The 576,716-nt window shown below is 38.1% G+C and overlaps 3 protein-coding genes, 1 long non-coding RNA gene, 2 other non-coding genes and 1 pseudogene across 17 annotated transcripts; 3 read left to right on the forward strand and 4 right to left on the reverse strand.

The window, feature by feature from the left end:
• Positions 1-14,919: 14,919 nt before the first annotated feature.
• On the forward strand, positions 14,920-16,442 carry LOC122467078 (annotated as a pseudogene).
• A 2,847-nt stretch (positions 16,443-19,289) lies between these two features.
• On the forward strand, positions 19,290-19,392 carry LOC122467354. Its single transcript, XR_006292899.1, has one exon. It is a non-coding gene; the product is annotated as a U6 spliceosomal RNA (small nuclear RNA).
• Positions 19,393-41,818: 22,426 nt separating this feature from the next.
• On the reverse strand, positions 41,819-55,937 carry LOC122466983. Its single transcript, XR_006292805.1, has 3 exons — positions 55,494-55,937; positions 46,372-46,493; positions 41,819-42,023 (listed from the first exon to the last, which is right to left on the reverse strand). It is a non-coding gene; the product is annotated as an uncharacterized LOC122466983 (long non-coding RNA).
• A 66-nt stretch (positions 55,938-56,003) lies between these two features.
• CA3H2orf74 (chromosome A3 C2orf74 homolog) lies at positions 56,004-58,557 on the forward strand. Its single transcript, XM_043553284.1, has 5 exons — positions 56,004-56,157; positions 56,251-56,443; positions 56,675-56,788; positions 56,890-57,070; positions 58,082-58,557. Exons 2-5 carry the CDS (start codon positions 56,328-56,330, stop codon positions 58,277-58,279), a joined length of 609 nt encoding a protein of 202 aa, XP_043409219.1. The 5' UTR covers positions 56,004-56,157; positions 56,251-56,327; the 3' UTR covers positions 58,280-58,557.
• A 33,634-nt stretch (positions 58,558-92,191) lies between these two features.
• USP34 (ubiquitin specific peptidase 34) lies at positions 92,192-343,345 on the reverse strand. Of its 9 annotated transcripts, none has more exons than XM_043603458.1 (80): positions 342,734-343,345; positions 301,366-301,453; positions 287,041-287,461; positions 279,883-279,933; positions 279,572-279,721; positions 263,613-263,680; positions 260,117-260,309; positions 259,073-259,134; positions 249,495-249,576; positions 249,315-249,407; positions 233,226-233,351; positions 232,933-233,062; positions 232,244-232,279; positions 231,779-231,909; positions 230,566-231,179; positions 227,933-228,147; positions 223,397-223,512; positions 223,180-223,307; positions 214,310-214,399; positions 211,929-212,024; positions 206,821-206,903; positions 204,224-204,378; positions 203,135-203,248; positions 201,245-201,344; positions 200,980-201,139; positions 198,132-198,258; positions 197,888-198,035; positions 192,395-192,495; positions 191,773-191,982; positions 187,975-188,100; positions 186,813-186,935; positions 185,932-186,015; positions 185,358-185,444; positions 175,237-175,437; positions 172,308-172,390; positions 169,023-169,063; positions 168,768-168,892; positions 167,617-167,769; positions 166,350-166,454; positions 165,045-165,100; positions 164,823-164,943; positions 154,416-154,599; positions 153,770-153,933; positions 149,827-149,892; positions 148,868-149,014; positions 148,728-148,784; positions 148,559-148,636; positions 148,072-148,166; positions 145,029-145,201; positions 141,357-141,510; positions 140,183-140,261; positions 136,509-136,562; positions 136,271-136,366; positions 132,394-132,458; positions 132,221-132,296; positions 132,091-132,138; positions 131,915-131,980; positions 129,294-129,374; positions 127,241-127,326; positions 126,717-126,885; positions 126,538-126,612; positions 125,273-125,424; positions 121,731-121,779; positions 121,546-121,650; positions 121,422-121,466; positions 120,397-120,501; positions 119,219-119,366; positions 113,228-113,862; positions 112,099-112,256; positions 110,336-110,414; positions 108,668-108,794; positions 107,755-107,862; positions 106,679-106,783; positions 106,438-106,562; positions 105,324-105,447; positions 96,978-97,057; positions 94,732-94,872; positions 94,482-94,625; positions 93,653-93,812; positions 92,192-93,449 (listed from the first exon to the last, which is right to left on the reverse strand). In XM_043603458.1, the coding sequence occupies exons 1-80, from the start codon at positions 342,774-342,776 to the stop codon at positions 92,842-92,844; spliced, it is 10,647 nt and encodes a 3,548-aa protein (XP_043459393.1). In that variant the 5' UTR covers positions 342,777-343,345; the 3' UTR covers positions 92,192-92,841. The 9 variants fall into 9 exon arrangements, with proteins under 9 accessions (XP_043459393.1, XP_043459398.1, XP_043459397.1 ...); XM_043603463.1 differs by having other exon boundaries at positions 153,770-153,930; positions 197,888-197,957; positions 342,734-343,290; XM_043603462.1 differs by having other exon boundaries at positions 197,888-197,957; positions 342,734-343,290.
• Positions 300,386-300,529, reverse strand: LOC122467465. Its single transcript, XR_006292975.1, has one exon. It is a non-coding gene; the product is annotated as a U4 spliceosomal RNA (small nuclear RNA).
• A 34,692-nt stretch (positions 343,346-378,037) lies between the features above and the next one.
• XPO1 (exportin 1) lies at positions 378,038-423,797 on the reverse strand. Of its 4 annotated transcripts, none has more exons than XM_043603467.1 (25): positions 422,990-423,797; positions 419,070-419,201; positions 413,296-413,397; positions 409,789-409,861; positions 395,045-395,106; positions 394,785-394,829; positions 393,376-393,557; positions 392,109-392,157; positions 391,908-392,027; positions 390,639-390,767; positions 389,819-389,977; positions 388,291-388,488; positions 387,380-387,518; positions 387,006-387,187; positions 386,771-386,927; positions 386,507-386,670; positions 385,801-385,935; positions 385,272-385,455; positions 384,871-384,977; positions 383,025-383,219; positions 382,173-382,341; positions 381,357-381,491; positions 381,115-381,274; positions 380,254-380,350; positions 378,038-379,151 (listed from the first exon to the last, which is right to left on the reverse strand). In XM_043603467.1, exons 2-25 carry the CDS (start codon positions 419,193-419,195, stop codon positions 379,005-379,007), a joined length of 3,216 nt encoding a protein of 1,071 aa, XP_043459402.1. In that variant the 5' UTR covers positions 419,196-419,201; positions 422,990-423,797; the 3' UTR covers positions 378,038-379,004. The 4 variants fall into 4 exon arrangements, with proteins under 4 accessions (XP_043459402.1, XP_043459403.1, XP_043459404.1 ...); XM_043603468.1 differs by lacking the exon at positions 422,990-423,797 and adding an exon at positions 422,156-422,596; XM_043603469.1 differs by lacking the exons at positions 419,070-419,201; positions 422,990-423,797 and adding an exon at positions 412,138-412,201 and having other exon boundaries at positions 413,296-413,399.
• Between the last annotated feature and the right edge of the window lie 152,919 nt (positions 423,798-576,716).

Below are 576,716 nucleotides of genomic sequence, written 5' to 3' on the forward strand. Positions count from 1 at the left end.
TGAGTTCCTTGACTGATTTTTTATAGATATTTTTACTGCTTCTGTGCTTCCTACTTTTCTTACTCTTACTTATGGTCTTATCTTTCCAGTCCGAGAATTCCCTTTAATGTTTCTTGCAGTGCTTGTTTAGTGGTCATGAACTCCTTTAGCTTTTGTCTGTCTGGGAAACTCTATCTCTCCTTCTATACTGAAAGATAATCTTGCTAATTGAATATTCATAGCTGCAGATTTTTTGTCCTTTCAGCTCTTGGAACACATGATGGTACTTCCTGGCCTGCAAAGTTTCTGTTGAAAAATCCACTGATAGTCTTATGGGTTTCTCTTGTATGTAACTATCTTATTTTCTCTTGTTGCTTTAAAAATTCTCTTTCGGGCTCTGGGCTGATGGCTCAGAGCCTGGAGCCTGTTTCCAATTCTGTGTCTCCCTCTCTCTCTGCCCCTCCCCCGTTCATGCTCTGTCTCTCTCTGTCCCAAAAATAAATAAACGTTGAAAAAAAAATTTTTTCAAAAAAAAAAAAAAAAGAAAAAGGGGCGCCTGGGTGGCGCAGTCGGTTAAGCGTCCAACTTCAGCCAGGTCACGATCTTGCGGTCCGTGAGTTCGAGCCCCGCGTCGGGCTCTGGGCTGATGGCTCAGAGCCTGGAGCCTGTTTCCAATTCTGTGTCTCCCTCTCTCTCTGCCCCTCCCCCGTTCATGCTCTGTCTCGCTCTGTCCCAAAAATAAATAAACGTTGAAAAAAAAATTTTTTTTTAATTCTCTTTACTCTCTGGCCCTCTCTCTCTGCCCCTTCTCCTGCTTGGTCTCTCTCTCTCTCAAAAAAAAGGTGGGGTGCCTGGGTGGCTCAGTCAGTTAAGCGTCTTACTCTTGGTTTTGGCCCAGGTCATGATCTCACAATTCGTGAGTTCAAGCCCTGTATCAGGCTCTGTAGGACAGTGAGGAGCCTGCTTGGGATTCTCTCTCTCCCTGTCTCTCTGTCCCTTTTCCTGCTGGCTCTCTCTCTTGCTATCTCTCTCTCTCTCTCTCTCTCTCTCTCTCTCTCTCAAATAAACACTTTAAAAAAGTTTAAAAAATCTCTCTTGATCACTACTTTTGCCATTTTAATTACTATTTGTCTAGGTGTGGACCTCCTTGGGTTGATTTTGCCTTTTGTGCCTTGTGGATCTAGATATGTTTCCTTCCCCAGATTAGGGAAGTTTTCAGCTATTATTTTTTCAAATAAATTTTGTGCCCCCCTTTCTCTTTCTTCCTTAGAATGTGAATGTTATAATGCTTGATGGAGTCACTAAGTTCCTTAAGTCTATTATCATTTTGCATATTTTTTTTCTTTCTGTTCAGCTTGATTACCTTCCATTATTCCGTCCTCCAAGTCACTAATTTGTTCTTCTGCTTCCTCTAGCATGCTATTTATTCCATCTAGTATATTTTTTATTTCCTTTATTGTGTTCTTCATCTCTGGTTGGTCCTTTTTTATTTCTCTGTTAAGGGTCTCACTCCACTCTTTGCTCAAGTCCAGTGAGTATCTTTATGATCATTATTTTAAATTCTCTAGCAAGCATATTACTTAGATCTGTTTCCTTTAGGTCTCTAAAGGAAGATGAAATTTCTGCCCCTAGCCCACTGTTGGGGCCACCGTATAACTTGTCTGTGTGGTTTTCTTCCCCTCATCCCAGGGCAGGAGAAACTTTGGGATGGTACTGGCCCCTGTCAGAGCTATTTGCACACTGCCAGGCTTATGGCCCTGGTTTGAATGGGCTTGACAAAGAGCATATTAGAGGGGAGTGGGCCAGCTGGGGTGGAACATGCAGTTTTAACAAGGTATGCACTGATCCACATGTGAAATGAGACCTGTTGCCTTGCAGGGACCAGCCTGGGTGGACACACAAAGCATGCATGGGCATGCATGGTATGCAGTTTTAACAAGGTGTGTGGGGGGCTTCCATGGGATCTGTAAAGTGCAAAGTGCTCAGGTCAGGAAACATGGTTTACACCAGTCTTCTGGGGGGAGGGACCCACACCATAGGGATTGAGGGGTGACTGAAAAGGGTAGATCTGCTGAAGCCAGAGAGGGGGTGTACCAAGCAGTTCAGTACTACTACATCTCTGGCAAATGCCTGGTCTGACTAAACTCAAGTAAAGGTGACCACCCACTGCCCTGGAGGGCACTACAGGACCTCTTCCTCATAAGGCCATTACTTTCAAGAGCAAAAGATGTAGCTGACTTTCCTAACACAGAGAAACAGACACAGAGAGTTAGACAAAATGAGGGGGTATAGGAATATGTCCTAAATGAAACAAGACAAAACCATAGCAAGAGACCTAAGCAAAATGAATGTAAATAATATGCCTGATAGAGGAGCTAAAGTAAGATCACCAGGGCACCTGACTGGCTCAGTCAATACAGTATGCAACTCTTGATCTCAGAGTCATGAGTTTGAGCCCCACATTGTGTGTAGAGATTACTTCAGTAAATAAAATTTTTTAAAAAATAAATGAAGTAATGATCATAAAGATATTCATTGGACTTGAGAAATGAGTGAGAGGGCGAGGCTTTGTGTAAGCAAGTTAGTTAGTGAATGTCAGTGGGCTGGTTCCTATAGGTAACTGTGTGTTTATGCTGGGGGACAGGGGAGGGAAATGGTACCTGTGAGCTCCTTTGTTTCTGTAGAAGTCCTTCAGTGAACCCATCCTTCTGGGACACACTCTGATATTAGTAAATAACTCCCATATGCACCATGTGTTTTTCAAAGTGCTGCTTCTATGCTGTATCTCTATGAGCTGTTTGTTGTGCTGTGTCTTTAAGCAAGGGGACTCAGCTTCCTCTGGGCTCTTTCAGAGCCAAGCCTGCTGACTTAAAATTCCAGACTTATGTCCCACTCACTTATTGTAAGAACTCAAGAAATTCATTCCCTCTAGTTTTAAAAGCCAAATGTTTTGGGGGCACCTGAGCGGCTCAGTTGGTTAAGCGTCTGACTTGGCCTCAGGTCATGATCTCACGGTTCATGAGTTTGAGCCCTGCATCGGGCTCAGACAGCTCAGAGCCTGAAGCCTGTTTCGAATTCTGTGTCCTTCTCTCACTCTGCCCTTCCCTTCCTCATGATCTGTCTCTCTCAATCTCTCCCCCACCCTCTCTCTCAAGAAAAAACATTAAAAAAAAAATTGGGGCACCTGGGTGGCTCAATCAGTTAAGCAGCTGACTTCAGCCCAGGTCATGATCTCATGGTTCATGAGTTCGAGACCCACACTGGGCTCTGTGCTGACAGCTCAGAGCCTGAAGCCTGACTCAGATTCTGTGTCTCCCTCTCTCTCTCCCCCTCCCCTGCTTGTACTCTGTGTGTGTGTCTCTCAAAAATAAGTAAACATTAAAAAAAAAGTTAAAAAAAGAACAGCCAAATGTTTTGGGGATTTTTCTTCCCTGTGCAGGCTCCCCAGAGTGAGGGTCTGTTTCTCCCCCTTCTTCATGCCTGTAGCTCCCTCCTGTGGTTCATTTGGATCCCCACCGCATCTCCTCCCTTCCTACCCTCTTGATGTGGCCTCTTCTCTGACTTTAGTTGTGAAATCTGTTCTGCCAGTCTTTTGATTGTTTTCTGGGTTATTTACACTGATATAAGTACTCTCTACTTGTATCCAAGGGATGAGTTGAGTTCAGGGTCCTCCTATCTGCCATCTTCCCAGCCTCTCCACATTTGTTAAGTTTGAATGGGGGGTACAGCTGTTGGTTATTTTAGACTCTATGCTTATCTATGGGTAATACATTTTCCCAAATTAAAAAAAAAATAAGCCAACCAGAAGCTATTGGTCATTAAAATTATGAGAATTTTAAAATTAAGAGAAAGCTTGAACCATAAATGTAGGCAACTATCAATTATTTTACATCAGGAACAAATACTTGAGGGGATCTCTGAAGTGTATTCATTTCTAACCATAAGTAGTCATATATTCAGAGAAGAAAGCAGACTTCTTTCCCAGTAAGTAGTAAGTGGTGGAAGTATTTGTTAAATGACATCTAGCTTTGGCTGATGACTTTTGGACAGTGGTTCTAGAGTGGGCCTAGAGTCACCACGTGACTCTCTTATGCAGATGGACTGAGAACCACACTGCTTTGTGACATGATATCTTTAAATGACTAACACTGTAAACCTCAGATGGAAATGTGTTCAGGAGCATTAAAAAAAAAAAAAAAAAAAAATCAGGAAAGTATAGATTCTGACACCAGAGCACTGCCACAAGGTGGCACTAAAAGTGCAAGGAAACCATAGCTTAAATTAAATCACACGTGAAACTTAGCCTCCTTACCAAGTGTGCATGTGCATCTTGTTTGGAGACGAAAACAGAATATTGAAAAAATAACTAACAAGGGAAATTATAGCTAAAATACCTAAGGAATCCTAGAATGCAAATGAGAAAAAAACAAAACAGAAAAAGAACAAGGAATACCACTTTTCAGATAAAGTTTAAAGTCGATGCCCTTCTTCAATGCCAGAATTGTCAATTCTCAAAGGAATGTTCTAGCATAAGAAGTATACTTCTAGGTATTTAGATGTCTATAATGGTTCTGAAAAATTAAGAGGGAAAAATGTTTAAATAGCCTGAGTGGCTTAGTCGGTTGAGCGTCTGACTTTAACTCAGGTCATGATCTCACAGTTTGTAAATTTGAGCCCCGCACCAGGCTCTCTGCTGTCAGCATAGATCCCATTGTGGGGCTTGATCTCACAAACCCTGAGATCATGACCTGAGCCAAAATCAAGGGTTGGACACTTAACTGACTGAGTCACCCAGGTGCCCCACAAACAACATCCTTTAAATGAGTAAGTTAAGGTCCAGATTACCTAGCCAGCTGAACTCTGTGCTCTGTCCTCACTGTAGTTGTCTGAAGACCTGCCACCCTGTTCCTCCTCTCCAGCTGGACAGAGACAACCAGACAGATTTACACCAATACGTTACTAGAGTTTATTTCAGGGATAGGTCAGAGGAGGTAGAATTATAGATGCTCTTTCTTTTTCATTTTTGCCTGCCTTTATTCTCTTTTTAATTATTATTAAATATTTCAAGTAGACAGAAAAGCATAGAGGGTAATACAACAAACATCTAGGTACCCTCAGTTCAGCATTTTTACATAATAACATGATATATATTTTTATAAGAAATGAAATATTCCAAATACCTTCACCCTTTTATAGATGATCCTTCTAACTTTTACTTACCTCAAAGTAAACACTTCCCTGAATTTAATGTTTATTATGCCCATGCATATTGTTGTACTTTTACTACATATATTATGCATCCACAGCATAATATACTATGTAACCTTTATACATGATGAAATCATACTGTGCATCTCTTTACATCATTTTTTAGAATCTAAATTATGTTTTTGAGACTCATACATTTTGAGAGAGATAGGTTAAGTGTATTTATTTTAGCTATTCTATAGTAATCTATTCTATGAATCTACCAAAGTGTACTTACCCATTTCCTGTCAATGGACATTGAGGTAATTTTCAGGTTTTGTCTCAAAATAATGCTGCAGTTAAAACTTTTGATCATTATCCATGTGTACACATGAGTTGAAGATATTGTCAGCTTGATCAAACATTTCTAAACTTTTCTCCACAGTTGTTGTGCCTGCTTAGACTCCTACCAGCAGGGTATCAGAGTCCTTGTTGTTCAGTTTCCTCACCAAGAATTAAGATTATATCAGTCAGGATAACTAAATCATGCCACAATAACCAACAACCACAAAATCTCAATGGCTTCATTCAGTCTTATTTCTTGCGCATGCTGCAAGTACAGTGCGGGTCAGCATTGAAGTTCTGTTCATCAGAGTCACTCAGGGCTGACAGGGGCTCCAACCTGACACAAGCTTCTGTGAGGCAGGGAAAAACTAAAAAAGGGTTGCACTCTGGTTTTTAAAGTTTCTGCCCTTGGGGCGCCTGGGTGGCTCAGTTGAGCGAAGACTTTGATCTCAGTTCGTGTGTTCAAGCCCCACATCGGGTTCTCTGCTGTCAGCACAGAGCCTGCTTCCAATCCTCTGTCCCTTTCTCTCTTTCTGCCCTCCCCTGTTCTATCCTTCTCTCTCTCTCTCTCAAAAATAAGCACAAAAAAAAAAAAAAAGTGTCTGACCAGAAGTGACACACATCACTTCTGCTCATATTTAATTGGCCAAAACAAGTCATGTGACAACATCTAACTTTCAAGAGCTCCCATTTCTCCTTCAGGGTCTGAATGTTTGTGAATGGTTACCACAGTACTGATCGACTAATATTTACTAGTCCAGTGAGACTGAAATATTGTCTTGCTGGTTTAAAAAAAAATTTTTTTTTTTACGTTTATTTATCTTTGAGACAGAGTCAGAGCATGAACAGGGGAGGGTCAGAGAGAGAGGGAGACACAGAATCCGAAACAGGCTCCAGGCTCTGAGCCGTCAGCACAGAGCCCAACGCGGGGCTCAAACTCATGGACCGTGAGATCATGACCTGAGCTGAAGTCGCACGCTTAACCGACTGAGCCACCCAAGCGCCCTTGTCTTGTTATTTTTATTTATATGCCTCTAATTATTACTGAGGTTAAGCATATATTCACATTTTTATTGGCCATTTGTGTTTCCTGTTCTGAAAATTGCCTATTTATATCCTTTGCCCATTTTTCTATTGAGTTTTTTAAAATTGATTTTGTAAGATTTCTTTATATTCTGAAGGATACAATCCTTTATGGATTGATACATTATGAGTATTTTCTTTCAGAATGTGGCATTCCACTTTGCTTAAGGTGCCTTTGTTCATGGAAGTTAATTTTGATGTAGTCATATATGCCAGTTTTTTCCTTAATGGTTGGTAGTTTCTGTGTCTTATTTAAAAAATCTTTTCATATCCTGATATTTATACCAATATTTTCTTTCAGAACTTTTAAAGTTTGTTTTTTCACATTAATTCACCTGTTATTGACTTTGTGTATGAGATAAAGTGGGGATCTGATTCTTTTTTTTTCCCACTTAAATGTAAAATGATTCCAGCCCCATTTATCCTTTTTCCACTGATTTATAATGCTACCTGACATAAATCATGTTTCTATGTATATATGTTTTTCTGGGATTCTTATTTTGTTCCATTGGTCTTTGTCTAGTCCTGTGCTAAAAGTACACTATCTTATTACTGTGCTTTATAAAGATCTTTATATCTGGTTGAGTAAGTCCAACCACTTTGCTCTATTTTTTTCTTTTTTTCTTTTTTATAGTTTATGTGTTTTTAAAATTAGCGACTATAAAAAGATTGTATGTCAGAGAAACAGAAACCACACTAGGTATTTCAAAAGAGGGATGTTAATATGAGGAAAGAATTTAACAGGCATTGGAGAATTGAGTGGCATTTTATTTTTTTTATTTTTTATTTTTTATTTTTTTAATTTTTTTTCAATGTTTATTTATTTTTTGGGACAGAGAGAGAGCATGAACAGGGGAGGGGCAGAGAGAGAGGGAGACACAGAATCGGAAACAGGCTCCAGGCTCTGAGCCATCAGCCCAGAGCCCGACGCGGGGCTCGAACTCACGGACCGCGAGATCATGACCTGGCTGAAGTCGGCGGCTTAACCGACTGCGCCACCCAGGCGCCCCTTGAGTGGCATTTTATAATGAACATGACAATATAAAAATGTGATTTGGTTCATGAGCTATTTTTGTACTTTGCTCTCAAATGATTGAAAAAAAATTGACTAAAAAAAGAACTAGAAAACTCTCTACTATCTTAACTAGAAATGGGGTACAAGTTTTTCTCAAGATATTGTGCACAATTGTTCAGAATAAAGCACAGAAAGCCCTTAACAGAAACTGACTTTAATACATTTTGTTCATATCTTTAATATTCCTTAAAATATATATATATCAATTATAAGAATATTACAAAAAAATCATATGCCAATAAATTGGGCAATCTGGAAAAAATGGATAAATTCCTGGAAACATATAAACTACTAAAACTGAAACAGGAGGAACTAGAAAACTTGAACAGACCAATAACCAACAAAGAAATTGAATCAGTAACCAAAAATCTCCCAACAAACAAAAGTCCAGGGCCATATGGTTTCCCAGGGGAATTCTACCATTTGAAGAAGAGTTAATACCTATTCTTCTCAAACCATTCCAAAAACAGAAATAGAAGTAAAACTTCCAAACTAATTCTATGAGGCCAGCATTATCCTGATTCCAAAACCAAACAAAGTCTCCACTAAAAAAGAGAACTACAGGCCAGTATCCCTGATGAACATGGCTACAAAACTTCTCAACAAAATACTAGCAAATCAAAGCCAAAAGTACCTTGAAAGAATCATTCACCATGATCAAGTGGAATTTATTCCTTGGTTGCAAGGATGGTTCAATATTGGCAAATCAATCAATGCGATGCACCAAAATAATAAAAGAAAGGATAAGAACCCATTTGATCCTCTCAATAGATGCAGAAAAAGCATTTGACAAAGTACAGCATTCATTCTTGATAAAAGCCCTCAACAAAGTAGGGATAGAAGGAACATACCTCAACATCATAAAGGCCCACATATGAAAAACCCACAGCTAATACCATCCTCAATGGGGAAAAACAGAGTTTTTTCTCCACAGTCAGGAACAAGGAAGGGATGTCCACTGTCCCACTGTTATTTAACATAGTACTGGAAGTCCTAGCCTCAGCAACCAGACAACAAAAAGAAATAAAAGACATCTAAATCGACAAGGAAGAAGTCAAGTTTTCACTATTTGCAGATGACATGATACTCTATATAGAAAACCCAAAAGCCTCCCCCCAAAAATTGCTAGGACTGATACACAAATTCAGTAAAGTTGATGCAAAATCAATGTACAGAAATCTGTTGCATTTCTTAGCACTAATAAGGAAGCAGTAGAAAGAGAAATCAAGGAATTGATCACATTTACAATTGCACCAAAAACCATAAGGTATCTAGGAATAAATCTAACCAAAGAGATGAAAGATCTCTATTCTGAAAACTGTAAATAACTGATGAAAGAAATTGAAGATGACACAAAGAAATGGAAAAACATTCAATGCTCATGAATTGGAGGAACAAATGTTGTTAAAATGTCTAAGCAATCTACACATTTAATGCAATCCCGATCAAAATACCACCAGCATTTTTCACAGAGCTAAAACAAAAAATCCTAAAATTTGTATGGAACCAGAAAAGACCCTGAATAGCCAAAGCAATCTTAAAAAAGAAAACCAAAGCTGGAGGCATCACAATTCCGGATTTCAAGCTAAAATACAAAGCTGTAGTCATCAAGACAGTATGGTAGTGACACAAAAACAGACTATTTTTGTTCCATAGATCAATGGAACAGAATATAAAGTCCAGAATTAGACTCACAACTATATGGTCAACTAATTTTCAATAAAGTGGAAAAGAATATACGATGGGAAAAATACAGTCTCTTCAACAAATGGTGTTGGAAAAACCGGACAGCAACATGCAAAAGAATGAAACCGGGTCACTTTCTTACACAATACACAAAAATAAATTCAAAATGGATGAAAGACCTAAATGTGAGACAGGAAACCATCAAAATCCTAGAGGAGAACACAGGCAGTAACCTCTGACATCCGCCATAACAACTTCTTACTAGATATGTCTCCTGAAGCAAAGGGAAGCAAAAGCAGAAATAAACTATTCAGATTTCATCAAGATAAAAAGCTCCTGCACAGTGAAGGAAATAATCAATGAAACTAAAAGGCAACCTTCAGAATGGGAGAAGATATTTGCAAATGACATATCTTGATAAAGGGTTAGTATCCAAAATATAGAAAGAACTTATCAAACTCAACACCTCCCCCTAAAAAATAACCCAGTTAAAAAATGGGCACAAGACATGAATAGACATGTTTCCAAAGAAGACATACAGATAGCTAACAGACACATGAAAAGATGCTCAACATCACTCATTATCAGAGAAATACAAATCAAAACTACAATAAGATATCACCTCACACCTGTCAGAATGGCTAAAATTAACCACAAAGGAAACAACAAATGTTGGTGAGGATGTAGAGAAAGGGGAACCCTCTTGCACTGTTGGTGGGCATGCAAACCGGTGCTGCCACTCTGGAAAACAGTATGGAGATTCCTCAAAAAGTTAAAAATAGAACTACCAGCAATTGCACTACTAGGTATTTACCCAAAGGATACAAAAATACTGATTCAAAGGGATACATGCACCCAAAAGTTTATAGCAGCATTATCAACAATAACCAAATTATGGAAAGACCTGAAATGTCCATCCACTGATGAATGGATAAAGAAGATGTGGTGTATGTATATATACATACACACATACATACACATAGTGGAATATTGAATACTATTCAATATTCAATATTCATTAAAAAGAATGAAATCTTGTCATTTGTAATGACACAGATGGAGGGTATTATGCTAAGCCAAATAGTCAAAGAAAGACAAATACCATATGATTTTACTCATATGTGGAATTTAAGACACAAAACAAATGAACATGGGGGAAAAAAGAGAGAGACAAACCTGGAAACAGACTCAATGATAGAAAACAAACTAAGGGTTACTGGAGGGGAAGTAGATGGGGGGTGGCGATTGGTTAAATGGACAATGGGTATTAAGGAGGGCACTTGTTGTGTTGAGCACTGGGTGTTGTATATAAGTGATGAATCACTAGATTCTGTGCCTGAAACTAAAATTACATTGTAGGTTAACTAACTGGAATTCAGATGAAAACTTGAAACTATATATATATATATATATATAAAGACAACTGAAGTGTAGAAGTTTAATTGCAGGTTTTTTGCATCAATGATATGAACATGAAAAATTCAGAGATGACTGCAGGCAGATTTCTGCCTGTGCTATGTATATATGGACAGTCCTACCATGTGTTTCACATTTAATGATATTCTGCTTTTGGAATTTTAGTTGTATGTATATAGAAAATGAGTTTAAACTTTTTTAAAGTTTATTTATTTATTTTGAAAGAAAGTGTGTGCACATGCAGGAAAGGGGCAGAGAGAGAGAGAGAGAATCCCAAGCAGGCTCCACACGGTCAGCGCAGAGCCTGATGCAGGGTTCAATCCCACCAAGAGATCGTGAGCTGTGCCAAGATCAAGAGTCAGATACTTAACCAATTGAGCCACCCAGGTGCCCCTAGAAAATGAGTTTAATAACTCACATTGGTTCTGAATTGTCTTATATTAATCATTTCTTAAAACTTTTGTGCGCGTGTGTTTTAATTTATTTTTTAATGTTTCATTAGTTTTGAGTGAGAGAGCTCAAGAGTGAGCAGGGGCGGGGCAGAAAGAGGGAGACAGAGAATCCGAAGCAGGCTCCACGTTGAAAGCAGAGAGCCCGATGTGGGGCTCAAACCCATGAACCATGACATCATGACCTGAGGTGAAGTCAGACACTTAACCGATTGAGCTACCCAGGTGCCCCTCTTGTGTTTTTTATAATAAAAAATAAAAGTGATGCCAAAGAAACAAAAACAAGATATATCATTTTAAAATTCACATTGCCAGAGATAAAGAAAAAATTCTAAATACTTTTACAAAAGAAAAAAAATCAGGGCATATTCAAAGTATAGGGAATTGAAATGACATTGTAGAGCAACAGTGGAAGGTTGTGGACAATGGAACCATGCAAAGAAGACAATAGAAAATGCTTTGAATGTGGCATTCTCTAACTAGTGAAATTTCAAGTGTGGCAGCAGAGTGGTCAGTTTGAGTCAGTCAGTGACTCAGTTTACCTCCCACACATACTTTCTCCAGAAGTTGTTTGTGAATGTAATATAAAGGAAAAGGAAGATGTGGTTCCTCAAACACAAGGGACCCAACAGAGGAGAGACACGAAGCGGATCTTCTTTCAGTTATGCACTAAATCCAGAGATAAAAAAGTACAATCACAGTAAAGTATTTGGCTCTTCAGTGAACAACACTTATGCAATCTAATAATGTCTACATTGGGTTTTTGAGTTTCTGATGTTATATGTATATGGGAGTCAGTATATATGGGAAGAGGGCAGGGGTTGTCCCTATAATCCCTTTGTTCATCTTAACACTCTTCTTTCCCATTCCCTTCATACTAGACTCTGGTCTCTATTGGACTACATAGTTGGTGATCGGATGGAGGTGTGAATACATACATCTCAGTGAATGGTGAGGTTGGGGAGGTCAATGACCAGACAAATGGATTATGTGTCAGGGGCACCAGCACTGGGATTTATGTGAATCAGTGGGGTGAGGGGACTGAGTGGAGGTTTGAGTTTGTAATTGGGCCTAGAAAAATCAAATACCTCAATGTTATGAAATAAATTCATAAACCCACTATATATAATATATACTCTTTAAACTTTCCTGTACACTTGAAAATGGAGATATTTAAAGAAATCTTTAAATATTATTCAATTGAATTAACGAGCATTATGGCAGATGATTTTGGTTGCTTACCCAGCAACGATTCCCTAATGTCTTTGCTAATTTTGTTCAGATATTAAGTAGTCAAATGTTTTTAAGGGAAGCTGGCCTTTCACTAGCCCTATAAGATGAATTTTGAATAGTCCAAACTACTAATGGTGATTTAGCTCCTTTAGCAGTGGTTTAAAAATGCACATGTGATTATGGATAATGAGAGGTGACAGAAAGTCTGTTGTAAGGCTTCTGGGAAATCTTCCCTGATGTTTAAAAATAGGCATGGGGGGGGGGGGGGCGGCGCCTGGGTGGCGCAGTCGGCTAAGCATCCGACTTCAGCCAGGTCACGATCTCGCGGTCCGGGAGTTCGAGCCCCGCGTCAGGCTCTGGGCTGATGGCTCAGAGCCTGGAGCTTGTTTCCGATTCTGTGTCTCCCTCTCTCTCTGCCCCTCCCCCGTTCATGCTCTGTCTCTCTCTGTCCCAAAAATAAATAAATGTTGAAAAAAAAAAATGCACATGTGATTATGGATAATGAGAGGTGACAGAAAGTCTGTTGTAAGGCTTCTGGGAAATCTTCCCTGATGTTTAAAAATAGGCATGGGAGGGGGGGCGCCTGGGTGGCGCAGTCGGTTAAGCGTCCGACTTCAGCCAGGTCACGGTCTCGCGGTCCGTGAGTTTGAGCCCCGTGTCAGGCTCTGGGCTGATGGCTCGGAGCCTGGAGCCTGTTTCCGATTCTGTATCTCCCTCTCTCTCTGCCCCTCCCCCGTTCATGCTCTGTCTCGCTCTGTCCCAAAAATAAATAAAAAACATTGAAAAAAAATTTTTTTTAAATAGGCATGGGGGTATCTGGCTGGTTCAGTCAGTACAGCATGGGATTTTTTATTTTTTTTAATTTTGCTTTTTTTTTTTTTAATTTTTTTTTTTTCCAACGTTTTTCTTTATTTTTGGGACAGAGAGAGACAGAGCATGAATGGGGGAGGGGCAGAGAGAGAGGGAGACACAGAATCGGAAACAGGCTCCAGGCTCCGAGCCATCAGCCCAGAGCCTGACGCGGGGCTCAAACTCATGGACCGCGAGATCGTGACCTGGCTGAAGTCCGACGCTTAACCGACTGCGCCACCCAGGCGCCCCTAATTTTGCTTTTACATTTATTTATTTTTGAGAGACAGAGCACAAGCAGGGGAGGGGCAGAGAGAGAATGAGACACAGAATCCCAAGCAGGCTCCAGGCTCTGAGCTGTCAGCACAGAGCCTGATGTGGAGCTTGAACCCACAAACTGTGAGATCATGACCTGAGCCGAAGTCACATGCTTAACCAACTGAGCCACTCAGGTGCCCCAGGCATGGAATTCTTGATCTCAGGGTTGTGAGTTCAAGCCCTGCATAGAGCTTACTTTAAAAATAACAAATAAATATAAAAAATAAAAATAGGCCGAATAAGAGATACACTCTTCTTTCCCTTGAAGCCACTGGATATTTTAATGTCAGAACATTTTGTTTGGAGCTGCCGAAACCATACTGCAATTGTGAAGAGAGCCAAGGAGGAGGACAAAGTTGCTGCACTGGTAAATGGAAGTAGGAAAGAACCTAATGAAAGCCTGGGGCTAGTGAATTAACCCTTTGGCTAAACTATCTGGACATTTGTGAGAAAATGCATTTTATTGTTTCAGACAGTTGAGTTGATTTTCTTTTACTTGCAAGCAAATTCATCTTAACATATCCAAGGATTCTGGCCAAGCTAGTAAATACCTTAAAAAAAAAAGATTTCTAAAACCCATTGATTTTATCTTTTTATTTATTTTTTATTTTTTTATTTTTTTTAATGTTTATTTATTTTGGGGACAGAGAGAGACAGAGCATGAATGGGGGAGGGGCAGAGAGAGAGGGAGACACAGAATCGGAAGCAGGCTCCAGGCTCTGAGCCATCAGCCCAGAGCCTGACGCGGGGCTCGAACTCACGGACCGCGAGATCGTGACCTGAGCTGAAGTCGGACGCTCAACCGACTGAGCCACCCAGGCGCCCCTGATTTTATCTTTTTTAAAAAAACATTTTATTTTGAAACAATTGCCAACTTGCAGAAAAGTTTCAAGAAGAGTACAGAGAATTCCTCTATACACACACACATACACACACACACACACACACATACACACACACAGATCGCATTCAAGTTTTGTGAACTGTCCCAATTATGTCCTTTATATTACCTGTAAAGGATCTGGGATCATGCCTTGCACCTAGTTGTCATGTCTCTCCAGTTTTTTGCAATCTGGGACGGTTTCTGAGTCTTTGGGTTTAATGATCTTGACATTAAAAAAAAATGCTTTTTTGATTTTCCTGTCTTTCCGCAGTTTTCCCCAGCTTTGGGTGGGGAGCTGCTGGGCTCCGGCTTCCGGTTGGCGGAGAGCCAGGTGGTGTGGACAGCAGCACTCCTCCCACCCCCCAGCACCCGGCTCCCTGGCTGCCCGCAGCCGTGCCTGCCCACCTTCTGCGGCCCAGCGAGCGGCCCAGATGCAGGCCATTAAGTGTGTGCTGGTGGGAGACGGCGCTGTAGGTAAAACGTGCTTACCCTCAGTTACACAACCAATGCATTTCCTGGAGAATATATCCATCCCCACCGTCTTTGACAACTACTCTGCCAATGTTATGGTGGATGGAAAACCGGTGAATCTGGGCTTATGGGATACAGCTGGACAAGAAGATTATGCCAGATGACGTCCCTTATCCTATCCGCAAACAGATGTATTCTTAATTTGGTATTCTCTCGTGAATCCTGCATCATTTGAAAATGTTTGAGCAAAGTGGTACCCTGAACTGTGAAACCACTGTCCCAACGCCGCCATCATCTTGGTGGGAACTAAACTTGACCTCAGGGACAACAAGGACACAACTGAGAAACTGAAGAAGTTGATTCTCATCACCTACCCGCAGGGTGTGGCCATGGCTAAGGAGATTGATGCTGTAAAATATCTGGAGTGCTAGGTTCTCATGCAACTAGGCTTCAAGACAAGGTTTGATTGGGGCGCCTGGGTGGCTCAGTCGGTTGAGCGTCTGACTTTGGCTCAGGTCATGATCTCGCGGTCCGTGAGTTTGAGCCCCGCATCGGGCTCTGTGCTGATGGCACAGAGCCTGCTTCAGATTCTGTGTCTCCCTCTCTCTGACCCTCCCCCACTCTCACTTTGTCTCACTCTGTCTCTCAAAATGTAAAAAAACAAAAAAAAAAGACAGTGTTTGATGAAGCTTTTCCAGCTGTTCTCTGCCCCACCTCCTGTCAAGAAGAGGAAGAGATAAATGCCTGCTCTTATGGATAGATGTCGGAGCCCCTCTCCTGTCCTGTCTCCCTCAGAATCTTTGTAGGCTTTGCTCAAAGATGGTGGAGAATTCCCAGTCAATGCCAAACTTTTGTTACAGGTTAGTTTTTCCATAAAACCATTTTGAACCAATCAGTAATTTTTAGGTTTTGTTTAAAGTTTAAAACTTTAAACTTCAACATTATATTAAAATTTAGCCCTAAAATGGCAAGTTTTCTTAAAGCCTCATTTGTCAAAAGCCCCTATTCTTGCTCAGAGTAAGAGTTGCCAAAATCTTGTGAACTAAGTTGCATTGTTGTGTTGAGAACACCCAGCACGAAACCGTTTAAGACCTTTGTCTTTAAGAAGAGACTGCAGTGCCTCAAGTTCGGAAATGCAGATACCTGCTAGTCTCTGACAGGAGAGCCACACAGCCTCCTTCACGAAATTTGCCACCTAACACAGCCCATGTCGGCCCCTTAACACTGTACTGTGTGTCCTAATGGAATGAGAATAATGACTCAGCTCTCTGGATCAATCTTATATTGTAGTGAAAAAAATTTTTTTTAAGTTAGTATATTTGCTTTTGCTGAGATTTGGAACCCCCTCAGACTCCCGTGTCCCTTCAATGAAGGGTCTGCTGTGGCCGTGGGCACACCGGGGTGGGCGTATATGGCACGGGACATGATTAGAGGACGGAGCAGTATTCTTACAAAATATGGAGGTTAATTTACACTGCACTGTGCACGTCATAATTAAACTGAGTAAAAGTGTCACAGGTAAAATCTTAAAGGTTAATTTCTGTCAGATGCAGTAAATGATGGAAGGTCAGTATCATCACTAAGTGTTTTAAACTTTTTTTCTTAGATGTGCTATCCCTCCTGAAACCGGGTATTTAACTCATCTTTGAACTGGTTGTTCCCATAGTTGCTAACTTAGTGCTTTCTTATAGAACCCCTTCTTAATGAACGATATGCCTCCTTGTATTATAAAATCTTTCTGTTAATGCATTAGACTTTTTTTTTGTAGAGTAGTAAAAGTGCATTTCTGTTTCCTTGTTACATTATTCAAAGCTAATAAACACTTTCCTTAGTTTTCTAGTAACTAGGTGCAAAAATCATATGTTGCAGCTTTACAGTTTTTGAAATATTTTAGATATTCCTAAACTATGAACTTTCTTAACACCACTGTCTTGCCAGATCACCAGTACTGTACCTTGACTAATGCTAACCCTCCTCCTTGCCTCACCACCTGCCTCCCCCATACACACACACAGGCTTCCTGTTGCTCTGCCTAATTAGCCATGTTCCTTTGGGTCTGTGAGGTTCTGTAAGCCCCCGCTCCTGCCAACCAAGTTCCATACAACTTACCCACAGGCAAGAACACAAGGGCGGGCCTTTCAACCACTAGAATAAAATTTTTTAAATTGACAGTTGCAGAATTGTGGAGTGTTTTTTACATTGATCTTTGCTAATGCAATTAGCGGTATGTTTTGCATGTATGGCTTAACAAATCCTTGAATCATAAATATATACATACATACATACATACATACATAAATACATAAATTTTATTTTCATGAGAAGGTGGGTGCGATTCTCAGTGGGCAACCAGAGCCCAATGCCCCACCAACCCTATGTCCTTACCTGAAGCTGGCACGGAAACTGACCCTGCCACTCCTCCTCAACACTCCCTCTGGTCCACCTCAACTTCCTGCAAGGAGAGTGTCTGTCCTCTGCAGAGAAGGAATCCCTTTGACATTTTTGAAGATTATAAGACATAGTCATTTTGTAGAATGCCCTTCATATTTGGATTCATTCATTCAGTGAATCCTCATATCCCATTGAGGGGCACACAGTGTCAGTTTGTACATTGTTGATGGTATTAAATTTGATCACTTAAGATAATGTCTTCTAATTTTCTCTGTTGTGAAGTTACATTGCATCTTTATAAGTTAATAGATATTTCACGTGGAGATACCTTGAAACTATACCAATATCTAATTCCTCATCTCATTTTTATCTACTGGTATTAGAATCCATTGATGATTCTCTCTTGAATTAATTATTACCATGATAATTGTCAAACGGGTTTTTTTCTAATTCTGTTCTACTATAAAAAAAAAGCTCTCTCTTCTCTCCATACTTTATTCATTTGCTTATATCATGAATTCTATTTAATTCAGTAAGTTACAATGTGTAAGTATTATTATAATGTTATAATTATCTCAGATTTGGCCAGTAAGAACCCCTGCAAGCCATATCGTATATCTTCTTGACATGTTCCCATCATGTTTTGGATTTGTTTTTTTTGTTTTGTTTGTTTGTTTGTTTGTTTTTGAGGACTTCCATATTTCCTAGCATAAGATGTTCTAAGCTCAACTTCTATTTTCCTTATTCCCCTCTGGAATCAGCTATTTATTCAAGGAACACTGGTTCCTTTTGATAGTAGTATTTAGACACCAACATCAGGTTCTAGATGTGCTCATTTCTATTAGGATGTTTCTGCTTCTGGGCTCACTCTGTGGACAGAGCTAGGAAGTATAAGTATATACCTTTACTTCTATATTTATCTGTATCACTATCCACCTGTATTGTAAACTATTAATTCATATTGATAATTCCAAATCCAGTTCAATACTACTGGATTCATTCTAACTTTCTCTTTTTTTGTTTTTGTATCTTCCTTCTCAGTCAGTGAGAAATCTGGCCGCTGTTATCTGAAATATATTTACTTACTTGTTCAATTCCCTGTATGAGCCTGTCTCCTGACCCCAACAGGTTGTCCCTGCCACCCTTACCAATGCTGTCCTGGGCTGCCATTACTTGCTGCCCTGCTCCAATACCATCTTTATATGGATCACCATTACATTCTTATGAAATCAATTGATTCTGAAAGTAATAACACAGAAATTTTTTTTTTAACCAACAGACACCAAGAAATTACTCAAGTTTATTTAACTTTTTAAAAAATGTCTATTTCTTTTTGAAAGTGAGAAAGTAGGCACATGCATGCGGGGGAGTGGGCTCTGAGCTGACAGCAGAGAGTCTGATGGGGGGGCTCAAATTCACAAACCATTAGACAATGACCTGGGCCAAAGCTGGACGCTTACCTGACTGAGCCATCCAGGTGCCCCTATTTAACTTTCTAATGTATGAATGGAGATATTTTTTAAAAATGTATCCAGTCTAGAAACATAATTTGCTTTAAAAATCAATTTAAAATATCTCAAATATGCAATAATAGATGTAAATAATAAAAACATGTCATGCAAAAAAAAAAAAAAAAACCAAAAGCCTCAGATACACAAGAGGTCTTTGCATATTGTGCTTGCTTTGGCAGTGCCTATATTAAAATTGGAACTATACAGGGGCGCCTGGGTGGCACAGTCGGTTAAGCGTCTGACTTCAGCCAGGTCACGATCTCGCGGTCTGTGAGTTCGAGCCCCGCGTCAGGCTCTGGGCTGATGGCTCCGAGCCTGGAGCCTGTTTCCGATGCTGTGTCTCCCTCTCTTTCTCTGCCCCTCCCCCGTTCATGCTCTGTCTCTCTCTGTCCCAAAAAAATAAATAAACGTTGAAAAAAAAATTTTTTTTTAAATAAAATTGGAACTATACAGAGAAGATTGGCATGACCCCTGTGCAAGGATGACACACTTTATGATGCAGTCCCTATTTTTTTTTTTGTTCTGTATATTTTACCACAATTTTATTTTATTTTATTTATTTTTTAAAAACACTTATTTGTTTTTGGGGCACCTGGGTGGCTCATTCGGTTGGGCATCTGACTTCGGCTCAGGCCATGATCTCACAGTTTGTGGGTTTGAGCCCCGCGTTTAATTAATAAACATTTAATGTTTAATTATTTAATAAACATTTAATGTTTAATTAATAAACATTAATTTATTTCTGAGAGAGAGAGAGAGAGTGCAGGGGAGGGGCAGGAAGAGAGGGGGACAGAGGATCCGAAGCAGGCTCTGTGCCGACAGCAGACAGCTCAATATGGAGCTTGAACTCATGACGCATGAGATCACGACCCAAGCCGAAGTCAGATGCTTAACCGACTGAGCCACCGGGTGCCCCATTTTATTTTTTTAAGATTTCATTTTTAAGTAATCTCTACACTCAACATGGGGCTTGATCCTACAACCCCAAGATCAAGAGTCACATGCTTCACCAACTGAGCCAGCCACTTGGCTAGGGTTGTAAGTTTGAGTCCCACATTGAGTGTAGAGATTACTTAAAAAGAAATTTTAAAAAAATAGTAAAATAGAGCATTTACCGTATCATTTCATTTACATGAAATTCTAGAATAGGCAAGACCATAATGACAACAGATCAATGGTTGCCTGGGGCTAAGGATAGGGGAAGGGAGATTAACTACAAAAGGGCATGAAGGAACTATGATAGAAATGTTTTGTTTATTTATTTATTTATTTATTTATTTTATTTAAATGTTTATTTATTTATATTGAGAGAGATAGAGAGCACAAGCAGGGGAGGGGCAGAGAGAGGGGGAGAGAGAGAGAGAATCCCAAGCAGGCTCCTCGCTGTCTGCACAGAGCCCAATGCGGGGCTCGAACTCAGGAACCATGAAATCTTGACCTGAGCCAAAATCTGGAGTTGGATGCTCAACAGACTGAGCCACCCAGATGCCCTGATAGAAATGTTTTATAACTTGATTGTAGTATAAAATTATCAAAACATATATAACCATATACTTAAAATGGGTGCATTTTATTATATATAAATTATATCTCAACAAAATAGATTTTAAAAAATACTGAAATTATAGAATTCTAAAGAGCTAGAAAGGGTCTTGAAGATTCTCTTGTTTTTTCAGATGGTAAAACTGAGGCCTAGAGAGGCTAAAGTCATCATACCAATTAGTTGGTTGCAGAGTTAGGATATACTCAGATTTCCAAACTTCCAACCAGGTCTGTGTCCTTCTATTCCAGTCTCTTCCTTCTTGACATACCAGGGTGTCCCACCAGAAAAGTACTCTGCTAAAGATCAAATTTGTATTTTTCCTTTCTTTCACAGCACAGGCTAGGATAGAGATTGGCAGAAAGAAGCCTTACTTGGAAGGGTAAGGATTCTGCATGTCCTGGGAGAAAGACATAGCAAGACTTTCTGTGTCTTGATATAAACAAAACAAAACAAAATGAAACAAAACAGTGCCTCTTTTGGGGGGAATTGAAGAAATGAAGAAATGGGGTTCTGGAACCTTGATACGGTGTTATTATCCTGACCCAATACCTCCCCAACCCCCCCACTGCCAGGGCTGTGTGTGATCTGCTGTAGCTGATTGCTACAAGTGGGTCCTTGGGGGTCAAATATGGAACATCCTTGGCAAGCTTAGCTTGTCATCCCTGGAAGAGCTTTACCTCCCAGCAGGATATAAGCAAGCAAGAGCATCATCCACAAGCAGTGGGCAAGCATTGTCTTTTGGATTGAGTGGGACCAGTCTCCAAAATTTATGATATGAGTTAATGAGAAACTATGGCATTAGCCAATAATCAGACTCCAAATAAGAAGAGAACAGAGCCCACTATTGACTGAATAAGTTATCCCTTGGGGTATCTGGACAATGTTTGGGGGATTTTTCCACAGTGAGACATAATGGGCTTTCTGCTAAAAGCACTTATGAGTAATTAACCAATTGTTTGCAAAAAATAAAAGCATTATGAATATATTTGTATTTGAGTTTATGGACTAGGTGATACTAATTTTATTGAAAATGTTTATTCATTTATTCAGTAACATTTATTAAGCATATCCTCCATGCCGGACACTGTGCTAAGAGCTGGTGATAGTAACCATGCTCCTACTGAGTTTAGGGGGTATAAATAAGGTGCATCACAGAATAAATTGCAATCCGAGGGTGAGCATGGGGTCCAATAGGAATTCAGAGAAGAAAATTCTTATGTATACTTTGGATAGTGGAAAGAGAGGTCAGGAAAAGACTCTCCAAAGAAGGTAACATTTTAGGCTGAGAGCTGAAGTAGGAGCTCTTCACACAGCTGGGGTGTGACAATGTTCCAGGAAGGAGGGACAGCATAAACAAAGCCCTGGAGATAAGAGGAGGGCGGCTCTTTCTGGAAAAGACGAGTGCAATAGTTTAATGTGCTTGGAATAGAGTGGGAGTAGCAGGAAAAGACATGGGTTGAAGCTCTGGAGACAGAGCCATGATCCTAAGGGCAATGATGAGCCACTGAAGGATGATAAATGGGGCAGAGCCATGATGAGAATTTCGAGAATATTTTGTCTGGTTACAGTGTAAAGAATGGACTGAAGAGTAACATGATTTGCAGGGAGACCATTAAGACACTGAGAATGATGGAGAAAAATAGATTTGAGTTAGGAGATACAACCTTGCAGGAGCTTATTGACTGGATTTAGAGGATAAGGGAGAAGAGAGAAAAGTAGAGCATGATGCATATTATTTCTGATAGATATGAGTGATTCTAACATCATTGTGTATATGTGTGGAGAAAAATATGCAAGGCAAGCCTATCCAAACTCAGGAACAAGGAACTCAAGTAAATTTTTTTTTATCATTTCTTTGCTATCCAAATTCCTGGTTTGGCTAGTTGAAACTCAGGAACAAAAAGATTTAGATAAGTTTGTTTTGTTTTGTTTTGTTTTTAATTTCCTACCTAAATCTAGGATCTGAAACTCAGGATTCAGATAGTAGGAATATTTGTAGTGTATTTGTTTTTCATTTTTTATTTTATTATTAAATTTTTTTTTAATGTTTATTTTTGAGAATGAGAGGGAGACAGAGTAGTAGCAGGGGAGGGCAGAGAGAGAGAGGGAGACACAGAATGTGAAGCAGCCTCCAGGCTCTGAGCTGTCAGCACAGAGCCTGACACAGGGTTCAAACTCATGGGCCATGAGATCATGATCTGAGCCGAAGTTGGATGCTTAACTGACTGAGCCACCCAGGCGCCCTGTTTCATTTCTGTTTGTATTTTTTAATTCCTTCTTTTAAATTTTATTTTATATGTTTTTTATTTTAGAGAGGGGGAGACGAGCAGAGGGAGAGAATCGTTTTTTTAATTTAATTTTTAATTTTTAAATTTTATCTAAATCCAAGTTGGTTAACATATAGTGTAATAATGATTTCAGGAGTAGAATTTACTGATTCCTCACTTACATATAACACCCAGTGCTCATCCCAACAAGTGCCCTCCTTAATGCCCATCACCCACTTAGCCCATTCGCCCACTCACCTCCCCTCCAGCAACCCTCAGTTTGTTCTCTGTATTTAAGAGTCTCTGATAATTTGCCTCTCTCTCTTTTATTTTTCCTTCCCTTCCCCTGTGTTCATCTGTTTTGTTTCTTAAATTCTACATATGAGTGAAATCATATCATATTTATCTTTCTCTGACTTATTTTACTCTAGTTCCATCCACGTTGTTGCAAATGGCAAGATTTCATTCTTTTTGATTACCAAGTAATATTCCATTGTGTGTGTGTGTGTGTGTGTGTGTGTGTGTGTGTGTGTGTATACACACCACCACATCTTCTTTATCCATTCTTCAGTCAATGGACATTTGGGCTCTTTTCATAATTTGGCTATTGTCTATAGTGCTGCTATAAACACTGGGATGCATGTTCCCCTTCGAATCAGTATTTTTGTACCCTTTGGATAAATACCTAGTAGTGCAATTGCTGGGTCGTAGGATAGTTCTATTTTTCATTTTTTGAGGAACCTCTATACTATTTTCCAGAGTGGCTGCACCAGTTTGCATTCCCAGGGAGAGAGTGAATCTTTTTTTTTTTAAATCTTTTTTTGCACATTGATTCTTTTTTTTTTTAAATATTAAATTTATTGTCAAATTGGTTTCCATACAACACCCAGTGATCATCCCAACAGGTGCCCTCCTCAATGCCAATCACCCACTTTCCCCTCCCTCCCACTCCCCATCAACACTCAGTTTATTCTCAGTTTTTTAAGAGTCTCTTATGGTTTGGCTCTGCACATTTATTCTTGAGAGAGAATGAGACAGAGTGCAAGTGGGGGGAGGGGCAGGGAGAGAGGAGGGACACAGAATCTGAAGCAGGCTTCAGGCTCCGAGCTGTCAGCACAGAGCCAACCACGGGGCTCGAACTCACGGACAGTGCGAGCATGACCTGAGCCAAAGTCGGACACTTACCCAACTGAGCCACCCAGGTGCCTTGAGAGAGTGAATCTTAAGCAGGCTTCCTGCTCTGCACGGAGCCTGATGAGGGACTCGATCCCACAACCCTGGGATCATGACCTGAGGCGAAATCAAGAGTGGGTCACTCAATCAACTGAGCCACCCACGTGCCCCAAACATTAATGACTTTTTGAGATTTGTGAGGGGATTTCAAAATATTGAAGACAAATGAAAACTATGATAATATTTATACAGGGTTGGTTAATAGGGAAAAAATTCATTTTAATGTTTTCTCTCTAGGTAAGAACACCTTGAATCACTGAAGTTCCCTTCTGTAAAGCAAAAACAAAAATTTTTTCCACAGACCACCAAATACATTTGGTTGTCTCTCTAGTTTATAAATGTGGATTTCAGATAAGCTTATGCTTACATATGTTTGTCTTCTGCTTCTTAACATTTCCTAAACACTCACTTCCCACAACCCATCCCCCTCTCAGCTGATTCCCCATCTCATTCCTTTTTTTATTGAAAAAAAGAGAGACTATTTCATCTCCTTCCACCCTATCTATAATTTACCTACACCCACAGCTACCTTCTCCTTTTCTCTTATACCTAAGTTGACCCTTCGCTCTGCTTCTGCCCTGGATGGCTTTGTCTCTCACCTTCCTAAGAACTTCACTCCCCTCTCCTACATCAGCTCTATCTACCAGATCATTCCTGAAGGAATTCAGAATAACCATCCTAAACTATGCTGCTGTGGCATATTGCTTTGAGCTGAAGGCACTTGAGAAACAGCAGTTGCAGGAAGGGCTCTCTGACCTACCTTTATCTACTTAAAAACAGGCCATAGAATTTCCATGAGAAAGGTGCCCTCCCTTTCTGGGAGGGAAGAAAACAACCTTATCACCAAAGACTGGGGATCAACGTTGACACGAATCTGTACAAATTTACTAAAGTGACTCTTATCTTCCACTAGTTTTGCCGGCCCTCTGCCCACACATCTCCTAGTCACTTTGCTACAGTTTAATGCCCCTAGCCCAAACGCTTTTGTCATTTGTATTCTTTGTCTAAAAGATATAAGAGCTTTCTGATCCTGTCACTTCTTCCAGTCTTCATTCTCTTGTGAAGGTCCTCATGATCATGTAAGAATAAAACCTGTATGCCTCTTCCTCCTACTAATCTGTTTATGTCAGTTTAATTCTTAGACCTAGCTGGAGATGCTAATGGAGTAGAGGAGAATTTTTTTCTCCCTTACACTCCCATCAGCATATAAACATGCTTAATCTCATACTTTAAAACATCTCTCTCGACCCTGTGTTTGCCTTTCAGATACTATCCTATTTCTGTGTTCTCCCTCACAGCAAAACTTGAGAGAATAGTTCCCTTAGCACTGGTCTTCCAAGTTTTTCTGCTTCCTCCAGCAAGAAACTCCTAGAAGAATTTTATAAAGTTATGTACTTTCTTTGCACATTTTTTTTTTTTTGAGAGAGAGAGAGAGAGAGACAGCACAAGCAAGGAAGGGGCAGAGAGAGAGGGAGACAGAATCCCAAGCAGACTCTGCACTATCAGCACAGAGCCCGATGTGGGGCTCGAACTTATCAACTGTGAGATCATGATCTGAACCAAGGTCAAGAGTTAGATGCTTAACCCACTGAGCCACCCCGGTGCCCCTCTTTGCACATTTTTAAGTTAACATCTAAATATTTTATACTGTGTTAAATAGTCGCTAACGCTGTAATTTCCAGAATATTTTAAATAGTTGTGTTTTAACGGTCACATCAATCTTTAAAATGTATCCAATAAATCTAAATACAATTTGATACTCATCATCCACTAAAAAAGTCTTCTTTTACAAGTTTTACATTATTCTTTTTTCTACTTTAAGCCCTAATTCTAATTCACTTCTCTCACAAAAATTTAATCCTAATGTAATATACTTTATGCTTGAAAGTCTTTTATTCATCACCCTATCATGCTTCTCTGAAAAAAAAGTATTTGAAATTAAATTTTTTCCTATGACCAGAAGTTTCTAAAAGTTAATGTCTTGTGGATTTATTATGATACTAATATACAACTGATCAAAATCACATTGAAGTAAAATCTCATTGGAAATACTATCTTTTTTTTTTTTTCAACGTTTATTTATTTTTGGGACAGAGAGAGACAGAGCATGAACGGGGGAGGGGCAGAGAGAGAGGGAGACACAGAATTGGAAACAGGCTCCAGGCTCTGAGCCATCAGCCCAGAGCCCGACGCGGGGCTCGAACTCACGGACCGCAAGATCATGACCTGGCTGAAGTCGGATGCTCAACCGACTGCGCCACCCAGGCGCCCCTGGAAATACTATCTTAATGAGTGAGTGGATTTTTTTTTTCAATTGGCTTTAATTTTTGAGGATAACTTACTGCTCAGAGTGATGGGGCTCTGCATGAATAAAATCCCAGTTTTTCATTTTTATGTGATAAGAAACTTCTTCATATAACTAAATAGATGTAGAAGAGATTTTGTTATAACCGTTATCAGTCAGTCATGTCTTTGGACTCTTAATGCCAAAAATGACATTGTGTGAACTATCACCACATTATCATCTATGACCAGACCGCTAGGTTCTCCTTCAATTTGGTTGAAAGCAAAGAATAAGAAAACACCAAAACTTCATGGGGTGCCTGGGTGGCTCAGCCAGTTGAGCGGCTGACTTTGGCTCAGGTCATGATCTCGCGGTTTGTGAGTTCAAGCGCGGAGTCGGGCTCTGTGCTGACAGCTCAGAGCCTGGAGCCTGCTTCAGATTCTGTGTCTCCCTCTCTCTCTGCTCCTCCCCCGCTCGTGCTCTGTGTCTGCCTCTCTCTCAAAAATGAATATTTAAAAAAATTAAAAAAAAAACACCAAAATTTCAAAATAATTTATTGGGGTTACTGCTTTCTCAATTCAATAGCAACGTTTTGAGTTGTCCCGTTGCTTGTCATCCCTGGACATTTTCACACCCTGGGGCAATGTGCCATTGTCAGATGAGGAAGAAGAGATGCACGCCTTTCTTTTGTAAAAAGGGAAAAGGCGACATGAAAGCTGAGGTGGGAAAGGAGAAGCTGTGCCCACAGCACATTCATGCCCTCAGGAAGGGCATTTTTAGGAAAATCATTGTGTAACCTAGTTTGGAGGCCCCTGGGATGTGCCTGCTTCTACTCTCTGACTCTTAGGCATTTTTAATCTTTTTTTTTTTTTTTATGTTTATTTATTTTTTAGAGAGAGAGAGAGACTACAAGCAGGGGAGGGGCAGAAAGGGAGACACAGAATCCGAAACATGCTCCAGGCTCTGAGCGGTCAGTACGAACTGGACGTGGGGCTCGAACGCACAAACCGTGAGATCATGACCTGAGCCACAGACGCGGAACCGACTGAGCCACCCAGGTGCCCCTCTTATGCACTCTTAAAATCCACCCTAATTGCACCGCAACTCCATTGAAAATACTTTTACAAAAGCCATCATTAGCAAACTCCATCAGGTCTTTGTGGAAAGTCTCCAGGAGCGCAGGTTTATTTATCAGCATGCACGACAGATTTTCCGTTAGAAATCAGGTGAGGCTCTGGCTGTTTGGAGCATGCGCACACAATATTTCCCTTGCGCACGCAAGTGTTCGGGTTCAGGTGAGACTCTTCGGAGTATGCGCTATGGGATCTCAGCTTCTGTTTAAGTGGTCGCAGGATGTTTGTGGGTCCTTCCTTGGCCGGATTCTAGACTCGTGGACCAAAGGTCGGTATGTTTGTTTTCGACAAGAGTTTTAACATTTTTTTTTAACATCTTTCATTTTTTACGAATATAAATGTATTAAATATTCGTTGTAAAATATCTAACAATCAGCAATCCAATAGAAAAACAGGCTTCGGGGCACCTGGGTGGCTCAGTCGGTGGAACCTCCGACTTCAGCTCAGGTCATGATCTCTCGGTTCGTGAGTTCGAGCCCCGCGTCCGGCTCTGTGCTGACGGCTCAAAGCCTGGAGCCTGCTTTGGATTCTGTGTCTCCCTCTCTCTCTGCCTCTCCCCTGCTTATGCTCGGTCTCTGTATGTCTCAAAAATAAATAAAACATTTAAAAAAATTTAAACAAAGAAAAATAGGCTCTCAACCTAAAATTGTCAGGAGGCAATAATTACACAAAAATGTTTATTTGGGATCAAAAAATTGCAAATTCAGGGTACATAGATTTCAGCAGCGACCCAAATAATGTCCCACTAGGGGGCAACATTAAGGAGTTTTAGATTTTTTTAATGTTTTATTGATGTGTAGTTGACATACAATGTTACATTAGTTTTCAGGTGTGCAGCTAGTGATCCGACAAGTCTACAGTTATACTATGCTCACCACAAGTGAGCTGTCACCAAAAGTCAGCAGTTTTTAAAGACACAAAGGGAATGCTTGTATAGATTGTTGACAAAGAATTTTGATTGGTGTTGGTGGCAGAAAACTAATCTTGGCTAAACATAATTGGTTGCTAAGGCTATCACTAAGCAAAAGTCTGGTGTTGGTGCAGAGTCCTTGAAGCCTATGCGATTTGGCCAAGTTAAAAAATTCTTGGTTCCATCCCATGGTGCATGTGAACATGTGCATAAGGTCCACTCTTTAATGGCCGCCTGGCTCCATTTAAAAACTCCTTGATATGAGTGAGTGTGTTTTATTTCATCTTTCACAAGGCAAAGGACTGGGGAACAAAGAGTTCATAGAAAAATAATTACCAATATATACAAAAAGGTGCCTTAGGGTCAGTTGTAATAAGAACTACACTGAGTTAGTATTTTTTACTACAAATTAGAACTACACTGAGATAGTATTTTTTACTCATCAGATTGGCAAACAATGAAACATTTGGCAATATGCTCAGTATAGGAAGATGGGGGGGAAACAGTTGTTTTATAGTGCTGATGAGAGCACAATGTCACAACCCTCTTGTGTTATCAAAACTATAGCTGCATTTTACACTTTGATCCAACAATCCCACTTTGGGGAATTATTCCTACAGATACACTTATGTATGAAATAATGTATGAAGTTGTTGATTGCAGTAGCAAAAAATTGGGAACTACCCAAGTGTCCATCAGAGGAGTGATTTTAAAAAATGATAGTACTATTGACCAGGGAAGAATTCACTGAAAATTAAAGCAAACAGACTTTTATTTGGGCAGTTGGACTTGCAATTCAGGAGGCACAGATTGGTTGAGTTAATATGCAAATGAGAGATTGAAACTTATTAAACTGGCTTGTTTCCTTTTTTTTTGTTTAATATTTTATTTATTTTGAGAAAGAAAGCATGAGTGAAGGGGGGGGGGGCAGAGAGAGAGGGAGAGAGAAAGAATCCCAAGCAGGCTCTGCACCATTACCACAGAGCTCAATGCTAGGCCCAAACTCATAAACCATAAGATCATGACCTGAGCGAAATCAAGAGTCTGATGCTTAACTGACTGAGCCACCCAGGCACCCCATAAACTGGCTTGTTTCCTTTCTAAGTGAAGAATTTGGAAAAGCTAGTTGCCATGGTGAGGAAGGGGTTAAGTTCAGGCTGCAGATCACAGCTGATGGCTTGAAAAGTGCATAAAGTTTATAGTTTCCTTCAGTGAGTGCATAAATTCCTCCTCCTTTATAGCCCCCTAACCATATTTTGAAAGAGACTCTTGGGGCATCTGGGTGGCTCAGTTGGTTAAGCATCCGATCTCGCAGTTTGTGAATTTGAGCCCCACATTGGGCTCTGTGCTGACAGCTCAGAGCCTGGAGCCTGTTTTGGATTCTGTGTCTCCCTCTCTCTCTGCCCCTCCCCTGGTCTCTCTCTCTGTGTCTCTCTCTCAAAAAATAAACATAAAAAAATTTTTTTTTTGATTAAAAAAGAGACTCAGCTAGGCTTGCTTGGTCTGTTTTGAAGTCTCCTTTTATAGTATGTAGGCACACTGGAGCATTGTGCAGCAATGAGAAAGAATGAAGCAGTCCCCTATGTACTGCCAAGGAAAGATCTCCAGGATTTCTTGCTAAGTGAAAGAAGCCCAGATGCAGAATAGTGCAGGTGTGCTTTCTGTGTAGGATGGGGAATAAGACTGTATGAGCACTTCCTGTTTCCCCAGGGATTCTGTAAAGATACAAAAGAAACTAATAATCATGATGTCCTGTGCTTGGAAGGGTAGGGTGAGGGACTTCTCAATGTATGTATTATATAATATATTACTTTAAACCATGTGAATGTTATCCATTAAAAACAAAAATAAAGCCACAGTAACTTTAATTCCAGAAATATGCAATATAAAAAAATCGCCCATAAATTCACCTTCTAAAGGTAACTACTATTAACAGATGTATGTTCTTTTTTTTTTTTTAATGTTTTGTATTTATTTTTGAGAGAGAGACAGAGACAGAGAATGAGTGGGGGAGGGGCAGAGAGAGACACACACACACACAGAATGCAAAGCAGTCTCCAGGCTCTGAGCTGTCAGCACTGAGCCCAATTTGGGGCTGGAACCCACGAGCCATGTGATCATGACCTGAGCTGAAGTCAGAGCTTAACCACACAGGTGAGCCACACAGGTGCCCAACCGATGCATGTTCTTTGGGCATCTTATTTGCTTCAGTCTCAAAAAGTATTTTTTTTAATTTATGTTATTCACATGCTTCAGAAGCTTTAAATCAAAAGCTCTTGGTCTGTTATAATTATATTTTTAAATTTATTCACTTTTTATATGTAGTAGCATTTGGATACCCTCATGTGTGAAGTGTCCATTCAGGTCTTTTGCCCGTTTTATATTGGATTTTCTTCTTCTTACTGATTTACGGGAGTCTTTTATAAATTTTGAATGTATCTTTTGTGTATGAACACTTTTTGGCTTGCCTTTTTACTTTCATGATATGTTTTGAACAATATAAAGTCTTAATTTTTTTTAAGTTTCTATTTAAGTAACCCCTACATCTAATGTGGGGCTGGAACTCATGACCCTGAAATCAAGCTCTTCCAACTGAGCCAGCCAGGCACCCCCATAGGTCTTAATTTTAATGTGGTTCAATTATCAATTTTTTTAATGGATGGTACTTTTCTTCTCTCATCCTGTTTAACCAATGTGCTGTTAAACCTATGTATTGAGTTCTTAATTTCTTATATTGTATTTTTCAGTTCTAGAATTTCCATTTATTTCTTTATTATAGTTTTCAGTGCTTTGCCAAAGCTGTCTTTTACTCTTAAACATATTAAGAATTGTATGGGTGGCCACCTGGGTGGCTCAGTCAGTTAAGCCTTTGATTCTTGATTTTGGCTCACGTGATGATCTTCTGGTCGTGGGAGAGAGCCTGCCATGGGGCTCTGCTCTGGGCATGGAACCTGCTTAGGATTTTCTCTCTCCCTCTCTCTCTGCCCCTCCCCCATGCGTGCACATGCGCCCCCACGTGTGCTGTCTTTCTCTCTCAAAAACAAAAAGCATTGTTATTTTAAAACCTGTTTCTTGGGGCGCCTGGGTGGCTCAGTCGGTTAAGCATCTGACTTCAGCTCAGGTTGTGATCTCGTGGTCCGTGAGTTCGAGCCCCGCATCGGGCTCTGGGCTGACAGCTCAGAGCCTGGAGCCTGCTTCAGATTCTGTGTCTCCCTCTCTCTCTGCCCCTTCCCCTGTTCGCTCTCTGTCTCTCTCTGCCTTTCAAAAATGAATAAATGTTAAAAAAAAAAAAAACTGTTCTGTTAATTCCATTAGCTGATTCTTTTTTGAGTCCGGTGTTTTCCTTCTCAATTTTTGAATTTATCAACTTGTTTCCCTGTATGCCCAGATTTTTTTAATGTGGTCATCATGAAAAATTATAGAGATAATTTGAACCCTAAAATAATGATATTTTTCCTCCAGAGAGAATGCATGTTTGCTTCTGACAGATGGCTAGCAACACCATCAATCTCAGAGCATCTTAATCCATTCAGAAACTGAGATAATTCAGAATTGGACTTTAGCGCCTATTTGACCCTATTCCTAGAGTATGACCTTTCAAGTCCCAATGCAAAGGCTGGGGATTTGCCCTGAATTCATATTCCCCTGGCCTCTTGAGTCGGTTCAAAGTTCTGTTCTTCGACCCAGCGAAACATCTGATACTAGAAGATTGGCAGGCCCCAAATACTGGGCTCAGCTACCTGGGTTTCCACTTTGTTTGCTCCTGGATCTTGGCGTGTAATTCTTCATGGCTTTATTTACTCTCCTATGCTTTCAAACGCTATTTTTAAAATATTTTATCTAGCTTTTCCAGTTGTCCTCTAGAAAAATCAGTCCAAATTGCCTATTATGCAGAACTTTATTTTAGAACTTAAAAAAAAGCCATAAGAGGGGCACCTGGGTGGCTCAGTTGCCCAGGTCATGATCTCATGGTTCATGAGTTCGAGCCCATCGGGCTCTGTGCTGACAGCTCAGAGCCTGGAGTTTGCTTTGGATTCTGTGTCTCCCTCTCGCTCTGCCCCTCCCCGGCTCACGCTCTATCTCTCTTTCTCAAAATAAATAAATGAACATTAAAAAAAATTTTTTTTTAAAGCCATAAGAATGTTTTGAAACTTCTTTAAAGAAAGAAAGATATTTAGTTTTATGTTCTTTTTTTTTTTAATTTTATTTATTTATTTTTGAGAGAGAGTGCATGAGCAGAGGAGGGGCAGAGAAAGAAAGGAAGAGAGAGAAAAATCCCAAGCAGGCTCTGTGCTGTCAGCATAGAGCCTGACATAGGGCTCAAACTCACAACCATGAGATCATGACCTGAGCCTATGTCAGACACATAAACAACTGAGCCACCCAGGGGCTCCCTGACCCTTCCATTCTTAAGGCATTTTCTCTGAGACCTTATTCTTCTGCTCTTCCTCTTCTCCCATTCTTGACCTCAGTCTATTCTGCTGACCTGTTTTCTTTCCCAACCTCTGGTTTCCTAGAGCTTAATCCTGGGGTCTCTCCTCTATCTAAATTCTCTTCCTAATTGATTTCATGCAGACCCCTGGCATTAAAATATTTCCTGTCCAGAAAAATCTCAAATTTATATCTCCAGCTCTTCCCAGTAATCCTAATTCATTTCTTCTATTATCTCCTTTTTTATTTAATTTAAAAATTTTAGGTAAACTAAAGCACACAAATCTTAAGCATACAACTCAATGAATTTTACATTTGTATACATCCATCCAGAGAGATCTAGATATAAAGCATTTCTGTCACCCTAGAAAGTTTCATGTGACCTTTTCATTCAATACCCTTCTTCTTAGAGGTCTTTACTATTCTCACTGCTATGTTACCTGTTCTTGAACTTCATATGAATGGAATCATATAGTATATCTTTTTGTCTGGCTCCTTTCATTCAACAAAATTTTTAAAAATTTGTGTTGCTCTGTATATTGTAATGCATCCTTTTTTATTACTGCATAGTATTCCACTGTGTAAATATTTCACTTTATTTATTTTTCAGTTGTTAGATGTGTTCCCCCTTCCCCAGTTTTTGACTATCATGGATAGAGTTGCAATGCTATGAACAATTTTGTACATTTTTTATGTACATATACACTTATTTTTCTTTATCCTGCCACGTGCTTGGAAGATCTGATTGGCTGGCTTATATAATACAGCATTCTAAGGGGAGAAACAGTGACTCTGACTCTGTTTTCTTCCAAGTTCTTAAATTCAGTAACGGTATTTAAAAACAGATACCTAAGATGAAGGAATGCAAATTTGTGGTGATAACTGAAATCATCAGTAATAAAGAACTTTATTTTTTATTTATTTATCTGTCTATTTATTTATTTATTTAGAGAGAGAGAGAGAGCATGCATGTGTATGCATGTGTGTATGAGCAGGGGAGTGGCAGAGAGAATACCACACAGGCTCGTAGCTGTCAGCGCAGAGCCCGACACAGGGCTTGATCCCACGAACTGTGAGATCATGACTTGAGCCAAAAACCGAGAGTTGGATGCTTAACCAACTGAGCCACCCAGGCACCCCAGTAAAAAGAACTTTATAGAAAATTTAAATTTTCCAACCCTAAGTAAATTTTTAAGAGAATATGCCCAATTTTATTGACTTCCTATCCCAATGATCTTCTTTATCAGGATACTTACAAATCATTAGCAACTTCTGGAACAGACAAAGAAACGTGTACACAAACATTTGTTTTATTTATTCTGATTGTGATTGCACCAGGAAGATGAACAGCAGCATGTGCAGTGGCTGAAATGCTCTTAAACCACAGACGCGGTGCACTTTTTTTTTTCTTTTACTATTTCAGCCCTTCCTCAGATGATCTCGCTCTTCTCGACTTCCTTCTTCCTTGTCAGAGTGTGGTCCTCAGGCCAAGAGCATCAGTATCAGCTGGGAGCTGGATTCTGGGCCCAGCTTAACTGGGTCCTCTGCTAAATAGTCTCTCACAAGGCTGTAGTCAAGGCATCAGCCTAAGGTCTGTGATGTTGTCTGAAGGCTTGACTGATGTCAACTGTGAGAACAGCCAGGTCTGGATGAAGGACTGTTATACTCTTTCCCTGAGTGATCACCACAGGGACTGCCAACTGAGTCCAGGTCATTATCTCTCAGTAGCTTCCAGTCTCCTTTTGCTTTTTCTCTTTCCTGATTACAATCTGCTTCCCATGCAAGCAGAATGATCTTTTAAAAAAACCCTAAAACTCTGAGCACATCACAATCCCTATAAAACTGCCTGATGAGTTCCCATTACTTAGAATAAAATAAACCGCTGTGGACTTATTAAGTCCTGTAGGATCTAGCTTCTACCAGACTTTTACTCCAGCTCAGACTACTTATCCTCTTGATTATTACAGTCTAGATGTGCTTCTCTGGGGCCCTGTAATATGCCCAGCTCAGCTTCTGCTCAGGGGCTGTGCGCTTGCTCATTTCTCTGTTTCCATATCTTCTGGTAGGGATCCTCCTCATTTAGACCCTGGGAGAAAAAGCAGGCTCCATCCTTAATCTCTATCATTTTGTTTTCTTTACAGTATTACCCAAGATTTGAAATTCGTGTTTATTGGCTTACTTACAGTATACGATGTTAGAAAAGGGTTCTGACTTGGAGTTTCAGCAGAGACTCCAAAGGCCAAGCATGCTATAAGAGGTGACAGTACTCCTAGGACCCCCCACACAAGGAAGGTATGGAGAAGCTGGCTCTTCCTGCATCAGCAATCGGCTGCCTGTAACCTATAGAAGAGTTTGGTGTGGTGGTTCTCGAGGGAGGATTTCCAAGGAGACAGTTACCAGTAAGCACTGCCTCTCTTATGGGGGTGGGGAAGGAAGTGCTAACCTCTCTTTGAAGAAGACTTCTTAGAGAGCTTTTGATTACATATCCTGCACAGGGGTGGATTTAGGTTGTGTGGGACCTAAAACTATACTACATTTGGGACTTGTTTAAAAAGAATATTTGGGACGCCTAGGTGGTTTAGTCGGTTAAATGTCCGACTTCAGCTCTGGTCATGATCTCACTGTTCACGGGTTCAAGCCCTGAATAGGGCTCTGTGCTGACAGCTCAGAGCCTGGTGCCTGTTTCCGATTCTTTGTCTCCCTCTCACTCTGCCCCTCTCCCACTCATGCTCTGTCTCTGTCTCTCTCTCTCTAAAATAAATAAACATTAAAAAAAATTTTTTTAAGAATATTTCAATTATGAATAAAATGAAATATGAAAGTAAATATTTACTTAAGATGAGAAAATAAACAATTTATATAATTTAAGAAGCTGACAGATACCACAAACATCACAAATCCAGGAAAAAAAAGAATTTTTTTTCTTTTAAACTTTTTAAATATTTTTTTATTTTTGAGAAAGCACAAGTTGGGGAGGGGGCAGAGAGAGAGAGACACGGATCATATTTTCTCAAAATGAACTGCCTGACACATCTCTGTAATACTTTTTACTATGTGTTTTGGCTGCATACTCTTCAATCTCCATGTCATATGACATTGACTCTATACATTCCTGACCAAGAGAGAACTTCTATCTGACCAATGAGTACTGAGTACTCTGCTTACAGTGTTAAGTGTCAAATATTAGACAGCTTTCCCATAGACTAGCATCTAGCCCAGTACATTTCAAGCCTGTTTCTGTTCCATTGTTAAAAATTTTCCAGCACCAGCTACTCTAGGACACTTTCATATTGTTATCTGCCTCTGGCCTTGCACCTTTGTTTCATGATACCAGACGAGTCAGCCCTGTGAGTAGCAGGGAGGAATATTCTGGAAGCCATTCCTATATCAGGACAGCTAGCAATAATTTCACCATACATGAAAGTAACTGGAAGCTATACAAATGTATCCTTTTGAATTTACCTGAATATATCCCCAGTTCAGCTTCCTGAGATTTAAAAATTGCTGCAGCCATTCTAAAGGCACCCAATGTGAAGTGCAGAGTGATCGAGGGGTTTGGAATGGAAAAAGTGATTCACTAGTCAAGCATGTGGCAGACCCCAGCTTCAGAAAGGGAGAGGTCTTAAATCAAAAGAAGTTTGGAGATCTCATCAGTTCATTGGGCTAGGATTAAAGTCAAAACAGAGAAAGATCCATTTACTTATCCACTTATTACTCAAGAGGCATGGGCAGAGTTTATTTGGGATTGATAGGAAAGAAGAAAGCCACTTTCTCTTTGCACCTATAGAATCCAGCTCATTCCACGGAATGTGCCTCCTGTGTTTCTCTCAGAAATAGATGGTCAGTGGCATGAAATGCAGGTGTCTTATCTGCCTTGTTCACCACTGTATCCCAGCCCATGGAGCAGTGCCTGCCACATAGTAGGTCCTCAGTAAATATTTTTCAAAAGGATGCCAGACTTGGACTATATATACAAAAGTAGATAAGCTTCAACCCCTTCAATGGACTCAGAGAACTCAGTGTAGTGGGTACTGCAGACAGGAAAAGAAATGATTTTAGTACAAGGTGATAAGCAGTGCAGAGCACTGGGGGCGTTGAGGGGAGGTGGCAGAGAAGGCTTCTTGGGGAATATGAGATGAACAATGAGGTATGACTGGGAGTTCAGGCTGGAGCGACCAGAGCCCAGAAAGACATGCAGTAAGAGGGCAGTGCAACAGTGTAGGGAATGCTAAGCGGTGCGATGGGAAACGATGGGAAACAGAGCCAGAGAAAGGATACTCGAACGCAGAGACTAGAACTGGAAGGCTTACTTAGTAGGTGACGGGGAGCCACTGAATTTAGGCCAAGAATGGCATTACCAGAATTGTATTTGACCAAGATAACTTCGATGGGTTGGTAAGTGGTGAGTTGAAGAGGAACAAATTCAGAAGCAAGGCCAGTCAGTCAGCTCCTGCAATGGCTTAGGCAGGGTGATGGCATCCTGGCTGCCCTGAGTGGTAGAGATAGAAAGGAAGAATAGTTTGGAAAAAGATTAAGATGTCAAGCAGCTGGGTTGATCACTGATTAGATGAGGAGAGAGAAAGGAGTCTGTGCTGACTTCCAGATTTCTGTCTTGGGGACTGAGTGGATCATGAAGGTCTGAGCTCAGGGGCAAGACATGCTTTTAAGTAAGACAAGAGTTCAGTTTTGGAGTAGTTGGGTACGTTTTAGCATTCGTTGTCCTTTTTCTTCCGTTCTCACCATTGCATCCACTCCCTTTTAGAGCAGTGGTAGTCTTTTCCTAACCACAAGGAGGCTTGCTGATGCACAGAGCTGGCAGAGTGGAAAGATAGAAAGAACCTTGACCCTTGATGATGTCACCAGACTCTGGAATTAAGCAACCTAGGAGCCATGTTGTCATGTGAGGTGAGAAATCTCTTGGTTTTTTTTAAGCTATTTTTAATTCCCATTTTATATTGCATTTGAAAGCATCCTATACATGCAAAACATATGTCTCATTCTACTTAGTAACTTTTTATGGGTTTATTATTTGTATTTTTAAAATTTTTTATTATTTTCTAAATGTTTATTTTTGAGAGAGAGAGGCAGAGAGAGACAGAACGTGAATAGGGGAAGGGCAGAGAGAGAAGGAGACACAATCTGAAGCAGGCTCCAGGCTCTGAGATGTCAGCACAGAGCGCAACTCGGGGCTCGAACTCCTGAACCACAAGGTCATGACCTGAGCGAAGTCGGACGCTTAACAGACTAAGCCACCCAAGCACCCTGTATTATTTGTACTTTTAAATGATTAGTCACATGTTGGGGTGCCTGGATGGCTCAGTTGGTTAAGTGTTTGACTTTTAGTTTAGGCTTAGGTCATGATCTCATGGTTTGTGAGTTCGAGCACCACATCGGGCTCTGTGCTGACAGTGCAGAGCCTGCTTGGGATTCTCTCTCTCTCTCTCTCTCTCTCTCTGTCCCTCCTCTGCTCCCTCCCTCCCTCCCTCTCTCTCTCAAAACAAACAAACAAACAAACAAACAAACAAACAAACAAACATAAAAAAAATAAATGATTAGTACACATTTAAAAATTTGTCAGCTTTGGGGCACCTGGGTGGCTCAGTGTGTTGAGCGTCCAACTTCAGCTCAGGTCGTGATCTTGTGGTCCATGGGTTCAAGCCCCACATCAGGCTCTGTGCTGACGGCTCAGAGCCTGGAGACTGCTTTGGATTCTGTGTCTCCCTCTCTCTCTGCCACTCCCCTGTTCACTCTCTGTCTCTCTCTCTCTCTCAAAAATAAATAAACATTAATTTTTTTAAATTTGTCAGCTTTAGTATACAATACAGCAAATATTAATAACTACAACCAACATAAAGCTGTTGGGGTCTTCAATAACTTTTAATAGTGTAGTTCCTAAGATCAAAAATTTGAGAACTACACTCTGTATTATTTCACAATACCCCACTATATTATTTCAATATACCCTGTTTATTTTGGCTGTTCTCATATTGTGGACATTTAGTTTGTTTCCAAATATTTGCTATTGCAGAGAATACTGTAAGGACAATTTTTTAGGTATTTTAAAAGCTTTATTATGTACAATTTCAAATATACACAAAAGCAGAGAGAAAAAAAAATGATACTAATGTCTGAATCACCCAGATTCAACAATGTCAGCATATGGATAATCATATTTCATCCAAACCTTCCATTTCCTCCACTCAGATTATTTTTAAAACCATCCCAGGTTTTGGCGCCTGGGAGGCTCAGTTGATTAAACATCTCTGACTTTGGCTCTGGTCATGATCTCACAGTTTGTGGGTTTCAGCCCCACATCAGGCTTTGCGCTGACAGCCCAGAACCTGGAGCCTGCTTCAGATTCTGTGCCTCGTTCTCTTTCTGCTCCTCCCTTGTTCACTTGCTCTCTCTCACAAAAATAAATGTTAAAAAATTTTTTTTAACCAGCCCAGTTTTAACTTAATCTGTAAATATTCCTGTGTATTTCTCTAAAATATAAGAATTGTTTTCAAACATAACTACAATACTTTATCACACTTAACAAACGTTTTAACAACATTTCCTTGATATTAAATAAATGTCTAATTAGTGTTCACACTTGTCTGAATACCTTACAATTTCTTTTTTTTTTTAGTTTGAATCATGACGTAAATGAAGTTCACGTGTTGTACTTGTTTGATAATTATCTTAAATCTCTTTTGATCCATGGTCTCCCTTTACATCATTTAAAATTTTCCTTTATTGGGGAGCCTGGGTGGCTCAGTCGGTTGAGCATCCAACTTTGGCTCAGGTTATAATCTCACAGTTCATGAGTTTGAGCCCTGCATCAGGCTCTTTGCTGTCAGCATGGAGCCCTCTTCAGATCCTCTGTCCCCCTCTCTCTGCCCCTCCCTTGCTCACGTACTCTCTCTTTCTCTCTCAAAAATAAATAAACATTAAAAAATTTGTCCTTTATTTCTAGGGGCACCTGGATGACTCAGTTGGTTGAGCACCTGACTCTTGATTTTGGCTCAGGTAGTGATCAAGGTTTGTGGGGTTGAGCCCCGTGTTGAGCCCTTGCTTGGTGTGGAGTCTACTTGAGATTCTCTCTCTCCCTCTGCCTCTCTCTCTCTCTCTCTCTCTCTCAAAAAATGTTTTTCCTTTAGTTCTTCCTGTTGATAAAACCAGGTTATTTTCCTACACTTTCTCCATAGCCTGCATTTAGATGATTGCCTCTACCATGTAGTTTCACATGTTTCTCTGACCCTTGTGTTTCCTGTAACTGGTGGTTAGATCTAGAGACTTGTTCAATTGAGATTTTTCAAGGGGCTGGACTAAGACTGCTTTCTAAGTGTTGATGTGTAATTCCATCATGAGACATTTGGTGTCTGGCTCTTTTTTGTGGGATGTTAACAGCAATATCCGTTGATGCATCAGAACCTGAAAAATGATATTAGTCAAATTCTCTATTTCTTATAGGAAACTCCTTTGTAAGAAGAAATCTCTCAGTTCCGTTATCCTGAGGTAGCGATTATAAGAGAAAAAAAGAAAAGTGTCTGATTCTTCCCCTTTATTTATTAGTTTTTGCTGTTTATTTTCGAGAGAGAGAAAGCAGAGGGGCAGAAAGAGAGAGGGAGACAGAGGATCTGAAGCAGTTCTGCAGACTCTGCACTGTGCAGAGCCCAGTGTAGGGCTTGAACTCACGAACCATGAGATCATAACCTGAGCCAAAATCAGATACTTCACCCACTGAGCCACCCAGGTGCCCCACCTTTATTTACTAGTTTTAAAGATAATGAGTTGGCTCCCTAGCACCCTCCCAAGATGAATAAGGAAGTTTTGTTTCACGTTGTTTAAAAGGGTGGACCTTTTAAGGGTTGCTGTAGGTAGGGAGCAAGAGGGATTCATACATTGCTTGTGGGAGTATAAACTGATACAACCACTTTGGAGATCTACCTGTGACTTGTCTGAACCATTCTGTATAGCCGATGTAAGTGAGTGCTATATCCATCAACAGATACGTATAAAAATGTTCATAGCAGCACTATTTATAATAGCCACAAACTGGAAACAACTCAAATGATTATCAGTAGAATGGATAAATAAATTGAGGTATAATCATATAATGGAATAAACGTATCAAAGAAAAAAAGAACAAGATATTGCCATATACAACAACATGGATGAACTTCAGATGTAACACTGAGCAAAAGAAGCCATCCACAAAAAAAGTACATACTGTATTATTCCATTTATATGGGATTGATAGGCAAAGCTAATTCATAGTGATAGAGGTCAGAATAATGTCATCTTTGACAGATACTAATTAGGAGGGAGTAGGAGGGCTTAAGGGAGTATTGCTAATATTCCAGTAGCCAGAACTTACTATATATAAGTTATGCTTCAACAAAAAGGTTTTAATGTTTAATTGGGGGGGGGGCGGAGAGGAAGAGAGAGGGAGACAGAGAATCTGAAGCAGGCCCTTTGCTGTCAGCACAAAGCCTGATGTGGGGCTCAAACCCATAAACTGTGAAATCATGACTTGAGCCAAAGTTGGATGCCCAACCAAAGTTGGTGCCCAGACCACCCAGGCACCCCAATAAAAAGTTTTTTAAAAAGGAATACCAAAGTAAGGATATATATCTGTGTTGCTTATATGAATAAAGACTTTCTGTAAGAAAACACAAAAAAACTAATATCAGTGGTCTGGGGAGAGGTAGGGCAGGGCAGGTCGGGAGACGTTTTTGCCATAAAACCTTTTCATATTTAAAAATTTTTGAGCTGTGTGAATATATTATTTTTTTAATTGTTTACCTAGTAGAATCCTATCTCCAAACTGATCTAGCCTGCTTTTTGTCACACAGGTGTCTAGTGTTTGTTTCCCAACCTTTTTCCTCTTTTTTCTGACAATCCTGAAATATGACATATGGAACAATTATTGAAAAACTGACATCATTACTTTAAATAATGTTTACTAAAAGTCCTAAACATTGAAAGCTCAAATATTCTACAAAAGACAGTGTATTCAAATGTCAAACTATTATGCATATGTTAATTATAGGAAATATTCTGTGTCTTACCTGGTCTGACTATGGATACCCTGCAAGTTGTGACTGAATTTGCCCCATTTGTTCATAATAAACAGAATCAGCTGGAATAGAGCAATGTTACTTACAACATCTTTTTATTCTCTGTGAGAAATTATTCCTTCTCAGATAGGACTTGTCTTGGTCAAAATGCCAATATTTAGTTGTAGACATCTTTGGAGGATGCATGCCCAAAAGCAAATCGGTGTCAGTCTTCTAAAGAGTCCTCTCCCTCTTACTGACAATGATCCAGTGAACTTGAAGGGCCCATAGCAAAAGGGGTACTGAGGAAGAAGTCAGAGTGAAAAGAATAAGTATAGCAGAATTTCTAGTGGGTGGGTTAGTCCCACCCACTAGAAACAGCCACTGTGAACGTGATAAATTATAAAGATAAAGAAATCAGCCCATCTGTAAGCCAAAACAAAAATCAAAACAAAACAAAATCTCTTCTCACATATTTGGTTAAAAATTTAAAAATTATTCTTAGTGTATTACCCTCGTGAACAAACATGATCCATTTACAAATCTTCAATGTCATACTTTCCTTTGTTTATCTGAACAAATACCATGAGTTCCCTTCTTTCCTTTTCTTTTTTTTTTTTTTTAATTTATTTTGAGAGAGAGAGAGCATGAGCAGGGGAGGGGCAGAGAGAAAGGGAGAGAGAAAGAATCCCAGGCAGGTTTCACACTCAGTGAGGAGCCTGACGAGGGACTAGATTTGAGGTTATGACCTGAGCCAAAATCAAGAGTCACTTAACCAGCTGAGCCACCCAGGTGCCCCTCCAAAGGCAAATCTTAAAGGGGATTTGCATATATTCAGATATAGAAGAAAGCCTGTAATTCTGATATGTTAAGAAGCTGGGTTTGGTAATTACCTTTTATGACCCTATGGGTTGTCTTAAATCAGGTAAGTGGTTGTTTTGTCCCACTTGGCATAGGCTGGTACTGTAGTCTGTTTGTGGCCATCCAAAATTCATGTTGAAATACTAACACCTGTGGTATGCTATTAGGAGGTGGGACCTGTGGGTGATTAGATGAGAAGGTCAGAGCCCTCATGAATAGGATTAGTGTCCTTATAAAAGAAGCCCAGGAGGGCTCTCTCTCCCTGCTTCTATCATATGAGGACATAGCAAAAAGATAGCTGTCTCTAAACCAGGAAGAGGGCCTTCACCAGCCATTAAATCTGCCAGCACCATGATCTTGGACTTCCAGAACTATGAGAAATAAGTGTTTGTTGTTTATAAGCTACGATATTTCTGTTAAAGCATCCCAAACAGACTAAGACAACTAGGATCACTTACTTGGGCTGGAATTTCCAAGATGGCCTTATTCACATGTTCAGTGCCTCGTGGGAGCTGGGCCTCTCTAGCTGCAAGGTAAGGCTTCTTCCCTGGTGCTTCAGGGTTCCAAGAGAGAGGACGAAGAGGCTGACAGGCCTCTAAAGGGCCAGGCCAGAATTGACACAGCATTTCTTCTGTTATATTCTATTGGCCAAAGCAAGTCACTTGTTGACTCAGATTCAAGGGCAAGAGAAATGACTTCCCCTCTTGGTGGGAGGAGTGGCGTGCATATACATAATCTACCACAGTAAGAAAAGTGGGGGATGCAAATCTTTGCTTTCAAAATTCAGCTGAGGTTATTTGCATTTTAAGACAAACAAAATGCCATTTAAGAAACAACTAACCTTGGAAATAATAAGGGTAAAGAGATTAGAAATCATTATCATTATCAGGGGTAGAGGTGGTGCCTGGGTGGCTTGGTTGAGTGTTCAACTTTTTTTTTTTTTTAATGTTTATTTCTTTTTGAGAGAAAGAAAGAGCACAAGTGGGAGAGGGACAGAGAGAGAGAGAGAAAGAGAGAGAGAGACAGAGGACCCTAAGGGGGCTCTACGCTGTCAGCACAGAGCCCGATGCAGGGCTCAAACTCAGAACCATGAGATCATGACCTGAACTGAAGTCCCACACTTAACTGACTGAGCCACCCAGGCGCCCCAAGTGTCTGACTCTTGATTTCAGCTCAAGTCATGATCCCAGGATCATAGGATCAAGCCCCAGTCGGGCTCCGTGCTGAGTTTGGAGTCTGCTTAAGATTCCCTCTCTCTCTACCTCTGCCCCTCTCCCCAACTCGCACCCTCTCTCTAAAAAATAATAAATAAAAATAAAAAAATTTTTCTAAAGAAATCATTTTTGGGGAATTTTATACTTGAGAGGATGAGAGTTGCTGACTGGCCACGTTAAAGTGGAGGAGAGAAAAGAGAGGGAGGGATATAATTTCTGAAAGAAGCGTTTAGCAATGTATTTCTCTTGAAATACACAGAGAAGGGAGAGAGTATTTATCATCTGAATACTTACTAAAGGAATAGAATTCAAACGCTGGCAAATGTTATTCTTGGTGTATTGGCTTCCCTGCCTCTCCCTCCAGCACGACAGAAGCAACAGGGAACGGAGGGAGGATAGGAACCCAAACCCTTTCCTGTCCAGACCAAGTCCCCTACCAGCTCTGTGTAAAGGGTTTACTGAAGGCTTGGGGTAACTAGAGGGAATTACAATATGGTGGAGGATCCTCAAATTGGATACTAAATATGATGGTTCCCAAAGGCCAAGGAAAAGGAAAAAAAAGAACCCTTCTACAGGGATGCTAGGCTTGCTTTCTTGTCTTAAAATGTACCTTTTACTTCCTCCTTTCAAAGAAAGCACTCCATCTTTGATCCTTCCCAGTGCACATCTTCACACACACACACACACACACACACACACACACACACACACTCACACACGCCAAGATGCCCATGTGTGGGTAAGAAATAAAGCCTTCACAGACAATGAGCCTGTCACTCTCAGCTGCTCAGAGAACCAGCAGGTGTTGTGAAATTACCATCTTCTTTTACCCTATTAAACTAGGTTAAATTCTTAATAGCAATAGCAATAACAAAATTGTCGACCACTTTCCGTGTACCAGATGCCTTTCCAACCACATCTATATTAGTGCATTTAAATCTCACAACAATCCTTTGGGTACAGATATTATCTCCATCCTTGATGTGAGGACAGTGAAACACAGAGAGGTTAAGTAACTTCTCCAAGGTCACACAGGTAATCAGTAGAAAAGCAGGGATTCACAGCCAGATAATTCCCAGAACCACACTCGTGAGCCTGAACCATGCAGCCTCTCTTTTGCAGGGGTTCCTCTCCTACCAACTTCTCTGTAAGAAAGTCAGTAGTTGACAAACTCACCCTCTGGTGAGGGTGAGCCTCTGGGCAGGTAAGCACTGTTGTCTTCTGGTTGCATATGTGTAAGAAAGTAGGAAGGATACTTTTGTTAGCAGTGGCTATTTCTGGATGCTGGAATAAAGGGCAACTTATTTACCTTTTTAAAATATGTATTTTCGGGGCGCCTGGGTGGCTCAGTCGGTTAAGCGTCCGACTTCAGCTCAGGTCACAATCTCACGGTCCGTGAGTTCGAGCCCCACGTCAGGCTCTGGGCTGATGGCTCAGAGCCTGGAGCCTGCTTCCGATTCTGTGTCTCCTTCTCTCTCTGACCCTCCCAGGTATAACTTGAAAGCATTGCTTCAGATACAAAGTGTATCCACAACACCCTGATTTATTGGACACCACTGTGTAGAACAAACATGTCTCTTCTCCAACTCTCAATATGGCACCTGGGTCTGTATTAATGAAGAACAAGGTTCTTTGTGGGAGGGAGTGCGGTTTTCTCTGGGGTAGCAAGTAATTTAACCAACAGGTAGGAGGGTGGATGTCTCAGGTCCATAATGCATGCCTCATGTCATGGTTTCCACAGTCCTGGGTACTATAGTAATGCTTCCCACAGACCACTGTGTGTGCCAAAGCCCAAGTCCACAGCTGCTTGAGTTGCCTATGAAAGTATCTATGAAAGATGTCTCCAGAACTAAAAAACAAAAAAGAAAAAAAATACAAATGAAAGCTTTAGTCCTTCCATCTATCTTAGCCCGTGTGAGGCTGCACTGGTCCAAAGTAGAGCATGTGCAACTGATTCCTGGAAATAGGGGCCTGTGGACTTTGTGGGCCAAGTGGTTGGGCTTTCCAATGGGGCAGCCAGATAATTTTCAAGGGTAATTTTCATGAAGGCAGATTTAAGTCACTGGGTGAGTGGCTTAGAGTCCAGCCCCTCTTGGGCCAGAGTTGGAGGTGATGTGCTTTCCTGACACTAAGTAGGAGATAGGGTCAGGTTGCACAGTACTGGGTCCTGCTAGGGATCCCAGGAAGAATGCTATAGCAAGGCATGGGCATTCCTTAGGGGCAGGTGTTAAGGGTAGATTAGGTTGTCCTTAGCTCTTAGTTCTGCCAAGAGTGAAAAAACTAAAACTTAGCCACATTCCTTTGACCTAAGTTCTGGGCCTCAGGAGATGTAAGACTCTTGGGATGGAGGTACATCAGGCATCTTTTTTCTTTTAGGTTCTAGAGAGGTCTTGGTTTTCTGAACATATTAAGAGCACCTCCAAGAAAAGCATAGCCAACTTTAATACATAAACCCCCATTCATAAGAACCCTAATTCTTAAAGGTACCTTAGTGATCTTTACAATAAATGAAAGCCATGGTGAGTCACATATTGAAAGGATCATCTTGTGATGTTGAGAGAGAAAATGGACCCACCTGGACAGATCCACTTGGAGACAGATCACTACTCGCTACAGAGTCTTGTTGGTCCTCCTTCCACATATTCCATCACCAAAGCTATGTTCTGGGTTCTATTAAGTGAAGTCAGTCAGGTGTGGCTACAGAAGAAAAGACAGGAAAGGCTCAGGAAAACAATGTTTATTATACTCACAAGTCCTGGAGACTCAGGAGACAGAGCACACCATGCAGGGTCACACGGGAAAGCGCCAGTGTCCCTTAAGAGGCAAAAGGGACAAGAGTGAGGGGAGAGCTGAGGCCATAGACTTTACCAAAGTTTCTGTAGGAAAAACAAGGCAGGGCAGAGTAAACAGCTTAGCATTGGCTAATCTGAACAATTTCTTATATATATATATATATATATATATATATATATATATATGTAGTTATTTATTTTTAGAGAGAGCACAGGCAGGGAAGGGGGGCAGAGAGAGAGAGAGACTGAGAATCCTAAGCAGACTCCTCGCATGGTCAGCACAGAACCTGATGCAGGGCTCCAACCCATGAAACCATGAGATCATCACCTAAGCTGAAATCAAGAGTCAGACACTTAACCAACTGAGCCACTCAGGCGCCCATAATCTGAACAGTTTCTATGGGCTCTAAGCTATAGGGATGGTTTCTTGTTGCTTAGTGCCCGGCCCTGGGATGATCAAGGCGAGGTATGGCTCTGGATTGGTTAGCTTGCAAATGAAAGACATGCTCCCAGCTGAGTCCTTTGCTGTCTCTAAGAATTGGCTAGCCTCAGGATAGGTAGTCTCCCCAGCCAGGAAGGTTTTCAAGGTATCAAAACATCATACAGGAAATAAAAAATATAAACAACACAGGCTATTGCTGCATAACAAATGATCCCAAATGTAGCAGCTTAATAGAAACATTATCTCATAGTTTCTGTGAGTCAGGATTTCAGGAATGGTTTAACTTGGTGATTCTGTCTCTCTGGAGGTTGCAGTCAAGATGTTGGTCTACAGTAATCTGAAGGCTCAGTTGAAGGAAGATCAGTTTCTAAGGCTACTCATAGGAATATTGGCAAGAAGCTTTTTCCCTTGCTAATGATTGGAAGGAAGATTCAGTTCCTCATTACATGGCCCCATCCATAGGCTGCTTCACTGTTCCCACAACATGGCAGCTGGCTTTCCCCAAAGCAGGCAATCCAAGAGAAGAGGCAAAGAGGAAGTCATAATGCATTTTATCACCTACTCTCAGAGCTCACAGGTCCTCGCTTCTGCTACACTTCATTTGCTAGAAGTGATTCACTAGGTCTCGTTCACACTCAAGGAGATAGAAGGGGTATCAAAAAAGTAAAACCATCACAAAGTCCAACACCAACTTGATCTCCACAAAATAAGCCTAAGGGCATTTTAGCAAAGGTCATACTGTCCTAGTTTGCCCCAGATCCAATGATTCAGTCTTTCGAAGACCATGAATTTTAAACCATGAAACTTCTCCCATTTTTAGATTAGAGATCTAGGATTTGAGGGTGAATCTGTTTTGGGGTCTGTACAAAGTGGAGGCTTCCCATTCCCCCAGAGTGAGGTTTCAGAAAGCTGTGCTTTAAAGACTAGGGGTAGAATGACAGGGTATAGAGATGGGTTGGAATGTATAAGATAGGGATGCTATTAACCCCTTGTTTGTAGGGTGGGCTTTCTTCTTATAGCTACCACTGTAGACTGACTGTGCTGTTTATCAAACATTACCAAACATCACTATAAATAAAGGAAAAACATAGGTGAAGAAAAAGAGGAGGAAGATGGTTTAAAACGTTTGAGTAAATCAATAGTGGAAAGGTAGAAGATATGGAATTAAAAATTTTAAATATGTGTGTTCCTTTACTTTAAAGAAAATGTGGAATAAAAAAAAATGTGTCTCTCAAATTCCAGTAGTGGGTCATCCTACAGGATATACAGCATACCTGATTAGTGCTCCTAAAAACTGTTTAGGTCATCAAAAGTCTGAGAAACTCATAGCCAAGAAGAATCAAAGGAAACAAGACAACTGATTGTAATGAAATATCCTGCATAGAATCTTGGACTAGAAAAAGACATTAGATAAAAAGTATGAAAAACTAAGGAAATCTGAATTAACTATGGACTTTAGTTCATAATAATGTATTGATACTGCTTCATTAATAATAACCAATGTACCATACTAAGGTAATGTGTTAATTATCAACTGGGTGTGAGGTATATGAGAACTCTCTGTACTATCTTCTCAAATTTTCTGCAAATCTAAAAATATTCTTTATTTTTAAAAATGTTTTATTTATTTTTGAGAGAGAGAGAAAGAGAGCGCAAGTGGGAGAGGGGCAGACAGAGAGAGGGAGACACAGAATCTGAAGCAGGCTCCAGGCTCTGAGCTGTCAGCACAGAGCCCGACACAGGGCTCAAACTCATGGACCATGAGATCATGACCTGAGCTGAAGTTGGACACTTAAGCAACTGAGCCACCCAGGTGCCCCTCTAAAAATGTTCTTTAAGAAGGCTACTGAAACTAGTATGTGTTTTTGCCCAATACCGACCAGAATTTTATACAGAGAGGAGAACATCTCTCTGAGCATTGGCTTATCGATGATGTGCTGTGAACATTTGTGCTTTGAGGTTGAAAAGGTAACAGAAAAATTAAAAGTTATTAATCAAATTTAAGTAAGTTCCTACTAAAATTAAATTGCTCAAATGACAGAGTTGTGATTCTGGGGTTTCTTTTCATTCAAACAGAGTAGTAAAGGCTCTTGTGATCAGAATGACTTGACATCTGCAAGAGAAACTTTAACTTCTAGGCCTAAGACAATTGCTTAAAATCAGGGGAAAAATGCTTTTATAAGAAATAGTTCTTTTTTTCTGAAAGATGTTTCTTTCTTTTTTTCTTTTCAGAAAGAGAGCCCACATGAGTGAGGGAAAGGGACAGAGGAAGAGAGAGATTTTCAAGCAGGCTCCACGCTCAACAGGGCTCCATCTCATGACCAAGAGGTCATGACCTGAGCCAAAATCAAGAGTCTGACACTTAACTGACTGCACCACCCAGGCGCCCCAAAACATGTTTCTTAAAATTTAAGTCACATCACCAAGGTATGTTTTGTTCTGACATTTTCGCCTCCCCAAAGGAAACAAACAAAGAAACAAGACTGTTGGGCTCTTCAGATGATTATGATTCCCCTTTTACAAGTTAATAAGACAAATTGTTTTAAAAAATCAAAGCTTTTTTTTTTTTTAATGTTCATCCATTTATTTTGAGAAAGAGTGCAAGCAAGGGGAGGAGCAGAGAGAGAGGAAGAGGGAGAATCCCAAGCAGGCTCTGTGCTGTCTCTGTGCTGACAGCACAGAGCCCAGTGTGGGGTTCACTGTGAGATCGTGACCTGAGCCAAAATCAAGAGCTGGGCGCTTAACTGGCTGAGCACACCCACCCCCCAAAATCAAAGTGGTTTTTTAACAGTTTTATAAACCTAAAGCAGAAATTGCTTTTGCCTCAACTAAGATTAATAGAAGAGTAAAGCCAAGAAATTAGAAATAAGGTATAAAAAAAAAAGGGAATAAATAGAAGTTAAAAGTAATAAATCAAAACAAAAGATATTTGGAGCCCAAAAACAGTGAAACAAATGGATGAGATATAAAGAGCCAGAAGCCAATAAACTTTTGCAAATAAAAAATTAGTATTTTAATATCAGAGTTTAATCTACATATTTATGTATAAATATGACCATCGATGCTATTTATAAAGGCAGTAAGATGTCCAGTAATACGAAAATAATTGTAACGCTTTTATAAATTGGGGAAATGTGTATGTATTTAAAAAAATCATCTTTTAAAAAAATTTTGTTAGTTTATTTATTTATTTTGAGAGAGAGGGAGCGAGTGCAAGTGGGGGAGGAGCAGAGAGAGAAGGAGAGAGAGAGAATCTCAAGCAGGCTGTGCACTGTTAGCGCAGAGCCCTTTGCAGGGCTGGAACTCATGAACCTGTGAGATTCTGACCTGAGCAGAAATCAGAAGTCAGACACTAACCGACTGAGCCACCCGGGTGCCCCTAAGAAAAAAATCATCTTTTTGAAGATTATCAGAAGACATTGGGGAAATGTTTATAATAAAAATGGTAAGTTTAACAAAGTACATATATAGTGATTCTAATTTTTTTAAGTTATAAAAATACACATGTGTTTCCTCAAAATGTTAAACATAGACTTAACCATATGACTCAGTAATCCTGAGTCGTACATATATACTTTCATATATATCCAAAAGAAATGAAAACTTATGTCTCTGTAAAAACATACACATGAATGTTCAGAGCAGCATTATTCACAATAGCTACAGTAGAAACAATCCAAATGTTTATCAACTGATAATGGATAAAACAAAATTTGATATATTCATAAAATACATTATTTGGCAATGAAAAGGAATGGTGTACTGTTAATGCTACAACATGGATGAATCTTGAAAACATTATGCTAAGCTGAAAGAGGCCAGACATAAAAGGCCACATATTGTATGATTCCATTTATTTTGAATATTGAGAATAGGCAAATCAATAGAAACAAAATAGATCAGGGGGCCATGTGCTGGCTCAGTCGGTGGAGCATGAGAGTCTTGATCTCGGGGTTGTGAATTTGAGCCCCATGTTGGGTGTAGAGATTACTTAAAAATAAAATCTTAGGGGCGCCTGGGTGGCTCAGTCGGTTAAGCGTCCGACTTCAGCCCAGGTCACGATCTCGCGGTCCGTGAGTTTGAGCCCCGCGTCGGGCTCTGGGCTGATGGCTCAGAGCCTGGAGCCTGCTTCCGATTCTGTGACTCCCTCTCTCTCTGCCCCTCCCCCGTTCATACTGTGTCTCTCTCTGTCTCAAAAATAAATAAATGTTAAAAAAAATTTTTTTTTAAATAAAATCTTAAAAAGAAAAAAAAAGGCAATAGTTAGTGGTTGCCAGAGACTGGGGTCTGACTGTTAATGGGTAAGGGACTTCGTTTGGGGATGATAAAAATATTCTAAAATTATACTGAAGGGGGCTGTACAACTGTCAGTATATGTCATACAAAATGCCAGTATATTTCAATAGTTTTTACTTCTAGATGTTGGAATTACATCAGATTTTATTTTCCTTTTTTTTTTTTTTTTTGGCATTTTCCAAATTTTCTGCAAAAAACACAAATTTATTTATTTATTTATTTATTTATTTATTTATTTATTAATGTTTATTTATTTTTGAGAGACAGAGACAGCATGAGCAGGCAAGAAGCAGAGGGAGAGGGAGACACAGAATATGAAGCAGGCTCCAGGCTCTGAGCTGTCAGCACAGAGCCTGACGTAGGGCTCAAACTCATGAACTACAAGATCATGACCTGAGCTGAAGCTGGCCTCTTCACTGACTGAACCACCCAGGTGCCCCAACACAAATGTTATTTAAAACAGTTACTGGGATGCCTGGGTCGCTCACTCAGTTAAGTGTCTGATTTTGGCTCAGGTCATGAGCTCGCTCTCCGTGAGTTCGAGCCCCGCGTTGGGCTCTGTGCTGACAGCTCAGAGCCTGGAGCCTGCCTCGGACTCTGTGTCTCCGTCTCTCTCTACACCTTCCCTGCCGCACTCTGTCTTTGTCTGTCAAAAATAAATAAACACTGAAAAAAAAATTTTTAAACAAATGGTTGTTCAATCAGTGTTAATCCAGGTGTAATCTCTGGGTAGGTATTTGTCATTAAATTGCCACTGGTCTGCAACACAATACAGAAATTGAAAGTAAATACCTAGAAACTTTTAATAACTATTTTACATTGCTGTAACATCCAAACATATGATCACTCTAATAATTCTGTTTTGCGCAAGTATTGGTCCTCAGTGGATTGGAAGAAAAAAAATTGAAACCTGCTTCTTTGCTACAGATAGAGAAGCTCTGCCCTAGAAAATTTCTAATGTTTTATCAGAAAATGTTTAGATCAAAGGCTATGAGTACAGAGGTTGAGGAAAGCAAGTAAAAACTAAAACAGATTAAAATAAAATATGTAAATAACAATAACCGTACAAATGATTAGAGCAAATTATGTCTTTTAAAAGAGATAAAAGCAAAAAGCTTACTGGCTGAACAAAATCAATTGAAAAACCACTCATGTTCCAGTTAGACAGACAGCAGAGGTGGGCTTGGCTTCACCTCCCACAGCAGCATCCCCAGAAAGAGATAGTGCTCTCATCCTTTCAAGCTCAAGCTTCCAAAATAAAACACCAAAGGAAGTTCCCTATTTGCCTCTTGATAATGGTTCCCACTTCTTGTTAAGGGTGCTGGGTTGTCACAGGGGTGGGACCAATGTAATGTGCAAAAGGCTTGGTCTGTACACACCCTGGGGGAAACTTGCTCTTCTGAGGTGAGATGGAATGTCCTCTTACTTCTTCCCTGGGTTGGAATCACAAGGTCAAAAAGTCTCCCGGGGTGGGGGGCACCTGGGAGGCTCAATGGGTTTTGGCTCAAGTCATGATTTCATGGTTTGTGAGTTCAAGCCCCAAGTTGGGCTCTGTGCCGATGATGTGGAGCCTGCTTGGGATTCTTTTTCTCTCTCTCTCTCTCTCTCTCTCTCTGCCCGCCCCCCCCCCCCCCCCCGCTGCCCTTGCTTGGCTATTATGAATAATGGTGCTGTGAACATGGGTGTACAAATATATCTGTTCCAGTCCCTGCTTTCCTTCTCTCGTGAATATACCCAGAAGTGAAGTTGCTGGATCATATGGAACTCTATATTTAATTTTCTGAGGAAGTGCCATATTTTTCCCATGGTGACTGTACCTTTCACATTCCCACCAACAATTCACAAGGGTTCCAACTTCACATTCTTACTAACACTTGTTATTTTTTTTCTTTTCTTTTTTTTAAGTAATAGCTTTACTAATCGGTGTAGTGGTTATTTCATTGCAATTTTGATTTGTTCCTTAATGATTAGTGATGTTGAGCATCTTTTCATGTGCTTATTGTCCATTTGCATATCTTCTTTGGAGAAATGTCTATTCAAGTCCTTTACCCATTTTTGAATTGGGTTTTTTTGTTATTGTTGAGTTGTAGGAGTTCTTTATTTATTGTGGATATTAATCCATTATCAGATATGTGATTTGCAAATACTTTCTCACCACTGAGTATGATGTTAGCTGTTCCTATATATGGGTTCCTATATATAGGGGTTCCTATATATGGGCTCTATTATGTTGCAGTAGGCTCTATTCCTAATTTTTTTAGTGTTTTTCATCATGAAAAGGATGTTAAATTATATCAGATGCCTTTCCTGAATCAATTGAGATGATCATGTATTTTTCTCCCCTTCATTCTGTTAATGTGGTATATTACGTTGATTTTTCTGTTAAGCCATCCTTGCATTCCAGGAATAAATTCCACTATGTTGTGGCATAATCCTTTCAATATGCTGCTAAATTCAGTTTGCTAGTACTTTATTGAGGATTTCTGCTTCAGTGTTCATAAGGGAGATCAGTCTTTATGTTTCTTTTCTTGTATTGTCTTTGGCTTTGGTATCAGGATAATGCTGGCCTCATGCAATGAGTTAGGTAGTATTCCCTTTTCTTCAATTGTTTGGAAGAGTTTGAAAGAGATTGGTTAGTTCATCTTTAAATGTTTAATAGAATTCTCCAGTGAAGCCATCTGGTTCAGGGCTTTTCTTTGTTCAAAGGTTTTGATTATTGATTCAGTCTCATTATTATATTTCTATTCAGATTTTCTATATCTTCACAATTCTGTCTGATTGTTTTTCTAGGAATTTTTCCATTTCATCTGGATTATTCAATTTGTCAGCATACAATTTTCATAATACTCTCTTAGAATATTTTTAAATTTCTGTAGAATTGGTAGTAATTTCCCACCATGTGTAATTTTTTTTTAAATTTTTTTTTCAACGTTTATTTATTTTTGGGACAGAGAGAGACAGAGCATGAACGGGGGAGGGGCAGAGAGAGAGGGAGACACAGAATCGGAAACAGGCTCCAGGCTCTGAGCCATCAGCCCAGAGCCCGATGCGGGGCTCGAACTCACGGGACCGCGAGATCGTGACCTGAGCTGAAGTCGGACACTTAACCGACTGCGCCACCCAGGCGCCCCCCACCATGTGTAATTTTTGAGCACACACCCATGTGCAAGGTGCCCTGGGTTAGGTTCTGGAATCCATCTTCGAGTATCATGACATCAGAAACTTCTAGTCCAGTGTACTTAAAAATGTGATTTATGGACAAAGTTGGATAACCTTACACTTTTCAGAATTATGTTAACTATATATATAAATTTAACATCGATTTCCAAGTTACATTCAATGAAGGAAAATGTTTATGATAGTCTTACTAGCCCTAACTTGTTGCTAAAGGTCTCTGGTCTCAGACTATATCTGGTACAAAGTCTTGGAGGCAGGACCAACTAGCATCAGTGCCCTCTGGTCCAGCACTGCTCATGGCACCACATACATTCAAGCCCAGTGTAGGAATGGGGCCCCTTTTTACTTTCTATTCCATGTGGTATCCACACAGTAGATGACACAAGGCACACTAGTCTTAAGGATACAGTTTGATGGGTTTTTACATAAGTCTAAATGTGTGTAACTAACAGTAGATCAAAAATAGTCCCATCTCCCAGGAAAATCCTTTATGTGTACATGAGACATGGGAAGATTTGGGCTCTTAAAGTTTCAGTCTGGCAGCAGTGTAGAGGAAGGAGAGTGATATGGGCTCTGAGTCTTTATCTGGGAGCCTTGCTGCAGGAAGCATCTGTGAATTCTGACTCTGCCAGGAGTGGCCTAGATGTCCCCATGTTCTAGAAATCAGGGTTGGCCTGAACCCTCCAACAAGCTCTACTTGTACTTACACACACACCACATACATACATACCACACCTGCCGCACAGACCCATCCATTCAACATTTGTAGGCTTTGCAGATTCTGATTTGGTGCAGTATCCAGTGATTAAAAAAAACCGTAGTCCTCGCCCTTCTGAAGGAGAGCCAGTGTTACTACAGCCCAGAGACCCCCAAGGGCTCATTTTCTGACTCTTTTAGATGTGGTTGGCAGTACCTGCCATATTCCTTTGTACCTTCCTTTGCTTCTCAGAAAACCCTAGCTCTGCTCCGTTGTGGGCATCACTCACTCACCTGAAGTGAGGTTGGGGGCAGGATCATCATGACTCTGATCATCTTGCTCTGCTCCTGCTTCCTCAGCCATAGCTACTAGAGGTGCCAGTTTGCTTATTTGTCCAGAAAGTAGGTCCAGGGATGTGAGATTAGAAAGATATAGGCTATTTAGCCTGGAAAGCACCCATTAGGAGGTAAGTAGATTACTCTACAGAGGGATTTTATAAGAAGGAAGTGGACTGATTATTCATTGTCTCTGAAAGAAGCATAAGAGAAACAGGCTCGGGTTAAGAAAGGAAAGCTGGTGTTCAGAGAGCAGAAAGAAAATCCTTATGCAAAGAGTAGTCATGGTGGTGCCACATGGCCTCCACCTCAGCCCTCTGAGAGGAGAGGACAGATAGCAGCCCAGAGGAGAGTTTCGTAGTTCTCCTGACTCTGGTGATGGGCAGGGTTGGGCTGGCACTCTGGTCCTGCTAACTGAACGGTTCCATGATTCTATGATGTCACTGAAGAGAAAAGAATGGGGAGCTGGGCTTGGCTCCAGCTGCTCCAATTCCTCTCCTCTGGATTCTTGATAGTTTTTGGGGTGAGGGGAGGTGAGCTGAGCCGATCCCACGTGTCCCAGCTCAGTCTCCCCTCCAACCACCTGAGCCCCCACCATATTTATGGAGAGAAATTAGCCAGTGTGAGTCAACTTCATTGAAACAAGCAGAGCATCTTTTATGAAGTGGATCAAAAGGACAACAATGAAAATAGCCTTGTGTTCTTCTGTTTCTAGAAAACGTAAAGAACAAGAGAACTACATTCAAACTAAGCTGGAAAAGAATATTGCATGATCTGTGACTGTGGGAGTAGATGAGTCTTCTGGCTAATCCTCTGGCCTTTGAAATCACCGCAATCACTTTCTTCATCCTCCTTCTAATTTGCTTCATTTGCATCCTCCTTTTATTGGTGGTTTTTTTATATAAATGGTATAAATCCATGCTGATAAATTGGGATCAGATTTCAAGTCATGCTAGCAAATGTATCTAGAAATTATCTAAGTCAATTTATGATAGAGCCAGTAACGCCATAGCTACCTACTTTGTCCATTTAGGAATTTTAGGAAATCTAATTTCCTGTTTAAAAGTGATGTTCTATGCCAAGCATTCAATTCGAGGCCATTCTCCTTTTTCTGAATTTTTTTGCTTATTCATTTTCAGTTTCCAAAGCAAGAAAGATGTACAGACAGAAAAACGCCCTTGTGCAGATGGTAATGGAGGTGAAGGTTGTTTAGCTGCTAATGTGGAGGCGAACATTTCAAGAGACCAAGAAAAGTAAGTCTGTATTGTAGAATGTTGTAGAAAGTCATTTTGGGGTATAGCAATGGTGGCTAACACGCCTGAATTTCTAAAAATCCTGCTGATTGATTATCTAGGACTCTCCTGACACAAATCATAGACTTGGACGCACCCGTGAGGCCTGGCATTCTTGTCCAGAGACGGAGTAAAGAAGCATTGATCACACCCTTAGAAGAGAAAGAAAACATGGAAGAAGAGGGGGAGGACATAGTAAGAGAGAAGCAAGAACCTAAGAATGCTGAAGGAAATGGTCAAGAGGTGACGGACTTTTCTACTCTCAAGGGGCCGTTTAGAATTTGTTTAATTGAAAAGGTGGTAAATGACTTGGCTGGGTCCAATGATATGGCTTTGCCTGCAACTTAAGTTTTTACCTGAAAGGAGCATCGTGTCTGCAGTCATCCAAACCATCTTCTTAGCTCATCAGTCTGTGTTATTAAACCAGTCATACGTGCCAAATCTAGACACTTTCCCATTCTTTACTCTTACATTTGTGTTGTTCCTAATAGTTCCCCTTCATTGTGCTTTCCCCAGAATCCTAAGATCTCAGAGCTGGAGGAGTCCTTGGAGATCATCTAGGGATCCAGCCCTTGAGAAAATGAGATGAATTGCTCAAGGTCATTCTTCCCCCATAGCCAAGCTCAGGACCAGGCCCCATGCCCCCGTTTTGGTTCCAGGCTCCTTATACAACAGCATACAATCACCCCTGCACCTTCTCGAGCTCCCTGTTGGGGCTCCCTGATAGGGACAGTTCACATCTTCCCTTACACAAGGCCTAAGCCCAGAGGCAGAATGACAGTGCAGGGGGCTCCTTTGTAACCATAGAAATACGAAAATGAGATCATGATGGATTACCGCTGCTTTCCTGTATCACTTAGAAACACTTCTTCTGTTTCTCACGAACAATGCTTCTATATTTAATTTAAAATATAAATTAAATTAAAAATATAAACTTAGGTGTTTTTTTTTTTTAATTTTTTTTTCAACGTTTTTTATTTTATTTTTATTTTTGGGACAGAGAGAGACAGATCATGAACAGGGGAGGGGCAGAGAGAGAGGGAGACACAGAATCGGAAACAGGCTCCAGACTCTGAGCCATCAGCCCAGAGCCCGATGCGGGGCTCAAACTCACGAACCACGAGATCGTGACCTGGCTGAAGTCGGACACTTAACCGACTGCGCCACCCAGGCGCCCCTAAACTTAGGTGTTTTAAAGAAGGGCTTGTTGCTTTCGTAAATTAAGCATTTGACTGTTGCCCCATTCTCTTGCAGGATGATGATTTGCAAAAACCACCCATACCTGTCACCAGAAGTCAATCAGCTGTTGAAAACCACAGAAGACCTTTAAAAGGAGTGACATTTTCTAGGGAGGTAATTGTTGTGGACCTTGGGAAGGAATACCCGAAACCTCAAAGCTACCCTTTAGAACATAAAGAGAGAAAATTAGCTCAGAAAAGTGTGGGTAAATGAAATGTAAACTTAGATGAACAATGAAATGACTGGGGGTACAAGATCATGATGAAATGGCAAAGTATGGGGAATTAAGCAAATACAGATAGTATTTTACCTTTGTGCAGAAACAAGTGGGCTACATGCAAAATTTTTAAGTAAAATACCCAGAGCTTGAATATAGTTTTTTTTTAACTCGAATCTGAGTTCAAGAAATGTATTGTATTAAGTGTCCTTAAAACACTATCTACTCAAACACTGTTCTAACATGTGAATAAAGTTATTTGTGTTTGTGCAGATGTCTGTTAGGCAAGTCATATTTAAGGGGAACTTTGGGGATAGCATGTTTTTGATGCTGTCATCACAGGCATTCATGACCAAATGACATTACTGTTATCATCATGGAAACTTCCAATAACAAGGACTAGAATCTCCTACTACATAATCCCTGTTGAACTCAGTCCTCAAACCTTTATTGTACTGACAGCTGCTTTGGGTTTTTTTTTTTTTTTTAACATTTATTTATTTTTAAGAGAGAGTTAGAGCATGAGTGGGGAGGAATAGAGAGAGAGGGAGACATGGGATCTGAGGCAGGCTCCAGGCTCTGAGCTGTCAGCACAGAGCCTGACACGGGGCTTGAACTCATGGACCGTGAGATCATGACCTGAGCTGAAGTTGGACAGTTAACCCACTGAACCACCCAGGCTCCCGAACTGACAGCTGCTTTGTAAGATTGCTAGAAAAAAACCCTACCGTCACCAACAAAACATCCTGTTGCTTCAGGCGAGTCCTGAGTTTACACTATTCTTGATTCCAGTAGTTTAAAATCTGCTGTCCATATGTGGAATAAGATAGTATAGGCCATTAAATCATCCAAACTGCTGCAGTAAACATTGTTAAATGTGTAAGAGGCCATGAGAGAGAGAAAAAGCAGAAGGGGTGCCTGGGTGGCCTAGTTAGTTAAGCTTCTGACTCTTAATTTCGGCTCAGGTCATGATTTCGAGGTTTGTGGGTTCAAGCACCGCATCGGGCTCAGCACTGACAGTATGGAGCCTGCTTGGGATTCTCCTTTTCTCTGTCTCTCTCTCTGCCCCTCCCCAATCACTGCTCCTGTGCGCTGTCTCTCTCAAACTTAAAAAAAAAAAGCAGAAGGGGAGCCTGGGGCGGGGTGGGGGGGTGGGGGTGGGGCTCAGTCAGTTAAGCAGCTGACTTCAATTCAAGTCATGATCTCACAGTTCCTGAGTTAGAGCCCTGCCTTGGGCTCTGAGCTTACAGCTCAGAGCCTGGAGGCTGCTTCAGATTCTGTCTCTGTCTCTGTCTCTGTCTCTGTCTCTCTCTCTCTCTCTCTCTCTGCCCCCCTCTCTCTCTCTCTCTCTCTCTGCCCCTCCCCTACTTGCTCTCTCTCTCTCTCAAAAATAAACATTTTTTTTAAAAAGCAGAAGACAGAAGACCTAGCATTTGATTCAGGGTCTAGCACATTGTCATGTGTATGACACATGCTCAATGTTGAGTGATTGAAAGAGTAAGTGATACATTTAGAATGTGACTAATTCTAAATGAAGAGTACTGACACCCTTTGATATTGAGAGAAGTCCTTGTAGTCTGGGGTTGTTCCACTGTGAGAAGGAACTTAATGAATGGAAGGATTGGATAATACAAGCAGAAGGAAGAGTGTTTTTCAGCTGGGGAAAGGCATAAGCCAAAACAAAGTGAGAATGTGGGTCAAGTTTGGTGGACCCCAGTTACCTGGGGCTGTAGGTTGTCATTGAGAGTTGAGAGAGAACAGTGAAGTGTAGTGAGGAGTCAGAGTAAGGTCACTCTTGGGATTCTAGGCTGGAGGTATAGGGTGGAGAAGGGATAAAAGCAGTATGGACTTCAGGGAAGAGGGGAGGGATGGTCTACAAAAATATTCAGAGCCCGTGAGCTCTCTACCAGCACTTAAAAATCTGGGTCTTTCACCTGATGATAATATTAAACATTTTTTAAATTGTGGCAAAGTACACATAACATAAAATTTACCATCTTAACTATTTTTAAGTGCGTAGTTTAATAGTGTAAGGTACAGGAGCACCTAGGTGGTTCAGTGGGTTAAGTGTCCAACTTCGGTTCAGGTCATGAACTCATGGTTCGCGAGTTCAAGCCCCGAGTTGGACTCTCTGCTGTCAGCACAGAGCCCGGAGCCTGCTTCAGATCCTCTGCTTCCCCCTGTCTCTCCCCCTGCCCTGCTCATGTGCTCTTTCTCTCTCTCAAAAGCAAATATTTAAAAATAGTAATAGTAACAATAAAAATAAAAGTAAATGGTGTAAAGTACATTTACCTTGGACAACCACCACCACAGAGTTCTTTGCATCTTGCAAAACTTGTAACTCTGTGCCTAGTAAGCCTAATCCTTCTTTCAGCCTGCCCCAACCCCTGGTAAGCACCATTCTACTTTTTGTTTCTATGAATTTGATTACTCTAAGTACCTCATATAAGTGGAATCACAGTATATGTGATTATTTCACCTAGCATGATATTCTCAAGATTCATCCATGGGTCAAGAACTTCCCTCCTTTTTAAGAAAAATTAAAGTATAGTTAATACAATGTCACATTAGTTTCAGGTGTACATCATAGTGATTCAACAAGTCAACACATTATGCGGTGCTCACCACAGGTGTCGCTACCGTCTGTCATCACACAACACTATCACAATACCCTATATTGTACCTTTTATCTCTGTGACTTATTCATTCTGTAACTAGAAGCCTGGACCTGCCCCTCTCCTTCACCCATTTACCCATCCCCCCTCTCTCCCCTCTGACAACCATTAGTTAGTTCTCTGTGTTCCTGGGTCTGTTTCTGGTTTTCATTTATTCATTTTGTTTTTTAGATTCCACATAGAAGTGAAATCATGTGGAATTTGCCTTTCTCTGACTGACTTATTTCACTTAGCATCATACCCTCTAGGTCCATCCGTGTTGTCACAAATGGCCAGATCTCATCCTTTTGATGGGTGAGTAATATTCCACTGTGTATATGAGTATGTGTTTGTGTGTAATATATACATACACATCTCACATCTTTATCCATTCATCTATATCTGTGCACACTTGGGTTGTTTCCATATCTTGGCTATTATAAATGATGCTGCAATGAACATAGGCATGCAGATATCTTCTCAAATTAGTGTTTTCACTTTCCCTGGGTAAATACCAAGGGAATTACTGGATCATATAGTATTTCTATTTTTAATTTTTTGAGGAACCTCCATACTCTATTCCACAATGACTGTACCAATTTACATCCTCACCAGCAGGAACAAGGATTCCTTTTTCTCTACATCCTCACCAACTTGTTATTTCTTATCTTTGGGATTCTAACCATTCTGATAGATATAAATGTATCTCTCATTTTGGTTTTGGTTTTCAGTTCCCTAATGATTATTGATATTGAGCATCTTTTCACGTGTCTATTCACCATCTGTTTGTTATCTTTGGAAAAATGTCTAGGTCCTCTGCCCATTTTTTAAAAGGATTATTTATTTTTTTGATGTTGAGTTATATAAGTTCTTTATATGTTTAGGTATTAGGCCCTTATCGAATATATCATTTGCAAATATCTTCTGTCATTCTGTATTCTTTCATTTGTTTTGTTGATGGTTTCCTTCAGCTGTGCAAAAGCTTTTTTTCTGGTGTAGTCCCAATAGTTAATTTTTGCTTTTGCTTCCTTTACCCAAGGAGAAATATCTAGAATAATGTTTCTATGGATGATGTCAGAGAAATTATTGCCTATGTTTTCTTCTATGAGTTTTATGGTTTCAAGTCTCACATTTAGGTCTTTAATTCATTTTGAGTTTATTTTTTGTGTCTGGTGTAAGAAAGTGGCCCAGTTTCATTCTTTTTCATGTAGCTGTCAGTTTCCCAGCACCATTTATTGAAGAGACTGTCCTTTCCCTATAATATAAAGAATTCCCTTACTTTGTAAGCCTGAATAATATTCCATTTGTATGTACATACCACATTTTGTTTATCCATTCCACTTGTGTTGCTTCTTTTTTCTTGTGAATAATGTTGCTATGAATATTTACATCTTTATTTATTTATAAATTTATTTATTTTGAGAGACAGCACATGTGCATGAGCATGACTGAGGGAGGGGCAGAGAGAGGAGTGGGGAGAGAGAATCCCAACCAGACTCTGTGCTGTCAGCGCAGAGTCCAATACAGGGCTCAATCCCACAAACCATGAGATCATGACCTGACCTGAAACCAAGACTTGGATACTTAACCAATTCAGCCACCCAGACACCCCTATCTAAAATTTTAATATAAGACAATTCAGAGTTATGTGGATGATGATTTATTCGTGTGTATTCCTATATGATGTCATGGTTTCGTTGACCATATCTGCATCTGTATTTAGGGTACCAAATTACTTTGTCACAAGCTGAAGAGAAAAGATTAGAGGAGGAATTAATATGTAAATCATGCATCTATGTCAAATGAAGACCAATTTCCTGGTGATTGACTATACTAATTATGGTTTTGTAAATGTTCCAGTAGAAGAAAATGGTGGGATCATTGGCCATCAGTGCCCATGGTAGTACAGGCACACAGAATTTCCAGTAGGTCATTGGTGCCACAACTATGGGGTGAACAGTAGAACAGTCAAAGAACAAATGTTAATTTGTATTTTATTGGTTTTATGCTTTTGTTTGTATTTGATTTGTAAATTTGTTTTGTCTTCTGGTTGCATGAGAGCTCTAAGGATTAGAAGTTGATACCTGGTTTCATGTTTCTACATAGTAATGGGAGGGGGCAGAGGCATGAGATTTTTCCTCCAGGATTAGGTTATCAAGAGTAGCAACCAGAAGATAAATGGAGATGGCTCTAGGGACAATTCAGGTTTGAAGGATGAGGATCCAGGATAGGGAAGTGGCAGCACACAAGGAGATTATGAAGAGAGTAACGAATGTCAGTTTCTGGTGAGATGTGGGAGGAAAATGAGGAGGGCACCAAGATGACTTCTGAGTTGGGATACTTAGGGACTGTCAGAAATAGGAAAGTCCAAAGAGGGGACTAATTGGAGAAAAGAGATTAGCTGGTTTTTAGATCTGTTGAATTTGAGGTATTTGCCAGAAATTCAACTGAAGATGCTCAGTGATCAGTAAAGCTTTCAGAGTCTGTTTCCATCTCCTAAGCCATGGATTCAGTGAAAAGTTGAGCAAGTCTTTCTAATGCCTACTGGTGCTTCTCTTGCAAACTTGCTACCTTTCCTCTTTAATTAGCTGTTGACCCAGGGACTGTCTTCAAATGACTACTCCAAGCAGGACACATCATCCAAAAGCCAAAAGGGAAATGTTTGATATTGGACTATTAAAAAAAAAAAAACAAAAGCCTTCTGTTCAGCAAAAAATAACATCAAAACACTGACAGCAAACTGGGACGATTTTTAGAAAAAAAAATTTATACTGAAGTAATTTCAAATTTACAGAAAAGTCGCAAGAGTAGTACAAAATCGTGTGCCTTAACTCAGATTCCCAGGTTAGCAGTGTACACATTTGTTTCATTATTCACAGTCTCCATGTATACGTATTTGTGTCTTGTGAGCATTTGAGAGTAAGATGCAAACATGCTGTATCATTTACCCTTAGTACTTTGGCCCATACTTCCTAAAAATTGGGACATTCTTCCATATAACCACAGGTCGACCATCAGTTAACATTGAAACACTATTGCCATTTAACCTACATTTGAGATTTGCCAGTTGTCCCATTACATTTTTCTAAAGTCCAGGATCCAATTCAGAAAACGTTTTTCATTTTGTTGTGACATCTCTTTGATCTCCTTCAATGTGGACCAGTTCCTCAGCCTTTCCTTGACTTTTCTGACCTTGACCTTTTGAATATTGCAGGCCAGTTACTTTATAGAACGTCCCTCACTGTTTGGGTCTGCCTGATGTTTCTTTCTTTTGTTTTAAGTTTATTTATTTATTTATTTTGAGAGAGAGGACGCAAGTGGAGGAGGGACACAGAAGGAGGAAGAGAGAGAGAATTCCAAGCAGATTCTACAAGGTCAGTGTGGAGCACCACTCAGAGCTCAAACTCACAAACTGTGAGATCATGGCCTGAGCCACGACCAAGAGTCAGAGGCCTGCCTGATGTTCCTTTATGATTAGGTTCAGGTCATGGATCTTTGGCAGAAATATTCTAGAAGTGATTCTGTGATCTCAGTGCATCATATCAGGAGGCATGTGCTCCCAATTTGTCCCATAGATATAATGTAATTTAATTTTTATCACTTGGTTAAGATGGCATCTGTTGTTTAAAAATATATATATATATGGTGTCTGTTGGATTTCTCCACTGTAAAAATAATAAGTAGTTTTTACTTATTGAGAAACAATTTTAGTTGGCATTCTACTAAAAGGTAGGCTTTCCCTTTTCTCCTATTCATTCATTCATTCACTCACTATATTACAACTCAGTGTGAAGTATAGATTGGCACATGGATGGTGCTTGAGCTGTGCAGTGTGATGCTCTGGAGACAAGGCCGGGGCAGAGTCACAGCTGAGTGGCACATCCAGCCCTTGAATTACTACAGATGGCGATGCCCACGGCCTACAGAGAGAAACCAGGAGGGAAATAGGAGGAGGAGCAGGTTCAGGGAAGTGGCGGTGAGCCAGGGCTTATAGGTTATTCTCTAAATATCCATTCTACCTGTCTTTTTTATAGTAACAACACCCTCCTCCATATTTTCTCTAGTGGCATGTAAGTTCTGGCCATTGAGGTAGGGGTAGAAGTGATGTCTGCCACTTCTGAGTCATGCCCTTAAAAGAAGAGAGGCACACCCCCCTTTTATCTCTCCTTATTCCTGCAGGTAAGGATATGGGAGTGGTTGTAAAGCCGTCTTTGACAAAGCAGATCATTGGCTACAGGAGTCGCCTTTGGCTTGGCTGGGAAACCTAGGCTAGAATGTCAACTTAGGAGATTTGGAGTTTGGTGGTAGCGCTGTATAGGAGTAGAGAAAATCACAGGGAGGCTGAGGAGAAAACAATGGAAACATTTATCAAGTGCGTCCTACATGCCTGGAACTGTTCTAATAGCTTTAGTTGTATTAGCTTCTTTAACTTCACACTGCCTATGAGGTTGGGTGGCAGACACTGCTAGTTGTCCCCCAGTATCTATTTTTTCCTTCTTTTTTGGTAACAGAATTCCCAAATGTGGTCTGGGCTTGTGGCAGACTAGAATAAGGACTGTATTTCCCAGTTTTCCTCCCTAGGAATTACCATGTGACATGTTATAGCCAATAGGGTCTAAGCAGAAGTGCCCAGCTGTGTCTTAAAGGTTGAGGGTAGGGCGCCTGGGTGGCTCAGTTGGTTGAGTGTCTGAGTTCAGCTCAGGTCATGATCTCACCGTTCATGGGTTCAAGCCCCATATCAGGCTTTCTGTCAATGCAGAGCTTGCTTCAGATCCTCTGTCTCCCTCACTCTATGCCTCCTCCAGCCTCTCTCTCTGTCTCTCAAAAATAAACAAACATAAAATTTTTTTTAAAAGGTTGAGGATGTATTTTGGCTCTCTCTTCTTCGTGCTGGTTGGAATATGGATGTGTTGGGGGGCCATCTTGAATCCTGATGTGGAAGCCCCATGTGGAGGATCGTTGATGTAAGCTCAGGGCTCCAGTGATTGCATAGCTTCCATATTTGCCATGGACTGCCTGTTTTTACATGAGAGGAAAATAGCTTGTTCGGTATTATTTTGTTACTGCTATTTTGTTACTAGTAGTCGTATCTAATTATTTAAATAAGGGGTAACACCATCCCCATTTTACAATGGTAAAGTACAGAGAGGTTAGGAATTTAAGTGTTGGATCCAAGACCTGGGTCCAGACATCGGGCTTCCAGCCTGCCAGCATGGTCTCACACTGCTGCAGGAGAAGAACCCAGCACACATTTACTTAACTCTTGGTGTAAAAAGACTTAAAAAATTTTTTTTTAATATTTATTCATTTTTTTGAGAGAGAGAGGGAGACAAAGAGACAGACAGAGAGCAAGTGGGAGCAGGGCTGAGGCGGAGAGAGACAGACACAGAATCCGAAGGAGGCTCCAGGCTCTGAGCTATCAGCACAGAGCCGGATATGGGGCGTGAACCCACGGACGTGAGATCACGACCTGAGCCGAAGGTAGACACTTAACTGACTGAGCCACCCAGGCGCCCCTAAAAAGCCTTTTGCACATTGGCTTTCACACTGTCTTCAAATTGTCCTCCTTATAGCCTTTTTTTTTTTCCCCCAGTTGCGTTTTACTGACGACGATGCTCAGGCCGAGGCCTCATGCGGTGGGTACCGCCTCCTCCCGCTGCCGGGCTGCTTGGCCTTGTTGGGTTCTCTGGGGCGGGAGGCTCATGGCGCGTATATTCCTGGGCCGCAGGTGCAGGGGCTCATACTTCTCACCCTCGTAGAATTGGCTGAACTTCTTTTGCTGAGCCTGTTTAATGACGGTGGGAACACAGGCCATGGATTTGCAAACAATCGAATCGAATCTTGGAGCGCTTGGAAGCCACATTGCCTGTCACTTAAGCGACGCGCAGCTGGGACAGTGCCTCCTTCAGCTCTTTTAGTTGTTTAAGCGGCAATTCCTTGTCACCAGGGTCTTGGCCTTGGCTGCGCACCCCACCGCTGCCGCCCCTGCTCCACGTACTCCGAGGGAAAGAAGCGGGGGTGGGGGGGCGGCTCATTATAGCCTGATTGCCCACCATGTTCTCCTTCCCCTAATTACTTCCCCATCTTTGTTAAAGCTTTTTTTCTTTGGTTTGAACCTACCTCTCCCATCTTCTAGCTGTCAAAATTCCATCCATCCTTCAAAGGCCCAGTTCCCTCCTTTCGTAATCCCTTCAATGTCTTCCTTTACTCTTATGAATTTATTCATTCACCCAATAGTTACGAGAACTGTTGTGTGCTAGGCACTGGGGATTCTCCAATGAGCAAAGCAAATCAACAGGTAGTTGTAAGCTGTTGTATTTGTCTTTGTGTTTGCTACAGCTGTGGCTTTCCAATTAGAAAAAAAAGCAACACCTTAGTGTAGCCACACACACACACACACACACACACACACACACAGAGAGAGAGAGAGAGAGAGAATGATTTAAGGAATAACATTTGCCTTTATCATACGGAATAACTCCAATAATTTAAACTCTATTCTATTTCATTAGGATAAAAATGATGGCAGATGCCTACTGAATTGATTTTATAGCCTAGGTAAATAGGCTGGAACATTCAGGTTTGAGAAGTATTTTTCCCTTTCTTCATTCAGTCATCAGATGTTTTCCCACATTGCAGTGTGTGCTGGCATAGCTCTGGCCTTGGGGTGAAGAGGAGGAAGGGCTCCTTCCTCATGGCTAGCTGGTGGGTGAAGGGAGCATGGCTTGACAGCCAATGCCATACAAAGTGCCCTACGGGCTATCGTGTGCTTAGGGCAGATGTGTACATTGGTAACTCAATAACTGTTAGTGTAATGAAGCCATACTGCAGCAGAGGCATTAGGATTATAAAAATAGAATAGTGACTTTCTCAACAGCAGAATCTTAGCAGCTCATAGATCTACTGTGATGTGAAACTTGAATCAAAGTTCTGATTCTCTAATGCATTGTAAGAGTCAATCCTGGACATAGACTTTTCAACTCCTTTCTGTAGACATAGAGAAAATGTGGTGGAGTTAGTTATGTGTAGAAAAGGTGACTATGATTTGGGCTTACCCCAGGGCAGATGGGAAGAAACACATACTTAGAACATTCTGCATTTCTTCCCCCAAAGTCTGTCAGGACATCATGTTCACTTTAGGCAAGATGCCTAAACCTAAAGTTGTTCTCTCCCCATCCCCAAATCAAACTGAGAAAAACCAAGCTTGGTATAGAAACATCCATCCAGGGCGATCTGGGTGGCTCAGTTGGTTAAGCTTCTGACTCTTGATTTCCACTCAGGTCGTGATCTTACAGTTGTGAGACTGAGCCCCGAGTAGGGCTCTGCACTGGGCATGGAGCCTGCTTAAGATTCTCTCTCTGTCTCTACCCCCTTTACTGCCCCGCATTCCCACAGTTCACATGTGTGTGAGCTCTGTCTCCCTCTCAAAACAAACCCAAGAACATCAATTCTTTTTTTTTTTTTTTTTTTTGAGAGAGAGAGGGCTGAAGTGAGCAAGGGGAAGAGAGAGAGAGAGGGAGAGAGAGAGAATCCCATGAGGGGCAGAGACGGGGTGGGGGGAGAGAGGAGGAGAGGAGAGGAGAGAGGGGGAGAGAGAGAGAGAGAGAAGTGGGGCTCACCCAGGGCTTGTGCTCACCCAAAGCAGGACTCGAGCTCACCTGAAGTGGGTCTTGAGTTCACCCAATGTGGGACTCGAACTCACAAACTATAAGATCATGACCTGAGCTGAAGTCAGATGCTTAACCAACTGAGCAATCCAAGTGCCCCCAAAACATCCATTCTTATCCTTTCTCTGGGTCTTCCTATCTCATGTTGACCTCACCTGCCTTTGGACTCCACTCCTCCCCTTGCTTCTGGGGCTTTGCCCCACCATCTGGACAGGGATCCCTTTTTCTCACCAGCTAGTCCACATCAGCATATGAAAACTTGTAAAGGGAAAAGGCAAAACCTCCCTCCATCCCATATGCCCACCTAGCTACTGTCCATTTCTCTTGTCCTTGTCAGACATTTTGAAAGCACGCCCTCCACCTACTCACCTCCCATAACTCCTCTGTATACTGTGACCTAGCTTCTGCTCCCATCATTCACTGACACTGCTCTCTGCAAAGGGCCCATCAACACTCTTGTTAAATCCAGAGAACAATTTCTTATCCTACCTGCACTTTCCGATATCTAACACTGCTGACCACTCCCTCTGTTATGGGCCTTGGCTTCATGATGAAATGCCTTCTTTGTTTTCTTCCTCTTTCAGTTGCTCCTTTTCAGACTCCACCTTCTCTGCTCATCCCTTGAATGTTGCTCTCTGGAGTTCTAACCTAAGCCCTCTCCCAGCCTCTTTTCATTCCTGTCTCTCAGGGTGATATTGACTAACCAAGTACAAAGTCTCAGCCACTGAAAAACACTTCCTCTGCTACACTCCAATATCTGACTGGCTCACAGACTCAACTTTCAAATCTCTCCCTAATCTGTGGCCTCATCTCCACCTTAAGAAATCTCCTTCCTCCCAGTTTTTGGCCCATGCCTGTCCATTGTGCAAAGTTTATTAAGAATGATTTTTCTTTTTTAAAAATTTTTTTGAAGTTTATTTTGAGAGAGGTTGCATGTGTGAGCAAGGATGGGGGAGGAGGAGAGAGGGAGAGAGAATCCCAAGCAGGTTCCACATGTCAGCGCAGAGCCCGACATGGGGCTCAATCCCACAAGCCATGAGATCATGACTTCAGCCAAAATTGAGTTGGACACTTAACCGACTGAGCCACCAAGACTCCCCAAGAATGATTTTTCTAAAACACAAGTCCGATTGTGACATTTCTCCATTTAGATCACCTGAACAGTTTTCCGTCCATGTAGTTGTCTATCCTACAAAATCCAAGCTCCTGAGCCAGGCAAACGAGGTTTTTCATGTTGGACATTTTGGCCCCTTGCACGCTTATCTCCTGTTACCCCCTTATATCACTCCCATTCATCACCACCTTGGCACTGTGTGCTTCTTGAGGCTTCTGTGCCTGGGCGCTTCTGGGAACAGCTGATCCCTCTGTTGTTCCTTCTCTTACTCACTCTTCAAACCTCCTCTGAGAAAAGACCTACCCAAGCACCACACTCCCTGCAGTCAAATTAGGCACTTTCTCCTCCGTGCTCCCAGGGTGCTCTGTATTTGCCATGAAGATGAAGTCACACTGGTCTCCTCTACCAGAGCCGGAGCCCCATGTCTTCACTTTTGCAGTCACTACATCATTGAGCAGATTTGGACACACAGTAGCGGTTCAGTAAATGTTGTGGTGTGATATTAACCCATCTTAGGAACAGATGGTTACAAAGGGTGGAGCCCACTGCTTTGAGCCTGAAGATGTTTTGACTGAACTTCTTCCCTCAATTTTTATTCTGAAAAAAAATTTCAAGCTTACAGAGGAGTTGCAAGAATAGTACAAGGAACCCTCAGATATTCTTCACCTAGAGTCACAAATTGTCAACATTTTGCCACACCTGCTTTATCTGTTTCTTTTCTCCGAATCAGCTCATTGCAGACCTCATGACACTTTACCCCCTAAATAATCTGCCCTTCTCTCCAAAGAACAAGAATGTTCTCCTTTCTAACCAAAATTCAATGCTCAGAAAATTTAACATTGACCCAATGTTATTCAATAAGCAGTCTGAAATGCAATTTAAATGCAAATTAAATTTCCCCAATTTTGTCATTTTAAACTGTTTTGGATTCAGGAGCTCTAGGATTGTGCATTGCACTTAGTTGTCACATTTCTTCGGTCATCGTCTTCTTTTTTTTAATGTTTATTTTTGAGAAAGAGAGACCGAGCGCAAGTGGGGGGAGAGGCAGAGAGAGAGGCATACACTGAATCCAAATCAGGCTCCAGGCTCTGAGCTGTCAGCACAGAGCCTGATGCGGGGCTTGAATCCACGAGCCATGAGGTCATGACCTGAGCCAAAGCCAGACACTTAACTGACTGAGCCACAGAGGTGCCACCCTTTTTAAAAAATAGTCTCCACACCCAAGGTGGGGCTCAGACTCACCACCCCAAGATCAAGAGTCGGATGCTCTGACTGAGCCACAGCCTGGCACCCCTCTCTAGTCTTCCTTTGACATTCACGAAATGTTTATTTGCAAAGAGTCCAAGCCAGCCCCATCGTGCAGCATTTCCCTCAATTTGGGCTTTTCTGGTTGTTTCTGCATGCTTTGATTCAGATTAAGCACTTTGCACAGGAATACTGCATGGGTGACGGTATATCCATGTCCATTTGCTCCACTGTTGGTGATGCTGAGTTTGATCATTTGGTTAAGGTGGTCAGTCTCGTTTTCTCTCCCTCTTTTTTTTTCCGTGCTGTAAGAAGTAGGATGTAGAGCAGTGACTGTTTTTTGTTTTTTTTTTAGAAATGGAAAAAAACTTCCTTTATTTTTTATATATAATTTATTGTCAAGTTAGCTAACATACAGAGTATACAGTGTGCTCTTGGTTTTGGGGGTAGATTCCTCTGATTCATCTCTTGCATCCAGATTTCTCCTTTGTAAAGATCACTTCTCCCTTTTGTAATTAAGCGGCAAACTGTATGAGTTTGTGTGCGTGTGTGTGTGTGAGGCACCTTCATACTGTGTGAATATGCTCTTCTCCAACTGTCTTTTACTCATCAATTCATTGATTTGTGTGTGTGGCAAAACACACATAACAAAATTTACCATCCTAACCATTCAGTGTACAGGTCAGTGGTATCGAATACGTTCAAAATGTGGTGCAACCATCATCACTGTCCATCTCCAGGACTCTTTTCATCTTGTAAAACTGAAACTCTACACCCATTAAACAATAACTCCCATGCTGCCCTCCCCCCAGCCCCTTGCCACCACTATTCTTTCTGTCTTTGTGAATCTGACTACTCTAAACACTTTAGATAAGTGGAATCATGCAATATTTGTCTTTTTGTGACTGACTTATTTCACTTAACATAATGTTAATATGCTAAGTTCACATTCATAGCATAAAGTGAACCTCAAGATTGATCCATGTTGTAGCATATGTCAGAATTTCCTTCCTTTGTAAGGATAATAGTCTACTGTATGTATATACCAGTTTGTTTATCCATTCATCTGTGAATGTACACTGGGTTACTTCCACATTTTAGCTGTTGTGAATAATGCTGCTGTGATCATGGGTGTACAGATATCTCTTTGAGACCCTTCACTGGTTTTTAAAGACAAATATTTTATTTTAATTTTTATTTATTTTGAGAGAGAGAGAGATAGAGAGAGAGGACACACACACGCGAGAGCAGGGGAGGGGCAGAGAGGGAGGGAGAAAGAGAATCTCAAGCAGGCTCTGAGCTATCAGCTCAGAGCTGGATGCTGGGCTCAGTCTCATGAACCGTGAAGTCATGACCTAAACAGAGAGATCAAGTGTTGGACACTTAACCAACGTACCCACCCAGGTGCCCCAAAGACAAATATTTTAATAATAATTACATTAATTCTGAAGATTTTCTTTGTGAAAATTATTTTTTGGAGCAATTTCTTTTAGGCCAATTTAAAATTTTATTTTTATTTACTTATTTATATTTTTTGAGAGAGAGCACAAGCTGTGGGGAGAGGGGCAGAGGGAGAGAGAGAGAATCCCAAGCAGGCTCCATGCTTAGTGCAGAGCCAGATGCGGGGGCTCAATACCATGACCTGAGCCAAACCCGAGAGTCAGGTGCTCAACTGACTGAGCCACCCAGGTGCCCCAGGTCAATTTAATTCTTGATCAATTACCTACAAAGAATAATACCTTTTCCACTTCCATTTTAATAAAGTCACTTCTTTATTTCTTTTTGTATAATTTCTTTTTGTATAAAAGTTAGAAAATATTTTTGTTCACATAAAATTTTAGTAATTATAGCTTCTGCCTTTGTATGTTTTCTGGTAAGTCTTGTTTTCCCCCAGGTTACTTATATATATATAAATCTTACCATGTAATGTTCTATTAGTAATATTCTTTGTGTAATCTCTACCCACAATGTGGGGAACAAACTCAGGACCCCGAGACCAAGAGAGGCATGCTCTATGGACTGAGGCAGCCAGGTGCCCGTCTTTATGAATTAGATAAAAGATGAAACAGCGAATCCACAAGAAAACGATGCCCACTTACTATTGCCACTGCAATTCTTCCTTATTTGACACCTCGTGTCAGTGTTCATGCCTTTGGTGAAGTAAAGCTATGAAAGGTGAAATTACAATGTTATTTTGTTTGGGGATCAATGTTATTTTGTTTGTTTACTCAACTGGGAAAGCTTTTCTGAAGATGATGTTGGAATGTAGCAGCTCCAGTAAGCAAATGGAGAAAATGTTCTCCCCCAGTAAATTTGATGAGCACAGAACACAGGCAAAGGAAGAAAACAGTCAGGTACTTCCACCCTTTCATTGTCATTATTCGTTTTCCCTGCTAAGTAAATATCCATTGACATCTTAGTAACAGTGTCCATATAGTTGGTGCAAAGTTTTTGTAGGACGGTGAAAATTTGTGAAAGAAGTCATCAACATCCACTTAATTATTGAAAAATTGCTGTAAGCTCCAATAATAGGCGCTTGCTATCACTTTTTTTTTTTTTTTTTTGCTTGCAATCACATTCTTTGGTCATCTATGAAGGATTATTACGTGCATAGAATGTAAACATTTCTGAAGTAACAGAACTTGGCAGTTCGTGCTGCTTGCACAGGTGTTGGAAAGGCGTGAGAACCAGGGTGAACCAACTCTGCAGGAACAGAATATGATTGCGGCGTGAAGCGCGTGCGCACAGCACAGACCACAGCGCACCGTGCGCGCGCTCCGAACTGGAGTCTGTCTCACCGCGAACAGGGTGATCAAGTGCTCGGGGCGCATCCTCCAGGACCAGGTTCACCGAATACCGTTAGCGGGGCCGCTGACAGCCTGCCAGCTGCATCCCCAATACCTCCCTCAGGCGTCTCTTACCCACCACTTGCTTGCACTGAAAATAATCACTGCGATAGTAATAAAGAATCCTTAAACGGCGTCTCGGTTTTTTGCAGGCGGCCGAAGGTCCCCTTCCTGGGCTCTGCACCTGCGAGTCCCCTGGCGGGCCCGGGGCTCCTGGATCGCGCCCCTCTCCAGCCGTACTTCTCGGACGCCTTGCCCCCATCAGCCCTGCCTCCCAGACCGTGCGACCCCGTTTGGCCTTCGCGGCCTCCCGGCCCCAACTCTGCACTGCTCCGCGCGACCCCGCCTCCGGATCCCCGGCAGGGCTCCTGCTCTCTCCGCGCCCCGCAGCGGGGCGGGGCGGTGCAGGGGGCGGGATTTTCTGGCACCTTCTGGGCGCCGCGAACGCTCGGATCTCGGGCTCGGAGGCCGGAAACGTCGCTACGAAGCCGCAGGGCATCCCGCACGGAGGCCTTTTCTTGTTCTCCGCGGAGGCCGCTCCGTCAGCGTAGACATGGCCAAATGGGGCCAGGGGGACCCGCGCTGGATCGTGGAGGAGCGGGAGGACGGGACCAATGTGAACAACTGGCACTGGTGCGGCCGGGCGGGGGCCGCGGCTTTCGGGCCTCCTCCTCCGCAGCGGCGGGCGGGATGGTGGGGCCCCTCTGCGAGCACCGGGCTCCCCGTGCCCTGCGGGGTGGGGTGGCCAGGCCTCTCGGGCCGCGGCGCTCCCTCCGTAGGGCGGGGCCTGCACAGGTGCAGAGGATTCTCCCCGCCCCCGCAGCCGCTCAGCGCGCTGCTGTAAATAAGCCTCAGGTGAGTCCGGAGACCTGGGGGCTTATCTGCACTTGGCTGTGGAACTGCAGTTTCCTTCTTGTGAAACTTGGTTTGGGCCCCACGAATGGTATCTGACTTACCTCTTCAACTTTGACAGTCTGTGACCTTAAGACTCCCCCACCCCCCACCCCTCTTGATGTTTCTAGAAGTTAAAAGGAGCTAGAGTGTGCGCGTGTGTGCGCGCTTGTCCGTTGGTCTGCGTGTAGTGGAAAGAGCAGGAAATTGGATCTCAGCTGTAGATCTAACTCGATTGGCTTTTAGTGAGCCCCGCCTTCTAGGAGTTTGAGCGGTTGCACATCCTTTTTGGATGTCATCTGGAACATGGGCTTGATACTTGCCTCCCTCTCTGCCCCAGAGTTTCAGGAGGTGATGCAGCATCACTGAGGGCTGTGTTACCTCAAGGCCATTAAGCTGATGTTGAGGCAGGTCAGGGCAGAGTAAAGCCGTCAGCTTGTGAGCGGCTTATTGAGGGAGCCCTGGCCTCTCCTTTCCCAGCACTGTCTCCATGACACACCAGGGACTTCTCTCACCTCGTTTCCACTCCCTAAAATGGAAGCATTTATTTGGGAAGATTGCATGAGATAATATATGTGTGAAAACACTTGATCATTTGTCTTGTGATTAAAATTAATTCGGTTATTACTGCCTTTTTGTATGGCCGCTTTGCCCATCCATTTCCAATGGGTGAGATTGCTAGACCCCTTGCCCCCAAATAAGCTAGTGTTTTGAAGACAAAATACTACTTTACATAGTGGATAATAGTATCCTAAGGAACTGAGCGGGAATATGAAAAGATATTTGGTGGAAATCTGATTTAAGAAGCACATTTGGAACTTTGAGATTGGTAGGTCTGTCAAGGCTGCCTGAGAGGAGATGAGCGGATCTCACTGTCCTGATGCCCCAGCCTGGGCATGTGGATACCAGCTGGGGCTTCCATTCATGGCTCTTCCTTTCTGGTCCCTGGCAGGACAGAGCGGGATGCTACCAGCTTGTCCAAGGGGAAGCTCCGCGACCTCCTGGTGGGCATCGTCGTGGAGAATGAGACTGGACACCGTGTGATCAGTGAGCTGAAGCAGGTAGAAGGTGAGGTTTCTTGCAGCAGCCGCAAGGGATTTCTTCTATGAGTGGAACATCAGACTGAGCTGGAAAGGTAACGGGGCTCAGGGGACAGCTAGGGCTGGAGGCAGCCTTGGGGCAGAGTTGGTTCATTTATCATTCATTTGTTCAGCAGATATTTTTAGAACTCCTGATATGAGCCTAGCACTTACTGGCCCCTGAATTGGTCTTCATAGTTACAGATACCCTTCTGTCATGTCCGACAAGCTGGGGGCTTCCCTTTCTCCCATCACACAGCTGCTTAGAGCTCTTTTTTTTTAAATTTTTTAAAAAATGTTTATTGATTTCTGAGACAGGGATTGACAGAGTATGAACGGGGGAGGGTCAGAGAGAGAGGGAGACACAGAATCTGAAACAGGCTCCAGGCTCTGAGCTGTCAGCACAGAGCCCGACGCGGGGCTCAAACTCACAGACTGCGAGATCATGACCTGAGCCAAAGTCGGACGCTTAACCGACTGAGCCACCCAGGCATCCCTGCTTAGAGCTCTTTGATTGCAGCTGGACTCTTGTCTGCCAGGCACTTGTGAGCCCTAGAGTTTTCTGGAGCTGCTGGAACACTCTTCTCTGCATGCGGACTCTTTTGGGTCCTTCAGGTCCTTGTCCTGAGTGAAGCCACCTATCTCTGTTATACAAAGATCGCAGGTCCCTTCCTTGTACTGTCTCCCTTCCCACTTTATTTTCCCCCACAGCACTGTTACTAGGTATCTTTATATGGTTACTTAAATATTTTATTTATCTGGTTGCCCTCCAGCCCCCATTCATCAGGGCAGGGATTTTTAAAAATACCAGCTTTATTGAGATCTGATTCACATACCATATAGTTCATCCATGTAAAGTATGCAGTTCAGTGGTTTCCAGCACACTCACAGAGTTGTGCAGCCGTCACTACAGTTGATTTTAGAACATTTTCATCACTCACAAAAACCCCTGAACTCGTTAGCAGTCATTTCCCAGTCTTTGGCAACCACTGATCTGTTTTCTGTCTCAGTGGATTTGCCTCTTCTGGACACTTCTATGAATGGAATCCTAGAGTATGTGGTCTTTTGTGAATGACCCCCTTTTTTAAAAATTTTAACACCAGTATAGTTAACATAAGTGTTAAATTAGTTTCAGATGTACAATATAGGGATTGAACAATTGTATATATTACTCGGTCTCATCTTAAATTCCACATATGAGTGAAATCATATGGTATCTGTCGTTCTCTAACTTATTAATGTTGGATGGATCTCGAGATCCATCTATGTTGTTGCATATGGCAAGATTTCATTTTTTTTTTTGTGGCTGAATAATACTTCATTATGTGTGTGTCTGTGTGTGTATATACACATATATATATATACACATATATATATTTTGGAATAAAATATTCCATAATTTGGCTATTGTAAATAATGCTGAAATAGATATAGGGGTGCATATCTTTTTGAATTAGTGTTTTCATTTCCTTTGGGTAAATACCCAGTAGTGTGATTTCTGGATCATAGGGTAGTTCTATTTTTAATTTGTTGAGAAAACTTCACAATGTTTTCCACAGTAGCTGCAGCAGTGTGCATTCCCACCAACAGTGCAGGAAGGTTCCCGTTTCTCCACATCCTTACCAACACTTGTTATTTCTCCTGTTGTTATTGTTTTTTAAAATATGTATTTATTTAAGTAATCTCTACACCCAATGTGGGTCTCAAACTCATGACACCAAGATCAAGCCTGCCCTTCTGACTGAGGCAGCCCAGTGCCCTGTTTCTTGTATTTTTGATTTTAGTCATTTTGATAGATGTGAGGTGATCTCTCATTGTGGTTTTGATTCACATTTCTCTTATGATTAGTGATGTTGAACATCTTTTCATGTGTCTGTTGGCCATCTGTATGTCTTCTTTGGAGAAATGTCTGTTCATGTCTTTTGCCCATTTTTAGATTGGATTATTTATTTTTTTGGTGTTGAGTTATAGAAGTTTTTTATTTTCAAAAAAATATTTTTATTTTTTAAAGTAAGCTCTGCATCCATTGTGGGGCTCAAACTCACAACCCCAAGATCAAAAGTCACAGGCTGTACTGACTGAGTCAGCCAGGCACCCCTGTAGAATTTCTTTGTACCTTTTGGATACTAATCCTTTATTGGATATATCTTTTGCAAATATATTCTTCCATTCAGTAGGTTTTTAGTTTTGTTGATCATTTCCTTTGCTGTGCAGAAGCTTTTTATTTTGATGTAATCGCAATAGTTTATTTTTGCTTTTATTTTCCTTACCTCAGGAGACATATCTAGAAAAGAGTTGCTGTGGTTAGTGTCAGAGAAATTACTGCCTGTGCTCTTCTAGGACTTTTATAGTTTTGGGTCACACATGGAGGTGATTGGCTCCTTTCACTTAGCATAATGTTTTCAAGACTCATCCATGTTGTAGCATGTTTCATTCCTTTTTATGGTTGAATGATATTCTGTTGTACAGATATAGCATGTTTTGTTTATCTGTTCATCAGCTGATGAATATTTGTGTTGTTTTCATTCTTTAAGTCATTTGGTTAGGGATGGATTGGTTTTGTTTCCAGGCCCAGATCACTGTCTGGAACGTTGTGTGTTTGTTAAAAGAGTAAGTTTCTGCCGTGGTGCCTAGTTCCTGGCTGACAGACAGTCTGGGCTCAATGAATACTTGTTGAAATAATCATGGATATGAAGACAAAGGGGAAAAGGAAGAGGAGGGGAGAGGGAGAGATCTAGTTGTAGAAGATTGTACTGAGTTAAAGTTTGGGCCTTTGCCCAGGAGTCGGCTCCTTTCTTGAGAGTTGAGTTAGAGAGTTCCACAGCAAGCTGGCCTTGGGCTTTTGCCCTACTGGCCGCTTTGCTAGAGCTGGGCTTGAGCCCAGGAAGGTGCTCCACAAGTGTCAAAAGTCCACTCCTGCCTGGGACCTTCTGGCTAGAGGTTTTCTCTCTGTTGCTCCTTCATTGTCTGCTGTTGGCTGGACATGGCAGGGTCTGGCACCTTACACCCTCACCCTACCCCACCCCCAGCACAGGGCTCCGAGTGTCCCAGGGAATCTCGTGGCCTTGTGTCTCTTCTGTCTCCCTCACCTCAAAGTGGCAACCACCTCCTTTGTGAGATAAGACTCAGCTACTCCAAGACAGCAGCTAGAGGGCAGGCTGAGGATGCCCTACCCTCACCCCTTGTGCTTTTCTCCTCTAGCAGTGAGCCCCAGAGGTGGCAAGTGGGACCCTCTGGGGAAGAGTCAACACTAGTCATTTTTTTTTCTTTTTTAAATTAAACTTTAATTTTTTCCCACCTTTATTGAGACACAGTTGATTTATAACACTGTATAAGGTTAAGGTATATGGCTTGATGGGGTGTGTGTGTGTGTGTGTGTGTGTGTATGTATATATTAGAAATGATGATCACAATAAGGTTAGTTAACACATCTCTCATCCCACGTAGTTACCATTTTTGTGTGTGTATGTTGAGAACTTTTCAGATTTACTTTCTTACTAACTTTCAAATATATAATATAATAATGTTAACTGTAGTCATCAGGCTGTATATTACATCCTCAGAACTTACTCTTCCTGTAACTGGAAGTTTGGACCCTTTGTTTCCTTTGACCACCTTCAACACCACTGGCTCCCTGCAACCACCAATCTACTCTCTGTTTCTAGGAGTTTGATTTTTTAGATTTCACATGTAAATGAGATATCATTTTTGTTGTTGTCTGACTTTTTTTCACTTAGCATAATGCCCGCAGGGTCCATCCATGTTGTTCCAAATAGCAGGATTTCCTTTTTTTTTTTATGACTGAATAATAGTGTATGTGTGTGTGTGTGTGTGTGTGTGTACACACCACATTTTCTTTATCCATTTATCCATCAGTGGATACTTCAGTTGTTTCCATGTGTTAGCAACTGTAAATAATGCTGTAGTCAACATGGAGGTGCAGATGTCTCTTAGATAGTGATGTTATTTCCTTTGGATATAAGTAAATCCTTGGATTGTGAGTAACTTGTTCTGTGAGCGTTCTGCAAGACAAGCAAACATTTCCAGTAAATTTTAACTCAGTAAATGAGCAGTATCTTGCAATGCGAGTAGTAGGTGACGCCAAATGGCACATGATCACAACCGATCACAACTGAGCCCACAACAAGCACAGCTTGAAAACACTTTGGTAGACAAGTGCTTTGGATTACAAGCATGTTTCTGGAACAATTCTGGTTACAAACCAAGGTTTTACTGGTATACCCAGAAGTGGGATTGCTGGATCATATGGTACTTCTGTTTCAATTTTCTTGAGGAACCTCCATCCAGTTTTCCGCAGTGGCTGCATCAATTTGCATTCCCACCAACAGCACACAAGGGTTCCCTGTTGTCCACATCCTCACCAACACTTGTTATCTCTTTCTGATCCTGGCCATTCCAGCACATGTAGGGTGATCCCTCATTGTGATTTGGTTTTTTGTTTTTTCAACTTAAAATTTTTTTTGTTTTATTTTTGAGAGAGAGAGCAGGAGAGAGGGGCAGCGGGAGAGGAAGAGAGAGAGAGAGAGAGGGAATATGAGAATGAATTCCAAGCAGTCTCCACACCCAGCTTGGAGCTCGAATGGGGGCTTGATCCCATGACCCTGAGATCATGAGCCAAAAATCAAGAGTCAGACTTTCAACCAACTGAGCCACCTAGGTGCCCCTGTTCCCATAGATCTTTTTGTTTTGTTTTGTTTTTTTAATTTTTGAGAGAGCGTGCATGTGCAAGTGGGGAAGAGGGAGAGGAGGGGGAGAGAGAAAGAGAAAGAGAGAAAGAGAATGAATCCTAAGCAGGCTCCACGCTGAGACTCCCAAGCTCCCACTCTCGGCTTGATCTTACCACCATGAGATCATGACCTAAGCCAAAATCAAGAGTCAGCTGCTTTACCCACATGCCCCCTCATTGTGATTTTGATCTGCATTTCCCTGATGATTAGTATGTTGAGTACCTTTTCATGTACCTGTCATCCATTTAAACATCTCCTTTGCATAAGTGTCTATTTATGTACTTTGCCCATTTTTACTGGGATTATTATTTCTTTTTTTTTTTTTTTGGGTGGTTGTCAGGTTTTAGGAGTTCCTTATGTATTTTGGATATTAACTTCTTATCACATAAGGTTTACAAATATTTTCTCCCATTCTGCATGTTGCCCTTTCATTTTGTTGACTGATTTTTTTCTTTGCGGAAGCTTTTTAGTTTGAGATGGACCTACTTGTTTCGCTTTTGTTGCTTGTGGTTTTGGTGTTACATCCAAAAATCATTGCCAACACTGCTGTCAGGGAGCTTTTATCCTCCTTCTAGGAGTTTAATGGTTTCAAATCTTAACATTTCAGTCTTTAGTTCATTTTGAATTAGTTTTTTTGAGTGGTATAAGATAGGGGTCCAGTGTGTCAGTCTTTTGCATGTGAATATTAAGTTTTCCCAATAGCATTTATTTATTAAAACAAATTTTTAATGTTTATTTAGTTTTGAGAGAGCATGAGCAGGGGAGGGGCAGAGAGAGAGGAAGACACAGAATCCGAAGCAGGCTCCAGGCTCCGAGCTGTCAGCACAGAGCCCGACATGGGGCTCAAACCCATGAGCCATGAGATCGTGACTTGAGCTGAAGTTGGACACTTAACCGACTGAGCCATGCAGGTACACCTTCCCAGTACCATTTAATGAAGAGACTGTCTTTTACCCATTGAGTATTCTTGCTTAAGTTGTCAAATACAAGTTGACCATATATGTATGGATTTATTTCTGGGCTCTTGATTCTGTTCCATTGGTCTTTGTCTGTTTTCATGTCACTACTATTTTGTTTTGATCTCTGTAGTTTTGTAGTAAAGTTTGAAATCAGGAATTATGATGCCTCCAGCTTTGTTTTTCCTTCTCAGGATTGCTTTGCCTGTTCAGGGTCTTTTGTGGTTTCATGCAAATTTTAGAATTCCATTGGCATTTTGATAGGGATTGCATTGAATCTATAGATGCTTCTTATTTGCTTTCTTCTGACAACTTAGGGCTTTGTTTTTTCTGGCTCGTTGAGGTATAAGGTTAGGTTCTTTATTTGAAATCTTCTTTTTCATGATTTATGTGCTCATCACTACAAACTTCCTGCTTAGAACTGTTTTTTCTACATCCCATAGGTCTTGGTGTGTGTGTTTCTATTATTTGTCGCAAGTTATTTTTTTTTTTAATTTTTTTAAAGTTTTTATTTTTTAATGTTTATTTATTTTTGAGAGAGACAGTGTGTGGCAGGGGCGTGGGGTGGGGTGGCAGAGAGAGAGGGAGACACCGAATCTGAAGCAGGCTCCAGGCTCCGAGCTGTCAGTGCAGAGCCTGACGTGGGGCTCGAACTCATGAACCAGTGAGATCATGACCTGAGCCGAAGTTGGCCTCTTAACCGACTGAGCCACCCAGGCACTCCTGTCTCAAGTTATTTTTAAAATTTTCCTTTTGATTTCTTGGAGCCATTGGTTCAGAAATGTTTTAATTTCCACGTATCTGTGAATTTTCCAGCTTTCCTCCTGTTACTACTTTCTAGCCTTATACCATTGTGGTTTGAAAAGATACTTATTATAATTTTTATATTTTTTAATTTGTTGAGACTTGTTTAGTGTCCAGTGTGATTTATCCCAGAAGATGTTGTGTGGATCCTTGAGAAGAATGTATATTCTGTTGATATTTAAAGGATTGTTCTGTATATGTCTGTTAGTTCCATTTGGTCTATAATGTTCAAATCTGCTGTTTCCTTATTGATTTTTTTGTCTGGGTGATCTCTCCACTGTTGAGTATGGGGTATTAAAGTCTCCAATTATTATTATATTGCCAATTATTTCTCCTTTTAGTTAATCTATCAGTATTTGCTTTATATATTTAGGTGCTTCAATGTTAGGTACATAAATATTTACAGTTGTTATATCTTCTAGATGAATTGATCCCTTTACCATGAGATAACAACCTTACTTAGGTTTTTTTTTTACCATCTTTTTTTCTTAATATTTTGTTTAACACAAGTATAGCTACTCCTGCTTTTTTTTTTTTTTTTTTTTGGTTGCCATTTGCTTGAAATATCTTTTTCACCCGCTCACTCTATCATGCTAAAGTGAGCCTCTGTGTTACAGGCAGCAGATTATTGGATGTTGTCTCTATTATTTCTTTTTAATCCACTCAGCCATTCTGTGTCTTTTGATTGGAGAATTTAATGGTTTATGTTTAAAGTAATTCTTGATAGGTAACAACTTACACTTGCCATTTTGTTGCCTGTTTTGTAGATCCAATGTTCGTGCTTCTTCTCTTGCTGTCTTCCTTGGTGATCTCATGCCTTTTTGTGGTGGTGTGCTTTAACTTCTTTATCATAATCTTTTGTGTACCTACTACAGGTTTTCCTCAGGTCGTTACCCTGAGACATACATGAAATGTCTTATATTTATAACATGCTATTTAAACTACTAAGACCTTTGATAGCATACAGAAATTTATACTTCTGCCTTCCTCATATTTTAGGTTCTTGATGTTATAATTTGCATATTTTTATATTCTGTATCTAGTAATAAATTATTGTAGTTAGGATCATTTTTAGTATGTTTAGCTTTTAAATTAGAGTTGTAATTGAATTATGCAACACCATTACAATATTAGATCTAACTTTGACTATATATTTACTCTTAATATATATATACTATGTATATTACTGTTATTGGTGGATTTTACACATTCTTATGTTTAAAAAATTTTTTTTAAATATTTATTTACTTTTGAGAGAGACCGAGCATGAGTGGGGGAAGGGCAGAGAGAGAGGGAGACACAGAATCTGAAGCAGGTTCCAGGCTCTGAGCTGTCAGCACAGAGCCTGATGTGGGGCTCAAACTCATGAACTTTGAGATCATCACCTGAGCCGAAGGCCAGTGCTTAGCCAACTGAGCCACCCAGGAGCCCGTCACATTCTTATGTTTTTATGATGCCAGTTTCAAATAACCTATCTTCTCATTCACTAGTTCTTACATCTGCTTGTCAATTTAGCTGTTCAAGCTTTCTGTGCAGTTCTTCAGTCATTGTATTCTTTAGCTCTGGGATTTCTGCTTTGTTTCCTTGTGGTACTTCTCATTTTGCTCATGTATTCTCTTAATTTTATTTAGTTGTCTGTCCTTCTAGTTAAAACGTAACTTTTTTTTTTAATTAAAAAAAATTTTAAATTTATTTTAGAGAAGAGTGCAAGTGGGGGAGAGGGGCAGAGGGAGAGAATCCCAAGCAGGCTTCAGTGTGGAGTCTGATGCGGGGCTCAATCTCCTGACCCTGGGACGATGACCTGAGCCAAAATGAAGAGTTGGATGCTCAACCAACTTAGCCACCCAGGCTCCCCAAGAAATTGATTCTTTTTTTAAAAAAAAGTTTGTTTATTTTTGAGAGAGAAAGAAAGCGTTGGGGAGGGGCAGAGGGAGACAGAAACACAGAATTTGAAGGAGGCTCCGGGCTCTGAGCTGTCAGCACAGAGCCTGACTTGGGGCTCGAACCCACAAGTGGTAAGATCATGACCTGAGCTGAAGTTGGATGCTCAACTGACTGAGCCACCCAGGTGCCCCAGAGGTTTATTCTTAATTACTGATTATATAGTTCATGGATCTCCATTTCTTTAGGATCTGTTATTGGAGCTTTGTTAGTTTCCTTTGGTGGGGTCATGTTTACCTGATTCTTCATGAGCCTTAATTCCTTGCATTGGTATCTGCACATATAAGTGGTTTCCTTTTCCAGACTTAACCAGTTTGCTTCAGTAGGAAAAATGTTCACCATTCAGCTTAGCTTGAATGGGTTACTGGGTGGGTCAGCTAGTAGCATTCATGGTAGGCAGGGCATGCTGTCAGGGTCTCTAGTTGGGTGAGACCACTGCTCATGCTCTGAGGTTGGGGGTCAGGGCTCTACTAGCTGGGCTCCTTGGTAGGGTGGATCTGCTTGTTGGGCTCTGTGTTCAAGTAGGGCTGCTGGGCAGGCTTTCAGACTGGGTGTGGCTGTTGGCTGTGTTACATGGTCACTTGGGGTCACTAGCTGGGCTCTGTAGTTACCTCTGATCCGGTGGGGTTACTGGATGTGTCCTCTGGAAAGGCAGTGCCACTGGTTGGGCTCTGATTGGGCAGGACTATGGGTGGGTCTCCACCATTGCTCCTGGTTGGGTGGGGTCTTAGACCATCCTGACCAGATGGTTCTGCTGGCTAGACTCTGTTGAGGTCAGGCCACAGGCAGAGTTTCATGATTGGACCTGATCTCAGGCTGTGCTCTGTGATCAGACTGTGCCCCAGAAGTCTGCAGGCTTGGTTTCGAGAACAGGTAGCCTCTGGTTGTGCTCTGCCGTTGAGCAACATTGCTGGCTGGGTTCTCTGGTGGGGATGGACCTCCAGCTGTATCCTGTAGTTGGTTGGGGCTAGGGACTATGCTCTGTGGCTGGGTAGGGTCACTGCCTGGGCTCCCTATCTGGACAAGGCCACAAGATGTGTCCAGCATTTGGGCAGAATTGTAGGCTGGGCTTCAAGGCTGCTTAGGGACACTCTTCAGGCTCCCTGCTTATAGGACCAGAAGCTGTGCTGAACAGTTGGGCAGGGTTGCTGGTTTGGCTTCCTGCCCAAGTGGGGCTAGAGGATGGGCTCTGTGGCTGCCCAGATTCTGTGGTCGGGCTTCCGTCAGCAGTTGAGTGGGTCTGCAAATTTGCTTCTTTGCCTGGGTGGGGCAGTAGAATGGGCTCTACAGCTGGTTTCAGCCAGTTGACTAGGAGTCCAAATCAGGCATAATCGCCAACCAAGCGCCCTGGTCACATAGGGTACCAGCTGAGCTCTGCAGATGGGCAGAGTCACTGGCTGGGATCTTTGCTCATGCACTGCTGCAAGCAAGAACACCGTCCAACAAGATCTGCGCTCTGGTTATTGAAAGCCCTGCCCCCGCTTCTGATTCCCAGTGGTCCCTGTTAGCTGAGACCCAGATGGGCTTCCTAGGAAGCATCCCACAATGCTCGGGGATCTGGATGTCCACTTTTTTCCCATTGAAGAAACCATAGCTCTGTGCTGGCCTCGGGAGGGGCAGTTTGGTCAGTGTTACCACTTCTCTTACCCTTCTCTTTGGTCCTTCTTTGTCTTTGGTCCACCAAGGGTGCATCTGCCTTGCCTCTGCATTCTGGGATTCTCAGTGGTGTCTTGCCTGTGGATAGCTGCTAGTTGGTCTTTTGAGGGGGACTGAAGTTGGGAATAACTACATTGCCATCTTGATGTTGTCACTGAAATCAGCACTTTGGTATTGAAAGAAATCTAGCTGCGTGGGGCCCAAGCACAACTTCCCTAAGTCACAGCCTGTCTCCCTTCACGCTTTCCATGATCGCAACTCTGTGCCCCTTTCTGGCCTCCCATCCCTTATGTGACTGCTCTTCAAGACAGCCCTTTATCCTGCTTTGATCCTGGTAAAGATTATTGGGGGAGGAAAACAGAAACATGGGTTAAAGGCCCACTTACTCGTCTCATGCCTCCACCTGGCCCCTAATTTTGTGTGCACTTTCATTGGCTGGGTTTTACCTCCACATTTGCTGTTTGCCTATCTCTGTTGTGGGCCAGGAGAACACCTGTGTGCTGGGAAAGCCTTGAACTTGCGTGGTCACCATCTGTGGTGCACCCTGTGGGGAGGGTGGGCTGTTTAGTTAAGGCAGTTTGGCATAAACCAGTTGTTACTTTACAATTGAAGAATGTATTTTGTTCATTTTAAGTGTAATTAAAGAATCTGGTGCAAAGCACAAGGGATTGATTGAAATACTCAGCCTTTCTGAAGAAAATGAAGTAGATGACACCGAGGTGAGGTATCTGTTTTTTTGTTTTGTTTTTTAAGTCCAAGCTTCTGCTGTATACGTTGGGCATTTGAAAAACTATTGAATACACTTTGTGATTCCTGTGTGGTGGTTGTGGTGTATTGTAAAGGGTTTGTTTGCCAAGAAGGTTTACTATGCTGGGTGGGTGGGGGGCAGTGTGGGGTGTGGAGTGGAGCCGTGTAGGAAAGAAGAGGAAGCCCCAGACTGCCCCATGCACCAGGTGTAGTCCTTGGGCAGGTGACCACGCCCTCCACAGCCTTTTCATCTGTGAAGTGGGACTAATTCGTCTTTCAGGGGTGGCATCAGATAAATGTGACCGTGTATGTATGTCCTGTTAAGTGCTTAGGCGGATGCAGCTTGGTGAACGGGGTTTTGTTTCTGCATCTCTGCTGTTTCCTTTGTGAAAATATTCAGCTTTTAGCTGTGATTGTATCACATGGTTTTTCATAAACTAGTTAGTCCATGTTGCTTTTGATTAGCTCTCCTACTTCTCCTGGGAGCTAGAGCCTTGTGGAACACCCAGGCTTGATTCTCAGTGATTGCCCTCTTGAGCCAAAAGCTTGGTTCTGGGGAGGGACCATTTGTACAGCAGCCGTATTTTCCAAACCAAGATAATTTGACAAAGGGGTTTTGATTTGTGAATGTATTTAAATATGAAGGCTTACAAAGACATAAAAATTAAATCATACTGAGAAACATACAACCTCCCTTTATTAAAGGTTATAAAATGCTATACAGGTGGGGCTGTCTCGGGCACCTGGGTGGCTCAGTTGGTTAAGCATCTGACTTCAGCTCAGGTCATGATCTCACAGTTCATGAGTTCGAGCCCTGCGTTGGGCTCTGTGTTGACAGCTCAGAGCCTGGAGCCTGCTTTAGATTCTGTGTCTCCCTTTCTCTCTCTGCCCCTCTCCTGCTCGCTCTCAAAAAAAAAAAAAAAAAAAGAGGGGGGGCGCTGTCTCATACACATCTTCAGACATGTGGTTGATGCCTTTAAGGACTGTGATTTCACGTCGCTATATTCAGCATGATGAAAAGTTTTTCATCAGCATATTAAACTGGTCTTTTCGGTTCAACCCTTGGTGGCATTACAGAATAAAGTGGGACCCAGGATCTGGGACCATACCCATCTCAAGTGAATCATAGGGATGCGAAATATTTTAAACCAACATCTCTTTTTATTCTGGGAATACCACAGAGGCATTGCCAGAGCCAGAATGGCCTTCTGATGCTTCCCTCTGTCTGCCTCCTCCCCACTCTTACTGTCCCTTTTTCTCCCTCCCTCTTCCTTTCTTCCTCCCTATCAAAAAAGTGTAGCCCAAGGCCGTGTTACATGGGAACTCGATTTTCCTAATTACACTGGCTTTGGGGTACTAGACCAGCGCTGTTCAATAGAAATACAATGCAAGCCACATATGGAATTTAAAATTTTCGAGTAGCCATATTAAAAAAGTTAAAGGAAACAAATGAAATTAATTTTAATATTTATATTTTTATTTAACCGAATGTATAAAAATACCATTTAAACATGTAATTAGTATCAAAATTATTGGGATTATTTTACAGTCTTTTTTTGTACTAAATCTTCAAAGTCTGTTGTGTGTATTATTTCACACTCGTAGCACATCTCAAATCAGACCAGCCACATTTCAAGTGCTCAATAGCCAAATGTGGCTAGTGGCTACCATACTGGACAGCGCATTTCTAGACCCTGATAAAAGCCATGGGGTGTGACTACATCGTCAATAGAATACATACACATATACACACAACATTTTGTATGCAAATTAAGGAGTTCACATTTCTAAGAAGTCCCCTCAAGATCTGGCCATCAACCAAGTCAGTGGACCTTGGATTAAAAAATCCTTACAGCTTTTCAGTCTGTGAAGAAACCTGGCACATCTCTCTCGCATCCACTTCTTCCCCTTCCCTCACCGTCATAGTGCTTCTCCCAGCCATGTGTCCTGATGTTGTAAGAGTACATCAAACCAGATTTTTATATTTGTATGTTTCTGATTTGTAGATGAACGTGAGTAAAAAAAAAGGAGATGGGGATATATGGAAGGATCTTATGAAAACTGCAGGCACCGCCAAGGTCAGAGAGGCCCTTGGAGATTACATGAAGGCACTTAAGACGGGTAGAAGGCCACCCTTGTGAACCAGTGTGTCCCTTTTCTAGTTACCCAAGTTCTGCTCTGTACTTGGATTTCCAGGTTAGGGTTATGTCTGAGGCTTCCGAAACAACTCTTTATGCTGCAGGATAAAAATTGTAGTCTGGAGGTTGAGAGCTAGTTAACAAGTAAGCGCATGATTAGTGACTATTGGCATTGTATACATTGTGAACTGTTTTGCCTACAGAATTGCTAAGATTTTTCTGGAATAATTTATTCAGTTTGTATAATTACTTATCTTTCCTGCTACACTGTAAGCTCTAAGGTGGCATGGAAGGTGTCTTATTGACTGCTGTATCTCCAGCTTCTAGCACAATGCCTGACACATAGTAGGTGCTTATTAATAAATCTTTGTTGAATATCGAATGAATGAAAGGTATTACAGGTATAGTTGAGATAATTCCTGAGGAACTCCTAGGTAATTCCTGCACTGCGTGGAAGTGAGGTTATTGTCTTCTTCCCTAAAATTGACATTTAAAAGGAAATGGAGAATACCTTGCAGGTATGAGCTGTAGTGGCCAATACGTAGGGAGGGAAGAGGAAGTGCTTAATGAGAATATTTAAAGTTCTAAATGATGGAGAGCTGCAAAGGCTAGTGAGGAAGGCCAGTTCATCCATCTTTGTATCCCGTGCCATTGTTTTGGGAAATGATGAAATGAAATGACACTTTCATCCTTGAGGGAAGGGAATGTATAAATAGGCTTTCTTGTGGGATAAATACTGAATTTAGTTCAAGACAATGCTCCAAAGGCAGGGTTTTTTGGTAGGCAGATTACAAAACCTGGTGATGTTGTGGTTCACCTACCACAGTGGAAAACACTGCTTCAGACTTTTGGTTTAGGAAGTTTGGGATCCCATTCTTGGAATCTGGTGGTGGGAATTGACAGCCTTTGGCCTTAAATGCTGTTGTCCCTCATCCGCTTATCTTTGTGCCCTCTGGGCCATATGTACTTGTCAAAGTAGGATTTGGGGTGTTAAGCCATGGCCTGGGAGTAGAACAGAGCCGAGGAGCTAGCTCATAGCCACAATGAGCTGTTTCACAGTAACTGGGATTGGTGGTGCTAAAAAGGCTTTTCATGCTCTTTCCATGCGTCTGGAAGGTATAGTGTGGAATATGAGGACATTTTGGTAAGACTGAAAGATTGAATTTTTAAATCTAAGTAGCTTTATCTCCTGGCATGCTATGTAGTTATCCTTTGGAACATCTACTCTTCTTGAGATTCAGGCTTCATCTCCAACGGGTTGGGGTGTGAGGATCCCCACGGTGACACTGCACATGACCGAACTGTTTGACCCAACTGTAGAGCAGCTGTACAGCATCTTCACTGTGAAAGATGTAAGTAACTTCCCAAGCTAGGGCCCCCAGTGCTGATGTGGGGAGAAAATGTGCCACTAAGAACTGGAGCTGGTTTTTGGTTTCCCAGATAGCCATGTTTTTATGATTGAAGAGACCTAGCATGGTGGTGATAGAGGTCTTTAGGATAACTTCTAAAAAAATTTAAGGGCTAAAAGATGGGCATTTTTAGGGAAATATGTCTGCACTTAGGGGATACAATACTGGGTTTTCTCCTTCAGAAAGGGAGAGAAAGCTGTAAGTAAACACTATTCAGGATTAGGAAAAAACCAAAAAAAACAAAAACCCCAAACCACAGTGATGATTTTGTTAATACTTTGCCTTTGAACCTTTAGGTTCAAAAGGTGATAGGGCATGATGGGATGACATGTCTCTTGTATGTTTTACTTGGTTAGCTGGTGCATAAATTTTCTAAATCTCTTGCTATATTAGAAGCTGAAAAAGGAGGGACATTCCAAATGTTTGATGGGAAAATCACTGGCGAATATGTAGAATTGGTAAGTAATCTTTAGGGTTAAAGAAAAGTAAGCTGGGACTGACCCTTCTGTTACATTGCTTTTTAAAAATCTGTGTTTTTAATTTACTTTTTTATCTGAGTTCACAGAAACTTGAGAAATTTATAAAATTGGTTATGGTAAATAGTTACGTATACTTGGTGTAGAACAAGTAAATGTTACAAATACTAAGTAGTGATAAAGATGAAGCCTTAGTTGCATAGTAATTGTACTGGTTTTAGAAGAAAGAAGTATAGTTAATTCCCCTCAACTCTTGGTCTAGAAGTTTCACATTTCTGCCACCTAAATCACTAGGGTCTGTGTTGCCCAGTGTCACCCTTGACATCAGCCCAGTTTTGGTTACCACTGTCACTATACTTCTGTCCTTGATGTTACTGCTGTTAAGGACATTGTGGCACCTAGAACAATGGATTCTCAGTGATGCTGGCATATAACCTGGAAGATGGGACTGTATGTTGTTTGTTGATTACCTTTAGTACCTCAGGAGTTTTAATGAAAGGATTTTCTGTGTTGCACTGGAAGTTTTAAAAGATGTCTTAAGGGAATTTCCCCTGTGTTTTTAGTTGACAAAAAGATCGTCATGAAATGGAGACATAGGAACTGGCCAGAAGGTATGTTAGTAGTATCCTTTGTTATAAGAATTGCGAAACACTCAAGATTTCTCCCCCCACCTCGACTGTAATAAGCCAGTTGTAGTACTGTATGGATAGTTTTCATAATGCAGTAATAAGCTCCTTCTTTTTCTTCTAGAACACCATGCGACAGTTGCACTGAATTTTGTGCCTACTCCAGGGCAAAACGGAATTGCAGTTGGACTGTAAAGGAGTTCCTGTTTGTAAAGAAGAGGGCATGAAATCCTGTTGGCAGAAGCAGCATTTTGAAGAAATAAAATGTTTACTGAAGCTGACTACCCTAAATGGTTGAATTAGAAGATTTTGTAAGTCTACCTCTTCTCAATCCTTTTAAAAAAGAAAACACCCTTAATTTATATTGGATGAAATCCATGACCTCTTACAGAATTCAAAACATTGTTTGAATCTTTACTACGATTGGACTCTCATTGGGTTAAAAGTAGCAAGCAATGTGGAAATTAGGTATTAACCTTACCTCCCATAGATGCTCCTCTGGGAACAGATTGAGCCTCTGAGTACAGATAGTTGAAGTTTCCCACTAAAGCTTGTCCTGGCAAGCCACTCTGAGCTGTAGTTTTAGTTCAGGAAGACAAAAAAATAAATGGCATGTCGATACTTTTCCTTTATTTCACTTCAGGGTTTTAAGGTCTGTAGCTCTTTAGGTAGCATAGCAGCCATGTGTTCAGAAGCATGTTGGAGTGAGGTGCTTTGGGCCTTGTCATCAGGCTACTCCCTGCAGTGGTTATGCACTCCGGGCGGAGGACCGACAGGCTGCGGGGCAGCTTACGTTCTGGATCGCCGCCAGCACTAAGGAACTAGAGTATAATGGAGAAATGCTTCCCTCCCGCTCAGTGTCCTCATTACTTTCATCTGAGAAGACTAAAGCAATGTTAAATGTAAACAAATGAAAAGTCATCACAATCAGTTTAATTAAGTGCACAGAATAGCAATCAATCAGTCATGTCAATAAAAATAAAACAATTATTTTTACATCAAGTGTGCTTTATTTCCTCCACAGGTATTCTGTTAAATAAAGCACCATTTATATACTGCCAGGCCACAGCTAAAGAGGATTCTTTACAGAATCAAATTTCTTGTGGTTGTTCCGTATACAAGTAAACTTAATTTTGATAATAAGAACCACAGCGATCGGAGGCGACCTGCCTCTATTATAAGGTACAAAACTGGCACAGAGGACACCATATTATACACAGTAAAAATGCTGTAAGTTTAAATTACATTGTACAGGGCCAGGGAACCCTGTTCCTCCCAGACAGCCATATTAAATGAAAGCCACTACAGTGAACTCTTAATTACATAAAACATATCCGTTATCTGATTGCCCTTTAGAAAGTATACTGAAGATGCAAATTTTTTCATCTGGAGTTCTGCCTGACCAAGAATTAAGCCTATAAATCTATCTTGCCATTCAAGCAGAGAGCACTGGACAAACTGAAGCACAAAAACAGAAATAAGCAAAACTTATACAAACAGCTTTGGGGGTGGGGGATGGAGAGAAGGGACCTTAAAAGTAGTAGACATGCTACATCTAATGTCAAGAAGCAGCTTGGTTTCCTTTGCCAGATATCCTTGTGATCACATGGATTGTAGATTCAATGGTCCTACACAGAGTATCTAAAATGTCGTGTTGCTGCATGTGACTAAAGAGTCCTCTGGAATGGCCACAACTGAGTGATAGAGCAGCCTCAGGGTCCTGGGAGGGCAAAGCTTGACCATCACAGCTTCTCAAGTCAGCTAAGTCAGAGAGAACTGCAGAGATAGAAGTAGAAGGGAACTCAGACTCTTCCTCAGCTAGGTTAGAATCCTTGGAACAGTGGAGGTCCTTGAACTCTTTACAGTCTTCAAATCTACCTTCGTTGGACTGTTCTTCTGCATGCTGTGACCTGATACTTGACATGTCTTCTGAAAACGAAGATGGAACTTCCATTCGATATTCTTTAACAGAACTATTTTCAGGGGAAGGAAGATCTTGCTCGGTTCCTGGATCAATAATTGAAGAGTCTCTTGTCTCATTGTCTGAAGTGCTAGTTGGGGTTAGGACCTCCCTAGTTTCTGTTTTCATGTCGCTGATACAGCTGTCTACAGTGTGCTCCTCATCACTGCTAACACGCCTTCTTTTAACAGGAGTTGCCCCTTCATCATCTGTAAAAATGAACATCATTCTCTGAAAGGAGTCATTGAGATCACACCGGGGCGGGGGGGTGTTTGCGGGAAATTTTGTTCTTAGCATTTATACCTAGGAGACCCAACTGAACAGACAGCTCTTACAAAGTCAATTACACTGAGTGTATTCTTCCCCCTCTCCCACCCTGAAGGTATAATTAATATTAGTCCACAAAGCTAACCTTTAGTTTTTCTTTCTTTGGCTTCTTGCTCTTGGAGTGAGTTTCTCTGCTGCAGACAAGTCCTGCATTTGCTTAAAAGCTCTTGCAGAGTTGGAATTAGAGCTGGGTTTAATTGCTTGGGAGTGTGGACTGACAGGAGCAAAGCAAGTGCACGCAGATCCTGTAAACCCAGAAAGGAACATGTCAAATTCTAAAGCTAACATTTTGACACAGCTGTTTATAGTTTAACACACATTTACTTTTCCAGGAATCCATTCTGGTTTCTTTTGCATTTTTAGAGAATGCTAAAACTAGAAAGCCAGCATTAGGATATTATCCGTGAGAAATTAAGGCCTCAATCTAGAAATCAGTTTCTCAAATAGGCTGATTTCTGGTGAATGTCACAAATAGTAAGGTCTTAACTCACCTAGCTCTGCAACCTGTTCTGGCATCTAAGCAACATTTTGTTACTTGGAAAACTGCTGCTGGACATGTGCTAGCATTCCATTATTGTATGACCTCTGGGTATCATGGAAATCTATATAAGGCACCTAATTCCCTAGGTTTAATTGCCTTTATAATCAATGGATCATTAATCTGATTGTTTCAGTTATTTATGAGCCACAGGCAATAACAGAAACATCACAAGTAATGTTTTCAAAAAATGTAAACAAGTAGAGATAAAAGGAATGTCTCCTCTTAATGGTTTCACTGCCCATAGTGAACACATGTTTTTAGAAATTTGGTAGTTTTTCCAGAGTTTGAAGAAGTTATGATAGTAAAATAGTACTAAAGCCAAAGGTGATTTAAGGAAAGTTCTTAAGTACAACATCCCTCCCCCAGTTCTTACCCCATTTAAAGAAGCACTTGCTTTGGAAATTTCAACACGGTTGGTGAAATCAGACTGCATATTCTGATACTGATTTATCAAGTTTGTAATTAGGGTGCTGATCAGATTGGCACAGTTTGCTTCAGAAAACACTTGACCTTGAACCTGAGAAAAAGAGATTAAAAACAAATCTCCAAAAGACCAACACCATGAAAACACAACCACTAACTAGGTAGAAGTAACACAATGAGTTTTCAAAGGTAGGACATACCTTTAGAAGAAAATGTGTCATGAATGTGTACACAATGTTGTTGTTTAGAAAAGTTCTTTCATCCATCAGGATACACTTTATATATTCTGCAAAAACGGGATCTTCACACAAAAGCTTGATGCAATTTTTTGACATAGCAGACTACAGTAGGGGAGAAGAAGTACTGATGGTTGAGCACTGAAATAACTGCAAGGCTTACACACTGCTTATGATGAACATCCAAAGTCATTTAAGTCCTTTCAGAGACCACTTCTAACTCCAGTTATAGTAACTGTACTCCCGATAAAACAAGTCTTAGTCACTTGGACTCTACATGTAAGTATAAGAGGAAGAGAGACTTGTAACAAGTCTGAAGGGCAAAAGGAACAAATAGGTTTCCAAAGAAATGCAACTTTATTATCTAGCATTAAATGAGGGAATAAGGACTGGACAAATTAAGACCAGCAAATAGGATGAGAATGTTTGCAGAGGACCAATTAATGGATAATAGGTAACCAAACTATATACAGAAAAAAGACAAATTTTAAGAATTAAACTTATTCCATAAAAGGAATTAAAATGTTAAGCAATAGTAATTTGTTTGGAAATATCCTCCCCACCCCCCATGAATACTGCAAAGTAAACAGCAAACCTCCTTTACCTCCCAAGAATTAGTGGTTCCCAAAATACAGAAGAAATTTTACTAAAATTGCATTCCCCTGTTTTTAAATGGTCATGACTCTTCAACACAAGTAGTAAATATCTTTAAGTAAATCTATTCTCTAGATTATAGGTATTTTAATAAAAGATCATTTATATGGGAGATAAAATGGAGGATTTAATAAAACAGGACAAAGTTTAGATAATATGTACAGGTATATGCTTATTTTATTCGAGTAAGCAACTTGGTAAGTCACTCAAGTTCCTCCAAAAAATCAGAAGTCGAATAGGACCAGGACCCAGCTCTTCAGATGCTTGGTGTCAGGAAAATCTGCCTAATTCTACCAGCCAGAGCCTCTGCCTGCTGCCTGTGTTTCTTGACGGCTGCTTCTATCACGCTGGCAGACTGGAAGCCTTGGACAGTTTGGCTTTGTTTTAAAGGAAGTTTTTGGAGATGGTGGATTCTTTGGAAAACAAGCCAATTAAGGGAGCAGTAAAGTGCTGCAGTAGATAAAACAATAGGGAAGCAATAGCCAGTGGCAGAGTACAGAAACCAAAAAAAGTGACTACCCAAATCAAGAATGAAAAGAATAGCAGCAGTGGCAGAGGGAAAAAGCAGAGATCTCCCATTTACTGAATTAACCACTCAGCTAAAAACAAAAACAAAAAAACAAAACAAAGAAAAAACCCCAGGAAGTCATTTTCTCAAAGTCTCCTATGTACTACGCCATGTGATCAATGTAAATTAGCCTTTTAAAGATTCCTACTACAGAGAATAAAATGACATTTCTTGAAGGGATAGAGAGGATTCCATTTCTACACTTGAGGAGCTCAGTTTGTGAGGAGATAAACAACTATTACAGCACCGTGTGACACACATCCACCGGGAGAATAAACAGAGCATTACAGCCCAGGCAGGAGGCTGTACCAGAGGCATAAAGTGTTTCAGATACTGTAATGTGGGTAAAGTTTAGGCTAAAGTAAACAAACTCATCTCTTCCTCTGAGGATGGGCAGCTGCAACCAGTCAGGAAACCAAGTTTTCTCAGGATCTAAATCCGCCTGGTCCAAGGAATGAATCAAATCTTAGGACCAATCTGGTTTCTCCCCACCTCTCTGCCATTCTCCCCCAGAATGAAACAAGCATTATTTAGGTGCCCGCTTTAAAGAGTTGGCTCTTAAGATACTTAAAGTAGGTAGGATATAGTGTTTCCTGTTCTCAATGACCATGCTGGTAAAAAAAAGTACATCAGACGCTTGAAAACCTACTCCAAGGTAACAGGTAAGAGGTAAAGGTAAAGGACAGGTAAAGGACTTCCCCCAAAATACCTCCCTGTTTTGGACTTTTACCACAACTATTTATATTGACCTATAAATTACAAATTCAAATATATTAGCTTATCTGAAAATCCTGTGATACAAATCTACTGAAGTAAAAACCCTCAAAGGGCAACTTGATGTCCAATACTTAATAGCTATTATTTCCACTAATCATATTTTACCTAAGATTCTAAAACCTCCCCAATTTTTCCACCTAGTGTTCCTAAAATTACTGACCAAATGGTGAGCAGATGAAAGACCAAATCATCTAAAACTCATTTTCTTTACCTGAGTCTGGCATAGCTCAGTCCAAAGTTTGGGGAACAGTGCAAGATGAAGTGGCAAACCTTCATAGGCAACTAGGACACCTAATATTTGAAAAGAAATCAGAATAGGTTATAATTATAAATTATACTACTGAGGTATTCAACTTTGTAGGTACAATTCTACAGGTATTTCTAGTCACAACTATGAGTATTTTCTACATGTTTTAGAAATCTATAGAATACCTAAAGGGGAAGAATTCATTCCAATGCTTTAACCAGTGAAATAATTTAGAATGCAGTATACTTTGAATTTAGTCATATTCCACACCTCATTCCCAAAAGGATCTGAGGTAACTTAAACCAACTTGCTTTGTAAGTGTTAGAACCTTATCTGGGACAATTTAATAAAGATTATTGCAAGTGGTTCCAAAGCTTTCTTGGATTAAGGTACCACCCTGCATATTAGATAATTTTCATGGACTAGCTAAGCTGGAAGGGAGAGGTGCAAGGTCAAAGAGAGGATGAGGAGAATTAGAAAATATACTGGTCCTTCCTCTTTTACCTTGTTTCCCCGAAAACACGGAGAATTATGTGGATTTACATAGACACTGCTCTTGAGTCTAACAGCTTCTAGTCTTGTCCCCAAGCTCTTCTGGGTGGACCATACTTAGCTGTATGTCAGTGTTCTATTTGGAACCTCTATTGAATAGTTTTAACCTTTCCTCTTTCGGACTATTCCAAATGTCAAGTATTATCTTTAAGAAATGTGTTCCCCTGCCCTATGCCCTACTTCTCAAAGCACAACTGTAAGTAAATTTCCCATCTTCCACACTCCCACTTCCAGCGAAAATATGATCATGGAGAAGGAGAAATAATAAAAGTAATAAAAGTTATCCCCCTCAAGTTAAGAAAAAATTGAGTTAGACCTGAAGTCAACAAACTTCTAAAGTAAAGGGCCAAATAGTAAATATTTCAGTCTTTGCAGCCAAATGATCCCCATTGCAAATACTCAACTCCGCAGTAGTAGTGTGAAAGCAGCCAAAGACAACACTAGACGAATGGGTGTGGCTGTCTTGCAATAAAATTTTACCTAAGAACTTTGAAATTTGACTCTCATGTAATTTTCATGTCACAAAAATATTTAGAATAACAGTATTTATTAGAAAATGTAAAAACTCTCAGCGTGCAGGTATGCTCACTGGTTATACAAAAACGTGAGAATGCAGGCTATTATTATTTGCCAACCTCTGGGATGAGCCAAGGATTAAGAGAAAATCTTAAGACAGACAAGAAAGTCAGATCAGTCATCCAATTTAGTCATCCAAGGATGCCAAGATTCCCTTTTGTGGGTTAAGTTTATTTTCCTGTCAAGATTAACCCTTTGTAGAGAGATCCCCAAGCAAACTATCATCTTTCTCTTTTATCCTAACTTAATCTGGTTGGGGCTGGAGGCATTTACCCACTATAAGATCACAATATATATAAGCAAACAAGGGTATGTCATCAAAACTGTCAGGTACAGGTAAGACTTTCTATGCTCCCATGTCCGTGCATCATAATCACCCATAAAAATACAGCAAAGGGTGGCAAATTTTGGCCTACAGGCCAATTCTGGTCCACAACTTATCTTTGTATGGCCATGTGAGCTAAGGAGGGCTTTTGTATTTTTAAAGGATTGCAAAAGGAATAGTGAAACAAAGAAGAGTATGTGATGCAGATCATACATATGGCCAGCAAGGTACACTCTTTGCAGGAAGTCTGCCAACCCCTAAATCCTGCCCTGACCTAAACCCTCCCAGGTGAAAGTAGACTGCACATTACAATGTAAGTTTCTCTAGTCTTTGTCTTTATTCTTTTTTCTTAATTATTCCTCAAAACAAAACAATCTTTATTCCTATTTTCCACAACTACCAAAAAAGCCAGCACTACCACAACAAACAAAAAACTGTGGAGGTCATCCCTAATCTAACATCACTTCCAATGTTTCAAAAGCATTGTTTTATCCTCATTTCCCTTTTTTTTTTCAATGAAGAAATCAGGCTTAGAGAGACTATGTAATCTGCTCAGGTTCATCCCAAAAGCCAGGGAGCAAAACATCTACCCCAGGTAGATCTGATTGTGAAGCCTGTAATCTTTTCAATAACCAGTGTTTCCCCAAACTTCAATCATTCATGCCATTTTCCTAAGTGTTTTCATATGTGCCTATCACGTACACTGTTTACTTAACACTATTCTTTAGATTCACTTAGGGAGGCTAATACTACATCAGCCTTAGGCAACAGAACTAAGAAGTCATAAATTTAGTATACTAGTTTTGTATTTTTGTGACACTGTAAGATCCATACCTATTTATGAATATACAATTATTTTCCCTGGACCATCTTATTATATACACTACACTCTGGAAAACACTGCGCCACCATGGTGAGCTAATGAAACCTCTTTCGCAGCCCTATTTCCTCTCTGAGGTGCACCTCCTTTGGAAGGAGGGCCATCCCTTCAGAGCAACAAAGTATCACTTTCTTTCTAGTCTAGCATTTTCACAAAGCACTGAGGGATCAGGGGTATCTTGGCTCTGTAACTCAAGGTAGAGGCCAATGCCATCCTACTCTACACATTCCTCCAATACGTTCTGGGGTGCTTTACTGGTTACAAAGCACAGGCATCCCGACGCAATCAAGGCACACGTCCAAGCCTTGTTTCAAGAATCAGGATGAGTAGGCCTAAGACATATTGGGTTCGTCCACTTATCTTTCTTTATCCTGTGACTTCAGGCATCCTCAACGGGTCCTTACCCCACCCCATCTATGAAGTACTATACAATAATCCAAAACTATTCCAAATAACTTTTCCTCATTAATAACACTTTATACTGTAGAAGCTACTAGATGAGTTATTAAAAATCTTTTAAAAACTGCTTTTGTAGGTAGAATGGTAATTCAGATGATTGCTTTGAGGATGAAGTATTGTATATGTATATTTACTGCTTAGGGTCTCTCCTATCTGAATTGGGTTAAGATTATTTGTCTAGTTTTCTGTAGCAGTGTTTAGCCCATCCAAGCATTATCCATGGGAAGTGGGAGTCAATGGATGAAAGCCCACAACTAATGGTTCACTACAGGAATGAATCATCAAGACATCTTAGCCACAGAATATCACACATCTGATTCTTCTGATTCCTCCTGTTCTCACTCATACCCATTAAGCAACCTATTGCTATTTATTTGGCTTCCCATGTTGGTTACTGGAAAAAAATCTGCTTGCCCTACCACAGAGTATTCAGATCACTGTGCCAGTTCTTCCTCTTTGTGAATTAACTTGTAATGAACTGCTAATTATAAATATGTCTATTAAATGCAATTACTAAGTATTAGCCTGGGATAGATGGATTTGCCCTTGGTAGACACTGCCTTCTGATCTGTACTGAATAACTGGTATATTCATTAACCCTAAGACGTCTTTTGGGAACAGCTAACTGGCTGTCAGTAGCATCAGGACATCAAAAAAGGTAAAGCATGAACCACAGATGTGTTTTTGATAAGATGAATTTCTAATTTGTTTACTTTTACCAACTATACTAATTTTTTAATTCCAGAGATTTTGAAGATTTTAGATTTTTAGGTATATACAATGTTACTTGCAAAAATTTCCTTTTAGTATTTTTTACTTTCATTTACTAAGGCATTAACAAAATTGTCAAAAGCAATGTTAAATAATAAAAGTGACAGATTCTTGTTTTATCTCTGAAAATGAAAATTGTTTATAAATCTAGGAATTTGTCATTTAATTTTACTTGAGCATCTCACTGTTAATTTTGCACGTCAACCCTGGTAACTTAAAAAAATATATTGGGAGTCTGCAATAGCAGTTTCCTATACTTTTTTTTTTTTTCCTATACTACTCCCCCCCCCCCCCCCCCCCCCCCCCCCCCCCCCCCCCACTTTTCTTAAGTAGGCTTCATGCCCAGTGTGGAGCCATGCAGGGCTTGAACTCATGACCCTGAGATCAAGACCTGAGCGGAGATCAAGAATCAAATGCTTGGGGCACCTGGGTGGCTCAGTCAGTTGAGCATCTGACTTCAGCTCAGGTCATGTTATCTCAAGGTTCGTGAGTTCAAGCCCCACACTGGGCTCTGTGCTGACAGCTCAGAGCCTGGAGCCTGCCTCAGATTGTGTCGCCTTCTCCCTTTGTCCCTCCTCTTCTTGCACTCTGTGTCTTGTCTCTCAAAAATAAAATAAACGTTAAGAAAAAAAAATTACAAAAAAAAAAAAAAAAAAAAAAGCGGATGCTTAACTGACTAATAAGCCAGCCAGGCGATCTTCCTATACTACTACTTTTAAAAATTTTGTTCCCCCGCCACCCCCAAGACAAATGATCATTGCAAATGATTTCAAACTTATAGACATTTAACCCAGACAATGAAAGCAACCCATAATTTTATCCTTATACCACCGGAGTATAAGCCTCTAGGTTTGGTTTTTTTTTAAACATGTACTAAGTGATTTTTCCTATTGTTCTAAGTCTGTGGTCACATTCTGCATACTGTTTTCCAATTTGCTTTTTTTCATGTAATCTAAGGTCCTATCTTTTTAAAGACCATAAAATACACATGAATTATTTAAAGACTATACAATAAATTACAGGTTTACTCAGCTCAACTCTTATTGTTGAACATCTGGGTTTCCAGTTTTTATCCAATACAAACTGAGTGAAAATAAACACCCTATGCATGTTGTTGGACACTTTTATGAGTAGAGTAGGGTAGATTCTTAGATCTGGTATTGCGGGATCAAGGGTCATGAACAATATAAAGTGATAATGTTAATAATATGCCTCCTCAAATTGACTCCATTAAAACATCTCTTCTTTCCCAAAACTGTTTATGCATACCATCTAAACTTTATCTCATAGTTGGGGGGAAAAAAAAGAGAGAAAAGAGAAATCATGATTAGTAAGGCAGGGAAAATCCTCATATGGTTACAACACATTTACTTGTTTTGTATGTGAAGAAGTTGCCTGTTGATGGCCTTTTACTTATTTTACTTAATGTCCTTTCCCATCTCACTGAATCCTAAAAATTCTTTATATATTGCCAATACTAACCACTTATCTGTTAAGAATGCAAATATTTTCCCCACTAGCTATATTTTCATCGATGGCATTTTTCAACATGTAGTAATTTCAATTTTTACACTGCCAAAGATTTTATTTTATTGTTTATGGGTTTTGTGTCCTGCTTAATGGTCTTTCAAATCTCAAGGTGCTAACTATGTGATTCTGTGTTTTTCTTTATTGTTATGACTTTATTTTTCACAGCTAAATCTTTAATCCTCCTGTAATCTATTTAAGTATAAGATATTAAAGTCCTGCCCCTTCTCTCCCTGAGTAGCTGACTGATTCTCTCAATACCATACAATGTCCACAAATCTGACAGGTCATCTTAATTGACTCCAAACCCCCATGTATCCTTATGTTTATTTGGGGCTGTTTTCCATTGCTTGTGTATGTTTTTCTGCCCATGTATTTTCATATCTGCTTCACACAGTTTTAAACACTGTAATTCACTTTTATGTAAGAAAGAAGAGAAAATAAACCTATATTTGCTGCTTTTATGCAAAAAAAGATAAAAAAATTTAATAAAAGTGGGGGATAGGTCTGTGATATTGTGATGTGTACTTCTTGCTATTTTGAATATGTGTATGTATTAAATCTTAAAAATAAAATAAAAAATTACTGATCTTTGGTAAGTTTTTTTTTTTTTAAATCAATAGTGCCAGTCCCTCTTATTCTTTTCTAGAATTTTTTTGGCTAAATTCCACTATTTTTAAATATCAAAATACTGTAATTTCAGACACAATTATTTCACATGGAAGTCAGTAGCTTTGTTCACTCTCCCCAAATTCTCCCCCACTTCTGTGTCTCCGTAGCCCCATGCCTACCTCCACTTCAAAAGCACTCCAACCCACACTTTACTGTTTTGCACCTGTAACTCTAATATACAATTATTACACAATTCCTTTTTGTCTCCCAACAAATCTTAAAATCTGTTTAGTTATCCATAAGAATTACCAGAGACTTTTCGTCAACACTGGAAGTGACCTACAATCATATAGGTCTTGAGACAACCCCACCTGTGGTCACAATATTCTGGCCCTTGGACCATCTAACCTCAAGGCTCAAATGATTAAGGACACAACCAGTTTAAATTTGATCTTTCCTTGTTGCCAAATATAAGTTTTTGAAGAAATTATACAAGTTGAAACTCCTTATCAATTTGCCTGCTCCCTATTACAGTCAATGTGGGCTGGCTTTGCTTTCTCAAGCTCTCTCCTAGGTGCCTCTCCCTGGAAATAATCATTGCAACTGAAAGCAGGAGTTAACCTGAAACACTGGGATGTACTCTCGCTATTCAGATGACACATAAGGAAAGCACTGCTTTTAGGTCTTTGTTTTATTTCATATTCAAAATAATGTCTAATTTTCTGCATTAAGAGATAACCATGACTTCTAGGGAAGATGGCAGAGTAGGAGGATCCTAATAAAAATACATAAATGAATTAACTAATTAAAAAAAAAAGGTACAACCTGCTCAACTTGTGAAGGCTTTGTTTTGTATCAATACAGCCACCAGCCACATCTGGCTAAGTTTGGTTAAAATGAAATGAAATGAAAATTCCATTTCTTAAATCACATTTCAAGTTCTCAACACTCACATATGGCTTGTGGCTATCATAATGTGGACGATGATGCAGTTGGGAGAGTATTTCCATCCTCATACACTAACCACTAGGAGGCAGCATCAACAGTGCTTCATGGTTATTAAAGGGATGGGAATATAAAATATGAAAGTTGATTTAGCTAATGCTGATGGCTAAGTGTATGTCCTCTTTCCCTTCCTCCTCGCCTCCATGTTTATTTTCCCTGAAACATGTATTTGTATTGATGAGGAAAGACAGTCCCAAAGAGGGTACAACATTCACTATTTGATCACAGCTGTTCAAGCAGCCAAAATAGTTCCTCACATAACTTTTGGTATAAATCACGTGAACACAATTACCAAGAACTTTTCTTAAGGTCAGCATTTTAAGAAGTCCCCCTTCTTATCTGGGAACAAGGCTGTGTTACCAGAATTCCTGGACATTTTCTCACACTCGATCACTGCCACTGCTAGGTTTTAGTTTTTTACCAAGTGCCATGAATGAACTGTGTAATCATGAAATGGCCAATCTCATCATGTGCTTCCCCACCCACAGCCCCCACTTGGCACTTCAGCCACATATGTATAAAACCAGCTAATGATAACAGGTGGAAGGAACAATCTTCCAAATCTGAAGACACTCTAATCACTTACCAATAAGATGGTTTTTCTGAAGAGGAATTATCCCTGACAGCTGTTACCACTTCCTTCTTCTTGGATAATGGAACCTAAGGTATGTTCACATCTTTTGCCCTACTTATAGTGGATCAAAACCTCTTCCATAGAAGGAAGGGGTTGTGATTAAAGAGGAGCACGATGGGGAGTTCTAGAGTGTGACAATATTCTGTTTCTTGACCTGGGTGGTGGTTCCATGAGCATTTCACTTCCTATGCTCTGAAACAAAACTACAGAACACTGGGAGAGGATCCTGGGCCATCCGTAAGAAGTAAGACTCACAGGCCACACAGACCCTGGTAACTCTGGAGGTCCTAAGAGAGGGGACATATCTTCTAAAGACTTTTCAGCTAGAAAAAGTCACCCAAAGGGAGCAATTCTCTTATAGGTCTCAGGCACATTCTTGAATAATTTGAGTTTTTTGCCCTTTTATAACTCACTGATGGTTTTGTTTACTATTTCTCATATCTTATCAAATTTCCTTTCTTCTCACTCATCTCTCTATGTCATGAGACTTACCTCCTAATTTACTCATATATGCACCTCTGCTTCATCCTGGCAAGCCCACTCAGTTTGCTCTTGGCATTGCCAGCTCCAAAGCACAGCTGGCACTATAGATCTCATCTTATCCTCAAGATCAGGGCTGGGAAAGTCCACCTCTCTAAGCCTGCCTCCCTAAAGCAGAGTAGTTTTTGGTATTTGTTTTTAAATTCTGCTGGGCAGATGGAGGAGGACTTGGGCTTCTATGTACAAAGTGATCAGCCCTACTCCACACTCCTTTATAGGCCAGCTGAAACTCTGGGCAGAACTATTCAATGGAAACCAGTAAGTTGGTGTTTTCTTAATAAAAATAAAAATGTTCCCAAGAATAATTAATATTTTTAAACAGTCACTTTAAAAAAGAAAAAAAGGATGGTCTCATTTTGGTCTCCCTTCCTGAGTGGCTAGGGGCTTAAAATAATTCAGTGGAATTTACTGCTCATCTTTTATACTTACTCAGCTTAACTAATGTTTCAGTAAATTTTTCACAGTTGATTGCAACTCGGCATAATAGATGGATGAATTGATGATAAGAAAAGAAGTAGTCTAGCAGCATACGATCATAAACGTCATCTTTGCCCTGAAGGTTAAAGATGATAAAATGGTTGCACTTAAATTGTATAATAAATTAAAGAGCATATTTTGTGCAAATGTAATAAGTTTAAACTCAAAAGCTGATTAAATATTTAAATTCTATAAGAACCTAGTTTTAAATTCCAAGTTTCTAGTAATGTTAAGATCTTAATTGTCACAAATTTATTTTCAGTGTGCAAATGCTATCAATTAAATTACCCATTATTTCTATATACTTTAATAAAGTAAAATTACTGTAGGATTTTAAAATGTGACACTTTAGTTCTACAGACATCATCAAGAAGAGTTGAATTAAATTTGATTTTTGAAATAGATTTCAAATGATTTCTGTAATGGTTACTACAGTGTTAATTATTTTTAATATTTTATAAGAACTTAAGTATATTTAAGATCCAAAGATGGTGGGCCAGGGGGAGTGTGAATGAAGTCGGGTGAAGATAGATAAAGGGAAAAATTGTTAAAAAAATGTTGAAACTAAGATAAATTATCCTCTGTTCAATGTTCTCTATAATTTAGAATTAGCATTATTTTAGAATATGAATTAGAAGAGAAGAATCAGACTACAAATGATGATAAATCTATCAGTGATATTAGGCTTAGGTCAAGGGATTATAAGGAAAGGGCAGTAAATGAAGTCATTGATTATATGGTCAAATTTAAACAATAATAAATACCTAACTTGACTCTTCAGGTTTAGAAATATGACCCAGTTATAATTTAGCCTAGTGACAAATACTACTAAGACTTTCTATTAGGGTATTTTTTTGAGGGAGGGAAAAAACTTATTACTTGTGCTTGTTGTTGATTTTGCAAATACTCAACCAACATTTCAGAGCACTAAAAGGAAAAAGTCCAAATGAGTCTAATCTTCTTAGGATCCACAAAATGGTCATTTAAATCTAATATAACTGCTAGAGGGGAAATTTCAAATTACTGTGTACTACAGAAACATGGTTTTCCTGGCATCCCAACATACCTTACTGGTTTCCACCATTGTGGGCAAGAGGCACATATTGAGTTCAGGGCGCGGAGGCCGAATATTGCTTTTCCCTCCTATTAGCTTGATATTTTCTCGACAAGGGAAATAAGGTCCAAGAGACACTAAGACATTAAAAGTGTACAATAAGAATAAATGGAAAAAATAAATCTCCATGTTTCAGTGTGCAGAAAGATTAAATGCCAACCACATTCAAGTACTGTGCTTGAGGAATACGTACTTGGTATATTACTATGATGATAAGTACAATGGTTGTGTTGTAGAAATGGAACCAGAGTATGAAGAAAGTCATGGGGACTCAAAAGCACAAGTTCCTTGAGGACATCTGAAAATAAAAACACAGTGTGAGTTTAAAGTAAAACTGGAGTATATATCTAACCTGCTACTTTGAAACTCACAAATCCTGTTAGTGCGATTGGTTGCAGTATGGCAGGTGGAAAGTTTTCATGAGTCTAAAATGGTTTTAGCTCCAGACATTGGGAGAAATTCTGTCTGATGCTCAATCAAATCTGAATCAGCAGAGTTACTAACCACAATATCATTTAGAAACCAAAGTTTAAAACTATTTACGTGTATTTTATTTATCCAAGAGAAGCACCATGGATAAGTACACTAAAGGAAATATTTCATGCACACTGATGTCGTGTCTTCATAAAATCAACATCACACAGACGTAAACCTTGTGATGATGACAGGCTACTGGCAGCCAGAGGTTACTGAAGTTACAGGCCAGTAATTCCACAGAACATCAGACCAAAACCGATTACTTATACATGACAGCCAGTTACTCACATCATTTTGTAAATGGAAAAACAAACAAACAAACAAACAAACCATAAATAGTTACAGTCTCTAAAGAGGACTTTAAAAAGGTAAAATACTCATGAGTCTGAGAACAGCTACTAAAGTATTTTTAGGCAAAAGAACGGACAGTGAAATAATTACTCCAACTCTTCATAATATCAGCTCTCTTTTGTAAACATTTGTGTGATTCTACCTTGTTTATATAGGACTAGATTTCAGAGCTGAAAAAGATCTAGAAATAACCTAAGCTCAAAGAGCCTTGATCACATAATTACTGGCATGTTGAAAAATATAACTAGATTTTCTAGGATTTGCTGGCCAGCATGAGTTACACATAAAAAGTAAAAATGTTTTCTGAAGCTAATACCACATCTATGGTATTAGCTTATTTCTGAAGCTAATACCACAGAACTAATACCACATCTTGCAAAAAATATTCCGTAAGAATCTTCCGCTAGGTTTTCACACAGGTATATTTTCCAAGTAACTTACCTATACAGGCATTTCTAAGTTCTGGAGGACTATAGGAATTAAGAAGAGTTAACAGTTTATGGGCAAATTCAATTCGCTCCTGCCACTGGATTAATGCTTGTTTCACATCTGCAAATACAAAAGCATACATAAATATGCCACTTGAGTTCAAACTTCCTCACAATTATTTTCTATTATTACCTACAGAATGCTAACACTAAGAAAATCAAGTTAATGACATAAACATCTTTGGTGAAAGCTAAGTGATTATTTTCATGAGATAGCTACTAACTGTTAAACCTACTAGATTGCTTTGAGAGACACAGAGCACGAGTAGGGTAGGGGCAGAGAGAGGGAGACAGAATCCCAAGCAGGCTCTGCACAGAGCCTGATGCAGGGCTCAATCTCACGAGACCAAGACATGAACTGAAACCAAGAGTCAGATGCTTAACCCACTGAGCCACCCAGGCGCCCCAAACCTGTTCGGTTTCTTAAAACATGTTATTTTAGTCATGAATATGTCCGTTTTCTAGAAATTTATATGAAGTTCAGAGTTCACACTGTGGGGGAGAGATATATTTTATAGTTATTTCTCTTGAAACTAAAAATAATCTAACCTAAGCCATGGAGGTTTCCAGCTGGAGAACCTTCACAAAATACCCATGTTGTTACTCTGCTTGGAAGCATTTTCTAGTCTCCTAAATCTGAACACTTATAAGACGCTGCCTATTCTCCAGGAAGGCATTAGAGAATAAACAAGAGCATTCCAGCTTTATATCGGGAGGTCATGATGAATATTTGATGACAGGGAGCATTCTCACCTTCTGTACCATCAACTAGAGATAAAGACAAAAATCTCTGAAACATGTGGTTTGAAACCCTTATTTTGTTCTGTAATAGTTAAAGGTAACAAAAATAAGAAGAATGACCAAACCTTTTCTCTGAAGATACGGGCGTGTAGACTTCAAAACTGAAAGGAATATTGACAGAAGTTCTACTAAATCTCCAGTCACATGGCAAGCTGTGGCTTCATGATACATCATGTGCAGAGTGTTGAATGACTACAAGTGATTTAAAAAGATGGAAATTTTCATTTCATTTTTACTTTACTGAGCCACAAAATGGTAGTGCTCACCCTTTATGACAGATATTTCCAGACTTTGTGTGTGCACATGTGCCCAAAGCCAATGTATTTGCTTTCTACCTAAAAGTCAAATTCTCCCAATTCAGCTCTTCCTTAAAATACAAAAACAGTGCTCACCTGCAGAGCTGATATTTTATGCATACATTTTGATCTGAAGGAATAATTCGTTTAATCATTTTGTTTGTTTTTGGTTACTGTTTGCTCTAAGGCCACAAGCCTTAGAGATTGCAAAACAGCAGGCAACAAGATTATGAAGAATGGGTAACTGCTGTCTCTAACATTCTAGGGCTTCGGAAGGAAGACAATAGTGAAATGGTTGTCAGCTATAGCCAAAACAGTACACCTGAATGAAGAAAAAGGGCTCCAAAAGGTAGAATTCCTTTAATCATATTAGCTTATTAAGTCTTTTCATTCCAAATCCTTAGCTTTTTTTTCCTATTTCATTTTACACAAAGCTTTTTTTTTTTTCTAATCCTCTCAAATCAGTTCCCTATAACCTATATACTATCCATAATTCAAAGTTCAAAATCCATCGTCTAGAATCTGTAGTGGTCCCTTAACTAAACAATGTACTTGTATGGCACTTAACCTATAAGCCATGAGGACAGGAACCATGTCTGTCTTGTTCACTGCTGTATACCCAGTGCCTAGCACAATGCGTGGCACAGAGTAGACATTCAAACATCTGTTGAATGAAAGAATGAAATTCTCACTACTCTTCACATACCTTTTGTTCTAGCCAAACAAAAATATGTGGCATTTTTTCAAATATGACAATACTTTGTTGCCCTTGTGGTGACCACATCATTTATCTAAATACTCTCCCACTTATCTTTACAAGTTCAAATTCTTCATAAGTGCAGTTTCAAAAATGTGGTTTTCCTATTCTGTAACACCATTAACTGAAAAAGCTATCCTAACTCTTATTTCTCATGGTGTTCTTGGCATATATTCTTTTGTCTTCTCTCCATTATTAGACTAAGGGGTAAAATGTACCTCTATGGCTTTAAAATCATCTCATAGTTGTGGATGTTCAAGAATTGTGGGAAGAATGAACAGGTGATTTTAACCACCTATAACAGTCTCAATGGCTTCCTCTGATGATGGTAATCTCAGTTTCTTAACTGTCAAATAGGTGAGATCTTGAAAAATTGTGCTAGTGATTAAATCACATGAATTTCATCTGTTTCTACCCTTACAAATGGAATCAATAAAAACAGTCGTTGTTCTAAATACAAACTAAGAAGTATGGAATTACAATGCACAAAGAAAACAACAACCTAAAAACTGTGACCTTATTATTCTTGGAATATACATTGCATTTATTGATCTGTATAACCAAAATCTAAAGACCTGTAAAACAGTCTAGCATGAATACTAAATATCCATAAAAAAAGAAGTCTTGGTGAAAACATTAAAATGAGATACGTCTACTGTAAAATGGAATAAAATATTTACCTCAGTCATCAGGATCAACCCTCGATTAAATACAACAAGTAGTCTGTCTTCATCAGATTCCAATAGTATTCTGAAGGCACTAGAAGAATACATAAAGTCCAGGTTGAGAACTCTGCATCAGAATGGAAAACTCAGGTGACAAAAAAATAGAACTAAATGGTCATTTAGACTCTCTACTTTTCTACCTACAGGAGAGACTGCTTATATCTGTTTTTTAGTAATGTAATAAAAGGAGATAATATTAAGAAACGCTCTAAATAACATGGAGAAAAGATGCATATGCTAGTATCTAGTCAACAATTGCTCGAAACAGTGCAAGAGAGGTATCATGTGAATCTTCTTAAAGTTTCAGTATAAATAATGTTTATTTTTTATGATGGGTTTATCTTCTGGATAATAACAAAATACACTTATACTATCCAAGCACTCATCAACTGGTTCTTGGGAAGAAAGAGAAACACGAAGGGGAAACATTAAACACACCATGGCCTTGAAAATAATTTATGTGATAATCCTCAAAAGTAGTTGTATTGCTCCTGTTAACAGACCTAATTTCATTATTACGTACTGGAAACTGCTGCTATATAGAAGTACAACCAGAATTCCTTCTACTTTAGTTAGATGTTTACTTTTTCAAAAAAGAATTAAGAAAGCTCAATCTTTTTTTTTTTTTTTTTTAAGAAAAAGATAAATAGTAAGCCTTGGGAAAACAATGTATTTAAAATTAATGCCAACATTTTAAAAGAATTCCTTTAGAGCAAAAGCATGAGTTAACTCATTTTGTGTACTAATAAAGATTCAAATTTGGGGCGCCTGGGTGGCGCAGTCGGCTAAGCGTCCGACTTCAGCCAGGTCACGATCTCGCGGTCCATGAGTTCGAGCCCCGCGTCAGGCTCTGGGCTGATGGCTCAGAGCCTGGAGCCTGTTTCCGATTCTGTGTCTCCCTCTCTCTCTGCCCCTCCCCTGTTCATGCTCTGTCTCTCTCTGTCCCAAAAAATAAATAAACGTTGAAAAAAAAAAAAAATTAAAAAAAAAAAAAAAAGATTCAAATTTGAAAATTTTCTCAAGAAAACCTGAAATAACTTTATCTTGGTTGATCAAGCTTAAAATATTATAGTGTTCAAAGAAATACTGCCAAAATGTGCCCCATAAAGGACATTACCTCCAAGTCTTAAATGTAATACACAGAAGTGTTTTAAGAAATTAACTTGGACTTTCTACAGTTAAGGGAATTATGTGTCATTTGTTGCAGAGTTCCTTTACAACCATTCAATAACTTCTGTAGCTCTGAACAATTATAATGATGTTTTGTTATTTGGCTAATTCTTATAGTTAAAAAAAACAGGTAGATATGGGCTAAACAATTTAAAACATTAACAGTAAGACTCATCCAAAGATGGAGAAAGCTGTTTTTGGAGGCCTCTAGAACTGAACTGTCTAAGCATAAGTCAGGATGAATAGCAACACAGAGGAGGATTCAAGCTTCAGATTTAAGATTATACATTAAGATTCTGATAAAACACATACAAACAATCCAAAACCAAAACAAAATAAAAGCTGTTCAAAAGCAGTGTTAATTTTTAAGAGCTAAATCCTTCCAAGGTAACTACATGGAAAATGCTTCCCTAATAACTTTCAAGAATTGGCAAACTCTCAGTTATAGTTTAATTATAACTCTTCAAAAGGTCCAAAAGGATAGTGCCCATTTCCTCACTTGGAAAAACAAAATATATTAAAAAAATTAACAGAAAACATCTTTTTACCTTATTAAAGTAGTCCAGCAGGAGCGGCCATCTAAGCAACGTAAGTAACAACTTATGGTTGTTTTCTTAAACTGTTTAATATCTTCTAATTCTTCTTCTCTCATATCTGGCCTCTGAGCTATAAACAGCTGCATCAGGTTAAACAGTTCTTCTACTGCCTAAAAAGGGCAAAGAAGCATTTTGGTGACCTTTTAACCCTACATTTTAGAACATTTCCTCTATTGTAGGCATTCTAAATTTCTTGGCTGGAAATTAGGTTATTCTTTCTTGGCAGGGGGGTGGGGGGGGCGTGTGGAACAATTTACTACATCATGTCTAAAGGATCTTAATTAAGGTGCTTTTTTTCAACAAGAAAAAGTAGTATATAATTCAAGGATACCAGTAATTAAAATACTCTTCATTGCATTCATTTGACTGAACTCTTAAGTAAATGTTGAATGTATTGAAAACGCCACTACTCTCCACTCCCACCATCTCCCATTTAGCAAAAAACTTCTCATATTAGCAGTTTGTGGCCTCTAGGTTGAAAAAAGGGTTCTTCACTCTTCTTCCAACCCCTTTCCTAGACTTAAACCCTCTTGATGTCACCTTGAGTTTACAACAGTGTTAAGAAGCAATACTATAATGGAATATCCAGGAATGACAGCTATACATGAAGGGGGGAGTTTTTAATATGAAACTTATAAACAGTCTGCAGAAATAAAGGTACCAGATTTAGACCGCATATATTTGTATTCTGATGGACTCCTTAAACATTTCATTCCCCTGAATGTAGTTAAGAAAAAAACACTAGGGAATACTACAGCTAAGATAAAAATATTGCATAGTTCACAGCTTAGCACAGCATGTAGATCTTGATAATAAATATCTAAATAAAATAGCGAAGTTCAATTAGAGATAAAATTTCAACATCAACCTAAGAATTATCCGTATTACTTACCAATGTTATAGTACTACAGCATTTTATACATATATTCAAGAAAACAAATACACAGTAAGTTCTTAAGAAAGAACAGTTAAAGTTAGACTATACATATTTCCATATTTAGTCACCACTTCCCACCAGGGGGACAAACTGGTTATTTCCAATCAATTTGAAGATACAGAAATAATTATCAATTTTACTCACTCCAGGGTATTGGCTGGCATGTGGTGTAAGATTCTTAAAGGCCCATTGGATGTTCTGGTGAGAAGCCAGTTGTCGTGTGAATGCAGGAGACTGTTCACAGCAGAGCCTCAGAATGCCGTAGTAGGCTGGCAGCATCCCACGGTTAAAAAGCACCACATCCTGATCATCATGGTCAGCAAGGATGTAATTGAAGGCAATGTTCTTGGTTACCACTGGGTTCTGAACAATAAGGCGGATATTCTCTGGACAGTCAGCACACACATTGTACCAAAATGAAAGCAAAGCCTGTTTATTGTGATTTGTAGCTATTGCTGGCTCAGAAAGTTTAGGCTGGAAAAGGTTCCACAAATCCATGAAATATGTGGAAAACATCAGCTTCTCAGTTTTGGAAATTAAACAGTAAGTCATAAAGCTAAAATAGGGCACTAGCTTTGTAGTGCCATGAACAGCAGCATCAACATAAAGTTTGGCTCTTGAGAGCAAACCAAGGAGCACGTTGTAGACCTGATGTAGGACTACTGTTGTGTCTGGACTGAGTGGAAGGTCACGGGTTGGGATGTGCAAAGACCTTGTTGACCGGAACATCTGGCGGAATGAATTGCTTGGTATAAGGGACACCAGAAGATAAGCTGCAGCTATAAAATGTAAAACAAAACTGTCAGATCCTTATAAGATATAAAACAGACTGAAGAGCAGTCATTAAACACAAAGCCACTCTTCTCTTTAAAAATCAAAATGATTAAAAATTAAGGGACATGAACATTTCTTAATATCGTTCTGCTCTACCACTGGCCCCAAAGAAAGATCCCAAGGAATGATGAAAACAGACGCCTTCCATTCTGTCATTGTTAACTTTTAAAGTAGTGACAATAACTGCATTAATAGAAACAGTTTTTAACCTTCTTGGTTAGCTTTCCCAAGATACAGAATTTCCCACTTATTTTATCGTTTCATTTCTTCTTAAGAAATAATATGGTTTACCAGGAATAATATAGCATTTGGAGCCAGAAGACCTAGCTAAGGCTGTCTGACATGGTCAGATCATTCGATGTTTTAGCGTCTTACTTTTCTTCTTCTTTACAAAATGATGATAAATTATTTTGTAATGATTTACAGTTAACAGTAGAATGTAAAGTTACAAAAATAGAATGAGACCTTCTATTTTAAAGTTCATTATAATGTAGAAGATTATATATATGCCAACTATAGATCATTAACTTTGGAAAATGTTTAAAAGTCTTCTGGGCTAAATTTGTATTAAATTTTTTTTAATTTGTGTATAGTTGTCATACAATGTTATATTAGTCTCAGGTGTACAACATAGTCATTCAACTTCTCTTTATGTTAGGCTATGCTACCCACAAGTGTAGCTACCATCTGTCACCACACAACACTATTACAGTATCACTGACTATGTTCCCTATGCTGTCTCTTTCATCCCCATGACTTATTCATTCCCTAACTGGACGCTTCTAGGCTGACTCTGAATGCAAAGAAAGCATCCCTCCTTCAACATACCTGAAAAAGGTTATTAAGCATATAATTCTGAGAGGTAAATAACTCATTAGTTGAGTCCCTCTGTAAAAAGTTACTATGTGCAAAGCACTGAGCAAGGTACTTAAAAATATTTTATTTAATCCTTACAATCATCCTGGAGGTAGGTGATGTTACATTGGAAAATCTGAATCTTGGAGAAGCAAAGACCAAGGTCACACAGATAAAGAGGTAGAGCTCAGATTTAGCCTTGGGAAATGATAAGGATGACAATGACAGTAATGATAATGGTCAAACAACAATAATCACAACAACAAGAACTGCTAACATTTCTTGAACATTTATACTATTTAACACCGTTATTTTATGTAGCAAGCACTACTTTTATTATCCTCACTTTCATTCGGACTTAAAACAGTAAGACTATACCCATATTACACATCTAGTGGCAGAGCTGGAATTCAAACCCAAATATACCCGATTCACGAGCTAATGCTCCTAAAAAGTCATCATAGAACCTCCTCACCTCAAGGACTAATGCCTTAGTTTAACTCTTTTCACTATGCCTACTAATTGTTTCCTACTATTCTACCTATAATTTGATAATTTCCAATGTTCTGTCAAAGCAAATAAAGTTAGTTTCTAAGATTAACTGTAACCTGTTTTAAAGATTTATTTCAAATTAAACTTTATGCACAACTTTGTGCACAATATTCCATTTCTACATATTTTTCCCTCTATACGTTGCTCTGGTTAGTCTGTTTTCAGTTAGGCTCAATTTGGTATGTGTTTCAAAAGTTAAAACTTGGCATTTAAGGGTCATTCTGTTCAATTTTTGTTTAAGCTGCTACTGAGACAATTTGTGATTAGCAAAAACTTAGATTAAGTTATATATTTTTATCCCAATATTTTATTATGCAAAATTTTCAAACACAATGAAAGGTTTAAAAAACTTTACTGAAGACCCACTTAAGGGGCGCCTGGGTGGCTCGGTCGGTTAAGCGTCCGACTTCGGCTCAGGTCATGATCTCACGGTCTGTGAGTTCGAGCCCCGCATCAGGGTCTGTGCTGACAGCTCAGAGCCTGGAGCCTATTTCAGATTCTGTGTCTCCCTCTCTCTCTGCCCCTCCCCTGTTCATGCTCTCTCTCTGTCTCAAAAATAAATAAACGTTAAAAAAAAAAAAATTAAAAAAAAGTAAAATAAAATAAAGACCCACTTAAATGCCACAATTAACATTTAGCTTTGCTTTATCATATACCAAACCATCTATTTATTTCTTGAAGAGCTATCTGCTTTTAAATAAAAAGTTCTCCTTGGGAGAAATACACAGCTTTTAAATTATGTTTATCACTGAGAACAGTTAAGAAGGTCAATATGAAAGAACAGACCATTTTGTTAAAAACTGCCTTGCTATGACTGAAGAGTTCCTTTATTTAAGTTCTATGCTAGAGAGAACTTAGGACAAATCTACTTCCATTTCTATATGGCAACTCTTCAACTATTTTAAGACACTTATCATGCCTCCATTTTTCTTCTTTTCTCTAAACATTCTAAAGCATTCCTTAAAATTATTTTGTAAGATTTAACAGTATTTCTCCATAGTTTTTTTTTTTTTTTTTTTTTTTAATTTATTTTTGGGACAGAGAGAGACAGAGCATGAACGGGGGAGGGGCAGAGAGAGGGAGACACAGAATCGGAAACAGGCTCCAGGCTCCGAGCCATCAGCCCAGAGCCTGACGCGGGGCTCAAACTCACGGACCGCGAGATCGTGACGTGGCTGAAGTCGGACGCTCAACCGACTGCGCCACCCAGGCGCCCCCATAGTTTTTCTTCTATACATGTTACTCTAATTCTTATTCCAAGGTTTATTGTTCTATGAAAATATTTTGGCTGTTTTTTCAAGTTACATTATCAAAAGCACTTTTTCATATTACTATAGTCTAAAACTATTACAATTTTTATTTTTTTTAAGTTTATTTATTTTGAGAGAGACAGAGACCGAGTGAGAGAGAGAGAGAGAGAGAGAAAATCCTAGCCCAAGTGGGGCTCAAACTCAACTGTGAGATCATGACCTGTGCCAAAGTTGGACACTTAACAGACTCAGCCACCCAGGCACCCCTAAAACTACTATAATTTTTCAATGATTCATTATAACAATTTATTTCCCAGCTGAACATCCAGTTTTTAATTTTTCACAATTATAACTAATGCTATTTAGGCATCCATACATTAGATGACTTACTTCTATTGGAATCCTTCAAATGATACTACTGAATATAAAAAGGGCAAAGCATTTTGAAGTGTCTTGATACATATTGCTAAATGGCCTTTCATACCGTAATGTTAACTTACTTCACTGCCGTGTATGAGAATACCATATCCTCAGTACTGTCATGAATATTAGGAGTAACCATTTGTTTAAAAAAAAATTTTTTTTTGGTTTAGTGTAAGTTTTTTTTATTGCTTTATGATGAGAAGTCAGGACATGAATGCCACCAACATATATGTCAGCATTTACAAATAACCCATTACTACTGAGTTACATAAGTGGCAGGAAAAATGAGCCTATGAGTACCAATGCCAATCCACGTGTACCCACAAGTTTAAGATGTTTTCCCCAAGTAATCTTTTAATTTTACAATAAGTAGAACAGGAGTGCCAGGGTGGCTCAGTCGGGTAAGCTTCCAACTTTGGCTCAGGTCATGATCTCATGGTTCATGACTTTGGGCCCCACGTCGGGCTCTTTGCCAACAGGTTGGAACCTGGATCCAGCCTGCTTTGGATTCTGTGTCTCCTCTCTCTCTGCTCCTCCCCTGCTCATGCTTTCTCAAAAATAAACATTAAACAAAATTTTAGAGTAGGCAGAAAACACAGTTCCCATATACTCTTTTCCCCCTTTCTCCTATTATTAACATCTATTATTACTATGGTACATTTGTTGTAACTAAGGAACCACTACTTTTAACTAACCTCCATACTTTAGATTTTATTAGTTTTGCCTTAATGTTCTTTTATTTTGGATCTAGGATACATTACATTTAGTTATCATGAATCCTTAAGCTCCTCTTAACTGTGACAGTTTCTCAGGCTCTCCTCGCTTTTCGAAAACCTTGACAGTTTTGAGGATTACTGGGGTCAGGTATTTTTGAATAATGTCCCTCAAATGGAGTCTGTCTCTTGTTTATCACTATTAGACTCAACTTATGGGTTTTTGTAGGGAAGAACACACAGGTAAGGTGCCCTTTACACATCGTATTACATCAAGGATATGAAGGGTACATGCTATCAACACATATCATTGATGTTAACCTTAATCACCTGGCTGAGTTTATGTTTGTCAAATTTCTTCACTTAAAGTTAAACTAACAACCCACCCCCCCACCATCTACTCTTTGAAAGCAAGTCACCAAACTCATACTCAAGGGGTTGGGAGATTAAGCTCCACCTTCTTGAAGGATGTACATAAATTATTTAGGATTCTTCTGTATGGGAGATTTGTCTCCATTTATTTACTTAACTATTTATCAGTACGGATTCAGGGCTATTTATTTTACACTGCTGGTACAATCCAGTGATTTGTTATTTATTTTTTTACCCAAATTGTTCCAGCTTTAGCCACTGGGAATTCTTTCAGGTTGGTCTCGTGTCCCTTTGATATATCCCCATTATTTTGTTTTTTGAATACTTCTTTACTTTCTGGTCTTACAAGATGCTCCAGGCTCATCTTGCAGATTACCTGCCCCAGTCCTAGAATCAGCCATTTCTTCAAAAGGCTATTATTTGTTTTATCAGAGAACAGTGTTTAGAAACAGAGATCTGGGTATTTGATGTGCTTGTTGCTACTGCAATGTCACTGATTCTAGGCCTTTTCAGCAGACAGCTAGGAAATACGATTTTAAATTTAGTGATTAAAGAAATTTAAAAATACTATTCTGGTTTTTGTTTCTTTGAATATTATCAAAAGAGGAAATATTCTATTTAGTTACAAGCAATTTTCTAATCTGTGAAATATCTATTCTTCGTATTTGTCCACCTGTCTTCCAAGATCTTTGTTTGTTCCCTTCCAGGCTGTGTAAAGGATTTATCATTTAACTCCCATAACTTCAGTGAATATTTTCTCTCAGCTTGCTCTATGTTTTTATTATTACTTTACTCTTAGCCTTGAGGTCATAAAATAGGATTTTATGATCCTTTATTCTGTTCACTTAATGCTGATCATCTTTTGTTGTCTATTAAGCAAGGAAACAAAAATGGTAGCAGTGGTTAGGTCACCCAAAACAGGACAGTTTCTTATCCTTAAGACACCAAAAACATTGCAGATATTTGCAAAACATGGTCATAGGTTTCCAAATACTAATGTAACTTTGGCCTTTAAGAACAGTATCTCCAAGAGCCTTTGCTCCATACAACAATGGGCATACTATAGTCACCTTAAAAAACAAACAAAAGCAAAACTTGGAACAAATGGTTCGATAAGTTCTGAATATGTGACTTACAAGTCCTGACTCTAGGATAATTGTGAGCCAAAAGAAACCGCTCGACCCAGTTTTCCATATTCTGCAGGACCCAGCTGTGTGCCAGTTTATTTCGGGGTGTCTGTACTGCCAACCAATCCAGACACTGAGAAGGATTGTATTCAATTACCTACAAATAAAATGACAAGAACGGAATATAAAACCAACTGATTGAACAGTTACTGTTTTACTTACTTTTGGTATATACCATTAAACACTTACAGCCAAGACAGACTTTTGAAAACTAGAGCCTAAAAGAAGTTTCACCCATGTTTTCCTCCACTTTTAAAGCTATGTCTATCATTCAGAAAAATCTGACATTAGTTTACAAAATAAAATTAAAATAACCAAGGGCTCTAACACAGAACCAGGAAAAGAATTCAATGATTTTTAGGTCTTGTTAAATTTATAAACTTAATAATGCTTTTAATTCTATAAAGTTTCTCATCTTTATTTTTCTTATTGCTTGCCTAATCTATTACTGCTCATGAGAATGAAAAATAGTAACTGCTCTGCTAGAGAGATTTTTTTCATGGGAAAAGGAAACCTAGGAATCTAGAGTTGGAAAACTATGGCTTTTGGGCCTTACCCGCTCATTATGTACTGTCTAGATGGTTTTATGCTAAAGTAGCAGTGGAGTGGTTGCAAGCGAGATCACAGGGCCCACAAAGCCTAAAATGTTTACTAACTGACCAGTTAGAGAAAAAGTTTGCTGACCCCTGGTCTAGAGAGTAGGTTTCTTCACGCTCACTAAAAAGAAATTCGGTGACCACAACAGCAACTCTGAAAGAGAGGAAGCTGTTGGTACTTCCTCTACCATTTCTGTCAACTGCTAAAAACACTTGGCTTGTATTTCTAAGATCCTATCACTTCACAGAATCCTTTTTGAGGAGAGGGGAATGAGCACCCTAGATTGGCTAAAGGCTTTTTTCTATGACTCTACAAGAAAGTCTTTAAAGACTTTCTTTAAAGTGAGTGGGAGACTAGACAAGAACTCTTTTTAACCCCAAACCTCCTGACTAAAGCCTTCTTCCCTGGCTTGTGACTTACTTAAACCATTTTGGATTACCTAAGAAGAAACTGGCACTTAATGACCTCATTAGGAAAATAAAATGCTCAGAAAAAGAAATACTAAAATATCTACTGCAAGACTTACTTACCTCCCATATCCTCTGCAGAATGTAAGATGCAAAGGGAGGCATTCCTGGAGGTCCACCAGCAAACTCCATTAGCATAGTCAACAATTTGAAGAAAGGATTGGCTGCCTGTAAGACACATATATACCTGTGCATTTAAATGTATTTGAACCCCTCTGTTTCTGCAGAAAAGAAACACGTAAAACTCTTCTACACATCACATTTAAATCTGTGTTACAAGACCTCAGAACTCCTGCATATAAACTGAACTATCATAAAGCAGCAGGGTCAAACTGGGATACAAAGTCAATTGCAAGGGTACCACATGTAACAGAAAACACATATTCTTCTGGATGTCAATTTGGAAAAAAAGCAAATCAAAACTCATTATTGAGACAAGCTTGGTACTTAGGTTAAAAGTTTCATGTAGCATCCCCTTCATCACTAAGGTGTAATTTACATTAATATTTGACAAGTATGTATCACTAAAGTGGCTGTAACATTGCCATTTTACAAAAATACTTTTATATAATACTATATTACTATATTTTCCACATCTTTTTCATCTATGCCGAGTCCTGGTTGGTCTATTTTTTCCTTAAACACAATTATGATATATGCTTCAAATCAAACTTCAAAGGTTACTATCTAGGTGGCATTCTAGAATGTTAAACTTATATGTAAATTTATATTTAATTGGGAAAATTACATTTATGATAACAAAATACAAAGGGGTAATTCAGTGTATTCAGTTACACACTTAAAACTAAGTTGTGGTGGGGCACGTGGGTGGCTCAGTCATTTAAGTGTCTCTTGATTTTGGCTTAGGTCATGATCTCATGGTTTGTGAGTTTCAGCCCCGCAAAATCTCTCTCTCTCCCCCCAGTCCCCTGCTCGTGCTCTATTAAAATAAATAAACATTTAGAACAAATAAATAAAACTAAGTTATGTTATGGGAGAAACCTTGATATTTTTTCAAGAACAATTAGAAAGGTTTATTTGAAAGCACTAGTAGTCTTAAAAACATGAATTAGCTAATGTGTACATACCTCAGGAGTCAACTTTGCTATTGATGTGAAAAGCATAGACACAATCTAAAACAGAAAAAGAAGGATTTCAGAACATTCTTTTAAAAATTACCAAAAAACTTTAAGACTGTATCTCAGCACTTACATGTTCTGCAAGTCGATTATTGTATCGACAGAGGCTGAAAATCAGATTACAAGTTTGTCTTATATTGATGCCATCACGAATATGTTGAAACAAGAAGGGGAATCCCTGTTAAAAGTAAAAGTTGTTCATTTAAGAACCATTATTATTTGTGCGATTATCAAATCCTCTAATATAGAAAGTATTACCTTTCCTCCTGTTAATGCTGCCATGTCAGTCTGTGATAATGTCAAATGCCTGAAAGGAAACATTAGTGGAAATAAGTTTTTCTTCCCTCTGTGCTACGTTACAGCTGTTTGCATCATGACATGCATCAAAACTGCCAATTCAATTACAACTGTACCAAACCACTAACACAAAATGACTTTTGAACCTTCTGCTAGCTAAACTTACTTGCTTGACATCTCTTAGACAATTTTTCAAGATACCAGAATTGTGGAAGCCCAAATCTACTTTATTTCACATTTAATTAACGCTATATTTTTGTGTATTATAAACACTAGAATGGGTCTTAGTTTTTTTTTTTACATGAGATCCTTTAAAACAAAATGAACTTATAAGAAATACTAAAGAGTTTTCAGTTACCAGTTTATAATTTCTGTAATAACTTATAGAACATTTCAGACACATAGGAAAACAGTAAGATAGTGGAAGTATCCCGTTACTCAGCTTCAAATTACTAATTCATGACCAGGCTTGTTTCATTTGTACCTCTCACTCACTCAATACGGACTATTCTAAAGCAATTCCAGGTATTTTACCATTTAATCCAAAAACTTCAGTATATATTTCTAACAGAAAAATTTAAAACATCCATACTACCATTACTCACACTTAAAATAAATCCACAATTCTTTACTATCATACAATATCCAGTGTATGATTACCTCAAGTTTCTAAAAAAATTTTTAATATTTAATCTGTTTGAATCAAGATCCACATAAAGTCCTCTGTTCCAAGTGGTTCAAATGTCTTTTAAGTATCTTAGAGACTACTGGTTTCCCCTCCAATTTTATTTTTATCTTGCAATTTATGAACTGAAGAAAGTAGGTGGTTCGTCTTGAAGAATATCCCACATTTCCATTTTGTTCACTGTATCCTTGGGGTGTTGCTTTAACATGTTCCTCTGACGCCGTATTTCCTGTAAACTGGTAGTTTAGATCTAGAGACTTGATCATATCTAGGTTTGATCTTTTTAATCAAGCATGCTTTATAGGAGATGGTATTGACTTTCATCAGGAGGCACACAATGAAAGGCTGTCTTTTTGTAGCATTTTCAGTCAATGATGATCATTTCCTAGATCCATTACTTCATTCAGGTTGCAAAATACAGACATACTAATTCCAGCATTACTTGCTCATTTATTAGCTCAAATACCTCCAAGACAGCAAACTTCCTCTCATTTACCCACTGGTTGCCATGAGGGATAATTCTTGCTGATAAGATAAATGCTTGATATCATTCCTTTATTAATAAGTTTCCAAAATTATGATTTGGTTTCCTACTATACTCCAAAGGTTACAAGTATTTTGTTTGTTAATTTTTAGGCACCATTACAAACTCATGGATTTAAACATCTGTGATGCATTTTACATTTTTGTCCACTTGTAATTATTCTTATATTACTGATACTTGGGTTATCCAATCTATAACCAGTAGAAATATCCTTAAATTGGTTGAGTCCTTTTAACATAAATAATCTCAGTAGTCTCTGATGGTCTCTGCTTTGCAAAACGACCCATTTCTTTCTTGCCCAAGACCTGGAATTGGCCTTTTTTTTTTTTTCAAGGAATCCTGATTTTTTTACCACAGGAAATGATATCTGGAGACTATAATCCAGATGCCAGTGGCACACATGGATTCTGGGTTGGGCAAGATTTCTAAGCCCTTTCAGAAAATCGGAGTATATAAAACATTTTTTGTTTGCTTAAGACAAAATACACCATAAACTCTACTGATCTTCCCAAATTCAAATTTAGTTTTAAAGAACTTACATAAAAAACCTAAAATATTCTATCTCTATTTCTTCCTTCTTTTGCTGAAAATCTTCGTTTCGAATGACATTGACAATTACTATTTGCTTTATTCTATAATATACGTTTGTTTCAGAATAATAATCACAATTACATTATTAACAATATACTTAGTAAAACAGTTTAGGATAATTTTACAATTCTTTTTGTCTTTCATGTACAACTAGGAATTTACAGTTAATGTGCTCTAAAGTCATTTTAATGAATTCCTCTCCAATGACTATGCCACCAGGTCAATATATAGTTCATTTATTTCAGTCTGCTTTTGGTTTTTAGGGATTGCATTTTATTAATTCACTTATATAAAACATTTACATGATTACAAGTTAAATCTAAAAAAAAAACAACAACATATATTCATAGAAGTCAAGCTTTCATTTCTGTCCTTTCTAGTCTGTTTTCCCCTCCCCCAACCACAGGAACCTACTTTTTTTTTCTTAATTTAGACTTCGATTTTAAAAAATACAGTAAATTCTTGTTATTGTAGTACTTATGTTCTATAAAGTGCTGCAAACATTGAATTAGTGATTATTTAATCATTGCTCATAAGGGAAATACAAGGCTGGCTCTTGTGAGCCTCTGGTCACAACATTTTCTTCAACCAATCAATACGTTACCTTGTTTTATGTGTGTTTCTATTTAAAGATACTTTAATATATGTTGTTCATTAGCAGTGAAGTCACAGCAAATAATACTATAACTGATACCTGAATGAAGCTTGTCTAATGTGCATTTTCTCTTTAAGGCACATTACGGACTTAATGGGCTTAGAAACACTAGATAGCACTTAGCACTATATATGGGGGCAATTTTAAATACCAAGCCACTAAAAAAGCACAAATGTGACGAACATGGCATAAACCATGAAAAAGATATTTGTTTACAACATGAGAAGTGAAACAGGAAGGCACAGTGTCATCATGTTTGACCTTGGCTACAAAAATATGTGTCAGGTAACTAATTTTTTGCCACTCTGCACATGTACATCTGCAGCCCACAAAAAATGACTGTAAAAGCGCCATGAGTACTTATTTTGGGATTGCAATAAATCCTAGCAAGTAGGCAGATTTGGAAACAGGAGCTCCACAATGAGGAATAATGGAAATTGGGTGTACATGCTCTCAATCTCTCTCCCCCCACTCTCCCCTTATAGCCTCCCCTTTCTTAAAAAGTACCATACTATACACAGTTTTCTCCACCGTGCTTTTTTCACTTAGTAATATTTATCCTAAACACCTCTCCATGGTAGTACAGATAATTTCCCATGCTTTTTTTTCTTCAGCAATAGAGTATTCTACTGAGTGGATGCCGGCTTTTGTCAACTAATCCCCTTTTGGTGGATATTTCCAGTCTTCTGCTGTTATAAACTAACTACTTCAATAAATATCACTGTACATACATCTTTCTGTATTTGGGGCACACATTTCTGGAAGTAGCATTGCTAGGTCAAAGGATGAACGCACATGTAATTTTGCTAAATATTTTACTGTATATTTCTTCAACGTATATTTCTAACATGACTCAGTGAAAGTAAGAGTTTGATACAAAAGATTGAAATACTTATGCCACAAGAGTTGATAAATAGTGGTGTTATTTAAAAGGAATTATGTAACAAAAGCTAGTAGTGGTAAAACAAGTATGTAGAAGGAATAAAATCAAACATGCTTTAAGCATTTTGAATGTTGAAACATTTCACCTTTCTGAGCGAGATTGTTCAACCAACAGAGCAACTAAAGCTATCATTTTTTCCAGGGCAGCCGGCCTGTACTTTTCTTCCGCCAGAGAGAGAATATCTTCTTCCTCCTCCTCTTCTTCCCCTTCTTCCTCTGATAATACTTCAACTTGAGGCTAGAACAGAACAAAATGTTAGAACTAATATGTTAATACTGAATTATCCAGAGAGAAAATAACTTGAATCTTTTACAAAACTACCCTATGTAAATGGTGGCAGGAGCATGTATTAAAGAACAACCACACAAAGGCCTAACCTTAACTTTTAAGAGTCTAAACAACATTCAGGACAACTTTAGACACAGCAGGCAGAACTGTAAAGAACAATGATTCTCAACACCGTGACTATTTACACCTCACCTACGGGGATAAATCTTTTAACAATTTCTTTTTTCTTACAGGCAAGTCCCTTGGAAGATAAATCAAGATCAACTTTTATATGAGTATGATAAAACAGCATTTCCTATTTAATAAAAATGCCAGTTACACAAATTAATAGTGTTCAGATAATCCAAATAGTAAGTCTTCCAAAGAGATATGCACTTGGGCTTTGAAATGCAAGAGGCTGAAGACATTTTATGATTTAAAAAGCAAAAGAAAAGCAGTCTGAACAGGTCACAATATAGGCAGGAATTAGGTAGTAAAAGCCCATATTCTGAGAAGCATTACTGTATAATGGTTTAACAGTTTAGCTCAGGAGTCTGACCAAAGATCAAAGCCCAATTCACTGTGGTCTAAAACAAGTTAACTTCTTTAAGCCTCAAGTTCCTGATCTGTAAAACGGAGGTAACAACAGTAAAAATAGGGCACAAGCCAATGTGGTGGTCACAGACAAGACAAAGTTCATATAATATTTTCATAATTATGAATAGACCAGCTACTTAAATTTTTGGAAGATTTTACAAACTCAATAGCAAAGGGCTTAAAAATACAGCCAGCAAAAATGTTCACTGAGATGACACACGTTTGATAGGACTCCAAAACAGGTGGTGGCCACTTTGCCTAAATATATTTGCTTTGTTCCAGGGCCTTGCCAATGAAATCATTATTTGATTATTTCTTCTCTTGCTACATTCATTAAAAATATCAACCAAACTCAGACCCTTAACATTATCTAATATCAGGGCCAGAAGAGACTTTAAAGGGTTCTAATGTCTAAGGACTTTCCATGATACAAACTTGAAAACATGGACCCTTAAATCCCCCAATATGAGAGAGAACTGCACTTACATTTTCAGGCCCTTTGGTTCCCATGTAAAAATGTACCATTGTAGATATGGCTTGCAGTGAAAGCAAAAACTGGCTCTAAAAATAAAAACATTGATTTAAAAATATAACATAAAAACAATGAAGTTTTAAATACTGAAAACAGGTACATAATCCCAGAAATAAATAAGATATAGCTTTACCTCTTCTTCACCCATTTTGGCAAATTCATAAAGGAAGGCAAAGTATTCTGTAAGATGTTTACTGTGAGGTTTTACACCATGTTCCATAATTAATAACAGAGTTCTCACAAATCTAGTGACACACGAACGACCACCAATATCTTCCACTGAGGCATCCATATCATCTGACCTGAAAATATAATTTAATATCTCAGAGACAGTATGAAGTCTGGGGATAGATATTCTGGAAGGAGAGATGTTTTTAAAAACCCAAATTTATCTTTCATCTTTGCAATAGACTGCAATACGAATTATAATAATTTAAGTAGGTGGATTCTAATTATTGTGTCTGGCTAACTCAATCATGAAGTTACTTGTAGACAATTTTGAAGATCAAAAATAAAAGTTTTCTCTCCTTGATCGGTATCATTACAGATTGTTTTTAAATAGAAGAATCCAAATGTTTCACTGTGGATATTTAAAAATACTCTGTAGGTGGATAATTAAAAAGCTTAAAAATAAAATGTTCAAAAGGCACTTCTTACCCATCTTCCATTCCTGGTTGTAGATAAAGATGAGCATGCACAGGCCTAAGTCTCTGAATCACATGGATACACAAACGCTGAAACATCTATAAACGAAAAGTTATAACAATCTAAGAGCCAACTTTATCAGGTAATAGAGATACTAAAAAATTAACATGATTCAAAACTCTCTGCCAACCATTTCTTTTCCCCACAGATTATCTTTTGACATTCTAAAGCTCTTCTGACATCTCACCTGGACTAAAAATATAAGGTAAAGGTAGATTAAAAATAATCACTTTTGTAATAAATGAAAAAACAACAATAAACTATACATTTCAGTAATAGAAAACACACACAAAAAACCCACAAAGCTTCATAAAAACCTCTTGATTAATGGAGATATACAGAACAGAAAACTTAGCATCCATCTCTTTAAAAGAGTGGAATAGGGAAGGATAGCTGCTTATCAGAGGTCAATGACTAGGGGAAGGAAATGTGATTTAAGTTTATCTAAAAGAAACATGGATTGGGGCGCCTGGGTGGCGCAGTCGGTTAAGCGTCCGACTTCAGCCAGGTCACGATCTCGCAGTCCGGGAGTTCGAGCCCCGCGTCAGGCTCTGGGCTGATGGCTCAGAGCCTGGAGCCAGTTTCCGATTCTGTGTCTCCCTCTCTCTCTGCCCCTCCCCTGTTCATGCTCTGTCTCTCTCTGTCCCAAAAATAAATAAACGTTGAAAAAAAAAAAATTTAAAAGAAACATGGATTAAAAAGGGTTGGGATTCTCTAAATAAAATATACAAATAGCCACTAAGCACATGAAAAGATGTTCATTATCATTAAGTATTAGGGAAATGCAAACCAAAACCACAATGACATACTAACTACTTCACACACATTAGGAGAGCTAAAATCAAAAAGACAGTAACAAATGCTGAAGAAGATAGTGAAAAAAAGAAATCTCATAGATTGCTGGTGGGAACATAAACTGGTGCAGACACCATGGAAATTTTTGGTCGTTCCTAAAATATTAAACCTAGAGTGACCATATGACCCAGGAATTCCACTCCTAGGTAGATACCCAAAATAACTGAAAACATATGTCCACACAAATATTTGTACACAAATGTGCAGAGCAGCATTATTCAAAATAGCCAAGTGAAAACATCCCAAATGTTCATCAACTGCTGAATGGATAAACAATATTTAGTATATCCATTCAATGGAATACAATTTGGCAAAAAAGTACAGATACATGCTACAACATGGATAAACCTTGAAAACACTGCTAAATCAGTGACAATCATAAAAGACCACAAAATGTGTGACTCCAATTATCATTAAATAAGCAAATCCATATCATTAAGTAGGCAAATTCATAGATAAGGGGCTGTCATTAGTGGCTGAAAAGAAGCAACAGGATAAAATGGGGAGTGACTTAATAGGTATGGAGTTTCTCTTAGCAGGATTATAAAAATTAGACGATGGGTGCATAAGTCTGGGGATAGAACTACTGTATTTTACACTTTGAAAGGTTTTGATTAATTTTATGGTGTAAAAATTGTTTGTTAGTAATAAGGGAAAAGTGGCATTTTCAGATTAAATTTTCGGTTCTGTGTCATAAGTGAATATAAAATATTTACTTTTTTTTTGTCTAATTTTCCCAAAGATTTAAGGAGACACAAATTGTTTCATGTGACAGTTCAAAATCTTTCACAGAAATGTAATATACTATTCATTTAATTTTTAAGGCCATTACAACACTCTACCATGGTTAGAATATCTAAGGTTCTGAAAAAGAATCAGTACAACTCAGAAAGCAGCCACAGTAGGATCTGAGAGAACAGGGAGTTAAAGCTATCTTCCTACAACCAGGAAATGTGAATGATTTTAATCACTTGGTTGGAAAGATAGTTGATTTGCTAAAAGAAGCTGATGAAACAACAGCAAAATTATTTTTTTGATAAGAGGTCAATCTTTTCAAACTACTTTTCAATGCTGGGTTAAAATACATTCACAGGCAAATTAGAATTATTAGTTTGAAGGCTACCTCTTTTTCAAACACTCTTTTTCTTACCTGTCTCACAATTTGATTAGGGCACTTAATTAGTATCTGCATTGGCCACCAGTCATCATCAGCCATACGGTCCAAAAACCACTGTAGAAAAATAGTGTGATATAAACATTCAACCAATACTTGTTAAATATAGGATTTAAAAAAAAAAAAAAATCACATAAGGATTTTACTTCTAGTCAATGTTTTGATTAGTTTAAGTTCTTACCAAAACAGATTCTTTAACTGTTACAAAGTCCAAAACTCTAAAATGCCAAACGTCACAATCAGGGTCCTCTAACTACAGAATTTCATGAATGCCATCTACATCACAGTGTACAACCTGCATCATGGCAACCTACAGCCCTTAACATAATACAATGGAATACTATTTTCCTCTTATTTCTCACAGATGTCAGACTGCAGTTATCTTTTGTTCCTATTAATAACATGATATATTGATTCATTTTTTTCTGTTTAAAAAGAAATTATGTTCCCTTGATAACAAAAAACACTTCTTTATGCTAAGACAATTCTCAATGATTTCCAGATATCTCTTAATCACTTAACTCCTGTAATACTGAATTTTACTGTGTGCATATACACAATTACTGACAAGTGTAGAGAATTTTAACTACACACACACACACACACACACACACGTACGTGTGTGTGTGTGTGTGTGTGTGTAGTGGCAACACTATATATGAAAACATGAAAGGGGTGGAGAATAGAGGAACTTGTTAACTAACACCAGGAGGATACAATCAGTCAAAACAAGCAGTAGAGAATTCTGCAGATCAAATGACAAAGTAGCAAAGAGGAAAAAAAAGTTATTAACTGCTACAGATGAAAGTTGATTTATGAGACAAAAGCAAAATGTAGCCTTTGTTTAAATACTACTTCAAACAAGCAAACTGAGAGAAGAAAAACATTAAAAAAATTTTTTTAATGTTTGTTTATTTGGGGGTGGGGGTAGACAGGGAGACAGAGGATCTGAAGCAGGCTCTGCACTGACAGCAGACAGCCAGATATGGGCCTCGAACTCATGAACTGAGATCATGACCTGAACCAAAGTTGGATGCTTAGACCACTGGGCCGAGCCAGTTGGCCCCAAAAAATGTTAAAAAAAATTTTTTTTAATGTTTATTTTTGACAGGGAGAGGGAGGGAGGGAGGGAGGGAGGGAGGGAGAGGGAGAGAGAGACCGAGCACAAGTGGGGGAGGGGCAGAGAAAGAGGGAGACAGGATCCAAAGCAGGCTCCAGGCTCTAAACCATTAGCAAAAGAGTCCGATGTGGGGCTCAAATTCACAGACAGCGAGATCATGACCTGAGCCTAAGTCCACACTCAACCAACTGAGCCACCCAGGCACTGCGAAATCAGGTTTTAGACAACTAGAGAAAAGTGAACACAAAGTGAGTATTGGATGATGTTGAGGAACCACTTCTAATTTTACTAGGAGTATGGAATCATGGTTATATATATTTTTTAAAGTTCTCATCAGAGATACATACTCAGTACTCATGGATGTGTATGATATGCTATCTGGGTTTGCTTTAAGATACCTCAAAACAGACACGAGGAAGAGATGAAAACAAAATAATGTTACTATTTGTTGAAACTGGGTGATAGGTACCCAAGAGTTCATTATCTTTCTACTTTTGTGCTCATTTTGAAATGCTCATTACAAAGTTTTAAAAAATCATGGCTTTGTATTTGTATTCTACAACAATCAGATTCTCTAATTCCACTGCTTCAAGGCATAATCAGATGAACTTATACATAAGAAAAATATCTTCAGGGCACCTGGGTGGCTAGTTGGTTGTCTGACTTCAGTTCAGGTCATGATCTTGCAGTCTGTGGGTTTGAGCCCCGCATTGGGCTCTGTGCTGACAGCTCAGAGCCTGGAGCCTTCTTCCGATCCTGTGTCTCCCTCTCTCTCTGACCCTCTCCTGCTAATGCTGTCCCTCCCTCTCTCTCTTTCTCAAAAATAAACAATTAAAAAAAGAAAAGAAAAAAAGAAAAAAAGTCTTCAACTAATTTCATCTATTGTACACTATGCTGCTATCTCCCACCTCAGGAAAATTTTAAGACTTGCATTCCTAGAAAGGCTTATATCACTTTGGGAACTAATCAAGAAATGATAAAATAACAGTAAGATGCCAATATGGTTAAGTGATCATTACTTGTGAGCAGATTATCCTTAAGGATATATTGTTACAGGGATATATTAGACCACAATATAGAAGATAAAATTGGACATAAACTGATATACTAGGATATATGCATTTTTATCTTGGAGGGGGAAGGAAGATTTTGTTGTCAACTATTGTTTTATAATATTCAAAATTAGTTAAGAAATATCTGTTATCAGTCTTCTGAATTTTCTGTATTTTTAATTCTAATACATGGGGGGAGAGGCACCCAAGGATTTTTAAATACCTTAACAATCAATTATTTAATCAGTGTAATGGATAGGACACATAAATGACAACTTCCTCAGTTGTTGAGTAATTTTAGGAACAATTTACATTGGGATCCCTATTATAAAATACAATAATTTTGCTGTAGCATCTAAGAAGAAAAGTAAGTAAAACAAAAAAGTGCACATTAAATTATGCATTGTTCATTGAATTATTCTCACCTCACAAGCTGCTTGACTATTATTAAATTGTTTGGTCAGGAGTTCAATCCACTGAAGCATTGTGGGCTAAAAAAGAAAAAGAAGTCACTTAAGGCATCTACTTCTGAGCTAAAGATCATGAAAACCAGAAGTTATCTGATAAATGACACAAAAATCTACGAAAACACAACACATACCTTTTCTTTTGAATGTATAAACGTCTCTAGGACAAAGGAAGTACTTAACTGTAAGAAAAGATTAAGCAAAAAATATTTAATTATCTTAAAGTAGTCAATTTTGAAAAACTATCTAAGGCTTATAGATTACCTTTGCTGTCATTAGGGAAACAGCTTTAGGATCTGGTAATGTACTGGGAATACAACTACATAACTGCCACATAAACCTAGAATTAAAAAAAAAAAGTTAAGTTACATTTCTTACAGAAGAAGATTTGTTTTAAATGTGTAACAAAAATCTATTACTAAATTTACAAAACTTACCCAAAATATGTATGTTCGAAAATGTTTTTGTCTTGAAGAAACTGCATGTTATCATGCCAAATCCACTGAAGTAAAAGAAAATGTTAACATTACATATCGGAAAGCATTTGCTTCATTACATTTTACTAGTATTTTTATTAGACAAAAAAAGATTTGCTCTAAAAGAAACAAAAAAAGCAAAAAATGCAGGCACTTAAAATTCATGTTGATTTTTTTCTGAGTATACAAGAATATGAAAATGGCTACTAAGCCTGCTCCAATGTTATCATTCTGTATCTGGCTACCTCAAGCAATTAGTTTTTTAAAAATGCAATTATACAGGGCGTGAAAGGAAGAACTCTGAAATATCATTTGTCTCAAGAGCGAATATATAAATGAATAAAATTATGTCATGTTTTGATAAAAACAGGTTATGAGAAAGGTTTATGATCGAAAACTGGCAAAATAAAAAAAATTCAGGTTGGCTGACTTAGGTGATTTCCTGGCTTATTCTGTAACAATTATGAAAAATAATTATTTCTGACATGACGCTTTAGAGTAACTTCTCTGCTCACTTTAGTTTTTGTGTTCCTTTAACTCTGTGAATACCCTAAACATGCTCTGAGTTGTTGTTAGTTCCATAAAGTTATTTTTATCTGGAACATATTTATGTTGATTACTGACATTACTGCCTGTGTTGATCCTTCCTAAAGATTTTCAACTACCTCTACTTGCTTCCCAGCCCACTACTCTAGTCTAGAACCAGCTCTTAGAATTATGTATTAGGGCTCCTGCTCCACATTGATGCAGACCTAGTCACTGAATGGTTTGCTTCAGAGTTCTTGGTACTCTAGCATTTCCATGCACACAGCTTTCTAGAAAGCTGTAGCTTCAAGAAAACTTTGGCAGCATTCAACCATCAATGCTTTTTCACAGCAATGGAGCTCCATTCCCAGCTTTCAACTTCTAGCCATGAGCTCGGCTCTAGATCCTCTGTTATAATTTTTGTCACCTTTACCCCAAAAGAGCTAAAGGGGACCCTAGAGCCTGGTAGTCCTGTTTTTCCACCAGACTCAGTGCTTTTATATCTGTTCCATTTCTGTCCTACAGAAATATTCACCCTATTTTTTGACAATCCTTTTTATGTTTTAACAATACAACATATGTGGAGCAATCTGGGTGTGTCTAAGTGTGAAATTACTTCACTACAATGATCAGATTTTTCCCAGGTATTTTCTATATCCCATTCAATTTCATCTTGGCTCACATTTCCTTGAACTTACTAATCATCACAGTCTCAGAGATCATCTTTCAGCTCCTAAAACATGCCAATAAACTCTTTCTTTCCTAAGGGAATTTGTACATAATCTACTCTTTGCTTGGAGTAATCTTCACATGATTAACTCTTTGCTACCTTTCAAGTCTCAGCTTAAGGTTAATCTGAAGCATTTCCTAATCACTTCCCCCAGCAATTCAAATCAACTACTCTTTCTGGGCATTTTGTTTTATCCATAATAGTCATTATATAATGTTTGTTTACTTAATAAATTTTATAGCTCTAAATTTTCAATTTACTCTTTGGGAAAGTCTGCTACTAGCTATATTTTAACTGTACAAATTTAAAAGACCAGATTCTAGTTTTTACCTAAAATCTATGTTAATATTAAGTAACAGTATTATCATATTTTAATATTTTCAGTAAAATGTATATGCAAGCAAACTATTTTAAATTAATAAGCTAAAGCAATGCCAGGAAAAAAGGGTTGGCTTAGATGTGCAATCAAGAATATTTTGATGTAGTTTATTTTTCTTGTCTTGGTAGAGCAAAAGGATGGATTTCCTTTTGTCACCACATAAATCAGTGGTTCTCAAAGAATGGTTGAGAGAGCTGTGGAGTACCTGTGACCATTTTAGGGTATATGTAAGATCTACACCATTTTTTTAGTAATATGATGATGCTATCTGCCTTTTTTAAGCTCTCATTCTTTTTTGAGCATAGAATGAAGTTTCCCAGAGGCTAAATGATGAATGAGATCACAACAGAGCAAATGCAAAAAGCTATTATGAGACTCTAGCTGTCAACTATTAAATCAGATATTAAAAAGATTTGCCAACATGTAAAACAGGGTTTTGTTCTGAAAAATATTTTTTAATAAAATGTTATTTATATTAGGATGTCACAAGTTTATTTTTGATATTTTTAAATAAATTAATGTAAATTTTAAAATTGTTTTAATTTCTAATATAGTAAGTATTGACAGATATAAGCACCACATTAAAACTAATATTTTAAAAAACTTTAAGGTTCTCAATATTTAAAAGAAAAAATTTTTTTAATTAGTTTTATTACTGAGAGGCAGAGAGAGACCGAGCATGTGGGGGGGAGGGGCAGAGAGAGAGGGAGACACAGAATTGACGCAGGCTCCAGGCTCTGAGCTGTCAGCACAGAGCCCGAAGCGGGGCCGCACTCTGGAACCGTGAGATCATGATCTGAGATGAAGTCGGACCCAACTGAACCACCTAGGTGTCCCAGGTTCTCAATATTTTTTAAGAATATAAAAGTTCTGAGAATAGGAAGTTTCAGAACCGTTGATGTAAACAAAATACATCTTTTTTAAAAAATGTTTCATTTTCAGGCTCAGGTCATGATCTCACAGTTTGTGGAGCTTGAACCCTGCGTCAGGTTCTGCACTGAAAGCTCAGAGCCTGGAGTCCGTTTTGAATTCGGTGTCTCCCTCTCTCCTTGCCCCTGCCCCGCTCATGCTCTCTCTTTCCTTCAAAAACAAACAAATGTTAAAAACAAATGTTAAATGTTTCATTTTTATTTTTGAGAGACAGAAAGAGAGAGAGAAGCAAGTGAGGGAGGAACAGAGAGAGGGAGACACAGAATCCAAAGCAAGCTCCAGGCTCTGAGCTGTCAGCACAGAGCCTGATGTGGGGCTCAAACTCATGAACTGTGAAATCATGACCTGAGACGAAGTTGGATGCTTAACTGACTGAGCCACCCAGATGCCCCAACAAAATACATCTTTAAGGTTTCAGTTAAAATTTCATTTTACTTCACAAGTGGGCTGGGTTGTCATTAAATACTGTTGGGTCCTTATCTAGAATAAGAAATCTAATGAAGCACCTAATTTTGCTGGTAAATCCAATTCAAAGGTTTAAAAGATGTGGATGTTCTTGTGTTTTTATCAGTAATATTATGGGTAGGCAAGACACCTGTTAAGATTATTTGTTTGGGGGAAAAAATTCCACTTGGTTTTAAGACATGACCGCAACAGCGCAAATATTAACCAATAAATAGTAAAAGCTGAACTGTTTAGATGGAAGATTACATTTTTACCAGGTATACCTTTAAGATTTATATTTTGTACTTTCAGCTGAGTTTATTACATTGACACAACACACACAGAGGTGTGAATGTATTTTATAACTCTTAAGACGTTAAAGTAACACTACCACTTATTACATTATAAAACAAAGAAAACCTCAATACTACAATCAAGACACATTTTAAAGCATTTGATAGTATTTTAAGTGCATTTCAAATATATGGTACATTTATATGTAACATGAAGCAAAGAAGGAACGAACACCAATCACCCAATCCATTACCACACATACAAGTTACTTATGAGCTTGCCCCAATTCCATCAACTATTTTACCTGTCTTATTCTTATTTTTCTTTAATATTACTAATTATTTCCACTCACTTTAATCTCATTCACTTCACATGCATCTGTCATATATCAGTATTACCAAGACTATCTATAAACACTGTTAAATCCATCCCAGATTACAAATCCTAACATTGCTATAGCCTGCTCTTGGAGTTCTATTACTTGCATAAATTCTTGATATGCTTGTAAACTGCTGTTTAAGTTAAATTAACTATACCTCTAGTAACTCTGACGAAACATCAAATTTGAATTCTTTGCCATTTTCTTCCTCTGGGTCCATGCGTTTGTAAAACAGCATATAAGCACTATGTGTCTTTAAGGGGCCAAAAAAAAAAAAAAAAAAAAAAAGGATGAAAAAATAAGTATATTTTAAATTTGACCAAGTTTAACTATAAAATTAGATAACATGGAAGAAAGAAAACTATGTAAAATGATATATGCAAAGAAATGATTACCTTTTCAAAGGAGAAATCCATAAATTTATCTGTAACAGAATCATAGGTCTTGGTCTGTTTAAAAAAATAAAAGTTTTGCTACTTTAAAAGACAATATTTCAGCTTATATTTATCTCAGTTGTATTTATATATAAAATATTTCATAAATACCTATTTTATTCTTTATAGTAACTTTGTAAATAGTGTTCAAATAGTACTACATCATAAAAATCCTTGACAAAAGTTTTTGGCTAAAAGTATAGTCGACCTTTGAATAACACAGGCTTGAACTGCACAGGTCCACTTAAAGGCAGATTTTTTTTTCCCCCAATAAATACAGTACAGTACTGTAAATTTATTTTTGTTATGATTTTCTTCATATCATTTTCTTTTCTCTAGCTTTATTGTAAGAATACAGTATTCCTATCAAAATAACACCAGCATTCTTCAAAGCTAGAACAAATAATCCTAAAATCTGTATGGAACCAGAAAGATACCAAATAGCCAAAGCAACCTTGGAAAAGAAAACCAAAGCAGGAGGCATCACAATCCCGGACTTCAAGCTGTATTACAAAGCTGTAATAATGGGGGCCCTGGGTGGCTCAGTCGGTTGAGTGTCTGACTTCAGCTCAGGTCATGATCTCACAGTTCGTGGGTTCGAGCCCTGTGTCGGGCTCTGTGCTAACGGATCAGAGCCTGGAGCCTGCTTCGATTCTATGTCTCCCTCTCTCTCTGCCCCTCCTCTGCTCACACTCTCTCTCTCTCAAAAATAAGTAAACATAAGAAATAAAAATAAAACATAAAAAACAAAGCTGTAATCATCAAGACAGTATGGTACTGGCATAAGAACAGACACTCAGATCAGTGGAACAGAATAGAGAACCCAGAAATGGACCCACAAACATATGGCCAACTAATCTTTGACAAACCAGGAAAGAATATCCAATGGAATAAAGACAGTAAAGACAGTCTCTTCAGCAAGTGGTGCTGGGAAAACTGGACAGCGACATGCAGAAAAATGAACCTGGACCACTTTCTTACACCATACACAAAAATAAACTCACAGTGGATGAAAGACCTAAATGTAAGACAGGAAGCCATCAAAATCCTCGAGGAGAAAGCAGGCAAAAACCTCTTTGATCTTGGCTGCAGCAACTTCCTACTCAATACCTCTCCAGAGGCAAGGGAAACAAAAGCATAAAAAACTATCGGGACCTCATTAAATAAAAAGCTTCCCCACAGTGAAGGAAACAATGAGCAAAAGAAAAAGGCAACTGACAGAATGGGAGAAGATATTTGCAAACGATGTATCAAATAAAGGGTTGGTTAGTATCCAAAATCTATAAAGAATTTACCAAACTCAACACCCAAAAAACAAATAATCCAGTGAAGAAATGGGCAAAAGACATGAAGACATTTCTCCAAAGAAGACATCCACATGGCCAACTGACACATGAAAAAATGCTCAACATCACTCATCATCAGAGAAATACAAATCAAAACCACAATGAGATACCACCTCCCACCTGTCAGAAAGGCTAACATTAACAACTCAGGCAACAACAGATGTTGGTGAGGATGCTGAGAGAGAGGATCTCTTCTGCACTGCTGATGGGAATGCAAACTGGTGCAGCCACTCTGGAAAACAGCATGGAGGTCCCTCAAAAAATTAAAAATAGAATTACCCTACATCCTAGCAATTGTACTACTAGGTATTTATCCAAGGGATACAGGTACGCTGTTTCAAAGAGGCACATGCACCCCAATATTTATAGCAGTACTATCAATAGCCAAAGTATGAAAGAGTCCAAATGTCCATCAATAGATGAATGGATAAAGAAGAGGTGGTGTGTATGCATATATGTATAATGGAGTATTACTCGGCAATCAAAAAGAATGAAATCTTGCCATTTGCAACTACGTGGATGGAAATGGAGGGTATTATGCTAAGAGAAATCAGTCAGTCAGAAAGACAAACATCATATGACTTCATTCATATGAGGACTTTAAGACACAGAACAGATGAACACAAGGGAAGGGAAGCAAAAATAAGATAAGAACAGGGAAGGGGACAAAACATAAGAGACTCTTAAATATGGAGAACAAAAAGGGTTACTGGAGAGGCTGTGGGAGGGGGGATGGGCTAAATTGGTAAGGGGCATTAACGAATCTACCCCTGAAATCATTGTTGCACTATATGCTAAGTAACTTGGATATAAATTTTAAAATTAATTAATTAAGTAAAAAAAGAATATAGTACATAATGTGTAACATACAAACTATGTATTAACTGAGTATTTATGTTATCAGTAAGGCCTTTTTTTTCTAATTTTTTAAAATGTTTGTTCTAGAGAAGAGAGAGAGAGAGAGCGAGAGAGAGCGAGTGCGAGTGCACGTGCGCATAGCAGAGAGAGAGAGGGAGTCACAGAATCCGAAGCAGGCTCCAGGCTCCAAGCTGTCAGCACAGAGCCCAACACAGGGCTTGAACTCATGAACCGTGAGAACATGACCTGAGTTGAAGTTGGATGTTTAACCGAATGAGCCACCCAGGCGTGCCCAATAAGGCTTCTGAGCAACAGACAAGTTATACTTGGATTTTTGACTGTGTGGGGGGCTGGCACCTTTAACCCCCACATTATTCAAGGGTCAACTACACCTGAAAATATTCAAACCATTTTTAAAGATACTTTACCATAATGTATATAAAGTTAAGAAAATGTACTTGCAATTTAAAAACTACATTTTAAGAGAACTTTGCTAAGTGTATTTGTTTTTCTTTTTCTTCTTTTTTTTTTTTAAGGAAATATTTTACAAATAACATTTAGAAATGCAGTCAGTTTAATGATGGCATCAGGAACTCTTTACGTCCTCCTTCTATCCATTTCTGAAGTGTTAGCAATTTGCCTACTTCCTCTTTTCTATTAATAGTAGTATGTAAGTGCAACAAAGAGCATTAAAATCCAGAATGTGAACAGTGATTTCACAATACACATGGCTATTAAAGTGAAAAATAACTTTACGTGGGCTTATCTGTGAAATGGGAATGACTAACGCTGGTCTTTTGAGAATCAAAACAGTGTTTTAACAGTTTTCAGAAAATTGATACTTGGATAAAATGCCTATTTTATTGTAATTGTTATATTATAATTAAACACTAGTATTCCAACCTAATTGTCTTTTCTCATGTCTTAGAGATAATAACATAACAGGTAAGATATTTTTTGTGTATCCTGTCAATAGTAATAATCAGGTTGCTGCTGCCATTACAAAAAAGTACTGAAAGAATACTTCTTCGAAGCTCAGCTCAAGCCAATGTCCTTGACAAAGATTTTTCATATTATGTTCATAAAGAGTAATTTCTTTTTGCTTGAATCCCAAAGCATTCAAGTGAACAACTTCTTCCATCATAATGTTTCACAGCAATGTAATTCAATTCCTATACTACTATTTAAATTTTCAATTTTAAGTCTTAACCTTCTTAATTAGTTGAAGGCAGAAATAGTCTTTTAAAAGGTATTTCCCAGTGCCTGGTATCTATTCCAAACAGTCTCGACTTCAATAAGCAACAACAGAATAAATTTTAGTTTTAATCATAGCAATTAAAAGAAAGTTTAGTGATTCTACTACTGGATTTTATAATACTGCGTAACACATGAAAAGTCACAAAACATTTATAATTTCTGAATAAAACTCACTGTCATCTCCCCGCCAAAACATTCAGAGGCCAGTTGAGCAGAATCAAAAGGTTTTACCTCAGCATCATTAAAAAGATACCTAAAACAGAGCATATAGTGTTGACCAAGTATATATGTACTGAGTATCTCTGTATTATACCTATTTAAAAAATATTTACATTACATAGTGACAAATTACAAGAAGTAATCAAACTTTTTTTTGTGATCCAACTATTTTTCACATGAAGTAAATAAATTCTATGTTCTTGTTTTGACAACGCTAATCTACTAAAAACTAGAATATAATTGTACAAATCTTAACTGTCCTAAAATCCAATAAATGCATTTATAAAAAACTAGGGGTAACAAAAGAGTTCATAAAAACAAATAACAAATTTGCATTAATAGAATATGTAAAGCTACCAGACAGAAAAGATTAAGAGATGGGAGAGCTTCCAAAAATAAAGACGCCATTTTAAAATTTATTATCAAAATGGATCCCAAATATGGAATTATATTCAAATGGGCAAACAAGGTAAGATAGCATGGACATGACAGCTTAAAGAGTTGAACCAAACTATTCTGCTAACTGCAGATCAATTTACCAATGTACATTTTGTTCAAAGCAATATTCCCAACAGTAGAACAGTGCCTACTATTGATATAGCCACTATACTTGAGACTCTACCTAACAATATCTAAATAGCAAAAAACAGCTATTAAGCACTGATTTAATGACTTCCAACCATTACCTTGATAAAAGTTGCTAAAAAAAAATGTACAGGTTGGAAGGGGAAAAGTAAGGTGGACAGAGTGGAGCATTCAGGCAACTTCGAATTGGCATATACAAGGACTCTGAAGCCACCTTATAGAAGACATTCAGCAAACAAATCTTGAATGAGTGAATAAAGAGAAGATTCGGAAGGTGCAATATTGTCTATGAATCTAAAGCTGTATATAAAACCTTGGATATTCATTTGTCTCAGGACACCATCATCAAGTTCTCAAAAGAAGTTTAAGAACAATTGATTTTTATCATCTTATGAAAGTTACTTTCACTTAACATTTCCTAATTTTATAGAAAGTTTTTAGAAAAATAAAATCAGGAAATATACGAAGCAAAACCAATCACAAGTTTAAACTTTAAAAACAGGAAAAAGAATTTAATCCCAAGAATAAAATATTTAAAACTCACCATTTATTGTTTTTATAAGCATGTGGATTGACTATATCTCTGATGAAGCTATAATAGTGCCCACCATCTGCTGTTCCTGTATGAACAGTTACTCCTATTAAGTCATACTCATAGCTCTCTGTATCTTTTGAATGATCACTGACTTCCTTAAAACCTGAAATGATTTACATAAGATAATGGTAATAATTCTGAACACTGCACAGTGACACCTTAGAATCACTTTACGTAATATATACAGAAAAAGGCACAGATACATTATGTATTATAACAGGTACAAATATTTGCTAATCATTCTCCATTCATAGTCTACAATTTCAAGGAACATTTACACAAATCGCTTGGAAAAACAACCATGTGTTACTGCATGACTATGGCCAACCTCAACATAATGTAGAAATGTAAAATATGCTTTTTGTCTAATCTTGTTCCTTTTGAAACAGCAGAATACAAAATTTTTCATTCATCTTATTAGGAGCAAGCAAATACAAGATCTGAAAAGGCATTAAGATACTTATGTCTCTTAATGTCAAGTTACAGTTTATCATTTTGTATTAGGAGACAGAAAATAAACAAAAGACATGCTTTCTGTCGCTAAAGATTTAAATCTGAAAGGGATAAAAGATACTACGGAAAAATTACAGAATAATCTAGTAAATTCAAAGATTTATGATCTGTATTCTCAGCATCCTTTAGAAAGGGAAAAGTATCATCAGAAATAAGTGAGTGAAAGCAGATTAAGTTAACTTGAGCACATAGTCTAAACTGGAAAGAGAGTAGTAACTGTGGAGGGAAGGAAATAGCTAAGAGTGTCAAAGTAGCAGCTGAGAAGTTTGGATGTGCTAGGTAGGATCCCACTCTGAACCCATCACTTGTGGCCTAAAAAAATCCTTCATCTTGGCATAAATTTCTGCTACTTCTACACATGGAAGCATCATGAAAAATACTAGTAAGTATAATAACTTGGCAGTCTCACTATAATTTTTGAAATGGTTTGAAAAGAGTTCTAAACAGTAGGATGTATATATACAACACCTACTTCTTAACTTCGTCTGTAAAGTATTTTCAAAGTTAATCATCTTCTTCTGGCTCATTTTCTGCAACTTCTAAACATATTCAAATTCTTTTTTAATTTTTAAAATGTTTACTCATTTTTTGAGAGAAAGAGAGAGAAAGAAAGAGCACAAGTGGGGGGACGGGTAGAGAGAGACATACACACACACAGAAACCAAAGCAGGCTCTAGGCTCTGAGCTTGTTAGCGCAGAGTCCAATGTGGAGCTAGAACCCACAAACTGCGAGATCTCAACCTGAGCTGAAGTTGGAAGCTTAACTGATTGAGCCACCCAAGCACCCCTAAACATATTCAAATTCTGAACTCCATACTCCTCTACAGCTACAGTCACCAATCTCTCTTCTCTCTTCAAAGAAAGAGCACATTCTTCTCTTAAAGAACAGCCTACCCTCATTGCCTATGCTTCTCATATACCATTTGGTAAAACATTTACTGAATGTTCAAGTGCCAGGCAACGGAGTATAAAGATTAAAAACACAGTTCTCTTTCTCAAATCGTAAAATACAGTGGCTTCTTCACACCTTAAAATTTTTAATTGGTAGAACTTTTTATACAAAGAAAACACTGCCAGATCGCTATTATGTAAAACAGAACTTCTCCATCTAAAGAATGCAAAGACAAAGAGTTCTCTGCTTTTTTCTCTCACCTGTTTGTGCTCCTTGAGGCACATAAACCTAAGTTTGAAAATCACTGGTCTTATAAAAGCAGTAATAATTTGGAGGTAACTAGATATGAACCAAGTGTCATCTTTAACTCATTGCAATCTGCCTCTCTATTGTAATTCCCAAATGAAAATGCTATGATAAAGATAACCAATGACTTTACATGTTTTCAGTTATGTTCTTACTGAACCATTCCTTTTCTTTAGCATTCAATACTTCTGACCACATTCCCTTTTTCTTGAGATCTTGAAATACTGACCCCACTATTCACCTAGCTGATCAAGCCACAAACCTGAGTCATTCTTGACTTTTCTCCCTCCCTCTAGTAGCAGACTAAAATGTAAGCTTCAAAGGGACAAAAAACTTATTTATTTATTTATTTATTTACTTACTTACTTACTTACATGTTTATTTTTTGAGAGAGACAAAGTGTGAGTGGTGGAGATGGAGACAGAGACAGAGACAGAGAGGGAGAGAGAATCTTAACCTAGCTCCACGCTCAGTGTAGAACCCGACACAGGGCTCAATCCCACCACCCTGGGATCATAACCTGAGCCAAGATCAAAATCAAGAGCTGGACACTGAACCAGGTATCTCAACCTTGCTCTTTATTGTCATTCTACTGCCATCACTATGAGAATAAGTTACACAGTAGATAGATATTCAGTAACTTTGTTAGATTCATTTATTCATTCAATCATCAAATTCTATTAACTCTCCATGTACACTTGCTCATCAAGCTACCACCTTCCTTATGGTTTATCAGAATGGCCTCCCTACATCCCTTTCATCATCCTCTAATTCATTTATTTCTATTGCTGTAGTCAGAATAACCTTTTCCAGACCCACCTGGTCATCTCAGTTCCCTACTTAAAATGTTCCAAAGGTTTCACATTAAAAGAGAGAGAGAGAGAGAGAGAGAGAGAGAGAGAGAGAGAGAGAGAGAGAAGGGGAGAGGGAGAGAAATAGAGAGAGAGATTAAAATTATTAGGGTGTCTAGTGGCTCAGCCAGTTGAACATCTGACTCTTGATTTCAGCTGAGGTAGTAATCCCAGGGTTGTGGGATATTGCCCCACATCAGGGTCTATGCTGAGCGTGGAGCCTGCTGAAGATTCTCTCGCTCTCCCTCTGCCCCTCTCCCCAGCTTGCCTCTGCTTTTTCTACTTAAAAAAAAAAAAAAAAAAAAAAAAAAAAAAAAAAGACCTGGCCTACAAACAAAATGATCTGGTCACGGCCTTTTGTCCATCTTATCAACTCCACCCCCACCTCCTACCCACCTAAAGAGATTAGCCATTCCTCTCAATCTAGTCCTTACTCAGTCTCTACTTCAACGTTACCTTGGTGAAAGCCATCTCTGATTCCGCTAGATATGAGATACATTCACCATCCTATCTGATGACACATTCTGTTTGTAATTTCTTTTAACTTTATTTTTTGAGAGAGAACAAACACACACATGCAAGCAGGGGAGGGGCAGCGAGAGAGGGGTGAGGAGACAGAGAATCCCAAGCAGGCTCCACAATGGCAGCATAGAGCCCAATAAGGGGCTTGAACCCATGAACCGGGAGATCATGAGCCACCCGGTTCTGAGCCAAAACCAAGAGTCAGATGCTTAACCAACTAAGCCACCCAGGCATCCCAGTAATTTCTTTTTCAGTAAGACGTGCCTACTAGACTTAAGTTCTATGAGGTAAGAAACCATGTTTACTTGTTCACTGCCATGTCCCTAACACCCAGAGGAGTGCCTAGAACGCAATCCTAGTAAATACTAAATATTTACTGGCTAATGACTGATGTGCCACACTGTACTTCAATACATTCCCCTTTCTAAAATTTAATTTCATTTTGTTAAATGTGCAGTTGGTTACAACTTTGTAATGACGACTGTCTTGTTATGGAGACTTACGATAAATATAGGCAAGAAAAAGATAAAAAATTACCTTCTTTCCTATCACTCTTCCCCATTAGAAAATCTTCTGTATAGGGTGTCATATCCAAACGTAATGGGAAGGAAAAGTGTGTGTTCACTTTCTCTTTCATCATTGTTACCATATTAAATGTATATCTCATAGTATTAAAACTCAGAATGCGAGGCAATTTCTTAAAACATGCCCTGAAAGACATGAAAAAAACAACTGTTAAAAATCTCAAAAGGTACTTCAACTGGTATCATTTACTGTACATTTCAACATTCAACTCAGAGTAAATAATAAAAAGTATTCTAAATCATGTTCTTATTAAATGTATCTGTAACCATATATCCCCCTCTTACATGACTTCTTCCATTTTGAAAGGGTTTCCCTGTGTTTAGGTAAGAAAAATTAAAAATTACAGTACACTGCGGTAAATTCCATGAAATTAAAGGTGCTACTGAAGCATAAAAAGGCATCACACTATACATACTCCAAAGATATGGGGGGAGGGTCTCTGGTTCAGAGTTTTCTCTTCCATCTTAAGTAACAGGAAGTGACCTATTTATTTTTATAAATTAGAACTGCAAAGTCTGGCTGTTTTATTTACCAGACATATGACCCTGAACAAGTTATTTAAACTCTCTGAGCTTAATTCCTAATTTGGAAATTCCTCAAATGGAGATTAAACTGCCTATTTCCTACTACTTTTAGAATGCTGCCTAACAGCATTCAATAAACACGGCTGGATGTTACAACAATGCAGCAGCACCAAGTTAATTGGTTACCTAAATCTTATAATAAATATTGCCAGTTCAAATTTTAAAAAAAGTAATAAAACACCAATATTTCAGTTTAAACAACAACAACAACAACAACAAAATATATATATATAAAAGCTTGGATTCATGAAAAATAATGAATTTTGGAGAATAATTCTTCATCATACTTAGGATTCTAAGATTCTGAATCAAAAGAGTTTCTGTTTGAATCAGAAACTTAGTTAAGGAAAAAAAGGAATTTAGGGAGACCAGGTAACTGAAGGATTTCATAAGCAGAGGAAGTAAGAACTCTAAAAATCATCATTATGGATTTTTTGAACTGGCAAAAGATAATGTTACAGAAGTATAAAGGAGTCAAATGATGAAGGCCCTTGTGTGCCTTGTCAGACTATGAACTTTAGCCTGAGAGCTAAGAGTCACTAAAGGACTTGTGGTTGACCGTGGAACCATGCACGATTCAGAGGATACAAGACATAAATGGAACTAAAAAGAGAGGAGAATTATGTTGTAGACCTACTAAATCTATGAGACACACAAGTCACAGCTGGGAGGACACACCACAGCATTCTGAATTAGGTAAGATGATTTAAGAATCATAAGCATATCAGTAGAGACTAAAGTTATGGTGGTAAAATTATTCAGGAAAGAATGAATAAACTGAGAGAAACAAAGGTTTAAATATAGAGCAAAAGATGATCCTTAGCCCATTTCTGGTGAACACTTACTAGGTTATTATAGACATTCAAAAGTATGGTAATAATATAAAGGACTGAGTAAAACTTTGCCTGAGAGACAAGACACTATTTTAGAAAAACAGGCAAATATTAGTCAAAAGTAGGGAATGTTTCACGAAATAAGTTATTGAGAATGACATATATTTTCAGTAAGTTTATTTATAAAATTCCAACTAAAATGACATTCTCCAAAGAAAATGCCTCTCAATTATCTTTTATTTATTCCTCATATCCCTCCATAGTAACAAATTTTTAATGGACCCCATTCTAAGTCTTATAACTCATATCCTAACCCAATTCTCATCATATGAGCTTGGCTTCTCCCTGTGGTTTCATTTAAGTATGTCTACCTTTACAATCTTTCTCTGCCTTCCAACATGCTCAGATTTATGTCATCCAGAAAACTGTTGTTTGATCTCAAAGCCCTTTCTAGATTCCATTTTCCTTGTTTTTTATTGCCAAACTTCTAAAATGAATGATCTGTACTTGATAGATACCATGTAACTTGACAACCCTGCTTCTAATTGCTACAACCTGAAAAAAACATACCACTAAACTGTCTTTTGTAAAACCCAATGCTTTTACTCAGCTGTCATTTTTCCTTTTTTGTGGACTATGTCAATTGAATACCTTCCTCATGAGATTCTCTGCCCCAATTTCTAGGTTACCGTCCTATCGCGATTTTCTTTCTTTCCTGGCTTCAATTCCGTCACTTCTTCCTCTGCACTTTTAGGTTGGCTTAGATCTCACAGTCAGTCCTTTGCAGAAGTTACGGTCTTTCTCAGGCACATGTTCAAATGGCATCAACCAATTATGCAAACAATCCCCAAATCTAGATGTTAACGATTTTATGTCATTGTATGTTTCTAATCATATTTTCTATTACTGGTCAATGCAAGTCCTCCACTTCAAGGCAGGCTGGACTAATCCTGGACTTCTTGTACGTACAAGGTCATTTCTATTTCTCTGCCCTTGTTCCTAATAACTAACTGTATATGATGCTCTCTCAATCCAATTTCTATTTGCCATTCAAAGTTCACCTGTAGAATCAAAACATCTTTAGCCAACAAGTCTGTCCTAAACTGGCCATCTTATGGCTAGCTCTTAAGAAAAAAGTCTCTCACTTCAGAGATTCAGCGGAAGACATCTTCAGTTCATGAGGAGACTCACTATCATGATTTAGTGACTGCACAGCAAAGGGTTAAAGGAATCAGACCTTGGTAAATATTTATAGGTTTCATGCCCAATGTGGGGCTCAAACTTACGATCTGGAGATGAAGAGTCACGTCCTCTACTGACTGAGCCAGCCAGGGGCCTGGACCTTGGTAAATATTTGATTAATTAAAAGGACAAAAATAATTTGGAAAAATTTAAGGATGCTTGAAAGTATACTTGAATAACTGAATGAAAAGCTGGTAAGAATGAGCACCAAGCAGCTAACCTTAACCTTAACCACATAATTTTCATAAAAGTTAACATGAATTTACTCTAAGTCTGTGTTTTACTACCATTTGATGATGTATCAAAATGATAAATGTTACATTTCAAAAATCATACCTTTTTTCAGCTCGTACTTTCTTCCCACAATGAGAACAAGTATACATGTTGTCACCTTCTAAAGTGTCTTTAATAGTAACTTCATCAAGAGATTCCTGTGTATTAAAGCAGATTTTAAAGTTTCATTTTACTGTTCACAGTATGTAAAATTACAAAAAGCAATAATTATAATTTGGGCAGAATGCACACAGAAAAACAAACTTTTCTATTTTAAAAAACACTAAATTTCAGTAAAAAATGTCTTCCCTCAAAATGACAAGATGCTCCATGAATCTTACTAAATTTTTCAAAAGTGCAAGTATTTTGGTTTTGAATGGGGAAAAAATATCAGCTTTTTGGCCTATCTCTAATTCTTATTTGATTTGCATAATGAGAAGAAAATAGATGAAACATGAAAGTTAATCTTCTATCAAGATAACAAAAATAAACTTGCTGTATATAAGAAATTAAAAGCAGAAAAAGTCTAAACAATATATACATTACTCACATAAATGTTCTTCATATCAGCCACTTGGCACCTCACAGTATAAAATTCTTCAGCAGTCTGACTAACGTGTTCACAATCCTGGTCAACCAACAAATATTAGTAATTTATTACAATAAGCTAAAATATACAATAAGATTTCCAAAAAGTGAAGAACAGGTACACTACTTACCAAGGACACAACATTGTTTGTAATTACACCTCCAAACAAACTTTTGACGGTATTTTTCTTTAAAAACAAACAAAGGTGAGTAATTAAAATTGGGCAAATCTGTACAAATTTCAAAGAAACTTCAGTATCCTGGTACTAACCAGTTCTGGAGACATTTCCTCAATTTTAGTAATCAGATCAGTAAAAAATTCTGTCATATCCTTCTGCTCCCCAGTATTCAGAGGCTGCTTGTCCATGGTGTATGTTTTACAAAAGGGTCTAGGATTATATGCTTTGCATTCACTCTCCTGCAAAGGAGAAGGGGGAGGGGTAGATCATGAAACAAACAAATCTGTGTCTCAAATAAAAAGAACATTATCACAAGGTTCTTGCATAAATAACGAAACAACAACAAAACGGAGTAAATCTACAAGGAATTGCTCTTCTATTTCACTGTTGTTTGATTTTCGTGGCATTTTCAGTTTAATAGTTGTAGGGGCACCTGGCTGGCTCAGTTGGAAGAGCACGTGACTCTCGATCTTAGGGCTTGGGTTCAAGCCCCACACTGGGTGTACAGCATACTTAAAAAATAAAACTAAAATCTAAAAAACAAAACAGAACAAAAATTTTAAAAAAGAAAGAAAGAAAGAAAGGAGAGAGGAAGTTAAAAGGAAGGGGCAAAATCAGAAGACATGTGCCACTGCTGATGAATCTGAATACGATTCTGCTTATAATAAAAAAAAAAATCACTGAAAACTTTTAAGCAGGAGAATAAACACTGTAAGATTTGCTAATTTTTAAAGATCGATTCGTTTTATACTTTTGAGAGTGGGAATTAAGAGGAACAAAGAGAAATCAATCAGAAAACTATGGGGGTGAATGTGACACTGTGATGGGAAAGGGACCGGACACAAAGAATTTTTCAAAGGACAAATTAACAGAATGCAGATAATGAAGATGTAACTGTTAAAAGTTACTTTTAACAAATTACTGACAAATTCAACTCGAAAAATAAGAGTATATATTCGGGGCAAATCTAATACAAATGAACTTCATTTAATGTTTTCAACTTACACAGGTTATATCTAATTAGTTTTCCATACATAGTTCTCAAACATACCATTAAATATGTAAACATTTTTTGAAGCTCCAGAAGAGTGGTCTTATGCTTCATATCTTCTGAATACTGGAAATCAAGAGAAAATTCTCTATTAAAACATACTGATAGCAAATTAGACATTCTAGTAAATAAAGTATTACAATGTGTTTAATACCATATCTGTTTTCATTATTTTAGATTTGTGTAGGAAAAAATACAGTCTATTCTTTACTTAGCAAGTTAGCATTTTAAAAATTGGAAGATTTTGCTCACTATATAAATATAGCCATCACTATTCTGTAAGAAAATGGAATAAAGAGATCTTAAAAAATAATTGCTTTCTAGATGAACACTCATTTGGTGCAATGCTGATTTCACAAGTTGGTGACTGTGCAAAAACAGAAAAATTCTTAGGTGTGCAACAAACCTGTTTTCTACAAATAAATCCATACATTTAAAAAATTCATTATAATACATGACATCTCACCATCATCTAGTTGTATCTTTCTTTTTTTCTAGAAGAGTGTATCTTTAATACTGTAGAAAAATTACTGGTCAAGATGCTTGAAAATCTTCTATATATTCAAGTATCATTAACTGCGATTCAGGTATCTTGACTAGACTCATTCACTAGAGACTTAGTCTTCAACACCAGTCTTACAGCCACTTATTAGATATACTCTATCTCATCCAAATATTAAAATAAACCTAAACCTATATATTTCATCCAAATGTTAAAAATCAACCTAAACCTATGAAGTACTATCCTCACTACAAACTGCCTGTCATAATTTTGAAGAAGCTCTGATAGTCTCATGGAATAATAAGCCTCCCACATGCCAGAAGTATACACTAGTTATTTGCGTCAATTTTGTGGGGAGTGTTAAGTAATGTGGTTCTGCTATTTTGGAACTTATAATCAAACTGAGGACATAAGGATACTGAAATAGGAGTCTATTCAACATATAGTTACCACAAAATTATATGATATGAAGTACAATGGGAACTGAATAAAAGGAACCAACATTATTGGCAAAACAACAATAGTAATATTCCCGGCATATGGGAGGCTTAATACTCCATGAGATTAGAGTAGCAGTCACACAAAACAACATCTTCCAATATGGAACAGAACTGACACATGCAAATTATTCAAAATTCAGAATACAAAAATGGCCAGGATTTATATTTCTAAAGACCTGGATTTATATTTTCATTGCTGGAGGTGAAGTATTAGTTGGCTGAAGAACAGAAGTGACAGAATTCTTCTAACTAAGAAAAACCAAGAATATTTTACTATGTGTAAGTTCTAAATATATACCCTACGTATGTATTACTACTTAAGGGAATACACGTTTGTACCCATTAGGATGGCTGTCAAAAAAAACAGAAAACACGTTTCAGCAAGGCGTGTGAAGAAACTGGCACCTTTGTGCATTGCTGGTAGGAATATAAAATGGCATGGCGACTATGGGAAAGCGGCAGGGTGATTCCTCAAAGAATTAAACACAGAATTCCCATATGATCCAGCAATTCCACTTCTGGTTATGTATAAAAAGAAGTGAAAGCAGCAACTCAAAAGGTATCTGGATACTCATGTTCATGGAAGTATTATAAAAGCCAAAAGATATAAGCAACCCAAAAGCATCTGACAGATGAATGGAAAAACAAAATGTGGCGTTTACACACTATGGAATATTGTTCAGACTTAAAAAATCAGGAAATTCTGATACATGCTACCACATGAAAACCTGAAGACACTATGCTAATAAGATTATATGATTCTACCTAAATGAGGTACCTAGGACAGTCAAATACATAGAGACAAGTAGTACAATAGAAGTTGCAAGGGGTTTGGGAGAAGGGAGAATGGGAAACAGTTTTAGTTGGGGGAAGTGAAAAAATAGCTGAAACTGATGGTGGTGAATACAAAGTGAATGTACTAACTATCACAGAACTGCATACTTATATATGGTCAACATGGTAAATTTTAGTGATGTATATTTTACCACAATTAAAATACATGTAAAGCTTTCTTTAATCTTTCTGTGAACATCAGATAAGGAAATGAAAACAATGTTTTCATGTAAACAATCAAGTGAACATTTGACTAGAGTAGTTTCCAAAGTCATGTCAAATTCTATTAAGAATTTTTCATATAGAGGGTGCTTGGGTGGCTCAGTCAGTTTAAGTGTCCAACTCCTGATTTCAGCTCAGGTCATGATCTCACAGTCTGAGACTGAGACCCACATCCACGGAGTCTGCCTAAGATTCTCTCTTCCTTTGCCCCTCCCCTGCGTGTGTGTGCATTTTCTTGCCCCTCCCCCCACCAAATTGTTTATGTAGAGAGAAGCCTAAGTTTATTTATTTTATTTAAAAAAATTTGTTTAACGTTTATTTATTTTTGAGAGAGAGAGAGACAGACACAGCATGAGCGGGGGAGGGGCAGAGGAAGAGAGGGAGACAGAGAATCTGAAACAGGCTCTACGCTCTGAGTTGTCATCACAGAGCCCAAAGCAGAGCTTGAACTGTGAATGGCGAAATCATGACCTGAGCTGAATGAAGTCAGACACCGAACTGACTGAGCCACGCAGGCGCCCCTAAGTTTAGTTTTTAACCAAAAACACCATTTACGAGACCTACTCCCAATTAGCACATCTGAACTTCCGAGTGTTATCTGGCGCTACGTATTAATTCCTGAAACTGCTAACAGCTAAACGGTGATCATTAATATGAAGAAGAGAAATCGCAAAGTATGGTCATGTTAACAGCTAGAAAAAAAAAAAAAAACAAAACACTGAAACTATGGGACCATGAAACTCTTTGATCATAGCTAGCTCTATAAAATTAAGCAGATGGGGCCACAAATTTTGTGACAAAAATTTCCATATGCTAAATGAGTCAGTTATTCAACTACTTCTAAGCATGATCAGTCTCAGATGATAATCTTAATAGCATTAATATAACTAAAGCTCCCCATCCCCTGCAAAAAAAAACCCACCTGACTATACTGTAACTTGGAGACTTTGAAGCTGAACTTAAACATATTAAGGATTTGGGGTGCCTGAGTGGATCAGTGGGTTGGGCTTCTGACTTCAGCTCAGGTCATGATCTCACGGTTTGTGGGTTCGAGCCCTGCATCAGTCTCTGTGCTGACAGCTCCCAGTCTGGAGCCTGCTTCAGATTTTGTGTCTCCCTCTCCTTGCCCTTCCCCCATTCAGACTCTTTCTCTCTCAAAAATAAAGATTAAAAAAAAATTAAAAAAAAAAAAAGTCCTTCCCATCAAAACACTACATAAATATTTTTAAAAAAAACATATTAAGGATTCAATGAAGGTACATAAAGAATTCCAATACTTTTTTAGGGAGGATAAATCAGGACATCAAGATGACATGATGAAGGAAAACAAAAAAGCAAGGACAGGCATAAAGTAAATTTGCCAAGAAATTATGTAAGTAATGCAGAAGGCAAACTAAAAAACAGTCCATGAAAAAGAATAAAAAGAATGAAAACCAGAAATAACAAGTTAAGAAAAATAACACGAAGCAGCGCTTACCCAAATAAACTAGGCCCACTGGCAAATTTACTTTGGAATAAAAATAAAAGAAATAAGTGATTCTGGTATATTCCCCTACTTTGTTTTAGGCTTTGCTTATTTTGTATGTGACGAAAATTTGTATTTATTTTTACTGAAAATATGTTCATTGTCTACATGGAGTATATATATTCTACAACTATGTTTCCCCTTGAGAAATAAAGAAATTATACTACTATGTTAGGAGTACTCTATTAAACTGTAAAAATAATTAAATACACAAGCTACCTAGCTATATAATCAAATATTGTCATTTAATTCATAAATTATTTTCTCAATGTTTTATTAAACTGAAATAATCAAGATTTCTTAACAAAATTTAAAACTTTTCTTTAATACTTTTAATTCTGAAAGTGAGGAAAAATGTACCTTTGCAGTGAAGACAGCCTGTCTGGCCTCAGGTATCATATAAAGTTGCTGAATAGTAGAAGCCAAGTAACAAGTAGCTCCGAGGTTAGTCAGGCCAACAAATCTACACTCAGCACGAACATCTTCATGAGGCCAGTAGTCCCATTTATAAGGTGCATGGGCTGCTGAACAAAAAGGGAGGAAAGGATCCCCCCGCCCCCCACCGAAACAAACTATTAAACATAATGTATTTTGCTTTTAATGATGGCCACTACTCTCTATCACTTTAGTTAATATACATAAAACATTATATATAACCTGAAACTAATGTAACACTGGGTTTCAACTATACTCAAATAAAAGAATAAGATACAAAATTAGTAAAAACAATTATAAAAACATTCATTCCCTAAAAATCCAAAAGAATGTTAAAATCTGATTTTACTTGGCACTATATTATTTAACCAAGAAATCCCTACGTATTTCAGATACCTACAAAAAGTCCTTTACACCTGTTTTTTAAAAATCAATGTTATTTTTTTAACATCTTAGAAACAACAGTTTATAAAGTTAAAGTGTGTTAACAGTGGATTCTTTAAGACATGCCCTTCAAAATCTCTTTTCCGCGTCCAAACGTTAGAAAGATTAAAAGGAAAAGAATGCTTACACTGCATGTGTTGTGCCATAACCCAGTTGTGTATTAGCCTGTAGTTTTCAACAGATCCCTTCACCATCTCTACTAACAAATCATAAGCAGCAGCTCTGGAAGAATGTGATTTGCACTTTGGCTGTTGTCTGTCTTTTAGACTAGGCAACAAGAACAGGAGATTGAAGATATCTCTTAAAAATTCCTGGAAAAAAGAGAAAGACCAAGTATATTATCTAAAATTACATTTCAATTATATTCCAAATATAATGAATAACTTACACACAGTGAACTAGACTACATGACAATCTACAATTTTCTAAAAGGCTGTTTAAAAACTTAGAGCAGCATCATATAAAAAGTTTCCCCAATGTTCATTTCTCTTAAAGAAAACAGAATGAGTAAGGATCACCTTTACTTTTCCTTCCTCTCAATACCTAATAGGCTCTTTCTTAGATTCCCATCTATAATGCTATTATTTTCCACTCCATTAAGTGACCAAAAGTTTTTGTTGAGGACTCATTATGTCCTATCTTGACTGCCTTTGCATTTCCTTCAGTTTCTCTGTATTTCACTCTAATAACAGTAACAGCACCAAAAGTAGCAACTTCTCCTAATGAGCAGTTATTGTGCCAGATACTACTCAAAGGCCCCCATACCAAAAACAGAGAAGACCAAAAACCTTGCTTGGAGTCACAGAGTTTAAAGACGCCAGAGTCAGGATTTCAGACACCAAGCTCTCACTTTCTATCCTAGTGAACTGAAGTGCAAGGTTTTATCATCCTAGACGTATTTTTCTCTAAATCTGATCTGCTTAAGAAAGGGTCAGGTCACCTTTCCAACCTGTTTTCCTAATTGGTTCTTTGCTACTTTACCAAAAAAGTTATTTCTCACACACCTCAAATACTACTATGGTACACTGTTCTGGGCTATAAAATGTCCTGGTGTACTGCGTAGAAAAGAGGTACTGTAGTTAACACTGACATTCTCCTAGTGTTAGAAAGGCTGGATTGTAAGGTGGCCCCTGGCTGTAATGTGAAAATTTGAATGGTGAATAGTTCCCTCCTCTGATATACAACTTTTCCTAAGTGATAAAAGTGGCTCACTGTGCCTTTTGTATTTGGTTTATACTGAATACCTGCTTTTCACCTGGGAGTCTAGAATTTCAGATACTGTGGTCGGTTACACAGGTACTATAAATGACAATCCCCACCACTTCACCCCACCTAAAACCCTGACTTGTAGGTTCAAGACAGCTTCCCCGGTAGACAAAACCTCTCACATGTTGTCACACTCATCGCTGGGGAAATTAAGCACATCCTGTGCAACTCCAAGAAGACAGGACTCTTGGAAATATGTAGCTGTTTTCCACCAGAGTTGCCCAATCCTGTCTTTTTCTGTCACTGATTTCATTTTGTATTATTTTGCTGTAATAAATATTAGCCATGAGTACAACCACATGCTGATTCCTTGGAGTGATTCCCTCAGCAAATCACTAAATCTGGTGGTGTCCTGGGAGCCTCTGAGACAGGCACCAAATAAAGGACAATCTGAAATATCTTCCCATTAATGATCTCACCTCTTCCATCTCACTATTGTCAAAGAAAGTACAAAGTCCTGTCTTTGCAAGGAAAAGTATGTCTGGCTAAGAAATATGGAATGTGGGGGCACCTGGGTGGCTCAGTTGGTTAATAATCCACCTTCAGCTCAAGTAATGATCTCACAGTTTGTGACTTGAGCCCCGCATCAGGCTTCACGCTGTCAGCATGGGATTCTCTCTCTCTCTCTCCCTCTTTCTGCCCCTCATTCACTCATGTCCTCTCAAAGAAAGAAAGAAAGAAAGAAAGAAAGAAAGAAAGAAAGAAAGAAAGAAAGAAAGAAAGAAATAAGAAATATGGAAAGTGACTAGGGTCTACTTCATACAGCTGACAGACTGATAAGACTGTATCTTGCCTATATTAGAATTCAGAGGTTAGAGGACTGTCTTTGAAACACAAGCTAACACAACTTCAACTGGAAAAACAGGCAAATTCACTCAAAAAGAAATGGAATTGGCTAATAACTAGTTTAAAATGAACTATCTTTGCTAATCAGTTTAAAGCCAGAAACTGAACGAGTATTAAATACCTACAGCTCCAAAGCTTTAATAAAATATATTTAAATCTTTTGATAAGATAAAAAATATTTTATCAGAAATATTAGGCTGGTAAAAGCATAATGAAATGAACACTATTTTTATTTTCCTTACTCTGAGTTTACTGGAAAAGCAGGTGTCTCTATGTGAAAAAGTAACCTATATATATGCCCATTTGATAAATAATGGTAAGACCATTTTGATATATTTCACAGAAAGAAGAACCTCAAATTGCTGAGAGAATACTAAAAATAGTTTCTGATAATAGATCACAGTGTGATTTTTAACATGTACTTCAGAAGAAATTCAAAGATTAAATAACATTGTTAAAATAAAATTTCCGGGGCGCCTAGGCGTCTTAGTTGGTAAAGCATACAACTCTTAATTCAGCTCAGGTAATGATCTTATGGTTTGTGAAATCAAGCTCCACATGGGTCTCTGTGCTGAGAGCATGGAGCATGCTTGGGATTCTCTCCCTGTCCCTCCCCCACTCAATCTATCAAAATAAAAAGTTAACATTTAAAAAAAAATGAATAAAAACCAAAACTTCCATTCTCACTGTAAACATATAAACAAGGCTTAAATTTCCATATGTAAATAAAGTTTCCCAGAATTTATGTTTATAAAAATATAAAGTAGGAGAATTAATGAATACACATTCTCCCTTATCAAATGATATCCACCTATAACTATATAAATTAATTTTAAAAGGCTCATTCTTGTTAACACAGTCATTTTCAATCAAATTTCATTAAAAAATTTTTTTAATGTTTATTGAATTTTGAGAGAGAGAGATAGAGCATGAGCAGGACAGGGGTAGAGACAGAGAGGGAGACACAGAATCTGAAAAAGGCTCCAAGTTCTGAGCTGTCAGCACAGAGCCCAACACAGGGCTCGAACTTGGGAAGAGGGAGATCATGACTTGAGCCTAAGTCAGATGCTCAACTGACTGAGCCACCCAGGTGCCCCTCAAATTTCATTTTAGTGTTTCATACTTCTTGGCAAAATCTGAGGTATATTTGGACTTGCCTATGGTTCTGCAGAAGAGTGCATGCCTCAGGTTGCGATTCTCGGCTACTCCCAAATAAACCCATTTTTGCTGATTTTAAAATAACTGGCAGGTTTAAAAAAAAATTTTTTTAACCTTTATTTATTTTTTGAGAGACAGACAGACAGACACACAGAAAGAGTGTGAGTGGGGGGGAGCAGAAAGAGAGGTAGACACAGAATCCAAAGCAGGCTCCAGGCTCTGAGCTGTTAGCAGAGCCTGACATGGGGCTGGAACCCATGAGCCATGAGATCATGACCTGAGCCAAAGCTGGATGGACACTTAACCGACAAGCACCCCTGGCAATTTTGTTTTTTAAGGCTAATATTATGTGGTGATCAGAAGTGGAATGCAAAGACCCCCGAACAACTCCGAGGCCAGTGAACAAAACATGCCAGTACCAACAGAGCCAAATGGGCTCACTGCTCCCCTTTGAAAATTCTACATATCCTGCTAGGATGACTTACACAGAGAGAACATCAGCTTTGCCACCCCACAAGTTCATGAGAAGGAAATCTCTAAAATCATGTAAAAGAACAACTATCCTAAAACAGCTTTAACCCAGATATAACAAAGAATACACTACGAATAAAAAGAGAAAGTTTCGGAGAAAAAATGAGATATCCTAAACCCATTCTGTTGTTACTAATCAAATTACAAAAGAGCCTTTATAAAAATATTTCAAGATAAAGTTGCTTCTATTTTTGAGACTGAAAAAAATTTTAAAAGAAAGTATGACAAAATTATTGCTATAGACCACCAACTATTTTTAATGTAGAAGATGAAGAACTTTTGACAGTTGATCAAGATACAAATTGCCTTCTATAAAATGTTACTAAAAACAATTTTTTACAAATAAAGTCTTATGTGCATATGAAAAAAAAAATATTTATGTTGCTCTGATTGCCCATGTCCAAATTAATGTAATGTTAATAATAATTAAACACAGAAAAAATTTAAGACAACACCATGAGGTCATAAGAAATAAATATTTTTTTCTATTTCAACAAAACCGCTGGAAATTAGAGTTGATGGGGATTAAGGTGTGCACTTGTGATGAGCACCGGCTAAAATAAGGAATTGTTGAATCACTGTATTGTACACCTGAAACTAATATAACATTGCATATTAACTGGAATTAAAATAAAAAACTAAGTAAAACAAACAAAAAAACATGAGTTGAAAAATCTATAAATTTTTTTTAAATTTAAAAATATGCACGGAAACACCTATGGTTTCTCAAAATTCTTCAAAGCTATGTGAGCAATACAAGTTTGAAGACCAATATTATAAAAAATGATCTCCTGTAGGGGCACCTTGGTGGCTCAGTCGGTTAAGCATCCAACTTCAATTCAGGTCATGATCTCACAATTTGTGAGTTCGAATCCCATGTCGGGCTCTGTGCTGACAGACTATCTGTGTCTCATTCTCTCTCTGCCCCTACCCCACTTGTGTTCTCTCTCTCTCTCAAAAATAAATAAATGTAAAGTAACAGTAATAATAATAATAAATAAATAATCTCCTGTGAACACAAAAGATGGACCATCTAGTTTTCCAAATTTACCTCTTATACTTCTTCAAACTCAAGCCAAACTGAACTTATAAATTTCCTGCACATATCTAGTGGTTTCCTATGACTTAGTTTTACTCATAGTCTTTTCTGGGACTTAAATGTTTCCTGCACTTTTCTACTTAAAAAATACTTTATCCTGTATTACAAAAGGTGTACCTTCTTCAATTTTCCTAATCATGTAAGTGCTATGTGATCTTTCATAACCCTGATGGTCTCTTTAATATTAAGCTCTTATTTTTTACCTGAGCAATTGCAAATATCCTGAGCAACCATTATTTGAGAAGGTACATACAAATTTTGAATTAGGCAGGTTTCTCAATAATTATCTCCTGAAAAAATGAACCACTGTCAGTTCTTAACAATCGGGACTCAGTCTTTTTTTTTTTTTTTCAATGTTTTTATATTTTATTTTTGAGAGAGACAGAGTATGAGCAGGGGAGTGGCAGACAGAGAGGGAGACACATAATCCGAAGCAGGCCCCAGGCTCTGAGCTGTCAGCAGAGAACCCAATGCGGGGCTCGAACTCATGAGCTATAATATATGACCTGAGCCGAAGTCAGATGCTCACCTGACTGAGCCACCCAGGCACCACCACAAGGACTGAGTCTTAACCATCAATCTATTCAATATATATATTTGTTGCTAGATACTATGCAATGTAGTAGAGATAAGAATAGGGTTTATATTTTTAAAGGGGAATTAGAAAAATTGAGGAAGAGGGCATAAAGACTAAGGAAAAGAAGTAGCAGTAGTGGTGATAGTGGTGACCAAGACCGTATTTAGCCTGCATAGCCTAAAATACTTACTAAAAGGCTCTTTACACAAAATGTTAACTGATTCCTGAACAAAAGTAAATTGTCAATGAAATTTTTAAAGAATTCTTAATCAATAAAGCAAAATTGTTAAAGTAGAAAAGGTATTTTAAATATCTAGGAGAAAATGAAAACTTTTCTTAATATTACACCAAACCATGGGAATGCAAGCTGGTGCAGCCACTCTGGGAACAGTATGCAGGTTCCTCAAAAAACTAAAAATAGAACTACCCTACGACCCAGCAATTGCACTACTAGGCATTTATCCAAGGGATACAGGTGTGCTGTTTCGAAGGGACACACGCACCCCAATGTTTATAGCAGCACTAGCAACAATAGCCAAAGTTCGGAAAGAGCCCAAATGTCCATCAATGGATGAATGGATAAAGAAGAGGTGGTATATACACGTATATATATACGTGTATATACTATATATATACACGTATATATACACAGTATATATACGTGTATATACTATATATATGCGTGTATACATGTACATACGTATACGTGTATACACGTATATATACATACATATACATACGTGTATACACGTATACGTGTATATACGTACATACACGTGTATATATGTACATACGTGTATATACGTATATACACGTATATATATATACATACGTGTGTGTGTGTGTGTGTGTGTGTATATAAAATGGAGCATTACTCGGCAATCAAAAAGAATGAAATCTTGCCATTTTCAACTACGTGGACGGAACTGGAGAATATTATGCTAAGTGAAATTAGAGAAAGACAAAAACCATATGCTTCACTCATGTGAGGACTTTAAGAGACAAAACAGAAGAACATAAGGAGGGAAACAAAAATAATATAAAAACAGGGAGGGGGACAAAACAGAAGAGACTCATAAATATGGAGAACAAACTGAGGGTTACTGGAGGGATTGTGGGAGGGGGGATGGGCTAAATGGGTAAGGGGCACTAAGGAATCTACTCCTGAAATCATTGTTGCACTATATGCTAACTAACTTGGATGTAAATTTAAAAAAATAAAAAATAAAATTAAAAAAAATATATTATACCAAACCAACCACCTTAAACACCTCTCCACTTCCATATCTGACATCTCAAATTTAACATGTCCAAAATGGACCTCCTGATTTTGAACCCACACTTCTCCCCTAAAACCATCTATCCTGAGATTTCCCTTTCTTATTAAATGGAATTACCATTCACTTAGTTTCTGAGGCTTAAAATTGTAAAGTCATTCTTAATTTCTCTCTCTCCCACCTCACAATCCTATCCAAATTTAAGTCTGTGAGCTCTACCTTCAATAAACATCCCAAATCCAACCACTTTTCACCATCAACCCTCTTCAGAACCACTCCAAACTTTCTAACTAGATCCCCAACATATTTGCCGCACTCCTAGTTTTCTACATGGAGTCTAGATCCCAGAAAAGATAATACAAAATAATGGCTTTCAAAACATGCATAGAAGCTCAACCTTACTCATAATCACAACTAAAAAACCCAAGAGAATATTTTTCACCTATCAGTCTGGCAGAAGTGAAATATTTGATATTATAGTGGGTTGGCAGGAATGTGAGGAAATGGGCATTCATCCACAAACAGTGTAGGTGGGACCATAAATTGGCTCAGCATCCACTGAAAGCAACATGGTTATATTGACCAAAATCATAAAGGGACATACCCTATGAACCAGCAATTCTACTTCCAAATTTTTTTCTTAAAGATTTCCTAAGTGGAAGATGTTTATACACCTTCACTGCAATATCACTTATAAGAGCATAAGACCATTTTCATCACTAGGAAGATACTGTGTGGGTGTACACACACACACACACACACACACACACACACACACACAAGAATATTATGCAGTTGTTAAAAAGAATGAATTAACTGTATACAGTATATACTGATACAGAGAATCTCTAAGGTAGGTGAAAAAAGCAAACTATAGAGCCACGTGTTTAGGATTTTAAAATCTACAGACAGTAGTGCATAATGGTCAGAAGCTCGGCCAAGTGAAGAGTATGAGTGGCCTCAGTGAGACAAGTTGCTTAAACTGGCTATGCCTTAATTTCGTAATTTGTCCACATGGGGTCTACTAACAAAGGGCTCAAAACTTTGCCTAAGATTATTATTTAAATCAACAAAAGAAAGAAAGAAAAAATAAGCAGTCTTTTAAAAATATGGGTAAGAAAAACAAGAATTCTGGAAAAGACAGAAAAAGAATTTTTAATTCTTTTTAATATTTGCAAAGTACAAAGTTTTACAAATGAGAAGAAAAATGACAAAGGATACACAATGATTATGAACAGAAAAATTCACAAGTTAACACAAATACACAATACATAGCATACATGCAAAGACACTCATCTTCAATAGTAATCAAAAACATAAAACTAAAGCAACGAGACTGCCACATGTAAGGAATGTGGGGATATCTGAGAAACAGAGATATTAGGAACATTCTAATACAGTGCAGCTGGAAGAATATACGGAAGGAACCTGTTGTAAACTAAGGTATTACAATTAAAATGAATCAAATTTACTTTTAAGAATATGAGTATAGAGGTGCCTGGGTGGCTCAGTCGGTTAACTGTCCAACTTTGGCTCAGGTCATGATCTTGCAGTTTGTGAGTTTGAGCCCAGCGTCAGTTCAGAGCCTGGAGACTGCTTCACCTTCTGTATCCCCCTCCCTCACCTATTCATGTTCAAGGAAGGAAGGAAGGAAGGAAAGAAGGAAGGAAGGAAGGAAGGAAGGAAGGAAGGAAGGAAGGAAGGAAGGAAGGAAGAATGAAAGAGAACCTAAGTATAGGAGGGGTACCTGGGTGGCTCAGTTAAGCATCCAACTCTTGATTTTGGCTCAGGTCATGATCTCACGGTTCATGAGTTTGAGCCCCTTATTAGGCTCTGCACTGACAGCATGGAGTCTGCTTGGGATTCTCTGTCCCTCTCTTTCTGCCCCCCCCCCCCCCCAACTCATGCGGTCTCTCGCTCTCTCAAAAATAAACATTAGGGGCGCCTGGGTGGCGCAGTCGGTTAAGCGTCCGACTTCAGCCAGGTCACGATCTCGCACTCCGTGAGTTCGAGCCCCGCGTCAGGCTCTGGGCTGATGGCTCAGAGCCTGGAGCCTGTTTCCGATTCTGTGTCTGCCTCTCTCTCTGCCCCTCCCCCGTTCATGCTCTGTCTCTCTCTATCCCAAAAATAAATAAATGTTCAAAAAAAAATTTTTTTTTAAATAAACATTAAAAAAAGTGAGTATAGGGGTGCCTGGGTGGTTTAGTCAGTTGAACGGCCAACTTTGGCTCAGGTCACGATCTCACAGTTCATGAGTTCGAGCCCCGCACTGGGTTCTGTGCTGACAGCTCAGAGCCTGGAGTTTCCTTCAAATTCTGTGTCTCTCGCTCTCTGCCCCTCCCCTGCTTGTTGTCTCTCTCTCTCTCAAACATAAATAAACATTTAAAAAAATTTTCTTAAATGAGTATATAATGGGACAGGTATGCAAAGATGTTGTTCCCTGCAGTTGCAGTTTATTTTTTACAACCAGTAACATAAATGTCAGTAATATATTATTTTCTTCTTTATGTATTCAATCTTTTAAATGTATTTTTTAACACATTCACTTTTTTAAGTGAAGAAAGAAGATCACAGAATGGTATTTTTGTAATATAAATTATTTGAGTATTTAATATATCCATGGAAACTCCTAGAAGCCATCCATCAGCTGAGCATCATGGCAAATCAAACTACATGGGGATCTTCTTTTGAACTATCTAAACATGTTTTCTTTCTTTACAATGATTTTCATGTTATAATATGTTATCAGAAAAATCAATATATTTACACTTTGGAATAAAAATGACATACTGGTTTATGTAACAGAATACTTCAATCAGAAAAACTAAATCAAATTATTCCCAGTGAGTTTTAAGGCAAAATTTAAAAATTAGGACCTAAAAGAAAGAGTACAAGAAGGGGCTTTGCTGAATAGGGGAAGTACCACAGATTTATCACCAGAATCCCTTACACCATCCCCATGAGGACTATCTTCCATCGTGGTTATTCCTATGTTTCTTACCACAGTTAGTAACCTCAAGAAAACAACCATCCAAACCAAAACTAACTCCCTTAATGCAGACAATGACAAACGTGCTAATGGCAAAGTAAATAACTTAATCTGAAGAGTAATTAGACATTTATAGACATAGAATCATTATGCATGATCTAGTATTCAATAGATTTTATGTCAAATGCACTTTTAAAACACGAAACTAATAAAACAGATACTCTATAATGACCACTTATTAATTCCACTGTGCAAATTATTAATTCAAAATATTCAATCCTACAGAAACTGTACCACTGAAGTAGGGGTTGCCTTTCTTTCTTTAAATTTTTTTTTTTAACGTTTATTTATTTTTGAGACAGAGAGAGACAGAGCATGAACGGGGGAGGGGCAGAGAGAGAGAGAGAGAGAGAGACACAGAATCGGAAGCAGGCTCCAGGCTCTGAGCTATCAGCCCAGAGCCCGACGTGGGGCTCAAACTCACGGACTGTGAGATCGTGACCTGAGCCGAGGTCGGACGCTCAACCAACTGAGCCACCCAGGCGCCAGGGGTTGCCTTTCTATGTACAAGTCACAGGAATTAAAATTTGTTTCTGCATTCTAAATTTAAGCCTAAGATTTATATTTCTAGGGTTCATTTTATTCAATGTTCACTTTTCCTACCAGCAATAAAGTTCTAGCAACATTTATGTTTGCATGTTTAAGATAATTTTAACATATCCACATACAACCCAACAACAAAAAAGGTTTCAATCATATTTCATATAGACATTTGATGTCTTAATACGTACCTGTCCTTCTCTTGAAAATTTAAAGGGTGGTTTGTGTTTAATAACACTTGTTGCAAGCCTTAAGAGTCCTGTAAGCCCATCATCTTCTATATTACCATCTTGATGATCAAGGATTTCCCTGCTACACAAAAAAGAACACACGCAAAGCAAGATAGTTCACATAATTATGTCCTTTGTATCTTTTTTCAACAATATAACTGTCAATTTCACATTTAAATTTACCTTCGGATACAGTCAGCCAAATGTCGTGCCAAAGCATCTAAGTCGAGGAGTGTGGTCTTAATACAAAGAGAAAATACAAAATTCAAATACATATATATTTTTTCTGTTTAGTAGCCAGAGATTACTAAAACAAAACACATCCTTTCCTTGTAAGAAGAATTTAGTCTCCCAAATTCACGAATATACCATTTAAATTATAAATAATACAGTTATTCTTTACCTGTACATGATGTCAATTAATAAAATTAAAGTTGTAGGGGTGCCTGGGTGGCTCAGTCAGTTAAGTGTCCGACTCTTGGTTTTGGCTCAGGTCATATCTCACAGTTTAAGCCCACAACGAGCTCCACACTGACACTATGGAGCCTGCTTAGGTTTCTTTCTCTCCCCCTCTGTTCCTGCCCCTCCTCCGCTGTTTATCTTACATCAATATTTTATGAATACTCAAGTAAATTAAAACACATTCAATTTTTAAAAATTATTTCTCAAATAAAAAGTAGAATACTTTAAGAATTCAACGTACACTGCTCCTTAAAAGAAGTGCAAACACTACGGGATTTTTTAAAATGTAAAGTATATGAAAGGCACTGGGATTAAAACACATTTTTAAAAATTTTTTAATTTTTAAGTAATCTTTACACCCAAGGTGGGGCTCAAATCTAACAGCCCCAAGATAAAGAGTTGAATGCTCTGCTAACTGAGCCAGCCAGGTGCGCAAATTAAAACACATTTTTTAAAAAGAGGGAAAATGTTTCCTAAATACCTAAATGTATCTTCTCATTTTGTTAGATGCATTTTTGCTTACTAAATTTATGAAGGAGAAAAAACAAAAGTCTTAGGCGGCAAGTTTGTCTTTGAAGTTAATTTGTTTTAACCATCTCAAAATATTTTAGTCTAAGAAAATTAGATGAGTAAACTGATAGTTTACCTTAAATTCTATCTGAATTGCAATTTTATTTTACATATTCAAAACTCCAAATCCACATGCTATTACAGAAACCTGTATATTTACATTTAAAGTCTGAACTTCACATTCCAAGTAAGATTTTACATCTACAAATCCTACTCAGAAGAAAGGAAATTACTTCTAGGTACCAGATGAAGACACTTCAACAAAGGTCAAAGTAAAAAGAACAAAGGAATTACAGCAGAACAAAACAGTACAACTACAGTAAAATAATTACGGCATTTTCAACTCTTATAAAATGATAAAAATGCCCTTAAAAAAAGGACCTATATAAAGTCATATGCATACATGTGTATAATCCATCTCTATTAGCAAGTTAATGCATAATTTTCTGAACATACCTGACTAGCATCCTTTATATGTATATTGTCAACTAATTTGCACAACAACCAAAAATACTCTTTACATCCAGGTTTTAACATTGGTTCTTCTTCATAATCATCTATCTGTTAAAAAAAATTAAAACTCTGTGAAAACACTTTAAAAGGGGGAATAATTTAAAATTACAATACATCTAAGAAACTACAGACCTTACAAAAAAAATTAAATCCCTGTAAAAGCAGTATTCAAAATTTAATAAAGTATGGAGAGAACACTTCTAGTTCCTGTAAAATTAGAATAACTATGTCCATAAATAAACGAGAACTTTCAGAAAAATATTACCCTCAAATTTCTTATAACCTGTGATGAATTAAGAATTCAATGAAAATGTATCAACAAAAGAAACCTACAGAATATGAGTATATATAAACCTACGCAAATGCAGTGGTCTTTTACAGTTTTGAAACCTAAAACATAAAAAACATTTTACATATCTCACATACTTAATGACAAGTAAATATGGAGGGGAAAAATGTAAATCCTACAATGAATCATACTTCTGAAATTAGTAAAATTTACTTAATGAGCTCTGAATTTATTACGTGGTAGAAGAATTTTTTACGAAGCTAGGATATATACTGGAACAATAAAGAAAACTGAAAATTTAGAATATCATAATGATAGAATACTGCAAAAATCTGTGTTAGTAAATAAGAAAGTTTCATTTATCATGTTTTTATCATTTTATTTATTTATTTATTTATTTATTTATTTATTTATTTATGTTTATTATTTGAGAAAGAGACAGAGAGTAAGCAGGGGAGGGGCAGAGAGAGAGGGAAACAAAGAATCAGAAGGAGGCTCCAGGCTCTGAGCTGCCAGCACAGAGCCCAATGCAGGGCTCAAACCCACAAACCGCGAGATCATGACCTGAGCCAAAGTCAGCCGCCCAACCGACTGAGCCACCCAGGCGCCCCTTTATCATTCAATTTATTAACACAAGGTCCAAAACACAGTAAGAACAAATGCTATTTCCAAAACAGAATACCCATGAGAGATTCCACAGAGCTGAAATTAAAGCATACAAATTCCATTCCTAGGTGTAATGTGTCACTCAATATGTCCACAATGCTGCCACTTTAAGAACTTTATGACTATCCTCTTGGTAAAAACTACATACAGTGAACAAGTACTCAAAATTACTCCAAGTATATAATACAGTGATTAAAAGTTGACACAAAGAAAACTGCAGAAATGGAAACAGCTACTAAACACAGTAAAACTTACCCTGATAGGTTTGAGCGCTTGAGCATCAGGAAGAAATTTCAACAATGTTGAAGCAGCCAATAGCAGAAAGGACCGATTGATTGAGTCTCCTCCATCCAGCCCTGACAGAGATAACTTATAAAGACCATTGCAAGACTCATGACGGACAGCAGTCTAAATGAAAAAGAAAGTTCCAAAGACAGTATGAATTAAGTATTTAAAAGTTAATCTTTAAATATGTCAGCAGAAATAACATGTTAGATGGCTTCTTTAGTAATATATTTTTAAATGCAATATTCTGATGACATACTCACACACATAAATACCAAATAAAGTACCCCAAAGTATACAGTAATATGTAGAAACATGTTAGAAATTCCCAAATATGGTCATGATAAAAACAAACAAACATAATAACAACAAATACAAAAGGGACTAAGGAAAGGATATTCATAATAATTTATTTACAAAACTAAATAAAAAGAGAAAATATTTCAGAACAAGAAGCAATTTAGAAAGTACTTAACCAGAACATTTTACAGTTTCTAAGGGACTTGCCCAAATGTCACAATCATTACCTGGGACACAGCCAGAACAAGAATATGCATTTAACTCAGAGCTAAAGGTATTAAGACGAAGTGACCTAAAATAATATGACTACTGTGGTTAAGTGTTTTATCAAGAATATGTTTCTACCATTTCACTTAGGAATATGGTATAAGCAACATCGAGATATGGTTAGTGAAAATTATACTGACCCGAGTGTTGACATCAAAATCAAAATATATTTGAGTAATTTTTATTATCTCTTGTATCTAAGGATACACTCTAATTAAACAGAAAAGGAAAAAAAACTTCTCTAAAATATAAATTACCAAAATAAACACTCGAGTCCTTCCCAGAAAAAGATTTTCAAAATTCTAAAGCAAAATAATGTTTTATTTCAGAAAAAAGACAAATATGAATGTTACAGACTATCTAACATTCACATTTACGTGTATATAGTTAAAACATAATGAATCTCAAAGTATTTAATAAGTATATTCCAGTTAATGGAACATATTTACGAAATCAAGTCCATTTGTTTCCATTAGCTCTTTTTTTTATTATTAATGCTAATAATATCAAATAATATGAAGAGTAATAGTTCTAATCTTCAATCCTTATCTTACCTCAGGAATAAGGAGAGTCAATTTCTTTAACCAATCTTGTAAATGGTCACTATCAGCAAGGCTAGATTTCACTAATGAACAGCAATGTGCCCAACTCACCAAGAGCCACATTGAATAATGTGAAACTAAAGAGAAATTAGAAAAAAATATGATGATAAGGATTTGCACTGTAAAGAAAACACAATGTTCATTATTAAACATTATCTAGTTATGCAAATCTTTATCTATTAAAAACTACTTTTGTAGAATCCTTACCTTCATGCCTAGACCTGTGATCAGACTGAGCTTTCAAAACTCTGTAAAGTAAAAAAAAAAATCCACCACCACCAATTAAATTCAGCAATAAAATAAAAATGACTCACTTTATTACCACATATCCTTTCAAGTTATACAATGTACTCCCCCAAAAGAATAAATTTTAAGAAAAATATCTATTTTTCCTATAGTCTTTATCTTTTAAAGAAACACTGGTAAAAAATTATTACAGACCACTCCATATGATTGTTCAGATTTAATGAACAATATCTGAGTGAATACAGTATTGATTGAAATAAGTGAACCCTCAGGAAATACTCAGGATTTAGTTACTAAAAAAACGTATATTACAAAGAGAAAAGTTATAATGGTTTCGATTGCAAACTTCAGACTTCCAATTTTAAAAATAAAATCATACACTGACATATAATGCCCTTCCTTTAGTACTGTTAATGCCAATTTCTATCAGAAATGGTGAAAAGCAAATTATTAAAAAGTAGAGAAAACTAACTTAATTCTGTATTATTTTAGAACCATTTTTCTCCATACATTTAGTTACTTCAGTAGAAATGTGTTACTACAATTTAAAGTATTAAAAACTTTCATTGTAACAAAACCAATAAATGGGGATTATTTGTCTTATAAATAAATAGTTTAGAAAAGAAAAAGCACTGATCTCTAGCATCCTCACTTTGTTATAATTAACAAAGTACCTTTCAAACTCTCAAAAAGAAAGTAGAAAGTACTAAGATACAACTTATATATCATATATTTGTCTGTATTTCATGTTTAGTTATTATCATATTGGCATAATCAACTTTACCAAAAGCAACCTACCCATCTTTTAAATATATAGCATAAGAAGATTTTTGATAACACAGGCAAAATATTTGCTCTAACTGCCTTAATTAATACAAACCTACCACCATATGAACTCAAAACGGGGGGCCTATGAAAAGATAACGGTGCATGAACAGGCACTGAGAAAAAACAAGGATGAGGAGCGGGGTTCACATTACAAAGACTGTAGTAAGTTAAGAATGGAACTGGTAGAATGAAAACAAGAATTGCCACAGAGAGAACCAGCTTGAATAGCAGCAGGTGGTAGCAAACCTGCATGTTTATTTTTTCTCATGTGAGGCTAACAAAGTCATGTGAACATTTCTTAATTCTCAAGAAATAAAACCAAATTAAAGCAGTTACTGAATTGCCTTGTTACCTCAATGTATTGTGGTATGTTGGAAGAGTGAGGTAGAGTGTGGGTTAGTGAGGACACAGAGGAAGAGTTAAGAATTATTTAAGTGAAGAGTATTGGTGGTTAGGGTATAAAATTTATCTGATCATACAATCAAAGGTATGTTATAGTAATCTCTTCATTTCTACACGTTGTCCATTCCTAAGTTTTATAAACAATGAGACAAGGTATCTGGTACTAAAAATACATTCTTGAGCAAGATCAGATATAGTTCATATAGAACTCGGTGTCTAGTGGAGGTAGATATTGATTAAGTAATGAATGTGAATTCAACTGAGACAGAGACCCAAAAAACAGGGTAAATTATAAAAGAAATATTCATGCTATTTATATGCAACCACTGCCTATGAAGGTGACTTTTAAAAGCATCTAAAAACAGCTATCAGCTATTAGCCATGAATAAGGTCAAGCAATTTCAAACGTGTTTACATTAGCTTTATAAATCATTTGAGTATGATGGCAAACTTCAGCCCAACATAAATACCTACACAATATTTAGAAATTAATTTCACAACTTTAACTTATGTGATTATTAAAGGCATACAGTCAGGTACCCATGTATCAGTCAGCAATTACCACAGTTGAATTTCTGCATTAAAATTTTGTACATTATTTTCAAAAAAAGAAATCTCCACTGTAGCCCAAATTAAATGGGATATCACCTGGCTAAACTATATTCATATACACGTATTTCCAGCTCTGTCCACCAAGGCCTAGAAACAAGGAGTCCTCAGTAGCAATGAGTATACCAAGAACCCATATTTTGTTCCTCCCCAACAGGAACTACAGCTTCTTAAAGAAATGGCTGATTCCAGGACTAAGGTAGAGAAATTACATGCCTTGAGGATCTTACAGTGACAGGAAAAATAAAAAAGGACTCCTTCCTTCCACCCCAAATAATAGGGATATGTCAAAATGACCCATGAACAAGCTTGAGGCGGCCAACTCAGGCATAATTTGAGTAAAGTGAATAGTAATAGTAATGAACTGTAACAAATCGAATGAAAAATAATCCATTAATTCAAACTGATATGAAGTAAAAGGAAGAAGAGAAAACTCTTCTTCAAAACAGAATGTCAATGAATAAGCATAAAAGGAATGGTTGTAAGGCAGAAAATCACTAGTTTACAAACATTTACTAATAACTGAATTAGGCAAAAATCATCTCTGCTGAAAATGAATGAAAGTTTTATGAGGAGCAGTTTCCCACGGTTATTTTTCATTAGAAAAAATCAGAAACCTTACTGTAAAGAAACCTGCAGGAAACAAAATAAACTAGTAAAAATTAATATCATTAATAATGGGACAAACTGACATCACCAGTTATGTATTGAGAAAGACACTTTACTTACAGAGTACTCCTGCTAAAAATGTATATACTCCTGCTAAAAATGTATATAATCTGAATTTAATCATGAAGAACAATCAGGAAAACCTAAATTGAAAGATGCTTTATAAAGCAACTGGCCTGCACTACTCAGAAATGTCAGTATCATGAGAGGCTAACGAAGTATCCCTGGGTAAAAGGAAATGGAAGAAATACAACCAAATGCAGTACATGATTCTAGACCAGGGGGGGAAAAAACACTATAAAGAATATTAATGGGACAATTTGAGTGTGAACTATATATTAAATAACACTATCATAACCATGTTAAACTTGCTATATTTGAGTGTTTACTCAATGTCCTGGTATCAAAGGATTATGGGTAAAGGTAAATGGTCATGATATCTGAACCTTACTCTCACAAAATTCAGGACAATATATAAATAAATATGTGCACAAAGACACACACAAACACACACAAACACACACAAACACACACACACACACACACACAGAAAATGAACGTTTGTGATTATGCAATAAAAACTGACAAAATGTTGACAATACACAAATGAAGATGAACAGTAGAAAAGTTAGGATGCCCTAACAGTTTTTCTGCTCACTTAAATGTTTTCAACATGAAATTTTAAAGCACTCCATTCTTACCACAAATACATACATAAATTATGTAAAAACTTCATACCTAGGAGCCAGATTATCATATGTATAAGTAACAGACATAAGTCGCTGAATCAAACTGGTTCCTTGGACAAGAACAAGAAATACCTTCAAAACAAAAACATTACAAAAAAATCTTTAAATATGCTAAAACACAAAAATGCATTTTTAACCCAAAACTCCAAATTTGATTTTTATCTATGACAAAGAAAATCATACAGTAAAAATATCAATATTAGAAAATCAGAATTTTGCGACCAAACTTAAGAACAGCAACTTAAAAAAAATGAAAATTTAGAAATACAGAGGCCAAACTATTTTAGTATTATTATTATTATTATTATTATTATTTTACAAAACTATTCTTTGTATTTGACCCACAAATTCTTTACATGTCACCCACATGGGTGAAAAAAATATATTACACATGTCGGTGGTTTATTGGGGTGGTGAAGGAGAATTATACATTTTTTAATTTTGAAATAAGCAAGTAAGGCCAAGCAGCAACAGAGATCTCAACCATCCTGAAACAGAGAAAAAGATGAATACAGGGCATAGATTCTAGATTAAAAATCCTGAGGATCAATATTCAGTTTGCAAACTTTCAAGCTGCATGATTCTAATAAACTACTTAATTTTTAGGTATTAGTTCTTCTATATAATGGGAATTCTATATAACGTTCTATAGAGTTCTATATAATGGTAGAAAATAATTTGCTAATTTATATAAATAAAGAATTACTGACTCCCTTCTGCAGATCGAAACCCTTCTGGGCACTTATGTTATAAGCATTGTTCCCATCCTGGAGGTTTGAATCCACTGCAGCAGATAACATAGAAAGCACTGTAACACAAGGAATACAATGTGCCACATGAGCAAAAAAAGAGAGCAGCAACTAAACCTGTCCCTGGTGAAATCAGAACAGCTTTAAGGAAAGCGGTCTAGGCTGGAATTTGAAAGTTCAACTTGAAATCTGAACGTTCTGAAAAGCTTTTTAAGGATAACAAATGAAATAATGCATGACAGTAAATTATGAAAAAATTAGTGTTCTTCCTCACTATCTATAGAATATCAAAACTGGCTAACTTTGTCTCTAGAATTAATATAACAGATTTCTGTTCCCAAATAGCTTAATACACTAAGTTCTGATTATGATAAACCAATGGAAAAAAATATTTAGTAAGCACCTTTTCTAAACTATAGAAGTATGTACACAGAAAAAAATCATTACTATTAATGGTAGTCACCTACGACTAGGAGGATAGGTTCACCTATATATTCCGAATTATTGTCATTAAGCATGTACTTGCATACACTTTTTAAAAAACAATATTTTTAAATTCCTTATGTATGTAGTTTATATCTATACTATTTATATTTATTATTAAAATCTCAAGAGGATGGGGCGCCTGGGTGGCTCAGTCGTTTAAGTGTCTGACTTCGGCTCAGGTCATTATCTCGTGGTTCACGAGTTCGAGCCCTGCGTCGGGCTCTGTGCTGACAGCTCGGAGCCTGGAGCCTGCTTCCGATTCTGTGTCTCCCTCTCTCCCTGACCCTCCCCCCATTCATGCTCTGTCTCTGTCTCAAAAGTAAATAAACATTAAAAAAAAAAAAACACATTAAAAAAAAATCTCAAGAGGAAACCACTAATCAAGGTCAAAGCTGTGAAGTTATTTAATGAGTTAATGGAAAAGGGAGCTTTCAAATTATAACTTGGAAAGATTATTCTGGAAAAAAAATTAACTGAAACATTATAGCAATGCAAGGTTAAAGTAAGTAATTGGCAATAAGCAACACTGGAAAACACATTCAGATTACACTGTAGTCTCCATAGTCTATTTTAATTGTATTAGCTGTAAATGATTTGGAATACTAACAAAATCATCTGGCCCCTTTAATCTCCAAAATCCCAAAAGGGAAATATGCTTCAGGTTTCAATTTTCACCAGTAGTTTCCAACCTATGTTCACTACAGAACCTATTTCTCTAATCAGAAACAACTCACAATTCTAGAGTTTTTAGGGGCAGCTATGAGGTAAGATGCTGTTCTCAAAAGGTTACAAATGAGGAAGAGAGCTCACTAAAAACCTGTCTTCATCTGTCCCCATTTCCTAATTCAGGGATGGAACAATTCGAACGGCAAATATTTGATCACATGAACAAAAGAATCCACAGCCAGAAAGAATTCTAATTATACTTGTGGATGTCATCCTGGTTATGGTGCCATTTTCATTCAGCTCTAAATATACCATTCTATCAACTTGCTTTGTGATGTCAGGGCTGGTACATCATAAACTAAATTCCTCTTTTGCCAGCTGGTTTCTATGAGGTTCCATTAACCTGGGACACTAGAGAGATTACTTCCTTGCTTGTTCTGTCAGCACTGAAACATAAGTATTTAACCCATTTGATTTCAGAAGCAGTAGCAGAACCCCTTCCTCAGAGGCCTAAACTGCAGGCCAACAAGATCCTTATAACCTCCTCATTTCTGATAACCCCAAACCTTTTCCATATGCTTCTCAAACCCTAGAGGTGGTGAATGGTTACTCCTTTGAGTTACCTCAACATTTTCCTTTTATATATTTAGTCCTCCAATACATACACGTAAAAACAATTATTTACTTTAAATCACCTCTGTTCAAACACCTATTGGGGCTTATTTCCCTAAATGGACCCTGACAAATTTAGTATATAAATTACTGTGTAAATGACTAACTAACTAACTACAGTTGGAGTACAGCAGAATGACATTCATTCCTGAAATTTGGATAATAAACTGAAAAACATTACTATTTCATAATTACTACTAAATTTAAAATGAAGGTATCACTTCAGCAGTTACATCATATTGTAGTAGTCTGGGATCATATTCCTTATGCATTACCATATTCTTAACTTTATAAAACACAAATAGAATTCATTACTATAATCTAATGGGAACTTCTGTACTTTACCTCTGTTAATCTTGGTATATGAAGACCCTTGGCATGATCACCAGCAGCCTTTCTTGATTTACCAGGCCAAGTTCTTTTCCTATGGCTTTCTGCTATACCAGACCAGGCAAAGACATCGTGATAAGCTAAATCCAAATCAGATGGATCTATTGCAAACTGGCATATTAACTTCAGCAAGCAAGCAAGACAGTCTAGCTGCCACTGTGGAAAAGAAGAAAATGTCATTTCCCTATTTTGGTTAATTTAATATGGCCACTATATAACCTGAAATTGAAAGCTAGAAAATAAAATTAAGAGATGAAGTACTGTTGTTTTTCCATGCAAATGACATATACTCCAATATTCTGGAGCCAAAGCAATTCCCCAAAATTGTAAAAAACAACAGAAGATTTTGCACTTTACATAAGGAGATTTAAAATAAAAATATTTTTGGTAAAATATTTCATATGAAAATTAATTTCTGATTTAAAGTTCTACTTTAGAATTTTAAAAACACCTCCTGTGAGTAAATTAGTATCATTTATGTGCAAGATGAAAGTTTCAGAGTGCTCACATCAACAGTTATTTTCCATTCTTCCTAATCCAACTTCCAAATTGTATAGCTATACCAATATTCCAGGTAATGCAGCAATACTACATTAGATTTTCAAGAAAGTTATCAAGAAATTTCAGTAAGAATAGTCTTTTTAACAAATGATCCTAGAAAACTGAATAGTCATACTGAAAAAAGTAAATGAAACAAACCCTCAACTTCACTCTACATATAAAAAAATTAACTCAGGGGCGCCTGGGTGGCGCAGTCGGTTAAGCGTCCGACTTCAGCCAGGTCATGATCTCGCGGTCCGGGAGTTCGAGCCCCGCGTCAGGCTCTGGGCTGATGGCTCAGAGCCTGGAGCCTGTTTCTGATTCTGTGTCTCCCTCTCTCTCTGCCCCTCCCCCGTTCATGCTCTGTCTCTCTCTGTCCCAAAAATAAATAAACGTTGAAAAAAAAATTAAAAAAAAAATTAACTCAAAATGCATCACAGAAATAAATGCAAATAGTACTTATAGTAGAAAAAAAAAGGGGAACATACTTGCGGTCTTGGAGCAGAGATTTCTAAATAAGATATCAATTTTGTTAAAATTAAAAACCTCTCTGCTTAAAAGACACTGTCAAAATAAAGAAAAAAGCAAGCCACAGATTGAATACAAATATTCCCATACATACATGTAGTGGAAAAACTTGTCCAAATTAATTAAGGAAAAAAAAAAAAAGTCTTACAACTCTTTGCTAAGGTGGAAAGGAAAAGGAAAAGGAAAGGAAGAACAACAACAAAAAAGTCCACGATATGAACAGACACTTCATGAAAGGAAAAAAAAAAAATCATGGTCTTAAAAAGTATGAAAGTTAAGAGATTCAGTGAAAGAAGTACTAATGAAGGAAATTTATAAACACTTACATTAAAAGAAAAAGATCTCAAATCAAGAATCTAACTTTCCAACTTAAGAACTAGAAAAACTAAACGCAAAGCTAGAATAAGGAAATAATACACAGCAGAGGTAAATAAAACAATAGAAAGACGATAACAAAAAAAATCAATGTAAATAAAAGTTTATTCTTTGAAAAAAGGAAAACCTTTAGCCAGAACTAAAAAAAGAGTGAAATTTGTAAAATCAGACATAAAAGTGGGAATTTTTCTACCAATTCTACAGAAAGAAAGGATTGTAAGAGTATTATAGATAATTGTAAGCCAAAAAGCCACATAACCTACATGAAATGGACAAATTCCTAGAAACGCAAAACCTGCCAAGACTCAATCTTGAAGAAAGAGAAAATCTGAATAGATATATAACTAGTAATGAGATTGAATCAGTATATAAAAATCTCCCAATAAAGAAAGCCTTAGACCTGATAACTTCATTAGTAAATTCTACTAAACATTTAAAGATGAATACCAATCCTTCTCAAATTCTCTAAGAACAGAGCATTCCCAACCCACTCTATGAAGCCAGCACAAGCCTGGTATCAATGAAAGAAAAAGTCACTACAAAAAAAATTACAGACCAAGATCCCTGAGGATTAATGATGCAAAAATTCTTGAAAAAACGTTAGCAAACAGAATTTAGCAACACAATAAAAGGATTGTACATGACCAAGTAGGATCTGTTCTTGGAATGCAAGGATGGCTCAACATACAAGAATCAATCAATACTCCACAACAAAATGAAGAAAAAAGACCACCTGATCATTTCAATTGATTACATGCAGAAAAAGCACATGAAGTAATTCAACACTCTTTCATGATAAAAACACTCAACAAAATAGAAAGAGGGTAAGCACTGGACTCCTGAACTCAGCTCAGGTCATGATTCCAGGGCCATGGGACTGATGGCTATCTCGGGCTCCAAGCTGAGAATGGAGTCTGCTTAAGACTCTCTCTTTCTCAGCCCCACCCTCCACCACTGCTCACGCAGTGAGCAGGCAAAAACTCTAAAATTGAAAAGAGAAAGAAAGAAAGAAAGAAAGAAAGAAAGAAAGAAAGAAAGAAAGAAAGAAAGAAAGAAAAGAGAGGAAGGAAGGAAGGAAGGAAGGAAGGAAGGAAGGAAGGAAGGAAGGAAGGAAAACAAACTACCTGAGCATAAATAAAAGCCACATATGAAAAACCCACAGTGAAAATCATATTAAATTGTGAAAGACTAAAAGCTTCTCCACTAAGATGAGGAATACCGGCTTTTCTCACTTCTATTCAGCATAGTAGGGGAAGTTTTGGCCTGAACACTCAGGCAAGAAAAGAAACAAAAGGCATCTAAGTTAGAAAGGAAAATTATCCATTTGTAGAGGATATATAGAAAACCTTAAAGATGCCAAAGAATAGCTCTTAAGATAAATGAATTCAGCAAAGTACAGGATACAAAGCCAACACACAAAATTCACTTCCATAGGTGAACAATGAGCAATATGAAAAGGAAATTACAAAAATAATTCAATTCACAATAGCATCAAAAGAATAAAATACTTAGGAATTAACCAAGAATATGAAAGTCTTCTACAATGAAAATTATAAAACAATGCTGAAAAAAATTAAAAACAATACATGAAAACACATCACATGTCCATGGATTGGAAGACTTATTATTACTCAAAACAATTTGTAACAAAATATGACATTTTTTGCAGAGGAAAAAAAAAAAAAAACAACCCACGCTAAAATTCAAAGGGAATCTCACGGGACTCCAATGCCAATACAATCTTAAAAGAAAAGAACAAAACTAGAGGACTGACACTTCCTGATTTCAAAACTTACTACAGACCTACCGTAATCAACATGATGCGGTATTGGCATCAGACACATATGCAAATTAATGGAAAAGGGGCACCTGGGTGGCTCAGTTGGTTAAGTGCCCAACTCTTGATTACAGCTCAGGTCATGATCTCCCAGTTCCGGAGTTCAAGCCCCACTTGGGATTCTGTCTCCTCTTTCTGCACCTCCCCCTCTTGTTCTCTATCTCTCTCTCAAAAGAAATAAAAATAAACTTGAAAAAAAAGATTAATGGAAAGGAATAAAGCACCCAGAAATAAACCTTCACATTTATGGTCAAATGATTTTTAACAAGGGTGCCAAGACGATCCAATGGGAGAAATGACAGTATTTTCAAAAAACAGTGCTGAGAAACCTTGGATATCCACATGCAAAAGAATAAAGTTGGACCCTTACACACTAAAACACCATATACAAAAATTAACTCAAAATAAATCAAGGCCCTATGAACTTCAAGCTGTATTACAAAGCTTGAATCATCAAGACAGTATGGTACTGGCACAAACACAGACACTCAGATCAATGGAACAGAATAGAGAACCCAGAAATGGACCCACAAACATATGGCCAACTGATCTTTGACAAAGCAGGAAAGAATATCCAGTGGAATAAACACAGTCTCTTCAGCAAGTGGTGTTGGGAAAACTGGACAGCGACACGCAGAAGAATGAGCCTGGACCACTTTCTTACACCATACACAAAAATAAACTCACAGTGGATGAAAGACCTAAATGTAAGACAGGAAGCCATCAAAATCCTCGAGGAGAAAGCAGGCAAAAACCTCTTTGATCTTGGCTGCAGCAACTTCCTACTCAATACCTCTCCAGAGGCAAGGGAAACAAAAGCATAAATGAACTATCGGGACCTCATTAAATAAAAAGCTTCCCCACAGTGAAGGAAACAATCAGCAAAAGAAAAAGGCAACTGACAGAATGGGAAAAGATACTTGCAAACGACATATCAGATAAAGGGTTGGTATCCAAAATCTATAAAGAACTTACCAAATTCAACACCAAAAACATAAATAATCCAGTGAAGAAATGGGCAAAAGACATGAATAGACACTTCTCCAAAGAAGACATCCACATGGCCAACTGACACATGAAAAAATGCTCAACATCACTCATCATCAGAGAAATACAAATCAAAACCACAATGAGATACCACCTCCCACCTGTCAGAAAGGCTAACATTAACAACTCAGGCAACAATAGATGTTGGTGAAGATGCGGAGAAAGAGGATCTTTTTTGCACTGCTGGTGGGAATGCAAACTGGTGCAGCCACTCTGGAAAACAGTATGGAGGTTCCTCAAAAAATTAAAAATAGAATTACCCTATGACCTAGCAATTGCACTACTAGGCATTTATCCAAGGGATACAGGGATGCTGTTTCGAAGGGACACATGCACCCCAATGTTTATAGCAGCACTAGCAACAATAGCCAAAGTATGGAAAGAAATGTCCATCAATGGATGAATGGATAAAGAAGAGGTGGTGTGTGTGTGTGTGTGTGTGTGTGTGTGTGTGTGTGTGTGTGTATATATATATATATATATATATACACACATATATATCATAAAGATATGAAATCTTAAAGAATGCAATCATAAAGAATGAAATCTTGCCATTTGCAACTACGTGGATGGAACTGGAGGGTATTATGCTAAGCGAAATCAGTCAGAGAAAGACAAGTATCATATGACTTCACTCATATGAGGACTTTAAGACACAGAACAGATGAACACAAGGGAAGGTAAACAGAAATAATATAAAAACAGGGAGGGGGACAAAATACAAGAGACTCTTAAATATGGAGAACAGAGGGTTACTGGAGGGGTTGTGGGAGGGAGGATGGGCTAAATGGGTAAAGGGCATTAAGGAATCTACTCCTGAAATTACTGTTGCACTATATGCTAACTTGGATGTAAATTAAAAAAATAAAATTAAAATAAACAAATTAGTTAAAAATAAATAAATAAATAAATAAATAAATAAATAAATAAAGGCCCTAAATATAAAAACTAAAACAGTAAAACTCTTACAAGAAAAAGTAGGATAGAAGCTTGATGACAAAGGATTTGGACACATGATTTCTTGGATAGGACAGGTAACAAAAGAAAAAACAGACACACTAGACTTCATTAAAATTAAAAGATTTCATGTACAAGGCTATCCACAGAGTAAAATGGTAACCCACAAATGGGAGAAAACATCTGCAAACTATATAAAGGTTTAATATTCACAATATATAAAAAACTTCTAAAACTCAACAAAAACCCAACAACCTGATTCAAAAACGAGCACAAGAGTTGAAAAGACAGTTCTCTCAATGGCCAAAGAACATAAGAAAAGATGCTCAACTTCACTGTTTATTAAGAAATGCAAATTAAAATGAGATAGCACTCAACACCCATTAGGATGGTTGATATCAAAAAACCAGGAAATAAAAGTGTTGGCAAATATGTACAGAAACTTGTGCACTACTGGCAGAGATGTAAAATGGTTTAACTGCTGTGGGAAACGACATGGTGGTTCCTCAAAAAATCTAAAAACATAATTACCATATGACCCAGCAATTCTACTCTTGAAGAAATGAAAGCAGGGTCTCAAAGATATTTATACACCTATATTCATAGCAGCATTATTCACAATAGGTAAAATATGGAAGCAACCCATGAATGCATGGATATACAAAATGTAGCATATGCATACGATGGAATATTATGTATGAAGCCTTAAAAAGGAAGGAAATTCTCCAATAGACTACAACAAGGATGATGCTGGAGGACATTTTGCTAAATGAAATAAGCTAGTCACAGAAAGACAAATACCACATGATTCCACTTACAGGAGGTACTCAAAGTCAAAGTACAATGGTGGTTTGTCATGGGTTGGGGAGAGGGGACAATGGGGAGTCACTGTTTAATAGGTATAGTTTTAATTTTACAAGATGAAAATAGTAATGGGGTTAGATGATGGTGATGATTCCACAACAAGGTGAAGGTATGTAACACCAGTGAACTACACACTTAAAAATGGTTAATTAAGATAGTAAACCTTAAGTGTATTTTACCAAAATTAAAAAGGGCAAAGCACCATGAGGTAACACTACATCCCCAGTAGAATAGCTCAAATTAAAAAGACTGACCACACCAACTGTTGAAGATATGAAGCAACTGGAACTCCCATAAGTCGCATGGTACAACTGCTTTGGAAAACACCTTGGCAGTTTCTTACAAAGTTAATCTTACATTTACCATATTATTCAGCAATTTCTTTTCTTGGTATTTACCCACAAGAAACAAAAACATATGTACACAAAAAGATTTGTATATGAACATCTGTCAACTTTATTCATAATAGCCCCAAACCAGAAACTCAAATGTCCATCAAGAGGTGAATGGATAAGGAATAGTATACCTATAAAAGGATATACTACTCATCAATAAAAACTAACAACCAACCAATACATGCAACATTTATCAGGCTCAAAATACATGTTGACTGAAAGACACCAGTTACAAAGAATACATATTGGTGTTCCATTTACATGGAATTCTATTAAATGCAAATGTAATCTTTTAACAACAAAAAGCAGATCAGTAGTTGCTTAGGGCTGGATGGTTGGAAGAAGGGAGGAACTGATGGTAAAAAAGCAGGACGGACTTCTCGTGTAATAGAAATATTCTATATTTTGTTTGTGTTGGTGGATTACACAATTATATACATTTTCCAAAACTTAAAGTTTTTTTTTTTGTTTTTGTTTTTTTTTTTAAAGTAAATTCATTACCAGAGCACCTGGATGGCTCAGTCGGTTAAAGCGTCCATCTTCGGCTCAGGTCGTGATCTCATGGTTCGTGGGTTCTAGCCCCGCATCAGGCTCTGTGCTGACAGCTCAGAGCCTGGAGCCTGCTTTCAATTCTGTGTCGCCCTTTCTCTCTGCCCCTCCCCCACTCATGCTGTCTGTCTCTCTCTCTCTCTAAAATAAACATTTAAAAAATAAGTTCATTATGTACTGAGTATACCTCAACTCCATATCACCTACAAAAATTAACTTAAAATTGATCAAAGACCTAAATGTTTAAAAACTAAAACTATAAAATTCTTTATCTTGACAGAGAAAAAGAAAGAGAGCATGCACAAGCGTGTGAGAGGAGAAAGAGAATCCCAGGCAGGCTCCCACCTAACACAGGGCTCCATCTCACAAACCCTGAGATCACAAACCCTAAACACAGGGCTCCATCTCACAAACCCTGATCCAAAACCAAGAGTTGGACGCTTAGTGGACTGAGCCACCCATGCACCCCCAAAACTGTAATTCTTTTTTTTAATGTATTTTTTTAAATGTTTGTTTATTTTTGAGAGCTATTGAGTGGGGGAGGAGCAGAGAGGAGGGAGACAGAAGATCCAAAGCAGGCTCTGCAGTGACAGCACATAGCCCAATGTGGGGCAGGAATTCACAAACCATGAAATCATGACCTAAAGTCAGACAATTGACTGAGCCACCCAGGCACCCCAAAACTATGAAATTCTTAAAAGAAAACAGAGTCATCAATATCTGTGACTTTGGATAATATACTACTTCCAAGAATGAACCTTGGGGGTGCCTGGGTGGCTCAGTCGTTTAAGTGTCTAACTCTTGACTCTGGCTCAGGTCATGAACTCTTGGGGTGAGTTCCAGCCCTGTGTGAGGCTCTGGACTAAGTGCAGAGCCTGCTTGGGATTGTTTCTCTCTCAGCCCCTGCCTCCACTGGTGCTTTCTCTCCCTCTCAAAATAAATAAACTTAAAAAAAAAAAAATGAATGAACCTTAAAACATTATGCTTAAGTGAAAAAAGCCAGTCACAAAGGACCATGTACATATTGTATGGCTCCATTTATATGAAATGTCCATAATAGGCAAATCCATAGAAAGTAGAATTAGATTAGTGTTTTCCCAGGGCTGAAATGTTTGGGGGGAAAATGAGGAATGATTGCTAATGAATATGGCATAGGGTGTTTCCTTCTGAGGGGATCAAACTGTTCTGGCATTAGTGGTAATGTCTGCACAAGTCTGTAAATATACTAAAATATCACTGCTTTTTAAAAGGCTGAATTTCATTATATGTGAATTCTATCTCAAAAATTTTTAATTTAAAAGTATACCTCAACTATACCTCAATTAAAAGGAAAAAAAACTAAGAAACAAGAATGACTGAATTTGTAAGTATTCTATAATATGTGAAGAGAGATGCATTATAAATAGGGGTGTAAACTGGCTTGCAAACTGTGTCTCAGGCATGCTTAGTAGCATCTCGGGCATTGCCAGGCTACAATGTGTCATATTTGGTAGTTAACTAATGATTATCTTGTTAGTAATACTTCATAAAAATATCTACAATTTCAAAAGAAACAGAGAAAAAACCTTTAGCTTATGACTGATTTCCTGTAAGCCTTATTCCAAACTAAACTTAGAGCAAGTCTGCAAACAAAATTCCTATATATGACACATAACTACTGTTAACACATTTAAAATCTCCCACTTTGCCAAAGAACTAAAAAGCACATTAGAATTCTAAGAGAATTAATGGGGTAGTAGACATGACTAATAAAACGCAAGAGATGTTATAAGTCACAGAACTATAATAATTAATAACGAATAGAGGTATCTATTCTAAAAGGAAAATATCATGGTAAAATATATTTAAAAATAGAAAAATAAGTACTGAAACCAGTGGTAAGAATAACAACTTGGTACATAATGATAGGTTTTCTAAATCTATTTTCTTTTACTAACTTGGCATTAAATTAAGAACACTTGACTCCTAGGTTCTAAGGTAATTCTAAACCACAGTACTAAAAAGTTAGTATTTGAATGGAATGTTTGATAATGCTACTCTTTGTTGGAAGTCAGGAAAGGGAGCATCCTTTCCATTTAGTTCAAAGCCAGATTCTGCAGTTTGGTATAGCAGTATCAATTTTTTAATATTCCACAATTTTATTTTCTTAATACTATATAGAATAGTGCTTCTTCACGTTAATAGTTTATTTAAAAAAAAGACAAACTTCCTTTTTGTTAAGTGCAAATGATTTTGTGAAATACTTTTTAAAAAATCTGTAGGGGCACCTGGGTGGCTCAGTCGGTTGAGCATCCGACTTCAGCTCACGCCATGACCTCGCAGTTTCTGAGTTCGGGCCCCGCATCAGGCTCTGTGCTGACAAGTGCAGAGCCTGGAGCCTGCTTCAGATTCTGTGTCTCCCCCTCTCTCTGCCCCTCCCATGCTCACACTCTGTGTCTCTCTGTCTCTTGATAATAAATAAATATTAAAAAAAAAAATCTGTAGCCATATTCAATATCTGTAAAATCTTCTCAGGGCTTACTCTCAATTCCTGCACCTAATTCATTTCAGGCCAGTCACAAATGGTCTAAAGACACTTATTTGAGTAGCACTACTATAAAGGAAGAAATACTCAAAACAAAATGAAACACTGAAAAAGGATGTTTTCCAAAATTTGAAGACATATAAACCAATTCTTTTAAAAGCATCCAAACATTAAGACTGTATAAATACTAATATGTAATTTATTTACCTAAAGGAAAAAGAATTAAAAATTACCCATAATGCAGAGTCATGAATTTTGGCACTTAAATTTTAACAGGTGTCATGGAGAATTCTTACGAATAATTTTTATCAGATACCGTATTTTTCAAAACTTAGTTTTACCACACTCTATAATCTTCCTTACTACAACAAAGCATGCGGCAAAAGATATACTTGCTAACAAAAAATGGAAGTGCTTAAAATAGGACACTATTAACTGGTTAAAAACTGGTTTCACTTACCACAGTCCAGGATTCCTGCTCTTTAGGCTCCAGAATTCCAGAATTAAAAATTTCCAATAACTGTTGAAGCCCTCCAGCAGCAACAAACTGTAAGCAATTGTGAGAGTACCGGTAAGAGAGATGCACATACAAAATGTCTTTAAGACCTGCTTTTGATTCAGTAACTGGATGTGTGTGTATTTATGTATACGTGTGTGTAAAATATGCATCTTTAATCTAGGAAATTACTCTGATTTAAATAACCAAAATAACTTCTATGTAAAGTGATAACAAACCTTATTTTCAAGAAATTTTTAAAACAAGATTCTTGCAAAAATCCATAAACGTATCTTTAAATTCCATTGACAATTTAACTATAGACACTGAAGTGTCCTAACAAAGTATTCCAATAAAGGAAGAAAATAAGTGTACCAAGGCATTAAATAATCTCACCTTATTACTGTGATTTACAGTAATACATGATTTTTAAACCATCCTTTATTTTACTAAATTTAAAAGTATTAATTATGATAACTACTTTTGGAAAATTAGGGATAATTTTTATCAATACACTATTTAACACATATGATCAAACCTTGCAACTCCAGGAATTTTTACTATTTTCCACTTGATCCTCACTTGAATCATCTGAATCTGGATAAAGATCACTGTAACTTCCCTGTGGGAACAGCAAAAAATAAAAATAAAAAAATAAAATAAAATAATGGTAAGAGGGGTGCCTGGGTGGCTCAGTCAGTAAATCATCTGGCTCTTGATTTCAACTCAGGTCATGATCTCACGGTTCGCAAGTCTGAGCCTCGCATCAGGCTCTGCACTGACAGTGCGGAGGCTGCTTGGGATTCTGTCTCTCTCCTTCTCTCTCTCTGACCCTCCCACACTGTAAGTAAATAAATAAACTTCAAAAAAAAATGTTTAAAAAAAAATGAGAGAAGGTGGCAGGAGAAAAAAATTATTCCAGAATTAAAAGATAATAGGGGCGTCTGGGCAGCTCAGTTAAGCTACTGACTCTTCATTTCGGCTTAGGTCATGATCACATGGCCGTGAGATCAAGCCCTGCTTCAGGCTCCATGCTGAAGATGGAGGCTGCTTAGAATTCTCTCTCTCCCCTCCCTCCCTCTCTCTCAAAAAAATAAAAACAGAAACAAAAAACCCACCACATTCTTGGAACACCATGGTGGCTCAGTCAGTTGAGCATCTGACTTGATTATCACTCAGGTCATGATCCCAGGGTTGTGGGATAGAGCCAACTATCAGGCTCGGCACTGAGCCTGAAGCTTGCTTAAGATTCTTTCTCTCTTGCTCTCTCGCTCTCCCTCTCCCCCACTCACATGATCGCTTGCTCTCAAATAAACAAACAAAAATAAATAAATAAAAAATAAAAGAATATAACACATTCTGGAATTTGGCTCCAGAGAAAATACAAGTATTTGACCGTAAGAATGGAAATGCAATTACCGTTGACTCTCTCCTTATCCTCCTGTTAGGTTTTCCCAGTGCTTCAATAATTTCCAGGGCATATAATAGCTTGTGAGCACTCTTAATTTTGAGAAGTTCTTTCCAATTAAGTCCATCATTACTCTTAAATTAAGAAAGGAAAAACATAGGTTTTCTCAAGCCAACTTACTAAGGGATCTCTCCCCATTAAAAAAAATTTAAAGAAATGAACACTATATAAGAACTCAAATATTACGTATACCTTGAAATATGTTCAAACCTATGAAGACCAGCTGTATTAACTAGTATTCATGGTATGCTTAAAACACCAATTTTTCATTAAATTTTATTAAAATTAATATGCAAACAGCAGCACAGGAAAAAAACAACTCTATCTTATTAACTTTTAAAACAGATGAGGCAATGCAACATCTTCCCAATGAAAAAACCTATGCAGCCTGGCTGAATGCAACAACTTTTAAAGATACAGAAGCAGTAAAGTCTATTATTTAATACTTATAAAAAGTTACACCTGCACATTTAGAAGTCATATGCAAATACATAAACCTTAAAATACTGTTATTTTCTACTCACAATTTATGAAATGATATTCACACAATGTGCATCTCTGACAATATTATTAGACCTACTCTGAGTCATCAACTAACATTTCTCAGGCTTACCTTGTTCACATCTAAATCATTTGAGATACATGACCTTCTGAAATCACATGGCCAAGTCCCAAGTCATGGAAAACCATTAGCGAACAACATTAGGACACTGTTTTTTCATTCATCGTGTACATGTTCTATTGCTATCTCCACCTAACCCTTTATTATATAGCTTTGAAAGAATAATCTAATTCTTTACAAAGATATCTAACACTTACACTTGTGAGGTCATGCCCCAATAGGAATATTTAAAACATATAGCAGTATGAAACACTAATAAAAGGCAAATTATGTTTTTTAAATATAATTTCAGAAAACATCCTTGCCTTGCATTAGGCCCACATTATTAAGTCTAACAAGTAAATGAACATTAAAATGAACTGTCACTTTTTATCCATTAAATGGGCAAAATTTTACTAAGGATACAGGTCAACAAGCAATCTTACACACTGCCAGGAGGAATATAAAATGGTACCATCCTCTAGGAGAGCAAAAAGATGTTATGGGTTTACCTGTTCGTCTGAGATATTCTGGAATGCCATCAACATATTAGGACATGTAGGAAGAAGCATCAGTAGCTCCCATACACGCCTAGAGAGATTTTCTGCATGAAGATGAAGTTCTTCACATCTTAAGCTCTACACAAATAAGAATAACTGCTTATCAAGACAGATCACTAAAAAAATAAACCTAAATTTAAGTTTAACTTTTTTGCATAAAATCCTTGATTATCAAATTTGGTAACATTTTTTAGTCTTCCTTTACTTTTTAATTTTTTGAATGTTTATTTTTAAGACAGACAGAGAGAGAGAGACAAGAGTGTGAGCAGTGGATGGGCAGAGGGAAGGAGACACAGAATTAGAAGCAGGCTCCAGGCTGTCAGCACAGAGTCTGACACGGGGCTTGAACTCACATACTGTGAGATCATGACCTGAGCCAAAGTTGGACACTTTAACCTACTGAGCCACCCAGGCGACCCTAGTCTTACTCTAAAAGTAAGAAATAAGCCATTTGTTCCATAGTAAACAATTTTAATTTTTTAAATGTTCATTTTTGAGATGAAGGGAGAAAGAGGGTGAGTGGGGGAAAGGCAGAGAGAGGAGGAGACACAGAATGCGAGGTAGGCTCTAGGCTCCGAGCTGTCAGCACAGAGTCCCACGCAGGGCTTGAACCCACGAACTGTAAGATCATGACCTGAGCTGGAGTTGCACACTTTAACTGACTGAGCCACCCAGGCATCCCAACAATTTGTTTTTTAATTATTACTTATAAACAATAAATATATTTATTCAATAAATTGATTATGTCAAAGTAGTAGTTTTTAAACTTGTTATTGGATGCTTTTTGGAAAAAAAAAAGTGACCTGTAAATCTTGATACTTTAATTCAGGAAACTTTTCAAATAGAAGTGAAAACATCTGTCTTACAAAGCCATTCAAGTAAATTTCAAGAACATTATCAGGTCACTATTCTAACTACGACAAAGTCTTGGTGAATTAAATCCTTGACCTTACACATTTGTTAAAAGAGTACATCTTTTTTATTTTGCTAATCCATATCTTATTTTCCAGTCTCACATAAGCAGAGATTAAGAGGAAAGCAAACAATTTTTTAAAAGCTACTTTTTTCCATTATCATTTGTTAAATTTGAACTCTGTAAGATGCTGAGATAATAGTAACCTGAAAAAGGTTTCAGAAAATATATAAGAAATAGGCAAGTTTCCTTTTTTAAAAAAATTACAGCACAACCCCAAGAAGTAAATAAACAGCTAAAGCTAAAATTTACAATTTTGGAATTTTCCAGGGTATGAATTTGTGTATTATTCTATTACTACTGCTGTCATAATGACTTTTTGCTAGGATACAATGGATGCCAAAGGAATCTTCTGTATATCTATAAAAAGTTTAGTTCTTTCTGTATAATGATATAAAGCTAGCATATCTGAAAACAAGGAAATCTTAAGAGTCTCAAAGTATTCTTTGCTTTTCACAACCATAATGAAGAGAAGCAACCCAAAGTAACATTTTTAGTTCAGCTGGAGAATGGCACTGAAAATTCTTCAGTAACATAAATTCATTCCTTTGTAAACACCAAGTTTAAAAGACAGAAAAGTAAGGCTGTACTCTGTGCAAAGAAACAATTTGAAGGAAAAAAAAATCCCAGGTGCAAATGTATGTGCTACGTTATGATTAAAAAGCCCCACAACATGGGTCATTCACAGCAAAGATCCTCTGTTTTTATTTTTGTAACCTTCCACAAGACCAAACCAGTTTTGGGAAAACAAAGGAACCCCACATCAACAATGGTATACTTGCCACAAAGTTCAAAAAAAGACCTGCTCAAAACTGAATTCTTCCTCTCCAGTTCAGGCCTCATCAGGACTATTACAATGGCCTATTCACTGGGCCTCCTACCTCCAAGTCTTTGTTTTCTCTAATACATCCATCACACTAACACCTACACTTTGTTTCTAATACCCCATAAAAGATTTCATTTTGTTGCTTTAAAATGTTCCACGATAATGGCAAAGCATTTTACACAGAAGAAAAATCTCATATGGCCCTTTGTGGTACAGGTTCCAATCTCCTTTTCATTTTTTTAATTACACTATATTCACACTCCCAGTATTTCAAACATGCCATTCACTTTTTCTCTGAATCTATAATGCTTCTCTTTGCTTTTAGCAGCAGGACCCAATTTGAAAGACTCTCCTTTTGCAAAATCTTCCCCAAATTTTTGTTCCCTATGTTCCCACATCTGTATAGCAACCCCCAAGAAAACGGAATTCTTCTAATTATCCTTCTCTCTTTTAAACTGCCCATACAGTGCTGACATGAAGTAAAAGGTCATTAAGTATTTGTGGTATAAAATACAAAAGGTAAAAAAAAAAAAAAAAATGGAGGCTCATAGGGATCTGTTACTAATTATTCTGCTTGAACAAAAGAATTTCTTAGGAATTTAAAAACTTGCCACCACAAGAAACCCCAAGCTATAAGGAACATAGGGCTCCACAGCAGTTACCAATGCATCCACAATCAAATATATTTTGGAAACAGGGAAAAAAGTCACTTAACATTCTTGGGAAAGAAACAATAAGCACTATTTTATATGGCACTCAATCTCAAAATAATAATTCACTGCATGAGACACATGAATGAATATCATCTTAGGATAAGTCCATTTAAAGGCATTAAAATATACATATATATCAGCAGACTAATACTGAATCCTTTAGGTGATCTCACTCTTTTTACATACCATCTTCATAGTGATCACCCACACCTTACTTCTTCAGACCAAACCCCTTCTCTGAGCTCCAAACACAATTATATATGATTCCTTGACATTACCACTTAATGTCCCAGGAGCATCCATTCTTCATCTCAAATGGAATCTATCCAGTTGCTCAAGACAGAAACCTGGATGCCATGTCCTGTTTTCCTTCTTCCTGAACATGAGCCTATCTCCACTCCTAATCCAATCCACAACCAAATTATGTTGTTCTGACCTGCAGTCCACTTAATTTGTCCACTCCCTTCATTCTATTCCAGGGCACCGTCAGGGCTTTCTTGAACTAATGCATTAGGTTCCTTATTACTTTTTCTACTTTTACCAAACAAACCTATTACCTTAAAAACCAAAATCAGAATGTGTGCTCCTTCCCTCTGCTTAAAACGTCTTACTGCTGATCACCTTACAAAGTGAAAAGGAGTAAAATAAAAACACGTTGCATGGCCAGACTGGTTCTATTCACCTTTTGTATCTTATTCCTCTCATTCCTCTCTCCCACTAGCCTCCACATTCTACTCATTATTAGCACTCCAACAATTCCTATACCTGCCTGATTCCTTATATGAAGGGCTTCAGGAATCAGATTACTGTATGCAGGCGATCCCTCAATTGTCTTCATTTAGGTGGCTCCTTTTCATCCTTCTAGCTCAGGTTACATATGGTTTCCTTCAGAGAAACCTTCCCTGACCAAATAATATATATGAGTTTCTGCCTATCCCTACTCCCTAATAACGTTAGTTTTAGTAGCCATCTGTGTCTAAATTTTAGCTGTTTACCTAAAACTATCTGCTAGGCATATCAATTATTTATCTTCCCCACTAGACCGAATGAAGGCTGAAACTGCCTATTTTGATCCTTGTAAAACAATACTTAAAACACACTAGTTTTGGATATTAGGCTGTTAAATACCTAATGAATAAATAAATGGACTCATAGGTTTTATTGCACTTACAAGTACAATATTTTCCACTCAACAGAAAGACAAACAATATACTGTAAAAATAAAATGATATAGTCACCTCAGTATCTTCCACTGCCACTTTTCCTGAGGGTGGTTTAAATGATGCAAGCATCTCTAATAAATCAAAAAGAGTAGTTAAATGAGGTTCTTGTAAAAGCAAAAGCATAGGAATGTTGTCCTTCTGAGGGGGTGGTAGGCAAGATGCAGGCAGCTGAACACCTTCCCCTTTCCGTTCTCTTCTTGGTGCACCCAAAGATACAAATACCATCTATAAAAATAAGAGCAAAAGGGAAAAGTATAATATTAAGTATAAAATTAAAGTATTATGTATAAAATAACTTCACAAAACCCCCCACAAAACTTCACACACAATTAAAACAAAAGCAATAATTGTTTTTGAAGGATACCTTCAACTATTCAACTGTTGACTTTAATAGTCAATACACATCATTAAAACTTGGGCACCTGGGTGGTTTAGTCAGTTAAGAGTCTGACTTTGGCTCAGCTCATGATCTCACACTTTGTGAGTTTGAGCCCCACATCAGACTCTCTGCTGTCAGTGCAGAGCCTGCCTCAGATCCTCTGCCCCCTTACTCTCTGCCTCTCCCCTGCTCACACATGCACACCGCCCCCCCTCCCAAATAAATAAACATTAAAAGTCAAACCACATTTGTGTGTACCTGCATATCCTTAAAACCAAGCTCATGAAGTGCTTTTTCATCATAATCTGTTGTTAACTCATGTCCAGATGAAATCATCCTGACAGGTCCCATAAGGCCTCCTTCAAAACAGCAGAAAACATTAAATGAACATTTTTATAAAAACTTATTTGCTGACATGAATACATGGTTACAGTATGTGAGCCTCGGTCCTAAAGAGCCTCATTTCACTAAATTAATCCCTTACTCTGCTTTATCTTTCTTTAAATACTTAACGAGCATCTGACATTATGTATCTTTCTCTCCTCCAAAAAAAAAATCCCAGTTCCATAAAGGCAGACATTTTATTACATTCAGAGATGTATTCCCAGTACTAGAACATAACAGGCATTCAAATTTTATTGTTTAATCCATGAACTTTTTTTAAAAAAGGAAATGCTTGACAGAGTAGGAAATTAAGCAAAATGATGAAATATCAGAGGAATGATTTAAACTTAAGTATTGTTCAATTTTATAAACTTCATGTAGAAAAATTCCATTGGATGGACACTACACAGCTCAAGAATGAGTGAGGTAGGCCTACTGCTTTCCATAATGATGCAATTCTTCACCAAAACTGTGTTACTATAATTCCTTAAATGTTTAAAGGCTAGTACCAAAACTCATCTATTACCCTTTCTGGTTTTCCTCTCAGAACTTCTGATATTGCTGAGTGTATTCACAGTTTATTATTCAGAATAATTTCATCAAATTTAAAATAAAAATTCCATTAAGATTTCAGATAGAATACATTAAGACATAAATTAACTTGGTATCTCTATTATGTGTACAGAAACATGCTAGGCATACCCACTTAGTCAAGTGTTCATTTATATATCTCAATAAAAACTCTACATTCAACTTCTGATACTTTGGCAGGTTTTTATTAAATGTCTTTTCTACCTTACTGAGATAATACAATCTATGATTATTTATATTTTTTACAATATTGAGATAAAAAAATCCTTAGTTGTGATGGAATGCTAAGATAATATATAGCTGGTTTGGTTCCCAGTGTGTCAGATACTCTAAGCGCACATAACTTTGTTCCAAAAAGAATTAAGATGGCTAGTACTTGATTTAGGCTCTTGAATTCTATTTGGTATGAGACAGGCCTACACTTACTATACGTTAACTTTTGATTATAATGGTTTGAATTGGCTTTTATAATTAACGGAGGTTTCCATCTTTTACCAGTTTCTTAAAAAAATATTTATTTTTTTACATTTATTTTTGAGGGGGATGCAGGAGGGGCGGGGGGGGGGGACAGAGACTCAGCAGCAGGCTCCATACTGTCAGTGCAGACCCCGATGTGGGACTCGAACTCACAAACCATGAGATCATAACCTGAACCAAAAGGAAAAGTGGGATGCTTAACTGACTGAGCCATCAGGTGCTCCTCTTTTACCACTTTTGAAAGCGTCTTTTTTAACTTAAGAACTGCTTAGTCCTTAAGAGTTCTGGAAAGAGTTACCAACTTTTAAAAATTTTAAGTCTTAATTCAAAAAATGTTTCTAACCAATAAAAAGCAACAAAAAATCTGAAAAAACCCTCTTATGATGGTATATTAAAGATATATACTTTTTATCCTTTGAACCTCCAATAAATTGAATTTTAAAATTTTTACTAATTATTGGACAGGGGGGAAAAAGGGAAGAGATAATATCAACCAAGTTTGCAAGTTGAAAAACAAATGAAGTGGTAACTAGCAAGACCCCAAAAAGATAAATGTCAAACCAGAGATAGGCTTATAACCTGTCATTTGATTTATACTGGTTTAACACAGAAATAAGATCAACACCTGACAAAGACTAGGAAAGCGGGGAGGGGAAAACAGAGAGGGAGAAGGAGGGAGAGAAAGAGAAAAAGAAAAAGAGAGGGGAAGAAGAAAAGGAAAAGAAAATCAAGTCTGTGATCTATGAGACATTAATAGTCTAGGATATATTTAATTAGAGGCCCAGAAGTTAGGCTGAGGGCAAAGGAAAAAGAAAAAAAATATTTGAAAAATACATATAATTGCTAACCTTTTTCAAATTCGGTAAATATTATAGACCCAAAGACCTAAGAAGTTAAACTTACCCAAACTACATAAACACAAAGAAACAAGAAGGCACGTTAAAATCAATCCCCTGAAAACCAATGTCAAAAAAAATTCTTAGGCTGTCTGACTGGCTCAGTCAGGAGATCAAGCAACTCTTGATCTTAGGGTCTTGAGTTCAAGTTTCACCTTGGGAGTACAGCTTACTTTAAAAAAAAATTTTTAAACCAAAACAACAGCAAAAATATTCTTTAAAATCAACCACAGTTACAAAGACATACCATACACAAAGGATGACAGGGAAAAAAAGACTTTCAATCAGAAACTCTGCAAGCCAAATGACACTGGGTAGCCCCTTAAGAAGTCCTGGAAAGAAAACACTTCCTGACCTAAAATTCTATGTCCAGTGAAAATATCCTTCAAAAGAGAAGGCAAAATGAACTTAACAAAAGCTTGAGAAAATATACCACCAAAAGACTTGGAAGTACAAACATTTTTAAAGGAAGTTTATTAGAAGAAAGAAAATAAAGAGAAAGAAATCAAATGGAAATTTTGATCTATATATGGGAATGAGGAGTGCCAAAATGGTAAATATATGATAAAAAAGAGAAAAGATGACATGAAACTAATAAAAAATAACCAGATAATTTGCTAAACATTCTATTTAAAATGCAGAAACAGGAGTCTGGATTTTTAAAGATTCAATGATTAAAAACAAATAGCCTCAAAAAGATATGTTAACCATGAAAATGGGAGTACTCAAGGAACAAAAACGAGATGTTAGATACTAAAAACATGACAGCAAAAAATGAAAAACTCAAAAGAAGGTTGAGCAAAATAAAGCTGAAACATCTCACCGGAAGTTCAGTTAAAGTCAAAGAAATGAAACATGAAAAAAGTAAATTTGGAATAGTCCAAGAGATGCAACATGTAGATAATAAAGAATTCCTAGAAAGAGAAATTATTAAATAGTGGACAGGAAAACAATAAACTAATTCAAGAAAATTTCCCCAAATTAAAAGATACAAGTTGCCAAACTAAAAACTAAAGTACCCATCACATTAGTTGAAAACAGAACAAATACTCAGACCGGGTATTACAAAATTTGAGAACAAGGAGAAGACTAATTAAACCCTACAAAGGAAGAAAACAGAATATATTAAAAATGTTGGAAAGCAAATGGCTTCTGGAACAGCAGCAACAGAAGAAATGCAATGCAGCAATACCTCTAAAATTCTGAAACAAAACTATTTCCAATCTAGACTTGTGTACCCAGCCAAATTACCATTTAAGTATAAAAACATGAAAATTTTTGATTATTCAAAGAATCAAAACTTTACACCATCCAATCTCTCGAAAAGCTACTGAACAATTGCATTGTATTCCAGAAAGAAAAAAAAAAAGTGAACCAATAAAAAAGGTATAGGATATCAAAAAAAGGATATCCAACATAAGACAGAGGCAAAGAGAAAAACCAAGAGGATGACAAAATGTATCATACTGCTATGTATCAGATTTGGAGAATAAAAGTAGGATCAGTGATAATACAGAAATGCATTACTGAGGGGCCATCATGACCAAAATTCCTGTTACCTGCATGATATCTTCCCTGTGGAAGGAATGGCAAGTGGACTTGACCTGGATTCTTATCTGTACCTGAACTACCTTCACCATATGGTGGTGAGGTGTCTACTCTCATCTCCATGTCCTTTTATCTGAATCAGGAGAAAACATTCATATCTCATGGAAGAAATTCTTAGTCTATTCCTGAGAGCTGTAGTAGGTCATGAAGAGATTAGAAAAAGTAATAAATACCCAATATATTTCTGTTATGTATTCCACTGTCTTGCCAACATTATACAGCACAATGGTGTATACAGCACAAGACCTATACTTGAGAACTTTCCCACTGACATCCTCAGATGAAGCTTTATAAATCCTTAAGTTAAAATAAACACTCTCTTTAGCTTGTTTCCTTCTGTGATCCTCTAATAACAACTGTATTCCCCTTTTCCTTTATCAAATTTGTGCTTATAATTTTCACAAAACTAAACACATTTTTTAGGAATATATACATTAGAGGTAAAACTACAAAGAACACACAAAAAAACAATAAACTAAAAAGTCAAGACATCATTAAAGAGAAGTAGAAAAGAGGATATTAAAGAGAGATACACAAGTAGCTTCTAATAATGTTCCAGGTCTTAATCTGGATGGTATGTACATGGACACATTTCATTTTATTATTACTAATTTCATATTCTCTTTATGTAACATATATTTCAACATAACTAAAGAAAATACCCTTGACCAGAAAATCCCATAACTAGGTATTTACCCCAATGTACATTAGATAAGATAGGTGTGGGGATATTCTCTGTGGCCATGCTTGTAAATGGCAAAAAAAAAAAAAAAAAAAAAAAATGCAAACAACCTAAATGTCTATTAACAGAGGATTAGTAAAACATATCACGGCACCACCATATAATAGGATATGTAGATTTAATGAGGTGACTTTCCACATGCAGTATAAATAGAATGCTACCATTTGTGTTTTAAGTACATGAATATTCTTACATTAAATCTTGGTATATCTTAAAGGGTATGTAAGAAAACAACAACAGAATTTGCCTCAGAAGCAGGGAAATGGATGGTTTAGAGATAGGGGTAGGAGGGACACTTTTCAACAACTCTTCTATGGTACCAAGAATATTTATTAATTAATCAAGAACAAAATTAAAGATCTGATACTTGAGAAGACACTTGTGGTTCCATCTTAAGCATGATCCACCTTACTAAAAGATGCCAAAGAATTACTGCACATAGGCAGGTTGAAAATCCTTAAGCTTTTAAACTTTAAGATTTTTTTTTCTAAATATATACTTAGCCTATTACATTTTACTTAAAATTTAAAGATCTGATATTATAACAGCTTCCTTTCATGGTTGTTCCTCTGATTAACTCATATTTTATGTACTATGGAAAAACACTAAAAATGCACTAGTGGTAACAATAAAGGAGGAATGGAATATACCTTTCAGGCCTATATGAAAAATTTAATATGATACTCTTTTGGAGGGAAGGGGAGATGTACAAGTGGGATTTAAGGGTGTATTATTTTCATATGCTCTGGGGAAAAAAGGGAAACAAAATATATCAAAATAGCAAAGAAAATTTATTGGGTACAACTGGGTACTTAAGTAGTGCAGGGAAACCTAAACTTCTAACTCTCTTATTGTTTATCAAACAACTTCAAAAATAAAATTTTAAGAAAAATGAGGAAAAATGTTTGCAAAAAACATCTGAAGCAACCCTTAATACTTCCCTATGAATCAATGGCATGATACCAAAAGGTATCTAGAACCTTAGATACCAAAGGTTCTAAGTTCATATATAACAGAACCTAGAAAATATGAAAATTTAAACATTGGACTTACCAGGAAACTCTCCCTTTCGACTGCTTTGACCAAACTCCTGAAGCTGAGCTTGTTGATTTATTTGTTCTTTCTGTAAATTTTCATACCAATGAGTTACTTCAGCCCTAAGATCTGCTACCTGGTCACTAGGATACATTTCAATAGTCATCTGAAATATGAGATGCAACCAATTTAAAAATACAACAAAAACAGTTACTTGAGCTGGGAAATGTTATCAATTTTGAAACTAAAATTGTGTAACTACCTTGTCAGGAAGTCCGGCTGGCTGGCATACGACCCTTAGCGGCAGGGACTGTTTGTCACTCAGTGCTTTCAAATGACTACTAATACCAGTGCCTTCAATTTGCCACTGTCTGAGATGATAGGCAAACCTAAAACACACAAAAACCACACATAGGAAGAATATCATTTTAACCCATATTAAATGTTACAGAAGTTGTTAATATTTCACAAAATGAAAAAGCCCACAAAAGGTTGTAGCATATTCCAATGTACTCTACAGCACTAAGTTTAGATTCATCACACTGAATTAAACTTTAATGCATAAATACAGCTAAGAGTTCCTTTAAAAAATAGTTTCCAAGAAAAATTACTGAGGGGGGAAAAAAAAAAACCCATTGAGAAGATTACTTATTTTTTTTAAAGGGGGCAGTGGAGGGAAGTAGTAGAGGCAGGAGGAATTTAAAGCAACAAACTAATCCAGAAAGTGAAATGGCAAGTTTTCATTCCTACATTCAGAAGAGGAAAAAAAAGGATTAGGAAACATTTTTCAGAGACAGAAATGTATTCTAGTAAATGTATGTTAACCAGCCTAACAGAATTTGAGTACTGATTCCATGACGGCTAAAATTATAAAATAAAATCACAAAGACTAATCTTTAGGAAGAAAGGCATCTAGCAGGTGACTCACTAAATACTGTCAGTTTTCTAACTGATTTTCAGTCGTTGAAGACAGGATCCAAGATACCTGAATTTAGTTAAGAAAAGAATTACCAATGTCAAAAACTACCCAGCAATTCTAGAATAGGACATAAAGTAAAGGAATAAATGGACTTGATTTCCTAGAAGGTATTCAATGTCCAGCTTTTATGGCTGAGCAAAAGAGTGATCTTAATTTTTTGAGGCCAGATAATTATTTGTTGTGGGCAGGGGGACGTAGGGGAAACAGCTTTCTGCACTATATGATGTTTAGCAGCATCCTTGGTCTCTATCCACTCACTATAATGCCAACAGTAGTCCCTTCTCCCTTCAGCTGTGGTAATCAAAAATGTCTCCAGACATTATCTAACGTACCCTGGGAAACAAAATCACTATGGCCGAGAACCACGGTTTAAATTATAACCTTTTTTCTTTTTAAAGAAAATCTTTTTTAAAAGACAGTTTTATATACTCTCTTAATATAAGGAACACACAAACACAATCATTACTTTATACTGTAGTTCTATAAATGTTAGGCAATTTTAAATCAGAACTAAGCACATTAAGCACTTGAAATTGTACAGTGATACTACACAAAGATGTGCATAAAAATACCTGACATTTTTACACTAGATCTTAGTTTTTTGAATATTCGTTTCCTAGTTTCTCTACTTGGCACCCAAAAAATAAGTATTTATGTAAGTTATTTAATACCAACATTAACTTCTAGAGTGAAACATGAACAAATATAAAGATTTCTATCGAAGGATACTACAATCATTTTTCATGAGTTAGAAAAAAATTGTATATCTGAGAAGGGATTTTTGAACTGAAATTCATTCAACTTATAAAAAGCACCATTGAAATTTAATTTACTTTGAAAGACTTTTAAAATAAATACTTATTCGAAAAACACAGGTAACACTGTGTGAAGACTAAGGGTTTGAACCAATAGGCCCTTTTTGGTTTGTGGTTTGTAGACTCTGCAGCAAAAAAGGATATTTGGAAGAATATATATCATCTCATTAACAGTAACTATCTCCAATAGGAAGAGATAGATTACAATGACTTTAATTTTCTGTAGTATTCCCTTAGTAAAATATCTGAATTTATTATAAATAGTATGTATTAATTTTTTAATGAATTTGAATAAGACACATCACCACATTTGCTTATTTATTTTTATTTTTACGGTGGTAAAAGTTACAAGGCACTGTGATGTTTCTGTTCAAAAAAACTCTAGAGTTCCCTTACACATTCTTTAAAAACACAAGGAATTACTTAAGTATAATTCCCACAAATTGCAATCATAATCAAAATAAAGAATTTTGCAATGCCCAAATATACGAAATCATGAAGCCATGTTATTTATAAGGAATGTGTAGAATATCTTTTATTCAATATTTCCTGATATTTTAAGTAGAATCTCAATAAATATCAATTGTAAAATTCATTATCAAACTAACCTCTGAAGTTGAGAGATTAATTTTAACAATTTTTTCCAACACAGTTCTTTGTATTTTTACATTTACTCATGATTTTTAACAAACAGAATTTCTTAATTAAAACTATCTACTCACCTTTCATTTCAGTCGATATATTCATAAATGTTAATTTGCTTTATTTCTGTATTACACAGGGTATGTCTAAATTAATTATACAGATATTCATTAACACAGAATTTTTTGATCATGTTTCCATGGTAAATGGAAATTCAAAATTAAAATACTGTCTCCTAGTCCAGGAAGAAAAAAAAACAGCAAATGAAACAAATGACTCAACTTGATTCAACTATGAGAGATTATTTGATGTTCTTGGTGAGGGTTTTAGAAACGTTTTTTGGTGGTGGTGTTCTGCCTTTCAATCATAGTAATACTTTCTTAGAGGTGGAATTCTTTCTAGAGATTCTTATTCATGCATATCTTCTCAGTGTTTAAGAATTTTTAAAGCTCCACAATATTTACTGGGAACCTATATTGCCTATTTCATGGCAAAGTGGTACATATCATGAATAAAAATACCTCTATTACTAACCCTTCACCTGTGGTAAGTTAAGCTTTCTACCTGCCCCAACAAAACCTTTAATTTAATTTTAAGAATACTTTTGTACATGTCAGCAATAAAAAAAAAAAGCCTGAAATTCACTGTTAATAATGTGGTATAAAAAAAATTACCTTCTTCTAAATGCTTCCAGATGTGTCTTCAGCATAAGGAGTCCTCTTTCTATAACAGTGAGACTTGAGTGTGATTCCTGTTCAAGACTGCTAGAAGCTATCATAAGACTCTCCATACACTTACTAATAAATTCTTGCTCCTTCTCCAAACCCGTTTTACCTGAAAATCAAATGTTTAGCTATGTTAAAAAAAACTAAACAAAAAATAGCCAAACGAAAGATTCTCACATAAAAATCCTCACAGACAGTATTTCAAATCACTCACCATTAATATAATAGGAGTTAATATACTGGATAGCTGCTCGACTGACATCACCAGACTGTGCTCTTAGAGCAATGCCCCAAAATTGGTCCATACCACAAAGCTAAGAAAGAAAATATAATGACATTTATAAATTTTATCACTTGCCAAACAATGTAAATGATTAGAAGACTGAAATAACAAGTCTTAAAGTCACACATTATCAAAGACCTTTAATAACCTATACAGTACTCAGAGGCAATTCCTATTACAGAGTTACTAAATAATAAAAATTATGATAAGAGCCTTGGAAGTTTCCTCAACTACTGAAATATATCTTTATTGGTTCTAAAACTACTTATTTATAAAGCAGTTAACTCTGTGTGTGTGGAGGGGGCATAATGTTTCACTCAAAAGTTGTGACTATGTAGAGGGAAAAACTCAAATCCCCACAACATGCTATAGGTGAATAAAAACAAAACACACATAATTAGCAGAAAAAAGTTTCAATGCTTTCATCCAACTTACTGTGACAAAGCCACTGCTTGAAGATATTCACAGAAAAATTTTAAAAATATGCTAACCCCAAATGTCACTTAAATTTATGATGTTAAGTATGAGATGACAAAGAGAGTGTTTTCACTGAAAACAGAAAAGGTGGAATCAAAATTCTCAAAAGTTGGGCAGGCTGAAGCAAGGTACCCTTCTGATAGGTAACTGAACAGCCTCAGCATTCATATCATCACTTAAAAAGCAGTATTACCTCAAAATTAGAATATGAATACTTAGGTAAAACAGATTTGTCTGGTTGCCTGAAATTACCAAGTTAAAATGTATAAAAGTAAGAATTAAGACCAAAATATTAAAAAAAAAAAAATACAATTCAAACAAAGAAAAAAGGTAAGAAGATCCTATGAAAGCATTGCAGATCCAATTAAAATTATTCTTTACCACACAGGTTAACATCAGTTTTCCCTGTCTTTATAAACACAGCCTCAATTTCTAATGAAAATACATGAAAAATGAGAGTAGATACTCTCAATCAAAGCTAGCATTAATAAACTGGAACGTCCAATGAAGACTTCAAATAATTAGTCTGTATTAGAAGAATCTAAGAATTAATGCATTCAAGAAAACCCAGAAGCCACCCAATGAGGCAAACAGAACAGTAAGCCAGAAGTCAGTCTAGCAATTCATTAGCATTCATGAAAGGATGGTCATGCCTCATGGTCAGAGATGATTTAAGGTAGATTCTATTCCATAGTGCTGTCCAAGAGCAAGTAAAAGCCTGGCAACAACAAATGGCATAAAAATCAGATTTCAGACAAATCAACCGTCAAACTGACAAAACTACTTGATTATGTTATCTAGGAGCTTTTAGGGGACTAAAAGAACACTCAGATTGCCTCTTCTGCTCTAAGGAATGTGTAATAAATTATCATTAAGCACAACCAGGGTTACCTTTGATAACAAAAAAGTCACCAAATCTGGGGCACCTGGGTGGCTCAGTCAGTCAGTTAAGCGTCCGACTCTTGGGTTTTGGCTCCGGTCATGATCTCATGGTTGGTGACTTGGAGCCCCACATCAGGCTCTGCGCTGACAGCTAGAGCCTGCTTGGGTTCTCTCTCTCCCTCACTCTCTGCCCCTCCCCTGCTTGTGCTCTGTTCACTCTCACTCTCTCAAAATAAATAAACATGAAAAGAAATTGTTAAAAAAAAAAAAATCACCATATCTGCTTTATAAAGCTTTTTAAAACCAAAAGAGAAAGCTTTTTAAAACCTAAGAATAACAGTCTTCACAGTTAGCAAATTCTCTGCTTGGTAGACTACGTAAGATAATTCAGTAATCTACTTTGAGAAATAAAAGAAAAATTCCTTAAGCTGACCTAATAAAATAACAGGTCTAAATCCATACCTCAGAGTTTGAACCACCATCATAGGCACTGGTCGCCAGTCGAGCCAAGTTACAGAGATGCTGAAACAGGTTTAACCCAGTCATGCTAATTGTTTCAGGTTTTAGCTGGGGCATCTAAAAAAAAAAATTTAAGCTAGTTTAGTGTGATGATTAATGCATTTTATTGAATTTAGATTAACAAATTTAACAAAGTTAATTTTATTGAAACCACTGAAGAAGAAAATGTATCCGCTCAAATTTTTAGTGCTGATTTAAAAAATTAAAATAGATACTAATTTAATGAAAATTTTATTCAGGTCATAATTGAAACCTAATATCTGTTTCAATTTTTAAGATATACCTATAACTAGCTCCAAATCAGAGGGCATGAATAAAACATTTTATCACTTATTGTATACCTATCCTATATACATTCATTAGATGTGTAGCTACATGTACAGTTTGTGTATACGTCAGGGATTGAAATGAAGATACCCAAAGGTCATGTGTAGCTTTGTAGTAGATCTATTAAGTGATTTAGTTTATACGTACCAAAACTCATTCATATATATTCAATTCTACCACAGAAGTAATGTGAGATTCTGCAGTCTATGTAATCTCAAAAATAAATATAAAATAAAGTCTAGTGCTTTATTATCATCAATGTTTCAAAATTAAAATGGAAATTTATTACCTGAAACAACTGTGGCATCTGATAAAAAAGAACAAAAACTGGATAGAAAAATATCTTTAATAACGTGACATGACAGTGCTTCCTAAAAATGACTTTCTAGGAATCTACAAAAAATCTGGAGATTGGCTTGTATCTCCCATAGGATTGGCTAAAACCACAGCCATTTAACTAAGGAAGATTCAGAGAATACAGCTCTTACTCATATTCATATCAATATAAAGACTATAGAGGATAAAATTAAAGTAAAACCTAAGTGGCAAAATTATGTAAGGACTGCTGAAAAACAGTACATGTTTATTTTAAAAATTTGTGTCACAAGAGGAAAAAATGAACATTACAGAATTTGTATTTCAAGAGATAAAAAGGAAATGTGGAAAAAGAACATAAACAATAAAACTGTCAAGAAATAAAATTACCTTCTCCAGGAAAAGATGTTTGTAGGTTTCCATTCCCATGGCATGTTGATCTTTACTTCGAACTTGATTTAAAAACCAATGAAGTGCATCATCATAACACTCAGAATCTTCTACTAAACAATGCCATAAAATGTCGACTTGCTCTAAACTTAACCCTAGATAAAAATTACAAATTTTGAATCATGGTACATACAATGTTTTTGTCCTAATTCAATGTACTAGAAGCACCACTATATGCAAAAATATCAAGGAGATATTTTATAGCATTTTATAAAAATTATCTTACAAGAGATTTCACACAATTTATGCTTTCAAAAGGCAAAATATAAGTAATACGGACATACCACTGTATTACAATAAACATGATTAAGGTGAGGTAATCCTCAAAGTTGAGGAGTCAGTTGTAAGGTTTAAGGGTTAACAGTGCACACACATCACGTTTAAAGATCATTCTGTGCACATAGAAGAGAAACAATAAATATCAATGAGCATTATTTTTGGAAACGATGGGGGAAAAAAGGATCTGTATAATGAATAAAGCAAAATGTAATTGACTGCTTAAAAAAGAAAACAGCAACATGTCAGGGCATTCAATTAGCTGGGAAGCCAATGTAATAAAATGAAATCTGTGTGGTACTTTGACCCAAGTATTAAATGATTCCAAAGTCTGGCAGGAAGAAGGCAAAAGAAAGGCTCAGAACCAAAAAGAAGGTATTATAAGCAATCACAAATATGAATGTGGATAAAGGAGAAAATCTGAAAGGGTAGAATAAAAGCATCACAGGGATTTTTAAAGTATATCATAAAGGGTCCAAAGCCTGGGTTGCTCCCGAATCAGAAAGGATGGGAAAATACGGTACAATCATAAGAAACCTCTTTCTTGGGAAAAGTAGATGAGATCCAGAATAGAAAAAAGGCTTCAGAAAATATTTACCTAGTAGCAGTATCAGTCTACAGAATCTGATCAGAAAATAGGTATCTATCAGTTTCTCACATAACCATACAGGTTGAAGAATTTATACCCCTGGGAGACAATATTAAAAAATAACAACAAAAAATCCAGAACCAACTTTAGTATCTAATTTAAAATACATTCAATAATTAAGAAGAAAAGAGTTGTAAAAAAAAAAAAAACCAAAAAAACAGTATCCAGGTTAATTATAGTAAACTATATGATAAAACAGAAGTGTATTCATAAATGATTGAAATCACCAATTCACATTCAATAGGCAATGCATAAGATTTTACTAAATTTTTTTAAGAAAGTAGATATTGGTATATTAAATCAGTATTCACTCACTGAATATAACTTTGGAATAACTATATCATCTCTGAAAGGAACTGTGCCAATAAGAGAAGAACAATTAATCATATGGGAGAACTGAAGTCTTCGCTTTGATTCTACCTCAACAGTAACTGTTTTAAGACTATACACAAAGAATCTACACCATGCTCCCTGAGATGGGAACAGCAAAATAAATAATTCATTATTCAAATACTGATAAGAGTAGTGAATGACTTCCAGTGAGAATCTATACTAAATAAACATGAAACTTAAAGGTCATATGAAATTATTTTTGCGGACAGTATCTGTCTTGGTCTGACTTATCCATGTATAAGATTGGTTTTTTATATTTTACATTATTTCTTGTATATCGTCAGTCATAATGGGTATGATAAAAAACCTAACAATATGAAACAAAAGCTTCCTATCAAAAACAGGTGTCTTCATTTTATAATCTTGTGGTATCATTTTAGTGGCATTTGTTACAAAAAGCTTAACTTGAAGAAATTAAACAGTAAAATAAGCAGTGTATCTCAAGCATAGATGTGGACATTAAGAGAGCCATAATGACACCTCTCAGCTAGCAAAACACTTTGTAACAGTTTGACTATATTAACCATAGCTAAAGAAAGGGAATGTCCTAACCCAAGTTTGGGTTGGTTTGGGTTGACATGGACACACAGAAAGAGTGTGGACGGTGAAAAATAACACAATCTGTCTAGCAAGAGAAAATGAGCTCTGGCCAAAATAAATCAAGCTTCCTCTTCTCTTCTGAGAACATTTAGCATGTGGATTTAGATATGATCCACACCCTGAATTTACCAGGCTAATTTTTAAGATTAATTTTTAATGAAATTGAATTTGAGATTAATCTAAGTAAAAGGAAGGTCTTCTAAATGTCTCTATCACCCATGAAGCCAAGCAAATTTGGGTAACATTACCTCTAATAATAATACATAGACAGTGGCTGTTTCTAACGAGAGTGAAAGAAGGATTCTACAATTAAAAGAAATAAAAATACAGGTACTCCTAAACACAGTATCTTCTCCTACCCTAAATATCTTGTTCTTGAGATGAGTTGTTTATCCACCGAGAAACTGGCATTTTCAGAGACTGAAGCAAAAATGTGTCAGGGTCACGCTCATATTGCCATACATACTGAGGACATTTGGTATTAAGAATATGAATTAATATTAATTAATCACTACAGAAATCTAAAGGCATGAGCACATTTAACTCGACTCTTCCAAGAGTCAATACAGACCTAAAAACTGATTAAAAGACTGATTAAAAGACTGATTAAAAAGCTTACTGAAATGATCAGGTGATCCCAGAGTTGAAAACACACAAGTCAAGAACTGAAGTCGAACTTGAACTTCGGCACTATGGCTGTACCTATATTTAAAAAGTCATTAAAATAATTAACTGAAAGATCCTACTTCTTAATTATTTTTAAAGATTTAATGGCCCTAATCTTAAATTATACTGAAGAAGTAAAATTCCACTTTTGTATCATAATTATTAAATATTTTAGTTACACTTGACCCTTGAACAACATGGGGTTTCGGGGTGTCAAACCCCATGCAGGTAAAAATCTGTATGTAACTTTTGACTTCCCAAAAACTTAAATGCTAATACCTTACTGGTAATCAGAAGCCTTGCTGGTAACATACACAGTTGATCAACACATAGTTTGTATGTTATATATGTATTATTATATACTATATTCTTACAATAAAATTAGCTAGAAAAAAATGTTACTATGAAAACTGTAAGAGAAAATACACATACAGTACTATATTCATCAAAAAAAAATCTGCATGTAAGTGGACACATGCAGTTAAAACCCGTGTTGTTCAAAGGTCAACTGTATATAACTTTGGTTATACAAGAAAAAGCCATAAAGCTAAATGGTATGTTTGAGATTTATGTTATTTAATAAATTATAAAAATCTGCAAACATTAGAAAACATACTTTTAAATTAGATGAGAAAGTTTATAAGAATGTAACAGTGGAACAAAAGAAATACGCCATTTTGAAATTATGCAATATGCACATAGATTAGAATATTTAAATAAAAAACTGCATCTCCATCTAAAAATTGCATGTTTCATTATCACTGTCCCGCCAGTGATAACACTATATTCCTTAAACAAGAAATGCTTAACGAATATCAGTTCCATAAATCCAGTTCATAAAGAATGCAGCTAATACAAAATTGGCATTTTTGAATGTTACCTCAAATCTAAATGATTATAATTCATGTCCACAAAATCAATGGTTAATGTAAGAATTGGAGGCTTGTTAAGTTGGTGATTTCACATGGTTCTCTGGGAATTCAGTTTGTAAGCATACGCAAAGAAACAGTATTTTAAGAAGCAAATGTTGGTCTGTGAGGGAGGAAGGGTGGGTAGAAGATGCTTCTGAAGCAGTAGTCAGGGGCCAGACTGTGGCCAGCCTGAAATATCAAACAGAAGAATGTGGTATTATTCTGGATGGAAAAGGAGGTCGCAGAAGGGTGTTGGAGGGGAGAGAGGACTGACATCAGGTTTGCATTTTAGGATTCCTTTACCAACCCTGAGAACTGTGGTAATACAATGCTCTAATTCCCACAGGCATCTGAACACCCAATCAATGAAACTAAATCAATCATGAGGGGATTTATTTACTTATTTATAAATAAATTTATTTATAAATTTATATCCAAGTTAGCATATAGTATAGTAATGATTTCGGGAGTAGATTCCGATGATTCATCCCCTATACATAATACCCAGTGCTCATCCCAACAACTGTCTTCCTTAATGTGCCTTACCCATTTAGCCCATCCCCCCAAATCAATCATGAGTTCTCTCTCTGTTACAAATCAAAGGCTGGTTGTGGATGAACTGTCCAAACTGCTTTGCCAACAAACAGCAGCAACCAGTCTGAGCCCTGATCTATATCCCAGGTTACAGAGAGTCAAAGAGCTTAAATCAATTTCCTATCACCTTCAATCAAGTGCAAAATTTTAAAAGCTTCCCAAATTAGCTGGTTTCAAAATATCCTACATTCACTGTTCAAGTTTAAAGTTAAGGTTTTCTAAGGTTTAAAGATTAAGTTTGGTGGATATACCTTTGCTGTTCCTTACTGTCCCATGTTAATGTTGGCAAAGAAAAGATCAACTTTTGTGTCATTAATGTCGCAGTGCCCTTTGTGAAGATGAAAGTACATGTGGCAAGATGGCTGGGTGGGGAGGAGGGAATACAATAAGCAACTCACAGACCAGAATGCCATCCAGATAAAATTCAAGAACAGCTCATAACAGCTCTCAACCTTCTACTAAAAAGGACAGATTTGATAGCAGAAGGCTTGGAGTACAGGTTCAAATTCGAGTTGTATCATCCATCAGTTCTGTGATTTTAAGTAAGTTACCATACTTCTCTGAGCCTGAGTCTGGGGGGGCACTGGTCACAGACATAAAGGGGAAATGAAGTCTTGTCCTGTACAAAGTGCTTTCATTTCCTGAATACTTCCTTCTTCTATACATACAACTCAGAGTAACGGACCCAGAACCCTAGAAGGCATGGACCCAGTCCCTTTGTCCTCTCTTCTTCAGGTTCCATAGTAGAGCCACTGGCTCCACACTTCAAAGGACTCTGTCTGCTCTGTCAGGGTCTCACTGGCTACTGATATCGACAGCAGGAAATTTCTTGAGATGCAAAACAAAGATAGTATTAATACAGAAATCTTCTTATGGGCATGTCCATGGCTTCTGACATTACAGGAAATATAGGACAAAAATAATCTCCCTAACAGCATGAAACTTTAGCAGCAAACTAATACCTTAAAAAAAAAATTGTAGCCTCAATATTGGTGCAGATGGATTTTCTCAAGAGGCCACTGGGTTTGAGAAATATGTAACATGTCTATTTGGGAAAGCTTTCATACCACAAGAATCTTTTCATCCTAGGTGACCATCTTAGAACTTGCCTACTAAAATTCCTACTGAACAATTAGAAAATAATGGGCCACAAACTCAAGAGGTCAGTATGCTTTAACAAAGGGTAGCAAATGTACAACTCTGTTCTACAGCCTGATGGAACCAGGGAGTTCTATCAAAACAGGCCAGACAACATCTCTCTATGGTTTTATTCTCCTTAAGATGTCAGGCAACAAGGCAGACTGGAGGATTGGAAGGATACTGTGTACCCTAAGTATAAAAACTCATCTCCAGAGAGCACCACTCCACTATTTACCTTTTTCACCACAAAAGCAATGCTTATATGATGATCTACCTATCATTCCACTAACAAAGTGAGCAACTTCCCTGTACACAATGCTATGAACTATCAAGACTTAGACCTGTGTTTATTTTTTGGCACTTAATGTTGGACCTTCTCTTTGTGAGGATGATTCACCTATGTCTTGTCTTCCACACGCCTTTCTTAAGCCTCCCATCCCTACTCTTCAAGCCCACAGGCTTATAGCTGTGGTGAAAGTTCTTTTGTAACTTAGCATTTTTCTACTGACAAGTAACTTGAATTCTGTCTCCTAAAGATGCTCAAGATGTGTGTCATGTGTGGTTTTATTTCTGCTTCTTGTTGTTGTTGTGGTTTTTACAGATCTATGGAGATGCTCAGATTCAGGAAACCATGATTATCTTCAACCTCTGCTTCAAGAAGAATTAAAAGGAAGATACAGACTATGAAGAACACTTAGAATTTTAATAGCACTTAAAGACATGCATCTTGTGTAGAGATAACTTTGTAAACAAAGCTATAGAATAAATTCAAGGAGGTATTTCAGAAATAATGACAGGCTTATAGAATAGGATGTCTAAAAAAAAAAAATCACTGAGTAATAAAACAGGAAACATTGGCTGAGTTTAGATTTTAGAGTGCCAAAAATACTAGGCTGAAGAAACTGGAAATTTATTTTTTATACGGTGAAGAATCTAGATGAGGGTAAAGGGCAAGTTTGTTGTCTGTTTTATACCATAGTTTGTTTTAGTCAGGTAACTATACTTTATAGATAACCTATGTGCCAGGTGCAACTTACTAAATTATTTCATTTAATTCTTAAAAAAAACTCATGAGGTAAATAATCAGAGTCTATTAGGGAGGGAACTAATCAAAATAATGTCAAGCCCAGGTACTTTCTTCCAGTACTGTATTACATTCCTAATAAAAAAAGGATAAGGAATTAATGAGCATAGGGGAGAATGAGGCAAGAAGCCTGATCCAGAGGTTGGAAAATAGGCCTGGAACAGTGTCTGTGGGAATGTCAACTTGTGAAAAGACATGGGATATATTTTAGCACTAAGATAACTAGACAATGACGACAGTTATAATGCAGAACTCAAGAATATTAGAGAAAGCAGACTATTCCAGTATTTATAAAATGTATTTATAAAATGAATTATAACCTTGGTGCCACTATTTATAAAATGTGTGACCTTGGGCAAGTTACTTATCATCTCATAGCTTAAATGTTCTCATTTTTAAAATGAGTCTGCCTACCTCAAATGAGCTGTTGCATATCGTGAAGTTAATACTTAAATGGTATCTGGTACATAGTAAACATCAACGAACACTGCTATTTTTATCATCATCATCTCTCATGTTTGGAAATGACAGAGCAACACGAACAACAACAAAAAAGGCCCCAAAGTCTCCAAGTGTCAGGTGACTGAGAGGATGGTGGGACTCTGAAGGACATAGTAAAATCTGGAGACAGAATGGATTTATGGGGAAAAATAATTCAATTTTGGAGGTCAGTAAGTATGCCTTACAGGTGAATGACTTTGCTGAACAGTCTGCTCAGTTTTCATCTATGTGGAAGTCTTCTACATCAATATTTTCTCAATAAATACTAAGGCTAGCTGATATTGACATTAAACTGGTTTTCTCAACTTAGCCATCAATCTCCACCAATTGACTAATAAGCAGAAACCTTCTGAATTTTACATTTCCTTCTCGGCAGACATGTCCCTGTAAGAAGCTTTAAATACCATTATACCACTGAACCATTTCTAACAATTCTTATCCAAAGTCACATAATGATGAAATATTTTAAAATTTCAGCATCAATGCCCTAATATAGTAACACAAGGATATTGCTGATGGCGGGGGAGGGGGGCAGGGAGTTAATTTTTAATTCCTGAAAACAATGACTTTGAACAGAACTAAACAGTGAAGGTTAACCCCCAAAAGTTATACAACCTACATGTCCCTAAGGGTAAAAATTATAAAAATAACGTTATAAAATTCTCCAACTAAAACAAAAAAGAGCCTTTCTTTCTCTTAAAATTTTTACAACTAAAATTTTCATCACATTTATTTACTATATGAAAGAAAAGGAATAAAAGTACTGGGACATTATCTTTCAGAGAAAAGACAATCAGTATTTAAACATAACTAACCTAGTTAAATACTTACAGTGCATGTTTTTGTCTTCCTTCTCTTACAGCTTGAATATAGTATACCAAATTATCAAAGAAAAGCTTCATCATGTTCAGTTCTTTTTCTGCCCACCTGTCCCAAATGAAAGCAAAAGTAATTTTAAAGGCATAGGGGAAGAGAATAAATCTATTCTAGGAAAAGAAAAAAATACAGATCTAAAAATTCTTCTAATTACCAAAAATTTACAGGTTCTATTTATATTTAAACTGTGAAAGATACAAAGCAATAGGTCTTAATTTTTATGAATTTAAAATGTCATTATTGTTTGTTAATCTCAAAATATTCAATCTCTATGAAGAGGATAAAATGTCTGACAAGTGTTAATTATAAATGACTAATGTGAGTTAATATTAAAAAATAGTAGGATTCAGTCCATACAAGAATGGACTATGTGCCTTGGTCATTATTTAGAATTTAGCAGAATGCCTGGCACAGAGTACACATACAACATAACCTTACTAAGTCACTTGATTTTTCTTTTTGTTATTGTGGAGTATTTGTTAAAAAAAAAAAAATCAGGTATTAAACTCCAAAATAACCTACAAACACTAGAATAAAAAAAGAAAAGTGATAAATACAATCACAGATCCCAGGGTCCACAGCATCCGTAACTAACAGAATGTATTTCACATAATACTACCAATGTATCTGCTAAAATGTACGGAAGTATTAAAATTCCAAAACTTCTGATAAAATTTACATATTTTTGCCATAGCCCTCTTTTCAAAATAAGTTACTCTCGCCTTTACAATCCCTTGATGAAGGTGAAGTTAACACAGAAAACATCCAGTAAGCCTCAGGTTTGAAACCAGTTCCAATACACTTGAGCATGGCTTTGGGCAAGTAACCTAAGCTTTTGAAGTCTGTTTGCTGGTTACCCGAAGATTTACTAAGTGGATAAGGAATAACAATTTCCAATTGTAAAATATGGGCCATAAGAATTTAAGAGATAATATATACAAATGTTGAGTGCTGCTGCACATAAATTCACAGGATTTTTTTTGTTATTATTGCTGCCAACTAACCCCAGGAGCTCAGAGTTCTTTTAAGTGACCCACTGAAGATGTAGGATCCAGTCTTCAGGAGGGAAACCCTGTGAAATGCCATCAACTGAGCTTATTTACATTTAATTTAAGGACTAAGCTAAAAGGTTAACTCTATACACTTAGGTTCAGGTACCTGTTAAGTAACTGACCATACAAAGTTTCCCACTTCTATAAGATGTAATTCTTTGTTATTCCTTAATATAAATCTCCTCAAATGACATCTCAAATATGTCACCAACTTACCCAGGTTAGCTACAAGTAAAATCCCTTTTAATACATCAGAATTCTATCATTCAACCATTTAAAAACTATTTGAAGAGTCAATGAAACTAGATTCACATTCTTCTTATACTTAAAGTATGCTAAATGCTTTTCCCTATGCCTCTGTTAAGTATTTGAAAGACCTTCCATACACTTACAAATTACATTGTCACTAGTCATACTATAATTGTCACTAGAGTCATATAATATTTGAAAGACCTTCCCTACACTTACAAATTAAATTGTCACTAGAGTCATACTATAATATTAACTAAAAGCAGAGGATTTTTTTTTTTTTTAATAGAGGTTCAGGTTAAATAGATCTCATTTAAAAGAGCAAAAAACAGCAAGGGCTTTGAGGGCTTCATCCTATTTAGAACTACCGTGAAGTCTTAAAGAATTTTTCTAAATGATATTCACTTTGAAAGCAAACAAGTGCTGTTAACAGCTAATCTTAGATGTGAGAAGGAATTAGGTAAAAAGTTATCTTATTTGACCTCAAAAATGAATCCCTCAATAGATTTTTCCTAAAATCTAAATGTCCCTGAAATCTCTCCTAAAGTCTATTTTGAATAAAGCAAATAAACACATTCTTACAGATTAATGAAATTCCTGTTAGCCAACTTTCTCAAGAATATTACCAAAGCTTGGATTAATTTCACATCAAACTACTTACCCTTGAAAACATTCTTTAACATTCATTAATCCTAAATTCTCTGGAAATGTGAAAGAGTAACAGGGTGGTGTCGAAATTATCCCTAACATGATGTAATGTCTATAATCAATTCCTAGTAATGAGAAAAATAAAAGGCACCCTATGTTGTTTATTTTAGTGTGTCTCTTGTTTCAGGAGTCCTTTACTTTGGCAGATATACTACAAAACTTCACCCTAAAATTAGAGCATTACTTGCTACATGATTTTTCTTAAACTACAAAGAAAACAAAAGTCAGATTTTCTTCCTGATAGTAATAAAATATCCATGGGACTTTGATGACTATGATAATCAAACAAATTTTAAATGAATACTTTTGTTTCTTTTATTTACTTACATTGTAATCCAATGTGTATCATAACTGCTTCCAAACTGCTGAAAAGTACCAAACAACTTTGGAAGAAGACGAAGTGAAATTACTACTGATCTGAAACAGCAAAAACAGGTATTTATAGAATAAAACAATTTTAGATACTATTGCTAATTCTAGCTTTTTACAGAAATTCAGCTATTAAAAATCTTAAATACAAAAGGACTTTAACGAACTTTACATTATAACTATATTTCTTATATAACATTGAAAATTGTTTCCTTAAAGTTTAAATTTATTTTATACAGTAGGGCAAGAAACCCATTTTAAAATCCCAATCTAAAATAAAGTAAAATACACTATAAATACCTGAGCAGAAAAACAAATGAAGAGCATTTAAAAATAAAGAATACTTTCATGAACAAAAAAAAAAAAAAAATTAAGAAGTCATGGGTACTTCTGAGAACTTAAGGAAAATAGGGACAAGAAGCGTAAGCAAGTTACCTAGAACAGGGCTTCTCAAAATTTAATGTGCGCTGATTCACCTGGAATTTTGTTAAAATGCTAATTCTGATTGGCAAGTCTGAGGTAAGAAATTCTGCATTTCCTTTTTTTAAAATTTATTTTTACTTTTTTGTTACATTTATTTATTTTTGAGAGACAGAGCACAAGTCAGGGAGGGGCAGAGAAAGAAGGAGACAGATAATCCAAAGCAGGCTCCAGGCTTGAGCTGTCAGCACAGCCTGATGTGGGGATCGAACCCAATAACCGTGAGATCATGACCTGAGCCAAAGTCGGACGCTCAGCTTACTGAGTCACCTAGGCACCCCGGAAATTCTGCATTTCTAACCTCCCAAGTGATACTCAAACTGGTTTGTGAACCACATTCTGAGCAGCAATAATATAGAGAACATTTTTTAAACTATGCAAATTATCCTTTTCTCCTTAATTCTCACTTAGTATGATCTGCACCCAAGTTGAAAATCACTGCATTATGAGCCATGTTAACAATGGAAACAAACCATATACCTCAAGTATGAAGGAGCAAAAAACGGATTATGAAATCGCTCTACAACTTTAAGTAGATCTGAGAGTGTTTATCTTCTGAAAGAAAGGGGTACAGGGAAGATAGAGATGCACACATCCCAGAAGTCTCAATAGGCAAGGAGGTCGGCTGCATGAGCCTTAAAAGAAGCAGGACAAACTCCAATGATATAGTGAATTTTTTTTAAGGCTTATCTTACTTCATGAAAAAAATTTTAAAAAGAGCAAAGTATGCCATATAAGTTAAGTTACCCAAAATGCCTACTCTTTTTGAGAAGAGTACCAAGAAAATCAGAGTGTAGGGCTGCACTTCAGAATGGAAGAGAAACATGGTAAATACCAAGTAGGAGAAATTAGAAAAGAAAACTTCCTGTTTCTTTTTTTTTTTTTTTTAAATTAGTTTTTGTTTTAAGTAGGCTCCATGAACCAACATGGGGCTTGAACTCACAACCTGGCTCTACGACTCACAACCTGGATCACGACTCTGGCTCTACCAACAGAGCCAGCCAGATACCCCAAACACTTCTTGTTTCTGAATAAAACCCAAAATTGGAGAAATGCATTATCTTTTTGCATTACACTGGGAGTACAAAGCCATGTGTGATCTGACCCATTTCTCTTATCAGTCTAACAGAATTTCCTTCCAATTTTCCTCTTTATTATCCCTAGTGCAGAACTCCTTCCCTGGCTTTATTCAAGTTTCCTCAACTGTCAACAGAGAATGAACCCTGAACACTCTTCCACTGCCCAAGGAAACCTCTTTATTCCTTCCCAATTTTCTTTCATTCATCATCACCTAATGAATAATCCCTTATTTAATGTGTCTACCACTACTATGTGCTTGATGAGAGCAATGACTGTCTTATTCATTTAAAAACCCTGCGTATGGTGCACAATGAATATAGATTATCTAAAATAATGATCTAGCAAAGAACTTAAAGGCAAGATTTTCAAGGAAGGAGGAAGAGCAAGTGTAAAATACTAATACAGTCATGAAGGATGAGGACAGAAAAAAAATACCAACAGATGACGAAAGAAACAGCATATTAATAGAATGTTAAAGGATCAAAACCACACTGGTACAGATTAAGGAGTACATAATTGAGTCATGGAGACAGTAAGTGACTAATATCCACTAAGTGTCAAGTAAATATTCTTTAAATATTTACAAACGTTTAAATATTTAAGTGTGTTTTTTAACATTAAACTTTTTAATATTTTTCAACAAGTTGCACAATAATGATAATTGGAAAAATGGACCATGGAGAATCAGGAGCAATCAATTTTAGATTTTTTATCTAAAAGCTCTTGACAAAATTTTAGAAACATTAAGATATAAAAAAATAGAATGAGGGGGCGCCTGGGTGGCGCAGTCGGTTAAGCGTCCGACTTCAACCAGGTCACGATCTCGCGGTCCGTGAGTTCGAGCCCCGCGTCAGGCTCTGGGCTGATGGCTCAGAGCCTGGAGCCTGTTTCCGATTCTGTGTCTGCCTCTCTCTCTGCCCCTCCCCCGTTCATGCTCTGTCTCTCTCTGTCCCAAAAATAAATAAACGTTGAAAAAAAAAATTAAAAAAAAAAAATAGAATGAAAAGATACATATTAACTTGACCTGAGGTTTTATAAGCATAAAATCAGTAAGAGATATCACAAAGAAAAAAAAATTTCAGTCTGATTACAGACTGAAAATTATTAACATAGCTACAAAATTTTCATCTAAAATCACAAAAGCAAATTTCAAAATTGTTTGCCCAGTGATTTTAACAATGGTTTTAAAATACAAAGAAACAAAATCTAGAAAGAGATATATCTTACTTTAAGAAGACATTGACAAGTCTTATAGTGTGCAATAGGTATATATTTTCTGAAAATCTTATTTCTTGCAGTCAATGGTGTTAAAGGTTTAGACTGTTTAAATTTACTTTCCAAATTTTCTACAATAAACATGTTTTCATTTCATGAAATGTAATGTTGCTTGACAATAATGCATAGGGAGCCAGGGGCTGAGTGGATACTGGTTTAGATGAGTGGATAATGGTATGGTTCATATAACTGAATAACCAAAAATAGGAATGCAGAAAAATAGGACAATTTACAAACTGTGAGTTATCAGGGAGAGATTACATTTTATAGGACTAAAACATTTCTTTAAAAGTTGATCAGGGTGCCTGGGTGACTCTGTCAGCGGAGTATGTGACTTTCACTCAGGTCATGATCTTGTGGCTTGCACTGGGCTCTGTGCTGACAGTTCGGAGGCTGGAGCCTGCTGTGAATTCTTAGTCTCCCTCTTTCTCTACCCCTCCCTCACTCACGCTGTCTCTCTCAAAGATAAACATTAAAACATTTTTTTTTTAATTTCCTAAGAACATAAAATACACACATTTAAAGCACTATTAATAGTTTCTAAGAAATGACCGAATCTGGATCAAATGATCTAAATGATCCCAAAATAATACTTTTTATTTAAACTGCTAAATTTAAAAGGAAAAAATGATATAAAGTGATTACAGACTGAAAATTATTAACATAGCTACAAAATCAGGGAAGATAATTTGGTGATAATAATAATTTATATTTCAATGTTAAAAGTCACAAGATATGCAGCAACCTGTTCCAATTAAAATTATACTGTAGATTTTTTCCTGTAACAACTACATGTTAAACTGATTTATCAACTTTTTTGCCCAGTTTTGATTGGTGATATGCTTACAAAACTCAACATAAAAAAAAGGACTGTTATATTTAAACCTACATTTCACAATTTCTTCTAAGGGTGAAAATTTCAAATACCAAAACACAATCATAAGCAACAATGTGTTTAAGGATAAAATGGTTCAACGATCCAGAGTGACAAGATACTAATTTTAGACCTAATAAAAGATGTTTTACCCTAAAATGCCCTAGCTCTTTGCTTCAATCCAAGAGTTACTGCTGTTACCAGAAGCTTATTACTAGGTAACAGTATGATATTCCTGTAATTACCACCAATAAAATATTATGTTGCCTTAGCAGAATGAACACGTTTGCTGGTGTTATTCACAAAGTTATGTTTGAATGATTTTTTCCTAATCCTGGACTACATGTTTTAAGACTGATGCATTCTAGAGGCGCCCAGGTGCCCCCGACTGGCTCAGTCGGTTGGGCGGCCGACTTCGGCTCAGGTCACGATCTCGCGGTCCGTGAGTTCGAGCCCCGCATCGGGCTCTGGGCTCACGGCTCAGAGCCTGGAGCCTGTTTCAGATTCTGTGTCTCCCTCTCTCTCTGCCCCTCCCCCGTTCATGCTCTGTCTCTCTCTGTCTCAAAAATAAATAAAACGTTAAAAAAAAAAAAAAGACTGATGCATTCTACAAAGTTCTTTTTCAGTCATTATAAATTATAGTATATACCAAAAGTTGACATGAAATGCTATATGGAATATAGTCTTTATAGAGAAGAAAACAAAAGTAGTATATAGTACCATCCATTTGTTAATTATACAAACCTCTATTTATTTATTTATAAATGTTTTTATTTATTTTTGAGACAGAGAGAGACAGAGCATGAGCGGGGAAGGAGCAGAGAGGGAGGGAGACACAGAATCCGAAGCAGGCTCCAGGCTCTGAGCTGTCAGCACAGAGCCTGACGTGGGGCTCGAACTCACAGACTGTGAAATCGTGACCTGAGCTGAAGTCGGACGCTTAACCGACTGAGCCACCCAGGCGCCCCTACAAACCTTTATTTATATAAACAGGGCCCCTGACACATGATCACTTTACTAAAGACATCTTTTGTACACAAAGGCAAAAGTTTTGAGCATATGTGGTAAAGTACATACACAGGATCAAGAATAGCATAGGAGACAGAATTCCAGTCTCAATTCAATTCTTGGGAGGACACAAATCTTCAGGGGGTGCCTAGGTACAGGAAATGCCTTCTAATAAACATAAAAAACCAAAGGGGCTGATTACAACCCAACCCCTAAATCCATCCTACTCAATGGACAGCAGTCTTATCTCACCCAGCCTTGGAGACAAGCCTGAAAAGAAATGGACTTTTCATTGTGGGAGCTACCATCTGCCTCACGCTCTCACTTTATGAAAACATTCTGCAAAGCAGTCTACTGTGTGTTTCTGTAACTTTTAACTTCCTGTACTCTTGAAATGTTCTTCTGTGTCTTATAAAACAATCTGCCTGAGGCTAAATGTGCACAAAGCACACACATGCTGCATATCAGAGACGAGGCAAGGCATTTAAAAAAAGTGTTTACAACGGTTCCATATAAATGGTAGAATTATGGACGATTTATAGAAGGCTTTAATTTTCTTTTTCAGATCTCTATGCTTCCTGAGAACAGGCCCATATTACTGTTAAAAAAAAAAGCTAAGTTTATTTTCTTAATGTTTATTTAATGTTTTATAGTTGAGAGAGCGAGCAAGTGCACACATGCGGACAAGCAAGAATCCCAAGTAGGCTCCATGATGTCAGCACAGAGCCCAATGCAAGACTCAATCCCACAAACGACAAGATCACGACCTGAGCCAAAATCAAGAGTCAGACATTGAACCAACAAAGCCACCCAGGTGCCCCCAAAACTAGATTCATTTTATCAAATAAATTGGAATATGACCACAGAAAAGGAAAAACAAACAATGCTGATAGATCTATAAACCATGTAAGGAACTGCAAAGAAAATATAAAAGTTAGTACAGAGAAAATAAAAAGATAAAGCTTCCTTAAGTACATAAAAAACTGACATCACCAAGAAGTAGACTTCTGTGTTCTTTTGTCAAATGTCAGGAAAATGATAAATAAGGTTGCAGTGGCCCATTTGTTTCAACATAAGGAAGAGCTTTACCATTAATATTAGCATCCTTATGCAACACTCCTTTCTGATGGTAAACCCAGGGGCTAGATTTGAAAAAGAATTCTTGTATTCTTTAGGGTTTCTATAATTCAGATGCCACTACTGACTATTTTGGACCAGGTAATCCTTTTGTTGTGGAGAGGCTGTTCTCTGCATTGATGGATATTTAGCAGCATCCCTGGCCTGTAGTAATACATCCAATACCATTCATTAGTGTTAACGACCAAAAAATATCTTGGTTGATATTGCCAGGGGGTGGGGGGGGAATCACTCCCACTGAAAACCACTGGTTTATCAAGAAACCCAGACCAATGATGTACAAAAATTTTTCAACTTACATGATAATGTTGGTAAGTTTAACTGGTATACACTGGATGTGGTGTGTATTTCCTATGCTAAAAAAATGCCATTATGCTCTAAATATTATCACATATGACTGTCGTTCACTACAAAACTAGCATGATACAGCAACCATCTGAAGAGTCAAGTTTGAGGGCAAAATTAAATGCAACACAGTAATCATGTTTACAACATACTCAATAAAGCATTAATTAAGTAACTGTATCAGGATACAGGAAGTGAACAAAGGAAAAATGCTTTAATTTCAACTAATCTGGGTGTGGACAAATTAAAGCTTAATAAAAAATCCAGATTGACTATTTTCCGTTTTACACACTTATTTTTCCTTCTGTCCCTTTTAAGTTTTCCTACTTTTAAAGGTGTGATGACTGTGGAAAAATAAGAAATCAAGAAGCATAAGGAAGAAAAAAAGTACTCAATTCTCTCAAAATTAACCATTTTATAGTCTCACATATTGCTTGCAATCTTTTTTAACAGACAAGCCTGTAATTATATGCCTCTATATTGATATAATCTTTAAAAAAAAATCTTTAAAGGCTGCATGATGTTTCATATTTCACACAGTCTTACTGAAGTATACATGGAAAAAGTGTATACCTAATAACTCAGAATAGGAGGTGAACATATCTGTATGATGAGCACCCCCATCAAGAAATAAATCATTACCAACATACATCTGGCTTTCATTGTGCCTCTGTTCTAGTCACTACATAACCCAATAGTAACCATTATCCTGACTACTAAATACAATCATTTTCCTGTTTTTAAACTTTACATAAATAGAGTAACAGTGATACACTCTCTTATATCTGGCTTATTACACTCAACATTGTATCTGTGAAGTTCATCCATACTATTCCATGCAGCTGTAGTTCATTCAATGTTACTGCTATAATGTCATTCAACAAAGAGTCCACCATTTAGTTTTCCTTTCTATTCTTTTTTGACACTTGGATAGCTATATAAAGACTATTCAGTTATTTTGAATAATGCTACTATGAACCTTCTTTTTAAGTTTGTTTGTTTATTTATTTATTTTTGGGGTGGGGTGGGGGGGTGAGAGAGGCAGAGAGACAGAGGGATACAGAGGATCAGAAGTGGTCTCTGCACTGACAGCAAAGAGCCCGATGTGGGGCTTGAACTCACATACTGTGAGATCACGAACTGAGCCAAAGTTGGACACTTAACAGACTGAGCCACTCCAAGCACCCCAGCTATGAACATTCTTTTCTTTTTACTTTACTTTTTAAATCTTTATTTATTTTTGAGAGACAGAGTGTGAGCAGGGGAGGAGCAGAGAGAGAGACACACACAGAATCCGAAGCAGGCTCCAGACTCTGAGCTGTCAGCACAGAGCCCGACGCGGGGCTCAAACTCACAAACCGTGAGATTATGACCTGATCTGAAATCGGACGTTCAACCAACTGAGCCACCCAGGTGCCCCCGGACATTCTTGAATGTGCATTTTGGCAATCATCTGGATGTCTTTCTGTAAGGCACATACTTAGCAGTGGAACTGCTGGAATTAGCAGTGGAACTGCTGGGTCTTAGGGTATGCAGATGCACATATGGGAAATATAAACTGTCACAACCACTTAAAAAAACTGTTTACTGGTTTCACAAAGACGTCTAAAAGACAATTTACATTTTAAAATTAACTGCTATACTACCTACATAAATTTTAAAAAATTAATCTAGCCATTAAAAGCATTCCTTTTAAAGAATTCATGTCAAGTGATGTAACTGATGTGCTAACAGAGGTCTATTTATTAAGTGGTTTCTTATACCTGCATGAAGAAACTGTGCAAACTATATAACCGTTTAAAATAAAAAGCAGAAACTGTCACACATACTTTTTCTAATTCAACTGAGTTTTAAAAAAAAGTTTATAGCATTTAAACTTTAAAGCTTATTAAAGCATTCAGTAAAATTAAATATTTGTATCAGGCTTAGGCAGAGTGTGCTGAAAACACTGTATGAATACAACAGAATACAATACATTCAATTAGTAAGTGAATGCCCTGTAATAGAGATGGCATTACCAAAGCAGTGTAAGACAAAGGAAACCTGAAACTATACCAATGAAAAAGAACTGAAAATCAAAAGTTGCGGTAATCATCTTAGCCCAAGTAAGAAGTACATGGCAGAATTCAAACTAGAAAAAACCACCAGCCTAATTCTTTATGCATGACACAAGTCAAGACATAAAAGATCGACCCAGATGGAAGAACAATGCCATTATCAAAATGTTTGCATTTCACTTAAGTTTAACTTCATTTATCTTATTTAGGTTGTTTTATATATGAAACAGTTCAAGAATGTTTAACTGAAATTTGAAAACACAGCAGTCACCACTATGTTTCCAGAATCAAGAAGAAAGTATTGTTATTATTACTTTGTTTCTGTTGCAGGATATCTAATCAAGGGTGTCACAAGTGCCGAAAAAGAAGGTCTAATTAAAAAAAAAAAAAAGAACCCTATGAGGTAAAAAATCGAACCTAATAAGAAAACCACAATTACTTAAAAAAAAAAAAAAAAATTTTGGTTGGTAATGTTTCATTAAATGCTATGAATCCAATATAACCATAGTCAGTAAAGAATACACAAAAGGAACTTTGACTACTATATAAAATTTTTTTAAATTCCCATTTACCTGTTGTTTCCTAAATTTTCAAGGCAACCTTCAATGAATCTCATTCGAATCTGTCTATCCGTAAACCAACATACTAAGGAACAGAGAAGCTTCTCTGCTTCATTTATTAATCCTTCAGAAAGATTAACCTGCAAAAAATGTATACACATAAAGTTAGTTTATCCTGTTTGCATTTTGGTGTAATTTTGTAGTCTTTTCATTCTATCAAGTAACTTACCGCATCATCATCTTGAACTATATCCCACAACAAAGTGTTTCCTTTCTTGCAAACGTTATCCAAATTAATGTCTGTCACAGCATTACTGTTGAATTGATGTTTATGAACTGCAGGTCCTGAAGGGATGAAATATAACACACTATAGAGGAATGCAACTGACTGAAATTGTGAATTATAGCATTCGTAGTGTTAACAAATCCAAAGTAAAGTGTAACAATTTATTTTTACACCACAAAATAAAAACAATACAAGATTAACAAAACAGTTGCTTTGTGAGCTGCAGTGTTGCTTAGAGATTGATAAGACTAAGTTTAAGAAGAGTTTTCTTCTCATAGTCTCTTCATTATTTCTAGTAACTATGATTGTTTTTCACATGTCAAGTGAACTATATATAAATGCTTGAAACTCAAATTAAGCATAAAGATAATTTTCTTGAAATAATTTTATACCTAAGAAACATTCTTCTAAATTACCTTCTGTATAATGTTTTATATCCCTACATTTAAAAAGTTGTACCAAAGATGATTTACCTACAACATTCAACTAAATGCAAAGATTCTAGTATAATAATTTAGGCTTTGTGTGCCAAGCTAAATAAATTTTCACTAGTTCTAATAAGTAAAAATGCTTGTTTTTTTTGAACAGCTTTACCATGAAATTTCCCTATTTAATTGTACATATACATTGATTTCATTGAAACAAGAATTGTACAACCATCAACATTAATGTTTAAAGCACTTCCACCACCTTAAAACATTCCTTCATACCTAATTACAATTCCTATCACATTCCTCAGCTCTAATCCATTTTTGCATCCACATAAATTAGCCTTTTCTAGAAATTTTTGTAAATGGAATCATACAATTTGTGTAGCCTTACATCTGAATTTGTTCACTTACCAAAATATGTTTTGAGGTTCATCAATATCAAAGCACATATAGTATTCATTTTAATTACAGTATAATATTCTATTACATGGAAATACTTCATTTTGGTTATATTCAACAGTTAATAGACATTTCAGAGATTCCAGGCTCTGGCTAATATGAATGATGCTGCCATAAACATCTGTGTAACAAGTCTATATGGACACATGCTTTCCTTTCTCTTCGGTAAACTGGAATTGGTGAGTCACAAGATAAATGTGTATTTAACATCTGAAGAATTGCCAAACTGTTTTCCAAAATGTTTGTGCCATTTTACATTCCCAACAATAGTTTATTAGAGTACCAGTTCCTGTTCCTCTACATCCCCACAATACATCAGCAGGGTCACTCTTTCTAATTTCAGCCATTCTAATAGGTGTCCAGTAGAATCTCATTGTGATTTAAAAATTTTCATTTGGTGAGATGCCTAAGTGGTTCAGTCAGTTAAGTGTCCCTCTTGATTCTGGCTCTGATCATGATCTCCCATTTGGGGGATCTGGTCACACAAGGGGCTCTACTCTGTGCTCAAACTCACTTGTGCTCTGTGTAAGCTGAAACTCACAAACTGTGAGACAATGACTTGAGCTGACATCAGGAGTTGGATGCTTAACCAACTGAGCCACCCAGGAGTCCCTCAAATAAACAAGTATTTTTTAAAATTTGCATTTCCCTAATGACTAATGATGTTTTAGCATCTTTTCATGTGCTATCATTCATTTGTGTATCTTCTCTCTTTGCTAAATTACTACTGAGTTGTAAAAGTTCCTGCATATTCTGGATATAAGCCCTTTATGAGATACATAATTTGCAAATATTTCTCCCAGTCCTTGGCCTGCCTTTTGGTGGTTTTGTTTTAATATTTCTTTTTTAGCTTAATTTTATTAAAGTATAATGTAAGCACATAATCAAGATATAGAACATTTCTATCACCCCAAAATGTTCCCTTGTGACCTCTTACAATCATTCTCTACCACCAAACCTTAGGTAATCATTAAGAAGATTTCAATCATTATAAACTAATTTATAAAACCTTGGATTGTGAGTAATTTGTTCTGCATGTGTTCCACAAGATAAGCAAACATTTCTAATAAATTTTAACTTGCAACACAAATAGTATGCGGCACCAAATGTCACATGATCACAACTGAGCCAATGGTTCCTGAAATCTGCTTTGATATACGTGTTGGATTACAAGCATGTTCCTGGAATGAATTATGCTTGCAAACCAAGGTTTTACTGTACTTTTGAATATTCCAGAATTGCTTTTAGTGATACTCAGTATGTAGTACACCCTTTTAATTTCATTTGCTTAGAATGTTGATATTTACCCATTATGTTGCATGTATTAGTTCTTTCCTTCTTATTAATGAGTAGTATTACTTTGTGTAAATATACCATATTTCGTTAATATACCAGTTAATTCCAGTTGAAATTATTCTGGAACAGGTATGAACATTCAATGTACAATCTTTTTGTGTACATATGTTTTCATTTCTCGGGTAAATAAACCAGAATAGGAATTGCTGGGTCATATGGAGAGATACATGTTCAACTTTATAAGAAACTGGTGTAACAGGTCCCAAATCAGCTGAATTAATTCATACTCCTCAACAGCAATGGAGAGTTCTAGTTGCTCTAGAAGTTAGTGTCATTTAATATCGTTAGTCTTTAATTTTACCCATTACAGTAGGTATATAGTAGTACTGCATTGTGGTAGTAATTTTTTGCATTTCCCAGGTAACTGGAGATACTAAGCATCAGTTTCATGTATTTATTGACCACATTTCTGTATCTTCTTTTAACTATTCAAATCTTTTGCCCATTTTTTTTTTTTTAGGTAGGCTTCACACCTAGTACAGAGCCCAACATGGGGCTTGAATTCATGACTGTGAGAGCAAGACTGAGCTGAGATCATGAATCAGATACTTAACTGACTGAGCCATCCAGGGACCCCCCCCCACCTTTTTTTTTTTTTTTTTTTTGCCTATTTTTATTTTTTGTAAATTTTTTTTTTTCAACGTTTATTTATTTTTGGGACAGAGAGAGACAGAGCATGAACGGGGGAGGGGCAGAGAGAGGGAGACACAGAATCGGAAACAGGCTCCAGGCTCTGAGCCATCAGCCCAGAGCCTGACGCGGGGCTCGAACTCACGGACCACGAGATCGTGACCTGGCTGAAGTCGGACGCTTAACCGACTGCGCCACCCAGGCGCCCCTTTTTGCCTATTTTTAAACTGAATTGTGTTACTGTGTTGAAAAGTTCTTCATAGTACTAAATAGTTATACAAGGTAGATTCAGAAAGCATTAATATACATAATAATTCTGCTCAATTTCTAACTTCATATAGTAAAAAATAGGTACAATACTGAGTAAAAGGAAAACAGAATAAAAATAATGGTGAAAATTTAGTAAATATGGTATCAAATTCAACTGACCTCAATCTTACTTAATCTATTCATTTCTCAAAAAACCACAATAACACAACAATAAAAAAAAGTCAAGATACCCTTATCTACATCATGCACACGTAATTTGAAATCAATTAAACTGTTGCCAAAGTCCATAAGTTATATCTCTAAATTTGATTATGGCTTTTTAACATAAACCTATCTATCAGGTTTACTCAGTCTGTACTGGTACACCAAAATCCATTTCCTAGGCTAGCAGGGGCTGATAGTACCTTAAAAAGCATGAGGTTGGACCTTTATTTTAACTTTAAAAAATTTTTTTCATGTTTATTTTTTTTGAGAGAGAGAGAAAGAGACAAAGCAGGCTCCAGGCTCTGAGTTGTCAACGCAGAACCCGATGTGGGGTTCAAACTCACAAACCACAAGATCAGGACCTCAGCCAAAGTTAGATACTTAACTGACTGATCAGGTGCCCCTATTTTAATTTTTTAAGTGTATACAGCACTTTATTTTTTTTTGAAGTGTACTTGACAATGTTCCATTAGTTTCAGGAAGTTGAACCTTTAAACTGCTAATTCTAATACTATTTTTCCCTCTTAATTTGTCTCCCTTTCCTCCTTTTTCTTCTATTATTCTTCAACCTCCTCTAACCTCCATTCTTCCAAGTATGGTCATTTCCTATTACTTTTTAAAGAATGATTTGAAATGATTAGAACCATCATTTTGTGAACATTTCCATCACTCCGGATGGAACACCTTGCCCTGTAGCAGTTACCTCTACTCTTATATCCTCCCAACCCTCCCTAGCCCAAGGCAACCATTAATCTACTTTCTACTCACTAAAGACTATGCTAGACATTTTACATAAATGGACTCATACAACATATGACCCTGTGTAATTTCCTTTTAGCTCCTTAGATTTCTAAATATAAAATTTAATATAGCCATTTATTTTCTAACATACAAGACTATAATTTTATATATTATGTATTTCCTTTCCTAGCTAAATATCTCTTGATAGAAATGTAGCCTTTATATTCATGATGGAGTATTCATAATAATTTCATTCCCTAGGAAAGAAAACAAACCACACACGTATGATTTGGCAAAAATATTCAAGTATAACATTAAATATTGAATCCTTTTATCAATATAAATTGTTTTAAAGAAAGTAAATATTTTACTTACTACAAAACCTTACCTTGACTAAGATGTTCATGGTAAATAGATGCTAAATTGGGAAGATGTTGTTGGAGATGAGATGTTAGCTCTGCATGTGAATTAATCTGAACTAGTTCCTCTTCACACCCAGATTCTTCACCATCAAAATCAGCCATATTTTTTTCTGATTTTGCACTGACCTGGGAGCTACTGCAACTGACATCATCTGCACTTAGCATATCATCAACCATATGCCTATTAACACAGAGAAAAGCACAAAGTTAAAACACATGTTGTGAAACACACAAAAATTGTCTCAAAAACTGAAAACCCCACTATGTCAGAATTATAAATTAATTACACAATATACCCACATATTGTCTGACCCATCAACACACTTCACTAAAACCAACTCAAAGATAATTTTAGGGAAAATCTGTAAACTCACTGTTACATATTTTCTGAGCTCAAACCACAATGTGAAACCCTGTACAACTCCAAAATCGAATGAGATTACAACCAGGAAAATACTTCATTTTAAGGCTGCAATCTAGATGTGGTTATTAACCAGGAGACTTTTATTCAATGTAAACTCCTATTAAAACAATACCTAGTAAGCAATTTACTTCTGAAACATACCATACTGGGTACTTTAAGGATGGAAAACAAAAAAGATAAAAAATAACACAAAGGAAAAATGGTCAGGATTAATTTAGAGATTCACAAGAGGTACCCTGCACAGAGAACATGGGAAGTGCTAATATGAAAATTGTAGGTCTTGTGAAGTAGGGAATTGTTGTGGGTATGAAAACTAAAAGATATGCAATGTGCCAAAATGAATATATTTCACCTCAGTTTTACAAAACTAATTGCTTTGTCTTCCTTATAAGCTATCCTGGGAAGAACTTTGAATGTGTATATGTAAAACGTCAGACTATAAACCACTGGTTCTCAATCACAGGGGGACACTGGGCAATGTTTAGAGATATTTTTGGTTATCACAAGGTGGGAGATGCTGCTGGCATCTAGAGATAGAAGATTAAGGATGATGCTAAACATCCTATAATACATTCACATTGCTGCAAATTCAAAACACAGAATTATTTGATCCAAAATGTCAATACTGCCAAGATTGAGAGACATCACCTTAAATTCATATGGGTCAGTAATAAGAAATAAAGGCAAAGAAAATAAAGTAGTAAATATATGGATATATAGTTCTCCCAAACAACCACACTGAATTCTGAAAGTCCTGACACACTGCCAAGTGTTAAGAAAACTAATACTGATAAACCACATATTTGTATTTTATTGTCAATTAAAATTTACTACTTATATGACAGTAATAAACAGGAGCTAACACATATTGAGTTCTATTATGTACCAAGTACATCGGCCCATAAAATGTTCACATTAAAACCCAAGAGGTAAGTACTAATGTTCCTATTTTATAGATGAGAAAATGACTGACACAAAAATTAAGTACTTTCCCCAATAACACCTAATGACAGAATCACTTACTTTTAATTACCACAAATATATTTCACAAATACTCAAAAAGCTTTATCCTTATTCATACCCTAAAATTAAGATGCATGTAAAATTTCCTTTTAATGATCACAATTTAATGGAGTTTCCACAAGCAATCTTATAACTGCTTTAAGGTAATTATTACAAGGAGATAAAGATCTAGATCTGTGTTGTCCAATATGATAGCAACTAGCCACTACGGTGATTGCACACATTGAAAAGTTGCTGATCTAAACAGAAATGCGCTGTAAATATAAAACATACACAGAATATTGAAGCCTTATTACAAAAGAAAGAAAAATATCTTTGTTTTTTTACTGATTACATATGGACATTTTAGATATTACTGCTTTAAATAAAACTTACAAAGTTAATGTCACCTATTCCATTTTGCTTTTTTTTTTTTAAATTTTTTTTTCAACGTTTATTTATTTTTTGGGGGACAGAGAGAGACGGAGCATGAACGGGGGAGGGGGAGAGAGAGAGGGAGACACAGAATCGGAAACAGGCTCCAGGCTCTGAGCCATCAGCCCAGAGCCTGATGCGGGGCTCGAACTCACGGACCGCGAGATCGTGACCTGGCTGAAGTCGGACACTTAACCGACTGCGCCACCCAGGCGCCCCTCCATTTTGCTTTTTAAAATGTGCCCAGAAGCAAATTAACAATTATATACCTGCAGCATGCTTTTGAATTTACATTATATTCTTATTTGCACTAATCTAGAATATACTGCAATTCAATAAACACAAACTGTAATTGGTTCCCTAAAGGAAATAGACTTTTTTTGGTAAACATTTATTTTTTTAACATTTATTTATTTTTGAGACAGAGAGAGACAGAGCATGAACGGGGGAGGGGCAGAGAGAGAGGGAGACACAGAATCGGAAGCAGGCTCCAGGCTCTGAGCCATCAGCCCAGAGCCCGATGCGGGGCTCGAACTCACGGACCGCGAGATCGAGACCTGAGCCGAAGTCGGACGCTCAACCGACTGAGCCACCCAGGCGCCCCAAAACATTTATTTTTTAAGTAATCTCTATGCCCAATATGGGGCTCAAATTCACAACCCCAAGATCAAGAGGCGCATGCTCTATGGACTGAGCCAGCCAAGCACCACAATACAATCTATTTTTAAGGAGACTTACCCATCATGGTGGTGATGATGATGGTGGTGGTGGTGGTGGTGATGCTGTGGACCAATAAACTGCCGACAATTAAATAATTCATTCCCAATAGTCTCCCCAAGAAAGTCCCCAGTGCGTGTAATACAAGATTCCTGAGATGCTTGTGCTATATGAGCAGCATTCATTTCCCCTGAAATATCATGTTCTCGATCTTCAGAGTGTGAACAGGCATCTAGCATTCGTATTCGATTATCTACTGAAGGCATTGAATCAGTGTTAAAAACCAGGTCCTTTCCTGTTCCATTGCTTGTCCCACTTCTTTCTGATGGGCCTTGGGAATCCCCTAAGCAAATGCCTGCTTGGCTTTCTAACTTTCTGTTCCGAAGATCTGTACCACAACTGCTTTTAGGAGGATTATGACCATGATCATCATCTTCATCTTCTTCTTTAAGGGCTTCAATATCTGCAATGTCTTCTGACTGTACCTCACTGCCAGGGCTCCCAGCGGACTGGCTGGCATGGCTAGAATTCACCTCATTGCTAGATCCATCGCTATGCCCACTACTGCTACCAGGACCACTGCTTCCATCTTCACCACTGTTGGCAGTTTCATCAGAACTTCCCTGCATAGATTCCTAGATTTAGAAAGAAACAGACTTAAATAAATATTTAAACTAGTAAGAAAAAAGTAACTGACATGAACACCCTGACTTTTTAAAAGGTTGACGCAAGGGGCACCTGGGTGTCTCAGTCAGTTGAGCATCTAACTCTTGATTTCAGCTCAGATAATGATCCCAGGGTTGTGGGATCAAACCAGGTGTCGGGCTCCAGGCTCACTATGGACTCTCTCTGTCCTTCCCCCAATCACTTGCACAAGTGCACATGTTCTCTAAAATAAAAAAATAAAGTGCAAACCCATCACCGCAGAAACATTAGCCCTGTCTGCAAAGTGACACTTTAACTTTCCTCCCACACCCATCTCTGTTAATGTAAAACAAATTTTCCTTTAAAAAAAAAAAAAAAAAAAAAAGAGTCTGCTGTAATCATGACAGACTCCTCTAAAAAATATACAATAGAATTAAAACACACAAAATTTAAAGAACTTTAACAATAACTAGTTACAGAAGAGGCCTGAACATGGACTATGTTTATATTTCCAGTTCAAAGGATAAACATGATAAAATCCCCAAAATCCAAAAATCTTGTTAAACTGGGGGGAAAACTGTTTTCATACCTCTGTGTCAGAAAGTCGTTGTTGGACATGTTTCGTTCTATTAATAAGTTGCTCATCCATTTCAATGTCACTGCCTCCACTTTGATGTGTATCACTGTTATCACTGCTTTGAGGACTAGCAGCAGGTGACCCTATATTAAACAGATTTTACATTGTTACTCTTAATTTGTATTAACATGGGAATTTATGAGAATGACATAATCCTTTGATTCTTTCATTTATAAAACCTTTATGCTAAATAGCCAAAAAATATAATCTGGAAATATGTTAACATTCATTAATTATCTCTCAAGAGGACATAGATGATTTCAATTGAAAATAAGATGGTTAGCCAGTTAAGTGTTCATATCTACTCAAAAAAACTTTATAGCCCTGATACAAATATATTATATAAAATGAATTCTATGTGATCATGGAAACAACACTACAAGTCATCTTGCCATGCATTTCTAAGACTCAACTTACAAGGTGATGGGGCTGCTCTTCTGAGCTCTTCTTCCTCTGAAGGAAAAGGAAAAAACAGGAGGGAAATATTCTAAGTGACTGATCTTCTCTGGAAGATTATCAACTGCTCTGATTATTATTACAAAATCAACAAAATACAGGCAGAGAAACCTGAAATAATGAAGTCCCTAACACCTACAATAGTAGTTGTGTGTGCCTGAATGGAAAATCCTAAATAAAAACATAGTTATATGATGTCAGGAGACCAAAAAATGGGGTAAAGTTGATAATGTTTTAGAAAGCTCTGGAAAGCTTTCCATAAAACCCATAAAATGCCTGAAGTGAGACAACTTTTGAATTAGAAAACACAGAGAATTGTACCACTATGATCTGCTATAAAAATTGTTTCTAAAACAAAGTATGTTTGTTTTCTAACCAAAAGCTCCAAAGCTATTAGGAAATGGTTTCCCCCCAACCCCATGGGAAGAACTAATGAGAGAATATCCAATAACTACTACAACTTCATTACTGTTCTTTACTTGAAGAGTAAACCAAACGTATTAGCTAACCACTATTTATTAACCCTTTAACAAATACCCTACCTCCCATCTCAAACTTATTTTGAAGTTAATACTGAGAAGAAACTACTTCAAGTTTGAATTATTAAATGGAGAAATATTACTTTAAAAAATACATCACACTTTACTAACCTTTCTTATTTCCAATGGGAAGATTAGTATTTAATAATGATGCAAAAGAACTCTGTTTAGACAGCTGAGCCTTAGCTGCTAGTGCATTGTTCCATAATGCTTTAATTAACATCGATGCCAAGTATAGGGTCTTTCAAAAAAAAGAGAGAGGTTGAAATTAGCGATTCGTAACAAATTTAATATTCTTTTGCCTAAATGAAATGTGAACGTTAAAAACCTACCAATTATCTGCATCACAAATTTTATATTAAAAAAAAAACACCCACCATTATTTAATGCTTTAAATATATTACCTGTTCAGTATGAACACTTGGCTCAAGAGCTGAGACCAGATTAAGGAGATGTCTAAGTGGCACTGGATCCAAATTCTTGATGAGTGAAGGAAATAAGTCGTGTATATACCGACTACAATGTTTCAACTATAAAATAAAGGTAGAGACAATAATCAAAAATAATTATACTACATTAATAAACAACGTGATACCAAAAAGTTCTACAGAAAACTTCTACAGTTTAAAAGTCAAGAAAGCAGTTGGAACAATATTTTCTAATATGTTGGGAAAATATTCATTACCATATATCATAAATGGCAGTACATAACATTGTGAAAATAAAATTCCACTGAAGCAGAGCTTTATCTTATCTAAAAAAACCAAAGTTTAATTTTCCAGCCACAAGAGGGAAGCACACAATAAAAAAATTTCTGGAATCCAAGTATAAAGAGGATTCCAATTAAATTTATAATGTAGATCATTAAAATATAAACAAATTAGTGTTTTAAAATGTAAGTAGTTGCAAATAAAATAAATTGCAATTAGAAGAGAAATCCAAATTAACTATTCTAAGTGTAACACATTTTTCATATTAAATGGTTATAAAGTATTCATACAGGTGCGCCTGGGTGGTTCAGTTGATTAAGCGTCTGACTTTGGCTCAGGTCATGATCTCATGGTTCATGGGTTCGAGCCCAAGTCAGGGTCTGTGCTTACAGCTCAGAGCCTGGAGCCTACTTTGGATCCTGCATCTCCTCCACCCTCTGCCCCTCCTCCACTCACACAATGTCCCTCTCTCTCAAACATAAACAAACATTAAAAAAAAAAGTATTCAGGGCGCCTGGGTGGCTCAGTCAGTTAAACGTCCAACTTCGGCTCAGTCAGTTAAACGTTCGACTTCGGCTCAGGTCATGACCTCACAGCTCCTGAGTTCAAGCCCCGCATCAGGCACTGTGCTGACAGCTCAGAGCCTGGAGCCTGCTTTGGATTCTGTGTCACCCTCTCTCTGCCCCTCCCCCGCTCACAATATGTCTCTCTCTCTCTCTTAAAAAAAAAAAAAGTATGCAATGTTCATTTTACTGGAGTACATAATAGAAACTCACTTAAACGTCTACAGAGCAATAAACCAAGAAACACAAAATCTCCTTATACTAAACAGATTAATAAGTGAAAGTGTAACATTAAATACTACAATATCATGTAAAATAAGTATCTTCACCTTAAAATAAGCCATCAAGCTGCAAACTGCAAATTCAAGATATGCAACAAATAAGAGCAAGCCAGTAATTCCCAATTTGAAGGTTCCAAAAGTAAAAATCTCAGGGATCCAACTTACTTTCTATACATAAAAATTCCATCAGAAAATATATGTTTTTCTATTCTAAAATACCGACTTTTATATTGTTCAGGCATAAAACATATGAACTTTTTTATGCTATCTCCCCTATCAGGATATATATGCACAACAGAATTCTGAACCAGAAGACAAAATAAAAGCAGGAAAATAACTTTGGAGTAATTCCTCCACATTGGGGTGACTTTCTATAAGCTACACTATTTATATCATTTGATATGAAGGATAAGTAAATAATCAATTAAAAGTTTACTGCTTTTAGGGGTGCCTGGGTGGCTCAGTCGGTTGAATGTCCGACTTCAGCTCAGGTCATGATCTTGGGTTCAGGGGTTTGAGTCCTGGATGTGCTCTGGGCTGACAGCTTGGAGCCTGGAGCCTGCTTTGGATTCTGTGTCTCCCTCTCTCTCTGCCTTTCCCCCACTCATCCTCTCTCTCTCTCTCTCTCTCTCTCTCTCTCGAATAAATGTAAACAGTAAAAAAAAAAAAATTAAGTTTATTGCTTTTATAGGTCTTATATAAGTATAATTATACTTTTCCTAATTAAAATGTAATGAATCATAGTAAAAAGTAACTTTCTGACTTGCTGCCACTTTGATCGTTCAGAAAATGTTACTTCCATAATAGACTCAAATTTCATAATCAAATACCTTACTGGTTATCTTTAAGTGACAAAACCCTTGAAAGATAATTATGTAATCCTGTAATCCTATGAATATATAAGGCCCTTTGAGGGGTGGCACTGTACTGACAGTGTGGAGCCTGCTAAGGATTCTGTAGCCTTCTCTCTTTGCCCCTCCCCTGCTTATGCTTGGTCTCTCTCTCAAAAATAAACATTAAAAAAAAATTTTTTTTAAATAGAAGGCTCTTTTAGAGGTGTACATCATGAAAACAAATTCAGAAAGTAAAGACAAAAAAATATTAAAATTACACAGCTTAAAAAGATTGCGGTGTGAAGTCAGTTCATACTCTTCTTCATTAGTTATCACAAAGTAAAAAGAGGAAAAGGAGTCAGGAAAGATGGTAAAGCAGAGAGTGCCAGGGATCCCTGTCTGCATCTTGACAGCAGTTATATAGACAGAACTGTCTGATGCAACCACTCTGAAACTCTGGAGTCAGTCTGAACCTTCACACTGACACACTTCCAAGGGGAAAGGCTAGCCAGTAAATTGTGGTTAATAATGGCATATTTCAACCTGCAGTGTGATAGCAGCTACCCATTCCCCACTCGATGCCCCTATGTCAAATAGCTGTGGGGACAGTAATATGTAATTCTTCTTTAGCTTGCTAGTTTTTGTCCATGACTTTATTATGCCTTACACAAAAATAAATTCAAAATGGATGAAAGACCTAAATGTGAGACATGAAATCATTAAAATCCTAGAGAACACAGGCAGTAATCTCATCTGCCGTCAGCCATAGCAACTTCTTTCTAAATTATGTCTCCTGAAGCAAGGGAAACAAAAGCAAAAACAAACTATTGGGACTTCATCAAAATAAAAAGCTTCTGCTTAGTCAAGGAAACAATTAGCAAAACTAAAAGCCAACCTTCAGAAGGGAGAAGATATTGGCAAATGACCTATCTCATAAAAGTTAGTATCCATAATATACAAAGAACTAGGGACACTTGGGTGGCTCAGTCAGTTAAGCATCCCACTCTTGATTTCTGCTCAGGTCATGAAACTGAAATTGCTGAGTTTAAGGAATAAAATAAAGGAAATAAGGAAAAAAAAATAAAGAAATGTAAATAGATTCTAAGGGACCTGTGAGAACCACAACCTACCAACATAGTCATTATGGGAATCCCAGAAGAGAAAGGATTAAAGTATATTTGAAGAAACAATGGATGAAAACTTCCAAATTTAATAGAAAAACATGAATCTACAAATGGAAGGAGTTCAACACATCCAAGTAGGGTAAACTCAAAGAAACCTAGAGCAAGACTTAACATAACCAAACTGTCAACAGTCAAAGACAGTAAAATAATCCTGAAAACAGAGATAAACAATGTACCACATATAAGGGACAGTCAATAAGAGTATCAGCAAGTACCTAATCTTCTGATTAGAAGATTGGAAATGAGAGAAAGTGGGATGATATACTCAAAATCTAAAAGAAAAAACTTCCAATGGAGAATTCTATAACTGGCAAAACTATCCTTATGAGAAAGAAATTAATACATTCCCGGATAAACAAAAATAAAGGAGTTCACTACAACGAGACCTGCCTTGCCAGAAAACCTAAAGGAAGCCCTTTACAATGAAATGAAAACAAGCTAAACAGTGAAGAAATTAAGACCTCTGAAAAATACACAGGAAAATTAAAAGGTACTATTGTTTTCATTTCTAACTCCACCTTTTATTTGCTATATGATTTAAAAAAGAAATGCAAAAACAATTATTGCTAATGTAAATAACTGTACACACAATGTATTAAGTTGAAAGTTGTCATATCAATAATAAAAATGAGGGAAAAGGAGCTATATACAAGCAAAATTTTGTGTAATATTTGACAAATTCAAATTAGATTATAAGAATCTCAAGATGTTAATTGTAATTTCCACACTAAACACAGTATCTACAGAATATTTTTAAAGAAAAAGGAAATGAGAAGAGAATCAAACACTACAAAAAATCAACTAGGAACAACACCAACATAAGGGTGTAACAGAAATGATAGACAAAAACACTGTTAAGACATATAGACAAAAACAGAAAAAAGGCATAAGTATATTCACTCTTTGAATAACTACTTTAAATGTAAATGGTATAAACTCTGCAATCAAAGACAGAGAGTGCTAGAATGGATTTTAAAAACATGGCACAACTGTATGTGGTCTACGAGGACACACTTTATATCCAAAGACACAAACAGAACAAAAGATAAAGGATGTAAAAAGATATTCTGTGCAAATATTAAGCAAAAGAGAACTGGGCTGACTATGCTGAAATCAAATAAGATAGCCTCTAAATTTTTTAAAGGTTACTAGAAAAAATGGAATTACCATATGACCCAACAATCTCACTTCTGGGTATACATCCAAAATAATTAAAAGCAGGATTTTGAAGGGATTTGTACACCTATATTAATTGTACACTGTACATTCATTCACAACAGTCAAAAGATAAAAGCAAAGTAAATGTCTAACAATAAACAATTGTGGCATATACATAAAATGGAATATAATTCAAACTTACAAGAAAGGAAATCCTGTCACATGCTATGATATGGGTCACCATGAGAACATTATGCTGAGTGAAGTAAGCCAGTCACAAAAGGACAAATACTATTAGATTCCACTAATGTGAAATATACAGAGTAGTCAAAACGATAGAAACAGTAGAATGGTGGCTACCAGGAGCTGTAAGGAGAATAAAGGATTTGTTGCTCAATGATTTAATGTTTTGTTTTGTTTTTAAATAAACTGTATGCCCAACAAGGGTCTCAAACTCAAGACCCCAAGATCAAGAGTCACATAATCTGCCAGCATGACACCCTTATGTTGTTCAATGAAATCAGACTTTCAGTTTCGAAAGATGAAAACGTTTTAGAGATCTGTTATATAACAATATGAATGTATCCACTATTAGAACTTAAAAATGGTGCAGAGGATAAATTTATGAAGTTTTCTTTTTCCTACAATTAGGTCTTTTTTAAAAAAGATTAATAAAGAGTGATGTAATTTATTAATAAAAGGTCCAGGTTACAGCAATATAGTATAAACATTATATTTTTATAATAACATTACCTTATAACCGTACCTTACAACCCAAAGCTAAAAGCACAGAAATAAAATAGACATACTAAATACAGATTAGAAAAACAACAGAAAATTAACAAAACCAATAGTTGGTTCTTCTAAAAGATTCTCAAATGTTTAGCTAGACTGAAAAAAAAAGATATAAATAGCTAAATCGACAAATTCAAATGGGATATTACTATCAAACTTAATACTATGAACAACAGTACACTAAAAAATTAGATAACCTAGAAGATAGGGAGGAATTCCTTGCAAACTACCTATATTAACTCAAGAAGAAATAAAAAGAAATTGAATAAAAAAAAAAAAAGACACTGAATCAGTAATCAAAAACCTCCCAATGAAAAAAAGTACTAAAATGCATGGCTTAAACAGAGAATTCTAACAAACATTTCATAAAAAATTAACATCAATATTTCTCAAACGCTCCCAATAAAATTGGAGAAGAAAATACTTATTTTTTTAATGTTTATTTACTTTTGAGAGAGAGAGAGAAAGAGAGAGAGAGCACGCGCACAAGTGGGGGAGAGACAGAGAGAGAGGGAGACAAAGAATCCCAAGAAGGCTCCAGGCTCTGAGCTGTCAACACAGAGCACAACGTGGGGCTCCAACTCACGGACCTGAAGACTGTGACCTGAGCCGAAGTTGAACGCTTAACTGACTGAGTCAACCAGGTGGCTCTGAGAAGGAAACACTTCTTATATCATTCTATGAAGCTTTATAGGTCTTCAGAAGAACAAAAAATTACTAAGCAGTACCTCATAAATGACAGAAAGTCCTCCAGAAACTATTAGGAAATCAAATCAAAGAGCATACCAAAAGGATTATTCACTATGCCCAAGTGAGATTTATCTCAGGAATTCAAGTGTGGTTCAAAAAGAGTATCGATTACTGTACATATCATGTTAGCCAACGGAAAAAAAGCAACATAGTCATCTTAACTGACAAAGAAAGAATGACAAAATCCAACATCCTTAAATGATAAAAACTCTCAGAACACTCAGAGGATAAACTCAACATGATAAAGGATATTTATGAAAACCCCACAGCTAACTGCATACTCAGTGATAAATGACTCGTTTTCGCATAGGATCAGGAAGAAGATAAGGATGCATGTTATTTACCGCTGTGTTTGAACACTATACCAAACTTCTAGCCAGCTACTGGACTCCACCCCATAAAAATGAATACATCCAAATTGGAAAGGAAGATGTAAAACTATTCAAAAATGACACAATCCTATATGCAAAAAAACCCCTACATATAATAAGGTAGTAGAGCTAAAAATCAAATAGACAAAGTAACGGAGTACAGATCAACAAGCAAAATTAAGCTGTTTCCATATACTAGCAATGAATTATCTAACAAAGAATTTAATCTAGCAATTCCATTTACAATAGCATACAAAGAATAAAATACAATTGATCCTTGAACAACAAAGAAGATAGGGGGGTGCTGATCCCCTGTGTCGTCAGAAAGCTGAGTGTAACCCTGACTCCCAGAAACATAACTATCAATAGCCTACTGCTGACCATAAGCCTAACCAACAACATAAACCAGAATATCAATAACATAAAGTCAATTAACACATATTTGGTATGCTATATATAATATATACCACATTCTTAAAATAAATGTTAAGAAAATCATAAGAGAAAATACATTCACCATACTGTACTGATCAAAACAACCTATGTGGGGGCGCCTGGGTAGCTCAGTCAGTTTAAGAGTCCGACTTCAGCTCAGGTCATGATCTCCCAATTCATGGGTTCAAGCCCCACATCAGGCTCTGTGTTGACAGCTCAGAGCCTGAAGCCTGCTTCAGATTCTGTGTCTCCCTCTCTCTGCACACTCTGTCTCTCAAAAATAAATAAATGTTAAAAAAAATTTTTTTTAAATAAAATACCTATGTGTATGTGGACATAGGGAGTTCAAACCTATGTTGCTCAAGGATCAACTGTACTTAAGAATGAATCTAATAAAAGAGGAAAAAGACTTGTATACTGAAAACTACAAAACGCTGTTTAAATAAATGGACAGACATCCCATGTTCATGGATAATAAGACTTAACATGTTAAGATGTTAAATACTACCCAAAGTGATATACAGATTCAATACAATCCCTTCAAAATTCCAAGAGCCTTTTTGGTCAGAAATGGAAAAGTCAATCCTCAAATTCATAGGGAATTGCAAGGAGTTGTGAAAAGCCAAAACAATTTTCAAAAAGAAAACTGTGAAACCTACAAGAAAATAAAAGTAATTAGAACAGTATGGTATTAGCATATAGACCAATGAAATAGAACAGAAGAACACCTAGATATAAACTTTCACATAAATCATCAACTAATTTTCAAGACTCACAAGACAATTCAATGTAGAAAGGATAGTCTTTTCAACAAAAGGTGCTGGGAAAACTGGATATTCACAAATTGAAAAATGAAGATATATATTTACCTTACACCATACACAAAAATCAACCCAAAATTGATCAAAGACCTAAACTCAGGAGATAAATACACAAAACTACACTAAGAAAACACTGGGGAGAATCTTCACAACACTAGATTCGCCAATGGTTTCATCACTAGGACACCAAAAAAACAGATAACAACCAAAAAAGTAGATAAACTGAAATCCATCAAAATTAACAGTTTTCGTGCATCTAAGGATACTTTATTTTTTTTTAATTTTTTAGTGTTTTTATTATTTATTTTTGAGAAAGCGCGCACACGCGCAGGGGAAGGTCAGAGAAAGAAGAAGACACATAATCCAAAGCAGGCTCCAGGCTCCAAGCTGTCAGCACAGAGCCCAATGTGGGGCTCAAACTCATGAACCTGATCATGACCTGAGCCAAAGTCAGATGCTTAACCAACCAAATCACACAGGTACCCTTATTTATTTTTTTAAAGTAAGCTCTACGCCCAACATAGGGCCTGATCTCATGACTCCTGAGATTATGCTCTATTGATTGAGTGCGCAGGTGCCCCTGAATCTAAGGATACTTTAAAGAAAGCAAAAGAAAACTCGTAGAGTTGGAGACAATATATGTAAATTATATATCTGATAAGGGATTAATATCCAGAATGTAAAAAGTACTGCTGTTATTATTTTTTTTTTAATGGGGCAGACAGAGAGGGGAAGAGAGGATCTAAAGTAGGCTCTGTGCTGACAGAGGAGAACCCAATGCAAGGCCTGAACTCACAAACTATCAAGTCAGATCATGACCTGAGCTGAAATCAGATGCTTAACCAACTGAGCCACCAGATGCCCCATAAGTACTACTAAACTTTAAAATCTCCCAAGCAACCCAATTCAAAATGGGCAAAGGTCTTGAATAGACATTTTTTCAAAAAGATATACAAAAGGTCAATAAGCATACAAAATGATGCTCAAAGTCATTAGTCATTAGGAAATGCAAAAAAGTACAAATTAAAACCACAGTGAGATATTACTTCACATCTCCTAGGAGGACTAAAAAAATTTTTAGGACAAATAACAAGTGTTGGCAAAGATAGGGAGAAATGGGACTCTCCCTGTACTATGGGTTGAATGTAAAACACTGCAGTTGCTGTAGTAAAGTTTGGCAATAACTCAAAAAATTAGAGAATTACCGTATGACCTAGTAGATCTGCCCCTATGTATATATACAGAAAAACTGAATGCAGGGACTCAAACATATGCTTGCTTGTACACCCATGTTCATGGAAACATGATTCACAATATATAGCAAAAAAGTAGAAGCAACTCCAATGTTTATGAATGTAGAAATGAAAACATTAAATGTGGTATACACAAACAATGGGATATTATTTAGTTGTAAAAAGACAACTTTTTACATATGCTATACCATGGATAACCCTCAAAAACACTGTGTTCAGTAATATAAGCCAGACATAGACAAATACTGTCATTCTACTTAAATGAGGTACCTAAAATAGACATATATAGACAAAATGTAGAATACCAAGGGCTTGGGGGAGGGACAGTTATTGTTTAATGGGTACAGTGTTTTCGTTGGGGATAGTGACAAAGTTTTGAATACAGACAGTGGTGATGGTTACACAATATTAAATATTTAATGCCATTGAACTGTACAGTTACAAATGGTTAAGTTTTATGTTTATATATATTTGTGCCACAATAAAGAAGTTAATTTAAAAAAGAGAAAAAATAAATATATGTGTTAACAGGCATCATATCAAAACTCAAATCAAGTTTAAAAAAAAAAAACAAAAACCCGGAGCACTTGGGTGGCTCAGGCAGTTAAGCAGCAGACTCCTCATGATCTCACGGTTGTGAGATGGAGCCTGAGTTGGGCTCTGCACAGACAGTGTGGAGCCTGCTTGGGATTCTCTTTCTCCCTCTCTTTCTGCCCCTTCCCTGCTCAGGCACACTCTTGCTATCAAAATAAACAAACGAACCAGCATGGATTACTTAACACCTGAAAACCTACATAAGAGAAAAATTCTGCCAACAAGAAATGGTGGGATAGAGGCGCCTTGTTGGCTCAGTTGGACATTGGTGTGTAGAAATTAGGAAGGAAGGAAGGAAGGAAGGAAGGAAGGAAGGAAGGAAGGAAGGAAGGAAAAATGATGGGATATACCTACCTATCTTCATAAAATATTACCAAAAAAAGCAAAAAATAAAACAAAATAAAATAAAACATAAAAGCTGTTCATTGAGGAAACAATGAACTACTATTCACCTCTATTACAAAGTTCTGAGGGAAATCTTAGTATCTTACATTCAAACATGAGTACAAAGAAAACAGACATCTCAAGCGTGTAGTAACCCAGAACAGAACATCAGGATTCCTCTTTAGGGAAAACAAAAAGCTACTCTGTGAAGACTGTAAGAATAAATACTCATTAATTTTGGAATGAGAAAAAGAGAAATGAGGGGAAAAATTTTTTTGAGTTATAACCTAAATACAAACTTAGCAATAAACAACTGTACAAATTATGGTTATAAAATTTAAGGGGCGCCTGGGTGGCGCAGTCGGTTAAGCATCCGACTTCAGCCAGGTCACGATCTCGCGGTCCGTGAGTTCGAGCCCCGCGTCAGGCTCTGGGCTGATGGCTCAGAGCCTGGAGCCTGTTTCCGATTCTGTGTCTCCCTCTCTCTCTGCCCCTCTACCGTTCATGCTCTGTCTCTCTCTGTCCCAAAAATAAATAAACGTTGAAAAAAAAAAACTTTTAAAAAAAATTTAAAACAAATAATTTGATAAACTATACATAACACATAGCAAAAACTGGAAAGCAGAAAATGAGAAAAGAAAAATGATGAGATTCCCTCATCTTCTACAGAAGAGAATCTATCATCACTGTATTTTAGAATGAAAAGAAACACACCCACAAAGAAAATGAGAGCTAATAACAGATACTAAATTTCAACAAACTTCTGAATAAAATGAAGGAAATACATTTTAAAATGTACAGATGAGAAAGGTGTAGCTCAGAGTAATTTGTGAGTGAGCTGTAAAGGAGCTAAGTTAACCTTCCCAATGTAAATGGGAAAGATACTGGACTCAGATGGACACCAAGAGGTATGAAGATAAAAACACAGGATTTCAATCAATATTCCTGAAGAATAATTTTATTTGTCAGCCATCAATGGGTCAGAAAAATACAAACAGCCATCCACCAAGGCTCTTCCCTGAGTAAAAATTATATAAAGCCATAGCTTTTAAGCAGATACCGGTATCCCCTTTCACTCTCTCTTACAAATTCCACAAGCAGAGGAGTGCCAGGGTGGTTCAGTTGGTTAAACATCCAACTTCAGCTCAGGATCTCATGGTTCGTGGGTTTGAGTCCCACATCAGACTTTGTGCTGACAGCTCAGAGCCTGGAGCCTGCTTCAGATTCAGTGTCTCCCTCTCTCTCTCTGCTCCTCCCCCACTCACTCCCTGTTTCTGTCTCTCAAAAATGAATAATCGTTGAAAAAAAAATTTTTTTTAGAAATCCCACAAGCAGAAAAACTAGTGACTCAAATGAGGAAAGTTCAAGTTGTTTTACCACTGCCACCCTAAAAAATGTCACAAAGCAGGAGACCCATTTGAGACAGCTCTAATGAAAAAATATTTCACAACATCCAAGACTATCTAGACCATTTACCTAGACAACTTTCTTAAATATGAATGGATAACAAAGTCATATGGGAAGACATCCAACAACATAAAAAAAGAACAGAGCTCATGTTAAGAGTTTCTAAAAAGGCAGGAAGGAACAGAATTCAAATTATAATATGTAACACAGAAGGAAATTTCAGTGCCCACATTACTCAAGTATAGTCATAACCTCACATGCTAGTAGTTGCATGCAATGTCTCATAAAGCAGTAATCCAAATGTGCATACAAGTACACATGCAGAAACTAATAACCATTCGAATAAAGATCAGCATTTCTAAAATTAGTCATCACAACAGGGTTCCTGGGTGGCTCGGTCGATTAAGTAACCAACTCTTGATCTCAGGTCAGGATCTCGGAGTTCATGAGTTTGAGCCCTGCATCAAGTTCCATGTTGACAGTGCAGAGCCTGCTTGGAATCCTCTCTCCCCCTCTCTTTCTGCCCCTCCCCTATTCACGTGTGTGTGCGCGCGCACTCTCTCTCAAAATAAACTTAAAAAAAAATTAAAATAAAAAAATAAAATTGGTCATCACTAATCCTTTTGAAAATCTAATGACAATTATGTGCATAATGCATATCTCAATCAGATGATATTTAAGTCCTAAATCATAGAGAATCTGACTTTTGTCATTGACATGAAAATCTATTCACAAAAATCAGCTCCATTTTAAGACAAAATTATTGTATCAATAAGTTGCATACATGTATGCAAACATTCTTCAAATATGGAAAGCATTTAACAATAAACTCCAATGGAGTGCTAAGATTCTCAAGGGTTTTTTTGATGTCCCTTGACTAAAACATTTCATAGTGGAAGGGTGTGTAGAGGGAAATATAGAGAGGTTAACTAAGCCAAATCAGAATAGTAACTTTAAATGGTAGAGAGTGATTTAAATGCCAAAATATTTGCTTTAACTTTATATACTAGTCTTTGTATTTACTGAAAACCTGATATACACATGGAAAAGTTTCAAAGTTTACATAAGCATAGACAGTAAGAAGGAAGTTTCCCATCTATCCCAGGCAACTTCCCTAAAAGCAAACCTATTAAAATTTCTTGTGTATTTTTTACAAAAAGTTCCAGGCATTTACAAGAAGTATATGTACATATATGTATATATGGATCCTCTTTTTATAATTGTTTAAATACACACTGGGAGAATACAAGGTGTACTTGAAATCTTCTCTCAATAAAAGATCGATTACCTACACAGTATTTAGTAAAACTATTTCTTACATACTATTCCACTTGAGCAAAACTCAACTATTTCAGTCCTTCTCACAGCTACAGAGCATTCTATTATATGAATTTCCCACAACTTATCTAAGTAGTCCTACAGTGACAGACATTCCTCATGTGCTGGCACAGTCAATGCTGCAACAAACACCTTAATGTACTTGTATTTACAAAATAAATTACCAGAAATAGAACTCTGTATTGCTTGCCATAAGTTATACCATACTCTGGTCAATACAGTGCATTATTAAACATAATGGGAATTACCCAACACATGAAAATTCTATTACATTATTTGAACTTGTATTTAATTACAAAGATAAGCATTTTTCAAATATTTGCAAATACTTTTCTACCTATTTCAATCCATTTATCACCTGTGTCTATTTTCTTCTTGGATTCCGGTACAAGAGTTATAATACAAACAATGAAAAGAGCAGCAGCCAATCCAATTAGTATGGGTGAAGTGTGTGTGTGTGTGTGTGTGTGTGTGTGTGTGTGTGTGTGTGTGTGTGTGTGTGTGTGTTTGTGTGCCTGTCTGTCTCTGAGGTGGACAAAGTAACGTCAAAAACTTACTCTGGATGGAATGAAAAAAACTCAGGTAAGACTGTATGAAACTAACCAACCCTAGACACTTTAAAATTCATTATATTTAGTGCTCAAATGTTAAAATCTCAAAACGTAAAAATTTCTGATCATTCTAAATTTGTGGTAGATTCAAAAATAAAGCAGTAACAAACACAGAAACACCCAATTAAAATAACCCTTAGGAGACACTTATTTTATGTTAATCTTTTATAAATATCTTAAGTTTTCAAACTGTATCACAAATTATGCCACAATTTTTAATTATTCCCTTCCCAGGTTACTTCAAATTCTTGCTAGGGAAGAATGCTAAAACATGAACAGATGACATTTTCAATTATCAATTTGATAAGTTTCAGTTTCAATAAAGAATAATACTCCACTATTCCTAGCTACTTAATCTGTATTACTTAATATATCATTGTTCTCATATTTTCCTACTCGATGTGAACAAAATAAAAATTTTATGTCTATTAAAATGAATAACATTTTCAGAAAATTATGAAAGAAAAGTTCCCTTTATTCTGAAATGGAAAGTGCTTCATTAATTTACTAAAATGACAGTAATATATAAATATACATTATTTTTTTTTCCAATGTTTATTTATTTTTGGGACAGAGAGAGACAGAGCATGAACGGGGGAGGGGCAGAGAGAGAGGGAGACACAGAATCGGAAACAGGCTCCAGGCTCTGAGCCATCAGCCCAGAGCCCGACGCGGGGCTCGAACTCACGGACCACAAGATCGTGACCTGGCTGAAGTCGGACGCTTAACCGACTGCGCCACCCAGGCGCCCCTAAATATACATTATTAAATATGGGAAGTAAAAAAAAAAGTATTAAAAAATTACCACAACCAATCTAAGAATTAAGGTCTCAAGGCACACAATTATCAAAAATTTGAAAATCTTTATACAAAAAGTTTATTAATATGTGCAGTAATCATCAAATCTAATAGAAGGAAGAGAAATATAATGAACAAAAGTAAGTATAATGGGAGAAATGGCTATTATAATAGCAATAACAAATACAACTTAAATTCCTAAAAATAAGCTTAACACAAAATAAAATTTATATACAAATAACTTTAAATTTTTGAATGATACAAAAGAGAATGAACAGTGCAAGCTCTGAGTAGGAAGACCATTTCGATTCTTTTCAAATTAATCATTATTACAATTAATATGCCAATATTTTTAAATAAGAATGCTAAAATTTACATGAAAAAATATATAAAAAGAACCAGCCCTGCCAGGCATGAATATTACCAGGAGAAAAAAAAGGGTAAGACATTAGTATAAACCCAGGATCAGCAAATGTTTTCTTGAAGGACCAGAGAGTCAACAGTTCAAGATTGCAAGTGATAAGGTCTCTGCTACAAGTACTGTACTCTACCACTACAATATGGAAGTAGCAACAGGCAATATGCACAAGAATCAACAAGCTTATGGTGCAAAAAAACTTTATTTACAAAATGAAGTGGCTGGCCTGAAAGCCTTCAATTTACTAATCCATGGTATACTGATCATGACTACATATACTACTGGTCAGTCTACAGACTCCAGAAATAAAAACAGTCAAAATAAAAGTGGTATCTCAGTTCAGTAAGGAATAAAAGAATTGCTGAACAAGTGGAAAGGAGACAACTACGTAACAAAAAAATGGGGTAATAAGTTAAGATGCAGGACACCTTGAACCAAGAAAAATTCCAACTCAAAGACTAAAATATAAAATTGAAATAGAAAATGTACAGAAAGGAACTAAAGGAGAATTTTCTTATAACCTCGGAGTGGAAAAGGCATTTCAAACCATAAGGAAAAAAATCCACAAGCAATAAAAAAATTAAACCACAAGTTTGAAAACCACAAATGTGAATCTGAACAGCAAAAACCACCTTAACCAAAGAAAAAATATCAAAGTAGAATACAGTTATAACTCTTAACATAGACACAAGTCCAATGTCACTAATATATAAAAGTCTCCTACAAAAAAGAACAAGAAAACCACTACTATATGGCAAAGAATATCAACGGACATTCCCAGTAAAGGAAACAAAAGTGGCTCTTAAACACAAGACTTGAAATGTGCTTCATATAAACTAAATGCAAATTTAAAATAGCAATGATACCACTTTTCACCCATCTGTTTAGCAAACATCAAGTGTAAGGACACAACGTATTGAGGAAGATGAGGGAAAAGAGGCTTTATCACACCATTATATACCACAAGTAAACCACAGAGATGCTTTAACCTAAAAATTCTACTTAAAAGATTTATCCTACAAAATAATTTTACACATGAATGAAATGAGTATGTTAGAACTTACTGATTTTAGCATTGTTTATAATAGAAAAGAATAGGAAAAAATAATGCCTATGAACAGGAACTAGTTAAATAAATTACCATACATGCATATATTTAAATACTATGCCCTCTTTTAAAAATGGTTTTATATATTGATATGCAATAATCTTCAGGATAAATTAAATGAAAAAAGCCAAGTCCATTTAGTATGCAACATGTGTAATAAAGGGGGCAAAAAAAAAAAAAAAAGCTTACAATTAGCTATTTACACAGAAAATCTCTGATGCACCTGAGAAGATAAGAACTGCATGCCTAGAATGTAGGGACAGGAGTGGGGGGAAGGGTTGAGATATAACATACACTCTACTATTTATTTTTTGGATTTTGAACCATGCTGATATATGCCTATTCAAATAACTGAATTAAAAAAGAAAACAGTATAATAGAAAACTATGAATACAACATACAGAAGGGTTTACTGTATCAACAAATAGGCAAATATCTCTTAATAAACCAAGATGGTTTCATGAAGACCCTCCAAATGACTCTCATTTCCTTCAATTCTCCCTATAATATAGTCAGACATAGATTCTGAAGCCAGACTCCATAGATTCCATGACCAACTTTCACTATGTCTCTGTTTCTTTAGCTATAAAATGGGGATAACAGAACTTACCTCTTAGGGGAATAAAACACTTAGAACAAATAATTAAGAAGCACTTAATGAATAGGAGTTGTTAATATTACCTGTGCTGCAGCCCATATGCAATCAATATGCTGAGTACTCAGTCTCCCTTCTGCTGCCAAGAAGTTCAAAATCACTTGGCACTGTTTGATAATCTGGGGGGGAAAAAAACTTATTATAGTCAATTTTCTAAAGTATTCTTCTTTTACTAGAGCAGAGAAGTCATGTAATTGTCCACAAACCTCAATATGTAAATTTGGTCCAAATATATGCTCTACCACATTGTTGCTTATTAGCCAGTCTGCAAGTTCTTTTGCAATGGACCTAAAGTCAAATAATCAAAATAGTTAGTGCATTAAAAAATTATTAATATCATTCTTTCCCAAGTCTAAAATGCAGATTCAGTTGAACACCTAATTTTTTTTTAAAGTGAGTTTTATTGTTGTTGTTGTTGTTGTTGTTGTTGTTTTTGGCTCCATGCCAGTGTGGGGCTTGAACTCATGACCCTGAGATCAAGAGTCACATGCTCCACTGTCTGAGCCAGCAAGGCACCCACAAACCTAACTTTGTGCACATACAAATTATAAAGAAATGATTATATACAATTAACTGGTTAGAGTACCACAAAGAATAACTAAAAGAAATGGTAATACTGCCTGAATTTATAAACAAGCAAAACAAACCTGAAAAGGTAACAGCTCACACCAGTTATACAAGTGGAAATACCAAGCATAACAATAAGCAATTTATTTTCCTACTCAAAGACTTGACTTCTACTTTTTAATTTCCATAGTAGGCACCTAAGCATTCAGAGAAGGTTTCCCAATATGCCCCCTACAGTAAGGTAACATCAGGAAAACAGGTTACCAAAAGGGTAAAAGGAAAAAAAAAAATTATCTAAAAGCCAAACTAAAAGTCTCCTGCCTGATATTAATAAAGATTATTGTTCCTTAAATATATCAATTGATCATTCAGAATAAACTATATTTACCAAAATCTCATTGCAAACCATGAACATTTTATAACAGTTCCAGATTACTCTTGATTTTTTTTAACATTTGTTTGCTTATTTAGAGAGAGAGAGAGCACGTGTGCACGTATATGAGCAGGGGAGAGGGGGAGAGGGGGAGTAGAGAGAGAGAGAAACAGGGAGAGAGAATCCCAAGCAGGCTCAATGCTCAGCACAGAGCCCCAACATGGGGCTCAATCTCAGAACTGGGAGATCACGACTGGAGCTGAAATCAACAGTCAGAGGCTTAACTGACTGAGCCACCCAGGCACCCCTCATTTTTTAAGAAGAGCCATCAAGTCTCCTTTAGAATAGAAGTTAACCTATTATATTAGTTCTACCAATAAGGTAGTATGAGAGTTTATCAGTTAATTGTCTTTTACACCTTTGAGATATACATGACATATAATACACTGAAGACATTCACTTTTTTTTTTTTAACATTTATTTATTTTTGAGAGAGAGAGAGACAGAGCATGAACGGGGGAGGGTCAGAGAGAGAGGGAGACACAGAATCCGAAACAGGCTCCAGGCTCTGAGCTGTCAGCACAGAGCACGACGCGGGGCTCGAACTCATGGACCACGAGATCATGACCTGAGCTGAAGTCGGCCGCCTAACCGACTGAGCCACCCAGGTGCCTCTGAAGACATTTAAAGTATACAGTTTCACGAATTTAAGCTTAAGTATATTCTATGAATTCATCACCACCATCAAGATGATAAACACATACACTAACCCAAAAACATTCTTTATTCCCCTCTGTCATCTGCCCCTTCTCCAGCCCCCACAACCACACTCCCCATACTCTGCTTTATTATACTTTTCATTTCTGGAATTTTATGTGTAAAAAAAGATACATTAAGTAATTTTTTTTTAATCTGGCCTCTTTCACTCACCATTTTTTTCATTTAGCAATATCCCATTGGTTTATTCTAGTTCAACAATTATGAATAAAGCTAATATAAACACCTATGCGGTGTTTTCAACTCCTAAGTTGACCTAAGTTTTCAACTCCTCTGGGTCAATATCAGAAAACACAACTGTTAGATAAATGGTTAAGAGTATGTTGAATTTTGTAAGAAACTACCAAACTGCCTGCCAAAGTGGAGTGTACTCCTACCAGCAACAGATGAGAGTTCTTGTTGCTCCAAAACCTTGTCAGCATTTGGTGTTATCAGGATTCTAAATTTTGACTGTTCTAAGAGATGTGCAGTAGAATCTCACTGATAGTTTAATTTGCATTTCCCTCATGAAAGAGGATATAGGGCATCTTTTCGTGTGCATATTTGTCATTTCTGTATCTTCTGATTTAGGCTTGAAGGGCGATAAAATCTTTGGTATATTTTTTAGTCAGAGTGCCCAAGGTACTTACTGTTAAATTTCAAGATTCTCTGAATATTTTGGATAGCAGTCCTTTATCAGGCATGTCTTTTGAAAATTTTTTTTCCAGCTTGTGGCTGTCTTCTTAATCTCTTTACATTACCTTCCACAGAGCACAAGTTTTTAATTTTAATAAACTCCACCTTGCCAATTCTTTCTTTGGTGGATCACGGTGTTATATCCAAAAGGTCACTGCCATACTCAAAGTCATCTAGGTTTTCTCCTATATTCTAGAAGATTTTATAAAATACAAAATTTTATAATTTTGCATTTTATGTTTATGTGTGTGACACATTTTAAGTTAATTTTTGAGTAGTGTATGTGGTCTGTGTCTGGATTCTTTCTTTTGTACATAGTTGTCCAATTGTTTCAGTGCCATTTGTTGGAAAGACTATTTTTGCTCCATGGTACTGCCTTTGCTCCTCTGTCAATGGACTATATTTATATGGTCTATTTCTGAGCTCTCTATTCTGTTCCATTCATCTATTTGTCACCAGTACCACACTGTCGTGACTGCAATTTTAAAGTCTTGAGGGTGGGTATCATCAGTCTGCCAACTTTGTTCTTTTCAATATTGTCTTAGCAATTATGGGTATTTTGTCTCTCTATATAAACTTTAGAGTCATTTTGTTGATATCCACAATAACCTGCTCGGATTTGACTGGGGTTATACTGAATCTATAGATCAAGTTGGGAAGAACTGTTATCTTTACAATTTTACATGTTCTATTCATAAACATGGAGTATCTCTCCATTTATTTAGTTCTTTGGTATCTTTTGTCGGAGTTTTGTAATTTTCCTCACATAAATCTAATAAAATATGAACAGGATCTATATCTAAGTATTTCATATGTTGTGCTAATGTAAATGAAATTATATTTTAAATTTCAAATTTCATGTGTTCAGTACTGATATACAGAAAAGCAACTGAGTTTTCTTTATTAACTTTGTATCCTGCAACCTTGCTGTACCTTTGCTCACTCACTAGGTTCCACAAGTGTCAATTCTTCCAGATTTTCTATATAGAAGATCATGTCATCACCAATCAAAGACTGATTTCTTCCTTCCCAATCTATATACATTTTATTCTCTTTCCTTGCCTTACTACACTAGGTAGGCCTTTTGAGTAGAGTGTTGAAAGACAGTGGTAAGAGAACAGACTTTCCTTTTTCCTGATTTCAGTGGAAAGCTTTGTGTTTCTCACTATTAATACAAAGTTACCTGTAGCTTTTTTGTAAATGTTCTTTACCAAGCTGAGGAAGTTCTCTACTCCTAGTTTACTGAGAGTTTTATCTTAAGTATTCAATTTTGTCAAATACTTTTTCTTTATATATACATATGATCATGTGATTTTTCTTTTAGCCTGTTGATGTGACAGATTACATGAAATGAACCAGATTTGCATACCTGGGGTATAACTCACTTGGTTGCAGCATGTAATTCTTTTTGTACATTGATGGACTTGATTTGCTAATATTTTATGAAGATTTCTACATTTATGTTCATGAGAAATACTGGTCTGTAGTTTTTACATGTCTTTGGTTTTGGTATTGGGGGAGGGTGTTGTGTGTGGTTTGTGTTTTTTTTTTTTTGAGAGTGCATGCACACAGGCATATAAACTGAGGAGGGGCAAAAGGAGAGGGAGAGAGACAATCTCAAGCAGGCTCCACACCTAGCACAGAGCCCAGTGAGGAGCTCAAACTCACAACCATGAGATCATGACCTGAGCGGAAAACAAGATTCAGATGCTTAACCAACTGAGCTACCAAGTTGCCCCTAGGGTAATTTCTTCCTTAAATTTCTTATTTTTTTTTAATTTTTTTAATGTTTATTTTTGAGAGAAAGACAGACAGAACATGAGTGGGGTAGAGGCTGAAGGAGAGGGAGACACAGAACCCGAAGCAGGCTCTAGGCTCTGAACTGTTAGCACAGAGCCCAACATGGGGCTTGAACTCACAGACCACAAAATCATGACCTGAGCTGAAGTCTGACACTTAACGAACTGAGCAACCCAGGCACCCCTTAAATTTCTTCTTTTAATATTTGGAAGAATTCACCAGTGACGACATCTGGGCCTGGTGCTTTGTTTTGGAAAGTCAGTAATTTTTCATTCAATTTCTTTGATACAGGCTTCTTCAGATTGCCTATTTCTTCAAAAACCTTTTTAAATGGCTATTACAGAACATTTAATGAAAAAAGTAGTGGGGTGCCTGGGTGGTTCAGTTGGTTGAGTGTCTGACTTTGGCTCAGGTCATGGTTTCGCAATTGATGAGTTCAAGACACACATCAGGCTTGCTGTTGTCAGTGTAGAGCCCACTTCAGATCTTCTGTCTCCCTCTCTCTCTCTGCCTCTCCCACACTCACATTCTCTCAAAATAAAATTTAAAACAACATTTAAAAAGAAAAAGAAAGGGCGCCTGGGTGGCTCAGCTGATTAAGCATCCAACTTTGGCTCATGTCATGATCTCACGGTTCGTGAGTTCGTGCCCCACATCAGGCTCTGTGCTGACAGCTCGGAGCCTGGAGCCTGCTTCAGATTCTGTGTCTCCCTCTCTCTCTGCTCCTCCTCTAGTCACGCTATGTCTGTGTCTCTCAAAAATAAATATGTTAAAAAAATAATCAAAAAAGAAAAAGAAAAGAGGCGCCTTGGCTTAGTTGGTTAAGCATCCGACTTTGGCTCAGGTCATGATCTTGTGGTCCATGAGTTTGAGCCCCGTGTTGGGCTCTGTGCTGACAGCTCAGAGCCTGGAGCCTGCTTCAGATTCTGTGACTCCTTCTCTCTCTGCTTCTCCCCTGGCTCATGCTCTATCTATGTCTCTCAAAAAATAAATAAACATTTTAAAAAAATTTTTAAATAAAAAATAGAAAGAAAGAAGAAAAAAGTAGGTGTACCTGGGTGACTCAGTCAGTTAAGTGTCTGACTCTTAGTTTTGGTTCAGGTCACCATCTCACAGTTTGTGAGATCGAGCCCCACGTTGGGCTCTGCGCTGTCAGCACAGAATCTTGGGATTTTCTCTCTCTCTCTCTCTCTCTGCCCGTTCCCTGATCGTGCTCTCTCAAATAAATAAACATTTAAAAATTATATAAAAGAATAAAAAAGTAGTTACAGATATATTCTGAGTAGAAGAAAATAGGTTTCAAAATAGGACTTGCCATATGAGCTCCCAACATGTTCCATCCACATGAATTATAGATAGAAAAACTGAAAAGGTGAAATAATTTTTTCTTGTTTATCCACAGAATTAAATTTAAAAAGCCATTTAAGTCTAAGGATACCCAGGGACTTTTCTAATTATTCAGAATTGTAGCTATAACTGAGCCAAGTATGAAACTGAACAACATTATCAGTAACAACTTTTCAGGGCTCTGGAAACCTACATATAACCAGACTCACAGAAGGAGGAGGAGGAAAAAAAAAAAAAAAAAAGCTGAAGAAATAATGGCCAAAATATCCTACTTTAATGAAAAATGTTTATCTACACATCCAGGAATCACAACAAACTCCAACTAAGATACACACAAGGAGATCCACAGCTAGACTCATCATAATCAAATTGTTAAAAGCCAAAGATAAAGAGCAAAATCTTGAAATCAGCAAAAGAAAATGAAACATATGTGTACAAAGGAACCACAGTAAGATTAACAGCTAACTTACCAGAAACAAAGGAACAGACCTATACTGGAACAATGTTTCCATATTTTACTAAAATTCCATTATTACTAATTGGAAGGAGACAGTAACTAATATGCATACTATAACCCATAATGCAGCCACTAAAAAAGTAATTTTTGAAGTATTAAAAAAAAAATCAATGGATTAAAATGGTATACAAGAATAAAGGCAATAAAGGAGAAACAAAATCAAAACAGAAGGCATACATAAAACCAACAGCAAAATAGGAGTAAATCCAACTACACAATGATATTAAGAGTAAATGGATTAAATACTACAATCAAAAGGCAGAGATTAGAGCACCTGGCTGGCTCAGTGGGTAGAACATGCAACTGATCATAAAACATGATCTCAGGGTCGAGAGTTCAAGCCCCACAATGGGCACAGAGACTACTTTAAGGGGGCGGGGAACAGGGATTATGGGATTATATTTGGGGAGGGGAGAGTTAAATCCAACTATATGCTGAGATAAATACTTTAGATCCAAAAACACAAACAGGAGCACCTGGGTGGCTCATCAGTTGAGAGTCCAACTCCAGATTTTGGCCCCAGTCATGATCCCAGGGTCATGTGATGGAGGCCCATGTTGAGCTCTGTGCTAAGCATGGAGCTGACTTAAGATTCTCTTTCTCTCCCTCTGCCCCTCTCCCTCACTTGTGCTCTCGCTCCCTCTCGCTCTTAAAAAAAACAAACAAAAAAAAAAACAAATTGAAAGTTAAAAGCATGGAAAAAGATATACCATGAAAACAAAGTTGCAGTGGTTGTAGTAACTCAGACAAAATAAACATTAAGCCAAAAAATGTGGGGATTGCTTTTTAATGTTTATTTATTTTTGAGAGAGTAAGCGAGAAGGGGCAGAGGGAGACAGACAGAGGCTCTGAAGTAGGGCTTGAACCCATGAATCATGACACCATGACCTGAGACAAAGTTGGACACTTAACCAACTAAGCCACCCAGGACCTCTAAGCCAAAAATAGCTTTATATATGGGTCTTTTTATAATGATAAAAGAATGAAATTATCAGGAACATAACAATTATAAACATATATGGGACTAAAAACAAACACACAAAAAAAACCACAACTCCCCAAAATACATGAAATAAAAAGCAACAGAAATAAAGGGAGAAGAAAACAAACAATACAGCCAATTCTTGTTACTCTCTATGGCAGTTACAATCTATAAAGCCAGACTAAACTAGCTAAGACTGAACCCTTGAATCCTTTTTTAAATTACTGTCACCCACCACTTTAATTGGTAAGAATGTATCATTAGTATCAAGTATATCCTAAAGTGGATTCTCTTTAGAAGCATGACTCAGTACAATAATGTGACTTGCCATCTGACTTTGATGGAAGACAGTAGGCTTGATTAAACACAAATCTTATATGATCTAGGTATACAAGATGTTCTACAATCCATATGAAGAACTCAGATACTTCACAGAACTAAAATTTGTTTGGAAGCTCCCACTTCAATATGGGCCACGCAAGGGAGATTTTTTTCCCTCATGTAAAAATGCCACCATAGACCAGTAGTATCCTTTCCTCAACCCTACTCCCTATGGAAAAACAGACATGGATCTCATTTGGTACTACAATGATCTCTTGGTGTTGCTTTTTTTTTTAATTTGGTCCTCTTGATTTACACTCAGATCATGTTCTCACAGTTCATGAGTTCGAGCCCGCATCTGGCTTGGCACTGACAGTGCAGAGTATGCTTGGAATTCTCTCTCTCCCTTTAACCCATCGTGCTTTCTGAGTATCTCTCTCAAAATAAATAAATAAACTTAAAAAAAATTTTAAATTAAAAAAAGACAAAAGTATATTAGTGAGGCTAAGAATAAGACTAGGAATTGATTACAAATTGGTAAAAGGGGTTTTTCTAAAGTGATAGAAATGTTCTAAAATTGGACTGTGATGATTTTCACACAGCCCTGCCAATCTCCTAAAATTCAGTGTAAATACAGGTGAATTTTATGATAGGTACAGTATCTATACCTTAATAAATCTGCTAAAAAAGAGAGACACAATTCATAGGCTGCAACAGTATTTATCACCTTTTCTCTATTTGTTCCAATTTTCCCACATTGCAAGAACCTTTCTCTTCCCAATTTTAACTATTTCTACCTACTATTACTCAAAATTTTGACTCTCCTCCCTCTTTTCTTAATCATGCCATTAGGACACATATTCCTTATACCTTTTTTAATGGAACTCCTTATTCTCTATGCACTGTTTTAGCAACATAAGGATCTAGCTTGTATGGACATGTGAAATTACTGCACTGATGATTTTAGGATTTTTTTTTTTTTTTTTTGCAGAGTGGGGGTGATTACTGCCTTGGCAAATTTAACATTCTCCTAGTCTGTCTTATGGAGTAGAGAGGTGGGAGAAGGGCAAACTAAGGGGTTAAAATCCAAAGGTGTAGTTTTACTACTGGATATAATCTATGTAATATCCTGACAGTGGGAAATAGTACTCCTAGTATGACCCAGAATTTATACAGCTATGACCTATTCTGGGCAACATTATTTTAAGGAAATCACTGACAAAGAATGTTGCCAGAGATGGGAGAGTGGTCTGATAATAAATCTAAACACCCTATCATGTTGGAAGAATAAGAACTCTAGCCTGCAGAAGAAAAAGAGTCAACAGACATCATCTCTGGTTTTCAAATTCACGAAGGGTTCGGTTCAGCTGAGGTTAATTCCATAGGGCAGAACTAAAATCAATGCATAAAAGTTACTTACTTAGTAAAGCAAAAATATAAGTCATTCATATAATTATGACTTTTCTAACACCTTAAAACTATACAGGTCGGGATACCTGGCAGGCTCAGTTGGTCCGACTTCAGCTCAGGTCACGATCTCATAGTTCCTAAGTTCAAGCCCTGCACTGGACTCTGTGTTGGCAGCTCAGAGCCTGAAGCCTGCTTCAGATTCTGTGTTTCCCTCTCTGCCCTTCTCTCTCTCTCTCTCTCTCTCTCAAAAATAAACACTAAAAAAACAAAAACAAACAAAAAACTATACAGGTATTTTCAAGCAAAAGATATTACCACTCAATTGAGATTTTAAAATGGATTTGTATACTGGACAAACACCTAAATGGGATATTGGAATAAATAAATATTTCTAAGATACTGAAAAGCACTAAGCTATAACAACTACTTCTTTTCACACATGAGCATCATTAACTTGGTTTTTCCTCATAAAATGCGTTGAATGAGGTCTTTTCTTTATCTGCATCAAGTGTGCTTTCTGAAAACTATCAGTACCATATTCTATTTTTTTAATGTTTATTTATTTATTTTGAGAGAGAGACCAACCATGAGCAGGGGAGAGGGAGAGGGAGAGACAGAAGGAGAGAAAGAATCCCAAGCAGGGTCCACACTGTCAGCACAGAGCCCAATGTGGGGCTCAATGTCACAACTGTAAGAACATGACCTGAGCCAAAATCAAGAGTCAGATGCTTAACCGACTGAGCCACCCAGGTGCCCCCCCATATTCTTTATTACTGAATTTTCCTTTATAAATAGTACACCTTTGCATTTTGTGCCACTAAAACTATGTGTTGGTATATCCTTTTAAAAAAGAGAATTGTTTCAATATATTGTTCCGAAAACTTATTCATCAAGTCACAAGGCAAAGAATTCCTACCAAACACTTCCAAACTAATAAAGTCACAATTATATATACCATATAAGCAGCTGCACAATAAGTTAATATACTTATATATAAACTGACGTTCCTACTTACGTTTCTGTGTCTGATACCAAGGATTCATTATTGCATACATCATTGAAGGTATGAAGTTGATTCTATAATTAAAGAAAAGAAATTTAAAGTTTTTTTTACAAAATTTTTCTAGTATGTTACCAACTGCCAAGAAACATGGTTATATATAAATCAGTCAATAACCAAATCAAAATTATAAAACATAAGATTCTCACACACACTAATTAATCTGGTTATTTCCTTTATCATATTAAAATAGTAAAAAATTTCATTCTACAAGTAATACTCGTGCTTCATTCCACTAAGTACATGAGAGAAAATGAGAGAACAAAACTAAATAGGGGAAAAATTTAAAAAATCTAATGCTAGGCAGCAAGTAATATGTCACTACAGACATAAAATGTCAGGAAGGCTCCCTCAATAAATACATTTAAGATTTAATTTAGAAAAAATGTCAATAAGTATTTTCTACATTTACAAAGCCTAATACATGGGTAAATGTGGTTACTTCAGAATAAAACAGGCAGGAAATACAAAGGAGTAAAGCTCATGGAAACCTTGGTAAATCTGAAAAAGCATAGTCACTCTAAAGGATTCAGCTAACTACTGAGCTCTAGCAAATTGTTATTATGCAAGAATACAGACTCATGGTATCAGGTCTTCCTCCCCATCTCATCCCCAAGACAATAATATATATTTCTCTCTATTTACAACATTATTTGCTACCGTCCAATTCAAACAAAATCTCTGTTAATCAAATATGATCTATGGCCTAATTATCTCTGGCTTTTGCGTGGAAAATGAAAGAAAAAAAAGAAAGGAAAGAAAGAAAGAAAAGAAAGATGACCTAAAGTATAAATCCTTGTAATTCTAAGCTTCAGTTTCATCATATTTAAAATAGGGAAAATACTAAAATTATTTATATAGACCATACAAAGTAATCTATGTAAAATAACAAGCACAACGCCTTATATAAGTGCTCCACAAATAGTAGGGATAATGATGATGATGGTGAAGTGCAGAAGGCAAATAAAAAATGACCCAAAATGAACAAATATAGCTTACCGTTATCTGACTTAGTCCAGCCAACCTCATAGTCAGAGTTGGTGACATAAAGTACTTAAATGCAAGATCTAAACTTTCTTTATCAAAGCATAATGTTGTATCCAATGGTTCTTTCACTGTGCTCCACATTAAGTCAGCCATGTTGCGAGCCGCACTCTGTCTTAACTCCTGATCAGAGAGCTTGCATAAATACCTTAAGTGATTCAAAATAAAACATACATAAAAATCTGTAAAATATTCCTAAAGACCCTTCAAAAATTCAGTAATATTCCTTTGTTCCATACCTCTAAAATGTTTAATAAAGTAGAACCTGGCATCCTGAGATTAACATTCCCAATTTAAATTATTTCTAAGTATTGCTTCAAAGACTGTGACCTGAAGTAGCATGTTCTTTGCAGAGTCCAACTTGAATCAGAAACTGCCAAGAGCCAAGATATTTAACATCGGATTCTGCACCTCTGATAAAGCTTTATTAATCTCTCATATCTATCATGTATACAGGTCCTATTTTAGTAAATTTCACCTACTTTCATATAAAATCGTATATTTACTCCCCACACAGCCAAAATTCTTCAAAGTAAGTACATTTTAAACATTATTCTTATTTGGCTTCCAGATATCACAAACCACTGGTTTTCCTCAGGTCCTACCTATTCTATTTGCTGGTTCTTCCTTCCCTATCCAACCTTCAACATTAGTGCTCCTCGGGGTTTGTAATGGATTGCAAAATGGCCCCAACTATTCCCATCACTTTACACAGAGGCCTTTGCAATGCAATGTTGCCACCCTTCCTATCAAGAGGTATCATCTATTTGGGGGGACCTGGGGGGCTCAGTCAGTTAAGCGTCCAACTCTTGGTTTCAGCTCAGGTCATGATCTGTTTGTGGAATCGAGCCCCATGTCAGGCTCTGTGCTGACAACACAGAGTCTCCTTGGGATTCTCCCTTTCTCTCCCTCTCTCTGCTACTCCCTCCCTCACACTCTCTCTAAATAAACATTAAAAAAATAAAAGAGGTATCACCTTCTTTCTCTAGATTCTCCCTATTTCATCTACATTCTCTCTTGAATCCGAGCTTTGCAATGCAAGTTGCTTTGATAAATGGAACATTAAGAGATGTGGCATAAAAGAAGCTTGGAAAGTCTGTACTTGACCTCTAACTTTTCCATCACCAAAAAAACGGAACCCAGGTTAGCCTGCTGGATGAAAGACACACAGCCGATGCCCCAACTGCAAGATGAATATGAACTCCCCTCCACTTCCAGCAACAATCAGCGGGCAACCAGAGAATACATAAGTGAGGTGATATTCTTAAAGCATGCAGTTCCAGCCAAGTCAACCCCGATCAAAAGAACTACTCAGCCTGAGAACTGTGAGAAATAATAAATGGTTGTTATTTTAAGCCATTAAGATTTGGGTGTTGTTTTCTTACACAGCAAAAGCAAACTGATACAAAAGCCCCATCCTCACACACTTTTTTTAAAGTTTGTTTGTTTATTTTGAGAAGGAGGGAGAGGGAGAGAGAGAATGGGGAGGGGGGGGAACAGGTAGAGAGACAGAGAGAGAGAGAATCCCAAGCAGGCTCTGCACTGTCAGCAAGGAGCCCAACTTGGGGTTTGATCCCACAAATTGAGAGATCATGACCTGAGCTGAAACCAAGACTTAGATGCTTAACCGAATGGAACAACCAGGTACCTCAACACACTTCTATTCTTTTCTAGATTCTCTCCCCCAGATGACCTCATTCACTCCCAGGAGGTATTGAATAACTGAGGTCTTTATGCTGATAACTCAATTAACAATACTATTGTTGTTGTGTTTAATTTATATCCAAGTTAGTTAGCATATAGTGTAACAATGATTTCAGGAGTAGATTCCTTAATGCCCCTTACCCATTTAGCCCATCCCTCCTCCCACAACCCCTCCTGTAACCCTCTGTTTGTTCTCCAACAATACTGTTCTTAATTATACATGTATGCTCTCAGTTCACCAGTGCCACTTAAATGTCCCACAGGCATCTCGAAATTAAGTCTTGAAGTTCTCTCAGTTCTTCACATCTCAGTGAATGATGCCCAGCACAAAAGAGAAATTGAGGGAGGGAGGTTTATGTGTCATCCAGGATGCTTACCCCTTTAAATTCCAGAATCACCAATCCTGTCCATTTTATTTTCACTTACATCCATTCAATTTTCAAAATCACCATAAACAATCCTTATAAACATCATTTATTTCCAAGACTACTGCATTAACCTTTCAATTGGTCTCCTAGCTTCTACCCCAACAACTTACAATTTATGATCCACTTAAAAGCCAAAGTGATCTTCTAAAAATAATCACGACTCACCTGCTTAAAACCCTAGATTTAGCAATAGATTCCCATTGCTAAAATTAAATCCAAACTCTTAATAGCTTTAAGGTCCTGTACAATCCACCCTTGCTTATCCAACCTCTTATCATAACTACTCCTCCCTTACACACTATGTTCCACACCAGTCTGCTTCTACTTTCTTGAATGTCATATTCTTTCCAACTTCAAAGCTAACTTCCCTATGTTCCTTCTACCGGGAATACGTTCTTCCAAATATCACCTGATTAGCGGATTCATGATCTTCAAGTGCCATCTTTCAGAAAGACCTCACATTTCCTCTCTATCACATTACCTGACAAAGGATTCATCACTATCAGATTCTTTTTTTGATACTTTCTCCAAAAACTCAAATGTAAGGAAAATAGGTACTCAAATTTTTGCAAATAAAATGAGAAAAAGTAGAAAGAAGTAATAAATATTACCAAGAAGTACAATCTTAGAACTCCCAAAAGTTCACACTCCAACTCTAATCAATACATTTTGTTCTCCATCCTCTTAGGGTTCCTTCTGAGGCTGGGACTTAAACTCAAATGTCATCTCTTCTCAAAGAGACCTTCTTTAAACCCCTGTTTAAAATTGTGACCCACCCTCTAGAACTCTCAATCCACCTTTGCTCCTCCTTTACTCTGTAATTATCATGACTTTCTGATGAACTATTACCATCTACTTATTTACTTGGTACAGACACTGCAAAAAGAGAAGTCCTTTCTTCTCTGCTATATTCCCAAAGCCTAGAACATAATACTTCGTGTATCTTTGTTGACTGCATACTGTGGAATACCATGTAACCATTGTTAAACTCCTTATATATTCATGTATAAGAAAATAAAAGGTCCAGGGGAGCCTGGTTCGCTCAGGGTTTTGAGTTCAAGTCCCATGCTGAGTGTAGATAATACTGAAAATTTTTTAAATCTTTGAAAAAAGAAAAAAAAAGTCCAACATAAACTGTTTAAGTGTAAACATTAAATATAAGCCTACATGAGCATTAAAAATATTATACACTAAACTGTCAATTTTCTCTAAAGGATGTGAATACAAGGGACTTTAAAACAATATAAATCTACACTATGTTATAAACTATTTAAACATATCACATTGGTAATGAAGGGAAAAAGATTTTATAAACTTACCTAATAACATAGGTCCTAAAAGGGATAATGTGCTGCATGACAGCAGGGATATGTAGCCATATTCTAATCTATAAAGAAACATAAATATGACATTAATCTATAAAGAATATGTGAAATACATGTCACTGTAATTAATTACAAACAAGAGCATTTAGTATTTTGCTGATGCTAAAACTACATACATTTTATATATTTTGAAAACAATAAACTAAGAAACAGGATTACACACATATCAGGTAAGTAACCTATATATATTTGTAACAGATATACATAAAATCATCCTAAAGACCATAACCTTTTTCTAGGGAGAATCACCTACCTACCCAAGTAATTTCATCTTACTACATGGTACTATATGCCTCTTTGTATGACAGCAACCTAAATACAATAGCACGAAGTTAGCTTTCTAGGGGTGCCTGGGTGGCTCAGGTCATGATGTCACAGTTTTTTAGTTTGAGCCCTGCGTCGGGCCCTGTGCTAACAGCTCAGAGCCTGAAGCCTGCTTCAGATTCTGTGTCTCCCTCTTCCTCTGTCCATCCCCTGCTTGCACTCTGTCCCTCTCTGTCTCTCAAAAATAAATAAACGTTAAAAAATTATTTTAATAAATAAATTAGCTTTCTAATAAACTATCTTAGCTTTTAACAGAAAATCCATCCTTCCTTCTTGTCAATATCCATCTATGGGAAATACATTTTATAGTCACACATAATGATTATAACATTTAAGCTATTACTGTAGATACCCCAATCTAAGATATAATAAATTATAATTTATTTTCTTTTGTCTCCATGATATTCCAAACCATTTCTAAATATGCTTACCTTAGAACTTTATTCTAATAATGGTTCAAGTAGCATAAAAACAAAAATCCTAAGCAAATTATCTAACAACAAGCTATAATACTAAGCCTTAGCAAAGGCAAGGGACACAAATTAAAAACAAATTTGAAAATACAGAATATATGACTCCACTCTAATCAAAGACCATTATGTTAGTTCCATACTAAATGCTATACTGATGGTAAAAGGTTAAAATTTTTCCATCTCGGGGCACCTGGGGGGCTCAGTCAGTTAAGCGTCTGACTCTTGATTTCAGCTCAGGTCATGAACTCATAGTTGTGAGATCAAGCCTGTATCAGTCTCCAAGTTCAGCACGGAGCCTGCTTAAGATTCTCTCTCTCCCGAAGAGAAATAAAAGCAAAAATGAACTACTGGGACCTCATCAAGATAAAAAGCTTCTGCACAGCAAAAGAACCAATCAACACAACTAAAAGGCAACTGATGGAATGGGAGAAGATGTTTACAAATAACATATCGGATAAAGGGTCAGTATCCAAAATTTATAAAGAACTAACCAAACTCAACACCCAAAAAACAAATAATCCAGTGAAGAAATGGGCAGAAGACATGAATAGACAATTTTCCAAAGAAGACATCAAGATGGCAAACAGATACATGAAAAGATGCTCAACATCGCTCATCACCATCGAAATACAAATCAAAACCAGAAATGAGTTGCCACCTTACACAGGTCAGAATGGCTATAATTAATAACTCAGGACACAACAGATGTTGGCGAGGAAGTGGAGAAGGGGTAACCTTACTGCACTGTTGGTGGGAATGCAAACTGGTACAATCACTCTGGAAAACAGTGTGAAGGTTCCTCAAAAAATTAATGATAGAACTACCCTACAACCCAGCAACTGCACTACTAGGAATTTAACCAAAGGATACAAAAATGCTGATTCAAAGGGGCATATGCACCTCAATGTTTACACTAGTGCTATCAACAATAGGCAATTATGGAAAGAGCACAAATGCCCAATTAAGAAGATGTGGTATATATACAATGGAATACTACTCAGCAATGCAAAAAGAATGAAATCTTGCCATTTGCAACAATGTGGATGGAACTGGAGGGTATTATGCTAAGCAAAATAAGTCAACGAAAGACAGATATCATGATCTCACCCATGTGGAATTTGAGGAACCTAACAGATGAACACAGGGGAAAGATGAAGCACTGAGTGTCAGATATAAGAGATGAATCACTGGGTTCTACTCCTGAAGCCAAGACTACACTGTATGTTAACTAACTTGAGAATTAAAATTTAAAAAAAAAAAAGATTCTCTCTCTCTCTCCCTCTTCCTCTGCCTGTCCCCTGCTTGTGCTCTCGTTCTCAAAAAAAATAATAATAAATAAATAAAAATAAAAATTCCTTCTAAAACTAGGAGCAATCATGAATGTCTTTAATTCAAATTGACCTGAAGGTCCTGGATAGTACAAAAGTTAAGAAAGTAAATAAAAGTCCTAAGACTAAAACGGAAGAATTAAAACTAAGACTAACTTAACAAAATAGAAGAAAAACAAACAAAAAATTTGATTTACAATTGCACCAAAAACAATAAAATACCTAGGAATAAACTTAACCAAGGAGCTAAAAGACCTTTACTCTGAAAACTACAAAACACTGATGACGGGGCATCTGAGTGGCTCAGTCAGTTTAGCATCTGACTTTGCTCAGGTCACGATCTCACAGTTCATGGGTTCAAGCCCCACAGTGGGCTCTGTGCTGACAGCTCAGAGCCTGGAGACTGCTTCAGATTCAGCGTCTCCTTCTCTCTCTCTGCATGCTGTTCACGCTCTCTCTCTCTCTCACGAAACATTTTTTAGAAATTAAAAACAAAAAAACCCAATGACAAAAAAATTGAAATGACACAAATAAAAAGATATTCCATGCTCACGGGTAGGAAGAATGAATATTGTTGAAATGTTCATAGGCAATCCACAGATGCTGTTATACTAAAATAACAGCTACATTTTTCACAGAACAATAATAAATATTTCCAAAATTTGTATAGAACCACAAAAGACCCCAAATAGGCAAAGAAACCTTAAAAAATAACAAAGCTAGAGGTGTCACAATCCCAGATATTAAAATACATTACAAAGTGTAGCAATCAAAACAGTATGACACTGGAACAAAAATACACACATAAATCAATGGAACAGAATTGAGAACCCAGAAAAATACCCACACTTATATGGTCAATTAATCCACAGCAAAAGAAGCAAAAACATACAATGAGGAAAAGTCCCTTCAATAAAGGGTAATGGGGAAACTGACAGCTACATGCAAAAGAATGAAATTGGGCCACTTTCTTACACCATACACAAAAATAAATTCAAAATAGGTTAAAGACCTAAATGTGAGACCTGAAACCATAAAGCTCCGAAAAAGAAAACATAGGCAGTAATCTCCTGAACATTGTTCTCAGCAACATTTTTCTGGATATGTTTCCTCAGGCAAAAAAAAAAAAAAACAAAAACAAAAAAAAACAACAAAAAAAAAACCACGATAGGAAAAATAAACTGCTGTCATTATACAAAAATAAGAAGCTTCTACAAAGTGAAGGAAACAATTCACAAAACTAAAGGGCAACCTACTGAATGGAAGAAGACATTTGTATATGATATACCTGATAAAGAGTTAAAGTCCAAAATATCTAAATAGCTCATATAACACAAAAAATAATCTGATTAAAAATGGGCAAAGGGGGCACCTGGGTGGCTCAGTTAGTTGAGTGTCCAACTTTGGCTCAGGTCATGATCTCATGGTTCATGAGTTCGAGCCCCATGTCGGACTCTATGCTGACAATTCAGAGCCTGGAGCCTGCTTTGGATTCTGTGACTCCTTCTCTCTCTGCCCCTACCCCACTCACTCTTTCGCTCTCAAAAATAAAATTTAAATTAAAAAAAAAAATTTTTTTTTAAATGGGCAAAGGATCTGAACAGGCATTTCTCCAAAGAAGACCTACAGATGGCCAATAGCCACACGAAAAGATGCTCAACATCACTACTCGTCAGGGAAATGCAAATCAAAACCACGATGAGTTATCACCTTATACTTGTCAGAACAGCTACAATCAAAAAGATAAGAAATCCACATTTGTGACAATGTGGAAAAAGATGAAACGTCATGCATTGTTGGTGGGAATGTAAATTGGTGCAGCCACCATGGAAAACAGTATAGGGGTTCCTCAAAGAATTAATTATACACACATATACATGTACATACCATGAAATATTACACAGCAACAAAAAATAATGAGATCTTCCCATAAATAACATGAATGGACCTAGAACATTTTATGCTAAATGATAGAAGACAGAAAAACAAAAATATCTTATGATTTCACTTACATGTGAAATCTAAATATCAAAGTAAACCAACTAACAAAAACCAGGAACAGACCCATAAATACAGAGAAATGATGGTTACCAGAGGGGAGAGTGTGGGAGGGTGGGCAAAATGGGGTAAGAGGAGTGGTATATACAGGCTTCCACTTACAGAATGAGTAAGTCACAAGGATAAAAGGAACAGCATAGGGAATATAGTCAATGATATTATATGGCATTGTACGGCGACAGATGGTAGCTATACTTGTGGTGAGCATAGCGTAATATATGGACTTGTCAAATCACTATACTGTATACCTAAAAACTAATGTTACATTGTACGTCAATTATAGTTCAATTAAAAATAATATTATTACTCTGAGATAATATGATTATGTGAACAGAACAATCCAAAACAACTTTCAGTAAGTGTTTTTAGAATTAAATGGTTTGTCAAGAATGCTGCACAGAAAGTTAATACAAGTAATTAATATACATACATATATACATGTACACACACAACCCATATTATATATAAGCATATGTTTTCTGAATTACCAGGAACAAATACTAAATAAAGTTTTCAAAAATATTCTCCTTAAACAAGTATCAAAAAAATTTATGTCTACAAAAAAATCTAATAAAGACATGTAACACCTTGGAGAAGTCTGGGAAGATGATGGAGTAGGAGGACTCTAAGATCATACAGCCTCACAGATACAACTAGATAACACAGCATATATAACCCAGAAAATAACCAAACACTGGGAGAACAAACTCCACAACTCAAGGTAGGGAAGAGACCAGGAAGGGCAAAGACATGGTCTTCGAGCTAACCATACTGGGGAAGGAGTCAGCACAGAGAAGGACAAAAAACTTTCACACATTTGCCTCTGAAAGGAAGAGAGGCTGAATTTTGGGGGTTCTTAAAACCAGGGTAACTTAATGCCTGGAATTTTAAAACTCAATGGGCTCAGCTAAAGGAGAGCCCAAATGGCATTAGGAAGTAAAGTCCCCACCCTTAAAGAGACAGCATAACAAATAGCCCTGCAGATACAGCACAAAACTAGAAATTTGAAAGACACTGGAAACAGACAGGAGTGGGAGTGATTTGCTCATCTTGGAGCATGGCCAGAGAGACAGTCACCACAAGGAGACCCCTCCAGGAACAGAGGAGCTGGCAAGCACCATTTCCCTCCCCCCATCACCCAGCATACAGGCAGCTGCAGAAACCTGAAATGGGGCCAACAATCATTACCTAACTTACTTGCACCAAGCTGCCTACCACCACCCCACACCCCACATGTTGCTAGACCCACCCTTCCCCATCACATTCCCTTAGTCCCAGTGCTGTAGGCCTCTACCCCAACATACCAGTGCATGTATCTGGCCAACACATCTCCCAATCAGCTGCCCGTTTTGCAGAACCTCAGTTCAAGAGGTGGCTGCAGGGGCAAATGTCATTTCCCACACTTTATTAAAATGTGCCCAGCCCCTATTGAGGACCAAACATCACCACAATACACAAAGACAGCATCTGCAGATAACTGTACTGAAGGAAAAAGAGACCAAGACACAATAGGAGAGCACATGCAACACATATAGGACACACACCTAAAAGGACCAGGCCCTGGAGAATAGGGGACTCTGAACTGCACAGCACGGCAAAGCACTACAAGACCTCTTCTTCATAAGGCTGTTATGAAGAGCAAGATAAAGAACTGACATTGATAACACAGAAAAACAGATACAAGAGATGAGACAAAATGAAGAGACAGAAATATCTCCCAAATGTAATAACAGGACCAAACCACAGAAAGACCAAAGTGAAACAGACTTAAGAAATATGCCTGATACAGAATTTAAAGTAATGATCATAAAGATACTCACTGGACTTGAGAAAAGAGTGGGGGATATCAGTGAGATCCTTAACACAGAGATAAAAAAGAACCAATCAAGAGATCAAGATTAAATTACATTAAATTAAAAATACATTTGATGGAATAAACAGCAGGCTAGAGGAAGCAGAGGAATGAATTAATGACCTGGAAGACAGTAATGGGAAGTAACTAAGCTGAGCAAAAAAGAGGAAAGAAAATTATGAAAACTAAATAGACTTAGGGAACGCAGTGACTCCATTAAGTGTTACTAGCATTTGAATAATAGGGATCTCAGAAGAATAAAGAGCAATGGGAGAGGCAGAAAACTCATTTAAAAAATAATAACTGCAAAATTCCCTAATCTGGGGAAGGAAACAGATATCCAAATCCAAGAGGCACAAATTCCCCCTAAAATTCAACCTAAAGATGTCCACACCAAGACACGTATTAATTAAAATGGCGAAAAGTAGCAATAAAGAAAAAATGTTTAAACCAGCAAAAGACAGTTACATACAAGGGAAACCCATAAGGTTATCACCAGATTTTTCAGCAGAAACTTTGTAGACAGGAAAGGAGTGACATGATATATTCAAAGTGCTCTGCTATTCAGAACAGGAGAGATAGTTTCTCTAAGAAAAAGTAAAGGGTTTTATGACCATTAAACCAGATCTACAAGAAAGGGGGCTCTTGGAGTAACAAGGAAAGACTGTGAGAGGATGAAAAGTAAAAACAAAAACAAACAAACACAAAAGCAATAAAAATAAGTATTTCCATAAAAACTGGTCAAGGGATTCATAAAATAAAAGGATGGAATATTTACATCATACACCTAAAACGTCAAGAGAAGAAGAGTAAAAACGGATTTAAACTTAAGCAGAAACTAACAGAATAACGTATGTTAACTAGACTGGGAACCTAAAATTTAAAAAAGTAATAATAATAAAACCATTAAAAAAATAAACTTGGGGCACCTGGTGGCTCAGTTAAGTGTCTGACTCTTGATTTCAGCTCAGGTCATGATCTCACAGTTGTGAGATCAAGCCCTGTGTCAGGCTCCACACTGGGTGTGGAGCTTGCTTAAGATTCTCTCTCTCCCTCTCCCTCTGCCCCACCCCTGCTTGCACATGTGCACACTCTCTCTCTAAAAAAATAAATTTAGGGGCGCCTGGGTGGCGCAGTCGGTTAAGCGTCCGACTTCAGCCAGGTCACGATCTCACGGTCCGTGAGTTCGAGCCCCACGTCAGGCTCTGGGCTGATGGCTCAGAGCCTGGAGCCTGTTTCCGATTCTGTGTCTCCCTCTCTCTCTGCCCCTCCCCCGTTCATGCTCTGTCTCTCTCTGTCCCAAAAATAAATAAACGATGAAATACAAAAATAAATTTAAGTGACCATTAACTTATAGATTGCTATACACAGATGTTATATACAAACTTAATGGGAACCACAAATCAAAAACCAGTAGTAAATATGTAAACAATAAAGTAAAAGGAATCCAGGTATATCACTAAAGCCAACAAACCAGAAAAGAGCACAAGGGAAGAAAGGATCAGAAAAAATCTAGAGAGGGGTGTCTGGGTGGCTCAGATGGTTAAGTGTCCAACTTCAGCTTGGGTCATAATTTCATTGTTCGCAGGTTCAAGCCCTGCGTCAGGCTCTGTGCTGACAGCTCAGAGCCTGGAGCCTGTTTCAGATTCTGTCTCCTTCTCCTCTGCACCTCCCCACTGCCATGTACTCTGTCTCTCTCTCAAAAGTAAAGAAAAAAATTTTAGAAAGAAATAATCTACAGAAACCACAAAACAAGTAACAAAATGGCAATAAATACATACCTATCAATAATTACTTTGGTTTTTTTTGTTTTTTGTTTTTTGTTTTTAGCAGGGAAACCAAGTTTTATTCCTCACACCTGGACTGTCATTAGTGAACCCCTATGGAGAGTCTCAAGAGTATGAAGAATGTCATAAATTAGTGCAGGTGACCTGTATGCAAAATGGACAGAGGTGTGGAATTACTATAAAAAGAATATTTATCTAATAATTTAGATGTCTTGTTTGAGAATATGTTGGTACATATATACAGATAAATTGGCCAAACCTGAAAGCTTCAGTTCAGCTAATCATTAATTACTTTGAATGTAAATGGATTAAACACTCCAATCAAAAGACCAAACTGATGAAATAGACCAAAAAAAAAAAAAAAAAAAAAAAAGACCCATCTATATACAGACTATAAGAGATTCACTTCACACTGAAAGACACCTGGAGATTAAAAGTGAGAGGATGGAGAAACATTTATCATGCAAATGGATGTCAAAAGAAAGCTGAGGTAGAATACTCAGCAAAATAAGACTTTAAAACAAAGACTATAATGAGAGACCAAGACACTATATAATAAAAAGGGGGACAATTCAACAAGAGGATATAACAATTGTAAATATTTATGCACCCAACCTGAAAGCACCCAAATACATAAAACAGTTAATAACAAAGGAAACAAATGACAGTAATAGTAGTAGGGGACTTTAACAACCCCTTACTTACATCAATAAATAGATCATCCAAAATAAACAAGCAAACAGTGGCAATGAATGACAAACTGGACATGGACTTCATAGACAAATTCAGAACATTCCACCCTAATACAGAATGAACACTATTTATAAGGGCACATGGAACATTCTCCAAAACAGATCACACATTAGGCCAAAAAAAATCTCAACAAATTCAAAACAATCAAAGTCATACCACGCATCTTTTCTAACAACAATGCTATGAAAACAGAAATCAACCACAAGAAAAAATCTGCAAAGATCACAAATAGAAGGAGTTTAAATAACACGCTACTAAATAACAGGTAAACCAAAAAATAACAAAAGAGATCATAAATTACACAGAAACAAATGAAAATGAAAACACAACAAAATCTTGAAGATGCAGCAAAAGTGGTTCTATGAGGGAAGTATAGAAGGGCAGCCGACTGGCTCAGTTGGTGGAGCATGCGACTGCTGAGTTCTGGGTTGTGCATTCAAACCCCACGTTGGGTATAGAGATTACTTAAAAACAAAATATTTTAAAATAAAATAAAGTAAGAGGAAAGTATATAACAATACAGGCCTACCTCAAGAAGAAAGACTAATCTCAAACAACCTAACTTTACACCTAAAGAAACTAGAAAAACAGACAAAACTTAAACCCAGCCAAAAAAAAAAGGAAATAATAAAGATCAGAGCAGAAATAAAGGATACACAAATTTAAAAAAGCAATAGAACAGATCAATGAAATGAAACCAGGAGCTGGTTCCTAGAGAAGATCAACAAAATTAATAAACCCCTAGGGAGACTCCTAAAAAAAAGAGAGAGAAAACTCAAAGAAAAAAAATCACTAATAAAAGAAGAGAAATAACAATGTTACAGAAATACAAACAACTGTATTTGTACAGTTTGTATAAAACTAAAGAAGGAATAAATAGAAAATTTTAAAAGACCATATACCAACAATGAAGTGAATCAGTAATCAAAAAACTCCCCAAAATCAAAAGTCCATGACCAGATGGCTTCACAAATGAATTCTATGAAACATTTAAATAAGAGTTAATACCTATTCTTCTGGAACTATTCCAAAAAATACAAGCGGGAGGAAAATCTCCAAACACATTCTATGACGCCAATATCACCCTGATACCAAAACCAAACAAAGACACCACCAAAAAAAAGAGAATTATAGGCCAATCTCCCTCATGAATATAGATGCAAAAGTCCTCAAAATTATTGTCAAACCAAATAAATAATACAATAAAAAAATCATACACTGCAATCAAGTGTGATTTATTTCCAGGATGCAAGATGGTTCAATACTCATAAATCAATCAATCTGACACATGAAATCAATCAATGAGAAAGGATAAAAAACATATCATTGTTAAATGGTTTCTCTGCTTCTATTGAAAATTACAACATTCATTCACAATAAAAAACTACAACAAAGCAGGTCTAGAGGGAATATATTATCAACATAATAAAGGTCTTATATGAAAAACTCAGAGCCAGGCCACCTGGGTGGCTCAGTTGGCTGAGCATCCGACATCAGCCCAGGTCATGATCTCACAGTTTGTGAGCTGGAGCCCCGCATCGGGCTTGCTGCTGTTAGTGCAGAGCCCACTTCAGATCTTCTGTTCCCCCCTCTCTCCTTCTCTGTCCTTTCCCTGTTCCTGCTTGTGCTCTTACTCTCAAAAATAAATAAAACATTTAAAAGAAATTAAACAAACAAGCCCAGAGCCAGCATCAGACTCAGTGGTGAAAAACTGAGAATTTTTCCCCTAAGGTCAGAAACAAGACAGGATGTCCATTATCACTACGTTCATTCAACATAGTAGTAGAAATCCTAGCAACCAAGAGTGCTTGAGTGGCTCAGTCGGTTAAGCGTCCAACTCTTGATTTCGACTCAGGTCACGATTTCAAGGTTCTTGAGTTCAGCACCAGGCTCTGTGCTAACAGCACGGAGCTGGCCTGAGAGTCTCTCTCCCCTCTCTCTCCCCCTCTTCCCTGCTCACACACACACACTCTCTCTCTCTCAAACTAAACAAACATTAAAAAAGGAAGGGAGGGAGGAAGAGGAAAGAAGAAAGAAAGAAAGAAAGAAAGAAAGAAAGAAAGAAAGAAAGAAAGAAGAAAGAAAGAAAGAAAGAAAGAGCAAGGCAGAAAGAAAAAGAAAGAAATCCTAGTAATCAGAGAAGAAAAAGAAAGGTACCCAAATTGGTTAAGGAAGAAGTAAAATTCTATTTGCAGATGACATGATACTACATATACAGAACCCTAAAGGCTCCACAAAAAAGTAACAGAACTGAACAAGAGTTCAATAAAATTGCAAGATACAAAATCAATGTACAGAAACTGACTACATTTATGTACACTAATAATGAAGCAGCAGAAAGAAAAATTAAGAGAAACAATCCCATCTACAGCTGCACCAAAATTAATAAAATATACATAGGAATAAACTTAACCTGAAGTGAAAGACCTATACTCCAAAAACTATAAAGCACTGATAAATTCAAGTTAACACAAAATAATGGAAAGACATTCCATGCTCATGGATTCATACTGCCCAAAGAAATCTACACATTTAATACAATTACTATCAAAACACCAATGGCATTTTTCACAGAACTAGAACATTCCAAAATTTGTATGCACCCACAAAACACCTCAAATAGCCAAAGCAATCTTGAAAAAGAAAGACAAATCTGGAGTTATCACAATTCCAAACTTCAAGTTGTATTACAAAGCAGTAGTAATCAAAACAATACAGTACTGGCACAAAAAGAAACCCACAAATCAATGGAATTGGATAGAAAGCCTAGAAATGAACCCACGATTATAGGGTCAATTAATCTTTGACAAACGAGGAATGAAGATACATTGGGGAAAAACAGCTCTTCAACAAATGGTGTTGCAAAAACTGGGTAGCTACATGCAAAGGAATGAAACTGGACCACTTTCTTACATCATAAACAAAAATAAACCCGAAAAGGATTAAGGACCTAAATGTGATATCTGAAACCATAAAAATCCTATAAAAGACCACAGGCAGTAATTTCTCAGACATCGGCCATAGCAAAATTTTCCTAGATATGTCTCCTGAGTCAAAGGAAACCAAAGCAAAAATAAACTATTACAACTTCATCAAACTTCTTTGCTGTACAGCAAAGAAACAACCAACAAAACTAAAAAAGGCAAACTTACTGAATGGGAAAAGATATCTGCAAATGACATATCTGATAAAGAGTTAATATCCAGGGGCATCTGGGTGACTCAGTGGGTTAAGCATTTCAACTCAGGTCATGATCTCAAGGTTCGTGGGTTCGAGCCCCACATCAGGCTCTGTGCTGACAGGTCAGAGCCTGAAGCCTGCTTTAGATTCTGTGTCTCCCTCTCTCTCTGCCCCTCCTCTGGTCTGTCTCTGTCTCTCTCAAAAATAAACATTAAAAAAAATTAAATTAAAAAGAGTTAATATCCAAAATATGTAAAGAACTTATGGGGCGCCTGGGTGGCTTAGTCAGTTAAGTATCCATCTTTGGCTCAGGTCATGATCTTTCAGTTCCCAAGTTCAAGCTCTGCATTGGGCTCTATGCTGACAGCTCAGAGCTGCAGCCTGCTTCGTGTTCTGTGTCTCCCTCTCTCTCTCTGCTCCTCCCCCACTTGCGCTCTGTCTCTCTCAAAAATAAAAAAAACTTGGGGCGCCTGGGTGGCGCAGTCGGTTAAGCGTCCGACTTCAGCCAGGTCACGATCTCGCGGTCCGTGAGTTCGAGCCCCGCGTCGGGCTCTGGGCTGATGGCTCAGAGCCTGGAGCCTGTTTCCGATTCTGTGTCTCCCTCTCTCTCTGCCCCTCCCCTGTTCATGCTCTGTCTCTCTCTGTCCCAAAAATAAATAAACGTTGAAAAAAAAAATTAAAAAAAAAAATAAATAAAAAAAACTTAAAGAAAAAAGAACTTATACAACTCAACACATACACACTACTGGGACCTCATGAAGATAAAAAGCTCCTGCACTGCAAAGGAAACAATCAACAAAACTAAAAGGCAACCAACGGAATGGGAAAAGATATTTGCAAATGACATATCAGACAAAGGGCTAGTATCCAAAATCTATAAAGAACTCACCAAACTCCACACCCAAAAAACAATCCAGTGAAAAAATAGGCAGAAAACATGAATAGACACTTCTCTAAAGAAGACATCCAGATGGCCAACAGGCACATGAAAAGATGCTCAACATCACTCATCAGGGAGATTCAAATCAAAACCACAGAGATACCACCTCATGCCAGTCAGAGTGGCTAAAATGAACAAATCAGTAGACTACAGATGCTGGCCAAGATGTGGAGAAACGGGAACCCTCTTGCACTGTTGGTGGGAATGCAAATTGGTGCAGCCGCTCTGGAAAACAGTGTGGAGGTTCCTCAAAAAATTAAAAACAGATCTACCCTAGGACCCAGCAATAGCACTGCTAGGAGTTTACCCAAGGGATACAGAAGTGCTGATGCGTAGGGGCACTTGTACCCTGATGTTTACAGCAGCACTTTCAACAACAGCCAAATTATGGAAAGAGCCTAAATGTCCATCAACTGATGTATGGATAAAGAAATTGTGGTTTTTATACACAATGGAATATTACTTGGCAATGAGAAAGAATGAAATATGGCCTTTTGTAGCAACGTGGATGGAAATGGAACGTGTTACACTAAGTGAAATAAGTCATACAGAGAAAGACAGATACCATATGTTTTCACTCTTATGTGGATCCTGAGAAACTAAATAGAAGACCACAGGGGAGGGGAAATAAAAAAAAAAAAAAGTTAGAGAGGGAGAGAGCCAAAGCATAAGAGACTCTTAAAACCTGAGAATAAACTGAGGGTTGATGGGGGGTGGGAGGGAGGGGAGTGTGGTGCTGGGAATTGAGGAGGGCACCTATTGGGATGAGCACTGGGTGTTGTATGGAAACCACTTTGACAATAAATTTCATATTAAAAAAAAAAAAGTTACACAACTCAACACACACACACACACACAATTAAAAATGGGCAGAAGAGGGACGCCTGGGTGGTTTAGTTGGTTAAGCGTCTGATTCTGGGTTTCAGCTCAGGTCATCATCTCCTGGTTTGTGAGTTCAAGCCCCAGTTCATGAGTTCGAGCCCACATTGGGCTCAGTGCTAACAGCATGGAGCATGCTTGGGATTCTCTGTCTCCCTCTCTCTCTGTCCCTCCCCCCACCACACACGTGCATGTTTTCTCTCAAAATAAACTTAAAAAATAATTAAAAAAAAAAAATTGTTTAAAAAAGGCACATTAATTCCTCCACACATAAATACAAAAAATTATAATGAGAGAAATTTAAAACATGCAAATAAAAACACATTTACCATATTTACAGATAAGGAGACTCAATACGGAAGAGATGACAGTTCTCTCCAAATGATGTATAGATTCATGGCAACCCAAAATGTTTATGTGCAGAGCTTAGGTGTTGATTCCAAATGGAAAGGTCCATGAGGAGACAAAACACTCTTTAAGAATGACGGGGTATGGTAATGTAATGTACAGCATGGTGACTGTACTTAACAATACTGTATTGCATACTTGAAAGTAAGAATAGTTCTTAAAAGTTCTCAGGACAAGAAAAAAAAATTTGTTAACCATGAATGGTGTTGGATGTTAACTACTTATTGTAGCAAACATTTTGCAATATATACAAATTAATTATTACATTCTACACCTCAAACTAATATAATGCTATATGTCAATTACACCTAAAAAAAAACAGAAACAAAAACAAAAACGTAAAAGAATGACAGGAAAGTAGAATTTGCTTTACTAGATAGCAAGACTTATTATAAAGCTCCAGAAATTAAGGTGATGTGATTAAGCAAAGAGAATAATGTAATATGCTAGAGATCCCAGACCCATAACACACCTAATTTATAACAAAAATTATACTGGGAAACAAAGAATAAAGGACGGTCTTTGTTGAACTGCTAGAACCAGTGTTTGTCTATAAGAAAATTAATCTTGACCACCCACACCATACACAAAAATCAACTCCAATCGAGCTGTAATCAAAATGTGAAAGAAAAACAATACAACTTCCAGAATATCAGAAAATAACTTCATGACCTTAGGGTGAGAAGACTTTTTCATCCACAAATGAAAACACAACCCTAACAAAAAAGCTTTGATAAATTACAAACCATTAAGATTGAGGAATAATAGCTCTTAACAGACACAGGGGAATGAAAAGCAAACCATAGACTGGAAGAAGATACTAGCAATATATGTATGTCAGACAAAGGATTTGCATATGAAACATAAGGAATCTTCACACATCTGTAAGGAAAAGCAGACAATGTGATTTTTTAAAACAAGTAAACGACGTGAAAAAGTACTTCTCATAAAATAACCAAACGGTGAATATGCCTATGAAACAGTATTGAATTTCATTATAGGCACACATTGGAGATACTGCAGGTTCAGTTCTAGACCACCACAATAAAGCTAATGTCACAATAAAGCAAGTCAAACTAATTTTTTAGTTTTCCAGTACATATAAAACTTGTGTATATACTATATTGTAGTCTAGTAAATGTGAAAAAATATACCTAAAAAAAGTGTATAAACCTTAGTTAAAATTCTTTGTTGTTAAAAAACACTAACCATCCTATGATGGTTAGTGATTTGTAATCGTTGATCACCATTACAAATATAAAAATAATGAAAAAGTTTAAAATGTTGTAAGAATTACAAGAATGACATAAAGTGAACCACTTATTGGAAAAAAGGCATCAATAGATTTGCTCAACACAGGTTGCCACAAACCATCCCTTTGTAAAACTCTCAGTATCTGGGAAGCTCAAAAAAAAGAAAGTTCAATAAAACAAAGTATCTCTGCTTCCACACTTACTGTGCTTCACAATAACTGACATTTACAACACAGAATAATTATCTTCTTTACAAATGTAGAAAAATGTTATTAAGTCTTCTAATACAGAAGAAAGTCAGGCACACTGTAGTAGCACCCTAAGCAAACAATCTTGTAACTAAAAGTCTAAAATGCCAAAAATTTCCCAGTACAAAATCACAGGCAAGGAAAGTAAAATTAACATAAGACTTCTGTTCACAGAAGTAGCAAAGGTCTAAATTTACTTATTTAACTTAAATTAGTTACTTTATACAAATTCCATTTTTATTATAAGACCTTTTATAAAGGCTTCTGTACCCAATTTTTTTCAAAATATAACCCAAGGAAAAAAATTCTTGTACATGCAAGCCACTCAAAACCTGTTTTTCTGGACATAAAACTCATGTTATTAAAGCCATTAATTCCCAAGATTAAAACCAATTCCAAACAATACTTACATTAGATACAACTGTAATAAATGCATGTGCTATAAGAAATGGCAAAGTTTCAGGAGTTCCATATTCAAAGCAATCCTTCATGAGAGAAAGGCCATTTTTCCCACAAAACAAACATACATAACGAAGCAAATGCAATGGTACTTCTACATCCTGAGGGGGAAAAAAAAATTTTAACTCATCAGGAATAATTTTCATTTTATTACCAAAATGGAAAAGATACTGACCAAATATAAAAATAAACTCAAAGACCTATATGAATAAAAAACTGAATTTTCCATAAACCTGAGAATAAGAAAAACATAAACACTTACATTCATATCACAGAATGCCCCTAATATGTTGCTTTCTTGGGTTGATATATCCTGATTTAAAAAAACAAAGTAAACACAATTAGGTCACCCTACAAGATAATAATCTCTGAAGAAAAAAATACAATTTCTGCATCAAATATACTCAAAAAAAGACAATATTCTATAGATTGAGTTTACACAACATGAAACAGGTTTTTGCAATTGTTTCTCATCATGAATAATGATATTCCTAACTGAAGCTTATACGGTTCAGTTCTAATATGTATTTTAAGTCTTCTGCAAAGAAATCTCTCTACACTATATACTATATACTGCCTTTTCAATAAAAAATGTCTCCATAAAGAATTGGGATAATTGTCACAAAAATAGATTATAACATTTTAAAACCACTTAATTTTTACCTAAAAATTCCACAAAGTGCTTTGTATACATATGATTTAAACTACCTGATAGCATATTCATTCACTGTTGGCGAGAATATGAACAGGTATGACCTTGTTGGAGGGCAATTTGGCCATATCTACCAACATTTAAAATGCACATTCTCTTTGACCCAGCAATTCATCTTCTGGTTATTTATCCTAACAACTAATAAAAGCAGTGCTAGAAAAGTTTAATGATGCTTACCTGAAATTATTTATAATATCTCAAACTTAGAAACAACTTAAATATCCATCAACTGGATGGCTAAAATGTGATATAACCATCTAGGGTCTTATACAGCTTTCAAAAATAAGGTGAAATGCCACAAGGCATCTTTTTGGGACAATGAAACTGTTGTAAAAATGCAATGAGGTAATGGTAACACAATTCTGTAAACTTACTAAAACATATTTAAATTATATATTTTAAGCAATTGATTTTTATGCTAAGTTATTCCTTTAAAAAGCTAAGGTGGGGGGCGCCTGGGTGGCTCAGTCGGTTGGGCTTCCAACTTCAGCTCAGGTCATGATCTCACGGTCTGTGAGTTCGAGCCCCGCGTAAGGCTCTGTGCTGACAGCTCAGAACCTGGAGCCTGCTTCGGATTCTGTGTCTCCCTCTCTGACCCTCCACCATTCATACTCTGTCTCTGTCTCAAAAATAAATAAACATTTAAAAAGTTTAAAAAAAAAAAAAGCTAAGGTGGGTCCACATGTACAGGCATCGAAAGATACTGCCTTGTATTACATTTTTAAAACTTAGGATTTACGAACTTGATCTGATTTTCTTTACTTTTTATATGTCTGGAAATAATCTGAATTAATTTCCTAACAATGGTTTTTTCTGAGATGATAGAGAAAGGAGAGGTTCAAGGCTCTTTTAAGTCTATATTTTGTATATTCTGTATTTTTTAGTCACAATGAAAATCTTTCTATCAGAAAGTTTAATACTTTCATCTGAAAAACACTACCAAAGAAACCTGTCATTCATTGCTGTTACCTGCTTGCTTTATGTAAATTCCATTGCTGAAATGAAGTTCGAAAACAACTGATTGAGAGCATCACATAAAACTCTCAGAACATTTCCAACTAATCAAAAACTGTCCTAAGACAGGTCAAAACACCTGTCAAAGCGAGTATACTAAACTTAAATTTATTCCTGAGCTTCTACTAGCAGGGCCACAGGTAAAGCTTTAAATTATTCTCAACAAACCTTCTGTCTTCAACAAGTCCAGAATGTAAGAACACCTGTGGTATTAAAGATTCATGGGCCAGATCAACCATGCTGGAATATTAGACTGGAGTCAAGATTTCTAGTGCCTAACATGAACACAGCTAGAAAATGTCTTAACAGAATTCTATTCTGATGTGCAAAATGTCACCTCTTGGACTTGGTTACTTCTATTTTCACTCCTCAAAAGAACTATTTTATCCTTTCTTGTTTCTACTCTTAATACATGAAGACATTATTCTAAGGTGTCTTTAAAATCTCATCTTTAGTAGTATATAAAGAGTTAACATAGACCTATAGGTAACAACATTATGAACAATACTAAGAAGCCTCCCTAAAATCCAAATCAACATCAATTTTGTTTCAAAGTTCTAATTTTAGGAGCCCCTGGGTGGCTTAGTCGGTTAAGTGTCCGACTTCAGCTGAGGTCACGATCTCATGGTCCATGGGTTCAAGCCCTGCATTGAGATCTGCAATGACAGTGCACAGCCTGCTTGGTATTCCTCTCTCTACCTCTCTCTCTGCCCCTCCCCAACTCACACTTTCTCTCTCAAAATAAATAAACTTAAAAAAAAAAAGTTCCAATTTTAAATTGATCCCTAAAAAGGCCTTAAGAAACCTATTAGTTTTTGTCTTTTTAGAAAATCTCTCATTTATTACATAAGATAAAGGCACTCTATTTCTAGTACTACAGAGAGGGACCTATTACTTTAAAAGAGAAAATAAAGAGAAATAAATGAGTAATCAGAAAGTAATTCCTTGGGGCACTTGGGTGGCTCAGTCGGTTGAGCGGCCGACTTCGGCTCAGGTCATATCTCGCGGTCCGTGAGTTCGAGCCCCGTGTAAGGCTCTGTGCTGACAGCTCAGAGCCTGGAGCCTGTTTCAGATTCTGTGTCTCCCTCTCTCTGACCCTCCTCCGTTCATGCTCTGTCTCTCTCTGTCTCAAAAATAAATAAACGTTAAAAAAAATTTTTTAAAAAGAAAGTAATTCCACATCTAATTAAACAAGGGGGGGAGCCTAGGTGGCTCGGTCAGGTAACCATCTGACACTGACTTCGGCTTAGATCATGATCTCACAGTTCATGGGACTGAGCCACAGGTCAGGCTCTGAGCCAACAGTGGGAAGCCTGCTTGGAAGTCTCTCTCACTCTATCCCTCCCTACCACAAATGCACTCTCTCAAAATAAACATTAAGAAAAATAAAAATTAAATTAAAAACAAACAAACAAATGCTGCTCCATGACCAAACCACGAAAAACTGAAGGCCAGTGAATTAGGAATAGAATTTTGCTTAAAAAGAAGTCATCAGCATATCAAATAATCTGCTGTTATGGAAAATTAAGACTACCAATTCTGGAGAGCATACAGTTTACCACCAATGACTAGACCTAATCAAACAAAGCCATACTCTCAAACAGTTCTGCAAAACAGAACACTCTGCTATGATGGAAATACTGTCTACACTGTCCAATACACTAGCCATGAGCCCCATGTGACTACTGAGCTTTTAAAATATGTGAAGGAAGGAAGGAAGGAAGGAAGGAAGGAAGAAGGAAGGAAGGAAGGAAGGAAAGAAAGGGTAAAAAGAAATATGGTTAGTGTGACTGAAGAACAAATTCAATTTATTTTAATTTTAGTTAACTTAAATAGCCAGATTTGTCTGTTCACTACCATATTGGGCAGTAGAGCTTTAAAGTAAAGAAGCTCAGGAGAGGATAGTGATAAAATGCAATCCAAGAAAGTCTCCATTGGCTTATAATTGCTTGCAAATGAACAAGCAGAGCTTCTATTCGCTTCTACAGAAGTAAGCCATCCACACAGATTGGTGACAAGGAAGATAATGAGTAGAAGACAAACAAGCTATTTGAGTTGTTTAGGATTGTTCCTTGAATGTGAGTACTGTAGATTATTCATCTTTGTATACACAATAAATAGTGCAGTTCCTAGAATAGATGGTCAATGTTTATTTTTTTAATAGTTTGAATAAGGTACATCTGTTTATCAAAATTAGAGACAAATCCAAGCGTCTGAATTCTATAAATATAAAACAAAAAAAGTCATAAATCAGTATGGGATTTAGTTAGTGATGGTTGCACAACTGTAGGAATACACTACAACTTATTAAATTGTATACATTAAAAGGGTGAATTTAAAATACTTAATTTAGGGGCGCCTGGGTGGCGCAGTCGGTTAAGTCCGACTTCAGCCAGGTCACGATCTCGCGGTCCCTGAGTTCGAGCCCTGTGTCAGGCTCTGGGCTGATGGCTCGGAGCCTGGAGCCTGTTTCAGATTCTGTGTCTCCCTCTCTCTCTGCCCCTCCCCCGTTCATGCTCTGTCTCTCTCTGTCCCAAAAATAAATAAACGTTGAAGAAAAAAAAAATACTTAATTTAATTTAATAAAGCATAAATTAAAAAGTCAGTGGAAAGTGGCAAGAGAAAACCCAACCAGAATCAGAAATCTGGAACATAGTGTATATATTTAAGTCTATCTAATCATATCTCACATATTTAACAAGGGCAGTGTTTCTCTTCTTTTCTCTAATTTTTATACTCATTTCACTTTACTTAGGAAAAAAACTTAGAACACTAGGGCAACACCTCACAGAATTACACATAATGATTCAGAATTAAGAAAAGAATGCAACAGCTCCTTGTCCCCATCCCCAAAAAGTTTAACCTCAATTAAATATACCTATTTATAATTACTACATCTTTTAAAATATTATTGACTTTGATAGGAAGAAAAGCAGGATATAGACAGGAAGGGACGGGGAGAAGGAGGGGCTCCAAGTTCCTACTTTATTCACTACTGGCAAGATAGCAATAGCTGCAGAGATTAGTCTGAAGTGATGTGAGAAGCAGTGTAGCAGGGTAAGACCTGAATTCTTTGTTTTTTGTTTTTTTAATTTTATTTTAGAGAGAGACAGCATGAGTGGATGAGAAGAACAAAGAGAGAGAATTTTAAGTAGTCTCCATGCTCAACACACAGCCGAACACAAGGCTCAATCTCACAACCGTGTGATGATGACGACCTTAGCCGAAATCAAGACTCGGATGCTTAACTTGACTGAGCCACCCAGGCACCCCAGAATAAGACCTGAATTCTACAATTCTCAGCAATATACGTTGCAAACCTGACCAAAACTTTTAACCCGTGTAAGCCAATTCCCTTTATATAAAATCAGGTTGTTGACAGTTTTCTAAAGTCATAGCTATCTAAATATTAACACATGAGTACTGAATCATCTTCTGAAAAGTCCTGGCCAATTTGTGCTTCTTTAGAAAAGTCAAAATCAAGATCAAATTAAAATCAAAGTTAAATATGACTGCTACCACATACAACCACATGGCCACTAGGACAGAAACCATACGTTTTTCAAGAATTTGTAATAAAACATTACTAACATATCAGAAACCTGGGAAACAGCTATATTATGAACAGAATATTACAGAAGCACACAAATTCTGTATAAGGAGAGGACAATTCTGTGTAGCACTGTATTACATTGTATTATATCTAAGGTGGTTTTTTTTTTTTTAATTAGAATTTTACCTCAAAGACCTCATGAAATTATTGCTTTCAACCAAAGAGTCACATGGAATGACTGATCCTCAATAACAGTAATAATGAGGCACTTTATTTCAAACGGGAAAGTAAAGGAGTGGGACTATGCTTATATTTGGAGATTTTTTTTTCCAATAACACTAAAAAATGATAAACTGGTGAGCAAACTGATTTGAGGAAGAAAATAGCAGATTTAGTATTACCTGAGTTCTGTTAAAAATTTTTAACTGGAGAAATTTATTAAATTATTTAATCAAAAATTAAATTTAACTACTAAGTTAAATTAAAATTTATTTAATTTAAAGATTAAATTTAAATTAATTATATTGTAATAAGCATAATTAAATTAATTTAAAATAAAAATTTATTAAATTTTTTTAAATAAAAAGGATGCTGAGCTGACATTTTTTTAGGATGTTTACTAAATGATTCATTAACAGGTTTCTATATGGAAAGATAACAAAGAATTCTAGAAAGTAGAGCACAATGTTTTAAAATATTTTTATGGAAAATTCCAATAGGGGAAATACGCACCTCCTAGGCTGTTTTTAAATAGTTTCAATTCAATGTGAAAACATTTTCAGTAAGGAACTACTTTTTTCCAGATGAAGAAAGAAGTTTAGAGAAGTCAATATGAAGATTACAGAATAAGCCAGAGAAAATAGGCAGACTTTTTTAAAAAGCATGTGGTAGATCTGTTAAAGTTTAAAATGAGGTATTTTATCCAGAGATGGAGTCTACTTCATACCCCCCTGAATCTGAACTGCCCTCATTAAGTGCTTCAACAGAATGTGGTAGAATTTATACTGTTTCAGAGGCTGGACCTTAAGAGGCCTTATATACAAGCTTACACATTTGTCTTCCTGGAGAAATTCTAAGATCACCACGTAAAGAAGCCAATCAACTCTAGTGGAGAATGAGAGGCCATGTGGAGAAAACCCAAGGAGCCCTAGACAACATCCAGCACCAACTGTCAGACATGTGAGTGAAACCATGTTGGACCTTTAAACTCTTCCATCTCTCAAAGTAAATATACAACTGCCTAAGTGAGGCCACATAAAACCAATAGAATTGCCCAACCAACTCAGACAAGCATGAGAAAATAACAGATCTGTTTTTTTATGCCACTTACATAACACATTATCATATTAACTGTCTCAATTCCCACCATGTGTATAAAGTAATGCTATCATCTAAATAAACCTAAGGTGGGTTTCTAAACTCTTTGAAAGGCTTATAAAAGTATCACTAATGCAGTATGTCAAGCATCTTGACTTACTATAAAAGAAAGTACTATCATTTAGAACAGGTAGTTAAAGGGGCACCTCAGCGACTCAGTCAGTTAAGTGTCCAACTTCAGCTCAGGTCATGATCTCAAAGTTCGTGGGTTCGAGCCCCGCGTCGGGCTCTGTGCTGACAGCTCACAGCCTGGAGCCTGCTTCAGATTCTCTCCCTCTCTCTGACCCTCCCCCACTCACTCTTGTCTCCCTCTCTCTCTCTCTCTCTCTCAAAAATAAATAAACATTAAAAAAAAAAACTTTGTAGTTAAGGATACTTTGTTTTCTTAATGTGAGAAATTCCAAATACTGTTACCAATGTTTCTAAGAATAAAATTCAGAATTCCACCTGCTTCTTTTTCCTCAATTATTACTTTCTGAAAGTATCACACTACAGCATAAGTGTACATCAGCAAAATGTTTTATATCACTGACAGTTTAATTCTTATGAGTTCAATCTGTGAATCTTTCCTTAATAGGACTATGTTGAGCAAATGTTCAACCCAAGTTGCTACTAAAATGGTTTAGAGAAAACTGGAATACTTTTTCCTAACAGTAGTTATTTTTATAAATTTTTCCATCAATAATAACTCTGTCTTTATTCAGGAAAAATTGACAACTATAACTTAGTATTACTTAAAATTCACAATACCTATTTTCACATACCTCTATAGTAGGATGAGTATTATGCTTGTACGCAGTATATAAAGGAAACTGAATTTGAAAAATTTTTGCCACACATAGTAAGAGTTTTTCCTTCTCATCTGTACTCCATAAACTAAAAGGATCACAACTCTTTGAAGATTCCTCCTCAGTCAGATTACAAATTCTTGTAGAGTTTGATTTTTTTTCTATTGATTTTTGTCTTTCTGTACTTCCTTCATTACACTCTCTTTCTATACTCAGTGGTTCTTCCACTTGATTACTCTCATCTTGCCACGTGGAATCTATGTTAATAGTAGTACAATGTTTACAAAGCTGGTCCCGGAGTACTTGAACTTGGGCAATCACTAAGTTAATAAGTGCACACACTACTTGGTTAAAAATCTCCAAATGCTTATATTCCTTGAAGCAGCATAGACATTGCCTATAAGAGAAAGAAAATTTTTCAATAAATTAATGCTTTCTAGAGAGACAATTGTATATTTCAAGTAATATAAAAATTACAAATCGGCAAATCCTAAAGTACCTCTTTTTTTTTTTTTTTTTTTTAAGTTTTGGTCTCCTTTTTCCTGACAGGGTAGCACTACAGTCATTTATAAAGATAGCATCACACCAAAAACTAGTACTTCGGTTAGTAAAAAGTCACCAAATTAGGTTGACGGCTATAGTCTTCAGTATTATCTAGATATTTACCTGCTTTTCCATATAAAGAACCATTTAAAAACAAGAATTGTGGCATCTATCTTTGCTTCTCTAAGCACTGAGTACTTCATATATGTTTAGTAAATATTAGGAAACTGGCTAAAATAAAAACCTTATTAGTAAAGCTATTTTATTTTACATAAAGGGATTTGCAGCCAAGTAGTAAAAAAAAATGTATTTTAACATTACTAATTTGCTTGAAGGCTAACTTGGGAAGGGCATTCCTACCCTCTTTGGCTAATGAAAAGCATTTAGGAATATACACTCACACTCTTCAGCGTGTGTGAGAGTGTGTGTGTGTGTGTGTGTGTGTGTGTGTGTGTGTGTATACATAAATAAATACAGTAAGAGTAACTTATTACACACAAATCTAGTTAAAACATGTTCAGTTAGCATTAATGCCTGGCACACTGTGGATAATCAAAGAGTCTGGTAAATCAATAAATAAATGATCATCAAGTACCAGATTATAAGAATAATTCTTTCCAATGATGGATGACAACTGAAAAACCATTACTTACCTAGTTATATTATCAATTTAAATCATCTATACTGTAGTCCAAATAGAGCACCAACTCCCTTTATGACCATGTAGACATCATCTCATTTCTCCAAGTGTGGCAAATTTGAAGTATAGCCATAAACTCTTTAATATTCTTCCCTTTAAACAGTGAAGCCCACTTTTCCTCCCCTTGAATGTGGAACATACTTAATAACTAAAATCTATGTGGAATGTGGCAAAAATGACTGTGTGACATCTGAAACTAGGTCATAAGTGACAGTGTCACTCAGCCTTGCTCTCTTTTGAATCACTTGCTCTGAGAGAAGCCAATTCACTGGGTGACTCAGTCGGTTAAGCCATCGACTTCGGCTCAGGTCATGATCTCATGGTTCATGAGTTCATGCCCCACATCGGGCTCTGTGCTGATGGCTCAGAGTCTAGAGCCTACTTCGGATTCTGTATCTCCCTCTCTTTCTGCCCCTCCCCTGCTCCTGCTCTCTGCCTCTCAAAAAATAAATAAATGTTAAAAAAAATTTTTTTAAATAGTCCAGGAGCCCTTGGAGTGGTCCAGATGAGAAAAAAAAAAGAAAAAAAAAAAAAGAGCTCATACTACTAATAAGCACCAGCTTGCCAACCAAGTAAGTGAGCCAACTTGGAAGCAGACCCTCCAGCCCCACATGAGGCCTGAGATGACCATAACCTGGCCAAAACCTCAACAGTACCTCATAAGAAATCCAAGCCACAAAGAACCAGCAAAACCACTCCCAAATTCCACTCCCATAAAAACTCTAAAGATAATAAATGTTTATTGTTTTAAGATACTACTTTTTGAGTAATTTGTTACACAGAAATAGATAAATAATACATCAGGCCTGTCTTCTCAGTTAGCAAAATGAAAGAGATTTTATCTCTAAGAACTCCTCCACCTTTAAAATTCTATATTATTACAATTTCCTCCGGAAAAAAAATCAACATATTACTGTTGGTATTTTTCTGACAAATAGCTTTTTTTTTAGGTTCAGGAAAAATCAAGTTCAAAGTGAAGGATTATACACTGGAATAGCTTTCTTTAGCAAGAAAAGAATCTTAGTTCCTTCCCAAAAAAGACCTTGAGGTCAGATTTAGATTAGGAAAGCCAAAGAAACAGTCAAATTTACTTTAAAAATTCAATGCCAAGGGGGTGCCTGTTTGGCTCAGTTGAAAGAGCGTGCAACTCTTGTTCTCAGTGTCGTGAGTTCAAGCCTCATGTTGGGTGTAGAAATTAATTAAATAAAAACTTTAAAAAAGTAAATTCATAAACATCTGGGTAGCTCAGTCAGTTGAGCGTCCAACTCTTAATTTCGGCTCAGTTCTTGATTCCAGGGTCGGGGGATCAAGCCCCACGTCAGGCTCCCCCCTGAGCCTGTTTAAGATTCTTTCTCCCTTTCTCCCCTCCACCTCTCTCCCCTGCTCATACACGTGCATATGCTCACTCACTCTCTCTCTCAAATAAACACAATTAAAAAAATAAAAAATAAAATTCATTGGCAGGAAATGGGCATCTGACCAGGAAAATAATCTTAAAAAGACAAAACTTATGTATGAACAAAGAGCAAAGTGCATCTAGGTTCTTACAGACCCAAAATATACAAATTCAAGAACTAAGAATCGAAGTGACAATAAACACATACACACATTTATCTTTAATTATTACATAACTTACACATTTTATTGTATGACACTCAATTCTGAAAAGTCTAGGCATTTTAATTCTCAACAGAGCATTTCTCTATATTTCCCTACCCACAATGCGGGGGACAGGGGGAAGAGAATGTGTGTTTTTTAAATAAAACATCACTTTCAGTTAAGCCCAGCTTGATTTTACACTTAAGTTTATTTCTTCTCTGTTCTAAACCTCACTACAAATATACTGAAAGAAAAAAGACTTAACTCCATACGGTAAGAGATAATGGAAGAACAGTTAACAAATGGCAACAAATTTTGGATGACAGCAAAGGGAGTAATAGTAACTGAGAGCAGGAGAAATAAACTTGGAAGAGGCTATAGAAGGATTTATCAACAAAAATATCCACACCACAGAACACTGAAAAGGCTCAAGAACAAAGACCATCAGATACCTCTAAAGACAGAGATGAAGCACTGGGCAGAAAATAGGACTAAATGAAAGGTACGGTTAAAACCTGCAGATTCCTAGGTAGCCAGGATACTATTCCTACTTGATCCAGGGAAACAAGAAGTTTCCTCCTGTACATAAAACAAACAAGATTAAGTTCAGGAAAAACTGATGCTGAAGACAGGGATGATAAAAGACACTGAAAGGAAGAGAACTATGTGATACTACGACTGGGAAATCTCTCCAACTAACATGCCCCACCCAACAACCAGACTAAAATATCTCAAGGCCAAAGACTTGAAGACATTTCTCTTAGAGAATATGAATGACCTAAGAGAAAAGCCTACTTATCCCTGGTAATGAAGCTTGCTCACCATTTTCCAATCTACAGCGTGGGCCAACATCTGAGATGGCCCCAACAAAGAACTTCTAATCCATCTTTGAATGCTCATCTCTTAACCATGTAAAGATAACCAATCAGACAAGCAAGGAAAGCTGCATCACTAAAGGTAGGTCAAAACAAATGGTAAAAAGAAATTCAAAGAATGTAGATAAAATGCAGAAAGAAAAAAGGTTTTAATAATGTATGTCCTCAGAAACAAAGAGTGGATTACTGAAACAAGAACAGAATACTATTAAAAAATGCATTCAAACTACAAAAGAGACCTTCAATGTGTACAAATATACATTATATAGCTTTTGCATACACATCAATCACACTTTAAAACCCCATTAGAATTATAGCAAGTTGACAGAAGAGCATGCAACTCTTGATCTTGGGGTCGTGAATTGGAGTCCCACATGTAATGCACAGATTACTTAAATAAATAAATAAATAAATAAAACTTTAAAAATAAATAAGATGGGGTGCCTGAGTGGCTCAGTAACTTGGGCATTCGACTTCAGCTCAGGTCATGATCTCACGGCTTGTGAGTTCGAGCCCCACATCAGGCTCTGCATTGACAGCTCAGAACCTGGAGCCTGCTTCAGATTCTATGTCTCCCTCTCTCTCTGTCCCTCTCCCACTCATGCTCGCTTTCTCTCTCTCTCTCTCTCTCTCAAAAATAAACATTAAAAATAAATAAGAAATAAAATTAAAATTTGCCAATTTGTAAAATTCAACAAAAGTTCCACAAGGTAAAAGTAAAAAAATCTCCAAAAAGTGGTAGAGACAAAGAAAAATAATGGGGAGAAAAAGGAAAGTATACCATCAACCAAGAAGACATAATATCTGACTAATAATACTTCCAAGAAGACATAATACAAAATCTGAAGGTTTGGAAATGATGAAATTACAAAATATTTCAGAACCGAAAAACCCACCAAAACACCTACCATCATGAATCTTTTTTTCAGTTTATTTTGAGAGGGAGGGAGGTACACATACACACACACACACACACACAGAGAGAGAGAGAGAGAGAGAGAGAGAATATCCCAATGCAGGGCTTGATTCCACGAACTTGAGACTGTAACCTGGGCAGAAACCCAGAGTTGGATGCTTAACCAACTGAGCCACCCAGGTGCCCCTCATCATGAAATTTCTAAAACTGAGCAGGGATAAAGATCCTAAAAGCTTTCAGGGAGAGTGGAAAGAGTGACAAGAAGGAGCTCAGGAATAAAAATAGCTAATACTTCTCCAAAGCTATATGGGGGTGGAGGAGGTCTGGCTGACTCAATCTGCAGAGGATGTGACTCCTGATCTCAGAGTCAGGAGTTCAAGCCCCATGATGGAAGTAGAGCTTACTTTAAAAAAAAAAAAAAATCCAAAGAAGGGGCACCTGGGTGGTTCAGTAGTAGGCTGTGCATCTGACTCTTGATTTCAGCTCAGGTCAGAATCCCAGGGTCGTGGGATGGAGCCCCACACTGGGCTCCCCACTAAGCATGGAACCTGCTTGAGATTCTCTCTCCCCCTCCCCATCCCCTCTCCTCCTGTTCGCACTTGCTCTCTCAAAAAACATAAAAATAAAAAAATAAAAAACCTCACAGCAATATCAGAAGCTAGAATACAATGGAGCAATACTATTAAATTTTTTTTTTCAACGTTTTTTTATTTATTTTTGGGACAGAGAGAGACAGAGCATGAACGGGGGAGGGGCAGAGAGAGAGGGACACACAGAATCGGAAACAGGCTCCAGGCTCCGAGCCATCAGCCCAGAGCCTGACACGGGGCTCAAACTCACGGACCGCGAGATCGTGACCTGGCTGAAGTCGGAGGCTTAACCGACTGCGCCACCCAGGCGCCCCTAAATTTTTTAAAGAATATAATTTTCTACCCAGAATTCTGTATTGAAGTCTTCAAGATTAAGGGTAGAACAAAAACTTTTAGGTCTGAAGGGTATAAAAAACACCTGTCTCCCATGCACCCTTTCTCAGAAAAGATGTCATCTTAACAAAACAAAGAAGTAAACCAATAACAATGTCCACGTAGAATCCTGGAAACTGGAGATCCAAAACAACATAAAAGCAAAAGGAATTTCAAGGATGATCTGAAGAGAAGATAGCTATTTAGTATCCCTAATGAAAAATCAATAATTGGAGTAGGAAGATAAAGGACAAAGGAGATTTGGGAGAGGGGAAAGGGAGGGAAAAAACTAATCATATAATGATATATAAAATATAAAACTTAGTATTAAGAAAAGTTGAAGAATTTGGAATGAATCAGTGACTCACACCTGGAAAATTTTAAAACACGCCAGGAAACTCTTGGGAACAAAAGATAAACAAGAACTTATTTCTTGTAAAATATAAAATAAGCCACAGAACTTTTTTGGGCTCATCAATTACCCTGAGAGAAAGGGAAAGGGTAAAAGAATGTAATCTTTATGTATCCGAAAAGGAAGTTCACAGGGTGGACTTAAAATTGAGGAGTGTCTGGGTGGCTCACACGGTTGAGTGTCTGACTTCGGCTCAGGTCATGATCTCACAGCTCATGACTTTCAGCCCTGCGTTGGGCTCTGTGCTGACAGCTCAGAGCCTGGAGCCTGTTTCAGATTCTGTGTCTCCCTCTCTCTCTGCCACTCCCTTGCTTGTGCTCTCTCTCTCTCAAAATAAATAAACATTAAAAAAAATCTTTTTAATTGATACATGAAGCAACAGCAATATAATAAAACTATTTCAGAATATAGAAGTTAATATCAAAACCAACATCTGGGGGCGCCTGGGTGGCTAGGTCGGTTGAGCGTCCGACTTCGGCTCAGGTCATGATCTCATGGTCTGGGAGTTCGAGCCCCGCGTTGGACTCTGTGCTAACAGCTCAGAGCCTGGAGCCTGCTTCAGATTCTGTGTCTCCCTCTCTCTCTTCCCCTCCCCTGCTCATGCTCTGTCTCTCTCTGTCTCAAAAATAAATAAAAACATTAAAAAAATTTTTTTTAATATAAAAAAAAAAACCCAACATCTGAAAGAGTTGAAAGCAGAAGGGGAACTGAAGAGATAGGGGACAATGAACTTTATTACAGGCCTTTTTGCATTTACTTTTTAAACTCTGTACATACTACTTCTATTTATATACCAATCTCTTACATACCCTTCCCCTATCTAAGCTTATCCTATGTTTTTCCTAGTCCTACTCCTATTATTACCACCCTGATAAGACTTTCTTATCCAAGTAGAGTTACATGCTGCCTGAGTAGAATATGGTTACATTTAAGAACAAGCTAGTAGGTTTAGAAAAACATACATAATAAAGGCCATATATGAAAAACTACCAGCTAACAACATACTCAATGGTGAAAAACTTAGAGTTTTCCGCCTAAGATGAGCATGTCCACTCTTACTTTTATTCAACATAGTAGTAAAAGGTCCTAGCCATAGCAATCAGAAGAGAAAAAGCAATAAAAGGTATCCAAAATGTTAAGGACGAAGTAAAATTCTCACTATTTGCAGATGACATGATACTACACATACAGAACCCTAAAGACTCCACCAAAAACTAGAACTGAAAAATGAATTCAGTAAATTGCAAGACTGCTGCTCTGACAGTGCAGACCCTGCTTGGGATTCACTGTCTCCCTCTCTACCTGTGCTCTTCCCCCACTTGCATTTTCTCTCTCTCACTCTCTCAAAAATGAATAAACATTAAAAAAGAAAAGAAATTCAAGACAACACAAAGAAATGGAAAGACATTCCATGCTCATGGGTTCAAAGAACAAATATTGTTAAAATATTCATACTACCCAAAGCAATCTACACATTTAATGCAATCCCTATCAAAATACCAATGGCATTTTTCACAGAACTAGGACAATCCCCAAATTTGAATGGAACCACAAAGACCTCAAAAAGCCAAAGCAATCTTGAAAAAGAATAACAAATCTGGACGTATCACAATTCTAGACTTCAAGTTATATTATAAAGCTGTACTAATCTAAACAGTATGGTACTGGCACAAAAACAGACAAATAGATCAGTGGAATAGAATAGAAAGCCCAGAAATGAACCCATGATTTGAGGGTCAATCAATCTTCGACAAAGGAGGAGTGGGATAAAAATAATGGGAAAAAGACAGTCTCTTCCAACAAATGGTGTTGGGAAAACTGGACAGCTATGTGCAAAAGAATGAAGCTAGACCATTTTCTTACACTATACACACAAATAAACTCTAAATGGAGCAAGCACTTAAATGTGAGACTTGAAACCATAAATATCCCAGAAAGGGGCACCTGGGTGGCTCAGTCGATTGAGCATCTGACTCTTCATTTTGGCTAAGGGCATGGCCTCACACTTCGTGGGATCAAGCCCCTTGTCAGGATCTGAGCTGACAGCCCAGAGCCTGCTTGGGATTCTCTCTCTTCCTCTTCCCCTCCCCAACGTGTAAACACATGCACCACCACCCCCCCCCCCGCCTCAAAATAAACATTTAAAAACAAAATTCCTAAGAGACCACAAGCAGTAATTTCTCTGACATCAGGCATAGCAACATTTTTCTACGTATGTCTCCTGAGTCGAAGGAAACCAAAGCAAAAACAAGCTATTAGGACTTCATCAAAATAAAAAGTCCCTGCAGAGATAATAAAACAATCAACAAAACTAAAAAAGGCAACCTGCTGAATGGGAAAAGATATTTGCAAATGATGTATCTGATAAAGGGTTAATATCCAAAATATATAAAGGTCTTACACAACTCAACACATACACACAATAACACAATTAAAAATGGGCAGAAGACATACAGATGACCAACAGACACACAAAAAGACATGTCATTACTTATCATCAGGGAAATGCAAATCAATACCACCATGAGCTATCACCTCAAATCTGTCAGAATGGCCAAAATCAAAACCATAAGAAAAAATTGCTGGCAAAGATGTGGAGAAAAAGGAACCCTCGTGCACTACAGGTGGGAATGCAAACTGGTAGAGCGACTGTGGAAAATAGTACGTGGGCACCAGTTAAGTGTCCGACTCTTGGTTTCAGATCAGGTCATGATTTCATGGTTAGTAAGTTCAAGCCCCACATCAGGCTCCATGCTGACAGTGCAGAACCTGCCTGGAATTGTCTCTCTCCCTCTCTCTCTCTCTCAAAACAAATAAACTAAAAAAATTAAAAATTAAAAAAATAACAGTATGGAGATTCCTTAAAATATTAAAAATAGAACTACCCCACAATTCAGTAGTTGCACTACTGGGTATTTACCCTAAGAATATGAAAACACTAATTCAAAAGGATATATGCATCTGTGTAGCATTATTTACAACAGCCAAATTAGGGAAGCAGCACAAGTGTCCAAATAGGTAAACAGATAAAAGGGTGGCACATACATACACATGGATTATTACTCAGCCATAAGAAAGAATGAAAACTTGCCATTTGCAAGGACATGGATGGATCCAGAGAGTGTAATGCTAAGCGAAATTAAGTCAGTAAGAGAAAGACAAATACCATAGGATTTCACTCATAAATGTAATTTAAGAAACAAAACAAACGAACAAAGGGGGGGGGGATGACAAACCAAAAAACAGATTCTTAACTAGAGAACCAATTGATGACTTTCATAGGGGAGGTGGGTAGAGGGATGGATGAAATAGGTGTAGGGAATTAAAAAAGAGTACACTTATCTTGATGAGCACTGAGTAATATGTAGAATTGTTGAGTAATATACAGAATTGTTGGATCACTATACTGTATACCTGAAACAAATTTGACACTGTATATTAACCATACCAGAATTAAATTTTTTAAAAAAATGAAAAGAATTTTTAAAAAAGAACTTAACATGATAAAATCTATAAATGTCTAGCATAAAATACATAGCTCCAATTAAGAAAAAAATTTTAACTCAACATTCATGAGGAATCTACATGTCAAAACTAAATTAGTTTTTAACTTGCATTCTATAATTCCATCTAACAACATATATTCCAATGGATCTAATGTTTTTCCTGGCCTGGTGCTATGGAACACACGAAAACACCATTAATCCATGGTATCCAACCTCAGCAAAAGGTTTTTTTTTATTTATGAACTAATTTATGAAAAGCACTACTTTATAAGTAACGGTCAATATCCATATCCCACTCAATTTATCAATATCGCCAAATTTCTTAATGCCAAAAGAAAACATAGAGCCTTAAAGAGTGAAGAACATACACTCATCTATTCAAAAGCAACAGCTTCTAAAACTGTTCTTAAAGTGTACTGAGGCAGTTGGCTGGCTTAGTCAAAAGAGTATGCGACTCCTGATCTCGTGATCATAAGTTGAAGCCCCATGCTGGGTGCAGAATTTACTTAAAAACATAAAAGTTTACTAAAACAATGAAAAAATAAAAGCAACATCCTCAAACATTTATCAACCACAAATGGCAGGTATGAAAGACACAATTTTTAGCCTGAAAATAAAAAAACCGATAGAACCTCACCCTTGCTGGTACCCAGAATTCTTTCAGGAGAGAAAACATGAAATAAAATTTAAAAGTAGACTTTGTAGGAAACAGTAAGAGCCTTGAATGTCTGGTAAGGAATGTGGAATTTACAAGACAGAAACCTAAGCCTGTTTTGTGGTAAGTTCTAAACAAGTCCAAAAAAAAAAAAAAAGGGCACCGTTGTTATCAGCCAACGCTTTTATCATCCATGGTATTACTTTCAGACCTTTATATGCTCTTTTCTTAACTTGTATTCTTCAATTTATTGTCTTAATCTTCTCTGCCTACTTTGAATTAGTCTTCCTCCCATTCCATTCCCAGTTGCAATAATAAAATAAATAATAACTTTTTAAACTAACATATACAATTTCCCTGACTACGGCTCAGATCATGATCTCATGGTTCGTGGGTTTGAGCCCCATATCAGACTCTGTGCGGACAGCTTGGAGCCTGGAGCCTGTTTCAGATTCTATGTCTTCCTTTCTCTCTGCCCCTCCCCTGCTCATGCTCTCTCTCTTCTCAAAAATAAACATTTTTTTAAATATATTAAAACAATTTTTTAAAAATGATGACAGATAATACCTGAGGACATGGAGAGACTGATTTTTCATATACAGTCAACTATAATCAGACTCTAAAACATAAATGTAATAAAATCATATTTTGTAAAATTTTAAACTGTATAGTTCACAAGTTCATGCCAGGGCTATACCAAAAAATTACCAGTTGTTACTCTGGGTGGTAGCATGCCTTTTTGTTTTACACGTTGATTCTCTATTTTCTCAAAGTTTACAATGTTTATTTAAATAGGAAGATAGGAAGAAAAATACAAAATATTAATACAGCTGTAATTCTCATAAATATTAAATTCTTATCAATACACTATTTTTAATGTGAACATACTCCTTTACCTATATTCTAGTCAATATATTAAAATAGTGATTCTTGGTCACTGATAATCTTATGAAGGCTATTAATAGTACTTTTCTCCCAGAAAACCTATTAGGAACATTTTGTATGAAATGTCATGGGTTCAATAGTGTGCTAAGGTACATTTATGGACTACCATAATCATGGGTCTCCAAGTTAACAATCTCTTTTGAAGATTAACTGTGCCTTATTAATTGCTGTTTATCACCCACAAGAACCATCATCTTAATCTAGGCAACAATATTTTCTCATGCCTAAGAAAAAGACTGTGGTGAGGCGCCTGGGTAGCTCAGTCGGTTAAGTGTCTGACTTCCATTCAGGTCATGATCTCGCAGGTCATGAGTTAGACCCCCACGTCAGGCTTTGTGCTGACAGCTCGGAGCCTGGAGCCTGCTTAGGATTCTGTGTCACCCTCTCTCCCTGTCCCTCCCCCGCTCGTGCGCGCGCGCGCTCTCTCTCTCTCTCAAAAATAAATAAACATTAAAAAAAAGAAAAAAATGAGAAAGAAAAGAAAAAGACTGCGGTGGGTGGGAGGGACAAGAAGAGAATAGGCAAAACTTTTTATCACAAAATACTGTGATCCACCTGGGTATTTTATTATCAATCCTCTCTTCCTTAGCATGAACAATGAAGACTTTAACATTCTACTTTTGGGTATTTTTTACTACCAGTTAAAAACTGTTCATACTTGGGGCGCCTGGGTGGCTCAGTCGGTCTTAATAAGTGTCCGACTTCAGCTCAGGTCACGATCTCGCGGTCCATGAGTTTGAGCCCCGCGTCAGGCTCTGGGCTGATGGCTCACAGCCTGGAGCCTGCTTCCGATTCTGTGTCTCCCTCTCTCTCTGCCCCTCCCCCGTTCATGCTCTGTCTCTCTCTGTCTCAAAAATAAATAAAACGTTAAAAAAAAAGTTAAAAAAAAACTTAAAAAAAAAACCTGTTCATACTTACCAATATGTGAATAGAATTTTAGATGTTAGAAATTATTTTCTAGTTCAGCTTTTCAAACTTTAGCTTATATAACATTCAATGTATATCATTTGCTAAACTAAATTTTAACAATTTTAATTAAAATAGGTGTTTATTAAGATCTTATATCAGAGGGGCACCTGGGTAGCTTAGTTGGTTAAGCAACCAGCTCTTAATTTTGACTCAGGTCATGATCTCAAAGTTCATGAGTTCAAGCCCCGCAACCAGCTCTGTGCTGACAGTGCAGGGCCTGCTTGGGATTCTTACACTCTCCCTCTCTCTCTGCCCCCTCCACACCTCCCCCACTTGCACTCTCTCAAAATAAATAAAACAAAACAAAAAAGATCTTTTGTCAGATACTAGGCTTAGCACTCTCTTTACAACCTAAGATAGTAGTACCTTTATTATTATTATTATTCTCATTCCACAGTAAGGAATTAAGAACTTACTTACAAGCTACCTAATCTGTCATAATTATCTAGTAAACAGGTGATAAAAAAAGACTCAAGGGGCACCTGAGTGGCTCAGTAGGTTGAGCATCCAACTTCGGCTTAGGTCATGATCTCACGGTTCCTGAGTTCAAGCCCTGCGTCAGGCTCTGTGCTGACAGCTTGGGGCCTGGAGCCTGCTTCGGGTTCTGTGTCTCCCTCTCTGCTCTTCCCCTGCACACACACACACACACACACACTCTCTCTCTCTCTCTCAAAAATAAAGATTAAAAAAAAATTTTTTTATAAAAAAAAAAAAAAGACTCAAAGCCACATAACCTGGTTCCACAGCCACACTCTTAACCACTATAGTCTAGAAGAAGAAGAGATAAAAGTTAAGAGGATCTCTGTAGTTTGGGGACAAACATCCTTTGATATTATGATAAAACCTACAAATTATGCCTAAAATTATATACATCAATACTTCCTTTGTAATTTCATTCCCATCCACATACTCTAGGTTAAAAATTCCTGATCTAAGGATTAAGAGTATACATCAATGATAAAAGTGGACTAAGAATGGAAAATGTAACTTCCACCCAGCACCACCAATAGCTAGAGGTGAAACATGAAAATCATTTCTCTGAATTTCACTTTACTTAGTGGCATAGCACATTGCCACCTCGCTGTAGTTACAGCAAATACATCCAAAATTATAACTCAAATGCAACATTACTCAGCAAATCCTTTGGACTACTAACGTTAATTTTAAATCATTATTATTATTAGGAAATATCCAATCATTTACTCTACCCATAAGGAAAGGAACAGAGGTGTTGGCAACCATTCCTAAACTTAGCCAAAAGTAAATCAGCTGGCTGAGACTCAGAAAAGAGACACCAATAATGATGGCATGTACGTTTTCAATCAGCCATAATCACGCCTCAGATAAACCTCACTGGCTACAATACTGCCACTGTGCAAAGCTTGGCATTTAAGTTTTAAATAACTACAATCTCAATCTTTTGTAGAACAAATATGTGTACCAATTTTACTGACAAAGAAGGAAAAAACATAAGAAAAACGGATTATTACCTAGAGCAAATGCTATTTGAAGATAAACTCTATGATCAGCTCGACTGTGAACCTCAAAACATTTATTTACGTTAAATGCATTTAAAATGTTCACTAATCATTGCACACAAAGCTTCAAACATTCTCTACCCGTAAGAAAAAAATTTTTTTCTACCCATAAAAATTTTAGGACTAATGGGACAGGCAAACAAGTAAAAAAGAATCTTTAGCCATGACAGACTAACATCATGTTGAGAGAACAGGAATTTACAAATTCCTGTTACAAATTTTGATTCTATATATATTCTCAATATATGTATTTCTTAAAAATTGGACTAATACACCTATTTATTATGCAAATGGAACAAATAAGAAGTGGCCTCCACAAGGGTCAAAGTGTCCACTACCACTTTGATTTTTGTAACAGATTAATTTTGTTATAGGTCTCAATCTATGCCATAAAAATTCTTTTATCTCTCAAAATAATTATTGTTAGAATTTCATTCACTCTATTTCTAAATAATGAAAGAGGAGTTAAAGAACCTGATTTTTATTCTCATGTTTTAAAAATAAAACCATCAGTGGCCTCATGTTTAAGAAGGGAAGAAGATTTAATAAATATCGATCAACTGTCACTTAATGACCAAAGGTATACAACCGAACATCCTAAAAAGTAAATTTCATGACAACCAATGCCAATTTAAAGTACAACTCACAAAGTTAGTCTTTAAAGTACTTAAAGATGCATACCTCTGTGTCCAGGAATTGATATAAGCAAATATTTTGAGAGTATGTTCCTTTCTGAGCTGCAGTCCATCACCACCTTCTATATCTGATACTGAAATAAAGTAGAAAAAATACTTTTTAAAATTAGGAATAAATAATGTTAAACCAGTATTAAAGACAATACTTACAAAAAAAAAAAAAAACCTAGATTTACAAGTGCAAATATTTCAGATATTTTTAACAGATGTATTGAAGGAGTGAGGGAGAAGACACTTTGCCAGTTATTCTAATGTTGTCTCTCTACTTCAAATCCACCTTCTGTTCTATGCTTTGTGATGATGCAAACTATATTTTTCATCTCCAGCTGGCTTCCTGTTAAGATCTTCCTCCACTGCCTGCATGGCACTAAAAGACTAGAAGGCAGGAGGAGACCACGAAATGTTAGTCACTCAGAAGCAGCACTGATTCCAAAGGGCAGCTTCCAAGAACCAATCTCATGGTACTCCTCTCAGAGGTACAAGAAATAGCCAAGTAGCATCTCTTAACTTTAAATCTGAGCTTCCTTCACAGGGCCCACTTCTAAGTGACTCTGAGTGACTCTTAGATTCTGACAACCCTCCTCCTTTGTTTCCCCAGGCTTCAGGGAAGAGCTGCTTCCTCAGTTATCGTAGTTGTTGTCATTCATCTTCATCGTCTTCTTCCTCATCATCTCTGGTTGTCTTCCTGGTCCCATTCATTCTTTAAACCTCTAACATTTGTATAAGTACTTCTCTTTAATAAATTGCTTCTTCAAGCCCCTGACTGGACCTTGACTAACATACTGGCATTTCATATACAGTATATACAACTATAAAAGGAATCCAAAGTTAAATCCAGAAGGGAAAAGTGTTTTCAAAAACTACAGTTTGCCTAATGGTCCAAATCAGTGTTCTAATGTAAAATGTTTAACTGTGTAAGACTGAAGTCAGCAAACTTTTCTTTAATGGGTGAGAAAGCAAATATTTTAGACTTTGCAGGCCATACAGTCTCTTTCACAACTAAGCAGCTCAGCCATAGTATTTTGAAAGGAGCCACAGACCATGTGTAAACAAACGAGCATCAGCCATGTTACAAAAACAAGCAGCTGACAAGATGTGGTACACTGGGCCATGGTGTGCCAACTCCATTCTAGACAAAGTCCAACAAGATAATATCACCCTCAGCATTTAAGTCTTCACTGTATCTAAAAGTCATACATTCATATATTTTTTGAGTACTGTATACCCTCAGTAGTAAATATCCGACGGTAAATGAAATGGTAACAGTCCCCACTTTATGGAACTTAGTCAAGTGATGAAGAGTAAGGACAAAAAGAGGTGAATGAGTAAGTAAAACTACTCACATATATTGTGATAAATGCCAAGAAGAAACCAAGTAGAGTACTGTGTATCAAATATAAGCATAACCCACCGCAGAATGAAGAAGTCAGGAAGAGAGTCTAAGTAAGTGATTTGTAAGCAAAAACCTGATGTTAAGAGTTCAGAAATTAAAAAGAGAAAGAAAAAGAAACGAAAGCACTATGTGTAAAGAAGCTCATGTTTGTTTATTTTGAGAGAGTATCTGTGCACAGGAGGGACAGAGAAAGGGGGAGCAGGGGAGACAGTGAGAGAGAATCCCAAGCAGACTCCACTATACTCGCGTCTTGCCCTGTCATGGAGGAGGAGGAGCCCAACACGAGGCTCAAACTCAAGAACCTTGAGATTGTGACCTAAGCTGAAATCAAGAGTCAATAGCTCAAATGACAGAGCCTTCCAGCCACTCCAAGTTCATGTTCAAAGAGAATCCCCAGGATGATGTGAAGGGAGATCCAAGACAGACTACTGTGCACACATCCCAAGGATACTAGTTCAAATAGGATCAAGAGAATAAAAGGACCGGGATGCCTGGGTGGCTTAGTCGGATAAGCATATGACTCGATTCATGGTTCCTGGGTTCAAGCCTCGCACTGGGCTCTGCACTGGCAGCACAAAGCCTGCTTGGGATTCTTTCTCTCCCTTTCTCTGTCCCTCTCCTGCTCATGCTCACGCGCTCTCTCTCTAAATAAAACATTAAAAAATTTTTTAAAAGAGATAATAAAAGGACTTTAGGTAAGACGGTTCAGAGGGGAGGGGATTAAACATATACTTTACATGTAATTTAGTCTCTTAAAGATTTTTAAAACATCTCAAGCTTGCAGGGGCAGACAAACTCATGCATACAAATTGGCAACTACTAATTACAGGAATGAAAGACACTGTACAAGAAATGTAACTACAGTATAATACTCTGCTCAAGAGTGAGTATTTACATGATCCTAATAATATAAATACACAATACTAATTCTAAAACAATTGGAAAGAGGTGGCAAGGGTAAAAAGGCTAATTCTTTGGGGTGTCAGGGTGGCTCAGTTGGTTAAGCATGTGACTTCAGCTCAGGTCATGATCTCACCATTCATGAGTCCAAGCCTCGCATCAGGCTCTCTGCTGTCAGCACAGAGCCTACTTTGGATCCTCTATCACGCTCTCTCTGCTCTCCCCGACTTGCACTCTCTCAAAAATAAACAAAAAAAATATTTTTAAAAAATGCTAATTCTTCCATAAATGGACATAAACAGACCAACAAATCTCTCATAGGAGCAGGTCAACAGTTGAAAATACCTATTAACATGTAACAATATAATATTACACAGGAAGGTAAAATCTAGGGGAGAAAATCAGATAAAACAGAAAGTAATTACCTCTAGGAGAGAAAAAGTAGGACTGCTGGTGGAGACTGCTGAGTTTTGTTACAAGCCTGGCAAAACTATATGACATTTCAAATAAGGCACATATTATTTAATTAAAATTAAAACAGGGGTGCCTGGCTGGCTCACTCAGTGGACCACATGACTCTTGATCTTGGGGTGATGAGTGTGAGTACCACTCACAGAGTGGTTGGATACCAAGATTTCCTAACAATAAAAAAATCATGGGGCACCTGGGTGGCTCAGTGGTTAAGCGTCTAACTTAGGCTCAGGTCATGACCTCACATAACCTTGTGGGTTCAAGCCCCGCATCAGGCTATGCTGACAGCTCAGAGTCTGGAGTCTGCTTCAGATTCTTTGTCTCCCTCTCTCTCTCTCTCTCTCTCTCTCTCTGCTCCTCCCCCATTTGTTCTCTCTCTCTCTCAATCAAAAATAAACAAACATAAAAATAAAAAAATAAAAATAAATAAAAAAATTTAAAAACTTCAGGGCGATTGGGTGGCTCAGTTGGTCGGGTGTCCAACTCTTCATTTCAGCTCAGGTCATGATCTTTCTGTTGGTGGGATCAAGCCCCACAGCAGGCTCTGTGCTGACAGCGAGGAGCCTGCTTGGGATTCTCTCTCTCCCTCTCTCTCTCTCTGCCTTTCCCCCATATAAATAAACTTTAAAAAATAAAATAAAAATCTTTTAAAAAATAAAAACAAAAAAGGAACAAGGGCCCATTATCCAGAACTTAATTTTTTTCTTAAAATTCTATTATTAAGGTTTTTAAAATTTATTTATTTTGTGAAAGAGAAAGAGAACAAACAAGTGGCGGAGGGGCAGAGAGAGGGGAAGAAAGGGTGATAGAGGAGCCCAAGCAGGCTTCACATCTTCAGTGCAGAGCTCAACCCAGGGCTCGAACACACAAACCGTGAGATCATGACCTGAGCCAAAACCAAAGGACATTAAACCAACCGACTGAGCCACCCAGGCACCCCTGTATTTTTATTTTATTTTTTAAGTAATCTCTATGCCTCATGTGGTGCTCAAGCTCACAACACCAAGATCAAGAGTTGCATACTCTACCAACTGCGCCAGTCAAGCGCCCCAGAAGATATTTCTTATAAACAGCATTCATACTATACCTATTTCAGGACTGACATTAAAGTTTAAATATCAACCATATGTATTCCTTATTCTTGGGCAGTTTGCAAAAATATACTGTAAGGCAAAACTTTAACTGGAGGAAGGGAGTCTTTTTAAAAAAAATAAGTCATGCCTGGGTGGCTGGCTTTGGCTCAGGTCATACTCTCACAGTCTGTGGGTCTGAGCCCCACGTCGGACTCTCTGCTGACAGCTCAGAGCCTGGAGACTGCTTCAGATTCTGTGTTTCCCTCTCTCTCTCTGCCGTTCCCCCACTCACGCTCTGTCTCTCTCTCTCTCTCTCTCTCTCAAAAACAATAAATAAATACATAAATTAATTATGTATAATTATGTATAATATGTATAATAATAAATAAATACATAAATTAAGACTAGTTTTAGTTGAGTAATAGAAGAACCCAAACAAATGAGTAAAATGAAAAGTACTATCTATTAGAAAGTAAAGGGGTATGGTCGCCTGGGCAGCTCAGTCAGCTGGGCATCCAACTTCAGCTCGGGCCATGATCACATGGCTCGTGGGTTCGATCCCTGCATGGGGCTCTGTGCTGACAACTCAGAGCCTGGAGCCTGCTTCAGGTTCAGTGTCTCCCTCTTTCATCTGCCCCTCTCCCACTCATACCCTGTCTGTCTGTCTGTCTGTCTGTCTCTCTCTCTCTCTCTCTCTCTATCTCTCTCAAAATCAAACATTAAAAATTTTTTTAAGTAAAGGGGTATTTAGGTTAATAAACCAAATCTCTATGCATCAAAATGTCTAGCATACAAATTCAAAATGATTAATGATAAACTTGTAAAAGGATACAGTATAATACCATTTGTTAACTTTTAACCAACTGTCTTGTATGGACTCATGTACAATTACAGAATAATTACATACACTGTAATGATACACATCCTCATCAAGAGAAAGGTCCCATCTGGGTAAAAAGATACAAGGATAGGCAAGAAGTACTTCTAGCTGTATCAATTTTTATTTTTTTTACGAAAGCCAATATAAAATATTAACAGACATTAAATTTGGCAAGCACATGTATATCTAACTATTAGGGTTTTTTTTTAATGGGTCTAACCTATTTTCATAATTAATTTTTTCCAGTTAAATATGCCAGATTCAACATACCCTTTTCCTTCCACTTCCTCCCCAAAACTCTACTAAAACAACAAAAGAAAACTAACATGCAAGGGCAAAAACAACTAAACGTGTAATAAGAGGACACCTGACTTATTAGTAAAACCACCCTTATTAGTAAAACCAACCAGAGACTGAGGAATAGAAATAGGCTAATTTTTTTCCCGTGAAACCTCAGAAAAGCTCAGGAATTGGAAACATGGAATACCTCTGATAGCAGGAATACAGGTTGAGCTAAAAGATATTAAAATCTTATTAAGAAGGGGCGCCCGGGTGGCTCAGTAGGTTAAGCGTCTGACTTCAGCTCAGGTCATGATCTCACAGTCCGTGAGTTCGAGCCCCACGTCGGGCTCTGTGCTGACAGCTCAGAACCTGGAGCATGCTTCGGATTCTGTATCTCCCTCTCTCTCTCTGCCCTTCCCCTGCTCATGCTCTGTCTCTTTCTTTGTCTCAAAAAAAAAAAAAATTTTTTAAATTAAAATAAATAAATAAAATCTTATTAAGAAGCAGTTAAGACATCCCCTCAATTCCCCCTTCATACACACACACACAGACATACACACACACCACACACTCTCCAAACAATTATGTTTTCTCTCTGGAGATGCTGAACCAGAAAGATCTGGTTCGGGAAACCATGCAGCTGAAAGCCATGAGTGTCATATTGAAAACATGTATATGTCTCTGTACAAGCATTTCCTAGTATGTCACATAAGCATTCCTGAGAAGACTCATGTGATACAAAATCTTGCCCTAAGGAATAATAAGGCTGGGGCGCCTGGCTGGGTCAGTTTGTGGAACATGTGACTCTTGATCTTGGGAGTCATGAATTCGAACCCCACATTGGGTGCTGAGATTAGTTAAAAATAAAATCTTAAAAAAGAAGAAGAAGGCTAACAACAATAAAACAAGGTTAAGAGCAAACTATTCAAAACCTATGAAACTTTATGGCCAGACCACTGATAAAAAAAAGTTAACTGTCTGATTTAAAATTTAAAAAATACTAGCACAGTTAAATCCCCATTGGCATTTGCATCAAACCAGTGTCAGTCAATATTCTGCAGATATAATGCCTCATCTTTTGATATAAAGAGGCCTGAGGGCATTCAATTCTAATAATGATTTCCCCCCAAAATTAAAAACTGAACATAACCATTCTCGTGAATCCATCACCTTAATGACTTCACACCTACTTCACCTTGTCCACAGCTTTACAAACTAGAAAACAGAGGGGTCCATGAAGGCAACAAACCAATCACTATATGCACAAGAAGGCATTTCTTTTTTTTTTTTTTTAATGTTTGTTTATTTTTGAGAGAGCAAGCGAGCACGAGCAGGGGAGGGACAGAGAAAGAGAGAGAGAGAGACAGAGACAGAGACAGAGACAGAGGAGACAGAGAATCTGAAGCAGGCTCCAAGCTGTCAGCTCAGAGACCAATGTGGAGCTTGAACACCACGAACAGTGAGATCATGACCTGAGCTAAAGTCAGATGCTCAACCAAGTCACACAGGAGCCCCTAAGGCATTTCTTAAGACTGTCAGCTTTATTATAGTTTCTTCATGTACTGATAGGATCTTCTATTTATTTCCCCCACACAACCAACACCCCAGGGTCTTCTCTTTAATCATACGAGAGCTTGCATCAATCACTGTAAAACATTAATACGAAGGGGGGAAATCCCCTAAAAACCAGTAAGAATGTTACATTTTTATTAATATTATTCCTCTAATTGTGTATGAGCTTAATTTTTGTCTAAAAAGAGAATACCTTGTTCTAGATCAAACTATATACTCAATGTTGAGGCTTATGGCACTTTTCCCCTACTCAGCTCCAGAAATTCTGGTAGTCCAAGCAGGAGGTTGAAATATTCTTCTCCAGTAATACTAGCTGGACCAAGACAAGTAAAAACAATCCTTTTGACCAGGAAGATAAGGAAAAGGCATAAGGCAGAAGTATATGCCAAACAAAAGCCTAACAAGGTAACAACACTTGATATCCTGCAAGCCAAACATACACCATCCATCAGGAGAAGTTTCTGACAACAAATCCGTTACAGAATAAAATATATTGGGGAAAGAGATAAGGCAACTATTAAAAACAAACTCTTGGTTTGTAGATTTCAATAGCAAGCCCTCCAACCCCATGAACTGAAGCAATGATAGAGACGGAGAAGAGGAGAAGGGGTGGAGGGCTCTCAGGAAGTAGGATTCTCGGGAGCCTGGGTGGCTCAGTCAGTTAAGTATCCAACTCTTGATTTAGGCTCAGGTCATGATCTCATGGTCTTGGGATCGAGACCTGAATCAGGCTCTGTGCTCAGCATGGAGTCTGCTTAAGATTCACTCTCTCACCCTCTGCTCCTCCCCCACTTGTATGCATTCTAAAATTTAAAAAAAAAATTTTTTTAATTTTTTTAAAAGAAAGAAGGATTCTAATCCTCTTGCCAGAAACTTAGTGTTTAACTTTGCTCTTCTGTAGAAAGATTCTGAGAACAAAAAAAAAAAAACAAAAACAAAAACAAAACCAAGAAAATGTACCTAAGCCATTAAAAAATAAAAGAAGAAACCTGTAAGGAACTATATTACAACACTAAAGGGTCAACCACCTGACCGGGTAAAAAGAAACCATAGTACACAATGCCAGTTTTCCTTCCGCAGCCTACAAAAACAGGGATCAGAATGGCTGCAACAATCCTATCTCTCCATAACACAAAACACAGATGACATACCTTGTGGAAAAAGCCTATGTGTAGTCAGACACCTGTCCTCCCCGCTAAGGCCCACCTAGCAGCCTAACAGTTCACCAACACAAGCTTTCCAATTCATTCCATTATATCTACCCCAGAACCAGTAAGGGAAGGGAAGGACATGGTATTAGGGCCAGACAAACTAGAGCTCTCCAGCCAGAGAGCTAACATCATACCCAATGGTCAAAGACTGAAACCTCCTCTAAGATGGGGAGCAAGACAAAGTAGCCAAACTTCAACAAATTCCTTTCAACACAGTACTGAAAGTTTTAGCCAAAGCAATTAGGCAAGAAGAAACTGGAAAGAAAGAAGTAAAATTAACACTTGTTCACAGATTACATAATCTTATATGGAGAAAACTTTGAAAAGTCCACCAAAAAAAACTGTTAGAATAAATGAATTCAATAAAGTAACAAGACACAAAGTCAACATACAAAAATCTGCTGCATTGCTATACAGCAAAAATGAACAATCAGAAGAGAAAATTAAGAACACAATTGCATTTATAATAGTATCAAAAGAATAAAAGACTTATGGGGCACCTGGGTGGCTCAGTCAGTTAAGCATCTGACTTGATTTCAGCTCAGGTCATGATCTCATGGTTCCTGGAATCAAGCCCATGTTGGGCTCTATGCTGGTAACACCAAGCCTGCTTGGCATTCTCTCTCTCCCCCTCTCTCTGTCCTTCCCCCGCTCACGTGCTCTCTCTCAAAATAAATAAACTTCAAAAAATAAAATAAAATAAAATAAAGGTCTTAGGAATAAACTTAACCAAAGAGCTACAAGACTTGTAAATTGAAAATCACATCACTGAAAGAAATCAGTGGCAAATAAATAGAAATCTCACATTCATGAATTGGAAGATTTAACATTGTTAAATGTCAACATTGCCCAAAGTCAATACAATACAATCCCTATCACAGTCCCAATAATGGGGTGAGGAACACAGTTTTCTTGCAAAAATAAAAAGTTCCACCCTAAAGTTCATATGGAATTTCAAAGGACCCCAAACAACCAAAACAATCTTGAAAAAGAAAAAAGTTTGAAGAATCAACACTCTGATCTCAAACCTAAGTACACAAATCAAAACCACAATGAGATATCACTTCATACCAATTAGGTTGGCTACTATTTAGAAAAAATAATAACAAGTATGGGCAAGGATGTACCGAAACCACTGTGCAGTTACCAGGAATGTAAAATGGTATAACTGCTATGAAAAATAGTAGTTACTCAAAAAACAAAAAGAAAACAAAACAAAAAACATAGGGGGTGCCTGGCTACCTCCATTGGTGGGTGAGGCATACAACTCTTTGCTTCACCATACAACTTTTTGCTTTTCCACAACTCTTTGTGGGGCCGAGTTTGAGCCCCACATTGGGTGTAGAGATTACTCAAACAAACAAAAAAAAAATTAAACACACAATTACTTATGATCCAGAAATCCCATTTCTAAGTGTATATATTTTTAAAAATTGAGGGGCACCTGGGTGGCTCAGTTAAACATCCTTATCTTGGTTTCAGCTCAGTTCAGGACCTCATACTTCATGACATTAAGCCCCACATCCGACTCTGTGCTGACAGTGCAGGGAGTGCTTAGGATTCTTTCTCTTCCTCTCTCTCTGATCCTCCCCTGTTCATGGTCAAGCATGCACTAAAATCTCTCACGCTCTCTCAAAATAAATATTTTTAAAAAAGAATTGAAAACTGAATCTCAAAGAGATACTTGTATACCTATCTTCATAGCAATTCACAACAGGCAAAAGGTAGAAGCAACCCAAATGTCCAACAGATGAATAAACAAAATAAGTGTATATATACACAGGAATATTACTCAGCCTTAAAAAGGAAGGAAATCACACACTACGACATGAATGAACTTTGAGGATATTATGCTAAGTGAGGCAGTTGCAAGAAGACAAATACTTTATGATTATTATTCTGCTTAAATGAGATATCTTGTGTAGGCAAATTCATAGAAACAAAGTAGAATGGTGGCTGTCAGGGAAATGAGTCAGCTTTCAACATGAAAAAGTTCTAGAGATCTGTTGCACAACAATGACAATATTCTTAACACTACCGAACTATACACTTAAAAATGGTTGTAATAGGGGAGGAGAAGGGGGGACCTAGGTGCCTCAGTGGGTTAAGCATCAGACTTCAGCTCAGATCATGATCTCATGAGTTCAAGTCCCACATCAAGCTCTCTGCTGTCAGCATGGAGCCTACTTTGGATCCTCTGTCTCCCTCTCTATCTGCCTATCCCCTGCTCATGCTCTCTCTCTCAAAAATAACATTTAAAATAAAATTTAATTTAAAAAATGGTTGTGATAGTAACTTTTGTTTTTTTACAATTAAAAACATTAATTAAAAAAAAGATAGGGAAACTCAGACTGCAGTTTAAAAGAAGCCACTGATTGGGGTGCCTGGCTGGCTTACTCAGGCATCTGACTCTAGATTTCAACTCTGGTCATGATTTCACAGTTCTTGAGATCAAGCCCTGCATCAGTCTCTGCACCGATAATGCATAGCCTACTTGGGATTCTCTCTCTGCCCCTCTCCCTCTCTCCCTGCCTCCCTCCCTCCCTCTCTCTCTCTCTCTCTCTCTCTCTCAGCCCCTCCTGTGCTCTCTCTCCCACAAAATAAGTAATTTTTTTTTAAATGGAAACAGGAATGAAAGAATTACATACTTTAAAAAAGAGAGCGAGACATCAGTGCCTGCAAACTGCAGAGTAGCTAGAATCTATAGAATTAGAACAGGTAGGTCACCCAACAAAACACAAAAAGTAAAATGAACAAAAACAAATTATTCAGAGAGCCTCAAACTAGAAATGAACTGAGTGTTCAAAGAGTTGATCAATTTATATACGTAGAGAGAAATCTCCATAAGGAATTCTATTCAGCAATAAAAGTCAAAAGACTACCAGTACACTAAAAAACAATAGTTTATAACCATACGCTAAATGAAAAAAATGCCAAATACAAACAGTACATGAAATTTATTTCCACTTTAATGTAACTATACAAAAGACAAACCTAAGTATGGTTGGCATAAAGCATGTCAGTGAAGAGTGATGGCATCAAAACAGCAAAACAGGAGTTTTCTACCATCTTCCTCAAAGAACACTGATTTTGACTATCACCTATGAACAACAGTGGCTTTGTGTAAGTCTGGGAGTCCAGGGAAGTTCCAGCACAGCACTGGAACAAAAATAAATCCAAAACTGAACATATTGAAAAGGGTAAAAGAAACAGTTTCACTGTACCTGGAACATTCTTTCCCTCTAGTCTCCACAGTATAGTGCCAAGAGAGATGTTCTTAATCTGTGATTTCTCCCGTGGGGGAAAATGAGAGCATGTAAGTGAGCACCCAGCTTCCCCGGTTGTGCACTTTCATTCTTACCCCACCCAGAATATTGACATTCACAACGTAACTAGGGAGGAGGGGAGTGGCTGGAAGAACAGCAGGACTCTCAAAGAACATAAAATGAGATATGGATCCTACTAACTGCAATGCAGTCTTCATCAGGAAGCCCACTCACAAATTGCCTTGTCTGAAGATGCCGCCACCTGGTAAATGGGCAGCCCCAACTCTCCACACACCTCACCCACAAACATACACTCTCACCCTGTGGCTGGCTCCCTGTGTTCACCCCTAAGGACATATTCCAAGCATCTATAGATGGCTAGTAAGAAAGTGCAAAAAGCTATCCCGTCTCTTCTGAACTATGAGAAAGCATACAAACCTGAGAATTCAGCACTGCCCTACAGAAAGCAAGTAAGAGGCAGTCACACTTGATTCAGCTTTGCATGATCAAGAGAAGGCATACAAACTTAAAAATAACCTCCAAGAGAAAATAAGAAATGAGGAACAGGCATATCCACAGCAAAGGTCTGAAAAAACTTCAGAATTCCTAACAAGGCTAACAGAAGGTATGTCTCTCCTGAAGCTAGTCATTAAAAACCCGAGGTGATGTCTTGTCAAATGCAAAAGGGGCAACTCAAAACTTCAAGGAACATGAAACAAGGAAACATTAAACCACCAAATAAACAATTAATTTTCCAGTAACCAATCCCAAAGAAATAGAGATCTCCAATCTATCTGATAAAGAATTCAAAAGTTGTTTTAAGGAAACACAGAAAGAGGCACTGTCAGCACAGAGCCCAACATGGGGCTCAATCACATGAACCATGAAATCATGACCTGAGCTGAAATCAAGAGCCAGATGCTTAACCAACAGAACCACCCACCCAGGTGCCCCCAAAAGTGAGATGTCTTAAAAAAGACACAGAAATTATAAAAAAAGAAACAAATTGTGGAACTGAATACAACGAATGAAACAAAAATGCAATAAAAGCAACAGTAGACTTGATCAAGTAGAAGAAAGAATCTGTGAAGAATAGGGGCAGGTCATTTTGAAATGATACATTCAGAAGAAATGAAAAAAGCCTATGGGAAGTATACATTAAAAGAAACAATCTATGCATTTTTGGCAAAGTCCCAGAAGGAGAAGAGAGGGAAAATGGGGCAGTACTTTATTTAAAGAAAACAGCAGTGAAGGAATACGTGGGTAGCTCAGTTGGTTAAGCATCTGATTTCGGTTCAGGTCATGATCTCACAGTTCGTGGGTTCAAGCCCTACATTAGGTTCAGTGCTGTCAGTGCAGAGCCTGCTTCAGATCCTCTGTCTCCCTATCTGCTCTTCCCCCAATGTGTGCTCTCTCTCTCTCAAAAAAAAAAAAAATAAATATTTTTTAAAAGTATCTTCAAACAAAAATGGAAATACAACATACCGAAACTTACATGCAGCAGAACAAGTCCTAAGAGGAAAACTTACAGTGAGAAATGCTACATTAAGAAAAAGAAGGCAAACCATAAGAGACTCTTGGATACTGAGAACTGAGGGTTGATAAGGAGTGGGGGAGAGGGGAAAGTGGGTGATGGGCATTGAGGAGGGCACTTATTGGGATGAGCACTGGGTGCTGTATGGAAACCAATTTGTCAACAAATCATACTAAAAATAAATGCCTACATACATACATACAAAAGAAAGAAAGACAGAAAGAAAGAAAGAAAGAAAGACAGAAAGAAAAACAGAAAGACAGAAAGAAAAACAGAAAGACAAAGAAAGAAAGAAAGAAAGAAAGAAAGAGAAAGAAAGAAAAGAAAAAAGAAAAGAAAAGAAAAGAAAAGAAAAAAGAAAAGAAAGAAAGAAAGAAAGAGAGAGAAAGAAAAGGGTGCCAAGTGGATGAGTCAGTTAAGCAACTGATTCTCAGTTTCAGCTCAGGTCATGATCTCATGGTTCGTGGGATTGAGCCCTGCACCAGGCTCCACGCTGACAGCATGGAGCCTGCTTGGGATTCTCTGTCACTGCCCCTCCCCCACTCTTGGGTGTGCTCTCAAAATAAACATAAAAAAATTTTTTTCAAACAACCTAACTGTACACCTAAAGAAACTAAAAAAGGAACAAACTAAGCCCAAAGGTAGAAGGAAGGTAATAACAAAGGTGAGATCGGAAATAAATGAAATAAAGACTAGAAAAATAACAGGAACAATAAATGACACTAACAACTGTTTTTTTAGTTTTAAAAAATAGACCTTAGACTAAAAAAAATAAAAATAAAAAAAAATGGAAGAGGCAGGGGCACCTGGGTGGCGCAGTCGGTTAAGCGTCCGACTTCAACCAGGTCACGATCTCGCGGTCCATGAGTTCGAGCCCCGCGTCGGGCTCTGGGCTGATGGCTCAGAGCCTGGAGCCTGTTTCCCATTCTGTGTCTCCCTCTCTCTCTGCTCCTCCCCCATTCATGCTCTGTCTCTCTCTGTCCCAAAAATAAATAAATGTTGAAAAAAAAAAATTTTTTTTTAAAAAATGGAAGAGGCAGACAACTAAGATACTGTAACTGATATCAAACACAAAGAATAAAAGACTACTATGAACAATTATAAATCAACAAATTGTTCAATCTAGAAAAATGGATAAATTCTAGGAACATACAACCAACCAAGAATGAATCATGAAGAAATAACAAAAAAATCTGAAAAGATTAATAATGAGCAAGCAGGGGTGCCTGGGTGGCTCAGTCAGTTGAATGTCTGACTTAGGCTCAGGTGATGATCTCATAGTTCTGAGTTTGAGCCCCGCGTTGGGCTGACAGCTGAGAGCCTGGAGCCTGCTTTTTGTTTCTGTGTCTCCCTCTCCTCTCTGCCCCTTCCCCGCTCACTCTCTCTTCTCCCAAAAATAAACATTAAAAAATTTTTGTTTTTTTTTAAATAATGAGTAAATGGATTGAATCAGTGATCCAAAAACTTCCCTACAAAGTAAAGTCCAGCACCAGATGCTTTCACTGGTCAATTCTACCAAACATTTAAAGAATTAACACCAAACCTTTTCAAACTCTTAAATTTCAAGAATTTAAGAGAAAACACTCCCAAATTTACCATTATACCAAAGCCAGACAAAGGTACTACAAGAGGGGGGCATCTGGATGGCTCAACCAGTTAAGCATCTGACTCGTTTTCAGCTCAGGTCATGATCTCACGGTTCGTAGGTTCGAGCCCTGCACTAAGCTCCACGCTGACAGCACGGAGCTTGCCTGGGATCCTGCTTCTCCCACTCCTCTGCCCCTCCCCCCAACTCCCACTCACGCTCTCTCTCAAAAGAAATAAACTTAAAAACTATATATACAAGAGAAGGAAAATACAGTCCAATAACCTAATGAACACAGATGCAAAATTTTTCAACAAAATACTAGCAAACCAAGTTCAATATCACATTAAAAGGATCATACACCATGATTAAGTAGGATTCATCCCTGGGATGCTAACATGGCTCAACATATACACAAACCAATAAATACAATACATGATATAGACAGAACAAAAGATATAAACCTTAGGATCTCAATAGATGCAAAAAAAAAAATTTGACAAAAATTCAACATCATGACAGAAACTCAACAGATTAGGGACAGAAGAAATGTACAACATAAGAAAGGTCACTGCAATACTGTAATTTATAAGAAATATGTATGTATTTTGGCCACTCAGATGACCAAAATGTATTTCCCAAATATATTTAGTCTTCATCCACAGTTCCTGGCTCACAGCTGCCAAAACCCTTGAAATTTCCTGAGATTTTTCCAAAGTAATGGGAGCATCTTTTATTATAGTATCTGGGGTTTTTTTTTTTTCTCTTTTGAGAGCACGCATGCACGCGCACAGATGAGGGGCAGAGAAGAGTGGACAGAGAATCCCAAGCAGAGTGCAGAGCAGGATGTGGGGTTTGATCTCAAGAACCATGAGACCATGGCCTTAGCCAAGATCAAGAGTCAGATGCTTAACTGACTGAGTCACCCAGGCGCCCCTGTAGTTTTTGGTCTCTTGTCCTCAGTTTCTGAAAATACTTCGAAGCCATACCGATGAAATGGGTGTCTTTTTTTCATAACAAATCCTTTTCCATCACAACTGGGTTTATAATAATGAAGGTGACTTTTGGGGGTTATTTTCCAGGGGAAGGAACCATGAAAAAATTATTGGAACTTTCAGTCCCACCCTCCTGATTTCCAGGGAAGGGAAAGAGGCTAGAGATGGAATTAATCACTAATGGCCAGTGGTGAATGAATCGTGCCCATGCAACGAAGTCTGCATAAAAACCCAAGAGAGAGCATGGTTCAGAGAGCTTCCTCACTGGGGAACCAGAACGCTCATACATTCCACCATGCTGTGGCCCAAGCTCCACAAGTGCAGAAAATCCTTTGTTTAAGACCTCACCCTATGTCTCTCTTCATCTGACTGTTGATTCATATCCTTTAATATCGGTAATCTGGTGAGTTAATAGGTTTTCTGAGTTCTGTGAGCTGTTCTAGCTAATTAATCGAAACCAAGGAGGGGGTCATGGGAGCTTTGGGATTACAACCAACAGGTAAGAAGATAACAACCTGGGCTGCAAGTGGCATCTGAAGTGGAGGGCAGTCTTGTGGGACTGAGCCCTTTACCTATAGAATCTGAGACTATCTCATGATATAGTGTCAGAATTGAGGCGAATTCTTGGACACCCTACTGGTATCTGAGAATTGCCTGTTAGTGTTTTAAAGCCTTCACACAAACACACAGTGGAGTTGGATCCATAAACCCCAAACAGCCATAGATGACAAGGCTACACTTAACATCACACTCAGTGTTGAAGAGTTAAAAGCCTTCCCTCTAAGATAAGGAACAAAACAAGGGAGCCGACTCTTACCAGTCTTGTTCAATATTGTACTGGAAGTCCTACCCAGAGCAATCAGATATGAAAAATAAATGAAAAGCACCCAGATTGGAAAGGAAGAAATAAAACTGACTCTGTTTGCAAATGATATGATCTTTTATACAGAAATATTAAACATTTGACCAAAAAAACTCAATACATTCAGTAAAGTTTCAGGATACAATATCAACATACAGAAATCAATTATATTTCTACAGACTAACAACAAACTGAGAAAGAAAACAATCCCATTTACAATAGCATCAAAAACATTAAAATTCTTAGGAATAAATTTAACCAAGAAAGTGCAAGATTTGTACACTGGAAACTGTAAGACAGTGATAAAGGAAACTGAAAATATCCTGTATTCATGGATCAGAAGAAAACTGTAAAAATGTTCATACTACCCAAAGCTATCTATAGATTTAATGCAATCCCTCAAATCTCCATGGATTTTGTTTAAAGAAAGAGAAAACTGTAAAGTCCAAGTAAAACCACAACAGATCCCTAACAGCCTAAGCCATTCTCAAAACAAAGGTAGTGGCATCACACTTCCAGATTCCAAACTATACTATAAAGTTCCAATATCAAAACAGTATGATGCTAGCATCAAAAGAGACACAAACTGTAGAGGCCACTTTCAGGCAAACAGGGTTGAGCTATGGAATATAAAAAGGGCCCACAACCACCACGTAACAGAATACAGACATGCACATCAAGTGATCCACTTTAATCCATAGGCACGGGGTGCCTGGGTGGCTCGGTTGGTTAAGCGTCCGACTTCGGCTCAGGTCATGATCTCACAGTCCGTTGAGTTCGAGCCCCACGTCGGGCTCTGTGCTAACAGCTTGGAGCCTGGAGCCTGTTTCAGATTCTGTGTCTCCCTCTCTCTCCGCCCCTCCCCTGTTCATGCTCTGTCTGTGTCTCAAAAATAAATAAATGTTAAAAAAAAAAAAATTTTTTTTTAATAATCCATAGGCCCTAACTGACCAATGGCCTACTTACAACTAGGCACAGTTACCAAAAAGGGACAATTCCATATGTCCTTGCCATACCTCCTCATCTTCCCCCTTTAAAAACAGCTCCCACCCACTGTGTCCTGGCATCTCTCCTCTGCTATCTTGCCCTCCAATCCCGTGTGGTGTAGTCAATAAACTATATCCTTTGTTCTTCCTCAGGTGAATTCTTGTCACCGCCTACATCACCAGCTTTCACCTGATAAGTTGCCCCACGTTTGTGGGCCCTCAACTGATCTGAAGAGACACCTCATTTAGGCACCACACAGATCAAAGGAACAAAACAGAAAGGCCAGAAGTAAACCCATGCATATATAGTCAACTAATATTTGACAAGGGAGCCAAGGATACTCAATACATGATGCTGGGAAAACTGGATATCCACAGGCAAAAGAACACAACAGGACCTTTATCTTACACCACACACAAAAATTAACTCCAAATGGATTAAAGTCTTCAATGTAAGACCTGAAACCAAGAACATAGAAAAAAGCTCCCTGACATGGGTCTTGGCAATGATTTTTTGGATAGGACACCAACAAAAGCACAAGCAACAGAAGTAAAAACAAACAGGTAGAATTACATCAAACTAAGCACATCTGCACAGCCACAATAACTTCTAGAATGGAAGAAAACATTTGCAAACCATTTATCTTTAATAAGGATTAATATCCAAATTATGTAAAGAACTCATACAACTCAACAGCATAATATCAAATAACCTGCTTTTAAAAATGGGGGCGCCAGGGTGGCTCAGTCAGTTAAGTGTCCGACTTTGGCTCAGGTCATGATTTCACAGTTTGTGGGCTCAAGCCCTGCGTCAGGCTCTGTGCTGACAGCTCATAGCCTGGAGCCTACTTTCAGATTCTGTGTCTCCCTCTCTCTCGGCCCTTCTCACGCTCATGCTCTCCCTCTCTAAAAAAAAAAAATAGTAAGAATTTAAAAACGTGCAAAGGACCTACAGAGATATTCTTCCAAAGACCTACAAATCACCAACATGTAAGTGAAAGATGTTCAGCATCACTAATAAGAGAAATGCAAATCAAAACTAAAACAAACAGGGTGCCTGAGTGGTTCAGTCGGTTAAGCGTCTAACCCTTGGTTTCAGCTCATGTCACAATCTCATGGTTCATGAGATCAAGCCCCATATCAGGCTCCACTTTGACAATGTGGAGGCTGCTTGGGACTGTCTCTCTCCTGCTCTCTCTGCTCCTCCCTGCATGCATTCTCTCTCTCTCTCTCTCTCTCTCAAAATAAACATTAAAAAACAAACAACTATGGGGTGCCTGGGTAACTCCGTCAGTTGAGCGCCTGACTCTGGCTCAAGTCACAATCTTGTAGTTCGTGGGTCCAAACCCCACATCAGGCTCTGTGCTGACAGCTCAGAGCTTGGAGCCTGCTACAGATTCTGTGTCTCCCTCTCTCTCTGCCCCTCCCCTGCTCACACAATGTCTCTCTCTCATAGATAAAATAAACATTAAAAACAATTTTTTAATAATAAATAAAAAAAACCTGAAATGAGCTATCACCTCACATCTGTTAGAATGGCCATAATCAAAAGAAGTGATAACAAGTGTTGGTGAGGATGTGGAAAAGGGGAATCCTTATTCTGTAGGTGGAAATGTAAACTGGTACGGCCAAAGTGTAAAACAGTATGAAAACAGTATGCAAAAATAGATCTACCACATATGATCCAGCAATCTCACTTCTGGGTATATATCTGAAGGAAATTTAATCACTTTCTTAAAGAGATATCTGCACCCCTATGTTCAATGCAGCATTATTCACAATAGACAAGAAATGGAAGCAATCTAAGCATCCACTGGTGGATGGACAAGGAAAATGTGGTACACATATAATTGAATGTTATTTAGTAACACAACAGAAGAAAAATCCTGTCACTTGGAACACCATGGATGGAACCTGAGGGCATTATGTTAAGTGAAATAAGTCAGAGACAGAAAGACAAATACTGGATTATCTCACTATGTGCAATCTAAACAAACTGAACTCCTAGAAAAAGAGAGTAGACTGGTGGTTGCCAAGGGCTGGAGAGCAGGAGAAATGGCAAGATGTTGATCAAAGGGTACAAACTTCTAATTATAAATGCATAAGTTCTTGGAATCTAATGTACACCACGGTGGCAGCAGGAGGACCATGATTAACAATGCTGTATTACACAAGGAGCCAGTCGGGCTCAGTGGGAAGAGCATGCTACTCTTGACCTCGGAGTCAGGAGTTTTAGTCCCATGTTGGGTGCAGAAAGTCCAAAAAAAATAAATAAACAAACAATACTGTATTATATACTTTATGTGTACATATGTAAGTTGCTAAGAGTAAATCTTAAATGTTCTCACAGCCAAAGGAAGAAAAAAAGATAATTATGTGAGGTGATGGATGTTTTAACTAACCTTACTGCAGTAATCATTTTGCAATACATGCATATCATCAAATCATCACGTCATACTTTAAACTCATGTTAATATTGTATGTCAACTATATCTCAATAAAGCCGAGGGGAGAAGCACATCAATAGTCACAAGGATGGTGGGTTGGTAGAAATAGCCAATTGTGGTGCTGCTGACACGGATATACACATTTACCGAAATGAATGAAACCATACATTTAAATAGTTTGGGAGCACCTGGCTGGCTCAGTAAGTTAAGTGTCCAACTTCAGCTCAGGTCATGATCTCATGGTCTGTGAGTTCAAGCTCCACATCAGGCCCTATGCTGACAGCTCAGAGCCTAGAGCCTGCTTCAGATTCTGTGTCTCCCTCTCTCTGCCCCTCCCCCACTCACGCTGTCTCTCTTTCAAAAATAAACATCAAAAAAAATTTTTAATAAAAATAAAATAATTTGCTGTATGTAAATTATGTATCCATAAAATGTATTTATTTTTAAAATAACATCAGCAACTACATCATCTGAATCCTAATTCAAATTTTAAAGGAAACATTCAATAAAAATTTTTAAACTTTACACTATGAGGAAAATTTGACTACTAAATGTATTCTTGGGAAGTCTGGCTAGCTCAGTTGGTGGAGCATGCAACTTGTGATCTCAGAGTTGGGAGTTTGAGCCCCATGCTAATGACAGAGTTTACTTTAAAAATAAATAATAAAGAAAAAAAGTACTCTTTTTTTTTAAATTGTTTTTTAATGTTTATTTTTGAGAGAGACAGACAGAATGCAAGTGGGTTAGGGGCAGAGAGAGAGGGAGACACAGAAACGGAAGCAGGCTCCAGGCTCTGGGCCATCAGCACAGAGCCCGACGCAGGGCTCCAATTCACGAGCTGTGAGACCATGACCTGAGCCGAAGTCGGACACTCAACCAACTGAGTCACCCAGGCACCCCTGAAAAAAAGTACTCTTAATTTTTTAACTGTCATGATATTGCGGTATTTTTCAAATATTTGTCTTTTAGAGAATTATACTGAAATACATACAAGGAACATGTAATACCTGGATGTGCTTCAAAATCATCCAATGGGTGGGGAAAAGGAATGGGTAGCATACAAATGAAATAAAATTGTCCATGAGTTGCTAAGTGTTGACTGGGTTAAGGGTACATAAAAATCACTGTCACCCTTTTTCTCCTGCACGTGACTCTATAGGTTTCTATAGTGAAGTAAAAAAAAAAATTGCCAAGCATACCAAAAAAACAAGACCAAAACCACATAGTCAAACAGAAAGAATTAGAAAATCAGATATTAGACTCATGAGACCTGAACTTTATAATAGAAATATATTCAAGGTATCAGGTGATACAGAATTTCAGCAAGGTTCTGAAAACTATTAAAAAGGAAATCAAGGGGCACCTGGGTGGCTCAGTCAGTTAAGCAACTAACTCTTAGTTTCCACTCAAGTCATGATGTCATGGTTCATTGGATCGAGCCCCAAGTCAAGCCCCACATCAGGCTCCACAGCTGGCAGCACAGAGCCTGCTTGGGATTCTCTCTCTCTCCCTATCTACCCCAGGCAGTCTCAGTCTCCATCAAAATAAATAAAAATAAACAAACAAAAAAAAAGGAAATCACAAACTTTAGAATTAAAATATATAGTAATTCAGGCCACCTGGGGGGTGGTTCAATTGGTTAAGCATCCAACTCTTGGTTTCAGCTAGGGTCATGATCTCATGATTCATGGGTTGGAACCCTGCCTCAGGCTCTGCACTGACAGTGCAGAACCTGCTTGAGATTCTCTCTCCCCCTCCTTTCCTGCCCCTCCCCAACTCAAGTGTGTGTCCTCTCTCAAATAGCTTAAAAGAGTATCAGGGAGGGGGGTGCCCAACTGGCTCAGTCAGTAGAACATATGACTCTTGATCTCAGGGTTACCTTGCATATAGAGATTATTTAAAAATAAAATCTCTAAGAAAAAAAAAAAAAAGGAGGGGTGCCTCAGTCTGTTGAGTGTCAAACAGCATCCAACTCACGATTTCAGCTCAGGTCATGGGGATTGAGCCCCACGACAGGCTCTGGACTAAGCATGGAGCCTGCTTAAGATTCTCTCGCTCTCTCCCCCACTTGTATTCTGTCTCTAAAATAAAAAATTAAATTAAAAAAAAAAAGAGGATTCAGTCAAAAATACAGTACAGAAACACAAATGACAAAAGGATAGAAAATAAAGAGACCAAGATGACAAGATGATGAAAGAGCATAGCATTTATGTAAATAGAGTCCCAAAAGGTGATGAAAGCATGAGGCAGGAGCTATATATGAAGAAATAATGGCTACATACTTATTTTTAAAAACTCAAACCATGGGGCGCCTGGGTGGCTCAGTCGGTTGAGCGTCCAACTTCGGCTCAGGTCATGATCTCAGGATCTGTGAGTTCAAGCCCTGCGTCGGGCTCTGTGCTGACAGCTCAGAGCCTGGAGCCTGTTTCAGATTCTGTGTCTCCCTCTCTCTCTGACCCTCCCCCATTCATGCTCTGTCTCTCTCTATCTCAAAAAAAATAAATAAAGGTTAAAAAAATTTAAAAAAAAAAACAAAACTCAAACCAGAATCAAGAATGAATCCCAAGCAAATACAAAAACTGATACAGAAACATCAGAGCAAAATTGCTAAAGTCCTAAGACAAAAAGAAAAATCTTAAAATCAGCAAATGAAAAAAAAAATTTACCTTTAAAGAAGCAAAACTGGGGATGCCTGGGTGTCTCACTTGGTTAAGCATCCAACTTTGGGCTCAGGTCAATGATCTCACAGTTTGTGAGTTATAGCCCTACATCAGGCTCAGCACTCTCAGCAAAGAGCCTGCTTCTGATCCTCTGTCTCCTTCTCTCTCTGCCCCTCGCACGCTCCCTCTTTCTCAAAAATAAACAAACATTAAAAAAAGAAAGATGGGGCACCTGGGTGGCTCAGTCAGTTAAGCATCCGACTTCGGCTCAGGTCATGATCTCACGGTTCGTGAGTTCGAGCCCCGCGTTGGGCTCTGTGCTGACAGCTCAGGGCCTAGAGCCTGCTTCTGAGTCTGTTGTCTCCCTCCCCTCAGCTCCTCCTCTGCTCACAGTCTGTCTCTCTCTCAAAATAAATAAAGATTAAAAAAAAAAAGAAAACCAATTAAAAATAAATAAAAAAGCAAAACTGAAGGCTGACTTCGTAGTAGAAACAATTTAAAAGAGGAAAAAAAAAATGACTTCATGAAGGAAGCAATAGAAACTACCAATCTGTAATTCAATACACCATGTGAGTGTGCATATGTATGAAAATGCAAGCATTTATCTTCATTTTAGAAGACAAGCAAATACTGGCAAAAATTATCAACAGCAAAACCACACCAAAAGAAATGCTCAAAGAAAAATGATCCCAGATAAAAACCCAAAGATGAAATAAAGAAGAGCAATCGAAAGAGTAAATCTAAATAAATATTAACTTTAATAAGGTCTTAATTTTAAAAATCTAAGTAATTAAAACACACCTGGGCACATGGGTGGCTCAGTCGGTTAAGCATCTGACTCCTGGTTTCGCTCAGGTCATGATCTCATGGTCTGTGAGATGGAGCCCTGAGTTGGGCTCTGTGAAGACAGCACAGAACCTGCTTGGGATTCCCTCTCTCCCTTCCCCTCCACGTGCACGCTCTCTCTCAAAATAAGTAAACTTAAAAAACAGAACAGACACTGTAACAGCAGTATGGAAGACTGAAATGGAATAAATGGAATTAAAGTATTCTATGGCCTTGCTACTCAAAGTGTGTTCCAAGGACCAACAGCATCAGCATCATCTGGAAGCCAATTAGAATAAAGAATTTCAGGCAAAATCCCAGACCGCTTGAGTTCGAATCTGCATTTTAAAGAAAATCTCCAGGTGATTCATATGTACATTAAATTTCCAGAGGCACTATTCTAAAGTCTGGAAAGTAGTAAAATAAATTGCAAATAAAATGGATTGCAGTGGGAGAAATTCACGTAACTTAGATGCAGGTACAAAAGCAAACAAGATCTATATGAGTACAAGATGAAGGACTCAGTTTCACTTTTGTTGAAATTTGAGAACAAAAGCAGATACTTAAATAGAATTGTCTAGCACTAAACTATGGATATTGGACTGATGCTTGGAAAATTGGCCAGGGTTAGATATATATTTAAAGTTGTCTAATAGATGATAACGTTATGGTAGTGACTGAATCCTTCCTTCAACTTCTTCATAAAATACATTGCAAAAGACTAAACCTTGGATAATCTCCACACTTAAAGGATTAGAATAACACAACCCAAAGTAAGGAAAAATAAAATTTTAAGACTATGAAGGCCAGTAGTTCTCAAACTTCTGGTCTTTATGGCTCCTTTACAACATACTTAGAAGAAGACTTCAAAGGGCTTATGTTTACATGGTTTATAGCAATATTTATTGTTATAAATTAAAACTTAGAAATATTTACTTATTCATTAGTTTATAAACAATAAATTCATTGCCTATTTTCCATTATTAAAATCAGTGACTTCAGTGACAAGTTTTTAAATTTTTAAAAATCTCTTAATGGTTGGGCTTAATAGAAAACAGGTGGATTCTCATTAAGTGCTTCTGCCTTCTCTGTTGCTATATATGGTTTTAGTAAAGTATATAAAGAAAGTCCAGCAGTGCCTGGGGAGCTTAGTCAGCTAAGCATGCGACTTCATCTCAGGTCATGATCTAATGGTTCACGGGTTTGAGCCCTGCATCAGGCTCTGTGCTGACAGCACACAGCGTGGAGCCTGCTTCAGATTCTGTGTCTCCCTCTCTATCTGCCCCTCCCCCTCTCACAAATGTGTGCTATCTCTCTCTTGCTCTCTCTCAAAAATAAACATTAAAAAAAACATTTTTTAAGAAAATATTTCCTCTCATATTGTGAGTTATTTTTTCAGTTTCTCAATCGTGTTTTTTGAATGACTTATGTCTTGAACATATAAAGAACTCATACAAGTAATAAAAAGACAAGTAACAATTAAAAAGTGAGCAAAAAATCTGAATGGACATTTCTCCAAAAATACACAAAACCACAATGAGATATCACTTTATAGCCACTGGGATGGCTAGAATACTCAAAATAGCAAGTGTCTGCCTCAGTATACTCACCCACAAAAAAACCCCACCAAATAAACAAATATTGATTTGAAAAAAAAAAATGCTGGTGAGGATGTGGAGAAACTAGAACCCTTACGCACTCATGAGGGAAATATAAAATGGTGTAGCACTTTGGAAAACAATCTTGCAGTTTCTGAAAAAGTTAAATTCAATTACTAGTTGACCTAGTGATTCCACTCCTAGATACAGATAGGAAAGAAATGAAAACACAGGTTCACAGAAAAACTTTTTACATAAATGTTCATAGAAGCATTATTTATGATATCAAAAAGAACCCAAATGTCTATCAACTGATGAATAAACAAAATGTGTCAACTCCACAGAGTGGAATATTATTCAGTCATAAAAAGGAATGAAATACTGGTATGTGTTCCCGCACAGATAAATCCTGAAAATGTGCTAAGAGAAAGCAGTCACAAAAGACAATATATTATGATTCCATTTATATGAAACTATATAGAGAAAATAGATTGTTGCTTAACGGTGGAAGGATGGAGGATTGAGGGTGACAGTTAAAGGGTATGGAGTTTCTTTCTGAGGTGATGAAAGTATTCTAAAATTGATTATGATGATGGTTGCAGAATTCTGTGACTATAGTAAACACCAGTCAGTTGTAGAGTTTTAATAGGTGAACCTAAAGTGTATTTATCAATAAAGTTGTTACTAAAAATAAAGTAAAATAAGAATAAAAATATATGAATTATAATAAAAGCAAGAAACAAAAATACCTAGGAATAAATGTAAAGGAAATGTGCAGAACCTACGTAAAGGAAAAAACCCACAGAATTTCACAAATATAAAAAATTATATAAATCGGAAAATACATCATGCATCCTGAAGGGGCAGGATTATTTCTGTAAGATATCAACTCATGTCCCTCTTTATAAACATGCATTTCAGTAAAAATTCCAAGAGAATGTTGTACAACCCCTGCGCCCCCTCCCCCCCACACTGCTCCAAACAAAAGGATTTTAAAGTTTTATCTCAAAAAATACACAACTCCTAGGGCACCTGGGTGGCTCAGCTGGTTGAGAGTCCCGCTTCTGCTCAGATCATGGTATCATGGTTCCTGAGTTCAGGCCCCCCATCAGGCTTGCTGCTGTCAGCCTGTCAGCACAGAGCCCACTTTGGATCCTCTGTCCCCCTCTCTCTACCCCTCTCCCGCGTGCACTCTCAAAAATAATTATTTTTTTAAAACTTTATAAAAAAGTACATAACTCCTTACCAGGTACTAAAATATATACACAGCGATTAAATTAAAACCACATGATAGGACGCCTGGGTGGCTCAGTCAGTTAAGTGTTCTACTCTTGATTTCAGCTCAGGTCATGATCTCACAGTTTGAGAACGAGCCCCACAACCAGCTCTGCGCCAACAGCACAAAGCTTGCCTGGGATTCCCTCTCCCTCTCTCTCTGGTCCCCTCCTTGAGTGCGGACTCTCTCAAAATAAATAAACAAAAAAATAATCAAACAAAAAGTTTTAAAAAGAGACCCAGAATGCACTCAAGAATTCTGTGTAAAACAAAGATGGCATTTCAAATTGCTGGGAAAGAGACAGATGCTAAGACCACTGAGTAATATTCTGGAAAAGCAAATGCTAGATCCCACTTCATAACTTAGAACAAAATAAATTCCAGAGCAAGCCAGGAAGGGCAGACAGACAGGGAGACAGAGAATCCCAAGCGGACTCCACACTATTAGCACAAAGCCTCACTCAGGGCTCGAACTCACAAACTGTGAGATCATCATGACTTGAGCCATAATCAAGAGTCTAGATGCTTAACCACCCAGATGCCCCAAGAAAAGCCTTTCTAAATAACAGACAACTCAATACTGTAACTCAGGAACCAAATATGTCAATATAAGTAATGCAATAATCCTCAATATCCAAACTCTTGCAGCAACCAAATAATTTAAGATAGTAACTGTATCCATTTTTCCCCTACTATATGGATTTTTTCAAATAGAATATCTAACAAATAAAAAAGCACCCTCAAATACTACTGATGGGGTATAAGTTAGTATAATATTTCTAGGTTTTTAGCAATCAGAAGCCTTAAAATTTTTTTACCCTTTGACCCAGAATATAATCCGGATTTCTATGCTTAAGAACATTTTTGTTATTTCTTGGTTTAGAGTTTTTTTTTTTAATAGGAAAACACTAGTGAAATACGTGTTACATTCAAAGACTAGAATTAGGCTGCCATTAAATTCTGTTCTTAGACATAAGGATATGAGAAAATGCCCGTTAAAAAAAAAGCAAACAGTACACATGAACTCAATTTTATATATTCATAGAAAAATAGAATGATAAACATATACCAAAAAAAAATCTTAACATTTATTTATTTTTGAGAGAGAGAGCACAAGTGGGGAGGGGTAAAGAGAGAGGGAGACACAGAAGCCAAAGTAGGCTCCAGGCTCTGAGCTGCCAGCACAGAGCCCGACATGGAACTTAAACTCACGAGCCATGAAATCATGACCCGAGCCAAAATAAAATGCTTAGAGGACAGAGCCACCCAGGCACCCTCATATACTACAATTTTAACAGAGTAATTACAAATGTTTTCTTGATGTATGTCAGTATTTTTCAAACTTCCCACATATATATGGGGAAACTTCCCATATATATATGATGTATATAATTATCATATATACAATCATAAACACCAAAAAAATTAAGTGAGGGGTGCCTGGGTGGTTCAGTTGGCTAAACATTTCCACCCAGGTCATTATCTCACGGTTCGTAGGTTTGAGCCCCACTTCTGGCTCTGTACTGGTAATGTGGAGCCTGCTTGGGATGTTGTCTCCCTCTCTGCCTCTCCCTTGCTTACTCACTCTCTGTCAAAAATAAACATTTTTTTTTAATTAAGTGAAACAGAAAGGAAAAGCATTCGTTATGTGAAAAATTATATGAAAAACTTCCCCATGGGGCACCTGGGTGGCTCACTCAATTGAGCATACAACTCTTGGTTTTCACTCAGGTCATGATCTTGTGGTTCATGAGTTCAAGCTCCGCATCAGGATCTGGACTATCAGTGCTTGGGATTCTCTCTTGCTCTTTCTCTGCCCCTACCCTTCTCATTCTCTCCCTCTCTCTCGCTCTCTCAAAATAAATAAACTGGAAAAAAAAAAAAAAAAAAAAAAAAAAACCTCCCCATTTGCTTTGGTCAACTGGAGGCCCCTGGTGACCCGTGACAAAAAAGTTTTTAGGCAAAAGCAGAAGCAAGGTTGCAGAAGCTTCAAGAGAATTTAAGGCACTGGAGGAAAAAAAGAGACAGCTTAAGTGCACGATCTTATAGGAATGATAGAAAACAAACCAGAAACAGTTAAGTTTCACAGAAGTCATAGTATGTTTATTATTCCTTCAAAACTTGACTAACCATTTCTCCAATTCTAATCATTAAAAAAAAGTTGCTCAAAGATCAACTAAAATTCTAACAATTCCATGCAGCCTTCTCCAATCTTACCAAAAACTAAACTCCTCCCACTGCACTTCAGCTATACATGTCTTTATGGAATTTGCCTTTTTCCTTCCCTCTCTCCCTCCCTCCCTCCCTCCCTCTCTCTCTCTCTCTCTCTCACTCACACACACACACACACACACACACACACACACACACACACACGGTTTATCCCAGTATATCTCACTGTGTTAATTGTTTATATGCATTATCTAACTTAATCCTCACAAAATCCCTATCAAATGTAATTAAGGTATTATCATCCTCATTTCCAAGTAAGGAAGAAGGCACAAAAAGGTTAACTTAACCAAAGCCAGAGATGCCATAAATGACATGAATAGCATTTGAATTCAAGTCTATCAGATTCCAGACATCAATCTCTCAATTACCATCCTGTTGCCTCATCTGTATTGGACTCCAACCCTCCTCAAGATAAGAGATCCATCTAAATGTATTTCTATATCTACCACAGTGTCCAGCACAATGCTTTACGTATGGTAAACATTCAATATATTTTTTATATATTGAATAAAACATTTTAACATAAAGAGTGAAGGTAAAGTGAAAGTAAGACACACAAAATAATGTACTCAGTAAATCAAACATTAAGAAATAGTTTTCAAAAAAGCAAAAAAAGAAATGGTTTTCAACTTTTCAACTTGGGCCCAGCAGAAAGGCTCCCACAAAGAAGGATGGGGAGAAGGTGGGCTGTTTTGCCATCAACAAGATAGTGACTACACAACACACCATCACCAAGTGCATCTATGGTGCGGACTTCAACACGTATGATCCTTGGGCACTCAAAGAGATCCACAAGTTTCCCAGAGATTAGAACTCCAGACATGCACATTGACACCTGGCTCAACAAAGCTTTCTGGGCCAAAGTAACAATGAATGTCCCATACTGTTTCTGTGTGCAGATGTCCAGAAATCATGGAAGATGAAGATTCACCAAACTCTATACACAGGTTACCTATGTGCCTGTCACCACTTTACACCCAATCTTACAACCCCGAGATCAAGAGTCGTATGCTCTACTAAGCCAGCCAGCACCAGCCCTCCAAGGAACAGTTCCTAAACCAAGGATCATTACTGAAAATCCTAAAGAGAAGATCCTGTGGCCTGCCATCAGTCAAGTCCCTCTACGGATGACAAAATACATCTAGGATGTACAAAATACATCTCATCTCTTCCACCAGGATGGCAGCAGATTTCCATCAATCACACTGATGTAATCAAATTAACTATACTAGCATTTCCATGTTTTATCATATTGGTTTCTTAAGCAAAGAAAAAAAAATGACACTGGTTTAGGTTATGGCCATGCCAATTTTTTATTATCATTTCACTCTCTACTAAGTGATTATTCAGTACTGGGAAGTACTCTTGTTAAGTCCCAAGTTTCTCTTGTAAGTCCCAAAATAAGGGGGAAAAAATAACCTCACAATATTTGCCAATTTCTGCTCTCCAGGAAACTTAGCTACAGCTTCACACTCACACATAACCAAAGCTCTATCATCTTCACTGGATGGAATCTGCCCAGACCTGGAGATTTTTTAACTCAGCACCACTAACAAAGCTCTCACCATTCCTTACCAATCTAGAGGTTAAATTCCCTCTTAACATATGATTTATCCTATAGGTCTGGGGACTCCTCTTAGAAGGGAAAATGGAAACAAAATAAGATTAGAATAAAAAAACATTCTACTGACCACCATTGCTGTTTTTATACCACTCTACCAAGCAGTGGGCCCACTGTCCCCTTATTTATACTCTTACTTCGAACACAACTTCAAACTCCCTATTATCTTAGCATTTTCTTAAGTCTAAATTTATTGAGCTTGTGCTCATATATTTCCACATTCATGATTGGTTACTGAGCCTGTCTCGGTAATCAGAATGAGTACGTTCCTATTTTGTGTTATGGTGGCCTAAAACCAGCACATTAATGAATTGCTAATGTTCATTGCTAAAAGAGCCCCACAGACCTTGGAATCAAACACTTGAAGACTATAAAGTATATATACTGATGCCCTACTGTTAAGTTTTAGCATATTATCAGATTTCCTTCCAGATATGCTATATGAGCAACTCAGCAATCTGACTTCACACACTATATTCAAGGTAATATTCAGACAATTATACAAAGACCTACAAAAACCCAAATGCCCATCAACAGAGGACTGGTTAGGTTACAGTTGGACCAAATAACGGAGTATTACAGTGAAGCCATTAAAAATTATAAGTGCATACTAACATAAAAAGATGCTTACATCTTAATAAAATGATACAGAAATAAATAATAACATGTAATTAGCTTATTTACATAAAATATGTAAGAAAAGCTATGTATAAGGAAAGCAAGAATGACTTAAGAGATGTTTACTAGGGACGTCTGGGTGACTCAGTCAGTTAAGCAGCTGACTCTTAGTAAGTCGGCTTAGGTCATGATTTCACGGTTCGTATGAGTTCAAGCCCTGTATTGGGCTCTGCACTCACAGCACGGGGCCTACTTCAGATTCTCTGTCTCCCTTTCTTGCCTCTCCTCCACTTACAGGCATGCTCTCTCCCTCTCTCTCTCTCTCTCCAAAATAAATAAACGTTAAAAAAAATTTTTTTAATTAAAAAAAGAGATGCTTACTAAAACATGAACAATTTCTTTGGTATGCAGAGCTTCAGATTCTCCAAATTTTCTTACTAAATTTTTTTTCCTGAAAAAAGCAGTTATCTTTTTTAGAAAAAACAAAGCTACTTGCATTATTTTTAAAAAGACTAAACAGGGGCGCCTGGGTGGCTCAGTCACTTAAGCGTCCGACTTCAGCTCAGGTCATGATCTCACGGCCCGTGAGTTCGAGCCCCGCATTAGCTCAGAGCCTGGAGCCTGATCCGGATTCTGTGTCTCCCTCTCTCTCTGACCCTCCCCCGTTCATGCTCTGTCTCAAAAATAAATAAACGTTAAAAAAAAAAAAAAAAGACTAAATATCCTGGTAGAGAGGTAAGTAATTAACAAAAGGAGTTAAGTTTTCTCCTGCCACCAAATATTACTGATGACACTTGCCCAACACATTCCAAGAACTTACACCAGATTATAATGAAACACTCAGTTTCTGGCTGAAGTATGCTGTACCTGAGGATTATATCATATATACTGCTTTTTTTACCTTATTCATGAATCACTAGGTATATGCTCCAATAAGGAGAGGTCATCAAGGTACAATACTAGAATCAAAACTCTTTTGCTTGAACATTAACTCAAATGATATGTATAAGGGAGACAGTTCAAAAGGAGCTCTAGCCTCGGAATTATTTTCCATCTCTTTATGGAGCTTCGGTGTCAACAATTTCCACAGATTGCCCCAATTCTCTTCTGCAAACAGCAGTCTCTACTTCAACTTTTCTGCTCCTACCCATCAGCTTGCAAAAGCACCCACTCTGGTTCAGCTGCTCACAGCTACCTCACTCTTTAGTTCAAACATTCTGACAAGAAAAATCTGATTGATCAACATCAGGTCAGGAGTCTATCTGGAATCCAATCAGCAATAGCTAGCAACGGGGGGAGGGGGGGACTGGCTTAAGTTCTTCCAGAGAATATAAGCAACCTAACTTTTCTGGAAGAGGTTATAGCCAGGATAGGAAGAATACCCAGTCTTCAACCACAGTAAGGGAAGTGCAAGAAGATGCCCGGTTTATACTACATTAATTCTCAACTAACACCTTTGGAGATAGTTTTTAATTTCTATGGAATTTGAGAGGAAAATATCATTAACAGGTGTTAATCACATGAAAGATAAAAAGCCCAATGTTTTCCTCATATATAAACTCCTAAATAAAAGTAATTTAAATTTCATGCCACAGTCACAAATCTCACCACCTACATAAAAACAACTAATTTCTGCCTTTCTGCAATGCATATTAATTTAGAAAACAGTTGCTTAGGGTAGATATTTTTTATAAGCATATACCTAGTAATTCACAAAAAAGATAATTTAAAGCAGTATATATGATAATAATCCTCACCTACAGCATACTTCAGCCAGAAACTCTCATATCTAAATCACTACTGACTAGGGACACCTGGCTGGCTCAAGTCAGTGAAGCATGCAACTCTTGATCTTGGGGCTGTAATTTCAAGCCCCATGAAAAGTGTAGAGCTTAGTTTAAAAAATAAATAAATCACTACTGACTATAGGCCTAAGAATACTGATTTAACTAGGCAATCACATTCTTCTTCTACAAAAACCCTGCATGAACTGAAATGTTTACTAAGCACCTAGTCTGTACAAGGCACTATAGGAGGGACTCGGAAAAGAAGAAAACATGGGCCCTGACTATAAGGAGTTCATCATTCAGGAAGGAAAGCTGTTGTTAATTTTAAAAAAAAGGGGGGCTGGAAATGCAAGCTGGTGCAGCCACTCTGGAAAACAGTATGGAGGTTCCTCAAAAAACTAAAAAGAGAACTACCCTACGACCCAGCAATTGCACTACTAGGCATTTATCCAAGGGATACAGGTGTGCTGTTTTGAAGGGACACATGCACCCCCATGTTTATAGTAGCACTATCAACAATAGCCAAAGTATGTAAAGAGCCCAAATGTCCATCGATGGATGAATGGATAAAGAAGATGTGGTATATATATATATATACACACACACACACACACACACACACACAATGAAGTATTACTTGGCAATCAAAAAGAATGAAATCTTGCCATTTGCAACTACGTGGATGGAACTGGAGGGGATTATGCTAAGTGAAATTAGAAAAAGACAAAAATCATATGACTTCACTCATATGAGGACTTTAAGAGACAAAACAGATGAACATAAGGGAAGGGAAACAAAAATACAAAAACAGGAGGGGGACAAAACAGAAGAGACTCATAAATATGGAGAACAAACTGAGGGTTACTAGAGAGGTTGTGGGAGGGGGGACTGGCTAAATGGGTAAGGGGCACTAAGGAATCTATTCCTGAAATCATTGTTGCACTATACGCTAATTTGGATGTAAATTAAAAAAAAAATTAAAATGAAATTCTCATTTAAAAAAAAAAGAAAGAAAGAAAAAGGGGTGCCTGGGTAGCTTAGTCAGTGAAGCATCCCACTCTTGATTTCCGCTCAGGTCATGATCTCAGAATTCATTTCATGAGTTCGAACCCTGTCTTGGGCTCTGTGCTGACCGTACGGAGGCTGCTTGGGGCTTTCTCTCTCTACCCCCTTCTCTCTCTGTTCCTTCCCTACTTGTGCACATGCGCACGCGTGCTCTCTCTCAAGATAAGTAAACTTAATAAAAAAAGAAAAAAAAAAGGAAGAGGGACTATTACCTAAGTTCTTAATCTAAACTAAAGGATATAAGTCATTTTAAGAGAGGCTGGGAAAGGTTCAATGCCTCACCAAGTGGCACCTGGGTGGCTCAGTCAGGTAAGTGTCCAACTCTTGATCTCAGGTCATGATCTCACCACTTCTAGGATCGAGCCCTGCAATGAACTCTGCACTGACAGTCAGAGCCTGCTTGGGATTCTGTCTCTCCCTCTCTCTCAAAATAAATATACATTTAAAAAAAAAAAAAAAAAAGTAGGCCTCACCAAAAAAGTGAGAAGTGAAGCTAGGAAGAGGAGTTTCGGCCAAATTGTGCCATGCATGATATATGTCACGCTAAGAAGTTAGTTTCTTCAAGCAATGAAGATCTAGAACAGTTTAAGCAGGTAATGTGATAATCATATATTATTTTAGGCAACTCTGCAGAAGAAGCTGTAACATAAAACATTTTTTAAAGATCTGTAATTAAAAACACAAAAATGAAAAAGCACACAAAAAAGCAGCAAAGGAGTACCTGGCTGGCTCAGTCAGTAGAGCATCCAACTCTTGATCTCAGGGTCATGAGTTCAAGCCCCACACTGGGTGTAGAGATTACTTTTAAAAAGGGCGGGGGGGTGCCTAGGTGGTTCAGTCAGTTAAGCATCTGACTCTTGTATTCTGGCTCAAGTCATGATGTCATGGTTTGTGAGATCAAGCCCCACGTTGGGCTCTGCAATGACAACACAGAGCCTGCCTGGGATTCTCTCTCCTTGCCCCACCCCCACTCTCACTATATCAAAAATAAGTTAAGTGAATAAATAAATAAAGGGGGGGGGCTGGAAAAAAATATATGTGGTGAACATGACCAAGGGTTGCTATTGTTAATAAGTGACCAAACTCGTTATCAGGTAATAACACAAAATATTAAAACCTGAAAAATGAGAAAACACAGGCAATGTATTAAAAAATGCAAATAGCCAATAAAAATGTTTTTCTATAATTTTATTTTTGAAAAAAAAATTTTTTTAATGTTCATTTGTGTGTGTGAGACAGAGGGAGACAGAGGGAGGGAGAGGGAGGGAGGCGGGGGGGGGGAGAGCGGGGGAAGAGGGAGAGAGAATGAGAGGGAGAGGGGCAGAGAGAGAGAGAGAGGGAGACACAGAATCTGAAGCAGGCTCCAGGCTCTGAGTTGTCAGCACGGAGCCCCACGCCCACGCAGGGCTCGAACCCACGAGGTCATGACCTGAGCTAAAGTCAGACGCTCAACTGACTAAGCCACCCAGGCATCCATTAGTGTTTAAACTTACTAGTATTTGGCTATTACAATTTTTGCCAAAAATAACAATTTTTCAAGGATAATATTCAGTACAAGTGCCCATACTGAAGAGTGGCAATCAATACATCCTTTCTGAAAAGGCAAATAGACAATATAAACAAAAGTATGCTTATATTTTTGACAGTGATCACTTCTGCAATCTATCTAAAAAAATGTTATTAAAAATTTATGTACAGGATGTTCATTTGCAGCTTTATAATATAAAAGAACTGAAAACATATAAGAATGAGAAGTTAAATCTAATACAAAATGAAATACCATACAGACAAAAAATGTATTTTCAAAAGAGTTAATAAAGGAAACAATCAAATAAAACATTAGGTGAAACAAGCTACATATTGAACTACATTTATCTCATTCTTAAAAATGTAAATGCGGGGGCGCCTGGGTGGCTCAGTCGGCTAAGCGTCGGACTTTGTCTCAGGTCATGATCTCCCAGTTCAGGAGTTCGAGCCCCGCGTCGGGCTCTGGGCCGATGGCTCAAAGCCTGGAGCCTGCTTCAAATTCTATGTCTCCCTCTCTCTCTGCTCCTCCCCTGCTCACGCTCAGTCTCTCTCTCCTTCAAAAATAAATAAAAACATTTTAAAAAAGATTTTGAAAAAAAAAAAATGTAAATGCGTAGGGGCACCTGAGTGGCTCAGTTGGTTAAGCATCCGACTTCGGATCAGGTCATGATCTCACAGTTTGTGAGTTCGAGCCCCGCGTCAGGCTCTGGGTTGACAGCTCGGAGCCTGGAGCCCACTTCAGATTCTGTGTCTCCCTCCATCTGCCCCTCCACTGCTTGCACTCTCTCACATTGTCTCAAAAATAAACTTTAAAAAGAAAATTTTTTTTTAAACGTAAATGTGTAGAGGCACCTGGGTGGCTCAGTCAGGTAAGCGTCTGACTCTTGGTTTCAGCTCATCATGATCTCACAGTTCAGGGGTTTGAGCCCTGCACTGGGCTCTGTGCAGACGGCACAGATCCTGCTTGGGATATGCTCTCTCTCTCCCTGTCTCTGCACCTCCCTTGCTTGCTCTCAATACAAATAAATAAACATTTTAAAAATGTATACCAAAAATAAATGTGTACCAAAAGTATTTCAAGGTGATCATCAACAGGAATCATCACTGGATGATGAGATTTACAGTTTTCAGTATGTCTACAATGAGAATATGCAACCTTCATAATTACAAAAAAATTAAAGAGAGAAGAAGGTAGGCCAACCCATTTAGCTAGATTATGTCACATCTTGGTCAAGCTATGATTGGAAAGTTTCTTTCTCTTTCTGAAAATATAAAAATTCTTAATAATACACAACACATTACAAATACTTTGAAATCAGATATACAGGTACTATCATTAAACATACAAGTAACATTAACATGTTTCACGAAGAGTGCTAAAGCTAATTATTAACAGTTATCATTGACAATGCAGAAAACCTACGTAACATCCTGCACGTTTGTAGTGCTTTATGGTTTCTAAGTTATATTAGAAAAATATGTGAATTAAAATCACGAACACTACTTCAAACATTAATTGGTTTAAGAGGATATAGACTTAGCTAGATCATCAAATAAAAATTCTTAATCTGGGACTTCATACTGTAGCAAAATCCGATTTCCAATTTTAAGAATCAGTTCAAATTTTAGAATTACTAGGTCAACCAAAAAATATTATGTTACTAATGATTTAACTATTTAGCACTCATATACTTATGATATAAAAAAAAACTCTAGAAATGTATGGTTTACTAAAGGGCTCCCTGCTGACAGACAACATTTAGATTCCATTCAGCTACATAAGGACCACCACCTTTTTTTTTTTTAATGTTTATTTTTGAGAGAGACGGAGACAGAATGCAAGTGGGGAAAGAGCAGAGAGAGAGGGAGACACAGAATCCGAAGCAGGCTCCAGGCTACGTGCTGTGAGCACAGAGCCCAACGCAAGACTCAAACTCACAAGCTTGAGATCATGACCTGAGCCGAAGTCGGAGGCTCAACCGACTGAGCCACCCAGGCACCCCAGGACCACCACTTTTAAAATCTTACCACAACTACAGTAACATCATGCCTGAAATTGTTAAAATACATAAATGTACACTAATTTTTTATTGTCAGTTAAACATAATAATGTCTTCCATTCAAAAAGATCATCACAAAGTTTCCACAGCATAGCATAACTCTTAAGAACGTGGGTTTTTTTAGCCTGACCTGAGATTAAGTCCTGTTCAAATCCTGGCTCCACCAAATACAGTCATGTGACTCTGAGAAAATTATGTAAACTCTAAATCTAGGTTCTCTTATCTGAAAGGGGTGATAGAGTGAGTACCTACCTCAAAGAATTGATAAAGTACTCAACACAAACTGCTCAATAAAGTATTCTGCTTTAAAAATAATACAAACAGAATTATTCTGCAAATACTGTTATCACAGTATCTTGAGTTCAAGCTTAGATAGGGCTACTAACTAAGCAAGTAACAGGTGACCTTTATCTGGCAAACCACTTAGCCTTTCAGAGATTCAATTTCTTTGCTTCTAAAATTTAGGTACCAATGCTTGCTCCTGCCTATCTCCAAGGCTAAGGAGGGGGGCAAATAAATTGTCTATTTAACTGCTACATTTGGTAAACTGTAATTTACTAAACATACACACAGAATAACATCTATATTTAAAACCATTTTCGGGGCGCCTGGGTGGCTCAGAGTCCAATTTCTGTTCAGGTCATGATCTCACGGTTCATGAGTTCAAGCCCCACATCAGGCTCTGTGCTGACAGCTCAGAGCCTGGAGCCTGCTTCAGATTATGTATCTCCCTCTCTCTCTGCCCCATCCCTGCTTGCTTGCTCTCTCTCTCTCAAAAATAAATAAACATTAAGAAAAAATTTTTAAGCCATTCTCACTCTTCTCTCAAAGAAATTTACCTTACCAAGGCAAATAATGACCTCAATTTACTAGTGAACTAGCTATGATGATGGTCCAACACGTAAATTCAGGCCTCCAACTTCTCATCAACATCCAGAAATGCTCTGGAGTTAAAGTGGTTTACAAAAAATCTAGAAAAGCAGCAAATATACAAATTCAGCCAAACAAGCACAGGATTAAAAACTGAAAATTATTTCCTAAACTGAATGTGAACCCACAAACTGATAGTAGCCAAATTAATACATCCCAAGCCTTGAAAATGTCTTTTTAAAAACAAAGCACTAGTGCTGGGATTCTTATTCTAACATTAAAGCCAAACATTATTTTGAAATGTCATTTTAAGTTTTAGGATATCTATCAAGATCGTATTTTAAAAGGGGATGTGAGAGGGGTGCCTGGGTGGCTCAGTCGGTTAAGCGCCCGACTTCAGCTCAGGTCATGATCTCACAGTCCGTGTGTTCGAGCCCCGCGTCGGGCTCTGTGCTGACAGCTCAGAGCCTGGAGCCTGTTTCAGATTCTGTGTCTCCCTCTGTCTCTGACCCTCCCCTGTTCATGCTCTGTCTCTATCTCAAAAATAAACGTTAAAAAAAAAAAATGTATAAAAAAGTAAAATAAAAGGGGATGTGAGGATCCTTATTATGGGGTTCTTAGCCTGGTTCCATGGACAGGTTTCAATTAGTCCTCACAGTGCATGAAAAATTGTGTCTGTGTACCTGTATGTTTCCATGGGGAGAGTTTACAACTTCAGATTCCCAGCACAAGAGATATAAATGGTAATGTTAATTTTCTCATCAAAAACTGATGACAAAAGGAAACTATTTACAACCTTTTGTTACCAATTTTTATTTTAGCTAAATTACATTCTGCCAGATTTTTAAGTAAACATTTCATATGAAGTCCCTACCATTATTAAAATCTCTCTGCACATCAAGATACAAAACAATACAATCCACATTTTATCAACCCTTTCATTTAAAACACTAAATTTTTATATTACACTGATATGTCCAGGCAGACTTTTCAGTTTCATCAGTATTTTTAAATCTGACAAGAAATAGGTTTTTAGTATCTTTTAAATAATTCTTTTTCAAAATCAACTTGAAACACATCACATACATCATTTTCTTTCTTGTCATGGTTAAACTCTTATGGGGAGATATACTGAGAGATGAATTCTGAGCACATTATTTGGGGACTTTAGTTCTGAATATCTAATCAAAGATGAATTGATGCTCATCTCTGCACAACCTCTAGGGGAATAAAAGGACAGACTTAATAATTATTGTGAGCAAGATTACAAGAAAGACATATAACCTACTTCAATTCAACAAGTTTCATCAAGGTCCAACCATCATGTTCCTATCCAGTCATGGATAAATGTTATTACTATAATGAGATAAAGTAATACCCTCTGTTCTTAAGAAATTTAAACATCTTATGTTTGGGATGCAACACAAAAGAAAAATGAAAACAATTTTAAAACTACAAGGGAAAAAAAGCAACTTGTAATAGTTTGGTATAACCTACAAATAAAATTGCTGAAATAATTTTAAAAAAATAAAAAAAGGAAGCTTCATTGTGAGATTAGTATTCAGGAGGCAAATTTTTAAACTGAGCTTTTAAGGAAATATTAAGAGGGGCTCCTGGGTGGCTCAGTTGGCTGAGTGGCCAACCTGATTTCAGCTCCAGTTATAACCCCAGGGTCAGGAGATTGAGCCCGCGTTGAGTGGCTTGGGATTCTCTCGCTCTCTCCCTGTCCCTCGCCCCCACACCCACATGTGTGGGCACTTTCTTTCTCTCTACAATAAAAAAAATAAATAGAGGAAATATTAAGAAGTCGTCTTAAGTATTTTTAGAGACCACTGGCTTATACAAACCTGGTTCTACTAACTGTATATACCTAAAGGCAATAAAAGTTAAATTCTACTTCAAGATCCTCTACATTTCTAAGTTTCCATAAATCCATCGCATTTTTGAGTGCTCCTAAGCAAAGTTCTAGGGGTTTCCCAAATAATTTTCAATAACAACTATCATGATGCCTCTTTTCACAACGTAATAAAGATTAACAGACTTTAGTTTCTTTAGATACTATGTTTAAAGTTGGTTTTCCTAGTTAACTTTTAAAACACCAAAACATTATTAAAAGCACTTATTTCTTTTACTAGACAGCAAAGATAATGCTCTTCCCAATTTACTATAACAATAACCACACAACTTATGTTTGGGATATAAAATACAGTTTACTGGGGCGCCTGGGTGGCGCAGACGGTTAAGCGTCCGACTTCAGCCAGGTCACAATCTCGCGGTCTGTGAGTTCGAGCCCCGCGTCAGGCTCTGGGCTGATGGCTCAGAGCCTGGAGCCTGTTTCCGATTCTGTGTCTCCCTCTCTCTCTGCCCCTCCCCCGTTCATGCTCTGTCTCTCTCTGTCCCAAAAATAAATAAACGTTGAAAAAAAAAATTTAAAAAAAAAAAAAAAAAAATACAGTTTACTGAAATAAGTACTAAAGACTTATGTAATCATCATATCATAAATCACCTGCACCAAAAGTATCTCAAAACAACCTTAAAATTCTAGGAAAATTTACAGTAACACAAATATTGGAAAGTACAGTTTGAGTATGTGCAAAACCTGCTTCCACCTGTCAGAAAATAAATGCCCAGTTGAAAGTAAACTAGAACTCTAACACTTTTCTTATTGCATTTGGTTAATAAAGTGAAATTCAAGCACATAAATAAAGTAAAATTCAAACAAAAACATTTTTTAAAACCATTGTTTTAAAGAATAGTATTAGAAAAGAGGTAGTTTGGAAATCTTCGGAAATATCAGAACAGAAATCCAAAACCCACATAAGCAGTTCTTTACATGAGCATTTTCTCAACAATCAAGTTTTTGTAAATTAATCTTATCTAATGCACCTCGTCCAACTAGGCCTTTGGGCCCAGAAGTAGTTAATCTGCAATACAGCTTGTTTCTTTAGCCTCAAATACTATCTTACAAGGGTCGGAAATAAAATAAATATAAGAATCTGGCTAGAAAAGATCAGGGTACGCTCTTTAACAATCAAAAGTATAAGGAATAGGCCTTTCATTCCAGGAGACAGGCCATGACTATCCCGGGATGGTATCTGTAGTACAGTGCTCTCCTTAATATAATAAAATTTACCATTAAAATGACGAACGGTACACGAAGAAGAACCATCATTAATTTTTTACAAAATAGGTATGAAGGTTCCAATCATGACTATTACAGTTCATTTTCAGCTATTTCAGGGCCGGTAGAAGGGTTTCATACACCCACACACCCCCAAGGGAGAGGAAAACCACCAACCTCCTCCCAGGGAGTTTAATGAAAATTAGCAGGTAAGAGAGGCCTCGGCAGCACGCTGAAATTTAAAGAGGGCGGCCGGAGGGCCGAAAGGTTCGGACTGCGGAGGAAAGCTTCGTCCTCGGACCCCACCTCCCCTCACCTTCCCGGCAGGGCGAGGGAGGCGAAGGCTCATTAGTGCCTTCGTTAATTGACACCTGTAATGAGGAAACTTTCCGAGAGGTGAGACCGCTCAGGCCCTGCCTGGCCAAAGCTCTGGGGCGGCCCCCTCTCGAGCGCCCAGGTAACCGGGCCGGGTTGGGCCCGAGGCGCCGCGGCGGCCGCGCCACCGCGCACCTTCCCGGGGCGCTAGGCCGGCACGCCGCCTGGCTCGGCCGTCGCCTCCCGCAGGCCGCGGCAGCCCGGGGAGCTGCGCGGGGCCCCCAAACCGTGCACCCCCACAGGCCGCCGCCGCGGCTACTTACTTTCATTTAACACCTCCACCAGGTCTGCGCAGTTCTCGCACATCGTTCGGCCGCCGCCCCCCCCCTCCCCCGCTTCGGATCGCAGTGACTGATCCCGACCGGCGGGGGGGAGGGGAGAGAGGCGGAGGAGGGGGCCGGCCGGCCGGCGGGGCGGGGAGGCGACGAGGGCGGGCGGCGGCGGGGACGGGGCGGAGAGCAGGAGTATGGGGGAGGGGGCCGGCGGTCCCCGGAGCGGGCGGGGGAGAGGAGGGGGGCGAGGGGAGGTGCGCAGGCCGGAGGGGCGCGGAGGCGCCGGCGGCGGGGAAGGGGGGGAAGGACGGGGGGAGGGGAGAGGGAGGGAGGGGGCGGGTGGGGAGAGAAGCAGCAGAGTCACTTCACCGACCAGACGCCGCGGCCACCGCTGACGCCGCCGCCATTTTAATAGAGCGTTCGGGCTGCGCTCGGCTCTTTCCGCCCGAGCGAAGGAGCCGACGAGAAACGCCTCGCGCTCTCATTCCTCCGCCTCCTTCCCTCGCTTCGCCTCCCGCCCTCCCACCTCTCCCTCCGCACACACGCCGCACGCTCCACACCCCGCCGCGGCCGGCTCGCCGCCCTCCCTTTCCTCTTCCGTCTGGCCTCCCCGCCCTCGGTCCACCCCCTCGGCGCGTTCGCCCACCCCGCCCAGCCCGGATCTCTGTCAGCGGCCGGAAGGGAAACACGAAGCCAGCGCGGCCGCGGGGGGAGTCCGAGTGAGTAGGGGAAGATGGCGGAGGCACCGAGCGGCTCGCTGTTGCGCGGCGTCGCCCACAGCGGCCCACTCCGCGGGCTGCGAGGTCCCGGCGAGCGCCGGGTCACTCGCGCCGCCCTGTTCCCCGCCCTTGCGCTTCGCCATTTTTCCTCCGGGCCCACGAAGCGGGGGGGGGGGGGGGGGGTTTGATGCCGATTCCTCCCTCCCAGCGCTCAGGTTTTTGGGGGGTGGGGGAGGCAGGGGGTTCACGGAGAAGCCGGGCGGAAGCGACGCCGCAGCCCAAGTTGGGGCACACGGCCCTCTCCCCGCGGGGCTTTGTGAGAATGGAACAGCCCAGGGGCGGTGTAACCTGCATGCGTGTCGATCGCTACCCTCGATTCTGTAAGGCTCATCCGTCCTCGAGCAGTAAGACACCTTGACGTGACTAGAAATGGCGGAGTGAGGAGCGTTCACATGGCATCGCCTCCCTTGTACGCGAGAGGGCCCCGCACCAATTGCCTGCCACTCTACAACTCTTCACCTGAAATAGCACATTCCTCTCTGCGAAGAGCAGATCGCCAGGGTATTAAGATGGGAAACGGAGAATGAAGAACCGGAAGGAAAGGGGACACTCCGCTCAAGTTGGTAGTGTTAACTAGTTAGCATTAGGAAAATTTTCCTCACACCAGCCCTTAATACGTCCTCGCTGATTTCCATACCCAGTGCGTTTTATAGAGATGTGACTGAAGAGACCGAAAGGGCGTGTACCTAATCTTATAACTGTGTCACCCAAGCAGCTATTAAGACTAGTAATTGGTTTAAAGGTTGTGTCGAGGTTGGGTCCCACCGTCGTTCCATGCCAGGACCACCTTGCCAGTGTTCTTATAAAGTTTCTGCCCACCTGTTTTACACTGCTCCATATGAGCAGGTGAGATTTCCGAGCTGTAGAGAGATTCTGCCATCCTCTCCCCTTCTTCCCATCTTTACTGTAAAACTCAGGTTTCTGCACAGTTGACTTTTGGCATCCGTAGCAGACATGGACCAGCCAGCATCCATTCCCACCCACCCCTCTTACCTGCCCACAAGGAAACTTGCCAAACCCAAATTTTGTTCTGTTTTTCAGGTGGCAGCTAGAGACTCTGGTCTCTGGAAGGAAAGCCCCAAGGAGTACTTGTTACGGGTTAAAACACTCAGGGTAGGGCTGAACCTATGTTTGGGTCCTTGCCAGTGAAACGTGAGCAGAAATCTGCAGAGTGGATCTTTGGAAAGAATTGCCCATTCCTAATAAAAGAAGGGGACAGGGGCGCCTGGGTGGCTCGGTCGGTTAAGCCTCCTACTCTGAAACTCCTGATTTCAGCTCAAGTCATGATCTTGTGGTCGTGAGATTGAGCCCCGCGTTGGGCTCTGTGCTGAACTTGGAGCCTGCTTAAGATTCTCTCTAAAATAAATAAAATAATAAAATGCTTTGAGAATCTAGAGTATTGTTGTCACAAATGATCATTGCTCTTCAGTCACCACTTAAATGCTCAACACGCTTTTTCTGTAAAGAGACAGATAGTAAATAGTTTCGGCTTTATAGACAAGCCAACTTCCTTATCACAACTACTCAACTGTTAGAACAAAAGCAGCTATAGACAGTACGTGGTGGAAAAAGTATGGCTGTGTTCCAGTAAAATTTAACTTACACTGAAATTTGAAATTCATGTTTTCATGTGTCACAAAATACTATTTTTCTCTTCATATTTTCAACTATTTAAAAATAGAAAGCCATTCTTAACCTGCAAACCATACAGAAATGGAACTGGCCAGATTTGGCCTATGGGCTATAGTTTACCAACAACCCTTTATCTACTTCAACTGCTTGTTAACAGAGAAAAGCATAAAAGACCATGAAAAACAAGGTTGTCTGCCTCCTAACTAGAATCTTCACTCTTCTGTGCTGATTTAGTATCCGTATCAACAAGACATTTTAATGTATTTGAAAGTTATACATTCTAAAAGTATGATGAAGCAGAATCTGCTAAAATACCCCTAAATCCTTATAAATCTGGATTTTCCGACCAGTAATCAGCAATGACTATACACCTTCAACAGCTAAGATTGTTTTCAATACTTTGTATACATGTCACCATCTAGTGGTAGAATCATGCTTTCAGTAAAATTATACAATCTATGAAATTTTTAATTCTTGAGTTTTGTAATATATACATAGTATATTCCTAGTTCCTTACCTGAAAACCAGCCTCTCGTAAACAGCTTTGGAAAACTAATCTTGCCATAGAAATTATTTGCCCTTCGTAGCATTCTGGTTATTACTGAATACAGGATTTTGTCTGGAGTTTGGCGTTAAAGCCTGATTGTTACTGTCAAAGGCCAGAGTTACCGCAGAATTTACTCTTGTCCCTCACACCCACACTTATCCCTGTTTTGTGGGACTTAGGAACAGTATTAGAGGCAAGTATGCTATTTTATTCTTTCCACAGCACCCAGCCCAATGCTTTGTGCATAAGATCAGCAAACTACTGTTTGGTTCTTAACTTGATAGAGTGATTGTTTTTATAAATAAATTGGATTATAACACTTGCCTACCTAAAACCCTTCAATATTCCTGTTGCATTTAGAATAAACTCTATTTGAGCCTTCCCTAACCTCTGTGGTTTCCAACCTCACTCTTGTTGCATTCCAGCCACACTGGTCTGCTTTCAAACATAAAATCTTTTCTGCTCTGGGTCTTGGTGAATGTTGTTTATTCCTAGGACATGCTGTCTTAATTTTGAAATGGCTGTGTCCTCACAGTTTCAACTTAGACATCATCTCAAAAAATATCTCTCCTCCCCTAGAATATTCTATAATACTCTGTTCATTTCCTTCACAGCTCTTACCTTTATTATTACTTTATTTCTGTTTATTTGTAATGGGGACATAGACTGCAAATAAACAATTTTTAAATTAAGAATGGCAGTAGACAGTCCAGTCAGGACTGGTACAGTGGCTCAAGGTTATGAACCCAAGTTGTTTATTTCCATTTCACCTTCCACACATTGGTTTGTCACCTCCTAGTTGTAAACTGGCCACTATGGCACCAACTGTCTGCTTTAAAGAAAGAAGGAGGAAAGATGATGATGGTCTGTCTTGGTTTGGATTCCCCACAAAGCAAGCCCTGAAATAACAAGTGAAAATAGTTTTATTTTGTTAGCATCCAAGAAACATTGGTAGGATAGTGGAGAAATGAGATAGGAAATGGGAGAGTAAGTCTCCAATAAAAGATTCATTATCAAGCCCCTTAATCCTAAAGGTAACTGAAGCCTAATCCCCCTGGTAAATTTTGCAAACCAATATAAAACATGTGCCTTAAAATCGTCTTACCCTACCCCCCTCCACCCACCCCAAAAAACAAAACCTCCTACCCAAGGGACAAGGAAGCTGGGCATTTACATGTACTCTCTTTAATTGTTGTTAGGGGAGGGGTTGTGGGCAGGCAGCAAAGCAGGCTTCCTTGCTCAACCAGGAAGGCATAGAAATGCAGGTGCCAGCAGTTGGAAGTCTGGCCACCAACTGTATGCTGAAGTGATAAGAACTAGAGGATATGGGCAGAGCACTGTGACAGGATCTGGTACACCCCTCTTCCCTCTTCTGTCTTTCTTGAATATAGTTACGAAAATCTGGAGAATAGCAGCCATCTTGAAACAATAAACCTGTGAGCAAAAAGCAAATGCCAAGGCACCGAAAATGGCAGAGTGGAAAAAGAAAAGGCCTGAGTCCCTTGTGGCATTGCTGAGCTGCTGAATCGGTGCTAGCAACTGCCTACTTGTTTCTGCATAAGATATTTGGTTATCTAACAAATACAAAACTAAAGCCACCATAAAGTATTTATAGCCTAAATGCAGTCATGAAAAATAGTGTGGTAGTTAGAATAATGTCCCCAACCCCCATACATGCCTATGTCCTAATCCCCAGAATTTGTGAATATGGTACCTTAAGTGGCAAAAGGGACTTTCCAGATAAGGACCTTGAGACAGATTATTTTCTATTCCTGTGGACTCAATTTTTTACATGAGACTTTAAAATTAGAGAACCTTTCCCAGCTTTGGGCACAGGGAGCTGTGACTGTGACTACATGAGAATGGTTGGAGAGGGCCTCCTGGGTGGCTCAGTGGGTTAAGCATCTGACTCTTGATTAGGGCTCAAGTCATGATCTCACGGGTTCATGGGATTGAGCCTCATGTCGGGGCTCTGCACTGACAGTGCAGAGCCTGTTTGGGTTTCTCTCTCCCCGCCTCTCTCTGCCCCTCCCCAGTTCGTGATCTCTCTCTCTTTCAAGATAGATGATGAATTGAAATGAAATGAAATGTTGGAGAGATGCAACATTCCTGACTTTGAAGATGAAGGGAAGTGGGCCTTGAGTCAAGAAATGTGGGTGGTCTCCAGAAGATGGAAAAGACAAGGAAACAATCTCCCTTTCAGCCTCCAGAAAAGAACCCAGCCAGCCCTGCTGACATCTTGATTTAGCCCAATGAAACCCATGTTGGACTACTGACTTACAAAACTGTAAAACGATGTTTGTTAAATTTAGTTTTAAGCCATAAATTTGTGGTAATTTGTTTCAGCAGCAATAGAAAACTAATAGAAGTGATGTGCAGATCTAGAGAATAGCATATGCAAAACTCCTGATACAAAATTCCTTGCTTCTTTCTAGGAACAGAAATAAAGTCAGTATGACTAGAACATAGTTGGGAGAGAAGGCCCATGCCAGACTTAACAGAGCACTGCAAACATTGTTAAGATTTTGTCCTAGATCCTAAAAGCAATACAAAGCATTTAAGTGTGTAAGCAACACAATCAGGTTTTTATTAAAATATTCAGACTAGAGGTGCGTGGGTGGGTCAATTGGTTAAGCATCTGACTTCAGCTCAGGTCATGATCTCGAAGTTGGTGAGTTTGAGCCCCACTGTCAGTGCAGAGCCCACTTCGGATCCTCTGTCTCCCTCCATCTCTGCCCCGCCCCCACCCCCCATCATGCTGTGGTTCTCTCTCTGTCAAAAATAAATAAACAGGGGCGCCTGGGTGGCTTGGTTGGTTAGGCGTCCGACTTCGGCTCAGGTCATGATCTCACAGTCCGTGAGTTCGAGCCCCGCGTCGGGCTCTGTGCTGACAGCTCAGACCCTGGAGCCTGTTTCAGATTCTGTGTCTCCCTCTCTCTCTGCCCCTCCCCTGTTCATGCTCTGTCTCTCTCTGTCTCAAAAATAAATAAACGTTTAAAAAAATAAAAAAAAAATAAATAAACATTTAAAAAATAAAGATATAAAATAAAATATTCAGACTAATGGGGCACCTGGGTGCCCCGGTCAGTTAAGCATCTGACTCTTGATCTCAGCTCAGGTCTTGACCTCAGGGTCATGAGTTCAAGCCTTGTGCTGGACTCTGCACTGGGCATGAAGCCTATTTAAAAAAAAAAATCGTTTAAAATATTCAGACTAATATGTAGAGAGTAGATTAAACATAGGGACAACTGGGGGTTATTAATATTAATCCAGAAAGATGATGATAAGCTTGGACTAGGATAACAAAGAAATGGAGAAAAGGGAGTCCATTCTAAGAACATTTTAGAGGTGAAAAGAACAAGACTTGATTGATAGGTATGGGGAGAGAAAGTATCAGGGCTATCTCCAAATAAGAGATTTGCCCAACTGGGTAAATGATGCTGCCATTCACCACATTAGGGATCACTTAAAGGAGGACCAGAGGGAGATGGGATCAATAATGACAAGTACTATTTTGGAAGCACTCAGTTTGAGGTGCCTGTGAGGTAACTAGGAGTTGTTGACCAGGCAGTTGTTTGAATCTAAAGCTCAAAATAAAACTCAGGACTGCAAATATAAAATCAATCCTTAGTATGGTAGCTCTTTATGGGGAAAGATAACTGCTATACCTCTAGCATTATAAGTTCTAGGCATGAAGAACAACCAAAGAACCAGTTCCCTCAGCTGTCCCCTCTTATCAGGAAAGCAAAAACTTTCCAGAAGCCCCTCTGGCTAACTTTACTTTCTCATTACCTAGAACTCTGTCACATGGCCACCCTTAGAGCTCAAGGAAAGCTTGAGCTCTATATGTGTATATATATATATATATATACACACACACATACATATATTACTTGATATACATACATATATATACACACATACATATATACACTTGAGCTCTATGTATGTATGTATGTATATATATATATACACACACATATATATAAATGTATAAAATATATATATTTTGTATGTTAACATAATTGACAAAGTCATTCCTCACTGCCAACTAAGCCAAATCAAACCAATAAAATGTCTAACTTCATTCTTCAAATTAATAAATATATATTTTATAATGTATATTTTATAGATTTGGATATTTTGAGGAATATTAAAGACACCAAAAAATACATTTTAGAACATCTTACAGGTTAGATAACTAAAGTAATAAAGTAAAATAATTAAAATTTTTAAAGCTATACAGTAAAATACTGTTTCTATTATTTGTGTTTTTTAAATGTTTATATGTTATTTATTTGGGGCAGGGTTGAGAGTGAGCAGGGAAGGGACAGAGAGAGAATCCCAAGCAGACTCCACACTGTCAGCACAGAGCCCGATGCAGGGTCTGATCTCTGTAGGCCTGAGCTGGGGCCAAAAGTCAACTATTTTAACATGCACTCCAGGTAATTCTGGTATAGGTGGTCCTTGCCTGATGCTATGAGAAACACTTGAGATAGGTTTCATCCCGTTTCTTCAACATACGCTTCCCTATATTTGAAAGTAGGAGGTCTGGTTTCTCTTGTAACTGACTTTTCTTTGGCTCATAATATCCAGAACTTTTTTTTACCTTCTCCTCATATAATACGGTTTTAGTTCTATACAAGAACCCGATGGAGAAATTAAGCCTTGTCTAGAGAATAGCAATGTTTTTACAAAACATGGTACCTAGAAATATAGTCTAACAGCATACAATAGCATAAAATTATAATCTCTCTTGTTCTGGGCAACGTACTTCAATTAATGTAGCCACATAATATTTGGCCACTCTCTAGTTAATTAAAATATTTAAGTCTTGGGGCACATGGGTGACTCCGTGGTCAAGCATCCAACTCTTGATTTTGGCTCAGGTCATCATCCCAGGGTTGTGGGATCAAGCCCTACGTCAGGTTCTGCACTGAGCATGGAGCCTGCCTAGGATTCTTCCTGTCCCTCTCTTTCTTCCTCTTGCCCCTCTCCCCTGCTCATATGTGCTCTCTTTCTCTCTCTAAAATAAATAAATAAGTATTGAAAAACTGAATAAAATATTTAATATAAAATAAATATAATATAAAATATTCCACATGTCCTGCCCGTAAACCAAATTTTTCCTTATATTTGTACAATTGCTTTTTTTTATTTACCTACTTGCAATATTTTTCAATGATTTCTTCCTGTTGTAGCCCTTTTCTGTTTATAAAAGTAATATTACTCATTGTAAAAACTATAGAAAAATATGAAGAAACTAAATATTATTATCCCATACCCAATCATAGGTACTATCAGCATCTTGACACATGTCCTTTCATTCTTTAATAGGCATGTAAATCTTTTTATTATAATGGGACTAAACTGTTTAGATGAGATAAACATTAAGTTTTTTTTTCATGTTCCCATGTACAGATACATATCACTTTTATTGCCCATAGGATAACATTGCATTATATAGTCAAAACAATTTCATTAAACTGGACTTAATTGATGAACATAAGCAATACCACAATAAACTAATATGTTCATCTCTGTGTACTATTTCATTTATTCTCTTAGGATAAATATTAGCAATAAAGTTATTGAATACAACCATCTTCAAATGGACCCTTTGTGTCCTGGATGTTTGTTCTCTGTCTCCTCTGTTGGCTTCTTTTCATCTCTGAACACTGGTGTGCCTGGGGCCCAGCACTAAACCTCTTCTCATTTACTTACTAGGCGATCACATCCAGTCCCATGGATTTAAATACCACCTAACAACTTGGGGCACCTGGTGGCTCAGTCGGTTGAGTGTCCAACTTCGGCTCAGGTCATGATCTCTCAGTCTGTGAGTTCGAACCACACGTTGGGCTCTGTGCTGACAGCTCAGAGTCTGGAGCCTTCTTTGGATTCTGTGTCTCCCTCGTTCTCTGCCCCTCCCCCGCTCATGCTGTGTGTGTGTGTGTGTGTGTGTGTGTGTCTGTCAAAAAGAAATAAAACATTTTAAAAATTTAAATAAATAAATAAATACCACCTAACAACTAATAAATTCATATCTCCAACCCATCCTCTCCCCTGAAGCTTAAACGCTGTCTTGAAATCTCCACTTACCTAAGGAGTATTTTTAACTTAAGTCCAAATTTGCACTTTTTTTTTGTTTTATTTATTTAAGTAATTTCTACACCCAACATGGGGCTCAAACTCATGACCCCGAGATCGAGTCACACACACTTCCAAGTGAGCCAGCTAGGTGCCCCTGAACTTTTGGTGATCTTTGCCAAACCTACCCCATTTCAATAAATGGTAACTTCATCTAACCAGTTGCTTAGGCCAGAAATCTTGAGTAACTCCTCTTTCTCTCATGTTCCATCTGTGATGCAAATCCTGTTGGCATCAAACAGGATTTCAAGATATATCCAATTTTGAAAATACATCCACAATCTGGCCACTTCTTAGTACTCCCACCCTAGTGCAAACCACGCAATCACTTCTTGCCTAGATTACAAATTGAATAATGCCACTTCTCTGATCAAAACTTCCAATGGCTTCTGTTTTTACTCCTTGCCATGACCTGTAAGTCCCCTCATGATCTGATCTCTCTCCCTTCTCAAAGTTCTCTACCACTTCCTCCTCACTCATTCCACCCTAGCCTGACTAAATACCTTGTTCCTCTAACACGGTGATTTTCAGCCCAAGATATTTTCTCCCCAGGAGACATTGTCAATGTCTGGAGACATTTTTGGTCGTCACAAGAAAGGAGGTGTGCTAATGACATGTAGTGTGTGGAGGCCAGGTATCCTGCTATAAACCATTCACAATGCACAGGGCAGCCCTGTGCAGTAGAATCCATGTAGCTCCCATAGTATTTTGTTCATACTCTTTATTGAAGATTATCTTTTTCACTATCCGCCTTTGTCATCAAAAGGAGAGTTTGTCAACTGCAGACAGAAAGTATGTGTCTGGCACACAGTAGGTACATAAAAGCATTTTGAAAAAACTCACCATGTTATCTAATAGTTTATTGAAAAAAAAGCTTATTTAGCAAACTGGTGTCAACACACTGCTATTGATAAATTGCCTTATTGTTCCCAATGTTCACCACCCCACCCTCCCCAGTTAAAGAAATATTCTTCCCTGCCCTTTCCAGGTGACTTACACTGGATGCCTATGGGAAGAAGAGAATTCCTCTGCCTGTTTATGGCAGCATTGGACTGTGACTTGCTATGGCCAACAGAATGTAGTGATTTCAGTTCTGAGTAGCAGAATCCTCCTCTATACTGAGGAGTCATTGATCACATAGTTCTATCATTGCTCTTTTCCCCTGCCATGAGACTGAAGGAGTCCTCCCTCAGCCTGAACTGCAGAATGACAGAGACACATGGAGCAGGGCCACACCTAACTTGCAACTTGAGTGAGAAATGTGTCATAAGAGAGGGGCCTCATTTGTCTCAGTCAGTTAAGCGTCCCACTTCAGCTCACGTCATGATCTCACAGTTTGTGGGTTCCAACCCCGCTTCGGGCTCTGTGCTTTCAGTGCGGGGCCTGCTTGGGATTCTCTCTCTGTCCCTCTTTCTGACCCTCCCTCACTTGCACGTGCTCACTCTGTCTCAAAATAAATAAACTTAAAAAAAAGAAAAAAGAAAAAGAAATGTATCATAAGCCAATGAAACTTGGGGTTGTTAGTAATCAAATAAAAACCTCTGGAAGGCTCATCAAACACCTACTCTAGCAAAACTTAAAGGTAATTGAACCTATATTCAATGGGATACAGTTCTTACTGAGGTGAATCTAATTAAGCATATTAACTATACTATTTACCAGGGCCTGATGAAGTTGCCATTTTCTCACTTGTTTAGCTGTCCAATGTACACAAGTTACAACAATCAAGTTTCTCCTGGCACTACATAGTAATTAATTACTGTACACACTAGGAGCACAAAAAAACGGAGTTCCTTTATCTTTCAATTGATTACTTTGTCCTCATACATTTTACACTGAAATTCTTTCATCTCCTTCATACTGCTCTCCTCCATCTTCTTATGTTCTGCTTCCTGTTTCCTTCCTTTAGAAATTCTAAATCCTGGGGCACCTGGGTGGCTCAGTCAGTCAAGCATCCAACTTCGGCTCAGGTCATGATCTCACAGTTGGTGAGTTTGAGTTCCGTGTCAGGCAGGCTCTGTGCTGACAACTCAGAGCCTGGAGCCCGCTTCAGACTCTGTGTGTGTGTCTCTCTCTCTCTGCCCCTCCCCGGCTCGCGCTCTGTCTCTCTCTCTCTCAAGTATGAAGAAACATTGAAATAAATAAATAAATAAATAATTTTTAAAAAAGGAATTCTAAATGCTGAAAAAATAAGTAACAGAAACTCCAAACTATGGTTATAGTTGGGTCAAAGGAGACTGAGGCCAAGAGAAAGTTCCCAATAAAATGGCCCAATAAACACTTTAGAACTGTCAAACTTGTAGTGTTTGGAAAACTGCTCTCACTACAAAAAAAAAAAAAAGAAAAAAAAGAGAAAACTGCTCTCACTTCATTTCATTCAAGAAGGATCTTAGAAATGTTTGTCCGAGGAATTTCATGTTGAAGTACTGATCCAAGATCACAACTTGCCCCTGGACTACACAGTGGCAACAGGTTAATGCATTAGCGAGGCATGCAGTAGTAGCAGAGGCTAGCTGACCAATGAGCTGAAATGTGTCAGAAAATTGGGGTAAATGCCCTCCTAGGCGCTTTCCTTAAAGTCTGTGATTCTAAATTATGAAGAACTCCCTAGTAAAAATGTTCTGAACTAATTGATATATTTTAACTATTTTCTACAAATTCACTGCCTTCATGTATCACATAGCAGAGCTATCTTTGGTAACTGAAATTTGGAATAAGGCAGAAAATAAAATTTAAATTATACTACCCTTTAAATCAAGATGTGATGCCTAGCTGTAATTCTACTCCTCAATCCATGCTAAAAAAAAAAGTAGATTAGGGTGCCTGGCTGGCTCAGTCAGAAGAGCATGTGACTCTTGATCTCAGGGTCATGAATTTAAGCCCCACATTGGGTGTGGAGATTACTTAAACAAACAAACAAACTTAAAAAAAAATAGTTGGTTATTATGTGAGATATTTCTAGAAAGTACTCTGGTTGGTGTCCAAGACAGACCAATTTATGTTAAATTTCATCCGTGATTCAGGGAACAATACTTCAGCTTTATTTCACCTGGCCTTCTTAGGAGATATTAGGCACCAGCCACTGTCAGATAAAAACAGTGGATCGTTCAGTATGTGTAAAACAACTGAAAATTTAATAAGTATATCTAATTACTGATCAAAATGTTGAGGTTGGGGCGCTTGGATGGTTCAGTCGGTTAAGTGTCGGACTTTGGCTCAGGTCATGATCTCACGGTTTGTGAGTTCAAGCCCTGCATTAGGCTCCATGCTGACAGTTCAAAGCCTGGAGTCTGCTTCGGATTGTGTCTCATTCTCTCTGCCCCTCCCCCACTTGTGCTCTGTCTGTCTCTCAAAAATAAATAAATGTAAAAAAAAAATTTTTTTTAAAGGTTGAGGACCATTTTTTAACAGTTGTTAAATTAATTACCACAGCCCAATTGAACAGCAGAGCGCATTCCATGAATTAAACTTTACCATGGGGGCACCCAGACAGCACAGTCAGTTAAGCATCCAACTCTTGATATCAGCTCAGATCATGATCTCATGGTTTGTGAGATCAACCCTGTGCCAGGCTCTGCACTGAGCAAGGAGCCGGCTTGGGATTCTCTCTCTCCCTCTCTCTCTGCTCCTCCCCCGCTTGTGTGTGTGCACTCTCTCACTCTCTCTCAAAATAAATAAACATTTAAAAATAAAATAAACTTTTACCATTTGTTGAATTAACATTCAACATAGAAGTTGCTACATGTTCCGGGGCGCCTGGGTGGCGCAGTCGGTTAAGCGTCCGACTTCAGCCAGGTCACGATCTCGCGGTCAGTGAGTTCGAGCCCCGCGTCGGGCTCTGGGCTGATGGCTCAGAGCCTGGAGCCTGTTTCCGATTCTGTGTCTCCCTCTCTCTCTGCCCCTCCCCCGTTCATGCTCTGTCTCTCTCTGTCCCAAAAATAAATAAACGTTGAAAAAAAAATTAAAAAAAAAAAAAAAGAAGTTGCTACATGTTCCATCTTTCTTCATTTCTGGACATTTGTCATAATTTTACTTTTACTCTTTATACTTTCCCTCTAAGTCTTTTTTCACTCTTGGCTCTGCCTAGTCTTTTCCTTAACTGAAACCTAAATAAAGAAATATTTCTTCATGTCAGCATAACTGAAGTTTTTTGAGCTTCCACAGATATGAGACTGTTTCTTCTTTTTCATTTCCTCTAATTCTGCTAGAAGCTTAATAGAGATTCCTGCAAGCTACTGCTTTCATTAGAATTAATGTCTAAAAATAGTTCTGAAATGCTATCATGGGTTTGTGTTTGTTGTGTGGGGTTGGGTGGATGAACTGAAGCAAAGGAGGCAGAGAATTTGTCAATGAACTCAACAAGACCACACTTCTGGAGGTTTCTTTTTCTTTTCTTTAGTATAAGGAGCCAAAGCAAGTTAAATAGGAAGCAGGGTACCAGGACAATTGTAACAAAAAACTCATCCAAAGATCCATTTAAAGGTAGAATTTATGTCAAGGGAGCTTCTTTTTATTTACTTGTTTGTTCTTTTAAGAATTTTTTTTCATTTTTAAGTAATCTCTACACCCAAGTTGGGGCTCGAACCCACAATCCTAAGATCAAGAATTGCATGCTATATAGATTGAGCCAGCCAGGTGCCCCAAGGGTGCCTCTTGAGTCATCCGATATTAAATTGTTAAAGGCAAATTTTCCCACTACAAAATTTCCTGTATTGACTAGAACATAATAAATACTAAGATGAAGAATAAAGTATAAAACAGTAGGGGCACCCAGGTGGCTCAGTTGGTTAAGCATACGACTTCAGCTCAGGTCATGATCTCATACTTCATGAGTTTGAGCCTCAGATCAGGCTCATCTCACAGCTCAAAGCCTGGAGCCTGCTTCGGATTCTGTGTCTCTCTCTTCCTCTGCCCCTCCCCTGCTCATGCTGTGTCTCTCTCTCTCTGTTTCTCAAAAAATGAATAAACATTAAAATTTAAAAAGTATAAAACAGTAATATGTATACAGAAATAGAAAAAAAAAAGCAAAGAAGCAGACAATCTTCAAACAGAATATGTATATAAGACATTATTAAAAAGGTGGCTTAGGGGGCAAGTGCTTAGTCTTTTGGGGTGAAAAATGTTTCCCATACCATTTACCAAAAATACAGAATTAAACTGTAAAGGTACTAAAAGAAAATACAAGAGAAAATAATCTTAGATTGTAGAAGGTCTTTACTCTAGGCATGACATGAAAAATAAAATCCAGGGGCGCCTGGGTAGCTCAGTTGGTTGAGTGACCGACTTTGGCTCAGGTCATGATCTCACGGTTTGTGGGTTCGAGCCCCGCGTCGGGCTCTGTGCTGCCAGCTCAGAGCCTGGAGCCTGCTTCTGATTCTGTGTCTCCCTCTCTCTCTGTCCCTCCCCAACGCATGCTCTGTCTCTCTGTCTCAGAAAATAAACATTAAAAAAAATTTTTAAAAAGAAAAAAAAAGAAAAATAAAATCCATACATTGATAGATTTGACTACATTTTTAAAATATGTTCTGTAATTTTATTTATTTATTTATTTATTTATTTATTTGCAAGACAAGAGAATCCCAAGCAGGCTCCACACTGTAAGCCCAGAACTGGATGTGGGGCTTAATCCCACAACTCAGGATCATGACCTGAGCCAAAATCAAGGGTCAGACACTCAACCAACTAAGTCACCCAGATGCCTCTAGATTTGACTACATTGAAAAAAGCTGTTTATATGGGGGGCCTGGCTGGCTCATTAGGTGAAGCATGTGACTCTTGATCTAGGGGTTGTGGGCTTGAGCCTCATGTTGGGTGTAGAGATTACTTAAAAAATAAAAAAATAAAAGTTTTTAAATTCTGTATATCTAATCACCATAAATAGAATTGAAAAAAAACCCAGAAACTGAGGAAACTATTCTAACATTACAAATACTATTCCACTTGTACAAGTAAACGCAAAGTACACAAACCTAAATAGGACAAAAAATAGGCTGGCATAAATTGGAACTATATTTTCTTAAGTAAAAAACATTCAACCTCGGGGCACCTGTGTGGCTCAGGTTGTTATGCATCCAACTTCGGCTCAGGTCATGAGTCATGATCTCATGGTTAGTGAGTTCAAGTCATGATCTCATGGTTCATGGGTTTGAGTCCTGTGTCCGGTTCTGTGCTGACAGCTTGGAGCCTGGAGCCTGCAGCCTGCTTTGGATTCTGTGTCTCCTCCCTCTGCCCCTCCCTGACTTGCACGCGCGCTCTCTCTCTCTCTCAAATAAATAAACATTAAAAACAAAAGTTTTAAAAAAATTAAACCTTATTAGATACCATGAAAGAAAAAAAATTTTTTTTAATTTTTTGTTTTTAATGTTTATTTTTGTGAGAGAGAGAGCAGGGAAAGGGCAGAGAAAGAGGGAGACAGAATCCAAAGCAGGCTCCAGGCTCTGAGCTGTCAGCACAGAGCCCGACACAGGACTCAAACCCATGAACCATGAGATCATGACCTGAGCCCAAGTTGAATGCTTAATCGATTGAGCCACCCAGGAGCCCCTCAAAGAATATTTTTAATGATAATTCCTAGCTTGGGCTGAGGTAGAGAGAAATCACAAACTGTAATATGTTATTGGTGAGAATATAAAATTGTTTCAACTTACCCGGAGAGAAACTTGGCAATATGTATTAAAGTCCTTAATTTGGGGGGCAATTGGGTAGCTCAGTTGGTTAAGCAGCCAACTCTTGATTTCAGCTCAGGTCATGATCTCATGGTTCATGAGTTCAAGCTTCTCATCAGGTTCTGCACTGACATCGCAGAGCCTGCTTGGGATTCTCTCTCCCCTGCTCTCTGCCCTTCCCCTGCTTGCATATGCTCACTCTCTCTCTCTCAAAATAAATAAATAAACATTTAATAAATAAATAAATGAAGTCTTTAATTTTATATATGCTCTGACCCAGAAATTCTGTCTAGTAATTTATCTAAGGACAGAGAGCTAAGACTTAGTTATAAGAATGCTCATGAAAGCTTTGCTTAAATAGTAAAAAACCAGCAGCCATCTAAATGTCTTAGTAGTAAAGTAAATTAAAACATGTTCATGCAAAGAAATATCATCCAGTCACTAAAATAGATGTTGCATAGTATTTAATAACCTGAAAATCTGTTATAAGTAGTGCATACAACTTTTTTTTAATATATGAAACAGGGCCTCCTGGATGGCTCAGTCAGTTAAGCCTCTGACTTCTGATTTCAGCTCAGATCATGATATTACCATTAGTAGGATCGAGTCCCATATTGGGCTCTGTGTTGACAGCTCAGAGCTTGCTTGGGATACTCTCTTTCTCTCTGCTCTTCCCCTGCTCACACTCTCTCTCTTTCTCTCAAAATAAATAAATAAAACATTTTAAAAGATAAAAATAAATTGGGGGGTGCCTGGGTGGCTCAGTTAGGTAAGCATCTGACTTCAGCTCAAGTCATGATCTCATGGTCCATGAGTTCAAGTCCCGTGTCAGGCTCTGTGCTGACAGCTCAGACCCTGAAGCCTGCTTTGGATTCTCTGGCTCCCTCTCTCTCTGCCCCTCCCCTGATTCCACCTGTTCACTTCTTCTCTCTCGCTCTCTCTCAAAATAAACATTAAAAAAAATTTAAAAATAAAAATAAATTAGGGCACCTAGGTGGCTCAGTTGGTTAAGCATCTGACTTTGCCTCAGGTCATGATCTTGTGGTTTGTGAGTTCAAGCCCCATATCGGGCTCAGGCTCACTGCTGTCAGCGCAAAGCCCACTATGAATCCTCTGTCCCCCTCCCCTCTGTGCCCCTCTCCTGCTCATGTTTTCCCTCTCTCTCTCTCTCTCTCTCTCTCAAAAATAAACATTAAAAATAATTTAAAAATATTAATAAGTAAAATAAAAATAAAAGAAATATAAATAAATGAAACTGTATGAACTATATGGTTCCACTCTATTAAAAAAGGTTAAGAAACAATGGGTTAACAGTAAGTTAACAGTTAACTTTTGTTGGAGGGATTACAGTTAATATTTTTTCTTTTTGCTTCTCTACATTTGGCGTACTTTCTACAATGAAGTCTTACTATTATAATTTTAAAACAATAAAAGTTCTTGTTCATACTTAAGCTACACGAATAAAGCCCATAGCTCAATTAGGATTCAATTAGGGAACAGAACCACTATGAATATTATGAACTAATGGATTCATTATAAGAACAAGAGCACCCATAATTGTGGGAGAAGCAGCAAAGACTACTGACTCTGCATCTGGTGGTCAAAATGGGGTCACTATTGGTCAGCAGGGCCCTCAGGCAAGAACTAGAGCATGAGTCCAAGCGAAAAGGAAAGGACGAGCTGGAATCCTTGTCTCTCACCATCTCTATCTAGTCAAGATAGCCTTCAGAGAGGAAGCCTCACTTCCACCACATATTTCTTTCCTTCCCTCCCCTCCCATGCCCTCCCCTTTTCTTTCTTTCTTTCTTTCTTTCTTTCTTTCTTTCTTTCTTTCTTAGTGTTTACTTATTTTTGAGAGAGAGAGTGGGGGAGGGGCAGGGAGACGGAGACACAGAATCTGAAGCAGGCTCCAGGCTCTGAGCTGTCAGCACAGAGCCCGACGCAGGGCTTGAACTCACGAGCTGTGAGATCACGACCTGAGCCGAAGTTGGACACTCAACAGACTGAACCACCCAGGCGCCCCTCTTTCTTTCTATTTTTAAGTGGTCTCCACAGGTAACCTGGGGCTTGAACTCACAACCCCAAAATCAAGAGTCTTAAGCTCCACCCACTGAGCCAACCACCAGTTCCTCCACCACCCGTTTCTCACCAAATCTTTTTTGGACGATTCCAACCCAGAACCATTCATGTAAGGGTGATGGGTACTTTTTAGACAATCAACCCTTATAATATTCCAAAGGAAGATAATTTCTAAGGACTCATTAGAAATTCCCCTCTACTCCAAAATGATATTTCACAGCAAAGTCAGATGCTCAACCACATACCATCTGTGTGATTTGGGGTAAGTCATTTAATTGTGTCCATTTCCTAATCTGTAAAATGGGGAAAAGAATAGAATCCATGTGTGAGAGGACTTGTGAGAATTGAGATAATACATGTAAAAAAACTTTGCGTGATAATTAGTATATTGTAAGCACTCAGTAAATGAGAACTTTTATTCATGTTAGAAAATATGCACATAATGAATAAATATGTAAATATGACCCATGATTGTAGGAGATTTCACCGCCCAGCATTTTGATACATGGACTTCCTCTGCATTTTGGACAATGGAATTCTGGTGCAATCCCACTCATGTGTAGAAAGAATGGTGCTTCAGATGTCCTCTAAGCTAGGTTTTTTTCATGTCCTTTTCTTTAAACTGCACTCCATAGTAAATTTACATCAAGATCTAGAACCAGAGTGAGCATATAATTTATTGCCCTAAACCAGGACTCTTTTAAATCTTTTTTTTCTTTTTTAATTTTTTTTTTTTTTTTTGAGAGAGAGAGAGAGAATACGAGTAAGGGAAGGGCAGAGAGAGGGAGAGAGAGAGGATACGAACCAGAAACTTTTAGACTGAAAGAGAACACTATTAAAAATTACCCTGGGGGCACCTGAGTGGCTCAGTAGGTTAAATGTCTGACTCTTGATCTCGGTTCAGGTCATGATCTCACGGTTTGTGGGATCAAGTCCTGCGTCAGGTTCTGTGCTGACAAGTGAAGAGCCTGCTTGGGATTCTCTCTCTCCCTCTCTCTCTGCCCCTCCCCTGCTCACATTCCCTCTCAAAAATAAACATTTTAAAAATATAATAAAATAAAAAATAAAATCACCCTGTATTAATAAGCATAAATTAGGACTTTCACAGGCCAACCAGGGCATGTAGTTATCCTCCCACACATCTCTCTCTCACACACACACACACACACACACACACACAATCTATACATAATTGAAACAAAATTTTTAAGAGCTATTTATCCTTATTATGTGCAATGCAGCTCCTATCTTCTATTTTATTTTAATAATTAGTCACTTAAATAACACCAAAAGCACAAACAATAAGAGCAAAAGTCCACAAGTGGAACTATATCAAACTTAAAATCTTCTACACAACAAAAGAAACAATCAACAAAATGAAAAGACAACCTACTGAATGGGAGAAAATGTTTGTAAAGCGTACACGGCATAAAAGGTTAATATTCAAAATAAAGAACTCATGCAACTTAATAACAACACTACAAAATCTGATTTAAAAATAGGCCAGAGAGAGGCACCTGGCTGGTTCAGTCAACAGAGCATGCGACTCTTGATCTCTCAGTTGTAAGTTCGAGCCCCATGTTGGGTGTAGAGCTTGTTTATAAATAAAATCTAGAAAAAAAATAGGCAAAGAAATTAAATATTTTTTTTTTCAAAGAAGACCTCCAGGTGGCCAACAGGTACATGTAAAGATGCTCAGCATCTCCAGTCATCAGGGAAATGTAAATCAAAACCATAGTGAGATATCACCTCATACCTATTAGAATGGATAGCATAAGAAGACGAGATAACAAATGTTAGCAAAGATGTGGAGAAAAGGGAACCCTTGTATACTGTTGATAGGAATGTAACTGGGTTCAGCCACTATGGAAAACAATATGGAGGCTCCTCAAAGAATTTAAAAAATGGAATTACCATATGATACAGCAAATCAGCTTCTAGGTATATACCCAAAGGAAATGAAAAGCTTCCCAGGTATATTGCAGCATTATTCACAATAGCCAAGATACGGAAACAACCTAAGCATCTGTCAGTGGATGAATAGATAAAGACGTGGTATATACATACAATGGAATATTATTCAGCCTTGAGAAAGGAGATCCTGCCATTGCAGCACGTGGATGAACCTTATAGACATTATGCTAAGTGAGATAAGTCAGACAGAGAAAGACATACTGTATGATATAACTTATATGTGGAATCTAAAAGAGCCAAACTCATAAAAACAGAGTAAAACTAATTGCCATGGGCTGAGAGGTATGGGAATAGGAGAGATGTTTCAGAGTACAAAATTGCATCCATTGGTAAATAAGTACTATAGATCTAATGTACATTAGAATGAATACAGACAACACCCACATGTTGTACACTTAAAATTTACAAAATGTTAGGGGTACCTGGGTGGGTCAGTTGGTTGAGCATCCGACCTCAGCTTGGGTCATGATCTCAAGGTTTGTGAGTTCCAGCCCAATAGCAGGCTCAGTGCTATCTGCTCAGAGCCTGCTTCGGATCCTCTGTCCCTCTTTGTCTCTGCTCCTCCCCAACCTCAAATATAAATAAAACATTTTAAAAAGCTTTAAAATTATACAATGTTATATGTCAAATAATAAAAAATAAAAAAATTAGTAATTAAAAAATATTAAATTGACTTCACAACATTCTAATGGGCTGCAAACTAGTGTTTTAGAAAACATTGATAAGGCAACACCCTCATGTTATGGATAAACTGTTAGTTTCCTTGTTTTTCAAAATTTTGTAAAGTATTTCAGTACAGACAATAACACAAACACCATTTTATCAACCACTCTTCTATTAAGTTCTTTATCCATATTTGCTTTATTTTTCTTAATGAAATAAAACATCTATCTCCCTATTCCATTAGCCCTTCTCCCTCCCACCTCCCCCAAGGAATCATAATCTCTTATCTAAATTCAGCATTTTTCCATACCCACACATGTCTTTATATTATTAATCCAAAGGATTGTATTAATTAAAAATATATAGCACAATGTGTTTTATTTTTCAAGTTTTATGTAGATGGCATACCTTACATGTTTTGCAAATTGGTTTTTTCACTCAACATATTATTTATTTATTTATTTATTCATTTGTTTATGAAGTTTATTTATTTATTTGGAGAGGTGGGGAGGGGCCAGAGAGCGGGGGAGAGAATCCCAAGCAGGTGCAGAGCCTGACATGGGGCTCTATCTCATGAACCATAAAATCATGACCTGAGCCAAAATCAAGAGTCAGACATCTAACTGACTGAGACACCCAGGTGCCCCTATCTTTTTAATTTAATTTAAGTAAGTTGTATGTGGGGCTTGAACTCAGGAGCCTGAGATCAAGAGTCCCATGCGCTACCCACTGAGCAACCCAGGTGACCCATCCTCACTCAACATATTTTTTAAATTTATGCTTATTGACTGATGTAGCTTAGTTCATTCTATTTTTATTTTTTTTTTATTTTTTTTTCAATGTTTATTTATTTTTGGGACAGAGAGAGACAGAGCATGAACGGGGGAGGGGCAGAGAGAGAGGGAGACACAGAATCGGAAACAGGCTCCAGGCTCTGAGCCATCAGCCCAGAGCCTGACGCAGGGCTCAAACTCATGGACCGCGAGATCGTGACCTGGCTGAAGTCGGACGCTTAACCGACTGCGCCACCCAGGCGCCCCACTATTTTAATTTTTTAAACAAATATTATTATATTTTTAAGTTTATTATTTTTTTTTAGTAATCTCTACACCCAGACTGAGGTTTGAACCCACAACCTCAAGATCAAGAGTCCTATGCTCTTTTTTTAATTTTTTTTTTTTACATTTATTTATTTTTGATAGGGAGAGAGAGACAGAGCACAAGTGGGGGAGGGGCAGAGAGAGAAGGAGACACAGACTCTGAAGCAGGCTCCAGGCTCTGAGCTGTCAGCACAGAGCCCAACATGGGGCTCAAACTCACAAACCACAAGATCATGACCTGAACCGAAGTCAGACGCTTAACCGACTGAGCCACTCATGTGCCCCAAGAGTTCTATGCTCTTCTGACTGAGCCAGCCAGGCACCCCTTTTTAACACATATTTTTTAAAAAATTATTTTGATTTTTTTGATGTTTTTATTTATTTTTGAGACAGAGAGAAAGCACCAGCTAGGGAGGGGCAGAGAGAGAGTGGGACAGGAACCGAAGCAGGCTCTGTGCTGTCAGTGCAGAGCCTGATGAAGGGCTCGAACTCACGAACCGTGCGATCATGACCTGAGCCAAAGTCAGATGCTTGGCCGACTGAGCCACCCATGTGCTCTTAAACAAAATTATTTTGAGTAAACTCTACTCCAACATGAGGCTGGAACTCACCACCCTGAGATCAGGAGTCACACACTCTACCAAATGAGCCCAGCCAGGTGTCCCTGACCCATTCATTTAAACTCATGTATGGTGTCCCTATATATGAATATATCACAATTTGTCCATTCCCCTGTTGGACATTTAGTTTATTTCCAGTTCTTGCTATTAGAAACAATGGTGAAATGAACATTCTTGCTCATGTCTCCTTGGATATGTGTGCAGAAGAATCTCGGGAATATATACCTATAATTGGAATTGCTGGATTGAGGATATATACCCATTCGGCTTTTCTAGGTATTGCTAAATTGCCCTCCAAAGTGGATTCACTACTTCATACTCTCCACAGCAAACACAACACTTTGTTTCTTCTCATCCTCACCAAACTTGGTCTTACCAGACTTTTTTAATCTCTTTGTGAAACACTATCTCATTGTTTATTTATTTTTTAAAGCTTATTTATTTTTTTTGTAATCTCTACACCCATCGTGGGGTTCAAACTCACAACCGAAAGATCAAGAATCACGCAGTCCACCAACTGAGCCAGCTAGGCACCCTAGCCACAGATCATTGTTAAAAGACTTTATGCCATCACTTTCAGATAGATCTGACATCAAAGCACTATTGTAACATTGTATTTGTATTCCTGTTAGATGTTAACTCAGAATAGTCCTCCTCTCTCAGACTGTATTGTGCCTAGGTAACAATGGTGTAAAGTGTACATGGGGCCAGAAGGTCTGGATTTGCATCCTAGCTGCTCTGTCACTCCTTAATTCTGTCACCACAGGCAAGTGAAAACCTGATCTGCCTAGTGGGATTGCTGACTGGAAGGTGAGGAGTCACGCTCTGCCTCCTTTTCACTTCTGTGTTCCCAAACACATCATGACACTCTGCTTTGGGTCATTGACTCTTGCTGTTTTCTCCTCCTGTTTGCCCTTTCTGTCTTCTTCATGAAAAGCTGACTTCTTGGTGGTACTTTTTAAGGCTATTCAAAATACTGTTCCCTGCCTCCCCCAACATAGCCAGTCACTTCTGAGTCAGGCGCCCCTCCTTCATACCCCATAGCAGCTTGTGCCTGCCCCTATCATAGCACTTAGCACTTTAATATTTACCTGGGCCCTAGCTACTTTACTCATTGTTGCAACTGCAGGACCCAGCATATAATTAGTCTGTACACATTTGTAGAATTGAAGAACATTTACTCACCAAGCATTTTCCTGAACTTGACCTCCTCAGGAATCTCGGGGGCTCATATTGCTGCCATAGCAGTCTGGCCACGACCATAAGGCCACCAACCCATTTTGGGTTGCAGAGAATGACAGCAAACTTGCAGTTCGTTAGATAAGTTTAGAAGATAACATGAGACTGTGAATTTACTTGTGATGTGTGGACGCTATTAGCTATTCAACTGATTTGAAAGATCCCAGACAAATTGCAATAACAGCAAAGAAGCTTATGAAGATGAAAATGTGCAATTTGAAAATACAGCAGAGTCAAATGGATAAAGCACTAAATGAAAGTAAGGTAATTTGTAGTTTTTATCACACTCACTTCTGTCTTTGAAAATTCTCAAAACATCCCAGTCAACAAGCCACTTTATTTATTTTTACATGTTTATTTTTGAGGGGGAGGGAGTGGAAGAGAGAGGGGAGGACAAAGGATCTGAAGCAGGCTCTGCAGTGACAGTAGTGAGCCTGATGTGGGGCTCAAGCTCACAAACTGAGATATGACCTGAGCCGAAGTCGGTCGCTTAACCCACTGAGCTACCCAGGCGTCCCTCAAAAAGCCACCTTAAAAAGAAAAGAGATGGGCCCCTGGCTGCCTCAGTTGTGGAGTGTGTGACCCTTGATCTCGGGGTGTGCGTTCAGGCCGACATTGGGTGTAGAGACCTTTTAAAACCAAAATCTTGGGGTGCCTGGGTGGGTCAGTTGGTTGAGCATCCAACTCTCAGTTTCGGTTCAAGTCATGATCCCAGGGTCACGGGATTGATCCCAGAGTCAGGCTCTGTGCTAAGTGCTTGAGATTCTCTTTCTCTCTCCCTCTACCCACCCCTCCCCATGTCTCTCAAGTAAAATAAATAAATGAAAATAAAAGACAGAGAGAGAGAGAGAGCACTCTCTCAAGTGGGGGAGAGAAGGAGACAGAGGATCTGAAGCAGGTTCTGTGCTGACAGCAGCAAGCCTAATGTGGCGCTCGAACCCATGAACCATGAGATCATGACCCAAGCAGAAATCAGACACTTAAGGGACTGAGCCACCCAGGCACCTAAAAGAAATAAAATCATCTTTTTTTTTTAAATTTTTTAATGTTTTATTTATTTTTGAAAAACAGAGAGAGACAGAGCATGAGCGGGGGAGGGGCAGAGAGAGATGGAGACAGAATCCAAAACAGGATCCAGGCTCTGAGCACAGAGCCTGACGCGGGGCTTGAACTCACGGACCATGAGATTGTGACCTGAGCCAAAGTCAGACGCTTAACCAACTGAGCCACCCAGGTGTCCTATGAAATTATTTTCCTAATTACCAAGCCTTTGGTTGATTTTGAGAAATTATCATGTTATTTTTTTGTTTGATACAATTGTTACTTAGATAAATGTAGCCTTGCAATGGTTTAACACAGGGAATAGTCAGACTCTTCCAAAAACTTCCTCCTTCAATCAAGAGTCAATGATATAGTTTCAAGATGTAGAGAATGTATAGCTCAGCTTCTACGGAATTATATTAAAAAATACTTTGAGGGGCACCTGAGTGGCTCAGTCGGTTCAGCGTCTGACTTCAGCTCAGACCGTGATCTCACGCGTCAGGCTCTGTGCTGACAGCTCAGAGCCTGGAACCTGCTTCGGATTCTTTGTTTCCCTCTTTCTCTGCTCCTCTCTCACTCCTCTGTCTCTCAAAAATAAATAAATAAATGTTAAAAAAAAAAAAAAAAGAAAAAAAATGCTTTGAAAATGTTCAAACTGGGATACCTGGCTGGCTCAGTTGGTAGAGCATATGATTCTTGATCCCATGCTGAGTATGGAGATTACTTAAAAATGAAAAACCATAGGGGTACCTGGGTGGCTCAGTCAGTTAAGCGTCCAACTTCAGCTCAGTCATGATCTAATGGTTCGTGGGTTCAAGCCCCACATTGGGCTCACGGCTGTCAGCACAGAGCCCACTTCAGATTCTCTGTTCCCTACTCTCTCTATGCCCCTCCCCTGTTTGTACTCTTTCAAAAATAAAAAAGAAATGTTTTAATATTTATAATACTGAAATCTATGTATAATAGTTTTACTATCAACTAAGTCAAAAAGTCATTTATTAGAATCCCATAACTAATTACTTAGCTTAATGTTATTGATTCTTGTTCACCTTCAATCCCCAACACATCATAATTATAATTTGGCCAAGATTGAAAGAATTTGAAATTTCATTGTATCTTTCATTTCACTTTAATGATCAAACAACAACGCATGTTCATATAATTTCTTGGATAATTTAATTTTCATAGAATCGAGTATTTGTTTTATATTTCATATTTCTTCATTTCTGTAACATCTTTTACTTGTCTTTTATAGTTTCCTTTCTTTAATTTTATGTATTTAATCATTTTTACCAATTATTGGATTAACATGTCAGCCTTAATAACCAAAACTAGCTTCCAGTGAAGCTGGGGGAAAAAAAAAATCACATCTGTTAGAATACTGTTTATTAGAGTCAAATCTTTTTTTTTATAATTAGAGCCAAATCTTTAAAGAAAATTTCATTTTCCAAAGGTTTACTTCAATTTCATAATTTCTATTAAACCAAATATACAAGGCTTGACTCAATGTCTAAACATCCTTTTAAGGTTTGGCAGCATAGGATGTCATCCAGGTCCAAATATTCTTCTGATATGTCTTGTTTCAATTCCCTGCTTTTCTTTTCTAAGATTTTATTTTTACGTATTAAAAAAAATTAGGTGTATTTATTTTGAGAGAGAGAGAGAGAGACAGAGAGAGAGAGGGCAGAGTGAGAGAGGGAAAGGATCCCAAGCAGGCTCCAAGCCTGCACAGAGCCTGATGCAGGGCTTGAGCTCACAAACCACGAGATCATAACCTGAGCTGAAACCAAGAGTCAGATGCTTAACCGACTAAGCCACCCAGATGCCCCTTAATTTTATTTTTAAGCAATCTCTACATCCAATGAGGGGCTCGAACTCACAACTCCGAGATCAAGGGTCTCAAGTTCCACTGACTGAGCCAGCCAGGCACCACAATTCCCTGCTTTTCAACCATATAATTTAATTCTCCTTGATTATTTTATATATGGTATAAAATCAAACATTCAACACTATTTAAAGTGATTTATTTTAGGGGCTCCTGGCTGGCTCAGTCGGTTAAGTGTCCAACTCTTGATCTTGGCTCAGGTCATGATCTCTCTTCCTCTCTCTGCCCCTACCCCACTCACATGTGCACTCTCTCAAAATGAATCAATAAAGTTAAAAAAAAAAGTGATTTATTTGATTTACATCTTTTATTACATCATCCAGAGATAGGTGAATACAGTGAATTAGTGCCGAATTAAAATATCTAAAAAGTCTTCTAAACTTTTGGCTGAAAATCCAGATTGTCTAACACTGGCCTGTTCTGTGTAAAATTCAGTCAGAATTTTATGTAAAGTTTCTCAATGAACTCATTTTTACTACAGCAACAGCAAAATTCAATATTATTTTAGATGTTTCTAGTATTTTCATAAGATCAATAATAACCTTAAATTATCTTAAAGCTTTGCTTTGAACGTCAATAAATCATTTTATATATTGTTTCTCCATTTTTTAAGGTAAATAATTACAATGCTTTAACTTTTTTTATTTCATTAAAAATGTTTCTTTTAATGTTTCATTATTTTTGAGAGAGAGAGACAGAGCGTGAGAGGGGCAGAGAGAGAGGGAGACGCAGAATCCGAAGCAGGTTCCAGGCTCTGAGCTGTGAGCACAGAGCCTGACACCAGGCGTGAGCTCACAACTGCAAGATCATGACTTGAGCCAAAGTTGGATGCTTAACCGACTGAGCCACCCAGGCGCCCCTGAAGTCTCATCCATAATGATGGAATTTTACCATCTTGATATATGTTTTTCTGTAAGTTTTCTTATAATCTAGACTGTAATGATACACTATATGTACATTCTATTTTTTGGAAGTCTTTGTTAAAAAAATATTTTATATCTGAGTGTCCAATTTCACTTAACTATCCAATTAAAAAGTCAATTTGTACGTACTCTAAATATATACATTTAGACATATTTTAACAGGGGTGCCTATAGGTGGCTCAGTCGGTTAAACTACTTACTTCAGCTCAGGTCATGATCTCACTATTCATGAGTTTGAGCCCCACATTGGGTTCCTGCTGGCAGCGTAGTGTCCTCTTTGGATCCTCTGTCTCCCTCTTCCTCTCCGCCCCTCCCCTGCTCACATGCGTGCATGGGTGCGCTCACTTGCATGCATTCTCGCTTTCAAAAATAAACATTTAAATATATACAAACATAGGTAAATACACACCTTTTTTGTTGTTTTTATCAATACATTGATTAACCTCTTGGAGGTCATTATTCCTAATGGTTTATTGTACAAGTAGACTGCATGCATAGAAACATGCTTTATATTTTAACTTTTATTGCAGTTTTCAATTAAGGTACAATTAATGTAAATAAAATGCACAGATCAGGTTATCATTTTGATTAATTTGAAAGTTGTACAACACCCATATAATCACTTTCTATTATCTTACATTAGTTTTGTCTGTTCATGAGTACCATAGTAATGCAATTGTACATATGTAATTCCTTTTTTAAGTTTATTTATTTTGAGAGAGAGAGCAAGCAGGCGAGGGGCAGAGACAGAGGGAGAGAGAGAATTCCAAGGCTCTGCACAGTCAGTTCTACTGATGTAGAACTAGAACTCATGAACCGTGAGATCATGATCTGAGCCGAAACCAAGAGTCAGAGGCTGAACCTGAGCCACCCAGGTGCTCCTGTACATATATACTCCTTAATGTCTGGCTTACTCTGCCTACATATTGTTTTTGAGATGTATCCCTTTTGTTGCATGTATCAGCAGGTTTCTTTCTTTTAAATTGTTGAACAGTATCATGATATTATTTTTTTAAATGTGTTTATTTATTTTTAAAGAGACAGAGATAGCACAAGTGGGGGAGGGGCAGAGTGAGAGATGGGGAGAGAGAAAAATCCCAAGGAGACTCCGTGCTGCCAGCGTAGAGCCCCACTCAGGGCTTAAACTCACAAAAATGCAAGATCATTAGCTGAGCTGAAACCAAGAGATCGACACTTAACTGACTGAGCCCCCCAGGCACCCCATGATGTTATTATTTTTTAAAGATGTCCCCATTGATGTCTCAGTTGGTTAAACGTCTGAATCTTGACCTTGGCTCAGGTCATGATCTTGAGGTTTGTGAGACTGAGCTCTACATCAGGCTCTGCGCTGAGCATGGAGCCTGCTTAGGATTCTCTCTCCCTCTCTCTGCTCTTCCCCTGCTCATGCTTTCTTTCTCTCAAAATAAATAAACTTAAAGAAAAAAAAAAGAATAGTTTGCTCTTAACTGATTGGACATATTGAATAAGGCTGATCTCATTTTGAAGATCTGATCTCAGCAGTGTATGAGACTCAAGACCCAGGGAAAAGGACATTCTGGGTCAGAGACTTGTTAAGGTACCAAGTTCAGAGAATTAATGTTCAAGCTGGATCTCTTATGTACTCCTCCTGTAGTACAAAATATAGTATATCCGAGCTTGCATAAAACTCTAGTCTTGTTCAATAGGCTAAGAAGAGAGACTTAATAATTTAAGTGCATGTTGACCCATAATAGGCTCCAAAGAAATCCTCCTAGGGTGAGAGGACAAAGGAAGATTTTCTTTTTCTTTTCTTTTCTTTTTTTTTTTTTTTTAAGTAATCTCTACACTCAACGTGGGGCTCAAACTCGCAACCCTGAGATCAAGAGTTGCATGCTCTGTCAATCAAGCCAGCGAGGTGCCCTAAAGAAAGTTTTGTAAGTGGATCAAGTGGCTTCCATGTCAGAAGAGAAAAGCCTAGTTTAGTTGGCAAACTCTGGGTAAAAGACACAATTTTCTTGGGTATCCAAACAGAGTAGAGAGAGCAGTGGTACTGTTTGGGCATTAGGTCAGTTACGAGTGCACCACGGAAAGGATTTTGGAATTTTCAAAATCCATTTTTCCAAAAGGCCTTTTTTTGCAATGGAAATAAAAGACTTCCCAAATAAACTTCCCCAACTCTTAGGACCCTTTCCCCTCCAAACTCTCTAAGTTCTCCTTTCTTTTAGGAAGCTTTTGAAGTTTTCATTTGTAAAGTCAGGATATTAGTTTTAATACTCTTTTTACTTATCTTGAAAACCGACACAGCAATTAGTAATGAAGACCAGAAGTAAATAAATGGTTTTGTCTGCCACCCTGTAGAGATGGGGCTTTTTTCAAATCATGGTCAGTGAATGACAAAGGCAGCTGTCACTGCCACAGGAGCAATTTCTTTGTCATTATCAGTACTTGAATGCTTAGGGAAGATTTTGCCTTTCAAATGGAGTCAACTGCCTTTTTTCCTTTATTTTCACTTAATACTTTTTGAACTTGTGGTAGAGGATGTTAGTTTCTTCAATTCACTCTCCCACCTCCTCTTAATTGTATTTATTTATTTTTAAAAGTGTTTTTATTTTGAGAGAGGGGCAGAGAGAGGGAGACACAGAGAATCCCAAGCAGGCTCCACATTGGCAGTGCAGAGCCCAACATGGGGCTGGAAATCACAAACCGTGAGGTCATGACCTGAGCCAAAAACCCAAGAGTCAGACACTTAACTGACTGAGCCACCCAGACACCCAATCCCCTCCTCTTAAATAGAGTGCCGATTTTATTCAGAACAGCAATGCATCCAAGTTTAAGATTGTATTTCTGAGCTTCTCTTGTTGGGTGGGGTATGGAGATGTACTTGGAAGTGTTCTGGGAGTTTCTGAGACTTGAAGTCTTAAAAGGGGAAGTTTCTTTTTCCCTGTCTAGAATGCAAATGCAGTAGTTGAAATTCCTGCAGCCATATTTGATGTTGGGTGTAGAAAAAATTCCTAAATTGCCAGAATTCTAGTGATATCATAAAGCTTAGCTTCACAAGGTCTATATTATTTAACTCTGGACTTCACTGACACAAGTGGAAAATAAACATTGTCATTGTTATTATTTTTGTTACATGGAGGGGGGAACCACATTAAAATGTTTATTTATAAGAACGTTCTCTTAGGAACCCCTGGATGGCTCAGTTCCTTAAGGTTGAGCATCCAACACTCTTGTTTTGGCTCAGGTCATGATCCTAGGGTTATGGGTTCAAGCCCCATGTGGGCCTCCAAGCTGAGCAGGGAACCTTCTTAAGATTCTCTCTCTCTCTCCCTCTGCCCCTCTCCCCCAACTTGCACACTCTCTCAAAAAAAAATTAAGTTAAAAAATATATATAACAATATATTGTAATATATCTCTCTTAAATATACAACAGTGCCACCTTATCTGAGGGGAATATGTCCCAAGATGCCCAGGAGATGCCTGAAATCACAGATAGTATCAAACCCTAGATTTTCCCCTATATATACATACCTATGATAAAGTTCAATTTAAAACTTAGGCACAGTAAGAGATTGAGAATAAAATTGAACAATTATAATATAAACTTATTCCTTAAAACAATTAGTAAATGTGGTCTCTCTCAGATTATCTTATTGTTCTGTACTCACCCTTCTTGTGATAATGTGAGATGTGAAAATAAAGGGAAGTCAATGATGCAGGCATTATAACTTAGCGTTAGGCTACTACTGACCTTCTGAGGACTGGTCAGGAGGATCACGTGCTTCCGGACCGCAGTTGATATCTGGTAACTGAAACCACAGAAAATGAAACCCAGATAAAGGGGGGCTACTATACTAACACTTTGCTAGCCACTGTTTTTTCCCTAGGGCCCCCACAATGAAATTTTAAAGGTTACCAGTGGAGAGGTAGGGCAGGTTTTTATCAGTCTGAGTTGTGGAGGATATAAAATGCAAGCTATGCTATAATACATGTGACAAATAAGACACTTTTAAAAAATAATGAAAAAATAACCAAATACTAATTTTAAGTAAAAAAATACCACTAAAGTTAAAAACTCATTAACTATAAATGCAAAAAACATAAACCTAAATTGAACTCCCATTTGGAAGAACACAGGCCATGAGACATTCTTAGGAACTCTTGGGGAAACCTGAACATGGACTAGAGATTATGGAATTACTGTTAATTTTTTTAATTTACCCAGCATGTCTCATAGAGATGGAAAGCACAAAAGATAAGGGAGGGCCACCTGGGGGGCTCAGTGTCCAACTTCAGCTCAGGTCAGGATCTCACGGTTTTGTGAGTTCAAGCCCTGTTTTGGGCTCTATGCTAACAGCTCAGAGCTTGGAGCCTACTTTTGGATTCTGTCTCCCTCTCTCTGCCCCTCCCCGGCTCACATTCTCTCTCAAAAATAAGTAAATCTTTAAAAATGTGAACTGCCAAACAAAAAAAACAAAAGATGGTAAGGGAAACTTTATCAGAATAGCACTTATCAAAAGTACTATTTATAGGGGCACCTGGCTGGCTCAGTTGGTGGAACATGCAACTCTTGATGTCAGGGTTGTTAAATTAGAACTCCACATTGGGTGCAGAGATTACTTAAAAATAAAATCTTAAACAAAAAAGTACTAACAAGTAGTAGGTAAACATGCTTTATGTATTTTTATTTTACAGTTTATTATTTGAGATAAAGAGAGCACGTGTGTTCGCGAGTGATGGAGGGGCAGAGAATTTGAAGTAGACTCCACACTTAGCATGGAGCTTAACTCACGACCAGGAGATCACAGCCTGAGCCAAAATCAACAGTCAGACATTGAACCGACTAAGCCACCCAGATGCCCCTTTATTTAAGCCCAATGTGGGGCTTGCACTCACAACCTGAGACCCAGAGTTTTATGTTTCACAGCAGCCTGTGACGGATTCTTTTATGAACCTCTTTTCCATAAAGATTTACCTTCACATCTTTACAGAATGAATTCTGCTGTTAACTTTTTTGGAGGAAAACTGAACACACACTACCAAATCGACCATTTAGTTCCTCTTGGTATTTTAATAATCTGTTTTTCAAACCCATGCTTGCCTATCTGTGCTGGCATCAAACATGAAATGTCTGCATCCTATGTAAGCCTACCAAAATAATTAGACTCCAACTGAGATAAGGAAATGCCTGTGAAGACTGAACTCACACGTGATTTACTCACTTCTTTATTACAACTCAAAGAGGACATCAGCTGCAACACGTACCAAGAATGAGAAAACACTGCCAACTCAGTGTATCTGAGTCCTGCAAAATGCATAAATTGGCTACAGCAGCCTCTTTTTGAAATTTCATCCATCTGTTCACACTTTTCATGAATAAAAATGCATTGCTTGGTATTTGGTAGACAATTCCTTGCATTACAGATATGGACAGCTCCTTTGCCCAGGCCTTGAGAAAAATTTGGTTGCTACTTCGCACAAAAATACAGAATTGTGGTTACCCTTTGAACGATAAGATATCCTTCCTTAATAACGTTTATGCCCTGCTGCTTCTGTGTGCCTTTTTGTACATACAAGTTAACATTTTGATGTTGGACCTCCTTCTGAAGACACTTAGCAATTAAACTAATACACACAAAAGCCGATGACTAAGTTCACATGTGGAGAAAGTGGTATTGCTGGGATACCAGAAATTAAGAGGGCATGGGCTGTTAAGATATACTCTAATTTGGGGCACCTGAGTGGCTCAGTTTAGAGTCCCGACTCTTGAATACAGCTTGGGTCATGATCTCAATGGTTTGAGATTTGAGCCTCACATCAGGCTCTGTGCCGACAGGAGAGCTTGCTTGGAATTCTATCTCCCCAGTCCCTCCCTTGCTTGTGCTTTCAAAATAAACACTTAAAAAACACACACACACACACACACACACACAAAGCCCAGATATACTCCAATTTCAGAGCAACTAAAATGTGAAAAAATGCACCCTACAGTTAGCTATGGCATCAGGCATATCGGCAAGTTTCTATATAAATCCTCCGAACCATCCAGGGACTTGGCTCTGGGTTCCCATTTTTGAAAGTTCACATGAGTTACCCAAGATTGTCCATCTAATGAGTGCCTAGACCACGATTCAGCGCCACTGACTATGAAAGATAATTCCATTTCTCCCTCACAACAATTGAGACTGGGGGGTGCCAGGGGTGTCAGTACATTAAACGTCCAACTCTTGATTTTGGCTCAGATCATGATCTCATGGCTCATGAGTTTGAGCCCAGCATTTGGCTCTTTGCTGGCAGCACAGAGCCTGCTTAGGATTCTCTCCCCCAGGGTCTCTGCCTGCCCCCATGCTCTCTCTCAAAATAAATGAAAACTTAATAGCGCCATGCCAAATACTAAAATGGCCAGTATCAGTGTGCTTTGCTGTATAATACCTTGAGGGTTATCCAAATATGATCAAAATAAAATCAAGCAAGGAAAAGAAATGTCCAGTCTAAATTTGTTATCACTAGTTTTCTCTAGTTTTGGTCAATTCTTTGTTCAATAGCTAACACAAGCTTCATGCAAGGGACTCAACTATGGGAAAGAGCATACCTCTGATGAAATCTTGTTTAAGAAAACAAGTTTGAGGCTTCTACTTCAATTTATGGATTCTCATTGAATGTATTTACTTTATATAAACATTGAAGAAATACTTCTTCTAGGCTATGGTCCTGTAACTAATTACCCTTATTAAGGTATACATTTAATATCTCATGGAGTTCAAAATAACATGCAGGGTTTATTAAAATACAGGACAGTAACAGAAGTCAGAAGAGGAAATGGGAGGTAAGTTATTCTCAATCCAAAAAAATGGGAGGGAAGTTGTCTCTCCAAAAAAACCCAAAAAAACATTAAAGAGTCAAGTTGCCAATCATTTCTAACTCAAAGCGGACTACTGCCAAGGCCTGTTTCCTTGCAACATCTAAAACCTACCAAGAGTGCAAGGGGGTGGGGGTGGGGGCAGGGGTACACAGTGGATGTGCTGGAAGGTAAGAAAATTCTGTATGATCATAGGCAGAAATGGTAACAGCTATTCAGAAACGATGTATTTTACAGCACATTCAAATACAGCATAAACAATCTGAACTTAGGGGCGCCTGGGTGGCTCAGTCGGTTAAGCAGCTGACTTCGGCTCAGGTCATGATCTCACCGTCCGTGAGTTCGAGCCCCGCGTCAGGCTCTGTGCTGACTGCTCAGAGCCTGGAGCCTGTTTCCGATTCTGTGTCTCCCTCTCTCTCTTCCCCTCCCCCGTTCATGCTCTGTCTCTCTCTGTCTCATAAAAATAAGTGTTAAAAAAAAAAAGAAAAATCTGAACTTAAATTCTTGTGTGATCAAAGAAAACCTCTTAAAAGGTGTTTTTAAGCAAACACCAATGACAACTAAGCAAAGATTTTAACAAAGCTAAAGTCAAAGTTTTCCAATGTTCTTTTAATATATTTAAACTCTTACCATTTACTGCCCTGGAAAAAAGTTTTATGCAGGATTGTATTCCATTGAAATGATAGTTTTGCCAAAGCCTATAAAAATTAAGAGTACAGCAATTACACAATATTGCTGACTCTGCATGAACATGAGGCACTTCAAACGTTTACCTTTTGGTTTAAGTTTATAGATGGTTAGATTCAATCCTCTGGAAACAGGTTCACCCAAGCCACTTTTCTGTTTCTATTCCCCTAGTTGTTGCCCTTTCATGTTTTACAGGACATCTACACATTGTCCTCTTTCTTCCCTTTCTTAAAGGGATATATGGCAACTTTCGGAAGTGTTAGATTTTACAAGAATACAATTAAGGCTATCTGCAAGCTTCTTACACTTGGGTTCTCATTCTCTTTGTTACCCCTTAACTCCAGAAACCCTAGAGATAATATTTGTAAACCAACAAGTGTCAAACTTCACTTAATAATGTTACCTAAAATGTAAAACACGCAACAAAACCACTTTCATTAATACAGGAATAATCTTGAGCCAATAAAGGGAGAGAATAAATGTAAACCAAGTTTATTTTGCTTTTTAAGTAGTGTTCTTAAAGCACTACAGCTTGGTAAACAATGTAAATTAGTATAAGTCATCTCAAAAGCCAGAGTTTTGTTTTGTTTGTTTTTTAATGAGTTGTTAAAAAGATGCAGCCTATTCTAACAGGATAAATATTTTTAACCATTTCACTTCGAGTTAATGAAGGCTCACAAATGAGCAACACTCCTCATTGAGGAAAACAAAAAGCTGTTGTCGACAAGCGACAGCACACACACACAAAAACAAAAAGAACTGTGTAAAAATAACTAACTGTGTTCCCATATTTTTTGAAGTCGCTTTACAATGGGATGATATGCACATGATCTTGCTGCAAACTTGCCATACAGACTTGTAATACATGTAGTCTAGACAAACGATTCAGTCCAAGAGGTGCTAACTTCAGACAATGCAGCACTATAATCCTTTTAACAACGCAATTTGTTTTACTCATTATCTTTTCTTCTAGGCTGAAATACAGGCTAGAAAGAAAATGCTCCCTAATTAAAAATTGGTACTGTTTACAGGAAAATTGTGTAATTTTGCATTAGAATTTACAAGTATATGTTCAAATTGAATTTACCTCCTCCCCCCATCCCAGCCACAACATGGGCATGAAGTAAAATTTTTAAAAATGCCTTAATTTTTAACTTCATGCAAACTAAATAAAGATGACCAAAACAAAAGCTTAAACAATGGAAGGATATTTCACAGAAAATTTCTTATACAAAAAACACATAAGAAAAAGGGCCACTAGGTGACATTTTAATTTACAAATTGGCATCATTTTGGTCGACAAATATCCAGATGCTGTTGTTTTCTTCTGCTAACAAGTGTTGCAGAGAGGGAAAAAAACAAAAACCAAAAAACAAAAACAAAACAAAAAAAACCCCAAAAAAACAAAAACAAAAACCAAAAAACCCAGCATCACTTCGGATTTTAATCACACATTTCTTCTGGAATTTCATGTGGATTAAGGATGCCAGGGACAGACATTTGAAGTTTATGTTTCTCTTCCTGAGCCTGTCGAAGGGCTGTTTCTCTTTCTTCCAAAAACAGATCAGATGTATCTTCACCTGCAAACTCCTGTGAAAACAAGATAGTTGAGCTGTCAAAAAAACCAAAACTTCAATTTTGGAAAAAGACCTGCTTTGGAAAAAAAAAAAAAGCATAGACAAGCACCTTCTTTTGCTTACACAAGAATAGAATTTATCCTTCCATTGGTTGAATTTCTTTTTTTTTTTTTTTTCATTTATTTTGGGGGTGGGGGGAGAGAATGCGTGTGCATGGTACACATAAGAGCAGGAGAAGGGTACAGAAAGAGGGAGAGAATCCCAAGCAAGGTCTGCACTGTCAACATAGAGCCTGACACGGGGCTTGATCCCACGAACTGTGAGATCATGATCTGAGCTGAAATAAATCTGAGCTGAAATGAATTAGAGGCTTAACTGACTGAACCACCCAGGTGCCCCCACTGGCTGGGTTTAATTTATGGTATATTTATACAATTCTGTGTAGCTAAATTGCAGTTCTGGGGATTAAAAAAAGGTTATATAAGAAGAGGCATGTCTGATATCATATATAGAATGTGCTTCATAAACAAAGATTTAAAAACCTGTTTCATGGGGCACCTGGGTGGCTCAGTCTTGGTTAAGCATCTGACTCTTATTTTGGCTCAAGTCATGATCTCACAGTTTGTGGTGAGTTTAAGCCCCGTGTCAGGTTCTGTGCAGACAGTGTAAAGCCTGCCTGGTATTCCCCTCCCCCCCTCCCTCTTTCTCTCAAAATAAATGAATAATTAAAAAAAAATTACCTAATTTGTCAGAATTCCCTAAAATGGACTAACTAACCAAATGGGTATAAATCCCCAAAGGGACTGCCAATATATTTCTTCCTCCATTTTCCACAATTTAAAAATCATCTGTAGGATATATTCACAATATTGCAACAGACCTTTATATCATCTAAAATGAATTATGTTAGTAACACATTTCCAAAAACATTTTAAACCCGTTCTCTTGTCAACTCTGTTTTATAGTTATTCACTGTCAATCAGTCTCCAACTAGGTAAACCTGAATATTATTCAAAAAGTCCATTTTGCTTCACAAAAAAGCGGTTAATTCCACAAAGCAACAACTAATCATATTCAGTCTTAATACTTCTGCCAAGTGCAAAGAAAATACGTACCTTTATTTGTACTAGGAAATCCCTAAGATGTTCCTTGAAAGCAGGAATATCCTGATTTAAGCTGAAAAGCCCTGTCACAAAGAGCTTTACTTGAGCACTGCAAATCAAAACACAACAATTAAATAATCACTATTTTTAAAATGAAAAATGTATGCGTATTAAAAAGCATATTTAGGGGCGCCTGGGTGGCTAAGTCGGTTAAGCGTCCGACTTCAGCTCAGGTCACGATCTTGCGGTCCATGAGTTTGAGCCCCGCGTCAGGCTCTGGGCTGATGGCTCGGAGCCTGGAGCCTGCTTCCGATTCTGTGTCTCCCCCTCTCTCTGCCCCTCCCCCGTTCATGCTCTCTCTGTCTCAAAAATAAATAAATGTGAAAAAAAAATTTTTTTTTAAAGCATATTTAGGGGCGCCTGGGTGGCTCAGTCGGTTAAGTGGCCAACTTTGGCTCGGGTCATGATCTCGCAGTCCGTGAGTTCGAGCCCCGTGTCGGGCTCTGTGCTGACAGCTCAGAGCCTGGAGCCTGTTTCGGATTCTGTGTCTCCCTCTCTCTGACCCTCCCCCGTTCATGCTCTGTCTCTCTCTGTCTCAAAAATAAATAAATGTTTAAAAAAAAAAAAAACATATTTATTGGGGCGCCTGGGTGGCTCAGTTGGTTGAGCGTCCGACTTGGGCTCAGGTCATGATCTCACAATCCGTGAGTTCTAGCCCCGTGTCAGGTTCTGTGCTGACAGCTCGGAGCCTGGAGCCTGCTTTGGATTCTGTGTCTCCCTCTCTCTCTCACTGCCCCTCCCTCCCCTCCTCATGCTGTCTCAAAAATAAATAAAAACATTAAAAAAAAAATTAAAAAAAAAAAGAATACTTACTCTTGTAGATGAGGGAATGCAGATTTAAGGAGATTTGCCACATATTCCTGAATGAACATTTGGTTGTTAACCGGATTTCCAGGATTTAACGGCGTACTTATTTTTCCTTCTTCAACCAAATTAAACATATATGCAAGTATTGATGCATGCATTGTCAAGCCTGTTGATAAAAAGAACATTATGAACTCCATCATGTAATAGCAATGGAAACCCTTAACATTTTCATGGCTTTATGTGCTTACCAGCAGTATGTGAGGTGTCTGTCACAACAGAAAAGATATGCTGAAGAATATCACAAAAATACGTTTGATAGAAACTCTGAGCTGCAGCTTCTTCTTGTGCAACATTTTGTAAGAGTGTAAAAAGTATCTGTAAGCCTGAAATGTATAGAACACCAAAAAAGTCAATTCTCTCCCTATCAACTCTAAAAACAGCATTACCAAGTACACATCTATTACAGAAACCAATTACTGTTTAAAAACAAAACAGGGGCACCCAGGTGGCTTAATCAGTTGAACATTCGACTCTTGATTTTCAGCTCAAGTCATAATCCAAGAATTGTGAGATGGAGCACAGTACTGGGCTCCACACTGAGCACGGAGCCTGCTCAGGATGACAGCTTTCTTTCCCTCTCTTCAATTTGCACCCTCTCTCTAAAATAAAATAAAAATAAGTAGGAGAAACCACGACATCTCTAGCAGGAGATGCAAATTTCCTGCTAAAGATGTCGTGGTTTATCCTTATTTTGACCCTTAGTGGCACAGAGGCAAAGCATATGAGGGAAAAGGAAACAAACAGTGGATAAGAGAGGTTCCTCTACTTTGAATTTTATGCCCATTTCCCCATAATTCAATCCTGCCTATGGACTCACTATGGAAGAGATAATTAAACTGCTTTTAGGACTTTCTTAAACCTATATATACAACTGATGCACTCAAACAAATCCCTGATAACAAGTGCTAGCTACCTAGCTACAAATACAGCCCTACCTGTAAGAGTCTATAGGTTATGTATTGGTAGGGCAAATGAACAAAAGGACCTAATTTCTATGTATTTACCTGTATCTGCAACATTCCTCATAGTGTGTTTGAAAGCCCAAATAATGGAGTCCAAAACAAGTTTAAATTGTGCAGGTGGTATAGCCAGAAATGCTGGGAAACAATGAGAATTGACAGCCTGAAGTAGCAAGAAGAAGTTTGTTCTGTGTTCAGGATACTCCTCAAAGTCCTAGAAATAAATGGTGAGAACAAAGTTTCAATGCCTTAATTATGTTAAATAAGACAGAAGAAGTAAACACTAATTTATTACAAAAGTTTGGAGTTGTTAGGGGCCCCCTGGTGGTTTAGTCAGTTAAACGTCCAACTCAGATCTCAGGTGTCAGGCTCCACCCTGACAGTGCAGGGCTGGCTTGGGATTCTCTTTGTCCCTCTACCTGTCTGCCCCTCCCATGCTAGCTAGCATGTGCATGCTCTCTCTCTCAAAGTAAACAAAACAAAAAAACCCACATAAAGAACATCACATTTTCTAGTAACTCCGAGTATTACTACCACTTTATGATAGGGACTTTGAGACTGCTAATAGAGATTTGAAATTTTACCTACTGTGTAAATTCAGACTTACATCTACATTTTTCCTTCTTGCTTAATATATTTTCCCATTTCTTATAAGCATAAATGCTAGCTGCTATTTGAATGTTACATACAGCCTATCAAATTTACCCCTATTTGGCTGTTAAGATCTCTTTTAACAGAAAAAATTTTTAAAAAGTATTTCTCTTGTCTGCAAGTTCAAATATTTAACTCCAGATTTTAAAACTTATACTATTCTCATAAGTATCATTTATGCTTTCAAGAATTGCAAGGATACATACTGCAAAATTCCTCATTACAACTGTAAGGTAAACCACATACCTTATTTATCATATTCAATGTGCATTCAAAAACAGCATCAAATATTTGAGGTATTTCAGCTGTTATATGTCCTCCTAACTTATTGACAATAATAGCCATAGTACTAAGCACTTCTGGTTCTCTAGCAGCGGGGACATTTCTCTGATAATCAATGAGAACTGCATCCAATAGAGGAGGAACAAAATTTTCGGCTACCTGTTAAAAAAAAAAAAAGTTGTATTCTATGTGTATTTGCTAATAACTAATATAGTTAGATGGGTATTGTACTGACATTTAAGTTAAGTATCTGCTTAAGACTGGAAAACTGCACAATTTAATTTGGTTTTGGAGACTAAAACTTTTTTTAGCAAAAGAAACCAAGAAATTTTAATAGGCTGGGAAGAGCCAACAACCTATTGTAGAGTACAAGTTTGTTATTACCAAGGCAACTGCAGCCCCATATCAAGCAAGTGGCTCCATGTTACTATGATAGGACCAGGATTCTATGTGAGATAACTTAGCTAAATGGAAAGAAAATTCCTCCTAACCAATACTATCAGTTTCATCAATGCATAGTATCTGTAAAAACCATGCAGATTCATATATAATAAAAAATAGACACCCATTCAATGATTTTTTTTAACTTAATGAATACTAACTGGTAAGTATCTTAATGAACAAAAATAATAACCATCCCTTACACTTGTAAAAGGAATTGGAACTGTACCAGAAAGACCATGGGTTTCCATGAGTCTCAATAAACAGGATCTTAAGGTGTAACTTACATGCTTTTAATAGTTTCTTTACTAAGACATGGACATTAAATACAAGCAATGTTTCTTGTAACTGAAGATTACCAGTGTTAGTAGTGTCCTACCATACAAAACAGATCTAGTAAAAATTTAAGAATAAGCACATTATTTTTCCAAAAAGCCACTTGTTCTTAGACCAGAACTGGTTTCTCATTTTACTCTCAACACTGTAATAATTCTTTTCCCACAAACTGAATCTTCAGTGTGTTTTTCAGTATTTTATCGTGAGAACTGCAGTTTTCTGAATAAATTTCCTGAAAATATGTTAAGGAACAACACTGAAATTTCAACATTATGGAAGTAAGCAGCACATGTGTCAACCAGTGTTTCCACGTAACAATGATGAACAGAAAAGGATTTTTTGCAATGTTCCAAGGAAAGAGAATGAAATGGCAGAATAAATAAAGAATACACATTAAAAAAAATGAACTTTTCCCCAAGTTGAGGCATATAGACCCTGGTTTAATTTCTGAGAACCAATTAAAACCAAAAGAAGTGGGGAACCTGGGTAGCAGAGTTGGTTAAGCATGCAACTCTTGATCTCGGCTCAGGTCATGGTCTTGTTCTTGAGCACCAAGTCCAGCTCTGCGTTCACAGTGTGGAGCCTGCTTGGGATTCTCTCTCTGTCCCTTTCCTGCACGCACACACTCTCTTTCAAAATAAATAAATAAACAAAACAAAAAAACCTAAAAGAAGAGATTTTTAATCCCTGTAACTGGGAAAGCGCTTACTCTCACTGCAGAGGCAAACTAATGACAGCTTTGTAAATTGCTCTGAAAAATCCCAAAAGAACACAAAAAATTTTACCCTATCCGTAGAAAAATGAAATGGCTTGAGCTACCTTGTTACATATCACCACTGTCCCCCACTAAGGGCAATTTCTTAGGAACATGGTATATATTAACTAATATTTTAAAGTATTTGAGGACTAAAAAAATAGGACACTAAAATAATCCCCCCCCAATATGTGCGTCGAAATTACCTTTAATTGGGCAATATGCATATATAGGAAAATACAACATCCACTTAAACAAAAAGTGTAACGTTTCACTTACCATCTGTGGATCATTGGACCGGCTCACCCAACCAGATATTAACTTTAAAGTTTCCCTTTTTACAGTTCGCATACTTCTAATCAACGGTTGCTTTGTAACCATCTCACCTAAAAAATACAATCCAGTGGAATCCAACTTGACAACTAAAATTCTACATCAGTAGTTTGTTTCAGACACTATTAGCTCCCATTTACCACACAAAAACTTAAAGACAGAGGCACAGAAATAAATGTACCGGGAAAACAAAATTAGACTAATTTTACAAGGGAAAGGGAATTCAACTGGTTAAAAATAATTGTCTGGGGTCATGTGGGACATTGGGAGAGTTAAATCTGTGAGAAATGAATGTTTAAAGAACTGACTTGTCATACACCACTCCACAAAAGTTCAGAATCACTTACCATTAGCTTGGATAGCTGCTGAAATATTTTCACTGAGGCACTTGTATACATTAAGCATATCTAAATAAATTCTCCCAAGCTGAATTACAAAGGGGTGTCCGACAGCTTTGCAGGCTCTAACATTTGTTTTCAATATGCTACCGAGCTGCTTGACTGTTTCAGGATCTTTAAGTATATCCACATTCTGTGAAGGACAAGTAACAAAATTTCATTTATCACATGAAATTTACCTTTGTAATTACTAAAGGAAAAAACACTACCTACACCTTACTCCAAACCACCCGCACATTTATAATCTGAGAGTAAAACAAATACAAAAATCTTTATTGCCTATGTCTACAAGAATAGAAAGTGTCCCACTAAACCATCGAAACAGAGTAAGATTATAGTGTAATTCTTTTTAATGTGCAAAACTGCAGAAACCATTCATGGGTAATGAATACACATCCAAGGTACTGAATTCATTACTTTTTGTAAATAATATGTCTTACATTCCGTTAGAACTTTGAAAAAAAGTAGTAAAACTTACTTTGGTTGCCTGCTGGATTATGCTATCCCAAACCTGATTAGGAAGTAGCATATATTTTTCTATTAAATGTTCTTGCACTGTTTGGTCTGTTTGTGCACCAATCATGTACCCCACAGCTTCATAAAATGTATGGACCTATGTAAAAAGGCAGACATTTTACTTAAGAAAAAAAAAAGTTCATTTATTTGCGGGGGAGGCAGGGAGGAGACTAAGACAGAGAGAGCACATGCACAGGAGAAGGGGAGGGGCAGAGAGAGAAAACCTCAAGCAGGTTACACTCTGTCAGCACAGCCACTGACATGGGGCTTGAAGCCATGAACCACAAAGATCATGACCTGAGCAGAAATTTAGAGTCAGATGCTTAACCAGATGAGCCAATCATGCGCCCCCAGATATTTTACTTTAATGCATCATAAGGAAAGCAATTCATGTTTGTAGTGGAACTCATTTTATGAGTGTGAGAAGTAACTTGCATCAGGTAGACAAATAGCCTAACAAACTTCTGGTTAAATTTTTGTCTCATTATGAACATTTAACCACTCCAACAGAGAGGTGGGTGGAGGGATAGGTGAAATAGGGAGGAGGATTAACACGTGTACTTATGATGGGTCCTGAGTGATGTATGGAACTCTCTATTCCCATTAAATGCATTCCGATTAAAACAGTAGTCATTTTCTAAGAGAGATATACTCAGAGCTCTACATACCTGTTGAGGCTGAAGATCACAAATTATGGTGTTTATATTGTTCAAAATTTCATCAATAAATGGCATTACTTCTCCAACCTGAACCTGAACAAAATGCCTGCGGCATTTTTGAGCTATTTTAATGAAAGTATCACAAGCCATATCTTGGACTCCGTCATGGGTCTCTAAACAAAACAAAAACATTTATCATAAGATTTTCAAGAAAAAATGTTTTTGTTCAAGAAGCATAGAATAACTAAGTAATATATATTAAAGAGGATTTACCATGCATGAATTCAAACAACTTGTTAACTACAGTCTTCAGAAATTTCCAGTGAGCTCTTAAAAATCTTGGATATTGACCTACTATGTACATGATATTTGAAGCGATAATAGCTTTATTATCTTTGCCTCTTTTCTGTTCACATAATCCTAATAGATCCTGCAAAACAAGAGAAATTTCAGTCATTTAGAATAAAATACAGTGACCTAAAGGTTCCAGTTGCTACCACTTGCATACCTTTATAACAGTAACAAGAAATCGTTTTTCATCCTCTTCATGCATTGCTCCACTAATGGAGCCTATTGCCCAACACAATGTATTCAAATTTTTCCATGACCACTCTGTACCATTCACTTGATTGTGAAGCTTCTCAGTCATTATTCTTTCTGTATCTACATAATCCAGGTGAGTGAGATAAACTAGAAAGGAAGGGAAAAGGTTCCAAAACGTCAAATAGCAAAACTCTATGAATAGAAATAAATATTAACTAAGAAATAACAGCACATTAATAAAGATGGTTGTTGACAAATTCAGAAAACTATACATTTCCTAGTATTTTCACAAGAGAATTCCAAAGATGAAGATTAAATTGACAGCATTTATTAACTTACCTAACGTTTCTCTCATATTCTTATACAAATTAATGGAATCTGTATCCTTCATGAATTCTCTTACAACTTCTCCCTGATCATTTTCTACAACCAATACTTCCTCTGGTTTAGCCATACGACTAACCATTAATAAACGGACCTATTCAACAAATACACAAGAAAAACCTGTTACCTCTATGAAATCAGCCACATCCAGCATAGGAAAAAAAATTAAGAATAAGCACTTTATACTTAGACCAACATACCTCCCAAAATTGTTCTCACAATATAAAATATAGACATTTAGAAAATAGAATTCTACAGTAAGTTTTCTAGTGTTATTTATCATGAATAAACATCTACTGTTAAGTTTCCTGTGTCTCATCTAGAGATTGATTCAGTAGATTGGTAAGTGATCTCTTAACTTGCATTTCTTTTTTTTAAACTTTTAATGTTTATTTATTTTTGAGAGAGAGACAGACAAGAGTGCGAGCAGGGGAGGGGCCGAGAGACAGGGGGAGACAGCATCTGAAGCAGGCTCCAGGCTCCGAGCCGTTAAAACAGGACCTGATGCGGGGCTTGAACTCACAAAAGGTGAGATCACGACCTGAGCCTGAGCCAAAGCCAAAGTAGGCCGCTTAACCCACTGAGCCACCCAGCACCTCTTAATCCGCATTTCTAACAAACTTACTGGTGGTGCTGATGCAGTATACTCGTAAGGCCACACTACTAAAAACCAAAGCTCTTAAACCAATCCCTTTCAATGGTCTAGTTTTGAACAGGCATGAAGAAGTTGGATTCAATTTTTGCAACTCTTTTATTTGGATAGATCATAAAAGCCAAAATAAAATAAAACCCACCATTTGCATTTAGTCTTCAAAATCACAGCAAGGAACAGGAAGAGTGAGCAATCAACCACCCAATTGAGTTACCTTGGATAACACGGGCAAATACAGCTGTCTCCTGGGAGGAACATCAAAATGTTGGCTTCCAGATAGCAACGGAGAAGCAGATGTAGAGAATGGGCTCTCTCTATAGAGTTCAGCTGCTAAATGATTCCAGTACTCAAGACAAATCTTAAAGATTTCAGTTTCCTCCACTTCTGATACCAACAACATATAATGAAGGGCCTACAAAGAAGACCAAAACTATCAAAATAATCCTTAGACATTATTATCCTGCCACAAATTGCCTTCCACTCGTTACATTAACAGGAAATAAAAATTCATGCTTCATTTTACACAACTCTGTTTCATCATTCATCTAACACACTACAGATATTCTGTAGGAACAAATTGTGCTTTCTTCTTCATCCCTATTTTAAATGTTTATTTTTGAGAGAAACAGAATAAGTGGGAGAGGGGCCGAAAGAGAGAGGGAGACACAAAATTCTAAGCAGGCCCCAGGCTTTGCGCAGTCAGCACAGAGCCCAACACGGGGCTCAACCAACAAGCCAGATCATGACCTGAACTAAGTACGAAGTTGGATGCTTAACCCATTGAGCAAAGCAAGCGCCCTTCTTCTTCCTTTTATTAATGTTTCATTAATTTGTTTTCGAGGGAGAGAGAGAAAATCCCAAGCAGGCTCTGTGCTCAATCTCATGAACCATAATCAGGAGTTAGGACTTTTAACTGACTGAGCCACCCAAGGACCCCAAACTGTGTCTTCTGACAGGTCCTGGAATACTTCAAAAACCTTATGTAGTTATTAGCCAATACATATGTTAATTAAGTCCCCTAAAAAGGTATGGACATTTAGTACCAATAGTAAAGTGTAAACAATCCAAATATCCATCTACTCAGGAGTGGACATGCAAAATATGATATAATCATACAATGGAACATTATTCAAAGAATAATGGGATGAAACACAAAGAAATGAAATATATAGGCTGTAAGATGAATGAACCCTAAAAACATGCTAAGTGAAAGAAGCTAACTACAAAAACCATGAGCCCATTTATATGAACGGTTCAGAATAGGTAAACCCATAGAGAGCAAATAAGTGGTTGCTAAGGAGCTGGGGGGAGAGCAGAATGAGGGATTATTTTAATAGGTATGTCATCCTTTGTGGGTGATGAAAAGGTTTTAGAAAAGGTGACAGTTGATAACACTGTGAATGTCACTGAACTGTACACTATAAAATACAGTTTTATGTTACATGCATCACACTTCAATTTTAAAGACTATCTTTAAAAATAGTCTTGAAATGTCTGAGTACCCTTTAGGAATTTAATTTTGATAATAAAATTACTGATCTGGCATTATTGAGAATATAAAAAAGCAAATTCAGCTTGTAACTCAGAACATATTTTTATGCACTGACGAGTAAGAGGTAAGAAGATACATCAAAGGTACAGACATTAATAAAAGGGTAGACATTTTAGAACAAAGGCATTTCTGAAAAAGCTTTCATTATGTAGAGAAGAATTTCAGAAGCCAGAGGCTTCATAAAGCCTACCTCCATGAGTGTTTCCCTGAGATTTAACCTTTTTTCTATAAGTTGACCATGTTCCTTAAGAAAGGTGCAGAGAAACAAACTGAGATTCTGAATAAAGTTCTGTTCATCATCTTTTCCATTTGAGTACGCAAGTCGAATATTGGTATTTAAAGGTAGCATCTACAAGTTTAAATATGGACCATTAGTCTGAGCCTGTATTTTAAAACCCACAAAAGACATTATTTCTAAGCCCTAAAATTTGATCTCCTTGTTACTAATATTAAACCATAGACTTAAAAAGATTATTCTTCACTAGAAACCTTTGGTTCTTTATAGTTGTTTTTGTGTTCTGGCTTCTGATTTTTAAAAATGCTACAAGAGATAAGATTTCTTTTCAATTTTTCCGTTATCAGACTTTTCCTTCCTTAATGTTATTAGAAACAAAAATATTCAAGTAATTCATTCGTATTGTAAACACAAACTGTTATGTAGTATTAGGAGTAACATTCCGAATAATTTCCTACATACCTACTCAAGACTGTACTGGCCCATCTCTTTAGTTTAGAGACATAAGTTTTCAGAAGAAAAGCTAATACTTAAACCTCAGGTTTCCAAGTTTTTAAATTCTGTTTAAATACATTACTATGATACTCCCAGAATCTTTATTTCAAGGAATTTTCAAAATGTTCACTAAAACCTCTACCTAATCTTATTTTATATAATAAATACACAATCACATTATAGCAGATCTGTTATGATTGATTAGTTGTGACAAAGCAGTTGAACCCAACTTTTTCCAAAGCACTAAAATTATTTAGTCTGTTGTTAAGTGTTGTATTACCTGTTTTAGCTGCATCATTGTGAGTGTAAATAATGTTACAAATTGTTCCTCATATTGGCTTACACTTACACCAGCAATCTCAGTGAGGCACTTCAGAGAGACATTTCGAAACATTGGAACATTCAGGAACTATTTTAATAAACGAAGCATAAAATTAAATGGCCATTAATACTTTACTAACAATTAAAAAAATAAAGGTTTTAACAATTGAGAACATAAGAGGGGAAAAAAACAGATAAATGGATAAATTTTGTTTGCACATATATTTTGAGGAAATTTCATTATACATCCAATAGACAGTAAAAGCTTCAGGAGCAAACTGTGCTTTATTTTGATAGGTCTTCAGACATCTAAAACACAAAGTTGCTTAGTGACTTTCCCACAATCTATTATATGGCTTAATTAAGGACATTATATTTTATGCATAGTCTAAGAAAGTCCCAGGATTTACTTAGGATTTTAAGAGATGGGCAGCACACCTAGGATTAACAAACGTGTGATAAAATTGGCATACCATTTGTGGATGGCAATTTGGTAAGCACCAAAAACCTTAAAAAAGAAATAACAGACATGCCTATTGCCCTGATACATGTATAAAATTTTTGCAAAATAAATATTTAGAAAAGTAGATTAAGTGTCATTATTATTTAACAATGTTTCCTCTGCAGTACAACTGACAATAAGTTTTATATATAATTGTCTACCAATACAATGTCTCAAGTATTATAAATTCACATATTAGAACAGAGTATTACCTCAATGAACTGAACTATAAAGCCTCAAATGTTAAGTTATAATAAGGCCTTAATTAGGCATACAAATTTATTCATCGTATCTGCCAAGAAAACATCTGGAAAAATAATACACCAATTGGTACCCAGTCATCTCTGGATGAACAGTTATTAAGACCTCATATAGGCTAGGCATTACACACTATTGGTTTAAAAAAAAAAAACAAAATGGAAAAAACCCAGACTTTGTTTTATAGAAATGTCCCTTGATTTACCTTATTGTGACCTATACAATCAAGTAAAATCAAATCAAATCTGTTGAACAGTGGTTCACATGGATTTCTAAGATTTCTGACACCATTTCAAAGAATTACCAGCTGCAACTCATGAAAAATTCTCCTGAGCAGTTTTCTCATCTTAGAAATAACACTAGTTATACCTATAAATGCAAAATGGTTTTTCTATAGCACAGAGCATTACAAATTATGAACATATGCCAACTAGACAGTGAAAAAGAACTGAAATGTATTCACTATACCTTATAAATTAATGTGCTGATTAACTTGGTCTCAAAAATATATCCCAGTGGAATCCAATTAAGAAATCTGAGCAATGTTTCCAAAGTTGCATGTACAAGTGGAGCATTTTGGGAATTTTCCTATTAATGAAAACATACCTGGTAAATAATCCTCTTCCTATAATTAACTGTTACTTAAAAAATGAAATCAAAAGCACTTACCATCACAAACTGACACAGCTGGAAAATTTGCGAGAATTCATTGCACATGCTAAAAGAAAAAAGTAAACTGTTTAGAAGACACAAATACTGTAATTATTTACATAGTAAGAAAATTACTAAAAATGTCACCAATCTGGTTGCTAAAAATTTGAGTCACTTCTATTTAAACACAAATATCAATAACTTCATCAAAAGCTACAAAAGTTACTAAAACTACATGTAGTATAACTCTTTCAAAGCTTACCCATAAAGAATACTATAAAGAGGACATAATTTGATTTTGTGGAGATTTTTGTCTTCCTTTAATGTGAGTAATTTCAATCCATCTGGTCTTTTTAGTGATTTTTTATTTTTAAAAAACTGTTTATTCTGAGGAGTGGGGGAGGGAATGCGAGGGGCCAGTGAGAGAGAGAGAGAGGGAGAGAGAATCCCAAGCAGGTTCTGTACTGTCAGCAACAAGAGGCTGACACAGGGCTCAGTCCCATGAACCATGAAACCATGATCTGAGCTGAAAACAAAGAATTGGGTGCTTAACCAACTGAGCCACCCAGGCGCCCCTAAGATTTTATTTAAGTAATCTGTATACCCAACGTGAGATGTGAACTTACAACCCTAAGATCAAGAAGAGTCGCATGCTCTACTGACTGACCCAGCCAAGCACCCAAAATCAATCTGTCTTTTAAATCAAGATAGTTGAAACAAAACTCTGCAAAATAAGAGGGGTGGCATTATATATATGTATCCTAAATCCTAAAATATGCTTATACACCAAAACAGAGACAAACTTGTGAAGTCTGAAGCTAGTTTGAATATATAAATGTGAAATACTGCTGTGCCCTACCGACGAGAACAAATTTTTATCACTAAGTGAAAAAATAAAGTGGCCTGCTTCCCAGGACACAGGACTGGTAACAATTCAGTTGACATTTGGACCCAAGTCATTTCCTTGAATTATATTTAGTCACCATATAAAAACAGATCCCAAAGGTTTCTAGAAACTCCACACCTATACTCCTTTTGCATGAGATGTATGAAGTTATTTTGCTGGGACAATGAAGTATGACATCCTATCTTTATCCTCACACATAATTTTTCAACGCTCCAGATTTAGAATTACTAGGTCCACTCTAGGACTATTTAAATTTGTACACAAAAACAATTAAAAGTAATTTAACATATTTACAATCTCAAAAATTTATAATCTACCTCCAAATTCCTGGACATCCTTTCAGAAAAGCTTAAATTCTAAAGCAAAATAATTACTTGCCTGTCTTTTAAATGCTTAGCTTTCACTTGAGTTATTTGTCCACTAGAGAAATCAAATACTTCTTCACTCAAGAGTTTAAGAATCACCATATTATTCTGACAGAGACTTTCACTAGTCCTACTTGCTCCAACAATGTCACTTATAAAAGTTGGCCAGTGTTTTGGCCATTCTTGTTTCAGTATCTGAAATAAGATAGGAAATGTTAATTTCATTTTACTTCTCAACGGCAGATAAAGCAAGAGTGAATAACAACCACTTTTCATTTTTTCCCCCTTGAAATGTGCCAGCCTCTATGGAATCAACTAGATAAAGTATATATAGAGAGAAAAAGTATAAAACTTTAGTTTTCGGCTTCAAATGCCCAGGACTCCTCTCAGTTTTCCCAATTGGTATAGTCTGGTTCCTTTTTCTTTTTTAATTAAAGATTTTAAGTAATTTGTACACCTAACGTAGGGCATGAACTCATAACCCCAAGATCAAGAGATGCATGCTTGCGTGTTCCACCAACTGAGCCAGCCAGGTACCCTGGTCTAGTCGGTTCTAATACGCATGCATATCAATACAAGCTGGATACACACGTACATATTATCCTAGTAGATATAAAGATCTAACTCTAAGCAGTAAAAACATGATGGGCAGAGAGGCTCATTTTCTCATATAAATTTGGAAGGCAGCATTATAATTGGGGATGGAATCATCTTTGACCAAAGTCTAATGAACCGTATTACATTTTAAAGTCTATACTATATATTATGCATACTAGGATTTTCCCAACCAGATATTCCATATAGTACCTGTTATTATAAGAGGTAACTAACTTCTTTGTACTTCTCTCCATCCCAAAGATAGGCTGACAACAAAAAGTCCCCAGGATAAAAGCGTAACTTAATGAAAACCCAAATGTTTTCATCACTTACTAAATGGAAAAATCTGTATTTTTTCCTCACATACCAATTAATGTTCTCAGGAAAACTTTTGCAATATTATAAAAAATATGTAAATACAAAATTCAAAAGTGAGATTATTAGATAAGTTTGAAAAACAGACTAGGTGTAGAGATCGGTTTAAGGAATGTTGAATTCAAAAGCAATGATTTATGAATTAAAATGGAGACAGATGACATGGAAAAAAAGTATGCACAGGAACAGGCAAATGAAAAAACTGTAATGGGTTTGATCCATACTGGAGCCACAGAAGTGATGAACTTACAGTATATGAAGTTTTCAACCATAGCAAAATTACAATTTCAAATGCGAAAACGGTAGATTATAGTTATTGTAAAAACTATTATTACTTTAAGATGTTAGTCTAGCTATTTGACAAGTAGGTTTGAATATTTTGTTCCAGTAATCAGCCTAACTGAAGCATTAATTATTCTATGGAAAACAGTAAATCAAGTAAAAGCTTACCTGAACAAGAATCATATTTAATTTTCCAATATACACCTTTTCCTTCTAAGAAAAGAAAAAAGTTTAGATTAAATGAATGTCTAAAATAAGAAATAGTAAGAACACAAGCAAAGGGATTCCTCTGAAAAAAATGAATGCACATCTACTGTAAATGATTGTACATATATGTTTGTATGTCTGTGACAGGAGTAGATTTAAGCTGAAGATTCATTATTTAAATGATTTTAAATTCTCACACTAATTTCCAAAAATGGTCTTACCTCTACACAAGTTGGGTCAGATGACGTCTTGATAATGAGGCCAACAACGTATTTTTTAATTCCTATTAAAAAAAAATATTCAACACTTTCATAGCACGCCAATAAATCATCAGTAACAAAAAACCGAGGAAGGGGAAGATAAAAGGTCAGATAATAAACCCCAATCCCATCAGAAATATTTACATTTTTGAATGATGCCCATCATTTTTGAGTACTACCCTTTAAATTTTAACTTTTGTTAACTTTACCACATGTATAGGTTTAACAACTACAGATTATATTCTAAGATATTCTTTAATGCTGTATCAGTCAACATGTAATTACAAAAAAAACTCCACCAGGGATTAATTTGTTGTTCATTTAAATAAACTTGTTTTTATAAGGTTAAAACTACAAAACCCCTGAAAAGCATTCTAAGTTTATTGAAAATATTTTTTTTTGGAAAAAAATTTTTAACATTTATTTTTGAGACAGAGAGAGACAGAGCATGAACAGGGGAGGGTCAGAGAGAAAGGGAGACACAGAATCTGAAACAGGCTCCAGGCTCTGAGCTGTCAGCACAGAGCCTGATGCGGGGCTCGAACTCACGGACTCAAACTCATGGACCACGAGATCATGACCTGAGCTGAAGTCCGATGCTTAACCGACTGAGCCACCCAGGCGCCCCTATTGAAAATTTCTAAATCAAGATTAGATGCTGTTTCCCTTTTCAAATTTAATTGTAACATTAAGGTATTCCTAGAAACTTTTTATTTTGAGGAAAGTACACCTGAGCAGGAGAGGGGCAGAGAATCCCAAAGCAGGCTCCTCACTGTCTGCGCAGAGCCTGACATAGGGCTTGATTTCACCAACTGGGAGATCATGACCTGAGCTGAAATCAAAAGTTGGATACTTAACCGACTGAGCCACCCAGGCTCCTGAGGTGGAAATGATTTTAACTTGTCCCCTCCACTACAATACACAAGAATTAAGGAGAAAGCTTTGTTTATAATGTTATTTACTTAAGGATATCTTAATAGTACAACCTATTCTTTAAACAACAAAGACTTCTTGCCTGTGATTTTAATTCACATCATTCAAAATTTACAGAACATCTATTATAAGTTCCCTTCAGTTTTAAAATTACACAGTGCTCCTACATCAATACATCCAATGGGTTTGAGAGGTAGGACCCTTAAATAAACAAATTATGATTTCCTACCATACAAAAACTATTCTCACATTTAATTTAGGCTTTGGTACCAAACGATCATCATCTTTGACAGCTATCTGACCTTTGGAAATACAGTTCAAGAGCTTCTGGAACTATGTTGCCCCAAGCTTTATGTAACAAATTTGGAACTCAGGGAGAGGGGATTTGCTAAGAAATTTACCCGTAATATTAAGCAGGAAACACAGCTGACATGAAGGCAGTAAAATGTTGATCTGATTGTAAAATCATCTCAATACTTCATGTGCTGAAGTATTAAATTTATTCCATTTGTTCCTCCATTTTCTTTCATATTCCAAGCAACTAAACATTAAAATACACTAATTATGTAAATAATTTCCTTATTGTAAAAAAAACTACTAGTCCAATAAAGTCACACGAGAGCTATTTATCAACTGAAAATGTCATGTTAAATGGTATCAATATTCACAGATTAAGAGACATTTAAAAAACTGTTTGATAAGTGCCAAAAATTTAATTGTTATATACAATCTAATATAAACTATCTCATTTACGTTTTTTTTAATAAAAGTTTTTTAATGTTTGTTCATTTTTGAGACACACACACACACACACACACACACACACACTCTGAACTAGGCTCCAGGCTCTGAGCTGTCAGCACAGCTGACATGGGGCTTGAACCCACAAACCATGAGATCATGACCTGAGCTGAAGTCGGGATTCTCAACCAACTGAGCCACCCAGGCACTCTTCATTTACATTTTTAAAAGCTAGTTCTACCCTAGGCAAAGACCACAATACTAAATGCTGCAGACAAAATCTATCAATTAATGCTAAAAAAGAATGGGAAAACCTTTCAGAAAAAATAAGGTACCAGTGTGATCTCAATTATCCCAAGATCGTTTTCAAGGGAAAAACCCAGTAATTTTGTTAAAAAAACAGCAGGAACCACCATAACCAGATAATAAATGTTAATAATAAATAAATGTACTAGCATTACATACCCTGTCTTGGTGGACTGAGGACACAACGCCATTATTTTTAAAAAATTTTTATTGTTTTATTTATTTTTGAGAGAGAGACAGCATGAGTGTGGAAGGGACAGAGAGAGAGAGAGAGGGAGCCACAGAATCCAAAGCAGGCTCCAGGCTTTGAGCCAACATCTGATGCCCAACCGACTGAGCCACCCAGGCACCTGGGACATACAACACCATTACGACATTCTTACCAAAAAATCATGGAACCTCCATTTAATCCCGAGAAATTAAGACAAACCTAAACTGAAATACACTCTACAAAATAAATAAATGATCAAAACTCATCAAAAGTGTCAAAGATGTATCAAGCAAGGATTAAGAACCATCACACATAAGAACACTAAGAAAAACACACTAAGCTGTAGAACAGAAAAAGGCCTTTAGAAAAAACACGTGAAATTTAAATGGGCATGTTTCAGTTAATAGTACCGAACCAATGTTCTTTTCATGGTTTTGATAAAATTTTTTAATGTTTATTTTTGAGATAGAGACAACATTGAGCGGGGGAGGAGTACAGGGTGGTGGGGGGCGGGGGACGACACAGAATCTGAAGCAACTTCCAGCCTGAGCTGTCAGCAAAGAACCTGACACGGGGCTCGAACTCACAAACTGCAAGATCATGACCTAAGCTGAAGTCGGATGCTTAACCGACTGAGCCACACACGCAGGCACCCCCCCTGCTATGGTTTTGATAATTTTATTATGGTTGCAGAAGCTTGTTAGTATTAGAATAAACCAAAAGGTATTAAGTGCATTCTGTATTTTTTGGGCAACATTTCTACAGTCTAAAATTATTTTAAAACAAGAAGAAGGCTATGTGGACACAAAATCAGGTCTAGTTTTAATAAGACTACTAAAAAAAGGAAATAAGATTATCAAATTTGTTTTATTAACATTTATTTTCAGATTGCAACAGCACACATGAGCAGGGGAGAGGCAGAGAGAGTCCCAAGGAGGCTCTGCACTGTCACCAACCGAGCTACCCAGGTGCTCTGAGTATCAAACTTATTTTAAAACAAGTGCTTCTGTACATGAATCATTTATTTTAACAACCATACATCAGTTTTAAAAAACAAGCTAGGTGCACACCTGTGTGGCTCAGTTGATTAAATATCCAACTCGATTTCAGCTCAGGTCATGATTTCAGAGTCTTGTGAGTTCAAGCCCAGTGTAGAGCTCTGTGCTGACAGCATGGAGCCTGCTTGAAATCCTCTCCCCCTCCCTCCCTCCCTCCTCCCCAGTGTTCTCTCTCAAAATAAATAAACTTAAAAAAAAAAAAAAAAAAGCTAAATTTTACCAATTAGTTAGGCTAACCCACAAAACAATCCCACATATCCTTAGTGTCCAGAAGGTTTAACCAAAACGTAAATATTTTATTGCTGGTCCTTCTGTTCTTTACATAAATTACTACTACTAAGGCATCTTTAAAAAATTAAATGACAATTCTAAAAAAATATGAATAAACATCCCTCTGAATCCTCTTAACACAGGAAACAGCCTAAAAACAGAAACAAATATATTGCCTTCTCTCTGTTAAAGGAGAGACAATACCATATAATGAGATTTAGTAGTTTTCTTCTTAATCTGTCATAAGGAATGAAACAATGTCTAAAACCACTATTGCTGCCTCTATTTGGAACACATATTATCTGTTTGGAGGCTTTTCTCAGCCTCAGGGAACAGTAAAATAGGATCAAATAGATCCTTCAACTCTCCTGTTACCAATTAAATCAATTAAGTATCTTCTCCCTGTTTTCAGAGGTCTGAGGTTCACCTGTAGATGAAGCAAAGCGTAAATGATGAAAATAGTAGGAAAACAAAAATGGAAATTTCTCACAGACAACATAATATTAATTTAATTTAATGTCACTCTGAAATGACAGTACTTCAATCCCTTCAGAACACCGGAACAACGCCTTTTCTGATCAAGTATTGCTGCACATAAAGTGTCTGGAATCTCCTATTGCTAGGTACAAAGCTTATTTCATTAAGTACTCTAACTTCTTCCCCAAGTACATTCCATGGCTTACCCAAAATTTAAAAAAGCAGCTCAATGAGGAGGAGTTTTACAACTGTAAATAAATAGCACAATGGAGCGCCTAGGTGGCTGAGTTAAGTGTCCGACTCTTGGTTTTGGCTCAGGCCATGATCTCACGGTTCTGTGAGTTAGGGCCCCAACTCAGGCTCTACACTGGCATTGTGGAACTTGCTTGGGATTCTCTCTCTGGCCCTCTGTCACTCGCATGGTCTCTGTCTCTCTCAAGTAAGCTTAAAAAAAAAAAAAAAAACTTTTAAATAAAAACTAAAGAAATAGCGCAATGACATCGTGCTTATCAAGGCAGAAAAGCCAAATGTTGACAACTATTAGAGAAGCTCAGCTTCTGAAACTTAACAGAAAATTATCTGAGATGACAGAAAATTATATATTCTCAGTGTCTTATTCTTTGTACCAAACGAATTCATGTCTGTCACGTGCAAAAGAGACATTCACATAATATAAACTTGTTAAAATAAGGCACTCCCTATACACATTCATATAAAACTTTATTATCTGTCAAAACCTATTAATATAAAATTATCTGTTTCCTATCATTCAGAAAGTGTATGTGAAGAACCTGGGATATTTCTTCCAGCAGCTTTCTAAGCTCCTCTTTGGGAATGAAGAAACGATAAGACACACAAATATAAAATTAAAAAGTTTTTGAAAAATCAATAACATTTCAGCACAATTATGTTCTTGTTACTATGTCATCAAGCTTTTCAAGGGATTCATAAAATCACTTTTAACAAATTTTTATCTATAGCTCCTCATTCTATTCTTCTCAATTTGAACAAAAATTCACCTCCAAAGTTTAAATTAACCTACAAAGTCCTGAAGAGTGCTATTTTATTTTTTTAAGTGCTGTTTTTTAAAAAAGACTGGCCATGTATATTTTCTTTAAAATCTACACTAGCATAAAAATGGCAAACTAGTCATGGAAAAGCATATTATGATGCAAAATTTTCAAATCCATGTTTATGCATTTATCTCTTATCTATTTTCTCAAGGTAAAGAAAAATGTCTTCTGACAGTCTTATTTACAATAAACAATTTGGGTGCGTGGGTGGCTCAGTAACTTGAGTGTCGGACTTCAGTTCAGGTTATGATCTCAAGTTCATGAGTTGAAGCCCCACACTGGGCTCTGTGCTGACAGCTCAGAGCCTGGAGCCTGCTTCAGATTCTGTGTCTCCCTTCCTCTCTGCCCCTCCCCTGCTCACGCTGTGTCTGTCTCTCTCAAAAATAAACATTAAAATAAAAAAACAAGCAATGCTAAACAGTCAACATAAACTTATTGAAAGTAGAGAGCATGTCAACTTTAGCTAGTTAAAAGGTAAGATTAAAATAAACCTCATCCTGGGGCACATGGGTGGCTCAGTGGGTTAAACATCCAACTTCAGCTGAGGTCATGATCTCACAGTTTCTTAGTTCAAGCCCTGTGTCCAGGCTCTGTGCTGATTGCTCAGAGCCTGGAGACGGCTTCATATTCTGTGTCTCCCTCTCTCTCTGCCCCTCCCCTGCTCACACTCTCTCTCTCTCAAAAATAAACATTAGAAAATATAAAATAAACATCATCCTGCCTTAGAAGTTACACATCATCGGGGCGCCTGGGTGGCGCAGTCAGTTAAGCATCCGACTTCAGCCAGGTCACGATCTCGCGGTCCGTGAGTTCGAGCCCCGCGTCAGGCTCTGGGCTGATGGCTCAGAGCCTGGAGCCTGTTTCCGATTCTGTGTCTCCCTCTCTCTCTGCCCCTCCCCCGTTCATGCTCTGTCTCTCTCTGTCCCAAAAATAAATAAACGTTGAAAAAAAAAAAAAAAAAAAAGAAGTTACACATCATCTTGCAAGCTACTTGCATCTAGGAATATCTTCCAAAAAGTGGATAATGACAGGGTAAAAGAAATCCATTACCAAACCTGAATTTCATAAAGAGGATTCACTAAAACTAAAAATTTCAAATTTAAAATGAGAACTTATTACTGACTACAACTTCCTGTTGGTGTCATATTCCCCTGGGAGCAAAAGCCTTACTTTTCAAAATTTACTTAAGGTTCTACCTTAGCATCCTATCTGGTCAGTGATAGATTGTCAGCAACTTTTCCACCAAATACATGATTCTACCTACTAAGAAAAACTGCATTCCTAGACAAATTATAAAATATGTTGAATAAAAAAGCTGCACATTCTGGGGGTGCATGGGTGGCTCAGTTGGTGAAGCATCCAACTTTGGCCCAGGTCATGATCTTGCAGTTCCTGAGTTCGAGCCCCACAACGGGGGGAGAATGAAGCAGAGTCTGCTTCATACCTGTCTCCCTCTCTCTCTGCCCCTCCCCCACTCATTCTATCTCAAAAATAAGTATTAAAAAAAAAAAGTTGCACATTCTGATTCCTCTTTCACAGTGGCTAATTTTTACATATTACAGAAAACAAAATCTCAACACACTATTATTATAAAAGCAAAACTACAGATAAAACTGAGTTCACCCCAGTTCCAACCACTGTGCAATACTTAAAAGTATCCAATTCCACTTTATAAATTTATTTATGCATTATTATTTTAAGTAAACTCTACCCCAATGTGGGCCTCAAACTCAGAACCCTCAAATCAAGTCATATGCTCTCCTGACTGAGCCAGTCAGGTGCCCCTCCAATTCCACTTTAAATATTTCTTTACATTCTTAAGCTCTAACAATGCAAGTTTGGTACATTTCTCCATCAGAGCCATTTTAATTGAAAGTAAGGTTCTTTCCCTGTGCCATAAATTTATCACAAATATCTGTCCATCTAACCACCAACAAACAGTGACCATCAGAAAGACAGACACTAAAATATAGTTATCTATCCTCTTTACACCTTCTTGTACAGATGAATCCAGAGTATGGTTCCTACTCTTCACTCAATTCAATACTTCAGATAACAAACAGCAAAATGAGAGACAGCTAAATCAATTCAAAAGTGGGAATTTTAAAAAATTTTTAATGTTTATCTTTGAGAGAGAGAATGAGAGAGAGAGAGAGAGACACCGAGTGCGAATGGGGGAGGGACAGAGAGAGGGGAAGATACAGAATCCAAAGCAGGCTCCAGGCTCTCAGCTGCCCGCACAGAGCCCGACGCAGGGCTCAAACGCAGGAACCCCGCAAGAGCACGACCTGAGCTGAAGTCGGACGCCTAACCAACTGAGCCACCCAGGCACCCCTCAAAAGCGGGAATTCTTAACCCAGGGCTCACACAGATAGGCTAGAACGATTATTACCTGCATGTTTAGTAATTTCAGGAGGAACAAGCTGTAAGAACAATGATCACTCTTTTGTTTATTCTGACAATGAGAGAGAAAGCACAAGTGGGGAAGGGCAGAGATAGAGGAGAGAGAATCCCAAGCAGACTCTCTGCACTGCCAGTGTGGAGCCTGACATGGGGCTTGAGCTCATGAACTGAACCATGAGATCATGACCCGAGCCAAAGTCCAAAGCTTAACTGATTGAGCCACCCAGGTACCCCAGAACATCGATCACTCTTAAAAGGGTTTTATGGCCTCAGATATTGAAAAAGAACTATAAAGGATATATAAGGAATTTAAATTTTATTACATTTATAGCATCATTATTTATAATGGGCAAAAAGATGGAAACAACCCAAACATCCACCCACAGATGAACCAATAAAAATATGGTATAGACTACAAAAGAATATTATTCAGTCATTAAAAAAATGAAATTCAGATATCGAAGGCTGTAACATGGACAAATCTTGGAAACATGTGCTAAGTGATGTTAACCAGACACACATAAAAATGATTGTACCTACAGGAGTTACTTAGAATAAGCAATTCACAGAGACAGATAGCATAACAGTAGTTAAGTAGTTAACAGAGATTGGGGAGACAGTATAATGGGAGAGCTCATGTTTAATGGGTAGGGTTTCAATTTGGGATGAAAAAACTTTAGAGATTGATAGTGATAATGGTTGTACAATATTATGAATGTATTTACAAACACTGAACTACACACTTAAAATGGTTATGTATACTTTATGTATATTTTATCACAAAACAACCGTTTATTTAAGATTCATTGATTACAGTTGACCCTTGAACAACGCAGGTTTGGCCACACAGATCCCCTTATACGTGGGTTTTTTAGGTAAATACAGTACAGTACTGTAAATGTACTCTCCTTATGATTTTAACACTTTTCTCTAGCTTACTTTAAGAATACAGTATAAAACACATACAACATACAAAATACGTATTCATCAACTGTTATGAATGAGGCAACACACAGTAGGCTATTAGTAAATTCTGGGGGATCAAAAGTTTTGCACAGGTATGTGATTGCCAGGGGGTCAGCTTCCCTAACCCCTCACACACACTGTTCACAGGTCAACTGTACTGCTAGTGAGAATGTAAAATGATACAACTATTTTGGAATATAGTTTGGCAGTTAAACATGCACCTACCATATTATCCAGCCATTCTACTCCAGCTAATCAAGTAAGTGACAGAAAGACTGGGGAGGAGGAAGGGTAAAAAAGAAGGCAATCACAAAGATGAAGACCTTGATTACAGTGGTGGTTTCATGGGTATATGCTTAAGTCAAACTTCTTATCAAATTGTATAAGTGAACAGCTTCTAGGTTTTGATAACCATCTCTTTCCTTTTGTTCCCCCTTCCCTAAGGTTAGTAGTTGCTAACCTGTGTTTACTAACATCTGAGTTACCTCAATAGCCCTCTCCTGGCCTTACCAACCCCCTCAATTCTCTGCACTAAAATCCCTTGTTTGGGAAAATAATAAACGAAACATGGTAAAATCCTTTGTGGTAAATATAGGGGACACACAAAAGTAGGTATTAAGGAGCCTAGTTAGGAAGCTACTGCAGAAATTTCAAGGTTATTTGGTGAAACGAATACATTTTTGTGGAAAGAGAATGGCGAAACACATGCCAGATGTTTATTCATACCTAGCACCTAGAAGGGCCCAGGGGCTTTATACACATTACCTTTTCTATCATATCCCAAAATGGTTGCAAAGCAGTCAAGATTCAGAGGAGTAAAATATTTTGCATAAAGATCATACTAATAATTGTACCATGGGGGCACCTGGGTGGTTCAGTCGGTTAAGTGTCCGGTTCTGGGTTTTGGCTCAGGCCACAATGTCACAGTTTGTGAGTCCAAGCCCTGGTTCAGGCTCTGCGTGGGGAGCACGGAGCCTGCTTGGGATCCTTTCTCTCCTCCCCTCCTCTGCTCTCTCTCTCTCTCTCTCAAAATAAATAAACTTAAAACAAACAAATAAATGTACCATATGCCTCATTCCATAGGAAGGGAACTGAGTAAAAATCTTTTGGGTAACTGGATTTGTCAACTTACTCAAATTAAAACACAGAAGTATACAACTCAGGAACTTAATTGCCCAACTACCTTTAATTAAGCACCCAAACTTTCAAAATGTCCAATTATGACTTTATCACTTGGGACTACTCATAAATTGACCACGACTTTTCAACTATAGTAAGTTCTTATCTCATGAAATGAAAGGACATGTAAGCCATATGCCTTAACAGATTAAATCATGATCCTCTGGTTCAAAACAAAACAAAACAAAACAAAACAAAACAAAACATAAAGCTATCTTTATACAGATAAATTTTTTTTCCCAGGGAGGATCAAATTAGAATTTCTAATTCTAATTAGAATTTTCTAATCCAAATGCAAACATTATTTTTAAAAAAGGAGGAGGGCTAGCTGGAAAAATTCATGTTGATGTGCAGCCCAGATAATCAACATCACTAACAGTCCTAGTGTACCTTTAATTACTTCAGTGTCTAACAACCAGTCTCTTCAACAAATGGGTGTTGGGAGAACTGGACAGCTACATGCAAAAGAATGAAATTATACCCCTTTCTTATTACACTGCGCTCACACACGCACACACACACACACACACACCTTAACAGAGAGTTACACCTAAATATGAGACATGAATCTAAAACTCCTAGAAGAAAACGTAGGCAGTAATCTCTTAGACCTAGCACAGATGTCTCCTCAGGCAAAAGAAACAAAACCACAATTAAACTATTGGGACTACACCAAAATAAAAACTTTGCATAGCAAAGGAAACCATCAACAAAACAAGGCAACCTATTGAATGGGAGAAGATATTTGCCAATGATCTATCCAATAAGGGGTTAACATCAAAAATACATAAAAGCCTGCAACTCAGTATCAAAAAATCCCCCATATAATCTGATTAAAAATGGGCAGAGGACTTGAATAGTTATTTTTCCAAAGAAGACATACAGATGGCAAACACATGAAAAGATACTCAACATCACTAATCATTAGGAAAATGCAAACCAAAACCACAATGAGAGATCATCTTACATCTGTCAGAATGGTAGAATCAAAAACACAAGAAATAATAATCCACAGCAAGGATATGGAAAAAAAAGAACCCTCTTGCATGGTTGGTAGGAATGTAAACTGGTGCAGCCACTGTGGAAAAAAGTATGTGCAGGTTCCTCAAAAACTTACATATAGGAATACCATATGATCCAGTAATTCTACTACCGCGGATTTACTCAAATGGAAACACAAATTCACAAGATCTATGCACCCCTGTGTTTACTGCAGCAATTAATTCCAATAGGCAAGATACGGAAGCAACCTAAGTGCTCATCGACAGATGAATGGACAAAGATGTGGGCTTAAATACACACACACACAAAGGATTATTACTCAGCCACAAAAAAGAATGAGTTCTTGAAGGTATAATGCTAAGTGAACTAAGTCAGAAAAGGACAAAATACCACATGATTTAATTTATATGCGGAACCTAAGGAACAAAATAAACTAATAAAACAAAGCAGAAACATACCCATATATAAAGAGAAAACTAGTGCTACCTAGAGGACAGATGGTTACACAGAAGCAAAAGGGGTAAAGAGGTGAAGGGGTGGGGCATCTGGGTGGCTCAGTTGGTTAAACGTCTGACTTCAGCTCAGGTCATGATCCTGCGGTTCGTGAGTTTAAGCCCCGCATCAGGCTCTATGTTGACAGCTGAGAGCCTGGAGTTGCTTCAGATTCTGTGTCTCCCTCTCTCTCTGCCCCTCCTCTGCTCATGCTCTCTCTCAAAAATGAAGAATAAAACACTAAAGCGGGGGGGGGGGGGGGGGGGTGAAGAGGACTGGGATGTACAGGTTTCCAGTATGGAAGGAATAAATCATAGGGATGAAAAAGGTACAGCATAGAAAATACAGTCAATGATATTATAACAGCATTGTATGGTGACAAATGGAAGCTACACTTATGGTGAGCATGGCATTACATTGTACACCTGAAACTGTGTGTCAATTTTACTTCAATAAAAAAATTTTAATTGAAACAAAAATTCTCTGGGGTGCCTGGGTGGCTCAGTCAGTTAGGCATCCAGCTGTTGATTTTGGTTCAGGTCATGATCTCATGGTTGTTGAGACTGAGCCCCGTGTCAGTCTCTGTGGGTTCTGCACTGACAGCACGGAGCCTGCTTGGGGAATTCTCTCTCTACCCCTCCATAGCTCAGGCACTCTCTCTCTCTCTCTCTCTCTCAAAACAAACAAACATAAACAAAAAAAAAAACTAGTTTGGAAAAATGTAAAAGTTATTTTGGCTTGCTGTCTGTGCAAATGTTTTCTTCCTTTAAAATATTGCCATTTACATGAAGGAGCGGTTTAAAGGGCTCAACCTGATCATCATCCCCTTCTTTTATAGTGAGAGTAGCACTCATTATATATACCTTATTTAACTTTTCTATATCTTCCCAACTACTGCATGTTGGTATAGGGATACATTTACATAGACTTAATACCAACTAATGCTTTGTACTAAGCAGAAACACAATATATGTACTAGGTAAATAAATATATATGCTAAGGAAGATGGACAAGGAATAGCTACCAAGTGGAGACAACAGCTTTAAAAAACATGACAGTTGTGGATAAAAAGAATATACATTATTTTGGGGGTTACACAAACTTATTCCCAATACTTAAGTTACTTAAAGATGAAATAAAAGTAACATTCAGAAAACTTAGTGTACTTTGGGGGATAAGAAAGCTTAAGATTGGAGAACCCTACCAGGATTGACAACGTTTAAATTAATTATAAAATTCAGAGAGTACTGAATTTCCCCCCCAATGTTTTACTTTAAAAACATGATCACACTAAATGCATCATGCAAAGTTGTTGTTGCCTATTTAAATCTGGAATTCAGATTCTCTGGGAGGCACATTACATGCTCTTCCAACAAGCCTGTGAAAGATCCTAAAAGTTATACCACTTTTTCCTCCATGTAATGACCTCACTGACAATGGCAACCATCATGTGAGTGGTTTTTATAAAGTTTAGATCCCACTTAATCGTTATCATTAGTTTTTAAGAGAAATACCAGGGGAAAGGGGATTCTGATAAATCTTTACTATTTTATTTTAGAGAGCACACATGCAAGGGGGGGCAGAGGGAGAGGTTTTTTATTTTATTTATTCAATTAGAGAGTGAGCACGAGTGGGGAGGGGTAGAGAGAGGGGGAGAGAATCCCAAGCAGGCTCGGCACTGTCAGTGCAGACCCCAACATGGGGCTCCAACTCATGAAACGTCAGATCACAATCTGAGCCAAAATCAAGAGTCAGACGCTTAACTGACTGAGCCACCCAGGAACCTTGGGAGAGAGAATCTTAAGCAGGCTCCATGCTCAATGCAGAGCCCAACTCCGGGGTCCATTCCATGATTCTGGGATCATGTCTTGAGCCAAAATTGTCAAATGCTCAACTGACTAAGCCAACCATGTGCCCCTGATAAATCGTTTTATAGATAACAGCTGACCTTTGAACAACACAGGCTTGAAGTGGATGGGTCCATTCATATGTGCATTTAAAAAATTATATACAGTATAATACCGTAAATATATATTCACTTCAATTTTCTTAATAATATTCTTTTGTCTAGAAATGTTACAGGCAGAATAATCACCATGTCTCTCTCCGGTTTTTTCAAACATGACAGGTTTTCAAAACTAAACAGTTTTACACACCCTGGAGTATGTGCACATTTGACACACATAAACATGAGAAGCACTGGGACTTTATGATAAAAACCAAAACTTACTACTACTCTCATTCATGCAGAAGGCTAAAAATGTCAAATCCTCAGGGAACCCTTTAGCCTCCAATTTTTTCATGGAGAAATTTTTTCATGGAGAACCATGATCAGCTAGTATCATTATAAATTGTTTCATTTTAAAGTCAGAAAAATGTCGAAGAATCATCTAGTGCAATCCTTATGTGGTAAGAGGCAGAGGACTATGTGTTTAGAAACAAAAGAGGGACTTAACAGCAGCAAAGGAACGAGAAGTGCTCTGAAGATCCCTAAAGGGCAGTCACGAGATATGAAGGATCTATTTGGTCCAAACAAACTGGACTTACGAACTTCTGAGAAGGTCACACAACATGATCTAAAATAGTTTCAACCCCAAATAAAATATTTAAAGAAATAGGAACCTTTTTTTGAAGGCAGTATTTCCCCCTGTACTCTCATTCTTACTCTATGGCTTATGGTACATTAAGGATACTGCCATTAAAAACTGTCTTATTCACCTATAAACATGCCAGAAAGATGTCAGTTTTCTAGAGAAAGACCAGCTGAGTAAATCCAGGTCATTATTCCACCATAAAAAAGACATGAAAAAGCAAGTGAAAAAAGACATATTAAAGATCAACAGTCCAAGACAGGAGACTGGTTTTAATAGAAAAAACTGCCACCAGTAGTAGCATACTCCCCATTATAAAGTTCAGGCTTGTACTTATATATTTTTCAGAGGTTAACAAGGGATATAAAGTAGGTGACAGAGGCAGTATATGAAAACTGGAAGTAACTACATCAATATACTCCAAGAGATTAAGCTTGCCCCAAGTTTCTTAAACAGGACTGTTACTGAGACAGTACAAAGGCAAAAGTTAAATATGAATAGCAAGCATCATCACATCCTAATTTTCTTTTCTTTCCTTAAGTTAGAAGTCCATTATCTTCTACCGCTCGCCCAGAATTTCCAAAGGTAAAGCCTTGTGACTTTTAAAATTTCGTTTTTCCTTTGCTTTGTTAAATTGACGTATTATTTCAGGTACTACAGTACTTATCACTTGTCAGTTACCATTTGACAAACTTAAACCCATGTGTAAGAACACACATTCAAATTTCACTCACTTCAAACATGGTCCCAATTAGCTAGAAGTGGATATATACTTTTTATCACGGTACTTATTGTAAACAGTTCAACCGCTTTGGCCTCCTCTTTCCCCCAAAAGGTAAACTAATTCCTCCCCCTGCTTTGCTACATGATGAAAGCCATAATCTCCATTAAAGCATAATAAACTACTAAAGATTTAACAATCCCCCATCTGATATTCAACTATAATACAAATGCCAAAAATAATAAAATTCTGGATTTACAATTCTTCAAAGCATTTTCCTACCTTCACACTGGTTCCTCGGAAGAATCTTCCATCTTGTTTTTATCACATTTTCCAAAATTTGTAGTCCATAATACTGAAAATTGGAGAATAGAACCATGTGAACATATTGCTATAAGACTGGCAATTTTCAGGATTCACAAATGGACAGACATTCACACATTTACATCTAAAGTTTCAAAAACATTATGCTACCAAGTTTAATTACATATATTAAACAAGGATCTATTCACCCATATACTGAGTTTTCATGCATTTTCCTCATTTTATTGTTTACTACTCTATTTAATGTCCTGCTGTTTATACATGCTCACACCAGGAGGAAGAACCAAATAAAAAGCCCTTTAGCAGCCAAATGGGCTTATCTGTAGAAGGAAAAGTAGCAGCCAGATATGAATTCACAGCATAAATGACTGCTCATAGGCTCACGTACTTTAACACGACCAGGCTCCTAAGAATTTAGCAGCTTGGATGCTCTCAAGCTCCCTACCATCCTCTAGGAGTTGTAAGCTCTTGGCCAAGTATTAAAGTATTGTCACAGATACTTTCTATAGAAAGTGTTTACAAACATCACTGGTGTGTTACTTAAGGAGCAGCAAGACAGCCCAAGGGTTTAATTTTCAATTTTAATCCCACCCTTACAGTTGCTATTTCTACTAATTTAAAGATAAACTTTTGTGCACAGTCAAAAATAATACACAAACGCATGTTGCAATCTGTATTTATCTTTCAGGTATTCCTTCCTAAATATAAAAGTCATTACTAAAAATATAAGTACGTTAATAAATACAGATACCACTTTCAAGCCATTTTGTCCCTCCTGCTCATTACTCACTCTAAATAGTCAACAATGTTCACAACAATTTATAATGCTATACAAGTTACTACACAAAATTATTACCATGACCAATTAGTGTGGATAGACAGGAGGAAGAAAAGGGACAAAACTGTTGTGGTATGTCTCAACTGGTTGAATTAGGGAAGAATTAGTTATAATACCTGAAAGATAAACTCATTCATATATAGACATATAACCTCAGATTGCAAGTTTTGGCTGAGAATAAGAGTTCATCTTTAAAATGGTTAGTCATCACACAATAAAATAGGAGCATTAGTATTTCAACCAAAGGGATCATGTGAATGCTAATTTTATCCAAAGCACAATATAGACTGTCCCAAACTACATTGTGCTCAAATAGTAAACGTTTTTGCTGTTTTCTTTCATTTTAACATTTCATACTTTTCAAGAAAATTTTGCCATTTCAACTAAAATCCTACATTTCCAGAACATTCCTTAAAAAGACTTCCAAAATAAAAAAGCCAAAGCAAAATTCTGAAATTACAAATTTGATACCATTAAAGGGTTTCATAATCAGCAGTAAATAGGGAAACTTTCTATCCTGTTCATTTATAATTCCTTTATAGGTCTAGACCTCAGAAAAATAGGCAAAAAAAGGTGATATTCTGATTGAAATTTTAAATTAACTTTTAAGAACATACTACCCTAAAAACTTTAATTTTCTAGATACGAAATCAGACTGCCAACGTTTTGCTAAGTCAAAACAATGCACTTCTTACTACGTGGAATATTGTTAATTCTCAAGCAATTAAAAAGATCTTTAAAAAACTAAAAATCCACTATAAATATACCAGGAAGAAGCAAAATCTCTTAACTTCGCCCTATCTAGCCCATATTTTCCAGCTTACACTTTTTAACTGAAGGCTATTACCCTGCTTCCTTTATGTTTGATACTTTGTTACCTAAGTTACCTATTTACTAACCTCCAAGTCCTTTCCCCAACTGTAAAAAGATAGCATAAGCTTGCGGAGGATACAATTCATATCTTCCTCATTCTGCCCTCCTGGCTGAAGCAGTTAAGCCCAATAAAAGCTTTCACAAGTCAAAGGGATACAAAGATCATCATAATATCCCAAAACCGAATCTCTCCTAGACCTTAAGACTCTACATATGAAGAGAACCCACATTTTTTTGAAATAAGAGTATTTTGATTAAAAATCTTAAGTGTTAGCCAAATCTGGGGGCCGATAGTAAAAGACTACTTTGGAGATACTGATAAATAATCCAAACATCATTCAAAAGAATTATTTACGTATCTGCGTCACATCTCAGGACCTGAGAAATCCACTGCTGAGTTATGAAGATGAGGGACAGATAACAGCAAAGACTAAATGAAAAAATAAATGCATGAAATGATCCCTATGGTAGAAATTTCTACTGAGCCCTTAGAAATACTTATTTTATGCATTGAATTCCCCTTTCCCCTCCCACCGCCCATGAAACAAAAACAATTGATGAACAGAATTCAGTTAAAGGGAATCAAAAGGGTAGACCTTGTGGAGGCCTGCCGTCAAAGCCTAGCTGTGTCAGTTGCACAGGAAGACACCCCTTTTCTTCCTATTACAAGCAATCAACATAATGGAACATTATGATTAATATCAGGTAGTGTTAACATCTTTAAAGAAAAAAAAATGATTGCATAAAAGCCAAATGTCATAGTGCATAAATTTAGCACCAAATCATTTGTAATTTATGTAAATTGAAGAATTCTTTACCTGTTGCTTTCTTTCTGTTCCTCTAATCATCTCATTTTTCACAAGACAAATTTGAGTTTTTAAAAATACTGTTGATAAATCAACTTAAACATTAGTAATGTCTGTCAGTATAAAAAGCAAAATTTACCAGGCAAGCAAACAGGCAAACACTATTATGTTACTTAAGGTTAGCACTTTGAGGAAGTTCTGGACTGTATTTTTGCTCTAAAATTTACAAGATGTCAAAACTAATCAATATTTTAAAACTGTTAATTAATACAGTCTGATTTCAGAAACAGATGTGAAAATGGCTATTTTCTGTTTTAACACAATGTATACCAAGTGGAAATCTTGTGTGTATTAAACAGAACGCCATGCATGGTATTTTATTACTTCAAGGCAGTTTAAAGAGAAGTGTGAATCATCAAGCCTAAAACAGTCAAAACACATTTTGATCAACCCTTCTGTTCAAACTAGGAAAAAAGGACCCAAATTATAACATTTTTCAATTGCAAATAAAAACTGAGTGCTGTCCCATTAAGAGCATTGCTACCACGGAGCAGGGTTTTATTGCTGCCCACACAACTTCGTGTTGGAGGTGCCTAACCTGTATTATATTGATTACTTGCCCAAAATTCCTCTGATGTTATGTTTCATATCTGAATAACATCCAGAATTTATGCTACTTAGATCTGTATACATATTCTAAAAACAAAAACAAAAAACAACCAAAAAAAAGCCACCTTGCATTCTAGTCCCAATTACAAAACTTCATTCATAATTCTTAGGACTATTTGCAAGAATTAATTCTATGTTTAAGACTAAATTTTGAAATAAGTTAACAATATTAAATGTTTGAGATAACAAACACTAATACTAAAAATGAGATACCTTCCTCAAAGTTTATGACTGGAAGAAAAGAAGAAATAATGGATTTTAAAACCACCACTTGCTTACTTTCGTGTTCATATTCTGTGAAAATTCCAAAATTGTGTCGACTCTTGTCCATGCATCAGGATGCTCCTTTAAATGTGTCAGTACTTCTTGAGCCATTCTTTGCTAAAATATTACATGAAAATAATTTTAAGCTCACTTGTTCTTTTTAATCATTCATTAAAATGGTACCGAGCAAGGCACAAATCCCAATGGGACAGTGATTCTATTAACTTTCTGAAACACAAGAAATTAATGAGTCCATATACAAATAAATATGTCCATTATCACTCTTAAAATCCGATTTCTTTTTTTAAAATGAATTCATTTATTTTGAGAGGGGATGGGGGAAGGGAGAGGGAGAATCCCAAGCAGGCTCAGCACTGTCAGCACAGAGCCTGATGTGGGGCTTGAACTCACAAAGCAAACCATGAGATCAGGACCTGAGCAGAACTGAACCACCTAGTCGTCCCAAATTTCAGTTTAAAATGGGAATATTCACCCCTTTGAAACAATAGGTGTTTTTTTTTTGCCATCTACTTTATTTGGTATCCTCAAAACAGATCTTAAGTTCAACCAATGCTAACAAAGACTAATGTAAATGAGTTCTCAGCATTTACAATCAACCAAAAGCAACATATAAAAATTCAGATACTTAGATAAATTATATAATGGTACACTCTGCCTTACAAGTTACCAAGATACCTCTAACAAACTTTACTATAAAAATAGATCTCATAGGAAGACTGAAAAAAACTAGGTCTAAGTAAGGCCACAAACCTCAAATACCTGTAGATATACATAAAACATGAAGATCCTTAAACCCTTTTTAAAAAGTCTAAGTTTATGGTAAATACATCTGTTTTACACTCTCTCAAATTCCTCTAAATGTCATATTAAATCCGATCTTATTTCAAAAACTTCGTTTCATTATCTTTAAAATACAAACCCAGAAATAGTAAAAACCTAGTATATAGCCATGATCTAGAATAAATACTGACATTTTGTTTTACTTGTGTCTGTTTTTCTTTTAAACGTAGAAGATCTAAAACTTTTGGCAATCACCTTTATACCTTTCTCCAATGCCATTTCCTTCCTTTGTTCCTTCTGTAGAGGTAATCACTTTCATGAATTTGGTGTCTTTTTCTGTCCATGTCTTCACAGCATGTGTATAAATTTCTTTTTTTTTTTTTTAATTTTTTTTTTCAACGTTTATTTATTTTTGGGACAGAGAGAGACAGAGCATGAACAGGGGAGGGGCAGAGAGAGAGGGAGACACAGAATCGGAAACAGGCTCCAGGCTCTGAGCCATCAGCCCAGAGCCCGACGCGGGGCTCGAACTCACGGACCGCGAGATCGTGACCTGGCTGAAGTCGGACGCTTAACCGACTGCGCCACCCAGGCGCCCAGCATGTGTATAAATTTCACAAACAATACAGTTGTGTGGTCACTAAATTTTACATAAATAACATACTATAAAAATCCTACAATTTGCTCTTTTCATTTGACACTTTCCTTCAGCTTTATTGCAAGGTATGACTGACAATGGAGTTTGAGATCTCGCCATATTGATACTATGTATCTTCATTTTAATCATTATAGTTTTTCAGGAGATGAACACATTTTACCAAAGGCTGTTAATTCTGATTTTTTTTCAAGAAGAGCTTAATCTTTTGACCTTTAAAGGCAGTTTTGTAGCTCAACTGGACCCTCCCTAATTACCTTTTACCTGTTTCTAACACATGAAATCAAAAAGTCTGATGGCTTTAGAATGCCAATTACCTTTCTGTCAGATTGATTCAACTTGGTTAAGAGTTTATAAGCAAGCATCAAAAAGGGGAAAAGAAGCCTTCCAATTGGAACCTTCTCTGACCGACACCTCATAATCTTCTTTAACTTAGCTTTTATTCAAACTTACAGAAGAAAAAAATCATGCTCCTTATTTTGGCTTTAATGTTAAGCATTATTTTCCTTAGGTAGCAAATACAGTGATTTTCCCTACCACCCAATCAGCAATAGACACTGCTTACTGTTTAGAAGAACTGAGAAATATATACCCAACTATGTTTTTTTTTTTATAAAATTTTTTTTTTCAACGTTTTTATTTATTTTTGGGACAGAGAGAGACAGAGCATGAACGGGCAAGGGGCAGAGAGAAAGGGAGACACAGAATCTGAAACAGGCTCCAGGCTCCAAGCCATCAGCCCAGAGCCTGACGCGGGGCTCGAACTCACGGACCGCGAGATCGTGACCTGGCTGAAGTCGGACGCTTAACCGACTGCGCCACCCAGGCGCCCCAACACCCAACTATGTTAAGTAGTGGTTTTGCACCTTGACACCACCACCAGAACCACCATGTAACTTGGAAGGAAAACCAGTTGCCTGGGTTCCAACCTAAAAATATATACATAGGGTTAAAGCCAGAGTATAAATTCTTATTATGTAAGTATTTTGGATCTGACTTCATTAAGGGACTAATAGTTTTATGGAGTTATAATTATGCTATATGATAACAAAAAGCTAAAAGAATAGTGAACTGAGTTATCTAGGGCCAAAGCACACTTTAGAAATGTTTTGATTCTCTCCCTGAGAGCATCTAACTAGATCTATTCATTTCTAACTAGTTATAGTCTTGCACATAAAATAGTAACAAATATCAAGAGAATAAGAATACCAAAGATCCATGCCTAATAATATTTTGTTAAGATACTGTCAGAACTTTTGAAGTGATGACCACTGTGCACGTAGTGAATACTCCCTACACTATTAACCATTCATTAAAACTCTGCATAAATCATGTCCCTTCCTTTTAGTGGTCATTTTACTCTCTGAAGTTATTTCTAGTATTTCCATCTTAGGGTCTTAATTTTGCCCCAACCACACTATCCTTCTATAATATTTTTTTATTAAGTTAAAACTCCAAAAGGAGCTAAAAAAGAAAAAGGCAACTAAAGGAAAAGAAAATTTGTTGTCTCCCTGTGTTACTTACTGAATGGTGAAAGTATTTTAGTTGCTAAGCAATAGATTGAGTTCAAGTCACCTCACACAATACTGGAGAAAACACCCAACTCTTCTATATATCTTTTCCCCCCCTGGCTGCCTAACTTGGCTAAAAATAGAAAAATACTTTTATGTAGTCCTTTAGTTGCCATTTTTTAGTACATTATTTTGAAACTGGAAAAAATTAAGAAACCTTACTGTATTTTAAAACAATGAGTTTAGGGGTGCCTGGGTGGCTCAGTCGGTTGAGTGTCCTACTTCAGCTCAGGTCATGATCTCACAGTCTGTGAGTTCGAGCCCTGCGTTGGGCTCTGTGCTGACAGCTCAGAGCCTGGAGCCTACTTCAGATTCTGCGTCTCCCTCTCTCTCTCTGCCCCTCCCCTGCTCATGCTGTCTCAAAAATAAAAACGTTAAAAAAAAATGAAAAAAAACAAAACAAAACAAAAACACAATGAGTTTACATCACATATGGTAAATCTTCATTATACTTCCCAAAGTACCTTTTAAATAGAATGCCTTGTAAGTATCAGGTAGTCTAACAGGTGGTTTTACAAACCCCACTATCTTTGTCTTCAATAAGTTGGTAACCTTGTGGCTGAGACTCTAGAGTAGTGACTAGAAACCTTACTGGACTAAAATCAAGATTCGATCACTAAAAACATGTTTTCCACAACAGCTTTATGCTTCTTTTTATTCAAAATAAGACCCTCAAAAGGTGGCACATGTAAAATACACTGAACTAGAATTTAAAAAACATGACTTTTAGAAAAAAGTTCTCAGCTGACTTTAAGCTCTCAGCCTCCATTTCCTTATCTACAATATAACAGTTTGCAATTATCTTTACGCAACCTATTCATCTTATGATATAACTAAACATAAAATTCTTATTTTGGGGAAAGTTTATTTTGCCTTGATAAATAGAAAATTTAAGGGTGCCTGGGTGGCTCAGTTGGTGTCCAGTTGGCTCAGAAGTGTCCAACTCTCGATTTCAGCTCAGGTTGAGATCTCATGGTTTATTTGAGCCCCAAGTCGGGCTCTGTGCTGATAGCCGGGTTGGGATTCTCAGTCTCCCTCTCTCTATCCCTGTCCTACTCTCTCTCTCAAAAAAAAAAAAAAAGAAAGAACAAAATTAGAAAATATGTAAACTTTTCTAAGCCTACATTTTACTCAAAAGTCAAATTTAAAACAAATCATTAACTCTCAATACTGTGAAACATTACTAAAAGTGGCATCACCTCTGATACGTATTTATCTTTATTTTTTTAGTAATCTCTACACCCAGCATGGGGCTTGAACTCAACGGAACCAGCCAGGTATCCCAGTACCAATATGTTCTTCATGATAAAAAAAAAAAAAAAAAAAAAAAAAAAATTACTGCTACTTCTTAGTTTTAAGCCTAGAAAAACACCGGTCTCTTTGTTTATCCATCATAGTTTTAGATGTTGTGAGCCATGTTAAAAAACAACAAAGATTTAAACAGCAGCAGCAGCTGAGCAACGTGACAAAATTAAATGCCCATCTTCCTAAAGGCGACAAGACTTGTGCTTCGAATACATTCAGAGTTGAGCCCAACCTTACTTCCATACTTTCTTCCAAAAGCAGCTGCTTTCCATACGTGCATGTTAGAATGAAATGAAGCTTAAAGCTCCACAGTGAATGCACAGCACAAAGAAACAACTACATGGTAAGGATGGAATAACTTTTTCAGGAAGACTTTTGGAGACAAGAATGCTGACCAAAAGCCCCTAGGAGTTATAAAACTGGACCAACAAGCTTATCACAAAGTCTGCAGAATAGTTTTTACTGCTCATACAACTTTCATGGCCCCCTTTTAAAATTTTCTCTTTATTATATACAGCAAAACCACAAATGTTAGATTTCAAAAAGAAATGGAAATACTTATGCATAGGCTGGTACTTATACATCCTGTTTTTCATACTGTCCATAAAAGAAAGAATTTCTACCTTTCAGGTTTCTAAAGTTATGATAGTACTCAGGGTTTAACTACACAAATATAAACTAATCTCTTGAACATAAGTAACTTCAAAACTACTAGACATTATCTACTAGAAACATAACGTTTTGGCAACAAAATTGTACTAATATTTGTTACATCACCTTAAAAGACTTAAATCCAACAACAGAAAACTTCACTGATTTAAAATTCTTTGTGATTAATTCCAGTGAAGATTCAAGACTGCCTAATTTCTTGCAATGTAAAACAATTAAAACATTTATGAACATTCCTCTCTCGTTTTTCTTTCAACTGGGTGTTTTTAACAAAAAAATCCCCAAGCCTTCAACTGTTCAAAACATGGATATGTAAGATAACTACCTACATTAACAGTACCACTTTTACAAGTCTTAAATTCAAATAACTTAAGATGCTCTGTATTGCTGGGAATTTTAAAACAAGTTTTATCTGTGAAGTACTTCTGTAATTTACATATTTCAAAAATACAAGAATCCTTACTCCAAATATATTACACACATAAAATATGTACAGCCTTTATATCTTCAAAGCATTTAATAAATATTTTAAATGGGGGGTCTTTCATTAAATGGCGGTAAAGGTTTCTGAAAGATAGAACGAGTATAATATTCCAAAATATCTCACTCTAACCATGTCAAAATATACTGCAATTTCTCCAGATCACTTCTCATTGGTTGATATATACTTCCAAGTTAATACAAACTATGGAACACTCTTAAAAAAGGTAATAATTTAAAATCTAATTCTAAATGAACAACTTCATTATACTACAAGAATGTTATAAAGTTTTGATCAGCTACTTTACCTGGGCTCCTTCTCCATGGTATAAGCAATTCACCACATTGTCTAGAAGGTTGATATCCAGTTTTTGGCTGAAATCGAGCAGCTGACGAGCTGCATGGTCTGCTAACATTGTCATAATTGCTGGCATAGATTACTGTAAATAAAGAAAAAAATTTAAGGTGCCTATGAAGTTTTGATATTACCAGTCAAGAACTTTCTATTCATATTATTTTACTTCAACCATGTTCTTGCAAATATTTTAACAAGTATTTTAAAGGCTATCTAAATAAATAGTAAAAGCAAATAAGTGGTGAAGATACTCTAACTGCTTTAGTTATTAAGATCTATTTTAAGACCACAGAAAACTCTTACTGTTCTACTCATATTTAAAAAAAAGTTACCCCTGGGGGTGTCTGGTAGCTTAGTGGGTTAAGCATCTGACTCTTGATCTCCGCTTAGGTCCTGATCTCAGTTTGTGAGATTGAGCCCGATGGAGCTCTACGTTATCCGTGCAGAGCCTGCCTCTGATTCTCTCTCTCTCCCTCTCTGACCTTCCCTTGCTCATGCATGTGCGCACTCTCAAAATAAACCTTAACTATAAAAATAAAGAATTACTCCTAACCTATTTTACTTTATTTTTTAAATCTTTTTTATTGAGACAGTGGGAGTGGGGGAGGGGCAAAGAGAGGGGGACAGAGGATCCAAAGCTGGCTCTGCGCTGACAGCAGCAAGCCCAATGTGGGGCTGGAACTAACAAAGTGAGATCATGACCCAAGCTGAAGTTGGATGCTCAACTGACCAAACCATCTAGACACCACCCCCAACCTATTTTTAAATGAAACTATTAGGAATTTATGGCCCTAAAAATTGATACAGTTCGAAGTCTTAATCTCAAATTTTTAGGTACAGATGAAGTTTAAGTGGATTTCCCCTTTCCTAGCCAAGAAGGGTCTTTCAATTCGGTAAAACTCCTTTCCCTGCATTGCATGTTACCTTAATTTTTAAGATACGCTGGGAAGAACAACAGAAAGATGCTAAAAGTTAAACATGGTATACGAATTTTCCTAGTGTATATACCAAAAATTAGCAAGAACCACAAGTCAATCAAATATGGTACCCTTATACTCAACAAAACTTTAAATTTTTATACTCAGTCTACTTATACTTTTATACTCAGTCTACTTATACTTAAAATTTTTATATATATTTTGTTTCTTTCAACCCTCAATGATTTTGGAGATTAAAATTACAAGTGTACAAATTCCTTGAACATATGTATGTCTAAAAAATACTTTATGATATGTCAGAAGAATTTTTTTCTTAACTTCCAGGTATTCATTGGCAAGGTGAAAAGCTATAAAAGCCTGCCAACTATTTGCCAAATAAATACAAATTCTATGATAACAGAAAAATAAGCTTCTTCACCTCACATAATATAGTGGCTAAAACCTACCAGTTCATATGCAACGTTATCTTTTTAAGAGGATTCTAATCAAGATGCTGGCACACATTCACATTTTTATGCCCAGCATTATAAAGATCTTTCCTTTGCTTTTTCTTCAAAGCCAGTGCTACTCAAGGTCTGACTGACTAAATTAGTACTCCTTAACCTTTTTGGGCCAAAATGCATTACAATCAGAAGAACATGATGGTGCCTGCCAAATTTTAAAAACTCACAATATTGTATACAATTACAGAAAATGCAGGACATCTTGAAAGCCATGCATGAAACCTCAGGTTAAGAACCCCTGGTTTACTGTAGTTAGACCTAAAAAGGTCAGATGGTCACCTCCACTTCTCCCCCTCTTAAAAACCTTCCAGGATAAGGAAATGGGTGGGTGGCTTGATTATGTTTGTACAAAATAGGTTGGTAGAAAAGAGACATTATTTCTTGGCTACTTGATAGCAATTTAAAAATGTTCGTAACAATGGCAGCAATTTCAATTTTAACTCAAATGTTTTACTTAATGATAATGCCAGTTACAAAAAAACCCAGAAGTGTAAAAAATGAGTCAGTTAAGTTACAGATGACGTAAAAATGAAGAGTTCAAGGATTTTTATTCCTCCGACGCCTTTCAGCCCATTACTGACAGCAAAAACTCATAAGATTTCAAAAATTTTTATAGCATTTAAGGTTTTCAATACAAACAGAATACCTGACACACATTAATGAAAATCTTTGCTCTAAATACTAAAATACTAATATCAAAGCAAAAATATATATATTCCACCAACAAACGTAAATTTCCTCTTTTCAAGTACAGTAAGATCAGAACAGTCTAAAAATTGAAGCTGAAAAACAATGCCCCCACAAAGCACCAAGATGTACAGAACAAAAGTTTTCAATTTTTGGTTAAAAACTGAACGAACTTTTCTAAGTAGTCCTATCATAATTTAATAACCCAAACAAAAAGAACAATTTGACTGTAAAGTTTCACTTTCAAGCACACTGTCCTTACAGAGTTCTTCTGGATAAATTCTTGTGAAAAATCAGGGTTAGAATAGAAGCTTGTGTTAAATACAGTAGTTTGCCATCCTTAAAACCACCGACTATCTTCGAAATGACCTACCTATTCTTGAACTGTACAGAAATGGCGGCTTTCTGGTCAATGCCAAGCACATTTAGTCCCCCAAATCAAACAGCTTCCAAAACATTCTTTCCACTAACAGCAGTGTCCCACACGCTTACGATACACAATCAGCCCGATAGCAAACAGCCATCGCTGGAGAGGTGAAACCACAAACGCTTTCTTTTCTCCTTGGGACACTCAATCCTAAAATCCACTCACTGGATAGCATATACAAGGGATTATCCAGCAATGTGACTCTACAAGTGACTACCAAAATACCTTCAGTGCCACTTCAAACTGAAAAAGCAAGCAGCTACACACTGCCAGCTCCCATCCAAACTATAACCGTTGCTTTATGATTACTAAGTAGTAGGTCAAAAAACAAGTCGCTACAAGGAGAGACTGCTACTTAGATGTGTGGGCAATTGCCTGCTTCATTCAGTAGAAACACACCTCACTAAGGCCCGCCCTCCCCTCGCTTCCCACCCGAACCGATTTGCAGCACTTCTAACTATAGCATACCGGAGCACGCACTCACCCCGCCCATACTCGGAGGAGGCATTTAGACCAGGCGCCTGAAGTTCACCGCCCCATTCTCTATGCAGCATGGCCTCTGCGTGATCAGAGGAGGTCCGGGGTGGGCAAATCTTTAAAGCTTCCTCTACTACACCACTTCTTCCCACCCACCCCAAACTCGAAGACCTCGAAATGAAGGAGAATCAGGGCATCATCCACCGTACAAAGCCAGAAGCAAGCGATTCGATCACTTAACACACTCAACACCCCCCCCCCCAACAAACTACAGCACGGAATCCCAATTGCAGGACTCTGAACAATCAACTAACCTCTCCTACTTCTAATCCTACCCTGCAAAAAACCAGAAAGATTTTGAGTTTCCTTGCAGGAGGAGGAGGGACTCAACGGCCCCTCCCTCCCCCGATCCCAAGCTCTCCACCGAGGGGCCACGTGATGCAGGCGGACGTTTCAATGCTGCTGCACTAAATATTTCTGGAAACTTCCACTCCTAATAATTTACAGAGATGTTCCTGAAATCACCCCAACTTCTCCCCAGCCCCCTGGGCTGGGGAAGCCCTTCCACCCCCACGCCGGCTCCACTTCACTATCACACGCTCCTCGCCTTCCTCCACCGCCACCCGCACACGCGAATAACCCAGCAAGCGCTACCCTCCCGCGGCCGCCTCCCCGCCTCCATCCCCCAGCGGCAGAAGCGGCTCCATTCAATCGCAGGCTCTGCTGTGGGCCCGCCGCCGCCTCCCGGGCTCGCCTCCCGCGGCCGCCGCCGCGCCCCACGCCGGCCTCCTCCCGCCCGGCCGCCGCCCGACCCTCGGCCCTGAAGACACAGTCGACTTACCCAGAGATTGAACCAACTGCTTCTTCTTTCCTTGTCGGGGGATTAGGGCGAGGGAAGGTGGGGAGGGGGGAGAGGGGAGGAAATCAAGGTGGGTTTCACAGTTTTCCCACCTTAAAAAAGGAAATTAAAAAAACGAAGAGGATAAGGGCAAAAAAAAAAAAGCTCAACAATATTTACTATTTCAGGGACACCCCCCACGACACACACCCACCCGCCCCCCCCAAAAAAAGAAGGGGAATTAATCCGTGGAATAAATGCTCGCGCCTGGCTGGGGAGTGAGGGAAGGGGGAGGGGAAAGGGGTCAAGTCCCAAAGATTCAGCCCCAGGGGGACCCTCCAGCCACAGGCGGCAGCAGGAGCGGCAGGAGTAGGGGGTATAGAGTCCACAAGGTCGGGGGACGCTCTGCTGCCAGTTGCAGTCCGACTCCCCCCTACCAAAATACGGCTCCCTCTCTCACGCGGCTCCGGCGCTGGGCCCCCCCACCCAGGCTCGCCTAAACTTTCCCCCCTTCTCCTGCTCCTCAGCGACTGGTGGTTCCCCCCTCCCCCTCTGGGTGGTTGCACGGACTGCAGCAGCAAAGACTGGAACAGGCACCGCCGCCGGGGCTGTAGCTACTGTTGCTCTTGCTGATGCTGTAGCTCCCGCTGCTCCTGCCGCGGCCGCTGCAGCCGCTTCTCCCCCTCCTCCTAGTGCCTCAAACTCGGAACCGGTTGAAACCGGTTCAGACTGGGAGATTCCATCTCGGTTGAGTTTTCAGCCCATGGCGCCGCGGAGCGTTTGGAACCTGGGCCTCCGCCCCCAGCCCGCTTGCCCATTGGCCGGTTCCAGCCACTGCCGCGCCATCAACCTATCTCTTATTGGCCAGATCCCCCGTCAATCCCACCTCAAGTCTCCACACGAGCCCGCCGCTTCGGCCCCCGCCTCTTTCCAGCAGCGATTTGGCTGCAGAGTGGGGGAAGGGAAGTGGGGCGGGTCGAAAAGGAGTGAGGAGGGGGGTAGAGGAGGAGGTGGGACGGAGAGCTGTGCCCAGCGGAGAAGAGAGCAAAGAGAAGCCGCGCGGAGGATTGGTTCGAGCGACCTGTCAATCAAACGCAGCCCGCCCTCGACTTCCCGTTCCCCTCCCGCTGCTCCCCCTCCCAAAGCTCAGCCCTCAGGCCCGGCCTTTCCGATCCGCTCATTGGCTGGCGCCTTTGGTGACGGAGAGGGTGGGGCGCAGCTCGTGAGCTGGTGGCGGCGCGAGTTTGAGCGCGGCGCGCGGCTGCAGTCGCTCGGCTTTCTCCGGACCCGCGCTGGCCCGCCCCTGCCTGCTCCCGCCAACCTGCGGGGCCCGAGCCTGCAGTGACCGGGACCCACCTCCTCGCAGCGCTTTGAGAATGGAGAGCACACTCAGTTGTTTTTTTAATCGAGGAGGTGGAGATGGCAAAAAAGAGCGAAAGGAACGCAGGGGAGGGCAGTTGTAGGCCTCGGACCTCTCATCCATTTCAAAGGCCTACGTTTGGGGCCAGGGAGTTGAGGGGGAGAATAACCTTGAAGGAATTTGGGGTGAGATATGGGGGCGTGCACTCTTGGTGCCTGGTGATCTTCTCAGAGTCTTGGAAAAGGTACCTGAGTGGTTCTTGAACAAGGCTCCTTCAAATTTTAACTAGGTGTCTCCAGGCTGGAGTTTGCTCCAAGGACTAACCCTTCCTAGAAACTAAGACACTAACTATAATTTCTGTAATTGGTGTAACCGGTATTTTTGCTGGGTTAGGGTGCATGCCAACAGCTTCCCACCAGGTGCCCTTGACTTTTCTTTTCAACATAGCTGCCCTTCACATTCTTCATCATCCCAAATAGTGACTTTCCCTGAAAGTCACATGCACATGGCCTTTCACGTGGTTGCCTCTCGTTTGTCCCCAACTGCCCTCCAAATCAGCTTTACTGAGAAACATAAAGTAACCCACCAAAATCTTCTAGGCCCATTGTGCCACCGAGAGGTTTAATCATGATTTATTAAGCCACAATTTCAACAGCAAATATTCATTACAATCAACAATAGCTAACACTAATGCACTACTTAAGAAAAACTCCCTCATTCTCACATAAAGAAAAATTGTAACTCAACTCTTGGATTTACCAAAATAATATTTTACCAACATAATATTTCACACCTAAGATTTTTACTCACTGCCTAACTGAATAATATCAAACCATAATATATAACATACACTAGTCATTTGGAATACTTCTATTACAACTGGACAACTGGAGCTGTCCTTTTTTAAAAAAAATTTTAATGTTTTCATTTATTTTTGAGAGAGAGAGAGAGTGGGAGAGGGGCAGAGAGAGGGAGACACAGAATCTGAAGTAGGCTCCAGGCTCTGAGCTGTCGGCACAGATCCCAATGCGGAGATCAAACCCGTAAATTCCAAAATCATGACTTGAGCGGAAGTCGGACACCTAACTGACAGCCACCCAGGCGCCCCTGTCCTGTTTTTTAAACACTTTTTCCTTCCACATTTTCAGCTCTTGTACCAGGCCACTTTTGTTGTTGTTGTTAGGTGGCAGAATAATAGGAATAAAAACTGGGAGTGAGAACTGGCTTTACTCAGAGTGTGCCCTTGGGCAGGTCACTTCACCTCTTTGGGCTTGGTTTCCTTCTCACGCATCTCACCAATTTAATGAGGCTGACATCATCAATGCCTGTCTTATCCATGTAAGGATCAAAGGGGTATGAAGAAGCAGTGTGACCCATAAAGTACTGTGTGGATTGTAAAGTTCAAATAGTCTCAGTTTGCTGTCCCTTTGTTTTTTTTTTATTATTTTTTTTAACGTTTATTTATTTCCGAGACAGAGAGAGACAGAGAATGAACAGGGGAGGGGCAGAGAGAGAGGGAGACACAGAATCTGAAACAGGCTCCAGGCTCTGAGCTGTCAGCACAGAGCCCGACGCGGGGCTCGAACTCACGGACCGTTAGATCATGACCTGAGCTGAAGTCGTATGCTTAACCGACTGAGCCACCCAGGCACCCCTCCCTTTGTTTTTATCCCATCTTTAAATCATACCTCCCTAGGAGGTCTTCTCTGTGAATCAGATATAAAAATTTAGCCCATCATTTTTGCCTGGAGTTAACCAAAATGGAGTATTTAATATCAACTTGTTATTAACAAGTGTAAAAAGAAGTGACAGGAGCAGATATTTGATGACTGTATTTTCAACATTCAAGATTCAGAACAAAGGTCTGACACGTTTGATACTGCTTTCATTACCTTCATTTACTGGAATCAAACAGATTTCAAACCTTGGAGTGGGCTATGAATAAGGAAATGTAAGTAAACTGTATTGAATGCCTGCCAGCTGTCTAGCAGGCTGAGACTTTTTTGTACAATATTTCACTTAACTCTCATAGCAATCCTGTCAGATAGTTATTATTTTGCAATTTCACACTTATTTCCCTCTCTTCAAAGACACATGCATATACATACACACAGGTACACACCACCCCACAGTGGTTGAGTCAATATTAGAACCTATGTTTGTGTTCTTTGTACTAGTTCACATTGTCTTACAAAACAACATTCATCGGAAGTAAGAGAAACGGAAACTCATAAATTCCTTTTTAACACTATTTATTTCTATTAAAAAAAATTTTTTTTTCAACGTTTTTTATTTATCTTGGGACAGAGAGAGACAGAGCATGAACGGGGGAGGGGCAGAGAGAGAGGGAGACACAGAATCGGAAACAGGCTCCAGGCTCCGAGCCATCAGCCCAGAGCCTGACGCGGGGCTCGAACTCACGGACCGCGAGATCGTGACCTGGCTGAATTCGGACGCTTAACCGACTGCGCCACCCAGGCGCCCCCTTATTTCTATTTTTAAAAACTGTTTTTAATTAAAAAATATGTGAGCATGGCTAACAACTCAAACTATAAAGAAGTATCTGTAGCAAAAAGTAAAAGTTCCCTTTGTGTATCCCCCCAGTTCTTTTTCCTGCCCACAAATAATCATCGTTAAGTGTGTAGTGTGTTTTTTGAGGTATTCTCTATGCATTTACAAATATATTTGCTTTGTGTTTTGTTCAATATATATATGACATCATACCATACATATTGTTCAGTGACTTGCTTTTTACTTAAAAGATCAGAATATATAAATCCACCTCATCCACCTCAGCCTTCCCCATCTTCTTAGTACCATAAATGATTTAACCATTCCCCTACTGAGTCCAATGGCTGTTTCTGGTTTTTCCTCTTAGAAATAATGCTGCAATGAATATCCCTGTACATTAATTTTTTTTTTAATTTTTAATGTTTATTTATTTTTGAGAGAGAGAGGGAGACAGAGCATGAGTAGGGGAGAGGAAGAGGGAGACACAGAATCTGAAACAGGCTTCAGGCTCTGAGCTGTCAGCACAGACCCTGGCGCAGGGCTCAAACTCACAAACAGTGAGATCATGACCTGAGCTGAAGTCGGATGCTTAACCGACTGAGCCACCCAGGTGCCCCCTTTACATTAATCTTTGGGCACAAATGTGAATACATCTCTAGGTTAACATCCTAAAAGTGGAACAGCTATATGAAAGGTACGTATATTTGTTATTGTGATAGGTACTGCCAAGTTATCCCCTGAAAAGGTTGTGTCAATTTACATACCCACCACAGTATGTGAATACTACCTGTTTATTCCCTGTCAAAGCCATAAATATTTGCTATTATGATCACACCAGAGTCAAATAAACAATCTTTGAATTGTACTTTAAACTTTTGATTCTGAAGACAATCTCCCCTGTGAGCTCTTCAAGGAATGCATAAATAATAAGATTAAATGTCCATATAATACAGCAAAAAAAAAGTTGAAGGATAGGGAAAAACCATATTATCTTAAAATAGAATTGGTCATTTCACTCTTTTTGAGAAAAATGATACCATTTTGCACTCAGAGATACAGCAGTGATCTTCCAACATGCATTTCTTCCTACCAGAGGACACTGGAAGCAAAAAAATGGGCATTGGACAGAATATACCACAAGTGTGACTCACTGGGTGTATTCATGTATTGAGCACAAATTGACAGTTCCATGGGCTTTTTATTCCAATGAATCTCTAGGGCATGACTGTAACTTTGTAAGACCTGAAAGGAAACACTGGAAGAAATATTTCTCTGTGAATATCTTATACGGCAATAATTGTTTTTCTATTTGCTCTTAAAAATGCTTCATAAGGGGCGCCTGGGTGGCTTGGTCGGTTGAGCGTCCGACTTCGGCTCGGGTCATGATCTCACGGTCCATGAGTTCGAGCCCCGCGTCGGGCTCTGTGCTGACCGCTCAGAGCCTGGAGCCTGTTTTGGATTCTGTGTCTCCCTCTCTCTCTGCCCCTCCCCTGTTCATTCTCTGTCTCTCTCTGTCTCAAAAATAAATAAACGTTAAAAAAAAAATAAAAAAAATGCTTCATAAAATAGTACATCACATCACAACCATAGATTTAAAAACGTTACTCATGTAACTTGGACAGCAGCATAATTGTGTATGATGCTCAGAGATGGAGGTGGGAGAGAAGGGATACCCTTTTCAAGAAAAAATTAACCTGGGAAGGCATAGTCCAGGTTACCACCCCATTCCTATCTACCTCAATTTACAATGTCTACAATGTTTATGGAGAATTATGAATAAATTGTTTGCAGAGCTAAATTCTCTTCCGTGTCCAAGAGCTCAGCAAATAATCTATATGCAGTCTGTGAAACCTCAAATCAATCAGGAGCAGAATCAGCAACTGTCTGAAAGTGAGTTGTTGCCTTTCTGAGAACATAGCAAAAAAAATCTGACAAGGCTGCTAAGTCTCAGAGTTATAGTTTGACTGTCAGAAATTTATACAGTTCTGTTAGGTGACATTCAACAATGGGTCTCAGACTCTCTTACTCATGGAGAAATGAGAAATGAAATATCATTTAACTAGGATCATTCTCAAGCACAATAGAGGAAACCACAGAGCTGTATTTCTAAGCCCAAAATAAAAATATGTCAGACATAAAACAAAACATTAGGGAAGGTGGAATTAGTACCTGTAGCTTGGAAAGATATGCCATTTCTTTCACATGCAAATGCATTGTTATCTATTAGGCAATGGGCATAAGAAAAGTAAGTTTAGGGGTGCCTCAGTGGCTCAGTCTATCAAGCATCTGTCTGACTCTTGATTTCAGCTCAGGTCATGATCCCAGGGTTGTGGGATCGAGACAGATTGTTGGGTTCCATGCCGAGCACGGAGCCTGCTTGAGATTCTCTCTCCCTCTCCCTCTGCCCCTCTCCTGCTTGTGCTCTCTCTAAAATAAAATTTAGGGGCTCCTGGGTGGCTCAATTGGTTAAACATCTGACTTTGGTTCAGGTCATGATCTCACAGTTTGTGAGCTTGAGTCCCACATTAGGTGAGCATGAGCCCCGCTTTGGGTGAGCATCATTTCTCTCTCTCTCTTTCTCTCTCTCTCTCTGCTCCTTGTTCACTTGCACTGTCTTTCTCGTAAAAAAATAAAATAAAATTTAATTTAATGTAATTAAAAAAAAGAAAAGTTAAAAAAAGGAAATGAAGTGACACTAATCCATTCATTCAACAAATATTATATTGAGTATTTAGTGGCCGTTCTAAAGGCTGAGGATTTGAGAGGAAACAAATCCTATAAAAATCCCTACCTTCAATGAGTTTTGAGTCTAACAGAGGACACTGGAAGTAAATAACAAATAAGTCAGAGAAATTGTGTGTTGTATGGAGATAAGTGCTAAGGTTAAAAATGAATCAAGGTATTGAAATGAGGAGTTGGAAGTCCCTAGACAAGGTGGCTAGGGAAAGTGTCACCTAAAAGATAACACTCAAAAAAAGACATGAAGGAGATGAAAGGGGAAATCCTTGCAACTATTTAGGAAAGAGCTTTCTGGGCAGATAGAAAAATGAAGGGCCTGAGGCAGCAGCATGTTTGGTGGGTTATTTATAGTGGTGAGCTAGAGTCGGACCTGGGAGCCAATTGTTAAGTTTTCAGGAATTTCGCAAGCTGGTTGTCAAGCATTGCTGTATAAAAAATTAAATTCTAGGGGCGCCTGGGTGGCTCAGTCGGTTGAGCGTCCAACATCGGCTCAGGTCATGATCTCCTGGTCTGTGAGTTCAAGCCCCACGTCGGGCTCTGTGCTGACAGCTCAGAGCCTGGAGCCTGTTTCGGATTCCATGTCTCCCTCTCTCTGCCCCTCCCCTGCTCATGCTCTGTCTCTCTCTGTCTCAAAAATAAATAAAACATTAAAAAAATTAAAAAAAAATTAAATTCTATAAATTTACTGTTAAATAAATTATATTACAAAGATAATAAATCCTCAAAAGTCATCACTTCCTGATTACGTTACTGCACTTTACTATTACCTATGCTCTTGAGGTTACTTACATCAGTGGTGTTTGCATGATGGAAATACTATGTAATGATGTGCTACTGTGCATCTCTCCACGTGTTGTGACATCATATTGGTAGTCTGACGTTGGCCACGGTAGGAGTACTTATGCTATAGAAGTCAGCTAAAATTCATGACTTTTTCTCCTCAGAGCTTTTTCTGTAAAATCTTTTATTTTTTTCTGTTTATTTATTTTTGAGAGAGAGACAGAGAGAGAGAGTGTGAGTTGGGAAGGGGCAGAGAGGGCAGGAGACACAGAATCTGAAGCAGACTCCAGGCTCTGAGCGGGACGTGGGGTTCAAACCCATGGACCATGAGATCATGACTTGAGCCAAAGTCGGATGCTTAACCAATTGAGCCGCTCAGGCACCCCTTGTTAAATCTTTATCGAGGAGGCCAGAGTTGTGATCAGAGCTGATTGAGCAAAAGGGAGATGAAGTCATAGCAATAAAGGGGCCAGGTAGGGAGGCAGATGGTGTAGGGCCTTCCTGTAGGCCACTGTAAATGCATTGGCTTATTTTCTCAGTGAGACTGGAAACCACCCAAGTGATTGAACAGAGACATGACAACTTGACCTGACTTCAAATCTTAACAGTATCACTCTAGATGCTGTGATAAAAATAGCCTGGAAGCAAGGGTAGAACTAGGGAGACCAGTTAGGAGACTGCATTCATCCAGAGATTGAATGTGGCTTGGCCCAGAGTGGTAGTCATGGAAGTACTCAAATTCCAAATACATTTTGAAAGTAGAATCAAAGGACTTCCTACAGGATTGGACTGGAATCTGTTAGAAAGAGAGGATCCAAGGACGACTCCATGGATTCTGGCCTCAGTGACTGGAAGGGTGGAGTTCTTGTTTTCTGAGATTGGCTGCAAGAGGGACAGTTTGCGGGAGTGTGGCAGAATTAGGATCTCAATTTTCCACCACCCATACATTCCTTAAAGGAAGGGGCTTTGTGCCAACTTCTAAATTGTGCTTAATAAATATTTGTTGAATTCACAAATTAATCTTTTTAGCTTTTAAAATAAAACGAAGTCCTGGAAATTAATGTTTATGAGAAGATGTTACCAGATATAAAATTGCATAAGTCGAGAACTCTGAATAAAAGGAGAGAAGCCACTAGTTGCCACTTCAAGGAAGGCCCATTTGACTTCCTTTAATTCTACACTTAATAGGTCAGATTCATTTGTCTGATCATAAGAAGTTCAGGTATTATCACCATTAGCAGAAAACTTGAAAATCACACAAGAATAGTAATATCAAATTCTGATAATATCTTGTCAAAAATTATGTTTCAAAACCTTTTTCTCATCTAATAATGTGAAAGCAGATTATAACAACAATAAAAAATGTTCTGTCACATGCTTTTACTTTAGAAGACATGAAGAAGCCAGCAAAATTAGTGAATCTATTTCAGTGATTCTCTACAGGGGGCAATTTTGTTTAGCAATTAAACGTTGCCTCACAAAACAACATTGTCAGCCAATGTCAGAATCAGGCACAGCACATTATAAGCCTAGATAGATCAGAAGGTGAAGGTAATAATAAAAACAAGTGCAATAATGACTAATACAAAGACATTGTTGGTAACTACAAGTGGCTGGGGACAGGGTGTTACTAGCATCTGGTAGATTGCTGCTAGAGGTGCTGCTAAATATCCTGTATGCATAGGACGGGCCTCCACAACAAAGAAGTATTCAGCCCCAAATCTCAATAGTGCATGTGTGTAAGGACAGATGGTAGCTACACTTGTGGTGAGCAGAGCCTAATGTGTAGAGTTGTGGAATCACTATGTTGTGAAACACCTGAAACTAATGTAACATTGTGTGTCAACCATACGTAAAAAAAAAAAAAAAAAATCCGTAGCGCAGAGGTTGAGGAACCCTGATCTGTGTATAAAATAGTTGAAGTTATCCTGGTTCAATGGAGGAAAGAAAAAGCTGAACCTCAACTAGATCAATGTTTCTCAATTTTACTGTGTGTATGAATTGCCTGGGGATCCTATTGAAATGCAGATTATGATTCAGTAGGTTTGGGGAAAGGCCTGAAATTCTGCATTTGTAACAAACTCCCAGGAAATGCTGATGCTAATGCTGATGGTCCACGGACCACACTTTGAGTAATAAGGCACTAGATTATGCCATTGTAGTGTCTTGTTGGGGTGGGATGGGGACAGGGATTCCTTAAGAATTGGTACTGAGAGGGTCCCCAAAACGATGTTTGGGGCATGGTATGTGCAAATTCATACTGGGCTCATTAAAAATACATTATTTTGGGGGTGTCTGGGTGGCTCAGTAGGTTAAGCATCTGATGTCAGCTCAGGTTATGATCTCACGGTTTGTGAGTTTGAGCCCCATGTCAGGCTGTCTGCTGTCAGCACAGAGGCTGCTTTGGATCCTCTGTCCCCCTCTCTCTCTGCCCCTCCTCTCTGCCCCTTCCCAACTTGTGCTCTCTCTCAAAAATAAATAAACATTTTTTTTAAATACAATATTTTTGAGATGCCTGGCTGGTTCAGTCAAAGGAACAGGCAACTCTTGATCTCAGGGTCGTGAGTTCAAGTCCCATGTTGAGTGTAGAGATAACTAACTAACTAAATAAGCTTAAAAAAAAAAGAATGATCTGGTATGACTTGCCAGTACAACACTTTATTTGTAATGTAACTAGAAACTGAAGATTTTCAAATGAATAATATTTAAACCACTTTTCACATGAAAAGAGAAGTGAAAAATGTTACTTAACTATATGGATTATTATAGTCATAATTTCAGTAATTCCAATCCTCTGTGGATGAGGCTGTATGCCACTTACCTAAGAAATGCAGAAAATGATATATATGCGTAAGCATGAGATCATAATATCCTCCTCTACAAGTTCCTTTAATAACAATTGTTCAATTGAACAGAAGTAGAAAAAATCTTTATACATACATACATTCATTCTTTCTCTCCATCTTCACACTTTCAGAAAACCAGAGAAAAAGCGAGAGGGCACTCATGGAATTGAAGAAATCTGATGAAAATTCTCCTCTTACTCAACACTTAACAACAACAGCAACAGCAACAACAACAAATCTCTACAATACATTTGGAGGTAGCAAAGTGTTTACTGTTTTTTCTAGTTGGATACAGTCATCTGCTGGAAATCAACTAGTAATAATTGTTTATAAGAAAATTGCCTGGTAAATTTACCATTTTTCAGTATCTACTATTTGCCAGATGCTTTATATTTGTAAATAGTGATAAGTCAGAAATAAGGCCAGGGGTGCCTGGGTGGCTCAGTCGGTTGAGCGTCTGACCTCAGCTCAGGTCATGATCTCACGGTTTGTGGGTTCGAGCCCCGCATCGGGTGCAGTGCTGACAGCTCGGAGCCCGGAGCCTGCTTCGGATTCTGTGCCTCCCTCTTTCTCTGTCCCTCCCCCACCTCGAGCTCTGTCTCTCTCTCTCTCTCGAATAAATAAACATTAAAAAAAAATTAAAAAAAAAACATTAAAAAAAAATAAGGCCAGAGGTAACTCAAATTTCTAAATGTTTGATAAAATAAAAAGCAAGATTTGGGGCGCCTGGATGGCTCAGTTGATTAAGCAACCGACTTGATTTCTGCTCAGATCATGATCTCACGGTTCCAGAGTTCAAGCCCCACGTTGGGCTCCGCACTAAATGTGGAGCCTGCTTGGGATTCTCTCTCTCTCTCTCTCTCTCTCTCTCTCTCTCTCTCTCTCCCTCTCTCTCTCCCCCTCTCCTGCCCCTCCCCCCTCTCTCCCACTTGTACTCTTTCTCTCTCTCTGTTTCAAAATAAAAATAAAAAATAATGTAAAAATAAAAAAATAAAAAGCAAGATTTTAAAAATACTTATATACAGGGATATTTGGGTTGAGCCATAACTCCATGAACACAGAAAATGTATGACAGTATAAATTCAAATTAAAATGATTTCTTCCTGATTTATCCAGATAATTATTTCATGACACTTTTCTTTGCCTATAGAGATCCAGCCTATTGAACATATTCTGTAAAAAAGCATTTTAATGTGTTTTAATATTTGAAAATGTTTAACCTATCCTGAGATCCATGAAAGCTTAAGTATTTGAAAATATTTCTTTTTTTTTTTTTATTTGGGGGGGGTGGACAAGATGGGGAGAGGGGCAGAGGGAGAGAAAGAATCTTAGGCAGGCTCTGAGTGGAGGGGCACCTGGGTGGCTCAGTAGGTTGAGCATCTGACTTCAGCTCAGGTCATTACCTCATGGCTCGTGAGTTTGAGCCCCCTATCAGGCTCTGTGCAGACAGCTCCGAGCCAGGAGCCTGCTTCAGATTCTGTCTCCCTCTCTGTCTGCCCCTCCCCTGCTCATGCTCTGTCTGTCTCTCAAAAATAAATAAACATTAAAAAACAAATGTGACGGCGCCCTTCCACTTTTAGAAAATTCTTGGGGCGCCTGGGTGGCTCAGTCAGTTAAGCAACCGACTTCGGCTCAGGTCACGATCTCACATTCGGTGAGTTCAAGCCCTGTGTCTGGCTCTGTGCTGACAGCTTGGAGCTTGGAGCCTGCTTCGGATTCTGTGTCTCCCTCTCTCTCTACCCTTCCCCCACTCACACTCTGTCTCTCTCTCAAGAATAAATAAACATTAAAAAAAAAAAAGTTAAAAAAAAAAGGAAGAAAATTCTTCAGTGGTGACCCCATATCTCACAAGAAAAGAAACCCCAACCCGCTAACACATCAGGCAAGGCCCTTGGTGACTATGCCCTGCCTCCCCCCATCCCGTTCATCTGTTCATTCTCTGATGTTTGCACACCATCTTCCAGGGTGGTGCACAGGACTGGACATGTAGACATCCTTAATAAAAGATGTCTTGAGTGAATAAATGAATTAATGAACACATATCTACAGATGACATTCCAAGCAGGGAGAACAACATGAGGGAAGAGAAGCATGGTGAATTAGGGCTCCTGAAAGGAATTCAGAATGGCTGGAAAATATATTTGAGGAAGGTGAATACTTAGAAATGGGATAAAAGAGAGAAGCAAAAAGAGATCCAGGGAGTTTGACAATTTGGACTTTATCCTGAGGACAATAGCAAATCACCAGTGGGTTTTGGCAAAGGGGGTAATTAGATTAGCATTTAAGGAAGATCATTTAAAGAATAGATTAAAAACAGGCAAGACTGGGGACAAGGAGGTATGTTAGAGTGACTACTGCAGAAAACCAAGGAAGAGCTGGTGATGGGCTGAACTGATGCAGCATCCTCTAGGGATGGCAGGAAATGTTAAGGATTTATGTCAACTTAACATGGTGTTGGCTATACATCTTCTCTCCCCAGCTGACTGATAAACTTCTGAAGATCAGAAATACTGCAGAATATGTCTTTTTATTCCACTAAGTTACCTATGGTGCCTACCTGTAGATTAGGTGTTCAATAGATATTTGTTGAATACATAAGTGAATGAATGAATGAAACTTTATAGTTATCTACAGGTAGAGCTGATAAATCCTTACTCTTAAAAAGCAAACAAATAAACATATAACTAACTCAACTCGGATTTAGAAAAGACTGAAAAAAATGTTTATCAAAGTAGTCATCTTAGGCCTGAAAAGAGGACCGAAAAAGTTAGCTTATGGGGTATTTTTGTCAAAAAAGGCAAATATAATGTAGGTCTAAAATTTCCTATTACCCTTTGGAAGAAAGGAGACTGTTATTTTTTAATTTTTTTTGTTAAGTTTTTATTTATTTTTTAAAGTAATCTCTACCCCCAACGTGGGGCTCAAACTTGTGCTCTCGAGATCAAGAGTCGCACACTGCTCCTTCTAAGCCAGCTGGGCACCCCTGGAGACTCTTATTTTAAAGTAAATGCTTAAAAGGATCTCATTTTACACAATTTGTACCAAGAGAAAAGTCTGTGCAACTGGCCACATAGAATCCTGTTACATAGAGATTCCTTGTCCAAAGTGATGTAAAAGTATATTGTATGCTATTACTATATGCTGTGTGCTATATCTGTTTGGAGAAATCCTGTCACTTAGATATGTCAGAAATGTCAGAAATGATGTTCTGTGTTTTCCGCAGAGAAAAATCCTGCATACTTTTCAGATTCCCTCTGGAAATCTTCTTGTAACTCATAAAATATTGAACTATAATTCCTGAAGTTACAGGGCAAACCAAACCACAAAGAGATGTTTCGGAGATGGTAGAGGAGGTCATTATAATTAATCAATAACCTGCTCTTGGAAATCAGCAATAATCTTAACAATTAACATAATGAACACATTTAGCCTACATAATGAAAGCTTTCATTCATTCTTCAACCTTTACTTATTTATTTCCACAAAGAAGTGATGACTAAAGTTTAAATTTTGAAGTTCAATATCCTGTCAAAAACATTTCAAACAAGGTATTAATTAATCATACACACAAAGAAGAAACAAAGTCACAAATGCTAATTCATCTTTTCCATTTGTATAATTCCTGGTGATAAATTGAAAAAGGAGCATAGATTATTTTTAAAACAAGCAGGGGAACCTGGGTGGCTCAGTCGTTTAAGCCCCTGACTTCGACTCAGGTCAAGATCTCATGGCTCCGTTCATGGGCTTGGTTTGCGAGTTCAAGACCTGCATCTGGCTCTCTGCTGTCAGAGCGGAGCCTGCTTCCAATCCTCTGTCCCCCCTCTCTTTCTGCCCCTCCCCCGCTCGTTCTCTGTCCCTCTCTCACTCTCCCCAAAATAAATAAATATTTAAAAAAATAAAAATAAAATATGGAAAAAAATCTACCACACAGTAGCAAACAAAAAAAGTACATTATAAAACTTAATTGTCACCTAACATCATCAGTTTTCCAAAAAGGGAAGTTATCACAACTACATTATCTTACCTGAAAAATTAAACCTAAAAATGCATTACTCCAACTTTACTTGCTTGAAAATATTAAAAAGCACAAAAAGGACCAAAGATGGGAACAGTTTGGACTATGATGTTCAAACTTTTGTTTTATTTGAAAGATAAATGCTTCCCCATATCAACTCTCAATTATTAATTTTTGTGGTCTTAATTTTTTTGCCTAGTTCTAGCATTTTTGTTTGATAATTTTTTGCTTTTTTACTTTTAGTTGGTCAAATTTTTATTTTTTCAATGTTTAGTTATTTATTTTTGAAGGGGGGAGAGAGAGAGAGAGAGAGAGAGAGAGAGAGAGAGAGAGCATGCACAAGCAAGGGGAGAGGCAGAGAGAGAGGGAGACAGTGAATCCCAATCAGGCTGCACATCTGATACTGAGCTCGATCTCAGGAACTGTGAAATCATGACCTGAGCCGAGATCAAGGGTCAGCTGCTTAACTGACTCAGCCACCCAGGCACTTCCAGTTTTTATCTTATTTTACTGTTATTATTTTTTAAGTTTATTTATTTTGAGAGACAGAGAGACAGAGAGCAAGAGCAAGCATGAGTCAGGAAAGGGCAGAAAGACAGGGAGACAGGGAATTCCAAGCAGGCTCTGCATTATCAGACAGAACCTGATGTGGGGCTCGAACTCACAAACCATGAGATCATGACCTGAGTCGAAACCAAGAACTGGAGGCTCAGTTGACTGAGCCACCCAGGCGCCCTCAAGTTTTTAAATGGTAGTTAAAATTTAAATGATCTTTCTCAATTTTTTTACAATTTATTTTGTAAAGAAAATTTAAGAGACTAGTCAATTCAATATTGTTAATATGATAATTACAAAAATAACATCAACCATACTTGAGGTTAGTGGGCTTGCAAAGATCTTTTACTTCAACCCACAGTAAGGAAAAAAAAATACATTTTACATTGTAACCCAATCCACATGTCTCATATAAATGACTGAAACAGGATGGTAGTTCTATGAAACATTGCTTTCCACATTTACTGCAACGGACTCTGGTATTTTCAGTTCAATTCTATCCGATTTCAGTTTTAAAAGACCCACTGAAGTGATGGACTATGGCCTGCTGCTTAAAAACCTCAGCTTCAGTCAGCCCACGTTTAAGAAACAGTACAGTGATTAAAGATTCTAGGGACAGATGTCTGACTTTATATCCCAGCTCCACTACCTTCTAGCTCTGTGGTTTTGTGCAAGTTGACCTAGCCTCCCCATTTACAAACTGAGGATAATAACAAAACCTACTTCATAAGGTCATTGTGAGAACTGGTGGTTAACACACATAATACTTGTAATGTTTATATCAAAGTGCCTACCAAAGTGCCTGGCTGGCTCAGTTGGAAGAACGTGTGACTCTTGATCTTGGGGTTGTGGGTTCAAGCCCCACGTTGGGTGTAGAGAGTACTAAAAATAAATAAATAAACTTTAAAAAGTACCTACCATTTGTTAAGCACTCAATACATTTATTACTACTACTATGATGATGATGATGATGATGACGACGACGACGACGATGATTTACCAGTCAGTAGGTGGGGATAGATAGTTCGGAATGTCTGTGTACAGTCCCTGGTACCAGGCACTCTCAGGCATTACAAAGACACACTGCTGTCATGACTCTTCTTTTATTTGTTGATGAATTATAACCATGACAAATTGGCTTTTATATAGCAGTAAGATATAATGTTTGCCACTTCATCAAAATACAGTTTCCCTTGGTTTAAAAGCAAAAAAAAAAAAAAAAAAAAAAAAAAACCCAAACTCTATATAATACCAGATAGATACCTCTCAGATTCAAAGAATGATTTTGTCACAGAGGGTGCTTATCAACCTCATCAAGTCACCCTGACAAGAGATTCCAGTGCTCGGATGGTGTTTACAGCCTTCCCTCTGGTGAGGAAATGTGTTTTAATAAGACATTTAAAATCTTGATCTTTGTCTTTGGAATTTTTTTACATTTTATTTTAGAGAGAGAGAGTGTGTGTGAGTGGGGGAGAGGGGCAGAGGGAGAGACAGGGAGAATCCCAAGCAGGCTCCGTGCTCAGCACGGAGCCCAACGCAGGGCTAGATCTTACGACCCTGGGATTATGACCTGAACTGAAATCAGGAGTCGGATGCTCAACCCACTGAGTCACCCAGGTGCCCCTAGAATTTTTATTTATTCAGATTTACACAGCTTGAAGTATCACACTTGATATCTACAGCTCTAATTATATCATAAAACAAAGTTTTCCCTCTTTTTTAGAAAGTCACTGGAAGAAAAAAAAAGATATTTTCCCCTAAAGTCATAACTTCTAAAGAGACGTTCCAAACATTATTAACTATTGCTAACCTATGTTATAATGTCAAATGCTTTATAAAATGAAGTACAGAATAAAAATGATTTCAGAGTTTTAAACTGTGCGTTAATTTATTTTTATTTTGTTAAGAATGGAATCTGTTGTTAACATCACTTTAATTCTATTAACTTTAGCTAAGTTAACAGCTATTGTTAGAAAAGAAACTCCCTAATGACATTATAATGACATTAGAATTCCAAAAGTACCACTTTCTGAACTGTTATTCAGATTGATTTCAGATGCTTAAGGCAGCCAAAGAGTTACTGTAAAAATCACACTAATTAACATAGAAACTGGCTTTACTCCAATATTCCTCAGTTTCCACATTTGCTTTTGCTCCTCTGCCAGAACTACACACTTATTTTTCTTGTAAAGTCCTTTGAGGCTTCTCAGGAGTAGAGGAACTATGCGGTGCTAGCAAGGAGGGGTTGTGGCAGGTGGGGTAGGATGGAAAGAAGACATGTGGGACCCACCAGAGCACACGGGCAGATGGTAAGGTCTTTCAAGACTTTCAAGATTTGATTACTCTGCAGCACAATTATGTCAACAGTTAATAAGATCCATCTGTGGAGGTAATCACCCTAAAAATGGTTAATAATCTGTAGCTTGAAAAGATCTGTGGATTCCCAGATCTAAAGTAAAGAGGACAGGGTCTCAACGAAATATAAAAGAACATGCAAACCAATACGTTTGTATTATATTCTATATGAATTAGTTGGTGATGAATTGTTGCTTGGTGTTCATCTATTCATTTATTTAATGCTTCGTCACTATCACTATCCTCAACAATTATAAAAGCCTCTTAAACTTTCGAGAGCCTCCGGAAAGATTTTAAGACATGCAAATCTAGTCAATTTTTTCTCTGGTCTAAAAACCTTCACTGGAGGGGCGCCTGGGTGGCGCAGTCGGTTAAGCGTCCGACTTCAGCCAGGTCACGATCTCGCGGTCCGTGAGTTCGAGCCCCGCGTCGGGCTCTGGGCTGATGGCTCAGAGCCTGGAGCCTGTTTCCGATTCTGGGTCTCCCTCTCTCTCGGCCCCTCCCCCGTTCATGCTCTGTCTCTCTCTGTCCCAAAAATAAATAAAAACGTTGAAAGAAGAAAAAAAAAATTTAAAAACCTTCACTGGAAACCCACTGTTCTCAGTATCAAGCACACCAATGTTAACTGATTTTATTAGGTCTACCTCCAGGGCCACTGCAGATGCTTCTCTCCCCTCAATCCCTAAGGGTTAGCTGGCCTTTTGGTTCCCTAAAGGCATAAAACTCTTTTCTTTGGGGAGGCAGTTCCCTCTGGCTGTAACACTTTCTTCAAAATCTTAGTTGAAATAATTTTACTTATCTTCAGTTCTTACTGTAAAAACCAGTTCCTAAGGGAGACTCTCCCAGATTAGCCTCTCCCTGCAGGGTCTCGTTGTACTTGAGACACTGTGCTTCTCACTCATCCCACTGCAATCAAGTATCTGCCTAATGCCTGTCTCTCTGCTGGACTGTTGACAGGACCACATGTCTCTTCAATGCTCAACAGCAAGCACAGTACCTGGCCAAACAGTAGGTACTCAATAGATCTTTTTAAAAATTTTTTAAAATGTTTGTTTATTTTTGAGAGAGACAGAGAGCATGAGTGGAGGAGGGGCAGAGACAGAGAGGGAGACACAGAATCGGAAGCAGGCTCCAGGCTCTGAGCTGTCAGCACAGAGCCTGACGAGGGGCTGGAATCCAAGAACCTTGACATCATGACCTTAGCTGAAGTCAGACGCTCAACCCACTGAGCCACCCAGCCGCCCCTCAATAAATCTTTGTTGAGTGAAGGAACACACATTTATTATATGCACACTCCAGTCTACTACGTACAAGGCGATGTGTTGCGTACTTCAGGAATAGAGTTGAGTAAGATGGGGGGTGGGGGGGATCTGCCTTCAAGAGATCAGACTTGGGAACAAACTGCTACCACACAGCATAATTGCTTTGAAGGGAAGTGGGTGGCAGGTACCTTGCAACTATCAGAAAACATGAAACCAAGCATTTCCACTTAGCAAATGCCAGGCTCTGAACTAAAATCTATATGGTACATTATTTCCCTCATTCAATCCTCATGACAACCCCATGTGGTGGTAAGAAACTTGCCTAAGACCACAACCAATATTTGAGCCTAGCTTATCCAGTCTTCTGGAACCAACGCAGAAAGCTACACAGAGACACAACAGCTGATACAGTGAGTCCTTGTATGTCCAGCCACTTCTCTATGCTCTAACAATTTAAAAGCCATAATAGCCAATATAAAAACTGATTTAAAAAATTTAGATGTTGAGTATGTAATGCATTCACATGTTTTTCCTCTGCATGTTTTTCTTGAACAGAGACGATGCATTCTCATGGTTCAAACATTTTAAAAAAGTAAGCAGTTACAGTTAAAAGTCTCCTAATCCTGTCTTCTATTGGCTCATAACCCGGATTGCCAAAAAAGTAATGCCTCTTTTAAGTATTTTATTTGTATGAACATACAAAGAAAAACATATATATTCTTACTTGGCATCTTTTTTTCCTCACAAAAGATAGTATACCATACACACCATTCTGCACCTTATTTTTTCAGTTAGTGATATACATATATATTGAAGATCTTTCTGTATCAGTACATAATTGGCAGCATAGTATTCCATTTCATGGATACACTATAATTTATTTGGCCAGTTATTTATGGATAGACATTTGGATTGTTTCCAATTTTTTACTACTATAAACAATACTGTAATGAAGAGTCTCATACATAGGTCAATTAGCACGTGTGCAAGTACATCCTCAGAGTGAATTCCTAGTAGTGTTTACTGCTGGGTCAAAGGATAGATGTATTTGTAATTTGGATAGATATTGCCAAATTGTCCTCTATAGGGATTAAATCAATTTACATTCCTACTCGCAGTGGATGAGAGCACCTGTTTTCCCACAGCCTCTCAACACAGAGTGTTAGGAAACTTCTGGTTATTTGCCAATCTAATGACTGAAAAATGGTACTGCAGCATTCTTTTCATTATAAGTAAAGTTGAACTTCTTTTTATGTTTAAGAATTTGTATTTCCTTCTCTCTGAACTGTCTATTCACATCCTTTGTCCATTTTTCTCTTGTTGGTTTTTTTCCCCCGGATTCAATAGGAGCTTTTTCTACACAAAGGAGTTTAGCTTCTGCCTATTCCCTAAATTGCAGCCACTTTTCCGTAATATTGTGTTAGAAGGTCTAAGCAAGGCAACCAAACATGTATTGGATACGATATAAAAGCATTCAAAAGGAGAAGGTGATATATCATTATTTAAACATGATTATGTAGCTAGATAACTTTAAAAATTGATTCAAATTGGGGCGCCTGGGTGGCGCAGTCGGTTAAGCGTCCGACTTCAGCCAGGTCACGATCTCGCGGTCCGTGAGTTCGAGCGCCGTGCTGGGCTCTGGGCTGATGGCTCGGAGCCTGGAGCCTGTTTCCGATTCTGTGTCTCCCTCTCTCTCTGCCCCTCCCCCGTTCATGCTCTGTCTCTCTCTGTCCCAAAAATAAATAAACGTTGAAAAAAAAAATTAAAAAAAAATTGATTCAAATTAATAAAATCAATTGAATATTTACAGATAAAGGAAATGGAAAATAGTGTTGGGTCCAATAAGAATATAAGATAAAATGCATATAATAAGACCATTTCTATGTAGTAGGAATAAGAAAACATGAAAAAGAGACTTTCTTTTTAATAACTACACAAAATACAAAGTACCTAGTAGAAGTAATTTTGTAAGAGTATGACCTATATGAAGAAAAATATAAAACTTTATTCAAGTCTTCATTATTAAAAGACTTGCATAAATAGAAGCAGACCAGGTTATTAGATGAGGAAATTACATATTTGAAAGTGACCACTTATCAAATTATTTTTTAATGTTTATTTATTATTTTGAGAGAGAGAATGTGTGTGTGCACACACGAGGAGATGTAGGGACAGAGAGAGAGGAGAGGGAAAATCCCAAGTAGGTTCCATGCTGTCAGCACAGAGCCCGACGCAGGACACGAACTCATGAACTGTGAGATCATGACCTGAGCCGAAATCAAGAGCCCAACGCTTAAACAACTGAGCCACACAGGCATCCCTATCAAATTATTTCATAGGTTTAATGCCATTAAAGCAAAACCATGTAACTTAAAATTTGAGAAAGTATTAAGTTCATGTATAAAAATAACAAATCAAGGATATACACATATACATGTGTTTTAATTCTAAAATCAAAAGAGTCGTAAGGGTAGATTTCACTCTAACAGATTTTAACATATATTATAATGCAATAATAAATCAAATAGTGTGGTTTAAGTGCAAGATTAAACAGATAAATCAGTAGCCCAGAAATATACTCAACTGTAAATAGGAAGACGATATATAATAACAAGAGGTAAACAACATAATAGGGAAAACTTTGTAATTCTAATAAAAACTATTGCTTATGTGGAATATACTCTCTGCCTAGAACTCTTTTAAATTCCTTAAGTATATCAATCCAATTAATTGTCATTTCATTTTAATCCTATTAGATGCTACTTAACTAATGAGGAAAATGAGGCACAAGGAGGGTAAATAACTTGTTCAAGGTCATCCATATAGCTAGAAAGTGACAGGGCAGGACTTCAACCCAGGCAGTTTGGCTCCAGAGTTTTTGGTCTTAATCATTTGTAACTAGGATAACTGATTACAGTTTGTAAAAAGGAAAAAAAAATAAGAATACAGGCAAAAAATACTATACTGATGCATAATTTTTGAAAAATTTTAAAAGTAATCCCTACACCCAACATGGGGCTCGAACTTACAACCCCAAGATAAGAGTTGCATATTCCACCGAATGAGCTAGCTAGGTGCCCCAATGACGCATATTTGAAAGTCTGCTATAGAATGTCATAAAGCCTCTACCATGTAATTCCTTTGCTTTGCTCTCTACATTTCTGTGTTCTTTGAAGCCTTCTACAATTATAAATCCTTTTATAATTTAAAGAACAAAATAGAATAATTTGGGACAGTGTAGATGCAGATTCTCAGGTGTATGGAAGTTATTAAAAACAGCAGGGTGAAAAAATACCCAGCAGAGTGTTCAGCCAATAGAATTGAATAAAGTTTGTCAAGAAAGGACAAATGGGGGCACCTGGGTGGCTCAGTTGGTTGAGTGTCCAACTCTTGATTTTGGCTGAGGTCAGGATCCTGGGATCAAGCCCTGCATCAGGCTCCACACTCACCATGGAGCCTGCTTGAGATTCTCTCTCATCTCTCCCTCTGCCCCTCTCCACTGCTCATTTAACGTTTATTATTTATAAACGTTATAAATCCGTTATAAATCTGAAGCAGGCCCCAGGCTCTGAGCTGTTAGCACAGAGCCCCACGCAGGGCTCAAACCCACAAATTGCGAGATCATGACCTGAGCTGAAGTTGGACACTTAACTGACTGAGCCACTCAGACGACCCTCTCTCTCTCTCTCTTTTTTAATAGGCTTCATGCCCAACATGAATCTCATGACCCTGAGATTAAGAGTCACAAGCTCTACAGACTGAGCCAGCCAGGTGCCCCAGTGTATGTCTTGTATATGGTCATGTCCCTCACGTTGAGCCCCAGACTCCTTATCCATGAATAAGGCAGCCCTGCACAGGATCGCTTAGAGGGACAACTGAGCCTGTGTATGTGAAAGTTTATAAAAAGATAAAGTGCTCCACATTTGCCTTGAATTATGTTTAAGGCCTTCTTGTCAATATTGTTGTCAAGGCAGATGACTGAAAAAGTTGTTTTGTAGGGTGCCTGGGTGGCTCAGTCAGTTAAGCAACCAACTTCAGCTCACGTCATGATCTCATGGTTTGTGAGTTCGAGACCCTCATCGGGCTCTGTGCTGACAGTGTGGAGCCTGCTTAGGATTCTCCCTCTCCTTCTCTCTCTCTGCCCCTCCCCTGCTCTCTCTCTTTCAAAATAAATAAATAACACTTAAAAAAGAAAGAAAAACACAATCCACAAATAAAACCAATACTCAAATGCAGGATTACAAAATTGCAATATATTTCATCTTGTTTCAAATTGATACTATTTTTTCACACTTACAATGATCATTATAATTTGGACATCCTAGTCTCTGACCAAACTTCCCCCCACCCTGCCCTTTTTACTTTCTTTCTTTCTCTCTCTCTTTCTTTCTTTCTTTTTTAATGTTTACTTATTTCTGAGACAGAGAGAGACAGAGCATGAGTAGGGGAGGGGCAGAGAGAGAGGGAGACACAGAATCCGAAGCAGGCTCCAGGCTCTGAGCTGTCAGCACAGAACCTGACATGGGGCTCTAACTCACAAACTGTGAGATCATGACCTGAGCTGAAGTCGGTCGCTCAGCCGACTGAGCCACCCAGGCACCTTGTCCTTTTTTCAACTGCTCTTCACCAGGATTCTTTGACCTCTACTCCCCTTTCTCTTCCTTTTGGCAGAGTTCCTTCTGCCTTTATTTCTTCTTTCTCCAGCCTTTAGCTCTTGGCCCTTTACTTTGACCCCTCTGTTCCCTTGCTTTTCTGTGGTTCCACCTGCAAAGGGTCCCTTGGGGCTGACAGGCTGAAGTGTTTCCCATTATCTACAACAGTCTTTTCAAACCTCCACAATCTCTGACCCTCCCACCTCACTCTCCAAGAATGACCTCACCTCCTACTTGAGCTAAAACAGAATGCTAAAAGGAACTCCCCCGACTTCCTGCCACCAAAATAACATCCCTCCTTTCCACCTATTAAGGCTATTTTTTCCCACCTATGCTGTGGATCACACACCACACCCCCTTTCTCTTGGGCTTTGCCCTGTTAATCAACTCTCTCTCTGAATCTTGCATCTCTCTCTGGTTCACGAATCTTTAACATGGTCACTTATAATTCAACAGTTCCATGGAGTCAGCATGAAGGCTCCTGTCCATGACGCTCCTGTGCTCACAGACCTAAGCGTTCTTCTCATTATTCTGGCTCTTTTTGGAGAGCCAATTAAGTTTACCAAAGAAACAGCGACAAATAGCTAGAAGAAATCTCTCTGCAAAGAGTTCTTTTGGAGCTTTTTAATCACCATGGAGTTGACGCTTTGGGTCATGTTTGTGAAATGGAATTACGAGAAGGTTCTTTTTTTGTGTGTGTGTAATGTTTATTTCTGAGAGAGAGAGAGAGCACAGGCAGGAGAGGGGAAGAAAGAGAGGGAGGCACAGAATCTGAAGCAGGTTCCAGGTTCTGAGTTGTCAGCACAGAGCCTGATATAGGGCTCAAACCCGTGAACCGTGGGATCATGACCTGAGCCAAAGCCAGCCGCTTAATAGACTGAGCAACCCAGGTGCCTCCAGACAAGGTTCTTTTGAGAGTTTTTCCACTGATGTTTTTGGTTACACAAAAAGGTGGGGAGGAGAAAGGTGGAAATACTTAACCAAGTTACTGAAAATAATATTGGAATAATTGTCAAGTGTTCTACCAGGATAACAATGAAGAGGTTGGCCCAACTTCTGGATCTGTGGTGAGTCAGATGCATCTCTTGAGAAGCTGGTAGTTAGCAAGACAGGTTGGCAGGAATTAACAATTGTCAGAGACCCAGGGATCCAAATAACCTACTAAATGGTCTCTGAAACTGAATTTGCTGCTATCCACATCTCATAGACAAAGAAGATTTGGAACGTAATCCACAGTAAGGGACTTGACGTCCTAAATATTTTAGAGAAGGCATTTGAACCAGAAGTCATAAAATCAAATGTAGCACAAGATGCCTAGTAGTTTTTTTTTCTCTATTCTCAACTCCTTTGTCTAAAATTTAAAAGATAAAATATTTGAGGCTTTTTTGGCTTGTCAATTCTCTAAAGTTTCATTCTCTAGACTCTACTATCAGCCAACCATTCATATGTATTTATTCAGCTTCCTCCACGTAAGTGCACTTAAGATTTGTCTTTGTAACTATTCCTTGTTACCCTTGTATTAAGTTATGTCAGAAAGCAAGAAACCTTGTTGATACTGAAATAGTTTCCTGCCAAAAGCCTTTGCTAAATTAAGATTTAATCTTATGCCCTTAGTTTTTATAGAAAGGTGATTATAAGAAATGTCCTTTCAAAGAAATATTTCCTGTTTCTTTTGCAAAGTCAAATCAAAGACGTCCATTTATTCATTCATTTAACAAATATTTATTGAATCCTGATTACATGCCAGGCTGAGGATACAAACAACGAATGAAACCCAGTCTCTGCTCTGAAGGAGAACACAACCTGGTGAAATGCAAACATATAAATAAATCATAATATAGTGTTAGTGTCTGTAATTAGAGGCATGAATAAAGTGTTATGGGTGCAAAAGGAGGGGAGAGAGTAATTGGGCCTCAGGGCAAAGGAGGGCTTCTCAGAGACAGGCATAAGAAAGTTGGATATTACAGGTTGAGAAGAGCTCTGAACAGGAGTCAAGAAGAGAAAGGCACTCTGGAGCAAGAGCCTGAATACAGATGGGCCAGTAGGAACTTCTAGCTTCATAAATTTGTAGAATGGTCATTAGGATAGAAAAAGAACACTGGAAGTATTCAGAGAGGAGGCCAGAAAACTAGGTTAAGGTCCAATTTTAAAGAGACTTGAGGTATAGTGGGTGACATTTACAGGCCCTGGAGGCAGACTGCCCTGTGTAACTAATTTACCACTACAAGCAATGAAATCTGGGGCACCTGAACATCCCAAGCCTTGCCTTCCCATCTGTAAAAAAGGAATTCACTTATCCAACAGGATTTATTGAGCATCCATGATGGGCCATGCACATAATAATAATAACACCTGCCTAATAGCATTGTTGCAAGGATAAGTTAATAAATGTAAAGCATTTTGAGTGGTGCCTGATCCATGGTAAGTGCCAACTAAATGCTTGTTATTAGTATTAATTATTATAATGTTAAAACACCTTCTTTGGGGTGCCTGGGTGGTTCAGTCAGTTGAGTGACTCTTGATTTCGGTTCAGGTCATGATGTCATGATTCGTGAGATGGAGCTCTGTTCTGACAGTACAGAGCCTGCTTGGGATTCTCTCTCTCTCCCTCTTTGTCTGCCCCTCCTCTGCTCGTGTGCTCTCTCTCTCTCTCACAAAATAAATAAATAAATAAATAAATAAACAAACAAACAAACTTAAAAAAAAACAAAATAAAACAAAAAAATTGCCTTCTTTTGTGATAAAGGGTGTGCTTCTTTTGAAAATTTTTTTAACGTTTATTCATTTTTCAGAGATGGAGAGAGACAGAGCATGAGCAGGGGAGGGGCAGAGAGAGAGAGAGAGAGGGAGACACAGAATCTGAAGCAGGCTCCAGGCTCTGAGCTGTCAGCATGGAGCCCGATGTGGGGCTTAAACCCACGGACCATGAGATCATGACCTGAGCTGAAGTCAGAAGGTTAACCAACTGAGCCACCCAGGCGCCCCAAGGGTGTGCTTCTTATTCTGAAAACAACAGGGAGCTCTTAAAGATTTCTAGGGGAGGAATAATAATGGATTTTACTTTAGAAAGATTGGCCACAGAAACGGATAGAGGGAAAGATTGGAGAGAGAATTAGACTTGGGGAGAAAAATTAGAAGGTGATTCCAATAGTCCTTGATTGAGGGCCTAACACATGTTAGTGCTGATGGGGTCAGAAATGAAGGAAGAGATCTGAGAAATGTTTAGATAAGAGAACTTGATAATTGGTAGCTGAGGTAGAGATGAGAAATCAAAGGTGACCTCCAAATTTTTTTTTCTTTAGTTTATTTATTTTGAGAGAGAGGGAGAGAAAGAATGAGCAGTGGAGAGGCAGAGGAAGAGGAGGACAGAGGATCCCAAGGGGGCTCCAAGCTGACAGCAGAGAGCCCCATGAGGAGCTTGAACTCACAGACCGTGAGATCATGATCTGGGCACAAGCTGGACACTTAACTGACTGAGTCACCCAGGCACCCCAACCCCCAAATTTCTGGTGTGGGTGACAGAATTAATGGTGTCCTTACTGAGATAGATAATGCAGGAAACAGATATGATGTGGGCATAGGTTGGAGTAAACAACGATAACAAACTGTCTAGCTTGGGACGAGAGGAAAAGGATACAGACTGGTAAGTGAGCATAATCACTTTAATGTTGTACACAGTTAATAAATACCACTTTGATGTAAAGATACATAGGAAGACTTAAAGAACAAACAAACCCTCCGCCTCCCCCAAACAGATTTCAACAGAAAGGGACTATAAAGTCAGAGATTTGGGGGTCATTTTGTTGTACGCAGTTGAATCATGGAGTGAATGAGATCTTGGCGAGATGGCCCGGAGGAAGACTAACATTTTAGTGATGGTCTGAGGAACAGAGGCAAGGAAAGGAGACTTAAATGGAGCAGTAAAAGGGGGCACGGGGGCTAGAAGAAGGTAGTGTAGAAGCTAAAAGAGAAGAATTTCAAGAAGGAGGAACAATCAACAATTTAGTCCTATGGAGAGGTCAGGTTCAGTGGTTCTTTAGAATCTGGGCCACTGGACCAGCCAAACTCCCTGGGTTCAAACCAAGTCTTTGCTTTTTAACTAGCCTCATGGCCCTGGGTGAGTTATTGATCCTCTCCTAGCGGCATCTCCTCAGCTGTAAAATGGAGATGATAATAAGCCACCCTCCTGGGGTGGTTGTGTGGATTATATGAGCTGATGTACATAAAGTCTTAGAACAGGGTCTGGCCTATGAAGAATAGGGTGTAAGTGTCAGTATTAACTGATGTGGTAAATTTTCAAGTAGGAAAAGCAATTATAAAACAGTCTATGCAGCATGATTCCATTTTAGTAAAAGGGGAAAAAATGAGTACATATATATTCACAGATGAAAGTTTAGAAACTGTTTACAGTAGTTTGATCTCATTTTTTTTTAATGTTGTGAAATTTTTTGCTTGTCATTTGAGAGGGACTTGCCTATGATTTTTCTGTAATGAATATATATTAAGTTCATAATTAAAATTATGCATATATATATGAGAATAAAGCTCACCACAGCCCAAAATAATAGTAACATAAATGATGCTAATTAAGGGAGAAGCATATATTTTCTTTAGCATCATCACTGAAGCTCTACAAATCCTTGAAAATAGTGGAGTTTCTAGAAGTATTTGACAGTTAATAAATGTAAAGCATTTTGAGTAGTGCCTGACCTATAATAAGTGCCAACTAAATGCTCATTATTAGTATTGATTATAATGTTAAAATGCCTTCTTCTATGAGAAAGGGTGTGCTTTTCCAAAGAAAATCTAGGCCCTTGAGAGAGATCCTATCTCCACTTTGGATAGTCTCTCTCTGGCAGCATATTTCCAGGAATTAGGACCAGGGTTTGGCCATCCTGGGTTTCTCACATTTCTACTACCTGTAATGTAGGAAGTGGGAGACAGGGGACAGTTATATGATAAGTTCTATTTTAGAAAGCCTGAATGTAAAATGAGGAGAGTACACCTGGTCCAGATCAAGAGTGGCATGCTCCACTGATTGAGCAAGCCAGGCGCTCTTAATTTTTATTTATTTATTTATTTATTTATTTATTTATTTATAAGTAGGAATGGTGGGTTTTTCTAAGTTTATTTATTTTGAGAGAGAGAGAGAGAGAGAGAGAGTGCCAAGCAAGCTTCATGCTGTCAGTGCAGAACTTGATGCAGGGTATGATCTCACCAACTGCAAGATCATGACCTGAACCGAAACCAAGAGTTGGATGCCTAAACAAGTGAGCCACCCAGGTGCCCCTTGATTATATTAAACACACACACACACACACACACACACACACACACACTCACACACAAGGGGGTCCTGGTTGGCTCAATCAGTTGAGTCTGCAACTCTTGATCTTGGGGTTGTGAGTTTGGGCCCCACTTTGGGTGTAGAGATTACTTAAAAAGAAAATCTTCACACACACACACACACACACACACACACACACAGGGGATGGAAGGAAAAGCTTCAACATACATTTATACTTTTGAAAAAAGAATAAATGAAAATATTCCACAATGATACCAAAAGTTATGGAGGTCCAATTTTTACTCTTCTTTCATTCTTTCTGTGTTTTTAATATATGGCTATACACATATTAAAAGTTTTGTTATGAATTATATTATATATATGAGTACAAATAAAATACATGTATTATTTAAAGAATTGCCATATGGGGGCGCCTGGGTGGCTCAGTCGGTTAAGCTTCTGACTTCAGCTCAGGTCATTTGAACCTCACGTTGGGCTCTGTGCTGGCAGCTCAGAGCCTGGAGCCTGCTTCAGATTCTGTGTGTGTGTGTGTCTCTCTCTACCCCTCCCCAGCTCACACTCTGTCTCTCTCTCTGTCTCTTTCAAGAATAAATCAACATTAAAAAAAAATTTTTTTTTTAAAGACTTGCCATAGAGGTCATTTTGACTTCCTGACCTTGTAGCTGGCGACTGTCTGCAGTCATTCTGTGTGTTCATGTCTGGGCTGATGCCACCGTGGAGGGGCCGGACAGGCCTAACCCGGTGGCTCCCGGTCCTGCCGATGCCCAGATCCATTCCAAGCCATCCTGGGAGGAGCTCAGGACCATGGATGTCGCCATTGGGCTCACCTCCTGCTTCCTGTGTTTCCTCTTACCGTGGGGCTGGGTCCTGTCACATCTGGAGAACTACAAGAAGTGGGAGTGAAGGGGGCTGGCCTGTCCCTCACCCTGTCACCTGACCACCCCCGTCCTGTCCTGATCATGTCTGCTACATTCCTGGCCGGCCTTTCCTGGATCATGCCCTTCAATTGCAGTGACCTCTTCTGCAATCATGACCTCTTGATTTCTCCACGGTGATATCCTGGGACCACATATATTGGTTTATAAGGCCCTGCCTGGTAGGGCCCTCCTTGTAACAATAAAGTCTATTTAAACCTTAAAAAAAATAATTGCATAGAAAAATGTATGTATCCAGCATTCAACATTTAAAAAAGCAATCATTGTCAATATATTTGAAATGCCTCATGATGCCCAACCTCAGTCATGTCGCCTTCCTTACCCCAGTAAAACCATTACTCTGATTTTTATACTTACATTCTCTTACTTTCTTTCAGTTTTATGATATATATATATATATATATATATATATATATATATATGCCTTCTTAAATAACTCATGTTTTCATTTTGTGTTTTTCATATTTCATGTATTCTTCTCTGTCTTTTCTTTCCCCTAACATTAAGTTTGTAAGATTCATCCATGATGATGTATGTGACTGTAGTACCTTCACTTTTCACTGTTATGTAATATCTACCACATGAATAGAAAACTACTTACCCTACCATGAATGAGCATTTGGGATGTTTCCATTTTTTTGTTATGAACAGTGATACTATGAGTTTCCTTGTGCTTGTCTACTGATGGATAGTGTAAGAGTTTCTCTCAGATTTGTAGCAATGATTACAATTATTGGATCACTGGATATTTATATTCTTCAACGTTCTCAAGTAATGCTCAATTGTTTTCCAAAGCAATTGCACCAACTTAAATTCCACAAGCAGTATAATACATACTCAGCAGCATGTGCTAGTATATGGATTTTTTCATTTTGCCAATCTGAAGGTCATAAAGTGATCATCAGTTCCCTGACTGCTAATGAGGTTGTACATCTCTCATATGTTATTGACCGTACTGGATTTCTCTTCCATGAAATGCTCCTTCATATATTTTTCCTTACTTGGTTATATAGCTTTTGGTTAGTTATTGTTTAAGTACTCGGCACGAGTTTTCACATAGGTTATCTCAGTAAGCCTCACAGCCTACTGCCTTGAATCTTTTTCTGGAGCAAGGGATTTATATATGTTAATAAGTCTCTGCTATTGTATACGGTATCTATAAAATGAAAGAAAAAGAAACATGCTTGTAAGTTTCCTATCCTATTAACAAAGTGTTATGCATCCAGACCCAACACATTTATTTTAGGAATGACCTTAATTCTGGCTTTATTTCACAAATACTATCTGAAAGCAGCATTGGTTTTATCAGTTAAGGAGTTAATTATTTTTCATCAAAAATAGCTTGCATTTGGAAAAGAAGATTATAAAAGACAGAAAGGGGCTGGTGGTTTAGCCCCTTGCTGATTCAAGTGTAGCACACAGGCCAGCAGCAGGAGCAGCAGCAGCAGCAGCAGCAGCAGCTGGGAGCTTGTTAGAAATACAGACTCCCGAGCCTCCCCCCAGACGAATGAATCAGTATCTGCATTTTATAAGGTTCCCAGGTGACTCATAGGCACTTTAAAGTTTGAGAAGGGCTGATTAGCTAAATGGTGGTAAACACCCTATATGTGAGACCTGGTCAGTACTAAGGCTGAAAGAACGCATTTGTTTTTCTAGCACATATATAGAGCAAGCAAACTATGCCTGGCATTTTTAGGTATACATGTTTGAATATCTGGGGGGACAACCTAGGTGAAATGGAGCCGAGAACAAGCAAGTTGTGTTGATCCATCAGGTAGGATTCTGGTCTCATGGCTCAGAAAAATAAAACAGAACACACAATTTGGCCTGAAACATATCTAATCAGGGTCCAATTTATGTTTTATTTTTTTCCAGAATGATCCATACCATTGATCCAGCTCCCCACTTCATTTTCAATGTATGATTCAGTCTGACAGTCTTATATTAACTAGATGGGTCCAACTAATAGATTTTCAAGCTGTAGGATGATAGAAATAGTTTGTACCAACAGTCTCATTTTACAGATGAGATGAAGGAAGCAATGAGCAATTCAGTGAGAGATCACACAATAGTGAGGGACAGAAGTCGGGTCCAAGCCACAAGTTTTTCCCATTGAATCAGAGGTCCCGATTAGGAATTTCCCAGCTCTCTAGACATATCTACTGAACAGGGTAAAATTCAGTGATTTTTTTTTTATGATCGGAGAATAAATTAATATTTTGGGTAAATGGCCTTATAATCCAAAAATGACACAGAAAGCAACTTTATTTTCTAAAATTTTTTTTTAAATTATTTTTTTAATGTTTATTTATTTTTGAGAGAAAGACAGAGTGTGAGTGGGAGAGGAGCAGAGAGAGAAGGAGACACAGAATCCAAAGCAGGCCCCAGGCTCTTAGCTGTCAGCACAGAGCCCAATACGGGGCTAGAACTAACGAACCACGAGAACCCCTATTATTATTTTTTAAGTAGACTTCACACTCAATGTGGGGTTTGAACTCATAACCTTGATATCAAGAGTTCCATGCTCTACTGCCTGAGCCAGCCAGGCACCCCAGAAAGCAACTTCTTTAATGACAGGATTCTAGAACACATGTATTTTTACCCCCTATAACAATCGTAAAGGAGCAAAGGAACTGAAGTGGCACTATCTTCCATATCCCTTTCTCACCAGTGATGAGTTTGGACCCTCAGACTTTTCAACTCTTCACACTATACCCTACCTTAGAATTCAAAGTAATGACTTACAATCTTAACTCTGGCAGCTTTCTAATCCCTAAATTACCTTGATAAGGCCAACTCCACACTTAGTGGCCTCGCCTCCATAAGGGCAGAGGTGGAGGGACCCTATTGTTCTGGGCTTCCTTTCTTTGTCTGCTCCCAGCTCCTGGCCGGTCACCTCAAGCCATCCTTCTGCTCTCCGAGATCTAAAAAAGGCCTGGGGTTTTCCCTGCTGCTGGGCTGGTTTCTGACAAAAACTGTCTCTCCCCTATTTTAAAACTTCCCTTTCCCTGTAAGGAGTATTTCTGTGGTCACTAGGGACTTTTACAGCTAATAGTAAACACAGAGATTCAAGCAGCTCAAAGTGATTTACATATGCCTTTAAAAATCATAAAAGAAGGATACAGATAAACTGCTAGCAGAGGTTCTCTCCTGGGAGGGGGACAGAACTAGGTGGAGGAAGTTCAAGAGCACTTTTACACTACCTGAATTGCTAGAATATTCTGCAAAAAAAAAAAAAAAAAATCCACTTGTTATTATTTAAATAACTAAAGTAAATAATCATGGGAAAGCCAGAACTACATGCTCATATTAAAGCTGTAGAGGCAACTGGGTGGCTGTGAGATCGAGCCCCAAGTCAGGCTCCACAGTAGAGCCTGCTTAAAGTTCTCTCTCGTTCTCTCTCTCTCTCTCTCTCTCTCTCTCTCTCTCTCTCTCTCTTTCAAAACAATTCTGATCTGTATATTAAAGGAAATCAAATTCCCCATTCCTGATTCCCTAACCCACTCTCCAGAAGAAACCCCTGTTAGCAAATTCTTTTAGGTCCTTCCATAGTCTATGTTCTGGGTGTATTTAAGCATACCCATTTCTCTCTCTCTCTCTCTCTCAATCTCTCTCTCTCTCTCCATATTTATTTATTTATTTATTTATTTATTTATTCCTACAGAAAATAGGAAGATACATCAAAAAGCATGGTTCTGAACTTCCTTTATTCATGCAACACTGTACCTTGAGTAGGATGGCTCTTACCAGTGTGCCACACTCAAAAAAAAAAAAGTTTCAATTAATAAGCTGTATTTTTTAGAGCAGTTTTAGGGTCACAGCAAAACTGAGCAGAAAATATAGAGAGTTCTCATATATCCCGTCCCCATATCCACACAGCCTCCCAGACTATCAACATCTCACCACACAGTAATATGTTCATTGCAAATAATGAACCTGTACTGATACACCATTATCACCCAAAGTCCATAGTTTACATTAGGGTCCACCCTTGGTGTTGTATATTGTATAAGTTTTGACAAATGTCAAGTGATGTGTACTCATAACTATAGTATCATACAGAACAGTTTCACTGCCCTAAAAATCCACTGTGCTCTATTCATCCCTGCCTATCCTCTTCCTCCAACCCCTAGCAACCACTGATCTTTTTACTGTCTTCATAGTTTTGCCTTTTCCAGAATCATTGGAATCACTCAATGTTGGAATTTAAGACTCCTCCATGTCATTTCATTGCAGGATAGCTCTTTTTTTTTTTTTAAGTACTGAATAATATTCCATTATCTGGATATACCACAATTTATTTTCCATTCCCCTGATGAAAGACATCTTGGTTTCTTCCCAGTTTTGGCAATTATGAATTAAACTGCTATAAACATCCATGTGCAGGTTTTTGTATGGGCATAAATTTTCAACTCACTTGGGTAAATACCAAGCAGTGTGATTGCTGGATCGTATGTTAAGAATATGTTTGTTTTGTAAAAAACTGCCAAACTCTCCCAAAGTGGCTATATCTTTTTGCATTTTCCATCAGTAATGAATGAGAGTTCTTGTTGCTCCACATCCTTCTCAGCATTTAGTGTTGTCAGTGTTTTGGATTTTGGCCATTCTGATAGGTGTGCAATGATATTTTATTGTTTTAATTTGTAATTCTCTAATGACATATTATGTTGGACATCTTTTCATACGTTTACTTGCCATTTGTACATCTTCTTTGGTGAGGCACCTGTTCAGGCCTTTGGCCCATTATTATTTTTTTATTGACTTTATTTATTTAAAAAAAATTTTTTTAATGTTTATTTATTTTTGAGACAGGGAGACAGAGTGCGAGAGGGGGAGGGGCAGGGAGAGAAGAGACACAGAATCTGAAACAGGCTCCAGGCTCTGAGCTGTCAGCACAGAGCCCAATGTGGGGCTCGAACCCACAAACTGTGAGATCATGACCTGAGCCGAAGTCAGGCACTCAACGGACTGAGCCACCCAGGCGCCCCTTTATTGACTTTTTTTAAAAGATTATTTATTTTGAGAGAGAGAGAGAGAGAGAGAGAGAGAGAGAGAGAGAAAGCACAAGAGCATGGGAGGGGCAGAGAGAGAGGGAAAGAGAGAGAATCCCAAGCAGGCTGCACACCATTAGCACAGAGACTGACATGGGCTTAAACTCACAAACCACGAGATCACGACCTGAACCAAAACCAAGAGCTGGATGCTTAACCAACTGAGCCACCCTGGCCCATTATTTCTTTTATTAATATTTTATTTTTAAGTAATCTCTATACCCAACATGGGGCTTGAGCTCACAATCCTGAGATCAAGAGCTGCACGTTCTACTGACTGAGCCAGGTGCTCTCTTTGGCCCATTTTTTAATTGGGTTGCTTAGTTTCTTATTGTTGACTTTTAAGAGTTCTTTGTGTATTTTGGATAAAGTCATTTTTTAAATGTTTGTTTGTTTTTTTGAGAGAACGCAAGCTGGGGAAGGGTAGAGAGGGGGACAGGGGATCCGAAGCAGGCACCACACTGATAGTAGTGAGCCCGATGTGGGGCTTGAACTCATGAACAATGAGATCATGACCTGAGCCAAAGTTAGACACTCAGCTGATTGAACCACCCAGGCACCCTGGATAACAGTCATTTATCAGATGTGTCTTTTGCAAATATTTTCTTCTAGTATGGGACTTGTCTTCTCATTCTCTTGATGCTACTCTTTTTAATGGGTCCATAGCACTTCATTGAGTATCTTAAATTGTTTAACCAGTTCCCTCTTGACGGTCATGTAGATTGTTTCTCTAATAATATTTGAGTATCTGTGTAAATATATATGTGGAATAAATTTTTAACAGAGGATTCCCAATATCAGAGGGTATGTGTATTTAATATTGTCATAAATATAGCCAACTTGTCTCCAGAAAAAAGTAGTACTTTCAAATATAATTGATAACATACTTTGTTTCTGGAGACCCTCTGTGCAGTAGATAAATAACACATCCCACTTCATTTTCTTTTCTTTTTTTTGTTTTTGTTTTTAAGGCATTATTTTTAAATAATCTCTACACCCAGTGTCGGGCTCCAACTTACAACCCTGAGATTAAGAGTCACAGCCTCCACCAAATGAGCCAGCTGAGTGCCCCATCCCAATTAATTTTCAAGATTAATGATAGACCAGGGGCACCTGGGTGGCTCAGTTGGTAAAGCATCTGACTCTTGGTTTCAGCTCAGGTCATGATCTCACAGTTTGTGAGTTCAAGCCCCACATTGGGCTCCAAGCTGACAATGCCAAGCCTGCTTGGGATTCTCTCTCTATCCCTCTCTCTCTGCCCCTCCCCTGCTTGCACTCTCACTCTATCTCAAAATAAATAAATAAATAAATAAATAAATAAATAAATAAGATTAATGATGGAGTAAAGATCACTTGTGCACTATATATTTCACTGGAAGAGTCTCTTTCTTTCCATCTTTTTTTTTTAATAGTCTTTTCTTTTCTTTTCAAGAAAGAATGAGTGTCAGCTGGGGAGAGGGACAGAGGGATGGAGAGAGAGAATCTTCAGCAGGCTCCCTGCTCATTGCAGAGCCTGACATGGGACTCAATCATGACCTGAATGGAAATCAAGAGTCAGATGCTCAAACAACTGAGCCACCCAGATGCCCCTAGAATAGTCATTTTTAAAGTCTGATTTAGGAATCACCTGGGATTCTTGGTGAATCAGTCAACAAATATATATTACCTAGTCAATTATGGACCTTATCCCAAAATGATTATTTGTATTTGGTAAAAAGTGGGCCACAGACTCCATATAAATATGATGAACATATATTTTGTCATCCAAACACCTGTAAAATAGGCATAACAGAGACTATTTCAAGCAAATTAGGACTTATGATCCCCTACATATTAGCTTTTACAACAATTTATAAGGATATATTTTTTAGGTAAAAAAAAAAAAAAGAAAAAAGAAAGGTATAGAACTAGTTATAGAATGGTACATTCTGTGTGAGAATGAGAGAAAATTTGCTTATTTATGTATAAAGAAACCCTGGAAGCATATACTCCAGAGAAACCGATAAGACAGGACAGGAAAGAGCTTTTTATTTTACATTTTATATTGCTTATGCATTTTATATTGTTTGTGAATGTATTATATCAAGTGAAAAAATTAACATTAAAACTCTATAAATAAAGGATTGGGGGGAAGTGACTAATGGATACAGGGTTTCCATTTGGGGTGATGGGAAAGTTCTGCAACTAGAGACTGATGATAGTGGCACAACATAAAACTTAATGCTACTGAATTGAATACTCTAAAATTGTTAAAGTGGTAACTTTTATGTTATGTATATTTTACTACAACTTGTAAAAAATCTAAAAATAAAATAAACATGTGACACACACACATGTACACACACACACAAATAAGGACTCATTACCTTCAGCTAGAACAAACTATCCTAATTTTGGTTTATAAATATCTCACTAATAGATTAGAGAGTGTCCCCAAATTCCTTAAGGGGGAAGCTAGGTTAATCTATCATTAAAAACTCACATTAGAAATGTTCACAGGAAAATGACATATGTAAATAGAAGTTTCATGGCTTATACAGATCTTAAAAAAAAAAAAAAGACAATGACTATGAAATAAATAAGTCATGGGATGTAATGATGTAATGTATGGCATGGTGACTATAGTCAATAATGCCGTAGTGCATATGTGAAACTTGCCAAGAGGGGCACCTGAGTGGCTCAGTAGTTTAAGCATCCAACTCTTGATTTCAGATCAGGTCATGATCTCGTGGTTTGTGAGTTCAAGCCCCACAGATTCAAGCCCCACGTCAGGCACTTGCTCTTTATCTCTCTTTCAAAATAAATAAAATTAAATTAAAAAAAAAAGAAAAAGAAACTTGACAAAAAAGTAAATCCTAAAAGTTTTCATCACAAGAAAAAAATTGTTTTTGGTAATTTGGTATGGTGATGGTTGGTAATAGACTCGTTGTGATGATCATTTCACAGTACATACAAATATTGAATCATTATGTTGTACACCTGAAACAAACATAATGTTATATGTCAATTATACCTCAATTTAAAAAAAAGACCATTAAAGAGTCAGAATTTACCAGTGCCTCTGCAGAACTATTTATAAAGAAGATGAAATGGAAGAAATTATCTAAATAGAAATAGGTCCTTATAGAAAAAGATAGAATAGTAGGCTATGTTTATGAAATAGGATCATTTTTTGAGATGTTAATTTGTTAAATGTAGCAATGTATTTTGCTCACTATATTATTTCTCAGCCTCTATACAACCCCACCCTACCCCACTCTTCACAGGTCTTCTGTATCTAGGTCTTTTGTAAATCTTTTCCTGGAAATTTCTGCAAGAGGTAAAGTCAAAAGCAATTTAAAGCCAAGTGCTCTTCCGGTCTTTTCATAAAAGTGTAAGCCCAGTGAAGAGGAGGGAAGAAAGAGAGAGGCATCTGCTTGGGATAGGAAAAGGAAGGTTCTGGAATACTGGAATATCATGAACTTCATTACTATTTTTTTTAAGTAAGCTTCACACCCAGCTCAAAGCACGACATGGGGCTTGAATTTAAGACCCTGAGATCAAGATCTGAGCTGAGATCAAGAGTTGGTTGCTTAATCAAGTGAGCCACCCAGGTGCCTGAATTTCATTACTATTTTGGGGGCCCAGGAAATGGTCAACACCTCAGAGTGGACTGGGGCATCTAGGATGACAGAACCCCAAGATGTCCTGCTGGGGCAAAAATGCCTGTACCTCAGGGAATAGAGTGCTACTGTACTTTAGGGGACCACATGGCTTGAGATCATTTTTTTTTTCTTTTGGCATTTCAGGCACAACATAAAGTGCAATCAACAATGATTATTAATTAATTTCCCATCACCTTAGTCTGATGGGAGCCAAAATTTGGGAATAAAAGTAATATTTCCTTATTTTACATATGTTAGAATTCAAATACAATACATAAGTTTCATGTAAATATATTTTTGGAAATTTGATTGTGGTGGGCAGAATAATGGCCTCCCAAAGATGTCTATGTCCTAATCCCCAGAAAATGCAGTTTTGTTCATTTACAGGGCAAAGAGACTTTACAGATGTGATTAAGAACTGTAAGGAGTGCCTGGGGGCTCAGTTGGTTAAGTGGCTGACTCTTGATTTCGGCTCATATCATAATCTTACAGTTCGTGAGATGGAGCCCCAAGTTTCACACCAACAGTATGGAGCCTGCTTTTGCTTCTCTCTTTCCCTCTCTCTCTGCCCCTCTTCTGCTCATGCTCACTCTCTCAAAATAAATAATAAACTTAAAAAAAAAAAAACCTGTGAGTCCAATGTAATCACAAAATTTTAAAAGTGGCAAGGGGAGGTGTGAAGAAATCAGCAATGACATTGCGGGCCTTGAAGATGGAGGAAGGGGGGCATTAGCCAAGGGAATACAGACACCTCTAGAAGCTGAGACAGGCAAAGGAACAGAATCTCCCCTATCATCTGCAAAAAGGAATAGAACTCTGCCAACATCTTGATTTTAATCCAATGACACTTGGTCAGACTTCTAACCTACAGAAACGTAAGATTGTAAATTTGTGTTGCCCCTAAGTTTGTGGAAACGTTGCAGCAGCAATAGAAAACTAATACATGGTTATAGAACCAATTCCCTTTTCTTTTCCTTATCTCTGCTTACTAGATACTTATTTTCTCATCTATAATTTAGTTTTCTTTCTTTCTTTCTTTTTCTTTTTTTACCAAACCCAGTGTAGAGAGAGCTTGGAATCTGGTTTTCATCAGAAGGAAAGAAGCCTACCCAAATGGCCATTCCCACTGCAAAACAAGAAGATGGCTTATCAAAAGTTTCTTGGGAGCTTTTGGTTAGCATGATTCAGTCTCCTAGAACTTGAGCATAGATTATCTCTGGAAATTTTAATGTGCTACTTGGATTATGGGTATGTGCATAATTGAATTTCTCTACCTTTCCAGTGGTCCATTAATCCACCTTGTGAAGATCATTTTGTTAGTTTGTTTACCCTTCAATGATGATATTGTCTATTTGGAAAGACAAAATGAACACACACAAAGAATATTAACAATACAAAACAGAAGAATGATAAGGGCTGAAGGAAGATACAGAAGTAAATGCTATTCAGAGAAATTTGGAGGAGAGATCCAAAAGTCTCTTCTGATTGGGAAGACCAGAGGAGCTTACAAAGAAAGCAGGCATTTCTATGAGTAAAATTCCGGAGGCAAATTTAGTTATAGCAGAAGAGATTAGTGAAAGATAAGATTGTAAGGGCAGATTGGAATCAGCTGCTGTAGGAGTCTGCTGGGCTAAAGAATTTGGATTGGGCAATCAGGAGCTATCAAGGGCTTTGGGAAAGGATCGTGAGGAAAACAGTCTTGAGAGAGATTCACATGGATCTACGGGACTATAGTTCTGGAACTAAGCTAACTGCTTAAATACAGTCTAAATTCAAATATAAAATGCAAAAAGACAACAGAGAATATCTGGTAGAAGGCAAATACACGCTTTGAGTTTTTACTTTGAGTTAGTTTACTGGTCAAACTAACAAAGTCATGGCTAGATGTATCCTTTGTGTTGAAAAGATACTGTTTCTATCACATTGGTGTATGGACAGCAAGAGAGCAAACAGTACCCCCTGAAAAGGAAAATCTTAGCTTGAGCCAATTTTAATAGAAGCTCAAATTCTGAGACCTTCATATTTATTTATACCATTGCTTCAGGGGCTGAGGTCCCTCTTGATTCTCAGCTGTAAGGAAATATTTATTTTGACATTAAGCAAATTTATAGAAAAATCCCCTACAAGTACTATACTCTGAACTATTTACAACTCCAAATTTTTTGCCAGTCTTGATTGTGGTCTGTATGCAGATTTTAGCATAGTTATAACCAGAATACAAATGATTTAACATTCTATTTTCTGAATTTAATTGGTTTCACATATATTTCTATGTATTAACATAGTATATATTTATTTCTTATTTTAAGTAGATATGTAGTATCTCACAAAGCTAAGGTGTCACAGTTTGCTTAGTTATTCCCTGTTGTTGGCTGGCTTATTTGTTGATTCATTCATTTATTCATGATAAAACTATCCAGGCTTGTTTTCAGCATATGAATATAAAAGTTATAGCTCCTGCTCTCAAGGAATGTATAGAACAGGAAAGACAGACATGGAAAACAAGCGTTAATACTGTTTTCTCTAAGGTGTGGAACAGACCCCATTTTCCCAGGAATATTCACTATGCCCCAGTCCTTTCCAGGGTGATTATACATCCCCCCACCTCAGTAACAATGGCAGCAAGCCCAGGACAAAGTTCATTTTTCCTGGGGCTATGAGCATTAGGGTTATGAAGGAGAGGTGCTGAGTCAGGCAGAGACTGCATTTGATAGTAACCAAGGGTGATGAGTGTTGGGTCTCCCATGGGGGGGGGGGGGGTCTCCTAGTGTACTGAAACCACCACAACCTGGAGGGGGGGTGCAGCTGGAGTTTGGCCAGAATAGTGAATGTGCTCAGACGACATGGAGGCATCAGTAATTCCTTAGACCAGTCTCCAATCAGCTGTGGAGGCCAGATTTTGACACATTCAAACAGGAGATGGGGGAGGGGGCAACAGGAGATGGTGGTTTTGTCTTCACAGTTTTCCTTGGGAGGAGACATGGGTGTGGTGGGCATGATAGGCATCTCCTGGTTCAGTGATCGATTTTTTGGAGGTGAATGAGGAATTAAGATTGTTTTGGTGTGTTTACTTAGGATAAAAGATAGCTGAGAATCTGTTTTCAGTAGGGTTGCCCAAAACAGAGGACACCCGGTTACATTTGAATTTCAGATATAAGTAATGAATCATTTGTTTAGTGTACGTATGTCCCAGATATTGCAAACATATAGGGTCGCTCCCTTCGAAAAAGAATAGACAAGTTAGGGAAGGATGCAGGAAACTAAATGGATTCTCCTTTTCTCTGAAATCAGATCAGCTGCTAAGAGTGAGAAGACAGGTAGGAAGCAGAGGGTTTTTTTTGTGTATTTTGTTTTTATTTAAAAATTTTAAGTTTATTTATTTTGAGAAAAAGAGAAAGTGCTCCTGCGCTTGCATGAGCAGGGGCGGGGAAGAGAGAGAGAGGGAGAGAGAAAATCCCAAGTAGGCTCCATGCTGTCAGCGTGAAGCCCGATGTGGGGCTCAAACTCAGGAACCCGTGAGATCATGATCTGAGCTGAGACCAAGAATCAGATGCTTAACTGACCGAGCAACCCAAGCACCCTGTTTGGAGTTTTAAGACAAATTAATTACCCATGTTTTTGGTAATCCATATTTAATAAAACCTTGTTTTTTTTTTAATTTCAAAAGCAATATTTTGAAAAAGAGGATAAAATAATCTTACTGCCCTAAAATAACTAATTTTAGTTCATGCTCTATCAATATAGCTCCGTGTGTGTGTGTGTGTGTGTGTGTGTGCGCACACGTGTCTATATGTGTTTAGGTTGGTTCTAGCTGCTGATGCAGTTGAACTGTGTTAACTGGATACCTCATGGAGAACTTGAAGTCATCTTGGCCTGAGACATTAATATTTAACAGACCTGAGATTGATGGATTGATGATAACAAAATTAATTCAATCCACCTAGGTTTCTATCTGTTGATAGAACAGCAGGGCTATTCTACAGGCCAGAAAACAAGGGCTTTTGGAGGAAGCAATTGAAAGCAGTTGTGCTCTCTAGAATCTGGAAATCAGGGACAGGCTTTTCCATTGGTTTCCTTTCATCTTTGTTCTCAGACAAATGTCTCTTGATTGGTTGCTGAAGGCTCAGGTTGCCACTCTCCCTGTTCTTTAACTAAAATCTTGAGCTCTCAGTAAATAAACAGAAAGAGTAGTAGAGAAAAACCCATTTTGGTCAGGCAATACTGTAGTTTGGATACTCTAGTCTTAGATAAAGTGTTCAGCCCACTTTGCAGGAATTAAACTGTCAGATACATTCATTGACTAGATGTTCCACTGAATCAACTACATTGCTCTGTGTCATTTCCCAGTGACCATGGGCCACTGTTTCTCTTTTATTCCTTCACCTTTGGCTTCTGTTAAAGGGAGGGTATCCTGGCAGCATTCTCTCTGCCACAGATGAGTGGGTTTGTAATCTGCAGATATCTTTTAGATGTAAAACATCAACTCTGGGATACAGGCCAACACCATAATTGACATCAGCCACATTGTTTTTTTGTATCTATGAAGATGTTTGAGAACAGACATCTCTCTAATCACAGGGAATAAATTATTAGAAAAAAATGATCCCCCCAACCTGAAAAACAGATGCAAAGACTTGCAGGCAATTAAATTTATTTCCATCTGCTCAGGTCTGCCACAGACACTTTTCATGTATATTACTTTATTTAAACCTCAGAGAACAAGGAATTGTTATAGTTGTCAGAAATTAATTCACTCAGTCACAGGTCACCGTCCAGCCCCTCACAGCCTCCTCTCTTTCTGAACTCCCCTGCCCTGCTCACCCGTTCACTTCCCATTAGCCATACTAGTTCCTTGCTTTTCTTCATCAAGCCCACTTACAACCCCAGAGCCTTTGCACTTGCTGCTCTCTCAGTCCCCAGAAATCCACATGACTCATTCTCTCACAGCCATTGGATGGTAACTCAATTGTCACTTTATCAGTTTGGTCTCGTCAAGAAAAATGTTATTGACTCTACTTAAAGTTGCACCCTCTGCCCCTCCACACTCCCTATCTTCCTTTCTTTATTTTTCTCTATAGCACTTATCACCTTCTATGGTGATGACATATATTTTACTTATTCACTTTGTTGATTGGTGGTCTCTCCCCACCAAATGTAAATTCCATGAGAGTAGGGACTTTTGTTTGTTAACTGCTCTATCCTCAGTACCCAGAACAGTACCTGGCACAGAGTAGGCTCAACAAATACGTGTTGAATAAATGAATGAAAGACTACTCAGCCAGTAGATGGTGAAGATGGAGATTCAAAAGTTGGGTCTCCTCATTTGAATCTTGTTTCTCTTTTCTCAACTCCATGCTGCCTCTGGAAAGAAAAAAGATTTTCTTTCAAAAGCTAACACAGGAAAGTATTTAATGGAAGGAATGTGAAAACGTGGTCAACAATCCTTCCACAGTATTTGGTAGGTCTGATCCTTACTAAAATATCATGAGCCAGTTGAAAATCTGCATTTAAAGACAGATTTGGAGAGCTCAGAGCCTGGAGCCTGCTTCAGATTCTGTGTCTCCCTCTCTCCCTCTGCCCCTACCCCACTCGCGCTGTCTCTCTCTCTCTCTCAAAAATAAATATACATTAAAAAAAACTAAAAAATTTTTTTCTCGTGTTTTCAGAAACTATCTGTCTATATTTATGGTCTAACAAGTAAATATGCATATATTTTCTTCCCCTTCCTTCTTATCCCCTAATCTCCCACTACCTGTTGTTTATACAACTGCTAGCTCATTTCACTTTACAGTACATCATGGCAATCGTTCCCTATCAGTATAAACATCTTCCTATTCCTTTTTAAAGGCTGCATGTTATTCCATTGTATCGTGGACCATAATTTATTTTACTAGTCTCCCTCCGATGGACACTTACATCTAATCTTTTGTTGATACAAACAATATTGTAATGAATATTCTTTTTTTCTAATTTTTTTAATGTTTATCTATTTTGAGAGAGATAGAGTGTGAGCAGGGGAGAGGCAGAGAGAGAGGGAGACACAGAATCCGAAGTAGGCTCCAGGCTCTGAGCTAGCAGCACAGAGCCTGATGTGGGGCTCGATCTCACAGCTGTGAGATAACTTGAGCCAAAGTCAGATGCTTAACTGGCTGAGCCACCAGGCGCCCCTGTAATGAATATTCTTGAAGACACATCATTTTCCACATAGGTGTATACCAGTAGGATAAATTGCTAGTTACATTGTTGGGTTAAATGGTATGTACGTATGTCTTTTTTTTTTTTTTTATTGCGGTAAAATATACACCTAAAATTTACCATCTTAACTATTTTGAAGTGTACACCTCAGTAGTGTTAAGTATATTTACACTGCTGTGAATGTACACATGTCATTTTGACAGATATTGCCAAACTGCCCTCCGTGGTGACTGCAGCTATTTATACTGTCACCAGCATTGTATGAGAGAGGGCCCTTCATGAAAATGTTACTGAAAAGCAGAGTGCCTGTGATTAACTGGGAGATGGTGTAGCAGAGAGAAAGGGCACAGGTTCTGGAATTTAATCCTGGAAGTTATGCTTGCCAGCTGTGTGCTCTTCAGCATTACTTAATTCCTTGGGGTTTTGTTTCCTTATATCTAACACTAATCACATAGAAGAGTAAGAATTCAAAGGGCCTAAAATAAGGGCCAGGCATATAGCAGGCACTTAATAAATAATGACCATGAGCTATTATTATGAGCCGGGTCCTTCACCAATCATGCTGCAAGTAGAAGTTATTAACATCTCTGAAAGCTAATCTTCACATGTGTAAAATGATAGGAGACTGGTTACCAAAATTATTGCCTCTTAACTCATTAGAATACTATTTAGCTATTAAAATGGTCAAGGTATTTGGAAAGGCAGTGCAGGGTAGTGGTTAAGCAATCAGACTCCAAAGCCAGATTGCCTGCGTTGATTCTTGGTGTTGCTATTTACCAGCTATGTAACCTGGGCTAGATCCTTGACATCTGTCTTAGTCATTTTGGGCTACTATAACAAACTACTATGAACTGGGTGACTTATAAACAACAGAAATTTATTTCTCACAGTTCTGGAGGCTGGAAGCCCAAGATCAAGATGCCAGCATGGTCAGGTTCTGGTGAGGGCCTCTTCCAGGTTGCAGACTGCTGACTCCTTGTTGTATCCTCATTTGGTGGAATGAAATCTGGCTACCTCTCTGGCCTCTTATATGAAGACGAATCCCATTCATGAGTGTTCTACCCTGACTGGCTGGAAAAGGGGTGGGGAGAGAACCTGCTTTATGTAGAAGGATGTCATGGCTTTAAAACTGAAGAATTAGGAGGGTGCCTGGTGTCTCAGTTGGTTAAGCATCTGTCTTCAGCTTAGGTCATGGTCTCACGGTTTGTGGGTTCAAGCCCCATGCCAGGCTCTGTGCTAACAGCTCAAAGCCTGGAGCCTGCTTTGGATTCTGTGTCTCCCTCTGTCTCTGCTCCTCCCTCACTTGTGCTCTGTCTCTCCAAAATAAACAAACATTAAAAAAATTTTTTTTTAAATGAAGAATTAGGGGCACCTGGGTGGCTCGGTTGTTTGAGCATCCAACTCTTGATTTTGGCTCAGGTCATGATCCCAGGGTCGTGGCATCAAGTCCTGAGTCCAGGTCCACGCTGAGTGTGAAGCCTGTTTAAGATTCTCTCTCTCTCCCTCTGCCACTCTACCCAACTCATGTGCGCTCTTGCTCTCTCTCTAAAATTAAAAAAAAAAAAAAGAATAGATTTTTTGACAATTCTCTCATCAAAAGGTAGGATTATACCCCCATCTCCTGAATCTTAAGTATTAGAACATGGTGGAAGTGATGCAGTAAGTTTCTGGACTCAGACATCAAGAAACTGGTATCTTCTACTTTTTGTCTCACACACTCACTCTTTTTTTAATTTTTTTAATGTTTTTATTTATTTTTTAGACAGAGAGAGACAGAGCATGACCAGGGGAGGGGATGAGAGAGAGACACAGACTCTGAAGCAGGTTCCAGGCTCTCAGCTGTCAGCACAGAGCCTGATGCAGGGCTTGAACTCACGGACTGTGAGATCATGGCCTGAGCTGAAGTTGAACGCTTCACCGACTGAGCCACCCAGGCACCCCTCACACACTTACTCTTGAATGAAGCCACAATGTTCGTGAGAAGTCCAAGCGGCCTGTGGAGTGGTCCATGTAGAGAAGAGCCAGGGCCCCACTCATAGCCCTAGCTAACAGCCAGCATTAACATGCCAACTTGAAGTAGACTGTTCTGTCCCCAAGTTGAGCCAGCCTAGCTAATGCCACATGGGGCAAAGATGATCCCTCCCTGCTGATCTCTGTGCAAATTGTAGCATTGTGCAGAAAACAAATGATTGTTGTTAAGTCATGGAATTTTAGGGTAGTTTGTTACACAGTAGTGGATAACTCACACAAGGGGGAAACAAATAAAAAGAGAGGGTTTGTTTATATGTTTGCTTGCTTGTATTTATGATGGAAGAGACTTGAGAATGATTATATTGAAAGAAACTACTATATTCAGAGGACCTTGCCCTAAAAACTATTATCTAAGAGAGGTAGGAGGTCCTTCCCATGGGCGACAGGGTTGGGAGCTTGTACAAGTAGTGAAGGGTTAAAATAGCTGTCAAGGGGACTAAAAGAAAGTGTATGGAAAGTTTTTCAGCTGGCATGAAAGCGGGGATAGGAATGTCTAGTAAACAAGTCATCAAGGGCAGAGTCCTGGAGAAGCTGGCCTTTGAGCTGGACCTTGGAGGATGAGCAGGGTTTAGACAGCAAAGGGAAAGTGGGGGAAGAAGTTGAGTAAAAATAACAAGGAATGGAAATGGATGACCTGTTTGAGAATCTATGCATTTACTCTTGTAACAATTATTTATCGAACCCCTATTATGTACTAGAGGCCAGGTGTTTGTTGCTGAGGGTACAGGGGTGAGGAAGACCCAAAAGGCCCTGCTCATGCAAGGCTCACAGTCCAGAGAGATACAAGGAATAAATGGAAAGACCAACAGGTAAAATAAAGTAATAAAGAATTGTGATCCCTGTGATGAGGGAAACAAAGAGTTGCCATAGAGCATTAAGAGAGAATAATCTCCTTAGATGTGGTTAGAGAAAGCCTCCACAGTGACATTTAAATTGGGCCATGAGTGAAAAGGAGTAGTATGGGGAAGAATGTTCCAGGCAGTAGGAAGCAAAAATCTGAGGCAGGAAAAAGCTAGATGAAATTCGAGAGGTAGGAAGGGGCTGATCTTCAATGGGATTTTGCAGGTCTGCTTAGATACTGATTTTATTTCCAGAGCAATGGGAGGCCACTGAAGATAAGCATGGGAATCAAACTGTCCAGTTTTTTTTTTTTTAATGTTTATTTATTTTTGAGAGAGAGAGCATGAGCGAGGGAGGGGCAGAGAGGGAGGGAGACAGAGGATTCAAAGTGTGCTCTGTGCTGAAAGCAGAAAATCCAATGCGGGGCTGGAACCCACAAACCATGAGATCATGGCCTGAGCTGAAGTCAGACACTAAACTGACTGAGCCATCCAGGCGCCCCTATCCAGTTTACATTTTAAGAAGATCCCTGTCTCTAGGGATGCTTGGAGGCATGGTAATAAAAACTTATTTTTATTTATTTTGTTTTTTTATTATGTTTTTAAGTTTATTTATTTTGAGAGAGAGAGAGAGCACAAGGGGTGAAGGAGAGAAGGAGAGAAGGAATCCCAAGTAAGCTCTGCACCATCAGTGCAGAGCCCGAAGTGGAGCTCGAACTCATGAACTGTGTGATCATGACCTGAGCTGAGATCAAGAGCCTGATACTTAACTGACTGTGCCACCCAGGCATCCCACATTTTTTAAAAAAGGAAGTTTTCATTGATTTTACCTTTTTTTTTTTTAACCTAGAGATGGTTTTATTGTTGTTACACTTGAGTTTTATTAAAAAAAATTTTTTTTTAACGTTTATTTATTTTTGAGACAGAGAGAGACAGAGCATGAACAGGGGAGGGTCAGAGAGAGAGGGAGACACAGAATCTGAAACAGGCTCCAGGCTCTGAGCAGTCAGCACAGAGCCCGACGCTCGGCTCGAACTCACAGACAGTGAGATCGTGACCTGAGCCAAAGTCAGATGCTTAACCGACTGAGCCACCCAGGCGCCCCTACACTGAGTTTTAAAGCCAGGTTCTAAACAGGTGGGGATTTAAAAGAATTAAAATCAATTAAAACTTATTTAGCTTGAAACTTTGAAAGTTTCATAATTTGAGACACCCTGGAGGGCTTTGGCGTTGATAGCACCTTGCTTCAGAGATATAATACAATGTATGAAATCAGAGAATATTGTCACAGATGTACATATGTCCTAAATATTCAATATTTAAGGACAAAAGACATTATTTATACTTGCACAAAGGAAAAAAAAAAAGAAAGATAAAATTCCTAGGAATAAACTGAACAAGAAATATACAGGATCTATTTGAATAAAACTTAGAAACACTTCAGAGAGTATCAAAAGGCTGCACAGATAGGACTACCATGTTCTTGGAATGAAGACTCAACATCATAAAGATATCAATTTTCACTAAGTTAATCTAAAAATATTTACCACAATCCCAATAAAAATACCAAGAGGATTATTTTTCCGGGAACTTGACAAGCCAATTCTAAAGTTCATATGGAAAAATAAATAAACATGAATAGCCAGGAAAATTCTGAACAGGAAGAATATTGAAGAATATTGAAAATTTTGAACAGGAACCATATTATTAGGCCTCAGTAATTCAATTTATGGCACTGATGCCTGTATAGACATACAAATCAAAGGATAAAAATAGAATGTGCAGGAATAGGCTCAAATACATATAGAGATTTGATATATGATAAGGTAACATTTTTTTTCAATATTTGTTTATTTTTGAGAGACAGAGACAGAGCGTGAGTGGGGGAGGGGCAGAGAGAGAGGGAGACAAAGAATCTGAAGCAGGATCCAGGCTCTGAGCTGTCAGCACAGAGCCCGACATGGGGCTCGAACTCAGAGCAGTGAGATCATGACCTGAGCTGAAGTTGGACGCTTAACTGACTGAGCCACCTAGGCACCCTGATAAAGTAACATTTATATTGGGGAAAATATGGATTGTTCAATAATGATTTTAGGACCACTGGGTAGCTATCTAGAAAAAAGTAAAATGGATACCAATTTAACTTTTTTTTTCTTTTTTTCTTTTCTTTTTTTATTTGAGATAGAGACAGAGAGAGAGAGAGAGCACAAGCAGGGTAGAGGGGCCGAGGGAGAAAGAGAAATTAAGAATTCCAAGTACTCTCTATGCTCAGCACAAAGCCTGACACTGGGCTTGACCTCATGACCCTGGGATTATGACCTGAGCCAAAATCAAGAGTTGGACACTCAACCAACTGAGCCACCCAGGTGCCCCATCTCTTCTGGAAATTTAACCTACAAATACTAGCATATGTAGGAAATTGCACAAGTACAAGATTACTTAACTTACAGCATTACTTGTGAGAGCAAATCAATTATGGTACAGTGTGTAATAGAATACTATAGAAATATTACAAAAGAAGGAAGGGGCTGTCCACAACCTGAAATGCAGAGTTCTGCCAAAGGTGTATGTATATATATATTTAATTTTTTTAATGTTTATTTATTTTTGATAGAGACAGACAGAGCATGAGCGGGGAGGGGGAGGTGGACAGAGAGAGACACACACACAGAACCGTAAGCAGGCCCCAGGCTCCGAGCTATCAGCACAGAGCCCGATGTGGAGCTCAAACCCATGAACTGTGAGACCATGAACTAAACTGAAGTCAGATGCTTAACTGACTGAGCCATCCAGGCACCCCGTATATTTTTAAAGGATAAAAGGAAGGTGCAGAAGAGTATGTATAGTATTCTGCCTTTTCTGTAAAACTATGGGCAATAAAAGAAATTCATTGCCTTATAAGCATAAAGAAATTGTGGAAAGTTATATAAGAACAAATAATAAAGGTTAGTTCTTGGTGATTGGAGGCATGGGTGAGAGAGAGACTTATTTTTAAATTCATTTTGGACATTGTAACTATTTCTTATTAGAAAATTAAATTTGGGGTGTCTGGGTGGCTCAGTTGGTTAAGCATCCAACTCTTCATTTTGGCTCAGGTCATGATCTTGCAGTTCGTGAGTTCAAGTTTTGGGCTCTGCACTGACAGTGTGCATGGGATTCTGTCTTTCCCTATCTGTACTCCTCCCCTGCTTGTGGGCTCTCTCTGTCTCTCTCAAAATGAATAAACATTAAAAAAAAAAAAGAAAATTAAATTTAAAAATAAGGAAGGCCTATAAATTGTGATATGGAAACTCCAAGATTATAATCTCCAAATTAAGTGAAAAAAATCCAGGAGCAGAAGAGTAGTCATAATATACTATTTGTATACCTCTACCTCCATATCTTCCTTCCACAGGCACATGCTCATAGATGTACAGGCCATCTCTACAATTACATGCAAGAAAGTTTTATTATGAGTTGCTTCTGAGGTGGGGAATTGGATGGCTAGGGACCAAGAGTGGTAGGGAAACAATTTCCTCTGTATGTTTTTGGGCCTTTTGAAATTAATATGTGGATTACCTACATAAGAATATGGAATAACTTACATAAAATGGAAGCAAACATTTATGTAGCCTTTGGACTGGCCAGGGGTGGGAGGTAGGCATGCATAGTGAATGATCACCCCAAGAGTATGGGACTTTAAATCCTATTTGCTGATTTTACTGATCTCTTTATCCCTAAAGTCCCTTCCAGCACCAATTTCTCCTTCCCTCTCTCCCTCCCTCCCTTCCTCCCTCCCTTTCTCCCTCCCTCCCTTCCTTCCTTCCTTCCTTCCTTCCTTCCTTCCTTCCTTCCTTCCTTCCTTCCTTCCTTCCTTCTTTCAGAGAGACAGAGCATGCGTGCAAGTGAGCTGGGGAGGGGCAGAGAGAGAGGGAGAGAGAAAATTCCAAACAGGCTCCATGCTGTCAGTGTAGAGCCCCGTGTGGGGCTCGATCTCACAACCATGAGATAGTGACCTGAAGCAAAATCAAGAGTTGGGTGCTTAACCAACTGAGCCACCCAGGCACCCATCTTTCTTTAAGTTTTTCTGTAATATAATTGACAGCGGTACCCAAATTCTTAATCTCTCGCATGGCTGTAAACTCTTACAGCATTGGAACTATGTTTTTCAGTCTCTCTGCTCTCATGCACGTCTATAATGCAGGTCTTTCTGCCAAGTTTGGTGCCCTGTTAATGCATGCTGTCTGCCTAGGACACAGAATCAGAGGCAGGCTTTGACAGAAAAGTCTAACTTCTAGCTCCACATTCCAAAAAGCTAATGCCAAGTTGATTGGCTCAATCGATCTACAGTGCTTGGCCAGGATAGAGTGAAAACCGACTGCTTAATGTAATCAGTGACTGAGACAGCTGGCATGAAACTTAACAGCAGATATCTTAGAATTTCCTGCCATGACCCATTTGGGGACTCTTATTCTGTGCTTAGCACTGCACCAGGCAATTGGAGGGATCAAAGCAATTCTCTAGGAATCTCCTTACCTGACATTTTAGTAGGTTCTTAATACAAATATTTGTTGAATAACAAATATCTGGAGAGCTGAGAGGAGTGTGAAAACAGTTTAGGGAGAAAGCTCCTGAGGCAGGCTTACACAGTAATCACTTCAATTGTCAAATCAGTTTTGACTGATCCCATTTTCCAGGGTAGGATCCTTTTCATTTGGAATGAATTAGCAAAATTAACAGTGTTGACTAACATTCTGGTTCCATTGTCTCCAAAGCTGGATGTCTAATACTTTATAGTTTCCTTAAGGCAAAAAACAGGCAGTTCAGCTTTTTTTTTTTTTTTTCAACGTTTATTTATTTTTGGGACAGAGAGAGACACAGCATGAACGGGCGAGGGGCAGAGAGAGAGGGAGACACAGAATCGGAAACAGGCTCCAGGCTCTGAGCCATCAGCCCAGAGCCCGACGCGGGGCTCGAACTCACGGACCGCGAGATCGTGACCTGGCTGAAGTCGGACGCTTAACCGACTGCGCCACCCAGGCGCCCCCTAGCTTTTTTTTTTTTTTTTAAGCTAGATGCTTTGTAGGATTTTAGGATTTTTTCCTTCTGTTTTGAAATTCTTTTGTTTGGGAAAATTGAAATTTTTATGATTAAATATTTCACTCTCCCAAGGCACATACACCTGGTAAAACACTGCCCAAAGAGTTGACAGATTAATTACTATACTATTTACAATTTTAATATTTTATTTGTGGCGGTGGTTTAGACAACAGAAGGGAACTGATAATTACTCTCCAATTGCATGATGAATGCCATGTGGTTCCCTCTTGCACAGTTTCCGTATAATTAGAGCTATGTGTGCCCTGCAAAAAAAAAGCATAATATCCATTTGGAAGCATGAAATTAAATTTCCCAGATTGAGGGTAACAATTTCAGTTTTGAGGAATTGATTTCTTCAGGCATGTCTTTGGGAAATCTGAATATCTCTTCCAAGATGGAGAAATGGCTTAGGTTTCTGATTCCAGTTCAGGATGAATGGAGATTTTTCTATCATACTCAGATTTTCTTTCTGAGTAGAAGTTTGTGCTAGGCTACAGTTCTGAGGATGCCAAGGACAGGCCTTGCCCCTCAGCACCCTACCTCTGAGTATGCTGGGAAAGGATGACTTCTGGAAAGGGTCTGGAAAGGTTTTCAGAGACCAGGCAGAGAATGAGTGGTCCAGGGAAGTTTTTTGACCCCAAATGAATTGTGTTGTTTCTCTCTGTTCTTTGGAAGTCTAAATAAATTGGTACTACTTGAGGTTTGATTTTATTCAAGTGAACCTTTAAAAAAACGTATTCTTTCTTATATATGATCTCTCAGTTAAGTATGTGAATAGTTTCCTAGGCTTAGAGCACTTAACTTCCTTTTCAGACTTTAGTAACATAATTTTGGAAAAATATGTTTTCATTAAACTAGTTTAGAGGCCAATTAAACTCAGGATTTGTACCAAGAATGATAATGAGCATTCCCATCTTTGATTTCAATTTTAAAAGTCAAGGCCTGAGTTTCTTTTTTCTAAATGAGGGAGCATCCCAGGATTCCTATGCTCACGTATTTCCTGATTCTCCCAATTCATAAATTCTCAAAATTTCCCAAATTGTCCAAACTCTGCACCATCTACATCTCTTTATTGACTTGGTCTTCTGGGCTGGGGACCTCAGCTTCCCCAGTGGCCTCTCCCATGCTTCCTAAGAAGCATCTCCAGCTCTTTCTGTTTGGGGAAAAAACACTATTTGGGAAAATTACACTCCAGAAAGCACCAATTCATGCTCTTTCTTGGTATGTATACTAAGTATGTATATTCCTTTGTCCCACCTTTACTAACACTGGATATCAACATTTTTAAAAAAGCAATTTGCCTGGGTGGGGAAGGACTGGCTGACTCAGTAGAGCATGTGACTCTTCATCTTGGGGTCATGAGTGTGAGCCCCATGTGTGGTGTAGAGTTTCCTGAGAAATAAAAGCAATTTGTTGATTTATTAATAAAAATATTATTTCATCATTGCATAAATTTATATTTCTTTTTATTAGGCAAGTTTATGTCTTTTTTGGCATTTTGCACTTCTTCTTAGTAAATTGCCTGTTCGTTTTCTTCGTACATTTTTTCTGGGTGCCCATTATTTTCTGAAAGATTGGTAAATAGTGGTTGATAAATTTTTGAGCCTTGCTTTCAGATATTACATCTTGATTAAAAAAAAAAAAAACTTCTAGATTAACATTCTTAACCTATAGCAGACAAAGCTCTTTGCCCCTATATGAAGTTCACATATGCTGGATACTAGTTCAATACCAGATGATCTTTCAGGAAATTTTATTTACAATATGCTGGTGGCCTTTTGGGTTTATGAAGACTAGTCCTGGAGTTTTATGCTTCGTCCCACATTTTTATACATTTACTAGATCATTTATGGTTATGTTTCCCCTCTACTTGCCAAGTGAATCATATTTCCTTCATCTTCTTACATTTACAAATGTCCTATATTTCTCAAAATTCTTCCCCTGGTCTGGTGTCTTTCATTTTGAGACTTGTCAGTAGGGAGGGGAGCTAAGAGCATTGGAATGCTCTGTGAATCCTGCCAGGCTGTTGCTCTCCATCTTCACCTTTCAGAGGCTTGCTGGTGGAGAGCTGAAGATGTCAGCAGATGTAGGAACTTCCCTGGCCATGAGCTGCAAGTTGCAGACACCGTGGGGCCCCTGGGTGGCTCTGTCGGTTAAGTGTCCAGCTTGGGCTCAGGTTATGATCTCATGGTTTGTGGGTTTGAGCCCTGTGTCAGGCTCTGTGCAGACAGCTTGGAGCCTGAAGCCTGCTTTGGATTCTGGGTTTCCCTTCTCTCTGTCCCTCCCTGACCTGTGCTCTTTCTCTCTCTCTCTCTCAAAAATAAATAAACATTAAGAAAAAAAAAAAAAGCTGCAGACACCATGTGGCTTTCCAGAGATTGAAAGACACCATACTGGACCTCTTTCAGATTTGGCTAAAAGTTTATCTTTCTTCTCTTATTTTTCTTAACAGGTTTATTAATCAGTCCCTCCCAAACTCTCCTCCCAACTCCATCACATGCAAGTTAAGCAAAAATCTTTTATTTTTAACTTATATTTTGGAATGATTCCAGACTTACATAAACATTGCAAGAATAGTACAAGAATTCCTTTTAACCAGATTCACCAAACATAAATATTTTGAGTATAATATTTTTTATAAAATAAATTTATACCTAAATAAAATCTGTTTAAACTCAAATATATTTATACTTCGTTTATATATACTCTTTGTTTCTGAACAGTTTGACAGACATGATACATATATGATGATGCTCCATTACCCCTAAATAATGTGTACATCCAAAAAAACAAGGTTGTTCTTTACACAAGCATAGCACTATTATACAAATCAGGAAGTAATAATATTATATCCTGATAATATTCTTATTCAAATCAAGAGTTTATTTGAATTTTATCAAATATCTTGTCACTTTCCACCAAACAAAAAAAGAATTTTTAGGGTAAAAATATTTTGACTGGTCATCTAGATCAGTGGTTTCCAAAAGCTAGGATTTATATTTAAAATTTAAAAATAAGGGGTGCCTGGCTGGCTCAGTCAGAAGGGCTTGCTATTCTTGGTCTTGAGGTCATGAGTTCAAGCCCCACATTGAATGTACAGTTTACTTAAATAAAACTTAGGGGCACTTGGGTGGCTCAGTCAGTTAAGCGTCTGACTCTTGGTTTCAGCCCAGGTCATGATCTCGCAGTTTGTGAGTTTGAGCCCTGCACTGGGCTCCATGCTGACAGTGTGGAGCCTGCTTGGGATTCTCTCTCTCTCCTCTCTCTCTGTCCCTCCCCTGCTTGCGTGCTCTGTCTCTCCGTCTCTCTCTCTTTCAAAATAAATACATAAACTTAAAAAAAATTTTTTTAAGTAAAATCTTTAAAATAAATAAATAAAAATAGAGTCTTCAAAAAAATTAAAAATAAAAACTATAAACACATTCAAATATACAACATATTAAAATTTAACACACTGGAGACTAACAGTATATTAACATGTGCTTTTTTTTTTTTAAGATTTTTATTTTTATTTTTTTAAAGTAATCTCTATACCCTAACATGGGATTTGAACTTACGACCCTGAGATCAAGAGTTACATGCTCTACTAACTGAGCCCCCAGGCACCCTAACGTGTTCTTTTTTCAACGTGTTTTGTTTTGTTTTTTTTAATGAGAGATACAGAGTGAGAGGCAGAGAGAGAGGGAGACACAGAATCCAAAGGAGGCTCCAGGTTCTGAGCTGTCAGCACAGAGCCCAATGTGGGACTCAAACCCATGAACTGTGATATCATGACCTGAGCCAAAGTCGGATGCTTAACCGACTGAGCCAAACAGGTGCTCCACATGTGTTCTCATTAACTGTACAAAAAGCATAAATACTTTACATTTAAACCTACGAAATAAAATAATGCTTTTATCTGTTTTCTTTTTGGTGTGTGTTGGTCATTTTCCACATTTGCTTTATCATTTTCTATATATTTATATACATACATATACATAAACACAAGTATACATGTATTATTACAAATATTACTACGTACACCTAACTTTGCTCTCAGATCCATTCCTCTCCCTCTCTTGCTCTGCTTCATAGGAAATACATTCATTTTCCAGGACTTCTTTGTTAGTTTGCTTTCCAGGAAATGTGGCCAATGGGATGCACTGGTGAAAGACTGGAGGGCAAGAGAAAGAAAGAAACCAAGGTGTTTCTTCCTCTCTATCTCCGACTTAGGTGGCTTTTCTCTCACGGCTCTGGCTCAACAACCCTCCTTCTAGGGTATCACTATGGATAGCTCCAACTTCTGGACTGGCAGTACCAGCTCCTTTCATTGTCTCTTTAGCTCTAGCTAATCTCTAGTTTGCCTCATTCCTTCATTTGGCTTCTCAACTCTTCCATTGCCTATGTAACCAATTCCTACTATTACATTCCCTCTGTTTGAGGAGCATCTAGTTGGCTCAGTTGGTTGAGTGTCCGAATCTTGGTTTCAGCTCACGTCTTGATCTCATGGTTCATGGGACCTGTCAGCGCAGAATCTGCTTGGGATTCTCTCTCTCCCTCTCTCTTTGCCCCTCCACCACTCAACGTTCTCTCTCAAAATAAATAAATAAGCTTTAAAAAAAAAAACTAAAAAAATTTCCTCTGTTTGAAATATCCAAAGTAGTTTCTGGTTTTTTTTATTCAACCCTGACTTGATAACATGGGACGATATTTTGTTTGAAATGTCCTTGCTCAAATAACATCAGAAACAACTGCCATGTATGATTGCCTCAACCCTTCATTTAACTTTGTGTGTCCATTCATTTACTCATTCAGTCGCATGCTGTATATTTTTAAGCTCTTACCAGGTAGCAGGTGTTAGGTGCTAAGGACACTAAGGAAGAACAAAGCTGCAACAACAATGACTAACATTTACTGAATATTCACTGTATATGTTTAAATGCTTTATCATTATCATCTTGTATTAGTTTTCTAATGCTGGGTAAAAAATAACCCTAAAACACAACGGTTAAACAACAAACATTTATTATCACATTTTCTATGGGCAAGGAAATCTGGAGTGCTTTAGCAGGTTGATTCTGGTTTAGGGCCTCTCAGGAGGTTTCTGTCAGGATGTCAATAGGGATTGCAGACATCTAATGGCTTGACTGAATGGAGGATCCACTTCCAAGATGGCTCCCTCACAAGGTTGTTGGCAGGAGGTCTCTGTTCCTCACAATATGGACCTCTCCGTTGGTTGATTGAGAATCCTCACAAGAAGGCAGCTGACTTTCCCCAGAGCAAGGGATCCAAAGCACAATGCCTTTTATGTCCTAATTTCAAAGGCACTATCACTTCTGTCATATTCGATTTGTTAGTTGTGTAGCCTACTCACAGTCAAGGGAAGAGTACTTCAGCTCCATAATTTAAAGGGAAGAGTGCTGAAGAATTTGCAGACATTTTAAAACCACCACATATCTCATCTAATTCTTACAACGACCCTAATTTTCTAACAATCCCATTTTGTACTTGAGGAAACTGAGATACAGATAATTAAGAAATTTATCCAAGGTTCCATGGCTAGTAAGTGATGGAATTGAGATTCCAAAGCAGATTGACTCTAGAACCTCTTTGTTTGTTTAGAAAGAAAGAGAACAAGAGCAAGAGCAAGGGAAAGGAGCAGAAAGAGAGGGGGAGGGAGGGGAGGGGAGAGAGAGAGAGAGAGAGAGAGAGAGAGAGAGAGAGAGAGATCTTAAGCAGGCTCCATGCCTAGCATGGAGAACGATGCGGGACTCAATCCCCTGACCCTGAGATCATGACCTAGGCTGAAATCAAGAGACTAAGCCACCCAGGCACCCATCTAGAACTTGTATTTTTAACCACAATGCTGTACTGCCTTGGTACACAGATGTCTTGCCCTCATGAAGCCTATATTCCAATGAGAAGACTAACAGTCCAGCAATCTCTCTCTCTCTCTTTCACACACACACACACACACACACACAGACAGACAAACTGTTTAAATCCCAAGAAGGAAAACTGCAGGGAACTACAGAAGTGCATGATGACTGCAGAACCAGACCTAGTCTGTGGAAACAAATTGCTATATTTTGAGTCTATAGTTTTAGTTTCTGGCCCTGAGAGCAACTCTTTGAGGGGCTAGCAGACCCGTAGTTTCCAATCCTGGCTGTGCATTAGAATCACCTGAAAAGAGGTTTTAAAAATACTGATGCTGAGGACATACCTCAGACCAATTAAATAAGAATCTCTAGGGGCACCTGGGTAGCTCAGTCGGTTAAACGTCCGACTTCAGCTCAGGTCATGATCTTGCAGTTTGTGAGTTTGAGCCCTGCGTCGGGCTCTGTGCTGACAGCTCAGAGCCTGGAGCCTGCTTCCGATTCTGTATCTCCCTCTCTCTCTGCCCCTCCCCTGTTCATGCTCTGTCTCTCAATAATAAATAAACGTTAAAAAAAAATTTAAAAAAAAGAATCTCTGGGGCTGGGATTCAGGCATTAATATTTTTTCTAAAGCTCTGTGGGTGATCCCAATATGTGGCCAGGGTTAAAAACTGTTGCAAGTTCAATTCTGCCTTACAGACTTATACGTGGAAGTGCTAAGAGCAAAGGGGTGTGGCAGACTTCCGTTTCTAGCTTGCTGTAGTGTTGGGGAGGTGTCCCTCTTCAAAACGAGCTTTTCCATACATTTTTTATTTAAAGTATGTTTTAAATGTCATGACTTGTGGAAGTATTTATTTGACAAGGGAAGCACATGTGGCATTGCATTGTGGGAAATATTTTGTTTGATTGAAGTTACTTACAAAAATTTTTTTTTAATGTTTATTCATTTTTGAGAGAAAGAGAGCACAAGCCAGGAGGGGTAGAGAGAGAGGGAGACACAGAACCCAAAGCAGGCTCCAGGATCCAAGATATCAGCACAGAGCCCAAGGCAGGGCTCGAACTCACAAACCGTGAGATCATGACCTGAGCCAAAGTCAGACACTTAACCTACTGAGCCACCCTGGCGCCCCTGATTGAAGTCACTTTTTATGAATGAGCCAGCTCTAAACTTCCATGAAGCCAGAGAACCTCTGTTTTTCACTGAATTCTATCATTCCAGATATCAAGAAGTAAAAAGAAAATCACACCAGTGTGTGCAAGGGCTCCACTCCATGGAGAGCTGCATAGATGAAATGAAGTTGAGGGTACAAATTCTCTTTTCATTTCTGACATAAACTGTGTCTTTCTGATCCTTCTCTCCCCAGCCCATCTAGAGGTCTATAGAATCATTCTGCTCCCAGGGCTCTGAAGGGTTTATTCTACTCCCACAAGGAAAGCAAAGCACCATCTTGTTACTGATTCTTGCTGCCGGTAGGCTGCCTTGTTCTCAGACTGTAGCTTCCTGCAGAGCTGTGACCAGGTGTCATTTATTTTTGAATATCCAAATCTTAACACAGTGCCTTACACATACCAGGTGCTCAAAACATTTGTAGCATTGAAATAATATTTTTATTGCATTTTCAGAGGTTTAAGATGGTGATTTGTTCAGCTGGTGAAACACAGAACCAAAGATGTTAAGAGAAGGGACATAACATGTATTGAGTACTGACTAGTCAGCTAGCAGTAGCCAACATGTGAAATAATCAATGCAAATCTGTAACACTGCCTAAAAACACTCAAAACATACACGTTGCTGATGGCACAAGAGAAGCAGCCTCTTCTTATGGATGGTTGTAGTCTTGTCACTGGTCTCCAGCCTCCCGAATTAGCCCCAACCTACCCCCATCCATTCCTCACATCAGCCAAAGAAAGCTCTGAAACTTTAAAAATATAGATCTGGGAGCACCTGAGTGGCTCAGTCAGTTGAGCTGTTGAGCGTCTGACTTTGCTCAGGTTGTCGTCTTGCGGTTTGTGAGTTCAAGCCCCTCATGGGACCGGCTGCTGTCAGTGCAGAGCCCACTTCAGATCCTCTGTCCCCCTCTCTCTCTCTGCCCACCCCACTCATGCTCTCTCTCAAAAATTAAAAGAAAAAAAAAGAAAAACTAAATAAAAATATAGATCTATTCACCTCAGTGGGGAAGCCCATAAGATCCTTCATGATCTGGCCTTTGCCTGCCTCTCCAGCTCCTTCTGACTTCTTCCAACCTCTTTCCAAACTCTTGGGCTTCTATACTTGCTGTTCTCTCTGCCTGCAGCTCCTGTCCCAGGCTCTTTGCATGACTGGTTCCTTCATAGGTTTGTTCTAGGACTCAGAGAGGCCTTCTCTGACCACTCTACCTAAAGTGATGTTAGTTGTTCATTACTTCTGTTTATTTTCTTCAAAGCATTTTCTCAATGTGAAATTACCTTATTTGGGGCACCTGGCTGTCTCAGTTGGTAGAGGATGTGACTCTTGATCTCAGGGTTGTGAGTTTGAGCCCCACATTGGGTGTAGAGATTACTTAAAAAAAATAAAAATAAATTGCCTTATCTATTTACTTACTTGTTTACTGCCTGCCTCCCTGAACCCAAATATGTCATTGTTATTAAGACAAGTACATCATTTTGTCTATCTTGATCACTCTTGAATCTCCAATATGTGACTCACAGTAGGTACTCAATCAATATTTGTTGAATGAGTGTGCTATTCAATTAAGAAAGTGTGGTATACTATAGGCAGAATAGTGGTCACAGATTATAGGGTAGAATAATTTTTTTAATGTTTTATTTTTGAGAGAGAGACACACACAGAGCGTGAGCAGGGGAGGTGCAGAGAAAGGGGGAGGCACAGAGACAGGGAGACACAGAATCTGAACCAGGCTCCAGGCTCTGAGCTATCAGCACAGAGTCTGACACGGGGCTCAAACCCATGAACCTTGAGATCATGACCTGAGCCAGAGTTGGATGTTTAACAGGCCACCCAGGCGCCCCTAGGGTACAATATTTTTTAAAAGGCCTTTATAATTATGGGGCTCCTGGCTGGCTCAGTCAGCGGAACGTGCAACTCTTGATTTTAGGGTCGTGAGCTCAAGCTTCATGTTGGGTGTAAAGATTACTTTAAATAAATAAATAAATAAATAAATTTAAAAGCCTTTATAATTAAAAGAAAAGCCTCCTATATTAATAACATTCCCCAGAAGCTTGGAATATTATTTTTCCATGTTCATGTCTTAAAAAAAAAAACAACACAACAGTTCTATGTAGAGGGGTGGAGGTGGAAGGGCAAACACAATATTTACTTTGGAAACATATACATGAAAATTACTTCTATTTTACATGCTGAGTAGAAATATGATCCCTGTGCAATGCAAGATTTGCACTAAAGTTGGAAATGGACAAGACATTGGCATTCCCATCTATTATAACTGGACCAGAACTTCAATCGCCAGCTGAAAAAATAAACATGGGGTCAGCAGGCATTAGCCCTGCACCCTGAGTGCATTCCAAAGTGAAAACCATGTGCAAATGACCTAAAGATCTAATGCCTCCTGATTTACAATTCACACAAAGCCATACAATGAATATAGGGTAGAGTGAGTCGCAGCAAGGTGTCCTTGAAATTGATGCCCATTGTAGAATGGCCCAGGGGACAGGGGAATCATATCTGGGCCAAAAGAAACTACAAAATTTCTTGCCTTTTCTTTTCCAGTGTTCAGAGAACTAGGGCCACTAAGGAGGGGGAGTGGTGATTCTGCTGGAGGTGGGATGGAGCAGCCGCACAGCCAGAGTTTGCAGCAGCTGCCTGGCTTTAGCAAGCTGCAGAACAGAGACATGTGGAGGGCCAGCTGAGATGCCTATTGGGTGGTTGCTCAGAGTGGGGTGAGAGCCGCCCTGGTGGGGCCCTCCCTGCTCTATAGGGCTGATGTAGAGAAAACCTGGCTAGAACCAGAGGCCTCTGTATTTATCTCTATGTTCAATGGGAAAGACTGAAAGTGAATAATGTGTTCTGCTTGGTTTAGGGATAATACAGAGGTATAAGCTACATCTCCATAATTTTTCCAACCACACCTGTTTCAGATGATCTTGTCTTCCTTATCTGATTTCTAACTTCTCATAGTAGAAAACAGCAGAGATGGTTGTTACTTCAGGTATCCAGTAAGAGCCTGCGTTTGTCTGCCATACCACTTTCTTTTGGCTCTTTGTATCATGATTTGTATTCTGGTTTCTATTGTTGTATATCAAACAACCCCAGATTTAGTGGCATAAAACCAAAACCATCTTATTATGCTCACAAACTCTGTGGATCAGGAATGTGGGTCGAATGCAGCAGAGATGTCTTGTAAAACATTTTATAAGACATCTCTGCTGCATGGTACCTGGGCCCTCTGCTAGGAACTCAGATCCTGGGGTGACTTGAATAGCTGGGGGCTGTGCTAATCTGAAGGTTCCATCACTCATACCTGGTGCCTGGGCTGGTATGATGCAAAGGCTGGCCTCAGCTGGGATCACTAGACTGGAACACCTATGATGGCTTCTCCATGTGGCTTGGCTTCTCATAACTACAAGGAAAGGGATCATCCTGCGAGAAAGCGTTCCAAGAGAACTAGTGGAAACTGCATGGTTTTTTTGACCCAGAAGTCAGGCAGTGTCACTTCTGCCACATTCTATTGGTTTCAAGAGAGATATTAAATTAAGGTCACCCATAGTCCTCCTTGCTAGACAGCTATGATCTATTCTCCATGACCGTGCACCCTGTCCTATTGGGTTACAGTTGATTCATCAGAGAGGGCTGTCAATCTTCATACTAACCGATGACCTTCACCCTGTTGCCTGATGCCATAGGTTCTGCCAGTTTTAAGGGGAGGCAGGTGGAACAGGGCAGATGTGTATTCACAGCATATTAATGGAGGAGCATCAGCACAAAAGGCCATAGGGCCCTGCAGCTGAGGGCTCCTGAACAACTTTGAGACCTAAACCATGCTCCACCCTAGCCACCGGAAGCCTGGTGATGATTCCTTTTGGATTAATGGTAGACTTGTGATCACTCCTTACAATAAATCCCTTTATTTTAGCTAACATTAGTGAATCTCAATTCCTTAACACCAAATGAGTCTAAACTAAAATGATGGGATGCTCTAAAACTCCAAATATAATAAATACTTCTTTTTTTTCAGCTCACAACCATCCTTCTCTGAGAACTGCCCACACCTGAAGGTATGAGCACCACCAGGCGAGTGCCCTTAAAGTAAGTCCCCTCAAGTTACTTTCAACCAGAAGATCTTTGCTTAAGAAATCAACACAGGCATTTCCCTAGTTATCAACACCCAACTTGCAATCCCTTGTGATACCTTCCAGTATCAATAGCTGTGAAGTGTTCAGAACAAAGGCAGTGCGTCCCTGAGCAGGCAGAGTGAGACTGAGTCTCAGCCTATATAAATTCCTCTTGCTAAGAAGCACTACCAATATTCATTTATTCGGCAAATATATACTGAGTGCCTACTCTATCTATACACAAAATTTAAACGGTTTCAACTTTATTATGTGTAAATTCAAATTTTGAGGGTTGGCCTTGGATTCTAATCATTTATAACAGTTTTTTTTTAATTTTTTTCTTGTTTTAAATGTTTATTTTTGAGAAAGAGAGAGTGAGCAGGGGAGGGGTAGAGAGAGGGAGAGACAGAGGATCTTAAACAGGCTCTGCCTTGACAGCAGAGAGCCTGACATGAGGCTTGAACTCACAAATTGAGAGATCATCACCTGAGCTGAAGTCGGCCACTTAACCAACTAGGCCACCCAGGTGCCCCATTATTTATAACAGTTTTAAAGCAAACTTTGTTCTACATCCCTCTACCCCAAACACCTTCCAGTTAATATCTGGCCTACCTGGGATGCAAGGTTGCAAGGAACACAGAATAGCACAGTGAATGTCCCACTTGAGAAAAAGCGGCCATCTTTCAGTATTGAAAGATACTGCCAAATATGGGAAGGGGCCACGACCGCGAGAGGCAATGCTTCAAAATGCAGCTGTGTGTAAGGTGTCCCCAGAAAAGCAAACAGTGTAGTAACACTGGGGCATGATTACTGAAACAGGTAGTAGAGAAACCCAGAAGGTCTTTGAAATGAGTCATTGGTGATTTATATAATTGAATAGTTACCTGATTTAGACACTTCTTTAGGTTAGGTGGGTTTTGTCAAGCTTGTACATATTGAGTTATTTGCACTCAAAATTTAATTCATTCAAATAAAGACTGTGGAAGAAAAATAATGAGGTTTTCACTGGAGGAAAATTCTCTCAAAGAGTGATTCTTTACTTTTTAAGTATGAGAATGCCAGAAAACCTTTATTTTCATTACGATTTCAGAAGTAACAAGGATTTCAAAAAAAAATTAAAACATTACAGAAAAGTAGTCATTCATTCAACAAGTATTTATTTGGTTCCTACTAAGTATCAGACTCTAGGGGGGCACCTGGGTGGCTCAGTCGGTTAAGCATCCAACTTCCGCTTAGGTCATGATCTCACCATTTGTGAGTTTGAGCCCTGTGTCAGGCTCTGTGCTGACGGCTGTGAGTCCGGAGCCTGCTTCAGATTCTGTGTCTCCCTCTCTCTCTGTGCCTCCTCCTCTCTCTGCACCTCCCCCACTCATGCTCTGTCTCTCTGTCTCTCTCTCAAAAATAAACATTACAAAATTTTTAAAGTATGTGACTCTAGACAAGGCAGTAAAGATAGAAGAGTGAGCATAAAATAGTATCCTATAAAGTCACCTTCCAGAGAAAGCATTATTAATAGTTTGATACAGTTTGCTCTAAACTTTACACATTCTGGATTCTAACCTATGGTGATAAGTTTGTGCCCCCTGGCCTTCCAGCTGAGGGTCCCAGATCAGGAAGCGCTGCTCTAGACGTTTTAGGTGATGTGTTGGCTGCACAGACTTGAGCCTCTGAGCTACATGCTACTGAGAATCAAGAACCTGCAGGACCATCCTTGACAAAGTCTCCTATTCTAGTGTAATTCAAGGCCAATCCCACCACATGGACAACTATATCTCTGGCACACGTCTCTCTGATGGGAGCTATGTTCAGGGGAGCAAGTACAAAAGCAAGAAGAGACAAACATTTCCTGTTGGTCACTTTATCAGATGTTGGTGAAAGAGGAAAATATCCTATTTCAGATACAAGGCAGTCAACAGGTATCTGATAGGTGGGTGTCTTGGAACTTTGTTAGTACCCAGTTAAGACTGAATGCTGAGGGGCGCTTGGGTGGCTCAGTCAGTTAAGTGTCCAACTCTTGCTTTCGGCTCAGGTCATGATCTCGTGGTTTGTCAGTTCCAGCTCTGCATCGAGCTCCACGCAGTGAGCTTGGGATTCTCTCCCTCTTTCTCTGCCCCTCCCCTACTCATATGCATGCGCACTCTCTCTCTCTCTCTCAAAATAAATAAATAAACTGAAAAAAAAAAAAAGACTGAATGTTGAGACCAACATTACAGTTGTATCTGAAAGGAGGAGAGGCTTAATGTTGTTCTTGCAGAGTAATTAACTGGGGAAGGTACACCCACGCAGCTTTCAAAAACATTATTTTCTTGAGTCTTGGAGGTCAGCACACTCTTCCTACTTCAGAGATGCTGAAGTGTGCTGGGTGGAGCACCCGGGTTAGATGCTCTCATTATTTTGTGTTTTTTTGTTGTTGCTGTTGTTTCAGTTTAATGATAGACCTGGGCACACAAGTTTACAATCTAGCTTCAGGCTGATATCTAAGAAATCTCTCTCTCTCCTATAATTTTAATTTTTGTATTTATAACTAAGCTAATCTTTTTAGTGATGCTTTAATTGGTTGTTTTGGTCTAAATATTCATGAGATTTTTTTCATGGGGGAAAGGTCAGGGAGGGTATCTTTTACTATATATATATATATATATATATATATATATATATATATGTAGGTAGTTTTGATTAAATAAATTATTTATGCCACCTGCTGGTCTTTTTAGGACTCACTTTTTCATTATTAAATTTTTTTACATTTAGTTTGTATTTATGCTATACCAAATGTGTCTAAAATAATCCTTCAGGGGCGCCTGGGTGGCTCAGTCAGTTGAGCATCCGACTTCAGCTTAGGTCATGATCTCACAGTTCGTGGGTTCGAGCCCTGAGTCGGGCTCTGTGCTGACAGCTCAGAGCCTGGAGCCTGCTTCAGATTCTGTGTCTCCCACTCTCTCTGCCCCTCCCCTGCTCGCACTTTGTCTCTCAACAATAAATAAATGTTAAATAAAATTTTTAAAAATAATCAATCAAGTCCATAAATGTTTTATAAGGAATGCACTAATTTATAGAACTTGATTCTGACCCACATTTTCTATTTTTAAAATTTCCTCTCGCCAAGGCTAATTTAAAAAGATACTTCTATATTATATAGGGGAGAGCTATTATTCTCTGGTCTAGACTAACATTCCTAAACAGCATGTGTTTTAGACTTCAAAGCCTATAAGAATACCAAAAAAGCATATGGTCCTAGTGAATAGTGAAATTTGTCATCTCTACAAATGTAAAGTAGCTCATTTAGCTAGAAAATCATTAAGTTACTCTTTCTGGAAGGAAAACTTACAACAAAGGTAACAACACCACTTAAGCTGTTTTACTCACCCCCACCCCCTTACCATCTGCCACCCCTCCACTTACCTCCTCCTTGTAGTACATAATCGAATTGGAAAAATTCTCTACATAACCCAGAATCGATATTTCCCATTTAAAATTTGTATATATGCTTTGGAGTACAAGGGGAGACTAATGAGAAACACACTGAAGTGCTCATAGAACCCCCCAAACTGACTTTGGGTGGGGGTAATATCTTTTTAGTTATGAGAGAAAATGGATTAATTGTAACTTCAGAAATTCAGGCAAGCACAAAAAAAAAATTAAAGTAATCTATAACAAGCCCAATTGCCAAAGAAGTATTAACGTATTGGTGAATTTCTTTTCCAGATGTAGTTATACACTTTGCATAAAAAACAAATTGCAGGGGTGCCTGGCTGGCTCACTGGGTAAGAGCATGTGCCTCTTGATCTCAGGGTCATGAGTTCAAGCCCCAAGTTGGGTGTGGAGCTTATTTTATTTTATTTTATTTATTTCCTTGTTTGTTTGTTTGTTTATTTATTTATTTATTTATTTATTTATTTATTTATTCATGTTTTTAAGAAACAGATTCTTTTTTTAAAAATGTTTATTTATTTATTTTGAGAGGGAGAGAGAGAGAGAGAGAGAGAGAGAAGAACAGAGAGAGAGGGAGAGAGAGAATCCCAAGCAGGCTCCATGCTGTCAGTGAAGATCCCAAAACGGGGCTTGATCTCACCAACTGTGAGATCAAGACCTAAGCCAAAATCAAGAGTCTGATGCTTAGTGACTGAGCCACTCAGGCTCCCAGAGCTTACTTTAAAAAGGGGGGGGGCAGTTACCTGGTTGACTCAAGTGGGTATATCCTGTGACTCTGGATCTCAGGGTGGTGAGTTCAAGCCCCATGTCGGGTGAGAGCCTTTTTAAAATAAAAAAAAATTTTAATTAAGAAAAAAAAAAAACACAAAACATTGGCATAGTCTAAGGATAATACCCTTACCTACTGCTTTGCAATTTGCTTTTATCATTTATCAATATAATATACTCATTTCCCTGTTTTATTATTCTTCTAACATCTGGAATTCCATTACCTACATGAACTGTACTAGATTTAACTAACCCTATACCTATGGCTCTTTAGTTTGTTTTCAGACAAGAGAAATAAGCTACAGTGAGCATTCTGGGACATACATCTGGTGTGTATGGCTATGTTTTCCTTAGGATATGTGGGAAATTCATAGCAGCAGAATTTGCAGGATCAAAAGTTAAGAACATTTTTCAGGTTCTCAGTCCATGTTAAATACTTGAACATTGATAGCTCCCAGAAGAAGGATAATTATGGGGGTTAAATCTTGAGGTCCCAATCTCACGTTGGAGTTCTTTGGAGGAAAGAGCTGCCTGGTTATTTTGGTGCTGAAGGAAGTTCCTGAAAAGAGTGAGAACTCTTTTTTTTTTTTTTTTAAATAGGAACTCTTACAATGAAATTAAAAGCTCATTTTATTTTTTTAAGTGTTTATTTTGAGAGAGAGAGAGAGAGAGAGAGAGAGAGAATGCCAGGCAGCGAGGAGCCTTCGTGGGGCTCATTCTCCTGAATAGTGAGACCATGACCTGAGCTGAAACCAAGAGCCGGATGCTTAACTGACTGAGCCATCCAGGCGCCCCTAAAAGCTCATTTTAAATTGATGTTGGTAACAGAGATGTAAATAACAATCCAGACAGAAATCTATGAAATCCTAGGATATTTTAAATGAGACAGTTTCAGAAAATAGCTGTGCTATTTAAACTATAGAACAAAGAGTAAGTGTATTTTCTTGAGCTTTGTTTTTGAGTATGTAAAACATGCATAACAAGACTGATATGAACAGCTGCCCAGGCCACGCACAGCACAACTCCAGAGGTACCAGTTACACAAATTAGAATTTGAATAGTGCACCCTGGGGTTGTACAATCTAGCAGCACTTTGTACACAGCACACAATTCAAAGGTTCCAATAGGTACATGTAAGAAATTAGGTTTTTTGCCACTTTGTCCCCCAGCTGTCCTACCTAGAGCAATGACACAAATAGGGGTGTCTGACTGGCTCGTGAGTGGAGCATAAGACTCTTGACCTCGGGGTCATGAGTTTGAGCCCCATGTTGGGTGTAGAAACTACTTTAAAAAAATAAAAAATAAAAAATTTAAAAATAAAATAGAGCAGCAACTCAAGTCTTTGGTTATCCTTCCCAAGATATTCTATTCACATACAAAAATTTACAAAGGTAGTCTTTTTTTTTTTTTTCCTAACACAAATAGTGGTATATTCAGACATCATACTGCTCTTTGCTTTCTTCACAGATCTTTCTTAACAGATCTTGGGGACTGTTCCATATCAGTGTATCTTGGATTACTGCCTCCTCCTTTTTAATGACTGAATGGTATTCCACTGTGTGAATGTTGAGGGCTCTTTCCAAGCAGGAAATTGTGGCATTATTAGAAATTAAGAACAAAAAAAGGAACAGAGTTTAGGATAAATTATGGTGTGGACATGCTGAGTTTCAAAACTGGGGATGTGAAATAGGAGCTGCATGTAAAAGGAGTTAGGATTAGAGAAATGGATTTTGGAGTCAATCAAAGTGTCAGGATACAGGCTGAGCTGTTGTAACAAAGATACCTCAAATTCCATGGCTTAAACAATACAGAAGTTGATTTTTATCTCCTTGTAACAGCCAGAGATAATCAGCCTCGGGTTGGTAGGGTAGCTCTGTGATCCTCTATCTGTGGCTTCCATCTGTGGCTCCATCTCCTGCCACTGCATTTGCATCACAGCCAGTAGAAAAGTGCAGAGACAAGTGGAGGGTATGCCTATTACTTTAAGAGCACGACCAGGAAGTAGCTCTTATCACTTCTCACATCCAATTGGCCAAAGTTAGTCACATGTCTGACATCCCATGACCAGCAGCAAGACTGCCTGCAGTCTCAGGCTGAGTTCCATTACTAGAGAAGAAAGAAAGGATAGCTATCGATGAAAGCCAGCAATCTTTGCCATATTCACCTAGGTTGTTTGGTTAGGTTCCTTAGAGAAAAAGACCCTGAGGGAGATTCATGTGCAGGCATATTTTTTTTTTATTGTGGTAATATATAATAACATAAATGTTACCATTTTAGCCATTTTTAATTGTGCGGTTCAGTGCTCTGCTGACTGAGCCAACCAGGCACCCCCAGACTTGTGCTTATTTTAGTTTATTTCATTTTATTTTACTTTTAATTTTTTTTAAATGTTTATTTATTTTTGAGAGAGAGAAAGAAAGAGAAAGAGTGAATGCAGGGAAAAGGCAGAGAGAGAAAGAGACACAGAATCTGAAGCAGGCTCCAGGCTCTGAGCTGTCAGTGCAGAGCCCAATTCACAATTCATACAATTGGTGAGATCATGACCTGAGCAGAAGTAGGACGCCTAACCCACTGAACTACCCAGGTGCCCCCAGACTTGTAGTTATCTTAGAACAAAAGTCTTTCCCCTCCCCAAACTGATGATTGGTTCCTATGAGCTGGTGCTGTGCCACTTAGGTTTCTGTATAGTGTTACAGTTTGCAACTGAAAGACCCAATGCCTCCTATAGTGTAGGGTGTTTGGCTCCCTACATACATACATTAAAACAGTATTGAAAATTAGAGCTGAAATTGCCAGATAGCCTTGTAAGAGAAAATAATTTCACAAGGGCTGGTGAGTTAAACTGATCCTACTGTCACTATACACTCTTTTTTTTTTTTTTAATATATGAAATTTATTGACAAATTGGTTTCCATACAACACCCAGTGCTCATCCCAAAAGGTGCCCTCCTCAATACCCATCACCCACCCTCCCCTCCCTCCCACCCCCCATCAACCCTCAGTTTGTTCTCAGTTTTTAACAGTCTTTTATGCTTTGGCTCTCTCCCACTCTAACCTCTTTTTTTTTTTTTTCCTTCACCTCCCCCATGGGTTCCTGTTAAGTTTCTCAGGATCCACATAAGAGTGAAACCATATGGTATCTGTCTTTCTCTGTATGGCTTATTTCACTTAGCATCACACTCTCCAGTTCCATCCACGTTGCTACAAAAGGCCATATTTCATTTTTTCTCATTGCCACGTAGTATTCCATTGTGTATATAAACCACAATTTCTTTATCCATTCATCAGTTGATGGACATTTAGGCTCTTTCCATAATTTGGCTATTGTTGAGAGTGCTGCTATGAACATTGGGGTACAAGTGGCCCTATGCATCAGTACTCCTGTATCCCTTGGATAAATTCCTAGCAGTGCTATTGCTGGGTCATAGGGTAGGTCTATTTTTAATTTTCTGAGGAACCTCCACACTGCTTTCCAGAGCGGCTGCACCAGTTTGCATTCCCACCAAAAGTGCAAGAGGGTTCCCGTTTCTCCACATCCTTGCCAGCATCTATAGTCTCCTGATTTGTTCATTTTGGCCACTCTGACTGGTGTGAGGTGATACCTGAGTGTGGTTTTGATTTGTATTTCCCTGATAAGGAGCGACGCTGAACATCTTTTCATGTGCCTGTTGGCCATCTGGATGTCTTCTTTAGAGAAGTGTCTATTCATGTCTTCTGCCCATTTCTTCACTGGGTTATTTGTTTTTCGGGTGTGGAGTTTGGTGAGCTCTTTATAGATTTTAGATACTAGCCCTTTGTCCAATATGTCATTTGCAAATATCTTTTCCCATTCGGTTGGTTGCCTTTTAGTTTTGTTGGTTGTTTCCTTTGCTGTGCAGAAGCTTTTTATCTTCATAAGGTCCCAGTAATTCACTTTTGCTTTTAATTCCCTTGCCTTTGGGGATGTGTCGAGTAAGAGATTGCTACGGCTGAGGTCAGAGAGGTCTTTTCCTGCTTTCTCCTCTAAGGTTTTGATGGTTTCCTGTCTCACATTTAGGTCCTTTATCCATTTTGAGTTTATTTTTGTGAATGGTGTGAGAAAGTGGTCTAGTTTCAACCTTCTGCATGTTGCTGTCCAGTTCTCCCAGCACCATTTGTTAAAGAGGCTGTCTTTTTTCCATTGGATGTTCTTTCCTGCTTTGTCAAAGATGAGTTGGCCATATGTTTGTGGGTCTAGTTCTGGGGTTTCTATTCTATTCCATTGGTCTGTGTGTCTGTTTTTGTGCCAATACCATGCTGTCTTGATGATGACAGCTTTGTAGTAGAGGCTAAAGTCTGGGATTGTGATGCCTCCTGCTTTGGTCTTCTTCTTCAAAATTCCTTTGGCTATTCGGGGCCTTTTGTGGTTCCATATGAATTTTAGGATTGCTTGTTCTAGTTTCGAGAAGAATGCTGGTGCAATTTTGGGATTGCATTGAATGTGTAGATAGCTTTGGGTAGTATTGACATTTTGACAATATTTATTCTTCCAATCCATGAGCAGGGAATGTCTTTCCATTTCTTTAAATCTTCTTCAATTACCTTCATAAGCTTTCTATAGTTTTCAACATACAGATCCTTTACATCTTTGGTTAGATTTATTCCTAGGTATTTTATGCTTCTTGGTGCAATTGTGAATGGGATCAGTTTCTTTATTTGTCTTTCTGTTGCTTCATTGTTAGTGTATAAGAATGCAACTGATTTCTGTACATTGATTTTGTATCCTGCAACTTTGCTGAATTCATGTATCAGTTCTAGCAGACTTTTGGTGGAGTCTATAGGATTTTCCACGTATAATATCATGTCATCTGCAAAAAGCGAAAGCTTGACTTCATCTTTGCCAATTTTGATGCCTTTGATTTCCTTTTGTTGTCTGATTGCTGATGCTAGAACTTCCAGTGCTATGTTAAACAACAGCGGTGAGAGTGGGCATCCCTGTCGTGTTCCTGATCTCAGGGAAAAAGCTCTCAGTTTTTCCCCGTTGAGGATGATGTTAGCTGTGGGCTTTTCATAGATGGCTTTTATGATCTTTAGGTATGTTCCTTCTATCCCGACTTTCTCAAGGGTTTTTATTAAGAAACGGTGCTGGATTTTGTCAAAGGCCTTTTCTGCATCGATTGACAGGATCATATGGTTCTTCTCTTTTTTTTTGTTAATGTGATGTATCACGTTGATTGATTTGCGAATGTTGAACCAGCCCTGCATCCCAGGAATGAATCCCACTTGATCATGGTGAATAATTCTTTTTATATGCCGTTGAATTCGATTTGCTAGTATCTTATTGAGAATTTTTGCATCCATATTCATCAGGGATATTGGCCTGTAGTTTTCTTTTTTTACTGGGTCTCTGTCTGGTTTAGGAATCAAAGTATACTGGCTTCATAGAATGAGTCTGGAAGTTTTCCTTCCCTTTCTATTTCTTGGAATAGCTTGAGAAGGATAGGTATTATCTCTGCTTTAAACGTCTGGAAGAACTCCCCTGGAAAGCCATCTGGTCCTGGACTCTTATTTGTTGGGAGATTTTTGATAACCAATTCAATTTCTTCGCTGGTTATGGGTCTGTTCAAGCTTTCTATTTCCTCCTGATTGAGTTTTGGAAGAGTGTGGGTGTTCAGGAATTTGTCTATTTCTTCCAGGTTGTCCAATTTGTTGGCATATAATTTTTCATAGTATTCCCTGATAATTGTTTGTATCTCTGAGGGATTGGTTGTAATAATTCCATTTTCATTCATGATTTCATCTATTTGGGTCATCTCCCTTTTCTTTTTGAGAAGCCTGGCTAGAGGTTTGTCAATTTTGTTTATTTTTTCAAAAAACCAACTCTTGGTTTCGTTGATCTGCTCTACAGTTTTTTTAGATTCTATATTGTTTATTTCTGCTCTGATCTTTATTATTTCTCTTCTTCTGCTGGGTTTAGGCTGCCTTTGCTGTTCTGCTTCTATTTCCTTTAGGTGTGCTGTTAGAGTTTGTATTTGGGATTTTTCTTGTTTCTTGAGATAGGCCTGGATTGCAATGTATTTTCCTCTCAGGACTGCCTTCGCTGTGTCCCAAAGCATTTGGATTGTTGTATTTTCATTTTCGTTTGTTTCCATATATTTTTTAATTTCTTCCCTAATTGCCTGGTTGACCCACTCATTCGTTAGTAGGGTGTTCTTTAACCTCCATGCTTTTGGAGGTTTTCCACACTTTTTCCTGTGGTTGATTTCAAGCTTCATAGCATTGTGGTCTGAAAGTATGCATGGTATAATTTCAATTCTTGTAAACTTATGAAGGGCTGTTTTGTGACCCAGTATATGATCTATCTTGGAGAATGTTCCATGTGCACTCGAGAAGAAAGTATATTCTGTTTCTTTGGGATGCAGAGTTCTAAATATATCTGTCAAGTCCATCTGATCCAATGTCTCATTCAGGGCCCTTGTTTCTTTATTGACCGTGTGTCTAGATGATCTATCCATTTCTGTAAGTGGGGTGTTAAAGTCCCCTGCAATTACCACATTCTTATCGATAAGGTTGCTTATGTTTATGAGTAATTGTTTTATATATTTGGGGGCTCCAGTATTCGGCGCATAGACATTTATAATTGTGAGCTCTTCCTGATGGATAGACCCTGTAACTATTATATAATGTCCTTCTTCATCTCTTGTTACAGCCTTTAATTTAAAGTCTAGTTTGTCTGATATAAGTATGGCCACTCCAGCTTTCTTTTGGCTTCCAGTAGCATGATAAATAGTTCTCCATCCCCTCACTCTCAATCTAAAGGTGTCCTCAGGTCTAAAATGAGTCTCTTGTAGACAGCAAATAGATGGGTCTTGTTTTTTTATCCATTCTGATACCCTATGTCTTTTGGTTGGCGCATTTAGTCCATTTACATTCAGTGTTATTATAGAAAGATACGGGTTTAGAGTCATTGTGATGTCTGTATGTTTTATGCTTGTAGTGATGTCTTTGGTACTTTGTCTCACAGGGTCCCCCTTAGGATCTCTTGTAGGGCTGGTTTAGTGGTGACAAATTCCTTCAGTTTTTGTTTGTTTGGGAAGACCTTTATCTCTCCTTCTATTCTAAATGACAGACTTGCTGGATAAAGGATTCTCGGCTGCATATTTTTTCTGTCTAGCACCCTGAAAATCTCGTGCCAATTCTTTCTGGCCTGCCAAGTTTCAAAAGAGAGATCAGTCACGAGTCTTATAGGTCTCCCATTATATGTGAGGGCACGTTTACCCCTTGCTGCTTTCAGAATTTTCTCTTTATCCTTGTATTTTGCCAGTTTCACTATGATATGTCGTGTAGAAGATCGATTCACGTTACGTCTGAAGGGAGTTCTCTGTGCCTCTTGGATTTCAATGCCTTTTTCCTTCCCCAGTTCAGGGAAGTTCTCAGCTATTATTTCTTCAAGTACCCCTTCAGCACCTTTCCCTCTCTCTTCCTCCTCTGGGATACCAATTATGCGTATATTATTTCTTTTCAGTGTTTCACTTAGTTCTCTAATTTTCCCCTCATACTCCTGGATTTTTTTATCTCTCTTTTTCTCAGCTTCCTCTTTTTCCATAACTTTATCTTCTAGTTCACCTATTCTCTCCTCTGCCTCTTCAAGCCGAGCTGTGGTGGTTTCCATTTTGTTATGCATTTCGTTTAAAGCGTTTTTCAGCTCCTCGTGACTGTTCCTTAGTCCCTTGATCTCTGTAGCAAGAGATTCTCTGTTGTCCTGTATACTGTTTTCAAGCCCAGCGATTAATTTTATGACTATTATTCTAAATTCACTTTCTGTTATATTATTTAAATCCTTTTTGATCAGCTCACTAGCTGTTGTTATTTCCTGGAGATTCTTCTGAGGGGAATTCTTCTGCTTGGTCATTTTGGACAGTGCCTGGTGTGGTGAGGACCTGCAGGGCACTTCCCCTGTGCTGTGGTGTACAACTGGAGTTGGTGGGCGGGGCCGCAGTCCGACCTGATGTCTGCCCCCAGCCCACCGCTGGGGCCACAGTCAGACTGGTGTGTGCCTTCTCTTCCCCTCTCCTAGGGGTGGGATTCACTGTGGGGTGGCGTGGCCCATCTGGGCTACTTGCACACTGCCAGGCTTGTGATGCTGGGGATCTGGCGTATTAGCTGGGGTGGGTAGGCAAGGTGCACGGCGGCAGCGGGGGCAGGCTTAGCTCGCTTCTCCTTAGGTGATCCACTTCAGGAGGGGCCCTGTGGCAGCAGGAGGGAGTCAGATCCGCTGCCGGAGGTTTGGCTCCGCAGAAGCACAGAGTTGGGTGTTTGCGAGGAGCGAGCAAGTTCCCTGGCAGGAACCGGTTCCCTTTGGGATTTTGGCTGGGGGATGGGCGGGGGAGATGGCGCTGGCAAGCGCCTTTGTTCCCCACCAAACTGAGCTCTGTCGTCCGGGGGCTCAGCAGCTCTCCCTCCCTTTGTCCTCCAGCCTTCCCGCTTTCTGAGCAGAGCTGTTAACTTATGACCTCCCAGACGCTAAGTCGCGCTTGCTGTCGGAACACAGTCCGTCAGGCCCCTCCGCTTTTGCAAGCCAGACTCGGGGACTCTGTTTGGCCGGCGAGCCACCCCTCCGCCCCAGCTCCCTCCCACCAGTCTGTGGAGCACGCACTGCCTCGCCCCCTTCCTACCCTCTTCCGTGGGCCTCTCGTCTGCGTTTGGCTCCGGCGACTCCGTTCTGCTAATCCTCTGGCGGTTTTCTGGGTTATTTCGGCAGGTGTAGGTGAAATCTAAGTGATCAGCAGGACGCGCGGTGAGCCCAGCGTCCTCCTACGCCGCCATCTTCCAAGAGAGCCCACTATACCCTCTTAACCAGAGTTAAGAATTTGCACCCCAGTCACGTAAAGAAAGAGGGCTAGAGGTACACTGAAGAGGCTAAATCTTGGCTGCGAGGACAGCGACAGTGTAGGAAGGACAAGGCTTTTCTTCCCCTGACCACTCCCCTCTGCTTTGTGGGGGAAGCAGAGGATCACTTTTTTCATTGGTTTTTTTTTTGTCTTGCTTTGGTTTTTGACACTGGCAACAACTTCTTTTGTTCTGTTTTGTTATGTAACTGGTTCTTTTAAATTTTTTTAAAAAACAATTTATTGTCACGTTAGCTAGCATACAGTGTATACAGTGTAGTCTTGGCCTTGGGAATAGATTTCAGTGATTCATCCCTTACATACAACACCCAGTGCTCATCCCAACAAGTGCCGTTCTTAATGCCCATCACCCATTTTCCCTGCCCCCCAACCCTCCCACCCCCATCAACCCTCAGTTTGCTTTCTGTATTTAAGAGTCTCTTATGGTTTGCCTCCTTGATCTTGGGGGTCATGAGTTGGAGCCCCACATTGGGCATAGAGATTACATAAGCAAACAAACAAATAAATATGTTTTAGAAAATAAAAAATAAAACATAAAAAAATAAAATATTTTATTTTTTACTTTTTAAAAATTTTTAAATGTTTATTTACTTTTGAGAGAAAGAGAGAGACAGAGGTATGAATGGGGGAGGGGCAGAGAGATAGACATAGAATCAGAAGCAGGCTCCAGGTTCTGAGCTGTCAGCACAGAGCCTGACGTGGGACTTGAACTCACAGACTGTGAGATCATGACCTGAGCTGAAGTTGGACGCTTAACTGACTGAGCCTCCCAAGTGCCCCTATTTTTTACTTTTTAAAATTGTACTTATTTGTTTGTGACCCCCAAGATCAAGAGTCACATGCTCTTCCAGCCAGGTGCCCCAGCAACTTCTTTTTTTTAAAATTTTTTTTTAATGTTTATTTATTTTTGAGAGAGAGAGAGTGCTAGCGGGAGAGGGGCAGAGAGAGGGGGAGGCACAGAATCCCAAGCAGGCTCCAGGCTCTGAGCTGTCAGCACAGAGTCCAATATGGGGCTCAAACCCACGGACCACAAGATCATGACCTGAGCCAAAGTCGGACACTAAACCAACTGAGCCACCCAGGCACCCCGCAGCAACTTCTTTAAATAGGCCAATTATTTTTATTCAGATATTGTGGTTATGACCCCTAATAGCACACTGAAAAATATCCTGTGTCAATAATGTATTTACATACCATCTAATGGCTCTGAAAATACTTAATTTCAATATATTCATGAACAGAACTTTGGGACTGATTCCAAGGAGGCTCAAATTCTACATATTTACCGGCCACTTAAGCTGTTGAATCAGAGATACTGAGTCACGTGGACCACATTTCCTCTCAAAATACATTTATGTATAAATATAGTAAATTAAATTTACTTGAGTTAATTTTCAATTCTCAGATGAGAAATAAAGTAATTCAAGAAAGGACAATTTATTTAGAGACCTAAAATCATCATTTATGTTTTAAAGATAAAACAAATATATGAATAAAAACATATGAATATTTGAAAATACCTGGAAGATTGAAATGTGCAGTTTTCACCTAAGATCTTTGCCATTGTATGTAGTGAACATCAAGAGGTAGCTTGTTCTCTCAGTAAGGAACTCATATTCACTAAGCTGATCAGACTGATGTGTAAAATCCAAACTCCAATATGAACTATGATAAGAAACATATTGGGGCACCAGACTGGCTCAGTTGGTAGAGTGTGCAACTCTTGATCTCGGGATTGTGAGTTCAAGCCCCACAGTGGGTGTGGAGATTGCTTAAAAATAAAACCAAAGAAAGAAAGAAAGAAAGAAAGAAAGAAAGAAAGAAAGAAAGAAGAAAATTGTTGCTGAATTGTTGTTCAGACCTTAGTCCTTGTATTAGCATAATAATGACTGCATTTTCTCCCATTAAGTGGATCATATTTCCTGTCTTCTTCTGGGCCATAAAACAAGTCTCAATACATTTAAAACGAATTAACTCACACAAAGTGTTTTCTCTGACCAAAATAGAATTAAATAACAGAAAGGTCTCTGTAAAGTCCTACAAATTCTTAGAAACTAAACATACTCTATATAACTTGTGGGTCAAAAAAGAGAGCAAAAGGGAAATTAGAAAGTATTCTGAACTGAATGAAAATGACAACCTATCAACATTTGTGGATGCAACTAAGGCAGTATTAAAGGGAAATTTACAGCACTAAACACTTACATTAGAAAAGAAAATCTTAAATCTGTGACTTCAGCTTCCACCTTCAGAAACTAGAAATAGAAGAACAAATTAAAACCAAAGGTTATAGAAGAAAGGAAATAATAAAGATAAGAGCAGAGATCAGTGAAATAGAAAATAAAAATAATAGAGAAAATCATGAAACAAAAAGCTGATTCTTTGAGAGAGGGATGAAACTGATAAGCCTCTAACCAAATTCATGGGATTGAGGGGTTGGTGGAAGGGGAGGGGGGGCACGCACAAATTGCCACTATCAGGAATGAGAGAAAAAACATCATTATAGAACCTATAGACATTAAAAGGATGATAAGATAATATCATAAAACCTTTTTGCCAATAAATTTGACAACTTGGATACAACGTACATGTTCCTTTAAAGACACAAAGTACCAATGTGCATTGAAAAACAAAATCTATAATTTAGCCTTATACCTACTAAAGAAATCGATTTGTTCTAAATCCTCCCACAGGAGAACCTGGCTGGCTCAGTTGGAAGAACATCTGACTCTTGATCTTGGGATAGTGAGTTCAAGCCCCGTGTTGGGTGTGGAGATTACTTAAATAAACTTAAAAAAAAAAAAAAAACCCTCCCACAAAGAAAATGCTAGGCCCAGATGGCTTCACTGAGAAACCTATGAAATATTTATTTTATTTTATTCTTTTAGGGAGAGAGAGCACAAGCAGGAGAGAGGAGAAGAGGGAGAGAGAGAGAATCTTAAGCAGGCTCCACGCTCAGCATGGAGCCTGACTCCAGGCTTGATCCCTCAACCCTGGGATCATGACCTGAGCTGATATCAAGAGTCAGACGCTCAACTGACTGAGCCACCCAGGCGCCCCTACACCTATCAGATTTTTAAGAAGAAATAATACCAATTCTACACAAAGTTTTCCAGAATATGAAAGAAGAAGAATGTTTTCTAATACAGTATCCAATCCAGGACAGTGAAGTCAGTATTACCCTGATTCCAAAACTATAAAGAACATCACAAGAAAAGAAAGCTACAGACCAATAACCCTCATGAACACAAATGTAAAATCATTAACAACATATTAGCAAATTGAATCCATTAGCATATAAAATGGATAATGCATGGGGCGCCTGGGTGGCGCAGTCGGTTAAGCGTCCGACTTCAGCCAGGTCACGATCTCGCGGTCCGTGAGTTCGAGCCCCGCGTCGGGCTCTGGGCTGATGGCTCAGAGCCTGGAGCCTGTTTCCGATTCTGTGTCTCCCTCTCTCTCTGCCCCTCCCCCGTTCATGCTCTGTCTCTCTCTGTCCCAAAAATAAATAAACGTTGAAAAAAAAAAAATTTTTAAATGGATAATGCATTATGACTAGGTGGGGTTTATACCAGGTACATAAGATTTAATGTTCAAAATCAATTAGGTAATCCACCACATTGATAGACTAAAGGAGAAAAAACCACATTTGATCATCTCAATAGATGAAAATAAATACATTTGACAAATTTAACTTTGACAAATTTTCTCAGCAAATTAGGAACAGAAAGGAACTTCTCCAACCTGGTAAAGCGCATCTATGATAAACCTAAGATAACATCATACTTAATGGTGTAAGATTGGGAAAAAAATGGTGTAATTTAAATGGTTTCCCCCTGAGATCAAGAACAAAGCAAGAATGCCCACTTTAGTCCCATCTATTCAACATTGTGAGACAGTCCCAGACAGTTCTATAAGGCAAAAAAAAATAAAGAAAGAAAAAATAAAAGAGAAAGAAATTAAATTTTTTCTATTTGTCTTCCACAAAGTAAAAAAGAAGTAAAACTCTTTATATTCACATAAGACATTGTTATCTATGTAAAATCTTTAAAAATCTACAAAAAACTATTGGAACTAATAAATGAATTTAGCAAGTTCACAGGATACAAGGTCAATATTCAAAAAGCTATTTTATTTCTATATACTTGCAACAAACAATTAAAAAATTAAAATAAAAAATATTTACAACTGCATCAAAAATGAACCATTTGGTGATAAATTTAATATAAAATGTTCAAGACCTGTACACTGAAAACTATAAAATATTACAGAGACAAATTAAAGAAGAAATACAGGGGCACCTGGGTGGCTCAGTTGGTTAAGCATCCAACTTCGCCTCAGGTCATGATCTAAGGTTTCTGGGTTCAAGCCCCACCGCGGGCTCTATGCTGACAGCAAAGAGCCTGGAGCCGGCTTCAGATTCTGTGTCTCCCTCTCTCTCTGCCCCTCCCCAGCTCACACTCTCTCTGTCTCTCTCAAAAATAAACATTAAAAAAATTTTTTTAATATAAATTAAAAAATGAATAAACATTTAAAAATTTTTAAAGAAAAGATACATAAGTAGATTTCTTGGCACCTGGGTGGCTTTGTCAGTTAAGCATCCAACTTCGGCTCAGGTCATGATCTACAGTTCGTGGATTCGAGCCCATGTTGGGCTCTGTGCTGACAGCTCAGAGCCTGGAGCCTGCTTAAGATTCTGTGTCTCAAAAAAAAAAAAAAAAAAAAAGATTCTGTGTCTCCCTCTCTCTCTGCCCCTCCTCCACTTGCTCTCTGTCTCTCTCTGTTAAAAATAAATAAACATTAAAAAAAGAGAGAAAGACTTTTATGTTTATAGGTTGGAAGACTTAATATTGTTAAGATGGCAAAAATAACCACAACAATCTAAGACTGAATGTAATTCATTAAAATCAAAGTGGCCTTTTTGGCAGAAATGGAAAAGCTAATTCCAAAATTCATATAGAATTGCAAGAGAACCTGAATAGCCAAAGCAGTCTTGAAAAAGAACAAAACAGACAGACTCACACTTCTCAATTTCAAAACTTACTACAAAGCTACAGTGTGGTACTGTTATATTCAAAGTAATCAAAATACTGTGGTACTGGCATAAGGATGGACATATAGATCAATAGAATAGAACTGAGTCCCGAAATAAACCCATAGAGTTATGGTCAAATGATTTTCAACAAGAATGTTAACACTGTTCAATGAGGAAAGAATAATCGTCATCAAATGGTTCTAGGAAAATTGGATATCCACATGTAAAAGAATGAAGTTGGACCCTTACCTCACAACACAAAAATTAGCTTAAAATGGATCAAAGACCTAAATATAGGAACTAAAACTATAAAATTCCTATAAGAAAACATAGGGCTAAATCTTCTTGACCCCAGATTTGACAATGGTTTCTTAGATATGACACCAAAAGTATAAATAACAACAACAACAAAAAAACCCATAGATAAATGGGGCTTTATCAAGACTAAAGACTTTTGTGGATCAAAGGACACTACTGAGAGAGTGAAAGGCAACTCATAGAATGGAAGAAAATATTTGCAAATCATATGTCTGATAAGGGTCTAGAAATAGAATATACAAAAAACTCTTACAATTCAACAACAAAGAGACAAATAACCCAATTAAGAAATGAGCAAAGGGGAGCCTGGGTGGCGGAGTCGGTTAAGCGTCCGACTTCAGCCAGGTCACGATCTCGCGGTCCGGTCCGTGAGTTCGAGCCCCACGTGAGGCTCTGGGCTGATGGCTCGGAGCCTGGAGCCTGTTTCCGATTCTGTGTCTCCCTCTCTCTCTGCCCCTCCCCCGTTCATGCTCTGTCTCTCTCTGTCCCAAAAATAAATAAACGTTGAAAAAAAAAATCTTTAAAAAAAAAAAAAAGAAATGAGCAAAAAACTTGACTAGATATTTCTCCAAAAAAAGGTATACAAATCTCCAATAAACACATGAAAAGATGTTCACCGTCATTAGTCATTAGGTAAATGCAAATCAAAACCCCAATGAGATACGTCATACCCACTAGGATGACAATTTAAAAAAATAAAAGGATGGGGGTCTGGCTAGCTCAGTCAGTAGAGAATGCAACTCTTGATCTCAGGCTGTGAGTTCAAGCCCTACACTGAGCATAGAACTTACTTAAAAAAATTAAAATTTAAAAATTAAAAAAAATTTTAGTGTTTATTTATTTTTGAGAGAGAATAGGGGAGGGGCAAAGAGAAGGAAAGAGGATCCAAAGTAGGATCTGTGCTGTCAGTGGAGAGCCCGACGTGGGGCTCAAGCTCACAGAATATGAGATCATGACCTGAGCCAAAGTCAGATGTTTAACTGACTAAGTCACCCAGGTGCCCTGATTTTAAAAACTAAAAAAATTAATAAAGGAAATCAGCAAGAGTTGACAAGGATGTGGAGAAAACTGAATCTTTGTACATTGCTTGTAGAAATGTAAAATGGTACTGCCACTGTGGAAAGGAGTTTGGCAGTTCTTCAAAAAGTTAAACAAAGAATTACCATATGACCCAGGAATTCCTCTCCTGGGTATATACCCAAAAGATTGAAAAGAGGTATTCAAACAAAAGCTTAAATATTAGTGTTCATAGAAGCTGTATTCACAACTGCCAAAAGCTGGAAACAATCAAATGTCCATCATCTAATAAATGGATAAGCAAAATTGGTATATATATCATGGAATATTATTCAGCCATAAAAGAAATAAAGTGCTGATACATGCTACAAAGTTGATGAATTATGAAAACATGTTAAATGAAAGAGGCCAGACACCAAAGGCCATATATTGTATGATTCCATTTGTGTAGAATCATAGAGACAGAAAGCAGTAGTTGACAGAGGCAGGGGATAGAGGGGGAGGGGGAGCAAATGTGTAACGGGTAGAGCTTTTGGGATAATGAAAATGTTCTAGAACTAGATAGTGGTGATCGTTGGTAGTGATAAATTTAACATAAAATGCCCATGACTTGTATACCCCAAACTACAAAACATTGCTAAGAAAAATAAAGACTTAAGTAGAGTGAGAGAAACAACATGCCTATGGATCAAAAGATTCCATATCTTTAAGATATCATTTCCCCTAAAAATGATCTGTATATTCAATGCAAGGTTTCTTAGCAACAGAACTATTGACATTTGGGGCCAGATAATTATTTATTATGAGAGGCTGTCTTGTACGTTGTAGGATGTTTAGTTGCATCACTGGCCTCTACCTATTAAATTCCAGTAGCACCTCCCAAATGAGACAGGTATGTCCCAAATGACAACCAGGTATGTCTCCAGACATTGTCTAATATCCCCTTGGGCATAAAATTACCTTCAGTTAAGAACCACTGATTCAATGCAATTCCACTTATAAAAATTGGCAAGCCGTTCATAAAATTTAGATGGGAATGCAAAAGACCTAGAAAAACTCCAAACAATTTTGAAAAATAACAGAGTTGGAGGATTTATACTGTCTGTTTTTTTCTTCAAAACCTATTATAAAGCTATAGAAATCAAGACATTGTGATATTGGTAGAAAGATGATCAAGGGAACAGAATAAATACTTCAGAAATAAGCCCACAGAATTATGGCTAATTAACTTTTTACTAAGTTTCCTAGGTAATTCAATGGGGGATGGATACATTTTTTCAACTAAGAATGCTGGAATAAAAAATTAACCCTAATTCTTACTCCATAGCATATAAAATATTAACATGAAATTATGGCGCCTAGGTGGCTCAGTCAGTAAAGCGCCCAACTTTTTTTTTTTTTTTTTTAGTGTTTATTTATTTTTTTAAATTTTTTTTTTTCTCAACGTTTTTTTAAATTTATTTTGGGGACAGAGAGAGACAGAGCATGAACGGGGGAGGGGCAGAGAGAGAGGGAGACACAGAATCGGAAACAGGCTCCAGGCTCTGAGCCATCAGCCCAGAGCCTGACGCGGGGCTCGAACCCACGGACCGCGAGATCGTGACCTGGCTGAAGTCGGACGCTTAACCGACTGCGCCACCCAGGCGCCCCAGTGTTTATTTATTTTTTGAGAGAGAGAGAGAGTGTGAGCAGGAGAGGGGCAGAGAGAAAGGGAGACACAGAATCTGAAGCAGGCTCCAGGCTCCAAGCTGTCAGCACAGAGCCTGACATGGGGCTCGAACCCATAAGCCGTGAGATCATGGCCTGAGCCGAAGTTGGCTGCCCAACCGACTAAGTCACCCAGCTCAGGGACTGAGTGCCCCTAGTGTCCAACTCTTGATTTGAGCTCAGGTCATGATCTCATAGTTTGTGAGTTCCAGCCCCACATAGGGCTCTGCACTGACGGTGTGGAGCCTGCTTGGGATTCTCTGTCTCCCTCTCTCTCTGCCCTTTCCCTGTTCGTGATCTCTGTCTCTCTCAAAAATAAATAAACATTAAAAACTTTTAAAAAGACAGAGAAAAAGACAGAGCACGAGCAGAGCAGAGGGGCAGAGAGAGAGGGAGACACAGAATCCGAAGCAAGCTCCAGGCTCTGAGCTGTCAACACAGAGCCTGACGTGGGCCTTGAACCCATGAACGGTGAGATCATGCCCCGAGCCAAAGTTGGACACCCAACGACTGAGCCACCCAGGTGCCCTCCTCCAAAATATTTTTTTAATTAAAAAAAAATATTAATGTGAAATGGATCATAGACTTAAATGTAAAAGCTAAAACCATAAAACTTCTAGAGGAAAAAAAAGAGAATCTTAGTGACTTTGTAAGGCAAAAATTTCTTAAGTAGAACACAAAAAGCAAGAACTATGAAAAAAAAAGGATAAATTGTACTGTATTAGTTTTCCTTAAATAAAAAAAGGGTGTTTTTTAATGTTTATTTTTGAGAGAGAGAAACAGCATGAGTAGGAGAGGAACAGAGAGACAGGGAGACACAGAATCTGAAACAGGCTTCAGGCTCTCAGCTATCAGCACAGAGTCTGATGTAGGGCTTGAACTCACAAACTGCAAGATCATGACCTGACCCACAGTCAGACGCTCAACTGACTGAGCCACCCAGGTGCCCCTGACCTATATTAGTTTTCTAAGGCTGACATACCAAGCTACCCCAAACAAGGTGGTTTAAAATAACAGAAATGTTTCCTCACATTTCTGGAGGACAGAAGTCCAAACTTAGGGTTACATTCTCTTTGAAGTCTCCAGGAAGAACCCTTCCTTGCTTGTTCTAGCTGCTGGTAGTTCCTAGTATATATGAGAAATATATATTTGGTCTTTGTCCTCCCTTCTTGAACAGAGCTCCTAAAACTCTTGGAATTTCCTAAGTGGTCAGAACAACAAATGTATCTTTTGTTATGTTAATGAGTTGCTTTGGGACCCCACCTGAGGATGGGGGGCTGGTTGCCCGGAGAACAAACCATGTGATTAGAGAGCTGGAATTTTCCTTCCCACCCTCCACCTTCCCTGACCTCTGGGGAGCGAGGAAGGCTAGAGGTTGATCCAATCAACAACTGTCAATGATTTACTCGACCATGCCTATGTAATGAAGTCTCCATAAAAACCCTGTAAGATGGGTTCAGAGAGCTTCTATGTTGGGGAACCAAAACACTTTCATGTGCCATTGTACTGGATCCCCAAATCCATAAGGTCAGAAGCACCTTAATTTGGGGACCTCACCCTAAATATTTCACTCAAAAGACTGCAATATCAAATATTGACAAGAATGCGAAGCATCTGGAACCTTCATGCATTGATGCTGGGAATGCAAAATGGTATAACCACTTTGGAAAACAGTTCAGCAGTTTCTTATAAAGTTAATACATACTTATTGTTGCAATGTATGTTAACTAGCTGGAATTTAAATAAAAACTTGGGGGAAAATATACAGAATATTCTTTTCAAATAACCTAGAAACTTCACTCCTAGGTATTTACTTAGGAGAAATGAAAACAGATTCACACAATGATTTATACATGAATGTTTATAATAGCTAAAATTTGGAAATACCCCTGATGTCTATATCCTGGTGAATGGATAAATTGTGGTATAATGATAAAATGGAATACTACTCAGCAACAAATGTAAAGAAACAACTGATATGCAAAACAAAATGCATTAATCTCAAAAGAATGCCAAGGGAAAGAAACTATATATAAAAGACTACATACTTCATGATTCTATTTATATGGAATTCTAGAATAGACAAAACTATAGTAATAGAAAACTAATTGGTAGTTTCTAAGCACCAAGGATTGGGAGTAGGGGATTAACTGCAAAGGGAGATGCTGAGAATGTTTTATATCAATGATGTGGTAGAGATTATATTACTGTATGCATGTATCAAAATTCTTGTAGGGGTACCTGTAGTCTGTAGTCAGTTAAATGTCTGACTTTTGATTTTGGCTCAGGTCATGATCTCATGGTTCATGAGATTGAGCCCTGAGTTGGCTCTGTGCTGACAGCATGGAGCCTGCTTGGGATTCTCTCTCTCTCCCCCTCTCTCTGCCCCCCCCCACTTATTCTCTCTCTCTCTCTCTCTGTCTCAAAATAAATAAACTTAAAAAAAAAAAGATGACAATTCAAATCAACTTAAAAAAACTCTTGTAGTTATATATTTTAAACAGTATATTTTATAAAAGTATTTTTTATTGAGTATATAATATCTCAATAAAGCAAGACTCATCATCCTGAAACTTCAGAATCCTGGAGCTTCCATAGAGAAAAACAGTAACACGTAAAGTCTTGGGAATCAGGACAGCATCTGATTTTAAAAGTAAATAATACTGGTATTAGGCAACTGAAAAAGGCCATCAAAATTCTGAAGAATTTTATAGCCAGCTAAACTATTAAACAAGTTTGAGAGCAGAATATAGCTGTTTTCAGACATATAAAGTCTCAAATAAATTACCTCTTACACTTTATTTCTTAGGAAGATATTGGACAATGTCTTCCACCAAAACAAGAGATTAAGCCAAGAAATAGAAGGAATCCAAGAAACAAAGGATTAAACACAGGACAAATAAAAGAATGCATAGGACAACAGTGATGATAAGTCTTAGAAGGGAAGATGAGTAATAGGCAGAGAACCCATCCAGACTGGAGCAGAAGAATGAAAGTCTCCAGAAGGATGTTTCCAAGAAAAAAATGAAACATTACTTCAAGTATTTGATTGCATTGTGATATATTTTCTAGTAGCGTCAGAGTTTGAGAATTAATCAGTAATAGGTATCTAGAAAACTAAGTAAGGGAAAAAGATAAGGCAATTATTACTTCCAGAGAAAATAATAAATTGTCCAGCTTAATTAACTGTATGGTGCTTGACTCAATAAAAAATATTATGGGGTGCCTGGGTGGCTCAGTCGATTGAGTATATGACACTTGATTTTAGCTCAGGTCATGATCCCAGGGTCATGGGATGGAGTCCTGCATCAGGCTGAGTGTGGAGCCTGCTTGAGATTCTCTCTTTCCCTCTGCCCCTCTGCCCCTCTCCCTGGCTTTTGCTCCCTCTCTCCTTAAAATAAATTTTTTTTAATCTTGAATAAAAAATATTTCTATAGTCATAATAATGTAGATATTAAATATTAATTTAAGACAACAATATAGGGTAGGATTTTTAGTACCATCACTAAAATAGTTCTATTTTTCATCTTGAGGATTGCTTTATCTTTTATTCTTTTATTTCTTCTTTGCTATTAGTTATTGACTATCATTTCTCACTAATCCCAAAATGTTTGTCCCTAGTAGATCTGCTCCCCACTTCTAGTTTTCTTCTACTCTTCTGTGAGCTTGGAAACCACATGATCAAGTTTATTTTATTATGTAAAATTGGAATATATAAAGTATAACTTGCCTGAGTTCTAATACACAGTAATGGTAACTTTTATATTGGCTTCCTCAGAGGCCTTTTTTTTTTTTTTTTTGCTTTTGTGACAATGGATAAATTACTTAACCTCTCTGGGGGAAATAAGAAGGCGGCACCTGCATGGTTCAGTTGGTTAAGCATCTGACTCTTAGTTCTGGCTCAGGTCATGATCTCATGGTTCATGAGTTCGAGGCCCACATTGGGCTCTGTGCTCACAGTGTGAAGCCTGCTTGGGATTTCTTCCACTCTCTCTGCCCCTCTTGCATTCTCTCTCTCAAAATGAATAATTTTCTTTTTAAAGAATAGGACCTATTTCAAGGGTTGTTATAAGGATTAAAAATGGTCAAGATTAATATAAGATAGATTTAATAGAAGTTATTTCTTTTTTTAATTAATCAACTTTTAAATTTAGAAAAAGTAACAAATCAATATGCTATTCTTCATTGCCTAACTTGTAATATTGCAATGTTATGTATGGCCAAATTATAAGCTATTTATAAAGTAAGGAGTATGATACAAATCCTTATATTTCTTTGGTCAGGTGTAACTCTCTGTTTCAAACTTGGAGGTTCTGCTTTTGACAATAAATAAATCTCAAGATAAAAATCCGAAATAGCACCATTATGGGGCGCCTGGGTGGCTCAGTTGGTTAAGCATCCAACTTCAGCTCAGGTCATGATCTCACGGTTCATGGGTTCGAGTCCTGCATTAGGCTCTGTGCTGACAGCTTGGAGCCTGGAGTCTACTTCAGATTCTGTCTCCCTCTCTCTGCCCCTCCCCCACTTGGGCTCTGTCTCTCCAAAACAAATAAACATTAAAAATTTTTTAAAAAGAAATAGCACCATTATTTCATAAGACATTGTGATAAAATGTTTCCATGATTTGATGAAATGGAAGGTACAGATTGTAAAAATTAATTGTAGTTGCATATAACATAGAATTGTATCTTTTTAAGTTTATTTATTTATTTTGAGAGAGCGAGAGAGAGAGAGAGAGAACACAAGCAGGGAAGATGCAGAGAGAGAGGAGAAGAGAAAGAGAATCCCAAGCGAGTTCTACAATGTCAGCGCAGAGCCTGATGCAGGGCTTGATCCTACAAACTGTGAAATCATGACCTGAGCTGAAATCAAGAGTCGAATATTTAACTGACTGAGCCACCCAGGTGTTCCATAATTGTATTTTTGTATGGGAAATAGATAATATTAAATCAAATAAGATAAAATAAAAATCATCAATATTAGAAAAAATATTTTATCACATGATTTGATAAAAAATAGTTTGTAACTATCTTATTGAAGAATGTACCAGTCTCTTTGAAAAAGACCATGTAAAAACTTGGTTTTAGCTAATGGGTCATGAAAATTTTGGTTTCCTAAAAAATATTTTAGTTACATCTAAAATAATCAACTACTGGGGTGCCTGGGTGGCTCAGTCAGTTAAGCGTCCGACTTTGGCTCAGGTCATGATCTCACAGTTCGTGGGTTTAAGCCCCGTGTCAGGCTCTGTGCTGACAGCTCAGAGCCTGGAGCCTGCTTTGGATTCTGTGTCTCCCTCTCTCTCTGCCCCTGCTCCACTCCCACTGTCTCCCTCTCTCTAAGATAAATAAACATTTAAAAAAAAATTAAAGTAATCAACTACTTGGGCCATTCCAACATATTTCTCTCCTGCTTATGACATAATTTTGGAATAAGTATTGAGAATAGATGAAAACAATATTTTAAGAATGTGAAAAAATGACTGTTTAGAATTTTTAAAAAAGATGTTCTCTGTGCTTTTTGCTTCCTAAAGGTAAATGCTTTCTTTTTTTTTAATAAACAATAAATGTCTTTTTTTTTTTAAGTTAATTTATTTAGTTTAAGAGAGAAAGAGAGAGAGGGAGGAGGGGCAAAAGGAGAGGGAGAGAGAATCCCAAGCAGGCTCCACACTATCAGCATAAGCCCAGATGCAGGGCTTGATCCCACGACCGGGAGACCATGACATGAGCCAAAATCAAGAGTTGGGCGCTTAATTGACTGAGCCACCCAAGTGTCCCAGTAATGTTTTCTTTGATAATTCTTAGGGGATGGAAGAAACCTTATTCCCATCACCCCACTGTACCATATATTTTATTTAGACCTTAACAACATGAGCCAAATACCCCATTCCTGTAACACTTTTTTTCTAAAGGTTTTATAGTTTTAAGTAATCTCTACACCCAACGTGGGGCTTGAACTTACAACCCCGAGATCAAGAGTTGCAGGCTCCACTGACAACTAACCAGATGCTCCAAAATACCCCATTTCTAAAGCCAAGTTTCACTCTTCACAGAAGTATGTAAAAGATAGGGAAACACTGGTTCCTTGTTAATCAGTGAAGGAGACTTCCATTTTGTTTGATGCCCTGGTGGGTATTATTCACCTGCTAGTGCCATAAAATATGACTTGGGATGAATAAATGGGTATGTCTTTGTTTTTGAAAAGTTGGTACTTCTCCAAGCAGTTTAGTTTTAGGAAAGAAGACACATAGAAGTTGAGAACTGGAAAAACAATCCATAACTGAGCACATCTTGGAAAGCATTCTGTATTCCCAGTGGTGTGAGAACCCCCAGTTTTAAGGCCACTAAGGTAGACTCAAAAATGGCTTCATGTGCCTTAAGAAAACATTGCCATCTAGTGGCAACTACTTCGTGTCATAGACACAAGGACCTAAAGGTTCCCTTGACCCTTTGAAAGGACACCTCTGATTCAGCCCGGAGTAGCAAAATACCTTGCATTTATATTGCACATTACACTTTACATTGTGCTTTCTACGTATATTGTTATTTAACATTCCAAGGAAGCTCATCCTTTTATAGATGAGGCAATTGAGGATCTGAGAGGAAAACTTATCCAATCATACTTTAATTTATTCATTCAAGATCCATTTATCAAGTACTATTACATGACTAGCAATACCCCAAGCTTGGAGTAGGGGGATGGGTTATGGGTGAATTCAAAGCTGACTAAGACACAATGTCTTTAAATCATTCACAATCTAGTGGGGACATAGAATTATGAATGCTGGAGTCAGGATTTGTGTCCAAGACTAATGTGTATCAGTGTTCTTACCACTGCATCATGGTGTAGTAAATGTACATGTCATGAGGGTGTTCGGATGAATCCTGGAGTCCTTCAGTACAGGATGAGGTCAGTCATGGGGAAAGGTGGTTTCCAAGCAAAATGACTCACTAAATTAAAATGTCAACTGAGCAGAGTGCCTGCCCTTCCCTACCCTTCTAATCTGCTGCGGGCTTAGAAATCAGATAAGGAAATTTATTAAAAGGATATTCAACAGGAAGGTAAAGAACCTGAATGAAAATCCCAGAAGCTCCCCAGGAATGTTGTGTATGGTCTTTATTATGTCTGTTTTGGCCATTCTTGGGACTTTCTTAAGATGTCCTCTCTCTGAGGTAAGGCCAGGCAGCAGAGCTTGCCAGTGAATTCTGAGTAGGCAGTGTTACAGTGAAATAGATAATTATGCCACAATAAGCACAGAGAATTAGGAAAAACCCACATGCCTTATCATGGCATGCCTGCCTCCCCAGTCCTCTGTTTAGGATCTCTCCCCTAGCTTCGTGCACTGAAGAAATTGGCCTTCTTTCTGCCTTTTGAACATTCCAAGTTCTTGGCTAACGCAGGATTTTGTAACATTTCTCCCTCTCTGTCACTCTTCACAAGGCTGGTTTCTCATCTTTCAAGATTTAGCTTAAATATTGCCTTCTCAGGAAGCTCTTCACTGACCACTCTAATATCTAATATAATAACTAATATTCACTTTATCTATACTCTACCAATATCCACTTGTGTCCTAAAAATGCTTTACATATACTTTTTAAAAATGTTTATTATTTATTTTTGAGAGAGACAGAGAGAGACAGAGAGAGAGAGAAAGAGAGAGAGAGAGAGAGAGAGAATGAGTGGGGCAGGGGCAGAGGGAGAGGGAGATACAGAATCCGAAGCAGATTCTAGGCTCTGAGCTGTCAGCACAGAGCCTGACACAGGGCTTGAACTCATGAAACCGTGAGATCATGACCCGAGCCGAAACCAAGAGTCGGATGCTTAACTGACTGAGCCACCCAGGCACCCCTTAAATATACTTTTTTATGCTAACTGAAGCTTTAGCATTTACCACATCCTAATATATACATATTTTGTCTCTTATCTTTGTTGTGTCTCTCCCCCTAGTAGAACGTAAGCTTTGTGAGGACAACGGTTTTGTCTACTTGGCTCATTTCTCCAAGTTTACCAGCTAGAACAAGACTTGGCACATGGCAGGCACTTGGTAAATATCTATGAATGAACTGAATGAAAACTCTTTTCTTCTTTGTCTCATATGGCTATTCTCAATAAACACAACCAGACTGGCCTGGTTTTCTTAAATAGATTCTGATAGTTTTACTTGGCAGCTCAAGAAGCAGGACTGCTGTGTGCCTTTGTTTCAGGAAATGGATTTCAGGTCACCTTCCCAGGGCCCAAGTTTCTCTGGGACAGGAAATCAGGCATTAGTTAGGTGTGTTAAATTGCATTTCTTAGGTCTACACTGCTACATCCTTGTTAACTCTCTTGGACAGGATACTGGGTTAATGAGGTTAGGGTCTTGTTCAACCATCAGGTTAGCTTTCCTCTATTCCTAACCACAATCTGCACCCTGGGATAAGCTGGCTTTCGGGTCTATGTACAGCAGATTTCACCACTGTAGGGCTGGCCTGGAGAGAGTGGAGTTTCTTGCACGCCTCCCATTCCTGGATAAACAATGCCAAGTTCATCCCCTGCTGGTATTAAGTCAAATGTGGGGATGTCTTGTGAAGAGAACAGCATATATCCTGTGAAGGGCTGAGAAACACACTACTAAGTCACCAGCTTCCAGTGAGAGCCAGGAAGGAGCAAGGCCCTTCGGCCCAGTGATCTCAGGAGGCATTTGTGAAGGTCTGGTTTGTCTACAGCATTGCCCTGAAGGTAGCAGTGAAGAATCCCTGCTGCCCTCTTGGAGGGATTCCGGGAGGGAGGGGGGGGGGGAGTGGGGGGGGAGTGGGGGGGGGGGGGCTGAGTTCTTCCCTCACTAAGCAAATACCAGCTAGCACCCTACTCCCGAGCGCCACTCTTCCTGGCAGAGCCGCCTGAATTCCCGGCCTCCACTGCCTCACTGTCTATTCACTACTTACGGACTCACTACCTTTCCAGCTTCAACACAGACCCTCTCTTCTTCTCTTATCACAGGCCTTCAAGCAGGCCTCACGGCTCCTTGAATGTGACAAAGTATTTCCTACCGCCAGACCTTTGTACATGCTGTTCTGTCTCTACTCCTATAAAAAAGACACTCAGTTAAAAACACTCAGTTTAGGGGCGCCTGGGTGGCGCAGTCGGTTAAGCGTCCGACTTCAGCCAGGTCACGATCTCGCAGCCCGTGAGTTTGAGCCCCGCGTCGGGCTCTGGGTTGATGGCTCAGAGCCTGGAGCCTGTTTCCAATTCTGTGTCTCCCTCTCTCTCTGCCCCTCCCCCGTTCATGCTCTGTCTCTCTCTGTCCCAAAAATAAATAAATGTTGAGAAAAAAAAAAAACAAAACAGTGTAGTTAGAATGCTTCTGCTGTTTCCCCATTAAGCACAGAGCTGGCTTTTGGACATCCATAAATCTCTTGATCCGCTTCTCTCTATTTTCATGGCTATCACCTTATTTCATTTTTTTTCTTCTTTTTTCTTTTTTTTTAATATATGAAATTTATTGTCAAATTGGTTTCCATACAACACCCAGTGCTCATCCCAAAAGGTGCCCTCCTCAATACCCATCACCCACCCTCCCCTCCCTCCCACCCCCCATCAACCCTCAGTTTGTTCTCAGTTTTTAACAGTCTCTTATGCTTTGGCTCTCTCCCACTCTAACCTCTTTTTTTTTTTTCCCTACCCCTCCCCCATGGGTTTCTGTTAAGTTTCTCAGGATCCATATAAGAGTGAAAACATATGGTATCTGTCTTTCTCTGTATGGCTTATTTCACTTAGCATCACACCCTCCAGTTCCATCCATGTTGCTACGAAGGGCCATATTTCGTTCTTTCTCATTGCCACGTAGTACTCCATTGTGTATATAAACCACAATTTCTTTATCCATTCATCAGTTGATGGACATTTAGACTCTTTCCATAATTTGGCTATTGTTGAGAGTGCCGCTATAAACTTTGGGGTACAAGTGCCCCTATGCATCAGTACTCCTGTATCCCTTGGATAAATTCCTAGCAGTGCTATTGCTGGATCATAGGGTAGGTCTATTTTTAATTTTTTGAGGAACCTCCACACTGTTTTCCAGAGCTATCACCTCATTTCAAAACACTATGATTTTTCATCAGTAATTACCCTCAATTTTCATTTTCATTCTTGCCCCTACCAATGCATTCTCCACACAACAGGTATAGTGGCCTTAGAAAGACGGAAATCTGATCATGTTGTTTTTCTCCTAAAACACTCCAGTGGCATCCCATCCTTTTTAGGATGAAGTCTAAAATCCTTACCCTGATCTACAAGGCCCTGAATGATCTGACTTCTGTGTGCATTTCCAGCTCCATCATGTACCTCTTCTTCCTCACCACAGCCCAACTCGTGCCAGCCTTCCTGTTCCCCAAATACAGTATTTTCCACCTCCAGACTTTGCACATGCTATTCTGTCTCTACCCCTTTGCATCATCCTACTTCCCCTTCACATTTCGGCTTCTCTGTGACTTCTGCAGGAAAGCCTTCCCCAGCACCATGCATTCTCATTTTGCCCTCTCCTTTTCTTTTATAGTGCCTGTCACTGTAACATGCTTGCATATAACCATTACATGTAATTATTTACATAATTTTTTATTGTCTTTCCTGCTGGACTGAGAATTGTACTAGTGCCTGATTCATTGCCAATTCTCAATAACTATTTGTTAAATAAATTAATATGAATTATTCATAATGTATTGAAGATACAAGGACTGCATCTCTATGTTCTTATACAAGAAATATCTCAGGTTTCTGAGACTACACAGTCATGAGTGACTGGTGTCTTTGCAGAGGAATATGGGATGATATCAAAGCAAACAGATTAGAAAATGGTGCACATTGTTACAACACATAGTAAAGAAATTATCAAAGACTGCTGAGGTCATGTCAGAAGGACTTTAGAGACAACTTGAAAATGCTCCCAATGGCCAAAGATGGAACAATTTGTGTAAGAAAAATAACTACAATATATTAAAACATACCAAACATGTTACATATGTTACAACCTCTGATACTAAGAGAATAAAAACTTACAGTAATCTTCTGGAGGATGGCAAAAAATCAACTTTTTCTTTTTTTTTTTAAGAAATTGACTTTTTAATAATTTTTTGGCATAGCTTTTTTTTAATGTTTACTCATTTTTGAGAGACAGAAAGACAGAGTGTGAGTGAGGGAGGGGTAGAGAGAGAGGAAGACACAGAATCTGAAGCAGGCTCCAGGCTCTGAGTTGTTAGAGCAGAGTCCGACACGGGGCTTGAACTCACAGACCATGAAATCATGACCTGAGCCGAAGTCAGATGCTCAACTGACTGAGCCACCCAGGTTCCCCCAAAATAAACTTATTCCTTTGAAAACTGGCAATGAAGAGAAAAAAAATCAAGCATTTATTCTATCTTTCTAATATTAACTTTACCTCTGGATAACTGAACAGTTAATAAGAGGAAGTGTCTTTTTTATGTATGTATTCCAGCTAATGAAGAAAATTATAGCATTAGAATATCACAGTTTGGCAGCTTAAATGGAATTAACAAATCCAGGCAATGATTAGCAACAACTGATAACATCATTATGTGGTATTTCAACCAAACAGAAGGACACACACAATGTATAAAAATGCCTTTCAATAAAAAAAGTCACACCTGAATCTGAGATAGGTCCAACTACCCATTTATAGGAAATAAAGAAGATAGAGGTACATATTAAATTATACTATGGGGATGCAATGAACAAAGTCCCAGCTCTGGAAAACTTTATAGGACATAAGACTTGATTTCCTCTGCAAAAAGTCCTAGGAAGGATAAAATGAGAGATGGGAGAGAACTGAAAGATTTAAAGACTTAAAAGAAAAAAAAAAAGAAAAGTAAATAAAGACTTAAAAGACATATCAACCATTTTGCATTAGATGGACTTTGTTTGGATGACTGGAAGACATCCAAATATATTGAAGACATTAAGGAATTTAAGACATTATAATAGTATTGCTGTTAATATTATTTTTAAAAAACATCTTTATCTCTTAAAGATATATAGGAAAACATTTACAGATGAAATAATATGATGTCTGAAATTAACTTTAAATTAATCCTGGGTGGAGGGACGCCTGGGTGGTTCAGTCGGTTAAACATCCAACTCTTGGTTTCAGCTCAGGTGATGATCTGAGCCCCACATCAGGCTCCACACTGACAGTGCAGATCCTGCTCGTGTTCTCTCTCTCTCTCAAAATAAATAAACTTAAAAAAAATAAAAAATTAATTAAGTCTGGGTGGAAAGAGAAATATATATATATATATATATATTTTTTTTTTTTTTTTTTTTTTGAGAGAGAGAGAGAGCTGGAGCAGAGGAGAGGGCAGAGGAAGACAGAGAATCTTAAGCAGGCTCCCTACTGAGCATGTAGGCCTTGATCCCACGACACTGGGATCATGACCTCAGCCAAAACCAAGAGTCGGATGTTCAACCAACTGAACCACCAAGGTACCCCATTTATTTTTTTTTAAATAAACTCTAGTCCCAACCTGGGGCTCAAACTCAGAACCCCAAACCAAGAGTCACGTGCTCTGCTCTACCAACAGTGCCAGACAGGTGCCCCAGGTTGATAATTATTAAGACTGTTTGAGGGGTACTTGGGAATTTATTATATGAACCTACTTCTTTTGAACATGTTCCAAAATTTTCAATAATATAACAGGTCAAAAAATTAATAGAGAAGAAAGGGACAACATTTTCTCTGGGTTTCAATATATCAGACTCAGAACTAATGCCTAGATTCTAGGAGGCATTTTAAAGTTATTTACTTATTTGTTTGTTTAGAGTGTGAGCAGGGGAGGAGCAGAAAGAGAGGGAGAGAATTCTACTCTGTGAGGGGTGGAGGGGGGAGCTCAACATGGTATCAATCCCACAAACCGTGAGATCATAACCTGAGCCAAGATCAAGAGTTGGACACTTAGCTAAAAATAAGTTGGTATGTTTAACTAACTAAGCCACCCAGGTGTTCCTAGGAGACATTTTAAAAAGAACACAAATCTGGTTATTGAATGTCTAAATCTGGACAGTTTGAGGCTTGAAGGAGCACTCATGTCTCCCTTGCTGTGGGGAGCCAGGAGCAGAGCACAGCCTAGGGCTTTAGTTCCAGTTACATCCAGATGATGCAGATGGCAGGAACAGGATGAAATGACAATAAATATTCCATTTTAATACTGTCCTGTGCTATTTGTATTTCCAAAAAGAAACACGGATATAGGGCAATCCTTTTCAACCAAGCCTTTCAAAGTTTTGCCTCCGGTTCCAGCAATCACTATAATGAACAGTGGAATTCATGAGAGTAAATTAGATTTTTATTGAATGGAGGTAACGAACTAACTACTCAGTGTAGACCAATGCTGTTCAGTAGAATGTTCTGTGATGACAGAAACATTCTGCATGTTTAATGTGATAGCCAATAGCCATATATGGCTACTGGGCACTTGATATGTGAGATGATTGGGAAAATGAATTTTATATTTTATTTAATTTCTTTTTTTTTATTTGAGAATCAGGCAAAAGTTTATTAAAGTATAAGATTAGAAAGGAAGAATAGTAGGAAAGCTCTCTTTACAGAGAGGAGACATTTGAAAGTGAACGCCGCTATTTTATTTAATTTCAATTGGTTTAAGTGAAATAGCCTCCTGTGGCTGGAAGTTACTGTACTGGACAGCACAGTATGGCTCTATGTAGTATCTATAGTAATTGCTTCCTTAATGCTTTCTACTACTAACTCAGTCACAAAGAATTTTTTTTTTTACAGTTTCTTTTTTTTTCAATATATGAAATTTATTGTCAAATTGGTTTCCATACAACACCCAGTGCTCATCCCAAAAGGTGCCCTCCTCAATACCCATCACCCACCCTCCCCTCCCTCCCACCCCCCATCAACCCTCAGTTTGTTCTCAGTTTTTAACAGTCTCTTATGCTTTGGCTCTCTCCCACTCTAACCTCTTTTTTTTTTTTTTCCCCTCCCCTCCCCCATGGGTTTCTGTTAAGTTTCTCAGGATCCACCTAAGAGTGAAACCATATGGTATCTTTCTCTGTATGGCTTATTTCACTTAGCATCACTCTCTCCAGTTCCATCCACGTTGCTACAAAAGGCCATATTTCATTCTTTCTCATTGCCATGTAGTATTCCATTGTGTATATAAACCACAATTTCTTTATCCATTCATCAGTTGATGGACATTTAGGCTCACAAAGAATGTTTTATTCTCTCTAGCCAAACAGGTCAGTCAACATTAATTTTAGTAAACATTCTTCTCCTAGTTCTATTCCCACTCCTTTATTTAAAAAGAACAATAACAAAAATTGTGAGGATTCTAATTAGCCACCCTTTCCATATATCCTCTAGGAGACAAACAGAGGTATACAATATTTCCAGGAGGGATTATCTAATCCACACCTTTCTTCTTACATAATTTATTCATTTAACAAATAATTAATGAGCACCTACCCTGTGCCGGCATTATACCTATTGGTGCTATGAATATATTGATTGTTGTAGGTGAGGTAGTGTGGTGCTCAGATCTTCTTTCAGGACCAAGGCACTCATTCTTCCAGCAGCTGGGGTTATCAACTGCCAACAGCTCTCAGCTGAATCCTTCTCCAGGGCTGTGTAAGCCTCAAGAAATTGCCTCACCCAAGTTTAAGGTCCCTCCCTGAGGACCATGCACATCTGGTCTATAATGGGGATATAAAGTAGGCCCACTTGGTGAAATCTGTTACAACTATGAAAGATGGTCCTAAGTCCAGGGCTCCCCATGACTATTAGAGAGAGGCCTTTGTTGCAACCATATCATAGTTCAGCTTCTTCCTCTGCCCAACCCAAGCCCCAGAGGTTGTTACAAAATGCAAATCTCCATTTCACACAGACTTGGTTCCTGCCCTCATGGAGATGACACCATTCTGAAGTTTAAGGACTAGTCCAAGAACACACAGATGATTCATGGTAGAGCTAGGAGAATCCATTTTCCTGGTGTTCACTGTAGTCCTCCTTCTGCTGTACCATGTGGCCTTGTAATAAAACATGCTGCACTAGGAAATCACAACTTGCTATTGGGAATAGTACTAACAGAATAAGGTATCTTTCTAAAATGTTAAATTAGGGGTGCCTGGGTGGCTCAGTCAGTTGAGCGTCTGACTTTGGCTCAGATCATGATCTCACAGCTCTTGAGTTCAAGCCCTGCATCGGGCTCTGTGCTGACAGCTCAGAGCCTGAAGCCTGATTCAGATTCTCTATCTCCCTCTCTCTCTGCCTTTCCCCTTCCTCTGTCTCTCTCTCTCTCTAAAATAAATAAACACTAAAAAATAAAATAAAATGTTAACTTGAACAACAGGCCAATTAATTTCCATTGAGACTAGCACCTCTTTCCTTTTAGGATAATGCTTCCCTCTTCTTCTAGGCACAGGATCCTAACAGAAGTGACTGTCTTCTTAAATGACCCAGATTCTTTGACCATATGGTAGGTTGATAGGTGGGTACCAATCGTGATAACCTGGCCATTACTGGACCAGGGATGGGCATATGACTTAAGCCAGGCCAATCACAACCCACTCCCAGAATTGTTCTTAAACTGGAGTTCTTAAATTGCTCTTAAACTCATCCTAGTTGGAAGATATGAGTGTGAGTTTAGGGTGATCAAAACTTATTGTGGAAAGATAAAGATCTCATCCTGGGAAGAAGCCGGATTGAGAGAAAAAAGGTTTCCCTATAGAGAAAAATAGAAAGAGGGGTATACAAAGTCCCACTGACACAATGTGTTCCTCTTTCAAAGACATCCTTGAGGCCAGTGCCACCCCTGCTCTACCTAAAACATGGTAATTTGAGCCAATGAATTTTCTCCTGTTTGCGTAAGCCAGTTCATGATGAGTTTCTATCCTGTTGTCCTACTACCCGAGTAAATTGATTCCACTTTTCCATTTTACCTTGCCACCTATGTTTTATATACCCATTTTTATGTAGCTTACATTCCTTAGCATATAATTTTGCCATTACTTCATTCATATTTTTCCACCATTCACAGAATGGCCACAAGTTAATATAACACAATCTAACAACTTCCTAGGTGCAGAATATTTAGATTGTTTGCTTTTTCCTTCATTATTATTGTCCCTAATATTACAATGACCAGGTTGGTATATGTAGTTTTATTCTTCTGTTAAATTAATTTTCAAGTGAAATTCCCAGGAGTGAGATTGCTGAATCAAAGGGTGTGAGCACTTCCATGGTTTGTGACACAAAAGTGAATATTTTTTACATTTCAGAAGAAGTTTGCTTAGATGTCAAGTTTGAAAGGAAATGTCAGGGGCGCCTGGGTGGCTCAGTCGGTTGAACATCCGACTTCAGCTCAGGTCATGATCTCATGGCTTGTGAGTTGGAACCCCACGTTGGGCTTTGTGCTGACAGTTTGGAGCCTGGAGCCTACTTCAGATTCTGTCTCCCTCTCTCTCTGCCCCAACCCACTCACATTCTGTCTCTGTCTCTCTCAAAAATAAATAAACATTAAAAAAAATTTTAAAAAAATAAAAAGAAATGTCAGTCTTTAATGGTGAGAGCCTTGAGTCACTCTCTCCTGCTTAAATTTCTGTCACTTGGCCCTGCTTTCAGGGCCAATTGTTATTGGTTGCTCATCTAGAATAGCTGGTGGTAGCAAGAAACTCCTGAGGCCACAGTAGCTGGCTGTGCTGGGGTTTTACCCTGCCAAGGAATGGAGTTCCAGGATGTGGTGGAGGGTTCTTACAGAGGAAAGGAGGGCTGTGGAAGGGACCAGAAACATCAGGAGGGGCTTTTAAAATACCAAGTTCTCTTTACCCACAGGCAGATTCAGAATCTCATTGAGGGGAGCAACCCTCCACAGGTAATAAGTCCTTAATAAATTCTCCTATTATATCCTCCCATACCACTTTGGGTTTTTCTGTCATAGCACTTATCATTACTGCAAATTATTAATTATGCAATTCATTGTCTCATTTCTGGGATTTTAACTTAAGGATTCTTTTTTTTCTTTTTAACTCTTTAAGTAGGCTTCATGCCCAGTGCAGAGCCCAATGCAGGGCTTGAACTCACAAATAATGAGATCATTACCTGAGCTTAAATCAAGAGTCAGATGCTTAACAGAATTAACTCTTAAGAGGGCACTAACTTAAGAATTAATTCAATAGAAAAAAAAAAGCTACATACATCATGTTGTCCATGAGTCTTGTGAAGACTGAGAATTGTGTCCTTTTCCTTCACTCCTGTATCCTAAGCATCTAAAACAGTGCCTGACACATAGAATGTACTGAATAAATATTTTTTCAATGAATAAGTCATATTAGCATAATAAAAGAAACTAAACTATATTTCTATAATTTTTTTAATGTTTATTTTTCAGAGAGAGAGACAGAGTACGAGTAGGAGAGAGGCAGAGAGAGAGGGAGACACAGAATCTAAAGCAGGCTCCAGCCTCCAAGCTGTTAGCACAGAACCCGACGTCAGACTGGAACCTACTAACCATGAGATCATGACCCAAGCCAAAGTGGGAGGCTCAACCAACTGAGACACCCTGGAGCTCCCCTAAGTTAACTATATTTCTTAAATTTACTTGATCATAGAACCATTTTTTCTTTTTTCTTTCTTTAAAAAAATTTTTTTAATGTTTTTATTTATTTTTGAGAGACAGACAGAGACAAAGTGCAAACAGGGGAGGAACAGAGAAAAAGGGAGACACAGAATCTGAAGCAGGCTCCAGGTTCTGAGCTGTCAGCACAGAGCCTGACGCAGGGCATGAACTCACAACCTGAGAGATCACGTCCTGAGCCAAAGTCAGACGCTTAACCTACTGAGCCACCCTGGTGCTCCTTTTTTTATTTCTTAATGCTTATTTATTTATTTATTTATTTATTTATTTATTTTGAGAGCGAGAGAGTGAGCAGAAGAGGTGCAGAGAGAGGGAGAGAGACAGAATCCCAAGCAGGCTCTGCACTGTCAGCACAGAGCCCGATGTGTGGCTCAAGCCCACAAACCATAAGATGATGACCTGAGAGGAAACCAACTGAGCCACCCAGGAGCCCCTGAACCATTTTTTTCAAATTTAAGTTAACATTTTAAGGGACACACTTGGGAAATGCCAAATCCATGTGTTAGGGAAAAGTAATAAGATGAGGCGAGGATATGGCACAAAAACAGACACTCAGATCAATGGAACAGAATAGAGAACCCAGAAATGGACACACAAACGTATGGCCAACTAATCTTTGACAAAGCAGGAAAGAATATTCAGTGGAATAAAGACAGTCTCTTCAGCAAGTGGTGTTGGGAAAACTGGACAGCGACATGCAGAAGAATGAACCTGGACCACTTTCTTACACCATACACAAAAATAAACTCAAAAGGGATGAAAGACCTACGCGTAAGACAGGAAGCCATCAAAATCCTCGAGGAGAAAGCAGGCAAAAACCTCTTTGACCTTTGCTGCAACAACTTCTTACTCAACATGTCTCCGGAGGCAAGGGAAACAAAAGCAAAAATGAACTATTGGGACCTCATCAAAATAAAAAGCTTCTGCACAGTGAAGGAAACAATCAACAAAACTAAAAGGCAACCGAGGGAATGAGAGAAGATCAGTCTTCTGACTTATCTGACATATTAAAGGGTTAGTATCCCAAATCTATAAATAATTTATCAAACTCAACACCCAAAATACATATAATTCAGTGAAGAAATGGGCAAAAGACATGAATAGACACTTCTCCAAAGAAGACATCCACATGATCAACCAACACATGAAAAAATGCTTAACATCACTCATCATCAGGGATATACAAATCAAAACCACAATGAGATACCACCTCCCACGTGTCAGAATCACTAACATTAACAACTCAGTCAAGAACAAATGTTGGCGAGGATGTGGAGAAAGAGGATCTCTTTTGCACTGCTGGTGGGAATGCAAACTGGTGCAGCCACTCTGGAAAACAGTACGGAGGTTCCTCAAAAAATTAAAAATAGAACTACCCTACAAGCCAGCAATTGCACTACTAGGTATTTATCCAAGGGATACAGATGTGCTGTTTCTGAGGGGCGTATGCACCCCAATGTTATATTATAGCAGTGCTATCGACAATAGCCAAAGTATGGAAAGAGCCCAAATGTCCATCGATGGATGAATGGATAAAGAAGAGGTGGTATATATATACAATGGAGTATTACTCGGCAATCAAAAGAATGAAATCTTGCCATTTTCGACTACGTGGATGGAACTAGAGGGTATTATGCTAAGTGAAATTAGTCAGAGAAAGACAAATATCACATAACTTAATTCATATGAAGAATTTAAGATACAAAACAGATGAACATAAAGAAAGGGAAGCAAAAATAACATAAAAACAGGGAAGGAGACAAAACATAAGACACTTAAATATAGAAAACAAACAGGGTTGCTGGTGGGGTTGTGGGGGGGGTGGGCTAAATGGGTAAGGGCATTAAGGAATCCACTCTTGAGTGCTCGCTTTGACAGCACATATACTAAAAAGAAAGGAATCTATTCCTGAAATTATTGTTGCACTATATACCAATTAACTTGGATGTAAATTTAAAAATTAATTAACTACTTAATTAATTAATAAAAAGATGAGGTGAGGATAAGTAGCCTTGTGTTTCACAGGAATTCTGTACCTCTCAGAACTTGCCTGAGAACTGCTGCATCCAGTTGGAGTACAATAGAGAGGAACTTCAGTGATATGACTGACTTGAAGGGAATTTTGATGAAGTTAATCAACACAGCAGTTCGATAATCAGGTAGAAATGTAATCGTCCCAGTTAATGTTCTCTTGAAAATTCATAATTTGTGGATTATTGGACTGTATTACAGGCCAGCCCCATCTAACTTAGAAGGCATCTCTCTCTTTTTTATTTTTTTAACGTATATTTATTTTTGAGAGAGAGAGACAGACAGACTGTAAGCTGGGGAGGGGCAGAGAGAGAAGGAGACACAGAGTCTGAAGCAGGCTCCAGGCTCCAAGCTGTAGCACAGAGCCCAATGCGGAGCTCCAGCTCACGAACTGCGATATTGTGACCTGAGCCGAAGTGGGCCACTTAACTGAGCCACCCAGGCACCCCAGAAAGGATCTCTTAGGATGCTTCATAAGGCAGTTTATTTATGAGCATTTTCCCAGTGCTAACATATATTGAAATGAGTCTTCTGCATATTTTAAAAGATTAACATATCCAAATAAAAAGATTAATTAATTCATAGAGACTTTCTCTGTATAAGTGAGAAATTATTCTGGCGTTTATTCACTGTGAGTATAAAGAGCTCTAGATTAGGAATCTAGATTAGCTGAGACACCTGGTTCTAATTCTAGCCCTGCTCTTAAGCAAACTACTTCATCTTTAGGAGTCTTTCTGAGCCTTAGAAACCTCTTCTATAAAGTGAAAGGATTGAATTAAAAGACTGTAATATTCCTTCCAGCTCAGATAACCAATGGTGCTTATCCAAAAGCACATTTAGTTTCTAGAAATGGCATAAATAACTGTGAACATGAATTCCTGGTTAATACACTCATTACTGTGGCTAGTACAGCTTCTGGGACCATTACAGAGAAGTAGATGCTAAAACAAAGTTCAAATTTCATGACTTAAATCATGATTGCTCTGTGACTGAGTAATTCAAAAGATTCTCATGGAACAGGTTTGAGTAGGCCCACTTATATTTAATACTGGCTGAGAAGAAAAGTGAAATGTGATGAAAGATACACTGAAATTAACCCAAAGCAGACCCTTTGCTATTTGCAGGTCTATGGTAGGACCACTTTACTTATCAGCTTTGTTCTGTGACCTTATAAGTGTCTCTTGAGCTCCCAGCACTTGATTCTCCCCTCAGATACATTTCCCCTGTACTGCTTATCTTGTAAAATTAACTACTGTGTTACAAATGTATGAGCCAAAGCTAATTTTATAAGAAACTTGAGTGAGAGGAAATCAATCTTTCAAGGTCCCTGAAGTCCTGAGATCATAAAGAAAGAGCCAAAGAAGTCGTTTCTGGCTTTTTACTTTTGATGTCCTTCTTAGTTTCAGTTTTCTCTTTTTGAAACTTTCCCCAGAATTTCCACGGCATATATAGATGCTCCTAAGCAAAACAATGACAAATACTATGCTGTTAGAAAGGTCACAGCCTGCGCAGCAAACAGACACTGCAAGGCTGGCTTGTTAGTGGAAATTTACAAATGATAATGGGGCTGCCACTTTTGCTTTAAGAGCTACTCCCACTTGGGAACCTGTGACTATGTAGTCACCAAAAAGCAAAAAGTGGTTAATTCTTTGGTTTACTGAAACGAGCCCTATTGATCAAGTTCATGGAAAGTCATTACTTCATTTTACACTTTATCACAGTTTGGCAACCACAGACACTTCAGCACTTATAAATGGTCAGATTTAATTGTTGTTGAGTTACAAAATTATAGGCTATGCCTATTACTATAAGTCCAACCTTAATGCAGCTCAAGCTTAAAATTCTAAGAAATGTTTTCAGTTTCTCTCTCTGATATGAGTGTGTGTGTGTGTATGTGTGTGTGTGTGTGTGTGTGTGTGTGTGTGTTTGTTATGTAAAACTCAAGTCTAATGACTGTTTTGAAAAGATCTAGGCAAAGGGTCATGACAACAATTCAGCTATTTAGCACAACTCTCTGTCAACAAATCACTAGAGAAAGGCTTAAAGTGAGGTAATAATTCCGGCTCATTGTCAGTGAATAAACACCAGGCATCTATAGACATGTTTAATTAATTCCTGCACTCTCTTCAAATACAAATTAATACAAAGTGGCATTTTGCGACTTGAAGGAAATTACCCACATGTCTGAGATATGCATCTCCAAAGACTGTATAATTGAAGTGTGGATTTATGTACGGAACATACAGGAATCTGAGGAATATTTTGAAATTAACATTTATTTCACAGAAAAGGCAAATAAAGTGGATAATAAAAGATGGCAAGGGAGACACCAGACACAAGTAACAAGGCAAGCCAAGCTGTGCTCTGTTAGAAGTGTAAACAAACTACCCCCTCAGCACCAAGGAGGAGCAATTTAAACCAGATGGGAGGAGAAGCTCCACAGAGAAAGGGAAGTGACTCTGGAGTTGCTCTGGGAAGATGAGTACTGTTTTGATTAATAGAGAAGAGGAGGAAGGCATTCCAGTTAGAAGCACATCAGAGGCACAGAAGAGTGAAAAGCACTACCTGGGGCAGTCCTTGGTAAAAAAATGGGAATGGTGGAGGTGGGGCTGGACTGGGTAAGGGACTCATTTTGAGCAGCCTTGAATGTTGACCTAAAAAAAAGTGTGAATCCATTAAAGAAAGAAGTATTTTTCCAGTTTTGTGCCTCACCTTTTTTAAAATGAAAAAATAAATATAAATATACATTATAAATACTTAAATACTATGAGGAGTAGTGAATAATACTGTGAGAAGTAGAAAGTTAGTCTTTCATAATTCCACAACCTGGATATAACTATTGTTAGGGTAATTTGGTATTATCAAAATTTTAACAAATAACGCTAAATTGCCCTCTAAAAAGTTTGTATCTAAAAACTTCCACCAATAGTGAATAAGGTTGCTTGTTTTCCTACATATTTACCAACAATGACTATTTTCATTCTTTTTCATCTTTGCTGATCTCATAGGAGAAAAAATGACATTTCATTCTTTGTTGTTGTTGTTGTTCCAATACCTTTTATTTTATTTATTTTTTTAATTTAATTTTTTAAAATTTACATCCAAATTAGTTAGCATATAGTGCAACAGTGATTTCAGGAGTAGATTCCTTAGTGCCCCTTACCCATTTAGCCCATCCCCCTTCCCACAACCCTTCCCGTAAACCTCTGTTTGTTCTCCATATTTATGAGTCTCTTATGCTTTGTCCCCCTCCCTGTTTTTATATTATTTTTGATTCCCTTCCTTTATGTTCATCTGTTTTGTCTCTTAAAGTCCTCATATGAGTGAAGTAATATGATATTTGTCTTTCTCTGACTGACTAATTTTGCTTAGCATAATACCCTCGAGTTCTATCCACGTTGTTGTGAATGGCAAGATTTCATTCTTTTCGATTGCTGAGTAATACTCCATTGTGTGTGTGTGTGTGTGTGTGTGTGTGTGTGTGTGTGTGTACCACCTCTTCTTTATCCATTCATCCATTGATGGACATATTTGGGCTCTTTCCATACTTTGGCTATTGTTGATCGTGCTGCTATAAACATTGGGTGCATGTGTCCCTTTGAAACAGCACACCTGTATCCCTTGGATAAACACCTAGTAGTGCAATTGCTGGGTCGTAGGGTAGTTCTATTTTTAATTTTTTGAGGAACCTCTATGCTGTTTTCCAGAGTGGCTGCACCAGCTTTCATTCCCACGACATTTCATTCTTAAGTGTATTTTCATTTTGTTGTGGCCATTTCATTTCTTTGCCCCTAGTTTGAAATTCCCCCTTTATTATAACTCACCAGTGTAACCCCAGCACCTAGCATATGCAAAGCACTCAATAAATGAAGAAATATAATAGATAGGAATGGTCTATTGCTGCTCTTTTGAAGAGGAAAATGGTATAATCATATCTGTGTTTTAAGACCGTAGTTCTGATGGCAGTATAAAGAAAGGACTGAGAGCTGAAAGCTTCTGAATTCAGAATATAGTTCAGAAAATCATTAACACATTCCAGGCATGAAAATGTTGAATGACTTACGTAGGGTAGGGCCAGTGTGGATGGAAGATGGGAGTGGAAATGGAGCATTACAGAAGTGGAATTGAGATGATGAAAGCACTTATAAGCACTGAAGAAGATGAAAGAGAAGGAGGTGTTAAAGAAAACTGGAGTCTCTAGCTTGCATGCTTGAGTGGATTTTCACACAGTTAATGACAATATGGAACCCATAATGAGGAATAATTTTTTTTGCAAAGAGTCGCAACTGAGTCCATTTCATACATTAAGTGGGACTTGCCTCTTCCCATTCAACTTGCCTCTTTGTATTCCTATTTGTGACCTTGTTGCTCTAATGATAGTGTGGCATTGGTTTCCACTATTTTGCATCTTTTTCTTTAAGTAAATTCTAGCCCCAACATGGGGCTCGAACTCACAACCCCAAGATCAAGAGTTGTATGCTCTACTGACTGAGCCAGCCAGGCACCCCAACTATTTTACTTTTTTTTTTTTTACATCTTTGATTTCCACTTTTCTGTTGGAGTCCTCCACCTAAAAGCATGTTCAACTTGCCCCTTTCTTCAACTACATCATTATTCTAGTCTCTCCTTTATTACTCCCATTGCCTCTACTTTTTTCTTTTTTACCACCACTTATCAATGCATTAATTAATTCACTTATTTAATATTCACTTAATATTTATGGAGAGCTTTCAATATATCAGGTGTAGTCTACAGGATGGGGAACATTAGTAAATGAAAGGGACAAAAATCCCTACTTCTTGGGGCTCATGTATTGTTCTACTTACTCATTATTTTCTTCTTATCTGCTTCCACCATTGTCCTGGAATTGTTCTTTTGAAAACTGACATTGACTTCAAGATTGTTAAATCTAAATGCCATTTCTTGGCCTCTTTGACCTCTCTGCAGCACTTGACGTTGTTGACAGCTATCTATAACAAAGCCAAAACCTTATCATAACTATTGTTCATGCATTCCCTAGAGAACTCTGAAGAATGTTTTGGTCCCAGTAGATATCCAATACATTTTAATAGGTAGAGATTAAGTTGAGTGCATTCCAAGCACAAAAAATGAAAGGGCAGGAAGCCATGGGCCATTTTTTGGAATATTTATTTCAGTTTAGCCATAAATGATGAGGAGGAAACTACGAGGAAGAACAACTGTATGCCAACAAATTAGATAATTTAGATGAAATATACAAATTCCTAAAAAGACACAGACTACCAAAACTAACTCAAGAAGAAACAGACAATTTGAATAGATCTACAACAAGTGAATAGATTGAATTAGTAATAAAAACTACCTACAAAGAAAAGCCCAGACCCAAATGATTTCACTACTGAATTCCACCAAACATAGGTGCCATAGGTACAAACAAGCCTGATGTTGTAGGAGTTTATACTTTACCTTATCATTAATGAACTGCTGAAGGTTAGGAGAGTTAAGTAATATAAGGGCAGGGTCAAATCACTTCCCTTTCTAAACAGAGCTGCTGCTGAGCCATCTGAGTCAATTATACTCCTCAACTGGGTTAGATCCTGGCTCTGGATCCTCCAGATCCAGAGGTTCTATGACATTTACTGCTTGACTGGACATCGAATATTAAGGCTGTGAGGTATTCCAGTAGTTCTGAGCTGGAATGTGGTATCAGAAGCAGTCATAAATATACTAAGTCCAAGAATCACCCACAGGAGGACCTTAATACCATCCACCTGCCTAGAAATTAGTCTAAAAGTAGGTGATGCTGGTATGAAGTAGGTGGCTTACTGCTGTCTTAGGAAGCTGGTGTCACTTTAATGAAATCAGTCAAACTTGCTTTCACAATCCTTAGTAAGGAATCAAAACTACTCAGAAAACGTGACCAAAGTTTATGTCAAGCCATGGCCATAACCATCACACCAAATTGTCTTAAATATTATATAAACCAAAAATAAGCTTTTTCCTCATACCTCTCCATTTCTACTTCCATAGAAATATTCACTAAAAACATGAACACAGATACTTCCATTGTCTCACAAAATTTTATTACTTCTATACATTGGTCTTACTTCTGTTATAGATATTATCAGGCTATTATCTTGTCAACTCCTGAACTTTAGGGCAAGAACAAGACCTTTGATACTCAGGCAGTAGTCTGCTCACTTTAAGCATATTCAATGCATATTGGTATGATTTTTCCTTCATGTTCTTCTCACTTCTTTCTTTCTGGTTGGCAGCCTCTATGGAAAATCTAGTGCTTCATTTCCCCTATTATCTTAACTCATTCTTTACTAAATATATGCTGAGCATCTTGTATGTTCCAAATACCATCGTAGGCTCCAGGGATTTGGTAGTGAATGAAATCCCTGCCCTCATGGAACTTAATATCTAGTAAAGGAGGTAGATGATAAGCAAACAGATATGTAATGGTGTTGGTAAGTGCTATGTAGAAGCTAGCTATGTAGAAGGGAGCTAGAAAGCACCTAGTTTGATAGGGTAGTCATCACATTCTATCAGAGACCTGAAAGCAAGAGGAAACTTTGCAGATATCTAGAGGAAGTGTCTTCTGCACAGAAGGAACAGAAAATATGAAGGTTCTAAGAGATGGATATGCTTGGTGTATAAAAATAGCATGAAAGACAGTATGCAACAGTGTACAGGGATGACTGGTGGAAAATGAGGTTAGAAAAAAGGTGGGGTGGGGCACCTGGGCGGTTCAGTCAGTTAAGACCTGGACTCTTGATTTCAGCTCAGGTCATGATCTCAGGGTCATAAGATCGAGCCCAGTGTCAGTGTGGAGCCTGCTTGGGATTCTCTCTCTGCCCTTCCTCCCCTGTGTGCACACACACGGGCGTGCTCTCTCTCTCTCAAAATAAATAAATAAACTAAAAAGAAAAAAAAAGAAAAAGATGGGGGGAAAAGGAGGAGAAATAACAACTGACACCACAGAAATACAATGCATTATAAGAGATTATTATGAAAAATTATATGCCAACAAATTGGACAACCTAGAAAAAACTGGATGAATTCCTAGAAACATACAATCTTCCAAAACCGAATCAGAAAGAAAGTGAAAATTTGAACTGATTACTAGTAATGAAATTGAATCATTAATCAAAAAACCCGGGACAAACAAACACCTATGACCTTCATAGGCAAATTCTACCAAAGGTTTAAAGAAAAGTTAATACCTATTCTTCTCACACTATTCCAAAAAACAAAAACAAAACAAAACAACAACAACAACAACAACAACAACAAAAAACAGAAAAGGAAGGAAAGCTTCCAAATACATTCTATAAACCCATAATTTCCCTGATACCAAAACCAGATAAAGACACTACAAAAAAAGAAAACTACAGGCCAATGTTGCTGATGAACATAGATGGAAAAACTCTTGACAAAATAGTAGCAAACTAAATTCAACAATGTGTTAAAAAAAAAAATTCACCACAGTCAAATGGGATTTATTCTTGGGATGCAAGGGTGATTCAATATTCATAAATCAATCAGTGTGATACATCATATCAACAAAGGAAAAGATAAAAACCACATGATCAATAGATGCAGAAAAAGCATTTGACAAAATACAACATCCATTCATGATAAAAAACTTTCAACAAAGCAGGTTTAGAGGGAACATACCTCATCATTATAAAGGATAGGTATAAAAAACTCACAACTAGCATTGCACTCAATGGTGAAAACCTGAAAGCTTTTCCCTTAAAGATCAGGAACAAGACAAGGATATCCACTCTCACCATTTTTATTCAACATAGTACTGAAAGTCCTAGCCACAGCAATCAGATAATAAAAAGAAATAAAAGGCATCTAAATTGGTAAGGAAGAACTAAAACATTATTTGCAGATGACATGATACTATACATTGAAAACTAGGGGCGCCTGGGTGGCGCAGTCGGTTAAGCGTCCAACTTCAGCCAGGTCACAATCTCGCGGTCCGTGAGTTCGAGCCCCGCGTCAGGCTCTGGGCTGATGGCTCAGAGCCTGGAGCCTGTTTCCGATTCTGTGTCTCCCTCTCTCTCTGCCCCTCCCCCGTTCATGCTCTGTCTCTCTCTGTCCCAAAAATAAATAAACGTTGAAAAAAAAATTTAAAAAAAAAAGAAAACCCTAAAGACTCCACCAAAAACTACTAGAACTGATAAATGAATTCAATAAGGTTTCACAATACAAAATCAATATACAGAAATCTGTTGTATTTCTATACAATAATAATGAGGCACCAGAAAGAGAATAAGAAAGCAATCCCATTTATAATTGCACCAAAAATAATAAAATACCTAGGAATAAACTTAACCAAAGAGGTGAAAGACCTGTACTCTGAAAATTATAACACTGGTGAAAAAAATTGAAGATGACACAAACATATGGAAATATATTCCATCCTCGTGGATTGGGAGAACAAATATTGCTAAAATGTCCATAACACCCAAAGGAATCTACAGATTTAATGCAATCCCTATCAAAATACCAACAGTATGTTTCACATAACTGGAAAAAATAATCCTAAGATTTGTATGAAACCACAAAATAACCAAAGGAATCTTGAGAAAGAAGAACAAAACTGAAGGTTCACAATCCCAGATTACAAGATATACTACAAAGCTCTAGCAATCACAACACTATGGTACTGGCATAAAAGTGGACACAAAGTTCAATGGAATAGAATAGGGAGTCCAGAAATAAACCCACAATTATATGGTCAATTAATCTATGACAAAGGAGGCAAGAATATGCGATGGAAAAAAGAAAGTCTCTTCAATAAGTGGTGTTGGGAACACTGGACAGCAACATGCAAAAAAAAATAAAGCTGGACTACTTTCTTACAGCATATATAAAAATAAACTCAAAACAGATTAAAGACCTAAATGTGAGATCTGAAACCATAAAAATCCTAGAAGAGAGTACTGGCAGTAATTTCTGATATTGGCCATAACAACATGGTTCTAAATATGTCTCCTGAGACAAAAGAAACACAAGCAAAAATAAACTATTGGGACTACATCCAAATAAAAAGCTTCTGCACAGTGAAGGAAACAATCAACAAAACTAAAAGGCAACCTATGGAATAGGAGAAGATGTTTGCAAATGATATATCCAATAAAGGGTTAGTATCCAAAATAAATATAGAAGTTATACCACTCATTACCAAAAGCAATCCAATTTAAAAATGAGCAGAAGACATAAATGGACATTTCTACAAAGAAGAAATGGGTGAGAGACACATGAAAAGATGCCCAGCATCACTCGTCATCAGGGAAATGCAAATCAAAGCCACAATGAGATATCACCTTTCACCTGTTAGAATGGCTAAAATAAAAAACATAAGAAGCAGGTGTTGGTGAGGATGTGGAGAAAAAGGAACTCCCATGCTTTGCTGATGAGAATGCAAACTGGAGCAGCCACTGTGGAAAACAATATGAAGCTTCCTCAAAATATCACAAATGGGGTGCCTGGGTGGCTCAGTTTGTCAAGCATCCAACTCTTGATATTGGCTTCGGTCATGATTTTGTGGTCATGAGATTGAGCCCCATGTTGGGCTCCACTCTGAGCAGAGCCTGCTTGGGATTCTCTCCCTTTTTCTCTGCCCCTGTCCTTCTCAAAATAAATAATTAAACTTAAAAAAATTTTAAATTTTTTTTTTTCAACGTTTATTTATTTTTGGGACAGAGAGAGACAGAGCATGAACGGGGGAGGGGCAGAGAGAGAGGGAGACACAGAATCGGAAACAGGCTCCAGGCTCCGAGCCATCAGCCCAGAGCCTGACGCGGGGCTCGAACTCCCGGACCGCGAGATCGTGACCTGGCTGAAGTCAGACGCTTAACAGACTGCGCCACCCAGGCGCCCCAAACTTAAAAAAATTTTAAATGGAAATACCATACGATCCAGTAATTCCACTACTGGGTATTTACCCAAAGAATATGAAAACACTAATTTGAAAAGATACCTGTATCCCTACATTTATTGTAGCATTATTTACAATCACCAAATTATGAAAGCAACCCAAGTGTCCATTGATAGATGAATGGATAAAGAATATGTGATATATACGTGTGTGTGCATACACACACACACACACACACACACACATAATGAAATATTATGCAGCTGTAAAAAAAGAATGGCATCTTGCCATTTGCAACAACATGGATGGATCTAGAGGATCTAATGCTAAATGAAATAAGTCAGTCAGAGAAAGACAAATACCATATAATTTCACTCATATGTGGAATTTAAGAAACAAAACAAAGAAAAAAAGAGACAAAAAACCAGATTCTTAATTATAGAGAACAAATTTGTGGTTCCAGAGGGGAGGCAGGTGGGAGGATAAGTGAAATAGATGATGGGGATTAAGAGTACACTTACTGTGATGAGCACTGAGTCATGTATAGAATTGTTAAATCACTATATTGTACACCTGAAACTGAAATAATGTGTATATTAATAAGACCAAAATAAAAAGAAAAGCCAGAAGCAAATGGCTTCACCACTGAATTCTACCAAACATTTAAAGAACAATTAATACCAATTCTTCACAAAATCTTTCAAAAAATAGAAGAGGGAGCACTTCTCAACTCACTTTATGAGGCCAGTATTACCCTTATATGAGAACCAGAAAAAGATATCACAAGAAAAGAATAGACCAATATCTCATATGATATAGATGCAAAAATCCTCAACAAAATACTAGCAAAGCGAATTCAACAACATATAGGAAGAATTATACACTGTGACCAAATGGGATTTATCCCAGAAATATAATGTTGGTTTAACATCTGAAAATCAACTAATAATCATTTTATAAAATTTAAATAAAATAAAAAACAAAAATCACATAATCATCTCTGCTATGAATTGAATTGAGTCTCCCCCAAATTCACATGTTGAAGGCCTAACCCCCAATGTGTTGGTATTTGGAGATGAGGCCTTTAGGAAGTAATTTGGTTTAGATGAGGTCATGAGAATGGGGCCTTCATGATGGGATTAGGGCCCTTATAAGAAGAAACACCAGAGAATTGGTCTGTCTCTCCTATGGGAGGACACAGCAAGAAGGCAAGCCAGAAAGAAAGCTCTCACCAGAACCTATCTTGGTGCCTCACACTCCCTACCTCGAGATCTAAGATAAAAAAATTTCTTTTGTTAATGCCACTCAATCTATGGTAATTTGTTATGGCAGCCCAAGCCGACTAAGGCAACCTGAACAGATATAGAAAAAGCATTTGACACAATCCAACACCCTTTCATGTTGTAAACAAAACAAAACAAAACAAAACAAAACAAACAAACAAACAAAAACACTTAGCAAAGCAGGAATAGAAGAGAACTTCCTCAACTTGATAAAGGGCATCTACAAAAATCCCAGCTAATATCACACTCAATGGTGAAATACTAGATGCTTTTCCTCTATGATCAGAAATGAGACAATGGTTTCCACTCTGTGACCAGTTTATCCAACACTGTGAGATTCTGGCCAGGGCAATAAGTCAATTAAAAAAAATAGCTAGGGGGACACCTGGGTGGCTCAGTCAGTTAAGCGTCCGACTTCGGCTTAGGTCATGATCTCACCGTTCGTGAGTTTGAGCCCCGCATCGGGCTCTGTGCTGACAGCTTGGAGCCTAGAGCCTGCTTCGGATTCTGTGTCTCCCTCTCTCTCTGCCCCTCCCCTCCCCTGCTCTCTCTCTCTCTCTCTCTCTCTCTCTCTCTCGCTCTCTCTCTCCTTCAAAAATAAATAAACATTAAAAAAAATTTAAAAAAACAAAAACAAACAAACAAAAAAACTAGGGTTCCTGTGTGGCTAAGTCAGTTAAGCATCTGACTCTTGTTTTTGGCTCAAGTCACGATCTCATGGTTTGTGGGATCGAGCTCCATGTGGGGCTCTGTGCTGACAGCACAAAGCCTGCTTGGGATTCTTTCTCTCCCTCTCTCCCTGACACTCCTCCATTCACACGTACATTCTCTCTCACCCTCTCAAAATAAATAAACGTTAAAAAAAACTATTAACTAAACTGGGGTGTCTTAATTCTTAATTCTGGCTCAGTCAGAAGAGCATGTGACTCTCAATCTCAGGGTCATGAGTTTGAGCCCCACACTGGGTGTAGAAATTACTTAAAATAAATAAATAGAATTAAAAATACACACATACATACATAAAAGAAATAAAATGCATCCAGATTGGAAAGGAAAAAATAAAACTATCTCTATTCATAGATGGCATAATCTTATATATAGAAACTCCTATAGACTTCACTAAAAAACTATTAGAACTAGAAAAAATTTTCAAAAGGTTACAGGACACAAGATTGTTACACAGAAATTAACTGTAGTTTTATACAATTTTAATGAATAATTCAAAATGAAATTAAGAAAAAAATCCCATTAACAACAGCATCAAAAATAATTAAATATTTAGGAAGAGATTTAACAAAAGAAGGTCAAAACTTCTATTCTGAAAATAGCACTGGTTAAAATAATAAAAGGAAATCTATGGAAATGGAAAAATGCCTGTTCTTGGATCAGAAGACTCAACATTGTTAAGATGCAATACTCTTGAAATTGACCTAAGATTCAACTCAATACCTATCAGAATCCCCACTGATTTCTTTGTAGAAATTTATTAGCTGATCCTAGGGGCACCTGAGTGGCTCAATGGGTTAAGCAACAGACTCTGGATTTCAGCTCAGGTCATGATCTCACAGCTAGTGAGTTCAAGCCCCATGTTAGGCTCTCCGTTGACAGCATAGCCCCTGCCCCGATCTCTCTCTCTCTCTCTCTCAAAATAAATAAACATTAAAAAAAATACACGCTGATTCTAAAATTCATATGGAATTGCAAGGGACCCAAAATAACCTAATTAATCTTGAAAAGGTAGAACTAAGTTGGAAGAATCATGCTTACTAATCTCAAAACTTACTACAAACTGACGGTAGTCAAGACAATGTGGTATTGACACAAGGAGGGACACACAGATCAATAGAATAGAATTGATAGTCAGAAATAAATCACATATATATGGTCAATTGACTTTTGACAAGAGCACCAAGACTATCAATGGGGAAGAATGTTCTTTTCAACAAATAATGAGACAACTAGATAGCCACAGGCAAAAGAATGAAGTTGGAACCTTACCTTGCCCCATACACAAAAATTAGCTCACAATGGATCAAAGATCTAAATGTAGGCGGTAACACTATAAAACTCTTTCAAGAAAACATAGGGGAAAATCATGATTTGAGATTTGGCAAAGGATTCTTAGATATGACACCAAAAGCATGAGCAACAAAAGAAAAAAAAAAAAGATAAATTTGACTTCATCAAAATTTAAAACTTTTGTATTTCAAAGGAGACCACATGGATCTCATTTAAACCTTATTTTTTTTGCTGGCTTCTTCTGAAACTGCTCCAACAGGAGAAGGATGGGGATAGGGGAGTGGCCACTTCATAATTGCCAGTTGGGGGGTAGAAGACTGGGGACTGGACTGTCTCAGCCTCTACTCAGCCCGTGTTGCCACCTGAGGTGGAGGTGATTTTCATTATTTATAGGGGGAGATGTGAGTTCCAGCTCTTTACTAGGCCTTACTACTCCTCATGTGGACTCCACTGACAACCACTGAAGTGTGGTGAGTGACCTCTGGCCTCATTACTACCAGTGGTTATAAAAGTCCTGACTCTCCACTAGGCTTCCTCTGATTCCACACTGGTGGTAGTGGTGCAGGAGTAGGGTTAAGCCACTTCATTACAGGCTGGCAAAAGTAGAAGTCTGAACTCTCCACTTGGCCTCTACTAATATGGGTGGGGTTGGGACCAAACTGTTTTACTATCATGTTTGGCTGGAGTCTGGATGGAATAGAGCTCTTGTTGCCTAAAGCTCTGTCTTGCTAGGCTGCCCTTTTTCAGGTCCTTTGGCTAAAGAAAGAAGGTTTTGGTGGGGCTTTCCTTCTTTTTTTTTTTTTTTTTTAATAATCTCTATACCCCACATGGGGCTTGAACTGACGACCCACAAATCAAGAGTTGCACGCTATACCCACTGAGCCAGCTGGGTAGCCCTGGGGTTTTCCTTTAATTTGTGCTAGTTGCTAGTTTCTATAGCTCCAAGTCTAGGTTATATGAGGCAGAAAGATAATGCAGAAGACTCATCCCTCTATTGTGTCTTGGGTCCCAATGTCTCTAGTTAATCTACCTTCTCTCTACATTTTAGATTTTTTTTGAAATGTTTATTTTTGAGAGAGAGAGAGAATTCACGAGCAGAGGAGAGACAGGGAGGGAGGGAGAGAGAGAGAGAGAGAGAGAGAGAGAGAGAGAGAGTCAGAGAATCCAAAGCAGGCTCCACGCTGTTAGCACAAAACCCAACATGGGGCATGAACCCACAAACCATGAGATCATGACCTGGGCTGATGTTGGACACTCAACTGACTGAGCCACCCAGGTGCCCCTCTACCTTTTGGAATCTTCCTATGTTTGTTTGTTTTCAAATTACAAACTTAAAAAATGAAGACATCTTTGGAGATGATCCTGTTTAATCACTTTACTTTACTGTAGTAGCAAATGAACCTCAAGGTTACAAGCTAGTTAGCTGCGAAGTTGCGAGTAGATTCCAGTGTTCAAGGTGTTTTTTAGTGTGTCATATTGTTTCGATCTTTTTGTTGTTGTTGTTGCTAAATGTTTATTTATTTTTGAGAAAGAGAGAGAGAGAACGCACATGTGCAGTGGAGGGGCGGGGATGGATGAGTGGGAACAGAGGATCCGAAGGGGTTCCACGCTGACAGCAGAGAGCCCAATGTGGGGCTGGAACTCACGAACCATAAAATCATAACCTGAGCCGAAGTCCAACACTTAACCAAGTGAGCCACCCAGGTGCCCCTCATAGTGCCTCCATCTTAATGGCTTTGTTTCATTTTGTTAGGTGTGTACTAAATTGATTGAAAATTTTCCTCCAGATGTTCAAATTTAGGGAAAAAACTTAGCACTGTATGTTTTGTTCAGTGAATAATCAAACTTAATTTGTAAACTAAACTTAGGAATCACTTTCTATGGCATAGGTTTGAACAAAATAGATTTTTATAAGAAGATACTGAACATCTACTTTATGTCAAACTCTGTGTTAATATACTTTGTAAAATGGACCTTGTTACCAGCCCACTGGTAATGTTCCATCTCTAAAAGCTCTGACATGCAAAATTGTCCCAGATGTTTTTATTTAAACACTATAGTTATTAACTTGATGTTGTTCTTTTAGGAAACTTGTCTGTTTCCCTAAGGTATTTTGTGTTTGTTTAATTTTCTGTTGGAGTACCCGTCTTGTTTAAATCATTCATCAATGTATGCGTCTACTGAAACAACTTCCAATGGAAGACGTTAATTTAATCTCTTCAAATAGTTGTTGCACAACTGAATTTTCCAAGAGGATTTCCTAAATTGTTTCATAGATAAGTGCAAAGGAATTATTTCTTTTTCTTCCCAAGTTCTGGGCAGATACCAAATATAAAGCTATATTATTTAGTCTGTCAAAACTCCATAGTATAATTGGCCATTTATTTTCCTAATTGCAAGTTAGGAAGGTCTCAAAGAGACTAATTCTGACAGCTCTGGGTAATATTTTTTTCCCCCACAAACAGCCATGTTTGCACATTATAGAATAATCTGAAAATACTGAAAAAATGTCCTGAACACTAATGATTCTACCAACCCAGAGACTTAATGCACCTTGACATCAAAGTGTAGCCTTCCAGACATTTTCCTAGGACACATTTAAAAGTAAATGTATATGAGTATTTTCATAGAAAAAAGCCTTAGTTATGGCAATTCTGCTGTATTCAGCACAGGGCCTTGAGGCTTTTGAGAAAGAAGGAAACATGTCATGATACACAACATGTGTTTGGGGGCATGTGTTATTAATCTTTTTTTAAGTTAGCACTTTAGGTTTATGGAGGTATAAGCTTTTGAACTTAATTCATTTTATACTATTCTACTTTGTTAGGAATAGGCTTTCAACCAGAGGAAACATTTTTATAACAACTAGACCAGGATAAGAATGAATGAAAGGAGAGAGCGCCTGGGTGGCTCAGTAGGTTAGGTGTCTGACTTCGGCTCAGGTCGTGATCTTGTGATTTGTGGGTTTGAGCCCTGCATTGGGCTCTGTGCTGACAGCTAAGAGCCTGGGGCCTGTTTCAGATTCTGCGTCTCCCTCTCTCTGCCCCTCCCTTGCTCACACTCTGTCTCTGTCTCTCAAAAATGAATAAATGTTAAAAAAAAATTTTTTTTTTTAATGAATGAAGGGAGGAGGCAGAGTGAGACTGGTTAATATTTTTAAAAATTCTTTTTAATGTTTATTCATTTTTGAGAGACAGAGACAGAGCATGAGTGGGGGAGTAGAGAGATAGAGAGAGAGGGAGACACAGAATCCAAAGCATGCTTCAGGCCCTGACCTGCCATCATAGAGCCCGACAAGGGGGTTGAACTCACAAACCTCGAGATCATGACCTGAACTGAAGTCAGACACTCAACCAACTGAGCCACCCAGGCACCTGGATACTAGTTGATTTCTAAAGTAGTCATTGTTTGAGGTTATTTCTGGGTTATTTACCTGCATAAGCACTAATAATTAATTCTATTAGTTATGAATCAAGAAGTGTTTATTAAGCCCTCTAATCATTTTCTTTTTATTTTTTTTTTAATTTTTTTTTCCAACTTTTTAAAATTTATTTTTGGGACAGAGAGAGACAGAGCATGAACGGGGGAGGGACAGAGAGAGAGGGAAACACAGAATCGGAAACAGGCTCCAGGCTCTGAGCCATCAGCCCAGAGCCGGACGCGGGGCTCGAACTCACAGACCGCGAGATCATGACCTGGCTGAAGTCGGACGCTTAACCGACTGCGCCACCCAGGCGCCCCTCATTTTCTTTTTAAAAAGTAGCACTTGTTATTTTCCTGACTATAAAAAATTAATGTTCACTATGAAGAGTATGAAAAAAATTAAAAGATAAAGAAAATTTAGGTGGCCCATAATCTTACTATTCAGCAATAACCACAGATAATATTCTTATGTAGTTGCTTCTTGTTCTTTTTCTATGCATATATATGCATTTTTACAAACTTAGGATGATAGTCTGTAAGATTACATGAAGTTGAAACATTTTTAAATTTCCATAAATTATATTTTTATTTATAATGTCTTTTTAGGTTTATTTATTTACTTATTTATTTAATGTTTATTTGGAGAAAGAAAGCCAGTGGGGGATGGGCAAAGAGAGACAGACAGACAGAGAGACAGAGAATCCCAAGCAAGCTCTACACTGTCAGTGCAGAGCCCAACTCTGGGCTCGATCCCATAAACTGTGAGATCATGACCTGAGCCAAGATCAAGAGTCAGATGCTTAACCAACTGAGCCTCCCAGGCACCCCTAAAGATTCTTCTTTTTTAAATTTTTTCAATGTTTATTTATTTTTGAGAGAGAGAGAGAGAGAGAGAGAGAGGGAGGGAGGGAGGGAGGGAGAGAGAGAGAATGAGTGGGGGAGGGGCATAGAGAGAAGGAGACACAGAATCCAAAGCAGGCTCCAGGCTCTGAGCTGTCAGCACAGAGCCCTATGCGGGGCTTGAACCGTGAGATCATGACCTGAGCTGAAGTCAGATGCTTAACCGACTGAGCCACACAGGTGCCCCAAGATTCTTAATATACCTTGCCAAAAAGTAGCTTAAGAATTTAAAGTATAGTTTTGAAACTTTATTTCAATTTTTATCATGCAGATATAGGAACTCAAGGTGGTATGCTGCTGGACAGGGGGAAAAAATGTGCATTTATTATGGATAACACATCCATGTATTAAAGTTGCTGCCACCTGTTCAGTTTCTAGTAAGTTGTATATTTCTGGAATTAATGATTATAAATTCTATGAATAAATTAAGAAAACTATACTAGAAATTAGTTGGAGTAGAAACATTTTTAGTAGTTTATCAATTATAGGCTTATTCATGTCTGAGAAGACACAGCTGCTTTCTTTGTCATTAAGCTGTACTAATTTTAAACAGATGTTAAAGAAGTAAAATAGTAGAGTAACAACCATCAGGAAGGCTGGGTGCACTCCACACAGAAATCTCAGGCTCTGTGCTAATCCCCAACAATCCATCCAGGTTATATCTAATTAACAAGAGTGGTGATTTTCTATTGTTATGCTCAAACTCACACACTCTCCTGATGGAAGCTGCTGGGTCAGTTTCCTCCTGCATTTCACAAAGGGTGCTAAATATGCATCCTGATAAAATTGCCTTAAGACTCATGCTTTCTCTCACCATCCTTTTCTTTTTCACTCAAGATAGGTCACTGTTTTCATGATGGCCAATGAAGAGAATATTCTCTTGGAAAACTCAAGGTTGTGCAGAATTCCTAACAGTGGGATTTCACTGGTCACATCTTGTTCTGAGGCCTTGTGGAGTTTGCCATTATTGGGGCTGTTAAATATCTGTATTGGGTGGGGATAGTCACTAGCAGTTTAAGCATCCTAGGAAGTTTGGAAGGAACTGAGCTATTTTGTGCCCTGTTTCTACATATGTATGGGCAACTATAATTGTTCAGAATACCCAATTCACAAAATATTTGATTTGTAAATTTTAATTAAAGCCTTAAATTCAACATGTTTCTGAAATTGGTGAAACTTCAAAATGGAACATCATACAATGAAAAAGGAGTCAATATATTCTCTTGAAACACCCCAATACAGTCTTTAAACACAAAAGCAGTTTTGTGCCTTGATTGTTGTGACAAACTTTTCAAGTAAGTTTTCACTGAAAATAAAAATGTATAAATTCTGCTGCACATCTTATAATCACAATGCTTAGTATAAAACATTATTATACAAAGAAAATGTGACTTTAATGCATACCACCAGCAAAAATATCTAACTTTTTTTTTTTAGGTTTATTTGTTTATTTTGAGAGAAACAGAGACAGCATGAGTAGGGGAGGGGCAGAGAGAGAGGGAGAGAGAGAATCCCAAGCAGGCTCTGCACTGCTAGCACAGAGTCTAACTCAGGGCTCTAACTCACGAACCTTGAGATCATGACCTGAGCCAAAATCAAGAGTCTGACCCCTAACCAACTGAGCCTCTCAGGAACCCCACATTTTTTTTAAAAGTTTATTAATTTATTTTGAGAGACAGCTAACTTTTTAATGTACTGTACTTGAACATATTTTTGTTAGACAAACTTGGTATCACATACTTCAGATGTCTTTTTTAATTTTGTTGAAAAATTTGCTTGATTCATTTCCACAACAGACTTTCATGCCCCTTACCCACGATAGCATCCTGGCTGATATTTCTATAAATCTGTTTCTTAAGTTTAGGAAGGTCAACTAAATGAACAATCCTTGACTATAGTATCATCAATCTTTCAGTGTATATCTTAAATATATATATATATTTATAAATTATATACATATTTATAAATATATATAAATATATATATTACCTCCATCTCTTTTTCCTCTGAAACTGTCATGTATGAAATCATCATGTTGTTTCTTTTTTTTTTTTTAATGTTTATTTGGGGGGGGGGAGAGGGGGGAGGGGCAGAGAGCAAGGGAGACACAGAATCCAAAGCAGGCTCCTGGCTCTGAGCTGTCAGCAGAGAGCCCCATGTGGGGCTTGAACTCATGAACCGTGAGATCATGACCTGAGCCAAATACAGATGTTTAATGAACTGAGACACCTAGGCGCCCCCATAATGTTGTTTCTTTATCATAAAAACATTACATTCACTCTGCATTATTTTTTTAAAATTAACTTTATGGGTATAATTTCTCTAAATTGTATCCATTTAAACTGTACATTGTGATGAACTTAGATAAATGATACACCCACATGCTGCATGGTTTTTAACCTGGAGATGGGTGACCTGAGTTCAGTCCTAAACTGGTCACTTACTAGTCACCTTTGGCAAGTTACCTTAACTTCTCAAAGCCTTGATTCTTCTCTCTGTAAAACAACGATGAAGGCGATCTCACAGCATTGTAAAGGTACAGTGAAATAATGAACAGTAAGTGTCTAGAATACAGTCTGTTCTCAATTCGCCTTTTATTACTAGGTAAGATAAAAAATTAACTTTGTATTTCTAAATTTCTACCTGGGTTCTTTCAAATGGAAATTTATGAACTCATCGTTTCTTCCTCACTTCTGAGTGTTCACCATATTAATTTATTTTTTTGACACATCCTGCCTCATGTTTACTTGTACAAATAGCACAGGAGGACACCAGCCCCATGCAGTCAGAAGCTCAGGGGGTCACACCAGACCTGTAGTCCTTACATTGGCAGACAGAAACCAAGGCTATACTGGAGCCTTCATGGGAGCATGAGCACCTTTGGGGACCTGAGGCACAGCCATAGGCTGGGCCTTGGTTTGAGCCTTGGCCTTGGCCTTTGGCAATATGGCACCAGCACATTTCCTGAGCTTGGGGTGAGCAATGTAGGCAAGTTGATTGCACTTGTGGATGCCGCCATTTAGGATCTTGGGTTTGATTTCCCTGGGCTACATTAGGGCCTTGATAGCCTCAGCACGAGCACTCATGGCCTAGATGGTGTTGCCGTGCATCTTCTTCAGGCCATTCTTGTTGTGCTTCTTGGCAAAGTGTATGTTCCTCAGGAACTTGGGGTCTGCCCCCTTAAGAGACTCATATCTTTGTTACTGGGGTTTCTTGATGTCGTTTCTGTGCCATTTTCATGACTGGTTGTGTATTGTGTGGTTCTTGGACTTGACCATGTCTGCATGAAGCCTATGGCTCCTGAAGCTCCTGGGACTGCCATATTCATTTACTCTTTATGTCAGAGGCAGAAGGAACTGGAGAAATGGCATTTTTTTTTTTTTTAAGTAGGCTCCACATCCAGTGTGGAGCTGAATGCGCAGCTTGAACTCACGACCCTGAGATCAATACCTGAGCTGATATTAAGAGTCAGATGCTTAACCAACTGAACCACCCCTGGGTGCCCCACATAGCATGATCTTATATATCATTTACCCACAACTCTCAGAATGTTCAGTGTGTCCTAGTTAGCATTGACAGATATGATACATTTGTGTGTACCTTTCACTCTGCTACCACTGCCAAAAAATTTCTAAAGGACAAAGTTTCACTAGGAATAGGTAATTATGAAGTAAATCTCACAACTACACATTAACTTGGGCAAAAATTCACAGAAGCTAAGTGATAGCTTCTATAATTGTTCAAGTACAAGGCTGAGCACATGAAGCAGGTGTTTCTCTTTAAACTCCCTACAAATGTGTACAAAACATTCTTCAGCATCTGAGAACATAAGCAAACAACTGTGCTAAATCATCTGGCTTCATTTTGATCGTAAGGGCTCACACCAGCCAATGAATAACTTATAAATACAATCTGATGTGAGACATGGAGAAGCGTAGATGATGGTGGCTTTAGGTTGTTCTTGATTATGTCTGGGGTATACATTCATTGGCGGTATCCCCACCCCCACCCCGCCACCGCCCTGCTATCTTTCAGAATCCTGAAAGGAATTCTGAAAACATGAATACCCCAGTTTCCTGCTTCGTACCTGCATTTCTCTAAATAATCCGATCGGAGCTTGGTCTGTAAGTACCAGTCCTGGTGTCTACTGTAATTAACAGGCGTCCTGTTAGTTGTAATTAATTAAGAGGCGGTTAGAAATGGTAATTCTAACCATTTGTATTTTTTAACTGACTGTGAATTTGCCTCAAATATTTTTAGCACTCTCATGTCCTTGCTCTCGGATTTTTCTTCGGCTAGGCACTTGGCTAGGCACTTCGTAATTCAGGGGCATTCTTTTCCTTTCAACAATCTATTTACCTACTCCCCTCAACACTTCCACTTGGGTGGTGCTGGCGCACCAGGAAGAAGTGCCCAAGCGGTTCTTCAGGATCCGCCCTCCCGGACAGGTTCTCAGCGCAGAGATGCGCCCGGGAGAAACTCAACGCTTAACGCCAACGCCACCCGCCGCGGGGTGGCGAGGCCTAGACAGGGCCCTAATGAGAAACTCTGGGTTCGCCTGGACCCAGTCTCTGCCAGGCCTTCGGGATCCCGCGACCCCGCCGTAGCGGGAAGGAGGAGAGAACAGGAGACGAGGAAGAAAAGAAAGTGCCCTTGTTGAAGCCCCGCCCGCGCTGGTCGGGCCCTCGTGCCCTTTGGCCTCCAGGGGGCGTGGCCTCGGGGGCGGAAGCAGAGGGCGGGCGGAACCTCTTCGGGGTGGAGACCCATTGGGGCGGGAACCAGCCAGCCTGCTGGAGCGGGGGTCTTCAGAGCCCAAAATGGGTGTGCTAGCTGCACTAGTACGCGAAGTAAGAAACGAGACTTCCTACTATCCAGAGGAAAAGGGAGACTCTTAAGAGGGTCACCAGCCCGTGAACTCGCGGCGCTTCCCATCCTCCCACATAGTTTAAGGGACCAGTACGGGTCGCCAGCCGGAGCGTAGACAGTCAGGGTAGCTTCAGTTTCCATTTTCACTTTCCCTATGGGGCCCGCAGACTTGGAGCGGAGAAAGTGGCTAGGACCAGCGCCCGTGTCACCACCTCCACAGGGGCAGTGGTGTGGTGGCTAGTTGGTCTGTAAGGGCTGTACCATCCAAAACTCTACCCCCACGGTTTCCACCAATGAAGCAGTCCGGGATAAAATGCAAATATACTGGGGTCATGATAAGTAACTGAAGTATTCCCGGTCCCCAACTATCTGAAAATATTCTTCGTGATTAACTGCCCTTCTTTGAAGTAGAAAACTGGACCCTTAGAAATACATACCAGATGTGGTGGGTGGGCTAATTTGAAAACAGCTGGACATGGCACCTCAGGAAAGCAAAGACAAGATTCCTCCCTCCCAAGTTGTTAAAATGTGATTTGGCTCCACTCTCCTTACAAATGATACCTGTTTTCAGATAATCCAATTTTTCTAGTTTTGTAACAGCATAACTGAATTCCTCCACTTTTAGTTCAACTTAAGTCTTGATTGTATCACCTACCCCAATGCTAAAGGACCAAAAGAGATTAATTAATCCTTTTCTTTTTTTTAAGTTTTTTAAATGTTTATTTTGAGAGAGAGAGAGAGAGAGAGAGAGAGAGAGAGAGAGAGAGAGAGGCAGGGCGCGATCTGGGGAGGGGCAGAGAGAGAGGGGGACACAATCTGAAGCAGTCTCCAGGCTCTGCACTGTGAGCACAGATCCTGACTTGGGGCTCAAACCCAGGATCATGACCTGAGCATGACCTGAGCTGAGGTCCATCGCTGCACCCCTCCATCCCTTTTTCTTTTAATATACATTTTGGTCAGGGTCTCCTGGTTCTTCTTCTTCTTTTTTTTTTTTTTAAGTTGTGTATTCATTTTGAGAGAAGAGAGGGAGACAAAGAGAAAGCACACGTGAGTGGGGGAGTGGCAGAGAAAGGGAGAGAGAAGCCCTAGCAAGCTCTGTGCCGTGAGATCATGACCTGAACCAAAATCAAGATTCTGAGGCGTAACATACTGAGCCACCCAGGTGCCCCAGATTAATATGCTTTTTAAGGGGGAAAAAACTAGTTTTTTGTGCACATTTCAACTCAAAAACTATAAAGAGCAAAATTAAAGCACCTGACATTTGAGACTCCCAAAGACAAGCACTTGAAACAATGCACAACACTGGACTAAGCAGCAGCTTTCTGTTGATTTCCCTTTCCTCCATACCTATTATGGAGTTGACAACTGCTCAAAGGATAGTGAGTGGATTTGAGGATGTTCCACTCAATAGCCAATGGAAACCCACTGTTAAGCATCTCTTCTAATACCTCATAAACCACAGCCACATTGTCTTTGGTTACTGGCTCTGAACAGACTCCAAAATAACCCTGATGAAAATATAATATATATTATATATATATAATTCAGAGACTTTAATAAAAGGGAAAGAATCTTCCTAGAGAATAAAAAAAAAATAAAAAACAAAATACTTCACACTTAAGCTTTCTTGACTGAAGCATACTTCAGATTCTGTAACTGCAGAATATGTTTGGTTTAACCAACCAAATTCTGTGCTAGACCCAGGGAAAAGAGACATATATCACAGACACTAATAGGGAAGACAGAAAAATAGAAAAACAACTATAATTCAGTGTTACATGTTTAATAAAAGCATATGCTGGGTACAAAAGTAGCCTAACTGAAGGAGTGACTAATTCTATCAGTTTTATGGGGATAATGGCATAAGAAAGGATTTAACTCAGGAATGGTGTCCATTTGATGGGGTATATGAAGCACAAGGAGAAATGTAAAAATTTTTAAAAAGCTCATGAGGTAGATATCAATAAATGACTACAAAATGCCGACTGAAACAGAAGAAATTAAAATACAAAGAGGTACAGAATTCTATTAATTTTAAAGAGGTGAGTTGAAAATGGGGTGAAGGGGTAGAGAACTCCTTTTACTCAAATCTTCAGTGACACAGAAATTGAAATAACAGCCCTTTAGAATTCCACTTCAGGCAAAACCACTGTTGTTATATTAGTGTATATTTCTCTGGGTTATATATTCGGAACTGACATTGTTTTGTGTAAAAATGGACTCTCCATACACTGAGGCAGTACGGGAAAATGGTTGAATGTGCAGGCTTTGGCAATCTGGTGTTGCCTGGGCTGCAATGCAGGATCTGCCACTTCCCACTTGGGAAGTTACTTCTCTTTATTTTAGTTTTCCCCTCTGCAAAATAGGTCTATAACTGTACCAACTGTCAGTGGAGATTTTAAATATCAGAGTGGACTTTTTGCGCAAAAGTGCATGGAAAAGAGCCCATAAAACTGCTTGGTTTTTAATTGATATTTAATTTATTGGTGTTGTAAATTTTACGCCAAGCTGTTATTAAGTATGTAAACACAGATCTCAAATTAATTTATGAATCTATCAATTTTGTGTTAAAAATGAAACAATTTGACTTGTTCTTTGATTAATGCTCAGTGAACTTTTTTTTTTTTTAACGTTTATTTATTACTGAAAGACAGAGTCCGAGTGTGAGCAGGGGAGGGGCAGAGGGAGAGGGAGAGGGAGACACAGAATCTGAAGCAGGCTCCAGGCTCTGAGCTGTCAGCATAGAGTCCCTAGCGCAGGGCTAGAACTCACAAACCTCGAGATCATGACCTGAGCTGAAGTCGGATGCTTAATGACTGAGCCACCCAGGTGCTCCTCAGTAAGCTTATTAATTTGACATATTAGACTTTTCATTTAAACACTATTTATAAGTGATAGAATTTTCTTTTTAAATTTTTTTTTCAACGTTTTTATTTTTGGGACAGAGAGAGACAGAGCATGAATGGGGGAGGGGCAGAGAGAGAGGGAGACACAGAATCAGAAACAGGCTCCAGGCTCTGAGCCATCAGCCCAGAGCCTGACGCGGGGCTCGAACTCACGGATCGCGAGATCGTGACCTGGCTGAAGTCGGACGCTTAACCGACTGCGCCACCCAGGCGCCCCTAAGTGATAGAATTTTCTTAAGCATTACCTATTAAAGTAATAAAAGCATACAAATGCAACAAATCAAATTGTCTTACACATTTATGCTGTTTATAAACTTAATTTTTAAATTCCCTTAAATTATGTAAAGTTCACACAGTGCCGTATCTGATTGTCTCAGGTACTTCATACCCCTAACAAGGCAGATTTATACCCTAAATCATCTTGGCCCATTTTCTGCCCAGTCCAGAGCACTTATAGAGTATTCCTGTTAAGAGTCTTCCTGAGCACTGAAAGGACACTGGTTAGGAGTGTGGGCTCCCAGCCAGACTGCTCTGCTACTAACTGGCTACGTGACCTTGGTTAAGTCATGTAACTTTTTCTACCTCTGCTTTATCACCTGAAAGTGGGGGTAGCAAGAGTACACAACTCCCAGAGTTGTTGTGAGCCTTACCTGAGTTAGTGCATGCAAAGCACTTAAAACACTATCTGGCAGATAATAAGTGCTCAACAGATTTTACAGTGTTAGTGTAAATCTACTAGATCAAATTCTCTTAGGCATCTGTGCAGCATAAAAATCAAACCTATACATTAAGTCAATATCCCTTAAGCATTTAAATATTCCCTATATGCCTAATTGGTCAAATCCTAAGTATTTCAATTAAAAATCAATGTCATGTCAGATTTTCTCCCCAACCTGTGAGATTCTCTAAAATGTATCAAATATAGTAAATACAGAGAATATATACACAAGCAACAAGTGAGTTAAAAGTTACTACACCTTATAAATACAAGGTGTCATTAAAATGATCATAATTTCTTCAGCATGTGTATGTTACTTGGGGTTGCAATCATTACCGAGTACATTATCCAATGGAGAGGGGAACAGATTTATTTTGGCACTGTTAACCTGATGTATTCAGGGTTGTCAGTCAAAGGCTTGAGATGGGGTTATGTATGGTTTCAGGGTTATTGGTCAAAGATTCCAGATGGGGGGAGATTAGGTGGGAGAGGAAGTGGTGTACCTTCTGAGGGTTCTACCCAGTCTCCCAGTTAACAAGCTGGGCCTTTGTAATAGCTGGGAACTGTCTACTATGTAGTAGGAACTCAAACTATTTCAGATGTGATTTGTTTTTACAACCCAGGGCATCATCTATCCCTTGTAAATTTTACCTTTGCCTAATTTTTATGGTAACTACTTTCAATTTTTCCATTCTTAATTTGAGAAGATGGAGTTCTGTACTTTCGACTTGAGAGTTCAGCTAATCTCTTTGCTTATTAAAGTTAATTAAATTCAAGAGTCAGACACTTGGGGCACCTGGGTGGTTCAGCTGGTTGAACATCTGACTCTTGGATTCAGCTCAGGTCACAATCTCACGGTTTGGGAGTTCAACTCCCGCATTGGGCTCTGCGCTGACAACACAGAGCCTGGTTGGGATTCTCTCTCTCTCTCTCTCTTTCTCTCTCTCTCTCTCTCTCTCCCTCCCTCCCTCCCTCTCTCTCTGCCCCTTCCCCACTCATGCTGTCTCTGTCTCTCCCAAAATAAGTAAATAAAACTTAAAAAAAAAAAAAAAAGAGTCAGACACTTGACCGACTGAGCCACCCAGGTGCCCTTTTATAGTAAGTGGTCAGTTTTATAGTAAGTGGTCAGTAAATATTAACTATTATCATATGGTTATTTTTTCAACTTTTTTTTCTTTAAACATTCTTTATATATTTTATTAAAATGCAAAAAGAACAGCTGTCCTTCAGTCAAAATTCAAACTTGCACTACCTTATGGTAAGACATTGTGTTAATTTCCTATTGCTGCTACAACAAATGACCATAAACTTAGGGATTTAAACACAAATTTATCATCTTACAGTTTTGGAGTTCAGAAATCTAAAAAGTTCTCACTGAACTAAGATCAAGGTGTTGGCACTGGACTGCATTCCCTTCTGGAAGCTCTCAGGGGAGAATCCATTTCCCTGCCTTTTCCAGCTTCTAAAGGCCACCTGCATTCCTTGGCTTATGGTCTTTTCCTCCAGCAATAGTATCACTCTGACCTCTGCTCTTGTCAACATATTTCCTTTTCTGACTCTGACTCTCCTGCCTCTCTCTTTAAGGACCCTTGTAATTTCACTGGGCTCACCTGCATGATCCAGGATAATTTGCCCATCTCAAGATGCTTAATTTAATCATATCTGCAAAGTCCCTTTTGCCACGTAAGGTAACATATTCACAGATTTCAGGAATTAGGACATGGTTGTCTTTGGGCAGCTATTATTCTGCCTGCCACAGATACTATTCCTGAAATTACTGATGATGAAATCAAAGTTGGCATTATATATCAGCAAAGGGATGGAAAAAGATTATTTCACTGTCCTTTAAATAGACCTTGGCCAAATGCTAACAGCATTTGAAAACAAACTCTTTGGCTATTTGTTTCCTTAGAATTAGGCAAAATTTAAAAAAATTTTTTAATGTTTATTTTTGAGAGAAAGACAGACAGACAGAATGCGAGCAGGGAAGAGGCAGAGAGAGAGGGAGACACAGAATCCAAAGCAGGCTCCAGGCCCTGAGCTGTCAGCACTGAGCGTGACATGGGCCTCAAACTCACAAACTGGGAGATCATGACTTGAGCCAAAGTTGGACACCCAACTGACTAAGCCACTGAGGTGCCCCTAATTAGGCAAAATTTTAATTCTAAAGGTTCTGGGGCACCTGGTGGCTCAGTCCATTAAGTTCAGGTCATGATCTCGCGCTCTGTGAGTTGGAGCCCCGCGTCGGGCTCTGTGCTGACAGCTCAGAGCCTGGAGCCTGCTTTGGATTCTGTGTCTCCCTCTGTCTCTGCCCCTCCCCTACTTTCTCTCTCTCTCAAAAAGAAATTTAAAAAAAAATTGAAAAAATACAAAAAATATCTAAAAGGTTGAGTACCTTCCAGATATTCCAGGTATTATATGCTATATAAATATTTATATACAATATCATCTCATCTTTCCAGAACATGGCAACATGTTCCTAAGCTGATAAAACTTGGGAAGTGCATATGTATTTACATCCCCACACAGACCCAGACACATACACACATATAAGCTTTCCTGAGTAGCTAAAATAACTGACAAAAAGTTATGCTAAGATTCCCATGTTTCACTCATAGGAAAACCTTGGACTCATATGCAGATCCCACCACTTGACATATCATTCTATTAAACCTATCTTATTTCCAATCTTTGACTAAGTTGAAGTAGGAAATTAGAGAAGGGCAAGAAAGAAAGCTCTAGGCAGGTAATTGACAGAACCAAGAAGACTTGAGGAAACATATCTCAGTCAATAATGTGCCTTGTTTATATGACCTAGTCAAATGTAATAAAATTATACTAAATATGTGCATTCAAGTAAAGAAAGGACAGTGGAAAATATGAGGTGTTTTAAGTAGAATCTATTAGTTCTCAAACCTTTGACCAATCACTACCTCTCTGGGATTTCACTTATTCATATATATTTTTTTAAAAATACACTATTTGATGTCTAGACTCTTGTCTATGATTGAATGCCATGATTTCAGGTGACAACAATGGCTTGTCACCAAGGAGACAATCAGAAGTGCTATGTATTCTGGTATGCACTTATTTTTTATAATATTTATTATGATGATAACTACTATGAATTTAACATTTTACCTCAGTTGTCTAGGCCAAGAAAAGAGTACAGGCAGGGAAATGTGTTTTAATAGTGTCAAAGGCATCACTGTTTCACAATAACTAATATTTGGTGCTTTACTATAACCAGCAGTTAATGAACATGTGCCAAGCATTGTGTTAGGTACTAAGTCTTCATGAGCAATTAACTTATTTTCATGTTTCAGGGGACAAGTAGAGAGCAATAACTAAACTAAAACTTTAAAAATATGTTAACATTTTGATCCAGAAATTCTTTCCCACAAGCTGTCCAACAGAAACTTTCATGCAAGTGCTTCAAGGTATCTGTGCAAAAATGCCTACTTATGCATTGTTTGTAACAGTGAAACACTGGAAATGACCTAAACATCCATCAACAGAATGAGAAAGACCTATATATATGAACATGAAAAGATGGCAAGATATAGTACTGGATGACAAAAGAAAGTTATAAATGACAGTATGTTTTTCTTTTGTTGATATATAGATAGAAGTATGTGCAAAAAAAAATCTCAAGGATACAGAGCAAAGTATTAATAACAGGCAGGATTATGGAGATTTTTTTCTTTTTACATTTTTTTAAGTGACACAGACATTCACTTAAAGATAATAAACATCACACAGCACAATCAACAAAGGTAAAACAGAATAATACAAAATAAAAACAAGAGATTAAGTTAAATAAGTTTTAGCAATGTTTTATGAGAAAGTATTGAAACTTTATTTAAAACATGGGGTGCCTGAGTGGCTCAGTCAGTTAAGCATCCAATTCTTGGTTTTGGCTCAGGTCATGATCTCATGGATTGTGAATTCAAGCCCAACATTGGACTCTATGCTGACAGTGTAGAGCCTGTTTGGGATTCTCTCTCTCTCTCTCTCTCTCTCTCTCTCTCTGACCCTCCCCAACTCTATCTCTCTCTCAAAATAAATAAATAAACTTAAAAAAATTTTTAAATAACATGTTTTCCAAGCATTTAGACTAGATATGGCATTTCATCTACAGTTTTCTGACCCAGTAGCTAGAAACTGTGAACTTTCACTCAGTTACCCCTTTCTTCATTCTGGTTGCTTTCGAGTTTTCAATAAAGCTTTTCACCTGAGCTTGCTCTTTAAGAGATGAGAATTCAGAACACGGGATAATAGAAAGTGCACACATGCCAATTTGTTTACTGTGAGTCTCTCAGAGGAAATCATGTGCATCTGTCTGTTTACTTTTCCTTGGTACCTAGAAGGTCACCTCTAAAAATAATCTTGCTCACTGTCAGAGCTTCCGTGACACAGAGGTACATGCCTCACATGCTCTCCATAGTGCCCTATGCCAGGCATATCCAGTTCCCAAAGGACTGAGACCAGAGGAGGAGGGGAAAGCAGCTGCCAGCTAAACTGTCCAGCTACTAATTTAATAATGGACACAAAGGAAGACCTTTAAAAAGACAGCACACACATTTTCTCATGGCTGTCACTCTAGACTAGTGATGTTGAGCTTTTAAATGTTTATTGGCTGTTGCATTTCTTATTTTGTGATTTTCTGAAGGAAACATTAAGAGAATTTCTCAACCAGAGCCCATGCTATGGTTATTTCACTTTGCAATGGACACTTCCGGGTTGCCTAACCAGTCTTTACCTCTTCTGGTCAGGCCCTGAAGCTCTTGATGATTGGGCAGTCTTGAGAAACTATGTTTCTATGAAACTATGCACTGGCCTCCACCTCATTCCTCCCAGGTGACCTTTTAAATACCCCATGCTGGGCTGGGACACACTGTGTGAATGAGGAAAGTGAGGAGAAAGAGACATCAGTTAGAAGTCTACTGTCCAAGTCACAAATATTGAAGGGCCAAACTAAAAGCATAGGCAGAAGAGAAATGAATAGAAAGATGGTAACTGAAGAGTTGGAATCTATGGAATTTTATAGCTGTTTGGATCTAGGGTGAAAGGAGCTCCACACATTCCAGAAGTTTCCTAGACTTGTGCTAGGACATTGGTGGTGCCATTATGGAGAAGATGTCCCATACTGGACTCTGAACTCATCCTCTTCTACCTCTCCAGGCACCTCAGGGCAACAACTGTTTTGCCATCTATCTTCAGTTGTTCACTTTCATTGATTCCTTTCCATTTAATCCTATTTAATAATCTCTCATATTTAAAACACAAAACAAACAAAAACAAATCTTTCCCATTGAGAGATGGTGGGAAGAGCAGGCTACAAACAACCTCATCTTAAACATTGGGAGTCAAGAAATTCTATCTGTGATTAATGGAATGAAAAATAGAGCTTATGTAGGTTTTGAAGGTGGCCAGTGGATAGTGACATAACTACTCTGGATGACAGAGAAGTATAAGTGAACTAAATTCTCAGCATAGCAGGAAGTTAACAGATAATGTTTAAGAATGATAAATCAAGAAACAGTCATTAGGAGGTTAATTAGTGACAAGGAGGTTACCATAACACAGAAGCAGTTCAAATTGGTTTCTTCTGGGCTGGCAAAAAGTGGCTCAGAGATTGTTGCTTCTTTGAATCATTTGCATGTATTTCTTTGACATGGTATTTTTTTTTTTAAGTTTGTTTATTTTTGAAAGAGAGAGAACACAGGTCGGGGAGGGGCAGAGACAGAGGGAGACACAGAACCTGAAGCAGGCTCCAGGTTCTGAGCTGTACTCACAGAGCCCGCTGCAGGGCTCGAACCCACAAGCTGTGAGATCATGACCTGAGCTGAAGTCAGACGCTTAACTGACTGAACCACCCAGGTGCCAGTGATGAGGTTTTAAAAGCTTTTTTCCCCCTTTTTTTTCAATATGGTAAAGAGAGAGGCCTTAAAAAATATCCCCCCTAAACTTACACCTCCTTATGGCTACTACTGTCTCTTCTCTTCCTTAAGATATATTCCTTAATATTAGTAGTAGTAGCCAACATTTACTGAATTATTGTGATGTGCCATGGGCTGTTAACTGCTATACTTTCATCATCTCATTTAACCTTTACAGTGAACTTAGCACAACTAGATATCTTGAAGGAGTGTTCTACGTTCACCGTCTACATTTGCTTACCATCCAGATATCAATCACTGCAGACACTCTTAGATTGCTCTCAATAAGGGTACCCATAACCTCCTTACTGTTGAAACTAGTTATACTGTCAGCATCTTTACCTCTACTATTCTCCCTTTGCTTCCACAAAAATATACTTTCTTGGGTTTTCCTTCTGCTTCTCTGGCTTCTTTTCAGTCTCTTTTAAGGTCTTTCTTCTCCTACTCACCTCCTAAATATCGGTATGTCTCAGTTCCTTCTTCAACCTGCTTTTCCTTTCACTTTATATTCTTTTGGAGTATTCACATACTCCTATTGCTTAAGTTACTGTTGATGAAACTCAAACCTCTGTCTCTATCCCAACAGTTCCTTCTCCTCAGCTAGAAACCAATAGACCATTGTCTATCAGATATCCTGATCTGGGTGTCCCAATGGCACCTCAACTCAACACATCTCAAGTGAAATGCATCAACATTCCTTCATACTTGTTTTTTCTTGTGCATCTCTCTTTCAATGACTCTATCACTATCCACACAGTTACCCAATATTCCAACTTTGAATATTATCCTTGATTCCTTAGCTGTCCTCCACATATTATGACATCTAATCAACAACTACCAAGCCCCATGCAGTCTCTATCCTGAATTTCTTTCCATTCCTTCTTATGTAGGGGGCCACTACCTTTATTTGCACTGTCTTCATCTCTTATCTAGACTATGACTGTGACCTGCTAACTGGTCTCCATGCCCTCCCCTCTTGGGTTACCTCTTGAGTCCATTCTCTAGGCTGCAGACAGAGTGATTCTTTCTCCCATGCAAATCTGAACCTGCTTCTCCTCTGCTAAAAGGATTTAATGGTTTCCTGTAACCTCACCTAGATTCCAGCTGGCTTCTGCTCACCTCTGTCTCACAGTACCTCTGGTCTGGCTCCTGCCATAATTAAGTGCTTGCAGCTTCCCAACTCTCTCTCCCTCATTTTGAGATATTTTCTCTCACTACTCCCTCTGCCTGATCATGCTTCCTACCCTGTTCTCTTCCTTTGTAATTCCTACTAGTCCTTCTTGATGCAGCAGAGGTATTTTCTCTTTGGTAGAGGTTTTTTCTGACCCCAAAGCCCAAGTTAAGTTCCAATTCTGTGCATTACCATGGGCCTCTATTGATGGGGGAAACAAAGGCAAATGAAAAATTAAATTTCCTTACTGCCTACAGCCCATTGACAAGTCCTTGAAACAGGCAGAGTGGCCTTCCTCTAGGAACTCAGCCGCCTTGCTGATGACACTTTGCTAAGGGCAAAAGGCAAATTTAGCTTAACATTATCCTGACCTCCAGGATCCTATAAGTCTACTTTAACATATAAAAATTCCTTTGGAAACTTCCTTTATCTCTACCCCTCAAATATATGTTAGCAATTGTCCTCCAAATATACGGCCCACTGATACAAATCTGAAGGGTCTCATGCCTGAGTTTTTACTAAAGAGTAATAAATGACCTTTTCCTAATGACAGTTAGCCCCCTCAAGACTCTGGAAACCTTGTTTCCAAATTACCTTGGAGGTTTGTGCTGTCCCTAAGCCCCTCTGAACTTGAAAGTATATAATCAGCCACTCTTCACAACCCCAGTGCAGCTCGTTCTGCCCACAGGTCCTGTCCCCGTGCTTTAATAAAACCACCTTTTTGCACCAAAGACATTTCAAGAATTCTTTCTTGGCCATTGGCTTCGAGCCCCAACACTTCAAACCACATCACCTATCATATTACTACCACACCACTGTATTTTCCTGTATCTTCTCTGTCTCTCTCACTAAACCACAAATCATTAGGGGATAGGTGGTATATTACTTATCCTGGCAGAGAACATCAATTCATTGAATGAATTATGGGAGGTGGTCCTATGGACTGGAAAGAACATGGAGTCTGGATTCAGACAGACCTAGATTTTGGTTTCTTCTTCTTCTGAGTCTTTTTCCCCCCAGCTATAAAATGCAGATCACAGTTCCTTCCTCACAGAGTTGTTGTGAAGATTAAATGAAACACCTACCACAGGGTATGGACACAGGAGCTTGGAATCAGTGTGTGTGTTCTTTCCCCCCTGAGAGCAACCTGGGAATTTTGTTTGAGGGGAGCAAGGATGAATTCAGAGGTGGGTCTTACAGGAGGACAGGCTAGCAGAGAGCAGTAAGTTAGGCCTGAAGTTGAAGTGGAAGCTGGTGTATAGATTTGGGAGCCATCCATTTAGGGGAATCGAGCCCAGGAGTAAATGAGACTGTGGCCTAGGGAAGGCTCAGGCCTGGGGAGCAGTAAAGAGATTTGCCTTTGCCAAAGGAGGGAGGAGGAGGAGGAGGAATGATCTGCAGGATGTTAGAGGAGAACCAGGGTGGGGAGGGAGAAGCAACAGTGTCACACACTGCAGAGAGGATGAAGAGAAGAGTGCCCCTTAGCTTGGACTTAATGAGGCCACTGATGTCCTTGGAAAGAGTGTAGGTGGCTGTTTCGTGTGGTTAATCATTTGTTCTAGTACAGAGTAGAAAGAGGGGGGCCATGTGGGACTTGGAGTTCTAGAGCAAAAGCCATCTGACTGATAAGGGGGAGGGAAGAGCTGAGGATAACAGTAGCAGCAAACACTGTTCCTAAACCACAGTGTTGACTTGTGGCACATGCCAGCACCTAGATGCCAGGGCCCTTCCCCACTTCTCACCGCCACCCTCGCTAACTCCTGCCCTGCTTAAGAGTACCAAAGAGTAACCCGGCACGGGTGGCTGGAAGTGGTGGAAGCATATACAAAGCATATACAGTGAGTTTTTTTGTTTAATAACTACCATTTATTCTTTTCTGAGTGGCAGGCAGTGTGCTAAAACTCTTGTGCACATTACCTCTCTTACTTCGTACAACAATCCTTTAAAATATTGTCATCAGTTTATTAATGAGAAAACTAAGGCTCAGAGAAGTTAACTGACTATTGGAAGTCAACCACTAAGTGATGAGCTGAGATTAAAATTGATATCTCTGACTCCAGAGCCCTTGCTCTTTATTGGCTTCAGGGTGGGTGGGGTAGAGTGGGAGAAGGCACCTGGAGAAGTTCATTTGAGAGTCAAGGGAGAGGCATCCCAAGGTTTCTGGAAAGTTAAGGAACCTGTTTTATGTACATAACTCGTTTTCCTGATTCTGTTTGACTAAGTAGTGAGTTAAGTTTACACCAAAGGCTAGAATCATCTAGACCTGCATAGTCCTATAACACTCTGTTGCTGATGGAATGTTCTCTGTGCTAACATGGTTGCCCCTAGCCACACATGGCTAATCAGCATTTGAAATGCAGTTACTGTGATTGAAACACTAAGTTTTTTATTTTATTTTATTAGTTTTTTTAAATTTAACTTTTATTTTAGTTAATTAATTAATTAATTAATTAATTAATTATTTTGACAGAGAGAGTAAGCAGTGGAGGGGTAGAAAGCTAGAGAGAACCAATCCCAAGCAGGCTCTGTGCTGACAGCACAGAGCCTGAAGTGGGGCTTGATCTCATGAATTGTGAGATCATGACCTGAGCTGAAGAGTCAGATACTTAACCAAGTGAGTCACCCAGGTGCCCCCTAAGATTAGTTTAAATTTAAAAACTGATACTTGATTCAGTTATTGAAAAATTTTAAGTATATTTTGAACAATCATCTATGAAACTACTTTTTCAATTTAAAATTTTGTGAAATATAAATAGAATGAGCATCTGAATTGTTATTTGCTGTCCATGTAATATACATTAGATCTCAAAGACATAAAATAAATGAATGTAAAATAGCTTATTACTTTTTAATTGGCTACATGTTGAAATGACAATATTTTTGATATGTTGGCTTAAATATATATTATTTAAAATTAATTTCACTTGTTTTTAGAAAACAAATTTTAATGTGGCTACTAGAAAACATAAATTAAATGTGTGACATACACTATATCTCTTTTGGACGGCCTTGATCTAAAGGTAAGGTCCTGGTACTAAAGTTTCCATTAAGTGGAGGGGTTGCAAGCCTTTCCCCCTGCCTTTTACTACTCTAGGCCTCTCCATTCTTTCTTCCTCTCCATCCTTCTCATTCTTCTCACCCATTTAGTCTACTTATTGCTGGTGGGTCTCCTCAAGGAATAGAGCCATATAATGGGATGAGTGTTGGTCTCTGTTGCTGAAAGGTTAGATATTTAGAGGCGGTAATAATGAGACCTGCTTTGCTAAGTGGGAGTCCATGCTTTTAAGTCCATATATAGATTCTGTCTCTGCCACCATGGCCACTCCATTCATGTATCCATTGTGCCAGTTCCAATGACAAAGCTTGCACCCACAATTGAGCTGACCCATATGTAAACCAAGGTTGGACTTTTTCCTCCTTCAGCTGATTATACTGGATGCCCACTACAGCCAGAGGTATGAGCTTGAGGGAGTAACTCTAGTGCCCTCATCAGGTCCACTGTCCCAGTCAAGTTATGTGGAGATATAAGTGTAATTATCAACCTGGCAGCCAGAAGAGGAGGTGGACACAGCTCTGGAGGGGGCATCTGTTGCCTTCATGAGAGGCTTCTGCAATATCTTCCTGCACAAAGAGGGGTTGGTCACATCTATAGATTTTGAAGGTTCAGGGAAGACAGCAGAGCCAGTATCTTTGAGGATGTCCATCCAGATGTTCCCATCCCATGTCTCAGGGTCCCAGGTTTTCTGAACCAGGGTATAACAGACCTACCATGGCACAGCATTCCACTGTTTTGGGGAATCCTAACTAATAGGTCCTGAGTTTGGTCCTGGGTTGCACTAGCTTTTCTACTTTATAAGCTATGAAAGAGGCCTGCTGGCTGTCATATTTAACCATAAATGTTTGTTAGCTGCCCTCAATTTTCAATTATTCCTCTGTAGGATGTCAATGCAACTGTTTAATATCCAGCCAATTCCACTATCCTTATGTGTAGACTCTCCCTCCTCTGACAGCCTGCATTTAAAAATGTTCAAATCATCTCACCCACCAGGGTATTCTCCACTGGGATGTCACTCCCAAGTCACTTCTGGGAGTGACATACTATTTTTAACAATTGGGCAAACACTTTTGTCTGAGACTGTCTGTGCCCACATACCACTTAGATGGGGTCCTCCGTGCCAGCAGGGAGGTATGTGGTCCAGTCCCCAAACTGAGCTTGTCATTTCAGATCACTTCTAGTACCATCTGTGTTGATGGTTCTCTGGGCAGCAGACATCAGGCAGAGTTAGAATTGCAAGAGATTTATTGCTGGTAACATCTATTAAAGGAGTAGTCAGAGTAAATTTTTAGACCATGATGCAGGTCTGACATGTGGACAAGGAGAAGGGAAAGTAAAGAGGACTGAATAGGAAGAGCCTCAGACAGAGGTGTAGCTCTGAGAAAATCCTGACCAGCATAGAGGGGGCCTATATTGGACAGAAATGTCCAGACACTAGTACCTATGCCATGCTTAGGCATTTACAGAGAACTTCCTGGAAAGAAAGTAGGTATGGTGTGTAGTAACTAGAAGGCAGAAGAGGGCTTCTGGGATTTTAATTATCTGTTTCTTTGTCTGGGTTTCGTGTATGTGTGTTCATTTTATAAAATTTTATCAAGCTTAGTTTTATGAACTTTTATGTATACATGTTATATTTTTATTTTTAAAAAGTCATAGGTCTCTGCCTTTGGCCTCTAAAGAACTTCAATTAGAATTTTGAAACTCAGGGCACCTGGGTGGCTCAGTCGGTTAAGCATCCGACTTCAGCTCAGGTCATGATCTCACAGTTTGTGAGTTCGAGACCTGCGTCTGTGCTAACAGCTCAGAGCCTGGAGATTGCTTCAGATTCTGTGTCTCCCTCTCTCTCTGCTCTCTCACTGTCTCAAAAATAAACGTTAAAAAAAAAGAATTTTGAAACTCAAACCCTAGATGGGGATAGTTTCACACTCAAAGGACAATTTGGCAACATATCCTTCAAGTCTTACAAACATGTTAACCCATTTCAAGGAATTTATTGTACAGAAAAGACCACACAATGTAAAGTTCTAAGTATAAAGATATTCATCATTACACTGTTTATATAGTGAACATTTGGAAGCAACCTAAGTGTCCATTAGTGCAGGATCAGCTAAATAAATTATGGTACAACAATGGAATACAATGAAACAGTTTAAAAATAATGTTGAAAACCTATATCTAATGACATAGGATTATGTTCATGATATAGCATTTGTAAATGAAAAGAGTGTCACAAAAATATGTTCAATATGATCTCTTTTACCAAAAATTTAACAAATCCACATGTTTATACTTAGAACAAGGATTAAGAGTATTTTACATAAAATATTAATAGTAGTTGTCTTTGGATAATATGTTTAAAATGATTATTACTTTCTGTATGTTTTTAATGTTATGTTTTAATTTAAATGTCTTTATGTTTTTAATTTTTTACAATTAAAATATAATGTTTTTCTAGTCAGAACTCTTCCCTCAAAAACCATTTAAAAATAAATAAAGTGGTCTATGTTTTTAAATAAGTAATTTAGGCCTGGGTGGCTCAGTCAGTTAAGCATCTGATTCTTGATTTCAGCTTAAATCATGATCTAACAGTTGGTGAATTCCAGCCCCACCTTTGGCTCTGCACTGACAGCATGAAGCCTGCTTGGGATTCTCTCTCTCATCCTCTCTCTGCCCCTCCCCCCCACTCTCTCTCAAAATAAATACATAAACATTAAAAAAAAGTAATCTATTACTCAAGGTTCATATTAAGCATCTACAAAGAACAGAACTTGTGCTAAGTTTTATCTATTTTTAAGTTTATTTTTGAGAGAGAGAGAGCACGTGTGCATGAGAATGCATGCAGGGGAGCTGGAGAGGGACAGAGAGAGAGGGAGAGACAGAATCCTAAATAGGCTCCATGCTGTCACCACAGAGCCCAGTGTGGGGCTCTATTTCACAAACTGTGAGATCATGACCTGAGCCAAAACCAAGGGTCCAGCACTTAACAGACTGAGTCACCCAGGCATCCCTAAGTTTTATTTAAGTAAACTGTACACCCAATGTTGGGCTCAAACTCATGACCCCAAGACAAAGAGTAACAAGCCCTTCTGACTGAGCCAGCCAGGCACCTTTTCTGGTTTCTTTTTTTAAAGGAGTCTAAGAGAGTGTCTTTTACTTTGAGAGTTTATACTCTTCTTAAGGATATAAGACACACACAGAATTAGTCAATGTATAATCAACAGCCAGGTTATGAAATCCTTTATGGTAATCCTTTATCTGTGTACACCCAGAGTCTTTCATGTCACTGGGAATATGACATTAGAGTGCCTTCTATATTAGTCAACCAAATGAAGGATGAAACAATGAATAATAAATTCATTTAAAAATGAATGCTATATGAGTACAAGGCATTTGAGACCAGGGAGTAGTATGGGATGGCTACAGAACTGGCAATATTATTCATAATGTAATTATATTTTAGTTATAATCTATAAGGTGATAACTCCTGAGTCCTTACCTCCTGCCCTACCTCTTTCCTGGGTTTCGGACAAACATTTACAGCAGCAAACTTGATGTTGACACATGGATGTTCCAAAGGCACCTGCAACAAAACATTCAAAACTGAACTCATTTTTTTTACTAACTCTGTTCCTCCTTCTCTAGCTGCTAATACCATCCAGACCAGAATCTTAGAAGTCATCCTAGACTTCATCCTCTCCCTCAATCTTCACATTCAATTTGTTACTAAAATGCTGTCATTTCTGTTTCTTCAGTTGCTTTGGAATTTTATTTTTCTTCCTCTCTGATTTCCTTCCTTCTGGCCACTCTTCCTTACCATCCACCTCCCTTGTCATTGTCAAACTGATTTTTCTAAAATGCACATTGAATCACCCTTCTGTTTTCCTTAAGACTGTCTCATAGCTCTGATAAAACCCATACTCCTTGGTTAGCCTGACTTACAATGTCTTCCATGATCTGCTTCTGCCAACCTTGCTTTCCTCCCTACAAGTAAGCTGGAAGGTCCTGGTGATGGAAACTGTATTCTCCTCTTCTTCATCATTCCTATGCCTCACAGTTTAGGGAGCCTAATAAAGCTTTCCTAAATGGATGAATGAGGAGATAAGACCTGAAATGGGCTTTGCAGATTGGGCTGTGTGGATAAAATATAGATAGAAGATCTGGATCCTTCAAACAATTCTTGGGCTACTAAGTTGAGCTATTAGTAGAGATTCCTTGTCATTAATTTTTGTACCTCCAAGACCTGCCACATAGGTCTCACATATGCTGAGACACATAGTAGGTATTCAATATATATTGGATTAATTAACAAATTAATGAAGAGTATTATGTATTTAGCACAAAGCAATATTTCTTTTGGAAAATGTAATGCTCAATTAATTACAGAGCAAAGTATTTGGAGAAGAGATGAAAATTCCATTAATTCTTTGTGAGGAGGCTACAATGCTGGCCGGATACCCAAGCAAACAGACCAGGCCTCAGGCCAGTTTAATCAAGCAAGTAAATTTCTTATTGACCAGAATATGGACCTGATGTTACAGAAGACACCTGTCTTCCTAAGGTCAGCAGCTCTAGCATTAGTTTATTAACTGTAACCAGATCTGGCTACAGATGCTGCCAAAACAGGGATATCCCAAGGTGTTGTTACTGGATGCTAATTTTGGATAAAGACACCCTAGAGGCTTTAAGTCTTTAAAAATGAAGACTGTATGCTCTAATAAGGCATAAATATTATTGGAGTTTCTATTTCCAGGTGAATAGTGAAACTCATATTTTTTGTAGTTGGGATATGTAATGAACATGCAGGCATTTTAATACTTATATTGAGTTTCATAAGTCAAATATTTAAAAGGTCCTAGAAACTTGTTTGCAAAGTAGTGTTATGAAAAATGTTTCTGGTGCAACACAGTCACTCCCTTCGGAGAACTCACAAGTAAATTTAGTTAGTTTAAGCTTCTGCCAGCATGATGGTAGCCCAGAGAATAACAAGGATATCTCCAGTTGCCAGTTCCCCTTATCTGCTTCTCCTGATGCCTAATTTGGAGAAACTCCATTTTGCTGCAGGTTCAAGTCTCTGGGCTATCTTACTCCTGGACTTTTCTGCAACTGTTTATTCTCTGGACCTTTCAAGGAAACTCAATGGTTCATGATATAGAGCCTTTCACTCAAAATACAAAAGGTGAAGCTGGTTAAAGTATCAATGGTCAAGACTTTGTAAAGCTTTTTTTTTTCCCTTGAGTCAAAGAGTATTAACTGACCTTATCGATTAGATGAGGAGATTAAAACTTAATAATACTCTTGACTAGTCTTCCATCATTAAGCTGGAATGTTGCTAAATGCTTTCTACTACCATGCCAACATGAAATGGCTTTTCTTGCTCCCAGTTTAGCTAGAAACCTCAACAAATAAAGCTTAAATTTTAAAATGAGATGATTTTCTTTGACCCTCTGGGACAGAGAGTGGATAAATGAAAAGGAAGAAAGCCAACTTATTCATCCCAGTCACCCAGTCATTCATCCAAGAGGTTTGGTGCTTTAGGGAAGGATTTCCCTAGAGATGAAAGGACGTCATATACAGTTTTCTAAAAAATTAATAAGGCAATTTGATTTTTAATACTTCTGCAGTCTCGGTGTAGTGACTTTTTATAGCCCTGAGCTGTATGTTTAAATGCACTTCAAAATGTCAACGTGGGCCTCTAAACATCCCCCCTTCCTGCTGTTTCCAAAATGGTTTCTTTCTTAATTATCTGCAGACTTACAACTTCATTTGAAAACAACTTGAAAGGCTCCTGATTAGCTGCAAGCAAAGCTGATCACCTGGTGCCTTCTTAAATATAGGAGCAAATGCAGCCTGGTTGGAGTTTGTTACCCACGAATATTCATGGAAGGCAGGATTGCCTAGTGGTTAAGAGCACTAGCTCTGGATTCTGGTAAGCTGTGTTTGAGTCCTGCGTCTGTTCCTCACAAGCTACAAGACTTGTGCAAGTTATTTAAACTCTCATCAGTGAAAGGGGGACAATAATAGCACCTACTGAGCATAACGCTGTGCGTGGCACAATAGTAAGTGCTCAGTAGCTCTTCTTAACAAAAAGAAAATAAGCATCAGCAGAGCAGAACATATACCAACAAGACTTTGTACTAGGTCCTGAGGATACAATAATGTGTAAGATATGTGTTGCATCTTTCCCAGGCTTATTGGAGAAAAAGGATATATACATACATATGTTTATTAGACATATATAATAAGTTGAGGTGTCAGAGCTAAGAGTGAGTGAAAGAAGATTTGTTGAGGAAGAAAGACAGGTGCTTGACCTTGGAGGAATAGCAGGATCCAGATATACTGACTACAATGCTGGGGGCATTCTCAAGTCCATCACAACTACATCAATTACTCTTCTTGTCAACTTCATTGAACATCTTAGGTACCTCAATGACTAAGAATTCATGGGGCAGGGATGTAGGGGGACTTAAAAAGTCATTGGCTTTTTCTGAATGTTTTCAGTTTGGTAATTTGAAAACAAAGATCTGTTGCTAGTTGAAAAATACTTCTTTTCCTTAAGTAAATGAAATATTTTGTCAAATGTAGAAAAGAAATAATTCTCTGCCACAACAAAATGAAAAATTATGTATGTGCCATATGTACTTATCTTTCTTAGACGATAACATAAACAGATATGATCCTTGATCTGAACATACAATAAAAACTCAGAACCATCTAAATATATATATAGTTTAATAAATCATGCTTAAGGAAAGGTGAAATGTGATAGTGAACTTGACTAGGGTGGTGGCAATGAAGAGGGGAAGAAGTGTATAGGTTCAAGATCTTGATAGACAATCTATTTTAGGCATGATGTACAGTAAGGAGAACATGCTAGCAGATATTTTCCAAAAGACTCTTCTCTAGAGATAATAGAGCTATTTGGTGCTCTCTTGTAAACAGAAACTTTATCAAAAGATAGTAAAATAAGGGTGACTGGGTGGCTCAGTTGGTTAAGCAACTGATTCATGATTTCGGCTCAGGTCATGATCTCACGGTTCATGGGGTCGAGCCCTGCGTCGGGCTCCATGCTGATGGTGTGGAGCCTGCTTGGGATTGTCTCTCCCTTTCTCTCTGCCCCTCCCCTGCTCACACACACTCTCTCTCTCTCTCTCAAAATAAATAAATAAGCTAATAATAATAATAATAATAATAAAAAGAAAAATATAGTAAAATAATATCCAAACATTGACATGTTAGGGATAGAACTATTGGAATGTCTCTCCTGGAACATCTTTAATTCTGTAGTTCATTAAAATTTGTTACATTTCCTATTTTATGCCATGCAATATGTATTAGATAATGCATATGTGGTTGAGAACAAAATAGATATGTTCCCTTCTCTCATGGAGCTGGAGGAATATAGACCATAAACAGATAAGCAAATAAGCCATATAATTATACATTCATCCATTTATGCATCCAGGAACTAATTATTGAGCACATATTATGTCTTGGGCGAATATTTTGCTTTCTCAGGATACAATGATGAACAAAAGTAGGCTGTCCCTATCTTCATGGAGCCTACATTCTGAGGGAGACAGCTTACTCAGAGTCACACTAAAAAAGATAAAGTTGTAACTATATAAGAGCTATGAAGGAATATACAATAAGGAAATATGACTTCACAAGAAGGTCAGAGGAAGCTTCCCTAAGGAAGTGAAGAATGGGGTGCCTAGGTGGCTCAGTTGTTAAGCATCTGACTTCGGCTCAGGTCATGATCTCGCAGTCCGTGAGTTCGAGGCCCACGTCAGGCTCTGTGCTGACAGCTTGGAGCATGCTTCAGATTCTGTGTCTCCCTCTCTCAGCTCCTCCCCCATCATGCTCTGTCTCTCTCTCTCTGTCAAAAATAAATAAACAGGGGCGCCTGGGTGGCGCACTCGGTTAAGCGTCCGACTTCAGCCAGGTTACGATCTCGCGGTCCGGGTGTTCGAGCCCCGCATCAGGCTCTGGGCTGATGGCTCAGAGCCTGGAGCCTGTTTCCGATTCTGTGTCTCCCTCTCTCTCTGTCCCTCCCCCATTCATGCTCTGTCTCTCTCTGTCCCAAAAATAAATAAACGTTGGAAAAAAAAAATTTTTTTTAAATAAATAAATAAATAAACATTAAAAAAAAAAAAATGAGCCCTGCTTCTCTCTCTCTCTCTCCCCCCCCAACCCCCTTTCTCTCCCTCTGCCCCTCCTGGGTTCTCTCTCTCTCTCTCTCTCTGCCTCTCACTCGTGCTCTCTCTCTCAAAAAAAAAAAAAAAAAAAAAAGGAAGTGAAGAATGGATGAAGAACTGAAGGGTAAGGAGGGCTAAGCTGGCAAAAGGAAGGAGAGCATTCGTGACAGAGGGAAGAGCATGTGGCTAAAGCCGTAATATGTCTTAGAGGCCAAGAAGCAGTGAGTGTGGCTCAAAGAGGAAGAATAACCCCCCAAGAAGACAGAGAAGGAGCAAACTCAGAGTATTGGTCATGGAAGCCATGGGGAGACAGTGTTTCAAAAAGGAGGCCATGGCCAAGAGTCAAATGCTGCTGAGAGGTCAAGAAATATGAGAACTGAAAATATCCCTTGGATTTCACAACATGCAGGTCACTGGTGAGCCCAGAGGAATGATGGGCCAGAAGCCAGAATGGAATGATTTGAGAGTGAGTGGAAGGTGAGGAATTGCAGGGAGCGAGAGTATAGATTAGGAATTGCATTTGGTCACATGTAATAGAGCCTGATGACAGTTGCTTAACTAAATTAGGCTATTTTCCTCATATAACAAAAAAACCAGAGGGAGATAGTTAAGGCTGGTGCAGTGACTCCATGATGTCATCAACGTCCTAGAGTCCTTCTTTATGCTCTATCATCCCCAGTATATGGTTTTTTCCCCCATTGTGCATGTAAGACAGCTGCTAACTCTTAAGCCAGTGTTTCAGATAGGAAGAAGAAAGAAATATCAAGGGGAAAGGTCTGGTACCTATACCAGGAAAGCAAACATTTTCTGTAAATCCTCAGCTGACTTCAGCTTACTTATCATTAGCTAGAACTGTGTCCTATGGCCTCTCCTAGCTATAAGGGCAGCTAGGAAATGTAGCTCTTTAGTTTGAGTCATTACCGTTCCTAACAGAATCAGTTTCTGTAGAAAACACGGGAGATGGATATTGAGAAGTCACCCATAGCAGCTACACAGCATGTACAATCACATGTTGAGAAAGTGTGTCCACAAGGGAAGGAGATTATAACATGACAGCTAGAGGCGAATGTGGGATTGAGTGACCTTTTTATTTTTTATTATTGAGAGAGAGAGAGCATGAGCGGGGAAAGGGGAAGAGGGAGACAGAGAATCTCAGGCTCCACGCTTAGTGAGGAGCCCAACATGGGCTCAATCCCATGACTCTGGGGCTATGACCTGAACCAAAATCAAGAGTCAGATGCTCAACCAACTGAGCCACCCAGGTGCCCCTTGAGTGACCTTTTTAAAAAATTGGGGATGACTTGGGGCACCTGTGTGGCTCAGTCAGTTAAGTGTCTGACTTTGGCTCAGGTCATGATCTCATGGTTCGTGAGTTTGAGCCCTGCATTGGGCTCTGCCCTGACAACTCAGAGCCTGGAGCCTGCTTTGGATTCTGTGTGTCCCTCTCTCTCTGCCCCTCCCCCACTCACACTCTGTCTCTCTCTCTCTCTCTTGCTCTCAAAAATAAAATAACATTAAAAAAATTTTTTTTAATTGGGGATGACTTGAATGTATTTAAAACCTGATAAGAAGGGTCTAATCGGGAGAAAGAGAGAATGTTTGAACATACAAGGATGTAAAAGGATAACTGACAATGTAATGTTCCTTAGAAAGAAAGAGGGAATGAAATCTAAACAAAGAGGGATTAACATTAAAGAGGAGTAAGGATAGGCTCTCTGTTGTAACAAAAGGAAGGAGGAAAGTAGGCTTATATGTTTTATATTTTAAAAAATGGGGCTTCTATTACCTCTATCATGTAGGAGGTGAGGTTTGCTATTGCCAATGAGGGTAGATGGGAGTGATCAGAGCTTTGAGAAGTTTGAGATGTTGACATCTGAAATGACTGTTGTGGGCAAAACTGATTCAAATATAAAGGGCACAAATAAATTGCTATCAGGAATGCTGTTCTCATGTGCCTTTCCCAGGAATATACTAGAGAATGACATTCAGATAATCAAAATGACTATAAAGATATCAAAATAAGGTCTGGTGCTAAGTATTAAATAGTCAATTACTGGGGCACCTGGTGGCTCAGTCAGCTAAGCATCTGACTTTGGCCCAGGTCATGATCTTACAGTTGGTGAGCTTGAGCCCCACATGAGGCTCTCTGTTGTCAGCACAGAGCCCACTTCAAATCCTCTGTCTCCTTCTCTCTCTGCCCCTCCACCCCTCTCTCAAAAATAAACATTAAAAATAAATAAATAATTACTTATAGAACTACCCACACCCATGCCCATACCAGCTGAATATCTTCCCATCCCCATCATTAACATGAACATCATTAATTCAACAAATACTTAGTGAATATCCTCTACAAGATAGATACTTATTTGTGTCATGCAGCATGCTAGGATAGTTTGGGGTATGTGGGAAACAGAGCCTGGGAGAAGACAGCAGCAGGAAAGCAATTAATAGAAAAGGTGGACCCTCTCTTAGCTGGAGAGATGTATAGAAGTCTTAACACCTAAGCCCAGGGATAGTGGCTAAACTCCACTCACACAATGGCATGCAAGGAGAGATGCTCTGATCTGAGGGGTAAAACAGGAGTGGAGACATCTGATTTTGGGAGCTCTGGGCAATTGTCATGATGCTAGAGGCAAGCCTGGACTCAGATCAGTTGGAATTGAGGGTGGCTAGAAGAGCAATCCTGCTGTGGAGATGGCGGGTGCAAAGTTAGAGGGCAGAACAAGGTTTCAGCAGGCCTGCTTCCCACTTAGCTGGTTCCTCAAAATGTAAGTCTCAGGAAGCTGCAGGCACCTAGATGTTAGATACCCAAAAGTACAGGAGCCTGATAGGTTGACACAAGAAAACTGCATCTGAATAATGCTGCTCATGTCAAGAACTAGGTTGTCCTGCATACATGGTCTATCTTAGAATGCCTAGTGCAATAGAAAAAAATATTTCTATGTGTATATTCTACTTACCACTATGAATATTTCTATATTCTACTTACCACCATGGAGAGAATATATCATATTCAATGGGACAGATAGATAATAATCATCATCACTGGGGCGCCTGGGTGGTTCAGTAGGTTAAATGTCTGACTCCTGCTTTCAGTTCAGGTCATGATCTCACAGTTCACGGGTTCAAGCCCCACATCGGGCTCCTCTCTGATGGTGCAGAACCTGCCTGGGATTCTCTCTCTCTCTCTCTCTCTCTCTCTCTCCCTCTCTGTCTCTCTCTCTGCCCCTCACCTACTCATGTTCTCCCTCTCCTCTCTCTCAAAATAAACTTTTAAAAAATAATAATAACCACCATTTATTGTACATGCTATGTGCCACTGTTCTAGATACTTAATGAGCTGTATCTCATTTTATCCTCACAACAACCCCCTGAGTTAGCTATTATTGCTCCCATTTAGAGAAAAGGAAATTGAGCTTGATCTACTAAGTTTAAGTTATTTGCCCAAGATCACATGGCTATAATTGGCCAAGCCAGGATTCTAGCCCATGTGACTCCAGATCTACCATTTTACCATAACTGTTAGATCACACTGTTCCAGTACAGTGTTGAACCCTTATTAAGTGTCACTTAGATAATGAATGGATTGGTTTGTTTTTTAGTAAGCAAAACTGAGATCACAGCCCATTTCTTAGGATCTGTTACTAAAATGACAAGACCATACTGCCCTTTATCTCTCAGCTTCAGTGACATTGGCCACTGGCTATTTTCAAAGTAAATAAGAATATCTGACATTTACATTGTGGTATAAACCCTATAAAAATTTTTTTCTCAAACTTATCACATATATCATGAGCACTGAAGCCCATACATATACACAGAAAAATGAATGCAAAACACTTAATAAATACAAATTCGATTTGTGGTAAAGGCCAGACACTCGTTGTAGTATTCAATTTTTCTATAACCTGTCACTTAAAGCTTTATTTTTACTTCTACAGAAGTAAAACAGTGATTTGGTTTTTCCACACTTTCATTTGTTTGTTTGTTTATCACTTCTATAATGGAAATTTTCAAAGATACACAAAAGTAGGGAGAACAGAACCTCTGAGTATCATTCAGCTTCAACAATGATCATTTTCTCAGTAAGTTTGATGACATGATTTCTGATGGAGTTATCTCTTAAATCCTTTCTGATATAATTACTACTTAATTCAGATATTATCTTGGTGTTTCCATATCATTGGCATAATTATTGCCATATACTAATTACATGTAGCATGGCTATTACATAGGACATTTGATAAACTATTAAATGCTACTGTTTAAGTTAGCTCACTATAGCCCGCAAAGTACTTCTGTTTTACCTGGAAATATGATAATTATGAGTTTTAAGTTTTGCCTAATATTGGGTTTGAAAATGAACCTATTTGGTATCTGTTGCCCCCATTGGGTTGGTCCATGTTTAACCACACTGACCATCCAATTTTAACCCTCTTTCTGTTAACACTGAAACAGAGAAGAAATTTATCCTCTGCAAAAATAATCAGAACAGAAAATGCAGCTGCTGGAATAATGACAGTGTGCATAATAATGTAATTCACAGCTATTTGTAGTGGGCCCATTCAGATAAATTATCTGATGCTTGTAATCCCACAAGTTTGATGCTAGTGTGGGCCAGGTGACTTTCCTGGTTCTGATCTTTAGCCGGCCTTTTTCATGACATGACAAAGTGGATCAGGTAAAACAGCATGAATATTCGACCCAAATCTATCCTACTACTGGATAAAACAAGTAAAAACAGTAAGCACAAAACTACACTTAACTCTTTGTATTCTTAAGAGTGGAATCATAAAATAGTGTTTTTGTATAAATAGCTAGTTTTTCTGTTTTTAATATCTTTTTTATTATTTTTATCTTCTCAGTTAAATTGGTAGATGTCAAATCCTTAATAATCTGGAATTGGTTTAATAAAACCTGATAGTGCTATTTGTTCCTACCCTTCCTTTTTTTTTTTTTTTTTTTTTTTGGTGGTCACTTACTCCAGTAACTATAATTTTATAACTCAGATTTCTGAGTTATATTTCAAACTACTTGGTGAATTAATTGTTTTAATCCAGAAGTAGGCTTCACACCTAGTGCAGAGCCCAATGCAGGGCCTCCACTCATGATCCTGAGATCAAGACCTGAGCTGAAATCAAGAGTCAGACACTTAGCTGACTGAGCCACCCAAGCGCCCCTATAATTAACATATTTTTTAAGATCTTATTTTTAAGTAATCTCTACACCCAAAGTGGGGCTCAAACTCACA

Source organism: Prionailurus bengalensis, chromosome A3, assembly GCF_016509475.1.
Source record: "Prionailurus bengalensis isolate Pbe53 chromosome A3, Fcat_Pben_1.1_paternal_pri, whole genome shotgun sequence".
NCBI classification, from domain to species: Eukaryota; Metazoa; Chordata; class Mammalia; order Carnivora; family Felidae; genus Prionailurus; species Prionailurus bengalensis.

Excerpts from the sequence above, each read along its gene's own strand:
- CA3H2orf74 (XM_043553284.1), top strand. The coding sequence starts at position 56,328 with ATGAGTCTTCTGGCTAATCCTCTGGCCTTTGAAATCACCGCAATCACT. Across the intron at positions 56,789-56,889 it reads ATTTCAAGAGACCAAGAAAA|GACTCTCCTGACACAAATCA; the intron begins GTAAGTCTGTAT and ends TTGATTATCTAG. Across the intron at positions 57,071-58,081 it reads CTGAAGGAAATGGTCAAGAG|GATGATGATTTGCAAAAACC; the intron begins GTGACGGACTTT and ends ATTCTCTTGCAG.
- USP34 (XM_043603458.1), bottom strand. The coding sequence starts at position 342,776 with ATGTGCGAGAACTGCGCAGACCTGGTGGAGGTGTTAAATGAAA. Across the intron at positions 172,391-175,236 it reads ATATACCAAGATTAACAGAG|GTATTTCTTGTTCTTGTCCA; the intron begins GTAAAGTACAGA and ends TTTGTTTTGAAG. Across the intron at positions 121,651-121,730 it reads CAGCATTAACAGGAGGAAAG|GGATTCCCCTTCTTGTTTCA; the intron begins GTAATACTTTCT and ends TACTTTTAACAG.
- XPO1 (XM_043603467.1), bottom strand. The coding sequence starts at position 419,195 with ATGCCAGCAATTATGACAATGTTAGCAGACCATGCAGCTCGTCAGCTG. Across the intron at positions 395,107-409,788 it reads TCCGAGGAACCAGTGTGAAG|GAATTAAAAAATACGTTGTT; the intron begins GTAGGAAAATGC and ends TTTTTTTAATAG. Across the intron at positions 380,351-381,114 it reads GCATTCCCTCATCTACAAGA|TGCTCAAGTAAAGCTCTTTG; the intron begins GTAAGTATTCTT and ends TTTGATTTGCAG.